The sequence below is a fragment of the Falco punctatus genome (genome assembly GCF_963210335.1).
Source record: "Falco punctatus genome assembly, chromosome: 3".
Taxonomy (NCBI): Eukaryota; Metazoa; Chordata; class Aves; order Falconiformes; family Falconidae; genus Falco; species Falco punctatus.
In genome coordinates, this window is record NC_137582.1 from 80,112,285 (window position 1) to 80,689,000 (window position 576,716).

The 576,716-nt window shown below is 40.4% G+C and overlaps 3 protein-coding genes and 1 long non-coding RNA gene across 7 annotated transcripts in view; 3 read left to right on the forward strand and 1 right to left on the reverse strand.

The window, feature by feature from the left end:
• Positions 1–72,460: 72,460 nt before the first annotated feature.
• COBL (cordon-bleu WH2 repeat protein) lies at positions 72,461–337,325 on the forward strand. 2 transcript variants are annotated; one of them, XM_080379027.1, is made up of 19 exons: positions 72,461–84,977; positions 126,285–126,529; positions 129,992–133,961; positions 134,192–134,290; positions 176,786–176,992; positions 185,206–185,416; positions 186,151–186,379; positions 188,458–188,502; positions 190,890–190,984; positions 194,312–194,392; positions 217,952–218,146; positions 242,142–242,280; positions 245,210–245,380; positions 268,362–268,674; positions 280,983–281,086; positions 282,326–284,337; positions 284,913–285,032; positions 287,159–287,410; positions 292,812–337,325. In XM_080379027.1, exons 4-19 carry the CDS (start codon positions 134,247–134,249, stop codon positions 292,827–292,829), a joined length of 4,236 nt encoding a protein of 1,411 aa, XP_080235153.1. In that variant the 5' UTR covers positions 72,461–84,977; positions 126,285–126,529; positions 129,992–133,961; positions 134,192–134,246; the 3' UTR covers positions 292,830–337,325. The 2 variants fall into 2 exon arrangements, with proteins under 2 accessions (XP_080235153.1, XP_080235154.1); XM_080379028.1 differs by lacking the exons at positions 188,458–188,502; positions 194,312–194,392; positions 245,210–245,380 and having other exon boundaries at positions 280,986–281,086.
• A 10,194-nt stretch (positions 337,326–347,519) lies between these two features.
• GRB10 (growth factor receptor bound protein 10) lies at positions 347,520–516,666 on the forward strand. Of its 3 annotated transcripts, none has more exons than XM_080379039.1 (17): positions 347,520–367,208; positions 406,172–406,269; positions 430,499–430,592; positions 458,058–458,274; positions 461,113–461,254; positions 490,590–490,746; positions 496,540–496,655; positions 499,425–499,499; positions 502,590–502,727; positions 503,344–503,454; positions 504,362–504,460; positions 507,468–507,545; positions 508,208–508,324; positions 509,216–509,282; positions 510,339–510,426; positions 512,613–512,706; positions 513,496–516,666. In XM_080379039.1, the coding sequence occupies exons 2-17, from the start codon at positions 406,219–406,221 to the stop codon at positions 513,640–513,642; spliced, it is 1,791 nt and encodes a 596-aa protein (XP_080235165.1). In that variant the 5' UTR covers positions 347,520–367,208; positions 406,172–406,218; the 3' UTR covers positions 513,643–516,666. The 3 variants fall into 3 exon arrangements, with proteins under 3 accessions (XP_080235165.1, XP_080235164.1, XP_080235163.1); XM_080379038.1 differs by lacking the exon at positions 347,520–367,208 and adding an exon at positions 368,161–368,754; XM_080379037.1 differs by lacking the exon at positions 347,520–367,208 and adding an exon at positions 368,161–368,444.
• Positions 485,455–489,319, reverse strand: LOC308060393. Its single transcript, XR_013926703.1, has 2 exons — positions 488,833–489,319; positions 485,455–488,425 (listed from the first exon to the last, which is right to left on the reverse strand). It is a non-coding gene; the product is annotated as an uncharacterized lncRNA (long non-coding RNA).
• A 4,724-nt stretch (positions 516,667–521,390) lies between the features above and the next one.
• The window catches only part of LOC308061083 (uncharacterized protein), an 84,685-nt gene continuing 29,359 nt past the window's right edge, over positions 521,391–576,716 (forward strand). Inside the window, exons 1-10 of the mRNA XM_080380629.1 lie at positions 521,391–537,647; positions 543,451–543,684; positions 549,523–549,636; positions 550,321–550,440; positions 555,648–555,782; positions 559,804–559,947; positions 568,295–568,361; positions 570,081–570,175; positions 572,014–572,081; positions 576,664–576,716. The exon at positions 576,664–576,716 is cut by the window's right edge and continues 24 nt beyond it. Coding sequence (XP_080236755.1) covers positions 543,484–543,684; positions 549,523–549,636; positions 550,321–550,440; positions 555,648–555,782; positions 559,804–559,947; positions 568,295–568,361; positions 570,081–570,175; positions 572,014–572,081; positions 576,664–576,716 — 997 coding nt within the window. The 5' untranslated portion in view covers positions 521,391–537,647; positions 543,451–543,483. The remainder of the gene's footprint in view (positions 537,648–543,450; positions 543,685–549,522; positions 549,637–550,320; positions 550,441–555,647; positions 555,783–559,803; positions 559,948–568,294; positions 568,362–570,080; positions 570,176–572,013; positions 572,082–576,663) is intronic.

Below are 576,716 nucleotides of genomic sequence, written 5' to 3' on the forward strand. Positions count from 1 at the left end.
ATGGGAACTGAGAACTTCATGGTGATCTCAGCAGCTCTCCCCATATTCTATACTAAGTCTAATGCTTGGTAATTGTATTACCAAAACAGTCACCCCTTTCACCCACCATATAGATACGAACATACACACACATGCTCAATTGAATACAATTTATGAAGATCTTTCATCTAAGTAAGAACACATGAAAGATTCAAATAACCATCCAACATAATAAATTATTCCTATTATAGTCAATCCTTCAGACAAACCTGATAATGAAGCATTTGACCTGTTACAGACACAGGGAAATATTGTACAACTGTTTTTGTTTAAGTCTTTTCTTCAAATGCAACACTCAAGTACAAAGGCATGCTCCTTTCCAAAAAAAACACTCCATCATGTCTTCTGAAAAGAAAAATAACCTTTGCTGTGAAACATGTTTTCTTTACAAGCCTTTTCTCTCAAAATATTTTGTTGCTGTGCATTCCTTCCAAAATCTTCTGAAACAGATATGTAAAATATCCACAGTAATTGCTTGAGCCAGTACCTAACTGAGATTAAAAATAGGTGTAGCTGGAAGAATATCGAGTGAAAAGCAAAATACAGAAAATATTAAAATCTGTAAGTTCAGTCTTTTCCACAGGGTGAAGGCCTCTGGAAATTATATGTAGATCAACTTACTGCAGAAAGCCCTCCTGTCTACTTTAGCTTGCTGTAGAATGTAAATAAGGCAAACCTTTTTTCCTGCAGAAAAGCAGAAACACTTATTGTATTCAATGCTTCCCAACATTTTCCAAGGCAGGATGAACAGGAGCTTACTTCAGTTAACTCTGCGCTTCAAAGGCAAAGACAAGTGCTAGGCAAGCTCACTAATTACAGAATTCAAAACTATGTTTAAAAAGAAGTACATTTAAAGCCTTTCTGCAACAGTAAGTTGTCTCCCAAAAGACCATGGACAGCAATAGGAAGTGCAATATCTTAGAACTGGTACGCTTAGATTTGCATGAAGTAGTATCTACTAGAGGGGAAAAAGGTATGTCTTTGGCTAAGCTTTTGTAATAACTCATGCTTAAATAAATGTAAACAAGGAGAGTGAAAATGCACATTCAACTAAACATTTTTGTTTTTCAGAGAAAGGATGACCACCAGCTGTAGTCATAAGGCATGAATAGGATTCCTAGTTGGTGTTGCTTCTTTCACCTTCTGTGTCTGTTACTTACCCATATTCAATATCCAAATTAATAACTGAATAAAGTTTTCTTAATGCTGACAGAAAGATTATTAAGACAGTAGATGAAATATTGTCATTTTTTGCAGTATACCAACAAGTTTAGATTAATTTACCATTGTGCCTTAAATGGGTACAAAGCTGATCTTTGCACGTTACTTGAACAGACTTGAATGAAAAGGGAGCATAGTACTGCCTGGAAGGCTACATCTGATACCGGCTGTTGTCTTTGAAAGCAAGTCTCTCCCAGCCTCTCTGTTTTCAAAATGACATGGTTAGTAAGGACTCACTTTTACATATTGAGTGCATGTGTAGTAGAAATATCTGTACTTACTGAAGTAAGACGCTTTATATAGACATATCAACTGTATTTCAGTACGCTGAAAAATTTCCATTATCTACAGCAGCTGTTTGGGACTGCACACTGAGGAAGGGGGCAAAATATCCTGCCTTGAGTATGACACAATTTGGAAAGCTGGGTTGATAAAGGATATTGTCTCTTCCAGGAGCAACAGCTTTAACTGCCCACTCTCCCATTTCTTTGGTAGGATCAACCCCAAAAATTACGGCTTTCCCCTACTTCTCCCTCCCGAATCCATCCCCTTTCCCAATCATTTCCCTTCATGAGACAGTACTCTGTAGCCTTTCATCTTTGAGATGGCAGCATTTGGTTTTGCTTGTACTGTTGAAAAGACACGAGCCAAATCCAAAAAACAGTAGACCTCTCCACATCTTGTATGGGTGCACTTGTAAAGTACTGAGAGAACAAAACACAAAGAGCCCCTTCAACAACTGTCCTCTGGACTTGGAGGAACAAAAACAAGACTGCTCTCATTACGTGCTCGGAAGAGCATTCACCAATGGTCCCTCGTCAAATCAATCCTGCATAGTGTCCTGCCAGGAAGACTCACATTTAACCTTCCCTGTCTAGAAGGTCATGCAGCTGCTAATTGAAACAGCAACTATGCATTTTGTAAAACACGGCTTTCACAATTTCAGATATTTCCAGGGGAGAAAGACTGCAGGTGGAAAACAGGTAGACAGGGGGTTAGGTGAGAAAGCATGAAGAAAATAGTCTTTTTAGATACAACACAGCTTTTACAGAGAAGCTCTGGTTTTATAGACAGGGATATATAACTTCCCAGTCTTTACTGCACGTCTGTAACTTCAATCCAAATTTTCAGCCAAAGACTAGAAATGCTTTTTCCAGCTCTTCAAACATAAAATTCCAGACTACCTCAAGAAATGTAACAGTTATTTCAACATTTTCCAGGGCAAAGATACTAGAGTTCTCTCATTTTATTTCTTTGGGGTTTTACCATTTCATCAGACAAAGTCTCAGCTGGAGTATTCAGTACTGTTCTATTCAGTGATTTATCCTAGATTATGTGGGACATTCATTCTACAATGACTGAGGTGAAATTATGATATTTACAGGAAGACAGTCAAAACAAAAAAAACCACCATTTTTTTCTAACAATGGCACTGCTAGAAAGTGTCACTGACTTTTAAAGAGGTTTAAACTCTTAAATGCCTTACCACTTTTGAAAACAAGACCTGGACTCCTAATTGACTCAAATACATTAGGAAATGGTAGCCAGGGTTAAGCTAGATCAGGGGTCCTGAAACTACGGCCCGCGGGCTGGATACGGCCCCCCAGGGTCCTCAATCTGGCCCCTGGTATTTACAGATACCCCACCCCCCCACCCCCCCTGTCGGGGGCTGGGGGGGAAACCAAGCAGCTGCAGATGATTGCCTGCCACTTCATCCACGCTCCAGCCCCCTGTTTAAAAAAGTTTAAGGACCCCTGAGCTAGATATTCAGATTTTTATTGTAAGTGGCATGCTTCTCAGAACCGTTTTAAGACATACACCTCTTGGGTTTTGACTGAATGTTTTATGTACAGCATTGTTGTGAGCCCATTAATCATCATTTTTACTCTATTGCTCCCACCTGGAAAGAATGCGCTGGTAATTAAAAAGGCAAATTTAGCATTTATATTGGTAAAAACACAGTTTCACTGCCATTCTCCCCAAAAAAGAACTTGAACATTATGGTGAACCATATCTCATTGATAAGTGAATGGAAGGAAGCAAAGCTTTCTCATTACCAGGCCCCTGTGAGCCAAGTCATTTGCTTGTTGAGCAGAGACTTCCACTGTGTTGTAACAATTACTTTTACTCCCAGATATGACAGCTCTTTGAAGCAGTACCTGGCAGATGCACATGATCTACATTAGCAGTGGAGTAACACAGTGTTGGCTGATAAACTAATCTTATTTGCTACGCACCTGATATTTCGTCGTTGGGGGGGGGCGGTTCTTATAATGGTGAAAGGCATGGGCTCTGACACCATTTAAGTCAGCAGAATAAATTACTTAAATACAAGATGAAGCTTGAGATTATAAACTTCTTTTAGAAACTTCTGTTGAAAACATAATGCTGTGCTTTAGCATTTTTTAGCTAGCTAGAGATTAGAACAGAGTTTGAATAGAGGCTTGTTATGCCCACAGGTATTTATGTACATTATTCTAGGATACCTTTTCAGGCTAAAAACTTTCAGTAATCTGAATCACACTGTGATTAAGAGAAGGAGGGTATGGTTAAGTGTTACAGCAAGACAGCAAAAAAACCTTCATTTACCATAAATTACAGCTAGCATTTAAAAATAAGATACATGAAATACAAGATGGATGGATCATTCTGAAAAATTATTAATATCATAAAGTCAACAAAATTACAGATTGTGGGTTTGCTACTTTTCAGTACTCTATAGGTAGAGTAAATCTATATGTACACCTAAACTAGCAAAACAATCCAATCTGTACCTTTAGTTACAGGCTTAGGGAACTATTTTCTGAAGTAGCATGGACTTTAAAACATCTTTGTGGCTAGGACTATGCTTGAGTTGATTTTTTACTTTTTTTTTTCTTTTGACCAGTCTGTACTTGCCATTGGTAAAAGCTCTTATTGTTACGTAAAGTAACAGTCCTTATATCCTTATATACAGTTGTACCAGCATACCTAGGTATCTCATGAATTCAGAGTCAAGAGTAATACACATTGCAGGGGAACGAAAAAAGAAAAATTAAAATGTAATTTTAAAGCTTCTATGTGTTCATATTCAAACAAAAAACCCATACAGATTCCAGATTCCAGTACAAATCTCTGCTTTGCTGAGCCATCCTCTTTATTCATTGTATGGGTACAAGTGGGGGCCTGACTTCAGACATTGATCAATATGCCAATATACTTGATGAAAAAATCTTGTGCCCTGAATATTAAATAAAATTATCCTGAAAAAGAAGGGAACAGAAGATTATACTGCTATACAACTTCATGGTTCTAAAGAACCTGAAAACTTTTTCTTTCTTTTTTTCTTTTCTCTGGAGAAAAGGGGTGGGGTGGGGGGTGGGGGATAAAAGTGTTATGCACACAGTGTTCACCTTTGATACATTTATCTGCTCACAGGGGCAAGAAGTGAACACAGTCTCTCACTAGTCACAGTTATCTGACCTGAAGAACAGTACTGTATTTCAGCGCATGGAGGCAGAAGCCACTCTGACAAGTAACCAGAGAGTTCTGGCCTCTTCCATATCCACTGAGTTGCTTCAGGCAACCCAACTTTTACATTTACTAATGGCCACAAAAGACTTCTTTCTCTGCATACATCTGGCAGGCATCCCATTCACCGGCATGAGATTTTTTTGATGCTGTCTGGTTCCTGCCTCACTTTCCTGGGCACTGAAGATACGAAGAACAAATAGTGAAATGCTGTTCACATACCAGTATTCAAGCTGTGCCATTTGTTGGGGATCTCTATGACTCACCTCCTCCATCAGCTGCCAGTCAAGAGTTTTGTATGTCTGGGTAATGCAGCTGCACACTGGACTGCAGAGATGAGTTTTTTAAGAGCTTCTCAAGAGCCCATTTCCTTTCTGAATGCTTTGTGCTGGCACGTCCAGGAAACAGACACTCACATATACAAAGAAGAAGACAATAAATCTTATATGTGGCACCTTCTTTTATTTTTGCCGCAGAGGGCACTGCATGTTGTCCTTGTTGATTTTATGACCCTGCTGGGTTGGGCTTGTGGGTCTGCTCACAGGCACCTTTATGCATTTCACAGTGGTGAGGCTCAGCAACAGCCCCGCCAATGAGGGTATCTACAGCCTGATCCTTCTTTCTTTGGGACTGTCAGGACTAGCAGCTCTTTTCAGCCTTCTTGCTTTTTTCTATTCCAGGCAAGCCAACCATTTTGACGCTCCCATTTCATTTATAATCCTCTAAAAATATCCATCCATTTCACACTCTTTCTCCTCTGATTACTACCAGAAGAGGAAAGAACATTCCCTGTACCACGTGGCAAAGGATCTGAGCATCACCCAGCACTTGTTACTGTGCATGATGTGACAGTGGCAAGTAGGAAAGAAGAGATTAATAGTTCCATGACAGAAAACATGTTCATCCTGATGCTACCTTGTGTAACCCTAGGCTGCATTCTCCAGACTCCGACTACCCTAAGTTAGGTACCAACATAGTACAACAAACAAGAACAGGCAGCCTGACAGCTGCAGCAGCTCAATATATGGCCTGAATCTGGTCTGAAACTTGAAAGAACCACTCTGGTTGCCAGACCCCTCTAATAAAGTTGCAAGTGTTGATGGTTGTTCTCTTTGCCCACTGAGTCCGGTTTTCCAAAGACATCGCTGACATTCACACTCCTGACTAGGAACAGTGAATTACTAGTAGTTATCTTGAGAACACTGCTATGTTAGGCACAGTCACCATACTCTATGAGCCACTCCTATCCAACTGTGTATACAAGATGCATATTGCAAGTGTCCTGCCCAGTGTGGGATCAGATTTTGTGCTCTTGCACCTTATTTACTCACTTATTTACTCAATTATTACTTGCTCTCTAATGGAGATGCTTCATAAGGAATGGTCACTTGATTCCTACAAAAAGTGCCTACAAAGTAGTGCCTAAGCACTACACTGCTTTCAAGGAACACATTTCACTTCTGCTATAAGGTAAGAGACTGTTTTTCATCTTTGGAGAGATCCAAATATATCTATTTTCAGAAATGTTTTCTAACAAAAAAAAAAAAAAAGCAGCATTATGACAACCCTGAGCTGTCGCTGTCTTTTTAGGCACAAAAGTTCCTCTGCCTGTGTGAGGTGCTGAGCTGCAAAAGCTACTAAGAGGAGTAAGTCTCCTTCTAGGCTATTAGGTCAGTTTTGACACTTAAAAAGACAATCCAGACAGATCCTCTGGGGGACTGGGGAGGAAGCCAACAAGTTGATCCTCCTATGGAAGGGAAATAACAGCAACTCTCTCCAACAGAAAAAAATTTCTACTTCTTGGTAGATCCTCAAAGGGGATAATCCTCAGATAATCTAAGAACTTAGTATTAAAAGCACAGCAAGAGAAAAGAACTAAAATGAAACATTCTTCTGGTAGAGTGCATCAATCCAGAAATCCTAAGCCTGCAAACATATTATAATTACAAGAGGAACACGGCTAAATGTTAGTACTAAAGGCTACCTGTAAATAATTGTTGTAATTTGTATTTAGGGGGAATTCAGCATTCCAAGTAGCCATAAAACAGCGCTCTAATATTCTTACAGCAATTAAAATCATGTAAACAGCCTACATAAAATGCCAGAAAATAAACAAAGTTTTTCTTTCAGCAATGTGCAGCCTGAATTTGAATACAGTTAAGTCAATTCCTTTAAATAAATACTGAAGAAGTGTCAGTAAAAGATATTTTTTTAAAAATAAAAATCAATATTTACTTGCCAACTTTGGTAACCATAACATGAACTCTCTCTCACACACATACACCTGTGTTTGTACTAGTAAATATTTTTTTTCCTTATTACTTAATAAGTTACCAGCAGTTTGCTGTTGTTCCAATCTTTTATTTCCCTGAGAGCTTGGCTTTCTTGTCTGGTACATTAAAAGTGAAGAACTGCCTTCCAGCTGGACTAAGGACTAGGTTGGGAAGTCCCCAACCATACTGATTCTACCTCTCTTCATATAGTTCCTTGTGACAGAAGCTGAATTCCCATTCATATAGGTGTGATAGCTTCAACCTACTAAGTATCTGAGACAGTCACTTCAGCAGGACTTGGCACCAAAGCACACAACTGCATTCACTGTTCAGAGGTAAAGGACTACTATGCCCATAAACTACAACACCTTCACACGCACAAGCATGAGCCCCTCCTGCAGTCTTCTGTCCCTTCCTGTTCCACACCACAAAGGAAAATGCAGTAATACTGTTCCATCACGAAGGCACACAGCACATGTAGTTGGCTCACAAAAGTGCAGGTTTAAGGTAATTTCTGAGCATACTCAAGTATTCCAGTCACATTACCTCATCAGGTCATTTCTCAAGAGGCTAAAGACCATTTGGAAAAGAGCTCTAGGAAGGATGGCACACAAGCTGAGGATAAAAGCTCAGGGGCCTGGCAGACAGGGCAGGACAACAGGGTCAGAACGGCTGGGCACATGAAAGACAACTCGAGACTTGACTGCAAGCCATCCTTTCCCATTCAAACTTGAATTTCCCTCCTGGGATAGCCAGCTGACACAAAGTAGAACCCATTTCCTTATAATTTAGACAGTGTGGATGTACTTACCAAACAGGGAAAGCATGACTGTCCATGTGAATCATTTGTCAGTCTGGACCCCTGTGCAGTATACCATCCTACAATTTCAGCCTTAGAAATGTTTAGGAAGAAAAAGAAAAGTAAGATCTAGGATATGAAGCGGTCTGCTTCCCCTCCCTCCCCTTTTGATCAAAAAAAGCTGAAATTTTAAATAGGATTTGGGAAATGAATATTTGACCAAATTATAAAAGGCTCCCAGTTTCAGTTCAACATCTGTTGCTTCCTTTGAGAGGTTTGAGGAGTTGTCAAGGGTTTTATTTCTTTTAATTAAGCCATTTAATATTTTTTTTAAATTGCTACTGCTTTATGATATTGGTATAATTTAACACATTAGGATGGTATAATGACCAGACACTGCATTGCTGCTTCACAGAAGAATAGGACACAGCTGCCTGTGCTTTGTGCAAGCAAAGCACTGAAGATAATAGCCTTGTGATGAAAGCACATTGAGCTGTTAATCACTTTCTAATATTCTGTGCACAGAAACATTCTTGAGATATCTGAAATTAGACACAAGAGGCAAGATAGAGCATCATTTTTTAGTAGCCCTGTGGGAACTATGGCCATCTAACCATATATATGGTAGAAATTGCTCTACTTGAATCCAGAGCAGAAAGAATACTTAGTCTTCCCTGTTTGACATTATCTGTCCAACCCGTAATTTTCATTCCAGAAGAGTAAGGCCCAAATGGTACAGAAGATGATGATCCAGATGAGCCAGTGTTTAAATAATTAAAGTTATTTGGATGACTCCAGATATTGGGGAAAGTACAAAGGTATAACATGAGATAAGTATCCCAGAAGAGACAACTAAAGACAAAAGAAAAAAAAAAAAAGAAAAAAAAAAGAATAAAATCAAAGGGTCTGAACAGATTCATAGACAAGAAAATACACTTTCTCTCTATGGCTTTACTGTGAGATATTTAAAAAATGAAGTCTTTTCCAGAGAATTTAACCATCTTTAAGAAAGTTAAGACAGCATTCATCTTACACTGATCAGTCTCTTGTGTGCACTGAAAAAAGAATGGTTTGGCCAGAAAGGAAAACCAAAGCTTTCTGTAAAGGACAAGCATTTATTTACATACACCTGTTTATTGGAATAATTTGGAGACTTAAGATAGAGAACATCAGAAATTCCCTACTGGATCAGGTCAACAGTTCATCCTACCCAGTATTTAGTCTCTGGTAGTGGCACCAGCAGATGCCGTTCACTGACAACGTGGCAAGCCTGCCCACTCTCTGTTGTCTATCCTCTCCGCACTTTCCTAGCACACACAGTGTGGGTTTGGGTTTTGTTTCTTTTTTAAGTGAAGCTTGTAAAAAGGTACCCTTCCTGCTTACTCCCATCAGTTCACTGCATGTGAATATCTATCTCATTTTTTTTCCAGCCTTACCCTCCCATCACATGAAGTTCCCAAAGCTCACTGCTGGCTGAGGACAGTACTTTGTCTTATCAATCCTGAACTGATCCGGTAGTTTCCTCAAGTGGCCCCTGGTTGTAGTACTGTAGGATTTGTTCAACAAGAATTTAGGATTCATCATCGCCCTTGCATTTTTTGACCCTCAGCTGCATGGCCCCTCTTCAGGCCTCTCTACTCCAAACCAAGCACTTGTCCTTTCCTCATAACATAGCTGTTCCAAGCTCTTAACCAATTTAGCTGCTCTTCTCTACCTGCTTCACTGCTGCTACATCCTTCTTTCAGTCACAGGCAACAAAGCTGTGCTAGCAGACCCAGGACTTGGATGAAGGCCAGCAGACAGGCAATATGTTTGCAGAATAGCAGCAAGGTGTAAGGAAGCAACACTGGGTCCCCTGGAGCACTTCTACATCACATCACATCCAAACACCAGGCTGCTAAGTGCACAAGAAGGAGCACTACTGTTTGAAGAAACACGCATATTTTCCTTTTTTATTATATAAAATAAACTTAAGGATGGGGCTGTACAGGTTCCCCATCCTTTCCCAATGAATCATGAATGCTAGACTTTAACATATCAGGTGTCTATGTGCATTGTGCATTGCTATTTTGTGACTCCCAAAAGTTTTCCTGCTGTTTTGATCCTGAAAACACAACGAGCTGAAGTGGGAAAAAACAAATGTCTCAAATTAAAACCTTGCATAGCCAAACTTGTCTTGCCGGTGGGGTGAATTCCAACTCAGCTCTGCTACTTGCTATCACACTTATTTGATACATTTCCTATAGTAAGTCAGATGATTAACCTCATACAAGTATTTTCTCATAACACAGCCTCTCAGCTTGCTATCACCCCTGACTTCCATTGTGAGTAGGAAATTCATTAGGGACATAAAGGCTGAGTCTCCCATTATAGTAACTTTTCTGATATTTCATTTTTAAGTATTAGCCTGCCCTTCTTTAAGGGAGGTTCTATAGGCTATAATAAAGTAATATCAACTTTTCCAAAAAATTACAAATTAAATTGACTAGCACACAATCATTTGCAAATTATTCAAATGCATTCGTAATACACAGTTTGAAATTCATGCTGCTTTACTCAGTCACCCAGCCTATTCATACAGGAGTAATGAAACTATCATCTGACTTGCACATTAACTAGTCCAACACAGATCAAGGTATACATCTGACTTTTGTCTAACATTTTTAGACTGAGCTGCAAGTTTCAAGATTCTGACCAATTTAAGAGGAAGGTGATTTGCAAAACTAACCACCAGAGCCCTGCTTGTAAACTTTCATAGTGTGCATGTAATTAAAAATCTGCTTCCAGCTTTAAGCATTCATGCTTCAAAAATGTGTTTTCCACAGTTTTTATTACAAAAAAAAATAATATTAAGCATATTTGGACAAAGGTTATTACAGTCAAATTAAGACCAGCCTTCAAATCAAAATCCACTGGGTATATTGTAATAATTCTGAAGTATAATTGACATTTGGTTTTCTTGTAGAACTTAAGTTTCATACATAATTTGAAGTAGGGTATTTTCCATATTGGGTATTTTCCATATTGACTATCACACAAAGAAACGTAAATAAATTTGAACTAAGGTGAAGGAATAATTAATCTTTCTGGTTTTTATCAAATTTGGACGTTTGGTCAGACTCTCCACAGACTTTCAGAACAGCTATCTGTTATGTGACAGCCAGCTCCCATTTACCTTACTGTTGGCTGTAACTGTCACCCAGAGACCAGTCATGCATGCAAGCCATTTTTTAGAGGTGTCTAATAACAGTGTTTAATTCAAAGTAGAGTGCACAAGAAAAGTTGTAAATATATAAAATAATCAAAAGGAATTCGGGCTTTGCACATTTTTGGCTCTTAGAACATTTCAGAAGTTCCTTAAAATAACAACAGAAATGCAAAACAACCACTGAGTCACCTACTTAAAAGCCTAGTGGATCTGTATTTTGCTACTGCAATAAGCAGGCTGTATCACCGTATTCCAAATGTTTGTTTCCCTCAGTTTCCATCTAATAAATCTGATGTCAACTTTCCATGCAAAACATATGATGGGTTTGGGGAAAAAAAACACATCATGAGATCTCAGTGTAGCAGTTTCAAATGTATGGTTTACAGGGCAGCATTTTGCTTGCAAGATATTCTGATAATAGTCTCAACTACAGGAAATTAAATGTCAGAAAACAAAGCCAATAGCATTTCCCAGAGTGTTACTGGCTCAGTATTGCTGCTTGTGAAACAGGAGCATGAGAACACTACTGCAGGGAGCATTAACTCATACACTCACCAGGTCTCCCATACGTGTGATCAGGTATAGGAGAACAATATTCAGATATACTTCTTTTGTAAACGTTTTGTGGTTGTAATTCAGAATGTTTTGGTGCCAAAATACTTAGCAGTGAGAAAGGAAACCACTGTTAATAACAGTAGAGGGGGATTTACTCATGAAAGATGAACCAGGATACTGCCTGAAACGATGACTCACAAAATCAATGTCAAAAGCAACATTATTTACTTCAAAGGCATTATCAAAGTTCCCTCTTTCTTTTCTACTGCTTCATTTTGTTTTGCATTTAATCTTTAATAGACTGAAAGGCATGTTTCATTCTTGCAGGGGACAGGGGACAGAGACAGACACAAAAGATGCAACATTTTAGAGGAGGGAGAAATAAATCCTCCTGAGATTTAAAAACAACCACCCAAAGCAATCACCTCCAGAGAACACACTGAGGATATTTGAAATTTCAACCCATGATGTGCTTCTTTGTCAAAACTGATCAAAAAAATGGGTTGTTCTAAAATATGGCTATGAATAAATGCCATACTTGTCATAGTAGAAATTACTCTTTAATGTACAAGTCAAACTCTACCTGCTATGGGAGTGTCTGCATGGTACATAAGTACTTGTTTTGGTTCTACTCTTTATTTAACAGGCATAATGCTGAATGTCACCAACCCTTTGCAATCAAGCACACTAGTGCATTTGTGTATGTTTTATTCAATTAGCTAGCTGCGACATTAGCATGGACTTACACAACAAATAAGGATAATGGCTTGCCCTAAGCAAGTTACAAAATGCAGGACACCAGAGAAAACCAACTGTAAAAGAATTTCTCTTTGCTAATACAAATACTGAAGTGCAACTCCTACTCATTAAAGACAAATGCCAGTTTTTATTCAGTCTCCTTAGCCAACAAGACCAGACAGATACCTTCTGTGGTGACAGTTTATAACTTTTTTGTGAAAAACTGAAAGATTGTATACTCCTGTTCAAACAAAACCTGAACAGGCCAGTTTCCAAGAGACTTTTCAGATTTTTCCTTCTTTTTTTTCTGCTCAGAATCATTTAAGCCACAGTTTCAAATCAGCCAGGTTTTCTTTATTTATCATTTAAAAAAATAAAAATCCCTAGTTACAATAGAATGGTCTGGGTTGGAAGGGACCTTAAAGATCAGCTAGTTCCAACACCCCTGCCATAAGCAGGGACAACTTCCGCTAGACCAGGTTGCTCAAAGCCCCATCCAGCCTGGCCTTGAACACTTCCAGGGATGGGGCATCCACAGCTGCTCTGGATAACTTGTTCCAGTGTCTCACCACCCTCACAGTAAAGAAATTCTTCCTAATATCTAACCTAAATCTACCCACTCTTAATATAAAACCATTACCCCTTGTAATTGTAATGGCCTGTACCATTATCAGTACAGGCCCTTGTAAAAAGTCCCTCTCCAGCTTTCTTGCAGGCCCCCTTTAGGTACTGCAAGGCTGCAATAAGGTCTCCCTGGAGCCTTCTCATCTCCAGGCTGAACAACACCAACCCTCTCAGCCTGTCTTCATAGGAGAGGTGCTCCACTCCTCTGATCATCTTTGTGGAACTCCTCTGGACTCACTCCAACAGGTCCATGTCCTTCTTATGCTGGGGGCCCCAGAGCTGAATGCAGTACTCCAGGTGGGGTCTCATGAGAGTGGAGTAGAAGGGGGAGAACCACCTCCCTTGATCTGCTGGCTACTCTTCTTTTTATGTAGCCCAGGATACAATTGGTCTTCTGGGCTGCGAGAGCACACTGCTGGGCTATGCTGAGCTTGTCCACCAGCACCCCTGTCATGGTTTAACCCCAGCCAGCAACCAAGCACCACACAGCCACTCACTCACTCCCCCCACACTGGCATAGGGGAGAGACTTGGAAAAGTAAAAGTGAGAAAACTTGTGGGCTGAGACAAAAAAAAAAAAAGTTTAAAGCAGAAGCTGCACATGCAAGCAAAGCAACACAAGGAATTAATTTACTGCTTCCCACGGGCAGGCAGGTGTTCGGTCATCCCCAGCAAAGCCAGGCTCCATCATGCCTAACAGTTACTTGGGAAGACAAACACTATAACGCTGAATGTTCACCCCTTCCTTCTTCTTCCCCTAGCTTATCTACTCAGCATGACGTCATACGGTATGGAATATCCCTTTGGCTCAGCTGTCCTGGCTGTGACCCCTCCCAGTTTCCCGTGTCCCTCCAGCCTTCTTGCTGGCAGGGCCTGAGAAACTGAAAAGTCCTTGACTTAGTATAAACATCACCCAGTGACAACCAAAAACATTTGTGTGCTGTCAACATTATTCTCACACCACATCCAAAACACAGCCCTGCACCAGCTACTAATAAGAAAATTAACTCTATCCCAGCTGAAACCAGGACAACCCCCAAGTTTTTCTCCTCATGGCTGCTCTTGATCCATTCTACACCCAGCCTGTATTTGTGCTTAGGATTGCCCCAACCCACATGCAGGATCTTGGTGTTGTTGAACCTCATGAGGTTCACATGGGTGCACCTCTCAAGCCTGTCAGGGTCTCTCTTGATGGCATGCATTCCCTCCAGGACACCAACCACACCACACAGCTTGGTGTCATCAGCAAACTTGCTGAGGGTGCACTCAGTCCCACTGTCCACATTGCCAATGAAGATCTTGAACAGCACTGGTCCCAGTACAAAGTCCTATGGAGTATTCATCACCAGTCTCCACTTGGACATCTAACTGTTGACCACAACTCTTTGAGTGTCACCATCCAGCCAATTCCCTATCCACTGAGTGGTCCACCCTTCAAATCCAAGTCTCTTTGGTTTAGAGACAAGGATGTTGGGTGGGACAGTGTCAAAAGCTTTGCACAAGTCCAGGTCAGTCAGTTAGCTGTTCTTCCCTCATCCACCAAATGCTGTAGCCCTGTTGTAGAAGGCCACCAAACTTGTCAGGCATGACTTGCCCTTAGTGAAGCCATGCTAGTTGTCACCAATCACCTCCCTATTTTCCATGTGCCTTAACATAGTTTCCAGGAGGATCTGCTCCATGATCTTTCTGGGCATTGAGGTGAGACTGACCAGCCTGTAGCTTTCTGGGTGTTCCTTATCTCCTCCTTTGAAAATGGGGGTTAAGTTTCTCCTTTTCCAGTCCACGGGAACTTCACCAGACTGCCACAACTTCTCAAATATGCCTTGTTAAAAAAAAGGTGCCCAGGCAGTGAGGAACATTATCTAACTGCTTTGCACAGGCTGCTGTGCTTTGAGTCAAAAGAAACATGGAAGGTTGCACATCCAAGTTTAACTGATCATAGAAAGCTCAAGAAGCCTTTGTGAGAGAGCAGGGCTCAAACCCCAACTTTTGACAAAGAGGTCAGATGCCTGAAGGATAAGCAGAGACCAAGTAGCTTTTGAGCAAGGCAACACAGAGCTATACCTTAGAGGTGATGGAGAAGAGATTCTTCTGAAGACCCAAGCTGTGTTTATTCTTTTTTAAAAAATTGCCAGACATATCGTAAGTCTGAAAGAAAGAATCCATCCTGCAAGTCTCGTGACATGGAAGCAGGAGGTATGAAGACAACTTATTTAAGCTCCCTTTTTATTTTACTGTCCTGCCCTGCAGAACTGTGTTTCTGCATTTTCAGTTTTATCTTAGTTTGTATTCAAATAAACCCTAGATGTAGAGATTTAAAGCCTCCCTATGGTTTTTGATGAGGCAAAATAATCTCCAGCCTTTGGGCTATGTGGGAAGCCTGTCACACAATCCCAAAACCATAGCTACACAGGAGGTCATGAAGGAGTCATGCACTTTGAGTGAAAGAGTTGATGGAAAACACACTGGTAAGAACAGGCAGTGGTGCACTAGAAGCTTCTTTCAATTTCACCTCCTCTACACGGGGACATTCATTCATGTATATCCCTTCTTGCATGGTCTGAATCTTACCTCCATTCTTACATAGCAGTAAAGCTTAACAAGAGAAGTTCAACTGCAGATGAGGATCTCCAGCCTCATGGAGCTGATGTCTTCTCTCTTGAAAATGACATGGAGTAGGTGTTGTAATAGGTGATACAGCGTATTATCTGATACTTAAAAAATAACACCTGCAAGTCTATGACGTAAGAGGAAATTAAAGTTGCACTGGCATTTCTCAATTTCTGTATTTCCATTGTTGTTTACTGTTACATATAAGAAAATTATTACCATTTTTGGATTGCCAAACACTTATCATTCCTTATGTTGTATTTCAGCATACTTGAAGCTGACAGAGAAGTAAATTTATCAAGACTCACTGAGTTTAATGAGAAATCTGCTTGGTAGTTCCCTGGTTGGTGGGAAGGGGAGGTGGAGAACAAAAGAGTGGCAGCAATACAACATTCATTGCATCCTTCACATCCACATCTATTTCCCAGAGTATTTTTGAGATTACCTTTTTACCAGTATCATGGAGAAACACACACTTTGTACAACTCTGATTACAGATTCCCTAATTTATAGTTTGTTTGCATTGCACTGGGTGGTTTTGTGATGTGTTTTGTGTTTGTTGTTTTTCACACACACACACTTTTTTTTTTTACTTTTTTTTTTTTCCCTTGCAAATTAGCAAGCTATTAGCCAGCTGTGAAAATTGCTTCTGGAATTTACCAGATGCAGGATCTTATTTTTAAATCTTCTTGATCACCAGCATGCACGCAGCCCATTAGCAGGAGACAAGCCTGTCAATCAAGAGTTAGTGAGGTTGAGTCTGTGAAAAGGGGCCGTCAGGAAGCTGTTGCTAACAGCACTGGACCAGCTCAAACTGTTCAGCCACCATCCAGAAGAAAAGCAACAGCCTTTCCATCCTCGCCGCCCCCCCCCCCCGGCTCTGTGAAAATCTGCTCCTGCAAGAGGGTTATTGGGACAGAAACAAGTATTACATGTCAATTATATGGTATAGGCAAGCACTGAAAAGGAGAAAATGGGGTCAATTGTTTTGGAGGAGGAATCAAAGTTTTGGCTTCCCCCTGCCCTTTAAAGATAAGACAATGAGAAGGTTAACACCAAATTAAAGTCAGCATTTCATATTGTACAGGTAGAGATTCAGTTTTCTTGCAACAAAAGCATAGACATATTAGATAAAAATAGCAATTTTTCATGAACAGTGTTTAGCAAGTTGAGATATTTTTAAACCCAACATTCTTTCTGGACCTAATTTAGTGAAAGCTCATCAACACCTCTGCACAAGAGCATGCAATCTATGAAAACGGTGGGTTGGGCAGGTTCATGTTTGATCAAAACTCCTGCACCCACCACTCAGGCAACAGCTTTGGGTTTTCTACTGAAAACTGGTTTGGTTTCATTTGTTTATTTTGGCTTTTGTTTTGTTGGTTTTATTAAGCACTTTCTTTAAATAGAATGACTTAAATCTTTGCTGCTACCAAGCAAGTAGAACTTTTCAATCGTGTAATATGATAGCAAAACAGTGCTCTAAATAAGCAGCTACAAGGTAAAATTACTTGCTGTGGAAAACTGTAAGGATTTCCCTACAAAAATCTGGGGGAAAGCCCAACAAAAACAAAAGGCAGAGCATGATTTTTCAGTCGTATCTGGAGCTTGAGCCCAGAGACCCCGCGGATGGGGCCGGGCCGAGCAGACGGGCCCCTCCCCGGGCACGGGCGGAGCTGGCGCAGGGCCGGCGCGGCCGGTAAGCGAGGCGGTGACTCCGGGTGCTGCCGCTCACCCCCGCTCCGGTAACAGGCCCCGGGGACTGGCGAGGCGAGGGAGGGTCCGTCCGCGCCCCCGAGTGCGCTCAGGCCGGGCCTCAGCCCCGCCTCTAGGCCTCGCTTCTCCTCATGTAGCTATTTATTTTTCATTCTCAGTCACAGGAGGGAAGAAATAAGCACAGCCCTGGATTTACAGTACTATAAATTAAGATGACTGTGTAATCACTATCATCCTCTAGTCTCTTGGGGAATTCTTTTACATTTTACAATTGGGGAATTGTTACAAAATACTTGAAAGAGGTATTATGAGCTGGGCAGGCATATACACTAATAATAGCAGAAATATAAGCACACACCTGCTAGGCTTCCTCTGCCCTGAAAACCTATATAGGACATTAGGAAGCGGCGTATCTGTAATTACCTTGCAGCCATCCCCCCACAGCTCCTCACAGCTCTACAGGTTCAACACGTGCCTACCCTCTCCCTATGCCACCACGTTGTTTACAGTTCCTAGCTAAAAGCTACCAGATGGCTACCCATAGCCATACATGTAGAGAGCAAAAACAAAGAGACCAAGAAATCCCCCCAGCCTACACGGCAGCGCAGAGCATTTCCTATTTTATTGCACGCAGCCGGCTGATGCCTGTCAGGGCCATGAGGCATTACCAAGCCCAGGTGGCCCCAAGCAGCATCACCTGGGACCTCCCTCAAACCCATGAGCATAGGAGCTCTGTGTAATCTCCAACAGAAAGTGTCACTTGCCTGAGCTGCGTTCAGGTTGCTGGGTTCTGGCTCAGTTACAGCCCCTGCCTGGCCATGGAGGGCCTTGACCATGGCCTGCGCGCTGGTTTGCTTCCTTGACCCCTGCCTGTCCTTATGCCTCTGCCTGCTGACTGCTGGAACTGACCTTGACATATGGTTTGATTTCCAGGCTCTTTTCTCATGCTGGCTTCATCACTGTGGTATTTTCTTACAATCTAGACTTGAGGTTCAATCTGGCTGTTATTTCCAGGTCTGTGTTTCTTACCTTGCTGGGCGTGTTGGAACAAGCCTAACCTGGTGGGACCTGTGCCCTGCAGGCTCTGAGGTGACCCTTTGCTCCTGGCTTGCCTTCCCTTAAGCAGCAGACACGCTCTTGCTGCTTTCTGGTAGTAGCCTGCTTTACAAACCCCATATTTCCTATTGCAGCATATTGCTTCCAGGTGTGGCACAACAGAGCTATTCCATACATTACTGGAACTTAGCTGGGAGCCAGCCGTGCTATTACAACAGAAAGGTGGTTTTGTTACTACTTGGTTGGGGGAAGCTTGAGGGGAGAACTGTATATTCCCTTCCAGTTTCTGATGCAATGTACTGTAGGAAGACAAATTTTACTGAAAATGTGTGCTTATATACATACACACACTAAAAAAAATCCCTCAATTTCCATTACCTTCTTAAATAACTTGTAATTTCAAATTCTAATGATTGAGATCAGCTCATGCATTTATACTGCTCCACTGAGCTAAATAGGAATGCATTAATAGTTGTAGAAAATGAAATTTTGTATATCAAGAAACAATAAATGTGTAGGGCACAATAACTATAGTGATAGTCCAGGCTGGCTCAGTTACCAGTTATTGATAGCTGGGTCTAGAATGCCACGAGGAGAAAAAATAAAATCATCTTGTTAGTAGACCTCAAGCAGGAAAAATGCTGAACTAGTATCATGGTAATTCCCAGAAAATACTTCACAGGCCTTGATTGTGTAAACATATGCCACAGCAATAATGCAGTAGGCTTAGTACCTCAGCATCTTACTATCTGGTTCTTTCTGCTAGTGCTTCTAGTTCTGATAGTACATACTGATTTTTACAAAGGGAGTTAAAAGCATGTAGTAGCATCCTGAATCTGCCCTGGCAATGAAATACTTTTGTATCCAAAGTACTTGGTTGCCAAGAAAGATAAACTATAATCATATGGTCGTATGTAATGTGACCGCACATTAAAATTCCATAATTTTAACATACACTCTCTTGCTGCATCAACACTTGAGCAAAAGTTTCAACTTATATCGTTACATAGCCTTCCATTTTTTATAACATATGGCAGCAGATTTCTCATATTATACTGGGCAGACAGCCCTTACTGGTTTGTCCAAATCTTGTCCCAAGGCTGCCAGTGAGAGCTTTTCTGCACAGTCTCTGCATAGCTCTACAACATCTGCTTGGGCTAGCTTCAATATCGGCAGAAGTTAGCCCTGTGCCATTTTATTAAATTTTTCAAGACAAGTGCTTAGCATTTCTTCTAGACCAGATGGAGCCTAATATGACATAATATCCCTCACATTTAAACCTCATCCATTTGATAGGCTCCAATGTAATGACCAGCATGTGAGGCCCACTGCTACTTCTGTCTGTTACTGCTTCAGCATGGCACACTGTACCAGCTGGAGAGGGAACTGGTTAATGGAACCCAAAATGGTTATCATTTCTCTACAGCAAACTGCAGGAATCCTCCCACACCCCCATTTATTTACCCAGGCAAGTGAACAACATAGTTATACTGTTCAGCAGGCTCCTCAGGGGCAGGTAAGCTTTCCAGAGTAAATAGAGATGAAGAATCAGGGCCCCACTTAGCTTGCTTAACATGAGGTGGATGAAAACTCTGCTTTAGCTTCATCTTCAGTCCTGCAGCACCAAACTCAGTCCCCTTGGATACTTAGTCTTAATGCTGTTAGGCTAATTCAGTCACAAAGGAACATTTTAGCTGAACTGTGCTTGTCTTGCCTCTGAAAGTTGGTGCAGTTGATGGAAACCTGGCACAAGCTCTGGTTTCTGGCCATCTTCTTGTGCCCAGGTGGATTCTTAGGCAAACAGAATTGTTAATCTTGTATTTTCACAAGCTGAAACATTTCTTCCTATTTGTTATGTACTCCCTGTTAAGTATATAACATATATGCACAAATTCTGCTCTCAGGTGTTGAGTCTGAAAAAACTACCATTTCCAGTGCAAGCAATTCCCATGTGCACTAGACTAGGTGAGAGCAGGATGTGCCCTCTTCACTTGCACTCCTGATAGCTGCCATCCTACACTTTGCTTAGTGGGTGCAGAATGTGGGACAGGAAGATGCTCTTAGCCTCGCCACACTAAAATCTGAGAGGTTTTACACTACCTTTCACAATGTCTAGTCAGCTGAGGCCACTGAACCAAGTCAGGACCTGCCTTGTGTTTTGTACACCTCAGTGAAAATGCGAGAATTTTCTCAGACCACAGGGAATGTCAAAGCAGACTTCTGCCCAGTGAAATAAAAAATGCATATGGAAGTCAGAGAGGCTGACTATACCACTTCAGACTAATCAAAGTCATCTTAGCCTCCAACTGATTCAAGCTAATATTTTGGAAGTGAAAGGCTTAGCATTAAGATACCAGAAAATGTCATACAATCGTAACTATAGCAATGGCATTCTTTTAGTTTTAAAATTAATCTGGTAATTTTTACGGATTTCTGAATGTTACCCTAATAGTCAGGTCTGGGCATATCTTCTGCAGGCAGGCAGAAGTGCAGTACCTGATTTGTCCAAAATGGCCATCTTTGTCCTAACTTGGAGGTTACTCAATGACTCACCTTTGATAAATGAATACCAGGAAACTCTTGCAATACCATTCTGTTCCAGAAATGTCAGCTGCAATTTTCCATAGATTCAGCGACCCTAAATGATATTGCACCTTCTGCCTGGTAAATAATTCATATATGTCTGATAAAGCAAACAGAGCAAGAAGATTTCTGTTGCATGACTCTTCAGGCTGCTGTATATTTTCTCAGGTTTTGGCATTGATAAAATGGTTAAAAAAATATATATTCACTACAAGCTCAAGCAAGTCATACATTCCAGACATGAAAAAAAAAATAAATTATGCTCTCAAAATGAAGCAATTCAGAGGGTTAATTTGCCATTGTGAGTTTCATGGTTCTGAAAAGCCAGTAGAACACAACAATTTAAACAGATTTAATTTTTCCTAACTTTTAATCTAGGCTTTGTTTGCATTATACACAAATAAAATAAATGTTGGAAGAATGAGCTTGCAGCTTGTCTGAGTTCTGAAGCGTGTTATATATTGTATTCTTAATCTAATAACAATGATGAAATTACTCCCTTAATTTCTTAGTACTTTTATTATAAAAATGAGGTATTCATTTGCCCTTGCAATGTAAGGAGGCATAAACAAGGGTTAGTGGATATCCCTCTGTAGATGTTCCTATGGCTATGTCTACAATAGAAGTTATTAAACACTTGCAAGTGCCACAACCAGAACACCTGTACAGTTTCATCACCCTTTCACTTAGTCTGTCTTTAATATGTATTGTAGAATTTAAATGCAACACAGGAAGTCTCCAGCATTAATTATTATATTATAATTATAATATAATATAAACTATATAAAATATAAAATAATTATAATATAATTATAAACATTAACAGTAATGGCAGCAGTTAAATCTAGGAGAATTAGTTCTACATTAAAAATCAGCATAGAATTAAACAGTAGTGTAAGATGAACTGTTGCCAGATTAAAATGCAGGACGGGGTGATTCAAAATGTATGCTGACTTGTCTGGAACCCAAGTCTGTTGGTCTTAAATATTGCAGCACTTTTCTTTCTTTAACAGACTTAGAAGAAATAAACATGCATGTGCTCAGACTGAATAGAAAATTATTATGTGCCATTCTACCGCTTCCCAGAATGTCACTGTCACTTGCTGTGTGCATTAGCTGCCAGATGGATCTGAAGGATCTCCTTCAGACCAAGACCAGACTCCCATACTTCTGTGACTTCTGCACAGGACTGCTGTACCTCCACTCTGATACTCCAGCGCTGCAGATATATTCACTTATTTAAAAGAAAGTATTCAGGAGTATATATGTAGCGATCTGAAAACTCAAATGATCATGGCTATGAAAAGCCTTTGTTTTCCATCCTCAATTCAAAACACCTAATTTAAAACAATTATTAAACTGCATGTAAGGAATTTTCCTCATGAACTTTGTGTATTAATATAAAGTGCTGAATCCTACAATTCTTCTCCTACTTCTACCTCATTTTCATTCGTTTTCAGTCTTCACTAATCCAAATCAATGTTATTTGGACTGAGAAAGCACATTAAGAGCTATCCTCACAAAATAAAAGAAAATTCTATATCAATCCAGTTTTCATTTACACCACGGAGAATGTGGTAATCAGAGTAAATTCTGTGATGACAACTTAGAAAAGTCATCCAATTTATTAACAAAAACAATAGGACCTGAAGGTTTTTATTTGCTTATATGAAGTCTATGCTTGTCAGCTATTTACATGTTATACATTACTATATGAGTTATATCTGATGCAATAAGTAATCCACACGGATTACATTTTCAATGAAAATCAGAAAATTTGCTTACAGTTTTTTTTATGTGGGGTCAGGTTCTCAGCAATGTAATAAAAACCATGTTCATAAGTGATCTGATTATCATCAGTTTCAAAATCCATCTTAGATACATGTCCATGCTAATAATGCCCAAGTACAAAAGAAGTCATTAAAAAAGGGTAGTCACATTAAAATTATCTCTGAAATTTGGGCAAATGTTTCAAAAAAAATGTTCTCTGCCATTTCCTTATCTCTAGATATCCACATACTTAGAAGTGATAAAAACACTAGATGCTAGGCATTGTGCTATATTAGCTGTTTGAGTATTGAGCTAATTTGAATTTATAGTAAGGGAGTTCTGTTCATTTTTGAAAGCCAAGGTATTTCTTATGTTATTTCACAGAATCCACCTTTCTGAGCTGTTACCATGCAGTCTCTTCTGAAAAATTACATAAATTCAAAGGGCATGAGTCCCATCTTCTTTCTTTTGTATTTTTTTCCAGGCAGATTAAAAAAAAATCCTCAAATACTTAAGCCAATGATATCTTTATATCTTTGCCAAAAGTGCTAAACTATCCTTTTCCCTGTATAGATATGAAAAGATGTGGTCTTGCTGCTAGTGATATTTGCTCTGTGGGAAAGAAGCTGAAATAATGTTCTAAACGCAAATAGAGTACAGATGACTTGGGCCTTTTGAAAATAACTCTCTTTGTATTGATTCACTTCAGGAAGAAAAGCTTATAGGACTGATTGAAAGTCAGCCACAAGCACAGAGGAACCACTGCACATTCTTTGTACAAGTGGCTTGAAGGCTCTAATAAATGTCAGCTGCAGATAGCAGGTAGGGAGAAATACCCAATAGCTATGTATCCCCCCACTCCCAAACCTTTTTTATTCTGGCTCCTGAAGACATTCAATTTAGTTTAAAAACACCCTTTTCCTTCGTAGATGAGGATTTTGAAAGTGAGGATGAAATCATTGTTTAATAAAGTGATCATCCAAGTGAGATAAAAAGAGAATGAATGGTAACAAGTATTTTAAGAAAACTTTTACCAGTGTTCAGGGGGGTAGGTATTTGCACTGCTTAAATGCAGGCAGGAAATTACATACTACTACATACATAGTGGAGAAGAGTTTTTTTAAAAAAGACTTAGTGTAAACCTAATTGTCTGACTCACCGCTTTAGAGAGCACATTTTCTCTCTACAAAGAGCTTTTTGTAGAAACATTAATTTACCTTAGTTAATATTTAGTATGAAATCATATCTTTTAACTTCCCATAGCTAACCACTTGCTAGCCTGTTTGCTTTACACAGTTAAAATCTCTCTATACAATTTCACAGTGTGAGCATGTACGCTGATGGGACCCTCATTTTTCTGCCCAACTGGGAGTCATGTTGAAAGACTGCCAACTACTAATTGTCAAACATAGATAAAATATAATAACTGTTGCCTAAAAGAAAGGGTCTGATCCAGATAAAATACTTTTCAGCAACCCAAACAGTCTGCTACAGGGACAGTCAGAACCAGAATCCAACAAGAGACATACTCAGAAGGACACAACTGCAAGAGGATGCATGGTGTAATTTTTGTGTGGCTAAATTTGGAAAGATAAGGTTTCTTGCTTCTCTGAGTCAAGCTTGATGAAGAAGATTTTAGTATTTTTCATGATCAAATTCAATTTGCAATCTTACCTGAAGGGCTGGGAACGTTGTCCGTTCATGCCTGATATGGATGACTCGTGAAAAGTATCCTACCTGTTTGTATTGAAGGCTTTCTTGAGGGGGAACACTGAAAGTCAGGCATAGGTTTAACTGAATTCAGACAAATACCTGTTTGATATAACAATGTTATGTGCCCAACACTGTATCATCTGGATACCCTAAAACCAGCAGAAATTAAGTTCACTAGATTTCTTTCAGATTCTGGCATGGTAGATGTTAGTGTTACAGGCATGTCAACCAGTATTAGAACCCTGTGCAAGTTTGTATAGTACAAGCCCAACTGAAAAAAGTTTTTCAGATACAACTTTTTTCTCTTTGGTTCTATTTCTTCTTGACCACAGGGTGATAGAACAGAATAGTAGTGCCTGCTAATGGCTATGTAGTTTTTAATCTGCTAAAATCAATCCGGTAGCTCTGCTCAGTTCCTAAACTGACATCGTAAACCCCATGTCAAATTCAACATCACTCAGCAATCTAATTACAGGTAAGAAAGGAGTGAGCACAGGGAGTTAACCACGTTTCTGCAAAGATACTGTTACTGACATACTTTACACTGTCAAATGATGGTTTCAGTAGTCACTTTGAATGTATGTTTACAATATTATTAATAAGATATATTCATTATGCAAGCATGGAAATTAGAGCTTTTCCTCTAAGAGTCAGTTGAGCTTCTTGAGAGCAAACTGTGTACACAAGAAGCAGTTACAAAGCACAACATTCAGGCTGATTTAGCTTCTGTAGAAAATGGAAACTTGATTTAATAAAAAGGTTTCAGTGAAGCAAAGCTTCATCCTTGAATGGGCAGCAAAATCAGGCAATTTTTCCAGGATCATTAACAGGGCTTGTAAGAAGTGCTGCTGAACAGGAGAAAAAAAATGAAGGAGATTGAAAGCTGGCTGCTAAAGAATGCAAGCTTTTTTGGATTCCTAGCAAAGTAGGCTCTTCGATCGTGTATCTCCTTACTCTGATGGAAGTGCTGCGGACTGCTGAAGATCATGGAACAAAAAAAGAAAAAAAAAAGCCCACCAGCAGAAAAACTCAGAACACAATTACGCGTTTCAAGCAGCATTTGCAATTCTACTGTCCCTAGGGAGAATATGGAAAACATCAAATTTCCCTGTGCTAATGACCATACTTGGAGGCTGATTTAGGATGGGAAGACAAACAAGGTGCCTGAATGGTATAACCTGTCAGGGTACAGAAGGAAGTGATATCAATTTGCCAGAATATGAATCCTATTGTTTCATCAGCAAAAGACAATAGGGCAAATGAAAACTTAAATTGCTATTGATAATGAAAGTATAACAGCAGTGTCAATCCAAACCCAATAAAACCTGATGTTAATATTCAGGCCAGACTTCAAAATCACAAGGAAAATTGGTGAATTTCTCTGGGAAGAGAAGCAAGACCTTAGGCAATGGAAATTCAAAATTCAAAATTGATTCAAAGTGATCTCTAAAGTTAAGAAGAGAGTGACCTGAGAGTTTAGCTACAGATTAAAACTCAGAAGTTGTTTGGAGGTGAGAGCAATCCAATGCTGCTTAAATTGAAGCAGCCCCTCACAGACAAAGTTTTAAATTAATGGTACAGAGCATAGTCAAAAGCTTTCAATTCAGGAAACTGAAGGATAATGGATTTCTTGTGGTATTAATTTTGTCTTTAAAGGAAAAGTTATGTTGTACCAGGTAAGCAGTATTTACAGTAAAATACTGTGCTGAAGTGTTTCAAAGTCAGCCTATACAGTGCCTCTAGCAACCCGGTAGCATTATTTTTTTGTGTTCTGCAGCTCTCAGTTGCCACTGGTACATTCAAAACCTCCAGCCACAAAAGCAAGCAGTGCTTGCACCTTTGTGAAAGGGCACGTCTCCCATTCTCATATAGGAAAAATATCTTTGGACAAAACCGTGAACAGTCTCACAGTGGCATTATATGTTTCACCCCTCAACAGACATTAAGCTTTGAGAGCACTGTTACTGCTTGCAGCTAGCTGACAGACAGCCAGCAGCTGAGAGGAGAGGATGTCTCCTGGAAAAGGGATCGTAGCTGCAGGACTGAGAAATGCCCTGATGGGATTTATCATCAATAAGGAACTGGCAGAGTGCTGCCAGATCATGACTCTAAGAAGGAGTAAAAAGAAGGATTGCAAGAATGGACTGTGAATATCCCATTTTCTGCCTGTTACAGAAAATAAGAGAGCTTTCCTTTTTGCTCTGAAATTCACTTGGTAGCTTGGGGCATTCAGGAAATATTCTAGCCACTAGGAATTGCCTGAGAAGAGCAAGTGTCAGCTAAAGAGCAGTAGCAACGGCAATTGCTGATCACGTGCTGCTTCTGCAGCGACTGCAGAACAAGATATACTCTATGGCATGACAATATTAGTAGGAGGTGCTACAACAGCAGCATAAGAGCAGGATCCCTGATAGACCTTATAGAAGGTATGATGGCATTTTGGCTAACCACTGTATCTTTGTAGAGCACTGAGCTGGTGTTACTGAGGGAACACTGACTTTGTTCTTGCACACAAGACTTTTTAGCCTGTATTCTTCTATTGCCTTTTGAGAGAAAGAGGTTTGCGGGGGGAAATGAAAGAAGTACTTACTCAGAGAGAGTCATGAAAGCTCTAAATGACAAAGCTGCTATCCACGTAGCTAGTTGCCTGACTAGTTACAACTGAGATATAATGATGGCAGTCAGAGGCCATCCAGAAACTTGTTAGCTGCAGACTGAGAGAACAATTTAAGCAGCAAGATTACAACACCAAGAAGTACTGACTGTGAAAGAGGGCAGTACTCTTCTTTTCCTCCTTTTACGAGCACCTGCATGTTTAGTAATTGCTTTTTCAAAGCACCATCATTATGATCAGACCCTTAAGCACAGGCCACTGATGAAGGTAAAATATTGGAGATTTTATCTTCTCTGGCAGTCCTCTGTCAGGGAAGATTCCTGTCCCTATCCATTTCTCATGAGCAGTAATTTTGCTTAAAATTCAACAGATATATACCAAAGCTTTATTATAATGTTTCTGTCTGAACAGTGCATCAAAAAGCTGCAAAATGTAAGGCTGACAAAAGAAGATCCATATATGAGCCAGTGACAGTAATTGTCAGGTTTAACAAGGATGAAGGGTTATATATTATATTCTCTATCTCCATTTTCCAAAGAAAGTAATAATCTGTGTGGGTTTTGTTGTATAATTCTGAAGAAACTGGCTTGTTTTTATAACTCAGCAATCATGACATTTATTTATTTTTACCATAAGTTCATAAGAGAGTTCACAGAACCATTTTTATCACTGGCAAGCTATAGCAATATAAATTAAATGCCTCTGATGTGTGGTGTTCTGTGATTATAACAAGGATGAGTTGTTCTTGTATAATTTCATTTCCACATTACAGATTTTGTCACAAGTAAGATGTACCCATATTTGGATACATGGTTTAGTTCAGGAAAGACAGCAGTAAACATCAGAACTTTTTCTTTCTGATATTCTTGTATTTGTTTTCTCTCAGAATTAATATCTTACTGAGGTTTACCCATAGGAAAGTAGACTAAATGCAGTAGTATTCTGAACATGTGTTACATGGGAGAGAGACTTGTTTATGATGTATTGAATATTAAAATAATGAAGCTGCCTTCCTAAACCAGCACTGTGCCACTGTATTTCAATGAAAAAAAAACAACAAACAAACAAAAACCAACAAAAAAAACCAAACCAACAAACCTGTTCATTAGACTGGTATGTCAAGTGTAAAACTGCTTCAAAACAAGAAACTTGTGATGGTTTAGTTTTTCTTTTTTATTTTCAGGGTAGAAATAGGTTTTCCTACCCTTACTGATATTGAATAGCACCAAACATTCTGAGATGTACTAATCTCTCATTTGTTGTTTCCCCTGGAGTGTTACTGTACTCTATGTTGCCAGAGCAGGCATACAAGCTTGTACTGCAGAGCAGCTGACATGACATAGGCTTTCACCCCAGCTTACTCCCCTGGTAACTTGTAGCAGCTGGCAGAGGGACTGCTGTTTTTCAAGGTTTGAAATTTTGAATGCCTGTCTTGTGATGGTAAATTGATGACACAGGCACAGACGTTTCTGTAACCAGGAAAGACTTGTGATTTAAAATATTTCTTCTGTTTCTTTTTTTTCCTTTCTTAGGAACAATTTTCCATCTGAGAAGCAGATTTCTTTGAACAGTTTAATTGCAGCATCTGAAAAGTGAGGCGTATGCAACACCAGGTGGGCTAGCCAGTTTCTTAGTCAGCTGTTTAATCTGTTAGTCTTCTGCCTGACTTTGTATATTCACTGTTACTGCTATTCCTTGGTCTTAACCTTCTACATTTGCAGGTTTTTTAACAATTAAAATACTAATCTTAATGAAATTCTCCTTTTTTAAGCCAGGTCCAAATTTGTTCGTATGGATTTTCTCCCTATGCATACAATACAAACCAGGGAAATCCATTCTTGAAGTATCAGTCAAGTTTACAAATGTCTGATTCATGCATTTCTTTTAAGTGCATTGACTTTAATATAAGGCAACACAGCCCTGTGATGAATGAGTTTGAAAAATCCCAGTAATACCAGTTTCTACTTCTCTTAAGAAATTGAAACAGGTCAGGTCACAAACATTTCCTCATACACATTTTGAACATTCACTGTCAGTGCATAAGTCAAAAACCGGTTAAAGGCCAACATTTTACACTGTCTGAGAATCTGACAAGTCTAGTGTTAATTGCAATCTTGACATCCTTGGACAGCCAAAAAAAAGCATGTGTGGTTGACTAGTAAAGCAAGATATGTTGAACATACAAAATCACACAATTCACAGATACATCATGACTTCAATAAAAATAGATCAACCATAAATTAATAAATGATATTTAATAAAATTTAAGAATAAATAAATAAATAAATAAAGTTCTCCAGTTAGCTGGAGAAAAAACCAAGCATTTATTAACATTAATGTAGTTGTTATGTGACTGTAATGAGGAATCACAGGAAGAATTCTCTTCTGACGCTGAAAGAAAATTAATGGAACAGATATCCTATTCTTACTTTAACTCCAGTAGTTTAAATGCTTTGTTCTTAATCCAAAATCAGTTTGAGCATATAGAATCAACTCTCCCTGAAGGTAGGCCTCTAAATTAACTGCAATAAAATAATAATAGCAGAAATTTAGCTCATTTTTTAAGATATGTATTGCAATGGCATTTGGTGTTTTGACTCTTAGATATATGTTTTTCAAGTATATGAACCTATTTAAAATAAGCAGAGAATTTATCATATTTTTATACTTTAAAACTGTAAAATAATGCCAAATTATATTAATTTCTTTATTCACTTTATGCAACATCTTTTTCAGGCATCAGAATTAAAATATATAGGGACTATATTATAGGATTAATTTACCAATGTGTAACCAGTTTTGTATGTTTAAGTCAGTAGAATTTTTCTCTTTATTTCTCTGAGTTATACCAGCATTAAATTGATATAATGTAGCAGTGGATGTAGCTCAGAGATTATACACAGTTTATTGTGACTTTATGCTAGATAAAAATAAGGGAATTGAAACTTTTATGTTCTGAAGAAAACGACTCAACTCTGACAAAATAAAACTCAGCAACTTTACTTTTGTAGAAAAGCATTTGTTCCTTTCAGAAATGTCAAAAAGTAAATTACACTTAATTAATCAAACTCTGAGTGATTTCCAATTAGTTTCCTACAGTTCTTCTATGACAGCTCTTTCCATTATTACAGAGTGTGAAAACAATAAGCAAAAAAGAATGGCAATGCATAATAACCAGGAGAAATACAAATGTTATAACTTCATAAAACACACTCTTCCTCAAGCTCTGAGTGGCTTACTTGTGTAAAAGTCCAAAATTAGGTTTGTGTACACAACCCAAGTAACACCTATTCAGAATTCCTCTGGCAGCTTCCACCTGTGAAGGGACTGTAACGGTTAGTGACACAGAGCTCTCCCTTGCACCTGTGACATACTGTAGGATTGGAAAGGTAAAACACTTTTTCATTTAAACTAAAATGAAATGTAAATGTATTCTAATTTCCCTAAGCAAAAATACCTCCAGGATAGAATTCTATTCTTGTTCATCCTGCACTTACTCACTCAAACAGTGCTGTTAAAGCAAGTGGAATTACAGAAATTGACCCTCAATGTTTTCCTTTCTATCCTGTAGGGAACTGAGACATGTAATGTGAGATAACAAAACCAGCCAGGAAGTAAAAATATGACTCATAAAAGTCAGTACTTCCACAAATGATAGCTAAGCTGAAAAAAAAAAAACCAAAACCTAGACAGATTTGCAATATAGGGCCCATTCTTTCTATTGCATAAATGGATTTTTTAGTTATTCTTTGTAGAATGTCAGCTCTGTCACTGTAGGAGAAACATTTTCAGAAAAGAGCACTGTAATTTCTTTCTCTGTGTCAAATGTTACTGGTGTCTCCCACACATGAAGATCACAGATGCAATCATTTTCAATTGCATCTGCTAGACTTTAAGACTTCTCTTGCAGATATTTTTGCAAGTGCTTCAGAAAATGATGAGAAGAAATCAGTTTATTTGTTTTAAATAGTATAGTGTGCTATTATAATTTCATGCATTTACTTTTTATTTTTCTAAAAGCAAAGCCAAACTAATTCTTACCAGTTCTGACTTGCTTCTCTCTCCTTTCATTCTTTCAAAAAAAAGAAACTAAAAATTATTCTATTTTGAATATTGCCTATCTGCGGAGTATTTTTGATCCTTAAAGGTTAATCATTGCCTTCTTAACCTTTAGCTTATTCTAACAGAAGCATCCATTGCACTATTCTTCTGGTTCTTGTGTTGGAACAGTTGATTACTATACGGACTGCATATGTGCTTGAAACCAGAATTTCATCTAATAGTCGCATCTGGAAATTCAGCTTGCATTCTTATTTTGTTCCCTTTACAGGAAATCTTTTATATCATACCCATATGTGCAGGCAACTTCCAAACCTCTGTATCATTGACAGCTGCTAAGTCTAGGGAGGAGGCTGCTGAAAACATGTGCATCATAAGACATGCGCAAATTCACTACTAACCCCAGCTTCTTGCTGAACAGTGTACCCTCAAGAGCGGGGTAGAAGAACATGGAAAATTAATTCAGAGAAAATGGACAAGAGAAGGTATATGGGGGAACCTCATGGTTACCAGGGAAAATAAATGATGAAAAAACCCAAAGAAACCAAAACCAAATTATGAAGAGCTAGTAAAATTTCTGCAATGTTTTCTCAGCATTGCTAATAACACAATAATAATTATTTGCTGCTTTTCTCTGCATTTGCTGTATCTCTTTACTCAAGGATAAATATTAAAGCCGTAGTAATCAAAGTGGTCTAAAACTTTCAGCACTGGAATTTTCTAAAATATCAACTCACCTTAGGATGGGACAACTTAGGTTGTTCTCCCCAAAGAACAAAAATTCTATACAGTCAAACACATATGTCTACTATACAGGCAGACACAGAGGCAACAGCAGCAGCACATCCCTCTTGAAAGCTGAGGAGCACCTTGCAAATTATGTGTCAGGACCCCTTTTCAGATGGGAAATAGAGTAGTTATGATGAGAGACAGAAATATGAGTGAGTTGAGCCTACAAAAATAATCTGAAATGTTCAGTGAAAAAAGTGATTTATAAAATACTAGCCTCTGACCATTGTAAAATCCCCATTCAATAAAAATACCGTTCAGTCTCCAAGTTAAAAAAGAGACAAAGGGGTGATTGCTGCACTTTACTAAAAATTTTCTTTTCACTCCAGTGCAGTGATTGTTGCAAGGCTGAGGTAGTTCTGCACATAAGTTTTTCCTGCTTGCAAATGTTAAGAGAACCATATCTGACAAACATAGGTTTAAACTCATAATAAGAATTACATTCAGTCTCAAGGGAGAACTTCTCTCAAGGACCAGGATTTCTGCAAATTTGGGTGAGCCACTCTTGACACTTTTGCACTGGAGATGTTAGGAACAATGACTGGACAGTAGCAGTATCAATCCTTTCGAGGGTTGTGAGCTGGGAGAAAACAAGTAACAATTGATAGGACTAGAGGAAATGGCCTCAAGTTGTGCCAGGGGAGGTTTAGATTGGATATTAGGAAAAATTTCTTCACTGAAAGGGTTGTTGGGCTCTGGAAGAGGCCGCCCAGGGAAGTGGTTGAATCACCATCCCTGGAGGTATTTAAATGACATGTAGACAGGGCACTCGGGGACATGGTTTAGTGGTGGACTTGGCAGTGCTAGGTTTAATATTGGACTTGAGGATCTTAATGGTCATTTCCAGCCAAAATGATTCTATGATTCTGTGCTGGATGATGATGATGCTGCACTCAGGTTAGTGAGTTGGAAGCTCCTCAGGCAGAAGAGAGAAGTGTGACCTGAAGTTTCGCCTTATGGCTCTAAGTCTGACACTGAGGTATTCTTTCATCTAAAAGGCAAAATCACAGCAACAGCTTGGAGATGAAGTCAAGAAGTAGCAAGGGTTTATATTACATTTTTAACAAATAATGAGGGCAACTATCTTCCAATACTTTTTTACAGATCATAAATATTTCATCTCTGGGAGACTATGAATAAGACTGGACTTCATTCAGACCCTAATATTCCCAGTAGTATTTTCTGTGACAATCTTACTCCCAAGGTAGCCTTGTGGTATTTATGTTTGATATCTTAAGCATGAGTATCCTTCTCTTTCATACTTTGTAGTATAGTTTGCTAAGGATATTTAAACCACATCTCAGTGCTCACATTTGGTTACCCTAAGCAGTCACAGACCTTCACAATTGGCAGAAAATCTCTGCTTTCCCCAAGATGCTCATGGAGCTGAAGGTGTCGTAGTGCAGCCATTTTGGCCACCTGGAGTCCAGCAAGGTGGCACTTACCTGCAGCTGTCTTAAACTGGATTGCAAGTTAATATTGTCATGAAGCCTCTTTAACCTGATACTCCTTGTCCCTGCCCCCTCCAACTGGTCCCAGGAAATGAGGAAACCCCTTTCATAAAGTATCTTTATTATGTGAAGCTGTTGAAAAGGTATTTTTTGATTGATAGGCTCAGCCCTATTAATAAAAATCTAGATTGTTTTGAAAACATAATCCTGAGAACTGTTATTAAGTTTAGGGGGCTTTAGCAAATACAGTGTAAAGCAAGGCTTTAGCCCTACACTCTGCAAAGAAAATGGTGGACCTCTGTGCAACTGTCTGTTGGAGAACAGGCCGATTGGGGCAAGCATGATTTTGTGGCCTTCCCATCTGCCACTGTTCAAGGGTGTGCTGAGCAATGAACCTGACAACTTCAGGAACAATTTGATTCTCTGAGATCTATTTCGTTCCCTTAGATCTACTAAGCAGATCAAATATAATTCCTCAGAACAAGCAGAGAAAGTTTAGGAAGCAGAAAATGCTATTTAATTCCTGATGCCACTAGAATTTCTAGAAGTCATCACAGAAACCGCAGTAAGCAAGAAAGGGGCGCTATAAACACCATCAGTCAGAAGAGCTCCTGTAACTCTTTCTGGGTTGTCCAAATCCAGCAGCTGTGTGTGGTTTTCAGGGCTGAGCATATAAGATTTAGCTGAGTTTGCATTTTTACATTTTGAATCCCTTTCATTGCAATGATAGGCTTGAAAATGTAAAGCAGTCCTGAGCACTCAAGGTTTAGCGTGGCTTTCACCTAATTATCAAAGTTATTCTGAATTCCTGCTAGCTGCCAAAAGTTAGGATCCCTGGGACATGAAGCCCTAAGCAGCAGCCTCAGTGTTTGTTTAGTAGAGATAGTTTCTTCAGTCATCTAAAGATCCTGTGGAGTTCTCCATCTGACAGAAAAGAGGCAGACCCAGTGCAGCCACGTCTTTCCATTGTGGCTTAACTAAGTCATGCAAGGCCAAACGGCAAAAAAGTGCCCACTGTTTTGAGTACCCAACACTAAATAACAGCACTTAAAATGCTTTTCATCTATTCCAAACTAAAAATCTGGCAGAAGCAGAGTCAAACCTCCAGAATGCTGAAAGATTTGACCTTTATTTAGAAAGCACTTTGGCTCCCAGCTAGCCTGACACACACATCAGTGTCTAGTAACTGCTCACCTAAACTGGAAGATATGCTTTTAGGGAGAACAGGCAGAGAATTCTGCTGTGTTATTTCTGATTATATTAATTATGGTTTTGTCCTCTTTGCAAGGATGCATTAGGCAAAGCTGTTTGAGAAATGCTGTTTTGCTTTAAAGAAAAAAAAAATATGAAGATGGGGCAAGGTTTGCAAAGTTAACTAAGGTCTTCATATTTGTAAGAACTAATGTTCATCATCTGAAATCCCCTGATAGTTGTCTCTCCTATTATCCTGTCAAGTATAAGTAACAGTATTCATAATGAAAGTGCTTTCATTCTAAAATACACATTTCCTTTGAAGATCTATCTAACTATCCTATTCTGTTGCAGAGTATCTCTCAAAAAAAAGTAAGAAGACTTTAAAACTTTAACATCTGCATTTAGGTAATAAAGATCATTACAGTTTATAAGTCGAGGAAGTGTGTAACAGTTTTGCAGTCCACTGCGCAAACATTGCCTGTAAATGGTTTCAGCCAGGGTTGCAATTAATTTTCATTTAACTGCAGATAGCGAGGCAAAAGTTAAGGCTCCATCACTGGGCTGGAAGCCACCTCTCCCTGGTTTTCCATGGTTTCTGGGGCTTTGTGATATTAGTTTTATCTTTTATACTACAAGTTTACAGCTGTCTGTGAGATTTATTTTATAGTAGATATGGTTTCTGCAAAAATAATTCTTTTTCAGGTAAAACTTGCAAAAATTGTTAGCTTTTTCTCAAAGAAAAACTAGAAAAATATCTTGATTTTAAATGGTTCTCCTGAATGGAAACAGTTTGCTTGTAGGACCTAATCAAATGTTTATCTAGCCAGTCCGCTTGAGCAGTTCCTAACAGGGAATGTTTCATGTTCCTGTTTTCCCTTGCCAAACTATCCCACCTATGAAAGAAAATTTCAATCCACAACCATGTGTTTATTTCTTAACTATGTTGCTGTCTGACCACTTTTTTCTAATGAATATTAAACTTTGCCCTGAGACTGAAAGGCAAACGTATTGAAAATTCGGAATTCCTAGTTAGATAAAATATTTTTTTTATTATTTTCAATTAGATCTTATCTACATTTACTTTATGCAGGACTGCTACAGCTGTACTCCTTGTCAAAATCAAATATTTAAGTGAGAGGTAATGGAAAAACAATTTTCATTATTGTTTAATATTCTGTGTTACACACACACCAATCTGCAGTGTTGTGCTGGGGCCTATAGAAACAGTTAAAACTAATCTTTGTCCCCCCATAACCTGCAAGCAACAAAGAACCCTTGATTCACGGCCTGTCTACTAACAGTGAGGTTTTCAGCATGAGGACCACAAATTCCTGGGTCAGAGCAATTCTAATGAAAAGTAACAAAGGGTAATTGAGGTAATTATTGGCACCAAGCTCTATGGAGAACTGCATTTTCACATAAGAGCTTTCAGATTACATACAATAAAAGGGTAGGCTATTTTTTGTCATTCAGATCCAATCCTTCTCTAAAGCTATTTTTAATTTTCTCCATTTTCCCCTCCTCTTTGTTATTAGAAAGTCCCGTTATCTTCAGCCTAAGTTGTAGTCTACCTTCTTGCTTTGAGATAGCCTATGAGAGGTAAATACAACAGCCAGGTATTTGAGATAAAAGGTAAAACTTCATGTCCTCACTCCACATGCTCAACAATCGTCACTTTTTCTCTAGTATTTTTTCGTAGTATCACATGCAGGAGTTAAGAAATGAAACCTTACACAGACAAAAAGCATTAGGCAATTAAGAAATAAATCTGTATGGAAATCTGACACCAAGTGAGATGAAAGAAGGCTATTGCAGTGAATTTCCATACAACTAGAACCATCAAATCACTAAAGTTGGTCAATAAGCCAGAAAGATGCATCAGGAGAGTGATAACTACTGGGGGTGGGTAAGATTTGTGAAGGGAGAACAAGCGTAATAAATACTTTTTGGTTTTTTAATTTCACATATTTGCATGTTGAACACACACACAAACATGCATCCCAGAAATGTTTCTTTTTCTTGGATTGTTTTTAACTTTTTACTTCTTGTATTTATAAGAGGCTACATTAATTTGTATGTGGTATTGTTTTGGGATGTTTTTAATGTGGTGTCCAGCAGCATTGTGCTTAGTAATGGAGCTTTCAGTGTACTATGTGAATGATACAACAAAGCTACAACTCCCTTTTTCTTTGTGGAGTTTATAATTCTTAGCACTATTTAATTTTAGTATACCTGTTTATAAGGTTATTTAGGACCTGATAGCAAAACCTTGCTGTGATCTTAAGCCAATCTTCACAGAACCTAATGGACACAATGGAGGTAGACCTTGTGAGCTGTATGGTCCTATGTCAGGTGATCAAATAGTTTCGTTTCATCTTGTTCTGGTTCTGATGCCTAGGAGCTTTCAGCATGAGAGGATTTGCCAATGGTTTTATCATGACCTAGGCTGGAACAGGAGGCTATAGCCTTTGCTAATGGGAATCATTAAAAAGAACTGCATGATTTTGGCACAAGTAGACTTGAGTTGCAGTATTCTGGAATTAATTCCTTGTCATAGAATGGGACTCTATCTTTCTTGATAAAGGCACAGTGTGGTAGCAGCAGGATAGCTGAGCTGTTTTTCAACATGCTAGTGCTTATTTAGACACGTATACAAAAGCACATCAGGTAAAACTTCAGTTGGGCAATCAAAGGATAATGCTCAGTTTATAGTCAGTTGTGCAAACTGAATTCTTTCCTACACGCTTTGTCCAGTTCTCCTTGTCATGGCAGCAGTGCCAGCAGGCTATGGAGTTTCTGGCTGCCTTCTTGTAAACTCAAATCCATCATCATCTTCCACTGTGATTCAGAAGACTGTCCAAGTTTTCCTCTTCTGATGTTCAGCAAAGAGAGACTAACAGAGTTCCAGCAGACTATAAAGTGATTAAACATGGAGAGAATTTCTTGGATCAAATAAAAGCAGAACACTTTGCAACAGTCTTTCAAAAGGAAAACTGTTAGGAGACTTAAAATACTGGAAAATATCCTTGAAAGTCATAGCATTAAGAATGGAAAGAATATCTAAAATAATTTTGATCAGATCTAGAACAGCTGTGTAGAAGATGTAGTACTCAAATACTAGGACACTGTGCTGTGAAAAACAGGGTGTCTAAGGGGCCTTTTTGTAAATCTGTAGTCTAAAGCATCTCTCTCCAAAAATGAAAGCTTTGGGTAGGAATGAAGCTATTGGATATTTCTGACATACCAACCAAGCACTAGATGATGCAAAGGAGAGAGAAAAGGGAAATATAAAAGATTTGGAACAATATGCTAGTCTGTGCTTAGCAGATAATATTGTCAGAAAGACTTTTAAAATTAATGTTAAAAAACTGAATTTATCTTTGTTCTGTGCCTCTTTTAGAAAGCACCTAATTCTTTCAGTTAATTGATTTGAATGACAGTTGTAGACTAATAAGCTACAGATGTCCAACTCTATAAGCTGCAGTCAGGAAAACATGGCTTATTTATCAGTCCTTTACAAGGGGAAAAAAATCCTAAAAACTTTTTATCTGTTCTTTTTCTTTGTGTTCAGTTCCTTCTAACTTTGCAAAATCTTTAGCTCCATCTTCAGAGCAGTAACGTGTATGCACCTGGAAACCAGAGAGGTAGGAATCTGTTAAGCATATCACAGTGCACTGGAAAGTAACACAGCACAAATGCTTTGAAATGCAGCTGAAGAAAAGAGAAAATTTAAACGAAGTATGAGGCAGAAAACTTTTAAGTACACTGCTTCACATGTGATTCTGGCAGTCACTCGTGCTAAGGTGGCTTGGCGAGTTCTCATATGGCTTAAACATACACGTGTGCAAATACTTCCCTGAACAAGGGAAGTTTTACCAACATACACATAAAAGATCAGTGAAAAACTCTTGGCTGGGTTTAGGGGAAAGGAGAAGGTAGTGCAGTGAAAAAAAAGTGATGTATTTAACCCAGTAAATTACTGGGTACTGAGTAACTTAAAAGCTGATGATGAAAGTTGACACAGCTGTTGATAGCAGAGACCGAATACTTAGGAGTCTATTGTGTTTGAAAATAGGAAAGCCATCACTTGGCATGTTGTCTGCTGCGTGACAACTGGGTTGTAGAGTAGTAAAGCTAAGGAAGTCAGAGGAATACAGAATAAACTAATTCTCAGCTAAGAGTATGGTTGTTTTAAATGTCAGTACGTTAAAGGCATTTCATCACTTGGCTCTAAGTGTCGGGTCTGCTTTTAGCAATGGCTTCTTTTTTATTTCTCCATCCCACAAGTGTAATTTCTGTCTGAAATCAGGTGGGCCTGTGACCTGTGCTGCTGAGAACTTTGCATCTCCCTGAATTGCCTGTGAACATGAGCAAGTTTATTGGTTTATTACTATTTCAGTTATTCAGTTTGCAGTGTTTTCAGAACCTACTTCAAGCAAGTAACTCTTGCAGCTCAGTAACCTGTTTGGGATCTAGTTTTGCTGTAACCATATGGGTTTTGAAGAACAGATTTAAATCCTTACAGGCTTGATGGAAACATGCACATTTGGTTTGATATGCTTCAAGTCCAACTTTAATAAAACAGACTTCCTTTTTTCAAATTCAGGAAAGTATTGCATATTGAATTGTAATTGAAAAGACACTGATGCTAAGACCCAAGGACATTAATGTTTGCATTGTTTTTTTTTGATAAAGGCTAATTAAAGCAAATTTAAGCTTTAATAATAGCTAGGAGAATAGTACTTAAGACAATTTGAATTAAATTGGACACATTATGTTCAAGACAAGTGTCCCAAAGCAACACTAAATAACTGCCAATTGTCTTCCTTTCTGCAAAATGTAATTCTTTCAGACTTAGGAAGACAACATGTTGCCCTGGAGTTTGCTTGTGATCTCTGCATCCCTCCCTCAAAGTCAGGCTGTAAAAAGAATAGCTTTAATGCCTATGAACTTGCTTTTGCTCCCATTGATTTGGGACCATGCAAAGAATGTTTGGACTGGCTCAGTCAAACATCAAAAACTGTTCAAACCATAACCAGCTTGTGAGCTACCAATTAAAATCTACTCCTGACATGCCTGTTGCTATTATTCTTTTTCTTCATGGGTCACAAACAGTATGTTTGGCTCATATGGTACTTTATTCTTTACTTGTCAAATGTCAGTCTGCCTAACAATGGAAGCACAGATAAAGTGGTTGAACCTCGCTAATACCAAGTAAATACTTTAACACAGAAAGTGGAGGAGGAACGTGTATGATGCGTCAAAATAGCAGCAGTTCTGGTAGCTTGAATTCTTTTCTCTATAGATGCTGGATTGTGCCAAATACTGTAGGGACTACATTAACTCATTCCTAAAAGTAGGCAATAACCTACCAAGAAAAAAAGGCAGCAAGCACATGTGTGGGAGCTCTCTGCTGGTTACCAAAAAGACACATATTTTCTGAAAAAAATGCCAAGTAACCTCCACCAGTAATTCAGGGAACAGAAGGGGTCATATGCAGAGGCTTGGAGGTCACTTTTCACAGCCCTGAGGGACAAAGTTTTAACAGGAAATACAGCTGCTCTCACAGTCCTACACTGATCTGGAGAAAAAAACACAATCTGTTAGGAAAACACAAATTCATATCACACAAGGGCTAGTAATACCAGGAAGCTGTAAAATAATCTTCAGGCGATTTCCTGCTGTGAGACTGAAATCAAACCATCAAGACTGTCCTGGCCAGCAGAGAGAGCATTTCCTAGGATCTACTCATTCTTTTCTCCTGCTAAGATTCTTTCCACTGTACTCATTAGAGTGTGTGTGTAGCAACATTGGCCAGTCAAAAAATGCCCAGAAACCTGAAATAAAACAAGTCTTGCCATGTGTAAAATGTAGTAAAGGAAAAAAGGATGATTGAAGCAATGGTCAGCTAGGCAAATTATTTCTACTTTGTGCTACTAGGCATGATCCTTTAATACTAACTGGGCTTATTCTGTAGGTGGGTTTATTTTGTAGTGTCATGTCATGCTTTTTTTTAATAAGAGTCAGTAATTGTTTTTACTTTTATTTCTATTTATTCTTAATGCTAGAAGAAAGTTGGTGTTCTCTAGTTCTTAATTCTGGTTTTAATTAGTTTGAGCTGCCAATCTGATTGTGTCAGCATAATGATGTAAAGAGAAAGGGATACACAAGTCAGATTTTGCAGCTTGATGGCTAATGGGCATTAGTAGCTACACTGATGGATGTATTAATACCACTGTGATCTAGTCCATGTGCAATGCATTACAACTTCCTGGTCTTGCTCTTCCAAGTGCTGCTATTAGAATCTCAGGTCAAGAATATCATGTGGATGGCTGAAATAAGGCAATTATGTTATATAGCTGTATATAATAATTTTAATGTTTTGCTGAGTAGTAGGTTTTGAGTGGAAGAAACATTCCATAAATATTGTACAGACACAAGAATGTAAAAATGGGGTTCAAACTGGTAAAGAAAATGTTTGTCTGGGATGAACACTGCTAAATACAGCATGCAAATTCAGGCCAAACCAGACTAATTGGATCGGTCCTTTCCATCTTTTATCCTAAATAACATTAAAATTAAGGACCAGAAACTTCATGGTATCATCTTGCCATATACTGTGCAAGAAGCCAGCCTGCAAAGTCATTTATACAAACGTATTTTATATGGCTTCAAATTTTCAGCATTGCAATAGCATATGTCCTCTGGCATGTAAGAATCATGAGACACAAGGAAATTTGGGAAAAAAGAGAAAGCGGTGCCTCACTGTCTTTCTGGATTTCATTGCATGTGAGCAGCTGGAAAGCTGCAGAGTCTCTTTCAACACATTCATTCAGAATTTGGAAAGGAGCTTCAACATCTCCGGTTCCACTGTCACAGACTACACTGAAGACACAGCTTGGCACAATGGCTTGATGAGACAGGTTTTGGAGACCATAGGCAATGCTTGTTACCATTAGAAAATCCCAAAACAGCAATATACAAATGTTTGCATCCTTTGACCCCTTGGTGTTACAGAAAAAAAGTGAAATAAAATGTAACCCTTCTGTGGGTATTTCTGTTTTGTACCACCACAAGTTCATTTTTTCTTGAGTATCAGAGAGTATTTGCTCTCTCTCAGTTTGAGTTCTTTGAACAGGAGGTACAAATCCCTGTCCTCATCCATGGACAGAGGAAAGAGAAATCAAGGAGATGTGGACCAACCTAAGCAAAGTTGTGCTGGGATTCACTGGAATAAATAGGAATGGAATATTGGTTTAGTAGGGGAGGGGTTCCCTATTTAGCAAGGCATGTTGCCTTTCATTCAAAATACATTTAGGGAGTACATCCCAATTCAGTTGTTCAAGGTGACTATGGGAAGGTGCTGTGTTTAAAATGTTGTGCATACTAAGCACAAAAGGGTGGCATTATTTACTATCAACATGTGAGAAGAAACTGATTTTACATCTGCAGTTCTAGAATCTATTTTCCTGAGTAGAGCTGTAAGCATTCCATGGATTAAATAATAAAAATTAGAAATTAATAGAAGACAGAATATGTGTATGTTTACCTATGCTGCTTTTCTATGTAATATAATGTATATGTATAGAAGAGTTTTGTTTGATTTTTTCCCCTAGTAAGGACATGAAAACAGGAGCTTTTACTAGGTTTCTGAGAACCAGTTTGCTCTACTGAGAAGCAGAATTTGCAGCAAGTGCATAATCACTCCTTACACTGCTGAATTTAGAGATTTCAGAAAGCCCAGCTTGCTTGCAAATGTGGAATTCCTTTTGTTGTTTCCCCTTGTTCTTGCATTGTACCATGCATCATTCCATTAGTCTACAGCTTAGTGCCCATTGAGCTATCATCATCCTTTTTGTGCTTAATAGTGTGTACTAAGGTTTTAACAGCATTCATGGACACAGAAATAACTGTAGTAACAGATGAAAAACACAGCCCTTTCAGTGCAAGACAATTAGCTTACATATCCTTGAGACATTGCTTGTGTTATAAAATGCAAGTTAAGAGGGAAGAAACCATGCATGTTAATTGGAAATAAACAAAAAGCACATTACCGGCATGCACTCTGATGTAGCAAAGTGCAGTACTTAAACACTGCAATTAATAGGTTAATTTCATGGAGAACATTTAAGTGTGTTATAGTCTTGTTCTAGAAACCTGCATAAGTCATTCTGATCATCACACCTAATTCAGGGTGCTCCTGTAGTACTCAAGAGACTGACAGAAAATTATCTCTTTTTTCTTCACCGTACCCAAGCCCCCTGGAACACACTGGTCTCTGCACCCACTCAGGCAGCCTCCCAGTGAGACCAGCAGCACGTATTCAGTGCCAGGCACTGGGCATACCTGGCATTAGCAGGAGTCACTCAGTACCAGGCTTTCTTGTAGTTGAAAACCTTCCCGGGAGAGTCAAAACTCTTTTCTGCAGAAATACGAAGGAAAAAAAAAAACCAAACAAACACAACACCCAAAACCAAACAAAGAACAACAACAACAAAAAAACCCCAACAAAATAAAAAAACCCAATCAACCAACCAAAAAAACCCCTTCACCAGGAAGCAAAAAGCCATTTACGCGGCCAGACACTATTGCTTGTGAAGGCAGGGGAGGTCGGAAGAGTGACACACTGCTGCCACCTGCTGTTGGTTCGGTTTCAGCCACCGAAGCGCCAGCGAACCGAATTCACAGCAGCCTGTAGAAACTGCAAATCATTTTCTTCTTTAAGGGAAAAGGGAAGAAACAACCTGCTATATTTATCCCAAGAACAGGCAGGCACTGCTTAGACCTAGGGCACTAGTGCCAGTTCTATGGTTGCTAGCATTCAATACCTCAGCTCTTCTACCCTGCAATTGCTGCTCTGCTAGTGGCTTAAATGAGTGACCTTGAGAAAGCCAATTAAGTTTTTTAATGCTATTTTCCAAGCAGTAAAAGGGAAATAAAGTTTTCAGTGTTTTTCACAAGTTTCTAAAGGTGGTTAGTATATTGATGTGGCTGTTTAGGAGTGTACTTTTTATTATCTTTACATCTTAATTATTTCAGAATGCTATTTTAATAAGGCTTCCATGATAATAAAGTTTTCACGCTTTGTTAATAAGTAAGCATTAATATTTAACTGTAAGGCAGTAAGTCTGCTCCAATCATACATATAATAAGATGAAAAGAGAACAGCCTGAATCAACAGAGGGAGGTTAAAGTAATACAATATTTTTTTAAAAGTCTACACATGGCTCTATGAAGTTGTCGGTGGGGTCATGAAAAAAATGACAGGGTGCTTCTGGAGACCTGCTTTTTAAAGATGTCAGTAATCACTGAGTTTGAATTCAAAGTCAGTGCTCAAGTTGACAAGTTCCACGTTTATGACCTGGTGCCAATTCATGAAGCTAAATCATCTACTAGAGGCAATATGATGAGTGTAATATATACTAGCTAAATAGGTAAGAGCTCTGACTATTTTTGGTACCTGTAGGTATCACATATTTTTGAAGGAAATCCTTTCCTGTCAGTGGCACTATAATGCAAACTGTCTTCATCTCACTGGCAAGCATGGAAGTGGAACTACCAGTGGGTGATTTTCTGTGATCCAGAGGAGTGTCTGTGAGGGGGAATTTGATAGCCCTGGGTGAACACGGTGAGCTGGTTCCCAAGCTGGCAGCTCTCTCAGGGGCAGCAGCAAAGTCTTGCACCTCTCAATCTTGGGGTGGCCTGGAGCCTGACACCCAGCTCAAAAATTCTGGGGTTTATTTACTAATGTTTCTGAAAGCTGCACGTGCTTACTACGACACAAGTATTCTTTTGATCTAGAAAAGATCAGAATAAACGTGAAGTATACTAGTTTTGTCTATACAAGATTTCCTGAAAGCAATATGTTTGTCCACACATTTTTAATCATTAGTGCAAATCCAAATATTTCTAAAGGTCAGCACCACTGGAAGATGCTCAGATGCATGTCTGCTATACATAAAACAGGCTGCAGATATAAGGCATTTTGTGACTGCTTATGTATGTGGTTTCTGTACTCTTTTAGGCAAATGGGCAAGATTGGACAATGCAGTGAAAACTCAATAGTATTTAAGAAAGCACACTGGGGACAAACTGCCCACTGGCAATGTACAATTTGCAGTTACTTCAGGGAGCTGAGTCTCTTATTTCCAGATTTTATGTCAAAACACAGGGCCTGTGCCCCTGTTGCTGCTTTAATTACTTGATTTTCTGAGGTACAAAATTCTATTTAAATGGTGGTGTTTCTCCCACCTGTTTTTTGTTTTGCCACGATCAAAAGAAATGCACAGAGCTTGCTGTCTGTGATAAGAGCGTCTTGAAGCCTCTTGGCTTTTCCAGATCAAAATTAACTCCAGGGAATCCAGGGATGTTCATGGTGTAGCATCAAATACTGCCACTGTTCTAGGATTAATTTTGCTCCATCCCTCATCATAACAAATTCTGCCATAACTGACTTCTTTCTGCTTCCTATCTATGGCGAGTTAAAAAGATAAGGGTTTATTTTAAGAAAAAAAAAAGCTGTGCCTTTTCTTTCTACTGTGGAAGAAGATTAATTCATCCCCTATGTATAAACAAATGATAGCAGTGCATCTTTACTTTCAGCCAGGAAAGTCTGCGTTAGGCAGCTCAATAGCACAGATTAGAAATTTTACCTTTATTCAAAGAGCAGCTGGGATGTGAAGAAATTGTTGTTGCAGGCTTTTGTTGGCTATCACTGTTGGCCTGAGTGTAAAACAAAAACCTTACTCAAGATCTCATGAATATGGAGATAGTAAAATTAGGACAAGGTGATTAATTCTTAATGTACACCGGAGCTTTTTATTTTCAGCTTGGACCCCAAGCACAAAAAGAAGGGAGAGAGACTTCTCTTTGCTGGTTATCTTAGTGGAGTAAGACATTGTCATTCTCTGCTGTTAATCTGTGAAACATCCTAAAGCCTGTTCATGCGATACTTTCACCTAAGCTGAATATTAATAAATACCAGAAATTCTGAGAAAATATGTTCCTTCGAGATTTCTATGAAAACTGGTCATCACATGCTCAAATGATCTGTAGAGTAGTTCAGCTAAGCCACTGAGACATCTCAGGTTTCTCACTTGTAATCCTGTTATGGCAAAGGTAGAATAGTTCATGCCCTCAACTTGTAGGTTCAAAGAACATACTTGCCTGCTTCCTTTGGAGCTGGAAACAGCACTTTCCAAAGTGGAGGGATACACATACCAGCTGCTGGAAGGTTTTGCTGGATCTCATTCCTTATTTTTCCTATGTTCTTTCAACAATTCTTACTGATAATGTTGTGATATGTCTCTTTTCATTTCTGTTCACACTACAAAGTTATATAACGATCCCTGTCACAAAAGGAGCAGCAGAACAGGAAACAGTGTTGACATTAGGCTACCCTACAACATAGAAGTGAAGGTCTCTGGACAACTACAGATGGGAAAATTAATTACAGAAAATCAGACATCAGCTCCTTCTGTTAGTCCTATCACAATTCCTTATAAGAGAATCAGTCACTGAGGTTGGCTGGCACCTCTGGAGATTGCCTAGTCCATCCCTTCTGCTCAGAGTAGGGTCACCTAGAGCAGGTTGCTCAGGACCGTATCCTGTTGGGTTTTGAAGGATGGAGAACAGGTTATTTCAATGTTCAACCACTCACACAATACAGTGTCAGGATTTTTCCTCAAGTTTAAGTGGAATTTTCATAATTCATTTTGTGCTTATTGTGCCTCTTGTCCTGTCTCTGGGCACCATGGAAAAGAGTCTGGATCCATCTTCTCTCATCAGGTCTCACCTCTTTCAACCTCTTCTTATATGACACATGTTCAATACCTTAATCTTCCTTGTGGCCTTTTGCCAGCTTGCTCCAGTACATCCATATCTTCCTTGCACTGGACATACACTCCAGATGTGTCTTACTAGTGCTGCGTAGGAGGGGACTGTTGCCTCCCTTGACCTACTGGCAACACTTGTCCTATTACAGGCCAGGATACCATTGAGCTTCTGTACTGAAAGGTTGAATTGCTGGCTCATGTTCAACTGTGAATCCACCAGGACACCCAGGTCCTCTTCTGCCAAGTTGCTTTTCAGTCACTTGGCCCAAGCCTGTACTGTTGTGTGAGGCTATTCCCCTCCAGTTACAAGACTTGGCATTTTCTTTTGTTGAATTTCATGAGGCTTCTGTCAGTCCGTTTCTGCAGACTGATGGTGTCCCTAGTTTAATCCCACTACTCCCAGTTTGGTATCATCTACAAACCTGCCAAAGGTGCACTCTGTCCCATCGTTCAGGTAGCTAATGATACCAGTAAACAGTACTGGTCCCAGCATCATCCCCTGCTTTAAACCATTATGGACAAATCTCCAGCTGGAGGTCATGCCACTGATCACAGTCCTCTAAGCCTGGCAGGTCAGGCAGTTCTCAGTCCACCTTGTGGTCCACTTATCTAACCTATTTGTCTCAGTTTATCCAAGAAGAAGTTTTGAGAGACTGTCTTACTAAGTTTGAGAGAAATAACACCCACTACTTTATTATTCCAGTGTACCAACTTTGAAATACAATAATATATGAGATGCCAGGGGGGAAAATGTAATAAAATATCTTAAATTGAGATGCATAACCTTTCTTAAATTTGCTCACTCCAACACAGATAGTGTTTTGGTACAGTCCAGCTAGGTTTACTAACATGCAACAAATTTGCCTGATTACAACAGATAAAAAATACTGCTTAGGCAATTGACAGTGAGGGCTGTCAAGGTCATGGTCCTGATTATGGAATGCTTTTCAATGGCTCTCTCCTGATGTGCTAAGTTGCTATAGTGATTATCCATCTGCTTTTGCAGCAACTTCATAAACATCAAGGAAAGCTAATCCATTTGCCTGTAATATTCATTCTGAATATTAAACTGTTATATGAGAGAGGGTGGTACTTGACATTTCTAGTTCATTAAAGGTTTCCCTGGACAGATCTGAAATGATATTACAGGACATTTTGGTCTCTAGACAGAAGTTTTTCAAACCTGCTAAGCAAAGTAAGGAAATTACCCATGTAAACAAGAACAGCAACTTGTACTGATAAATCTTACCCAGAATGAAATTGTATGTCTGTAGTATACATACAGCCGAAGGAAACACCACAGTGTAGTGTTTATTCTTTGCAGGATATGGGTACTATCGTAATACAGTATCAATGTGCAATCTGGGGATTATGTCTGTGCCAATTTAATTAAGGAGCCCCGCATAGTAGGATCTGACATCTATTAATCACCTAAAGGGTGCAGTCACCTGGAAGACCTGTAATTCAGGCAATAGCTCAAGGGTCTTAGTGGACAGGGATCCTTTTTTTCCTTACCTTGTTGTGTTTCAGTTCTCTTTCTTTGTAAAAGCATAGATGATAAAATAATAACTCAAGCTTTTGCAGAGCACTTAGTGAGCAGATATCCATACATTTTGCAAGTAAATACCTCTTCATTGTTGCAAATATAGTAAGGTAGATCATGGAATGACATATAATTACATAGCATATATGTATGCTTGTGTAGGTAGCCATATAGATAAAAATATTTTGTTTGTTCCTTTTAGAACATTGGCAGGGTTGCTTTTAGTTCCTACTAGTTAAATATATAACTTGAAATTGCTCTGCATAGGACTTTGAAAATAATAGCTAAGATTTTCAGATAACTCCTGGAAAAATAAGTTGTGCTGTAATAGATAATTTCAATCACAGAGAGAGTTTCTGGTTTGTGTGTGTGGCATCTCGCACAGCAGGATGAAGTTCCAGAACTGGAGATCCTGAACACCCCAGTGATACAATGAATAAATAATAGTGCCTGATCCAAAACCAATTAAAAGCAACTCAGCTTTAAGTTATGCTTAAGCACAAACGATAAATTGGGAAAGATCATACCATCTTGCAAGACATCCAGCTGTTAGATCTTGATACATATATTTCTTCCTATTCAGGCTTTTCACAGGTTATAGTTTTACTCCAAGCTCTTTAAAAAAGTTGACAAGGGACCTCTCAAAAAGTAAATAACATCTCTCAGTCTCTAAAATGAAAGAAGGGAAAAGGAATGAGAAACACTTTTTGGCAAGTTGTCAACAGCAGCTTGGTATTTTGCAGCCTGCTCTGAGGAATGTAAAGCTACTGAAAGTGTTTAAAACTGTACATCTTCCCTTGATGCGGGAAGGCATCCACAGTGGGATTGTATAATGTAGGATGATTTTAATTTATTGGAACACTTAAAATACTTAAGAGACAACAATCCTTTCTCACAGCTAAAGACCTTTTAAAGATTTAAACCACTCAGGTAATCTGAATTTGTACATCACAGAGCAAGAACCCCATCTGAACCAGGATTGTATAGTGCAAGGACATGTATGCATAAAAGCAAATCTGAACAGCAGTTCTATTGTGGGGAAAACTGTGTAAAGTAAGGGAACTAACTGATCATATTCAACTTTTTCTTTAATCAGTACTGAAAACAGAAGTAGAAATGTGAGGAAAATGTCTGACCTTCTCACCCAATAAATCCCTTATCTTTTTTCTCTTTTTATTTTTCTTTTTTCTTTTCCTTTTTTTTTTTTTTTTTAAATAGGCAGTGGGGCTGTACCCAGAGCTTATGAGAAATAAATAAGATTTTGTGAATGAGATGTGGTGAATGAGTTTGCATGCTACAAAGTAGGCAACTGGCATAAAGGAAAGAAGAAAACTTTGATAAGGATGCTATTTGCAAGATTATGGATTTGCTTATGGTAGATGATCTAATCTGTTAAAATGAGGAATGTGTGGCCACCTAACAGACATGGCCATGTGTCCGTGTTCTAACAGTAGCAGAAAGAAGATGCTTAGAGGAGATAGGAAGAAAAGGGAATAATGGAAGATGGGCTTTTAGTAGCCCTCTAGCTTGCATGGCATCTGGAAAAGCATCTGGAGGTCCAGTGAAGAGAATATTTAGAAATAAGTGCAAAGATACAAGCAAATCTGAGACCCAGGTGTCAGCACTGAGTTCTGTGATACCTACATATGCCTGCTTGAGACTGACAGAAACCAACTCATATGATGAGGCATATAACTAGCATATGATGAATGGTTTTATTCACTATGAGATTGCTAGCTAGAAAGCACTTAATTCAGCATAGGATTTGGTATTGGTAAAGGCAGTATGGTCAAGTAAGTGGAATGCTAAACCAAAGCAGCAAGATAACAGGCCGAAGATCAGGTGGATGAACTGCAGTTTACCTGGGCAGGGGCTTGGGTGTTCTCTTCAGAACAAAATTGAGTAAATTTCATAACTTAACAATGGGAGTCAGTGGAGCAACTAAACTCAGCTCAGGCAGGTGATGGGCAGATACAGTTATTGGGATGGATAACTCGGCAGGAGGCTTCCTTGTAAACAGCTCAGTGGCAACTCTTTTCTCCAGAGCTTCACTGTGGAAGAATACCCATCCTGTTACTCTAGAAATAGGTATTTACTTACGCATCCCATTATTCAGAAATGTCAAGCAGGGACTAAGAGACAGTGGCTTACCTGCCTCCTCACTTAGGAAGAAAGAAAAAGATTACATTAACCTACTTTACCTCAGAAAGTCTAACTAATCTACTGGGTTTGGCTATCTAGAGTGAATAAGTATCCTAAAGCAAGTAGGAAAGAAATCAAAATAGTCTGTTTGGATTCACACTGGAAACATGAGTGCTAAAAAGGCAAAATTCCCCAGATTGGAAAACATGGTTTGTTTTTTCCCCCACCTCTATGAAGGAAGAAGGTTTTTATGCCTCAGTGCTTTGTTGTGGGTTGTTATGCTCCTGAGCTGTACTGTGGGCACAACTGTCACCAGATTTCACCACAGTCTCACAACTGGATGAGTACCGTTAAACTTTTAACCTTTCACACAGTTTGAAAGCTCATTGTATTTCTTGTTCATGAAAATACAGGTGTTTGCAGGTACCCAGGTTCCAAAGGCTGTTTGAATTTACAAACGCAGGCAGTCTGATTTACAAACAAGAGTTAGATGGTTGTAAATATGCTTTCAGTTGTACAGTCTAGTTCTAAAAATTTAGCTATATTACACAAACAAAAGGGTACTTTCCCAGCCATGTCATTAAGATAGCTTTGGTTCAGACTTACCTTGAGGTTTTTGTACTAGGGGAGATGGACATGGGGAGGGAGTATTGGTATCTTCCCCCCTTGCAAGAGTCTCAGTAGCTGTCATCCTTTTTTTTTCTTTTACTGAACTCCAATTTAGAATTTCTCTGTGATAAGTAAGGAGGGGGACTATGGCACTCTGTGGAAAAACAACTCTGCAAATGTTCAAGTCCTCTGATAGGAACTATAGAAGAATTTGCTTTATTGCACTGTATTATAAACATACTTGGACTCTATTCATAGTTTGTCTATCAAACTTTAAAAAACTGAAGGTATTAAGGAGTTGTTGCCAGGGACTCTGCTGAAGGTACAGTACCCACAACAGTGTCTCAAAAAATACTTCTTCTGCCTCCTTTAGCACTGTATTTAACGCTTGTTCTTCTCCCTCTCCCCCTTAACTGGCCTTTAAGTCCATTCTGTTGGAGAATGACACATGAAGATATTTTTTTGTGGTCAGAGATCCCCCCTCAGCCACACATCAGATTTCTTGTCTCTTCACTGCAGTGACTGGCACTGGCAGTCAAGGATTTCATTAGGTTTTGTTTCTGATTTTTTTCTCAACTATCTGTCCATCAGACCCTCTCCCTAGTACCTTGCACAGCAGTGAAATTGGATGCTGAGCAGTGCCTCTTGGTGATACATGTTTTAGAACAAGGCAGCCCTTCCAAAGGAAAAAAAAATAGAAGTTTCGGTTTAAGTTTCTTTTGTAGGTATTTTTTATGGCCAATGCCAGCATAGCAAACTGTGCATTTAAATCAGGTGTTTGAATTTTTCTGAGAAATCTATTTACCCATGGTTCCCCTTTTGCACTTGATACAGGTCAAAATTGCTCAGCAATGTTTTCCAACATCATCAATAAATCACAAGCTATAATGGAGCAGAGAATAATTTTTTATTCATAAAGCTTGTTGGGTATTTTTGCATGGGAATTTCAGGCATAGTTTCTATATGGCAGGAATAATGTATGACGGGGTGTGAAATTTAGTAACTTATAGAGCATGCAGGCCGTAGAGATGTGGAGCAGAAGGCTGTGAGACCACTTGCACTGGGCAAGAGAATCTAACTTGTTAGCACCATAGACCCATACGCTATGTGATTGCTTACAGAGATATATTATTTCTGCTACATTGACTCTGTCAAGAAGTCTAAGCTTAAAATCTCATCTGCTGGTCCCTAAAATGTCAAGACATTGTTGGAGAACATATCAGAGAGAAAATCCATCAATATTGCTTTTCCTGAAAAGACCACCCTGCCTGGAACTAATAGCCACTTTAAACTCAGCAGCAGTGAGCCTGTGAGAGCCTAGCTGACAACACGTGGCCTCAGGGTTCTCGATATCACAGTTAGGGCAGGGAGCAATCCAGCAGAGGAACTTCGAAACACGAGAGGAGCTAACACTGTGTCTGTCTGGTATGGGCCTGTCCAGCTGCAAGGATATCGGGAGTCATTGACACCAGTTTTGTGGATTCAGATGTCCTTGCACAGACAAGACCAGATGATGCAGACACAGGTCTGGCACCTCTGGGAGCTACATAGTTTGGGAATCACCTTACCTGGTGGGGTTTTATTGGAATGCATGACTAGGAATTAACATCTGGTTAACAGGAAACAGTCCTTCTCCTGTGCTTTTCCCCCAGCTCATGACTGGCCAAAATCTATGGTTTAGATCAGGGGTCCTCAAACTATGGCCCGTGGACTGGATACAGCTCCCCACGGTCCTCAACCCGGCCCCCGGTATTTACAGACCCCCCCGCCGGGGGTTGGGGGGGAAACCAAGCAGCCGCAGATGGCTGCCTGCCACTGCATCTGCGTGCCAGCACCCTGGTTAAACAGTTTGAGCACCCCTGGTCTAGATGGTGATCTGTAAGTGAAGGCAAGTATTACTGATATACTTGTGTGTTCTCTACAGCTGCCTTTGTCAGGCATCAGAAGCCCTTGACCTAAAGAAGTGATTTATAATGAGAAAACTTTAAACCAGCTGGATTTTACAGAGCCCATTTTGCCCTTCATTAACTGAGCTCTCTCTAGAAGAACTCAAGCAACAGCTCACATCACTGTTCCTGCATATAACAGGAAGCAAGCAATAAAACTTCATCAGCTTAATCCCATTTACAGTGAATCTAGAAAAGGGGCTTTTTCAACTACCTAGCTAAGCAAATCAGAAGCTGAATGATATGCAACATTGTTTACTGTAGAAAATAATATTATGTAATCATCCGTCATGCAGTTTGCAAAGACAAATAATTGGACTGTAGTAATTAATATCCTACTGCTTTGAGACCTAGTCTATAATTCTCCAGGGGAAAGTGGAACGAATGAAGCTATTCAGTTGACAAATTGAGCTTAGCCAGGTCATCTCCCCAAAATGCCTCTGTTTCTCAGTGGAGACACAAATACTCTTCCTAGCAGCAACAGAGTACCAAAATTTGTTTCCTCCACTGAATCACCTCTGGAAGAAGCCCATTTCAAGTCTGGTTGCTCAAAATTGGGTGATATCAATATTTCCCTATATTAAATTACACTTAAATTTGGACAACATCTCAGTGAATACTCTCTGGTATGTTTGTCATCGGTTTAACTCCCTTCCAACAGAGTAGAATCAATGAGGTGCACTGAGTTAGGGCCTGATGCTACAATCCTGACAGCTGATTCTGTGTTCACAAAAAGGGGAGAATGGGGTTGCATGGTGGCGGTCTAAGCAAGGAAGTCTTTCCTTCTGCCGTCCCCAGCTCCCAGAATGCCGCTCACCAGAGAAACACAGCAAGAAATGCTGAAATAGTGTCCCCTAAACTGCAGATGCTCATGGGAAATCTGCACATATGCTACTGTCAATCATCCTATTAAAAAGATATTTAAAAAAAATCATACTGCTCCTAACTGGCATTTTCTGCAAGGTCACTTTCAGCTGAATTGTTAAGTATTTTAAGAATGCTACATACATTGGACTGAGGGGAAAAGGGAAATGTTTGCCCTCTGTTCTTCATGAAATATGGAAATACTGTTTGGTTCAAAGTCTTACCTAGAGTTAAGCAGTCTACTCATGAGTCACATGTGTCAAGGCTTTGCTGAATTTCTCCAGGGGCTGACTAGGAGGTTATTTGGGTGGCCAATATTCTGGACTGTGAGTAGAAATAGCTAGGGACTGATGAGAACTACAAAGCTTGAAGGCAGCAGGCAGAGGGCAAGTCAGCACAGAACTACTGCTCCTTTTGTCTAGGGAATTGAAATAGCCTGCTCCGTGCCCAGTGCCTCTAGTCAGCGGCTACACGTGTACTCTTACGGGCCTGAAGCTAACAAAGCATTTAAGCATGTTGTCAGAGAGGGTAGAGACTCCACATAATTCACAGCTGATGACAGGATGAAAAAGAAGTTACTTGCAGACTCAACCTGCAATGCTGACAGTCTGAGCAGAGGGTCAGAGAGAAGACTAATCAGATTCCAGTTATTCAACTTTTCTGCCTGTTACTAAGCCGAGAAGATGGTAGTCAGGTAGGTTTTAAGGTGTATAAATGAGTCGGCAGTTCCATCTTATGACTGGTTTTAAATCAATCTACTTTCTTATTAGGATTACCATTGTCCCTTTGCTTTTAGAGGGATGTTATTAAAGAAAATTAAAAAAATAATAATCCTCCAAAATCATCTAAGTAGAGAAACTAAGGACTGAAGTATCCCACACTAAGGAGCTGTGCTATTGTCCAGCTGCTAGTAGACAAAAACAAAAATCCCCCCAAAATAGTAAAAATTAAGATTGAAAGCAGCCCTGCAATACTAAATGCTCTATCCTGGGTTTTCAAAATAATCTCAGCAAGTCACTAAGCCTATATACTCTAAAGTGTTCGTAAGTGTCCAGCTCCCACAGATTTCAGCAGGAATAGTTGTGTGTTGCTCTGGGGCTCTGGGTTTTAGTTGCTCTATACCTCATATCTTCATTTGTGAAATGGAATGAAGAGAATGGGGGTTTGACTGCAGCCTCTCCTTCCCAGGGTGGCATTATGAGGCTGAACAGCACAGAGCTGGTAGCCCCTCCACTGTGGCAGATGAAGGTTCCCTGGCCTCAGCGCCTCCCCCGCCTAACCTAGCTCTGCTCCCCAAAGCACTTAAAAACATGTCCAAGTGCTTTTCTAAATCATAGCCTCTGGTACGAGTTAGGAGGGGCAGCTTTCATTATGTTCTTCAGACCTCTGAGAAAAACGAGAGACAATACCGGGGTGAAGTGACACAGATGAGGAGATCAGTAATCAATACCAGTGCACATCAGTAGAGCACAGTCACAGATTCCTCCCATCTGGAAATAATACTCATGGCAATTATTTGAAAGCAGAGCAGCTGGAGGCTGAAACAGCAGAGGGGAAAGAAAAGACGGTATACTTCTATCTTTAAGACCACAGAACACAGCAATACAGAAAAGACAGAAGCTTAATTTGCAAATATGAAATAATCATGTGCCTGTAAGTAAACTGTACATTAGTCAGCACTCCGCTGCTCCGTAACAGAACTTAGTGCTTTTAGTGGCTGAGGTTTTGCTATATTTGACAATGATACACAACTTCTGGGTAAAATCCTTAAGTACAATTTTCTAAATCTCTGTTTATATTGAGGCAGATTATTTATCTTTTTGACAATATTAATCACCCAAAATATAATCTGTAAATTAAAAACTCTATAATACTGTTACCCAGAAACACTGCATCCAGCTGAGAACATTTGTCTTCTGTGTTGCTTTTCTGGTAGAAAAAAAGCTATTACTTGATTCACTTAACTATATCTGTATTAATTAAGATATAATTTTGCTATAATTTTTTCAGGCTTCGGTAAATTAAATGAAAGAGTTGACTCCTTGAGATCCTCTGCAAATTCTGTGTTTTGAGATGGTGGAGGTTTTGGAAGATTAATATATATTGCAAAATGTTAGAATATACAAATATTTCAAAGTCTACAAACCTTTACTAAGCTGAGCAAAATCTAATACAAAGTATCTAGCTTAAAGATCCTGAGTAACTGTGCTAATTAACATTTCCGTGGGCCATCTCCATACCAAGGACCTGATATAAGCTATTTCAGCAATATATCATAGATGCTGTTGCTACTCTGCACAGATTTCTTTTTCTCCATTTCTGCCACCAAAGCAGATGTTCTGTAGCTGGATCCAAGAAGTGAGCACCTGTTGCCCTAGAGCAGTCTGCCACCACAGGTTCCTTTCCTGGGCATCTTTAGGATCACATCACAACCCATGAAAATATCAATAGAAAGGAAAAGATCTAATTAAATTTGTAGGCTCCTATCCTGTCTTCAGAATCATTCAGTAGAAATCTTGAAAGATATTCCTTGAGGTCTAAAAAAAAAAAAAATAATAAAAAAAAATGCATCCCCCCAAAAAAATCACTGTGTTAACACTCTGCTAATCAGTTAGAATTTTATGTGTTGCTGCACTGTAGAATTTGAAGTCTCTGCAAACCTAATTGCAAATTAGATTACAGAGAGAAAGTGTGATTAATTTGTAATCCTCAGGCCTATTGCACTAGATAAATTCTGATTCCTTTTCTTTCATTTTTTTCATTTTAATAGTAATTTTTTGGCTGACAAATATCAAAGCACCCTGAAAATTCCACAAAACAAGATTTATCTTGAGCTTGTATAATGTTATGCCTATAGGCTAGAAATAATTATCAAGTGCCATGTAAGGTGACACGATTTCTGCACTTTTCAAGTGCCAGCCTCCCTTTTCAGCTAATTTATATATGGACATACTCATTTTCTAGCATAAGGAATTAGTCAGCTCTGGAAAATATTTTTCACCAAGTTGTTTCTTTTAAATTGTTAAGCCATTAGAACCACCATTTAGAGCACTGCTAGAGAATAAAATAGTGTCTCTGCTTGTCAGGTCTAGTTCAAAGAACAAGTAGGAAACAAATTAATAGAAGTCAGATTTCATTTGGTTTTCTACTGAAAGAGCAAGGCATTCGTTTTCAGATTTTAATTGTAATTGCACATTCAGCTCTACCTTGACCTTTTAAAAAGTTTAATATCTGATTTAAACAAATATTTTGCCTTATATCCTGATGTTTTGCCAACAACTAGCAAATGTGTGGTCCTCAACTTTTGCAAGTTTCGTATAGGTTCATAGAAGTCAATGAAACTATGTTCAGTTACTGAGGCTGTGTCAAATTTCAGAGTTTGGTAGAATAATCTCTCTAAAAGAGTTAGGTGTCTTTTCCCATTCAGGTTTTTGTCCTGTGAAAGCTACAAAAGGAAATATTCTTCATTAAAAGCCTAAATAAACCACCATTGGAATCCTTAGCAGGCCACAAAACATGAATGGTGCTAATACCTTTCCATTGCTACTCCTGTGCATTTCTGACAGAGGCTGCTGAGTGGGACATGGAGGCCTTCCACCGTTCCCACTAATCCCAGTGCTATAATTTCATATCATGCTCTGTAGTCCAAAGGGTCGACTCAGTAGCCCCTGAGTATTGCTTTCTGAAATTCACAGGACTTGTTTCAAAGAACTGAAAGCGTATCTTAACAAGATTGCTGAGAAATTATTTCAAAGCTATCTGGAACTGTCAATTTTTTTTCCCTTTTGAATCACTTTTTTCTTTATTTTGTACAACAAGCAAATAGTAAATTTCCATACCGTTAATTAAGTTTATTAGGCCTGATGCAATTAATAATCATTTTACTATGTTTTTTCTGCCTCCTTTGGTTCATTTTCCTCCAGCCTAAGGTTCACCTCTTTTCACTGTATCTCTGGTTTCTACTCAAGAATTTTATTTGGATGTGAGACTCAAGGTGACTCAATTATATTAAATCATTATTTTATTATATTTGCTCTCCACGAGAGATTGTAGTATTACTCACATGATTAGTTCTGAAAATCAGCAGTTTTCAAAATGTAAGACCTTACAAGATCAAAATTAGTTTGTGTATACATCTTCATTTTATAAATTATAGTCATGAATAGTTTTCGTTACACTATGTTAGTTTTTAATGTGTGTGTGTAACACAATAGGGTTCTGAATAAGGGTCAATCAAAATTCCTCCCCAAAATTCTCCCAGTAAATTTGATGCAATTTTACACAGGGACAGTACATAGACATAGTATATAGACAGTACTACGCAGAACACTAGACAATATAAACAATATTGTAAACTTATGACTTTATCTTTTTTGCTAACATGTTAAAGGAAAAGATTTCATACTAATTTTTGCCAATAGAAAAAAATCTAATAGCTGTCATGAAAAACAGTATCTGTGCATGCATTTTTACTCATTTTCTGTCAATTTAATGACACATTTTGGCATACATACATATATATACATATACATGAGGTGTCTAGCACACTATGTGTTTATATTTTATTCCATAGCTCATCTAAACTGCAATGAATAAAACTTCCAACTTGCAGCTACCTAGTCAGTGTGAAAAGCTTTTAGTTACCCTTGCAGTTACAGAAGTTCATACTAGGAGAGGTTATTTTTGAATGCTCCAGAGATGTGTGTCCATAATTCACTATGATCACAGAACTGAAATGATCGTGTAGGCAAGATTAATATAGATGCAATTTATGGCATATTTACTTACAACCGCCTTAAAGGTAAAATGCCAGGAAATTTCAGGAAAAATTAACAGAATAAGCATTTGTGTACTTGAACATCTCTTGCCTGTGTTTTCAGAAAATGGTGTTTTGTTTGGTTTGCTGTTGTCAGAGTATTTTCAGTACTGTCATGAGAAGGTATCTCGAAATACAATTTCTCTGAACCTTTCAAAATTGTTAAGTACTTGTGGAAAAGAATTCTCTTTTCCTCTGAGGTTTCAGTCTGGAAAAGAATAACAGCTAAGCACAGAAGAAAAAGATCTATCTGCAGCTACTGGTGGGCAGCTCAACATAGCTGAGTGAAAGGACACAGACCTGCTTTGGTCCCTGTTGATACAAAGGGGAGTAAGGTCAGCTAAGAGACAGCTGTATGTATGAAAACTACAGCAAGAGTCCTTAGTCCCTACTCACCACATGTATGGCAGGGAGTAAGCTGCTTTATGAAGAAAGGGATTATTCTTCAGGTCTCTCTGTAAACCAAGAGTCAGGGAGAATGTGTACGCATGCATTCTCCAGTCTGCTGTTCAGATGGATTTCAAAGTCCTACTATAGACCTTAGAACTTAACTGAATGTGGCAAGGTAGCCCGGCCTGAGGGCAGGACTATTTCAAAAAGGGTGAGGTAAAAACAGTGGTTGTTGGAATTATGAGAAGCTCATGAGTTTCTTAATTGGGCGCTTGGGCACTCATCTACAGACCATTTAGCCACCTGGCAATCACTAAATTCAGAGAAGTTAAGCACCTGAGTATCTTTGATACTGTAGACACAGAGCCGGTATTAATAAATGCAGTGGATTACTAATAAATGAAGTATCACTCTGCTAACAGGGAGTGGCTCCTGTTTAAAATGAAATGGACCATGCCTTCCCCAGGGGGAAGGAGGTGAAAGAGGTCTGGGACATGTTGTTATGTGATGGTATATGTTGACATGTGATTATAGGGATGGGAAGGAGACATAAAGCTGAGATATCCATGTTTCCTTGGTCACATGGGATGTGGATGAGAGAAAGGAACAACCAATTAAAGAGATTTGCTATTTTGGTATTGCTTTAATAATGTGCATGCTTACTGGTTTGTGGGAACATTCTGAGCTGCATAAGGATATATGAGAAATCGTTATGATTCCATAGCATCCCTCCTTTCTTACTGTTTTAGACAATTGTATCTAAAGGAAATAATGCATAACGTTAGATATATTGAAGAAAGGGACTGGAGTCCCCTGAGTTACTTATTCAGTAAAACTTTCATTTGAACTTCCAGCTACCTGCAAAAAATTTGTAAGCTAGCTGTTATCAAAAGTCTGGAGAAAAAGACAGATGTTTGCTCTGAATTCAGCTCCACTTTAAGTTACAGATTTTTTTGTACAACTGATTAAAGTGGACTCATTTCCACTGCTAGGGTCTGTCTCAAAATACTACCAATTTATTTTTCCACTGAAGCCACTTTTTTTCTTTGTTGAACTGAATTAGACATTCTGTAGACCTGTCAAAATTATCAGTGTGATCAGCAGATGGCAGAAATATAGTTTGGGCTTTTCTTTCAGACTGGTCATCTGGAGAGCCAGTAACACCTCTGACAAGTTGTATAGATTTATAGTGTGGAGGAAGCAATTTGTCTAATTGATTTGGTTTTGTGGATGCTACTTAAAAACTGTGGAGTTTGACAGGTAGGTTTTTCTTTTTCCCTTTCCTTCTGTTGGCACTAATTTACAACAGCAAATTTTTTCAAAGTATCAGTCCATAATATACCTGATTTTTACTCTTGTAAAAATTTTAGTCACCAAATTCCAGGTTGATTCCAAGCTATCCCATTCTTACATCTGGCAGATCATAATTTGAAATCTGATTTGACAAACTGAGGAAAGAAATCCCTTTATTCCAAACGTTCAGAGATTAAAGGCTTCATCCAAATTATGGAAGACACCCTCATGCCATGAAAATTATTTCTTCTACCAAAAGGCACTTGAAACCCAGGGCTGGATTCAGCTATGAAGTTGAGCAGGTAGGAAGACATTGTGGGACATGGCTAACACAAACGGAAAGATGACAGGCTCCTCTACCTCCTAGCAAATCCTTTGCTCTTTGAATCTTTGTTTCTCATGAGAGTCACTTGTCCAACATGCTGAGTTGACAAGTGGGGAAAGAGGTCAGAGATATGCTCTGTGGTGTTTTGCTGATGCTGTCCTATATTTCAAATATAAAAAACATTCTATATTTCCTCAAGCCAATAGTCAGTGAAGTATCTTAACCCTCCAGGCTAAAGAGAGAAATCTTTCTTCTTAACTCACTCTGCTCTCCTAGGCTGTACTTTCCTACATATCTTTCTATGTAATGCTAACCAAGTTTTTAAAATATTTTTCAATTTAATTGTAGAACCACAAACTCGTTTTTTCTTAGAGATTTGATCAAAAATAACTCAAACTGGCCTTAATAAAATGCGTTGAAAGGCATAGCAAAAGAAGTTCCTCAGTGCTGAACACTGAGACAGGTAAGTATGACACAAAACACAAGATATCCATAACAGTCACATTTAGTTATATGTCATTAAATGGTCTGGCCACATACTGAGGAGCAAAGATGTAGAACTCTGGTAGGCAAGTACAAGACAGTGCATGGATATCCCAGCTCCTGGGTAGAAAGATAGGGAAGCAGTTTTTCCTAGGTGACAGTAGAACACAAGTGTCAATCATGTAACCATGCCAAATCTGTAAGACCTGAGATGTCTTTGTCACTGGTTTTAAATCCTTTTTTTTTTTATTATTTTATTTTTTTTTTTCCAGCTGCAGTGTCCGATTGTGGTTTGTCAAGCTGTTCTTTAAGGCATGGCTGAAGGTCAGTCTCCACAAATCCGTTATCACATCAAAGTGACTGGTTGCTGCCAAGCTGGCCTGAATCAAGAGTCAGCAGTGAGCTGCATTCATTTATCATGCTGAGGTGTGTGTGTAAAGTGTGAGGTACCAATATACATGGAATGTAAACTCAAAGTGTGTATATGCTCCAAACTGTGATAAATGTTGTTTCACCAATTGAGAAAGCACATTTATCCCTCTATAGGCTAATGATTTATTAATATTTCAATCAAGCATGGAGACATTTTAAAGGGACATTAGTAATTGCAGAAACACAGAATTGTTGATAGCCAGAAAACAGGACTATCCAATTACTTTCTGAAGAACTTGAGGAACAAGCTCTCTTTAGAAAAGGAGGGAGAGTTCTGCTCGATTAGATCTTGACACAACTAGATGCAGCATCACTTTTCTGTACATTTGAGCTAAGTATTTTGCAAATGTAATTTCCATATTTGGATTTTGTAGCCAACTTTTTATTGTCCACTTACCTTAATCCAACTTGTGTCAAAGGTGATTTCAAGGTCCTAGCAACACGAAGGTGTCCATCCTTGGAGGTCAGTAATCCTTGTATCAGGAGACTGTTCAGGATGACAGTGCTGTGTAGCCAGGACTTTACTCCAACAGACACAACAGACAGGTCCTCCACATACCTGGTGGATCAGGGGACTAGTAAACATAGAGCTTCATATGGTAGAAGTGACCTGTGGCAATTGGAGTCAGCCTGGTGAACTCCCTGGAAGCAGTAACATAGTGGTTAAAGTGTCCTTGAATTCCGGCTGCCCTAAGGAGTTCATTTCACTGGGAAAGAGTGTGAAACAACTGCTTTATATAGCAACAGAAGTTTCTTGAAAGTGAGCAATACTTCCAAGTACCATCATTTTAGACTGCTAGCCAGAGAGGTTCTTTCAAAAAGTGTTTTAAGGGTGTGCTGGGCAATTTCTCCTTGAACTCTTATCTCTTTAGATTAATATTAAGTCAGGTATCTTAAAGCCAGTACACCCACTATTACCGGTCACTTATGAAGGTCTAAACCATAGAGATAAATCTTCAGCTATTGCCTAAAAGCAAATGGATTAAGACAGAGCTTGGTAGGTAAGGATTGTTCTGTACACAAAGGGGCTGAAACATCAGCTAAGAACCAGTATGTAACACAGCATAGTCCTACACTTGCTCCCTTTACTGCAGAAGGGCATATGGTGTGAGAAATCCTTGTGCCCCATCCACACTATTAAGTATAGAATTGAAAGTATGCTTTTTTCCTTCCTTATTTTAAACTCCCCATCCTCTTAATTGCTTCACACACAGTAACTTCAAAGTTCATAACCTAGGAATCGTCACAGAAAAACAAAACCCAACAGACCAGCTGTATACTTAATCTACAAGCCCAGTTGTCTTCATGTTACTACTTACATATGTATGCATATGTGCATATATATGTGTGTGTGTGTGTGTATTAAAATTATATAATTACTGTATTTTAAGTACTATAATTTATTTAAAATAAAATGTTATCTTTTAAAATGCTATACATAGTATAATATAGATGTATGCATATATATGTTGACTGTTCCTTTTCTTAGTAATACTCGAGTTCTGCAATCTGAAATTAGAGGACTGAACCTGTTGTCTGAACTGATCAAAGATGGTGAGAAGGTGGTAGCTTATTTATTTTCTACATCAAACAGAACTTTGTTGTTCTAAAAATGAGCTAGAATCATTTCAGCTGTTTATTCTCCTTATGAAAGCTGCTAACCACTTCTTTTACTTTTTAAGCAGGAACTGCTTGCCGTTTTCATTTACACTCATAGGTAATGGTAGCAAGCTCTATATTCAGTGCAATGGCCTCATTACATTAGCTCGCCTTCTGTTCTTTTATACGGTTCTGCTCTTGCAAACACTTGTGTATCAAAAGGAATTTTCTTTTTCTTCTAACCTGAACCTCCTATAAATGTCACCTTTTGTTTGTGGCATCATAACTATCTCCACAAGGGGAAATTTTTCACAAAGGGTTATGGTCTTCACATTAATAAAACCTAGATTTAGGGATGCATAAGGGAAGAGCACCCATTTACAATCATCCATCTTCACTAATTAGCCACTTGTAGGAAAACCAACCCTCAAATAAATGATAGATCTAAATGTTTCTGAAACTTGTCTGAGCTCAAAAGTTCACTTCTAAAATACTAATTCTGCTGCCAAAATGGCAATGATACCAAGAGATTATTTTCAGAATCTATACCACAGACATTGTGGGGGTTTTTTTGGTTGTTTTTGGGTTTGGTTTTTTGTTGGTTTTTTTTTTGTTTTTGTTTTTTTTTTTTTTTTTTGTAATGTAAGACTAAGCACAGACTTTGAATTTTGGATGGTTGTAACAGACCAATATATGCTTATATACAGACCAATAACAGAACAACACCTCCATTCAGAGGCTCACATAAGTACAGTGCCTTTTCAGTGAGCATATGGATAGTGCTTTTATCTAGTTGCTGTGACAAACATTGTAGCAACAAAGATTGATTGATTGATTGAAAACATTGATTATATTGGAATAAGACTTCAGCTAACATAAATTGAAGCAGCTGAACTGAGGATCTAGTCCATTATTTCAAAAAGCTTTTGTTCATTTTCCATACTTTTGGTCTACTAACAAATACACTGAGATTGCACTGATAACTGTATAAATTCAGCTGAGCAGCAACACAATAACAAAGGACATCAGGTGACACCTAAGACCAGGAGGCAAGCAAGAATATCTATAGAGTTTATATGTGTGTTTGCCCATTATGAATTTATCCATTAAGTAGTACCTGTAATTGCTATGAGGATGTTACATGATTGCAAGCAGATGATGATATGCCCAGGGCCAAGGGGAAGTGGAGCATCCATAACAAAACACCTGCACTACAATGGATTTTATGCTATTGTTCATGTTCCTCTGTCTTCAATATTCTGTAAGTGCTTATTAAACAGACTAGGAGTCTGTTTTAAGAAAACTGCTACTTATCCGTTTCTGCACATTATGTTTGGGTATATACCTGAAAGTATTAAAACATAAAAGGATTTGTGGATAACATTAAATTCATGGTGGTATTTTGTGGCAGTATTGGAAGTGCAGGCAATCAGGAATAATGCATTAATTACAACACAAATATCTTACTTGCAGTAGTGTTGCAAATAGTATCCACTGTTGTGCTAATTTGAAAATGGTTACATTCCACAGATTTTCATATCATTGAAATGAACAGAGCCTAGATATCCACAGGTTCTCTAAAAATCTCAGCTTTGTTTTCAAATACATGTTTATGGCCCATACATTTACTAGAAGAAATACTTGCTCCTCAAATATGAATGTGAATGGTTATGTAAATTATTCTTTGAATATTGTGCTTTCACAAATAGAGGCTAGCAAACATTTCCATACTAATAGTAAATTCTCTGGGAAAGAATACCTTGAATATTCTAAAACTGTCTGTGAATGTACACTGAATTTGTTGAATATTTTCAGCTTGGAAAGGATATTCTGTCATAGAAAACTGGCTGAGGAAGAAATGTGTAAAAAACCCAAAGAGGCTTGGTGATTGTGTTCAATGGTGGAGGAACAGCAAGGAATGCAGGAGGACTTGAAGGACAGTAGCAGGAAGGCTCAGCTCAAACTTCTTCTGTGACATTTGTCATATTTTTCCAACAATGCCATAAAATACATAGCAGAAGTATGTGATTAGGATAAGCAATTACATCTTGTTGTAAGAGCAAGCACTTCCTGAGCAACTGGAGAGGTGTGCTCCAGTGCACCTTTAAATGCTAGTATGAAACTCCGCAACATCAAGACATGAGGTAGGGAAAGAGAATGTAAGGTTTTGAGTTTGACTTTGGGTAGTCATACTGACCGAAGAATGAATGACTGCACCAGTTTTCAGAATATTTCACTTGTTCCCTGTCTATGCTGTTGCAGTGTGTGTCTGCCCAGGCTAATTCTGTGTTCCTTTTTTTCTTCTTTGCTGCTTCCAACAAGAAAAAAAATTGGTATAATTGCTTTGCCAAGTTTTTAAGAGGAGCAGATCTGCTGTCCTTTATAAACTGCTTTGTAGACCAGCTTTACATGTTGTCAGCATCTCAGTAAATAAAGAGGGTAATCATTTTCACTACAGCTATAATTAGAGGCAAAAATACCATATCTACAGCAATCAAATACTTATTAGTAAGTAACCATGCTCATGAAAGTCTACTTTTTAGATTAGATATTTGTACCTACATTGCATATAGAGAGAGACATAAATATGTATAAAGTAGGACAAAGTTACTTTCCTATAAGTGCTGTCAGTACTGTTACAGCAGCATGTGATGTATTTATGATACAGTTTCAGCAAAGCAACTACAGAATGCCCACTTCAGCCAGTAGTTTATTATGACTGCAGACTCCTTATTGCAAACCACAGGCCTGACCCCCCTGTTATGCCAGCGTTACCAGTTATTTCCATGGTAGCCGCTTCAGGCTGACAGTGATATACCTGACAGACAAATGGGAGCCTCTTTTTCTCCGACAGGCTCCTGTACTGCACCATGGTATGCCAAAGCCCAGGAACAGCTGTGAGTACAGAGCAGCAGCAGCGATGCAAAGGAGGAGCTACCCAGCTCTGCAGCTTCTGCTGTATGACAGCTTAAAACCATACTGATTGCTCCAGGGGATAGTAAAACTTGAGAGCAAAGCTGTGTGCCCCTCAACCCCTCTTGCTGTACGTGTTTGCCTGGACTTTAAAAGCTAGAACTAGCTCTTTATAGGAACTGATTCTCATTTGAGGCATGGAATCCAACTGGAATGTAAATACCTAGTAAAAGTAATTGTAAAAGCTCCATAAGAAAAAGTTGCAGTTGGTACAAAACACATTTAACTAAATCCTTCATACAGTTCTGTAACCAGTGAAGAGTTTTAGGGGCACTCAACCTAAAGTCTTGTGAAGAGACATAGTTCAGCTTCAGCTTGGCCTTTCATACCTGTGAGATTTCAAGCAAACTGCAGACTTATCAGCAGCAGAATCCTGAAGCTCGTTAATCAAGGCATTAGCATATTCCAACAGAGTGTTAACAAAGAAGGGACTAAAATATGCAAACCAACACTAGAAAGGAGAGGTTTCAGCATACTTATGTTCTGCAAATGCTAAATAGCACTCAGAAAGTAATTGCAGATCTCGGACATAATCCACATGTCTTGTTCTAGTATTAGAAGTGAATTGTGGTGAGTCTTTATCTCAGGAACAGACTGATTAGGATTTCCTTGCAAAAAATGAAAGGCTCATCACCTGTTGCAGTTGTCTTATGCTTATTTAGCAGCTGCTAATCCTTTGTATAAATTTCAAGTGAAAGGAATTTAGCAGCCAGAGAGGGTCTGTGCAGCTGAGCCTGGTGGAATTTTTTATTAAAGACACTCCAGAAGGTTTCCAGCTGTTTCTTCCACCTGCTGTAGTCTAAAGCCTGGTGCAGAAAACTGGAAACAGCTGAGTCCAGATGCCCATTCTGGGATTCATTTTGCAATGGATCAGCACAAAGCATCTTGGACATATGAGAAATATGTGCCCAGTGTAAGGTTGTTTCCAGTGACTCATTTCTGTCCTTCAGGTGGCACATTCTGGTGTTAATGCAGGGAACAGTGAGTGGAAATCTTAGCTGCTGCTTCCAAAATGTTTACTACATTGGCTGACTTTAAAGAGGTTGCAGTATTGCAGACTGATATCCTCCTAGTGCAGTCTGGAAGGTAAATTTTCTTCCTTGATAAGATAAGAACTGGTATGTAAATGGCATATAATCTCTTTAAGGACTTGGATAAATAAATGGTCCTGCTGAACAGAAGATCTGTGAAATAGAGAAGGAGCCAAGGAACATCCCCAGCTTCTCAGGGTCACTTACAAAGACATGAGTCCAGCATGAGATTCTTGCTGATGAAAAGTATCAGGAGTGGCTGAACTAAGGTCCTTCCTGGCTGCAGAGAAGATAGAAATTAAAGTAACTGAAGGTGACTGCAATTCAGTGTAAGGGAAAGTGGCAGTGTCTTTAGTTCAGCACCTAGATTGTCTAATTCTTCTCTGTCTATGAAATAAAGTCCATTAGTGAATTTTAATCAGAATAACTGTTCGTCTGGTTGCTGCTGAAGGTTGCTGCTGAAGGTAATCACAATCGCTTAATCTAAGGAGAATTATTAAATTAGAACATCAACACCTGAAGCTTCTTAGGAAGAGAATAACATTAACCTAAAATACAGGGGGTTAGAAATATGGAAAAAGCAAGTAATACAAAGGTCATCACCTGGTAGAAATGGTTTTTCATGAAGTCACAGCAGGCATATAAAAAAAAACCAGCCAAACACCAAAAATGTTATCCCTGCACTCATCTTCCCTATCAGCAGTTTCTGTCATTGCTACCACCATTACAGTGTGGCAAAAGTTGCCCTTTTTCCTGGGGATGAATAGACTGTTTCTCCCTCAGATCTAGTCTCTCCCACTTGGCAATTTCTTTCTCTAGGATTGTTGTTTTACTTGTAACATTGCTTTTCATTCTCCATTATTAGCCGCCTGCTGAAGTTTCCTTTTTCTGTCACCTGTCTTCCCTATTTCACTGCCTAGTATTTTCTCACTCTCCTGTTCATTCAGCATCCTTCTCTTTGATCTTACTGTTTCTTTTCTTTTGCTTTCTGATCTGTCTTGTCTCCAGTGCAAACTAATCCTTTCATTACATAACCACTCCCCAATTTATACATCTTGTTTCCTATGCTCTCACATTTCCTTCTGTCTCATACATTGTTTTTTAATGTTTTCTCCTCATGGTAACTTATATTTTCCCTGCTTTCCTCCCTTCTGCTCAGAGGTCTTTATATGTAGTGCATTGACTTTAACCTTACGTTGGGAAAGGGTTGCCCAAAACTTACTGATTTTTACTTCCAAGTAAAAGTTTATCTGTTAATAGATTATTGTTTTTAAGAACAAGGTGCAACAAAATTTGGAAGCCTTCGTATATAACGAAAATGCAGATATTCCAGCAGGTAATTTTATTAAATAATACACTGTCTTCCTGCTTCTTTAAATATTTAAAATCACTTTGCAGCTCTTTCCACACAGTACACAAGCAGAAAGCAATTGGGCAAAAATAGCAGTCATTAACTTTGGAGATGCACTAAGCACAGCAGGTAGTGTATATGATTCAAATTCAAAACACCACTTCTCAGAAGCAAAGTCTGGAGGGGTTATGGTTTCTGCAGTAGACAGAGGGAGTATCATCTGAATGCTCATTAAAATAGAACATAAGGACTGATCCTTATATCTTTATTGGGATGAGTAGACAAAATTAATTTGGGACTCAGGACTATTATGCTTAAAAGGAGGAAAAAATCCTTAACCAAAACCTAGGAAAAAAAGTCTAGAATAATGAAATAAATTAGATATTAGTTAACTGCGTTACAGACTCTAAAAGATGGAAAGTTGACCTTTGCAAATGTGTATTCATGGTAGATAAAAGTCCTTAAAAGGTATTTTGAGGGAAATGGATTGCTTCCCTTCTCAGTATGCAGAAGTGCAGTACATATTAATCCAATACAATTTTTAACGTTTGATGTCTCTTGGGGAAAAGGCACATAGCTCATATTTGTAAAAGAACATTTAAAAAAAAGAGAAAAAAAAGAGTATGCTATCAATTAGCCTTGCTGCCTGCGCACTCTCTTTTTGCTATGTTAATTACAGCCACCTTCTTTTTCCATCTGCTTCATGAGGGTCAAAAGTTAAATTCCTGTCCAAAGTTTGTAAGCAGTAAATACAGCTCATCTGACACCTGAAAAATAATTTTCTATGAAAGCTGAGTTTAAGTGCATTATACCAGCAGGCATGGCCACAGTACAGCTCACCAAAGCTACTTCCAGGAAGCACAGGATTTTTGGTAGGAGTACAGTGAGTCCACATAGTTGCACATTCAGTGCTGCCATTCTGAATCTGTCGGTGACCTCCAGAACACAGAAGCTACTGAGTTGTCCAAATTTGTTTCTTTCCTGCATGACAAAACTAAGGAGGTTTTACTGCATTTCATATCCCTTGGTTTCGTGGAATCTCTGTATCAGCAAATTTAAAAGCAACCACCGCTGAAAATGTGTATTCACTGTGAAAGTAATCATGGAAATACTAATGGGGCAGTAAGGACAGGCTGGACCACAGGTGCAGGCTGGTGTTTTACAGAGCTGCCTGTGCCATTCAGATGGGATTTCTGCAAAGAGCTTCTCCATGCAGTCTCTGAGTTCTGCCTGTCCCCAGCCATAGGGAGAATGCTGTAGTCTGTAATGCTACTTCAAGTGATGAAAAGATTGTCTGCTAGCCTGGGCTGGAATAGAATGTGAGAGAGGGAAGATAATCTTAAAGCTGCTTGGTATCCAGGGAGTTAAAAAATGTGTTGACTGTCAGTCTTGGAAAATTTTCCTGCTTACAGGTCCTTTGTAGCGTCTTCTGTTACGCGTGAAGAGTTGCTGGTTTCAGTCTCCAGCTTTGCAGGCAGCTTTCAAAAAAATAAATTAAAAAAATAATTCCAAAATTATTTTAATTAGTGGCAGTCTCAACAAAAGGTCAAGGATTAAAGATGGAAAAAATAGGTAACCTGCTTGCAAAGGTGCCCTGGGTACATGTGGGAGGAAGGATGGTAGAGAGACAGGAGGAGGAAGTTCGCTTGGCCTAATTCCATAGCTGCAGAAATAACTGTCCAAGGAAAAGGTTAAAGGACTTCCATGTGCAGGGGGTTCAAGCCTTCACCTTTCCTGAGCACGGCATTTCCCTTAGTGGTTTTTATAAATAATTACCAACATGCCATTAGCTATGGCATTATATGATAGCCTTCACCAAGTGTGGCCTTTCCATCTGTATCAAGCAGGGTAATATATTTCAAAGTCAAAAGGAAAAATGCATTAGGCAACATGATGGCAACTGTAACCCTTCTGGATATATTGCACCATAAATACTAGGAACCACTACAGTAGAGGCTTTATCAAATCCTGGGCCTGAATGTAAGAGACTGTGGCTTCCACAAATCAGAAGAATGATACAATAAATCACTCTTCCTGATGTCATATTATTCTGAGCTGCCATCCCTAAAGAACACAGGATGGTCAATCGTTGATATGACAAATGGACCAGCCACTGCAGTAGCTTTGAGACATACACTCATCTCAGGTTAATCAATGTAAAAGGAATAAAATATCCCACTCTTTGATACTGTTATTCAAAGCTCCTGTTTGGCAGAGTACTAAAATATACATGGCTAATTTGGAATTCAGATTGCCTTCAATAGCAGCCCTTCTGTGCTTAAAGGTAGGCATGTATTTAAATGCCTTACAGAAATGGAACTCAGAAGGGAAAATGGGCTAATAAAGATTGAGGAGTCTGAGCTAACTGACCAATTTTAAATTCAGACAAGGATGGCGCTTTTCATGTTGTAAGAAGGAAGGCACTTACTGTTCATGTTTGCTACTTTGTAAGCAATCATACTTGCTCTGTTGGCACTGCTGTCCCATAATTATTTCCCTTATCCAATTAAGACTGCAGCTAAAATTCCCCTCATATATCTTTCTCCCCCAAACAATTAAATTTCTTTTACTTGTCTCCATTGCAATTAGCTGAGTGTGCATTTTTAAAGCCTGTTTCTTCCCCACATTCAAATGTGGGGTCATGTGCTGACTTCAAAATTAATTTTCAAGCAAAATGTACTTTAGTGGCACCTTGGCTCCCATGAAGAGGGTGGGACAGGATGTGAACCTGTGTGAAAAGCTTTCATGTAAGCACAGGCACAGAATGGTAATGATACATTTAAAAAAGCATACAGAGATAGTTAACACTGATTCCAGTGTAAGCGTTGTGTAGCAATGGCTAGCTGACTCTTCCATGGCCGATGATGATAACGGAAGAAGTCTTAGAAATGGGTGAAATAGACTACATGTATGTACACATATGTTGTGTGAAACAGAATGGCCTCTGCATATGTGTAGGCTGTTATTAAAAAATAGTTTTTTAAAAAAGGTTGGCCTAGGAGCAGAGAATCATCCTCTTTATCCAACTATAACTAAATTCATACCAGCTGTTGTACCGCATCAGACCTACTACTTTTTAAATTGCTGGAATAATACCAAAGTGGAATCCAAAAAATACTGAATCTACTTTGTTATTTTGGCACAAAACTGTGAAAGAACTACAACTCTGTAAGCATCACTTAGCATAAATTCCAAAGGCAATGCATTTGGGAAGGTCTAAGTGAAGCTTTATTTGATATAAAGCAACCTTTGAAATTATAGCAGACTATGGAAATGTAAATAACCACTCTGTTTTATTTTTAGGAGCCAGATAGAATTTGCAGGCCTGGCAGCGAACAGGGAGGGAGGAAGAAGCAATACTTGTAATTTTACATGTAGAATGAAGACATTTTTATAGAGTAAAAAAGTGCATGAGGTGATGAACTTATTATTGCATGGTACTGGTTTAGGTGCTTTTAAGAGCAGACCCCAGCTGAAGGGACAGAGTATGAGCAGGGACATATACTGCAATATGCCAAATATTTTACATATATTCTTGAATCAAATGTAATTTCTCTGGCTAATTCTTCTGAATTAAATAAAATAACACAGCAAGAACATGCCTGCTTGAAAGAGTCTCCAACATAGTAATGAAGGGGTGCTGAGACAAAACACCAAATCCTGTGTTTTGATGGCAGCTCCTCCTGGTTTCAGCCATCGTGACAACCCTGTTAATACTAGCCCCCACAAATAGGCAGACTTCTGACTTGTTTACTTTGTTTCAAGTAGTAAAAATTAGATAGAAAACCTTGGGTCTTAGCAGGCTTAGGAATAAAAAAAGCTATCTTTCTACTATGTTTCAAAGCATGCCGTAAACAAAATAGTTTTTTAAAAGGAAGGAGGGTACCAGCTCTAAATAAGCTTTAAAAAAACTTATTTTTCAAACTATAGTTGGCAAAGTAGCTGTTGGTAACAATAATTTCCACTTCATTACATTCTCACTGATGCTGAGCCATATTTATGTGGAGCAAGGTAATTCTCATGGGAGTGTCAGGAAGGACAGACTTGAGAACCGTGTGCTTTTCAGTGGCCTGAATTTCCTCAGTGCTCACTTAGAGTGCACTAGCTTGTGTTTGGCTTCTGCATATCTTCCAGTCTTCAGTTCTTTCAGCATTTTGCTCCAATGACTATGCTTTCCTCACTATGTATGTGTGCTTTGCTCTAATTTTGAATGGGCCAGTCTTTAACTCATTCTCATCCTGAATTACTCTGAAAAAGAATCAAGAATCCTTCCTTCTTTGTTTTTTTATTTTATTTGTCGTAAAATTCAGTCTTTGAATGCCTCTTGCTTTTTAAACTTGTAGTTCTGAAATTAATTTTTTTATTAAGATATATCATGCTATTTGAATATCGCAAGAAAATCCATAAATTTTGTAAACATATACAATTATTTATATTTCAATCAGTGAGCACATTTTTACTATAAAAGGTAGTCAAGGACTTTATGGGGTTATGTCAAAGTATTTTTCCTTTGAGAAAGTAATTTTGTCATTGAAATGCCTAAGAACTCTTCAAATCTGATACACACAAATCTTTACATATTCACTGAGGATGAATATGATAATAGGGAAAAGAAGTGAATATATTCCTTGAAATAGGAGCACAAAAGGGATGAGGAAAGCTTACACTATGTCTATAAGATATTTCATTGTGACTATGGCAGAAATCTTGTATCCCATTCTGGAGTTCACAGTTCAAGAAGTTTAAGCAAAGATTTTGAGAAAAAAAAAATATGAAAATGCTTTATAAATTGGTAGTTTGCTCTATACTGACAAATTCAAGTGGTCAAATATCAGATGAATGTGGGAAAACTTAAGGAGTGAAATGATCAGAGCCCAAATGGGAAACATGAAAGTGGTAACTCAAAGGGTTTTTCTGTTTTACAAATTTAACAATATAAAGAAGCAAGACCATATGTAATGAAGCTAGATAAACATCTAGACTGTAACAGTTAATCTTAAACTAAATATTGCTAAGATTCTTTCACTGGCAGTTTTTTCCATTAAGACTAAAAGTTTTACTGTAACTTATGTTCTGCTTCATACAGTGACCTCTGGCTCTTTGTGGTATCTTTTCTTTAGAATATTGTTCTTTAAATATATGTCAGTGTCAAAAAGGCTGAACTGACAGAAAGCATTTAAAGTGGACTGTTTCTGTAGTAAATGTTTTTCAAGAGATCTCCATGTTCTTGATTTGCATTCTTTGCATTTGCAAAGAAAAATTGCTGAAGCTTTTAAATCTTATGTGAAAATGAAGTGTTGGTTTCACTCTTTTTGATAAGCCCTTTGAATGAAATCTCCTTTAAAAGCTGTATACTGAAGACATTTTGAAAAACATAGACTTCTAGAACCACAGCACAGTGAAACAGTCACCCACTATGTATTCAAAGAATGTATACTTCTCTATTTGCGTTTACTCTATTTATCGGTGCTCTAACACTTGAAAGAGTAATTTCAAGTATGTTTGTGCTATACCTACATCTTTATGACACTGCATCTGTCTTTCTTAACAGGTGCTCTTCTAATTCATTTGTGATATATCCTCAGCAATATTTATTGTATTTTCAAGGATTAATGGAGGGAAGTCAAATTGCAAGGAGTAGGATTTTCAGTCCTCGATGCAGTCAAATATTTTCCTACAGCATACGCAATCTCAGTCTGTAGTTACTGTGGGGATTTTCCTTTCTTGGAGGTACTTTGTTTCATATTTCACCATGGAAAGCTTGGCACTTACCTTTTCCTTTTGCTTTTTTTAGAGATACTTATAGCATCTCTGCAGATTCTGTGATTGTCAAAAAAAATTAATTGATCATATGCTTTCTGCTAACCCCAGCCCTTTTTTTCTGCTCCCAAGTTTATGTGCTAGAGCTCAGAGGCTTACTCCTTATTTGTTGTACATATAGCTACTACATCTTACTTGCCAGTGTTGCTTCATGTTGAAATAGTTCTCTCTTCCATATTGAAACTACAAGGTACCCACCCACAGCAATACCAGTGCGTTGATTTTACTCTTGTTTTTAATCCCAGTTCCAGATGCTCTTTGGAGAAAATGTAGGTTAGGTTCTGCACAGTTCATCTTGGTTATATGTGAGTTTCAAGTTCAATTTATAAAAGCAATTTATATTCCAAGTAATATTGGAGTCTAATTATATTCTACACTGATTTTCCTGCATATCTCTTTCTGGTCAGCCAGGTGCAAATATCCACATTTTTACATATTTGGGACAGAATCTAACCAATGTCTGGAATCTGGGCACAACAGCTGCTCTCTGTCAATTGCTTATTATCCAAGTAGAGAATTATGCCTCTTTTTTTTTGAGAATCTGAGAATGAGCTGGTAGAGAGGTCTTCAGGAAAGGAGGTCTGTACCATGTATGAGCAGGATAGAAATAACATTGGGGATTTAGGGGGTTTGTGAGTTAGCTAGAGGCTGCAACTTTTCCAGTAAAGCAGCAGTGTTGAAGACTGAAATAAGTGATGTGTACAAGAGAAAACTGAAATGGAAGGGTACCCACAGAAACCACATTTGGCTTTTCTGGAGGGATTGGCAAGATCACCTCCTAAGGTTAGAATTAACGCACCATCTTTAGCTGTGAATCAAGACACTTTGCAACATAGGACAGGACAAAAATGGGACAGAAAACTCATTTCCCAGCTTTAAAAATGCTTGAGCAACAGTACTGCACTATGGTGCTCCAGGAGCTGAATGGGCTTGGTTCACTGATGCAGACCGACAAGGAAGGAATTGTATCCGCTAGTTACAATACTGTTAGCTCCAAACCTTACATAATGAAACACCTAAAAATTATGAAGTCCACAAGTATGGGAGACTATAACCATCTTCCAAGTCAGGCAAGGAATTAACTTTCCAGCTGAAGATTGACCTTAAGTTTAAAATGTTCCATTGGTGTATACCTTGATCTTTTTCTTATCCAAGGAAAGCAGGGTTTGGGGCTCTTTCCCAAAGCAAATGCTAATTAGACCTGGAACAGGAAAAAAAAAAAAAAAAAAGAGGAAAAGATTTCCAAGAGCTAGAAGAAATCAGGCAGATACACGCCCTCCACCCCTCAAAGAAGGAACCTAAAACCTTGCTTGCAATAAAGTGGGAACTGGAAGTGTCAAGAAGAGGGGCTATTGCCTTGTGTATTAACTGGGATTTTAGGAAGACTACCAATATGAGAAGAAAGTCCTTTCTTTTGTACAGGATTTCAATTTTTTTAAATGCAGTTTTATTGCAATGAAATTTGAAATTTTCAAACAAAAGAGAAAAGTAAGGAGCTAGGCCAGCGAAAAACTCACAAAAGGGAGGGAGGCAGCCTATGGAACTTTTCCTGAATTATATCTATGCCATCTTTCCAGGGGCTTCATATACCCCAACATCATGAAGCAATGCTGTATAAGGCATTGGTGCACAGCACTTTAAATTGACAATTAACATTTTTCTCTGTATGTCATTTCTATCATGTACGTTATGTACAATCAGTTCATTGACAATTTGGGTGAAGCTATAACTACAGTCTGGCTTACCTCAAACTACCACCCTAATGGCAGATTTTGCTTTTAGGTTGCAGGATCAGACCCTGTGCCCTGGCAACAGTCTTCAAAATATGTGTACGCTACCTTAAAAATGAGAGCCCATAAATGGAAATAGTAAATGCCACATATCTTTAACACTTTCATATTTCCATTTTTTTTTATTCAGAACTTCTGTCCTTTTTTCAAAACCCTTGTGCCCTAGTAAACTGATCATCTGAAGATGGTTAAAAACAAGGAAGTGCAAATTATTTTAGTTTATATAAACGTTCTCTTTTTTTTCTTGCTTCAGTGTCACTGTATTAAAAAGCTCTCCTGATTACTTATTACAAAATAATATTCTGTATGCTAAAAGCTTCCAGAAAAATAAGCCAGTCTAAATAAATTAGATATTTCAAAGACACCATTTTGCAAGCAAAGTAGAAAGTTTTTTGGAACTTGTGATACTAATAACAAATGCTGTTTGTTGAACAGGCAATTAAATATTTTCCCAGTGAGGAACTACTCAGAGCTGTTGCAGATTATTTTTAGTCCTCACAGACCTTTGTATATTTATTATGCCAAAAGACAGTCAAGCAGTGACACCCAGTGGCTTCAGAATTCTCTCTTCAGTTTCTATCACAGAAAAATATTGGGTTTATCTCGTGGTTTCAAATCCAGTGTTACTCAAAATGGGTAAATAATTTCCTGTTAAAGAGGTAGTCAGAATCCAGTAGTTATACATAGTAATCTTGACTTCTCTGCCTGACTAGGTGACTGTAGATTAAATGAGTTAACTACTGTGAATGTGGATACTAATCAACTCCAGGCATTCAGGGAGTAATTCAAGAAATACATGGAAATACACTCTGCAAATAAGTATTTAATTTAGCCTTTGAACAACCAAGAGTACAAAATCTGTGCTTAAGATCCTGTATCTGTCAGAGAGAGAGAGAATTGTTAACCATTTTTAAAGCCTTTGAAATTCATGGATTGAAAACACAATGTAGATGCAAAATTCTATTAATATTCATGATACCAGTAAAAATAAATAAGCAGTGATATTAGTACTGGCAGTTATGATGACAGCTTGACATTCCCGAAGTCATCTGGAACTTAAACTGCAAAGTAAACCAAAATTCTGCCAAGTTTTCCTATCAAACCTGACTGAACTATAATTTCCACAGAGATGTACCTTGAAAATAAATTGTCTGCCTAACAAAAGAAGCAAATATAAGAAGTCTCATTTTGCAGTTGCTGTGTCTTGGAGATAAACAAATATGACATTTGTTTTTTTTAAATCAATAGCCTTGCTTTATCAAAACAAGCAAAGCATCTTAGTCACACAGTAGTGGTGACTGTAAGAACAAACTATCGGATCAACCAGCCTTTCAAAATATAGTCCAATAGCTGTCCTCAGGGTATGTCTCTGCCTAGAAATTGTATGAAACATTTATACCCTGTAGAAGTTGCAGAAGAGGAATCTTTGAAGACAACTTCTTTGTTTTGCAGAGATGCTTCTCTACTGGTTCAGTGGAACCAGACAGGTGTGTGGAAATGGAGTGTGGAGCTGCAGTATACCTATTTCAGCATATAGACCATATGTTCTAATATAAGTTTTACTAACTGACCTCAGGAAAAAGATAAGGAAGCCCATGTCCATTACACTCACACATCTCAGCATTCTCTCAGATTTTTGTTGACTGCCTACTGCAGAAAATGATGCAAGACAGACGTGCACCATGCCATTCCTGAAAATGTCAATGCATGCCTATTTGAGAGGAAATTTTGTGAACAGCAGTCATGACCCATAGTCTGTACTCCCACAGCAATGTGAGAGAGTAGTTGCATCTACTTAGAAATTCATAACTTCCAAGCCAAGGTAATAAATACCTATTAAGGTATTTCCCAGGACAGGTGTGTCCCTCTCCTTATTAAAAATAAATAAATAAATAAATAAAACAGTGAAAAGGGTAGAGCAAGTGTGCACCTCAGACTGAAAAGAACCCCCACCACCTCCACACCCCAGGGACCTCCCTTGGTGGCCTTCAACAGAGTCCTCCAGCACAGTTGGCACCTCTCCATGGTCCAGGGGCAGGGCCAGGGGACGGGGAAGAAGGGCTCACACAACACCTGGAAATTGCCAGTTCTCTTAGGGAGCGCTGGCAGACCTTGCGCAGGCCGGCTGGGCCTCCCTTTCCCGCCAGCGGGGTGTCTGGATGCTTCGCCCCCTCGCAGCCACTGCAGAGCACAAGGGGATGCGCCACTTGCAGGGGGCCGGGTCGGTTGGGGGTCACTATTGCCACATCCCGTCCAGGGTAGCCCAGGCATGGGATGAGGAGGGGGCTGTAGCCCAGGCACATGAGGGGAGGTGGAGGGCAGTCCCTGTGCCCAAGGGGCAGCAGAAGGGCACAGGGGAGTGATCCCCAGAAAAGAGGCCCTCAGCCTCCCTGAGCCTCCTTCTCCCACAGTAGGTCATCGTTCAGACCACAGAACCCTCATCTCCCAGAACAGACATATTTGGCCACATGCACCATCATCACAGCGGCCTCCTAATGTCACAAGCCACCTCACTGCTCTCTGTTCCAGGCCCTATAAATACAGGGGCCTCAGCAGCTGACCCACAATTTGCTGAGCTTCGAGGCCCTTGGATTCCAAGGATGCTTGGTAGCAAGAGGTCCGTCCCAGAGCAGCAAGGCAGGTGGCTGCCCACCTTTGCATGGGAAAGCAGAGACATGGCTGCAGGAACCGCAGAGGGAAGAGGAGCAGCACTGGGGGGAGGGGAGCACCATCAACCACATGGTTGCAGTGGCCATTGCTCAGGTGGCTGATGGTGTGCAGCCCATGGAGGTGGATCCACCTGAAGGTCAGGAAGAGCCAGTGGAAGAGGTTCCACCTCCAGCATGGCTCACCTTGCACCACTACACTGTGCCAGGGCTCCCCTCCATGACGCCATGGCAGTGGTGTAACAGGAGCGCCCGGCCAGTGCCCCTGCCATCAGCCCAGCCTCCACACTGGGCATCAGCTAGGAGGCCCAGCCTCTGCACCTGGCCACCCTGCGAGCACACCTGTAACATCTCCTGGCCATCAGCAATTATTTTCCTGATTGCCCCAGGTGGTGTGAGCCCTTCTTTCCCATCCTGCACCCCCACCCCTCCAGAATGGGGTGCCATCCATTCTGCCCAAGAAAAGAGGATGAAACAACCTGGCTTCCACCAAGCTGCTGCACTGGGGCAACAGGAGTCATCCCTCAGATGGCCACCAAGGTCCCTGGGGCCTGCAGGTGGGGCTTCTTCAGTCTGGGGATGAGAAGGGTACCCGATGAGTGGCTCAAGATGAAGCCAGACATTAATGGTGGCGCACAAAGAGTAGCAACAGATAAGCACAGAAGTTAGAGAGACAGCTGTTCCTCTGGAGTAGCAGAAGACTGCAGTTCTACTAGGAAGAAGTGATGGCCTTCAGCATGGAGGTCCCTCCTAGCTGCTCCCATTAGGAGTGCTTTTCAAGGTTAGGCAAGAAACAATTTTAAATACAATAAACCGAGAAAAAAAGCCAGTAAATATTCTTTCCTCCTCTCTTATTTGGTCCTCTAGTGACTGCACCTGGACCCCTCTGTCCCCTCCTGGTCTCCCCAGCCCTGGAAGGACACCGATGTGTGGGGCATGGGCCCAGCTCAGGGCCTTTGAGATGGTGAGGGGCCGGGGCACGTGGCACACAAGGGCAGGCTGAGGGAGCTGCCTCTGGTCATGAGACACCAGAGTAGGTTACCCAGAGAAGTTGTGGATGCCCCATCCCTGGAGATGTTCAAGGCCAGGTTGGCTGGAGCTTTCAGCAACCTCATCTAGTGAAAGATGTCCGTGCCCATGGCAGGGGAGCTGGACTAGACGATCTTTATGGTCCTGACCAACCTAAGCCATTCTGTGAGTCTATGAGTCTTTGACACTTTGGTCAGCATCAAGAAGAGATCAGCAGTAGACCTGACTGGTGACTACAGCTGCCTACTGGGAGGGTGTAGAGAAGATGAATCCTGACTCTTCTCAGAGGTGCTCCATATGGAAGGGTGAGCGGCACCAGGCCCACTCTGGCAAATGGAGAAATCACAGTTAGATAAAAAGTGTCACCACAAGGCTGCTCAAGACACAGAACAAGTGCCCAGGGAAGCTGCAGTCTCTGTCCTTGAGGGTGTCCTTAGCAACCTGACCTGACTGGGGCTGCTCTGAGCAGGAATTTGGACTGTAGACCTCCAAGGGTCTCTCCCAACCTCTGTGCTTCTGTGGTTCTTCGAATGTCAGCCTTTCTGCCTTACCCAAATAGGAGCCACCCACAACCTTGTGGACGGTGGCCTCTGTCCCACCACCAGCCAGGCCCTCACTTCAGACAATCACCAGCATGGGTGTGATGGTGTGCTTCCCCCCCTTACCCTAACATGACCTTTATTTCCCATAACGCCGCTCAAGTGATAACCACCAGTGGCAGCTGTTAATGAATGTGTCTGGTTGTGACAGCTGCATCTGACTCAAAGTGGATTCAAGGCAGACACATGACACGATAGCCAAGGGCTGATCTGAGCAATGCACCCACTTAACAGTGCTGGTCAAGGTCTGACTCCAAGTTTGGAAGAAACTAACTTCTCTAGTCGGTATGCAGATATGAGTCAATTATCTTACTCCATACACAGTGGACATGCAGGCTGCATGCCAGTATCTCCCCTTGAGTAGGGACGCCTCTCAAGGTTACTTCTCGAGGCTGAGAGATTCCTTGCCACAACAGATTCTCAGTAAATGATTAAATAGCACGCTAAAGTTTGAAATCTTAGCTAAGTGATACAAAGGATTGATTGTGCATATACAATCTTTTTGATATAAACCCTTGACCAAGTCTGGGACTAAGTCTGGATCCAGCCACACCTGAACTCCCCTCTGAGAAGAGGCTGAGAATACAAGGACATCCTTTCTGAACCTCATGACTCAAGGGGAGGGTCTCCCTGACAGTTCTCTCTGACCCTGTCATCTGTGCAGTAAATAATCAAGTGTACTTTGCCACCAAATCTTGTTGAAACTACTGTTGCATTTACCATCAAACTTTGTTAAGTCACTTTTTTCTGTCAATAAACATATTCTATTTCTTGTGAAGTGCATCACTCCATCTGGGACAACAGGTGACTGGCCCACCACATTGCCTCCAGAAACTGCCCCATGGGTGGGCTTTGCTGATTACAAGGCAGTGGTCCTCCCGCTTTATAGTCTCCTCCTGCACATGCCTCATCCATTAGCTATCAGGATACTGTGAGAGATTGCTGAAGACAGGGTAAATGACATTCACTGCTCTACCCATGTCCCACTGGTCCAGCCAAGCAAGCTTTTAGGTCAAGCCTAGCATAACTTGCCCTTGGTGAATGCCTGCTGGCTCCCACCACTTGATAGCTGCTGCTGGCTTGGGCAGATAGATTTCCTTTCAAAGGCAGGGAAAGCATTTCACCCCGTAGGCTGCAGTAGGTAACTCTTGGTTTCCCTTCAACTTCTTCAAACCTGTTGCAATGTCACAATAGCTGTATCTTTTTCTTCTTTTTTCTTCCATTATTCAAGGGCAAATTGAACGTCTGAAGTACTGTGACAGTAAGAGCCAGCCAGCCAGTATTTTGCTCAAAATAGGCTGGAAAGCTGTTCTTATCACAACACGGCTCAAAGTTCAAGCAGTATGCATCTTTGCAAACTCATCACCAAAGGAATTTTTAAAATATATTAAAAACTACTATAGCTATTTACAGAGAGATAGATGAAAATCACAGGACAGCACTGGAGAGAAAAATTGCAATGGGAACAGGCCCTGGCTTGCTCATGGGCTTGTCAGAGAACAGTTTCAAGATCAGGGATGTCTCAGGCTTCTTTTTGCAAACCATATGCTGACCACCTTCCTACTTTTCACTTTTCTAAGCAGCAGAAGAGACTGAATTGTGTTTGTATGGCAGGGTTTTGGTAGCTGGGGGAAGGGGGTGGGGCTGCAGTGTTGGCTTCTGTGAGAAGACACCAGGAGCTGCCCCAATGTTGCTGCTCCAAGACAGACCCACCACTGGCCTGTGAGCCCATCAGCAATTCTGGTGGCACTCTGGTAGCAATGGGAAGGAGTAGCTGCATCAACTTAGAAATTCATAACAACTTCCAACCTGGAGGTCTGAAAATAAAAACATACATTGTTGAGGTATTTCCCAGGACAGCTGACTCCCTCTTCTTATTTCTGTTCTTTGAAAAACGCAGTGGAGTATTTGCTTTGGAAAACAGATGCCTGATATGGCTTGTTTTATACTGAGGTGCCAGCTGTTCCTTATGTTCCAAAAACCATGCCAAACCCACTGTTATGAGACTTATTAAAGTGTCTTTTATCCAGTGGAAAGTTGGTCCAAGTGGGCAATTATTTCCACTGAAGTTTCTCCTCTTTTTAACAGACACTTGTTTTTATGCCAGAGGTCGCTGCTGTTATCATTACCTGTAGTGACTAGATATTTGGAGTAATAAGCCATATGGCATTCTATAAAGCAGAACTGTGAGTGAAGAGCAAACAGAGCATTAAGCAAAAAGGGAAGTAAGTACTTCCATAACTGTAGCTACATTTTCATCTGCGTTAGTCCTACAAAGGTGGGGAGTGTGATGTGAACACTGTTTTTAGAGAAAATCAGTTTGGCTTGGCAGAAGTGAAAGCTCTTTCTCATGTACAGGAGTGCTCTCCCACCACAGTAATATGACAGAACTTCTTGTGACCTTGCAAGAAAAGCATCATTTCTCTCTGCCTACATCTTCATGAACACCCAGCTTCAGAGAAAACCTTCATACATACATTTGATTAATCCCATCTCTCATTCTAACCTGCCCGGCTTTATATTTACATTATATTAACTACTGAGTATTTGGTGATGGGGAAGGTATTTATGGTATAAGCTTATTTTTCCTCCTCAAACACTAAGGTTTTTGTTTGCTGCAAAACAGGAAAGCTGGACAGGAATATATGGTTTACTGAGTGATACATCCACAACATAAGCAAAGAAATTTTTTTGGCAGTTAAAATTATATTGCTTCAAATCTCTGGACATTCTTAGCTGAATGGAGTAAGCAGCAATCGATCTTTGCTTAAATGGACACCTAAAGTGAATGCTATTAATAAGGATAATTGGCTCTGCCTGAGATGACCAAGATCTTAAGTTCCTTCTGAGCAGCAATCACGTGTCAGTGTGAATTATGAAGCATTGATGCAAGTTTGTTTGTTGGTAGATTAACAAATGAGTCAATAGCTCATGCATTTAAATTGTTTTCATTGTCATAATAAATCATAGCCTCAAATACAGTACGATACAGAAGCATAACCTGAAAACATGCAGACATAGCAAACCGTGAGCAAATACAACAACTGAAAAGATAAAGTTTTACTGGACCTTCAGGGTGCCCACAATTATCTTTTCAAACTCTAGCAGAAAGAATCCACACTGAGGGAAAAACAAAAGATTTGGCTAAAGGAAATTAGATGTTAACCATGCAATCTTTTTCAGTTCCTCCAGGTGAATGGTAGTGTTTGTCTCAGCCACAGCCAAATCTCAGTTGCTCCCCCTTCAAGCTTCAACAGGAATTCCTACATTGAAGTCATGTCCTTGTACCACCTAGGTGTTCCAAGAAGCGTTGCTGCTGAATGTTACCAGCTGTGTATTGTGCATTTCTTTATCAACTTACTTAATGGCTGTATTTCATCTGATTTCTGTCAAATAAAGAGGTTACCAAATGGAGCCCCGTTGCCTTTAGCTGTAAAGAGTTTTCAGACGAAAGCCCTAATCCTTGCTATGACCAGCCTCTCAAATGAGTTTCTATTGTCTTTTGTGCTGTGCTTGAAGGTGGGTCAAAAGGAGCTTTGTTCTCACAGAGCCCCTGATACTGAATGCAGCAGAGTTTGGAAAAAATGCCATGTAGCTGTAAATAGATTAAAACCAAAAGAAAAATACTGAATATTATGGGCTGCTCAGCACCTGATAGTAAGACCTTTCAATCTGTATATGGGTTTTGTAGCTTATGTACCATAGCACACAGTGAAAGCCCCCAAGTAATCTCGAAAATCATGAGTTGTGTCATACTTGAGAAAGTGTGAGCAAGTTCTTAGAAATGTGATATAATGGAGAAACTTCTTTTGTTTGAAAAAAAAACAACATAGCTGTTGTGCGTCACAGTCAGCGTGAACTGATTGAAAAGGCCATTGTTTAGAGGTTAAAAAGTCTCAACCTTTTATGTAAAACAATATTGATTAAAAAAAAAAAGCTGTTTGGTTTTGGGTTTTTTTGAAAAACTTTATTTTGATTGGAAAAGTACAAAATAAGCTAGAAGGCCTGCTTGTTCCACTTCAATAGAAAGGAGAGGGAAAAAATCTAATTGGGGAAAAAAAATAAGGGAGGGAGTAGTTCAGAAAAAACAGTTTATACAAGTGTTGAATCCTTGTTCTCATGTACTTCATGAGCCTGAATTTCAGGTGGCTGTTACCTAATCATAGTTAGCTAGAAAATGCTACAAAATAAAACTTAACAGCAATATCATTTATCTGGATGATCTTTTTTGTGGGTGGTGTACCTTTTTCATGCTTTTGCTTAATCCAACCCTAAAATCTTTCAGATTAGGTACGTCACACAAGCAGTGGTTGTTTATACTGTTTGTTGCTGTGGTGTAATTGCCTTTGCTCTTTCTAGTGAAAAATGGCCACGTATATCTACTGTGAGTTAACTTATTAGTAAGTGTCTTTATTCTTTTCACATTTATTTGCTCTTGGAATTTCTTTCATTTATTATTCTGAAACATAACTACCTGTACCAGTTTTTAAAAAATAGGTCTGTAATGCCTTGTATTCTTTTATTGGCTGCATTATAAAATCACAGGGATTTAAAGAAGAAAAAAAAAAGAAAAAACAGTTTATATAAACAGCTTGATATTTTTAGAGCACAGGGTCAAGCAGATCAGCCTTTAATTAGAAACAGATTAAACTCTGATCACTCCTGCAGAGCTCTCCAGCATTGACTGAAGGTAATCCTTACAAGCTTTGGAGTGAGTGTAGTTGAGAGATCTTGCCAGTGACTTTGCATTTAAAACTGAAGGTCAGAAAGTCAAAGCAGCACACTAAAGCTGTGAAGACTTAGATCCTACTAGGGCATGGACACAAATGATGTGCTGCTGGGGAATACAGAAGTGCAGTCCAAACTACAAATCAAATGCTAAAGTGCTCCTAAGCTCTCAAGATTAGTTCATTGATTTATGGTAATGTATGAATATGTCTATTTCAGCAAAACTTACATAAAAGCAGATAGTATTGTAGTTCATATCTTAGGAATGGAAATAATAATCTTTGTTCCTGTAGTTTTTAGTCACATAAGGTAATGGTAGCTTTGAAATGCAATGGAAAAGATCATGAGATTTGAGTAATATGTATTGCCATCTGCCTTAATAATCTTTGAGATATTTATGGTGTTTCTACAATGATCAACTGATTTAAATTGCTACATCCATGTGCATCTTTGTACTTTAGCTTTTGGTAGCTGTAAATTTTTGAAACAAAAGCAACTTAAAAAAAAAGCCTCTTAAGGACAAAAGGATGGATGTCTATTTGCAAAAGAAGCATCAAAATTTAGTGAAGAATATTCTCAAAGCCACCATTAAATAACATCATTAAAACAGAGTGAAACTGCAGTGTCAAATCCCTGCAAGAAATCCAAAGTGGTAAGACAGAACACAAAGCTTTCTCACCACGATTAACAGTGAAAAAACCCAAAACTTCTGAGAAAGCTCCTTAAGAAAGCACAGTCTTTCGTGTTTTATTTACTTCATTATGCTTTATTTAGCTGTCTCTGAGAAGTCTCTCTATAAAGGTTTAAACATTCTCTATGCACACATGAGTGCACATGACTTAATATTGCTTGCTGTGAAATCTCACCAAAGTTTTCTTTGGCGCAGTGCAGAACAAGCCAGCAGACCTGAATTCTGTACCCAGCTTTGGGGCACCTCAGTTGAAAACTGTTTTTCTTATTTCACTTGAACTTTTTGGGGACACCTTGCCCTGTAGGAGTACCATAGCTATATGGAATTATCTTATTCTTTGCTGGTAAATGATACAGTGACCTATTCGTCTCTAACTGAAGGGCATAGTGATTGGATAGCACAAATGGGCAGAGGCAATAGTGATTGCTGTAACCCTCTGAACATCTTCCACAAGAGAGGCAGTCAGAAACACATAGTCAGGAGAGCACCAGCTTTGTGGGAAGCTTTTTACTTACCTGTTCAGGCTGAAGTGCATTCAAGTTTTTGAGATTAAAAAAATTCTTTTTGGAAGCAGCCTGATTTTTATTATTTAATTGAAGATGGGTGTCAATGTATGTGCAGCCCTGCACAGTCCTGTCAAGGTGCTGTGAGACTTATGCAAGGCTACCTGGAAAATTACGTGTGGAGAGGGGGGTGAACGAACAGTGCACACATAGGTATCTGTTTGTATTCTACGAAGACCCGTTTGGCTCTCAACTTTTTTCAATTTGGCATTAATCTTTTGTGTTTAACTTTTTCCATGTTAAATTGGAGTGAATTTAAGCGTGTGTTTTTTTTACTCTGAGTATCAGTCTTGGAATACCTGAGTTAGGAACACAGACAGTAGATGTTTCTGATATTGTGCTTCCCCAGGGGAAACCTTTTTTTGTCAAAAATCTGGAAATTAAAACATACTGATTTCTAGAAAAACTTCTTCTAGAGGAACAAATATAAGTTTTATCATTTAAATTTTAAGCAGAATGGTAATATTTTCTTGAGTGATTTGATGGAATGCAGTGAAACTGAAAAAAATAACTGAGACTAAAAATCTCTGACTTCACAGAAGCCGGGTGGTCTGATTAGTAAGAACTTTATTTTAAAAGAATTTCTTAAGCCTAATTATCCAGGAAGAGGATAAAGTCTTAGCAGAGTACATGCACTGAATTCCAATTTAGTTTTTCAGTAAACTTTATAGAAGACTCTGGATGGTTGAATGGATGAGCTGCATTTTTCACTCTTTGGCAACTGTAAGCTGGCACCTGTCCCTGGTCGCTTGTTTAACCTGATGTGCAGCGACTGGCGTTTCACTGGCTCCTTCTGCTTCACGTTCATATTTTGAAAAGTTTTTCCTGACTCTAAGGCCATCCCCTCACCATACCACTAATACTGCATAAAGCCAAGTGTGGGCACCGGTGACAGTCACTAGAGGGTGCTGCACATCTAGATTTTTAGGAATTTTTTCCCCTCCGAAGTGGCAGGTAGCACTCAGGGTTGCGGTGTCTCTACCGCAATCTGTTGCTCTTTTGGTTCTGTACTTTCAGATTGGTTGCTGGATATGTCTGATAACCTTCATAAAAGAAATATAAGACTCTGGGGAAATGACTAGAAGACTTTTCTGCCTAGAGTTTGACTGGACATGCTGTATGTGAATTTTATGAGCTCTTTTCTTGCTGAGCTTTTCTTGAATATTTGTCTGTGTGGAACATCTTCTGGGTTTTGTCTTTTTTATTTTTTTTAAGATATGCATGGTTCCATTTTTTAAAATTCATTTTTCTGTAAGTCACTGAAACATAAATATGTTGATGTTTTTAATTAGATAGGTTCGTAGTTTTCTTTCATAAATTCTTTTAAATAACTTTTGCATATGCCTAACCCAGCTGGGTTTTCTAGTAACATGCAATAGGTGGGAAAAGCAATAGCTCATGCTTATCATAATGATCTATCCATGCAAATGTTGTTACTTAATTACTATGAATACCTATTGGCACTTTACAGCAAAAGTTACTGTATCTGAAAAATGTGAGACTGTGAGGTACGATGCTGTAAAAAAAAAAAAAAAAAAAGTACTATCCAGCTAGAAAAACATCTAAACCCCAGTGTTGCTTCATACCTTTTCTGTCACCATTTAAAGCAATGGCTTACTGGCTGCGGTGAGTTATATTTTGGGAAACAACTGATTGTCATACTGCAAGGATAGAAATGCTGGCACTCAGGCTGCCACAGCTGCAGTCTTTCTTTCATTTTTAGCTTAACTCCTCAGATCCTAGGGAAGTGTCTGATTTGGGAATGGTAAGGCTTTGGCACCCAGTTATCTCAGAACTTTTGTCACTGTTTGAGAAATAAAAGCATGCTGCTATCGCAGGACCCATCAGGAAGTCGGGCAAGGATTTTATTTCTTGGGTTGTGATTATCCTAACCGAGAAACAGAAAGGACAGGCATGCCAAATGCTCACTTAGGAGGATACCTCTTCTCCCCTCCAGTAGTGTGGAGAATCTGTGCCCATTCCTTTCAGACCTGTAAAGCTTTTCAGGGAAGTTTATTTCAGTGCCAGCATAAAGAGTTGTTGTGAAGCCTTCTGAGCTAGGAAACTAGCAGTGATGAGCTCACCAATTAAACGCTACCAGAGAGAGGTGAGGTTGGAAGTGTGGGCCTGCTGCGTGTATTCTCCCCAAGCTACCACACTGCACCACTAGCTGGGAGGTTTGGTGGCTTTGTGCTGAGTGGGGCAGTGGGGTTCCCAAAGTCCTGTACTGCACGAAAGCAGGTTCGCTGCTCTGCACTGAACCACTCTGGGGTGTGCTATGGCTGTTGGGTGTTAGAGAGAAAATACTGTTCTCCAGCTCTTTTCATTTTGGGTATGTTTTTTTCTAAAGACTCAAGCTGGCTGGAAAGCCATGTTTGGGAAAACACCGCTTCTAGTATAGTCAGAATAGATATGTCTCCCTTTGGTATATAAATGAAACGGGCATTTATCTAGAGAAGAGAGAACTTCATGCGGGATTGTTCCATTGCTGAGGCGCAACCATGTCAAGATGTATCATCCCACCTCATCCTGGGTTCTGCCCAGAGCCCACCCTATGCTCATGACCAGCTTGTGTCCCTACTCACCAATTACTTCTGCCTGGTCCCTCTGACAGGAATGTCTTAACTGGAGAGAAAACTGTTCCTCTACTGGCAAGTACTTTACAGTTAATTAATTCTAATACAAAATAAACAGAGCTACTTTTTCAATAGGGCACAGGTTCTTCCCCCGACCTCCAGAGGCTAATATTCTGCATGTCTGTTGTGTACACACACATGTGCTGTGAGATGTCTGGCCTCTTCCTTTCCACAACAGGGAACAATAAATGCCAGAAGACATTTACATACTTTCTCCCCTTCAGCCCCAAATCTGAAGTTGCTGCTTTACAGTGACTGCTGTATCCTGTTTCCATTAGGTCTGTGACATGCAAAGCAGCTGGATGATGACCTTGAATCAGAACAAATCTCATAGGTCCAAGTATTTGTACCCAGCACTATTTAACACGTACTGTTTGCCCTAAGATAGCAAGTCAGTTTTTCTTATGGTAGTTTTCGTTTAGAAGCTGGCCTGAAAGAAACTCCAATTTAAACCTGATCTGATGCAAAGTAGTAAGCTAAACCATGGAGTGGAGAGGTTGCAGATAAAATGAATGCATTTTTGGTGCCAAGAATATCTTTGATAGGACCCACACACCAAATCCTCCTGTGTCCTCATGGCTTGGAGGGGAAAAAGTTTCAGCTGCTTGGTTAAGACTTGCCTTTGAAGAACTGCTTCAGAAAACAGTCAACTTGCTTTGCTCTTGCAATGTGAACTCTGAGGAGAGATTATCATCTATAAAGGATCTAACGGTTTAGTCTGAATACTTGGGCAAAACTTAATCAGGGAGGAGAAAAAGCAGGAGCCACTCATGGTGTGCAGGCTTTTGGTACTTGCTTTTCTGTGTCCCATGCTAGGAACTCAGATTTGCTGAGGTTTAGGCTCTGTCTCCTTGGATGCTTCTTTTTCTCAGGAATGCATGCACGAAGAAGCTAATTAAATTTTCCCTTGGGCTTGGATTTGGGATGGAGGGGTGCAAACTACCTCCGCAGCTTGGGATGGTATTCGCATTTGGCAATGAAGAAATAAACTGAGGTTAAGGAATGACTATCGAGGCAAATCTCTGATTTCTACAGCTGAAAATGTTGGCAGAAAGTCTTTGCTTAGGATTAGGGGGTTTGACAATTATTGATTTTTATTATGTAAATTTTGCCTCAAACACAGTGATCTTGTCAATGAAATGTTACCAGTGATTTTTTTTTTCATTACCCTCAGCATATTTTAGTCTACTGAAGATTTTCTCTCAAACAGGGGCTTTTAAGTCCTAGTCTTCATATCTTGTTCAACCCTAATTGATTTCAACTAATTTCCCATGAAGCAAGTCCTTTTTTTACTATGAAAACAAAATTTGGGGAAAGTGATTTTTATTAATGCCCTCTATAATGTTATAATTGTCACTAAACTGTAAAAATCATAACAAAATAACATGATAGTTGCTAAAACATCATGACTGAAACAGTGGCATCCAATGCTTAAAAACATGAACTACTACAATGTAAGTCAGGTCAGTCTTTCTGCTCTAACAGCGTGTCTGCTTCTGCTCTTTGGCTTCATTTCTCTTACCCAAAAATAGCTAATACTTCTGGTTGTTAGGATACTTGCAGAAATGCAGGAAGAATGGGTTTAAATCCTGCAACAGTTGACATAGGTAAGTGTCAAACTTACTTTTGCATTTGCCCTGGCAGGTATTTTTGGGATGGCTTTGCTTTGCATTGGAGCCTACTAAAAACTGTGTCATAAATATGGTCAGAATTACAAATACAAAAAAATTTCCCATTAAAAAAAAAATACTGTCTCACCTAGGAAAAAACCTAATTGACCAAATCTTCTGAGCACTATAAGCTCAGGCACTAACTTTCTTCCATGAGTTTCCATGTATTGTGATATTCTTCAGTTACTGTATTAGGACCTCCCAAGTATCCAATTTACAATAAAATTAAACAACCCTTATCCATTTTCTTCTGCTCCACTACCTGGACAAACAACAAAATTTGGGAAGTATTTACTGGTCTGTGTCAGGAATTCAGGATAGTGATAGATGTTCCAAGAATTACCTTTATTCCTTATGTACTTTGAATAGTTGGCATTTTGATACCTTACTAACCTGTTTTGGCACAACACACTGCAATTCCTTAATTATTTTTAATCTCTTTTTAATGCCATTAGTGCAACTGGCATGTTTGCTACTGCCAGTGGAAGTAGTGATCAGTGCTAATCTTAAAATAGTGTAACCTGATTGTACATGTTGTCTATTTTAATATTTATTCTTTTGCGGGCCTCTAAAAATTGGAACAGGTAAGCATCACAAACCCTGGCTGTCAGTTGGCACAGGAACAGTCCAGTTACTTGTCACAACTACAATAAGTGAAATTAGCTGTGCCTTGAAAAACGTTATTTGGTCTGCTAGTGATTCATCTTGCAGCTTACTTTCTGAATTCAGGTAGTATTCCTATACATATGAGACAGATGAATATTTTTGTTCCACTGTGTGGGTGCTTTAATTTGAACTAACTTAGTGAAAAGTGAGACATAACAAATTTTACTGGTATCCAGGCAAAAAAATAAATGCAGTTGATATTTTTCTATCATTCAGGTTTGTCACTTTAGGTATTCATTATCTATGAGAAAGGCTCTGTTTGACCAAACTTCATTAATTTATTTTATGGAATATACTTGGACACCTTAGTGAAAGGTGCTTTCTTATGTTGTTGTTTTTAAAGACAGCTGCTTCATTCTTGGGTGTTTGAGTTGGGGTGTGTTTCTGTGTTTTGTTTACAAAATTTCACAAGAATGACAGAGCTGGGAGGTTCTAGAGCATCACCAAATCACATCATCAGAAAGCCTCAGGATTATTGTCCTAATTAGCACCTCTCAAGAGGAAGTGACTGGCCAAAATATGCTTTACTGTCACCTCCACTGGCTCGCAAATGAAAAAAAGTTACAGTAGGTTGATAATATGGCAGTTTTGCATCAGTAGACCAAAAATAACAGAGGGAAGGAATCATCTTGGAGCAATTTACTTCAGAACAAAAAGACTTCAATATCTATTCAGAGACATCTGCTGTATCGCTAAACTTTTAAGATAATTTGGTTTTTCTTCTTCAGGGTAAGATTGCCCAGTAGGAAAGGACTGGGTCAAATTAGACTATGTTCTTCTACCCGTGTGTGCTCTGGCCTTTTCCAGTGTGACAGGCTTTGGTCCAAGCTGACACCCTAGGTAAAAGGTGACAAAAAATAAAGAGAAGAAAGTGGGGAATGTCTTGGCAGGAGACTTTGTACTGGGGAAGGACTTAGTTTGGCTGCTTCAGTTCTGTGGGACTTCTCTAAAGAGGAAAGATCAAAGAGCTGCCATTCTGGCTGTGGTATCTAAAGCGCTGGCAAGGATATTGCCTCTCCAGTTTACACACACATTCTTTCCTGATGGCACATAACAGCAAGCAAAAATCTGTGAAAATGAGCTGCTTTCATAAAACTAAACTTGTACATTCATCTCCCCCAGAAATCCAAAGCATGATAGTGCAGTGTTAGTCACTTTGCTGTCCTCTGAAAAGATGTCTTTGTTCTTTATAGTGGTCTGGAAGCCAAAGGTTGAAGGCTTAACTTTTCCTGTTTTTTCTCAGGCTGAACCCCACCCAAGGGATAACCAAATTCAGGCTTTGTGTCGGAAGCCCTTGCAAAAAAAAGATGAGCTCAACATGGCAATATGTGAGAAAAGCCATAAGATGATTGATAGGAGACACGAGGCAGAAAGATTCTTTTAAACATACATTTTATTCTGACATATAAACAAAGCACTCACTTGTTCATTTTGGTTTCCCTTTTTTATGTAATACCAAGTAATGGAGGGAAAATTGTTCAGTCTCACTGAACATGTTATCCCACTTTCTTGCAGGTGTAGCCAGAGTACAATGTCTCCCCATGCAGAAAAGCCCTGGGTCTTTGAAGTTCTTTGTGCGCCACCTTGTTTGTCAGAATAAGATCTCTTTTTTTATTTGCTTTTTTTGTTTCCTGACTGGCACCTGTGCCACTTAAGTATGTTAGAAATGGCTACTACTCTTTTCACTGAAAGGAAGACATAATGCTGGGAGTCAGTCACCATTGCTTGATTCCAGCCTTTCTGCTATCCTCGGCCTTGACTCTCACACCCAGCCTTCCTAGAAGATATTGCGTGTGTCTAGGGAAAAGATGTGCAGGTAATTTAAAGTCTTAAGATTTCAATCTGGAACTAAGCTAGCGTTTGAATTCCTATAAGCTGTCTGTGCTGTGCATGTTTTCAAGGTCAATCTTTATTTCAGGTAATAGCAAGTGATACTTGTAGGTGAAAATTTGTATCTTAGCATTTACTAGTAACTATTTTCCACTAACTTCATCTATTTATTTATTTGTATTGTTGCAGGGTCTCATGCTTGAACCAAAATAATAGATCTGTCCCATCCTCTGAAAAGATATTAGTGAATTATTTCTGAAAGTGGTCTTAGGGGTAGCCTTGTAATGAAGACACTAATTTTCTGCCCATATGACTTTCTGGTGAACAAACTGTCATGAACTGAAAATAAAAGCTCTTCTAGAATGATCAAAATGCATTTAGGAAAAGGCTAGTTACCATCCAGGAAACAGGACACTTGCCAACTGCATCCACTAACAGCTGCTCTGAACTTTTTATACAGCATTTTCTGAAGACAGTGCATTAGGTTACGTAGGACTTCATTTTCTTATCCAAGTTCTGATTTTCAGAGCCAAAGTAAATGGTTATGGTGAGATTCAGAGTACTAAATTAGCAAGTGCTATAATACTCCATTAGCTGGTAATGCAGCCCCTTTGTATTAAACCTCAAGCTGGAATTCAATAAAGAATTGTAATTAAAAGGACAATTTGGAATAGGTAACGTTTTTATAACTTTTTCCTTTGCCTTGTGAAGTTATAAGCAGCATACCTGCATCGAAGCAGCTGTCCACATCTGAAACAAACTGCGAAACAGTACTTATGGGGTTAACTCCTTTTTAAAGAAAAAGTACATGTGTGTATATACTTAAAAAAAAAAACAAAAAACAAAACCCCATGCTTTTATATATAAATACATATTTATGTCTCAGCTGTCATAGCGCCTCCAGAAGTCTAATTGTGATTTTTTTAGCTGAACTGAATCTGTTTGGAAGTCCATTATTCAGCAAGTCCAGATACTATTGTCATCCGTACCTGAACCAAATGTTCATGTGCTGGTGCCTCATGACTTTCTGAGAACTGATTCTCTGACAAGGTTCACAGTTTCACTTTCTGTTAATGCGCCCTGTTATTACAAAGCAAGAGAGTACCAGGCGTTGTGGGACCAGAAGGCATTCACTGTGTTTTCTGGAGTGTCCAAATAGCAGATAGTCATTCAGGTCAACAGTGAGCCAAGGACTTTCTGTTAGCACTTTAAAATAATAGTAAGGATGATCACAACACAAAATGAGAGGCACTGTTTGTACTGCTCTTCAACTTTAAGTTCCTTGGTTCATACTGATTAAGAAAGCATTTAGTTTGGTTTGCTTTGTTTTGGGGATCATTTGGTAGGGAGTATTTCTGATAAGCGTAACACGCTGTTTTGAAAAGTCTCTGCAGGTAGGAAAGCTGAGAGATTTTTATTACAGTCCTGGGGAAGTAGTGACCAAAACTTTACATTGAGTCTTATGAAAAGCCAATATAGTCTTTGTGTGTGTTTTAGGGTGGAATGGCTTATTATTTTTTTTTTAAGTTTCTCAGGTACACTTGACATCATAAGCCTGTGCTGTATATACAGACCAGTAAACGAACTAGCTTGAGGCCTGACAACAGCCTGGAACTTCATCTTGGCTAACTACCTGTTCGTCTTCTAGTTGTTCTATGCTGTGAGGACAGTTTCAGGTACCCAGATACCTGTGCTAGTTATAAATGAAATTGTTACTCCACTACTTCTGTATAAAGAAGTGTACAGAAGTCACAAGGTAAAAGACATCCCGGGACTATCTCTGTGGGTTTTATTACACCTTTCCTAGGAAACAAGTCTTTTATGCCAATAGCCTTTCAGGTTGTCAAATGACTGTAATCTTGAATTATTTGGTTTTAATGTTTTCTACTCTTTTTTTGACCTAATGAATTAAATATGCTATGGAAAAGCAAGTGGAGTTTTCCTCCTTAGCCCAGGAAAAACATATTGTAAGATGACAAGCATGCTGTCCAGGCAGATGGGTAGATAATTGGGCAGGTGTTTGTCAACAAACTTTATTAGCTGCTACGAGTTTCCTAACTCCCGTCCTAAATTGCTGTATGCTGTAATGTGCTGCAATATGCTGCTGTTGTACTTTTGTAAGCCTTGGGGCAAGGTACTGAGTGTGGGACAAAGGCTGCTTTATGTCCTTGTTGATGTCTGTCATTTGATTATCTTACAGTGTTTAATCAGTCCTGGCTTGCAGGACAGGTCCTGGTCACATGATGCTGTCAAACATTCAGAGAGTCCTTGGGGAAGAAAGGGGAAGAAAATGGCAGGTTCTTCATTGTTTCTATCCTGCCAACAGACACAGACAAAAATATGGGGAATAAAACACGTGTGAAAGTCTTGAGCATGTTCTCCGTCACCCTTGCTCAACAGATGTTTAAACAAGTACATTACCTGTTGAGCACTGGTGCCATATATTTTCATTGAAAGTAAGACTTTATCTTGTAGTTTCAGAAGAGACCAGAGATCTGTTTTCAATATCCTTGTCAAAGCACGCTGGCTGCCAGTTGAAGTCTTAAGATATCTGAAGTTATAAGCAGAGAAGACAAAATATTATGTGAATTCATATACCAGTTGGTGTTGGCTGCAAAGTGTAAAAGGAAACAGGGGAGAGATTCAGAAGCAAGTTGTGAAGAAATGTATTAAAGTAAGACAGACAATTACCTGTAACAGACACCACAGCCAATACATTTAAAAAACAAGCAAACAATTTTTTAAAAAATGCTGCTTTAGGGTATCACTGTGGCCTAGTTACCTTAATATATGTTTGAGGAGAGCCTCAGAGTTGTGATAAGATTGGACTCCAGATTTTTTCAGTCAGGACCTGAGCGTACTGGAGTTCCCTACCGCAGCTGGGGGCCCCTTGGGTCCCTGCCCTCTGGGCTAGCTCTTGCAGAGTGCCAGTGGTGGTGTTGACAGCCTGGTATTTGTTTGCAAGCAGTATTGAAAATGTGAATGGACAATTCTTGTCAATAAATTAGTTATCACCACTGAAATTTAGGGAAGGCCAGTGCATACCTGTATCAGCTGTCAAAAAGCCTCACATTGGAAGTTCCATAGCCATTAAGCAATGACACTGAATTAACAATCTGGGCAAACTCCCAGTTGGAGTCTAAAGAAGCATCCACCTTTAATCCTGGCGTTCCTTATTTTTTCCCCATTATTTAACCAAATTCTGTTCTGACAATGCTTAAATAACCAACTATTAAAGCATAAATACAGACTGTCATTTCAGTCTTGTTATTGGGAAAACCTTTGTCTAGAGCCTTAAAGTAAATATCCACTGAAATAACGGAATATCTTATTTCATTAGAACTTTCAAATTTCAAAGAAAAACAACAAAATCTGACTTTTAGATTGTACTAATCATAGAGCTGTGAGGGAAACTTATGAAGGTGACTTCTAGGAAGGAGGAGCTAACAAATGTTGAAAAAGCAGCCAAAATTTTAAAGGATAACTCTCTATTTTGGGTGCCTTGATTTTGATCCCAGACTAAGATAGTCTTAGGAAAACTGTACTATGAGAAAAATACTCTAGGAATGTTAAACTGCCTGCATCTGAATGTTTAAGTAAATATAGGAATTCCCCAAATCACTACTTGCTCTTGAAATGTCTATGCATGAACAGACGATGAGAAATTGAAATAACCTGGAAAGTTGGGTGTTTGCACAGCAGTAGGAAAGATGTGATCCAGATCAGAATAAAAAGCAAAACTAAGAACAAGACATGCATGAAATTTTACAGACATGATGAGACTGAAATATCACCTACATGAAACAAACAAAAAAAAAATCTTGTTTACTTATAGCTTGGAGTTATGTGTCTGGTGAATTAGTTGGGCTAAAACAGGCTCGTTTATGCAGGATAACACCAAATAACCCATCTTCAGTGTTACTTGTACACCTATGAGGGGTTATCACACCTTGTCTTTACAGGACACAAGAAAATCACAGTACATTCCTATGGACATCAGTCAGCACTTCTGAAGGGACATAAGAAGTGGTATGATATATTAGGAATACATATTTTACAAACTCAAGTATTTCAGTGTGCCTTGAGTTTTTTTACATCTGGCTTATTCAGTGTTTTTTTATATAAACCAGCAGTCATACATATAGAGCAGGGAAATGGGGAAACATGATGGTTCTGTGTGTATTATACTATCTCACTTTGCACTTTTTGTTTTTTTCTTGGCAAGAAATATAGTAATATATGTAGGTGAGGCACTAACCATAACAAACATGCCTCCTGGATAGAAAACACAGACTACCTTTGACAGCCCTCCAAGATTTATGCTATCAGCTGAAGTAGTAGTGTTCCAATTAAAGCAAAAAGCTACATTGCCTAGCACAGTTCACAATTAGGAGATAGGTCCCCAGATTGCTCAGAAGTCCTCTGTGGCTGCTGCTGCTCAGAGGCCTGAGCAAGCTGGTGCGTTGCAGAAAGCCAGGGGAAGTGGCGACTCCTCCATCCCTTGCCACTGCCCCTGTTTTTCCTATCTCCAATGGACCTTCCCTCCAAAGGTCAAGAACAGAAGTTCTCTGGTTGGGGGCGGGGGGCTCTTCTTTCTCTGGGGGGAGGGAGTGCTTCATACTTAATGCAGTTTAACATTTGAAGACAGAGAAACTGTTCTGAGTATCCAGAAATGAGGAACGTGCTGCCTTTGGACACCTGAATTTAGCTCTGCTGGTGCAGAAATGCTTCTTCCTTAAGCCTTATGATGTGACTTGAACTTTTATTGATGGTGGGAACCATAGCTTGACAAACACATCTTTCCACAAATATTTATCTGAATATTCACATTTGCTTTGTACTCAAGTCCTGTTTGTGTTTCCTTTCAACAAACACCCAAGCTAGCAGTATTACTTGCACAAATGTACTTGGGAACATTTCATTTTTAATCAGTCATTGGAAAGAGTTCACAGAAGGCAAGACTTGATTTCAGAAATGCAGCATTTACAGCATAAAAAAAGGTTGATTAATCTGAATGGGAAAAACATATGTTTGTATGCATGTGTATGGTTCCTGAATTATCTGCTGGATGATTGTTACATGCGATTTGTTTAAAATTACAAAAAAAATCTGCTTAGAAGAAATTCATAAGAGGATATTATTGCTCTTGTTTCATATACTTATTTTAAATTATCCATGTAGTTCTGAAATCCACCGTTTAATAAATTGCTATCTTGAAACTTGAAGCTACTTCAGTTGAAGCTAAAAACCTGCTCTTAGACATTAGTAGTGACTTTATATAGTTTTAGTATGAATCGTAGACATCAGCGCAACAAAAACCACGAAAGGGCAACACTGTTGCATAGCCTGTACAGGGAGCTGGAGTTTGGATGGCTTTCCTCCTCTCAGTCTTCAAAAACTACAGGGCAGTGCAGCATTTTTTGGGAAGAGATTAATCTTTCTTCATTATCAGTGCACCTAAAGAGTATTTTTTCACAGGCTGCCTACCTACACTTCAGAACCACCTGCAGTCCCAGTAGCAACTGATGAAACTGCTGACATGTCTAATTGGAGAAATATTAAATCATGTTTCAATTCAGGTAGGGCTTTTTAGAAAAGAGTCCAAATGAACAGTGTATTCTATTCACACTCCCAGCACAGGACCAGTCTTGGCATAGAAATGAAAAAATAATTAAAGGTGAGTTTGCAGTTCAGATTGGTCTAGATCTCAGCTAATTTTCTCCTTTGAACACTGCTTTAGAGCTTCTACCTTTTAAAAAAAAGAACAAACAAAAACAAACTTACTTGAATTTCCAGTCACTGAATTTACTGAAAGGACATACTCTCCAAAGATTTTAGAAGTTAGTCTTAGCCTTTATCTGCAGGTCATTTGGTTGAGGTTTTTTTGAACAAATCTGTCAAAAATAGCCTTGGATCTCAAAAGGATTTTTGACTTCCCATGCTTCTTACAAGTTTTCATAATTTTTTTTTTACTTTCTGTATAAATCTGTAGATGAGGAGCCTGGCTCCAGTTCTCCAGAAAGAATCTAACAAAACTAACGAAAACAGGCTGGTTGTTTTTTGGATTAGTTTTGATTTTGCTTAACCTAGTCATAAGGCCTTTTAAAAAGTAACAGTTAAAACTATAGACCATATTGTGTTGAGAAGCAAATTATTCTGGATTCTTTTTAAATAAAAAGAAAAGTGTAGAATAATTTCCCCTCCTTTCATGAGAACCATAATTTATTAGCTTTAAAATTTTTTGCTCTATGTAAAAATACCAGCCCACAAGTTAGATTCTTTTCCTTGACTAAAGGTGTTATTTTAATGACATCCTACAGATGTCTCTTGATGGTTTCATTATGTTCCTTTTCAAATCAACCATTTTCCAACATTTTCAGCAAACAATATTTATCTGAAAATTTTAATCTGAGGAATCTTGAACAGCTTGCAGAGCTGGGTATCCCAGGGCAACTGGAGGGTAGTCCTTCTCTGCCTCCCCCCTTTCCCACTGATGAGTGGTGGGATGCCCACTGCATCTGGGATGACAGATATGCTGTGCCACCCTGCACTGATGCTGCCAGTATGCCTAAGGCACACGTGCTTTAATTGGGCACAATAGGACATGCTCCATAGAGGCAATCGCCTGGCAAACTCCCTCGCTGCTGGCAATAGTGTGGCTCTTGAACAGATTCTCTTGGATCAAGAGGAATACTTTCTATAAAAAAGTATATTGAACATGTATCAGTCTATAAGCAGTAAAAGGCTGATATTTTTTAAAATTCTTGATCCTGGTATCATTATCTCTAGAGTAGACTGAAAAAAAGCAGTGATGGCTTTTTGGTTCTTGGAAAGAAGAGAGAATCAGGCAAAAAGCCTTTAATCAGAATTTGTATCACCCTTGTAAACATAATGGGTGAGGAGGGTGAGTAACAAATTTTGAGCTGTGTGAAATTGTAGCAATTTACATTTCCTAGTAATTGAATGATTTGCATGCAGCAAAAGTAGTAATTGCAAACTGCAAGAAGTAAAATAGGAGAGAAAAATCAGTGGGAAACAAAGACTCTCTGTGGAATCTACCAGTGCCAAACAGAGTTTGTTTAAACCAGTTGGGTGGGTTAAATGTAGAGATGCCCTTTCTTTCAACAAGAAATCCCCTGGAATTGTCAGTTGCTCTTACACCTAGACAGTGAGTCATTGTTCACTGAATAAACACAGTAAAAAAGCAGTTGTGAACATCATGATAAAAACACCTTTGAGAAGAGTCCAGAGCTTTGAGGACTGAGATCTAGATGACAAACTGTGAGGCACCTCCACTCTTAGCTTTTTCCAAGCAGGTGGAAGTTCTCTCTCATTAAGCACCATATTCTAGTACCTACCTGACTAACACTGAATCAGGTATGCATTGCGAGGGAAAAAAATGCCAGGGGAGATTTTTTTTTAAGTTGAAATGAAGGTTTCACAATTGCTCCAGCTGTATGTTCACTAAATGCCTCCTGATGTTTACACAGTGAAAACAACTTGTATCACACTTAGCACAACGCTGCTGAATGGAAATAATATATCTCCAAGTAATATCCCCATCTCAACAGTGGTCTGCTCTTATCTGAAACTAGCTGGCTCCTATTAGCCGATCAGTATTTAAATGTGGTGATAAAGGTGCAATGGAAAAAACGAGCTGTGCATTAGCAAACTTGATATAGCTCCTGTCAGGTATTCTAACTTGAAGTGAATACAAAAGCAGAGTACAGCAACAAACTACTTAAACTTCTGCTACTTCTCAGGTACAGAACACTTCTTGGCAAGAGGACAAACTGTTCTTGCTCAGGGGGTGTTTTTTAGATTACAAGCAGAGAGGCTACTCCCAGTCCAAACTACACTGTCTCTTTGTAATCCATACTGATGAATCCAGCAGAAATGAAAGAACATCTGTTAGAAGAGCTGTTATTTTGGAAAAATAGGAATATGTACATTTATTTCTCTACAAATTTTTTAAAAATACTTCTGCTTGTTACTTCAATACAGAGTCAGAAAAATGAGAACTTTCTGACTGAACCAGACACTTTAGTACAACACATTAATTCATCCCTACCCTGAATCTTTCACATAGAGCTCCTGCCAGCGTATGAAAGCAGCTATTGAAAGCAAATGCTGTGGTCATCTAATGGGTAGACTCTGTGCATAAAGTCTGAACAAATTGTCCCATAAACGGCCCCTCTCTAGGCAGTAGCTATTACCAAAAAGGTGATCTTGTTTTAGCACAGTTATAAGGAAGGCTTAGGGTGGAAATTGTGACAATGGAAAAGACTGAATCATCTTTTTCCCACAAAAATAAATTCTAATGTGCATGGAAAAGCAAAAAATAAAACATTTCCTATTGCTGGCCAAAACTTCTTGCCAATTACTGGTGGCAAGAAGTTTGGTTCAAAAGGAAAAAAAGTTGGTGAAATAAGGAGACAAACACATTTAAGTATTCTACATTAGTTCAGAGAAGCATGGGTCTATCTTTATTGCTGATTCATCAGTCACCTTGAGACAGAGCTCAGAAACATGCATTTGACCCTCTATATTTTTAGTTTAACTTCTGTGACAAACACAACCCTGAAGAGAGAGTGGATTCTAAGACTGAGCAACTGCTACAGTCAGATTTTGCTCAAAGTATGTGTTGCGTTAACAGAATACTAATTTAATAAATTCTGCCAATGAAAAACAGAATAGTGGCAATGACATCAAATGATTAAGGGATTGATTAATAAAATCAAATTTATTGTTAGAGGGTTGACTTTAAAACAATTACAACAAATAAGTTGTTAATGGTTAATTCACTATATAAGCATTTTTGTACATCTGGCAAAGCACTTAGTTAAGCACCAGCAAGTTTTGTTTAAAGCACAAGATAAATGAGCTCACTGGAAGTTTACCACAAGCACTAACTAGGGGAAAGGTAATTCCAGCAGGGGAAGGTTGCAACCACGACTCATTGACCATCAACTGAAGAAATCCTCCAGACCCAAAAAAGAAATTGAGAATGAGCATGCAAATTAATTGACATGAGAAGCAAGATAATTACTTGACAAATAGGAAACTGAGTATTAAGTGCTGAAGGAATTGGGCAATTTGTAACCAATGAAAGCTTATGTCTTTGCTTGCTGAACTGCACACTTTGTACAATTTCGACAATGGGAGAGCTAGGCATTTGTGTGTTACCACCCAGCTCCCTACTTTGTCAAACTAGAATAAAGGAACAGAAATACCTTGACTCTGTGTGTGAATTGGTGCTGCACACCAGGTAAAGAGCCTACTGATGGGACAACAGCGATAAAAACTCAATATGAAAAGCTGCTCTCAAACTCCACTTAATACAGTCTTCTAATGAAATAAACTCCTTCTCTACACTACCCAAATTGTATAGTGCCATGAAAGATTTATCTCTTGTTGTGACTAGATATTAAATTATAAAGAGAGAGCTGGAAGATACTATATGAAAACTGAAGCTACTGTTTCACAGTCTCATCCAGGCACTGCTCACCAGCTGATTTACTTACGCCCCGTGCCAGATTACACAAAAGCATATTGAAGAGACAAGAGTTTTGTCTTGGCAGCTGTGACTGGTTACAAATATACAAAAAAAGTTATTCCTGAGACCCAGAGGTGTGTTAGTCTCTCAGAGATTTTTTTATTTGCAACGGAGGTGAAGAGCTTTTATTTTTAGGTATGAAATAGCAATGGTGGTGTGTTTGAGAGGATGGTTTTTATTTGGTGGAGGCAGAAGACACTTAAAGTCAAATACCCTTAGCATTTTTCTCCTTGCTTATAGCATAGCTAATAGTAGCCCATACAATAATGAGCTTTTTAAAAGAGCCATCATCTTCACTAGGTGATGTTTTCTTCAATTATGAAGAAAATAATTTAAATGTTGGTATGTGTATAATGTTTTTTAAAAACCACACAGCCCCAAAACACACCAAACCCACCACCTCAAAAAAAACTATGAACATGTTTTCCTACTGGTTTGAGAACCCGAGTTCTCCTCTGCTGGCACTGTCAATCATGATAACAACTAAAGCAATAAAGAAAGGAAATTCTTAGTCACTAAAAACTCAATCAGATTTTGCCAGGCATGAGTCGTTATGATCAATACTTGGCAAGCCTACAAAGCTCCCAGCAGTTTAGATGCCAGACTAAATTAAACCCCAATTTAAGATCAATTACCTTCATTGAGAGCTGCTAGCTCAGAAAATCTAAACTGGGGACTGCTTTTCAGAGGTAATGTATGGATGTTATAGGCAAGCAAAATTGGTTCAGTGCAAACTGTCTGGCCAGTGCCCAAGAGAACTGTAAGTAAAATTGCAGGATCAATTAAGAAAAGGGCATCAGAGCAGTATGTTTGGGCTTTCTTCTTTCCACCTCCATCTTGCTAAAAGTTCATATTCTACTTCAATTGCAGGAAATAAGATATTTTACTCCCAGTACCACACTCTTAAAAATGCAAAATCTTCCATTTCTGTCACTTGTGTTTGGGAAACTGCCACTTTCAGTTGTGTACTATGACTATTCTGTTGGCCAGCATAAGACTTCTTACTGTTTTGAGGTGAAAAGAGCTTCCTTTGGGTATAGAAGGTGTCTTTATTGCCCACTGGAGCTAATAAGACCTGAGATAACACACAATATTATCATCAGCATATAGACAATATACAGGGCTGTTCTTTGCCATACAGAGAAACATGATAGGTACATGCGGTAGATGTTCTGCATATCTTATACATCAGTGACTAAATAGTTAAACATTGTGATTTTTTTGGATGCTTAACTTCTATATAACAAGATAAACAGATACATGCAGTGTTGGTCTGAAAAACAGAAAAAGCTAAGAATTCATGTTGCTTGGTCCCATTTTTACCCATATTTCTTGTAGCCCAGGGTACTCAACCTGTTTTTGTTCAGTCTCTTTCCTCTTCTGTAATGTGGGCATAATTCTTAAGACCTGTACTATTCCATCAGTCACAGCACAAAAACTAGCCAGCTGCAACAAAGTCTTTTACCATCTCATACCAGCGTACTCTTCATACAGTCCCTCTTCTACCTTCACCTCATCCAGGGCCCCCCCTCATCAATTGTGGAGTTTTCTTCTTCTGTACCCATATCAATTAGTCCCCATCTCTGTGCGGGCGTGGGAACCGCGGACACCACCACACCCCACACCCCACCCCCCCACACCCCACGCCACCCCACCCCACCCCACCCCACCCCACCCCACACCACCCCACACCACCCCACACCACACCACCCCACCCCACACCACCCCACACCACCCCACCCCACCCCACCCCACCCCACCCCACCCCACCCCACCCCACCCCACCCCACCCCACCCCACCCCACACCACCCCACCCCACACCACCCCACCCCACACCACCCCACCCCACCCCACCCCACCCCACCCCACCCCACCCCACCCCACCCCACCCCACCCCACCCCACCCCACCCCACACCACACCACCCCACACCACACCACCCCACACCACACCACCCCACACCACACCACCCCACACCACCCCACACCACCCCACACCACCCCACACCACCCCACACCACCCCACACCACCCCACACCACCCCACACCACCCCACACCACCCCACACCACCCCACACCACCCCACACCACCCCACACCACCCCACACCACCCCACCCCACCCCACACCACCCCACCCCACCCCACCCCACACCACACCACACCACACCACACCACCCCACACCACACCACACCACACCACACCACCCCACACCACACCACCCCACACCACACCACACCACACCACACCACACCACACCACACCACACCACACCACACCACACCACACCACACCACACCACACCACACCACACCACACCACACCACACCACACCACACCACACCACACCACACCACACCACACCACACCACACCACACCACACCACACCACACCACACCACACCACACCACACCACACCACACCACACCACACCACACCACACCACACCCATCCAACCCTACACTCCTCGGGGCTATTTAACCACTTAGCAGGAAGGAGCTACACCTGCACATCATCCATGTCAATCAACCCACTGCCTCTGAGGCAAGGCCACAGCTGCATGTTATCAGTGCTGATCAACCCACGGCCTTCATTCCTCTGCACATCAGAATGTTCTAAAACTTGAAGATTTACCAGTGAGAAGCATTATATTCACCCTAGACACGTTAACTTTTTTGAAGACTACTGGGCTTATTAAGATTACAAGCCAGTGAGATGAAGATTAAAAAATAGGGACAGAGCTCCCATTGACATGCATTTGTGTATAAATCAGCAGGAAGGAAGAGAACAGCTACAGAGATCAGTTAAAACCAAATTTCTTTTTTCCTAGTGTTTCACTAGATACTAACCTCTACTTAGACCTTCTGTTAGGCTAACTTTTCAGCAAAATTATAATGTTCCCAAAGTTTGTAGGAGGAAATAAGTTACCTTAAGATGAGATAGATCTTTGCGTCTAAAACTTTTTATGCCTGTGAAAAGTAGTTCCCTTCTTGCTGCTTTACCAGGAAATAATTGTTTGTATCTCTGACCATTTTAAACTCTTTCTGTTTGTGGCCCAGGTTTCTATCCAACATTTTATCTGACTGCCATCATTCCAATGCAGACCTTTTTGTTAACTTTTTTTTCCCAGTGCCTTCTACAGTGTTTTGCCTTTTTGCTCTTTTTCTCACCACTTAAAAGCCATTAGTTTGTTTGAAAGTCACTCCTCCAGCTGAACAGATGCAAGTATCACATGAAAGCTCCAAGGAATTTTCCATAGCAGCATCTGGTGCTTTGCTTTAAAGTTATTTTTAACATGGAATAGTCATGAGTGTTCATTTGTAGCTGAAATGCAGTCTTCTCAAAGCAACACAATTAGGTCTGACCCTTCAAGAGAAGGGGGAAAAAATATGATATGCAGTTTTAAGGTAGAGCTGTTACAGGCAAGCCAGTAAGTTTGCTTCGTTATTCATCACATTTGTGCAGTGGTGCATATCTACGTATCTTATATGCTAACACCTTCTTTGAAGTTGGGTTGTGTCATGAGAGCTGCATCTTCAGGACCCAATCTTATCAAAAGCTTTGGCAAACTGTTGGGGGGGCAGGGCCCGGGGGGGTGGGGGGGGGGGGTGGGGGGGGGCAGCGGCATTAAGTGTTTCTTATTCTAGTTTACATTCTCCTTGTTGCAGAAAATTTGGTGTCTTTAATAGGAAATTATATCCATAATGTTCGTGTGGCATCACATTGTCATTGGAATCATTGCTACTATTGCTATGCATAAAACCATGATGTCGCAGCGGTAGTAGGTACGATGGCATAAGATGAGAACAGAGCTCCTGGGAGACAGGAGAGGCAATAACAAAGGCTCTGAGGTAGTTTATAGCCCCTGGGGAGTCAGCATGGGCCTCAGCATGGCTGAAGCACTGGGGGAATGAACCGCTGCTGCAGCTGAGGCTGCTGGGGTGCTGCGGAGCTGCTCCTTGCCGCACTCCCTCAGCTGTGCCCTCTCCTTCAGGGCTGTGAGAAAGAGGGTCCTTTTACTGCCTGGAGCCAAGTGGCAGCTCTCATCACTCAAAGAGGAATCCCAGGCTGGCTTACAGCAGTTTTCCAGTCCTTTGGTGCCAGGGCTGGTGGAGGAGGAGAGCATCTCTAGCCCATTATTTCCAGCCTTGCAGAAGGACTGACAGGAAACATATTTAAGCAGATGTCTTGTGTTTTAACAAAGTTTCAGTGAGTCATCTACATTCCCTTAGGCATTCAACACACCAGACAGCTTTTTAAAGGCTGTAGCATCTTGCTCACAATTTATTATTATGTATATATTCCATATATTTAAACAAGACCCACATCTTCAGATGAGGAAGGTCCATAACACTTACCTAACCTTGGTAAATTTGCTGTGCAACTGAGGGCCTGGCACAAAAACATGATGCCCAGTACAACCTCAATCTGATTTGGTGTTAACAGCTAGAACCTGATTCTGGGCTGCAAGTGGCACGGCTGTAGCAATCTGTTGGGCCACCAGCATTTCAGCATTTGTCATCTTCAAACAGCCCATGTAGACAAAAGGCTTTTTGTGAGCTGGCTGGCAGCCTGTGAGGTAGGTATGCAGCTGTGTGCTACATTCATTTCCCCCTTCTTTGTCCCGACATGCTGCTCAGGGACTGACTCAAAGTGAGTTAAAAGACGAGCAAGATGTTACCCAGATTAGTATTTCAGCTGTTAACAGCAGCAAGCTCTTTTTCTTCTATTGGTGCAAAAATGAATGCCCTAAATCAGGTAAATCATGGTCTTGTTGCATTTACAATCCAGTGCAGCAGCTCCTGAGGGTGATAGGATACTTTCTTTATTCCATCTGGTCTTTCGATACTCACCTGCATCTTCCTTCTCCTGTCAGTAGAAGTACAGCCTCATGTGTTGCAGGTTCTAGTTAATGCCATCTAATTAATCAACCTTTGATGCTGAATGGAAGCAGCAGAGGAGGACATTTATCCATCTGATAATTTGGCTACTCAAACGCCAGGTAAAATATTTACACACAACCATGGCCTGCATAGCTGATAACGAACAACTCTGCCTGCTTGGTCCCACACTTCAGGCCTGCCACTAAACCTGGTTATGAAGCTATGATTTCCATATCAGCAGGAGCAAAGCAAAGCCTCAGCTTAAATATGTGTGTCCGATTGATTGCAAAATATTTGTTTGCACATATGCTGTGTATTTCATACACCTGATAACCTGATGTCATGAATTGACATGAAACCATTCCAAGGAATAAACCCTAGCTAAATCAAAACATGTTACAGAAGCATGAAAAAAAGATTTAACAGTGCCAACTTATGTGAAAAATAAACAGAGAAATGTATGTCAATATGATGTCTAAACTGAATCTCATACTGTAGCAGAGCTGACCTTGGATTACTATAGCTTTGGGTTATTATAGGCATGTTTTCCCTGTTTCACACAAACAACTCAATCCCTTCCTTTTAAAAAGAAATTATTGTATTTTCCAGCCAGTCTCTCTACTTATTCTGTAAAAATAGTGCTCATCAAATGTCATTTTTACTTATGATTATTATACCAGACTGTCTAAAGACACTGTTATGTATGCTATGCTGCTAAGTATGTTTATGGAGGGGTATAACTTTGGAGACTGCTTTGCAAGCGCTGCTCTTTGGTTTTGTGGTTTGTTGTTGGGTTTTTTTTCTTATGTGGTCTCAAACAATGCACACTGTCTTTCTGACTAAGTTGCATCCATTTTAGCAGTATAGTCCATGTACTACAAATAGTTGGTTAAGCAGCCTCAAAACTGTGAGCTATTTCAGGTAGAATCAAGCAGTGGGGGTGTTTCTTCTCCAGGAAAAAAAGCCCTCATAGTTTCACCTTTTGATAAATTTCAGACTACTTTCTAAAGTTCAAGGACCTTGAACTTTGAAGAAACTCTTCTCTGAACTATGTGGAAACACTGCACTGCCTCCGTGTCGCAGAATTTCTGATGGTTGTCTCTGAATCTCTAGTGTCCTGCGGAGAATTCACATTGAATCCTAAAGTGATGTAGAAGTGACCTCACTTTCACCTAGAGTGATATCAGACCTTTTCCCTTTGAAATCTCAAACTGCTGCAGCCTCTTCTGAAAGGCTTTGACTTGCAAATACTATTCCTGTATTGGAAATTGAAATCTTGCCATGTAAGAGGATGGCTTGATCTTCTACGTATACTTTAATTTGCATTCGTATCAGGGAGAGGGAGGAAAGAGTGAACCCAGTGTAAAGAACCTGCCTTTTGGAAATCTAGTTTATTGCTGTTCTTGTGAAACTGAAATAATTTCATATACATCTGCTTTCGCAAAGTTTGATACAATATAGCATCTGAGATTACCGGTATGAATGCTTCATGCCAGTGTGCTTTACTGATAGTAATGGGGAATGAACTTGTGTGACTTTCTTTAAAGAGCCACATTGGTGGAAAATAAAAACATGATCCAGATGAAGCTTCCTTGCTGTTAAATTGATTTGCTATGGAAGTGGGAACAACAATTCTTTCCTGCATGTTGCTTGTGAGTTCTTCTCTTGCTGTGAGAAGAGGGTGTGTTCATGTTGTAACTAGTAAACAGATAGTGTAACTTACTCTAGTGTATTTCTTTGGCTTTATTCTTAGGTATGAAACAAAAGGGAATACCAAAGCTCCTGCAGACTACAGTAAGCAGATATATTAGAGACAGTGATGTGCTTAACATTTTAACAGATGAACCTGAATGCACTGGACAATAACATCTCTGCATTGTGGCTAGTTGACAGCTTCATCATTATATCCTATTATCCTATACAGAATTTTAAATACCTTAGCTTTAATAGATGTACTTGAATCCAAGCTATTGTTGTTGTTGTTATTGTTGCATTTGACAGCAATTGGTATCAAGTTTTTATTCTGACTCTGAAAATAGTCAGGAAACTTGGGTTTGCTGTTTTTTGGCTAGGACCTACTTTCTGTTCATACTGATGACTAACAGGACACAGTGGTTTAAATATTTTCCTTCAGGAAAAAAACATTCAAGACGTAAATTGCATTTACTCTGGATAGAAAACCTGCTCAGTGAGGTCCTTGAGGACACTGTGGTTATTCATTGAATAGGGTGATACTTTGAATGTGTAACCCCATCTTTTTCATATCAAATGTGGGTAAAAAGATGTTGGCATCTGGCCCACTAACATCCTTAATCACACTGACTTCCTTAATCACTGAGATCCTGCTCAATACAACTAGCTGATAGAAACAGGGTCTATGCTTTAAAACCAAAACACACAAAAAACACAACACACCCCCCCCAAAAAAAACAAACACTGGACTAATTCAGCAACTGAAAGTACCAACAAAAGGGATATGAATGAGGAGACACTTTCAAGGGCATCTGTAAACTCCTTGCCACTTGACAGTAATAATATATAAACTCTGGATAAATAATATAGCATTTAAGTATCTCTAACATTTATTGAAATTCTCCAAAGAAAACTCTTACAGTAAGTGAATTGATAATGTTAATAGCAAGAGTATTATGCTTTAAGAATGCTAAGAAAGCAATGTAAAGATTGCGAAGCTTCAGGAAAATCTGGATATCATAGAGCTATTAGTAAATTCCACCCTGGGTTTGAGTTCAAATGTTTTAGTTCACACAATATTTTGTGGAAAATAACTTAAGCAAGACGCACTATGCTGACGCCATCTATTACATAAATTACATTAGCTATGGAATCTGTTAACTGTATTACAGAGAAGTGCAATGTTATCCAAAATGCTTATTCTTGAGCTGTTTGGAAATCAGCTGCTGCTGGAAAATGTTAACTGGGAGAGAAATTTTGTGGAAAGGTGCTGGTTTTGATAAATGAAAATGAAAGAGAACCTTCACTATAGAATGAATTATATGAACAAAACATGCCATGAAAGACAATATCAGAAAGAATGTTAAAAAGCCAAATCCTTCAGTGATTTGGGAGTGAATAAATACATTTGTCTGAGGCAGAATGGGGCTTGCAATCAAGGTTTCCTACATCACCACTTCAGTCCTAAGCAAAGGGCTGGTTAATAGTGTGTGGTGAAAGATCTCCCTCTGTGAGGTTTTCCCTCCAAAGTTGAAAAGGCTTAAGCTTCTAATTAATGTGGAATTTTGATATATGAATTGGAATAAGATAGAAATATTTAATCTCTAAGTCTGCACTGAGGACCAAAGAATTGCTTATACTCTTGCAAATGTCCAATCAATCTGCAGTTATGTGCATTGAAATTAAGTCCATTCTGATTCTGAGCAGGACTAGAATGACAATTCTGTTCAAATTTCATCAGGTTTTAAGGCTCTTTAGCTTTTGATCAAAAGCTGAAGTTTTAACACTTTATCAGAAAGATGTGCAACTGGAAGCATCCATCTCACCTCATACATGCAATAGGTAAAATTTGAACGGCATTAACATGTAGCATATACATTATATGCCCATTGTTCCTTAGAACTGAAGATCCCAAATCTGTAGGACAGGTGTTCCATCTCCTAAACATTGTGTTCTGACAGCTGGATGGAAATTAATCCACTTCCATTGTGTGAGTAACAAGTCCTATGTATGTATTTAGTACCTAAACTTTGTAAGAATTGGCTTAAAAGTAGCAGGAGGGCTTTGGGTTTGGACCCATTTCCTGAAATGTGCATCTGGGTTATGGTTAGTGAATATCTTTTGGCTAGAAGCTCTACCTGAGTAAGCTTGCATTAGGAAGCTGTTCTTACTAAGTTTAATTTTTCTCTGCCCCTGCCTCTCACTTCCTCGTGTTCTCAGTGGTTACTCTACAGAGGTTTCTTCTTCCATATTATTTGAATAGGTACCCAATGGGACAGGTCTGATGTTTTGTGGATCCAAACATCCAGCAGCAATCTAATCACTTTGTGGAGAGGTAGACATTTATGTTATGGGTGGGTGGGTGGTTTTCTTTTGTACCGTAACTTCCAATAGGCATCCTTGAATCAACACTTGTTGAATTCATTAGGGAACCGGTACTTGCTAAACAGCAGATTTGGTTAATAAATGTGTTCATTTCTTTTCAAGTCTTTAAAAATATTATTTTCATGTTTATAAATGTGATTTATTTGCATATCAGGTAAACTGACAAAGACTTTTGCCAAGGAAAAGGTCAATACAACAGCAAGGAATGGAATGAGTTGAAAGATGAGAAGCTGAAGTAAAGGACTGCAACATTCAAGCTGTAGATTTAAATGAACTTTCTTTCCTTTCTTATGCCCTAAAATAATCTTTTGGCCTTCATTTATTTTGCAGCTCATTTGGACTATCTTCCTTGCCATTTCATATGACTGAAATTCAAAGGGCATTAGAGAAGACTTTGCTAGATTTTAGGCAAGTGACTTGCCAAGAACTTTTCTCTGCTCTTCTCACTCTACATCAGTATTATCTGGACGAAATTTTATTTATCAACTACAAGAGGTACCGATGCAGGTTTCCACCCTGTCTAATGTATACTTCCTCAGCTATCAGAACGGTTCCTCCCTTTATGCTCTAATGTAGAAAGAAAAAGGAATTTGTCTTTTCCTACAAATCAAGAAACTGGAGTGCTCTGAACTCAATTCCGTCTCCCAGAGGCAATGTAATGGTCCCATAATCCCACTGACTTCAGTAAGAGTTGAGAGTAATAATTAGTGCCTAAGAAGTACTCAGCACTTTGAAAGCTCCATCTCCTATTGAATAACTGAGATAACCAGCAACTACCCTACAGCAAACAAGACATACTTTCAGAGCACTTGTACTTTACAGGTGGGGTTTTTTTCCCTGCAGGAAGTACAACTTATTTCACAACACCAACCTGAGCCAGATTTACTGCAACGACCAACGCAACCAAATATCAGCTCTGCGGTCACTGTCAAGCCGCAAGCACTGTTAGAGGGCAAAGTCACTGAGGGCGTTCCTTTCATCTTCTCCTCCCTTCTCTCTCTTATGCAGTAATTGTGGAAAGAAAGGCTTTTTGCAAGAATCTTATACAGTTTAGTGAATTTAAAATGAGCTACAGAGTTAAAAACTGTTCTGAATGTCCACCATAAATTTCACCTTACATATAAGCATCTAAAGGATTATTTTTTTTCCTTACAGCTTAAGAGCTGTCTGCAGGAGCAACGGTGGTAAAATGGGATTATATGCAACGATTTTGCTGCTATAAAGCTGAGCCTTGCAGGCTACCTGAAAGAGTAGCAGTGAGCACAGGAAAATGAAAACAGTATTTTATAGCTGCAGTGAACCTTAAATGAGATTTATTCCTGTGATCAAAGCATTTTCTTAAAGGAATAACTCTTGTTTGAAAGTGTTACATTGGGCTTCATAGTGCCACTGGGTGCTTACCAAAAATCCTTCTTGGCTATTGCCTTTTGGGTCACAGAGGCTGTGGTCCTCTAATGCAGGCAGGGCCATTCCTGATAGCATTGCTTGTGCAGTCCAGAGGGTGTCTTTGGGATTTATGCACCCAGGCTTTTGTGCACAGCTGCTCCCACTTTTCAGCAACTACGCAGGTTGGAAAGACTGCAAGAAGAATGATGGAAGTATGTTTGAGATGTTGCTGCTTTTCTTATCATGTAGTAAAGAAAGCTGAGTACCCATGAGTTTGCACATTATCAACAAGGTACATGGATTAATTACTGATAAAGAGGTTAAGGGTGATAATGCAAATGATCCCATCTAGTGACTCTGCTGTTCGAGGGTTGATCCACTGTTTACCTGTTCATTTGGCTTCCACGGTCAGTAAGTAATCATATGGCTGGAAGCATACAAGCGATCATTGTTTCTGTGCACATGTTACAGAGAGCGTAGTTGGTTTATTTTTTCTGTTGTTTGACTGTTTTCCCCAGTATGGGTTTCCCTACTGCCACACAAAGGTGTTTCCAGATATCTCTAAAATGGGGCTATTCTCTTATCAGCTCTGAAACCAGAGCTAGTGAAACAAAAAAGAAAAAAATAAGATAGCCGTCTTCTCTATGAACACATGGAGCTGTTTCTCCCTGAGCTGCCTGTGTGGAGATGATAGCACTGAGTTTGCTTTGTAGGGCCTGAAGTGATTTTGTCCAGGCAGTACAGGCATCCTCCCCACTCATTAGTGAGGTATCCTACTGACGTTCTTGAGATCAGTTGTGGTACCTTGAGTGCTTGCCCATGTAGAGGAAGATTTAGGCAGAAATGGCAATTCCCAAGACAGCGTGACTCTCAGACACAGCTAATATGCCTGGGAGCCAAATTTCAGAAAAAATATGAGCACTTCAGAGCTAAACGCACAGACATGAACTGAATGTGATGTGATGTCTGGACATGATCTTATCTCAGTGCTCTTGGACAGAAATGAACTTTTTTTTGATTGATGGGAATTTGATACCTAAGTCTCCTGAATACTACTTGGAAATCTTACTGTGAGGCGTATCTGCTTAGGCATGCATTCAGCAAAAAATATTTTTTTTTGGGTGGGTTTTTTTTGGGTGGGGGATTTTATTGAAGGGTGGGAGACGGCTAGGTTCCAAGTTTCAGATGGATTTTTTGATGTTGTAACAGATTCACTCTACTTATTTCAAAATATAAAGAAATTTAGCTAACAAAAGGTACTTTAAATGAACAGCTGTCACTCTGAGGAATTCTGATGCCAGTTCAAAAACATTGCTACTTGTCTTATGGGCACCTAAGACATAAGTAAATTGTGCAGCATGACTACAGAACCTTTTCTTTTCTCATGTTGGACAACGTTTTATTTTACCTGTGGGCAAAATGTGTAACCTGTTCGCATAAGTTAAACACTGGAAATGAAATATATTCCCTGGCAATATAGAATATCTTGTATCTGCTTCGGTCAAATATGCAGTCCATATTCAAATAACAAAATATCAGGAGAGTGGTACTACTTCTGTGAGTGCAGTAATAGCAACTCTTTTGTATTATCTTTTTTCACCCAGATGCTTCTGGATCCTCTCTTTGTTGTTAAAAACATAACTAAAGTGTGCGTATGTGTTTTTCTACTGTGTAGTGAACAGAGATAGAGACCTGTAAACCCCATCCAGCCAACTGCTTTTAGATCCTGAAATTGAAATTAGGATTTTGTTCAAGCCACCTCTGCCACATCTGAATGAAGCAAAAGGACTAAAAAGGGCAAGGTGAAAAGCAGGTGGGCCAAGAGATAGGTGTGAGATGCCACTAAACATTATCCCTCCTTTCCATTTGGAATGGAAGTACCTCACTTGTTCAGTTGCATTGGCTGGCCAGGCGCCAGACAAGATTGCTGTATGAAAGACTGTTATGCATATAAAAAGGCCCCAGTTTAAATTTTGTATACTTTTTCCAGTATATTCCTGATGATAGACAGGACTTTTTTCCCTGAAATTTAAATGTACTGGCTAGATGGGTTCCATTTGTCTTTAAATGCCATGAAACATATGCTGAGAGTGTTATCAATCATAGGAGATTATATTTTTAATTGAACTTAATAATTCCAGAATGCTTGAGTACTCTGTGATGCTCCCAAGTGCTAACGTTTGTGTTAAGACACGGTATTAGCACATATGCGATGTGCTCCATCCCATTCATCGTACCATCAGGGCATCCATCTGCCTAAGTAACCCCTCTAAAATGGGGTAGCTGAGCAGCATTTATATTCAGATCGCATTTCTGCCTGAAAACAAACAAGTTCGAGATGGTCATTGCCAGGGGTTTTAAAAACAAAATCCCCTCTGGATCAGATCTGCTACCTTTGTGGAGATTTACGTCCTTGCAGAAAATAGTGATCAGACAGTGTGAACTCTTGTCTGCAGAATGGAAATATCAAGCTGATCAACATTTCCGCATTGCTAGGAAGATAATCCTTCTTTATGCTGCTTATCTGAAATCTGTCTCATGAATCTGAAGGGAGGATTTAACCTAAGCAGTTAATTATGGTGTTGCTAAACTTCCTCCTCTCTCCCTCTTCCTTCACTTCAAGAAAAATCATAAAACTGTAGAGTGTAGACTTCAATTAAAAACAAATGAAACATTATCTAACTGAACGTTTATTAAGGCACCCCAAATTATCATTTTACTTTTGTCCTGATTTTACTGTCTGACCCAGATGCTCAATGTTGGTGGCCTCTTTCAGAGGGGGACAGCATGCTAGGTGGATTTTTGGTCTGAAATAATCTGGCTGTTCTTATAAAGTTTTGGGCTGTCGTTTTTTTTTGATTTTTTTAGTATATTTGAGGCTGGACTTTTTGCTTGGGTCTTTGGGTTGTTTGCTTTTTGGGGTGTTTTTTTGGTTCAGATCTGACTTAGAGCACTTAGCTGGAGAATTCTTCTGTGTCAGGCTAAGCCCTGTCTGTTGTCCTGGCCTGAACCTGGCTGTCAGGGAAGTGCAAAAGCAGAATAAAGACAATGCCAGATTTATTATTTCTAGGGCATGTGAGAATCTTATACTCTTTTATTCTAACTTAAACTGCAGAGAGGAACCATGGTTAAGGAATTTGTTTTTTACGGTATTTTGTACCTAATTGAGACTTATGAGGAAGCTTTAGTATGTTTTGCTGGTTTTAAGTGCCACATTTGACCCCTAACATGACGGTGATAAAGAATTGCAAAGACGTGTTGCCACACATGAAGGAAAAGCACCGTGATAATACGGGAAATAGCTTGGGGTTCATTTCTCACGCGCATAATACATTTTGTCCATGAAGAAATGTTTTACTCGTTACTCAGATTTCTCACCCAACCTCTTTAGGAAGATCCTCTTTAGCTTCTGTTTGCACACAAACTTTCTTTTCCCTTAGCATGAGCTAGGGCAGTGAGATCAATATATTTTTCTTGGTATAGCCACTGAATGAACATCCAGTTCTACTGTGCAAGCTGGTCTAGCTTAGGGTGCGGCTTATTATGTAGCTTAGCAAAACATGCATCTCATGAGACATGAGAAAAAGACTTGAATTTATGTAATAAAAGACATTTTCATACTGAGAAGAGGTACCCATAACATTTAAGGTTTATTCAAATAGTTATAAAAGCTTTCATTCTCCTTTTACTGGGCTGCTAAACAGGATAGCTCTGGGTTTCATCTGGTGCTGCTCTGGCCTCTTGGGAAGCTTTTGGGCACAGCCTTCATAGAAAACTCTCCTGCCCAGAGCTGGGTGCATTTCTCTGTGCAACACAGCCCCTAGAGAAAAAGAAGCAAAACATTCTTGATTGTTCTGGGCATGACAAATTACAATCTCAGAGGTACAAATAGATCCTGTCCAACCTTTTTGTCCTATTAATTTCTAAAAGAGGCTAAAGTTTCTTCTCAGAAGGTTTAAGACTTAGGCAATGTACACAAATTGCCTTTCGTTAGCTTTACAACTGTAGCTTAATTCTGGATGAATCCCACAAGTTCCCACTAAATCCTCAGGAAGTTTTGTACTCTAGTATTTCAAAAGCAGAGGCATAAGTAAGTGTTTTATGAAGGCATCTGTTTAGGCATTGTTGTGATTTTGATTTTTCCTTTGCCCTCTGTTCCCAGATTCATCAGGACAGGTGTTACACTGTTAGCTCTTTCTCATGTTCCTGGCTGTTTAAAACTTTTAGGAGCCTTTTGGTATGTCGTCTACCGAGTTTTCCCAAATGTGAACTCATTTGAACAAATCAATGCTTCTAGCTAATTCCTCCAACCAGCCATTCTCCAGGACATGCTGAAATGTTACTAGAGGTGTGCTTAAAACCATGACCACAAGCTGTTTTCTCCCCTCCCCTCTCCACACCACCCATCCCCCCGAATTTTGACAGTATTTTCTTGCACAGCATGTAGAATAACTGTTGTGGGGGTCCTAGCCATTTACATCACCATGTACACAAGACCAAGTACTGAATTATGACAGATTTAGTATGAAACAAAGCTTCAAATTTTGCTTTGCATTTAGTTTCTACCAAGACTTGTGCTCAGAGGCTTTACCAGCCCTGAGGTGGTAGGATCCAACACGTGTGCCCAGTGGTTTGATGCTCAGAGAAATTCAACCTATGTGGGACTTGCTTGAGATCCAGTTATGAGGATTTTTAAAACTTCTATTGGTCCTTGCTACACAGGGTTGTCTTCTATTATTACATTTCACAGCAGTTTTGTAACTGGAGTAACAGATACAGCAAAAAGAATGTGAGAAAAGAAAATTACTTTTCTCGTGCTTTCTTGTACTAAGAAGTTATTTCGTAAAGCTGTCTACTTAACTGCAGCTGCTGTCTGTGCCTGCAGATATTAGAAGAAATGACACTATGGCTCAGCACAGCAGCTTGATCTCTGGTTTTGATTTCTTCTGTATTTCCCACCAGGCCTTTGGGGGCCCTTAAGCTACTGAGAATGAGTAGATTGTTAGACATTCATGCAGTGGCTGCTTTGTTTCCCCTTAAGCATTTTTCTGTTTGGTGGCAGGACAGTTTCTTGCCATTCCCTTAACTGAGGTTTATGTAAGGAATTGATCATAGCAGTGCTCCCTCTGAACTTGTTCCAGTTTGGCAGACAAAACTCAGTTGTTCCTGAGTTGCTGCAGCTCCTGGAGGAATTTTTCTGGACTTCAGATGTAGGAGGGCAATTTCTCCCTACTATGGGCACTTTGAAAAATGTCCCCAGTGAGAATCAGGCTCTCAAAAGATACTGCAGTAGCAACATGTCTCACACACACTCTGAGATTATAGACCCTAAAAACTATGGACCAGCTCTGACTCTGGGACACCACATTGAACTTTTTCCTGTGTGTGTTGTGCTTCACTGAATGACATACTCGCTCTGCATGTATATCCCAGATACCTCTGCCTGCTAGGGTCAGTCTGAATCTCCTTATGTGAATGTTTTAACATGCTGTCATTTATGCACTCCATGTGTGCATCTTTTTTCATGGTCACTGATTTGCTTTCCCACAGACAAGATCTCAGTGTACCCCCATTCTCCCAGAAAATAATCAAACTAAATCTTTCACTGATAAGTAATGATATCAGATGTAATACTTCTTGACAGATAACTCTACTGGTATATTTTCCTGGAAGCCTCTAGATACTGAGCAGACCAGCCCAGGATAACACTGATAAATAGCCAAAGACTCTGAAAATTGGAAATTTTTCTTAGTGGTGACCAACCCAGGGTAAGCAAAAAGCAGAACATACTGTAAATAACAAGCAGTAGGTCCTCGCAGTTGCTAGAGGATGTGATACCCTGCTGACAGTCTGGTGGGCTTGCTTCACAGACAGTGTTTTTTATGATAAGGGTGGCAAGACACTGGCACAGGTTGCCCAGAGAGGTGGTAGATGCCCCATCCCTGGAAATATTCAAGGTCAGGTGGGATAGGGCTGTGAGTAACCTGATCTAGTTGAAGATGCCTCAGCTCATTGCCGGGGGCTGAACTAGATGACTAGTAAAGTTGCCTTCCAACCCAAACTATTCTGTGATTTTATGAAAGCACTCCAAAGTAACAGGCCTTGACTAAACCAAAAAATCACTCCCACCCCAAAAAAACCCACCCAAACTCTGTGTGTGGTTTGGACAGTGAGGTGCATTTGTCCAAGTGTGCCTCTCAAGTTGTAGGCCAGGCAGGGTTGCTTGCTGGCAGGAAGGTAACTCCTTTATTTTTTTCCTCCTTGAGTCTCTTTGGGAGTTTCTGATTCACTTCCTCTTCTCGCAAGACACAAAGAAAATTCAGCGTGCACGTAACTATTGCTGCACACTCCCTAGGGAGACACCAGCACATGTGGGTGTTCACTCTAGCTCTCTGCGACCAACAGGTAGAACAGAGACAGGTCACTCATGGTGCTCTTGACAGGAACCCTACATTAAAAATAGTACACTTGCTTGTTTGTCTCCCTAGAAATGGTCCCAAATCTTTATGTTGTTTTCCTAACCTTTTTTGCCACCTTGTTTTTACCTTGTGTGTCTGTTCACCTCCAATGGCAGAATGCAAATATACCAGGCGGGATCAATTGTCAGTATCTTTTCGCTTTCCTAATAATTCAATGTCTGTACCACAAACTTCAGGGCATCTTTAGTTAAAAGAAAAAGTTTATTCTTTCACGTGTTTTTGCATTTTGTGTAGCAGACTTTCTCCCAAATCTATGCTTTGATCCTAAATTATCAAAAGTGTCCTTACAAATTGCTAACAGATGAAAATAGCATGTAAAAAGGTTGGACCACATACACATTCCTAAGAATTAATGTTTAACAAGAGTGCAACTACTGAGAAGATATCTGTAAACAGTGCTTGTTTACATGAGAACCCTTTGCATAACTCTGGCAGTGAAGAGCAGATCTTAGTAAAATTTACACCCAAGTTAAACTTCCAGTTGTTCAACTCTTCTAATGCAGGAGAAAGCCAGCTTCCTGCAAAATGAGCATATGACCTCAGAAATGTTCCCAGGGGACTTTTTGTTCACCACTCCTTCATCTGTAATTTGGTTTTAAGTATCCTAAATAATGCTGCTGCATTATAGTAATATTTTGTCTTGTGCGATTACCCTTAAAACAAGCATAGAATAAGCTGTGAGATTGAGGTTGCAGTCATTAAAATACTTATAAACTTCGGGAAAAGTAGAATTAGGCGTATGCACAGGGGCACATACTTTGCCTGGGTTTGCTGAGTTTAGCTTGGGCTCCCTGACATAGGATTAACAGCTCCAAAACATTAAATGAGACCAATGTCTCATTAAAATATCCAAAAATAAACACAGGGATGGAAGGGTGTTGATATCTTAACGGGCCAAACAATTTTAAAATACGTATATGAAAAAAGCGCTTTTTTTCTCTGTGTCTACAATAGATAGCATTTTGCTTGCCTGTATTTGGACAAATCACCAGTGGATCAGGGCTGATGGGCTGTGACCTCTAGAAGTTAATGTGTTACACAAAACCAACATTAAGCTAGCAAATGCTGGAATTAGTGCAGACTCCAGGATGTTTCAAGTTCAAGTGTCTTTACTCCTGCCGTTTCACAGTACTTGGGGTATGTTGCTGAAGTGTCATCCCTGCTTGAAAGTGGCACTGTACGATCCTCCAACCCCACCTCAAACCAAACCAGGAAATCTATCTGGGTTAACAAAACACTTCTCTGTTGTTTAAGGTTTCACACACACACACACACACACACACACACACACACACGTAGTTATCAGGATGACTGTAACCTGGAAGGGGGCACGGGTAGGCTGTAAGTATGTTTAGGAGTAGTGGGGCTGTCCCCCTGGGCAAACTACCTGCCCCACGGCATGCCACACAGAGATAAATAAAGTTGCTATGTGCGTGAAGGGGGAGGGAAAAGAGGGCAAAAAAGAGGGAATAGGTTTGCTGGGGACAGAGAGGAAAGTGAGATTGCTTCTTTCATAAACCGTGCCAACTTAGATTACCTTGAAGTGACTATGAAACTGCAGTCTAAATTAAGTTTCATCCCACGTACCGAGAATAATTCATAATTGCTCAGAGCCAAGGAGTTTGTTGGAGTCTGGGATGGTATTTAGTTATTTTAGTACATTGCCCTTTCTTCTTCCTAGAATCTCTCTATTTGCTTCCTTTTCTATCTAACAACATATACTACAGCGCCTTAGTATATCCTCAGACTGTATACATATCCTCCATCCTACATACCAGTGCTAGCAGGGAAAAAGAAGAGTACGGTCATTTCATTGAAACACTGCTCCTGTTGTTCAGAGGTAAACCTCCTGAACTGGCAGCAACAATGTCTAGGTACAAATCGAAGGGAGCTGCTTCGAAAGCAGTCAGTTGAGGCCACACCTGGACAACTGGGAAAATTATATTGAACTATCTGATTTTTCCTGTTGGCAAACCTGAATCAAACCGTTAACAAAGGATTTTTTTGGTTGGCTTTTTGTTTTTTTTTTTTTTTTTTTCTGATAGAACAAAAACCTGACCAGGTAGATAAACAGAGCAATAGTAACTGACTGTCATAGTTATTCTTTAACTATAACAGTTCATAGTCTTCTCCTCTAAGGAAGTAATTTCTAGGCTAGACCTTTTCCCATCATCTGCAGGAGGCGAAAGCTAAGATTTGTTGGACAATCAACTGCTAGGTAAAGTGATGCTCTGCTAGCTGCTCAGCTCCCTGCTGGCCATGCCTCCACAGAGTGGGCACAGCCAGCTCCAGCTCCACAGGCCCTGGCAGCTCTGCTGAGAGCCCCTCGGCTCTCAGCCGGCTGCTCCCAACCCAGCACAGCCACCTGAGTGACTCCTGGGGCTGCAGGACTTCTGTAGTGCTTTAATGCTGACAACTACCCACAGCCACCAGCTGAACTGAACTGAATAGGGAGCTGGACATGGATCTTCAAGGAGGCACAGAAATTGTGTTTTCAGCCTCTTATGTTCATACAGTCTGCAGAACTTATCTCGTGACCCCCACCCAAGCTAGCTAAGCATAACCACCAACCTTGCACTTGCAGCTGGACATGAGCTATTGCCTTAGGCTGGGACAGCCATTTACCCAGATTACAAAACTATAAGTATCATTGTTACAGCTGTAAACTTTTCCCCAGTTTGTAAACTCCATTTCTCAGCAGCACCTCTCAAATGTAGTAACACAACGTACAAAACAAAATATTTAGGGCACATCTACTGGGGCTCTCTACCACCCCCTCCCCCCACTGGATGGTGAAAGAGCCCATCTGGTGGGGCTTCCCTCCTCGCTGGGGCTCAGAGTTGTCTGGCAGGGAGGTTATTCTTTGATTTCTGGGCCCAGCCATCAGGTTCAGGACTCAAAGGGACTAAATTAAGGATCATTCTGCTGTCTAGGTAGTTTTCTTTTCTTTCTTTCTTTTTTTTTTTTTTTTTTTTTGTAAACATAGAGTGCCTGGGCATGCAAGAGACAAAAATACAAGTCGTTCACAAGCAGCTGAAATCCTCATGCCACTGACATAACAGGTGAAACCTCTGACTGCCAGTGGGTTCAGCCTGGTCACTTCAGCTCATCAAAGCAGCCATGAGCTCAGGAATTCAAAATCCTTTTGCTTATTTTTGCACCTCTCTCATCAAAACTGGAAGCTCCAATAACAAATCTACCCACGGCATCCTTTCAGCTTCCTGCTGCAGCTTCATTTTTATGATGGTGTTAGCAGAATCTTTCATCGTCCACCTCCCCAGGGCATCTTCTTCATGCCCATGCATTTCATTCCCATTTAAGTAAGAAGCTAAAGATGTTCAGCTTTACTTAGAGCATAGCTGGGGATTACAAACACAGATATCATGATTTAAAAAAAGCCAGCCTGTTCTCTTTTCCAGGATGTAGTAACACCCTGCTTTCTTTGCCACCTTGGGAAGGGAGTTTACCCCTCATCCCAGAGCAGCATATTGGGAGTGTCAGCCCTATGTCCCCAGGGAGCAGTGACAGAGGCCTCCCAGTGGAGAAAGTGCTGGATACAAATGCTCTAAAACCTAGTTTTGCAATAAGACCTTAGAGAATTTTGTTGTTTTGTTTTGGGTTTGTTTTCCTGCTGATTTATCTCTTCCCTTTCTCAATCATTAGCCTTTTCCAAGACTTAATCCAATAATTGAAATGTTATTAAGACTTTCATTGGCCATTTTCTTGTTACAGACTGTCACAAGACTGTTGAAGAAATCATGCTCACCAAAATTTCCTTCCCTGAGTTTTCCACAGCCTGTTTTCTGATCATGCTGCTGCTTACCAGACAACTGCAGAACCACTGATTTCATTTTGAGCTTCTATGATAAAATTTAAACAAAGGAGTAGTTCCTATCTATTCTGTTGGCTCAGCTGCTGGACTACTATTCTGTTTCCCTTGAAAAACTTCCATTTAGGAGTAAGGAAGGATCCGGCATCCTGGGGTTCAGTTACGAGCTGACCTCAAATATCCTCAGTTTGCTGATGAATCCGAGTGCACTAACACAGATACCCAAATCCTCACTTGGGCACTCAAGAATCACAGAGAGGGTTGGGTTGGAAGGGGCTTCTAAAGATCATCTTGTCCAACCCCCCTGCCATGGGCAGGGGCATCTTTCACTAGATCAGGTTGCTCAAATACACATCCATGCTCAAGCACTTGGGGTGGGGCATTCACAGCTTCTCTGGGCAACCTGTTCCAGTGGCTTACCACCCTCACAGTAAAGAATTTATTCCTTACATTCAATCTAAATCTATCTCCTTGTAGTTTAAAACTGTGACCCCTTGTGTTATTACTACGGACCCTCGTAATAAGTCTCTCCCCGTCTTTATTCTTAAAGCCCCCTTTCACTATTGAAAGGTTCCCCCTGAAGCCTCCTCTTTTCCAGGCTGAACATCCCCAATTCTCTCAGCCTTTCTTCATAGAGGGTGTTGCAGCCATCTGACCATTTTCGTGGCCCTCCTCTGGACCCACTCCAGCAGGTCCACAGCTGTCTTGTGCTAAGGGCCCCAGAGCTGTATGTGGTGCTCCAGGTCAGGTCTCAGGAGAAGCCATAGGCATCTTGAGCTTTCAAGTAAGTCAGTATGCAAAATACTCCACCCTAAAGAAAACAAACCCCTATAGTCATAAAATTATATATGTATAGATACATGTATATATTTTACAGTTTATGTTACAACCATCTGAAAATGCCAGGTTTAGCCATGCTTAGTCTCTATTAACCAGGAAGGAACGAGGTATTCGTAAAGCAGTAGGGTAACAACTTTCAAGATCTGTATTAGACAGCAATTTGGAAATCCAATTGTAATGTACAAATGAACCATATTTTATAATTTTCTAAGGAACCACCTTAAAACTGAAAACATGGTAGCAAGGTATTGTGGATTTGCAGTGATGCTCTTGCAAATAGTGCTCTTTTCCAAAGGGTTACAGATGCCACCCCTCAAGTTGCACAAATATTCTCCTAATGCTAGGATATAAACATCTCACAGAACGGAATGCTGTACCTGCAGCGGGGTGACCATGCCCTGGAGGCCCTCCAGCTGTTTAAGGTACTTGGTGATCTTGGCAGCAGCTCAGCTGGGATTGAGCAACCCAGCAGAGGAGGGTTTTGGAGCGGTGAGCACAGGCTGCTGTGGGAGAGCCCAACATGCTTCCACATCAGGGCAGGACCCGAGGTCATCTGCTGCACATGCAAGAACAAGGACAGGCTTCTGAGAAAACCTTCACAGAAGTGATGGCTTAGGCCACAGAGGTTGCTGCAAGACTCATGGCTGGTTACTCTTGTGGGCACCTACAGGGGCTGACTCGAGTGGGCCCTTGCCTCATATCCACTGGGTCAGTACGGCACGGCAAATGCAAACTGCATGAACAACTGAAACATCACTCTCTGACTTTTCATTTTCCTTTGGAAACTGTAGACGGGTTTCAAAAGCCGTATTGAGTGAAAATTTGCAAAGATTTCCACATGCATTTCAGTTCAGTTGTTATCACTAAACTTAACGTGGCTTTTGTGACACTGAGTTTTAAAACACCAGCCAGTGCTGTGAAAGCACCGCCATAATAATTATTATGGCAGACATTAAGGTAATGCATTTTAGGAAGATTTACACCTTCATTTCTTATCTTCCAGTGAAAGGAAAAATTGTATGTAAATCTGTGGGTTCCTTTAATATTTCATCAGATTATGAATAAGTATAAAAATCAAACAAACCAATGTATTCCTTTAAATCTCTATGGACATGTGCATATTTACTGGAGAGATTGAGGTCTATATTCTAGACCAGGGGTGCTCAAACTGTTTAACCAGGGGGCTGCCGCGCGGATGAAGTGGCAGGCAGCCATCTGCGGCTGCTTGGGTTCCCACCCCAACCCCCGGTGGGGGGGTCTGTAAATACCGGGGGCCGGGTTGAGGACCCTGGGGGGCCGTATCCAGCTCGCGGGCCGTAGTTTGAGGACCCTTGCTCTAGACCCTTCATGGCTAGTAAGGCCTTTGAAGGACACTTGCATTGTGAGAAAAGATGGGTCTCTGCACGACTGTTGTTTTCTTCCCTCGTCATCCATCTGTGCTGAGAGACGAGAAGGTGGAGAAAAGGTGGGGCTCTGGCTTGCTGCCTGCTGTGCTGCAGAAGGGCGCTGTGCCAGCGGGCTGGGCAGCTGGCTGCTGCGGGGAGAGCTCTTGCCACGGGGGCAGAGGAGGAACCAAGCACAGCCCTTTGCATCACGGTTTGCTTTCTGGGCTGTCCCTGAAGCAACGCGGCAGTGCACCACCCTGTGTTGTAGATTCACAGGAAGCTTTGTAATCTGGTTATTCTAGTCTGTGACTGCTAACAGTAGGAAATTAGTTTTCTGTATTTGTAAGTTAGAGGTACGCCACATTTTATTTTTCCACAGGAACTCTAAGGAGCTAGTTTGTATTATTCTTAATGCCCTGAACCGGAGGTAATTTTCACGCTGTGCATTTTCTGGATACCTGCAGATGACTCACCTGAAGAAAGGGAGTGTTGTTTCATTTTAAGTATATCATAATTTGTACCCTCTCCTAGACTGAGATTGCAGGCTGAGGACAGCTGGCAAGCCAGAAGACAGAGAAATAAAAAGGTTTCAAAGATTCATCAACCACCTCATGTCAGGTATAGGGCATTTAAAGCACATGACAGATTTTTTACCTTCATGTTGTCCTTTAGGGGCCAGTAAACAGCAGGGTCCTGTGAAGATTCATGTAGCACCTGTACAAGTGGCTGGAGGTACCATTAAGATGTAATTAACCTCACCTTCAAGAGGAAGAGGTGAGGAAATGAGAGAAGAAAGGTTGTGTAAAACACCCAGTAATTATTGCCCATGTTTGCAAGTGAAGTGAATGATTTGGAAAAACCAGTTGGAGTTGGTAGAAACCCTCTCATTAATGTAGGCTTTGGATCAGGCCAGTGATGTTCTCCAGATAACTCATATTTTCTCCACCTCTCTTTGCTGAGCAGTTTATCCAATCCCTTCCTTGTTAATTCAAGGAGAGTTTTCCTTACAGGACCAGGGTGAGGAAGGTGATCGCAATCCTCTCCAAAGAAAGAAGTGTTACCCTGTCTTGTCCCCATGTGACCGCATCTGTCCAATGACACCGTGGTGAACCAACTGTGTACTTCATCTCAACCCAAGTTCTCCTGGATTAGTACCACCAGACATCTTTGGAAGACCTCCCTTCCTCTTTCTTTGCCATACCCAGCTAACCCGTATCTTGTGGAAAAAGAGATAAGCAGCAGGACTGGTCTCAAGGTATGTTAGCAAAACGAGAGAAAAGCATTACTGCCTCATCACTTATTGACATCAAGGTGTAAATTGTCTGAAATGCATGAAGGGAGAGTTAAGAAGCCTTTGCTGGCCTCAGAGGGGTGGGTGATGGGGAAGCCACCCTTCACACCACTGATCGTGTCGTGACATGGTGGTGGCTACCAAAAATTTATTGTACCTTATGTCAATTCAAATAGGGCCAGAGAGAATTCTCAAGGTAAGTTATTTCATTATTTACATCCTCACACTTGTAACCTAGGTCTGAATTACATACAAGGCTTTATATACATCAGTCTTCAGACTTCATCTGCCTTCTTCAAATGCTTTCCTGACAATAACATCCATTAAAACTCTAGACCTCAGAGGTATGAGTCTCATGTTACTGTAATTCAGTGATTTCAGCAGGTTCATGAGGTCTACATTTGGGGTGGGAACGAATAAAAGGTAGGCCTCTGAGGGTGCGTGTAGTAAGTAAACAGCATGCAGCTGTTCAAGTCCCTGTTCAGTTTACGAAGAATTCTAGAGATGATATTGTATGTCAAAGGTCTTATTTTTTCTAAAGAATTAAGGAATTTAGGTGTAACACTGGTGAGTTTTCACACGCATGCAAATCCTCACGTGCTTTAAGATGTTGCTCAACTAAGGCAATCATGAATTACATAACTCAATAGAAACTGCAGCAGCACCAAGCCTGCTACTTTTCTACTTTTGCATAAGTACACACATATTTGTCTTTATCTGTAGGGTACTAGTTTTGATATAAATACAGAACCAAATCTTGTTTTCATTTATGTTGCTAACAATCAGGATTAACTGAAAGGTGCATCAGATGATGCAAATGTGAAATGAGAATTACATAAGTAACTATGAAATTCTTAAAAATGAAACCTTGAGATACCACTGCCTCCTAACCATGGAAACTTTCTAAATTTCGGTGAAAGGCTATACTGAAAAAAACTATTTAAAAGTGGTAGAAGTTTAACCCAGTCTGTGAGCTAAAAGATAGTTGTGGACGTTGTTAATAAAGTTTATCTCATATAGTCTTAAGTATTTATAGAGAGGGCTGTGAGTGGATATAATTCTTCTGATTATAGCTTGGCTGTATTATATACATGAAAATAGAAATAGCCTTCTGGAAATAGAAACCCTGGTATTGAGTATTCAGGACAGACATAACTCACTTGAAAGTTGTTTTCTAAGGACCTTTGGTCACTGCAGGGACTAACTTAATTCAAGAGCAACTTCAGCAGTTACTAGCTGAAGCTCCACATGCAAGCCAGTGTTTCAAAGGCAGCAGGCACTCCTCGCTGCCATCACTTGCAGCGCCAGCTGTGGGTGCTGGGAGAAGAGCTGGGTACAATGCATGGGAGAGGCACAGGCTGTTGCAATGGTGAAGCCTCATGGCATTGTGTATGACGCATGCTGCATAAGGAAAACTGGGAACATGCCATGTACACAGCTTTCTGTTTTCTTTATTGCTGCACTAGATCAAGCACGGAGTGTTCCTTCTGCCATCTCCTTGTTAGTCCTGCCTGCCTTTACAAAAGTCTGGCCTGTCTGTACCATACTGACTGGAAAAGTGTCATGCCCAAGTCAAGAGCTCTGCTACACCTTCCCACCACTTCTAAATGAATGTTTACAGATCTGTGGAAAGTTACTTACACAGAAAGCTCATTAAATTTCCCTTTCTGCTAGTTCTGCTGGGCTGAGCAGCCCAAGAGCTCTACTTCTCTTTCATGAAAATGCTGAAAGAGAGGGTAATTCTAAGTATAGCACAAATTATTTTCATTAGAGAAAGAGGTAGGATGAAGAGAGTTTTAGCGGCAGCAGCATCTGGGAGGCAGTGAGTCGCTTCTCTGCAATGCTGTTTCTACAACTTCACTCTCCTTGGCACAGCAAACAAAAAGCAAAAACTTCACAGTGAGGAATGGCTGTAGCTGGGTCACCCTGACCAGCATGCTGGGCAACATCACCCAGCTCCGTACAATGAAGGTGCATTTACATAAATTAGCTAACGTTTTGATTCAAATTTGGTTTGTAAGCTGGTGAAGCCTGCCCAGATGCTTTTTTCAGTCATATAATATGACACGGTCTTGAAGACTCATTTTATATTTTCCCTGGATAATAGTATTGGCTTCTCTGACACTGTTCTCAGATGACTATGAGTCATGCAACTCTGATTTTGGGAAGCATCTTAATTAGCATCTTGCCTGGGAAGGTTCGCACCACAGCCGAGTCCATGAACACAAGCTCTGGCCCACTGGGTCTGTCCAGGTAAATACCCTTATTAATGTCAGTTTAATTGCAGACTAGGCCTGGGGTTTCAAATCTTGAAAAAAGTTCACTTAAGAGGACTGCTAAAGAAGAGAGGAAATAGAAGGCTACGTGTCCAAAATATATAGAATGAAATATTAGGGGAAAGCAAAACTATTGGGGGAAAAAAGAGGAAGAATGGAAGAATAAGCATGTAATCAATACTCAACCTTTAAAACAAAATCTCCAGAGTTCTACAGTTCTTACTTTCAAGACTGTGCCAGCATATTATAGAGACATATCAGCTTCAGTCTGGGTTATGCTGATGCCTGCCATGTCCACTTTTAGCCACATAAAATAAACCGATTTTAATTTCCTGATGACAGTGTCATTCACAGAAATTCCTCTTTCTCTATTCACATGATGGATTTAAACCATTTCCCCATCTCAGTTAATGTACATCATATTCCCCACCCTGCACGTATGCTCTGAAATTCTCTCTAAGGCAAGAGGACGCTCCCTTTCCAGAATATTTTTACCTGGCATGACAGTGTTCCATCTGCCCCACGGCTCCTGAGAGTCAGCGTTGGGCCGGCGCTGCATCATGCGCCTGCTTGTCTGCTGTGCTGCACTGGCCCTCTCTCCTCCGCACCACCTTCCAGACCACACCACGGTTTGAAGGCAGGAGTGAATGGTCAAGCAGGGGTTTCCTCAACAGCCTTTTCCACGGAGAGGTCGGGAAAGAGTTTAGCTTTCTCCATCACACTCCCTATTCCTTTTTCTAGGTGTCTTAAGGCCAAATAACCTCCAAATTCTCTGACTTCAGTAAGTTTTGGGAGATAAAGTAAAAAAATCCCTGAAGGGATCTATCTTTCAGAACAGAATGGGTTGAAAGATAACAAGACGAAGGGCAAGCTTCAGTATTTCTACATACATGGGAGGTCACTACTTCATAACTCAGAAATATGAACTACCTCAGCTAAAGCTACATAAACCTGTATCCATATGCACATGCTCTTTCAGATGGCTTCTTTGTCATGATGATTAGTAACTTCTTTCACTCTTTCCTTGCAAGCCTCAATTGACATCACAGACTTCCTACATGTCAGTCTCTAAAACCACAAAGAAAACTAAAATTGCTGTTCCAAAAATTCCAGGTTGTCCAGGGCAGGAACTGTCTTTGCTCTCTTGTAGAAGCTGTACAAGTGCAGTTTGGCACTGAGTCACAGGGGAGGCTCCTCGGCATGACACAAGATAAGTAAGAGAAACAAAAGATGAACCAGAAAGTTGTCAGGGATTTGCTATGTGGCCATGGGCAGATCCAAGCACAATATCCTCATTCCCTGTTAAATGCCCCACTTATGGAGTCATGCTGCCTTTCTGAAGCAAATTCAGCCTCTTCAGTGGTATTCGCTAATGTTGCGTTAGTCTTGTATGGATCAGAAATGGCATATTTGCTCAAAACTACTCATTGTTTTTATTCATTATTTTCACACATTCCAACTACACTGGTATCATTTGCTCAGTTATTTCAGATTCCTAAAGAAAAACAATAGGACACATAGTGCTAAATCCCAAAACAACTTTCTTAAGAAGGGGTGCTCTGGGACTCAAAGAAATGGTCTGGCAAGCCCTGAAAAATCTCATTTCCCTTCTTTTTTTCCTTTTTTTTTTTTTTTTTTCCTTTTTTTTCTGTGGATGGCAAAATAAAAGGAATTTGTGAGCTTGAGGCTACACAGATCCAATTGCTATAATTACATAGCCAGGAATTTTGCAATTGTACAGTAAGCAAGCTCTCTTACAGGGACTAATGCTTAAATTGCAATTTCTAGGTTGCTTACAATGGGGAAAGGATTTATGTGGTTAAAAATGTGTATTTGCTATTAACTAAACCTAACCACATTAACTAACTTCTATTCACAACCTTTTCCTGCTATAATTTCAGGTTTGTTGGTTTTGCCTTGGATTTAAAGCTCAAACCTGATTTCCAATTCTAGGATGGCCCTCAGACTGCTAAATCATAGGAAGATACGTGCCAGACTAGCGAAAAGGCTTGTTTAACTGGTGCATTTTAGCTAATGCTGAGTTGATGATAACCTCTTTTTGTTACATTAGAAACAAATTCTTTGGTATTAGACTTGTATTACCGGATTCCTTATGTGTTTGTTCAGTTAAGCTCATACTATAAACTCAAATTCCTGAAACATTGCAGGCCACTTTTAGCAGAAGAAAAATGTAGCCTTAAAGGTTTGATTCAGTAATACTACTAGCAGTGATGGTGAGGAAAAATAGGAATAATGATTTGAAGATTGTATAAAAGCAGAAATTTGAAATTGTACTGGTGATTTTTTTTATATTATTTTATTTTACAGGCCTAAACTTTTACATCAAGGATTTTGTAATCTAAACGGCTTATAATTTTCTTAGGAAATATATTGAGGAGGCCCATCTAGATGGAGATGAAGCTATACCAATAGGGAAAGGGTTAAAAACAGTCCAGGGTGAGGGACTGAACATGCTCAGTCTGACAGACATTTTATGAGATTGGCATATACTGATGCAGCCCCTTGCTGAACTAATGCCCTTTGCCTAAAAAATAAGCATAGCACCCCGATTGTGGGGATTACAATGCACAGTAGAAATGCCCCCTTTGCCCTTTTTTTGAGAGCCAGGCCCAGTGCCAAGAAGTCTGGAGAAAGGCAGATTCCCATGTCGTATCGCAGAGTGTGCTCCCTGCATTTCACCCGGCTTTTTCATCAGCTAAACAGGACTTAAGAACTGGGGCTGTGGGCAGTCAGTGCCGCCGGTGCTCTGGACATGTATTAAGATCATAATTTCAATGATTAAAAGGCTTTCATTCTTTTTCTGTATTATATAAAAAGAAGCAAACATAATAAGCAAATGTTATTTTGTTGTTTTAGGCTTTACACCTCCGCTCAGATGTATCACCGTAGAGCAGAAGTTATAGCTAGGGCAGGGGAAGGTCTTTCAGGTTCTTAAAATAAACAGAATGGTGTAGTTCCCTAATGATGCAGACAGTGGAAGATTTGGGGGTTTCTGCAAAGGTTTTGTGCCCATGCAGCTTTAGAAACTATTCTAGGATCAGGAAGAGTTCACTTAGATTTAGGAGTAAAAAGGGAGATGAAAAATGACTAATAGATGATGAACACGGCAATGAAATCAAGTTCCCATGATTTAATAGATCACCATTCATTCCTGGAGCTATGGTAACTGACAGCATGCAGTCTCTGAAACAATCCACTTGCAAAATAAAGCATGCAAGCTAGCCTATATATTTCCATAAGGGCACAAATTAGGAACATGCATGTGGCTCATTACCATGGCATGTGGCTCCGATGACCAGGGTAATTACTGAACTGTGGTGACTCAGTTAACTTCTACCCATGGTAACAGGGAAATTAGAGATCAGTGTTTTGCTTCTGTAAATTCATATTTTTGTTTCTCTGCCTACAGCTGCCTCCCTTGCCCTTAGGCTCTGTAATGTCAGGGATGGAGAGGGGAGAATGGAAAGCAGCATTCATAACTCTCTGCTGAGGAGATGGGAATTAAGGGGAGACCCCAGGTTTTCAAAGCGAGAGAAGACAAAATTAAGGATGACTAAAGTACAAAAAGTGTTATGTTATACATTGGGGTAAATGTACAGAAACAGAAATTTTGATCATAATGCAAAAGCCTGGGTGCATGACAACGGTGGGCATTTACAGGTAACCTTCATCCACATAGTACACATCATTTTGTGTTACTGGCAAATGAATCCAATGTCTGAATGTTTCAAAAAAAATGCAATCTGCCTGGGATGGGGGTTTCTTGCAGATAGTAATGCCATCACTCACATGCAACTTCTGACCCAGATTTTCTGAGCCTTGCTTGCTAGGAAGAAACTCACTTTCAGGGCCAGAGAAGCTGGCATTTACCCTGGTCACAGAGCTGGGCAAGACACTTTCTGATGGGCAGATGATGCAGAGATATAAGCCTGAGCCTGTGGGTAAGGAAAAGTTTGGGGAAAGGGGTAACCATTAACCAGAACCTGTGGGACGGTGGCCAAGGCAGACAGGTGAGAAGGCAAGTCAGGCAGCATCTCCCCTTCCCCTCGTGGTCCCCCGCCTCGCTTTCTCACGGTCACTCCACTGCTTACTCCTGTCTCCTGGTCCCTGTGACTGCTGGTGGCCTGACCTGTCTGCCACCTCAGCCATGGCCGGGAAAGCAAGGTGAAGCTGGCGGAGAGGGTCGGAGGGGCACAGAGAAGCTCCTGAAACGCCCGGGCGGGGCCGGGGCGCCGGCACCGGGCACCCCCGAGGCAGGCACACGCTGCCGTAAGCAAGCCGGGCTTCCCAGCTTGGTGCTGCGCTCCCACACGGGCCTAACAAACGGCGTGAGGGGAGCGTTTCCGACACAGCACCCCGAGACTCATAACACGCCACCTGCGCTGCCACGAAGGCTGCGCCGGCGGGGACCCCCGCAGCGCCCCGGGAGCGCGGCTGGAGGCGGTGGGGCCGCGCTGCCCGCCCCGCCGCTGGGCTCGCCCCGCCGGGCTGCAGGGTCCCGGGAGAAGGGCGCCGCGCCGGCCGGGTCACGGCCCTTCAACCCCTCTTCGACCAAAGCCACTAATTTTAAAACAGTTCTTTGCGCCGCCTCCAAGGAAAAAAAAATAAATCTGGAAGGATAAAGGTGAGGAGCCACAAGCCGTAGGCGGCAGCGCCAGGGGCTGGGCAAGGCGTGCGGGCTGCCGAAAAGCCCTCGCTCCCCGCGGGGCTGAGCCCCAGGGACAGCCGCCCGGCAAGCTTTGCTTTGGCCAAGTTCGTGGCGACAGGGGGTGGGAGAGTCTCCTGAGCTGCTGCCAGCGGCGGCGTTTGTCCCTTCGCTCTCCCGCGGGTTTCCCCATCCCCTCCTCTCCCCCGCGGCGGCGTGGGCGGCGGGGGCAGCCGCCGTGTTTGCATTTGTCCCGGCCAGTCACATGGAAACGGGCTGGCAGCGCCCCCGCCCCCGCCCGCACTCCCGGGCCGCTGAGCGGGCAGCGGCCAGCCGCGCCGAGCCGCTTTCCCCGGGGGCCGCTCCGCCTCACCCCGGCCCGGCAGCCCCCTCCTCGACGGGCGAGGCCGAGCTGTCAGTGCCCGCGGCGCGGCGTGGCTTCCCTGCCGGCCCGGTAAGACGGGCGGCGAGGGGCGGCGAGGGGCTGCTTGTGAGCCACCTCGGCAGGGCATCCCCGGGGCGGGGGGCGGCGGCGCCCCGGGCAGTGCCGCCCGGCGGCGGGGCGGGGAGCGGGGCCGGGCGGGAGAGGCGGGGGTGAGGGAGGGCGAGGCCGGCTCTCACTCGTCTCCTCTTTTCCCTCCCTCTGGAACCCCCCGGCCGCCGACCTTCGCCGCTGCCCCGCAGCGGGACCGCGTCCGGACCGTCCCGTCCCTTCAGAAGTGGTGAGGTCGGCCCGGCCATGGAGACCCTCGTCCGCCCCGGGGCCAGCAAGCCGCCCAGCGGGTAAGCCACCCGCCGCGACCCGGGCCGGACCGGCCGCCGTGGGCCGGAGCGGCTGTGGACGGCGCCGGTAGCGGCCGTGCTGGCCAGCGGGCCTCGGTGCCTCGCCTCCCTCCTTCCCTCTCTCGGGGCGCAGCCTGAGGCGGCGGCGGACGGGCAGAGCGGCACGGCCGGGGAGCAGGGCAGCGGGGCCGGGGGCGGCAGAGTGAGCGGGGGTGCGGAAAGGTCGCGAGGAGGAAAAGCGGCTGCGTCGTCGTTCCCGTTGGCAGGGGCGCCCCGACCCTGCTGCCGGCGCTGCCCCTGCGGCGGCGAGGGCGGGGCTCGGTGCGGGGCGTTGTGCCGTGCAGGGGGCTGCCGCGCTGGCCGGGCGCGCCCCGGCCCTGTGGGGCGCCGCGCCGCCGTCGCTCGCTGCTCCCGTCCGGTTTGGAGCCGGGGCGCCGGGCGGAGCGGGAGGGAGCCGGCGGCGCGGCCGGGGTCGCTGCGGGTCTCGGGGCGGACCCGGCTGGCGGATGGGCGCGGGGGAGCCCGCGGCCGCCGGCGTCGCTTTTTGCTGCCCGCCCCGCTGCCCTGCATGCCAGGACGCAGCTGCCAAAAGCCTTCGGAAGGTTTCTGGAGCTGCCGCAGCCGTGGGTCCCTCAGCCTCGCCGTGCAGCCGCGGCAGAGGAAGAAAAACCGCTGCCGCCCTCGAACTAAACCCCACCGAAGCGGCGGAGGTTGGTGCCGGCGGGCCCGGGGCTGCAGCCGCTGCGCCCGCTTCCTCCTGCCGTGGGCCCGCGCGCTCGCAGCGGTCGCGCTGAGTAGCAGCCGGCCCTAGCGCGAACGGCAGGTGCATCTGGGCTTTTTCGAGAGAAAGAGACAAATACAGAATATGCCAGAGGTGCATTTACAAGTCCGTTAATTAAATGGCGCGAGCAGCAGCCAGTTGAAGCCCTAAGTGATCTCTTTTGTCAGAGCAGAAGCTGGGCAAGTTCTAAGAGCTGTGCGGTCTGTGCGCTGCGATTTGCTGCTCTACTTCACACTGTCTGCACGGGCTGAAAAGGCTGTAGCTGCTTCAGCAGCTTTTCCATTTTTAGTTCTAATGTTTGTGCCATAAATTCATTTTCAGCTAAGTATAAAACAGATTTAAAGGGCGTGCTGGTGGGCTACAGCAGTTTTGTTAGGTTTAATTTCCTTTGTTTCTGTCGTTAGTTTGCTAGGGAGTCTTGTAGTGCCTAACTCAGAAAGTAGAACAGGGAGTGACGGGTGAAAATGCCGTTGCTAGTGCTGTAGTAATGAAATCATATGTGTGCAATGTTTCTTTGACTTGCAGAGCATGACGTAGCTTGCTGCCCTTTCTGTAAATAAAATGCTTAATTCCAGTGAAAAATGAGCCTGTTTGATCATGACCTTTTAAGCTAACCTTCTATGAAAAGCAGTAGATATAATATGCCTCCTCTTTCTGTATTTAGTAGATGCAGTAGCAGAGCTGCTTTCTAAAATCTTAACAAAGAGATCTAGGATGCTAATTTACACGTGTCCTTTGAAGAGTAACTAGCCTTTCTCAAAGCAGTGCTGTTTAAATATTTGTCTTGATTGCTCGGTAGCCAAAGATTCATTAAAGAGTTTGAGTTCACAATGAGAAAGTGCATTGTTAGTGCATCTTGGAAATGAGCACTGGAGTCTGAGGGCATTGCTGAGCAAACTTGAATCCTATGCAGCCTGTTTCATCTGCATAAACCTGTCTGTGGTCAGACTCAGCTATCACATGCATGAACAGAAATGACAGTAACTGTGTTAACATTAAATTATGTTAACTTCACTCAGATTGCTCCTGACATGGCTCAAGGAGGCATATGGGGCAGTCCTAAAGTGAAGATGTGCTTTGCAGTATTCTGCTGCAGAGCATGTGGATGCTAATCCACTCCTGTAGAACATGATGGCAGCGCTGTCGTGTGCACCGTTGTTGGTTAGGGAACTGCCCGTCTGAGCTGATTTCAGCCTTGCAACACTGCTTGTTGCCTTTTTTTGCAAGTTGGAGGTTCCCAGCCTGGAGGTGCCTGTGCTGTTGGCCGTAGCCTTCGCTAAATGTTTCATTAATTCCCTGAGTTGCTAACATCTAGGCTGGAAACTGGTGGAGGTTTGGTCCCATTTGATTGGGTTTTACTCCCTCAGCGAGGAAGTCTGCTAGGGCCAAGAAGGTGTGGCAAGACAACAGCTTCATCTGTCCTTGTTGGTTCCTGTATGAATCCAGATGTGAGCTGCATTTATGGAGCATGCCCAGGGAACGCTGGCTTTTAAGGCCCCTGTGGTGGCAGGAATACTTTCCTTTGATAGTGCAAGAAATGCTGCACATGTTTCCAGCTTATTGATTGGGTTATCATGCAGTTATGAAAGGGAGATTAAAGTGACCACATCTTCACAATTTTTAACAAAACTTAGGCAGAGCTTGTCTCCGTGTAAATTATTAACAGCAACATTACAAGTTGCCCTCGTTAAACAGTGAACAAATTTTATGTATCATTTGGTGCAGGGTATAGCAGCTCTGCTGTGTGCTTTACACAGATAAATTTACTATGTGTTTCACAGCATGGCTGCTTGAGGACTGCACATTTAAAAGTAGAGTACTATTGTGGGTTTTTTTTGTTTTAAATGGCAAACTGCAGTTTGTGCTGGTGTTGTAGGGTTTTTCCTATTTCTCAGCTTCAAAAATAACCGCAGACTTCAGCAACAAGAATTTTATTATTACTAATTGTTAGGCACGAGTTTTGTAAAGCTTTACCAAGTCCATAATGCTTTATTTAATTAAAATTTAGTTTAGCTTAAAAAGGTAAAATTAAGATAATCAGTAGCAGCAGGAGAAATTAGCATTTATTCTGTAATCGTGCAACAGCTAGAAATGAGAAATACAGTTGTTTAAAAACTACTACCTTGGAGTCCGCATCTGGCCTTACTTCGTTAGGGAGAGCGGAGATAGGCCTCTCTGGGTGTCTTTTTGACCATAATAAGGACAAAAGATGTGCGTTAGTCCTAAGTGGCATATCAGTCTCAAGCCTGAAATGAGGACTTGGAGGATCAGTGGTGTTCTGCACTGTTTGGAGCCTGGCAAAGTGCAGACCATCCTCCCTTGTCACAGAAAGCATCTCCAGCTCCCATGGAAGCCAGCAGTTCATGGGTCCAACTTCTCTATGCCTTTACGTCTAAGTGCAGAAAAGCTTCCACTGGAGCCTGGCAAATGTGGGGAAAGCCTTTATATTAAAGAAGATGTATGAGCACTTTCTTTCAGTAGGACCTTTATTTTCTGTGCTTCAGTTTCCTTCCCTACCTCACAGCGCCTTACAGTACTAAGAAATACAGGCATATATTAGCACACCTACTTTGGAGGGATTTATCAGCTGGATTGAAGTGACCCTGGAAGTCCAGTAAAGGCTGTGAAACGTCAGTAACATTTACATGCAGAGCCTCAGAAAGCAAACCCCCAGGTGCAGAGCAAGTTGTGCATCTCAACTTGCTGAAACCTCTTCCTATTATTTTATGCCTATTCCACTTAGTTAAGTGGGTTACTTTGTGCAACTGCATGTCCAGCTTTAAAAAAACGAAAAAAAAATATGTTATGCTTGTGTTTAGGGTATTATTTGTAAACCTTGTGTGGAAAAGCCTGGAGGGCACTGTTGTCCACAGAGCATCTGCGTGAATGTCTGTGTAACACTGGTTTGCACCATACTAACTTACCTTCAGTTGTTAGAAGATTTAGAGTATAAAGAAACAATGATGTAATTAATTTTTAAATCAAGATTGGAAAACTGAGCAGTTTGTTTCCTCTGTTTCATATTTATATAAGATTTCTGTGTGATGTGCAGAGTACTGGATGGCAAAGGGTGATGACTGTGATTAGAAATGTAGAGTAGCAGTGTGGTACTGGCTTTGAAGGTTGCTGCCCTGGCCACTTGCAAGGCTGACGCTTGTGCTTTTGGTGTTGTCCTTCATGTTGTGTCCCTGTTTGTATGTGTACTGCTCCCGCAGAATTCAGATGGTGCTTCTTATGTGTTCACCTAAGACAACCAGCTTCTCTGTAACACATTTTTCTGGCACTGTAGGCAACGCTAGCCCTGTCTTCCTCTTACAAGTAGTTTGGGTCTGAAGTATTTCTTTCTGTGTCAGTGGAGTTACGTGACATTAAATAAAACTCCAGTAATGGTAACAGAAGAATTGTGTTTGCTATTGTGTAAAATGAAACAAGGCAATTTTTGCTATATGAATATAACTGTTGAGCTAATACATTGGAAGACATTTGTATTTTCAGTCATGACTAATATTTTAGGATTGCTGAAGATAAGCAAGCTGATTGTAAGAATAAGCTAAATGGTGAGATAAACGCAATGCAATCCATTTCTGACAGCTGTCCTTTCTGAATTCCAGTTTCCCATTTCTCCTATCCTACCCCTCTGCCCACACCGCGCCCCCCCCCCCCCCCCCCCCCTTTTTTTTTCTGCTTTCTTTCAGATGTCTTGTACCAGAGTAGAGGGTGAAATAGATGGCTTCTTAAAGTCTCTTCCTTTTCTGGGCTGTCTAGAATATTCAGGATTTGTTTTCACTTTTCCAGTCTCCCAGTCATCTCTCATTATTTTCTTTGCCATGGGTATCTTTTGTATTTTTTCATCTTGCTCTCTTACGGTACTCCTGCCACTGTTAGATGAAATTGAACCTTCCCTTTTGTGCTGTCACCTGTCTCATTTGTTCTTCGTATCTTTCTAGTGTAATTCCAGATTCATTTTTCTGCAGGTTTTGCTCCTGTAAGTTTACATCTTAGTCAAGCTGCTTGCCTTTATGAACGGACTTTACTGCTTTATGTTTTGATGGAACAGATTTTACTTTACCACCCCATCTGGGCAAGTTGCACTAAGCACAGTGAATTTCAGGATGCTGCACTAGATAAAGGTGGTGTGTGTGTGTGGGGGTAATTACAACCTAGAGCACTGTCATAGGTCCACTTTTAGATGATGCTGACCGTTTAGGAAGAACAACTTCTTAAGTATTTATTTTGAAGTCAGTTCAGTAAAAACATGGCTGCTTTGTGCGTAGTTAATCTTGCTAGGTAAGTGCTGTGCTGCTCTTTGCTGAGTAATTCAGATCACAGTGCATGATTGTGGCTAGAATGAAAGGATTTTTTTTGCATTCAAAGGAATAAGGTTTCTTGAATACATGTATTTATTCTTAAACATCTTACTTAAGACTCCTGTTATCACAAACTTGAATTATTTTACGAGCATTTATGAAGGCTTCCTAGCAGTATTCTTTTGGGCTAAAGAAATACACGTAGGAGACTCCATTTTATTTACATAGGCAAAAGTGTGGACACATTTACATGAGCTGCTCTGAAAGCAGCCAGGAGGCCTGTGGCAGAATTGGGGAAGTACCTCACTTCTCCAGAATCGCAATTCAGTGCCTTAACAAGTATTCCCCTGTGTCTGGCCTTTAGCTACTCTGTTAGCATCAGCAAACACTTGATTTTCTGGCAACGGCGAAGTTCTGTATAGTGCAGCTTTCTGTGTTCACTGGCATTGTGATTTCCATGAAAACTGTCAGCTTTCACACTTTAATGCTGCTTCTAAGAGATTGAGGGGTCTTTAGAAATTGAATTTTCTGTAGTGGGTTAAGCCAGCCCCTGCATTAGAAGCTGGGAATGGGAAAAGACTTAAAATCTGTTTCCAACTGAAATTATGATTTAAGCATCTTTAAAAGTAGCTGCATTTCCAGCTAATGGAAATTACGACCCTTATTAATCCTCTTAATGTATAGAGTGTTTCCAGAGCTGTTAGTTGCTCAGTGAGCCAGGCTGCTTATTAAATAAATGGTGCTGGGAATAGTGTATTGTTGTCATAGTTTCAGCATGAGAGTGTTAGCGATGAGCCAGGGACTTAACCCATGCCAAGCAGTGAGTCACAAAGATTGTGTGGCAGGGCTGTGCTGTGATGGCACTGACACACAGCATCTCATACCTGCTTTAGTCCCCTGCACCAGAAGTGTTGTCTTTTTGGTTTCATTAATCCTCCAGCTCATGAGCTGCCTAAGGTGCTCTGTGTTTGTACAGAGTGATCATCATAATCGGAGAAATGGGAAAGAAAATGCACTGAGAATGTTTTTTGTGTTTATGTTGCTTTGTTCTTACTACAGTAGGACAAAAAATTTAGTTTCTTACTGCTGACCCTGTAAATGCAACCTGAAATTTGCATGTTAAGCTGTGTTTTGTGTGTTCCTTGTATGGAAGAGAAGAGAGCAGTCTCCTTTGGCAGTTTCAGTGATGAAATGTTTTCAGTGGTAGTAAAAAAATAATACAATGCCGGTATACTTTTTTTTTTTTAACTTTTTTTTTAAAAAAAAATTAGGCAGTGAGCATCATTAAAGCAGGTAGGAAAGGTGCAAATGAAGTGAGAGCTTGCTGTAAGCTAGGCCTGAGGTGCTTGCAGAGTGCAGAAGACAGACTGTGTTTTTGGGTTTGATTCTTTATTCTCCAGTGTCTTATATTTATTAGAGGTGATTGACCTGTGCATTAAGTTTTAAGGTTGGTTTGTGAGTTGCTCTGCCGCTGTCTTTCCATGTTACTGTGGTGTTTGCAAAGTGGAACAGCGCAGCAGGGTGTTGTGGAGAGTCCCTCACCTCAAGTAATCAGCAGCCAGGTAATTAGGGAGCTTGCTTACAGAAAACCCCCGTGGACCTGCTTGGCACAGGAAGGGCTGAGGATTAAGCCGGCAGTAGCTTTTACTACACCGAATTGCCAGGACCACCCGGCAACCTGGAGTCCTTTCTTCTTTGAGCAAGAAGTCAGATAGATCTAAGCCTCAGTATTCCTGAAGCTGTTGTGTTGCAGCCAATGTTTCTGTAGCAAGCTCTAGCAGTGTGACCCAAAGGCTAGAAGAAAATGAGGTCTTTGAGAGCCATTCTGATTTTGTGGTGGTACCAGTGAAAACTTCTGTTACTCAACAAACAGCTAAAATGCAAAGTGATACCACTGGCATGGAGCTTGAGCAAGAAAATTACATTTTATATTATCAGTGTTCTAAATATAGCCATACGGTAAAGTTCAAGTACTGATCCAGAAGTACTTAATCGAGTAAGTGTTACTTTATGTTTTCACCAAAGGTGACTCACAAGTAGTACGATTCAATGTTTACCTTACCTGTTTTCCTTTGCCGTGTGCTGAGTTTTATTTATATAACTGCATGCTGATCTGATCGACTGTTAATGACATTTCATTGTGAAGTTGAGCCAAAAGGGTAGAACTAATAGAGGGCTAATGACTTTTTTTTTAAGACCACACAAATAAGTAGAGATTTAAAACACGTAGCATGGACAGTTGTGGAGATGCTTTCTGAACCTTCAAATGTTTTTTTTAATAAACATGTGCTACTGTTCATACTAAGACATTATTAAACTGCTTTATGTTACTGCTTTTTGTTAATTTTTCGATGGTTCAGTTAGACTAGAGAACAACAAAATTCAAGTGCTTGAGTACGAATGCAATATTGATCATCAGATGTCACTATCCCCCAGGTTTGATGGTTGTTCCTGTTAGTCTGCTTGGTCTCATTTCCTCTGAAAAGGCAGTTTGATTTTCGGGGGCAAGACTGCTGGATTTCTCTTGGGTACTTGTGTTATGTGGTGCCAGGAGATGGTGTGATGGTGATGTGAGCAGGAGTTTGTCCTTTGGAGGCTGTTTGAAAGTCCTCGTGCTGTGTGGTGTGTGTAAGATCCACCAGTTGCAGGATCAGCTTGGTCAAAGCTGATTGCGCTAGGGACACAAAAGGAAAGCTGCAAAGAGCTCTGTTTTAAATTACCTAGATGACGTGTGTTTCAAAAGCTCATCTCTTCCTTCCTGCCCTCCGCATCCTGCAGTGGGCATTCTCCTGTGCTTGCCCTGCAGGCCTGTTGGGAGCTATGGCAGCAGCTTTCTAATGTAAGAGAAAATAAAGCAGTGAATTCTGTTCAAAACCCTTTAACATAGTGACCTTTCTTTTATTTCTATGTGTAGAGTTATTTTGAGGTATAATAATCATCACTTTTCCCCTGCTTAGCAGGTTCCAAAAAGATAAAAATCCAAGTTATTTTATAATAAAACTTATTTTCACTTCTGTGCTTACATGGCTTTTTCTTTCTGCATTTTTCTTTTTTGTTTGAGGTCAGTTTTTTTGCATATGCAGCAAAAATACCACTTAGGTAAATATATTAAACATGGCATGTCTGGTCTTACTGTGTATTTTGCCTTCTGTTTTTGTCTGTGTGTCATGAGGGGAGTCTCCAAAATCAGTAAATAATTTCAGCCAAATTGGGAAAAAACCCTTTTTTCTGTGCTTTCATTCAATCTCTCGCCCTGTGGCAGTGCTTTGTTTCTGAACGGCACAGCAATGGTTCTGGGTGTTGATGAGGAAATATCCTTGGTGTGAATCCAGGTTCCTTTTTTTTTTTTTTTTTTGAGTAACTTCTCATGGTACTTGGTACCAAGCCTACACTTTCATGGATACCAAATAAATTACTCCTGGGTTCCCTGGGGGTACAGCTCATGTTTCAGTGTCAGTACAGCTTTCTCTGCTCTAACGGGGCTGGTGGGGTTGCTCGCAGTTGCTCGACAAACGCTCTGATTAGTCCCTGCAAGGAAAAGGCTTTCTCGTTGGGAAAGAGACCAGCCTTTGGCTTCTGCTGTGATTAAAATCTTGGTACTGTGACACCCTCAGGTGCTCTTAACACTGACTACCAATTCATTAAATACAGCTACAAATAGGTCAGATCATGTTGCTAAACTGCCAATGTTGTAATTAATGCAATTATTTATCTTGGTTGCTTTTAATTATCTCTGTTTCTTTGCCCATGCAAATCACTTGGTCATTTCATAGCAACACGGAGCAGCATTGCATGCTAAAATAACGTTACGATGTCAGATGTGCATAACCTTGTGCTTTTCGAGACACACAGTCTATTTACTGCCTTGTTTTATGGCTCCTTAATGTTTGTTGTGCAGCTTCATTCCCTGGGCAGTGCCTTGTCCAGACAGGGACAAACTAGGACCAGTTTCTGTCCTCAGTGAGTCCCGAACCCTTCCTGTACCCAGGGAAGCTGTGGATCCTCCAGCAATGGGCTGTGTGTCGTAGTGGCCTTGCCTGAGGTCAGCCTAGCACAAGGATGCTGGGGAGAAACCAGAATGTGCCAGGAGATTATCCTTGAACTCCGTCTGGGCTTTTATAAACCAGAAGACGTTTTTACTCCCAACACTTAGGCTAGTAAGTCGAGGATTGCTATCTTAAGATCAAGTCTGTTATTCCTGAATATAATGTGTTAATGTGGAATTACTTTGTTCTTATCAAACCTAGCTTTTCCATTGTAAGGCAAACAACAGGTGTATCCATGTGTGCTGAACAGAGAGACCAAGATAAAACTTAAAAATAATTAAAAAAAAAAAAAGAAAATGAAAAAAAGACAACAGCTATGCCTCAGGTTTTACATGGGTAAATTAGAACAGTAATCTTAAATTCAGAGATTTGCGGATTTTCTGAATTACTGTGTATTAGGAGGAGGATAAAGTTATTCTGTAGTTTTAAGTCATAAATTTAAATGGCTTACTTTGTCCCATCATTTCAAGTCTTGTAGATTGTACCAACTTCATAAAACTGTCTAGAAAGAGACAGTCACACAGAACTGCACGTTGATGATTAAACCATTTCATGATGAAAGTAAAATCGCTTTACTTCCTAACTTCTAAGCAAACACAGTTAATTAAATTCCCCTTCCAACTCTTGCATGGATTTTTAAGAAACAAGAAAATACCTTCCTGAAAGAGCAGTTAGTTATTCTGCAACTCGTATTTACCCAGTTTTCAACTCCACAGTAATCAGAAATGTTACTTTTCTAAAGAATATTGATTATACTTTTGGTGAAGGATTCTTCTTTTTGAAGAAGAAAAATTGTGAATTTTTGAAATAATCTAATATTAGTGGATGTAAGCTTTTATTTTATTTCTTTGCTTTCAGTAGTTCTGTTTGGTGATTAATAAACAGTGTCTCAGTGGGTTTTAGCACTTGATGCCAGGATCAAAATACAGGGTCTTCACTCTCCTGGCTCAGCTGTGTTGTTTCTTTCTGTTTTTTTTAAGGTTTGTTTTCCTCCAGCCTCATATAAGCAAACCTGGGATACATTTCCTCCCCCCCCTTTTTATTTTAAAGGCTGTGTGGTATTGTACAAAATGACTAGTAGGGGCTGTGCGGACTCAGAGTCTGTCTGTTCCCATGGTTTATTGGACTCTGTTGGAACAGAGTCTGCTTGAACTTGCCAGAGAATGAAGAACTGCAAAAACACTGGTTAATTGTTTAATGCAATATTGGAAATGGAGCTTTGGTCAGTGCTGTGAAGCAGCTAGAATTTGTATGACCCGTTTAGCATGGAGGAGAGTGGGCATGGCTATGTGACCATTGCCTTAATATTCAGCTTTCAAGCCGAAGGGCCCATGGATTTTTTTTTTGCTCTGCTTCACTTGCCAGACTGAGGTGAGCAAATCCCGAGCAGCTTGGCTGAAATCTCTGGGTCTGCTGCTGCATTGAACAGGTGAGAGAGGGACCGGCATGGGCTTCAGTTGGGCAGATCGGTGAAATAGTTGTGGGTGCACACTGGTCTTGTCTTTTTACGGGGGTTCTGTTTTTTATTTTATGTTGAAGTAAAAGGAGGGTGTGGGTTTGTATGTTTAGGTAAAGACAGGTGAGTTCAGTGCCTATATTCCCTTGTATACTCTCACCAAAAAGTGATTACTTCTTTTATTTACACGATGTTAACTTCAAAGTGCCATCTTTTGACTAGTATTTTACAGCTAAAGATCTCTTGGACACTAACAATATATTGTTCATACTGATTAAGGGTAAGGAGGTCACTTCTTTCTGTTTTCACTTGTTCTTTTTGCAAGACCAAGTAGTGGTAATATTTTTTTGAAAAGCCCACAACTTGTCATGCCATTACGCCAGCCTTAATTAAGAATAGTGCTCATCTATATAATTGTTTATTGTTTATTATTGTGTATTCGCAAATTAGCCATAGTTATTTTGGAATGAAATCTCTTTGCATTCAAGTGGTTAAATAACATACTTTCTCCTATTAAAATTGAGATCCAGGTCTGCTGGAAAATATTTTACAAATACAAAACTGCCTGAAGTATAAAACCTGTTTATACAGATACCGTGGGTTTCTTGCCACAAAAAGCACCGTAAATTCCCCATGCTGCTTCATTTTCATAATGAGTTACTTGGAAAGAAATACTGCTTGTGGTGCATTGCCAATTATTTCTATACTAATTTGCGACCTGAGAATGATTTCAGATTTTTAAATTCAGTTTAGTATCGAAGTGTTGGGGGGGGGGGGGAGGGGGGGAAGGTCTTAAACTACTTCATATTTTACAGTTTAGCTTAAATTTACCTGAAGAGAAACTGGCAACACTGGATTTTTTTTGGGAGTGAAGGGAATTAACCTTTTTAAAAAAGTGGTGTATGTATGAACAGTTTTCAGTCATTATTTTTTAATGTCAATTCCCACTTACCTGTATTGTTACAGGACAAACAGCATCATGCTGTATATAAAATATTAAGCTGTCTTTTGTGAAGTAGTCTCTGTGTACAAAACTTAGAGGCCAAATTTGAATAGGAGGCCACGTACAGTGACTGGGAGCCAAGCCGTGTTCTGTCAGTGTTCTAGAGGACATGTGTGTCAGCCTCTGGTACAGATCAGCTCTTCAAGTGTGTGATCCAAAAGGGAGATACCCTATAAAAGAGAAGCAAGAATGTATCTTTTGTACTTTAGCCTTTTGATTAATCTTGGAGAAATTATCTATAGCTCATGCCGTTTCTTTCTTCCCAAGCAGATGGTAACAAACATGACACTAGCATGGAGACTGAATTTTCCTTCCCAGCTTGGGAATTGGGCAGAGTTACTTGGAGAAAACATAATGTGGAAGCTCAGATCACAAAAAAAACCCCTCATGCCCCCTTTAGCACCTGGCTATACCAGTGCAACAGTATTAAAATATTTATAAATCTTCAATAAGCTTCCCAATCTGTTTATTAGAAGACAAACCCCTAAGTCAGCAACAGGTGTTTTCCTGCATTAAACTGCTTTCACCAAGCATTATTTAAGGTTAAAACCTTAAAAGTCTTAGAGAGACTTTTCTCATTTTTCTATGCTGCTTTTTCGGGTTACTGAGGATACTGTCACTGTGTACAGAAAGAAAAACAGTTAAGTTCAGAGGCATTGAATTGTACTATAGTGATGCAGTTAAGAGACTATAAAAATAGTATTGCCTTATCTTCCAGCAGCCAGGTAAGTTGTCTTATGAAATTCGGGGAACTAAGTGAATTGGGCTCTTTGTGTTCCTTTTGTGCCTTCTGAGGTGCCTGCGATTTGTTCCATAGTGCTTATCACAGAAAAGACCTCAGTTCTTCAGAATTAAATTATATGGGTGTAGAGACTTCCACACAGGAGCGGTTCCGAACGCTGCTTTGTGTGATGTTGGTGAGTTGTACGTGTGCAATTGCTTAGGAGCAGTGTGAGGAAGGATTAGGGTACAGATGCTTCATGTGCAGCTCAGGGCCTTGCATACAGGTGGTCTCACTAGCAAGCCTTTGTACCAATGGGTAGCACAGAGAAGAATGAGCATGATCCATTTTACTGCTCATAGAAAGAAATAGATTCTTTTTTCATCCTGCTGGTTTGGTAGACTGTCTTGGCATTTAAAGCAAATGTGTGACTATTTTAGGATTCTCTGAATACTGCAGCCTATCTCTGCATTAATGTGTTTGTGTTTCACACAGAGTTGCAGATGGGAGATTAAAAGCTGTGCTTTGGGCAGTGTGTGTGGAGTAATAATGGAAATAAATGCTACCGTATGGGACCTTGCTTTTGGAGCCAGCGTGTTTACTGTGTCGTACAGCTATGCCATTCCTTTGAGAATTGTTCTGCAATCTGTTTACATCAAGCAAATGTTGCAGTCATGGATGAATTTATGAGGATAATGATCTGACAAACCATGCAAGCTTATAGATTATAAAATTTACTGTGCATGGGGAAACTTAAGTGTTCCCTGATGAAGCAGTCCTTATTTAGGGGGGTGGTACTGTGAGTTGAAACAAAATTTGGAAGGTGGCTTGTGTTCCTCAAAATCCATGTGGAAGATGAGAGCTGAGGGATATCCATTTTTATTGCTGCACAGTAGGGTGCAGCCGTGTTGACATCTGATGCAGACTCAAAATCGCCTGAAATTCTGTATTGGTTTGTATAGCTCAGTGCTTACAAGACACGGTCAGCGTGTTTCTGTCGTTCGGCACTAGTGCCTGCTGATGGCACAAGTGCTAGAATTCGAGTTTTCATGGTTTTATTAAAATTGCTTGAAAGTACACGTACATCCCTGGGAGCTCAGAGTAAGTAATGCTTGCTTGGAGACAACGCTGGGAAAACATGAAACTGTCCCTTGATAGTTAAGTTTATTACTCCTGGCTTTTTTTTTTATTTTCTCTTGCAAGCTTCTAATTTTGTGGCATGACACAAGAGGAGAATTGCATACTTGAACTTGTATCTGGAGTAAAGTTATCACTGCTCAGGGGTTCATTATAAAAGCATTGGAAGGAGCTCCCTCTGCCATAGCTTGCTGTCTGATGGCCATGCTGTCCTCTGTCTCATGCTGTTGGTCCTTCCAGGCCTCATCTGCAAGCCCGTAGCTGTCGGTGGAGCTGTGGCTTTCATTCAGCAGTGCTTTGATGTCTCTAATGGTGTCTTCTTACTGCTGACATTGGCCCAGTGAGTCCTGAACCCAGCAGACACAGGCAGTGCATGTAGACACAGTTGGGCATATGATAAAGGAAAGGTTTAGAAGTGCACAGTTAGGTAAATTGCTTTCCTCAAGCTGCTTGTCTTTCCTTTTCTTCCCCCCCCCCCCTTTTCCCCCAGACACCTTTAGTTCTCTCTGCTCTGTTCTCTCACTGAGCGTTCCTGTGCTGCAGAAAAATGAGGGGGAAAATGTGTTAGTGAAATAACAAGTTAATTTTTCAGGGTATAGTAAGGTTCATAAATTTTACATTATTAGATGTAAATTTTACAGTCAGCATGTTAGAAGAAACACTTAAAACCCTTAGATTTAAGTTTACAGGTAGGATTTAGGTAAGAATAGAATTACTTTTTTTCTCAGGCCGATTCCAGCTCTTTTCAAGCTTAGACAATATGACTGTACTCTGATACACACCTTTATAATTACATAAAATTGAAAACAAGCCATATGACCTCTGGTTAAAGATCTAAATATTGGCATCAGTTCATTTACTATGTCTGAGTATGTCTCTGTGCTTAAATCAGTCTAATCCTAAATGCACTGTCTTCATTACAGGTTGCATGAAGAAATCTGTTCTAATAGAACAGTATTTCAATGAACACTTAAATGAGAGAACTGAGTAGGCGGTAATGCATTTATTATTTTTACAGTGAAAAATATTTTCATTTTTAAATAGCATTTAATACTTCATTGCATTAAATTGCCACAAAATGGCTCAATTTGTATGGACATACTCAGTAGTTGAATTTATATTGGTTTAGTACTTCAGTACCTTATTTTTTCACCCCATCCCAAAACTTAATAATTAAAACAAGTGATTGTTGTGTAACTTTATGATACCATTATATAAGTCATGATGTTCAGTTTTAGTAATGAAATTAAATGTAATATACAAAGAGCAGGGACTTTCTTGTCTACAAAACTGACTTAGTCTTGAGTTAGAGCTCAGGATTTTTCTTTACTGGTGGCAGTTTCATTTTCCAGCAAAGCTGAAAGTAATGTTCTAATGTCTGAATCAAGTTTAAAATAAAACAACTTGTGAAAATAGGAGATTTTTCACTTTATGCAGCAAAAAATACATGGCGTGTCTTGCATGTTTTGGTTTTGTAGTGATGAAATTCTAGTTCAAATAAACCGCAGCAAGTTGCCTTTTAGAGAAAGGGAAGGGGAAAAATTATTCTCTTTTTTTCTTCTAGATTAAGTTTTAATATACAAAGCTTTATTTTCCTCTTTCAGATATTTCCTGAAATGACCAAATCAAAGACTTTTGTTTTGTGAAGCCTGGTTTTGATTAATTTGATTGAATTTTATTTACCTACTTAATCTGAACCATGCCTCCTCCTTATCTTGTAAAGTCGCTTACTGTTGCTAAATATACCCATGTATTTTAAAGAAGCAAAGCTGTGCGTGAGTACAACCCATTCAGAGCTGGGTCGTGGGGTAGGGAGGGACCTGCTGGTAACCTGAGAACAAGAGCAGATGCTAAATTAGCAGCTGGATCGTTAGTAACGAGTCCACAAATGTCTGCTGGAAAATGATCTTCTTTTGGATGCATGTAGCGTGGGTGTGTGGGTTATTCAGAGTTTCTAGCATCTAGTTGCTCTTTACTCATGACTCAAAGGAAAGTCGTGGAGCCGTGAGGATTTTTATTTTGTGGAGTGACTGGCAACTTGTTTTCATTGAAAGTACAAGCTACATTTATAAATTGATGTTATTGTACAGTATTTTTTATTAGGGCATGATATTGGAAAATGACTGCAAGTGCAAGGATATTGCTGGCAGTGGTTTTAGTTACAGAGTTAAGTAAAAGACACTAGAAGACCTGTGGAAAGGTGGCTAACATTACAAGGACACTTAATAATCCCAGCACTTGTTCCATTTCTTCCTGTAACATGAATAGGTATCAACCATTGACTGAAGTCAGAAATAGATGAAATCATGATTGGATGAGACCCTAAATCATGACTGAATAATTGATGACTAGTAAGTGTGTATTAAATGGTAGCCAAGCAGGAGAATCCAAATAAGTAAAAGATCGGGGTGGGGGGTGGGGGGGAAGTAAGAGAGCTGTCAGAAAAGTGCTCTGTATTTGGGAAACAAAAACTTTAATTTGTGCAAGTCTCTTGCTAATACATGCTTTGATATCTATACAGATACTTAGTTTAATTTGCCTGCAGTCTGCTCTTTCGTGCCCCCAACCCCAGCACACCTTTCCCACTGCAGTACTGTGGACTGAGTTATGTCTGGCTTTACATCGAAACCAAATATATTTCTTCATTTCTTAAGCCAGTGATTATGTAAAAGTATGCATCTGCAATTCACCATTTCCCCACCTTGAAGAACGTTTGTTGTTATTTTAAGCTAATAAATTTGGTGAAAATGATTCAATTTTCTAGTGTAAAGAGGTACAGAAATTATGCAGACAGGTAGAAAAATGGTACAGATATACCATGGCCCTAGTGTTCACCAAAATGTTTTGTGATTTCTTTGTTAGGGAAAAAAGCCTTCCAGCTGACTTGTGTGACGATCATTGGCAGGATTATACTCAACAAAGTGTTTGTAGTGTTCTGAGACAGTGGCTGTGATTTAACCCCCCCCCCAAAAAAGAAACAACAAAAAAAAACCCTGCAAATGAACCCCCTCCAAACTCATGTCTGCACACCCACACAGCAGTGAATTAATGTGTGAAGGTGCCGTACCCTGTTCAGTTACCCTCCTCCGGTATTTCCACTCCAGTGCCAGGAGCTGACTGAAGGTCAGGTGAAAGTTAAGGTTTTGGGGTTGGCAGGGATGTTTTTGGCTAAGATGTCGGGAAGGGCTCCACAAGTTGTAAAGATAATTTTGACAGGAGCCCCCTTCTAGATGTAAGCCTCTCAGCTGTTTCAGAGAGGGGTGCAGAAGCTGGATCTCCAGTTCAAGGCTTTCCTGTTCTGGAGAGGATGAAGAAGAAATTTTCAAACAACTGTTTTCATTTAGGAATCCTTTTCTGCTAAACAACCCAGCAACTAGCGTAGGTCTCCCTCCTTATCCCTGAAGAATTATCTGCATGAAAGAGATGGAAGGAGCTGAAGTCGGTGGGCTTCTGTGGGAGTATAGAAGCCCAAGAAAAAAAAAGAATAATCAGTTTTGGATTGTGTAGTAGCTATTTATATTGGCCTAAATATGGAAAAATGTTGAGTTCATGTAACTTGTCAGGGAAAGGCAGAGGTATTGCTCAGTTTTTGTGTGTGTATGTGTGTACATGCAATTAACATGTTAATGTCTATGGTAGATTAGTGCATATGTGTGAAGACCATATAGCATTACTCAGTTCCAAGTACATGCATGGGGATGGTTTTATTTTGGGAGAGGAAAAAATAAAGTTATTCTCTGGTAGTTTGGTTTGTTTTTTTTTTTTTTTTTTTTTTTTTTTATGGGGAAGTTAAGGTGTGTCATTCGTGTGTGATTCTGTAGTTTCCTTTTGGCGAGTAATTGCTTTTCCATCTTTACACACATGATTGTAATTAAGCAGTGATGGAGAAACAGAGTAGTTGGTGTAAATCCTCCAGAAAATAGAGCCCATTCTAGTGGGGATTCAAAATGTTCTGCTGTGTAGCTGATGTGCTGGATGAGTTTGCTGTCTGTTGTGAAGCAGGTGGGATGGAGGAGGGAGAGAGGCTGTTCTTTTGTGATCACCAGACCAAGAGCAGCCACAAGTTTGGGGTTTGGGATTTTTTTTTGTTTGGTTGTGGTTTTTTTAATGTAGTGTAATACTTTTTTTTAAAGAAATGAGTGTCACCCTCATACAGCAGTGCACAGTGACCCTTTGTCACTAGCAAAGAAGGTTCTTTAGGGTGACACTAATGCTCAAGAGAGTGGTCAGGCTGTTTCTGTGTACAGTTGTACAAGTTAGCCAGTTCATTCTGTATACTGTTGTCTTGCAGTATTTTCCTTAACGACAGTTCCATGCAGTTTTCTTACATATATACTTCGATGCTTTAAGCCAAAACAAAAATTAGCCTTTGCAGTACTGTCTGTAAAATCATGTAGTCACTCAAATATTCATCTCTGCATTTATTTATGTCTGCTGTCTTGTACCTAGCATGTTAGTTTTGAAGTTTTGTGTAGTGTCTTTTTGTCATTTCCAGTGTTGAATGTCAGGTCTAAATAAGAGAATGCACTGCATGGTTTGTGCCCATGAGACTCTGTATTGCAGAATCTCATTTGATTCTTCTCACTTTCTTGAAGGCAGCATATCTCCACTGTACCTTAGAACTTCTTGAGCAATTATGTTTTCTTCATAGACAGGACTTAGATATTAAGGACCTATTTGGTCAGGTTCTCCTCAACTGTTTGTACCATTTTGCATCATTTTCTAGTGCTTCCTAATTCATGGATGATGTGGGATAACAACATCATGAATGATCTGTAAAGCTCTGGATCACCCCCATGTAATTTTGCGGCAGAGGGCTGTCCACTGCATGTATAGGGAAGAAACCAACCATAAGCTTTGCTCTGCTAATTTATGTAACTGTAAATCAGAAGTATTTCAGTCTAAATTGGTGATTTGAGAGATGGTAGTCACTGTTTTTTAAGTGATGTGAGCCTTTAATACAGCATTTTAATGTAAATTATATAGCCATTTCAAAAAACACTATTGATGCAGATAAAATGTTTATAATTTATTATAATTAAACATCTGTGGGGATTGTGGGAGCTAGCCTGGAAGGTCTGGCTCTTCAGTCTGAGGCTTTGGTCTTCAACTCTGAGCTTGGGTTGTGTACAAGAGCCAGCAAGGTCAGTTAAGGAGTCTGTAGAAAGAGACCTTTTAAGATCACGTAGGCATGAGCTTAAACAACACTTAGGATTAAACTATTTACCCAGGTGTATGCATCCATATTTGTCAAATTTTTTATCCTTTGAAATTGTAGTTAAAACAGAATGCTCCTTGGAAGTGGCTGATTGAAGTAAAGTAAGTCTGTGGATTTTTATGTAAAGACCTGGGGGCTGCTTCGGTGCTGCATCTTCTGGGAGAGAAGCAGAGCAGAAATCATAGCGAATGTGTGGTTTGATGCCTTCTTTATCCTTACTCTAGTTCCTGAGCTGCTGCAGAAGCTGAAATACCTCAGGTACAAGTCAGAGCAGCCCCTGGAAGAACTTTTATTTGTACATCCAAATGTTTTTTTCAGCAAACGCATTGCATTGGGTTAGCAGTGGGAAATATTTTCCCTTAGCATATGGCCTAACATATTTTTGTGAAACTTCCTTGCAAATTAGAATTGCTATGCAAGGGCTAGTCTCAGAAATGGAGTCAGTTCATGTTCCTAGGAACCACAGTCCTGCACAGAGAATACGTTCCTGTGTCTGTGTCGAATGTTGCTCGCTGTGGATGGGGCATGGATGATGCAGTTTTATTAGGCAGTTCTGGGACTGCAAGGCTAAATTAAAATGCAACAATAATGAGCAAAATTCACTTCAGTCTGCCACTGCCATCAGAAAGGAGGAACTTTTGTTCCTTTTGGTTTATTTATTACTTTAATTATAGTTCTGTCCTAGACCCTGACCATGCAGTAGGCATCTGTAACAGATGAGCAAAAGTGATGTTTTTTTGTAGTTGAAAATCATGGTGGATTTTTCCAAAGTAAAAACCAGGAGGTTTTATGCCACCTCTGAGTTGTTCTGAGTTCTGTCCGGGACTCCACAGTGTAGGACAGAGCAAGGAGGCCTGATGGGCCTTGGTGAGGTGGAAGGGTATTAAGAAACTCTCATTAAAAGGTGTCATAAGCCTCTGATTGGTAAGGGAACCTCTGCAGATGTTCCCTCCTTAAAGGCATTTCAGTTGTGTACCCATTTTGCTGCTTGTTTTAACACAGATCCAGTACGATGTAGCATTTCTCCTCCTCCCCTGCTTCTCCCAACAAATTTCATACCTTTTCAAGTCTGCCTTGTCCATGGTGTTTCTCCTGACAGCCACACCTACCTCTCAAGCCTCCATCCTGCTTCTTTGCTGAGCTGAGTTTCTGGCATGTCACACCATGCCAAGTTACTGCTTTGACTCCATTGCTTTATAGGAAAGCCCATTGATGCTGACTCCAAACCGCTCGGCTGGGTTATGTGCCCCTCTTCTCAGCAGGCAGGTGTAAAAAGAGTCTGCTCCTGTGTGCATGATTATTCTTGGCCAGACTGTTTCTAAGATAACACAGGTGTTGCCACATGTAAACCCACTTCAGAGGGGAGGGTGTGAGCAGGCTTGGAAAGAAATAGGGCATAAACAAGGCAGATCCTGTGCATTTCAGTTGCACTACGATCTCATGAAGCCTGCCCAGAAGAGAAGGCAGCTTATGGAGAGATTGCTTCATGCTGTGTAAACTGAGGTTTGGCTCTGGGAGAGGATTCCTTTTTTCTTCTTTTTTTTTCCTTTGAAGGGGGTCCTTTCCCTTCCATATCTGTGCTGACTGCAGACAGAGGAGCTGTTACCAAGACTCACTGATGATCAGCTATGTATATAAGTTCAAGAAAATCAAAGTGGGGCTCTGTCCCTGATACGGAAATGGTTTCTCTTTCATTGCCCTGGGAGGACAAATGAAGGAGGCATGATACTTCAGCAATTCAAATTAAGCTGCTATTTGGAATGACTTCAGGCAAAACTCTACCCAGGTCGATCACATGGTGCACTGTATCTACCTGAAAATAAAAACACCATTATAGAGAAAGTGACATAAATATATGACCTCATATGGGTCATTTTAGAAAAGAAAGGTGGTGTAACTGTCTGGATTTTATATTTGAAAAAACATGTACAACGATATGCCTGTGAGAACAAGAGAAGAAAATGTGTCCCCTACTTTTTCACCTTCAAATTTTCACCCTTCAGATTCATACTGCTTCTTGTATGAGTTCCCCTAGCAGGCAGGTAGGTACAGGTGCTGAGTTGTAGGTTTGTGCTAAAGTACAGTGGTGAGCACACAAAGGGAGGTGTTCAAAAGCAGGCTGCTGCTTATGGTAATAACACGTGCTTTGTATGTCTTGGATCCTCAAAGTACATGGGGTTTTGATTTGACTGGAAGGGTAGTTTACAGGTGGTGTCATTTGCCAGTCTTGATTTGACCAGAGGTAAAGGCACACAGATAGTACAGGAGACCATCCACTACCACAAGACAGAGGGTATAATTTTTGTCCAGTGTGTCTCAGTGACGCTGCTCTTAAAACTTAGTGGTTTTATAACATAAATACTGTTTCATTAAATTTTTTAGGCATGCTTTTTTTCTGTTCGAGAAGACAAAATACACGTGGTTTTGCTTTGTGTGACAGTGATATTGAGTTGACTTTTCTTTCTTAATGCCTAATTTTCATCATAAGCTGTACTTCTATATTTTATCTGGAAGATTATGACAGCTGGAGTATGTAAACTTTATATAGAGACACAAATTTTGGGAGTATTTCTAAAGTGATAGTGTTCTGTGTTTAGTCTGAGACTAGATTGGTGTTGGGAGGGAGTGTGGAGCTCACTTCCAGGGATTAAATCAGACTAAAAGGGCCAAGGTTGCTCTGTCTATAACAGAATGTCAGTGGCTTCTCTTGAATAAATTTATAATGTTATAAAATATATTAAAAGCATACTTCAGTGGGATTCATTTTTCGTTCTCAGTAATAGCTCACCCATTACCTCATTGTGATCTGGGAATCCTTGTTTCAGCAAATGTTGTTCTTGGGGACTTGCATGTTCTGTAACCTGTATGCTTTCTTGGCGAGCTTGCTATCCAATAGCTAAAAGAAGTCTGGCTGTTACTATTAAAAAAGCACGTGTTGCCTTTTTGAACTAATACTTCAGCATGCCAACAGGGTTCTTTAGTTTTCAGATTGTGGATGTGACTCAGACTAAATTAATTTTGCATTTAAGGGCATCAGAAACTGATCTGCACTGCTGCAGTGTAGCTGGTGAGAACAGTATTTCTAATCTTGGACAGATGTCAGATCTCTGCTTTTATTAGTCCATCTTTCAGCTCCCCTGCTAGTGCAATTTGTAAAGTTTTGTTACATGCAATATCTAACAGTAAAGTGGGAAAGAGCAGTTTGTTTTAGGGTATCCCTAAGTGCAGAAAGTATTATTATGCATGTTTTTTTCTTTCACTTTCAAATTCATGTTCAAACTTGAGTATTGTGTTATTTTTCTGTGATAGTTGGCATTAGAGGGAAATATCATGAGAAATAATGAATTATGATGCTGATTGGCACTGCCTGGATATTCCACTATCTAGGACAGAACAGAAAATGAGTTCAGGTTATCTGGTCAAGAATTAAAGCAGAGATGAGTAAATTGATGTGAGGAAAAAGGGACAGCCACTGCTTCAGGATCTGGATCTAAATGTGGAATGACTGATGCAATATTAAGCATTTTTCTGTTGGTGAGCACTTTCCACAAAAATACTAATAAACAGTCAGGAAGTTGAATACGCTTAAAGAATCTGGTTTTAATTCATCAATTTCTTATTCTCAGCAACATGAAATGGATGTGCCCCATGATGCATAATCCCATTATATTGACTGTAAAAAACTGCTTCCGCTTTTCTTCCTTGCTCCAAAATGGGTTACTGTAGAATAGTTACTGTGTATACAACAGGAGTAGAGACAGTGGTCTGTTTTTTGCACACAATGGCTTACTTGTGGTACTGAGGATTGGCTGTCAGCAGATTACTGAAAAAAAGAAGAGATACACTGAGTATCTGGCAGTACTAGGTTTCTCTGCAGACTCTTTTCAGCTGGAAAGCGTGTCACTCTATACAGATGTAACTGAAGGCTGTTTAGAGTGTTACTTCCATTCTTAAAAAAATAATTACAAACATAAAAGTAAGTTGTTTTAAACTGAAGGCCAAGTTGCAGAACAACAGATTTCTAAGTATTAGCCAATGAAAATATTTGTAGGAGGTTAGGTTCATAAAATGCCAACTCTTAATCCCCGTGTGTGGGCAAAGCAGCAGAATCTAGTAGTTCATGCATGAAATTCTTCTGGCAGCCCTGCTGTTGATTTTTGGAGGGAGGGGACACTTGCTGTCCACTCTTTTTTCTTAACTTCTATCTTGCAGAAAGGGATAGCTTGCGAACCTGCTATTAATGGTTACAAATTTTGCTGAAACTGTAAAATGTTACTCATTTTAAGGACACAGGTAGTAGCAGTGAAGTGTGATGAGACCGAGTGGTTCAGTAATAACATGTAATGTAAAATAATGAACACTTCCAGAAGAAGAGACGTATTTCCTCTTCCTTGTTTCCCAGCTGGATTTAGGCTTTTTCATCCTTTTATCAGTTTTTCAGCTCTGTAGTACTCCACTGTTCTTCTTAAGCATACCTTCTTATCAGCGATTGACAAGAGAAGATTGATCTTGGTAGGCCATATATCTGTCTCCTCTTTCTGTCTGTGTGTTTCTTTAATTTTTATTGTCTTTGTTCCTGCAAGTTATTTTTTTCTCTTTTTTTTCCAGTTTGTATGAATACAGGTTTCATGTTCTTTCTTTTCTCCTGAGGCCTTCCATCCCAAAGATGTTCATGTGTTGCTATTTGGTCCCAGGCTACTAGATTTTAGAAGGGTAGCATTGTTGTTACTGTATCTGGGGTTTGCTGTGCAATCAGGAAATGATCATAAAAAAATCAACTACTGGTTTCCCATTGTTGTAAGTAATACTAAAATGCTATAAATATATTTCCTGCATATTGGCTTACATTTTTTAGTCATATACATTTTTAGTTCTTTTGGTATAATGACAGCTGAAAACAGCTTAAAATTTCCATACTTTGTGCATAGTTCCCTTTAGTAAATTTTATAAGATTATTTTTTTGAAGGTGAAAAAAAGAAAGCTCTCAATTTCACTGTTAGTTTGACACACAAATTTTTTGCTCAGAAATAAAGTTTGGCAATAGGATGTGTATGTTAAACAGATCACAGGAGCAGATTATTTCATTAGTTAATTTAGGATTATTCCATTAATGTAATGAGCTATGGTGAATCACACACCAAGGGAGTTAAATGTTTATAATTTTTATTTCTGTAAGGATTGTTACAAAACCTGCCAAACTGTTGTTACTACCCTGGCCAGTACAGTTAACTGAGATGCCTGTTTGCCTTTGTGATTCCAGTAGGTTCATTCTCTAAGGATGGTGTAATTAGCACAGTTCTGCCAAAGGAAAGGGAATTTCTCTTTTGGCTCTTGCATTTGTTTTTAATCATGCACAGTAAGAACGCAGATTAGCTTAAAATAGTGTTTAAAAGTACAGGAGTTGGAGCGTCCCCTCCGAAACGCTGAAATAGTGTGGGCTATGATCAGCTGCTGCCAGTCTGCTAAAGCTTTGGCTTAAATTCGGGTGGAGGGAGGCCTTGCTGGGCATGGTCCCATGGGTGGCACAGCTCCCTGGGGCAGTGCCTGAGCCTTGCCGTTCCTACATCTCTTCACCTAGATGTGCACACTTAACACTGCAGTCAAACACCTGACCAGAATGTTGATTCCCTTAAAATACTTATGCATCAAAAGGCAGTGTCAATATGAATAAATGCCTTTTTTTTTTTTTTTCCCCCCTCCCAAGGGAAACATAACAGGTTTCAAAGCTCTAAAGGCAGCAGCAATGCTATAAAAGTGAGGAATTTAAATAGAATACTTTTTGATAACATTTTACACCCATTTACCAACAGAAGGCCACAGCAAATGATCAGGAAACTCTCTTTAACTGAAAGCTGGGTTCAATCCATGGTAGTGCGCTCTGGACTCCGAAAAAGGGTGCAAGGGTGTGAGTAGAAGGACATCTGCAGGAGTACAGGTGCCTTACTAACAGTGACAGGTGCCTCTGTGTCATGATTTTAAATACTGTCATGGCTTTGAAGATTCTGAGTTTAGTAGGAATATGAGAATTTGGCTCTTGAAGACCATTGCTGTTGATTTAACCTGTGTGAGGAGCTAATATTTTAATGCTTGCAATCCTCAGTTTACTGGCATGTATTCAGTAACATTGAAAACCTGAAGCAAAAATGCTGGGATAGGTTTTTGTAGTTCGGACATTATATAGAGCCTATCTGCCACCATCCAGATGTGTTGCTGCATCCCTTTGCTGTGTTACTGTAAGAGGAAGCTGCAGCCGCCTTGCTTCAGCATTTGGCATTGAAGTAGCATCCCCTGAGTTGGCTTTAAGAAACTGCTGGTTTTATACTTCATGTATTTGATTTTACTGGATGCTTGGGTAGTTTATTTTCTCTCTCTGTTCATGGATGTTCTAAGTTCATTTTAATGAAAGAAGGGGTCTAGCTTGTTTGAATGGTAGACTTTCAAAGTCTGACAAAAGTTTGTCTAAAAGTATTCATAACCGATCACGAGTAACATGTTTCTGTATTGCTAACATGCTAGATTTGCATGAGTGGGGGACAAAATGAGGGCAAAAATGTAACTTCATCTTCTTTAAGTAATTGGAGATTCAGTGTTGATAGTGCCTCTGTAGGTGGACTGCCAGCCAAAGCTGCAGGACACATGTAAGACTGAAGTCCTTTTGCCAAAATCCTGAGGCAATGTGTGATTCTGTGGTGGTGGTCTTAGGATGAGGAATTCTGCCATCTCTGTGCCACAGGTGAAGCTTCTCATTGGCCTTCACAGTTTTCTTCTGTGGCTTTATAAAGCACATAACTGCATTTGACATGGAGTGAAGGTGAATTGCTTGGCTGAGGGGGAGAGATGAACTGGGCCTAAGAGTTTTGTGTTGTTTTTACTGCGTAGCCTTCTTGGGCTTGACATGAACCTGGGTTTTAGTGGATTTGCTGATGTTTGGTTCAACTGCTCCTGCTGGTTTGTGTTTCTCTATAGCCAGAGACCGTATTGCCTCGCACAAGGCTTCTTGCACACTTAAACCGCTGGAGGGTCTCGGGCAGCTCAGGTGCTGCAGACTGGCCTGTTAGTAGATCACTGGAAATGTCACCAAGAAACTTCTCCACTTCCACAGTGTCTGAGAACTTTGCTGTAGTACGTGTATTGCTAGAGAAGGAGAAACTGGGCAAGTTTGAAGAAGTGGAGGAATCTACCTGGGTTGTGGGTGATTCTGCCTGCAGCAGAGAAATGGATGGGACCTTACCACCCCACAGCCTCTGCTTGTGCCTCGGCTGCGGATTGTCAGGCAACTTCCCTTGACTGGAGAAGCTACGTGGAAACTGAAGCTTCATTGCTTCTTCATTTTGGCCAGTGGTACTAATTACTAACTGTTCTCTGCGTAACTGGACAAGGTATTTGGGCAGGGCCTGCAGGGCAGCCGCTGTGAGGCGTGGCCGGGGCCGCCCGGTGCACAGCCGGTTCCTGCTGGTTCCAGCCAGCTCCAGTGGCCCCACCACAGGGCTCGGCTGACACGGGCGGGCGCCTTGGGGAAAGCCTGGGTAAGAAAGGGCAGAGGAGAAGGTGAGACGAGGGAGCAGTGGGGCCAGCGCACAGGAGGCACTGTGGCTGAGCTGGTGGCACCCTGAAGGGACTGCAGCCCGTGGAGGAGGCAGGTGAGGCGGAATACAGGAGTGAGGAGGAAGGGGTGGTGGGAAGAAATGGCTGCACCCAACCCCTGCGCTGCCCGTGCCTCACCTGCGGGACCAGCATGAACCCAGGTGGCTGGTGTCGGCCATGCACTGGGAGGAAGATTCACCTTTCTAGTTAGATGTGTGTCCTTTAAATAATCTTCCCTACCTCCCTCCCAGTTTATATCAAGAAAACATTTAGGAAATAGTTGGAAACATGTAGCCATGTTTGGGCTGCCTATGTCTGTGGCTTTTCTTCAGACTGGCTGAAATAGGAACTGCAAAGTGGTTGAATTAAGTAACTGTAGAATAATACAGTTAAGTATTATTCTACAGTTACACATTAAGTGTTAAATAATACCAAATACAGCCAGAGTAAGATTTCTGTTATTTTTTTTTCTTCTGTCAACAGTGAAGATGTTTAAGGATTGACAGAAATTCCGTTTTTGTATGTCTATGGATAATTAAAATGCAAAAGCACACTGCTTGTCTACTTGACACCACTTCCCTGTGGTATAAGTTTGTCAGTTCAAAGGAGAGACTTCTAAGTGAGGTTAAGGTTAGGCTATTCTATTTTTATGAAGTGTTTTTTAAAAACTGGTTCTTTAATATTGGTATTATACATAGAGGTTTTTTCCCATCCTAAGCCTGTCCCATCCTTTTTTTCAGCAGAAATTAAAATACTATGCTGCATAATAATTTCTCATTAAGATAATGAATATAGGAAGTTTTTCCTCTTTTGTCTTTGTGTTTCAGATTTCTTCTCTGTTTGCAGTGTCATCTACTACTACCAGTGGTGCATACAGCGTGTGTGAAAAGGGTGTGTGGAATTACTTTGTAAGCCCAACCCAGATATTTTCAATTGTTCAGACTCTTCGAATTTTAAAAATCAATGGTTAGATTTGTTATGTGACACCATTCGTATATGTTTAATTTAGTTGTCATTTGCCAAGACTGGCAACATGCCAGGTATTCAGTGAAAGATTAAACTTTTGATTCATTATTTGCTTTGAGAGAAGAAGCAGTGGTGAAATGAAATTCTAACTCTTCTCATCCTACCCCATCTTTCTGGACCTAGGCCAGTGGCCAAGGAGATCTGGGGTAGAGCATAGCTTGCTTTTAATGGCAGCTTGGTCAGGGTAATTGGAATAAGGTTGATGCCTTAGTAAGTCCTTGGATACTTACAGGGAAACAGGACTACGTGCAAATAGTGTTTTGGCTAATCTCTGTAGGTGTGCATGTGCATGCCTGTATGTGCTTGATTCGCTTGGTGTGGTGCTTATGTCAGGCCTATGTTAGGAGGCATCTGCTTCCAGGTATCTATTTGCCGCCTCATACAAATCACAAAGAATACATGATGTTTGACAGCAGGGAACATGGTTTTTGATACTCACAGGCCAGGGAAAAGCTTTAGCGTAGTATGTTACCATGCTTGTGGACCTAGCAGACTGCTCTGTCAAAACCAGTGCATCCTCTTGTAAGGATTTGATATTGAAAGTATGGCCAACGGATGACTCCATAGTACATAAATCCCTCCGGTGTCTTTTCCCTAGCTTTGAACGTGGGCAGTGATGACACACAGATGCTTAAAGATCTCTCATGTCATCCGTTATTGAATGGTAGTATTTTTGACATATGATGGCCTACTCAATCAGGATGGGAGAAAAAAGTTTGGTTTAGCCGTTTCCTGAACACATCCATCCTTTGCTGGCTGATCCCATTCCCTAATGCTGTAAGACAGAACCTAGCCTGCTAGGAGGCCTGGGGTGGCTGCAGTCTTTATTGGAAGCATCCTTTCTTTGCCAGCAGCATTTGGTGACGCCTAAGGCAACAGTGCTTTGCTCGTGCCTGTGTCAGTACATGTCTCTAATAATGTCCTTATTCAAAGTACAGTAGAGGAGTATTGTATCCGAAGTTGCGTAGAAGGTGGAAGCAATGCTGCACAGAAGCAGGTGAATCTAAATAATGAATGCAATTATATAGTATTTATTCCTACTTCTCATACATTACTTCTGACTCGGAAGCTGAAACAATGGCATACAGCCTGGTAGCATTTTACTACATCAAATATATATGCATGGTATTATTTAGGTAAGGGGAAAGCAGCATTTACATGCTGCGTGTCCCGTGAAGGTGGGAAGCAGGCCTGTGCTCTTCTCAATTACAGTGTGCAGAAGCCACGGCTGCGGGATGCTTCTGTTTTCCTGCAAGTGCAATAAAACACTGCACCCATCCTACACTGGTGTGAGTAGCCCGTGCTTGTTCAGTGGCATTTATCATGGAGGGCAGGGGCTGGGTAAGCTTACAAGAGTAACTTGGACATCACTATTGTTTCTACAGGATGAGAATTAGAATTAGGATACAAGGTTCAGTCAGCAGTAGGTGGTGGCCTGTAGGAAGAAGCCTGGTGGCCCTCATTCCTGTGGTAGTCAAAATTCCTCTCAGCTCCTCCAGCCCAGTCTGGTTGTGGTTACTCCCTGCTTTTCCATTGGGTTCAGCATTCATTTGGCAGCTTAGGCTGATGAATGAACCATGAAGCTAAGGCTGGTTGCTGCCTACCTTCCTGCTCCAGGATTGGGTTAATGATTCATTGTAGGCAGATGTGCATGCGATTAACACATGCATTCTGGCATACCTTAGTTAACTGGGTAGCCTGCAGAGGAGGAGGTTTTGGGGTTTGGTGCTGGTAAGAAACTGAAAATAAAATTTAGGTTTGTGTGATGAATGTTACCAGTGATTTTGTTTAGTTCTGCCAGTACATGAGCCACACAGCAGTACTGTTTTGGGATATGTCATGAGCCTGTGATAGCCCATTAAGTGAAAAATTTTACATCGTCTGTTGTAGTAAGATAAAGAGGGCTGCCAAAATCTTGAAATAGCACTTTGGTTAAAAGCAATCTCATTACAAATCTGACCTCTTGAGAAGTCTACCTTTTGAAGGTAGAATTTTTGGGAAAAAAAGTATGTTTTATTTATATAAATCAGTAAATATTTTTTGCTGCAATTTGTACTGTAAAAGGGGGTGTGAAAGGGGAAGAAGCTTGTATACATGATTTTGCTATCGCCTATATTTTAAGCGTGGCACTCAACATTATAAACAAGATCTTATACTGGAGGTTATTACTTTTGCTTCAGGAAATGGGGGAAAATATGCTCTTTTTTTGTTTGTTTGTTTAGTTCCAAAATGGAAGGTGGCGTTCTTTCTGGAGGATCTCTCAGAAATCCTGGAACTCTGTATTAATTCTTGAGGGGCCAGCTACGACTTTTGGAAATGAAATGCTGTCTTTAAATCTTGCAGCTCCCTTTTCACCATCTGTGCTTTGGTATTCAGTGTGGAAAACCTGTGACTCATCTAGGAGGGCAGGTCCCTTTCACTTTTGTTTTGGTAGATGTCACTCTGTTTCTCCTACCTTGCTGCTTTGCTTGGGTGCTGTTTGTGTTGGGTTCAGTGGAAGAGAAGTATTGGGAGGAACCTTGCTCTGTAAGCTACATCCAGGATTTTTCTGGGCAGGAAAGTCTAGTAAGCATGTGAGGGGATGCTGGGTCTGCTAGTGGTTCAGTGTTTTCTCTTTGGGAAGAACGGTGCCAGCATGTGTCAAGTGAGCAACTGTTAGGCCCTGGCTCAGGGAGTGCTCTCTGTATGCTGGTAATTTCACTAATTATCACTATGCCACTGACTTTCCTATTTCAGAGGAGGTGACCAAAGAGGTTGTGGTGTGGTGGCTCTGACTTTTATCTTGTGTCCTCAGATTTCCGTGACCTCCCTGACTCATTTTAGAATCGGAAATGATACAATATCAGGGTGGTAATACATTAAGATAGGCTTGCTTGGTTTTTAATTGCTTTTTTGTCCTTTTTTTTAAATACATTAGTTACATTTGACACTTGTTTTTGATAAGATGTGGTAAGAACATATAAGAGGACTGTGCCTTTGCAGGTCTAAAGGGCAGCTGGTGGGATGCCTAGGGCAGTACCATGCAGTTGCTCTCAAGGTGCCATGCTTCTGGTGCTTGGCTTTGTCCTGGTGCTGTAAAGTTGTGTCCCAGCTTTCAGGTGGGACAGACACCCTTTCAGCATAGTCTGCCAACAGCTTGTGTAGCCATGCAATGCCAGATTTTAATGTGATTTTCATATAAGATGAAGTTTATTTAATGATGTTCTTTGCCTGTATTTTCTTGAAAAATACTTGTTTTTTCAACCATTGCTTTGATTTCAGTTTAATTGACAGAGAGCAAGATAAGCCTAATACAGTAGCTTTTTCTAAGTCTCTTGAAAGTTGGTGTATGGTAGAGACGAGAGGCCTTGTGATACTCAGGTGATAGCTGCAAGATAGGGTGCAAAGTTGAAGGTTGTCATGTGCTCCAGAACTGAGAAGAGCTTCAGGGAGACTTCTCACCTTTTTCGATATCAAAAGCAGTCCTGACAAGACAAGGAAGCTGAAGGAAATCAGATGTCATTATTATTGCTGTTTCTTTTTTTTCTTTTCTTTTCTTTTTTTTCTTTTTTTTTTTTTTTTGACAAGGACATGGAAATCTTTTCTCTTGGTTAAAAGACCATCTCTAAATTACCATGTTTCTTGCCATTTCTAGTGTAACTATGGCAGCTCATATTACAAGGTAGTCTAATATACCCTGCTTCTTGTGTGGGTTTTGTAGGCTCTGCTGAGTTTGCAGCTAGCTCAGGCATGTCTGCACAATCTTGCTGTCACTGCTGTGATGCCCCATCAGTACTTACAGAGCAGCCTTAAGCATGTTTGCATTGGGTTATCTCTGAGTAGCATTTAAAGCTTCTGAACAGTAGATACTTTTGCTCTCTTGGTACAAGTGTTTTCTCATTTTTAACAAGTAACACCATTTCTATGCCTTCTAGTCCCCTGACGAGGATGACAAAAGCTCTTGGTTTTACCCTGTGAAGTCCATAATGGTTCTGACTCTTGTGTGTCTCCTGTGTCCTGAGACAGTGCCATAAAATGCCCAGAATAATCATCCCTGATTTGAATGTGTGATAAAGAGGGAGGGCGTTTGGCAGCTTCCTGTCTCATTTGATACTGTTTAGGTGTGTTGCCATGCCTGATATATCAAGATATTCTTCATAATGTGCTGTAGTTTGCACTGCATGAGGCTCTTAAGTGCTCAGTTGCTACCACATCCTTCTTTATTTTATGAGATTTAAAATCTGTTTAGTACCACATGTGCCTACAGGATACATTAAACAGAATTTTAAATGGAAACTGACTAAACAAATGGGGTTTTGCTGACATTTAAAAATCATTAAAATGTTTCTGTTCTTACTTGATAAATCAAGATCAAACTTCAGAGTCCTGTTAATCAGCTGTTTGGTGTTGTAAGTGTATTTATCTGTGTTAACATCTGCAGTTCTCTTTTTCATCAGGCTTTCTGGTTTTTCATTAACGTAGGTCTCTAACTCCCGTGTAGAGTTGGAGTAGGGTTTATTACTTTACAATTAAGTTTATGACTTGCTTTTAATAATTCAAAATATGCAATTTTCAATTTTAACCAAGAAGTTCTTGATTCCTCTGTCATTTAGGAAGAAGATAATATCTTAGAAGTGAAAGCAAAATATATGTGGCTCTTACTTTATTACGCAAAGCAGCACCAGAAAAATACACAGAAAATAATCTGAACCAATGGGATTTCCTGATAAAAGCACTTGTGGCATTCCATAAGTAAAGACTGTTGTGTTTAAGTTGGATATTTCTTTATCTCATTGACACTGCCTAGTTGCTTCATTAACCTTTTTTAACATACTGATAAACATGATTTCTTACTCTGTGATGGAGTATGAATTAAGACAGAATTATAAATGCTAATTAAGAAGATGATTAAGAGACTAAGGAATGTCCTGGCATCTCTGATTCTATGTCTCTACAAGTGAAGGTAAACTGTATCTCATAAAAATACATTATTAGATCTTCTAGGGGATTTTTTCCTGGCTCTCAAGAGAAGGTTGCCAGCCCTATAGTTTCGGTGCTGGCTTCTTCTATGACATGTTGTTTTCTACAGAGTTAGAATTTACAGAGTAACTGTAGATGAAAAAAGAGGGTAGATTTATGCTCTTGGTGTTCTAGATCAGGTAATCCAACGTAAGTAAATTGTGTCTCCTTGTTTATCCTCCAGTGTGTGAGCAGATCTGGATTTCCGAATACGTTAGAACAGTGGGCATTGGACTTGGATGTGACCTTGCTCTCCCTGCCCCAAAAAATCTGATGTAAGGTCAGCCATTACAAGATTATGAGTGCTTCTCCAAGGGCAAGTAGACTTGAGGGGAAGCACAGAGGCATTGCCCCTTGCAGGAGATCTCAGTGCTGCTGGAAAATAAATGGCTTCAGTAGGCCTGCCTGCTGTGCTTTGTGTCTCTCCTGCCTGGGACTTTCTAGCTTAAGAGATCAGGCTTCAGAAAAAGCAGATTCCTTCTGGCCTGCAGGCTGTAAATACATAGAGTTAGTTGCTATTGATTAATTTAATTTCTGCCTAGAAATATGTATATCTAATGTTTTGGGAAGCCCTTTAGAATCTAAGGGGTGCTCTGGAACTAAGCCAAGATGTCTCTTTACTCTGGTCCACACCCTTTAACTTTCTGTCTGTCCCTCTTCTTTGGTATATTAGGGTACATAGGTTTTCTGAAGTAACTGTGATCTTGCCACCATTTGTAGACAGATGAATTAAAATCTTTGCAGTGGAGGTAGGTAGAATAACATACGTTTAATTCTGCAGATTATCCCTCAGCTACCATTGCCTGTCTGCTTTTGTGGGATCTGTTTGTATAAGGATGAATGGGTGAAATGAACTTTGGTAGCATGCTCCTAGAACATTCTCATTAAATGGGAAATTATGATCTGTCAGCTCACAGTTACATGTGTTCATTTTTGCCATAGGTGTACTTACTTAAGCAGGTGATCATTCTAAACATAATTCTTCTCCATCTGTACATCAGATGGACACTGTATTAAGGCTGTTTCTAGTTGAAATGGGTAATGGTGGAAATATTTTTCTATAGTAATACCAGCAGTTTTCCACTGAAGTGCCCACTAGTTTGTAAGCATATTATAAAACTAGGAATTAGCCAGCACAGTAAATCACATCAGCATTTCACTAGCAATATATGTTGGTTTTCTTTGATTCTTTCAAAACTATACCATCTTCTGTGTCCCATGTAAACAGACCATAAAGAAAGCACTATACTGTAATAGGGCCCTGATCTACAGAATCTTGAAGCTTCTAGGGGGTGATTGTCAGTAGGTGGTAGTGAGGTTAAAAAGTATGTGAGCACAAAAATATTGCACAGACTGGGATACATTTGCTCAGTGAAACAGTGCAAATGAACCTGGAAGTTGCTTCTTAATTAACAGTGCAGATCGCCACAGGAGAGTTTATAAATCCGTGTTGCTAAGCAGTGAATTTTTGTATTTGTTTATATAAATAGCCCTATTGAAAGTGATTGTTGATAAGGGTTTAAGAAAGAACAACCACACTGAAATCTGTACAGCACCTATAACTTCAGGGGACATACCATATAGCGCAAGTATTTCTGACCTAGCCCCAGGTTTGCGTAATCATATCTTTAGTCTTTGACCCCTCTAGAAATAAATTATCTTCTCATTGTTTTCATGGTTTGCTATTAATAAACAGGATGAAGACGAATATAATTATTGAGTGTTAATAAAATGTATTCCAACTAATGAAGTTACCTTTCTAGGCCTAAGAGTGTTACTAGAGAACTCAGCATGGATTTGTGGCACCAGGCACACAGGTGAGAGCCGTAGCGTCCTCACAAAACCACAACTGATGGGTAGTGGAGTCAGTGCATCTGAGGAATGTGTTTGCCCACAGCATGCAGGGGATAATAGTATGCCAGCAGTGATTCCAGCCTGCTTAGAAGTACTCTTGGCTTTGTTTTCATGTCAGTGTTTTTCTACAGGTGAGCATGGTTAGTAAGAATCTAGTTAGTCAAGATTAACCTGACTATAACTTCATGAATAATGCTGAGAAATCCCACTATTTTAACCTTATGGCTTTCACAGTTCAACCACAGGATTTGCCATCTACAGGGAACTCAACGTGCAGGGTCATCTGCATGGTTGTAGCTTCCTGTCTGCTAATGTAGGCATCCTTAAAACAGCTCAGTGAAGGTTTGAGAGCACTGAAAACAGAACAGAGTGTCCTGGCAGCAGGGCTTGGGCATTTTACAATGTAAGTGACAGTATTCTGGATGTCTCTCTAAGTGCGTTTGTGCTGTTAGCATGCCCTTTTTTGTTATTTGCTAACCAGTGCCATTATGCTTAAGCATAAAATAGCATCATTCTTTTTTCCTATTTAAGCATACTATGCAAAGCAGCCTGATCTGGTCACAGGTGAGAGAACCAGATTACATTTCAAGTGAGCGTGAGCAACATGTTGTTTCCCTTAGTGTTTTCTTTATTATTATTGTTTGAAATGGAATGAGACTGATAGCTCAGTACTTGGTAAGTGGGGAAGAAACCCTGTGAATCTGGGGGTAATGGGAGGAAGAATTCAAATACACTGGTAGGAGTAGGATTGGATGGACGGTCACTGAATGCTTTGCACTAATGTGTTGCTGGTTCCCTTGCAAGTCACATTAACAGCCGTTGCTTGGCAATCTTGATTTTGGTCAGTGTGAAATTGTCAGGTATTTTTAGCTCAGATGCTGATGACTAAACATATTTGCAACCTAAAGTCTGTGTATTACCTTTATCCATGTTTTTGTTCATCAGAGTCTTCTCCTGTGGCAGATGGTCATTGTTAAAAGAACAAGGTTTCACCATCCCTACCTAGTGTGCTATTTTTCTATTTTGGCTTTTCTAGACCAAATGTTTTTGAAGGTGAGGCTTGTTACCCAACCTCCAGTATGAATTGTTAGTGGGGTTTTGTTTTGATCACATCTCCCAAGCTAAAGAGTTAAAACTATTGGTGTATTTCTGGCTCAGAGATGGGGTAGTACTGCAGTTTAGATCACAGGAAATTAACATTCCAAAATGGAGTAACTCATCTGTGCTTTATTACCTTTGACCAGAAAAGACTTCTGTTTTTCTTTAGCATGCATTTCAGCAGATGAGGCAAATAATTACTTAATGTTAGCTGCTCTCCCATTTCATTCCTCTTTACTGATGTGCAACCTGATGGAGTTGCACATGATGGCACCAGCTCATAGGGTGGTCTTTGCCACACACTGAACAAGTGGGTGGTATCTCATAAGTCCTGTGATACAGCTATTAGGCCAGACCTTGCAGTGTTTATTCCAGCAGTGTTTTCATTAACTGCAGTGGGCATCTACCCAAATCCTGGGATTTGGCTGCCTTATACATTTTTTTTCTCCAGGGCTTGTGTTCTGTTGTGTTTTGGGAACTGATACAGGTAGATCTTTTAGGCTCTCTAGTGTGACTGCAGTTAATAAGCGTAATAGGATTTGTAGGCTGCAGTGTTATTCCTTGATCAGTTGAAGCTCTGTCCTTGCTTTTACTCTTAAGCGAGGGCTCTCTAAAGTAGCAGCAGCAGGGTGAATTGCATGGCCTGTGCACTACAGGAGGTCAGGTTAGTGTGCTTATGGCTTCTTCTGGCCCTAAAAAATGGCTGTATCATGAAACTGATACGTGAACTGCTTTGTACTGGATCTTGAGGGAATGCCCCAGTGACTGGAAGGAGAATTAGACTTTTATTGCAAGGTAATGCACTCTTAATCGGAAGTGTGAGTGATGTATAAAAAAGTGTATTGGAGCGTATCACCCGTAGGCTAACAAAACATTTGGTGTTCCAGCCAGAGGATGAGCTCTTGATAGTTTAGCTATGTAGTGTCAGTGCAGGAGCCTGAGTCTCGGCTAGTTGGAAGCTGTTTTTCTCTTGTTTGGCAGCTGTACAGTGCTTCACAAGCAGAGCAGCCAGGTCTCTGCAGTGTGTTGGGACACATCTCAGCCTCTCATGAAATGGGTCAGGTCTGGGGACATGTCCCTGGTAGCAAATTTTGTAACAATGGGATTATTCACTTACACATTTGAGACCGGGAAACTGCAGCACAATGCTTTTTAATGATTGATTGGTTAAGTTTGTGAAAGATTTGAAATTAGAGATACAAGGTTAGGTACTACTTTCATTAGATTGTATCATCTCACCTTGACTTCTGTTTATTTTTTTTTAATTCCACCCTTGGGCAAGCATGGTCATGTACTTCCATCCTTCCATCCCTGCTTCCTCTTCTACAAATACTCTCATTCTGTTTGCTTCTGGTCTTTTTTTTTTTTTTTTTTCCTGGCATTAAGACTTTATTTTTAAAATACATAAGGCTGTAGGGTTTCTCATCAGTAGAATCAAATGAAAATATAATTAAATAACTTTCATTTCTTTGCCAAAAACAAATTATTTTTTCTTGTCTATTTTGGGTGACTTTATCATACCCACAAGGGAATAATTTTCTTCATGTCTGTCAGTGTGATCGTACCTTAGAAATTGAATGATCTTTTAAAAGTAATACGAAATTAAAGTAAATGTTTGAAAAGAGAAAAGTGTGAAATAATTGTATACCATAATATTCAGGGAATTCAGGGTAAAGGCTGTTGAAAAAAAAATAATTTAAAAAGATAAAGTAATGTAGGGAACCCTAATTTTTCCCTGAGACATATCAACGTGAGAGTAATCCATTTTATTAGATCTTAGTGTCTGCTGAAGATTTCAGCTGGTTTAGGAAGTGTAATATTTTTGTAATACTATAAATGTTATAAAACGATACTGGAAACCATATGGAAACTTAGTTACCATAAGAGCAATGTATTTTAGACCTGTAATTTACTTACTATGTATTGGACATTTAAAGTTGTAGGTTACCTGTGTTACACATACTTGTAATGAATCAGCATATTTTGCCTATGATAGATTAAGTAAACTTGCGAATGTTATTTGATTTTATTTTATTTTTTTATCCCCCCCCTCCAACTAAAGAGTAAACCAAAACCTCAGTTTAATTGGTTTATTTAAGTGTTCTAGATGGCAAAGTGGAATGGAGCTATAGTTTACAATGTAGGGCTATCTGGATGTATTCCTGCCTCTTTAGTAGTTATGGGCATTATCGTGCTCTCCTAGTTTCAGTTCTCCATCTCTGGGATTTATATAACTTTTGGTTTGCATTTTCAAAATTTTTGAGGTGGCTTTATTTTGGTGCTAATGTTTGTATTTTCTTTACATTTGTGTTGTGTTATCATTTTTCTGAGCTACTGTGTCTAGAAGCTGAAAGGATTTTACGAATGAAGGAGGGAACTTGGCATGGAATACTGTTAATTTCAGTATAGTAGGTGTGTTTTCCCCAGCCTGTGATCTGGGTTTGCTTTGCTTTGCCATGAGCAACAAAGAGTGAAAAAGAAATGTTTTCTGAAGGGTGTCTGCTTCGCAGGCTAGATCACTAGGCAGGAGCAACTTCTACCATGCCGTTTGTGCCGTGATGGTTTGGAGTACAAGGTGTGTCTCAGGGCTGGGTTTCTAGCTTTGCTGTGCAGGTTGGTAGAGGGTGTGAGTGAAGGTACTCATCTGCTTTTTCTTCTCAAACAGCAGCATGGATGGATTTCCCCTCAAAAGCCTGTAGGAGTGCAATCACCTGAAAGGCGAGAACATTTGCTTCAGTGTTTCCTGTTTTTCACCCAGGGGACACCGTGTTTGTGTACTGACTCATCACTGGGCTCTCTCATGTTGATTTATTCCTCCTAATTATGAGACAGGGTGTACATGAGTGTCACAGAGAAACTGCAGCTATTCCAACCTTGTGCATTGACAAGATTGCAAATTGACTTGACTGGGTTGGAGGTCCTGTGCCAGTTAATCACTATATCAAAAATTAACGTTGCCAATAATTCTGCTGTGTTGAGGATTGGTTTTTGGTTTGGTTTGAGGTTTTTTTGGTTTTGTTCGTGGTTTTTTTTTTTTTTGTTTGTTTCAAATAAATGGTTAGAGAGGGAATTGGCATAGAAAGAATCAGATTCTACAAACTGGTATAATACACAGCTCTTGCCAAACTCCTGCTAACATCCTGACATCCATAGGATGAAGTCTACCCTGTACCTGTTAAGTTACCTCTGGAAAAAATTCCAGATTTTTTGAGCATATTGGAAGTGTGTGGGATCACACCCTCCCCGCGCCCGCCCCACCCCCCCCACCCCCACCCCCCCCCCCCGGTGTTAGACCTTTTCTGAAGAAAGACAATCTGCATAGCATTACCATGAAAGTGGAAGTCCCAGGACCACTTCTGTTTGAAATCATGTTATATTCAGCATGGATTGTAAAGTCCAGGTTGCATCCTATTGCTTGGTGGTTATATATTAATAAAGCCTAGGTCCAAAGGGCTTGTGTTACCTTGTCTTGAAGTTCTTAGTTTCTGTTGCATTTCTTCAATGTGCTGTACTACAGAAACACTCATCTTCGTCAGTTGGCTGCTTGTTTTTCCTTACCCATTTTGGGAAGCCTGATGCTGTTACTGAGAACAGTGATGGTAGGTTATTTATGTATTCTGCCTAATTATTTCATGGCTATATACATTTTTTCAGCTTACAGTAAAGTAGGATTAACTATTTCAGGCCTCAGTAAAAGCCACTATGCATCTGTGTGTTAGAATGAGCTGCTTGTTTTGACTCTATCTCCTTATCAGGGGCTGGACTGAAGCATTCATGTAACTGTGAGCAAATCATGGGTTTGAAGTGTTCCCGCTTGTAACTTCATCTGTGGACCAATGGCAGGCAGGGAGGCTTAACAGGTAGCTTTACTGAAAGATGTTTGTGGGAAAAAAAATAGCTGTTGAGCTCAATTTAGCTTGAATTTAGCTTACACTGAAGAATGGTATGCAACTTTTTTATAGTATGTTATGTTTATAGTGTGAAAAGTACCCATGCTTAAAACAGGCTTTTAAATCACACACTGTGTATTATTTTAGTGGGGGAACAAAAAGGCTTTTATTGTGGAGTGCTTTTGTATTATCCTTTATAACCATCGTAGCTCTGTCAGAGAAAGCTGACTTAGTTTTCTTCCTTGCATTCAATAGTATTAACAGGTTTCTCGGCACTTTCTCACTGCAGTTGCTGGAGTCTGTCAGAAAGCAGCTGCTTGTGTGGATCCAAGGTACAGCTAGAAATGTGGATTTCAGTCTGTGGAGCTACTACTGAGATGTTTCAGAAAGTTGGCTAGGGAATGCAAATCTGTGCCACGTATCGCTCTGCAAATGTGAACTTTAGAGGGCTCCGCTTCCACTGAAATAGCTTGAGATCTGTCATTTGGAAAATGTTGAAAATCAGGCATTTAAAGCAGTTGCAGTGTTTTCAAGAGAAAACATAGTCACTATTGTGGAAAAGTTCGTTTGAGGTCACCTGAACTGTTGCTATGTTGGAGAGACTCACTGTGGGAATGTTTTCCCTTTTACTTTCTCTGATGTCTCTGAAAAAAACAGACTTGCACTGTCCTTTCTACAGAAAGGATTGTAGTATCTAAAAGGCCATGACCATGTAATGCCAAAAAGAACACGCATTGTTACGTGTTTTGTGGAGGTAAAGTGAACATCATCGATCAATGTATAGCTGATGCTTTTGATGGTATGATGACTGATTTCCTGACACACACTCCTGACCCCAAGCAGTGTTGTACAAGGTCTATTACAGCAGAATTGGCTGTAGAGAGTACTTAAAAAGCGGCCAAATAAAAATTGTGCTCCCATTTCAGAGCTGTAAATTGGTATTAAGGTGTCTGACCTTGTTCGTTTGTTCCTTCAGAAAACCAGATGCAGCATTATGTTATTACTAGGGAACAAATAACATGGGTAGCATACTCCCTATTTGCTTCCAGCTTCTTCATCAGCTTCAGAGTTCAGTTGCTCACTTCTCCCTGAAGTTTAAAGTCTCTCCAGTTTTAGCTACTTTCAGTTTCATGTTTATTTTGTTAACATTGCTTCATTTCCTCTATCTTGGTTCACAGTGAGATCTGGAATTTACAAGTCCAGGTAAATCATAATTAAACAAAACTAGTTCTGCCAGGCTCAGGACACTTGTCTGCTTCTCTTCTTCCCACCCTCTTTGGTACTTTGTCAGGAGCACTGTATTGGAATTATCCCCCACATTATAGGACAAGCTTTAAGGACAAAAAAGAAAAGCTTGTTTTAAGAAACAAGTTGATGTGAATCTCTGTAGCTATTTATATTTATGCAGTTGATGTTATAAGGGGCAAGAACTTCATAATTTGTAAATTAATCTGAACTCCTTCTATGTGGCACTGTATGATTGTAAAGCTACATAAGTATGATCTAGATTTATGCAAAACTCGCATGTCTCTCACTACCTCCTTCCAAATAACAATGTAGCCAAATGTAAAGGGATGTGAGCAGAAGATTAATCCCATTTTTTTAAATTTTTTTTAATAGACAAGTAAATAAAGTAAGAGTTTAGTTCAGACATATAGAAAGTCAAGGTACTTTGACAAACAATAAAGCCTTGAACTTTTTATTATCACCTCCATGCAGAGGAGTGTAGGAGCTGCAAGTTAATGACTGATCCTGCATGACTCATTGGGTGTATATAGGATAAAAAGTGAATGTTCAGGGGAAGTTCCCCATGAAAGAGGAATTGCTGTATGGTAGTAAATATGGCAGAAGCTCTCCTTGCATATTTGTAGAGAATGCTGTTTGTTACGCACATGAGAAATGAAAGGAAGTATCTGCATCACTGTTAAATTTACAGTGTCCTGCTGAGGTCTCAGTGAAATTTCATTTTCAGAGAGCAGTGTAATGATTTCCTGCAAGTTGAGACATGCCATAGAAATTGTTTGTCAAATGCAAATTCTGATTAAAAAGTGTATAAATTTTTTTTGTGGTGTGATGCAGCTTTTACTTTTTTCTCTGCCAGGAGTTTATATTGGTCATCCAAACTGTATGTATAATCTTTTTATCTGTGAGAATACAGGTTGTCTCTAATGAAAGAAGATTTTGGTTTAGTATTAATCCTGTTAAGTTTTTAATTCCCCGCCTTTGAACACAGTTTTGGCCTTGGCTGATTCATCCACTAAGCTTTGCAGACTTTTAAGGGTTAGAGTGCTTTTTCTCTACTTTTCTTTTCTGGGTCTCTCTTTAATGTTGTTCGCAGGGTGAAAACGATGTGCAGAATCATCATCTCTTCTCTTCCTGCAGCCTAAAACCAGGCAGATTTGAAAATGCAGGCATGAAGCCTGGGTAATAATTTCTCAGTAAATATTTTACTGCTTTTCCATCTGTTACACTAAAATGTGACTTAAACTAGGCATAAATCTAGTCAGAAAAGGTCACTGGGATATTAATCATCAGAATCCTCTTAGACATGTGCTTGGTATGAGGCCAGCTATTCAGAAGTTTAACAGCGCACATATGTTTCTTATCTGTCTGGCAGCTTGCCAATGAAGTAAACTGAGTTTGTGATGGTTTTATCTCTCTGTAAAGTACACTGCTTGTTTGGTGCAAGTTCATGCAGCTTTTCTGTACACTGCACATGGTGCATAACCTGCTATTGAAGAATGGGTTCTCTTCAGGGTGCTTTCAAAGAGCTATAATCTCTATAGTGTTGCATGGTAAGAAGTGATATCGTTCATGGTTGACCTTTTCATAGTGTTTCCCTATGAAGTATGTCGAGCCAGATTTAATACTACTTACTCAGAGCAGAGGAAGAGACCGTATTTCAAGTAGAGTAATACTGTGGAACCCAAACATAGCTGAATGAAACCTCACCCTGTTTCTACTCCTGCCATTCTGACTTGGAGGAAACATTCATTTATGTAAATACAACTCTTTCTTGAGTCAAGTCTGGACTGGACCCAGCATTTCTGTTTCTCTCTTCATAGGAGCATGCTTCATACTCAACAGAATAATGATTATTTCATATCCTAATTATGGAACTGATTCATCCTCTGGGGCATGGAAAGCAAACAGTAGGAGTGTGCATCATTAAAAAACTAGCATAATTTTAAGATAGGAGGTAAAAATAAAATGCAACTCCATTGAAAAGTTTTGTGATAAAAGAAAAATGGCTTGCATTAGATAAACTTTTTAAACAATCTAAGATTATGGCTGAAAGAACATATTTTCATATTAATGTGTTAATTTCTTGCAAACAAAGTGTAATTAATTTTTTTTCTTGCCTTTATTTCTCAAGGAGAAGAATGAAAGCTCGTGCTCCTCCTCCACCAAATCAACCTTCTGCAGCAAGTAGAACTCACAGTGAGCATAAGTCACCTGCAGAGACAGCTGTAATTTCTGATCAGAACCTTGTGAGCATGAAGGAGAACATGATAAACAGATCAGTGGACTTCACAGTCATTTTGCCGAGTGGGGTGGAGCAGAAGAGCACAGTACAAGGAAGGTAAGACTTTGATTAGTTCATGGTTTCTTAGGCCCTCTGTTCCCAGTGGGATAGTTGCTCATATTAATGCCTGCCTTTTTGAGTTGATGGGGTTTCTCCGCCATGCTTACCTGTGCATTTTAGGCAGTTGTACCAGATAGTCCTGAGCGCCATGTAGAATGGACCATCTCTGCTGGGGCAGGAAGGATTTAGCAACTGTTTTGTCCGTTTTCCCCATGGTCACTCTCAGCACATGTATAGGTCCGTCTCTTCCATGTAGTGCCACTGGTCTAGTCTTAGGTTGTATCACATCTCATAAAACAGGGGGGTTTTGGTGCAGTGGAAGTAGGTGCTGCTTCCAAACAGCAAAATCCAGACAGTATGCCTGTCTGAAGTCGTGGCAAGAAGCAAACTCAGAAGATGAATGATGCATCACATTCAGAGATCCTGCCTTCACAAATACATTGCAGTTGTGTAGACAGCCAAAACATCTGGTATTTAGGAAGCCTTTTCTATATAAAAGAGAGAGAGGTTCTCCTTGTCACTGAGTTCAGTCAAGGACTAATTGTATAGGAAAGGCATTTTTGAGATCATTTTCTTCACCATGGGAGCTCTTCCTTTTCCTCATCTTCTCAGTGAAACTTTCCAAAAGAGGGAGACTTAGCTTTAAGAAAGAATTTGGAAGAGTTTTAAAAATATATTAAATACTATGGTGAAACTGTGGCAAACAATGGTGTGATCAGCAGTGATCAAGAAACTGTAGAGAGTGATAATACTAGGTTGGGAGTTTATGTAGATGCCTGTTGATAATTCAATGTCTGCGCTTATTTTACATTTGGGGTTTGCAATAGTTATTCTTCATTCCTGTAAAACTATTCTTGGTCTGCTCTATTAGCCAATTTTGACTGTTTGTCTAGTACTTACTTTGATGGCTGAGAATGTGTCCAGCAGCATGTAGTGTCTGGTACTTCATTCTTCCCCCTACTTTTCTTGTAGAAATTAGTGTTTGCTTAGCTGCTTCCAGGAGACCAGTGCAACTTGTGTGAGTCAGCCCCAAAGCCAGAGTGATGTTAAAGATTTTAAGGGAAAGCAGTGCTTATCAGAGTTCTCAAATTACACATTTAGTGATGGAGTTTTTATGAGGCAATTTGGACTTAATGAAAGAAAGAAGAGGCCTGGAAAGTAGAGCAGGGCATGAAACTCACTGGCCGTTAGATCCCAAAGAAAGGTGGTATTTCATTGGCAAATGCAAGCCGCGTGGGAGCTAACAAGAGACATGCAGCATTTTGTATAGACAGATACAGAACTGCAGTATGGTTAGAAACTATTTTCTTTTCCCTCAAAAATAACCCAATCCTAAAGCAGACACTCCAAGAGTACTACAAGTGTGGTGTTTTAATGTGACCTTTTGAAGAACATAAAAGCTACAAGCAGCAGAGAACAAATGGAAAATGGCTGTAGAATAAATATTTTGTCTCTCGCACAAGTGATTATTATCACTACCATTGCTATTAATTACACTGAGATGGAGCATTTTAATTATCAGAATCTTTAGTTTGTGGACTAAAACCTGAAATGTCAAAAATTAAACCTTAGATGTTTCTGTGGGGTTATTTATGCCATCTACATTAAGCACTCTAAGCAACCAAAACGTTCTCTTCATTGTTCTGTCAAGGTGCTTCTCTCCATTGTATGCATGACAGGTCTAGGCCCCTGATTTATTTCTGTATGTGAGCACTGGTTATGTTTTTAGGGTTGTGGAACACAAACAAGAAATGTCAGGAGCATCTGAATTTTTTAGGGGATGAACTGTCTTTAGTCTCCAGGTTTGGGTGAAAGCCCAGGCTTTTTTGTCTTTTTTGCATTGGTTTGACGCTGGGAACTGGACAGCTACAAAGTACAACGATACTCAGAGATAGATATTTAATGATGAAGATACTAAAGTAAAAAAATGTTTCATGTAGTTTGAAACAAGTGTGGGAGCCAGTGCAGGTAATAAATTATTTTCCCTGTTCACTCTTTTTATCTACAGTTTTGTCAAGGAAGGACATTTCAGACAAATTCTGCTGTTGTTTGTACTGCTATAAATCTTCAGTATTTTCATTGCCATCATTAAAAATGAATTCTGCAAAATCTGTTTTTGAGTACCCTGGGGAAATAGCTTTTCTGTTGCAGAAAAATTTGCAAAACCTTGCCCTGGGCATCATCATAATGAAAAATCATTCTGTAATTTCAAGAAAGCAGTTCACAGAGCAATGAATACACTAGAGGGTGTTTGACAATATAACTACTGTAGTTAATTAGTATAACTTAAGGTTATTATAAATGAACCAAGTTAAAAGTCAAAATTACCTCTTTCAGTTTGTTCATTTGTATGTAAGCAAAGCAACTTGTTGTTAATTTTACTTTGTTACAGAAAGTTCCTATAAATATGAGCAAGAGGGCAGAAGATTCTCATGAAATTTTCTTGAAAGATAGTTTAAGAAAAAAAGAAAGGATGTGCTATTTAAAGATATTATATTGGAATCTGGAACATTTAAATAGTTGTATTTATAAAAGTTAACTCAAAGTGACAGTCTTTTTCTTTAAGAGTTTATTGCCGTCTTATAATGCATAATTTATTCCAGATTTTGGAAATACGTAGTGCAGATTTTAGGACAAAGTTGAGTCCTTAAGGAGTGTGTGCAGCAATAGAAGTATTAAAAAACTGTTTTCTTTTTTGAAATCATTGGTCCCTGTGAACTCTGCTGTAAAACATGTAAAAGTATTCGTGAAAAACTGTTAGCCTTCTTCCCCCTTGAAAAAGGTTATAAAATACCCACCAATTAATCTATATTTGTACTGTTGCATGAGCACTAACTGATGTGCTGAAAGGGTAGGCAGAGTGTTGGCCATTTACACACGATGTGTATAGATCTGTAGTAGATCCACACAAGCTGTTAGCAGGTCTGACAGAGGCAATGGCTAGAAAGAAAGTGGCTTTAGAGAGAAAGAAAATAAATGGAAAAACTCACAAGAGTTGCCGGAAACTTTTTGTTTGTGATTCTCACAGGTAATACTTTCAATGGGTAACCTATAAATAAAGAGATCCTGTGTCTGTCTTCATTCACACTGACACTGAGGAGGACTTCCTGATTAACACAGATACAGACATTTATTGTCAGCAGCTTGAGAAGTCAGTAGTATTTGAAATAACACTGCAGAAAAATGATGAAGCTAAATGATGTTTGGTTTGGAGTTGTCAGCACATGGATGACCAATAAGTGGAACAGTAGATTGGACGGTTGTTGCTTCTGCTGTTATCTTAAATGTTACAAAAGTTGTCACACAGAGCAGGATACTAGAGCAAATAATAAATTAGCTGAAGGTGTAGCCCCAAACTCAGAGCTCAGTGCACAGTATGTTATATGGAGCATAAAACTAATGTGAGAATATTTCTGTGCTGACACAATTCTCGGTGAAAGACTTCTATAGTGATATTAATTGTGGATTTATAGCTCAGTATATAGAATGGTGTCTCAAGAAGGACTGAAGGTGCAAAATCAGCCCAGGTTGGTAAAACATGAAAGAGGTGGTGTTAGAAGAAGATGAACAGGGCTCATACAGCAAAGGATTAAAAAGGAGCTTAACTAATTACTAAGTAGGGGTCAGGTCAAAACTACAGTAGTTCAATGTAGGCTTTAAAAAAAAATCTTAGTAGAAAAATGTGCAGAATAATTGATGTTGGAAGAGGCCACTGGAACTTAACTGCTCTAACTCCCTGCTCAGTGCAGGTCTCACACAAGCAGGTTCTTCCAGGCAAGTTTGAACAACTCCAGGGAGGAGGTTTCTGAACCTCTCTGTACCCCTGTTCCAGAGCTTGACAATCCCCGTGAAAAAATGTTTCCTTGCACCTAAATGGAATTTCCTGTCTTAGCATGTGTCTATTGCCTCTTGCCCTCTTGCTTTTCACCACCAAGAAAAGTCTGGCTCTGTAAGCCTACCAGTTAGTACTTACAGACAGCAACAAGATCTCCCTTCACCCTCTCATCTGAAGGCTCAACAAACCCAGTCCTCTTCTTCTTCTTGTGTCATCTTGATGTTCCTTTGGTGAACTTGCTCAATTATGGAAAATAAGACCCAAATACACATGAGCAAAATAAGAAAAGAAGTAGTAAGCATTCGTGGGTATATGTTTGTCATGCTTCCTGTACTACTTCTGATGCAGCTTGCTATTTAGTGTTTACATTTCTGGTTGTGTCGGAAAGTTTCTGATCCTTTCATAAAGTGTGTTGGAGCGTGAGAAAATAATAACCAACTCTATTTTCTGTTTTAAAATGCAGATAGTGAAAGTGTCAGAGACTTCAGGTCACCCCCTTTCACTACTGTTTTTCTTTTCCAATCAGTTGTCACTTCAGAGACTCACATTAGTGTGTTTGGCATTGACCTAAATAAAGAAGATTCCTTCCTTCTGTTTGAGATATTTTTTAATGGGCATTTGTAGCATAAAAGTAGAAGGTAATAGGAAAGTGAATGTCATTTGATAGAGTACGATTTGATTGATTATCCTACACATTTTATTTCCTAGATGTACAAGGCTGTATTTTAGAATGGATTTCTCTTTGTGATCCAAGGAGGTTAGGTTAAACCACAGCCAAAACAACTCTGGTGGTTTCTGCCTCTTAAACTATAGATGCCTTTGCTGCATTTTGCTGGTGAACAACAGGACACAAGTGGTCTGACACGCTCAAATTTGATCAGGACTTCAGTCTGATAAATACTGCTGATGTAGTAGTTATTCTTTACTGTTCAGAATTGGTGTTAAACATCAAACAGCTTAGTAGCAGAGTATCAGGACAGAGACAAAGTACTGTCTTTTGCTAAGAATAGTTTTCTGGACGATCTTACCTGAATCTTAAATTGGGTTGATGCTCCGGTTTTATTTCTGTGCTCTGGTATTTGCTTATCAGTCATTGATACGTGGTGTCTGTCACAGTGTTTGGTCTCTCCACGCAAAATTTCAGCAACATCTTATTAAAATAAGAGAGTATTTTGTTTATTAGCTGAGTAGTTGAGAGAGCAGGAGACATTTAACTTCTTCATTTCAGCTTTAGATTTAATTTATGATTAGAACCACCTGAATTTCAAAATAGAGTATGCTTTCTATCAGGTCTTAGAAGTAGGTTAACATAAAGTGCAGATATGTCTGGAACAAGATAGAAGCGAAGACTCACTCTGCATCTTCCAAGAGCCGTATTCAGCTCAAGGTTAGAAAGGAAAGTTAATCTCAATTAGGAGATGGCTCAGTACCATTCTCTTGCTTTGTTTTTGTGGCTCTCTTCTCTGTGTGGCATATACATGGAGTTACTTGAAACAGAACTCTCATTTAAAATCAAGCTGAACTGTATTACAGTTTAGAAGAAAAATTCTTCAGGTTGGTGAAAGAGAAATCTGATACAAGAATAACTTCATTCCAAGGACTTCCCAGCTCCCATACTTCTCTGGAAACACATTAATTTTGCATTTTGTTTGTAGAATTCCTCTGATATATTCTTTCCTTTTTTGTTGTCGTTTGTTTTCTTTTTTGTTTTCTTTTGGTTTTGTTCCTTTGAACTATTTTGGAAATTATTTTCCCAAATGTACATTTTGGGAAGTGCATGCTATTCACTTTGAAGTTATTTCAAAAGCTCCACAGATACTGCTCAATTTATACCTCTAAATGGTACAGATGAAGCCTGGGGATGCTTTTCATGGAACAGTTGTGTATTCTGAGCAGCATGGCTCCGGATGGGTTGTTCCTTAAATGTGATACTTAACACACACCTGCTCTGTAATCAGCAGTAAGATGAAACCTCAAATTTCGCTGGATTTTTAAATTGGTCATTGTCTGGACAAGTGTGTTCAGTTTGCATGATTACAACTTATTTTCTCGGATGGTGTGGATTCTAACCTTGTTGCAATTGTGATACTGTTTCTGCTGAACATATTTCGTAATTTCTGTGGAAGGTGCACAGAATCAAAACCTGTTCTTTTGATAAACTGTGTATTTCTTTCAAAATCCCTTTTCAAGTGCTGTGGTTGGGGTTTTTTTAAAGCGTTTTTAATGAAATAGTTGATATGAGGCAAGGTAACTGTCCAAATTTGAATGAATTATCACAATATTATGCACTACATCAGTATATTAGTGTTCCACTTTAAATAGACATGTCTAGCATATAGAACACCAGGTATTGCGGTTCTGCCAGGTTATTTGCTTTTCTCTTAAACAATAGTAATAAGGCTGAGGAGGGAAAAAACACATGCAAATTCTAGTTTAGAAGAAATATGTCTGCCTGATACAGATCTCAGTTTGTCTGTTTACAGACTGACACTTTTTAAAATTCTCACTGCAGCACAGCTTAATGAATGTTAATGTATTTTCAATATTCATATTCAAATATAGGTATAGGTGGGGTTCTATAGTTTGGATGAAGTAGGTATAAATGTTTCTGTTGGTTTGTGGTATATTACAGTTGAATTGAACATGGCTGTGAAATACAGATGTTTGCAACTTGAGGAAAGTGCCAGAATAAGTCATCATGAAATGACCTGATACAGTTTAAATTTAGATGCTACATGGTTCTATTTAGATGCTCTCTGTGTTAGCAGTTACCACAGTGCTCTATTTTTCTGAAGCCTCCTTTACATATGAACAACTTCTGTTTTCCTTGTTTGATCTTCAGTCATCATCTTTTCAGTCTGTTCTTTCAGTGTGATCACTTCTATAAATTTTCCACGCTTGCCACTTTTTCAGCTCACACTGTGTAACTCAGTTGAACTTGAAATAGGTTACTGTAAAGCAAGTCCTTTCTCATCTCTTGTGTGGGAAGATCTGTCACCTACATATTAGTCTTTTGCCTTTTAATTAAGGGATTGTTCTTGTTTTCCGTTCTTGTCTTTGCTATTAGCTCTCCAGGGTTCTTCAAGTTCTTGAGCAGTTGTCGGCAAAAAACATAAACTTAGAAAGAAGATGGGCAGCACCCCCCCCCCGCCCCGCCCCTGCCCCAAGTAGCTTCTTAGATGCCGACAGCTTGCAGTTGAAGTGCAATTCTTGAGCTACAGATGTAATGGTGGTAGCTAATAACCTGTGAAGGATTTAATTTTCTTTGAATTTGCTTGCATTTTGAATCTGTTTTTGAATACAGTTTTTCTAGTTTACACATTAGAAGAGATGCCAATTCCTTTGGCAAATGTGCTGCCTGTGCACTTATTTTCACTTCTGCTAGAAGAAAAATATCCCATATGTATGACAGGTTTCAGGTACAAATGGTAATTTTTTTCAAGTTATATTGTTTTGTTGATGACAGAAACTAGTTTATGAAACCAGAACTTTTCAGAAACAACTAGTTTTAAAACCCATGTTTTCTCTGATTCTGGATGGAATTTTAAGGAGGAAGGTTGAATAAAAGGAACCCTTCAGTGCCTTGGTAGAAGGGAATTTCTGGGGTGTGGAGGAACACAGTTTGTATCTACTGTGTGAGGCACTATCAAGCTCCAGTGAATGTTGAGTTATTGACACAAAGTGGAGTACCTCCATGCAGAGGCATGGCATAAGAGGGGTGGTGACTGTTTCTTTTTAACCTCATGGTTTAAGTATCACATCTGCAATAATAGTTATTGATAATGCAAATACTTGAAACCAGATGTTTTTATATAGGGTTACTATCCTGACTAAAATAAATATGGAAGGGATCTCTTGTACTTGGAAATATTGCTGGTATCAGATGGGTTCAGGGAAAGTTGTAAGCTGGAAACAAAAATATTGTCTACCTTTCATTGCAGATTTACATGCTCCTTTTTGAGTTGCATTATGTGATGGTTCAGGTCTAGGTATAGTTTATCTTACTATGAGTGCATCATTTATTTATATCTTGTCTTCATGTTAAGGAACAGGGTTTGAATTGGAGAATCTAATGTATGGATTTAGCAGATAAGCCAAGAGCGGATAAAGTGCATCTTATGTTTGTTAGTGCTATTATTGGCACTGTTGTCTGCCTTATAATGAACAGTTAATTGCCAGCTCATAAACATACTGAAGTGCAAATATATGTAATTCCTAACATTTTATCTGATCTGTTTAGCATTTCAAAGCATTAGCGCTGTTCCCTCCCAAAGATAGTTAACTAGTGACACATCCACAGTTTCCATTGTCTTTTTCTCCCATATGAAAACTGAGGTACATTTTTAGCTAATGGTGAATGTCTTCTTCCCTGCAGTAAAGCTGTGATGGATCTGTTGGTTGATTTATGCAGCCAGTATCGTTTAAATCCATCCCAACATAGTCTTGAACTGAAGTCATCAGGAACTCAACAACCTCTGAGTTACAAGCCAAACACTTTGATAGGAGCACTGGATGTACAGACAGTACTTCTGAAGGAGAAGGTTCCTGAAGAGAAGACAAAACGTCCTCTGCCAAGGGTCCCTGAGGTTGGTATGCTGTAGGGCTAAAATGGTGTGATGAAACATCATTTCATTCCTATGCTTTCAAGCAGTTCATTCAGTCTTGGCATCTTCAAACCAGATGGGAAAGGCTTGGGATTGACTATAACCTGCTTAACTGATTTACATTCAGACTGGTAGGTGCAGTCTGAACTCCTGCATTTAGACAAAATGTTACGTTGCCTGTGGTTGGACAGATGGAAATCTGGTCTTATAAAGACCCTTGATTGAAGACGGGGGTGACTGAAAATTCCAGTAGTGGCTGAAATTAGGGTTATGGGGTTGTGTGGAGATAGACAGGGTTTTGGTGGTTATTTTGTTTGCCATCCTTATTGAAGATATGCAAGAAGACTATTTGTTAATAAATGTGTTTCACAGTAATGTGAAGATTAAGCAGTAGCCATTTTCCAAATGTGTTTGCTGAAATTATTATTATTCTGAATCAGAATAGCTGATTACACTGTCATGCCTTTCAGAGTAGTACTTGTAAACATTCACAAATTATGTCAGCCTCTGATTCCTTTTCTTTGTTTGCCTGTTCTTGTGAATGTCTCGTTAGTGACAGGGGAGTTCCGAGATATTTTTTTTATTTTTTTTTCTAATAGTATTTTTTGCAATAGTGTGCATGTGGGATAAGTTTGTCTAGGAGGAGTCAAGACACTACAGAAGTCCCCATCTTGCCATCACAGAGGGAGGGCTGAGAGTTTGGGTTTGTTCTGCAGAAATCTGTGAGGCTGGTAGTGAACTACCTGAAGACGCAGAAGGCTGTGGTTCGAGTTAGTCCAGAGGTGCCTCTCCACAACATCATCCCAGCTATTTGTGAGAAGTGTGAAGTCAGTCAAGAGCACATTGTTCTTCTGCGAGATGGCATCACTGGAGAGGAGCTGGAACTTACCAAGTCATTGGAGGAGCTGGGGATAAAGGAGCTGTACGCCTGGGACAGAAAAAGAGGTGAGCTGATACTGAAGGTGGTTGCTGCAGGGTTAGATGACATGCCAACAATATTACGGGCAACTTAAAGGCGTTTGTGCTCTTGTTCCTTTGTGGCCAGCTGAAGCAGTGGAGTGAAAACTCAGTCCAGAGAGCAGCATGGGTTTGTTCAGTGAGCCATGCCCAGAGTGGCAGCCAGGACAGCAGTGTGCCCAGCTGTCCCAGGCTGCTCTCGGGCCCTTTGCCAAGCTGGGCTGGCCCCTGGCAGGGCGCAGGTCGGCCTGGGGCAGGGCAAAAGGAGGAGCTTTGCTACCTCCTGGAGCTGCTGTCAGTACAGGTATGCATAACACTGGGGCCTCGTCCAGGCAGAGCCTGTCACCTATCTGTGCTGTGGGTTGGAGAGAAAGAAAGAAGAGAGATGCCATAGTTATGGCAGCTGTGAAAGCTGAGAGGCAGAGGCGACAGACCAGGGCTTATGAGAAACAGACTGTGGATAGGTTCAGAGACGGTTCCTCCAAAGATCAAGATATTGACAGTTTAGTGAAGATATGCTAAGAGGTATTTGTATTTAAAATTCTGTTCTCTTGTTTATTCACTCTCATTTTCTGTTCTTGTAGATGATACTGTAGCAGCAGTTTCTTGGACTTGAGATTTATCAGCCTGATTGTGTATTCAAATAGCGTAATTATGCAATGTGCTTTAAAATATACCTGCTTTAAAAATACACATTGCCAAGCACTACTTCCTTTGAGGTCAGAAAGGGATATTCATTAAAATTGTCTCCTGCAGTTTGTCTCAATTGGTATCGCTTCCAGTACAGTGAATATCCTTATTTATTGTTTAGGTAACATCAGTCTGGTAGGTGCTGAGCAGCAGGCTTATTTTTTATTTATATAGTTATTTATTTATGTTGATGTTCTGTCTCTTCTTTCAAACTCCTGTGGTAAGTGACAGTTCTACCTTTGTGTGAGTCAAATTCCAATGAGTTTAGCCTTTGAAATAAACTAAATGTCTCCTTTTCCTTTTTAATTATTAGGACGCTCAAAAAAGCGGCTGACAACATGTCATAACTCAGTTGCATGTTTGTTTGGGTTTTTAAGGCTGTTTACTGCTAAACATAAGCTAATCATTTTGGAGCAACATACTGAACATGCAGAGTATTCAACAGGATTCATTCAGCATACTTCAGGGACAATTTACCGAGTAGTTAGCCTAAGTGTTCCTTAAACTCTTTTCCTTTAAAATGGAAGTGATGGGGTGTATACTAGTGCAGTATTGGTCCTCGAATCTGGTTGTTGCATGTACAGTTAAAACCAAGACTTTACTTCAGGGCTGTGTTTATAGCAGCAGATTATATAACACTTCATAGTGTGCTGCTCTCTGCATCAGAGGTGGTTTTTTTTTTAATATTTTATTCTTTTTTTAACCTTTCAGTATACTTTTCATTATGATAAAATCTCCCTGATCCTGAGTGTATTTCAGCCTTTTCTGCCTTCCTCTTACTCTGCACCATGGTGTCTGATGAGGAAACTGGTAAATACACATTAAATAGAAGATTTTCTTTCTTTCAGCAAATTCCTTCTTGCCATGTTCTCGTTTGTAATCTCCAAGAGGAATAATCCCATTAGCTTCAGCATCAGTCAGTCTCTGAATTGTGCATTGAGTAGATGTCTGGTCTGTTTAGTAATCAGGACAGATTTTTAAAACACATTCTCACTAACAAGTAGGGCATCAGAGGTGCTGAAAGTATAGGCTGTGCTTGTGAGAGCAGATTCTAGAAAAACTTTGCGGTCATCTTTCTCTCCTTCCCTGAAACAGAAATACCAAGTGCTGAAAGATTATTGAAAGACAAGCTCTGCTGCCACCTGCTTACTTTATTTGATTTAGCAGCTGAAGTAGCTTCACAAGTGAATCGGTTATTAATACAAAGCTAAACTTCTGCTGGTAGTAGCTCTGTATGTCTGTTGTCAGTCAATATTTTTTCTTTTAATGCTTAAGAAAATAAGTACTAGGAGTAGTGAATTAATATTGTGGCTTATGAGGCAATATTAGAACTTTAATATGTCTTCTCTTGTCCTTTCATTGCCTGCCCTTTCCAGTTCCTCCATCAAAAACTCAGTCTGAACCTTCTCTGAACTACAGAGGTACTGTACAATGCTGCTGAGGGAAAAGAGTCTTTCCCTTCACACTATATTTAATGTGTGTTTGTTAGATGGATCTTTAAGAGTGTTCCATAAAAATGCTGTAGAGAAACAAGCTATCTTCAATCTGTGTTGTCTTCTGCAAAGTGTTGTTTCTGTGTCTGTGCTTTTGGCTGGAACAAACACTTCTGTGACTGCCGCTTCTTCAGTAATTGCCATTGAAATGCCAGCAATTAACAAGTCCTGTCATTTAACTGTTCTGCACTATATTTCTATACAGATTCCAAGTCTTTTCAGGTTACCTAAAGAGTGATTAGTTGAATTTCAGAAATACTAACATTTCAGAGTCTCTTGGATTCAGATCTTATTTAATAGCAAAAAGAATATTTTGAGATCTATGAGATCTTCCACTGATTTCAATGTACATGCAACTAAGCATTTTAATATCAAAAACACGTATACATTGGTTAACTCTGAATAGATGATGACTTCTGAATTGCTACGGTAGATGGGGTTTGATTAGATTACATCACTGCTTCTGCTTCTAGTTAAATAGAAAATGTGTATGTTTAATATATCCTTTTCCTCCACTGAGTCTGTTATAAAACATTACTTATATTAATTATCCTCAAGAAAGGTATGGTTGTTGATTTCTAACTGGCTATACTCCTTTGCATTACTAATGAACACACTATCATCAAAATAAAACTGTGGATAACTTTACTTTAAATTTTCAGGAAGTCCACCTCCAGTAAGTGACAGTCATCGAGCAAATCAGCTCATGGCCTGTTGCCTCCTGGCTTCACTAATGCCAGTACTTCTTCCCCTAATGGTCTGTCATTACTTGCTGTGGCTTCCTCCTATGCAAAGCAGAATACTAGAGAGAGTATCTACTGTATTTATTTAAGAAAAATTGATAAAGATTTATAAAGATTCCTTGTTGTTTTGAGATGATATGCTGTGTTTAAAATCCCAGTGTATTGGTATTATACAACGTGTAACGGTAATGTTGATCATCAGCTGTTACTGACATAGCTTATGCTAGGCTTTCATCGTTATTGTTCATAGTTAAAGGCTATGTAAGGGAATCGTGATCCACATCCAATTTCAGCCCAGCGCCAAACAGCAGTTTCTGGTGAATGAGCATAGGCAGCACTTAGTATTTGAGAAGAGTATTAAATCATTACTGTGTTTTTCTGCAGTGGAGTTGCAGACGTTCTTAAGGATAGTTTCTCCCTGTTTTCCTCTGGGTTCATCTTTACTTTTCTGCTGTGCTTTGAACTACTGTGTGTGCCTAACACCTTCTAACACCTGACATGTTGAGATGCAAAAATGATCTGTGTGAACAACATGTATTTTGTGTGAAATGCAAATCAGTTTACAGGAGTTCTGGGATGGCTCTTTTTTTGTGAAGGAAACCTTTATTTTGTGTCAACAAATAAGTCATTTTTGTTTGCTTCTTAATTGTTATTAAACAAAGAAATATTTACAAGAGAAAGCCATTTTTCTCTGCACATTAAACTTTCTGTGTGGTAGTAGGGTATTTGGATGTGCTTGGAACCAGGGAGAAATCTTTATAGCATTATGCAATGCCCGTTTAAAAACAAGACTGGAAGAGCTTTACCATCTGTATATTAAACATCAAACCAGTGGTTGTTCCCTGTAATGCATGACCTTATCATTTTGCTCATCCAGCTTGGGTCCTGTTGGGGAAACTGAAGGGGAAACTAAACAGTTTGAGAATTCATACAGTTTCTTAGCTGGTTCAAGGAGGACATGTATGTGTGAGCTCTTAACAGCCTGAAATGTGTATAAACTTGCCTCTTCTTCCACCTGAAGTAAAAGCACCAAAATGAGAAAAGATGAGCAGAAGCAGCTTCTTGAAGTTCTAAGGAGAGACCTTTCTCTAAGGGGAAGGCCTCTTTTCTCTTCATGGAGCTTTATCTGCATCCACATTGAGAGTCTTTCGATTAACTTCACTGTGTTAAGTCAGGCCTGTGAATTGTTGAAGGTACTCACCATCATCTTTTTAAATTTTTTTTTCCCCCTAGTACTTTATGAGTTTTAAGTGAGACAAGTAACAAGCATTTCTGAAGACTAAGCAACTTGCTCATGGTTTGCCTTTTAATAAAATTAGAAAATTGTGATTGAAACCTTACTGCAGTTTATAAAATTATTCCATTTGCTTCTGTTAGAGTTTGAAACAAACTTGGAACAAATAAAAGTTTGATGAAAAAAGGAAGTGGAGGTTCTGGTAATTACTTAGATAATTCAGTTCATAACATCTCCATTTCATAAAAATCCAGCATTAATCCAGGATGTTTTATAATACTGATCTTCTGAATCTTTATTTCAGAAATGTAAAAAATATTCCATTATAATTGTTTCAGAACCAAGTCGAAAGGCTTCAGTAAGCAATGATGCAATAGAAAAAGAAAAGACAAGACTTCTGGGATTGTTTAAAACAGATAGAAGAAGCAGCAAGGTAAGTATTCAGTAGTGTACAACCTCACTGAAGAGAATTGTTTTCTTTCCACATACATATATCTGTGGGTGATGTCATTTGTTTTTTCTGCCTTTCTGTCTTCCAAGGAGTAATGTTTTAGCAAGTGCATAAACTATGTTCAGTCAGTGCAGCCTGAGGCATACCAGCTGCTTATTGAAGGAGTCAGGCACATTCACCATGTATACTTTTTTTTTTTCTTAAAAAGCTGTGAGTTCAGTAGTTGTTGACAAAGGGCAGCAGTTTCAAGCAACTTATGTCCACTTAGTAGTGCTTGGATTACAAAATGCATTTCTGAAAGAACTGATGTAATATAGAACAATTAAGATATCAAGTAAAGTATCATATTGACTCTTCTGTGCATGAGTGATGATCTGTTCTAAAGCTTTTGTTTCTTTAGGAAGCTCTATGTGGTCATGCTGTTGCCATCTCCAAGTCTGGAAAACCAATGAATCAGGTGTAGAAGAAATAACTTGCAGTACTAAACTGAAGGATCAGTATCTGCTGGGGTGCATTTTTAACTTTGTTTTTAATCTTGAGTTGGAAAATTTTAAAAAGAAATTTCATATAAAATTTTTTTCTTCTGTTGAGATGCCTTTGTGAAAAAATTGTCATTCATCACAAAAATTAAATACAGAAAAACTTTCTAACTCAAGAACATTCATTACTGGGCTTGTAACTACATATTTTTTGCATCCTTTGCTACAAATATCAGCGTCAACTGCTTTTGAGTGTATTTAATGCATCCTAGAGATGTCAGAGTAAAAAAGAAATTTTATTTTTTCTAATTTAAAAAGCCCTCCCAGAATTCTGCCATGAAATAGTAAAATGGTTGTCTGATGAACTGGTACTAAGAATGGACCGGTGTTTCACTTCCCCTTCCAGTCTTCTCCGTCATATCTTAAAAACTGTGGAAGCTTTCAGAAATCTTCATTAGTTCTCTGCCCTTTTGATTATGGTCAAATTTGGAGTATTTTTGCTGGGGAATAGCTTCCTTTAAGGACACTGGGAATTACTGTGTTGAAAACTCTGATCTGTCACAGATGCTGAGCTGTTCTTAACATCTTACAAAGGACACGTGGAAACTGCATTTTATGAGATAGGAAGTCACTCACTTTCAGAGTGTTTATCCTCTTTAAGAAAACATTTCCCATTTAGAACAAAACAGTAACTGAAACAATAATGCTGTATCTGCTTGGCAGAATCAAGTAAACAAGGGAGCTCAGCTTGAGCCTCTAGAGCATGTTGTGGGGCTGTAGTTCCTTTGGAAGAACCAAATATATTACAGCATGCAGTTTCTGCATTACAGTTTGTCCTCTTACTCAATTTTCTTGAGTTTGGTATGAAGTGTGTACTCTTAGAGTTCTAAATCTTGAATCAGCTCAGATTAAACCTGTAAAATATTTACATTTGCAACCTTAGAAAAAGTTGCTGTGAAGCATCCCAATTCTGTGGTTACTGCAGTGGGTTTCTGTCAGCCGAGTGTCCTGAGATGAGTGTCCCAAGACTGCAAACACCTCAAATTTTTTTCTGTTCTCTTCCTCATACTTGTTAATCAACAACAAAGGAGGTGAAAGGGTTTTTAAAATACAACTTTTAATAGATGCTAAGGATATTTGGGATCAATTAGCAAGTTACAAGTAGTATTTGACCTGGGAAAAAGTAGGAACTGTACAAACAAGTACAAGAAACAGCTTCTAGATCTGAGATAAATGTGTACGTCCTTCTTGCTACTAGTTCTGACAAGTTAATTGAGTTGGTCATTTCTTTATTGGATTCTTATTTTCAAATGACAGATACTCTGTAGGAAAAGAAACTGAATCATCCACTTTGTCTAGTCCAGCAAGGAAGTCACTGTTGCCTTTTCAATACAAAGCTTTAGGAGTTTGAACCCAAATAGATGAAAGAATTATTGAAAACTGAAGAATAGTGCAACACACAGGGGCAAGTAGGTGTTAACTAAGCATAATACATCTGGCTTGATACTGTGGAAGATTTCTAACCAAAACAGCAATGAAAGTGCTGAACAGACTTAGTAGAATGAGGGCAAAAAGTGAGTTCTTTTAAGGAAGGATTTTTTGAAGATATTACATGATGGGATGCCCTGTGATTTTCAGGGCACTGGAATCAAAGGGCCAGATTTCCTAAACTCTGCTGTTCATGATTATTTTTACATTTTTACTTCTCCACGAGACTTAAGTTGGTTCTGCTTAGTTGTTTTATTTTTTTCTTTTGGTTTGCATTGTAATTTGCAGTGATGCTCTGTGTGTGTGTGTGTGTTTATGTATGTGATCAGACATGATCTGTATTTTAGAACTATATGATAGCAAGAGTTCTCCAAAGTCTTGCACAGTAGTAGTGCTGCAGAGCTGAAGGGGAAGGCCGTTTTTTTTGCAGGGAAGGAAGAGTATTAGCCTGTGTTGCAAACTGTCCTGGATCAGGTGTCACTGTGTGCTACAGGCCTACGCTCAGATTTCCATGCCCACACACATGCTTTCTTTCTCAGCTAGCTCACTGAGAGCAATAATCGTGGTGTGACAATACATTAGATCTGACTATTTGAAAAAAACCTTCCTTCTGTGTTAAAAACACCATGACATAGAATGAAAGCAGAGTCCTCTTCTTATGGTTAATACAAATTTGTCAAACGTTTTTCTTTGGTTAACTTTGTACTGGCAGGCTTAATGCCAGATCAGGTATCATCTTGTTCTCTCCATTCTAATTTTATGCTGGATCAGTTACCCTCTGTTCTTCTGCAGCTGGCATAAAAAACATAAAGGTGGCATGAACTCTGTATCTTTTTGATGTGAAATGTAGTCATGTGCCTGAGGCTAAATCCAGATCAAATTGGCACTGCTAAGCAATCCAGTAGAGCAGAGGTCCTGAGCAGATAATTATGGAATCTAGGCTTAAGTAGGGGGTAATATGCTAGTGCACAAAAACAGTCCCGTCATTGACAAGTGGCAGGGAAGAGGTTTCTGTGTGTTTCCCTGTGTCTGGGTGTAGCAGAGACTTACAGTCTGGTCCCTGGTGCTACAGGAGTTGATTACTACCCGTTTTCCTCCTAGCCCAAGAATTGTTCTGTTTCTTTATATTCTTAATTCTTTCTGCTGATGGATTTCTTAGGGCCTTGCCTCCATCAGAGAAATTTTGCATACTACATACGAGTTTCTCAGCAATCGAGTCCAGCACTACTGAGACAGACAGTTTGCCTTCATTCAGTGATAAGGTTTGATGTTTTGCTCTGGCATGTTTTTGCTGTTTTGTTTCCGTTGCTGCTGCTGTGTAGGATACTTGTTTGTGTTGCAGACAGAAGAACACTTGATGAACAGAAATTGTGGTGAGGAGGATGTTTTTAGTTCTGCATCTACAAGTGAAGGAAGCTTGGATGTAAGTACTAACACGGCTTGTAGACGCTACTGCATTCCTATTAGATCCTGCATTTTGAATAACCAGAAACCACTGCTATTCCTGATGCTTAGCCAAGTAGAATTAGAAATAGGTTACTATTTAGCAGGCTTAGTTATGTGAGTGCACAGTTTGTGTATCTTGATGAAGGTAAATGCAATGCACTGTCTTCAAATAAAACTTGCTAGCATCACCGTAAGTCTAAGTTTCTTTCAATGTTAAATTCTAAGCAGTTGTGAGAAGAAGGCTTTTTAACCAAGGACACAAATGTTGTAAGACTGTGACTGTACTACATAATGCAAGAATATGTTTGCTTTATCCATACATCTAGAGGGGGCTTTTTTCTTATAAAACTACACTTCTCATTTTTATCCTTTCACGTGTCTTGCAGCATGGCAGCATTCAGTTTGTTCATAAGTAGCTTGGGGGTGGAAAGTACTTTTGTTTTAAACGCTGGAAATAACAGAAAGGATTTTTATTAGTACTTCAGTAGGTATTAGGGTGCCAAAATCCTGTGAACCACATTTTGAGAAGTTTTTAAGTGCCTAACAGACTGCTAAATTTTGAGGATTTAGGTATCTAATTTAGAAAGTGAATCCTAAATATTTTTGTAAGTCTGTTCTGGTGGATTAGTAATAAGTAATGTGCCTTGTTGTTGTTTATTTGTTTTTTGGTTACTTGGCTTTTTGTTACCATATTTTCAAAACTTGGAGAAGACTCTGTTGATGACATGATAGATGCCTGAAATGTGAGGTTCAGCTCTGAATCCCCCTTTCACAAACAAGTATTTGGAAAAGGAGTGCTAATCCACAATATGCGCAGCTCATTAGCCACAGAGACAGGTGACAGGAAATTGTTGAAAAAAAGAGGAGAGAACAAATTCTAGATAAAAAGGATAGTGTGAAAGAAGTCAAAAGGGAGAAATAGATGGAGAAGTGATTGGCTGTGAAGTTAAAAAACTCCAAACTGCAAATCTGTGAAGACTTCATAATGATAGAGTACTGAAACTCTAGGTGCTTGTTACCCAGACTTTTAGTGTCATACTATGACACTATGATGAATGTTTGTGTGAGAGCTCTTATTAGCATAAAGTCCTAGTAGAGGGTGACGTGGGTAATTGAAGTACGCTAGGTAGAAGTACAGAAAAAACATCACAAGCTCTGACAGAATAAAATAATCTTGTGGTTTGTATTCACTGCCATTATAAATTAATCTCAGTATCTTGAAACCCAAAGTACTAGTGAAGGAGGAAGAGGTGGGATTCCAAGTGATGATATGAAGGTCACTCGGATACTCTGAACTGTCTTTTACACTAGCGTGTGGTCCATTTGATTTAGTACTATTCTACTAAACTTGCAGAAGATTTATGAAGTAACTTAACAGATCTGCTCAGCAGCACAGAAGGTCCATCCTTTGAATGGGCTAGATGGGCTTCAGGAAGCAGGTCAGCAGTTGTGATGTGTTGGTGAAAAATTCTAAAATACTGTAAAATTGGCATAGATAGTTGGCATAGATAACTTGTATTAACATAGGATAATATTCCAGTGGAAATGCCAATGAAAACACTTTAGAAATTCAGCTTAGCAGTTCTTTATATAGACTAGACTTTGAGACCCTTGATCATTCTGCATAATTTTTTATTCCATTTGGTCAAAAGATATCCTCTTTATTGATTTCATTGGAACTGAATTCTAACGAAATAAAAAAATTGGAATTTTGAGTATTCAAAATAAGTGGTATGTTACATAGCCATATATATGAAATACATGTTTAGAACTCACTGTATAGAAATTTCATTGAGCTAGTAAGATAGGACTTTTAGCAAAATGTAATCTAATAGAGGCTTCCTCTTGCAATTTCATCAGGTTTACTTTCTGTTACTGTTTTGGGTCATCTGAAAGTATTTTGCATTTTCTGTGTGGGAATCAAAGCCAAAGTTTCAGATTTATTTCTGGAAGGAAAGTAGTTTGCTGTTGCCTTCAGCATAGTGCCAGGAGATACATGGCTGGATCAGGAAAATTTTTCTTGACTATAAAGAAATAGGCAACTCATTAAATACTACTGAAGTAAGGGCATGAACTTCAGTATGTTTAGTTTAAATCCTTTTCTCACTTACTACATCGTGGCAATGTGTACTGAATTGTAGAAAAAGTAATGGTTCTGTTCTGGGTATTGATTAGTATTTTTTAAAAAGTTGGCAATATAAAGGAATGGAATAAAGGTGTAAGAAATAAAAGGTCCTTAGTATTTGTTCAAGCACAAATTATAATTTTTTTGCAACCAACAAACCATTCTCAATGCCATATTTATCTAATTATTATTAGAATTTTTAATACCCCTAAAAATACCTTGGATTGTTGATAAGGAAGCAGATTTTCAAAGTCAACATGTGAAAAAACTTATTCTTGAGGTGAAGGGACATTTGTTCACAGTATCAGCAAAAATAAAGGTGAAAAAAGATTTGTTAACACCTTAGAGAGTGTAAAAATGCAGGAAAAGAACTCTCCATGGCAATCCTCGGAATGCAGCAGTTCAGTACCACACACATCAGTAAAGAACCTGAAATCAAAGCAGAAATCTCCCTGAATCTGTTCAGTTTTGTGCTAAGCAGATGAGCTTTACATCCAGGTTAACTTTTCACAAGTCAAATGCTATTGAAGTACACTGATGTATAAATACGACATACAAATAAATCAGTTGGAAGTTGCAGCACAATTAGCTGTATTTCACATTCTGTATGCCAGAGGGTCAGAGCTGGAATTTAGAACAGCTGGAGAAAAAAAAAGGGACTTTAATCTCTGCCACTTGGTGTCACTCTTCTCAAACAGTTGATCAAGATGAAACCCAATATTTGAAGTGCAGTACTAAAATTAGCTGGGTTTATTTTTGGGGCCTTCGTATTTTCATAAATCAAGAGCGAAAAAACACATCCCAAGTGCTGAACGACGTGTAGCTATGATGTGGACTTTTTTTGTGTAATAAATCAGCTTGGGGAAAAAAATGTTTAGAAGTACAGCCAGGGACACTTAGCAGAGGATTTGAAACTTCAGCACAAAGTCTTATCACACAGAGTTTCTGTAGTTCACATAAGACTTCAGCAGAGCAATGTTAGAGGATTTTCACTGGTACTGTTTTTAAAAAATCTGGTCTTCAGTGTATGTCTGAATATAGCTGTTAGAACAGAATCAGTGAGCCTAAAGGAAGCAGTAGTTCCCTGCTTAATTAATCTGTTATGGTTATTATTATATATGTTTATGAACAAAATTTATCAGGGAAAAAAATGTCATTTAAAATACCAAAAATTTATCAGATATGTTTAGGATATGTGTATGGTGTGTTGTTTTATTTATTTCATAGTACCTGTATAATTGCAAGATTGTGTTCCAGAAGAAAAATACTGTGCTAGTATTTGAAAAAAATCATCAGGAGTCCTAGTGCATGAGTAACCTTGGCAGTCAACTCTCAAATTATGAGAACAGCTATTTTCCCTATAAAGGCTTTTAAAAAATATATTATTTACATTTTCAGGGCCCTGTTTTCTCTTAATGTACTCTTTTATGCCCTCATTGATGGCAGGAGTTACATCATTCATGATACACTTTACCAGTTCAGAAGTGGTTGGAAAGAAGGATGAAGTACAGTTACATGAAAGTGATTGGAAATGTGATTTCTCTTCAGCCCTGTCAGGTCTCAGGTGCTCAGTTAGTGCCATCTACTGTCAAGGATTTCACCTCATGTGGCCAGGTACTGTTTAGGACAGTAGGAATGCGACTATTGCCCATGTCATCTAAATGGAAGTTAGCAGCCATCTACTTGTCATATTTGCTTGTGTCTGATAATCACATTCACTTTAAATTCCTATTTTCGTGTTCCTGCTTCTTGGTCTTTTGGCAATGCTTCGAATTATGTTGGTTGTGTGTGTTTATTTGTACTATCAGGGTCAAATCCTGGGATAGTTGTGTTGCATTTTATACAGTTAGAGCTATCTATGTACACTGTCAAAGGCATAAGTTGCGATCCTGCCTTGAAACGGTTTTGCTTGGTGTGGTTTTGTTGCAAAATGTAAAACTCAACAAACTGAGTATGGAGAGTTGTCTAAATGCTACAGCAGACTGGTCTGTTCTGCCCAGTCTTCTGTTACAGAGTGCCTGTAAGCCAAGTAGGTGCCAGAGGATGACACTAGGGAAGATACAGTGTAGTTAAAAATGTTTTCATTTGTGCAACTGTTGACATGATTAGAAGAAAAATAGATTTATTAAATACCAGATATCTCAGGATAGGTTTTGCTATTGCAGTAGAGGTAGTTTTATTTTGATACCCTGTGATACACTCCGGAAAAAAAAAATATTTAATTGTTAACTTACCTTAGTAACAAGAAAGGTTTGCCAGAGCTTTTTGGGGGGTTTGCGAGGGGTTTGTGACTGGCACTCAAAGATAGGTAGCAAAGATGACAGTGATCAGCTTTGTTTCTCCTTGTCTGCTGAGGGCAGGACAAGAAGTAATGTGCTTTATATATAGCAATGAAATTTTAAATTGGAAAAAAATCTGACTGCATGGAGTTTTCACGAGGGAGCAGGTTATTAAAGAGACTGTAAAATCCTTATCATCACCTAATCTGTAAAACCTCCAAAAATGTCTAGAGGATGAGCTATACATATTTGAATCTGTCTTGGAGCAGAGGGATAGATAGGTGGGCCATGGAGGTGCTCTTCAGCCAGATTGTGGCTGCTGAAGAGATGTAGCTGTACCCACCCCTTCTATGGTGTGCACTTACAGGTTATTAACTGTTTTCCTTCATGTGAATCATAGATAATTTTGCATAATACAGTATCTTTATATTTTTCTTATGGTATGTGATGGCAGGAGGCAAGACCTTGAAACAGTGGCTGCCTGCCACCAGACTTCAAATTCTTGCTTCAAAGCATGGTGTTACTAGACCTCTTCAAAGAAAAGGTCCTTGGAGTTAGTGTAAAATATAATCTCAGAACCAGCTGAACTACTCTGGCTCAAAAAAAAAAAAAAAAAAAAAAAAAAAAAAAGGCCTGAGGCAGACACCTGGAATGGAAAGTCTCAGCATCTATGGTTAAAGCATGGTAAAGTTACAAGCTATTAAAAGCAGTATCTGGTGAAGAGACATGTTGGCTGACCCCTGTTCTGTCTGTGCTGCTTAGCTTGTATACCACAGTATTGCCAACTTAATGCATTCAAAAATCACTTGTCAGCTCTTCTCCTCACCACACAAAAGTGACTTAAGATCGTGAGGTTTGAAAACAAGTCATTTAGGATGGACTTTCCTTCCCCCCATTTGGCTTCTGAGCATTAGGTTTGTAGAGGTCACATATCTATAAACATTTTTTTTGCGACCATGAAGGTTTTATTAAAAACAAAATATTATCTCATAGTTCTTGGTTGCTAGAACCTGCATCGTCACATAAAACTGCGTGGTTCAGGATAAAATCATCACAACACATTGCATTCAAAAAGACAACTTGGAAACTTCAGTTCCTGCAGTGGTTTTGGGAGGGTGTTTTGAAGGAAACATTTTCAAGAAACATTCTGAGATGGACAGAGAGAAATGGATCAAGTTGAATCAAAAGGGCTTGAGTAAGGGCCATACCAACAAAATGAACTGGGCATAGCTGTGGCTGGCAGGGCCTGTTTTAAATACCCGGCAGCATGGGCTTATTTTGGGCACTGGATCTAAGCATCCCAGAGTCAGATTTCCCAGGTTTTGAAGCCACTGAAATCTGCACAGCAGGAGTTGCACATTAAACTCTGCCCATCCTCTGTGTCTGCTGCCTGCCTCAGCTCAAGGCTGAACTTTGAGTCAGCTGCTAGATTTAGTTATTTAAAGCTTTTACTCTAAAAGTTGACTGTTTACCACATCATTGTTAACCAAAATGTGAGTGCACTAAGTTCAGTTCTCTTCTCTGTCTTTAGAGATACCAGCCAATCTTCTATCTCTCTCAGGACCATTATTGAGAGAATTATTTCCTCCTTTGCAAAGAAAACCAAAATACTTGCTGGGCTGGAGACTGCCTGGAACAAAGCTGTGAGGTATTCTTGATGTGGGAAGCATCCTTTTGTAAAAATACCCAAATATTCAGTGACTCAGAAAGAGAGAGCGCGAGCAAGCCTAACTATTCAGACCAGTAACGAAATAAGTGGGGTGGCAGCTCTGGGTTCCAGTGCCAGCGCCAGGGATGTGTTTCTGTGTTTTATGCTAAGCATATGTAAGATCCAGCAAATAAGTAGTCACTGCAGCTAGAACTGGAGGAGGCAAGTGGCTTGTGCTGTCTGCCCAGATGAGTGCCCTAATCACAGTCTCTTTTTAGCTAAACTCATATTCATGTCCTTGAACAGAATAATCTCAGTCTGCTCATGAGAGGGGAGAAGGTGTTTGCTCAACTAGAAGAACATTTTGAACTGGGATATGCCATATTGTTACCGAGTCGTTGAACTTCGGGCAGGGGGGAGGGCAAGGCAGGAGAGAAATACCATAGCAGCCTCTTCTACCAGTTATGTTTTTTGTGGAGCTGGGTTTCTTAGTTGTGCTTTAAGTGCACCTGTTGAATCAAGCCCCTTGGCTGATGAAGATGGAGAGATATGCCCATTTTATGGTTCTTGAAGGAGTTTAGGCAGGAGGTTAGAAGCATATTTTCTCAGCAGTTTCATAAGTTCTCAGCTTAGCATGCCCAGAAGCAGAATTTAGGCACCATAATGGGAGTAAGCACATCAGAAGAGTATGTGTCAGGCTTATTGAAGAGAAAGCACAAAGTGGGGTGAGTTAGGGAGGCCCAACCTAACAGGAGCATGCTAAGTTCGGCTACCGTGAGGCAATTCAGCTTCCAGACTTGGGCTGCATGGCATCATTCTCTATACTGTGGATGTACCCTGTCGGTCTGGCTTAAGTTGGCTCAGATATCTCCCTCGGATGTTTAATTAAGACCTGGTGGCACACCCTTAACCACCCAAATCCTTTTATGTCTGATTCATCTTTTGTTACTGATTTCACTGAAAAGTTCTGAAGTTAACTCGCTGGAAAAAATAGAATAAAGCAGCAGCTAATAAGACCAATGGCTTTTAATTTGCATTAATAAAAGGACATTAAAAAAACCCAAAGACAATCTTAAACTCCATTTGAGATTTTTCTAGTGACATCTCAACCACTCACGCTTTGCTCCCTTGGTATTTAATATTACCAGAGCCCCTTAATAGTGTATAATAGCCTTGTAATTCATATTTGGTCGTAATTCATTCAGCATATTGTTCTTAATGTAACTGGCAAGCATGCAGTGGTGTGGAAAATACCACCTTTAAAGAAAAGTTTATCCCAGGATCAGGCTTTTCTGCAGTTGGATAAGGAGAGATGTAGTTCCTTCAAAAAGTCTTCCACATATTTCTGTGAACATAAAATGCTTTTTGTGCTTAAGTTTGGGATGGTCTGGGAGTGAGTCAGGGAATTATTAATTCCACTGCAAAGTACATTTCTCTTTGATTTAACGATGGATATCCAAATATTTCTTGAAAGCTTTCCAAATGTAACTACTGTAGTGAACGAATTAGTGTGTATTTATGCCAGTGCCCTTTGCTAGATGAAATAAAAAAATGTCTAATTTTATATCATTGGCTCCATATTTGTAATAAACAATGGAAAAAAATTTTCAGACAGTAACACCTGTTTTTGTAGTGGCATAATCTGAATCACATGTAACCATAGATTTATTATATTAGTCTAAAATACCTTATTAGCATATGTAGATTTGAGATACAGTGAAGATTTTCAACACCAGTTAAGGTATAATTTCTTTTCTTTTGCAAACAATTTCTGAGGCTTGAGCGCTAATAGGATTTGGTTCTTTTCCAGCCTCTTGTGTGGACACTGAAGACTTGATTTCATTAAAAGTAGTGGCAAACAATAACATTTCTTTTAATTAGATGATCTCATGATTTCCACACATATTTGTTCTATGCATTGTTGTTCGTTGGCAAAACCGAGCTGCTTGGTAGCGTGTGAAACCATATGTCTCAATAACATCTTATGGCAGGTGAGGGAGGATTTGCAAAACAACATTTGCTGACAGGACACAATGCATTTTACTTTGATGGCGAAGTTTTCCTGAGTGAACTTTATGGCTTAGTTCTCTCATGCAAAGTCAAACCTACATGAGGCGTAGCGGGTCTTACAGGTCTCCCTGTAACTCAGGAGTTGTGTGTATGAAGCAAAGATCGTATAGCGCTAACTACTGTGTCTGCTGCTCAGTTGTTCATCACTACAGGGACCTTCTAATGCTTGCAGTGTGTGTAGCTGTTTCACATTTTTTCTTTCTTACTAAACAACTGTTATAAATTAGGTTTTATTGGTCTTTTACGTGCAGAGTTCCCAAACTGATATTCCCCTTTGAGCTTAGCAGAAATGATTACAAGTAATTTCAGACATCACTTTTTCTCATACTCTCCAATGTGTAAATATTTCATTTGAATTCTCAGCAACATTTTGGGACACAAGCTGAAGAGGGGAAAGAATGTGACAAATAGCGGTCAGTCTTTTTTTAAAGACATTTACAACAGCATGAAGTAGTAATACCTTCAGTCAGATCCATTTTCTTGAATTATTTTTTTTTAATATCATTTATGCTTTTGAGTAGATCTCAGAATACTCGGGGAGGTGAAGGAGGGTATTCCTTGTTTTATAAATGTTCAGCTGGAAGGCTAGAAAAGAGAAGGCGGATGAAGGCAAATAGCAAGTGGTAGCCCTGCAGAGGTCTTAAATAGGTAACCGTGTGCATTGGACCAACTGACTTTTTCAGTGTCATACCAAGCGCCTGTTTAAGTGTTTTGCTGGTTCAGTACCTCAGTGACCTGTCAAGAGAGCCAGGTGTGACCAGTGCCTAGGACATGAGCTGTGTAGGCTGTCTCTGAAGTATACTGACATAGCAAGATGGAGAGATTACAAGCAGATTTATGATTGTTAGTGTTTGGTTCCCCCACACTCCCCCTCCTCTGGTTATAATATATTCTTCTTTACATCCCAGAAAATGCTTAAGTATACATCTTGATTTTGATTTCTCCCAGTTTCAGCACAGAGATGGTGTGATTTCATTGACTCTAAATAGAGCTTGTTCTGATTTACAGTTGTTTGCATAGGACAAGAGTAAGGCCAGTAAAGTGCACTGTGGAGGTTTGCCTTGTAAAAACCTAATGGCAATGGATTTGGCAGAAAGGGGAAAGGAAGAAGAAACATTTTAAACTATTTATTAATCAAGAATTCCAGCAGCGAGGCTTTTCTTGCCTTGATTCTGGCAAATGTACAGCTGAGAGATACTGTGCAGAGACTGTTTCTGCACAAAGAGAGAAAGCCCTTCAAGTGTAAACATTTGAGCAGCTGGCATGGGAGATTAGTGTAGCATTGGTGGAAGGAGGGTAATAGTGGATAGTGGCGCTGTCTAAATTTAACAAACGTTAAACAAGGTTCTAGGTTAAGGGTTACAGGTCAGAAAGACAATATCAACTAAAAATACTGGCAATTTTACAAGTCAGTCAAAGTCATTAACTAGTATTTAATTAAAAGCAAATCACTATCCAAAGTTGTGACACCTTCCTCCCTTCCGCCCAAAAGAAAAAAAGTTTTTTTGAAAAAAATATTCTATGCAACCTGTTTCAGTTAAGGAAAAAAACCCACTTTATCTCTCTATGGAAAGGCAGCACTTTGAGGCTTCTTAATGTTTTTGCTTTGGATTGTGAACGGTCTTAATATATTGTTCTACTTTTAATTTCCTGTGGCTGAATATTATATCAAAAGAAAGCATCATGCTGAGGGTGAAAGTGTTGTAGGACCTGTTAGCTTTGTAGACATGTGTTCATAATGCTGTTTAACATCATCTGTGGGGGTTATGTTTTGTTTTATATAAAACCTTGCCCAATAGTTTCACAACATCGTTGTACATCAGGGTGTCTGGTCATATGTTGGGTTCTTTGGATTTTGTTATTTAACTTGCATTTTGATCACGCTTTTAAAACAACTCCTTGCCTAGTGGTTTGTGATCTGATTCACACGTGTTTTATTGGAGGTGCTTTACTTTATTAATATTCTTTAGCAGTAGAAACTAAAGTATGGGTGTCTGGAGCCAATTTTAATGTTTAAAAAACAGAGCTATGCTTTCTGTGCTGGCTTTGTTATGATTTCCATTGCATTTGAAAGTATACTCAAGAAAAAAGATTTCCTGGAGAAATGACAGTGGCAGCATAGTTCAGAGCATTACTGTCTTTTGGCATCGTAAAGTTAGAGTGACCATCAGAGAATTGATGCAGAACTCACTAGAGTCAGTGGAAAAATCCCTTCTGGTTTCAACTGGCTTTGGACCATGTCCTGTATGAGTCATTAGCCATTACATACACTAGACCATTCTAAAATCATTCTTTCTGGTGCTACTTCAGATTTGTTTTTACATGGACAAATATCTTCTGGCACTCTCACTATCATCTTTGGAAATGTAAGACCTTTGTTCTTTTTTAATGGACAGTTGACACAGATAAACCCTATGAGGTTGCTTAATTTATAGAGCATTTTCTCACTGGGGAAGGAGAAAACCCCAAAATAAACGTGTTAAGTCTTGTAGAAGATGAATTGCCAACAATGTCAAAGCAAGGGAGTGGCTTTCACCGACCAATAATTTGTTGCAAAAGCAGGTTTTTCTTTGTTATCTGAAGCAGTGCATGCCCAGGGAAGCAAGCAGAATTCTCAGCACTGCTTGCCCTGTTTAAGATGTAATTGTGCCAGTGGTAGTCCAAGTGTAGGTATATGTTGTATCTGTATTGCCACAGTTTTTAACTTCTGTGTCAGTTAAATGTGGGACTGTTCTTGAAAAGTTTCTGCTGCAGTTCCTCAGTGGGGGTTGCACGCCAGTGGATTAGAATACTCCAGGCAGCAGGAATAAATAGATCAGAGAGCTGTGATTTCTTAGTATTTAACACAAAATTCACAAAGGAAGCAAGGCAATAAACAGTGGGAAAATTAGTTTCTTAGGAATAACAAACATTTACAAGTTGAGCTCTGGTGTCCTAAGGATATAGTGAGACTTAGCTGTCTATAATATATGCAAAGAAAGATAAAAATAGGAAAAAAATATATATATAAAAAGTGGTAAAAGGCTGAAGTAGCTTGGGCTCCAGCACAGCTGTACTTCGAGTCACTTTGCAGTATTCTATATTCTCACTTCATTTTATTTAGAAGGTGGGATGACCTAGATAGAGTCGAAAGGATAATAATAACTGCTTACAATAGGGGAAAAAATAAAAGGCCAGGGATGTTTGAAGTAATGTTTGAAGAGAATCCTAAGAAAATTCAAATAGGAGGTCTGCTTCTCTATTCTTAAGTTGTTATTCTGTGCTCAGTTACTGAACTTCAGTGATTTTTGCCGGCATGTTCAGGATATTGACTGTTCCTCAAAGACGATAGCCTTTGGATAATTCTCCAGGATGGAAAGGAAGCTTGGATCTGAATTTCATGCTCTTAAAAGATTCAGATCCTGAAATGAATTTACTTGTGACTTCTTCAGCGTATAAACATATGTATTTTCTATCCAAATTGTTCATCTCCTTTAATGGGACAAGCTTAATTTCTGTAGGTATTATGAAACTAAAGATGGATGTTTATGACACATGGTTGTGCTCTATCCATTGTCCAGCAGGAGAGTGTTGTCTTTAAACCTTCCCTGTACTCCTGTACCCTCTCCTCCTGATTTCTTCTCTTCACCCCTGTAGTCCTGACCACTGATGTTGATCTGAGACTATAAATATTCATCTCTTAGAATGGTTTGTTGCCATCCATACCAGAGCATCAAGCTGCGAGCATGATGTATTGATCTTTTGGTTTAGTCTTCTGCAGAAAGCTGTCGTATCTCCTAGAAGTGTTGATCAGCTTCAGTGCTGCTATTTGTGGACAGAAATTCTCAGCATGAAAGCTACAGATACAGTTGGGGGCTTGCTTAGGCCACCCATTAGGGTGTTGTACAGTCTGTTGTACTCAGTGTGTTTAAGTATATGTACATACATGCACAAATGTGCATACAGGCATCTGAAATTGCTAATCAAAGTGATAAATTTTGTATGTATATGCATACCTGTGTTTCTGTGTAGTTACATGTATGTACAGACACAGGTTATGTACACACATGTGCACATCCAGACATCTGAAAGAGCTAATTGAAACGCTAAAATCCGTGGCTGTTGACTTCTGAGTCACGTTGCTCTAACCCTCTTATTGACTCTGTAATTAGGATTTGTGTTAAGATTTGCACTAATTTCAGAGTTCAAAAGCTGATTTGTTCTTTTAATTTATGTTTTAAGATCTTCAGAGGTTGCATTGTTTTCAGTAATATTTTTGGCAGTGTTTTATCATTAAGAAGTCTAAAGCTTCCTTTTTGAAAATGTGCTTTGATAGTTGGATGATTTTATTTGTCTCCCTCTAGCTAAACACCTACAGTTACCATAGACTTCAAAGGCAAAAGTAGTTGCACAACTTCATTCTAAATTAACAAAGTATTTGTGTCGGAATTTGATTATAGGGATTGCAGCTAGAAGTCAGTTCCCTGAGCTTGAATAAATCAGAGCAACTCCTTTGACTTCAGAGAGGTTCTGCAGATCTTGGTGAAAATTTGCCTTTGAATTTCAGTACAGATTTTCTCTGTTCATCAACTGCTATAATAAGTAGAGATTTTCAGAGGCCAGAAGTCCTGCAGAATTTCAACAGACAGTGAAAGATGATGAGAATTGATCATAAGTATTTGTTGTCTCTGAAAAACTTGCATAAGGACAACACTTTCATTAAAATGGTGGAGAAACTTTTAATTTAACTGGAATAAAACTACTTTCAGTAAAAAACAGGAATTACTTTTTCAAAACCAAACAAAGACACACCCAAAAAATTCATGCCAGGAACTATTCCATTCATAATTCTGGTCCCCATAAAAATTGGCTATGCAGACTTTAGAGCAGGTATTTTTAAACTGTATGTTTGATTTAAAGTTTCCGTCTCCTCCTCCAGTATAAATTGGCATATCTACAATGAAAACATATTGAAGATGATCAACTGTAGTGGTTTGATAGTTCCTGTATGTTAGAAGAACTTATTGGGGAGCAAGTTCTTCTCAGTAGTTTTCCAATTATTTTAAATTTCAGAAGGACATATATTGCAAATACAATAACTCTGATCTTCCATGGACCAAACACATTGGCTGATTGATTTAAAAGAATCGGTAAGCCTAGAGGAAATAAACTTACTGCAGTGATGGATGAATTTTGCTCAAAACCTCTGATCCTTTTTGTAGTTATTTATGATTTATGAGTGCTTAACACCAGTAGAAATGATGAAAATGTCTTTTTTGCTGTTGTTGGTCTTTGGACTTTTGAACTCTGTTTCCTGAAGTCTGTTGCCAGACCATTAATAAAACACAGATTTTGATTTTCATCTTGGTTTTTCAACACTATTTGTTTGTACTAATCTATTTTCACATAGTGCAAAAGTGTAAGTTAAAGGAGAAACCAGACTTTTCACATTTACAAAAATTTGGCTTTTTCCACCTTCACTCTTCCAAGATTGCTCTCACTAGATCTACTAATGGCCTTCCAAGGCCAAGTGTAAGTAGCTTATTTTCAAATGTTCTTACCTTGTTTTCCTTCTGGCTTCATATTTTTCTGTCATCTTTCTATACTGGGGTTGAATTAAATTCTAGAGTCTATGTGAATGTTCCTCTCTAACTCTTTCTTCTTCAAGTTTCTTCAAAATGTGTTTTTCCATTAGGGTTTGTCATTGGCTTTTAGATCTCTTTTGGTAGGTTTTAAAATGTTTCTTTGGTTATTCTCTTCCATTCAGCCTCTTTCCGTGTCTTAGTATGCATTAAATCCCTACCACAGAAATGTTAATTACACATTCACAAATCTATGTATTAATCTACTATCTTTTCGGTACTAAATCTTTCCCAGTTTGAGTTCTGTTCATGTGACTTTTCCCCTACTTCTTCACATCAACAAGTGAGCGTTAACATCACCATACTCCGGGCTAACATATAAGCACTCATTGCATTTTCTTGCAGAATATGTTTTCTGTCCTGTGCAGGCGCCTTAGTTCATTGTTCCTTCCTTGGGATATGAGCCAGTACTGTGTCATCACATTCACTGAAGTTTTCTGCTTTTTGCTTTGCTCCTCTCCTTTCCCACATTTTTGTCTTTCAGTTTCTGTGAGGACTTCCTCTCTGGTCAAATCTGGTGAACATATTCACTTCGTTTTGTGATGTAATGACTGTTTGTGTTTCTCTCCTCACTTCTTCCCGTGTTCTTTCCTACTTTTTTCATGAGTGTTTTCATACCACTTGGAAGAATATCCAGAAGACACTTGGGGTGCTTTTCACATTTTTTCCCATTTATTTTTATAATTCACCAAACTCCCTGCACATCTCTTGTTACAAGCCTATCTTCTGTCCCCATTTGATGAGACATTTAATCTTGAATAGATAACCCTTTCCTTTTCTTTATAGACTAGCTTTTCTGGGTTTTTTTGGTGTGGCATATTATGTGGCAAAACCTCTTGTTATCTATTGCACTATCAGGCAATGATACACTTACTTAACATATATGGACATAGCTATCGAAAAACGGTAAGCGTTGTTAGTAGCTGAATTTGCTGACTGCCTGGTTTTTGTTAGCCAATCTCTTTGGGGAATATTTTTAATTTAATCTTTCTCCCCATATTGACTTTACATATTCATATTTTTGACGGTTCTGAAAAATCTGTTATCAAAATACAGAGCAATTTTTTTATAGGCTAATACATTTTCACAGTGCACTGTGACAATAAGTGTTGGACTTCTGGAAGGTAATTTTTTAGCAGTCTAACCAAAAGGATGTAAATCAGTCCTGAGAGGGTGCATTTTATATATTAATCAATGTTGGTATTTTCTCAAAACAATATTATAAAAAGAAAAGCATTCTATCGAATGATACACGAAGTTGTCCACACACTTCTGAAAGTCAAGATAAATCACTTTACACTTGTATTAAATGCAAACAAACCTTATTCTAAGCATCTGCCTGCATCCCAAACTGTCACCCATGGTTCAGCTTGACTTCAGAATTCACTTCAGATTGTGTTTCCAGCCTGCACTCCTACCCACCCACATGTCCAACCCAAGTGACAGGCAGCAATGTTTCCATTAAACTACCAAGTAGCATAGAAAATACCCAATGCAGAAATGTTTTCTATGCTGTGTTAATGATGGGTTTGTCTAACTAAGGTTTATGTATAAAAAATAAAAGCAAGAATTTTTACATTTTAAGGGTATTCAAAATGCATCAGTCATCCCGAAGGTAATAAAAAACAACCTCCCCTCATATTTTGTGTGATGTTACTTAGTCTGATACTATCAGCTGCATAGCACAAGACAGGCATAAAGGAAGTGTTCAAGGAGCTTACGCATATGTGTCTATGAATTCTCTGTGATGTGTCTGTCACCTTAATGTGGCATTTTAAGGGACTGAACATGCATGTGTTTTTTAAAAAACATGGTGGTTTTAGTATATCCACTTACAAAGATACCTGTAATGGATATGTGCTGAAGTGTGTGGCTATTTCATGGATGTCATTAGATTATAGACCAGTGTTGAAATACCTTCCAATAATTTTATGTTTCATGGCTTTTTAACTCTGGAAACCGAGAATCTGGTGGAAAGTGGACTCTTAAGTGGAAAATATATCGGCTTGTGTGGTTGTGAGCTGAAATTTACTCTCTTGAACATACACCTACTTGCTTTGCCTATCATGTTTGTTCAGAAAAGACTGTTTAGCAACCTAAGTTTCTTTCATTTGTGGCTAAATAGCTTCAGATTTCAGCAAAACAAGTTTTCATCTTTCATAGGACACACAGTGACAGAAATTAAACAACTTATGCATTAGAAAGATTTGTAGCAAGTGTTTTTTCACTGCATGGAGTTGAGGCTGTCTTGTTAATGCCAACTGCTCTGAATCAAAGAAGGTTATTAGGTTTTTCTTTTTACTAAAAAGTTCCTCAGCTCTGATTCACAAGGTCCACAGGGTATGTGCTTGTTGGTTACTGCAATGACTTCAGTGTCTAGGTTGATAGGAGAGGACACAAATGATTTACGTGTGCCTTCCGAACACTGACTTGTGGACTTTGGTCTTCTCAATAGCACCAGGCAGTGTGCTGCCTGCTCCCGTCTTCTGAGCTGAGGTATGTCTCTGCCTTCTTTCCTTCTGTCTCAGCATTCAGAAAAGGGTAGTGTCTACCCTCTCTTGTCAAGAAAGGTTATTTTTGCTAATTCTGTTGGGATGCTACTTTTTTTTTAAACCTAGGAATTTCTTTGAAACATAGTCATTTAAACAGAAGAGGTGACCCATGCACACAAATGCAACCAAGTTAGCTTGTCTTCCCTTTTCTGCATGTATTGCTGTGATGGGAAAACATCATTGCATCCATTTCCCTTGATACTATGACTGTCTTCTTCATTCTACCAGGTAGACTTCAGATTGACATGAGTGGTTTTGGGTAGCAGTAACAGACAAAGATTTTAAGCATGAAGAGTAGTGTGACTTGTGAAAATCTGAAGAGTGAAACACGGAAACAGGAGAAATTATTTGGAGGAAATACACTGAATTAGAAATCACCAGAAGTGATTTAAAAGCTTTTATTCTCAAAGAATTGACAAGTCACATCTATCATAAAATCCTGAAAAAGTATAAGTTATTTGACAACCTCTGAGTTGCTTGAATGTTTTATATATATACATTGTTAAATTCGTAGACCTGCATTCCACTGCTTTATATATGCCATAGTAATTTAGTCACTTCTGGAGAACTCAGAAATTTGTGATCTGGCTGAATACTGAGGGAAGTGTTGGTAGTAGTGTGTGATACTGATGTTAACAGTTAGGCTTGGTTTCACTGAATCTGTTTCTTTATGTTTGCAGGAATTTACAAGCATGTTCATGTTTAGCTGAAATGCATGAATTTCCAGTCCATGTTTTCTAACCTACTAATGATTGGAGTAAGAAGTTTATATTCTTCAACATCAAAGTAAAATCTATGTTCATAAAAAAAGTAATCCGCTTATTTGTGATTTTTGCCATATTCATTCAGTATCCATCTGATTTTCAAATCGAAAAGGGTTTTTCAATATTTCTTCACACACCAGAAGTGTAACAAAAACTAAAGAAGGTTCTTGGGAACACTCTGGTTAGGCACCCTCTTTGTCCTCAGTGTAGTGCACAGGGCTTGAGTTAATACCCACACTTGTTCCCTGTTTAGAAATTTGCAAACAGTGAATCTAAGCCCCTTGGTCTGTTTTGGAATGCTTTTCTCCTGGAGGCTTCCACTTTTCTAGTTTCCTCCCTTGTTTGGTTGTTCTTTCAGCTTTTCTGCTGGAAAAGATGTAGGACACCACAGGATGTGCAAAGTGAACTTTAATCAGCTGAAGGTGGAAACCAGGGTTGTGCTCTTAGCAGTAGAGACATTTTACATCACGCGACCTTACCTAAAGTGAGAACAAGAAGTAATCAGATAGACTTCCAAGGAGGGAAATGATAGGTAAAGTACACGTGGAAAAAAAAAAATCAATGGCAAGGATAGTTAAGCAATAAGCCAGCATAATTGCAAGTGGTGTGGACCTGTGTCACAGGAGGGTTTTAGTAACCTCTGCAGTGACAGATTGGTTGTGCTACTTCAGTGCTGGGAGATAAAGTAGATAATTTTGTAAAGGAGGTGACCTCCTTGCACCTGGCACTGAGAGGATGGACAAATTTGTCCTAAAATAAGAGGAATGTGGTTGGCCATGATCAGGGAGAACTGGCAGGGGCACAGGAGAGAGAATGTTCTCAGGCACTTTCTGGATGTATAAGTTCTGGTGCCCGACAAGTGGGCCCTGACCACAGGATCTGGAATTGCTAGGTAGATACTATAACAGACTTGTGCAAGCATAGAATAGCACTGTAGTTGCACAGACTTCAAATTATAACTTGATTTTTTTTACAGTAAACCCATGAAAACCCGCTTGCCAGACATATAAAATCAACATGGTACTGCCTGTACAGGTTACTGTTGTGGAAATGAAATAGTGGCTTCTCTTTTCATATTGTGATGGGTGACCAGCTAATAGCAAAATGCAATGAGATAATAAAACAACATAAAGTAAATTGCATAAAAATGTGTTGTGTTTTTTTTAGTTCAGAGCAGGAAAAGGTTAACTTTTTTGTCCTTTCTGACTGCAGACTGTATGCAAGTACCAGAATCACAAGTGCTTCAGGGAGTACAAAAAACAAACTGTTCAGTGTGGCTGGTTAGAAAGGAAAATCTGAGTAGTCACAATTTGGTTCTTTTTTTTAAAACTGTGTCTCCAAGCAATCTCATGACCACAGTATTATGCTTTGGTTTTGAAGCAGGAACTTGGATTAGTTCTGTTTCAGTGATGTCAAATTTAGTGCTAGTATTTCAGTGTCATGTCAAGGAAAGCAGCCTCCCACTTCAGCCTGTGCAGTAGGTGTGACATAACGTCTGATGTTTTAAATGACTAATTGTAATCAGTTGTGGTGTCACTCAGCAAATCAATAAAAGTTTGCATTAATGGAGTTTAAATGTCCAACAGACATAAACATTCTTGCTGTCACAGAGTAGATGGATTTGTTGGCCTGCTTTAAATCCTACTTTTCATATTTACCTGCGGTACGCTTGCAAAAAACTATTAATTTCTTTATGATATTTACACTCTTATTTTTGTGTCTCTGTTTTGGGAAAAATAAAAGCCCTTTTTGCTGATACATCTAGTACTTTGAGTGCTTAAAAACAGCTCAATTGATTACTTCTGATCTAAAAACTTCTCAGAAGGAAATTGCATAACAAGACTGGGAGCTCAAATATGTGCGTTTTGGCAAAGAGCTGCGGAAGAAAGGCCTGGCTGTAGCAACCCTACAAGAAAAGAACTTGACATTTTGAAAAATTTTTATTGACCGGTGTCGATAGGGAACAGGAAGTCAAATCACTCTCACAGGCAAGCTGCAGTGTCTTCCTTGCTGACCTTTAAATGCCACTTAATGTCATCAGAAAATCAAGGAAATGCTAATAACAGAGCTTTGGGTAAGAGAGTTATATATGAGGGATATCTTTTGAGAACAAACAAGCTGACTTCCATTTTTATGCACATCTATTTTTGTAAAATGGAATTCTCACAGCACAGTTATATTTTTTAATAGATTAATCATGCATTATTTTATTAATATTAACAGTAGTTTTTTCAGGAGTGTCCATGAGATACCAGAGCTTCTTTTCATTCTTGAAAAGGGAGTAGTTTACAAAAGATAGGTAATTGCATTCTGGGTTGATGACTTTGGAACACAGACTGGCCTCTGCTTTAGGCTCTTCTTAATCTAGCTTGTGTTGATTTAAGCAGGCTATGGACTTTGGTAGGCTTGTAGCAAGTTGAGTTCCCAGTGTCTTTTGAAAACGGGACTAGTATGCTTGAGTCACCAGGTTACTCTGAGCTGGTCATACTTCTGTGTTTTTAACAGCCCCTCTTTGCCCTTCCAAGAAGATTTAGAAAGCTAAATTTCAGACAGAAGGACTAGTAGGAAAAAATCCTAAAATTAAACTGCTTAAGAAAGCATCTTGTCACATTAGGAAAAAAGAAAGTTCCTTAGATTTCAGAAGTTTAATGGGAGGGAAAAAAACTAGCTGGCAAGTATAACATGAAATAATGGATCCATGAAACTTGATGGCACCATATGTAGGTACTGCAGCTGTTTCCTGCCTCCTTCCAACATCTACTTCATGGACTTAAAATGGACTGTAGGCCATGGTTGTGGTTCAATACATGTTCAAGACCCTTGCTCAACTGGAGTGTAACTTGACGGTCTTGACTGCAGATATATGCTGGTGTATCTGTGTTCATGCTGGGTTTGCTTTGGTTTAGTTTGGTATATGGGGGGCGAGGGGGGAGAAAACTATTTCTTTTTTCTTGCTAGTTTGCATTACTTAATTGCTGTTTGAACTGCTAGCAAGTGCTTAAACAGTAGTTAAAAAGTGCAAGTTGGGAGACATTTTTAAAAGCTCTTTATATAATTCACTGCCATGACTTTTCTTTTTCTGCCATGGTTTTTTTTCCCCCACCCCTTCTGGTTTTTGTCAATGCAGTTACAAAGTGCATGAATTGTAGGAACTGATTTTGATTCTGAGCAGAACGTTCATCTAACCTGTTTGAAACAAATGATAAGGTTTGACTATTTTAGCCAGTTACATTGGCTGCAATACTTGAGCTTGGCTTTCCTGTCACTTATGCTGCTGTAACTTGAGTAATTCCACTGAAATCAATCCATTGACAATAAATTAAAACAACAAGAAATGGATGGTGGTTTGGGTAAGTGGCATGTACATATCAGGTCCCTGGAAAGTTTGCTTAATTAATGTACGTTTATAGTGGCTTTACTAACCTGCCTAGAAACCAAACCTCCAAAATCCAGTAATTTGGAAAGAAGCTGTACTGCATCTAACAACAAAAATATAAAAGCAGGGTAAGGCGTTGTCTGCCTAGATTAGGTTTACAACAAAAGATGAGTCATGCCAAAAATCCTTGTGTCAGTGATTTGTGCCCAACATTTTTTTTTTCTTCTCTTAAAGCTACTGGAAAGGACTACACACAGGGAGAGCTTGAAGGTCTGTCTCCAGTTAGACAAAGCTCTCATTGCTGAATGATGGGTCTTTCAAAATACATTGAAGTTGTCCTCATTCCATTCCACTGTAAGCCTTAGTGAGTTTTTATTTTAGGGGAAGAGTCTTAACATGAGATTCTTGAAATGCTCACTCAGTACATAATGGGGCTTGATGTAAAGGTTGGACTTGGAAAGGAAATATAGATGACTTTCCAAGGTTTTTATTTTTCTTTCATTAAAGAATTGTTATTATAAACTATACTGTCATATAAGTATTACTTTTTTTTCCCCTGTATCTTCTGTTAGGAAATCCAATATTAAAAAAAAAAAAAGAAAAGCTTTAAGATTTTCAGTTGTTCATCACTGTATTTCTTCACAGTTATCTGTTGCCTGGAAGAGGATTCTGTTAGCTCTTCAGCTACAAAACCTTGAGGTAGAATTGAATAGGTTATTAATGTAAAACTGGATACATTCAATTTTCTTACTGATACCCTGTGTTTGTAATGCTGGGAGGGAAATCTTGGGCATTTTTCATGATTTGTTTACATCTTTAAATATCTTAACATAAGTTTCTCAACCTTTTTAAAATAGTAAGGAAAGTGAAAGAATTAAAAGTCACAAAATCATACCTGTAGAGTACACTTTCAAATTATTTTGTTCAGTCGTTTTATAAGTGTGTGAAAAGAGGAAACTATTTCATGCTGTGAACTCTGTCATTTCTTTAGGAGTAAACAAATTTTACTTGATAGAACCAGGTACAATATGCACTGAGAATTACTTAAAATTTGTAGGTCACACATGAGATCGTTATTTTTTCCACTGCCCAAGATACAGGGCCAAGAAAAGAGTATATTTCTTTATAAGATCAGGCCTAATCTTTTAACCCCACCTTCCACTTCGAGCTTTTTTCTTTATTTGCTAAAAACATGAAAAAGCTATTGATGCTATTCAGTTCAGAGAAATTGGCAATGAAAAAGATGTGGCAAATACTGCTTTAATCCTTCAGTAAAACTCTAGACAATTAGAGAAGACCATAGACCATGCCCTTTTTGTGCTAAATATACTATTCTAAGGTAAAGTCTGCTGTGTAGTGTACAACATGAAAGATGACAAAAGCATCTAGCTTGTAGTTTTAAGTCACCGATAGTTATCACATGCATAGTAAAAGCAGGACAAGACAAAGTCTCTTTGCTATCTACATTTAGCATTTTCAGTTGCTCTCACAGGAATCTATAGTAACTGAGCTTTACCAGGCACTCAGGGACCTGTATTACATGCATCTTTTTGCATAGCTGTATTTTTTAGCTCTTTATGCTTTATCAGTGCTTCTTCAAAAGTCCTAAAATCAAATGAATTGTGATTTTGAGCTTGCTGCCCCATGTTTTTAATTTTTACTGAAGATTGTACCTGGCACTTATGGAAAGGAATTACCATGCCACGTCACGATTGAAATTCATTGCAAGTTACACTCCTATGGAAATCCTGATATTCGCTACAATGATGAGGCAGCCATACAGTTAAGGCAAAGCATTTTCCAGCCCTTTGCAGACTGGAGAACTCAGGTTCAAAGAACTCCTTCTTTTATTTGGAAAGTGATGGGATTTTTGGTAAACTCTAGTTTCCTGACAGTACATATTCTATAAGTTTTGGACAAAATCCTGCCTGAGAGCTTGATGTCTTCGATGGGTGAGTTTTGCAAGTGCAGTAGCATGTTCTGTTGTGGTAAGAACAGTATTATGAATCATGGTCATCAGCCTGTGCTTCCAGAACAGGTATCATGCTCCAGCTCATGGTGAATTTGTATCAGTGGTGATTTCACAGAAGCTGTTTCTGAGAAGTGACCATCTTATAACTTAATTAAAAAGTAAAATCTTCAATTTGATATAGAAACTTCTCTTAAAAATAGAAAAAGGTGGCTCACAGGTTTTGAGGGAAAAGTTTTTGCAAGATCTTTATTAGCAGATTCAAATAACAAATTATGTTGAATTTAAGTGTCAAAACTGAATTAAAAATGCACATTTCAAGCAATCCTGTTTCCTAGTCTTTTCTATTTGTAGATTTACTACTATATGACTGCGTATATTTTTGTTTGTATATTAATACAAAAATGTATTAAAGCCTTGATCTGAAAAAAGTGAAATTTTTCCATTGATTTTATTAAGTTTTCAATGAGAAATAAAGTAATTTTTAACATTAAGCGATTACGAAATAGTTTGTTTCAGCTTCTGCTTTCATCTGGGCCTGTTAAAATCCAGAGTCGTGCCTGTCAGTAGGACTTCTTTTGACAAGGTTGCATGTTTGTTCTGAGTAGATTGTAAATTATGCTTCATTATGCATGTAAACTGGAAATAGTTTGGTGGTACTGGAGTTTCTTTTATGTGAATCTGCAGAGAAGAATCAGGTAAGTCAGGCAGATTGATAGTAGAGTAGGTAAACCTGGGACACAGACATCATGTGTTTAAGGCAGTGTTCTCATTTGAGAGTAAGTCTTGCTTTCAGAAATGCGTATTACTTGTAATTTATATCGAACTGTAAATGCATTTGGGTAACTGTAATTACGTGTCTTGATGAAACTTGTATTTTAAATAGCAAGCAGCAGTAGTGTTACCATCAATACTACTGTTAAACTGTAGTAGGTGCTCTTCAAGCTTTGTTTCAGTTGACCTTTAGAAGTTTCCAAAAGTTACAGTTTGCAATTCAACAAGTTTGGCAGAGGAACATGCAAGATTATTCATATCATTGTTTAAATGGTAACCAGATGTGTGTTGTTTTTCTTCTTTCTTTCCCATTGTTTTTTAAAAGTTATGTTAATCCAAGATGTTTATCCATTTACAGGGTTTTTCCACAGCACCAAATTCCCCTTCGGTGAATTCTCGTTCCAGTAGCCTGGGTCCATCACTGTCCCTTGGTAACATCTCAGGAATGACAGCAAACCCAGAAGTGAAAAAGCGCAGAGCACCTCCTCCACCAGTTGTGACACCTGTGTTGCAGAATGTGGAGATGAGTGGACAAGAAAAGACAGCAGCACAGGTAACGGTGACACCACAGAATAATCTTCTTTGCTTAATTTACTGGCTACCATCAATTCATTCATCAGAGCTAAAGTCATTTACTTATACTTTGGTTAGCCATTAACTACAGCTCACCAAACCTCTTGATTTTACAAAATAAAAGTATCAACTGTCTTGTAGTTTTCTACATATTTACTGAGCTTTCTTCAGTCTGCCTCAAGCTTTCTCCCATGTCAAGAAATCGTTCTAAATCAGGAAAGTTTTGCGGGGCATTATGCTAAAAGAAGGATGTAAAAGAATGAAGTAAAAGTAAGGCAGAAAAGCTGGAAATTGTATAGGGTAACTAGGTATCCTTGTTGCTAGGGCAGTCCTGGAGAACGAGTGATAGTTCTAATGATTGACTAAATCTTTGGTGTGCTGTTTTGCCCAGATACTTGTCAGACTGTTGTCTACATCCCTATTTCCAGTGCTGCCATGGGATACCAAAAGACCTACTCTGCTTTCTGAGTTGTGCCATGTGACATTTTAGAGCACTGCTGTGTCTTTGCTTTTAGAAAAGGTTGCTGTTCTGCAGTATGGTTATCAAGAATTAGAAATGGGGGGGGTGGGGGTGTGTGTGTGCGGAACCTGAGGACCTAACCCATTGAAAAGAATAAAGGAGAAAGGAAATTGTTTTTGTTTTTATAGTGACATTCAGGTATGTATGTTAATAAACATGCACAAACACATTAAGGCTTCTGGTTCCACCATCAACAAAAAGTATTACATTCTAAACGTAAACTGTAAAAGTCAGTGTGTAAAGCTGTATATGGACACCACATAAGAATGCAAGGAACTGGTATCTTCAAAGTTGTGTCATGTGGACTGACTCTTACCTACTTAGGGCTTGTCACCTCTACATCAAACTGAACTTTGGAAAGCAAACTGTATTAGCGCAGAGTGGAGTAGGAAGGAATCTTTGAGTTCAGTATAGTGGGGGAGGAGTCAGAGTCGTCAGTCTAGTGCTCAGTCTATGTCACTCCAGCACCTTCTCCATCAAAGCATAGTGTAAGCAAAGTTGATGCATGTTCTTGGTAAAGGGTTATGGAATCTTATTTTCCCATTCTTAGGATATCTAAAAGTGTGATTGATGGAATGTGGTGGTCTGTCATCTTTCAAAATTGGAATAGGTGCCTTTTGAAATAGCAGTCATTTGCAGACACAGCTGAAGAGAAACAATGTTTTCTTGCAACATTTGGTACACTTTATTTTTTAAAATTTCCTTTTGAAATTCCCCTACTGTAATGATGAGTTCTCCAAAGTTAAACATTTAATGTGTTTAAGATAAATAGATCTTTTCATACAAAAATACTATGGCATTATAACTCTTCAGTTTATACAAGTAGGGTAATGACAGACTATATTATTCTGCCATTCTCTTAGGCTTATGTCCCTGCAGTGTGGCACTGAGATTTTAAATTGTTCTACACAAAACTACTGAAAAACTAAATGTTCTTTAAACATGTTAACATTTCTATTTTCAGCATTGTTCAAATAGATTAAAGTGCTGGTTTTCTGAAGCCATTGGGAGAAAAGCATTTATTTTATTTATCACAAGTAGCATACAGTACAGTGTCAATTTACAAATTCTCTTAGTTTAAAGGAAATGCTATTTTGAAGAATTTTCATCTGATGAAAATTGCATCGGAGGATTTTCCATGATGAAGTTAATTTTTGGGCAATAGAAATGTCTTGTGTAGCTGACAAAGCCAATGAAGGGCACAGCAGATTAAGAGCATAGTTGCTAGAGTCTGACTGCATTTGTTGGGTAAAGGACATCTTTCTGACAATGGGGTTGCATAGCTCGAAATATGAAAGAGTTATGGTGTGCTTCTGGAGCTCCTGGTCTGAAAGTTGCTCACAGGCTGCCCTGTAGTTCGAACAAGAATGTGTGGAGTTGAAATGAAGCACAGGTTTCATGAAACAGTCAAAAACTGAGGGAAGAGATTAATTACTCAGTATTACGTGGCAAGGTAGCAACAAAGACATTGTTTATAAGAAAACCCAAACAGTTCTGTTTCATCTACATGCAGACTGTCCAGTTTGCTGTGAAAATAAAGTAAAAAATCTCGGTGTAAGTTTATTTCTTTAGTTTATGGGAAAGAATTAACACTGATCTTTTTTTTTCAGGGAAGGACGTCAATTCCTTATTAATGGACTTCCTTCCATAAAAAGATAAGATGTTTGTTTAGAAAACTTTATTTATGTGCAACTGTTACTAACAGGAAGATCCTGCAAAAGGGGAACATGTTTATTTCCAGTGAAGCTAACACATTAATAGAAAATGAGAAAGGTGGTATTCTGAGCTTTCAGAAGGTTTTTTATTTAACTATTTGGTTCCGTGAAGTTGTGTAGAAAAGCAAATACTGTAGCATTTATGAATACATGTAGTTTGATTTTCCAACCCAATAAGCCCGATATTTTTAACCCATTGTTAAGCTCCAGGGCATTCAATTTTCTTTTACAGCACAGATGATTCTTTAGAAATATAGATATATATACATATATCATCTCCCTGCCTGGTGGTTGCAATCAGAAATTTCCATGTCTATGAAGACTGGAGTGTTTTAATTTATGCTTTAAATTTAGATTTTCTCCACTTGCTTTTCTGGATAGGTTGATTAGTGCAATATAATTTTACCATATTGCAGCTTTTGTTTCTGTGGGGTTTGACAGCAATTTACCTCCTTCAGGGTAAGGTTCTTGCAGTAACTTTTAATTACTTTTTCATGCAGCATCGTTTGTTTTCCATGTCTATTTGAAGTTCCCTCTGTAACTGTTTTAAATATCCTATAGAAAATACTAATTTCTGTTCAGAGGACAATTGAGCAATGTTTCAGAGTGTGCTGAACATGCACTAAGTTCGCAAAGGAATGCAGAGTCAAAGAAAAGCGTCTACAGACATCTTCCCTGGAGAGTTCCCCCCTCTTTTTTTAAACGTCTTCCAAGTGACGCTACTTAGAATAATGAGAAGTAACTTGAAAAAAATATTCTTCAAAAGACTATGGTATGGTGACATTTCCAGTGTGAAATACAGAATGTTTTAGTTAGAAATACAGGACGCTTTAGAAGCAAGGAGGTCCCCGCCTTACTTAATTTGCAACATGAAGCCTACAGCAGCCAGAGAGTAGAGCAGAACAGTGTAGGGGTGAGCAACAGCTGAAACCTCTTTGCAGACAATCCCTGTTCTCTGTCACAGCAGTTCAGATGATGTGCTAGCAGAATTTGGGGCGACCTTACGGTAGTCAGAGTGTAAACTAGGTGCCTGCCCCAAAAGGCATGCACCATGTAGACAAAATATATGAGAAAACCTGTATGAGCATGTATTGTAGATAGAGCACACAGAGAAAAGCCACAGCTGAAGTCTGACAGAATTAAGCGTATCTTCTGTGACCTCTTTAAAAGAAAAAGAAGTGTGTTTGGATCATTTCCTGGCAGAACAGTCAAACTGAGTATTTGAGTCTTCTGGAGGTCAAGAGTATTGTGCACTGGCAAATTAGTTTATGGGAATAATTACTTTTTGTTGTTGTTGTTGTTGTTGGCATTTTTTTTTAGCATGTATGCAGAAATACAGAAATTGGAATGAAGGGGGATGATAGTGAAGGCCCCAGGGACTTTCTGTAAGAGCCTTCTCTGTGAGATGGAGTGGTTTATTCAGAATAAAATCATGAGGCTTTTTGGAGACAACATCATCATTTGGAGACAACATCAGAAGAGGGCTCTTCAATGCCTTCATCTGTGTAATAGCTCTGATGTAAACTCCAGAAGCTAGGAATGCAACTTGCAGACTGTGATAAGGAGCTGTGGACTATTTCAGCTGCTGTGATTTTCAGATCAGTAGCACTTTCATACAAGATGTAGGCGTAACCATCTGGGATTTGTTATTAGCCACTCAAATTCCTGTACTAATAGAAGAACAGGGCGATATAAGAGACAATATTATAACATTTGTTTCATAGATTTTAATCTTAGTCGTCATATGGCAAGACAGTGCGTTTAAATAAAAATTGCATCATTGCTTTTAGCACAGGGGAGGAACTGGCCTCACACTTTCAGAATGTTCCATTATAAACCAGCACAATTTTCAGGTTTATTTCCATGTTTATATAGTTTTCTGGAGGTTACTGTAAACAAACTAATGTATGGCATACTGTGGGTTTTTATGTGCTTCTTACATTCCTCTCCATTTAGATCTCAAACTTGGGTTGCCAAGGACAGTTGTTGACTCCCCATTCTTGGTCAAGGCCATACCTTTAGAGCAGACTACTTGCCCCCAGTGTATTAGCAAGGCTGATGTTTTCTTACCAAGAATAATAGTCATTGTAGAGGCTTGCTCACATCAATAAAAAGGAATATTGCAGCAGAGTCACAGGCTTACAAAAGTCATTGCTGGCAGGTTTTTTTCTCCCTACCTCCAGTTTATTTTTGACCATTTTTATGCCTAAATGGTAAGTTCAGTTTTAAGAGAGTCATTTTAACATGAACAAATATAAATGAGACTTTCATACCTTTCCTGGAGAAAATAAGTTACTCACACTAAATATTTGCCAAATTTCTTGTTTATATATAGGAGATACTTTCAGTATTTTCTGTATGTCTTATTAAATGGAAGGAAATTAGAGATGTGGAAATGGAGAGGAAGTGTAATTTTTGCCATCTTAGTTGATGATTTCTAATACTGACCACCACGTAGCGTTTTCTCCTTTTTTCTTTTTTTTTTCCTTTGCAAGTGTTTCTGTACTCCTCTTGGAGACAGCAGCTTCCTGCGACGTATGTTCCCCTGTTCCAGTACATACTGCACTTGAAAGAGTTACAGTTCTGCTGGCTATCCATTGGTAGGAGTGCTGTGGAGCTGACAGGACACTGGATTAGGCATCCTAGCCATTAGGCAATCCTAGAATTTTCATGCCTTTGGTAGGGATGCCTTTCTCACAGCAGAATTTGTGTTACGGTACTATTCATTGTCCTTTTATACATAAACCAATATACATAGAACACACCAGTGACTGAAAGCTTAAGTTTCCTCTGGCTGATCCAGCATATTAAGAGTATGTCAAAAGGAGGAAATACTGTCATGAGATATCCTGCTGAAAGCCATTGAATTTGTGCCCATCTGCTGGCAGCCCTGAAATACTTCAAATGACATTGCAAGTGAGCACAGCATATAGTGAAAACGTACCTGAAATTCATTCAACCAGCAAGAACCAAAGAATAATATTCAAGTAGTAAAAATATAGGACAGGCAGTGAAGGAAGTGTATGAATAAAATTATATTGAAACAGTAATTAACATACTAAATTTGTTCAAAGTGTTATTAAAGCATAGAATCACCCAAATGTACAGAATAAGTCACTGAATTTGCAGTCCTGAAATTTCCCATGTGTATATGTGTATGCTACAGGCATGGACTTGGAAGCTACTTGGTAATGTGACTCATTATCTTCCTTAGAAGTAAAATATATTTTAAAACAAGAGGCCAAGATTTTTGGAAAGAGCTCAGCTGTCTGTAATTAGGAAGCTGGGTTTGTAGCTGGATGTCTTCTGAACTTCTAAAATGTCAGAAGCTACGTCTGGTTGCTCAGCAACTCAGTATCTGGCCACTGTGATTTTAATATATTATTTTTCAGTATGCCACCTTCTGTTGCAAAAGGAGTTTAAATTGAGACATAATATAAAAATTCAAGCAAAGCAAGTATTTCTTCCACTAAAGTCCCCCCAGCACAGCAGTTTTTTATCAACAGACGTCTGTCTGGCATGTTTGCACAAAGTGATTACCACTCTTCCACCTTATTTCTTCATAATCTAATGCCACAGGTTTGTGGTTAGCTGACTGCAAGGGTGATCTTGATTGGTGTGAAATCACACTGTTACTGCTGTTCTCAGGTTTTCAAAATGACGTATATCCCTGTGGCTCCAAATTAAGCACTAAAGGAATGAATACAGACCCTGTAGAACAGTGTAGCATAAGATAGGTTCGTAGGATGTACAGCTGTGTCAGTAAGCATGCCATCAGTAGAGCTCTCCATTTGTGTGTCCTGTGAGTTAAAGTTTCTTGAATCTGCTTTGTCCCTGGGTATTTTGGATAAGTCTGGCATTTCAAATAATACTCCTGCAGTTGGCTTTCTTTCTGAGAAGCAGTTCAGTGCTTAGAAAAAAAAACTGTGTTTGTGAGGCTGACAGCCTTTTTTCCTCACAGATTTTCTTGGACTGTCAGAAGCATCATTTTTTCAGAGATGCATGGTACCAGCAGGCACTGCAATTGTAGGAACGTTGAGGGACCGAAGAATCACAGCTAGATGAGAACATCTACCACAGTTACCTACAGAACTGAGATTTATCATGTGTAGGTGTCTAAAACCTGCTTGATTAAGATCTGCTGTAATCATCTTTAGAAGCAGTGTACTCTTACCAGCTTACTGTCTTCTACCCCTTCCTTTATGCATCTGCTGTAATTCATTATTGTGAACACTCCGCTCTGGTCAGAGACCAGTGTCCCAAGACGAAAAGTTTCAAATTGCTTTCGTTTTACCTACTTGGTTGATCCTACTTTTGTAGAAATTACTGTAGTCATACTTGGAAGAAAGGTTCTTCATTTTTCATACTGCAGCAGAATACCCTTAAGCTGTAGGTATTTTCTTCCCTTTTACCTTACTCTTTTTTTTCTGTAATTTCTCTATAAAGTGAAAGGTAAAGCAGTTCATGGTGGAGACCATCTGACAGTTGTATTTTGTTTTAATAAGGAGCCCAGAATTCAGCACAAAGGGTGGATGGACTCAGATTAGTTATCTCCCTTTCACAGGTTACACCGAAGCCAGAAATGTCTTCTAGAAGTCAACAAGATACGAGTGCATGTTTTTTTTAATCATCTTTCAGAGAGGAAGGGAGGTTTCTTTTGACTCAGAGGTCTTCTGGGTGAGGTCTTCTCAACCTTTCTCTTATGACACATTTCCTTTCTCCCTTAAGTGTTCTGTGAATGTTATTTTTGTTTTGCTTTGTTGTTTGTTTTTTTTTTTTTTTTCTGTGAAGCCTCCAGAAGTCTCCTTTGAGAATAACAGATACTTTTTTCACATTCTGAGGAAGGATGCATTGAATCAGTTTCTGCTGTAGGAAAATGCTGTTTTTCAAAATGTGTCTTTTACTTCTACAAAATACTGCATCTTCTAGGTCACTTCTTAGGTTTTGTGAGTTCCCAGAGGATATGAAAGCAGGACTTGTTCTGAAGGGAGAGGGAGAACACTTGACTGAATTCTTAATTTTTAAAAAATATTAATTAAAAGCTATTAAATGACTGTGTACGCTTTATTGGTTTGTTCTGGTTTGATTTCCTTTTTGTGCATGAAGAAGGCCTGAAATGTGAATGGTGCATATTATTTTTAATAGTTTTTGTTAACTGAAGATTTCATGAGGGTTAGCTGTGATTTTCTCCAGTTTTGGTGGCAGACTTGTCAGAATTCTCAAGAAATGTATGGTATCTTTTGATAGCATTTTTGTGATGAGGGCCAGGGATATTGAATCGTTATTAAAGATGCTTTTTGTCCAGAATGTTGTTCAGGTGCCCTAGTTATGTAAGCTTTAAAGAAGAAATATGGTTTGTTTTTTGGGTTTTTTTTGCAGAAAGTTAGTAGGTAGTCAAGAATCTGTGAGATGTCCTTTCATGGTTTAAGAATAAGCCTAATACTAATACCCAGAGTTCTTGAGATGGTAGATAGGTAGTACAGCTGCTAAGAAAAGTTAAGTCATGCTCTCTTCCTAGTTTTTGTATTAGAGTTTGGATATTAGGTGCTATAGTGCACACTGTACTGCTGTACAATGCCAGATTAAGAGACTGGGGACTTCTTACACAATTGGCATGAGGCCATTTTACCTTTTGATAAGGTGTGTTAATACAGGTAGATAGATAAATAATTAATAGATAAATGCATTCAAAATGGAGATTGTATCTATTTCTCTGTATTTCACATCAAATTCATGTAGCGATTGCTTATTTTGGATATACTAGGCTATAAATACTGCATAGTAATTATGAAACTTTCCATTAGGCTTTTAGTATGCATCTCTCTCTTTGGGGCTTTTATTCCAGTCATTTTGTCTGAAATTGTATTTAGAAAGTTATTTGCTTCATTTATGCATTTCTATAGTTGAGAGTTTGTGGGTATGATGGGGTCTTTTTCCTTTGCTCCTAAAGACATAAAAACATCATTTGTTTTGCTACACATGACATAAACACTGCCTTACTTTTTGGCCAGAGAGCTGCCTACTCTTCTCCTAGGATGGTAAAACAGTTCAACCATGCTTTACATTTTTCACAGGTTAAAGTTGCCCACATAGGCAGATAATGAACATGAAGCTTGTCCAATAACATATCTAAGGAATGCACTTTAGGTCCTTTGTCTAAGGAGTGCGCTCTAGATCCTTTGTTGGAGCAGCAGCTGTGCAAAGTATTATCAAGATGATACACCAGAGACTGCAGTGCAGTCTGAAATGGAAAAGATTATATAAAGTGACTGTATCTGTACTAATTCTCTTCTGTGAGTGTGGAGCAAAGAAGTAGAGAAAATATTGCTTAATAGTATTGCTGAATGCTACTGAAGCCACATTTGAGTTTTCATAAATTCAGAGGAAAAAGTGCAAGTAGAGTTGGTGTTTGCAAAGTATGAGGGAAGTCAAGAAAACTATAAGTCTGCTAATGTGATTTATGTACTAGAAAAAAATCACTAGAAATATAATAGAGAATTTAATTAGTTGGCATCTCTGTGAAGATAATGAATAGGGTAAATGTAGCTTTACTAAAACAAGAACCCTACCTTACAAGTCTCATAGAACGCTCTTGATGCACTCAGCAAACAGGTGGATATGTGTGATCTGGTTGATACAGCTTTGTTACCTCAAAACTTCCACTGAGTTCCCTCATCAGGAATTTCTTAAGGAAACCAAGTCTTCATTCCATAGGGAGGAATGTCATCTTACTTTCACAGTAAAGAAAAGAGGAATCACGGGTTAGGAGTAAATGATCTCTTCAACTAGTGGTTGAATGTGGCAACAGTGTTTGAGGATCCACGTTCATCATATTAAAAAGCGACCTGGAAAAAATCAGTAAAGTGACCAGGTTTCTTGCTGGTACTTGAGTTACCCAGATAGTAAAGACGACGACTGACTGTGAAGAACAACTGTTGAAAGACCTCATGAGATTTAGTGCTGGCAAGGCTTGCAGGTGAAAGCAAGTAAAATTCTGTGTATGTAGGTGTAAAGTGATACACATGAGAAAAGACCACTCTGAATTTTCCCTAACACCTTGTAAAATACTGGACTCTCAACTGGCAGTAACCAGGAAGATCTTAGGATCACAAGACGTGCTTTGAAAAAATGTCAGCTCAAAGCTCAACAGCAATCAAAAAAGCAAATTGGATTCAGAGCATTTTAGGAAAGGAAGAGAGGGTGAAAAGAGAACTTTATTACACCACTGTATTGTGAACTTTATTATGCCATTTTAAATACTACAGTAGTGTTCTGCTTATTTCAGAAGAATATTACAGAATGGGAAGAGACTCATGCTTTGAAGGGCACTGAGGGTGATCAAAGCTGTGGAGTAACTTAATACACGTACAACTGTACAACTTACATAAACCATCATTCTTCATCCTGAAAAAGTGGCATGAAGACTATGGGTAGTCCAATGACTGTTCAACCAGCCATTACAACAGCATTTGAAGCTAGTAGGAAATGGGCAAACCACACAAAATGAAAGCATGTGTTTCTTCATGCAAGCAGTAATCTGTGGAACTCCTTGCCAAAGGCGCTGAAAGTTTACATGGGCTCAAGAGAAGACTGAGCAAATGTTGCAAGGATGATGAATCTGTTGCAAATTTTTGAATGTAAAGCATGAGAGGGAGTCCCTGACATGAAGATGGTTGGTGGCTGCAAAAGTATTAGGGAGAAGGTAATATTGAACATACCTTCCCTTTTCTTCCACTGTCCTCTAGGTGCTTGCCACAGTCTGATACAGAAGCCTGAGCAGAACACTTGATCTAACTCAGTACAGCTATTTTTGGAGAATACTGAAGAGATTTGTACCTAAATGTTTGTCTCATGATCTGATACCACTCCAGGAAAGTCACTGGCAGCATTCTCAATGACTTCACTAGGTCTCTCGTTCAAAACAGAAACACCTGTCTCCAATTGCTATTCGCAGTCATCACTGTCTTTGGTTTGTGCGCATAAGTGCAAAACTTTACGCTTGTAGAATGAGGCCGTAAGTTTTGCCAGTAAAGCGTATGAGCAAAGAATTTTCCAGCATGAGCCCTACAACTTTCCTGGTATACCTGTTACAACTTAGTACTGTAACTGTAGTATCTAAGAGCCCTACAGGACTCTGAAGGTCATATTTGCAGCCCCCAGTGGGCTGTATCTCAAAATACTGGGATGCAGGTATGCAACCCAAATTACAAGTAGCTGGGAGCTGTATGGATGATGTCCAGTGCACTTCATTGACATGTGTCTTTCACTGGCAAAATAAAAAGCAGCATGAAAGACTTGATCCCGTTCCATTTTAAATCTGTATCAGATCCAGGTGCATGCCAGATATCCTGTAGACTGTTGGGACGCTACTGTCTTCTGTAGTGATGGGGCTGTTTGCTTAGCAGATTATGATATTTCTACCTTTCAGGATATAGTAAAATTTATCTTTCAAGGCATGCTGCTATCCTGGATCTTGCTCAAAGAATCAGGCAATATTTCTTTAGGAAGAGTGCATTAGAGTGGAGCTTTTTTTAATGACTTTCAGTTAATTGCCTTGTGTTGAAAAAGCCATGTACAAAGTGATGCCCTTCACAGACATGAAATTCTGTGATGATATACATTATAGAAGCATTTGTCTTTGTAAGTGGTCATAAACCTGAAAAGTTTTATCTATTTAATATTTCCACTGAAGCAGAACCTGGCTAATGCTATCCTATTGCAGAGTCCATTATCAAGATGTACTGGAACCAATTAACAGAAAGAAAAGTGAGTAGTAAAAGAGGTCTGTCGTCCTTATAATGCTCTATGCCACAGCAAATGACTAAGAAATTAGAACACAGAACAATTAATTTCCAATTTAAAACAATTAATTTCCAATTTGAAGGTGCTTTTTCCCTAAAGAGCTTTAAACATCACATTAAGTTAGCTGAATGAGAAGTATCCAGACTTACTCATGTCTGACAAAACAATGCTCAGATGACAAACATGAAACCAGCCAACAGAACGTCAGATGATGTTTGCTGTGCAGTCTGGATGCTTAGTTTAGCTGAACAAATACACTCTAGTTTGGATAAATGATGCAGGCCCAAATTAAAAAAAAGAGAAGAGTGCAGTGGTGGCTGAAGGCTGAATGCTGTCACATAAAGCATCAAATTTAGGAAGGCTGAAAAAAAGCTGCTAGTGAAAGGGAGTAACTGGTACTTCTTTTTATGAGAAAAACAGCTGTAAAAATTAATTATGCTATATGCACACTTAATCAAATGTTAATTTTTTAAAGTAGTTACTGAAGGCTACAGCTAGATTATACATGCACCACAGTAACTACTTCCTCAATGTCTTCAGAGTATCAGTTAAGAGTATGTTATATTTTAATATTATATTACAGGATTTTCTTCTCTGTACATCTGAAGAACCCATCCTCTTTATAGCTCCTAATGCTCAACTTTGTGTTGCTGCACATTTATTCACTAGCAGTATGTGTCCCATTTTAAAAATGAAATTTCAGGAAGCATTGTAATAACTGTAGGCAACTTTTTTTTTTTTTCATTTTTTAGGCAACCAGCTTACTTTCCAGGAGTTTTTGTCCGCTCTCCCCCTTTTTTTTAATTTGTATTTAATATAATTATTTTACAACTCTTTTGTCCCATAACTTTAAATAAAGTGTCCCAGTGTGATGAATTAATTGAAGGGAATCTTAGCTTCTCAGTCATGAAGTGATTAAGTGCTGTCAGTTATATTTTTTTTTGAAGGTTGGCCAGTATGAACGAGGATGTTAGTGCAAAATTTCAGTAGAAGTTTTTATGTTAGCCAGAAGGTGCAGCCTCCCAGAAGCACAAGGGGAAGTAAGACTGCTTTTACAATGGCCCGTTGAGAATCTGTTCCTACTCTGATAAAGTTCATGGTCAATTAATAAGTTTTGCTCCAGAAGAACTTAAAATGTTATTCTTCTTTAAAATTGTGTTGTTTTGTGAAAGGAGAATACTGCTTCTTTAGTGTGGGGAAAAAAACTGCTGCTTCGTAAGAGGAGTCCACTGTGTGGCTTTATTGCAATTAGAAAAAAAAAAAAAATTAGAAAGAATTTTTTTGCAACTTTGTCCAGAAAATAGTAGCAATGTCAGTTCAGTAGTGATTTAAATTGCTTACCTGCTTTAACTGAAGGCTGGAGTGCATGAAGTCCTGAGTGTCTCACACTTTGATTTGGATAGGCTGTTACTGCAGATGGGTGGGAGGATGTATTTGCAAAGTTTTGTAAGATTCCGCCATGGTCTGCTTTCTTCTTTTCTCTGCAAAGTAGTCCAGTCCTGCACTCTAACCTGTGTAGATACAACCACTGACATCGAAGTCATATTCACCTGGTGATTCTTAATATGTGTACAAGAACCCAAGCAAGATGAGCTTTTAGTGTCTTTATTTTACCATTTAACATACATCACATGATAATCATGCAAAAATACGACATCTGTTTGACACGAGAGCTTCTGATTTAAGATAGCGTCAATAAAATGGATCTTTTCTTTCTTTTTTTTTTGCAAGAAAACATATTTTTGAAGCACTGAGTCTTCGAATTACATACAAGAAGAATTATTGAAATAGTCTTTTTGCCAACATCAATAGTGTTCTTGTCTTTTGCAATAATCCAGTTAGTTCTGGCTGTGAGTTCGTGGATCACCTGCCAACTGTTTCTAAACAGACTATACTACCTGCCTTGGGAATAATACCACAGCTTACTATCTGGTGAGATCATGATGGTATCATTTGACCTCCACATGTGGTCTCTGTCAAGCACTTCATTGAAAACTGGCAAGACATCAGGGCTGGAACATACTGTTCTACGCAGCCCTGAATTTTGGCAGGGTTGCAACATTTGGCAGGGTTGCAGCATAGTGGCCAGTCACAAGTGGTGTACCCCAGGGCTCAGGACTGGGGCCAGTCCTTTTTAATATCTTTATCAATGATCTGGATGAGGGGATTGAGTGCACCCTCAGTAAGTTTGCAGAGAACACCAGGTTGGGCTGGAGTGTTGATCTGCTTGAGGGTAGGAAGGCTCTGCAGAGGGATCTGGACAGGCTGGATTGATGGGCCAAGGCCAGCTGTATGATGCTCAACAAGAAGTGCCGGGTCCTGCACTTGGGTCACAACAACCCCACACAATGCTACAGGCTTGGGGAAGAGTGGCTGGAAAGCTGCCTGGAGGAAAAGGATCTGGAGGTGGGGGCTGGCCAAGGAGACTGACAGCACCCTGGCTTGTGTCAGAAACAGCGTGGCCAGCAGGACAAGGGAAGGGATTTTCCCCCTGTAATTGGCACTGGTGAGGCTGCACCTTCAATACTGCTTTCAGTTTTCCGCATTATAAGAAAGACACTGAGGTGCTGGAGTGTGTTCAGAGAAGAGCAACAAAGCTGGTGAAAGGTTTAGAGCACAAGTTCCATGAGGAGCAGCTGAGGGAATGGGGATTGTTTAGCTTGAAGAGAAGCTTCGGGGGAGACCTTATCACTGTCTACTACTACCTGAAAGGAAGTTGCAGACAGGTGGGTGTTGGTCTCTTTTCCAGGTAACAAGCAATAGAACAAGAGGAAATGGCTTCAAGTTGCACCAGGGGAGGTTTAGATTGGGTATTAGAAAAAAAAATCTTCACCAAAATGGTTGTCAAGCACTGGAACAGGCTACCCAGAGAAGTGGTTGAGACACCATCCCTGGATGGATTTAAAAGACTTGTAGATGTGGCTTTTAGGGACATGGTTTAATGGTGGGCTTGGAAGTGCTAGGTTGACAGTTGGACTCGATGATCTTAAAGGACTTTTCCAACCTAAGTAATTCTATGAATCTGTGATTTAGTAAGTAAACTTCATATGGCTTGCCAGGTCACAGACAAATAGGACAGGCTTATGTCATTGTAAGCTTTAACTCTCATTAAGGAGAAAGTATGTGTCAGGTAATTATTAGGCTTTGTTGGGCAAGGTATTTAGGGGAAGTTAATAAGACAAAGATCATTTTAGGCAGTGAGGCGTCTGAAGAACTGACATTCAGTAAGCAATGAAAAATGACCCTAACACCATGCTTTAATTAGAAACAGGCTTTGTGTTGCTTTTCAGATTTTGCTTGTAACTCTACCTTTCTTAGATCCTAAACAGAAAATGTAAAAAAAATATTTAATAGAAAAACTAAGTAAATATGTGCTGTGTGAATCAGGTTTAATTTAATGGCTTAATAGTATTGCATTCTGGCCAGTGTTTAGCCAAATAAGAAAGCAAGGAAAAACATCAGAAGTATAATCTAGTAAAAACTGTTCTCTGATACTTGAAGCTATTTTTTGAGTTACATTCACAGTCATCTCCCAAAAGTAATAGAATTGAGGAGAGGGGAATGCAAATCCAGTTCCTCTGATTGCATATGACTTCAGTTTTTCACCTGTTTAGAGCATGGTTGGTGCAGGTTACTGGGAGAAATAGGCACCTCATTTTGTTCACAGTGTGCTCATCTCACTCAGAATATCATAGCTCAACAGACAACCCTTGAGCCCTGCTTAGCTCTACGTTGCTGACGCTGCCAGCTGTGCATAGCAAGCAGAGTGCCAGGGTGGCTCTCCCTAACAAGTCTTCACAGCAGAGTATGTTTGTAATTTTAGATGATAAAAGTCTTATACTTGGGGAGAGGGGTGGGACGGGTGGCTTGACGTAGAGCCATGTTAAATTATAGTCCCTAATCCTGCATGTCATTGACACTGTGGTACCACTTGCTATTCCCCCCTCTTCTTGGCTTCTGAAGATTGTGGAAGTGGGGGCTTCTAGCTGCCCTTCATAATTGCTGGAAGGAACTAGACTTGACTGGAAATTTGCAGGGGGCAGTGGAATGGGACGCCATGGACTAGATGATTTTTAGAGGTCCCTTCTAACCCAAACCATTCTATCATTCTATGAAATGGGAAACTATCACTTGACTTACTGCCCAAAGCAGCTTTCCCAGACATTCTATGTGCCTGCAGGTGGGAAGGGCTGATACAAGGGGGGGCAAACACTGGAAGTGTATGGTATGTTTTTCTCTAAATTGAGAAGACTTCTAGGGTGATTGTCTAGGACTTAGCACTAAGCATTAGGAATTCAACTTGAGTATCTTTACAAAAGAAAATGTTAAGTGTAGAGGAAAACATAAGCTCCTGGGAGGTATGTCACCTAGTGGAAGTGGAAAGGGCATGGTTCTCCTTGTTCCTGGTCAAATGCATGTGTGATTGCCTGGCAGTTTCTAGCCCTACCAGATTTTAGGCTACAGTCCATGCTTTTGGCAGAAAATGGGACAAAGATGCAAAATAAATTTTGCAGATCTTCAGTTGGCTCATAACATCTCTCAGATTTTTAAGGACAGACAAGCAGACCAACAAATCAACCAGCCTGTAATCCTGGATGGGAGACTGAGGAAGAAAAGGTGATGTGTAAATCCTTAGGCCACTGCCTTTCCCAGAGGCAGTGATTCAGGGAGAGAACACTGATCATGCCAAACTCATTGACAAAGTTGTCAGAAGAAATCGGAGCTGCAGTCCTACTATGTATTTTAAACTTCTGCTAATTTGTTCTGTTCATTGTATTTCTCTAACCAAAAAGATAAGCACAAATATGAATTGAAAATGTTAAGGTCATTTTTGCCTTTTTTATTTAACTTCTCTAGAGGAGAAATTAATCTTAGCAGTGTCTGAGGAGGTTTTGTTGTTTCCCGCCCCCCCCCCCCCCCCCCCAAATGAAGACATAAATGAGGAGGATTACATTGTATTCACAGAAACAGAGGAAGTTCAATTCTTTGCCAAAGCAAACATCCGCAGACTTGTGTAGTCTACATGTTTCAATGCATGTGAAAATATTTGGTGTTGCAGAGTGACTTCCTTGAGTGGAAATAATATTGCAGCTAGTAATGAGATTTTGCAAAAGAAGGAAATCACAGCTATCTTAGTAATTTAACATCTCAAATTTGTTTATGGATAGTTTCCTGTCTGACACATTTAACTGAACAAGTTAAAGTGTTTAAAGAAGATTAGAGTGACATTAATTTTTAACTGCCCTTGACCATGACATTTCAGAAAGGGTGTGTTCAACAAAAACAGATGGAAAAATGAGCTTGCCCCTTCACCTTGTAGTGGCTTTCTTGTGTCAACTGATTTAGCTTTCTGTCGATAATCAGCTGAGTATTCAAGGACATCCTTGGCTTTCATCGTCTTCATTTTATGAATAAAATAGGACAAGAGCATTGCAATTTCTGTAAAATCCACCAATGCTAAGCTTTTTGTCTGTTATTAAGATGGAGATGTTTTTGCAGTCACAGCTTGTATTTTGATAATGAATACTAAGTTTCATTACCAAACCCTCTTTAATACCAGAATTACATCATGAGAAAAAATCAATTTGAAATTAAGCAGCATAGAAGTAGGCAAAATGATACAGTATTTTGTGGCCTCTGATTAAAATATTAATGGTAAGGGTATTTTCAGAACAGCAGTGTTGTTTGTACTGTAGTTACACGCCAGACGTGCCACTTAACACAGCACCTGAACGCTCCCAGCAGCAAAGCAGCTCAGAAGCTGGGGCCATGAGTATGGTTGCGGTGCAGCCATCACATGGGTCAAAGACAGGACAAGGAAGCATGGTGCAGAGCTTCGAAGTCAGGAGGAAGCACCCTGATACAGAGCAGTGTTGTGTCAGGACACAAGCATGGTTGTCCTGCTTAGGGTTAGTTGATGTTACATTGTGGACTTGAACTCATGTTGGCAGTAGCTTGGGAATCTCACACCTGAACTTGTTCCATGTGAGAGGAGTGTATCCAGAGTGACACAAGATGTTGGGTCCAGTCAGTCCAAATGTCAGTCTTTCTATCACAGCACACCTATTCGTATGGCTATGTAAAAATCTACCTTTAAGTTTCTTATTATTCATTTTATTGTCAGGTTTCCGAGATCCAAAACTGAGAAATAAAGATGTACAGAACTAAAATGACTGATCCAGAGAAATTGCTTGCTAGTTTCTAAAGTGTAGTTATTTCTCTGCATTTTATCAAAGTGACAAGTTTTTGAAATAATGTCCTTTAAAACTGTTTTCCCAGTTTTTTTAGTATCGATATATGTTGGTTTTGCAATATGTTGATGCATTGCATGGAATCCTAGTAAGCATTTTAAATAACCCACACAAATGCATTCTGCAACATAAGGATGCACGTTTGGGAAACATCAGACTGCTGTCTTTGAATGCTGTTTGTAACGTACTTGTGGATTAAACGTACAGTTATTAATCAAATGAAATGGAATGCTGCCCAATAAAGAAACAAGGTAGAGAGGTTCAGTGCTGAATAGACACTTTAATACAATGTAACTTAGTGGTCAGCCTCAAGAATTGCTCATAAGCCAGGTTTCTTTGAGAACTCCCTGAATTTTCCTTTCTTGGTGTATGCTAGTGAAAAGCCTAGTAATGTATGACCTGTCCAGGGAATATTAGACATATAAGTAAATATTGTTTAAGACACATTAATGTTCAGTTGGGATTTCTTGTGGTTTCTAGTGCTAGGCATTGTGAAACATCTGTTGCCCTGTGAAAATGCAGAATCAGCTGGATAGAATAGCTTTTATATCATCAAGTTTGGTGGGCAGATTTATGTCTCCATTCTGCAGCTGACAGATTTATCTCTCTGATTTTCCTAGAACAGCTCCTTTTGGATCAAAATATTTTATTCTCAGCTGCTTTAAGTTATGTACAAAATTGTGGCAAAATATTTTTTTAAACTCTGAAACCATAGATCGATTTTACCAACCTACCACTTGTCTATCACACAATACTGTAAAGGTTCAGTGCAGTTATGGTTATATCAGTAGTTTAAAACTGGTTAATAAAACCTGTATCTTTTCTTTTTACTTCTAGAGCTTCTTGTAAAATGGCTCTTAATTGTGTGAAGATGTCTTTAAAATTCTTTGTGCAAGGAGAAGGGTTGGGATGCTCCCACTCATAGTTTGGGGGGCTGCTGTTGTTGGTTCAGTTACAAGTTAGCTCTAAATTTTTCTGTGGGTCATATTTAAACACTCTTGTAATTTGATAGGCATTCTGACTCCACACGATACCATCACCAGCAGGTGTATCAGAATCTGGCTTGCTTAAGTCAGAGTGTGTGTCTAGTCAGTGTTGGATGATGGAAACCAGTTTGCAGTCAGGGCATGCCAGTGATTGAATCCATGTGTTCTTTTTCCAGTCCTTTTTATTTCCTTCTAAAAATAATTTCTACCATCACTCAGTTTCCCCGAACTTGTATACAAATTAGACAGAACTGGTTCTATAAAACAATAAAAGATCCTGACATGTAATGTTGCGTAAAAAAGGAGGAAGAAGCAAGAAAATCTATGAGCCTTTATCCCACAGTTTATATCATATGCTATACATTTTTATATTTGTATATGCTAACCCATCATGGAACATCCATTAAAACCAGTCCTTATTCCAGACACAAACCTATTGCTGCTAAAATGTGTGTATCACCTGTATCTATGATGTTTGAGGAGGAAGAAAATTGCTTTAAGGGAGATTCTGTTAAATAGCGAACCTGGAAAATTATTAGATTTTCAAGTTTCCATTTTTTTCTTTTCTGTGGCAAAATGATAGCTGTGAGAGTAAAAGGAAGAATGTGTTGCCATACAACAAATGTTTCCTGTAAAGTTTATGAAGATATTAGGAAGAGTGGTTTGAATGTTGATACACCATCTATGCACTTTTGTAACATCTCAATCACGTAGTGACTGCATCCACTGAGGGGTTTTCTGTTAAGGCACAGTTAGAACTGATTAGATCTGTCTGTCAGTCATTCAGGCTTTCTCCAGTAAGTGTTGGCACCAGCTCCAACACAGATACCTGCAGAGGCTCAGGGAAAACCTGTTCCAGCTAACTCAAGAAGGTGCTGTTTGCTTTGTGCAAGTCCGAGAAGGTCTTTTCATGGCAATTTCTAAGTTGTTGTTTCTTACTTGTATTCTTAGTTGTGCTTCTCAGCTGAGATCAGCTTTTTTGCAAGATCTTTCTCAGTCCTGCAGAAAGTACGTGTGCCTTGTATGTCCATTCTTCTCCCCAGACATCAGTCCTGGAAGAAGGAAGAAAACATGGCTCATTCTGCTGTTCTCTGTGTCCTGATACAGTAGTCCTTGGAGAGTATCAAGCCCCCCTCAGCTATTCGATAAATGGTCAAAACGTGTTGCTTGAAAAGCAGTAGTTCCCAGAGGGCACCAACTGGCCTTCAATGTCCAGTTTAGAAGTTACATGGTATTTTTCCCTCAAGTCTACAAAAATCCAGCTTCTAGTGTTAGCTTAAGGATTTTTGCCTGTCCGTATCACTATTTTGGAACACTTTGGTAGTTGCCAAGTTCTTTACTAGTCAAGATATAACTGCAGTAATTACAACATTACGATACCTTGTTATTTAACAAGGGTGTACTATGTGCACTTTCCAAGACTGCATTAAATGCGGTCCCTTTTTCTCTACCTTTTACAGCAGGAGTGTGTGGGTTGTCCTTAATGGAACAGACTTGGGAATGTGTTGCACTCTGCGTATGCTATTGGAGAGAACAGAGTGAGATTTCTTTCTTGGTCAAAGTAGGGATTCGAGACAACTGATACATATTTAGTCGGTGTCATCAAGTGGGTTGCGAGTGTTAGTAGATACTGGAGGGACAGAGGAGCACAAATTAATGATACAGTTCCTGGCTTACCAAAGGAGGCTCAGTTTTGGAGCAGTAAAACTGCAGTAAATAAGGCCCAGTTTGACCTGTGAATAAAAGAAAGGTGACGTTTGCTAGATGAATTGGCAAGTACGAACAAAGATAACACTGCTGTTAGAAAGGGTTGATAAATACAAAACCAGTGTCTGACCTGTAAGCAGAGGACAGGCAAAGCAAAGGAGTGGAGCTCACATTGGAAATTTATCTGAATTTATTTGTCTTTGAATGCTTGATGAATTTTTGGTGGTGGTGGCTTTTGTTTCCTTGGACCCCCGTTAATATTTTTCATCAATTCATACTTGGTGCAGCCTAACCCAAAGAAAATACAGGACTCCTATGCATGAGGAAACTAACTGACTTTACACATCCATTCTTACAGTATCCACATACCTTTTGAAAGTAAGGTGACTGTGTCAGATGCTACTGACTGAAAATTTCAAGCACTAACCTTGTAGGATTCTTTCCACACAATTTTGACACACAACCTCCCCATGACGTTGTTATGCTCTAAATATATTCTGCAATCTTCTCTGAAGCCTTCGAATTTTAATAAAGGTGTTGAGGTTTCATAGAAGGAAAACACATTCAGCACATACCTCAGATATTTAGTCTGCAATATTGGTAGTATTTTTCAAATGTCATGTGAGCCATGACATGGATTTAATGGGGAAAATGTTTTTTGCATCATGTGTGGTCTTATCAATATCAGAAGTGACACTGTTTGTCAGACTTAGGCCCTTTTGGCCCACTTTATTAATCTTAAGCTTAGCTGTTTGTGTTAATTATAGTCAGGAAACACTTATTAACATCTTTAAAAGTTATATATTGTGTAACAGAAGCTGTCCTAATAATTTCTTCTAGTTAAAAATGCTGCATAGGAGAAGCACAAGTGCTAAGACTAGGAAATACTCTGTTATGCTCAGAGTGTGGCTCATGTAAGAAAGGCTGGATGGAAAATTACTTCAGATGGTATCGTTAAGGCTCAATTTCTTTATAGAAGAAGCAGACAGTCATAAGAAATTTTTTTCAAGTTCTATTGTGTTGGTATATACAATTGCAAGAAAGAACCAGAATGTTCTGGTTTTTCCATTTATGTTTAGCCTCATAGATTTACCAAAATCAGCATTAAAGAAGTATTTTTAACGATTTTTATGACCTGTTCATGGACTAGACACTTCTTATATACATTGTAGTGTGGCTAGCTTTAAACAAGCTTTTCATCCTCTTTATGGTGTTTGTGAAGTATACGGCACTTAGCTGACAGAATAATAAAAGCATTCTTCTGCGTGTATTTGACCAAGCTTGAATTATTGCATTGTGCAAGAGCTATTTTCTAGCCTTTTCTTCAGGTGTAGCAGCATGTTCATCCATATATCTATCTAATATTCCTCAGAAAATTCAGCTGAATAACAATTCATAGAGCTGAAAAAGATCAGCGGTCTTCTAAGGACTCTTTCTTCTTAGTAAAGCAGTAATGTAGATTTTTTTTTCCTTTCTTTGAAGAATTTGGCTATACCAAACTAACATCCTTCAGTCATGTGGTACCTGGGGAAGGGTGATTAGATTTCCTTACTTTCTGTCTTTATTCACAAGATTTCCTAGACTTGGAAAATCACTTTTAAGTCACCAGTCCACCCATTTTTTGTCCTCAAGTAAAATGACCTTTAAGGCTGAAGAGACAGGAGTGAATGTGGAAGCTGCAAAATGCCATTAAACAACCACAAAAGTCATGGTTGTGCTTGTGAAGTGTTGGCAAAGTTCAGATGCTGTCTTGTCTCTCAAATGATTCAAGTTCTCTGTGGCTACTGAACATTGGAATCTTTGTAGCTGGATCAATACCAGTCCCCACTTGGATAATTATTTTTTTTTTGTAAGGTGTATCCAGAAGAATCAAGATGCAGTACTGAATGCTTAGATGTGTTCAGTTATTTAAAATGCAGCACAGAAGAATGTAGGGTTTTTTCCAAGTGCCTAATTGCCAGTTGCCCCAAATAGACATGGAGAAGAATGCAGCACTGGGTAGCTGTCCTCCGTGTAATTCCTCCTATGCAAAACAAAGCCTGATGGCTCTGTTCCACTCAACAGTTTCCCATGTTCAGCTCAGTATCAGACATTCTGGTTCTGTAATAACTGGGAGTTGGGCATATAACTCCCAACTTCAACTTCAACATATAACTTCAACTTCAGTCAATTGCCCTCTGTTCCTAACCACTGGCAGGCAGTTTCTTCGTCAGGAGAGGTGACCCATCCTGATATGGAGAACACCATAACTTGAGGCAAATTTTTTTCAGAGGAGCTCTAAAATTTTGCTGTATCCCTTCCTGAACATTTGGCCTGGTGCTGTTCTCTGGGTATAAATAATTTTTAAAATCCCGTGAAGCTTGGTGACCAAAACTGAAGTCTGCAAAATCACTGATTAGAAGTATTATTATTATTGCACTTTTACTGTGCTTAACTTTATCTAGACTGGCCTCACTGGCTTTAGTCATGCACTGTATCCAGCGGACATTCAGTGTAAAATACAGAAATAATCCATGGTAGTAGGAAGTAAGGCGAGGATACCTCTCTTTCCTATCCTCCATCCCCTCCACATTTTAGAATTGTTTGCTATGAAACTGCAGCTCATCCTTGTTAATGTGCTCTATGTCCAGTGCAGTTGCTACGAAGTTTCTCCATATGCAGGATGCAGGCTCACCGAGGGGTGGAGAGTGTCCAGTTGTCATGTGACACAGTGGTTAAAGCATTATTCTGAAAGGTGGGACCTAAGCATTTGTGTTTATAACCTAAGACCTTCCTGAGTGCTTTAAAAAAGGAAGGCTAAGTGAGGGAGGCTCTATTCATGTCCTGTTCTCAGAGTTTTCACTCAACATAGGAAAGGATGCAGATAGATGACTGCCTTTCCTCTGAACTCTGATGATGGCTTTGAGCAGTATGAAGCTACTATTTGTTCAGTGAACTCTCCCACAACAAATGTATTTTAAGGCTTCATTAATACTCTGGATTAAAGGAAAGACTATTATTATTATTTAGGCTTTTAAAATACTAGAAAACCACTAGACAGTTCTGTATATTAGATTTCTTCAGCTATGGGGAGTATCAGGACAGGCAGAGCAGAGAAGTCATGCAAGCGAAGAGTGACGAATGCCAACAACACACCATGTGCGGGCGGCTCCCATTACCCTCTGCCTCAGCTAAGCCTGGTTCTGTCTAGTGTTGTCAGGACTTTTCAAATACAAAAATTCAACAGATTTTCCTACATGTTTCTGTTTTTATTATTAGTAGTATTAGTATTATTTTTCCAGAAAAGGCTGAGTTCCAACAAGCTACAGAAAATATTATGCAACTCAGTGAAACCCACGTCAGTTGTAATAATTTTTTTCGTATTTTTAAAAGCAGTGTAAACGGTAATGAAGTCTTGGCTTCCCAGCCAGCATGTTACAAGTATTGGAAGCCGAGGCGTTACAGGAGTTTGTCTCTGAAGTTCAGTAGACAGAGTACAGTATGATCTCATATCATCACGCAAACAAACTTTCAATTCTTACTAGGCTCTCTGAAGTCCTCAAACAAGAATTTGAGAGGAAAATGAAAGAAGTGAGAGTTTACTCCCTACATGTACTGATTGGAGTATTTAACCATAATTAAAGATCTGAAAAAAACAATGGAAAAACAAGATCATGCTGTGGCTCAAACGTAACAGCACACGTAGTGTCATACTGTGTGTTGCCAAGTGTTGGGCTCTCTAGTTCTCTTTTACCAAAAACATCAAATGTCTACCAAGCTGATATTTCTGCTGTGATGTTCATCTGCAGTTCTTGTCCCTTTCCTTCTTTGAGTGCGATGTTATTATACTTCTCCTGATCTGTCTTTTTAATCTCCTGTTGTCACTATAAATGCTCATTATAAATATACTATGCTGAGAAATTAGGTCATATGACAAATACATTTCTTTGTTGTTACTGATAATTTACATCAACAAAAATTATGCTTTACTGTGCCTGTTTTTCAACTTTGCTAGATTTCACAAGGAACATCCCTAAACGATTTACAGAAAAAGAAGAGGCGTGCCCCTCTTCCACCAACTGCATCTGCACCACCCACTCCTGCCATGCCAAACAGGACAGAAGAGAGGGAAGACAAGAGGAAGAGCACAATGGGTGAGAGGTGTTCTTTTCTTCTGTATAATCCTATGCATCTGCTTTCAATACTCAGTGTTCAAAGTTTCCTTGATTCTGTTATGCTGTGAATTGAGAAACTTCTGTAACCTGGGGAAAAAAACACATTGCTCTGCAGAATGAAAGTCTGGAAACAAGTGCTTGTGAATTACATCTTTTTTTTTTTCTTTTTTTTTCTAAATTAAGCTACCATTCAGAGTACCATAGAGTAGTAAAAGGTACATAACGCTCATCAGATGATTTGAATGTTGGATATAAGCTGGATATCCACAGCCCTGGGCCTATTCTGCATCTTTAAGGTCATGGTGGTTTTGCTAGTAAACGGAAATACAGAAGTAGTAAATGGAAATGCTACTAGATGGAGATAGGCCAGACATTTTTGAATGCGTCTGAAGCCATGGGGTTCTACTAGAACTGAAGTACAGTCAGGCTGGTTCAATATCTTCTCATGTTCCTAAAGTCTGAAGACACTTTCTTTTCCTGTAGTCCTCCAACAGTTTGATATGAACTGACCATATTCAATGAAGTTTTTCTTCTTAATTTAGTTTTCAGTTTTATTATAAATCAATTTCTGCTGAGCCTTTAGTTAATCAGTAGCAGAAAAGAACTGGTACTCTCAAAGGAATGCCATTACATATATGGAGACAACAAAAGAAACTTCAGCTGTATGTGACACCACATTTATTCCTATACAGGAAGAGTGGAAAACGTTCTCCCAGACCTGTGTTTTTATCTGACTCCTGGCTTATTCAGATCAGTGGGATCTGTGCCCGAGTGAGGACCCCAAAATTACGCTTTTAGCAAACAAAGTGATTTTATGATGGGTGAAGATATGAGATAATAACCCCACATATTTGAACTCATTTTTCAGTACATTAAGAGAATCATTCTTCAAGTGCCATAATGCACTCAGTGCACTTCAGTCTGTGCCTTTGACCTCATGTTTCATAAAGTGCCTAAGACATGCAGATATGACATCCTGTCATACATAATTGCTTACATTACAAATGCCTCACAGTTTAGAAAGAAACCTCTTGGCTTTGGTCCAACATTTATTTTCAGTAAATGCTTCACATTTAATGCCTCAGCATTTATGTAGCAGCAGGAGTCCATTATCTTGTGACATGTTCAACTCCATTGACATCTCTTATTTAAAACCTCTAACGGTAACGTTTTCGCTGTGCCATATAACACAGGAGTTTTCAGCAAATTGGCTTACCTTTAACCATTTCAGATGTCAGAGTCTGTCACTCCTCATGATTTGCCCTATTGCTGGTCACTTATTGATGACATTTGGTGCTTTAACTTTTTGTAAGTATTTGTTTTATTTTGTATCGGTGCTCAAAATGTTACAGATGAAATAAAGCAGAGCAGAGCAGAGCCATTTCTAGTCTTTTCAGTAGTGTGTATGTGAGTGCTTGCTGGCCAGACTGCCCATGTAGGATTCTGTAGTATCATTTACTTTAATGGAGCCTTATTATTTTATACCAACAAAGAACTTGTCGCACAGTAGCCTTGTCTTCAGTGCTTTTCATTTTCTGCTACCTGCTTGAATCATGCGTTCATTAACACAAATGTTACAGCAAGGGAAGGTTGGTAAAACAGCCTCTCTTTGGGGCCCTTGCAAGAAAACAATGAGAAAGCACAGATGGCTCTGAAAGCAAGAGAGAAAAGCTGTGAAAAAAGCAAGACTGTAGTGAGGGGAAAAACGTGCTGCAAGAAATAGGCAGCCACATGATGGAAAAAGGATTAAAGCTCCCATGCTAGCCACATGACTCACAGCAGAAGATCCTATCAGAAATATTCTCAGAGTAGCAAATTCACTTCAGTATTCAATACTGAATCACTTAATGTGACCCCAAAGTATTGTGCCCAGTTTTCTCAAAGCAGTAAAAAGGGGTCTGCATGTTTGCCAGCATTAAATTGTCTTGAATCTCTGGAAGCTAGTGACTCCTAAATAGAAAATCGTAGTAGTTTACACTTTTTTCCTCCCTCTTGGCACCACTTCCCTTCTCAGCAGCACCAAAGCATGACCCTGAGTATGGGAATGATCAGAAGTGGATCAGACTAGAGGTCCATCTCTGCCAGCATCTGTCTTCAGCAATGACCACAGGAGATGCTGAAGGTAGGGTATGAGAGCAGAACAGGCAGGTAGTCACAGTTCCTCAATGAATTTTCAGCCTCTTAAGGACTTTCCGAACTGCAGTAGCTCTAGGTCTGTACACTTCAGACTGGCATCAGCTTTTTAACATTGCAAATGCTTAATATAGTGCAAAGGTGCATGTATTTATTTAGTTATTGCACATAGTATTGATGTAAGCCCCCAGCCAAAGTTATGAGCATTTCTTTTGATAGCTTTAAACACTGTTTTGCAAAAAACAACTTAATCATCTGCTTTTCCACAATGTCCAAATAAGAAAGAAAACCTACTCAGAGAAAGAAAAGAAAAACTTGTCAAGATACCTACTTCAAAAATACTGACCTGAGGCGTCTTCATCTTTCTATCAAAGAGTCAGGAAAACAGTCACATAAAGTATCCTAGAGGTCAAAAATTCAGGCAGTTTGGCACTTAAGAAGATAACCCCCCCCACATTTTTCACATTTTCTTACGTAGCATTTTTCAATTAAATTTCTATTTTTCCTCCTTCCTTTTGTCTGCCAAAACTGGTGATTTTAACTGTTAGTAATGATGTACATGCATGTGCTGGGCTCTATTCTGGTCCCATTGCTGTTGGTTTAAGAGAGACGAAGCTTTTCCTTCTCCCTTAATTATCTGGGGGTAAATAAGAGCAGAATTGTATCCAGAGAGACTTCGGATGTAAGGGGAAATTAATGTGTGTTTCAAAAATAACAATAAACAAACCAATCATTATCTTGCAATGAAGTAACTAGTCAATTAATCCCCCTGTAGGTGATGGACGGCAGGTGCCACAAAAGCCTCCTAGAGGCACCGCTCGTGGTCCACCCCAGTTAGTGATCCCCCCACCCCCACCTTACCCTCCTCCTGACAGAGACATTGTGGATCCAACAGTGTGTTACAGAGAAGCAGATGTTGCAACACCAACAGAGCTGGTACCTAAACGTATGTTTGAAAATACATGTATTTGCCTTTCCGCTCTTTTGATGGTTACTCTCAGGGTTAGCTTTTCCAGACTTTCTTCTCTGCTTTCTAGACATACATGTCTGTTTTTTCCCATTTTTCCAGCCTGTTGTCTTTTAAAATGTCCAATGCAGTGTAACTAAGTATTATAAAGAAAAAAAACCCACTTGTTTGAAGACAGTTTTGCAGATAACACCTGGCCGTTGTGTGGAAGCATTTAAAAACAACCATTAAACCTTGTGACTTTGTGCAGCTGGAAGCAAATATCTGATTTAATTGTATTAATTCTCCACGTTTGGTTTTCTATACTAACATTTTTTCTGTCTCTCCAGAGACAGAGTTCCTTTGAGAGTCAGAGACAGAGTTCCTTTGAGAGTCAGTAGGTCTGTCAGTCTAGGTTGAAAACTACAGGGTCTGCCTTAGGAAAACTAAGCCATTTACAGGAGCTGTACACTGTTCAAAGGCCTTCCTGTCCTAATGGGTACATCTTCCTTGCCATCTCTGGATAGTCCTTTGTGTGCTCTTCCCCTTGGGGTGTAACAGTTATCAGACAAAGAAATACGGTATTTTCCACATCCTTGTGCATTTGTTAAAAGCATGTTTTCATGCTACTTTTTCATGCTTACCCATCGACTGTCTTTAAGTCTTTGTATATAGTCCAAGCCTTTGATCGGTTATTGTGTTCCCCGTGGGCTTGCCCTGCACACCAATGTAGATCCCGTGAAATCAGCAAAGCTCTGCACGCTATGGCATCTCATGGACACGCTTCCTTTGAAAGTTAGGAGGGTGTCTCCTAACCATGGGATAGAGAAACGTCTCTATTAGCTGCTAATTTGACAAAATATCTTTTTCTGGGACATTTTCTTTACCAGAATTATTCTGCAGGTAGCAATTACTCCAATACCTCAATGTTGGTGTGTTTGCTGTTGGATGCCAGCTAAATCTAAAGCATTATTTTCAAAATCTGTGCTGAGGAAATACAGACTGACAAGTTTTACTGGGGGGAAGAGAAGGAAATAAAGGGGTTCATACTAACAGAAAACAGAATCTTAGTGAGGATTAACCCTAATTCATTTTTACTGGCGTATGCATCATATCATATCATACTTTAAATCTTTTTTTTCTTTTTTGCTAGATACCATCAGCTTGCATACAGTGTTTTCTTTAATAAAAATCTATTGTGGCCTTCCTTGCATTAATATTTCTGCTTCATTTGAGTTTCTACCACTGTTATTTTGCAATGCTTTCCAGATCTACCTTGGTGATCAAGTACCCTTTAATCAATGCAACTCTGATTTTATCAGCCTGATCATTTGCTCTTAAATAAACAATATCCCAGCCAAAAGATTTTGATTAAGCTTGTACATGGAAACATAACGTGACCTTTTGTTATCCTCAGTTTACTGAGAGCAAAAGAATAGTGTTTAGTGGGTACTAATTTTAAACTTAAAAGCATCAGTGTTGAAGAGGGACAAGTTTAGCTTTATAATTATGCTGTGTTCTACTTAGATAAAGATAGATGTATAGATTTACACAACAGAAATGTGTATAGACATACCCATGAGAGAAAGCAGCACATATGACAGATGCTAATTATATTGACTAATGCCATTCTGAAAGGCGCTTAGATACCGTAGTGATTAGTGGTATAAGAACAGGGTTTTGCAATGATGTTTTTTATTGCCTGAGAATGCCTCCAGCAGTGCAAATAGGTCTTTGGCGGTAGATTCAAAGAAGGACAAAATTTTCAGTCTTCCTAAGTAACCTTAGTCAATGTGTTTTCTCATGGAACAAGGTGGGAAGGAGGATAAGCTACTGATGCTAGCTGTTGATGAAAGTCATGTTTGTTCTGAAATCACTCTCAAAACAGCTTTCTCTGATGAGGATTGTGGTCGTCTTTGCTGAGTGGATGACTGTTGGCAGCAGTTAAGTCTTTCACAAGATGAGATTCCCATTCAGAAACTAAAATATGGTGATCATACGGAGTTTAAATTCTTGTTCCTTACGATCTGCCACTGTCTGTGGGGCACTGTGTCTCACCCCTCATTCCTTCCCAGCAAACACACAGTTCTCCCATTGTGCTCTGGGAAACGCATGTTGAGGAATTTTCATTTCATAGAGGACAGTGATAATCGCTCTTCATGGAGTTTTCCAAACTTATGTGGAGTGTAAGTCATTCATGAATAGGGCCTTTAGTAAGATACTTGGGCTTTTCTGACTCTAATGGTAAGAATCTCTTCCACAAACAAGAGTGCAATTGTTCCTCACAGTTTTTGCTCTTTAATCTTTTTATTCTCATTACATGACTTTTCCTCTTAACTTTTGGTCTGGTAGGCCTTTAGCTGCTTGTTGTGTGCATGTCTAAAATGATATGTTTATGGGAGACTTTCTCCTTCCTTATCTTACTAATCAGATTGTTCATGGCCTGTGATTCAAAGATTGACTGCACTTTGGGAATGCAGAAACGGAGATTGTCACCTCTGTTGCATGGTGTTTGATTATGTCACAAAACCTGTGAAGTTTCCAATAAATGAGCCAATAGTGAGCTCTGCGCTACTTACCTCAGGTAAAGAATGCATATACTGGGAGACTGCTGCACCTAGACGAGTAACTAAAACATGCTGCCTTGAAATGTTTTCTGCTAGTTCATTAGAATAAATGCAATATTCCTGTGAACCTCCATGATTAACCTTTTATTTGGCTTGTTATGCTATCATTAAGAAATGCAGTAAGAAATTAAAAGCTGTTTGAAAAAGAATAAACAATTCTTCTTCATATAGAGTGAGATCCTGAAATTCTTCACTCTGACTCTGGATAAAGTACTAGTGAACTCAGGGTTCACTGTGGGGAAGGGCTCAACAACTGATGGATTTTTAAATTTTGGAAAGTGTTCTGTCATTAAAGAAGTTAAATCATGATTTGAATGTGTCTTTGTTTTTAACTATAGATCAAAAAAAAAAATCATTACTTAACCAGAAAGTTTGAAAGGGATGAAGAAGTGGGTATAAGCATTTCCCAGTTACTTTGTATGGATGACATGTATACTACTAGTTGATGGATAATACAAGGTTAATTTTAAGGAACAAGGAGAGCAGAAAGCAGCCTTGTCACTGTATCTAGTTTTTGTAGTTTTTCTTTGTATCATCGTTATATTAACAGGTGTTACCAGCCACTGGACAAAAGCTGTGACAGTTTTCACAAGGACTTCAGTAATATTTCTTAAGTCACCTTAGATATCTATCTAGACTTTCACAGTCATTAGCGATAATCTGTAAGGGTTGGATTTTGTTAATTTGAAGCAAAAATAGGTAGAGAAACTCACAGAAAGGAAATTACATGTTCTTACATATGGTTCTAAATTAACTGAGAACTGCAGGCTGCTGAGTAGGGAATTTTGCTGGCCTGTCATAATGCACTGCCTCAGAAGGCATCTACCAAGTGACCCAGCCTTTTCTTTCTTAGAGATGGTCTTTAAAGTGAGAAAACCTGCAAGTGTGACTTAAGAGGCTTATACTGCCATCACTCCTTGTACTCATCCAGTCTGATGTGAGGCTAAAGAATGAAGTTGAATCACCAACAGCATCTGTCTTGTACTTTCTGGAGAATGAAAATTCAGGTCAAGTAAAGCAGTATTCATAGACATGCTGAATATCTGTAGGTGTTGTGCTGTTGGGATTGAGTTAGTTGATACATGAACCAAGGTAGGTAGTCTCAGAGCATCTGTAGGATTCTGAATTTTAGTACACGTGCCCACACACCTACACCTCCTTTCGGCTTCTGATTCTTTAACATTACTGAGCATGCTAGCCATTCTGCTGTCTTACCTACACAATATTTTTAATTTTGTCCTTTTACTCTTTTCCCCCAACAGTTTACTGTTGTGCATCATTCCCTTCATACACCAAGCGCGTCTGACAGACCTTGCCTCTTCCTATGACCTTCATACCTCTGAACCTCCTGTTGCCTCTGCTACCCTGATTCTTCCGTTGCCTTCCTTCCTCCCCTGCTGGAAAAGAACCTTTTTTTCTGACTGAGATTTTGGCTTCCTTTCTTTTTGAACTTGCACATTTTCTTTTAATTACTATTGATTATTTTTGGCTGTGATTCATACTCATTTGTGAGATGTATGCTCCAGAACTGAATGCTGTGTTATAAAAATCTATATATCAGCCTCAGAAAGTTTATCCGTATATTCTTCTGGTTTTTTTGAAAAGTTTGTCTTTATTTTGAGCATGGTTTAATTTGATTTGGTGTTTCAAAGAGTTTTTTGGGGGGGTGTCTTTCAACACTATCTGAAGATTTAATGAAAACTTCTTAAAAACTTCCTTTTTCCCTGTTAGCCTAGGTATAACATTTTACATTCTCTAATACATTCTACTCTTCCTTCATTGCATATATTTCGTTCCTTTGGAACTAAGCTGGAACTGGGCATGGCCTAGTCAAGTTGAAATGCAAGATTCTTTCTATATCTTGGCTATCAGTCAGGCTGCTGAAGAAAAAAAGGAACAGAAAGGATCTGTTGGATCTATAAGGGGCCTAGAAGGAATACTGAGAACCAGTACAAAATGCACTGATTCATAAGGCTTTACTTCAGCTTTCATCCTGATGCTTAGTATGAGTAATTTTATCTTGATGCTAGAGACATCCTATGGAAATCAACGTGTGTGTTCTATTTCTGTAACAAAAGATGCAAACACTGTTTGCTCGAGATAAATCTTGTTCTGCAAGTCTCCTTTTCACAGTTGGAATAGTCAGTGAGTTATAATTAAAATAGCAGCTGTAGAACTGTACATACCAAAAACTTTTTCGCATTGAAGAAAGTTCTTCATGTGAACAGCCCATAAGACATGTATTTTTAATCATTCTTAACTACAAACACAGGTTTTATGAGTTGCAATGGTGCACACACCCAGAACTATTCTGAACTCACTGTTACTGTGATTTAGGTCATTTATGTTATTTAAATGAGTGAGTGCAATGCATAACTAATTTAAATGATGAAAAATTATTGTTCTACCCTCAAGCAAATAATGTGTATCTTGAATCCTTTCCAGGTCCACAAAGTGGAGAATAAGAAAGAAAAGCATTCCTGCAGATAATGTGAAACATGACTGAAAAGGGTTTTGACAGTTTTTAATACAAATATGACATGTAGTTAATAAGTTTTAAGTAATGCTTCAGAAAGTATACTTAATACCCTCAGGGTCTTCTAATAAAAGTGGAGTAGAACTGAACTGTCTGTGCTGCCATATACTTTGTAATAACTTCTTAAGACAGGACAATGGTTTAATTGTAAGTCTTCTCTTAAAAAACTAGTAGGTGTTCACAATGTGAAGATTAAGAACATAATTTACCCATTCTCATTACTCTATTTACATCCTGTTTGTAACTCCATGGAGTTACATGCCATGTGCAGTTCAGACTAGTATAAAAATGGAATAATGAAGTGGCCGAACAAAGTTTTTTATATTGAGTACGATACAAAGGTACAGTGTATTGTTAAAGCAGTTCCTAGCATTGACACCAGTTTATCTTCCAGGAGGCTCAAGTTTCCAACAAAACTACATTTTTGCTGAAAAAATTTCCTTGCTTTGAAGGAATATAGCTGTGACTTCTCTCCATGTAGCTGACAAGTTTGCTCTGAAAAGCTGTCTCTCTTCAGGTGGTCTGCTCAAACTCTTAAAAGCTCTAGATGAAAACTCAAGAAGTTCATTACTCATCCTTAAGTTTACTTTTTTTTCAATTAAAATGCAAGATTTGCCTCTAAAATATGTTTGTGGGAATTAACATTTTCTGTGTAATTCCTGTGTAAAATATTTTAATGACTGGTTTATCCTAGCCAGCTCTGCCTTTCTGAATGTAAAAAAAAATGCCTTGCTTATGCTAGCTCGTATCCTTTTATTCTTACAACTTCATAAATGTTGGGTACGTAGATAGGATTAAACAAAACTTGAAAAAAAGAAGACAAATTGCTGCATCTTCACAAGAAGTCATCTTAATTATAAGAAATTCCGCTATAATATTAGCATATTTAAAATCTCCCATTACTATACACAGTGTGGGAAATAACTTTCAGTGACAGTCATTGGATCCATGTTACCTGTTTCACAACTGTTAATTCATTAATATTGTGTGTGCAAGGAGGAAAATTGTTTAAGCAAAGTGTGATTATAGGAACGTGAACTCCCTGGAAGTTTGGTTTGTGAGCACCAGCTCAGTGCTGAGGTACAGATGGGGAAGCCCTGCTTGTACCAGGTGTTGACCCACGATTTCTAACATCACCTTAATTTGACTTCTGGAAGAGAATGTGAGTTTTCTTGTCATTTTCAATGAGAGAAAGACATGTCAGTTTAGGTCAATTTGATGGATTCTTAATTTAACAGTGATATGAAAGGATATTGGCTTGGTTTTACTCCTTGTATTTTAACTATGGAGACATCAGAAGTGTAATGAGAACAACATAGAGAAATTGATAACAATTTGATTACTATACTAAAATGTTTTACCAAAATGCTCTTACCAGAGTTGTAAGAAACAAATTTAATATATTCAGGATTTATCTGCGCTACCAGGCAGCATTGCTCAACTACTGTCCTTCATGGTAAGATGATCTGGGGCAAAAAACAAATAAAAAAAAAAGCCCCAACACTGGACAATATTATTAAGCCCTTTCAGGAGGAAAAGTAAATGCATAGATAGCTTATAAATCAAAACAAATTCTAGTATTACGGCTCTGCTCTTAGGAAATAAGGACAGATGGATAATGTATGATTAAACCCATTCTGATACTTGAAGGATGTGCTCAACCCTTATGAAACCCAGTGAATTAGAAACAGATTAAGCTTCGAGGTGGACAGATTTTACTGAATGGCCATATATAAAACCTTTTTGTGGATGCCGCCAGGGGGAGCCGATGTTGTCACATATATGCAATAGGTAGCAAGTAAGAGTAATGCTAAAGGTGAATTTTAAGCTAATAGCTGCCACACTTACACAGATTTTCAGTTCTTGAAGAATGCCATAAAATTAAACTGAGTTCATTGAGTTGTTTTTTTCAGCAACTAAAAATAAAAAACCAAAATTTTCTAGGTATTTTTTAAATCAGTTTCATTATAAATAGGAAGATGAAGATAAAATCATATTTGCAGGTGATGCCACTGTGATAGCATCTTACAGATACAAGCTCAAATTTTTAATCGAGGCATTCTTGCAGAGGGTGGTGGCATGCTGGGTTAGCTATTATATTGCATAGATATTACGTGCATATTTATGGCAGCTGTGTCCAGGGTTTGGAAATCAGTGCATATGGCTGATGCATGTGCCTAAGAACAAGTGCATAGGAGCAGGTCAGGTTTAGTGCCAGTGTAGAAAGACATGTTCTGCTAGAAAAGTTTATCAGCTTGAGTTCTAAAAGTATGAACAGATTGTTTTAGCATCCATCCTCTTTCACAGACAAATGCTTTGTGACCAGCAATGCAGTCATTCAGGGACTAAAATCTAGGAAGTTAGAGACTCTCCAAACATTCTTAAATGTCTTTTCTACACTTAATGCTTTCTTTTTTTTCCTTATGATTGAAAACTTTGAGGACTGAAATGAATGTTGCCTTTCTCACTGAGCAGCTGGATTTTTTCTTTACTGGTGATAGGGCTGTAGAATACTAAACTTTGAACTCATTCCATTTTTATCTTTAGAAAACGTGCTACTGGTCCAGAACTGAAACTATTGTGGGCAGGTAAAAAAAGGAGAGAATATTCTAAATATATGAATGGAAAAAGAGAGTATTTCACTTCTTGTTCATTTTTAACTGAAACTATTTAAAGCTGTTCATGGCATCAAGTATGCTCAAATAAGTGCCAAGGGAAAGTGATTGACAGAGAAATTGTCCAGTCCAAATTGAGTGATGAATTGCAAAGGCCTGTGATGCATTTATTGATTAAACATATGGCCATGCAATCTATCATATGCCCATCATCTGTCCGTGTATTCTGCATTTGTAAACTCAGCTCTGTGGTCATGATTCTCATGCACTCGTCATTGATGTTTACAGCCACTTTAAGCCCTCTTTATTGTTCGTCCCAGTGTAAAAGTGCCTTTTCGTGTGAGTTGGGCCGTGTGTGTGTATATAAGACAGCACTTCTGTCTTCTAAGTTGGCTTCCAGTCACTACCATGACTCTCAACATATATTTAGTACATGCAGTAGGCACCATTTAACTTTCCGTACTAAAATACATGTTATTTTAGAAGACAGAATAACTTATTCCATCCCTCGAAAATTACAGCCATGTTGTTTCCTAATGTCATTGCAAAACTATGAACTCCCCCCTCAAGGACAGCAAGACAAACTTGCAGTCACTGTTTACACACTTCTTATTCAGGTTCTCTCATGTATAGTATGCAGATAAGCTTCGCTATAGCACCTGTATGGCTAGAGAAGTCCACTGTTAAAAATCAGAAGTTAACAGAATAAAAAGTGACATGATTAATTCTTTGTTTATCCGGAAGAGCTTACATGTAGTAAACCCTGCTGATTTTTGCTGAGGTGGAGGAGGAGGGTGATCTTATATTTTTCTGTGCAAGAATCAGCTGCTTTATTCCTTGTTTATTGCATATTCTTCTGTGATGCTTTGACTTCAAGTGGTGAATGACTGCTAAAAGGATCAAGTCCAGTAGCAAGAATGAAATACTTCAGATGATAACATATTAAATAGGTATCAGCTACTGAGGCCTTCATTCATGTGCCTTGAATGTTCCTTGAACATGAAAGATACTTTTTTTTCTTGTCCAGTTCTAATAAGAAAATTGTAAATTTGGGTCACCAGATCTGCTTCATTGTCTCATGCCTTGACAAAGGTCTGAAGAAGGAGACTCAGTCCTGGGTAAAGGTAACACCAGTTGGAAAGGGGATATTTTGTATTCCCTTACATGTGCACTCAACTGCTTGCCTGTGTTGGAAATAATACCTGTGATTTTGCAAATGCTGAGCAACAAGTCAGTCCTAATGTAAGGGGAGCACAATTCCTTTGACTATAACGAAGTATTTTCTGGTTGCATTAAGTATGGGACTGGACTCCAGTGAATGAAATACTCTTTCTAGCCTCATTTCCTGATAATTTATGTTTTTATTTCCTAGAGTGTGTAATAAACCTTAGATACACATTTCCCATCCTGACTAAATCTAAAGACATTTCTCTTCTAATTCTCTTGAGCCCAGCTCTGCAGTGCCAGTGGTCTGTGGATGAACTGTGCATGTTTATTTTAAGAGAAACAAAATTCTCCATTTTCCTCCTCTTTATAAGAGCAGTTTATGTGAGCTGTATCTTTAATAACTGAGTAGTACCTTAAACGTGCTCTGTTGTGCTTGAACAGTGGAATATGAAGAAATTGCAGCACCATACAAATAGAGAGACTTACACTTTATTGGTTTAGTGGTGGACTTAGCAGTGCTAGTTTAATGGCTGGACTCAATGATCTTGAAGGTCTTTTCTAACCTAAACAATTCTATGACTCTGTGAGCCTGTGATCAGTAACAAGCTGGACTAAACATCTCTGTCCAGCCAAATACATGCATGTGGTGTGGGTGTGAGTGTGTATGAGACCTTTAATTCTGGGTATGAGTTTGAAGTAATGCTTGATTTACACATTATGTATGGACCAAATCAAACTGGAAGGTTGGTGTTTGAATTGGCGTTGAAATTTGTAGTGCAAGATCCTACTGATTCAAATGCAGGCAATGCACATGGAGCTACAGAAAGCAAACTGTTGAAAATCTTTGTATTCTCTCTTCCAGGTAGGTGACAATACCCATACCAAAGTGTTGGTCCATCCTTAAAGATGCTCATACTCAGCTTTTCATATTACCACTTTTAAGTCAGTAAACACTTGACTAAAATGCCTGCCTGCTTTCTTCTAAGAAGTTGAGAATTCTGGCCATGCACATTCACTTCTGAGTTTTAGGGCCTGAGGGAGCAAAAGGCTGAGAGCAGAGACAGAGTCTCTTTTGTCAGCTCCTTTTGTGGATTCCATAATTGGTTCCTGGCCTGGATAAAACAATTACTTTCCAACCTACTGTACCATAAGCAGAGGTGGGGTGTAATGGAGGACAAAGACCTAAAACAAAAGAAGACTGAGGAAGTAATGAGAAAGAAGGACTATGACAGACTTTTTTTTTTTCTTTTAACACTGTTATAATTAGAAGGTGAAAGTAAAGTTGCTAAATATGTGGTAACCTCCCATGAATAGTGAAGGACTAGTAGGGGAATACCTAGTTGACTTGTTAGAGCAAACAGACAAAACTACTAATACTTTCACTTCAGTCATCTAATGAAAATTATTATTGATCTCTGATTTTTAAAACACATGAGTTTAGCATTTTTCTTCTTTTCTCTCCCATGATTGTTTCCTCTATTTTTTCACTTGACAAGAAGCTTAAAACTGAAGGGGGAAATATTTTTTTCAATTCATAAAACCATGAACATTAATGGAGAAATATTTTCAACATTTTTTTCTCAAGTGAAAACATGTAACAGGTCTATTTATAAGGTGTGTCTAGGTGTAACAGTCAAGACTTGAAAGTCAAGAATTGTTATACTTCTTAAATTATAAAAATTGGAATTACAGAGACTGTAAGAAAAACTAATTGGCTTTAAGTTCAAAATAAAAACTTTATTTAACATTTACTGGTAAGAGCATTTTAGAAGCTGAACAGATTCTTGTATTTGACTTGCTCTACAGAAAGCCTCACGGTGGACTGTAGAGGGCTGTAGAAGAGCCAGCCTGTATCACTTCTTGGTGTTGCTGGAAGCAGATAAAGTAGTACTTTGGGGACTGTTGCATGAATGCATTGGAATTAGGTTTTATTCTGAAACCGGTTTTGAGTGCTACCAGTTTCTCAGACACATTAACTCAATGCTCAGGAGTGATATGATGCTTTTTTACCAGGTAAAACTTATCCCACTTTCTGCCCCAAAAGAGGAAAGACTTTTTTTTCAGAAGAAATAGTATTTTAATTAAACACAACGTATGCAAATAGTTTATTAACTACTTATAATTTTAAAATACATTTTTTTACTTTTAAAAATCTTTTCTGTTTGCCTTCAGAAAATGAGAACGATATGGTGATTAACCAACCAGTCAGTTAAAGAAACTTAGAGGTTGAAGTGTCCAAGTTTTCCAAATGAAAACATTTGGTTAAAAAAAAAAAAGAAAAAAGAAAAAAAAAAGCAAAAAAAAGGCATGCATATACTGTAATTTGCTTGTTTGCTCCACTCCCTTGTGGACATGCCCAGCTTCCTCTGTACCTGGCAGTTTTCCTGTTCTCTATTCATTCAGGCTAATCAATGGGATTCAGATGTTCCTCAAATAAAATCATTTGGCTTCAGCCTGCTCTTGCAAGAACACAGATTGAAGTAAAAAGGCTTTTCCTCAATTTTCGAGTACATGAAGTATATGCCACTGTTCATAATACAAGACTTCAGCAATGTATCAATGGCAATTTTTTACACAAAAAATCCTTGCACAGGGAACCTACTTGCATTTTTTTCGTGGAGTTGTTAGTGTCTGTGAGACAATTAGCAGACTGAAAACAATGAAGATCAAAGTCTTTAAATTTACATGCGTAATGTGAAGAGGAATAACAAACATACCACCAGCTTGATTCTGTGCTGATCTGATAGGGGCCACTCTAAGGTGAGAGGAGAGTTTTATAATCTTGTCCTGAAATGAGCAATCAGAAGAATGAAGATAATGTTTGAGCATTACTGTACAGATTGTACTGTATAAAGTGGAACAGTGGCCAGTCACACCTGCTAAAAAAATTCTGAACACGATCCTTGTGTAGTGTTTTTAGGAAAAAAAATTATCTGGTTCTTCATAGCTTAAAAGAGGAGGTGCTTTTTTTTTTTTTTCTTTTCTTTTTAGTTAGGGATAAGTAGGGGAAAGAAAGAGGATAATAAAGGGATAATAATGGATAAAAGGGAAATAATAGATGGAGCAAAAAATCCCAGAAGTTTCAACTTCTTGCTTTTCGGAACAAAAATGGATGTTAGGATTTGGGAATTTTTCCTTTTTTCTCTTCTTCTTTGTTTTCATCTTCTCCTTCCCCAGACCCCATCAACTAATTTATTAAGCATTTCTTTTGGACTTCTGAGTTAATGATTCAATTCTCTGGTATCTAAACCCCAGCGCACTTCGGGTTGAAGCTTTGCTATTGTTCACAGCATCCTTCCCTCAGACATCCCTGGTAGATAATAGAGAATGAGCTTTTAGGTCAGCACATACATGAAGAAAGTCTCCTTGCTCTGTCCTTCTACCTCTTTATGAAACTTTTGGAACTGAACTTCAGACTGTTATCCTTCCTGACTAATTCAGGAGTTGGCAGACAGTTTAAAAGTTACTGGAGGATTTCATAGACAGACCTATAATCCTACAACAGTGTGACCTTCTTAACCCAATTTCTGCAGGAACTGAAGCTGAAAAAAAAAAAGAAACTCAAAGACATTTCCAAATTTCCCGTAGGAAAAATTACCTTTTATGCTGATCCTAATTAAGACCATTAACTCAGGTGAAAAATTCTTCGAACTAGCTTGTCCGTTTTGAGGGTATGATCGTAGTGAACCTTCAAATTCTAGAAATGGCCCTGCTTCAGCAAAGCACTTGAGCATGCTTAATCAGGTACCCCATTATACAGCATGCACATTATTACTGAATGAACTGTATTAAAATGCTTTGCATGAATAAAAATGCAGACGATTTTTCCCTGTGGGGATTCATCCCATGCAGGAGATATCTGCAGCTTTGCATTTTAATCAGTGAGTGTTCCTGTCCTGCTCACATTGAAGTCAGTGGCAAAACCCAACTGCTGAAGTGGAAGCAGGATCAGTGCAAAATACAAAAGGGGAGAATTTATTCCAAGTGGGTGTCTGAATGATGACCCATTTCTTGCAGGCTGCTGTTCACCGTGCTACCAGAGATGACACTGCCATTAACATTTTACTATCCAGAAATCATACAGTGCGTAACATCCAGTTACCACTGTTGCATGTTTGCATTTTTCAGGTTTATAGGGAAAGAGCCCCAGGGCAAAGCACAATTGATGAGATAATTGACTTCACAAGAGGACTATGAAAGAGTGGGCCAAATTCAGCTCTGACTTAAGTATTCCATCTCTGCTTATGTCTGAGATAATCTGATCTAGTCCATCTGCTGTCAGAGGAGTGGTGGCATAACAGCAGAGCTGTTCTGTGAGCGCTTTGTTCTCTACCTATCCAATATTCCGCTTGTTACTGGGCTCCCAGGGAGATCTTCAGTGTGCACTGCTGGAAAAGATAACCTCATTGCTGGAGCCTGAAGTGGATTTCATGGTACCCTGCATTTGATTCTTGCCCCATGCAGTGTTTTCTTGGCTATGTCTGTGTTACTGGAAGTCTGTCTCTTGCCATCCTTCCATAGAACCAATTGCCTTTATGGGTTCTGCAGCGTGTCTGTGACTCTTTGCAGCTAGCGTAGCCGCAGGGTGCCTGGCAGTGTTTTAGGTGGTGAGCATGCTTGGCATACACTGTCCTGGCCTCACTGCCCCTCGATTTGCCCTCATCCCAGCGTGAGAGTCTGGTCTTCTGAGTGCCCAGAAAATGTCCTTTGGAAATGATATGATGCCCCTGTGTAGGGTATCGCACAAGATCTTTAGGGAGATCTTAAAATGCTCTGGTTCTCAGTTTTGTTCTCTGCAAGAATAATTCTTTCTTCACTGGGCAGTTTCAGAAGGCAAAATGTCTTAGTGATGAGAAGTGTTCAGGTACTCCAAGAAGCGTTTCTCCAGGTACATACATTTGTTGATGTCGCTGGACATCTTACAGCTATGAGAAATACGATAGCAGAGTAATCAAGTGTGAATGTGCAGTAAGATGTGTATTAACTAAACTCAGAAAAGCAACATGGTCTTTGAAGTTAAAATATTTCTGGATATGTAATTGCCAAAGTAAACCACCAACCAAAGTATATTGAAAAGCCTGTTGTTTGAACTCTGGGGAGGGAAGCAGGTATTCCATTGATCAGGAGGTCCAAGAGGAGTCAGTTAATGTACATCAAAAGAGGTCAGAGTAGAGCTTTGTGTCTTCAGAGCACAGAGGTGTATGTAAATGTTTTCGTACCTAAATTTGGAGCTAGCTGTTGAAAATCTTCTGTGAAGGTATTTACGTTATTGGTGGTTTGGCTGAAGCATGTTTTGGCCAATTAAATGGAGTTATTTTGTGCTGTCCTAATTGTAAGTTAGACAGGTGGTTGTGCATGAAACATTTAATTTTCTCAGGGCTCTGTCTGACTTCAGATGGTACTATAGATACTGTCCTATACAAAGATAGAAGGTGATGTAAGGGAAAATGATGGATGCACTGGTGGGGGAGCTGAAGGGTGACATCACAGATCTGAATGGACTGAGGTGCTGTGAGGGTGGGTAAGAAAAAAATCTGCAAGAGTGATGAAGTCTCATTTTGTTAACCACACTCCAGCTTGGAGCTCACTTTTAGTTTTTGGTATTAAGCAAACCCAGTATTTGTTGCCATTACTGCCTAGCAGGTCTGCATTGTTAGGGAGATACTAAAACTATTGTTTCTTATTTGTGCAGCAGTTCTTAGAAGTACTTATATGCCCAAGGCAAGTGTACTTTGTCCCCACAAACAGAAAGCGACTGTTCAAAATGTTTTATTTTTATGTGTGTAATACCTAATGGTTTCAGTAATAAGTAGCTTATTACAGATTGACCCGATTCTCTTCCACACTTCCTAACTTTTAAATCACTTCTAATCAGAAATAAGTACACAACTGTGAGTGGAATGGGGTTGCTGTACTATGAAAAGAGCTCTTGAATCCCACAAGTTGTGTGTATGTGTGTTTGGTTTAGGGTTGGATTTTTTGTCTCTTTGCTGAGCTTGCTGGCAGCTAGTCTCTGGGGAAGGAAAGTATAATTACAATGTGAAAGTGTTTTATGCTTTTCTTCTCTGGATTATGTTAGAAATACAAAACTGTAGTAGAGATTTTATGGAGTCATTAACAGGCAAACTGAGGAAGAGAATGAATTGATAGAACAGAGTGCATGCAGGGAGGATGGTGAGGTTTAAAAAGAAGAGTTGAGCAAATGGCATTTTTTCTGTGGACTTAAAAATCACCTAATAAAACACTGTTTTATTGCATAGGTGCACTAATAATTTCTGTGTTTAATTGTTACCCTGCATATGCTTTTCAGGCAATTTTATAGAGTGTGTTCTCTAAGGTGGTTCATGAAAATCACCTTCACAGTCCATTTGTTTAAATTTGGCAGTGGACTTGAATGGAAGCTGACCACCTCTGTAGAGGATGCGGATTGCCAAAATCTATCACTTAAGTCTAATAATTCCCAGCAAAATGTGGAGAGTGGTTTATTTCTTCTTCACCAAGCTCATTATATTGGGTAATCTCTGGTTTCAGCTGTAGATTTTCCTTGCCCACAAAGGCCTCCAAGGAGCTCCGTTACTGATAACAACGTGTTACCAATGTTACACATGGTGATTTACGAAGTGCAAGTCTGAAGCTATCTTATTATATGCTTTTAAATATATTTCCGTGATATCCTGCTCCTTTAACCTACATTGTCTGCTTGTTCATAGTCTTTTTGAACTGCACAGATTAGGCACACTGCCCCTCTCCTCACACCTAAGTAAAGGACCAACTAGAGCCAGGAAAGCACCTTGTGAGTTGTTCTAACTTGCTGTTAACCCCAGGTAGTGAGCACCAGGAACTGTTGTCAAAGTCTCCCCATCAGACATCATTATGTATGAAAGGAAATTAACATCTCACTCTACTGACTCATTTTTAAAATCTATCCTTCTCTAAGCCAAGTGGCAATGTTCTCCAGTTAATCAAGGAAAGATCTACTTCGACACATGAGCCTTTTCCTGTCAAAGAGCGTTTTGCTTTTCATGTCACTTTTGTGAAATCTGATCCTTTCAAATAAGGAAGGCAGGTTACTGACTATGGTGTAGAGTTCTCAGAGCATCCAAACAAGGCTTTTGTAAAAGCAGGGAACCAGTAGGTTCAAGAGAGTGCCAGAGAGGAGAGGATGAAAAGCAGTTTAGCAGTAGCGGCAGCATTCTAGGTCAAATGGACTTTGAAGAGGTCAGAGAGGCTTTTTCAGTCATTGAAGAAAGGATTGTGGGAAAGAAATGGGGATAATAAAGTCCAATATGTTAATCTTCCCTGTCTGAAAATCTGTGTGGCATTAGTTCAGAAATTTTTCTTTGCTTTTTTGGCAGGTGGTAAAAATAAGGTCTGAAATGGGAGAGGGTGGCAAACGTTTACTTGAAGTGGTAGTTTCCTCTGATGAGTCTTTGAAGAGCCAGCAGTCTGATCTAGTGCTGTTTAGAGAGAGAGACTTCACAGTAACTTTCAGCATAGGTTTGAAAGGAAGATCAAACATTAGTGCACAGACCTTCACAGTTGCTTGTACATGGAAAATACAATGGAGGGACTGGAATATTTACTCTTCAGTTCTCACTCCCTGGCTTGATCCTATCTTGTATTGCCTTTGCCAAAAAAGCTTTTGTAAAAGTTACAATACTTTTGTGTTGCGATACCGACTAACAGCAGACGGGTTTAACCTCAGGGGAAGAGCTTAACTACCTCAAATTTGTGAGGCAGGTTAAATGAGTCCACATTGTATTTATTTTTCAATCGTAGGAGAGGTCGATCTAGGTTAACTTAAGTTAACTGTGATTAGATTGGGATCAAATGTGGAAATGCTGAAGAATCACAGGGTACTTCTAATAATACGTACCTTTCTGATGATATGTCTAGTGAGATGTCTTGTAATTTTTGTTATTGGCTGGCATGTAAAGGAGTGGATTTACTTCTGTTTGCAGGTTTTGTGCAATAAGAATGACTGCAATTAAAGAACTTGTTGAAAAACATGAGCATTGGGCATAAGACTAGGAAAGACTGAAAGCAGCTCTTTAGGTGAGAAGTGGCAGTCACATGCAGGACTGCATGAGTCAGCAGCATGCCCTAATGGTGATGAAGCACTAACCACAGACTAGGACGCACTAGCAAGAACATAACCAGCAGATCAAAGGAAGTGATTAGTCCTCTTTACTTGGCTGCCATGAAGCCACATCTGTTTCCATTGTCCAAAACTGGGTTCAGTTTTGAGTTCTGTGGAACAAGACACTGAAAAAACAGAGCAGGGGCAGCAGAGTCTGGCAGAAGGCATCGAAGATGCATGTGAAGGTGCTGAGACAAGAGGGTTTGTTCAGCCTGCAGAAGGGAAGGGTAAGGAGAATTTGAATGCTGTCTTGCCTCTGAAAAAAAAGGAAGAGCGAGCCAGACTCTTCTCTGAGATACACTGCAAAAGGATAAGACTGCAATAGTGACAAGTTATAGCTAGAAAATTTTCAATTTAGCATAAAAAAGTGTTCTTTATGGGGAGAAGCATTGCATTAAACATTGCCCAGGGAATGATTGATGATTTCCCAGAGTGGCTGTGGAGTCTCCATGCTTGCAGATTTTCAAAACTCAGCTGCTCAAGGACCTGAGCAACCTCATATAAGCTGGAAGTTAGTCTTGCTTTGAGGAGGACGTTGAACTAGGTGACCTCCAGAGGTTCTTTCCAAATTAAATTATTCTGTGATTCTATGACCTAAATGAGCTGAGCCAACATTAAGCTGCTCTACATCCTCATTTTGGAGGAGGGCTGGAGCTGCACAGCATGATTCCTCACCTCAGCATTTCCTGGCCTCACCTTCAGTTTCTGCAACGCTGTTACAGGAGTTGGGAGAGAATCCTTGGAGCTCAGTCCATTACCCCACTCTCCCCATGTTATTGTTAATGTATAACAGTGGTCATTTATTGTCTCTTGTTTCTTTTAATTAAAAGAAAAAGAAAGTGTGCATGTATGCTAAGAAGCATATTGGATTAAAATGTTATAAATAGAAGTCTGCCCATTCTATCTTGTGCTTTAACTGCTCACTGAATGTTTTTTAACACCTATTTCTATATATAAGTTTTTTATCAATGAGCAAAATGAGTAAAATGTAACCAGAACACATCATACCTGTGTGAAAACTCTTAACCTAATCCTGTGTTGTTCGTTTTCCTTATCTGTGTTAGTCATTGCCATAATAAATGTTTTCTTTTCCCATTTTTTTCCACCAGCCTTCTTCCAAGCGTATAAAAAAATGTACACTTCTTAAATTCTGGTCTTTTGTGATGGTCTCACTTTTTACTGCCAGTACAAATAATTAGAGCACAGTTTCTTTCTCTTGCTAGACATTTTAAGTACTGTCAGTGAAATAATTATGTTGTAATTTGGGGATCATAATAATATTTTTTAACATCACGAAGCTTGTAATATTTTTTACAACTGCATTGTAATAGACCATTTGAACTACAGCAAAGCAATTGCAGTCCATGAAAAGAAAGTTTTCTGGCAGTGGAACAAGTAATGAAAGAAATTGGAAAGTAATTACCAACCTCTTAGCAAGAACTCAGAAGAATCAGAGGAACTCAGCATCTCTGAAACCATTACAAAGTTCAGATTATTCAGCACGTAGAGGTTAAATCAACTGTCACCTCTTTAAAAATGCTTTTGTATATACTGCTTCTGTCATTATTGAATGTGACAGTAAACCACCAGCAGTGCTGTAAAAGCAGAAGGTCACAGCACTTAGCAAACAATTACAGTCTGAGAAGACTTAACGCCCAATGCCCATCGGACTGGGAGAGAATCATGGCTTGGGCGTCGGTGATGGACTTTCTAAGTCTTGGTAGGATATCTTTTGAACTCTTAGGTATGATTCTAACCTCATTCAAAGTCAGTGGTGGTTATTTTCATAGTAGTAATCAAAGTGAGTATTTTACCCATGGTAGTCTTCACCTACTGAATTAAATCTTCATTTCTGAAAGTGCTGATTAGCATTTAAACCAGGTGAGGTTTATCTGTCTCTTCATCATTGGCATTCTGTATGAGTAATGTGTACATATATGTGATATCAAACTGCACAAGTGCAGATATGGCTCCTCCAAACTCGGAGTTCAGTGTTTTCCTAATTACTTACAGCCTATTGAGATTAAAGTGACAAGATCTCTTTTGTGTTAAACAAGAAGCTCACATTCTTTACTGATGAGCTACTCTCCTCTTTCCCTCTTGATGATCAGGGGCAACATTCTTGCAAACAGACATCCCAGTCCAGTCCACCCCCCTGCTCCCCGTCCCCCACCCCCAAAATACAGCCTTTGTAACTTGTGGTTGACCTAATTGTGCAGCGACAGCACTGCTGCTGTGAAGCAGGGGAGGTCCTCGGTATGGCACTCCTTTGGGCTTTGCACGGTCTGCAGCCTGGAGCAGGACACGGGTAACCAGCAGTGCAGGGCATTGAGGGACACTTTCCAATCTCACTTGTGGGTGAGATGTCCCACAGAGATTTCAGTATGACTCGGAGACCACGGGCCAAGTTCTACACCCTTTCCAATATCACACCCCACCTGAAGCCAGTGAACGGGGTCACATGGTACTGAAAAAAAACGTCTTGGCGTTGTTACGTGTTTGGAAGCACAGACAGTCTTCTGAGGTACAGAAGTGCTTCAGTAATACATTATCTCTGGCAATTGTTATTTGTATGTCCAATCTTGAAGTAATTGCTGAACATTCTGGCTTAACCTGTGTACGTCTGCGTGAGGCCTTGAAGATCAGAGCCCATACTGAAGTTGTCTTAGTGTCATGACAGAGAAGAGAGAAAGAGATGTTGAGATTTTTCTTTATTCAACCAACAAATAACCTCAGTAGCTGCCATCATTGTGAGCACACTGTGCTTGGTGTGTAGCAGTTTTCTGCGTGTGCATTCCCCCTGAGAAAAAACATGCAAAAATCACAAGGCAGAATCACATCTGCTGTTGTGCATTACTCAGTTCTTTGTGTCAATTAGGACATTTTAAAAGGTATTTTCTGACTCCTGGAGTTAAGACCACTCAGTAAAGTTGAGGTAGGCTTCTTTTATGTCACCTATCATTACCCAGTAATGCCCATCCATCTCCAGTTTGCACCAGTGGGGACTTAATCAAGCGTGTAGAAGGAAGAATAGATTCTTACTTACTTCATCCATCCGAGGATGGTTCAGCTTTAAAACAGGGGTGGTTTAGTGCTGCCTTTAGCTGAAACAAGGTTGTTAACATGACACAGAACCGTAGCAGTCGTGTTTTATGTGTGTGCTTTCATGTTCGGACAAGTAGTAGTGGCAATCAAAATGGTTTGCTTCAGCCAGCAACTTTGTTCAGTGCCGTGTGTGTTAACTGTGTTTAAAATTAATGGATCTTCTCAGTGAAGATAAAAGATTAGAGAAGTGCTTTGACAAAGGCCTTGATAGGCTTGAAGAAAGGGTGACATTTTGGTTTTGCTTGAGCAAAGGATATTTAGTCATTGAATAGAAAGCTAGTACTACCATCTTCTGTAGTACCATGCTTCAGGACAAAACTGCTGTTGAATGAGGAGGTTCTTAGGCTGGACTGGATGATTCAGCTTCTGAGATGCAGATGTAATGGATCAATTCACACGTGCACCCTGATAATAAGAGAACCGGGTTTTGTTTTGTTGTCAATATGTGGGAAGAATGGGCTGGGGGATGGAGATCCTCCCATAAAGTAGCTTGCTGAATCACATCAGGGAGAGACTCACGTGTTGTTACTACAGTAGATAGGTAGAGCTGTGTGTAAAAAGGGTATAAATCCCTGAGCAGAAAGAGGCAGGAAACAGTTGCAGGCAGGCAAGAAGAGGATGAGGAAATGAGAGAGACAGCTAGGGAGGAAAAGCCTGCCATCCTCATGTCAGGAACTGGAAGTGGGTACTTTGTTATAAATTGCTGTGCCAGCTATAGGGTGGAGGTCATTTATGGCATCCTGGTGACAACAGATGTGGCCTGTGTTACATAGAGGTCTCTTTGCATCAAAGTATACTGCATTGTGCATTACTTCAAAATCTTCCCGTGTGCTTCCACTCTTAAATTTCCACTCTTTAAGTTGATTTCTTTGCCATCCGACATTGTTCTGTTTTTTTACATACTGTAACTTTCACTAATGCTTTAGTAGTGGGTGGTTACTGGGGTTTTTGTTAGTTTGAAAGCCAGGCAGGCCATATACATTTACCTGTTTGTTTATGGTCTGTTTTTGTGGGGCTTTATTATTTGCTGTTTAACATCAAATTACTCATATTTCTCATTGATGTTGGTGTTTTCCTAAATGTAGTTTCTGTCATGAGCATAGTCTAATGCATTCAGTGACACATACTTAGTTCCTGTAATTGCCATTTCTAGACAGAATGATCTCTTGGATTAAATCTGGAACCTAGAGCTAATGTTGTAGAAAATAAGGTCAAAGAAATCAAGTAATATTACTTCCAAAGTTGCAATGGAGTCTTTGGATCATCTTCCATCATAAATATAGATGTTTGACAGCACTTAGAACTTTAATCATGATTTGTAACCCTCTGAATTTTATTGCTTCTGCTGTCAGAAATCAATTTCAGTACTTAATGGCATCTTGTAACCTCAGTCAAGGAGAATGTTGGGTTGATTTTTATTTTAGCTTTACTCAAAGCTTCACTGCTAAGCTACACCCATACAAAATTATAATACTTTTTGACAAAGTTGTTTTCAGTTCTCTGACTGTAAAGAAAATACTTCCATGTATACAACATAATACAGTAGTATTTCTCTTCATTGATCATTTTTATTGAGCTTTATGTATGCTTCAAAAAGTTGTAGATTCTGACCCTAAAAAACAGAGAAGTGTATGCTTAATCTTAGTCATGCTTGTAGACCTGGGACTTCTCATATAATTAACATCCACTGCGAGTGTCTGCAGGATCAGACCATAAACTATTACTTAATCTTCCTTTTGCTTACTGAGGTTGACGAAGAGAATGTGGCACACTTACAATTCCAAATAAAACATTTAGATTAGTCTTTATTCATTTCTTTTGATCAAAAGAAGTGTGATTAGGCTTGATTCTGTCTTTAGTCACTCAATAATTTCAGTTACTGAAATTATTGACCTTGTTGGGAGTTCCCCAGTAATGGCATAATTGCAGGATGGAGTCTAGAGTTGTACGTTTCTTAAGGGAAAGAACAAAATTGTATTTTTCACCCCCAAAAGAACCCCAAACAAACAAGCCCCCAAGTAGTTTATAGGAATCAAACTAAAAGAGTACAAAAAATTGTACTGTGTCTGATCTTCTCTGAAAATTTGCAAGTCTAACGGGGTTAAACATGCACAGGGCATATCTCTTGATCTCCTTTATAAATGGCTAAATATTGGAAAAGGTTCTGCTTTAATCATGGTAGTTTTCTCTGCACTTCCGAGTGGATTTGATATGATGCTTTGAAAAAGAGATGTTTGTTATTCTCGCACTTAACACAGGAAATTGAAAGGTAGTAAAATAAAGTGACACCTAGTGGGCCAGCATTAAACCTAGTGTACCAATGCAGTGTCCTGACGGAGAAATGCTGCCCGTTTTTACCTGCGTGTAGAATTCTTACTGGAAATGTCATGATCTGTTTGGCAGCATGGAAAAGGGATAGTGAGATTATGTTGTCAGAAGCAGTAACAGGAGTAATGTCTTGCAACTCATCATTTAAACTTTGGTCAAAGTCCCCAAGAAACTGTCCCTGGAAAGTTGTTTCTTCATAGAAGTAACGCAGAAGTAATTTGCTATGAAAGTCACAAAACCCAAACTCCCCAGGACAGGTATAGCAAACCACCTTTCTAAAAGCAAAGGACAAAATTTTTGTCCTTTTTCAATTCATCTTTATCCTATATACAAATATTGAGCTCCATCCTGCTATTTTTAATGCATTTCATGTGTTTTTTTCCAGTTACAAAGGAATAGCTCTCTGTGTTTGATTTATATACTGATGACTTTCAGCTAACTTTCCTTGCTATATTTCATTTAGAGAGCCTGCTGCCTGCACATGATAATGTTTATGTAGTGGATGACACGGTTCTGGAGCTGTCAGAGGTGGAAGAAACAGCATCAGAAAGCAGCTGTTTTGCATCTGAAGATACGACAGAAGACTCGGGTGTTGTGAGCTCCCCATCTGACATTGTGTCTTTGGATTCACAAAATGACAGTATGAAGCCAAGAGACATCAAGCTTATCAATGGCTACATGGACTCAGCTGAGACAGATGCGATGTATGGCACAGAGATGTACTCTGCAAAGAATGTCTACTGCAATAGCGTGGAATCCAACAGTGCTCCACAGAGGTAAAAATTTATTTGCAGCCAGCTCTTGGAAAATATCTTGCATGTCCTCCTTGTAGGGAATCATTTAAGAAAACCAACTTCTGCTTTCTTGTGCTCTTTCATAAACCAGTACCAATGCCAAGTGACTCCTCCCAGTGAAAAGCTCACTGCCAAATCCCCTCCAGTGACATACTTGTAGCAACAGGCAAAGGTCACTTTTTTGTTTGAACTTGTAGTTACATTTCTTGCAAAAGACCTCTGCCTGCCACAGTTGATTTCTCCAAGAAGTCTGAAATAATTTTGTTACAGTTTGGGTTTTTCTGATAGCATATGAAGTGCTTACAATGTTACATTGATCTAGAAAAATTACATACAGGTTGTAAAATGGAAAAATTATGAAATGGAAAAATTCAAGCCACCAAAAGCCAGGTGGAAAAGGATTGTATTCAGTGAACTTCAGGGACTGGTTTGTGGGTGTGTGCATGCATACATATGTTCACCTAATGCTAACCTCCACTGGCGTTATACCTTGGGGGTCTTTTTCAGCATATTTCCTTCTTATTTTTTTTTCTTTTTTTGCATAAACAAACATTTTCCTGCAGTTTTTGCAAGAAAATATGAGAACCTGGAATTTAACTAGAAACTGCCTTCAAGCACAAGTGACTCCGACACTGTTTGTTTGCCAAAACTCACATAGTTGGTGGCAGGGCTGCAAAGGGAACCCAAAATTTATAGGACTTTGCAAATACAAACTGGCCAAATAGGAAACTGTGCCTCCAGCAAGGAGGGTGGCCTGGTAATACTGACAGGGATCCGCTCTGTGTGATGCTGCAGAGTCATGGGACAGGGGCCAGAAATTCCTCTGAATTCTCAGTTGACACAAAGTCTGTGCTTTCTGGTCTCTCTCCATTCAGCTGCTAATCTGTAGCCCCTTCATAAGAGCATGTATCATGACCTAGTTATTTCCTTCCACACATTTCTGAGGGAGAACTCCATCTTGGATCATGCATTGGGTGATAAATTAGGCCAGCGTTCATATTTTAATCTACTGGAATGATCTCAGGGTTTTTCTTTATCCATCAATATCAATGGGGACAAGGTCAAGCCTCACTTAGGTACTTGCTCAACAATACATTTTTCTTGTGGTTTGTCCTTTAACAGTTTCTTAGGTCCTGATGCAGTGTCTGTTTGAAGAATTAGATAGGCTAGTGTAGGAACTGCAATTAACATTCCAGACCTGATCCAAAAAATCAACCCATTAATTTAAATGGACTTAGATTGGGCCTTGTAAGATAACTAAGCAATCCCTACTTTCCTCAAAATGCAGGATCTAACCTGGTGAGGAAAACACACATGCACATTAGTGGGGGGTGGGGAGTGTGGGGGGGTGTGCGGCCAGAGGAAAATTTACCCTGATGTTGAGCAAAGACATAAAAGTAAAGCCCTGTAAGAATAATACTAATCAATGAAAAATACTTTGGACCTTTTCTGCTCTTTCAATCAAATGGAAGATTGACCACAGGTCATTGTAGCACACTCCCGCTTGGAAGTCAGTATTCTCTCCTTCGGTCACTTCAGCCAAAGATACATATTCTGTGTGTTACACTGAGATTTACCTTTGCCACACAAACACACAAAGTTTTCAATAGTTGGAAAGCGTGCACATAGAAGAAACAACAGGACATTTCATAAGCTGGCTGGCAGCACTGCTGCTCAGGGGTCTTCCTGAGCCAAAGGAGTGGAAGCTGGAAGGACAGCGTGGTGTACTGCCCAGCACGGTCAGGCAGGTGACCGTTCCCCCCTGCTCAGCTGCTGGGAGGCTAGTGCGGTAGTACCATGTCCAGTCTTGGGTCCCCAATTCAAGAGAGAGATTGGCAAACTGGAGAGGGTCCAGAGGAGAGCCACTCAGAGGGCTGGGGCACTGGAGTACATGAAGTGCAAGGGGGAGAGGAGGCAGCTGGATTGTTGACCTTGCAAAAGTGATGCACATCAAGAGGGACTGACCGCAGTCTTTCCCTGAACAAAAGAAGGACTATTGAGGCTTTTTAGGGATATGCAGTGACAGGACAAGAGGCAGCCGTCACCAGCTGCTTTTAAAGGAAATAAAAATTGCCTATGAGGAGGAAATTCCTAGAAATGGGAGTGGTTAAGCAATGGAAGAGGTTTCCCAGAGAGGTCAAGGAATCTCCATGCCTGGAGGTTCTCAGAACTCAGCCAGGCAAAGCCTTGGGCAGCCTGGGCTGGCTTTGAAATTAGCGCTGCTTGGAGCAGGAGGTTGGGCTAGGCTTCCAACTTAATCTTTTATGTGATTTTGGCATACTAAATATTCTGTATCTATCTAATATGTCCCTAATTTAGAAAGAGTACCTTTAGACTGAAATAGGAGACAATTGTTGTTTGGGGACTTCAGTATTTTGCATAAATTCTATTTATTTTTTAGGCTCTGGGACAGCAAAGTCACTTCACATCAACTTTAGGGTACAGCAGAAACTTAATGTTTATTATTTATTTTAATCTTATGTCAGCAACCTCTTAGACTGCCACAGCAGCAGTGCTGATAGTAATTATCTTTTAAACTTTCATGCTCTAAATATGCCAGTAGAATTTGAAGGTAAATCCAGTTCCACTCCTAACTTTCATTTATAAACAAACCGGCTTTGAAAATTGTGCTCATCTAAATCCTTCTGAGGTCAACTTGCTAAGTTTTCAAAAGCCACTTCCTAAGTGCAGAGGGAAGGAAAAAAATAAGGAGTTTTTTTAAACCTATTTGAATGAAATTCTTGTTTTAGCAGGATGTAAATCAATTATGAGTACAATTTTAAATACAGCCAGATTTGGAGAGCACCATCAGTTTCTGCTTCCACTGTCAGAACAGCTGCCATCCCACTGAAAGTCTGTTGGGAGCCCTGCAGGTCTTGTGATGAACGGGCTACTCTGAGGACCAAACCAGTCTCCTAAATCCCCAGACATGTCAAAATACAGTTCATGTGAATAATTGATACCAAGCTATACAGAGTTTGAAGTATGTTTCATAAGCTACAAAACTTAAAAGAAAATTTCACATGGATGTTATTAATTCCTCTCTGTCCTATTCTAGTCTGTGTACCAAGATTGAACTCAATTCTAAAAGGAAGATCAAAACAAAGAAATTGGGAAAACATGTCACTACTGTAAAGTAGCAGTGGTTAGCAGCAGTGAATTGGAGTCCTCCTTGAGTCTGAGCTCCACTGAAGCCAGAGATTTTATTTAGTGACTAATTTGGACAAGGCTTGGGAAAAAAAGGTTAATAAGAATAATGGAAATATTTAGCCTGCCATGTTAAATTGTAAAGCTGACTAAAACTTGAGCTTTTCACCCAGTGAAATAAATAATTCCTAGGAATTCATAATGCTGTATACTAAAATCATTTTGTACTCTGTGGGCTGTGAAAAAAAGTGGAAGCAAATTACATTTGGAGCATGAAGGGCTATAAAGTCTGAAGTGATATTTTGCACGTGCACTGTGAAGAACTGCAATGAAGAGCAGAATCAAGTCCACAGTTCTTAGGTTTGGTCCAGAGGCTTAGCTTGTGCTCCAAGAGATCAAGGGTATTTTGCCATGTTGCTTACTTTGGATAATTGTATGTTTAGTTTTAAGTTAATTTTCCTTAGACTTTCCGGAATTGTTTACTGGGTGACCTGGGTGGTCTATGTGTAGCTGAAACGCCTGATAGCATTGAATATCCCAGCAGGGTCTGCACCTCATCTGCTGCTGAAGTCAAAGAAAGTTGTGAGCATTCAAGGGTACGGTCTTGACATGCAATAGGTTTGTCTGTACGTAGCGGCATAATAATACAGCTGGGTCAGAAATGGATGTACCATGGGCTTTGCACACACGGTAATGACAACCATGGCAGAACTTAAATCTAATGCAGTTTCCAGAGCACACAAACAGAAATTTTTAAAAGAAGGTCCCTGGAATCCAGGGTTTCCAAGCTGTGATCTTTCCTCCATGGTTTTGTTTTGTTTTGAGATTTTTGTTCAAGCAATCTTAATCCAAATACACATGTTAATTAGCATGTAGAATATAAAATCAAATGTCAAAACAGCCTAGTTCTACCCGTGGCTCTGCCTCTAACCTGTTAAACCAACTATGTCTCTCCACCTCTGATACCCCTTCAGCCACTGACTGTTTTTTTATGGTAGAAAACATAACGCAGCTTTGTATCTCACGATACGTTTGTGCAGTGCCTGGTGGAGCAGAATCCAGACCTCAGCTGGAGGCGCCAGGGGCTAACCCCATATAAATAATTGACTACATGCAATGTTTGGCTGTGAATGTTTTAATATTAACTGCTGACTCTCAACATTGTACTACATAGTTCTCTTTCTTCATATCCTTCCTTACAGTTGATTTCTTTGTGTTATGTATCTGTTCACCAAATTTTAATATATAGTGTTAAATGAGTAACAAGAAAACCACAGAGAAGCTGAAATGTTGCTTAGGTAGCAGTAAGTACATCTCATGATCTCACTGTGTTGCAACTCTGTCCTCCCATACCCCCTTCTTTCCCATCCCTTGTGTGGTGTCATCACGCAAGCTCCTAGGGGCAAGGATCAGACAATTTTATATGCCTATAAAGCATCATGCACACCTACTGTCTGGAGCTTTATAAATAATTACACATTAAAAATTATGTTAAAATAATATTATGAGGGATGCTAGGTCATGCGCTCAAAGTTAGGTAACATTAATATTAAGGCTGTCTGTGTAACCTTAGATTGCCCCCTTTAACCTTAATCCCCCCCCCCCCCCCCCTTTTGTGCACTATGTTAAGGTCTCTAGTTAAAGTGATTATAGTCTGTTTTGTGTTACTTTCTTTCTAACTTGCAGAGCTCGATTAATAAAGCAGGTATACCACCGTTCACTCTCAGTTCAAATTCTTTTCTGGAGACAGGACTATTTAATTTCCTTTTGCTCTTTTTATCTTGCTCATCACACTAGTATCCGTGTGCCATGCAGCCTTAAATTCATTTCTCTGTACAGTACTCACGTGAGATGAAAAGGTGACATTATCCTATTTTAGAGAAGGAGAGCTGATGCGCAGAGAGTCAGGGCAGACTAGTGACCAGTTAGACCACACAGGACCCCTTTTTTTCAGAGGACTAAGCATTAAATAGTATTTCATGTATCAAAATGCAGCTCTCCTTCTCATCCAAACTCTGTTCTTGGAACACGTTTAACCATTTTGACTGAAATAAAATAATAGTTATGGGCATGATATAAATTGTTGCATTTGGACTGCTACCTACCAAAGATGTGTAACTTCTCAAAGCTATAAGCAATTGAAATCAGGGTTTTAGAAAGAGTCTTAAGAGTGAGTGGTTCCACCAGCCTCTCTCAGACCAGGAAAAAGACTAAAACACAAAACTTCTTTTTAATTCTGAAAAGTTTTTAAATGTATTAAAATATTTTGAAAATAGAAGTATTTTAAATGTAAAGGGAACTTGGCAGTTATAAAGCTAAATAAATGCAGACTTGTCTGAGACAGAAAGATAAAATACCTTCCAAAGGTCTGAAACGGATTTTCTTCTTCCTAGAGTTTCTGTTTCAGTAGCCATGAGAGAGGAATATTTTTTCACGTACAGCTAGTGGAAGAGATAGGGTGGGGGTGGGGGAACCCTTCTCAGATCAGTTCAAGCTGTGGGTCTGGACAGGGATAATCCCATTTCCTCCCTTTCTCTCGGAAGAATTTGTTACCTTTGGCTCTGGTTGGGGTAGTTGAAGCTATTGGAAGCAGAAGAGTCCTCTTCATTATCAGCCTGAGAAATACTTGCTGTTTGCTACAAAACCGTTAGGGTTTTGATGAGTTGGCTTAAAACAAAAGCTTGAAAGGATAGGGGGTGGGTGAACTTGTTCTGCTTAATTTTCAGCCTATGCCAATTCAAATGTTACGAGATTTTGTTTTTCACTTAGGAAAGAGAAGTCACTAGCTGGAGAGAATTCAGCATTGAAGCTGGTCGGAGGAAATAAAAAATGTCATAGTGAGTGGCAGAAGGCAGACAGGAAGGAAAGAGGAAAACTGTAATGAAAAATAGCAGCGTATGTATGTATTATATATATCTCTGTGGACAAACATGTTCTATGTAATTACATGTCACTTGTAACTATCTCTGAGAAATATGGGAAAGTGTTATTCTGTTATTTCTCTGTAGGATAGGTTTTATTTTAGCTGTGTAGGCATGTGTTTTACTGTTTTGAAAACAGAAATGTAGTTTTAAGGGGAGGAAGGTAAAGAAAGGGTTAAAGTGACAGGGAGAACTTCAGGGATGAAAAATTACTTAATTAAGACCCAGATGTCTGACAGATTTGCAAGCCTCTGCTTCTTACATAGTTTTGCTAATTTCCTTCCTTATCTCTGGCTTTCCCTTTCCCCTTGTTCCAGAAAACTCTTTAAATTTGGATACTCGCATGCACTTTTTTTGCTGGCAGATCTTCAAGGAGGGAAGATACTAATGATACTATGGTTAAGTAATAGATATTCACAGTTGTTATAGAGCAAGATTCCAGATTAGTCTCTCTGTTAAAGTCATCCACTGGTAAAATTACGTATCCTTTGGAGCTGTAGAACATTTTACATGTTAGGAAGCAGTCTGGGTTGCTAAAGGTGTAGTGCTGGCTTCTGGGAGAGAAAGGCTCTGATCCTTGCTCTGTCTCTTATTTTTCTGTGTAAACCAAGAGAAGTTATTTAACCTCATGTGCCATCTTCTAACTTGCACAGGTGATGTGGCTGTATTAAGATTTAAGTCATGCTAGTCCACTTTTCCTGACTATTTCTGGCAATGCTGTCTGCCTGCGGACTTTCCCGTTAAGAAGCTGTTGCCAGAGGCCTGTGCAAGGAGGAGGGAGCAGGGGCATGCTTCCAGCTGTATAGCAACTACAAGCTGCTGCTTATGCAGCAGGACCCTGGAACCAACATATGTCAAGGGACTCTGGAAGCTTAAATCATCCTGGTATGTAACAAGCTTAGAGATTTCTAGCATTAAAACACAAAATTATACCAAGCAAAAGCATTTTCATTTCCTTTCTGTTTAGATTTTTGACCAGTAACCATGGAGGAGGACTGTAAAAGTATGATAAACCCAGCTGCTGCGGAAAAATTACTTTATTTTCCTCCTCATCTGTATTTACAAGTTCTTGTTTTTAATTGGGTAGTATTATGTCTGAAGGCACTACTGGACCTGCATATTCTAGGATTGGAAAATAGTTTAATTCAATCTCTGATGATTGTTACTCAGCACAGATATAAGTGCAGGCTAAAGACCTTTGTAAGTTTGATGCAATCCCACAGGAACAGAAACAGAACAAAACTAAAAAACTTAGGATGGAAATTATACCTGTACCTTGCTCTCAAAAAGTATGTGCAGGGGTTTTTTTATCACTCATTGAAGAACATAAAAAGCAAGGTTACCTGGCATTCGGCAGAACATGGCGATGTGCTTTTTCCTTTTCAGAGTTGCCTGCCACTTTCAGAAGTCTTGCGTCAAAGTCAGGTGATAACTTTGCTATCTAACCAGTCCTAAGTTGGTTGCTCGGTCTACAGATTTTGCATTTTAACAGGCTTTGGTCATTCAAACATTACAACTTTATGCTCAAGTTCACAAGAGGTGGAGGAAATGGAAGATACCACTGTTCAGGTCATAGCTTAGGTGACCAGGAGGTCCACCACTTACACTATCTGCTCTTCTGCTGCTGTTATATTCCTTCACTGGAGGGAAACAGAAAAAAGAAAAAAGTCATCTAGCCTAAGAAATGCAAAGAATAGAAAAGTGATCCTTAAGATTGTGTAAACTATTGTTTTATCTAGAAAACAGTTACCTCCACTTCTGAAGAGTACTTTGCTGCATCAGTCACAACCTTGAGTTTACTTAATGCTATTTTTCTAGCTTGGTTGAATAGAAAGTTGTATTTATAAAGCTTCACCCATACTTTCTACAACTTAAAATTGTTCAGCATCAATCTCTTCTTTAACACCCGCCTTGATATGTACCCAGGGTAGAAGCATTTCTCTTCCCAGCATTTGTGTAAGAGAATATTGTGGCTTCATTGTGAAGAGGACAAATTTGGATACATACAGACGGGTTAATGTCATTTCCCAGTATCAGACTGAGAAGACTATCAGAGCTGGGAAAGGATCCCAGGTGCTCCAAAGCTCAGCCTGTTGTAAGCATATCAGCTTTCCGTGTCAGTCAGTCCCTGCTAGCTGCCTAAGACACGTGTGAGAAGCTGAATGTTCTCTGTGTCCATTGAACTGCGTCTTAGCAGTCACTCCGTCCCTGTGTGTGCTGCTGCACAGTGCGCCTGTCTGGATTTGACTCTGTTATTTGCAATGGCTTTGTCTTCCTTCCCCAGCTAGTAAGAAATTCACAGGAGCCGTGTTCTTAAGTCTTTGGATATAGCAAGTGTAGTGCAAAATGAGTGAGACTTTCGGGTGGCATTCAGTTAACCTGAGAGATGTCTGCTCCCATTTCTTCTTGCCTGCTGCCGCTCTGGCAGGATAGGGGTCTCCCCATCTTCCATATTATGTCTACCAGCCCCAAACAGATGTTTTAAATATCCTACAGTATTTCAAATGGCACCAGGTGCCCAAGTTTAGACAACCAATTGTCTTCCTCAGTCCCTTCTTTGCAGTTTACATAGGTCTGTGTTGTATTTAAGCAGTTAAAAGTGGGATTTGTGGTCTTTACCTCTGGTGCCATACATGAGGCTCACCAGAAGTCCTAGGAAGTGCTCAGAGACTCGGGTAAGTTTTATCATGTGCAGACCCCCAGGTGAAGTTGCTCAAACTATAACAAAACGGCAAATCCATTGCCTTACCACTGGTTTGGGTTTCTTTTTTATGCAGCATTTCCTGCTAGGTTTATCAGAGAATTTTCTCTCTTTCTTAGAATGTAAACTTTCTCATAAATGTCCATCTCCCATGACATTAATTTGATGAAATGCTGCTGTAAGTTTCATTTTGTCTCCAACTGCGCAAATGACTGCTGAGGAGTAATTATGTGTGGTATCCTGAGCTCAGTGGAACACTAAAGGCTGTAGTTTAGCAGTCTCTTTGCTCCATTCTGTGCTCTTGCACAAATCTCTGCTAATCTACGTAAGTAATAGGTGTGCAGGCTTCCAGGAACCATGCACGTTTTCCATTTTGAGCTTGGGCTAAATGCTCACCAGTGCTGTATTTTTAGTGCCTCACATTTCACCAGAAAGGCAGCATAAAGGTTATCAAGTTCTTCTCTTAAGTCAAAAAAAGCGTGTGTGAGAAAATACCACTGGTAATGTTTATCGAGAATGTAAAACATGGTATTGGAATATGTCATATTTTTCTTGGATTCTGGCCAAAACAGAGCTGTCAACAAAAGAAAAGTGTATAGGGTTAGAAGGGAGGAAGGCTATGCAAAAGAAATCAGAAGGCCCTTTTGTTTTCCTTTCCCAAATACTGTTGTGAGAAAGAGTCATCTTAGGCATATTTATAAATCATGTGAGCTACTGGAAACTACCAGACCTTCACCTTACAAAACACATATCACATTTTATATTCCTGATACTAAGAATTTTTTTAAAAACCTTGTGATTAATCTATACCTTCTGGCTTGCTTTATAGGTGAGTTTGGAGATGAATTGAACAATAGCTCTTTTAGGAATTTGGAAATGCAAAAGAAAAAGGCTGTTTCTTCTGAAGCTCCCTCTGTAAGAGCAAATAGGAATCCTTTCATTTTCACTGCATTGTTCTCTTTCCTTCAGAAAAATTCTGTGAATTGCATATTCATTATCCTCGTTGTCTAGATAAGGAGATTGAAACAGAGATTGGGAGGCAAGTGATGTATAGTCACTGCATAAGTGCACAGAGGATAATGAAAGAGTCCTCTGCTGACTATTGTGCCCATCAAGGAGAAGGTAATTTTGCTGTAAGGAGTCATTGAAAAGTTTGGATAGATTGACGTCAGAAAAGGGCTGGTCAGCGCAGTGAACCTACGCTGTGTATTTGGAGCCCAGAAATCCTTGTTCCAGTCCCAAATATGTTTTCCCAGATAAATTGCCCATAAAATTCTCAAGACGATAGTTCCTGTTATTTCCTGGAGAAAACCCAGCAGGAGAAAACAGAAGAAAACCTTAGTAATACAGATTTTGGCTGTAATGTAGAACAGTCAGGCAATAGACATTAAGATATGATCAGGTACCAAAAAGGTAGTGAGCTGGCACGACCTTCATAGAATTAGGTCTCATTGTCTGATAGATATGGGTTTACACATTTTTCTTCCAATATTTTGGAAACAACTTCTTCACAGTAGCTTAGAGAAAGAATCTCAACATGTGTCAGTGATTTGCTTCCAGCAGTGTACACCTATCCTGCAATACCAGCTTTGTAAAGAAGAAAGCAATATTTGTCTTCTGTGTTGGATAGACCTGTTGCTTAGCTGGTGCAGTTTGATTCTCCCATTGAAAATGCTTTCTGAGTTTGCAAATAAATTGTTCTAAGGAAAGCATGTATTTTTCATTAATTTTATAAAACTTTCCACTGCAAAACCAGTATGAAATTCAGTCGGTTCATTCTTTCTGCCACCTTCAGGTTGAGAGTTTTGTTTGCCAGTCTTTTCTCCCAATACAAATGCTGCAGTAGGTTTAAATCTTTTTGTCAGATTGCTCAGATGAGTAATCTCACTGGTGTGTCTTGCAGTGTGGGTGCTGAGCCTGAGCATCATCAGTTCACATTGGCTTCTGGGGATGTTCAGAGGCTGTCAAAGCTCAGGTCAGTGGCAAATGTTGGAAGAAATTGTATTGCAGTCACAGAGCACTGTGCTCTTCCTCGGTATTTAAAAGAACAATACAGATTCCTGTCTTAGATTCCAGTTTAGGAAACCACTTAGGCACATATGTAAGCCTTGCCATCTTGAATGCAGCCTGTCTTGTCTGTTCAGATACACAAGGAACGTGTATATGTGAAAAAAGTTCTGGAAGGCTTCCTTGGGGGTGTCTTTTGCTGTTTTCATTGATCCCACATGCACAGACTCAGCTTTGTAAGTGCAAGGGAGTTTAGGTGCAAGTGGAAGAATCGGGCTCCAAGGCTACTACAAAAGACATAAAGAAAGGAGAGGTGAATGCTACATAAATAAATAATAAAGTAAAATCAAATAAAATACCTGATGCTTCAACATGTGTGTTCAGTTGCTCCTGGTATGAGCAAGGGAAAAATTAAACAATAAAATAGCAAAAAGGAAGCTCATAATTAGATGTTATTTATTTTATGCAGATTATTATCTTAAAGGGCAGCAGAAAAATGGCATTTTTCAGGTAGTGTTTGGTAAACTACCAAAAAAAAAAACCATCTGCTTTGCCTGACCAGAGTTAGTTTAAGTGTGGCTACAAGGGAAAGTTGGGATTTTTTTCAATAGGCAAGGGCAAAACTTAGAGAGTCACAGATAACAATATTTTAAATTCAGGCAAGGGATGGGTAGCTGGAAAACATGAATTGTCCAATGTGAAGTCCCAGTCTCAGTGATTTAGATAGAAAAGCTCTGGTGGTCAAAATTTTTCTTCCTAAGAAACAGAAGGTCTGTTGTGTAACAGGTTGCCATACATAATTTTTTAATTTTAGTTATTTTTTGTTAGGATTTTTCTTAGTTTCATCTGCGTTTTCTTTTTTCTTTTAATAAGCCAAGACAACACTTGGCACTCATTCTGATTTCAGACTTGTTACAGATATTGTACAACTTCATCAAAAACCATGTAGTTATTTTCTGGCAAAATCAGGCCCCTTGATATGTTTCATTAGAAACAGCTCTGAAGGGATTAGTTTCTCTTTCCTCCTCCCCTCAAGATGCAGAGTGGTTGTCTAACAGTACTTAGCTTTATTTATTTTTCATTACCATGTAATTTATATTTAATTAAGATGCAGATATATCTGCACAGTGTGTGCACAGGATGGCTAGTGGTCTGCTTTAAAATTGTATGGATATGCAAAACCTTTACCTTGGCATATGCTGCCTTTCTGCAGCCCGGTTGAAATGTGTACTTCACAGTGAAGCCAGACTGTTTCTTTGCGACAGGCTTTATTAATCCTAGTCTTTTGATTGCCAGCACACTGAATATGCTCAGGCACTACTGAGATCCTTCCTAGACGTGGATGTGTCAGTATGGTGGTGTGTGTGTCGCTAAGGCTGCATATTTTTCATGCTTCGGGAAATGAGTTTCAGAACCCCAGTGGAACCAAAGGGGCTGAAATGATAGTGTATTTCAGAGCAGTGGTGCAAAGCAAAAAAAGGGGAAACCTAACCTTTTTCTCCTCTCTCATTTAGCAGGAGAGATGAAGAAATGGCTTTGACTAAGCATGAAAATGAGGATATATTAATTTCTGCAAAACTCCAGCAGACTTTGACTGGCTTGGATGAAGATTTAGAAGGTAAGTAAATACGTTTCCTCTCAAGTACAAAAAAGAGAGGCAGAGCCAGTAGATGCAGTTGAAGAGACATCTGCATATTTTTCACTAAGGTTGCTGGGAACAACTCACAGGTCTGAGGCAGAATGTGGTCTACCCAGTGTCTGCTCTCTATTTACTTCTGGGGCAGCCACTCTTCATAGACTCACACTGAATGTTTTTCAAGCTGCTTATGAGATTGTCATTGTATTTCCATGTCTGCTACCAAAAAGAGATGAACAGCAGTTTATGGACATATTTTATGGGCCAAATTTGGTATAATTTCATTGACTTCAGTGAAGCTAAATCAGTTGTGAATGTAGCTCTGTGTTTAAGGAACAATGTCTCTGTTTTGTATTTTATTGTGACAATGTGGAGAATGGGGGGACATTTTTGTATCCAGTGCCTCCTCTGCATTAGCATGCATATTTTAAAGTTAAGAATTGAAAAACATGAAAAGAAACAGTGGGAAGAGATAAAATGTCATATTGTGCTCCTCTTTTTCCTACTGTGAATAGAAGTATTCCTCTATTAATGGTTTGTCACCAAATGAAGTTGAAAACTTAAACTTCCCATCTTTATTTCAGTATTTCTGCAGTGGACTTGATTCTGATTTAATGCCTGTGAGTTCTCTAACACTGCAGTTTCTTAGCTTCTGTGTTGTAACCCTTGATTTATACCAGCAAATTTGAGAGGAGAGTTAAGCTTCTTGCACAATGAGGCTTCTGGAGTGACTGGTAATGAAGGGTGAGAAGAATGGAGAAAAAATGCAAGTACTGTTTCTTTGTTTGCTTGCTCAAGGAAATCCTTCAGCTGGGCTGTTATTACTAACCAGGTCTGGGAAACATAATTTGGAGTTGCTCGCTGTTTCTCAGAAATGTTTCTCCTTTGGAGTCATGTGGTGAAATGTTTATCACTGAGAGAAGTTAGTCAAAGATAAGGTCTGAACAATAGATTAAATTCTGCTTTCAGCTGCATTTGTATGTTTCCCACTGGCTGAAGCAGGAGGACTGCAGGAATATATGGCTGATCCTAATCAGCAACCAGACAATAAAAAAGACCCAGATCTCTCCTTTTTTTGTAATACAGGCATAAATATATTCCTGTTGCTTTTAGTGTAACTAAAATACCTGATCCGCTTAAGCTTGTACTGGCTTCTTGTGTAATTTAAAGTCATATTGCCTAAATACTGCCTACATATAATGTTGTATGTGTATTTTGCAGCAGTGGATGGTATAAGTGACTCTGACTCCAAGCACATCAATGAAGTGTTGAGCCCACATAGAAGAAAAGTTGAGGCTGCCCAAGATCTTACTGTTTCTATTCCAGTAACAGTCATAGATGATGCTCCAGAAGTTAGCACCTCTAACTCTGCTGGAAATCAAGAGACAGAGACAAGGGTTTCACAAAATATCCCAGCTGTTAATACAGGAAACTTTACCAATAAAAACAACAATGCAGGTTCCTTTGATAAGGGACACACAGATGAGGGAGCTGTATGCATATCCAAGGACCTAATACATCAGCAACCATCAGAAAGTGAATTCAGTCACTTGCCTGTGGAACAGAGGAGAGATATATTTGAATCTCTCACATCCTCCTTCGAAAAAAGAAGTGAAAAGAACTTAAGACTGGACCCCCCCAACAAACATGGTGGGAAGTCTGAGGACTGTAAATCTAAGCTGACTCCGTCTCACTCCAAGGCCACCGCTGAAATCAGTACAGCAAAAGAGAAGATAAATTCATTTAATGAATGTAGTAATAGGGAAAGAGTTCTGAAAAAAAGTAGATCAGAATTAGAAATCAAATGGCCACCAGCAAAAAAAGTTGAAGAATTCCCATCAACACCCACATGGTATCATCGTGCCCAGAATTCAGGAACAAACTACGAACCTAAAATGGGTTTGACAACCTTTAAAGTTGTCCCTCCCAAACCTGAAGTAAAACATTTTGATAGAGGAGTTTCGCTTTCCGCTGGTGCCATTAAGATAGATGAACTGGGCAACCTTATAGGCGCAAATGCTGGTGCCTGTAAGCACATACCGGGTACCTCTACTGACGAAAGTGAGGAAATTCATCTTGGGAAAGTGAAGGCATTCTGGAGGTCAAGTTCTATGGAAAAGCAAAGTGATGACTTGGCTGAGCATCTTCCTAAGAAGTCAGCAGTCACCGCAAACTCTAAGCCCTTTACTATGAAACACGAACACAAACCTGTCTGTCTTGCAGCTCCAAAACCTGTAGCACCACAAACTGTTAATACCCAGGTAGCTGAAAGACAGTCTGAGAATGAAAGGACCAAACCACCTCTTCCAGTTACACAGTCTCAGGTAACACCATTAGTGACCACAACCATTAATAAGGACAGGCTGGAGCTTCCATTTGTAAAGCCACATAGGAGAACTTCAAGTCAGTATGTTGCCTCTGCTATTGCAAGACACATCAACATAACTACTTTTAAATCTGACCCTGTGGAATATCATGAGAAAGACGAAAATAAGCAAGGGGCAGGAGAGGTTAAAACTGAAGGAGAAGTTTCACCAAAAAGGTGTATTATTGTGGCTAAATACAGCCCCGTGGGAACAGAATCAGCAGAATCAAGAGAAACACTTTCAAGTATTTTTACTTGCAGTCAAAAAGCATCCCACAGGTTTACACCTGCTGATAATTCTGGCATGGAAAACAAAGTAGTTAACATCAGGGCACCAAATCAGGCAACTCCTCTGAGTTGGTATAAAAAGAATGCCAGTGGCCCACTTACTAAATGCTCTTCAAAGGATAACAACAGTGCAGAAGATGATCATGGTTTAAACAGCAAGCAAAGTATAGCAGAGAAAAAGACACATCTTTTGTTTGACCAGAAATGTGAGACTTTGACAAATACTTATGCAGCCTCATCTCTCAAGTCTCCTGATCTCCAAGGAGTCCCATCCTCTTTGAGCTCGCCTTTGCGAGTCACTAAATGGCCTCCTGCTAACAGTGTACAAGTCAGTTCACGTAAAGCTTCACCTGAGCTGAACGGTGCAGCAGCAAATGCCGAGTCAGAACAGGAGGAGAAACCTGATGATTCGGATATTAATGCTAGCGGTGAACTGGACATTAATGTTCAGACCAATATCTTCGGACCAAAGAAGAAGTTCAAACCTGTCATCCAAAAACCAATTCCAAAAGACACGTCACTGCACAGTGCCCTAATGGAAGCCATTCAGACAGGAGGGGGAAAAGAAAAACTGAGAAAGGTAAAGTGGAGACTTTTTTTTTAGCCTGTTCAGACTGCAGAGTCAGACACCAGCGGTTTTATAACTGGTAGAGTTGCTGATGAGCTCGAGTACACAAGGCATTTGAAAAATTTATATTGGCAAAATACAGACCAAGCCACTGCTTATTCTGCACGTCCCTTATATTACACAATGCCGTTGCTGCTCCACTAGCTAGAGGAGGCAGAGGGTTCAGAGATACAGCATAAATGAAACGTAACTGAGGCTAGCCTAAGAGCCAAACCTGCATGGCAATGTGTTATGTCAGAACAGGAACACACAGCGTAGAGAAAACACCTGCAATGAAAGAAGAAAACATTACTAGGTGATACTGGTTTGCCACTGACTTCATGCTCAGGAGATATGGGACTGCATCTGGAAGTACGCATATCCTCACTGTTCAGTAAGGGTTATAAAAGGCCAAAAGAAGACAGACTGACTAGTCTCCATAGCTTGCATTCTGGTACAAGCGCCAAAAATATTTTTAATAGTGTTTCCAAACTACCTTGAAGTAAATGCCTAATAACAGTGTGAGGTTTATTCTTTTTGTATTCTAGGTTTCAGACGGTGCACTAAATGGCAATCACAGGAAACCCTCATATACTGAGCCGGAGAATGAGCGCGCAGCTCTACTAGCAGCGATTAGAGGCCACAGTGGCATCTCAAAGCTGAAAAAGGTAAGAAATAAAGATGGTAAGTGATCTTTGAAGTGCAGTCTGTTACTGCTGGGTGTTTTGAATGAACCCAGAAATGTCACAAACTAAACGTTGTGCTGCAAAGAGAAAAGTTGATGGGGAACTAATATGACACAAGACCAGATCTGACTTACACAGATAGCGTAGCGGGTCTGATCCTATCGTCTGCTATAAAATTTAACTTTCAAATGGTGTGCTTTTAACTGAGAAAGAAGCAGGTAAAAATCCAAATTAATTACAGGGAGTATACATAAAAGACATCCAATATTCATAGTTTTCTCATTTAGGTGGGGGTTTTTGCACTTTAGAAGTTTGCAGTTAGATTGATATATTTGCATTACCTGCCATATGCATCCAATCCCGGTTATCTGAAAAGAAACTCTAGGGCTTCTTCATGCATGCTGTTTATCTGTTAACATGAGCTGGTGCATGCAAGTTGTATGCAAGTAATTGATGTTGATGGAACATCAGCTTTCACCACAGCAGGATGACTCCTTCTGTCTGAAAGATTTACCTAATTATTAAAGCATCTCTTACTCCTAGTAGCCAAAACCTGCATTGTTCTAGCCTTAATTTTCACTCAGTTCACTGTGTCAGCCAAGGATGTGTATTCGGCAAGGAGGTTTCGATTTCCCTCATGCAATGACTCAGTCCATTAGCACACATCAAGATAGCTGGCAATAGATAGAAAGAATCTCTTGCTTGTGTTAGGGAATTACTTTGTTTCTCAAATATCTTACTGCCCTTGCTGCAGATAGGGTACCACTTCCTCTGAGCCTGAGAGCGGGCCATACTAGGCAGCAGCCTTCTTGACATGCTTAACTGCATTCTGCGTTTATTTGGAATTAATGTGAATTTGTGTGGAAGAGGCTCTGACAATGAAGTGGTGGTGTATTATCACAGAGACTTTTTGGAATACTCTGCTCCAGCAGAGAAGCTTTTGCCATCATTTTAAAGGAAGTTGCCTGGAAACCGAACACTTTATCACACCACATCACCTGTGCTAGTTAAAGCATTATGTTTGTATGTGTACAGGGCAAGATACAGATACCCTGTGATGAAAGGGCTGTACCTTTCATGTTATCTCAAGTGTTCAAATTTTATCTGACATGTCATTCCCATATGTCGTGTTTGTGTGTGCAATGAAGAAATAGAATATATGAGCTCTCTGAATGTAGATTATTTGATGGGAGATGAATCCTTCCATTTTTCACTAGAGAAGATTTGTGCCTCAGTTTCTCTGAGAAAGTAATGCTAATGCATCTGCTTGAAAACCTCCCATTTGGCACATGATACTGAATTGCCTAATAATCACCAAATCGTTGTAATTACTAACAATTTATCATGATTACTACCAGTGATGTTGTTAACAGCAAAAATATTTGTTGAGACAGTTGACGGAAAAGCTGGCTTAGTCTGAAAGATTGCCTCCTCCCCCTGCATTCATTTAAAGTAGGATGAGTTTCCAAGCTGGCAATTTGTGAAGAAATTTTAGTTTCAGAAATTCCACAGAAACACGCTTGGAAGAGTAACCAAATTATTTTGTTCTCAGTGCTTTCACTTAGTTCTCTCTGGTCCTATTCTATTTTATGGGTTTTTAGTATGGCTGGAAACTTCAGGTTTGACAGCATTTTTTTCAATGAAGCCATGTCTGAGAGCTCAGTTCTAGAAGAACCTCCCTGTCATCTGAGATTATTTCTGTGCAGCCAGACTGCAAAAAGTAATGAGATTCTTGGGTGGCTATTGCAGCTTTAAAATCTTCCCGATTCCCAAACCCATGTGGTTGTTTCCAAATGAATACCAAGTCCAGCTTTCTCTTTTACCTTACACGCCAAGAAGACTTACAGGATGCTGGAGCTCACAGTAAATAAAGATTGAGTTTCTGAGACAGAGTCAATGCCAAACCCTTGATGCTGGTAATCAGCCCAACTGAGTGATGTGATTGAGTAGTAACAGATGTTCAACCCTATGAGCAAACAAAAGATCTATGTGGTTTACATCATTCAAGCAAAGTGAAATTGGGGTACTGAAAGTGCGTCAAATATCATATAATTACAGTTCAGTCATGCTTAATGTTAATCATCTCCTTTCAACTGCATCATGAGCAGATCTCTTCACTGGCCTCCAAAGAGCTGCAGAGTCTTAGGAATGCAGAACTGTCCTTGCAGAAGGCAGAAGACCCTCAGGAAGAGCAGCTTTGTATTCCACCAGCCCCTGCCCTGCCACCACCACCGCCTCCCACTCAGCTGGCAGCAGCAGCTCCTAAATCCTCTGCCACAGCTACAGGTAACCCCGGGGAGGCCAGGCAAGCCCTAATGGAAGCCATTCGCTCTGGTGCTGGAGCAGCAAAGTTAAGAAAGGTAAATTTACTTTTATATTTTATTGTGGATGAAACAACCTATGCTTGCTGTGCTCCGAGAGCCATTTATAAACTGTTCTAGCCACACATTTCTTTCTTCCATCTGAGGAAGGTACATGCACTGTTCTCTCTGACTGAATCAAAGATCAGGAGTGTATTTCAAACCTTTGAACAGCTACTAAAACATACTATTAAGACTAAAACATGCCTGTGCATAGATGCAACTGTATGAATAGTCAATACTTTTTTTTTTTAAAAGACAACATCAAGAGTGTGAACATCATTTCAGAAAGCATTTTCATGCCATTTTCATTCTTGTGAATCTGAGATAGTACTGAGTGTCCTTTAGACAAGGTGAATCTAAGAAAGATCAGTTATGAGACCCTGAAGCAAATTGGAACTAAGTGTTCTCTCCTAATTTCAGTACCGTGTCCTAGACTTTGATTCCCAACACTTGCACCTTGGTCGCACATGCCGAGAACTCTCGGTAAAATTGTGGTGTTGTTTTAATGTGTACCTGAGCTTCATTTATTGAATGATGGATGTTTCACTTCTGCTGTCAGCTGTGAGTCAGTCAGCTCCCATATGGTTAAATGCTCAGTTCCCCAGGTGTGATTTTTGGAGTAAATTCACTTACCTCTTTGATCGAATGTCTTCCTAACCTCGAGTTACACTGCATTTTCTTGGTAAAGGGAAGCAAATCAATTGGCCTTTGTGGAATCATCCCAATACTGAGCTGCAGTATCCAAGAATCGGCTTTGATCTGAGGACTGCAGGGTGTGTACAAAAGCAGATGCAGTTTTCCCAACACATGACTTAGCTGATGCCAACCATAAATGTGTAAAAAGTTTTAACCTTTTTTACTTCTCCTCTTTGAAATAATTTAAAAATGCAATCAAATTTTAATGTTAAAAAGTAGCCAAAAAAAATCTTGTTTCTGGTAAACCAGAAATTCCACAGAATCGCACAGATTCAAACGAATCAGCGTTTCAGGGAACTTTACATTAGCATGCAAACAGAAATCTGGATTTGCAGTTACTTTTCATGTTAAAAATTACATCTATACTACACGTGCTGTTATGGGGAGTGGCTGAAGTCACTTGGTTTGTTCAGCTTAGAGAAGGCTAAGGGGTGATCTCATCACAGTCTACAACTTCCTGAAGGAGGGCAGTAGGGGGGGAGATGCTGATCTCTTCACTCTGCTGACCAGTGATAGGAGACAAGAAAATGAAATGAAGCTGCATCAGGGAAGTTCAGATCGGAGATCAGGAAAAAGTTGTTCACTGAGAGGGTGGTTGGTCACAGGAGCAGGCTCCCCAAGCAAGTGGTCGTGGCACCAAGCTTGTTGGAGTTCAGCAAGCATCCAGACAACACTCATAGTCATATGGTTTAGTTTTAGGTCATCCTGCAAGGAGCAGAGAGTTGGACTCAATGATTCTTACAGATCCCCTACAACTCGAGATATTCTATGATTCTAAGACTACAGATTAGGAAGAAATAATACTCCAGATCAGGCCTTCCCCCACTTTGCCAATTTACAGAATAAACAGGATTTGGGCATTCAAGAATAATTACTGCAGTTGTTTTCTAGATGTTTCCAAATTCCTTGTTCTTCCAAATACATTACTCTTGCAAAAGTCTCTGAGGGGACCCATAGCTCTACTCATTAAAACAATTCTTTATCATATCCTTGGGTATTTGTTTCAAAACAGTTGGATAGCAAGTGCAGGCAGTGAAAGTACACTGGATATACTGTGCCTGTCTTCTTTCATTTTCAAGACAGTAATTTTTGGTAGGTTTGACTTTGAAATGACAGAGGAGTACGTCCCTTATTATATAGGTCTTTCATGGAAATAAAGGCAGTAGTGTTTTGTCCAAGACAGTATGATTTTTCTCACTACTGTGCTGTTCTTTCAGATACTGGATATATAAGCTGAGTCTTGTATATGCCAAAGACATTGTATCACTTTGACATCTGAGATCTCATGCCCTTGGTAACTGATAGAAGTTAAAATGTTGTCAGATCTCTCAGATTTTCTATCTAGTGCATATTAATACCTCTTCTAGCTTGCTGCATTAAATTAAGAACAGAATTCTGATGCCTTCCCTGCCATTGGACAACTTGTGACAGCAAAAGTTGAATCCATAGAGGAGAGAGAATACATGATGGCTGCATATCAGGGTTTTCTTCCTTTAGAGCTGAAGAACATGTCTCCAAAGAACACTGAGGGGTTTTGAAGACAGTGACTGGCAGTGGTTTTGTGCCAGGGCTGAGGCAAACTTTTTCCTTTATTTTGCCTCCTCTGTCAAAGATCTATGATGTTATGATTTGGATACATGAGCACAGAGCCATGTTTGGCCTTGCTTTCTCGAAGATTCTGGTGGCAGCAACTAGACAGCAGAGTAGGTAGTTCAGTTCGATGATTGCATCTGCTTCTCTTCCATTGTCTTCAAGTTTTCTGGGACAAGGGCTTCTGATGGGGAAGTCATTTATTTAGCTAATATTGTGGGGAACTGGGGAGAATCTTTATGGCTTGCTTATGTATGACTGTGCTTACTTAAGAGGAGTTATTTGCAATGGAAGTAAGTCAAATGGAGCTGTCGGAGTAATTAAATGTAAAAAGCAACTCATTGCCTAGATAAGGAGCATCCCAACAAACATTTGAGCTCTAGTAATAGCTGTGAAAAGGCAACTCCTCCACTCCACCCCTGATTACACAGCTGTTTGCAAAAGTGATGAACTTTAAGGTTAAAAGATGCACTGTGCATGAAGGAAGGAGAGAAGTTGCTGCAGAGCCAGGGTCTGCACGACACAGGCTGTAATGGGGTCAGCCAAAACAAACCAGAGCAAAAACAGGTGCTTGAGGGAGATGCCAAGTGCAGGTAAAACAGTATGCGCATAGCTCTCCTGGCTGTTACTTAATCCATTTCTTGGAGTACTGTGCCTGTTTTGGCAAATAAATCACACTGTGTTTTGAAGAAACGGCTTCTGTTTTATTGCACTCTGTTGCTGTCCACAGACTCCCAAAGGAAAATTCTTGTGGGTGCCAAGCCCAGCTGGGCCTGCTCCATAAAATGGGTCATCTCCAGTGCAGTGCAGTTCAGGGACCTGCAAGAAAGTGGTTACCCTACAGGTCCTACCCAAAGGGAACGGAGATGGAGACATGTTACTGGAGCTTACTAGGCTGAACTTACCAAACTGGAAAAGACCTAACAATATGCGGGAAGTGACCTTTCTCTCCAGTTTTCAAAATGGTCTGTCAAGGAGCCTGGCAGGTGTTTTAACACATCCAAAGCATAACAGCAAGTCAGGGAGATGGCATCAACTAAAACCACCAAGCAGGGTGGCTGACCTAGTGCCTTTGGTGTTTAATTGTCTTGAGAAATGAACATATCTCACTAGCAAGGAGCCTGCTTCCCAGCTGTGCAGTTGATCAGTTGATCTAGGAAAGAAACAGCTGATCTGAGACTGAATTGTGGCTAATTCTGGTGATGAAAACTCGGGTCATAGAGCTGTGCCATTTGAGCTTCTGGTGTTAAAAGTGAACTAGTGTTTTCCTTAAATTGTATCAAGCGATTTTGTCACAATTTCACATACTTCAGATCTTTATGTCTAATTTTTAACTCTCTGTCTCAGAAAATGAAAAATAAGCCAGCTAGATTTCTGAAATTCTGTGTATCATTGCATGTGTATTTTTGTGTCTGTGTAACTTGCCTTGGGATTTACCATGATTATCTGTGGAGAAAACTATTAACTACGCATGCAAATAATACTTTAGATGTCTAGCTGTAGGTATAGTTGCAGCACAAGCCCATGCAGGATTAAAAATCTTACCCAACAAACAGAAGCTATAAAAGTTGCCTTCGCTTATGTACCATCTACTCATTTTAGATAGAGTTGTACCCAAGGATTTGCTAAAAATATTGCGGGGGCATGTGCCTGCACAGGGTGGGGAAGGCAAGCTGTGTATCTGAAGAACAGGATTTTGCTAATGTTAAAATGATTGTTGTAGACCACTTTTTAATGGTACATGCAAGATGGATTCTACAGATTTCACATATTTTCTAATAGAGATTGGAGCTGCATCTAAGCAGCCTTTTCAGTTTGCTCACTGCAATTTAAAAAATTAATTTGGCTCCGTCACAGTATCCACAAGTGTTCATGCCAATGTTCGGCATCAGCACTTAGTCACATGAACTCTTGATACGTGCAGTGTATCATTCTGTTGGCAATCAAAGGAGCCAGGTAAGGAAGTTACTGCACCCATAACAATGAATCCTTGGTATACACTGGCATAATTTGAAGTTGGTTGCCAACAAGTGATGCATCGATTTGCATTATGGCACGTTGAGTATCTTCTAGGAAGTGTGGCCTAGTTACATACCTCTATGTCAAGCAGTAGAGACCTCACCTTCTCACCTAATCAAAGATACATAATTGTGAATGAAGAAATACAGTTGCTGTAGTTGCAGTGACAGAGATTACAGTCTCAAAGCCACAGCTGATGTTGGCTTTGGTATGCTGGAAATGGGGCAGGAGGCCCCACTAAAGGCTTGGCTGAGCTTGATATACAGGTAGTCAAATGAGTCTGCAAAGTGATTCTAGTTCCCATGCACAGTGGGAGGCAGTTGTTTGCATGCTATTACTCTATTTGAATTGAATGATAAAATTTAATTTGAACTCTTCACCTTGCTAATAATTTATACTGTGACCTATTTTTCTCCTCAAGAATAAAGCTTCTGCCAGAGATACTAAGGCCGAAATGGCAGATTTATACTTGACCAAATACATTATTCCTGTTTAGCTTTTGTGGTGACCTTAATGTATATCTCTCTGATAGAATCAAAGCTCAGTAACTTTCATTTTGGAAGAGCAGCCTAGCATACTTACTTAAAATTAAGCATATGCTTAGGCGACCTGAGGACTAAGAGAGAAGGTAAGTTTTTGTTTGTTTTCCTGAACTGCAGTCTTTGGGAGTTTCCTTCATTCAGTCAGGAAGCAAAGTACCTACCCATCAATTGATTTTTATGACCAGTGACAGCTAACCAATACTGAACAGATTTTGACTGTCAGACATCGCGTACTCGCAGCCTGGGTTTCTGTTCATTTCACAAAATGAAGGAAGTTCACAGAAAAATATGTCACCTATGTTCCAGTAATCATGTAATGGCAGCTGTAACACCTAAGGATGTATGAGGTGTCAGTTTTTAGGGAAGGATAACACCTTTCATTAGACCAACTGATTCAGCTAGAAAAAAGCAGATAAGCTTTAAGTAGTCTCAAGGAGCTGATGAAGAGACCAAGCCTGAAAACAGCCCCACAGGAGAATGTTTGATTAACAATGTCAACAGTTGGAAGTTTAAAAATATCTTGAATGATCAAGTGCTTTTCTTTGTTATAGGTCCCTCTGCTCGTTTGAATCATGTATAAAGAACAGGTAATTGGAAAACCTAAACCCGTGTGCACCCATAACCATCATTCAAGGTCTGAAGTGGCAAAAAAAAATCAAGAAGTTTAGTTTATTCTCTTGTCTACAAGCCAAAATAAGTTGTAGTTAATTTTCTGTGTGTTCCTGCATAATGGTTCTAAGGGGAAAATATGTTGCTCTGCTGTAAAGTTTCTGTGCCAAGGAATTGTGTTTTGCCTCTGAATATTTAAGGTTGCCAATAAACTATTCTTGTTGGCAGGTTAATATAATATAAACACTGTGCAATCCTGTGTTAATACTTAATTGTGTTTATGGGCAAAATTAAGACTTTGCTAGCTCTCTGAAAAGTAATACTCATTTCAAGTTGTTAAAAATACATAACTATTTCAGACTATTTACCTGCTTCTTACTTGATTTGGAAAAAGGCTGTAAGCAATTAGAGTGAAAATCAGAATAAAGATCTATAAAAAACAATCACAAGAAAAACTTAACGGTACATTATGAAGGACCTAATTTGTCATATGCTGCAGTTGTTGGTTTTTAAAATTAGGTGAACTTTTTATCTCTGTTGGAGCTCTGAGAAAGCAGGCAATCAATAGTGAATGTGAGACAGTGTCTATTGAAAAGTTACTTATGGGATATGATGTATAGAATGCTAATACAGAGATATACTGAATCCTAGTAACACTCATGGCACTTTAAAAATATTGAGACACCTTAAGGGATCTCTGTTTGCAACAGACTGTGAAGGTTATAAATAAGATTCAGAGTACTGCATAGAGATCCAAGATTTAGGATTCATTCCTGCACTGCAAAATGAAGTGAAGCTGGTTTGTATCAGTAACCAGGACTTTTGTCGTCTCTTCTTGACGTCATGCGTAAGTTGGCCCTTTGTTTCCAGTTCGTGTGGCTGTTTTATGTTGTCTCACAAGTATTTATAGCAACATCTTTTTCAAATGTTAACTACTTTGGTAGTTGTTGTTGTTGTACATATGTTGAAAATTTTTGTTAAATTGATTAACTTAAAAAGGACAAATGAAAATGCTTTTTCACATTTCCTATATTGTAATGAAACTGATGAAGCGGAAGTTTGTATATTTACATTTTTATAATCACAGACCAGAGTGGTGGCAGATTCTTTTTTTTTTTGGAGCTGAACTTTAAAATGTATAGCTATGTAATGTTGAAAGCATGAGAATATTTAGCCATCTGCATTTAATATTACTATATATTATATATTGTAAAATATTGATGTCTGTTAGTGCCACGAATAAAAACAAAATCAAAACCTGACATGGCTTGAAAGACTCTTTTTGCCAAATATTTTCCATTTACGAAAAGAAATTAGAACTAGAGATGGACTTAAGCAAACCAGTATCCTGTGTTTGATATCTCAGGTCTAATATAAAATGTCTCAACCCAGGAAAGGGCTCACAACTAGTAAGCTAGGAACACAGTAGAAATCACCAACTAGAATCAAGATGTCAGAGTTATGTACATCTTTATAATGCGGTACTGATAATGATCCATTTCCTCATTAGGGAGGGTAATATGTTCAGAATTAAGGTGCTGTGTCACACCCTAGGATAAATAAGATCACTTCTGTTGACTGGTTAGCCTTTTATTTGCCTTCAATGTCTTCCCAATACGCTTTACATCAGAAATTTTAACATGCTAAAAATGCTATCGCAGGAAAGGATTCGGTCACTCGTGAGCTTGAATGCTGTAGATAGTTCCATCGGCAGCAAATACAGCTTCCTTTGTTAGGTGCTATAAGACAAAATTCAGTGCAGGTCTCTTCTTTGGTTTTAGTGTTGCCTAAAGGCCCTGGGTCTGTAGCACCTCCTTACTAACACACTGTAGTGTGAGAAGTTGTATGGGTACTTACTTGAGGGATCCAAAGCTGGATTTTGAGAAAATAAGATCCTCCAGGCTTTGCAAGGAAAAACTTCTAGTGCTGAGTGCTGGCACTGCATAGAACTAAAGTTTATAAGAGAGTTATTCATGGATAGACTTCCGAATATTGAATTCTTATGAGTAAAAAAACTATAAGAACAGCTGCAAGGTGAGATGTAACCTTTACCATGACCAAAAAAAATGGTGAAAAATCCTGCTGGCTCAGTCACAGCTCACGCTAAAAGTGGAGGGGTTGTTCAGCTGCCTAGACTCAGAAGCTAGACTGGGTGTTCATTCCCTTCTGTTGTTGATGGGAGCTGTGTATGCTCTTACCCTGTCATCCAGGTGCTGTTGAATTCCTAGCAGCAGCTTAATTTAACACTAAGTGAATGGACATCTTACTGTAAACCCATCTATAATGAAGTCTAGTTACAGGTCTGACCCTTCTGTATAATAACTTCCTATTACTGCTTTTAGAGGTCTTCATTTGGGAAGTAATCGCGTGCCAGTGTTTTAGTTCGTATCAGGCAAGCACTTTTGAAGCTCTTCATCCCCTCATCCCTTCGTTTATCCTGCTTCAGGGCTTGGAAACTGTGTTCCTGTTGGGTGAAATGGATTCAGGAGACACGCTCCAGCACAAATTGGCATTCAGTCCCTGGAACCAGGCTGGAGCTCATCATAAAAGAAAAACCCTGAAATGTGTCTGGTAAAAACACTGTGTCCTCAGCACCAAGTATTTTCACCTATACAGCTGCTGTTATTGGCCCACACTGTGTGCTAGCGAAGACACAGCCTGTGTCTAGAGGTATATATGCCATTTGGGTCGGTCACTGACATCCTTCCATGGAACTTGTAGCTTACCGTCCGCAGGCTGGTTTCTTTCTCGAAGGACTGAAGAAAGGGCAGTGAGCTCCCGTTCTCCTCAGTGCATCTCTCGGCATAGATTTTCCCCGTGCACTCTTAGCTCACTCATCCAATGGAAAGAGTCTGATACATGCCTGATTCATCTGGTCCTTTATATTGTCTTTTTGAGTAAGATACTTCAATGAGGTGAAAAATGGTATCGCCAGGGAAATTGAATGGAGAATTTGGATTTGGTATCTTTATTCCTTGTACAAGTATAAATCAATGTTCAGGGCTTTGAGAAATCTAGTCTCGTGTCTCAAAATTTGTAGGTCTCCCCTCCCCTTTTTAACATATTTTTATTAAATTTTTCTTTTAGCTGAGTTCAGAGCATTACTCAACTATAAAGCCAGCATTAAATCGCTCTGATTAGATATTTGACTTTAAATAATATTGGCTGTCTGCGTGAGCTATGTGACTTATGTGGCTTCATTATAGGTTATTTCTTGTACAGACAGCCTGCTAACATTGGTTGTGCAGAGTGTTGGACCAAAAGACCTTTTGACGTACAAATTAACCTACAGGATTTTGAACATATCAGGATTCAGCTTCCCCAGCTTGTACAAGAGAGTTGCACAATTTATGCTACATTTACCATAGCCAAAAATTAGCACTTCATCAGTGTGTAGGAAAAAGGAGAACAAGAGGTGCGTTTATGAAGCAATGGAAAATGCCACCCTGAGATAGTGTGCCATTTTTTCCCTCTGACCTCTCCAGAAAAGAAAGAAGCAGTTCTGTTGTTCGGTGCAGCTTAGCGTTAAGCATGTGGTTTAATTTGAATGCAAAGATCTGCACAAATCTTGATTTGAGTCAGTTTGGCTGATTGAAATGTTCATTAATTGGTCCTTTGTTGGTGCAATAAGGAAAATGGTTGTCTTCTAGCACAGTTCATTAGCAACTTTTACATATTTAGGGTATTTATTTGTATACTGTTTCTCTATTCATCTCTAATCCTCTGTTGAGTTACATGTGCATTATGTGTACCAACATGCTTCGCCTCTGAGAGTTCTGTTAGGATTTATGAGACTATTCCTAATCTTATGCCATTTGTTGCTGTTGAGCACACACAATAAAATACGCTTTGCCCCTGCCACAGCTATAGCTGCCATAATGGTTGCATTTCCCCGCTCGCAGAAAATTAACTTTACAATGACAGGGTTCCTTTTTTGAAGATAAAATGAAACACAGCATTTCCTCATTTTTTCAGTAATGTTCACCTGGATTTGGTGCAGCATTGTTCCAATGTGCTTTGCTTTTTTTTTGCTGAGTAGGGTGTGGAGTTTGATTCATTGCTGATGTCTTCACTTGGCGGGAGAAAGTTTCCATGTAGTTGAATTCCCAGGGTTGTTCATCAAAGTATGCTAAGATGGATGAACCTTTCTAAGAGCAAAAAGGTTTGGGCTTTGGGTTGGGTTTTTTTTGGTATTGTTACTAAATATTATTAAGTGTTTGTTAAGCAAATGTAATTTGGTTAAGTACTAACAGGCTACATGATACCAGATAAAAAAGTCAGTTTCCCATATTAGTCCACTAATTTGAGGATTTTTTTTGTTCTTGTTTAAACAGTTTTCTGATTTGTTGCAATATTGAAGACTTTTTAAAAAGAGAGAGAAACCAGAACTACTTAACATGAATATTGTACTATTCACGCTTAAGGAGTTTAAGGACAAGCTGACTTCCATTGGCTGTTCTCTCCCATCCCTCACTCCGTGTGTACAGAAGCACACGCACACTGTCTCCTTCATCGTTTCAGGAAGTTGGGAATAGTTTAAAAAGCATCTTTACCACAGGATCCTTTCCCATTTTTAACACTAGTCTTTTTTGTTCTGCAAAATAGGAACTTCCAGAAAGTCAGGGAGTAAGTTTTGATGCAGTCACGACAAATATACGCAGCTACTGCTGAAAGCAATGTCAAATACGGCTCCAGATAATGTTGTCTTCAGCCAATTTCTTTTCCTTTTGCTTTTTTTCTTCTTTACTTCTTTGTCTATAGACTGATAAAAACATGGACGTGCCATGTCTCTTTTCTGAGGTCATTATTGTGCTTGAAGCCCTAAAGGTTTCCCCCTGAACAAAGCATAGTGGTGTTCCAGTTGCACATCAGACTGAAAGAGGACATTATTCATACACAAACACCACTGTCCAGTTTGCAATGCAGGAGTTGAAAAAGGAAACCTTATTGAAAAAACAAGACTGTGGAACATCATTGTCTTCTACATTGTAACCTGTGTTTACTGCAATAGGAACAAAGCAAACACAGTGCCAACATGCGTGGGTTTCCTTTGTCTCATTTGATGCATTCAACAGAGGAGTTTCTGTCAGAAGCACTGGGATCTGTCCCTTGTCGTGCTTGGCACGGGGAAGTGGGTCACAACTTGAGGGTTCTGGTTTGGGTGGCACTACTGATTGGTGGTGTCTTTATTTTTATTATTATTATTTTTTTTTTTTTACTTCTGATAAACCAAAATGTGGTTTGATTTAGCCAGTACTCGGGTTGGCAAACCAAATGCTTCCACTACGGCAATGAGCAAAGCTCTGCAGGTGGATGGCAGTTGAGGTGGAGAGAGATTTCATGATTCAGCCTTTGCACAACTACAGTACCAGGATCCCAGTAACCAGTACCCCATGCAGTTTCATCTCTTTCTTAAACCAGAGGTAATGGTAAAGGGAGCAGGCAATGAGTATGTTTGCCCTCTGACAAAACCTAGGAACTGCAGCTCTCCCTTCCACAGCACAAACGATGCACGGGAGGCACCCTGGTAAGCAGTAGGTCCGCCAAAACTACTGATACATCTGCATTTTGTAAGTCATCGAAGAGATCCTGACATTGCAAGTATCTCTGCTGATACAGCTACATGGTCAGTTAATGTGCTCAAGCCCAGATTCAACTGTCCCCGCTGTAGACCCTTTGCTGATGAAATCCAGCCCTGGGTCCTTCAGTCAGCCATGGTGGTGGGTGTACCAGGTGTGTTCCCTCACCAGCCAACGCCGAGCACAGAGCAATGGTTTGGCTGCCTGCGCATTGCCTGCCCCCTTATTCCTGAGCCTCGCTGCTTGTGTTCCAGACTTTCCAGCTTATGGAAGGAACTGTCAGAGGTGATTTGCAGATAGCCAGTGCTGCTGAAGTGCAAAGAGTTACATATTTATAGGTCGATGAATAATTTAGCAATAATTCTGTGTTACGTAAAATTACTGCTTTACTGCTGCTGGGGCCAGTGTTCATACAAAGTGGTTTTCTAAGCCCAGTTACACAAGTTAAAGCTTGCTGGTTTTATTCTATGCATCTGTCATTAGAGAGAATTTTTCCAGGTTCAAACTGGGAATGAGAGCAGGTCTTCCATTCCAGGAGAGGGCCATTCCCCTTCCTCTTTCTCACAGTCCCGATTGTCCTACCTATTTTCCAAATAGTCAGTTTTGCACTAAGTTACATATTAGTGCTTATTTTCTCCACAGAGGAGGATGCAATGTGTTTTCCGTATAAACACTGTGGAAATCATCCATCCTCATAGACCTTTTCTTTACATTAAGGAGCAAGCTAAGACACATTTCCATGCAGAGTGGCCACAGGTTTCATCTCCCTACCCTGTGGATGAAGCCTGTGCACTCACATGGACAGGGAGCACAGAACATGGACAGATACCGACATACCTTGGTTGGGTTTCAGGTCGGAAATTGTTCCTTTCAGATTCTACCTCTTCTGTACTCGGACTGGGATTAAAAGGTTAGGGAATGAAAACAAAGAGCAATATTATTGTCACTCAAAAGCATGTTTGTAAGGGTAAGGTGGAATTGAAAAGCTGCGGTGATTCAACACCAGGACACATCCAGAAATGGAGAAACTCACAGGTTTCCTTGGGATTCTGCATCTCAGCTCCTGCTTCTGCTGTATTCTACCAGTGTTGCCAAGAGATGCTTAGTTGAAAATGCAAATACGTTCAAGGCTGAAGGATCAAAGAGCAATTAAATTAAAAACTGCTGACAGGTCAATCTTAATAGTCATTTCCATGCTGAAATAAGTCAATAAATCTTAGCTTGCAATAGATCTTACCACATAAAGGTGGGCTTGCATAACAGGAAAATGTAGTAAAATATAGCAATATATTTTATGCAAATGCTTTTTAAAAGTAATGAGTAGCATGTTTTATTCATCTTGTCCTGGCATCAAAGCGGTCAAGAAGACATTGGACTTCTGGAATGGGTTAATCCTTTGCAGTAGCAGTACGCTGAGCCGGCAGAATGTCTTCTATTTATATTACTATTTACTTATATTTGTAAATACAAACTTTAATTGAGCTCCTGAGCCCTGCTGTGTTTGGTACTGTGCAAACACAATGTGAGCGACTGTCCCAGCCCCAAAGACCTTTACAAACTAGAAAAGTCAGAAGAAGAGGAGGGTGGGAGCAAAGCAGTCGGATGACTTGTCTGAGGTCACCCAAGATGTTAGTGGCAGAGACAAAACTGGATCTTGGAACTCCTGTGTCATACTTTGGCCCTGTTCTCCGAGTCATGCAGCTTCCTGGCCTATATACTAAATACAGTAAGTACAGATCAAGTAAGAAGCAAACTCAGCCTCTCATGGTATAGTTCAAGCTTCAGAGAGGTAAGGAAAGCAGCTGTTCAGCTGGCATTCATACCAGACACTTTAATGTACCCTTGTGTTTTTATTTGTTCTCCCAAAGGTGTAAGGTATGAAATATTAGATAATATTCCTAAGCACTTGTATCTATAACCAGACACATCTCCAACAAACACATAATACAAGAGGGAGATGGAACCCAGCTGCTAAATTTAAAAGAGATTTTCTTCATGGTGAAAGTTCCATGATCATTAAATAGCCTCCATCTCCGTTACAGCTTCCTGCCCACCTGTAGCTATATTGCCCGCTATCCCCAAGGGAAGACCCAGAGGAAAAAGTTCCTGATATTGCCGCTTCAACGGCGCCCAGGCACTTTAACAAGGATCTTTCTATTAGCCTCTGTATAAGCACAGGACGGCAGCCCGTGCAGGCAGCTCCGGGTGGAGGGAGCACGGATCATTTTAAATCATTTGCACGTTCTAAATCATTGGGTGCAATCTGCAAAGAGTAGTTCTTGTGTTACATGCTGCACTTGGGAGGCAATGGAGACTATTTCAAGCTAATAACATTCCCAACAAGTGACCCAGCACAGGAGAAGTCCTGTTCTCAAGAAAAAGCCTTACATCAGCACAGGCTCACAACTCGTCCTTCTTTTCACAGTGGAAAGACTGGGGATGTTAATCCCGATACTAAAACAAGTTAAAACTTGAGCACAGTAGTTGCACAAGCAAATAAAGGGCTTGGGGACGGCCTGTAATTTTTTTTTCCTCCCCCCTTTTCTATTTTTTTTATCATTGAATTGGAAGAGCTGTTCTTGGGTTTGTGTGGTCTCCGGCAAGATGCGGTACCTCACTTCGAGACTCTTTTTCCTGGCGCTAACAGACCACACCAAGCCCAACCCAGGGGAGTAACGTGCCGCCTGTTCCCAAAACTGGGAACAAAAAGTGAGGATTTCTTGTTTTCCCTGGGATGCTGATCTCATGCTACATTACAGAGGGTGCAATGCAAATGAGATTTCAAAACTGGTTTCAACCAGGTCCCCTCATGTACCTTTAACTGGAAGAAAGTTTTCCACCATTACCAAAAATGGGGAAAATGCGCATTTGCCTCACACGCCCAGGATGCTAAACGATCACCAACAATCAAAGTTGCATTGAAACAAATAGGTCAGCTTCCCAGGGGAGGTTTCTCCCAAGAGCAGGTAACGTTGCTCTCCACAGCAGCAAACCACTCCAGCGCTCGAGACTGCCAAAGGGAAGGCATCAACCTGGTTTTGTAAGAAATACACCCTAGCTCTACCTGACCTGTCCCTAGGAGCAGATTTTGCTTTTTGGTGTGTGAGGCAGGATTATCAGAGATGAAGAACCATGAGTCAGACCCACAAAGCTGTGAGGCCCATCTCCACTATCATGAGGGTTGCGTTTTTCTGTTTTTAAGGGGAAGAGCTTCTGCCATGTGGTTTGGGCTGCCTGATTTCTGAAGCTGCTTTGTCTGTCCGTGGGATGTGGGTACGACTGTCAGCGCCATCCTCTCCTGCCTCACCCCCCCGGCTGTGCTGCAGGGTGAGACAGGGAGACCCAAACCGGCCCAGGGGCGGTGGGACCAGGAGGAGGGGTGTCGTGTCACTGCAGCGCCCAGCCAGCCCCAGTCAGCACAGCTTCTTGCTTGGCCCCTCTCCATGCTGGTGTCTCCACACAGGCTATTAATTGCTGCCCAAAAGGGAGAAGAACCAGAACAAGAAGGATTAAAATACAATATTCCCTGTGAGCACTGTCACCATGCTGGGAAGCCCCCCTGCCTGTCGGGCTACTGAATGCTTGACCCACATTTGCCAGTGAGCACTGAAAGGTGGTCCAAGCCAGGGCTCAAAAAATACCCAGCCAGCTTACTTATTAAGATGGGGTTTTTTATAGTATTGAGGGGGAAAAAAGGAGCCTGTCTTTAAAGTTTTTGCTCAGGCCTGGTCGGCTCACAGGTTTTGTACTGGTACAACTGTTTCCATTAGAGGTGTGATATTTTTTACTGAAATAGATAAACCAATATAACCACTAGTTGGGGACACTGTTGTACTGGCACAAAGGTGCTTTATGCCAGTACAGCTTATTTGCCTGCTTGTATGGAAATAGAAATTTCAGCATAAATAAGCATCTTTATACTGGTATAACTGTTTCTACCCCAGGGAAATTATACCATTTTTACTGTACCAGCATAGTTACAATTTTGCGTGCGGCCAAGCCTTCGCAGTGGTACACCTTCTCTGTAGAAAAGCCCTCATGGTGGCCAGTGCCTTGCTGTGCCAAAAAGCTGCAGAAAGTCAATGAGATTATTCAGGTATTAGTTATTCCACTGGCTATCAAAATCTGGCAGAGGAGGAGGGGTGCTTTAATTTACTTTTGTTGACTGGTAAAATGGTCCGTGTGTCTGGCATTGACTGGCAATGCTTTTGCTGGTATCTGGGGGCACCGGGCAGATAAAATGGGAGTCAATTTTTTGAAATACATTATAATAGGAAGAGTTACTCTTACAGTGTCTGCCTAAGTTCGTTTTACAGAAGAATAAAGCTTTGGTAAGCAGAAGGCTGTCACTGAGCGTCTCTCTGCTTTGGCAATGAGCATCCTTCCATTGCTCGCACGTGGGTATCACCTCAGCACGATGTAGAAGCAGAAGGCCATTATCCTGTAAGAGAATAGCCTATTCAGTTGTCATCACTTACAGACAGTATACGCTAAGCAAAAAACCGGAGAAATACAACTTTTAAGGGTAGTCAGCAGTTATGCGAAGCTTTTCACCTTAAAATGCCTCGCGAACTAGTTATATTTAAACACATATCGCTAGAGGACGTATGTGCGAGTCTGTCTGTGTGGGTGCTCTGTCCTTTTTTATATGCTCTACATAAATACACAAGGAAGATAGACAACACTCAGCAGGTCAGTATTTGTTAACAGGAAAATGAGCGAACTGTGCATAGCATTGGCTGGAAAACCGTCGAGCTCCTGCCGTCGGGACTCCTGTGGGAGGGGAAGGAAGGACATTGTCTCACAGCCTTTAGTTGCACTAAAAAATGGAGTCGGCCTCTCCATTATGTGCTAAGAAAGGTAACTTGAAGAATGGGGTGGAAATGATCTTTAAATACCTGCTGACAGTGTGATTACTTATGGCATTATTGATGGAGTATGCAAGTTGGTGACACAAGTCCTTTCCCACTATATACAAATTCACAGTTTTCCTCTCTTTGCCTTTAATAATTTAGAGGTCGTTTTGGCAGTGTGAAAAGGAGATTAATTCACCTGCTGTCCTGATGGTCATTATGAGAAAATCACAAAGTCAGAGCAGTGGCTTGGTTTTTATGACTGAAGTCTTCTGCAGGCATGAATCTATTATTCAGCTTCAGAGCTCTGTGGCCCTTGAAGCCAAGTTGCAGGGGTTAAGGTCACTGCTCTGCCAGTAATCACATTGTCGTTACATGAAGTTTTAATCAGCAAATACTGGACAAATATAGCTTTGGTACCGTACTGTTAAATATAATGGAATTTGCCCCACAGATGACTGTAGGTCCTCATTGTTAAATCAGCTCTGCCTATTTACCTTTCAGCTGCAGCTTAAACATACAAAATGTGCCATAATCCAGCTTTCCCCACATCAGAGGCTTGAAAAAAATCACTTTCCTGTAGCATTGCATATGAAGAGGTAACATTTCTTCGTTTGCCTCACATATCAAAATTCAAGGCAATCAGTCATTCATTCTACATCATAAATAATACATGTACCCAACCAAACACAAAAGACTGTACTTCTGTCTGCTTTCCCTCCACACTTTAATAAGATCATCTGAATTTCAAGATGAAATGTGTAGTCTCATATTTAAATCATTAGGCCCCTGTGTGGCGTTTCATCTTGTTTTTGCAAGGTCAGGGTGGCCAACGCGGTCAAAAAAAGAAAGGAAGATAAAGACTTTATCAGCAGAACAAATGTAACTGGTTCATGTTGAAGAGGAAATAGGTGACCCATAGAGGGTAAACACTTGCCAGAGGTATGTGAGGGAGCTGTAAGTCAGTGGTTTCAGACCGCGGTGAGGTGCACCTTGTCGGTGGTACAGCATCCCGCAGAACTAAGGCCCCAGCTCCTCTGTCATCCTTTTCCTGGGTGTTTATCTGTTTTGCTGGAAGGGTAGCAGTCTGATTTCCAAAATGCATGTGGCAATTTTTGGAAAACTGGAACAATCACCCAAGGGAAACAAAATTTTACGATCTCAGTATGAGCTAAAACCTCCTGGTTTCTGAGCAGTTTCTGGCCACAATTCCCTCTTTGGAACAGATGGTGGTCCTGAGATGGTTACATTTTTGTCTCCTCATAGACTTCCTCTGTGACCCTGAGCAAGTCAGTTCGTTCTTGCATACCCTGGTTTCCAGTCCTTTGTTTGTACAGGATATCCCCTTTGCTGGCCTCCTCTGTCCCGTCTCTTTCAAAAGGAACCTGGCAGAGAGTGAGGAGGTATCTGAACTGCTGAACTGCTGTGCATTTGTTAAGCACTGGGGAAGCCCAAGTCTTGGGCAGCAGTTGTGATTTTCCTAGTGTATCGCTATTGTAATAAGGCAATTAATTTAACCCATCTATGCTAGCTTCCCTGGATGTGAAATTGCAGATATTCATTGTGGTATGCTGACTCATAAAAATGTTGTGGGTAATGTTTGTGAGGCACTTTGTTGATTAAAGGTGCTAAGTTGTCTTTACTGCCAAAAGGACTTAGCAAGCGCTCATATAAATGCATCGGGCACGGGAATATCAAGTAAACGCTACAACTCTTATTAGCTTTAGCATGAGCAAAAGCGGGACCTCAATCACAATCCAAAAAAGAGGGAGACAGAAATTTGGCAAGCAAAGTACAATATATTCTCATGCCATCTTTATATAACCATTTAGCCAAAAAAGGTCATGTATAAATCCAGATAGGCCCAGACAACTGAACTTCAAAGCTAGTTTACAGAAAAGGTTTCCAAAACCCACATGGTCTGGGATGAAATTAAAAACGGATAAAAATGTTACTTTGGACCACAAGAACCTGGGTAATACCAGGACCAATTTCGGCAGTGACAGCTTAGGCACAGAATAGCTGCAGAAGTGCATGACTGACGCATTAGAATGTGTAACACTAGGAGAAGTGTATTGCCTTTCCTCCTAGTTATACCCATGGTAAATTTTGCCCAGTTAGTTAAGTCTTCTGTGACACCCAAAGCTGCTGTCCCTCTTTGGTGATGCCCCTTACAGGACCTTTCAGGAAGAAGAGAGGAGATCATAAATAGAGGACTTTTAAGGGGAGCTAACTAGGCTGTCGTGGAAAACTACCAACTGCAACTGCAAGACAACTTTAACCCAAGTCAGGTCGTTCAGTAGCAGTCCAGTTCGAGCTATTTCTGGTCTTTTGGGCAGATTGCTTGTCCCTTCCACCATGTCAAGATACTGTAGGCACCTGCTGGTGCAGTGCTGAGCTGTGGCACGATGTGCTTCGCTCCCACCATCTCACAGGCAGCCCCCATTTCCAGCTGTGATGCTGCAGGCAAGAGCAGACCTTGGCAGCTGGGATGGAGCTCATGGCATCACTGCTTGGGGAAGAGGTCAGAGATTTTCAGAATTTCATGTCTCCTCACAGCCAGCACAGCCAGACCGCAGTGGTCAACAGACTGCTGACCACAGAGCAGTCACTGGCCCATGCTGAAGATTATCCATGAGAGGAATAGGTTGTTTTCCCCTCCAATTATCTTTTTATTGCTGAAAGCAAAAAAGGAACAAAAATCCTTTAATGATATGTTTATTTCAAGTCCATGGGTTCAAGATAAACGAGCAGGCTTAAGAAAAATATGTCTGTAGAAGACAAAGTGAAGAATTATGACTATTCAAACACCACATATTCTTTCCTACTGCTTTTTCTCTCTTCATTAAGCTGCTGAAAGAAGTTAGGCTGACAGACTAACTAACAGTTCCTGAACAACCCTTCATACATGACATATCTAGAAATGGAAATAAATACATAGAATGAGTTATATTGACTGCCTTATATCTAAATTAATCACAACCCAGATGGAATGGGGAAGATGTTAGACACTCACGCACACACACAAGCAGGAGTCATACCTCCTGAGGAGGTTAAAAAAGAAACCTGTAAAGTGATGGATGAAAAAAAGTGAGTCCTCTCTACATTTATTTAAATATACATCTTCTGCAGTGTTTATCTGAACGCTGAGCTCTTAGCGGCATTGATAAGCCAGACAGACCTATTAAAGCCTCATTTGAAAATCTCCAGAACATGCACCCAGCCCCATGTTAGCTGAAACCCTGCTGTCCCCAGCTCCCCCAGGCTCCCCCAGAAACATTGACAATGTCCAAACCAGTGCGGTGTGCTGCTTCTCTGTGCCTTGCCACTGCCAGGTGCCCCCTCCATAACCGGGGAGAGGCCACAGCTCCTCTCTCCCCTCTGCAAATACCGCTCAAGAATCAATAAGTATTTTCTTGTCTTCAGGTCTTGACTCCCAGCCCAACTTCATGCCTGGGTCTTCCACCACACATTTTAAGTAAAAGGCTAAAGTTTTCTGTAGAAACCCCTCCCTAGCTTCCCCTGCTCTTCCTGGCAAGCAACCAGCTCAGCTGCCAGGATAACCCTGGCTCCTCCTAGAAAACAACCAAATGAGCCTGGCTTTCTTCCTCCTGGAGGTGGCAGGTCTTTCCAGCTGCCTGGATGGCTCAGGCTTCCTAGAGGCATTTTTCTGATGCTCAAGCAAATCTTACAGAGGGAAGGAGGAGCCACAAACAGAACAAGGGCAAGGAGCCACTTGGCAAAAACATCCCCATGCAGTGTCCCTCCTGAGGGGTGGCAGGCCCTTTCGGGTTGCCCTCAGAGATGCTCTCACTGTCCCTCAGTGAGCACATTCACTGGTGGTGGCCTTAAGCCCTTTTTACACATGCAGTCCTAGAGCCAGCTGGGATCTGGCCCAGTTTCTGGAGTAATTGTGGTCCTAAGGGGTCATTTGACAGAAGACAGTCAAAGGGGCACAGCAAGGACTTGCTCATACTTTGTCTCCTCAGAGCACAGTCCCAGTAGCTGGGGGTTAGTGGGGGAATGACCACAGGTGCTCCCCACAGCCTGGGGCCTCCCTTATCCTACCCTGCCACAGGCTGATTAGTTAAAACCCCACCATGACTGGTTCATCTCAGAGGTGGACACCCCTGAGAGTATAAATCTTGCCATCAGATGATAGACAAAAGTGTCAGTGACACAGCTTGCATTTTGCTCCAGCTGCGTACGGATGGTTTATGAGCTTTCATTCCCTTTGGCCGGGTCTTGCCTATTTGTTTGTCACTAGCTTGTGAGCTTCCTAAAGCAGAATTTCCCGTGGGGACATGGAGCTGGAAAGGGTCTTTTTGCTCTGCTGCTGCAAGACACACGTACTGTTATTCCGTTCACAGATCATCACTTTCCCAGCACTAAGGTTCAGAGCCTTAATAGCAGCTGAAAAGCTGTTTCTGTCCTGCCTTCCCTTGTTTAAACCTGGTCATCACGTGTTCAAGGGCAGCTTATATCTCTTCTGCCCTTTGGAAATGTTGGAGAAATGCTGTAAAACTTGCGAGCTGAAAAAAAGGGCTAAACATTGACTTTCCTTGACTTCGTCTTCAACCACAGCGAGCTCCCAGGTGGGGCCCTGCCTCTCCTCTGCAAATTCAAACCTTATACCCATGGCAGGCAGCTGCTGCCGCGGGACTGGAGGGGTGTTTTCTCCCTCATGGCGAGTCTGAGCTCACTTGCAGCCATGTAGCTGAAGAGTGTATTTGCGCAGCAGAATAGCTGGTAGCTATTGTGGAGTAATGGGCTCCGTAGTCTGCTCAGCCTTACAGGTAAGTACCTGCCTGCTTAACAAGCTGTTGTTTTGGAGCAATTTTTAGGATCATCTGGTACTACAATAGTCCAGGGTTAAAAGCTTTGATGTCTCTGTGATAGAAACTTGTGCTCAAGACAGGGTTTTTTTCCCCTCTGTTACTGTTCTAAAAGTGCATGAAAAAGTCCACTAAAAGGCTTGCTTGATTTTTTTCACCTGTAAGGTATTTTTATGATAGCCTTGTTCATGCCTGCTGAGAGGACTAATGAAGTGGATTGGGAGATTTCTCTACCATTTCCTAAAGAGGCAAGGTCATATATTTTTAAGAAAGCTTCTCTCTCAACTGCTGGGTATAAACAAAGTGCGTATAGCCAAAGAGCTGGGCACATTTGAGTTCACCTATGTGATTGCTTTGGTAGTGGTGAAGGTGCTCCACAGATTCTTCTGCTACAGGGTTGGCTTTCCCCAAGTCCTCAGTGCTCACATCAAGACAGCAAGAAGCATGCCTGGAAGCCTGAGCTGAAAGAAATAAAAGAAAGAACCTGAATTTCTGAGCTACATTTTAAAGAAAATTCATAAACAGCTTTCCTGTCTTTTATGAGACGAAAGAAGCAGGCAGGCAGGTAGACTGGATTTTTTGTTATGGTTCTCTTTAAGGCAGTAAAGGAGTTGAATAAAAGACACAGTCTTATATCTTTCTTTCTTTCCTAAGTATACTGAATATAATAAGTGGGTTTATCTGATTAAAGAAGCGAAATACTGACAGAAGGGAAAAAGATGTATCACTTTCTCAGGGAATGCTCCCTGCTGATTTTTGTAGCCCCTGCACCAGGCTGTAAGCCCTTGGACATGATAAACTCTGTGACCTCCTCATGGGAATTAAAGGTGGTTTGATTCTTTTTTTCTTTTTCTTTTTTTTTTTTTTTCTTACTGCTCCAAGTGATATGAAGCTCGGCTGGAGACATTAAAGGACATTATATTACTCAGTTTCCAGAGCTCACTTTCCTTCTTAGAGGGACTGCTTCTCTCTCTTTTTTTCAGGTCTGGAAAAAGGTGAGGCTTGCTGACATGGTATAGCATTTCTTTTAGATTTCTGGCTATTTCCTTAGATGGGATAAGGCTCAGTGCTGTCACGCTGCATGCTGTTCAGGTTCTGTCTTACACTGAATATTAGAGAAACTTCTCATAGTTGCATTAATAGGACTGAGGTCCGTTTGTAGATGAAAACTTCTCTGTAGAACATTTGCAGATGTGACTGCTGTATTAAGTAGAGATTAAATCTTAAACTTCTGGCTGTGGGCAAATCTTCTTCTAAAGTAAAGACAGCCCCTGCTGAGTCAGCCTTTGTAGCCATAAGGACCCTGGCCAGGAGCTTACACCCCGGTCTGGGGAGAAAGCACATTCTGGGCCAGAAGTGGATGAGCACTTTGACCCCACCAGATCACTCTGTATCTGTGATACCAAGCCATGGTGTCAGCCAAACCATTCTGGACATGATCATCATTGAAAGCCTCTGTGGCCTTACATCTTCTAAGCCATCCTCAGCTGGTCACTATCTGTGACATCCCGGATGCCAGCACTACAGGTGGGAGGCCTGGTGTGCCCAGCTGCTTGTAGGACAGGGACCTGACACAGGTCTTCCACCAGCGTCTCCCCAAGTTCTGCAATCACTATGCTGGGAAGGACATCACCTCTTTTACCCTACAGTCCCACTGACGAGCGCAGGTTGCTCTCCTACTCCCAGGCGCCTTAGTGTCCACTTTCACAGTGGCTTAGATGCACCCCAAATGACTGTCAGGTGTTTGTTCAAACAAGCTATAAAGTGGCTGAAGGCTTTTCAGATGCTGCTTTCAGGGCCAGCCAGCTGGGCAGCACTGCCAGGATTGCCATGGCTTGCTGTGCCCTTTCCAGCCTGGGTCAGCACTGCAGGATGCTCTGTCAGTGCCATCGCTCTGGGGAGATCACACAGTCCCAAAAGGGTTTTGCCCAACCTGACACAAACTTTCAGCATAGGTGGATCCTAGGAGATGTGACCCTATGAAGGAAGAGCTGGGTGACTGGTCTGCCTCTTCTCTTGTCCCTGCCTCCAGACACCACACCACTTCTTACAGCCGTGCCACAGTTTAGTCTAGGGTACACTGACTCTCTCTTCCACCACCTTCAGACAGTGTCCCCCACCCTCCTATCCTTCCCACCTCAGCAGCCTGTGTCTGCTCCTTCTGTAAAACCTTGCACTGGTCCACCCCTGCCAGCCAAGCCAGCAGGGATGCCTGTCCCATGCATCAATAAACCCTCCTTGTTTAAAGAAGCACAATAAAACCTCCTGCCTTTTTCCTGGAGTCTCTAGCACTTGGCTGCAATGAAAGGGGCTTTTGCCACTTTCCTTCCCCCAATACTCAAGGAAAAGTGCTTCCCCCGTGTGACCTCCAGCACTCAGGGACATGCTGTCTTGCAAATCCCCAACTCCTGCCACACACACACACACACACACACACACGTGCACATGCACATGCAAACGTACATGCCATGCCGCTGCAGAGCCACCCTTGGCACACTGTCACCCCTCCTCAGTACAAACCTCAGGGCTTGACACAGGGGTCTGTCCTCAAGTCCACCTGTATCACTGCTCCTGCTTGCGGCTGCGCTGGTGGCTGGGTCACCTCTCATCTCACTGACGTGCCCTGACTCTTACCATCCCACACTCCCCAGAATTGCTGGAACAGGGTTTCCAGTGACCCTGGATCAATACTGGCATTTCTTGCAGGATTCAATCACATCAGAAAAATACTTGAGCTTCTGAAACAAGATTGAGAGGTATGCTTCATCTCGTCAGCCCAAGCCAATAAAAAGTACATTGGGAGTTATTCTCCCAAGTTAATGAGCTTAATTTAAACCTCTACTACTTTAAAAGTATGTATTTGAGGTTCTCTCTTTCTTTTCTAGTTTTGGAATCCTTTCAGTGCAATCAGGAAGACTCAGAACTACCATTTCAGAAATGAAATTTGGTCTTCAGGTGATATCACTACACCCAGGCAATGGGCTGAGAACAGAAAAAGAAGAAAAAAACCCTTAACACAAAACTTGTGATGACATCCTGAGCTGCCAGTATCAAATACTTCAAGCTAATTAGAAGACCAGACATGTCTAGTCCAAATGGATATTTGATTTACTGCATACCATCACAAACTCACGGAGCTGTTTAATCACTGTTTCTGAAGCAAGGTAGAGACAGTAGTAACTGCAGGCAGGCATACTGTGTGGTGAGGGTTGGGGATGGGGGTAGGAATCCCTTTCTCTTTGTTGACTCTCAACAGAGAAGCCACCAGGGAGCACAATAGGAGTCCGGAAATACTGTTCCCATCATCTTTCACTGGCACTTCTCACATCTTTGGTAACCAGTTAACTATGTGGCCGAACTTTTTGCAGCACTCCTGTGCTAAAGCATGTTGGTAGGCCTTGGTGCTGGGTGTGTAGCCTGTGCACAGGGACAAGGAATGGTGGCTGTGTGGAGTTGTCTTGCATGGAGCATCTGCCCAGACTTACTCCTCATGGTGGGACCACACAGTTTGTAAGCAGCAATGGAAAAAGTCACCACACAAGAAACACAGTGCTCTGCGGCATTCACATCTGCTTGGTTTTAAACCCAGCTCTGCCCTACTGCCCCTTCTTCAAGTCCACAAGGAGCAGGGAGATGTTCTGGGGTAGGTGAGGCATTTCTGCATCAGAAGGATGTTGGAAGCACGGGCTGGGATTGGGCATGCGGTGTGGGAGGGGGCTGTGGTCAAGCCCGGGGGCCAAATGAAGTAGGAAGAAGGTTTATTCACCCACCCCCTCCAAGACAGTTAATTGAGAAACCAAACCCCCGTGTGAGCTGAGGAGGAGCGGAGCAAAACTGGGCTGAGACAGGACTGGGAAGTCACGGGTTGTGCCCCAGCCCTGAGCAAGCCCCCCGTCTCTCCCCTGGGGAGGTGCAGGGAGGGGACAGGGAAGGGACAGGCAGCTTTGGCACTGGATCTGTGCAGCACCAGCCCTCTGTCCTTGGCAGCTGTACCATGAAGGGCAGCAGACAGGACCCTCGGCCTGAGGGGGTAGTGGGAGAGCCAGGGAAAAGTGGTGGGAGGGGAGAGGCTCTGGGGAGGGCCACGGGAGGGAGGCAAGCCCCAGCAAAGCACTATTTTCAGTCCGTACTGTCAGGCAGGATTTGTGCAGGGACAATATATTTCCCCATTGTGACAGCTCTGGCAGAGGGTGCAAGCGTGGCTGGTCCGAAGCCCTGCGCAAGGGCTCACTTCCTAATTAGGAAGAGTTTCTGAATTTTTGTTGTTTACCAACACCCTGGTCCTCACCTTGCTAGGGCAAAGCAATTCTGCAACCTGGAGACCTTTGGTAAAAACCCGCCAGAGGAAAGCTGGTGGAGAAAGTATCCGTGGTACACATGGTCACACACAGCCTGCACACAAAGGGGTGTGCAGGCTCTGAGCTGGCAAAGGAGGCAAACAAGCAAAGGTTTTTGAAGATGTATTTTAAACAGAGTAAGGAACCTTACAGAGGAAGTAGCCATACTCAGAGTGCAGGAACGGGAGAGACTCAAGCAAATTAGGAGGCAACTGTAAGTAAAACATGATTCTTTTAAGGAAGGTGCTTTATACACAACCAATAATTAATTTGCGGAACTTATAACCAGCTGCTATTATTGAGGTCAGCTAAGAAATAAGATTTAAAAAGGTCCATGAATAATAAAAAACATCAATTGTTGCACTCAGTAGAATAACAAATTACAAGGGATATAAATCACCATGCTTTAGATCATAAATAGCAATAAATTGCCCAGTGATTAGAAGGCAACTTTTGCTAGGGGCCAGGTTCCTTAGTAATTGCTCATTTTAGCATTTCTTGTCCTTTTTTTTTCTCTGAGCCTGTGCTGCTGACTACTGCCTCAACAATAGAAATGGGTTTAGGTGGCAAGCAGGCATTTTCTGTGCAGTGTACTGTAGTGAAAAATCTTCTCTTAGACAAGAACTATTTAAGAGGGAGTTTCCCTTACAGAAACAGTACAATAGCAGCTGAAAACCTGCAGCATGCTATTGTAATCTGTAATGTTGGAAAAAAACTTAAAATAAATAAATTTTGAAATATTTAAGTATTTTTAGCCTTCTCAGGTTAGTTCCTAGTTTTTGTCATAATTTTATTTGGTTTGGGCTTTTTAAAGTTATAAAACAATTTCAAGATAAACACTGTGCTTAGACTATTGTGTTGTTGTGGCACCTACTTTTGGCTGCTCTGTCAGACAAGCTGATTTATAGATTGGATAAATGCATGTTGCTTCAGTTGACACACCAGAAAGCCTAGGTTCAAGCTACTGAGATTCCAGCTCCTTGCTAATGGAGATTAATACAGTTCTCTGAGTTAACATTTAATTTCTGGGCTGCCAAAAAGAAAGTAATTTGAAGCAGCTAAGAGACAGTTGTGGAGCTGAGCTGGGTACAAATTGAATCAAGGCTTTCAGAGCTCCTCTTGCTGAAGCATTGCTCCCTGGCTTGCTTCCTAGCAGGATGCAGGGCAATGTTACCGGCACTCTACAAAGACATTTTGTGCTGCTTCCCCATCCTGAGGTTTTCCATATGCTTTCTCCATACTCAGTAATTAAGGGGGGCTCAGGTGGCACCACCTTGCTGCCCTTGGGATGAGGAACATGTGCTTGGGTCAGAGGTTTTGTAGCTTGGGTCTATCTGTATAGACCAGTGACTATTCTGGTACCGCTCAGCTCTGTGGGGCATCTCTAAGGGGGTTTTGGCCTTTCAGCATACATAGACCAGAGTCCTTCATATTAATAGGCTTTTTCCACTAACAATTCACTACTCCTTCATCTTATTCTGAAGAAAAGGCAATCACATTACTTTTCTGTCTCCCCCTACCCTAGGACCCCCTGCAATGCAACACTTCACCCTTCTGAGTATCTCTAACCATTCCTTCAAGCTCAACTTGCCACCAGGGCAGAGCACAGCCAGCTGAAACCAGTCTTGGTCATTTTCCTTTCACTGGGCAGCCACATGGTTGGTATGGTGAAAACCAGACTCCTGCATGACACCAAAGCTGCTCCTAAACCGCATTTGCCCATTCTCTTCATGGGAAAACATGATCAGTCCTGCCCTAGAGAGAGACTAATAATGCAGACTCTACTGTTTTGGACCAGCTGCTTTCCTAAAATTAAATGCATTGGAGTGCCTGGTGCTTCTTCTGAGGAAGTGTTTATAAATGTTAGGCAAGGACTTTACACCACCAATTATCATTTTGCAGGATGTGCTAATAAGGAGATGCTCAACAGAGCGCAGGTATCGTTCATACTGCACAAGCAAAACTGGCGGCAACATTTGTCTTCTTGAAGGGAAAAAAGTGAACAAGCTGATGGATTTAGATGCAGACAGCAAAGAAAACAGAAAAGGTGCATTTACTCTAAAGGCAGCCTGCATCTTAATGCTGTACCAAGGACAAGATTTTCAGGTTTTCCGTAGTATTTTTCATACCTGCCCTATTTTTCATACACAAACACACATACATTTACTGTTTGGAAAGGTGGGATAGTCACGATCCTTTCATGACTTTTTGGCCAGGGCAGTACAGTACTCTCCTAGTGTAGCCCTGGCCAAAGTCAGCAGCTGGCTCCTGAAGTCTCGGTGAGAAGGGGACGCAAAGGGGGATGGCTGTGCTCTGCACAGTGACCTCCCGGGGCCACCTTATGAATGGACAGCAAGTGGCCACGTAGTATTTACCTGTGAATATAAATGTTAAGCAAGAGGCTTTGGTTTGTTTTACGTAATGTTTCTGTCTCAGAACAGGGCACTTATCAGCATTTACCTGATTGTTCAGTGTCAAATGGTTCTGCTAACTTTATTCAGCTGGGGCCTTCTCAGGGAAGGACGGCTGTTCCCATCCATGGAGTCCTTGACAGAGCATGATCCAGCCTTTTTTCTGGGCCTCCAGATAGTGAGAAAGTAGATGAAAAATAATAGACCCTTGAGACCAACGGGACAAGACGATTATCGAGGTTAATGATGTCTTGGATTGAATTGACACGATTTTGACGGCTCACAGGAGGAATTTATGGTACTCAGGGATGAGAATCTGTGCCCACACAGACAACTGGGCATTCCTCCCACGGCTGTATTATCTGCCTTGTTGTGTATAGCATGTGAATCCACTGCTGGTTTTCCATGCAAGGACTCCCACACGGGACCATAAAGACTTGTGGCTGTCACTTCCCTAGCCTGCTCCTCCTTTCCCGACGTCCTCAGCTCTCAGCAGGGCTGTGGAGCGTGCGGAACCGTGGAGCGCCCACATGTCTGCGTGTGCGAGCACAGGCGCGTGGGAAAGGGCATGTGCAGAGGGTACAGAGGCTCTGTCCCAAACGCTTCCTGGACCTTCTTCCCTCCTCCGCCACTGCTTTTCATCGCAGCTCAAGAAAGTCTGCCTTTTCACTGTTGGCTGAAAGTTACTGGGAATATTGTAGCATTGACAATTGCTGTGAAAAGAAACCTTTCCCATATGGCACTGCAAGCTAACTTAGAGAACACATAGAGACAAAACACCGTCCACAAATCAAGTGAAGGGGATAGCTTAAAATGACACAATTAAATATTCTTTCTCCTAACTGTTTTTATATGAGTTTTTCTCCATGAGAGATTTTTGTTGGAAAAAGAGTTGCTTCAGCTATTGATTGCAAACAGATTACTCAAAAATGCTTGCTTGTTTGTTTGCTTGCAGACAGATCCTTTCCGCCTCTGGAGAATAGCTAAACTGGCAAACCACTCACAATGACTATTTGCTCACCCTCATTTAAGGCCTGTAATTGATACCCTAAATGACGTGATATGTTTCCATTCCCTTGGTGCTGTGATTAGATGACTGGATCTCTTCTAAGCAGAAGAATAATGAAATAATGACTAGTGAATAATAAATCCTTGTTTGCATGCTAATACTCTGTTGAATATCAGGTGCAGTATAAAAAGTAGCTATTCCCCAAACAATTTGCTCAAACAAAACCCTTGTTCTGAATTCAAACACTGTTTCTGCCATATCCAGTCATCTGTAGCCGGAGGCTTCGCAGAGAAAGTATGTTTCAAGGAATGATTTAAATGAAAATAGGTGGCTGCTTGGATCATAAAAGAGGGAAGGAGTTCCAAGAATGAGAAACAGTGTGGAAAAAGGGCCAAAATCATAAAATGTAAATTTGTGCTTTTAGGAAATGTTAGCAACTTTTCAGACAAAAGGAACCGGTTATCCTCTGCTTGCTGGGTAGTGTGTCCCCAGCTCTGGGAGACAGGAAGGTTGTGAGTTTGGTGGGAAGATGATTAATATCATAAAGGGGGGAGCTCCAACCTGAGTATGTACCGCCTCTTCATCCCTGGATTCAGGCAACGCAGGGCTGTGCCTGAAGCCCTGTGCTGCTGGCGGGCCAAGGTAGGGCTCTGGTGCAAGCCTGAGGGACTTTGCTTCTTGAGCAGAAGGACACAGATTCTGCACCAGCATGGCCTGCAAGGATTTAATTGCCTATATTATGATGGAGATTAAAGAGGAGCATGACTTTTAAAAAGTGTTTCAGAATGTGTGCACATGCACGAGCACTGCACATATAAGTAGCAGATAAGATGTGCCTATGGAATGTGGGTGCACATGTGCGCGCGTGCGTGTATAAAGCATCAGATTGACAATTGAAGTTGGTTTCTAAGAAACAGTTTGTTTCTGACACAGTTTGGTGATGTGATAAGCCTGAATGCTGAGGCTGATGAGTTGGAATTGTCACATGCTGTGCAAAGCATTTTTATATCATTATCTTAATCTTAAATTAATTTTGGTAACTTTATTAGATTTACTTAGGTATCTGCTTTGTTTGTTTCATTGGATTACGCATATGAGGACTAGATTTCCCTTAAATGTGGTGATACGCACGTTGCTATAGCTACCCCAGTTCTGGCTATTTTTTCCATAAAGCAGGAGTTCTGAACAGCCTTCCTGTTCCAGCATCTGAAACAGTTCGTCCATAATTTTTGTATTCATGTGTATCTTGCATTTAAGGCTTCAGGAGTTTGTGTTTCATTCACCTCTTGAGAAATAGTAAGGACCTTTATCTGAGGACATTTAAACTTCTCTTAGATACAGGAGGGGGACAAAAAATATTTGAAGAAAACCTTCGAAATTAAGAATTCACAGAAGGGACAGTGAAGAAACCCTGAGGAAGGAGTAGTAAAAGCCTTCCTCTGCAAGAAATAATTAGTGGAAAAATAGAGGAAAGGCCAAAAAATAAAATGCAGCGGAGGTGGAAAAGCTCAGCAGTCATACAACTATCTATAAAGTGCCATCAACTAGGAAATCTTACAGATGGGGGAAAACATGTACAGCATTCTTGTGTGTGCTTTCCTGCTGGTGGAGGACATCACTGGAACTTGCTTCCTACCAGGACCAGGAGAGAAATATGTTCTGAAATTCAAGTTCTCCATGTGACGTCTCACCAGACAGAATCCTTTGGAGATGTTCTCTGAATACCCAGGGTCTAATATTTTCTATCTAGCGTGGGCCAGGTGTACAATGCAGTCCACATTCACCAACAACCCTCTGACATTTGTGCTCAGATGAGACTCTAAGGGAGAATGGAGGCAGGTGGGTGAAGGAAGGTGTGGAGACATTTTTGTCACTATGGTGCAGACAGGGCAGGTGGAATTTTACTGCCTTGGCAACTACCATCTATCCCATCTGCTCTTGTGGCCACAAATCATGTCTAAGCAATCCTTCTCACATGGCTCCTGATGTTGCTTCACCTAGAAGCAAACACACTTTATAGCTCAGAGTTTCTTATGCAATGTTCATACCAATAGGCTGACAGAAATATTGTAGAGTCGGTGGCACAAATACGGAGTGTGGGGTCAGGGGGTGCACCAGACTTTCCCTATTTGTGCTTGACAAGTTGTGTAGACATAGCCTAGAATTATCACCATCCTCTAGCCCATTGACATCTCTGGTATTTCCTCCAGGCCCTGCAACTGGCAGCACTGGATTCTTATTTTACCTGGCATCTGTTGTTTCCTTCAGACCAAATGGTAGCCAGTGTGTCTCATACACTTTAATATCATATTAGCAAAGCCCCAAAATATGTTCGAACACTGGGAATGTGGTTTCCTAAGGTTACACATTGTCAACTATTTTAAAGTGCAAATCAAGGTTTTTTAGTGAAGTAAACAAAATAGGGGAGACAAGAAGTTTCTACCCAAGTAGGTGTTTTTAGCTTTCCATCTGACTAAAAATCCTTTAAGTTGGTTCAACAAACAGGGAAGAAACCGTTGGCTCTGTGAGGCATGCCCTACCGCCTGGCAGTGACCAACGGCCTCACTTCCACCAGCCCCAACTGTCTGGACTGAAGAACTGACATTTAACCTTGATTTCACATTTCATGGAATGCCAAGTCCAAATGCTTTTATTATCCAACAGTTCATCTAAGCAGAAGGATGTGACTTTTTGCAGAAACTGAGATTTCAGACTTGATGAGCATCAAGTTACACCTTTATAGCGTACTGAATTACTTTACGATTTCTAACAGCGCAGGGTAGGCTGCCCGGGATGTGCAGTAAAATCTTGCTTTTCATCAGCAAATACTATAAATGTGACCTTATGTTCCTCGAATGAGGTGTAGAGGCAGTTCATGTTTCCCTGACCCCGTCTGGCACCCATCTCACCTCTCCTGAGACCTCTCTCGCTCAGCTCCCTAAGGGCACTCTTTCCAAGAAGTAGGGCAGGGCCCTTCACTTCTTTCTCGGTTATGAGCTAATGATCTCCTTACTTCCCTCTCCAGGCTATACCTTCATGCGAGCTGAGCATGATGCTTGCCCTTTAAACGCTGTGAGATCTCAGCCTGGAATTCAACTCTCGCTTTAGGTAGGCATAACTCAAACAGCCCCTTCCCTGGAGAACCTGGTTATGCTTTTGGGCTCAGGCTCTCTGCATGCCAGCTTTTGCAAATGACAATTTCCCTTCTCCCCTCTTCCAGAAAGCAGGCCCTTAGCAGATCGCTGTCTTTCAATTGCTCTCTTCTAAGCTTCGGCAGACAACCCTGCAGCTGGGCTGAGGAGCATGGACTGAGGAGTCACCTTGAAGCTGTAAATCTCTTTAAGGGGATGCTGCTTAATTAGGGTACTGTTTTGATCTTTCCTGCACCTTTTTTTAGCAACCACTCATGATCTATCGTTAATCATTCAGATAAGGATACCCTGCCACACAGACACACTGAAGCTATATGATATGCAGCTAAGTCATACATATTAAAGTTCAAACTTTGTGCTAGGAAGCTAATGATCAAGTTATCCACACCAAGGACACCTTGACCTGGTAACCTTAATAGAAACGGCTTCCCTTTTGCCGTGGGTGGGATGCAGAGGGCTGTGTTCACGTGCCAGTTCCTAATAACCTTAAAGCAGTGCTTTGCCCAGAGATTGCTATTTCTCCTCATCTTCCCCAGGCACAATCTTGGTCATTACACGCCACTCAGTCAAATGCCTTTAGGATATCAGGATTCAAAGCATGCAGAATGTGCATCAAAAATCAGTATCCTGCTAAAATGTAACAGAGACTGACTTCAGTGATATCTTCAATACAGAGACATCTTCATCCATGTGTTCCAAAATCAATGGTAAGAAAGAAGTGGTGCCTTTCTCAGCCACTGATGTCCCTTTGTCAAGAGAGTCATTGCTTTCCCTTCTTTACCCACAATAATTTCCCATTCACTTCTCCCCACTCTCCCCCACTGCCATAATGTCCTTTGAAACCAATTGATCTCACTGTTACCCTCTATGCTTTTTGTTGTTGGTTTTGGTTTTGGGGTTTTTTTTGGGGGGAGGGGGGGGTTGGTCTGGTTTTATTTGTTTGTTTCCTTGTAAATGCAGCCTTCTAGTACAGAGCACTTTACCTCTCTTTTATGCTCATGAGACAATCATTGAATAAGAAAGATTTAAAAAGCTTGACCTTCCATTTCTCTAGCTCCATGGATTTAAATCTGTTTATACTAGTGGGGTCACCAGCACAACATATCTGCTACGTGTTGAGAGAGAGAGACTTTGCTCATCGTGATCCTTGCTTTGTGTTACGCATTTTGAGAACTAACACCTTGCCACTATTAAGAAACTACGCTTAAATAGGGAAATATGGTTTATTTTGACCTTCAGCAGTATGGGATATTCAGGACTAAACTGTTTAAGACTGAATTTGTTTACCCTAAGTTTCAGAAACAAAGAAAGATAGTCTTCATATTTTCTTAAAGTAGCCCATTGTGCGATTTGGCTAACTGCTCCAAAATAGCAGAATAACAACATTTAATTACACTGGGATACACTGAAGTCCCAGCACACTTGTTTAATCAAAAGTAAATGCTGTTTCTGTAGAAGATTTTTAACATTGTGTTAAAACTACAACGTGTCATATAATTGCTATTAAACACAATAAAGTAATATAAAAACATCTGTTCTGTAGAACAATGATATTTAAACACAAATATCTTTCTACATTACAAGCCTGCTACAGAAAACAAAAAACTGTAATAAATATGACTGAATTATCTAATGTCTTATCTCCTTCTATTTTCAAATTTGGCTTTGGCATCTTTCAACTTTCAACTACCGACTACTCAGAATGGTATTTAAGTTACCCAAAGACATATTATATAATTTATTTATATAATTGGTTCCAGCAATATGCTGAGTGTTGTTTGAAGCACAGCGATAAAAACAGCTCTTGCCACAAATTATTTACAGTCTAGATAGAGGCATGGTCCCTCACAGCTTAAAAGCTGAAGACACAAATGGCCTTTTGAAATGTTAAGGATCTCACTGGTTTCTAGAAATTTTATCCAGTGCTAGCAAGCTGACCGTGCACCTTTTGCCCAAAGTCTTTATTGTAGACAGCAGTGTTACATGGCGTTACCTTCCACTCTATCTGATGACTTCAGGCACTCTCACTCTCTTGCTCATAGGCTCCAGAACTGGACAAGGGTGATTTTGGTTGCAATACACCTCGTGTCTGGTCCTTGCATGTTGGAGTGCAGGAACTGGCCTGCTCAGGAGCGAGGCAAGCGACCTTCTCCGCTCCTCACATCACTGAGGAAAAACCTGTGTAAACCGTGAGGGGAAGGGACGGTCCCTGCCTCAGAAAAGGAGTCTCCTGATAAGCACAGTGAACCGTATAAAACAGAGTTACATGGGAGTCATTAACTAAAGCATTATGCAAAAAGGCATTGCTTTAGCAATTTACTTGTATTGGGCATTTCTAAAATAAATGCTGTCCCACCCAGATTTTTCATGAGCTGTGATCTTGAGCCATGTCTCTGTTACCAGCTGTGCAGGGGAGATAGCATTTGTCATGCATCAAATCAGAAACAGATGAGACAGAGATGATTCCTGCAAGGTGGCTTAAACAGGTGATGGTACCTCACGCTACACCATGAGCAAGCCTGATCACAAGCGGAGAGCTGTGCATGAAGCAAAGCTTCAGGACCGCTGCTGCTTTATTCTTACATGAGCCAAGGATCAGCCGGCACTCACCAGCTATCTCTCTCTTCGAACAATGTTTAATTTATTGAATTGTTTCATTTATGACAACCACAAGGGTGCTTTAAAGCCTGAAATGTATTATGTCACTAAGAAAAGCATGCTCAGAGAGGGTGAGCTCTCCTGCTGCTGCTGTCATTACTACAGCCGTTAAATAAAATGGCTGGAGTTTTAATTGTTCCCCTAATCATTGCATCATATCTTGTTTGGGTTAGGACAAAATGCTTTACGGGCTGGTCGCCTTTCCAAAAAGTGTCAGAAATTAATCATCTGCTGTCTCACTGTGGTCTGGGGACGTTGGCCTTAAGGAAAACAAACCACAAATCACCTCTCTATCAACACACAAAGCTACTGAGCTGCACGGCTGATTCTCCATGCGCTGGTAGAAGTGGGCCTGACACCACTAGGCATTACTAGGGGAGTCCTCCACCTGGAAAAGACCGATAAACACATGATCCCAATGTGTGCCCCTTGTCCTCTGCCCACCGGGGACTGGGGGTGCAACCGAAAGAGGACCCAAAGAAAAGGCCAGTTTTCTTGAGGGCACTGCCCAAAAGCTGAAGATGAGACCATATTGTTTTTAGATGCTAGCTTTCCAGAGGGAGTCGGCATGGGTTTTATCTGGCCAACTGCCTCAAAACAAGTTGCTCTAAATCAGTCCCCTGGAATCCAGGCAATGTAAACCTTTCCTGTCCCCAGCACATGCCAGCATTCACAGCTGCTGAGATGTGGGCATACTCCTGCATCCCAAAAATAAATCGTGATCATAGCCGATATACCCAGCCCTGCATCCGGGGCTGCAACTGTCTTAGAGGCCAGCTGTGGAGAATGCAAGGCACTTAGACGATTAGGAAATACTGGCTATAGAAGGGAAGAGAACACGGCAAAACATTTTTCATAACTTGTGAGTTGAGACGTCAAGGAGACAATTGATAAAAGACATGGCAAGAGATGCGGCGGATGGAATAAAATTGTTTGGAGGGCAGAAAGCACTGTTGTGTTGAGCTATCTTCAAACCACTGCCCATGTCTTCTCTGGGTGGATTTGATGGGGCTACACTGATTTACAGCACCCGAAGGCCCTGACCCATGGGGTCAGGTTGGCTGAGAAGGTGTGTGAGATAATCTCTTAGCACTTACAACAGCTAAGAGAAGAATGGGAGACTGGCATCCCGCTGCAGCCAGGCAAAGTGCCAGATAGTGTAACATGCCTGCTGGAGTGTCCCATCATCTCTAATGTGGTGGATGGTCTAGTGACTTCGATTGTCGAGTCATTGGAACTTAGGACAAATGAAAATGTGGTGAACGCTGATTTCAAACGGACACGACTCAAACTACGAATGTGGCAAGAACTGTCTTGTATCTTGAAGAACATTTCAGTTGCAAGAAAAATAAATTGTGCCCACAGCTTAGTATCAGCTCTTTCTGCCTTTGATCCCAAGAGCTGGGATGATGGCCAGACTCCTATTTTGTATTGGTAAGGACTGAAGCTGCTCAGCACCTCACGGAGGCAGATCCTGTGGCTGTTTATGGGGAACATTTGCATGTAGTGATGATCTTAACTGCTAGCTGAAAGAACACCGTAGTCTACCATAGTCCCAAATGCACCTGATAAAAATGGTAGTAAAAGAAGATGATTTGCTGGGACTGACTGTGTTTAAATACCTGGTTCTCCAACAGAAACGAAATCTGCATAAAATACAGCTTATATATAAAAAAAAAAAATCCTACCAGAATAGCCTAGACACCTTTCATAAAAGACAAATGGTTTAATTATAAACCAATGCTGCTCAGAGTACATTCTCCTATCTTTACTACTGTGCTTCTCTGAGCTGAGGGTTTGTGGTTATTCTTTTTAATTTTCATTTTGGGTGGAAGATAACTCTGTTCGGAGAGGAACCAGAAAAGAAATGAGGTCAGGGAATTTAGGGAAGACATCACACAGCAGCTTCCCTCCTTCTCCCCATTGTGAAATAAATTAATAGCTCCTCTACACTCCGAGTTCACCTCTCAGAGCTAAGGATGAGTTAAACAGACAAGGCAACTCTGTGTCCCTGTAAAGTAAAGAAAATGACAGGGCAGGTTGCAAAATACTGACACAGGCAGTAACTTGCTGCTTAGAAAAAACAAAATGGTCAAAATGTGCTGGATAGAGATCATCAAAGGGATGATTATTCAGTTTATGACCTGTCTAAAATCTAAAGGCTGTGCTCAATGATGTGCCACCTTTCACATGTGCCCTGTCATCTGACTTCTCCTGGGCCCATTGCCTAACCACATGAAGTACTCCCCCCCCCCCCCCCCCCCCCGCACCTAGACCGTACGATTGGCAGCCAGTAAAAAATTCCTGAGAAAATAAACCAAATCCCCATTTCAAAATGACGTAAGAACTATTAAGCATAACTGAGTATCCTGAAAGAAGAATTTAATTTCAGTGAAAATGCTTACATCCATAGTTCATTTAAAACATGACTGTTAAACACAAAAGTAAATTTTAAAATATTTTTGAGTGGGAAGCCCCACATCTTAGTATTATATGTACCAAAGGGCTGTATCACTTGTGATATGTAAAGTTATTTATACGTGTGGAAATCAAGTATAAATCAGGAAAAATCGAGCCATTCAAATTAACAGGAGCATCTGCCTGTTTTTCCTGGATGTGACTACCTTAGCACTGTGTGCTGCAAAGGAATTGTTCAGTTCGCTGCTGCTCAAAGAGTATGGCACCTTGTCTTATGTTTGGTATGGTCAATAACTTTGAGTTCACCCTTTCTGTGTCTCAATTTGCCTACTAGAAAATCTGAAATCACTGCATACATTCAAGCAATGATAGAATTGTGAGATTTAATAATATTTAGGGAAAGGCATGGAGCAAAAACCCCAGGGTCCAGCCATGCTGGCACTTTGCAGAGGATTTTATTTCACCCTTGTTTTCATTTACTCAGTCCACTTTCTGTCTTATTTGCTAGTCTCATACCCTTTCCCTATCCCCGCTGGTGCACAACACATCTCCCCTGCCAGCCCCAGTTGGGGTCTGGGTGAGCAGACTCAAGACCCTTGGCGTGCAGAGCAGACACGCCTGGAGGTGCTGAGACCTGGCTCCCTCCTTTCCTGCTACAACCACCCACAAGGATTCCTCAAAATAAGGAGAATTCTGGCAGAGCCACTACCGTATTACTGTACCCTAATACAAGGACTCTTTGGCGCTCAGCCACATTGCCCCTCGGAGTGTGACTAGGTCGGTCGCCATCAGATCTAGCTTGTCTCTTTCTTCAGGCTCCATTTTAGATAGGACCAGGTGAGCTTGCTGAGGTTTGGCTATTCATTTTTTTTTTTCATTGGAAGGTGAAGAGTCTTGGACTCATCATGACCAGTATCATAACAGGCAGATAGGAACCAATTTGGTGAGAGAAAATCTGGCCTCTTGCACCTCTGGGTTTGCTTGGAGGATGTATAGCTTCTTTAGGCTCCTCCTGACTTCAGAAACAGAGCTTGTAATGAGGTCCTTCCAGGAGGGACTCGTTCACTGAAACACCTCAGCACCTGAGGATAACAAGTCAGGCTGATTGGCTGTCTGACATGGAAAGACAGAAACAGGGTAGCATTGCCCATGCATGACATACTGGCCAGGCTGCACACACGCATACTGTAAGACTACACAAAGCAGCAGGACCTACTGCGAGTCTTATGTTCACATGTGACATAGGATTATGTCACCATAAATTATTATGTCTTTCTGTTTTATAGTTCTGGCAGACACAGATATGAGTACACAGGACAACGTGGGTCATTGAGTTTCTCTGCATTTCTACGTCATAGATGTTCAGCTCCAAAATGTTCAAAGATTATCCATTTCCTTTTAGACCGTCTGCAACATCCTAGAACAAGCGCAAAAGCTTTTTACTTAAAGCCTAAAATAAAAGCTCAGATTCTGCAAGAGGCAGAACAAAGACGACCCTGATCATGGGGTTGGATTTCTAGCACAGATGCTCATCTTGGCTTCATTTCAGGAGGCTCTGAGTGTACCGTGCAATTAGGCAAACTTACCCATCACACCCCAGCACTGGAGCTCTACTGACTTGTGTCAGATGTAGATGATGCTCTGACCCTGCAGTCCAGCAGCCTCCTCTGAACTGCACAAAACTAAAGCATGGCACTTTTGAACAAGGGTAAATAGCACCATTTTTTTCTTGCTCTAGATCTGGTAGCCACTCTTTGCTTCTGTGCTAAGCAGCTGAAGTCTCATGGGATGGTTTCTGAGACACAGAAGCCGGGAGCCGAACACAGCAAACTGGAGTGGCAGGCGGCTAGGGAGACTTTGTCCTTTCCTAAACTGGGACAACACTGGAGAATACAATAGACATCCTATTTCCCTTAGCAATAATCACGTTCCCATGTAGCAGCAAAACTGTTCAGCCCTTCAGCATTCACACTTTATTCAGGCAGGAAATGTATTGCTGCCTTATAAAATGGGACACCTGTCTCATTGTCCATTAAATATTAACAGCAGCACCACAGAACTGAACTGTAATAGTTTTATTACAGTAATATCCTGGGTAAATCTCATTACACTGTAGTGTGGATGTCAACAAACAGAAATAAAGCACAAAACCAGGAATTTTATTCCAAAATTGCAAACTGACATGATTTAGACACTACTGCATCCTTCTGCCATAGGTAACAGCATCGAGTGCTCCTTCACCCTTCAGTGCTGCACTATAGAAATGATAATGCTTATTGCTTCTGAAGTATCTTTCCTATCAGTAGGTATTGAGCCATTTGTCTAGGATTGCAAAAGGCCTGTGCAGCATGCTTCTGTAGCAGGGGAAGCCAAGGCATAGACAGCACCTGGAGCCGGTTGCATCAGCCACAAGAAAAGCACTGCAGAAATAGGCCCGGCACCCTGACGCCCGCTCCCTGACACCCTCTTTTATCCACTTAACAGTGCTTGCTATATAAGGGACAGCATGCCACGTCTACCAGCGACTTATATCCCACACAATCTCATTAGCTCTGCTGCCTGGCTCCTGACCCTTGTCATCAGAGTACCAAACTGGGGCTCTGAGAACCTTGCTTAAAAAAGCCATGGACTTTACTCTTTCTCACTTCAGCCCAGGCAGGAAGCGGCAGTACAGAAATACCACCTCAAAGGCTATTCCTGCCACTTCCCAAGCCTGACCCTCACATCCCTGTTCCTTGTGGATAAGGCTCCAGAAGCCGCTGGGTTAGGCTGAGAGTCTCTAGGCTTTCTTGGGGGCTTTCCAGTTGGTCCCGGGTTTCGCTGAGCTGGGAAATCTGCAAGAATAGCTTTTGTCCTACCGCTGCTTTATTCCTGTTTCCCAGCCTTGCTGAAACAAAAGAGGCACGGGCAACTTTTTTGGTGTTGCAGATGAATAAGATTTTCCTGGAATGAATAAAAAGGTCAAATTTGGTTCCTGTCACAACTTCTGCGCATTTCTAGCTCATGGGCCCTTGCCTAGGCACAGGCGCTTTATGCTGAAAAGCCAGCCATTGCCTTTCCACCCCATTTTAGTCTTTCGTACAGTAATTTATTTAAAACACCCAAGCAAATAAATGGTTTGTGTTAATTTTGTGGACCCAAATCAGTAATTAATGCCATAGGCGTGAAAGACAGAAAACCACTGAGGACTCAGTTTGGGGGTTTCTTCATGTTTCTCAAACAATTCCAGAAAGGAAAGCTTTCAGGCTGGAGTAGGGAGAGAAATCTTGGGCCAGGTTAAACCGCCCTGAATGTGCTCTGCTCACTCCAGTGGTATCCAAATGGTGCAGCCTGGAATACAGTAAAGATTGAGCTGGGAAATGGTGACTTCAATCAAAATTCGTAAGTTCATGAGACAGTCAATACATTCCAAATTACCCCAAATAAGTGCCAATAAAATCTTACCTATAAAGTACCTTCATACACTCTCTGTATGTTATTTCCTAAAAAAGCAAAAAAGGCTCCACTTTAAAAAATAATACAGGGAAGTCTTTATTTAATATTGGTGCTATTTCTCATGTGACTTAGTCTGTAACACTTTCAGACTTTTGCCATACTGTGCGTCTACCATACAGGCTTTGAGGGGAAAAGAAAAATTATGGTAAGTTCAGGGAAGACAAAAACTGACTGCAGTAAGTTTTCCATACATCATAACAATCCTTAAAGAAGGAATATTAGAAGGAATATGCAACTGTCTAATTTCTATTCCTTGCCTTGCTAGAATTTATGTCCCTGATTAAACAGTGAGTGGCAACTGGAGGGAAAGAGGGAATTTCACTGTTAAGGAAGGACATGTTCTGTAGACATTTGAGAGAGGGACTTAACCACACTTGGTGTTTGAAGCTGATCAGGGGCTTGTCAGACTCAGTTCCAGGACAGACAATCAAAGATTTTTACAATTATAAGGTGTGATAAACGTTGTTTGGGAATATCCCAGGAGATGGCTGAATAATGATGAGGAGATTTATAAAGGTATTTGTGAATAAATAACCCTACAGCTGCTTGTAGTGTAGCAGCTTTCGTCACTAGAGATGTTTGTAGGGTCACGGTATTTGTTCCTTTAAAATATTTATCTGACCTGAAACAGTAAGAGGTGGTTGGTTTACTGGTCTCTTTTTTTTTTTCTCTCTTTTTTTTCTAATTGCTCTTGAACATTATCTGTTACACTTTTTCAGTCATCTAGTCCAGGTGCAACAATTATGCCATATAATGACAAAGCCAGTAAATAACCAGAGCAAGCAACTTGCAAAGTAACCACCTGCAGACATACCACTCACCCAAATCAGCTAGTACATTTTTGCAACAAATGACTTTTACAGGCAAAAGCAGGAAAGGTTTCATGGCTGGTGTATAGTCCAGAGAAAAGACAGAATGTCACAGAAATGTATGCAATGATGGTTTCTACGATCTTAGTAACTTTTCTTCCAATATATGTTATTTATACACCATTTATTGAACTTGGTCTTAAAGTAGAACAAGAACCCATCAAGTACATTCTGTACCTTACAGAATTTATATTCTGTCATTAAAAAACAGTATTAATGGATACTACAGTGTTTCAGATCATAAAGTTCAATTCTGGATTAATGAGAAGCATGTATCAATGTTATACTATACTTGAACAGACAAATTTAAAAGGATTTTCTTTCTGCACAAGATCAGTGTCACATATAATGCCATAAAGGCCTCACATACTTGTCAAAAATGAACTTCTTTTATTTCTGAAAAGCTGTTGCTTAGTAAGTTATTTATACATATTTAGGAAGACAAAAAAGGGAGACTATGGAGCTGAGTTCTACATAACTGCTCTGAGGCTGAAAAATGTAAACAAAACAACAAAAAAGAAGCAATAATCCAGTTCAGTTGTGTCTAATGGCAGATAATGTTGGTGATAAGTACTGTAATATGTTCTGCCTCCTTATCTGGAAAGACCACAAATAATGACTAACTACTGATAAAAATAACAATTCCCTTCACAGACTCACTTTTTCCCCTCCCCTGTGTGCTGACTCTGTGAACAAAAGCCTTGTGATGATGATGACTTCTGAGTAACTTATGTGCTGTCTTGGAATAAGTTTTTAATTTATGACTGTGTTGATTACCCTGGCTGAAGGGGGGAAAGCTTGGAGCTCCCAAACCCCCACCTCCGCTGCTTTTTCATCCTCCAATGTTTTATTTTCCCAGCAGTCCAGCTGTACCCTCCTCATACTGTGCGTATTGTCGAGATTATCTTCAGCCAAGTGAATTATAAACACGGCTCACTGCAGCCCAGCTAACAGAGTGGCAGAGGGCCAGGAAGGAAAATCGTCCTCTTCGTCTGAGAGGCATCTGGAAAACGGACCCAGGGAGGGTCTTTCCCTCACTCTGCTGGAAGACCTCTGGCACCACAATGATAAAGTAAAGCCCCCAGAATAACAAAGCAGTTGTTTCTAGGTGATGAGATACTCCCAAGTAATCATGATGACCACAAGGATTACTTTTTTTTTTTTTCTTCTTCCCTCTTAATTTGTGAGGGAAAGAAAGATTTGTCCTCATTCCTCACCAGAGGTAGGGATGTTCTTCAGCAACACATTTTTAGACACTAAAAAGCAGAACTTGGGGCACTCAGTTCCAATCACTATGAATTTTTTGAACACAGTTCCTTCACGTCTCGGATTCACCACATGTAAACACGGAAAGCAAATCCTCCCACTGTTTTGTAATGTGACCTTGTAGCTATAACGTCCAGTGCTGAGCTTACTGCTACAGAAAAGGATTTTATTTTACTGAAGCCTACCTGAGGAGTAAGGGTAACAGCCACAGATGTTTGAAATCACTTAACAGCCCTGTGGAATACTAACTCTCTTTTTAAATTATTGGGTAGTAGAGGCCAAAGTTGGAATTAAGAACATAAAGAGCTCTCTGTATCTGTGGTGCTACTGACATAACAAGGAGTACCTGGGCTAGTCCCTGATTAGAAGAGAATAGTTGTCTGACTAATGGGCAGGACCAGCTGGCATCAGTGGAGGTGCCTTTTTTAGCTTTACTTAGCCAAAAAAATGCTTATTTCAGACTGTGGTGAAACTCTCTTCTGTGAGGTATCACCTACAAATGTATGCTCCCCACTCAAATTCCTCAAGTGCCTGGGAAGCAGCATTCAGAGCAGAGCAGCTTATCAACCTTCACGGGAGCTGTCATTAACACTCGAACCATATTTTTACTTCCTTACATCACATGCACTTACCTTACAGTTTGGTGAAGGAGAAAGAAGGGCTGCATCTCCAGCTCTGGTTACCAATGTGCTGCACAGCTGCGCAGGCGCTGGGGTCAGCAGGGTGTCACAGCACGTGTGGGAGTCCGATCGTCAGCAACCCCTGGCACACATCTAAACTTGAGACTAGATTAAAGGTCAGACTTTGCTTTTGCCTTTTTTTGACTTGGATGGCCAATGTCCTCAGGCGAGCAAGCTATTATGGTTTATTTCATCAGTTAGTGGAAAGCAGCTGTACTGCTTAACATAATTAATGAGGAGGTCAGACAGTAATGCTTTGTGTACAATAGTGTTATATGCTGCACTAAGGCAAGTAATTGCCCATAAAAACAGTATCTTGTAAAAAAGGGCAGGGAAAATCCACCTCCCTTGAAGAAAAAATTAGGAGCAGAGTACTTCCTTTTAGTCATTGCTAAAAACATTCCCCCTTCAGGTCCTTCAAGGCCAGAAAATCATTTACCAAAAATATTCAGGAAGTAATCTACAGCAATACTCATTACTGTTTACTGGAAACTTGCAGCTCGCTGTTGCAAAGATACATGAAAAATATCCATGTAAAAGGAAAGCAGCTGCACACAGTGCTGTGTTTACTACCCCTCCTGGTGTTTCCAAAGGTAACTTAAAAGACATTGGAAGCTGATGTTCCAACAGTTTCCCATAAGTTCTGTTGTGGATGACTTTTGTTCAGCTCTTTTTTGACTGCAAAATGATACACTTCTACAGGCAGGTGGGGGAAAAGCCATCAGTATATCCTAATTCATGATAAAGCGTCTCGTTCACTCCTGCTGAAGGCAATCAAGTCGAGAGCAGGAGGCACACTTTCAGAAATACTGAACAGGTTAACCCAACACCAGCTCACACCATCAGGAAACTGAGAGTGCCGGAGAAAATGGCAGGAGCAATGGAATCCCTCTCAAGCTAAGTTCCACCGTCTCGAATGAAATAGAATAGACTATTTCAGTTGGAAAGGACCCACAACAATCATCTAGTCCAACTGCCTGACCGACTCAGGGCTGACCCAGTTAAAGCATGTTATTAAGGGATTTGTCCAAATGCCTCTTAAACACTGACAGGCTTGGGGCACTGACCACCTCACCAGGAAGCCCGTTCCAGAGCTTGACCACCCTCTTGGCAAAGAAATATCAGTGTAATGTCCAGTGTAAACCTCCCCTGGCACTGCTTTGAACCATTGTCTAATTTGCCTTTGATCTTTTTTGGTAGAAATGCAGGGTGGCTTCTGAGAACTAATTTTGGTGAGGATTTCCCAGTGCAATATTGACCAGTGCAGCTGATCTGAGAAGATCTGATCCTGTATAAAGATGTTAGAACCTCATGTGAGAAAGTATACTAATATATGAATTCCTCTGGAATAATCCATTTTATATATTTTGTTTGTACATATCAGATGGTACTAGCTGCCCGTCACCCAAGCTGTCTAAAAGTAAGAAACCTACTCCTGTCTAGTCTGTAGGGCAGGTCATCCCATGCTAAGGTCCTCATTGACTAACCTGTGAGTGGACACACACACACTCTTACTCTCACTATATGTATCTGTTCTATGTATTTGTGTTATATATATATTTATATATATATATATTTCAGCATTTACTGAAATCCATATAACGAGCTATTTCCCACGCAGTATACTACTTGAAAAACTTGTGACACACATTTAATGGTGTTCCACTTCTTTTTTTCTGATTCTTATTTTCATCTACAGAAAGTTAACTGGTACTTAGAATGAAAAGAATAAATAAAATATAAAATAAAACAGAAAGTTAACTAGTGCTGACCAGCTTTGCAAAGGGCTACAAAGCCATAAGCCATGAGCTACACAGGCAGGAAGGTCACTGTGCCCCTCTCCCCCGTGCAGTGCGGGGAAGGTGGCTCTCCCTGGATGGGTTTTTACTTTTGCTTTTGCACCTGTGTTACCCAGACTTCTCTTCATGATGTCTGGGACACCAGCTTGAATGGAAGGAGCATCTGAAAGAAAACACACTTCAGGGGTATTTTACGTTAGAAACACACTTTTACTTCACGGTTGCTTTGGCATGCCAGTGACTGCCTCGGGGACTGTAGAATCAGGCTGGAGATTGGGTTGTAGGATTTTTTGTTGTTGTTGAAGCCTAAAATATTAGGTAAAATCTTCAGGCGTGTTTTTTTCAGTGCACTGAGGAGACATGCTAATATTTTAACCTAAGACACAGTGTTAAGAATATCCTTATGGCTGGCTCTTGGACTCCCTCCTTGTGGAGACAAATGCTACCCACACATTCCTTTGCCCAATACACAGACAGTCATAACTTGGCGATTAGCGTGGTTACAAGGCCTACTGAGATAAACCAGAGAGAAGCACCACATTACTTTATATAGACTAATAACTTGAAGCAAGTCAGGAACGCAAAGAAAGCCGTAGGAAGGGATATTTCTAATGAACTGTCAAAGATAACTGCGAGGAGCATGAGTGACGGATGGCACAAGCAGAAGACAGAGCATAGGACAACCGGGGAGGAATCTGAAGCCCAAGCAGCCAAAGATATAAAGGCAGTTTATAAATTCTGAGCTGATTCTGCCATCTCTGAGACGTGACTAATGCGGAGACAATGACAGCATGTGGATGTCTCAGGGAGAAAGAAAATGGTGTTGGGAGGAGAAGTAAAGTTTGCAATTTCTAAACTGAAAGACAGCAGAGTTTCTTTTCTTTTTTTTTTTTTTTTTTTAATTAAGCACCATTAACACAGGGACATTGCTGAGTTTCAGAAGCCGGTACTCTCCTGGAAGTGGCAAAAACTGGTATTACGTGTGAGCTGCATCCCTACAAAAAAGCACAATTTCCATGTAGGAAAAAAAGGAAAAATCAGAGCATTAACTTGTCCTTTGTAGGACAACTGAAGACAAGAAAATTATAGTTAACTGTCCTTAAGTAAGGAATAAAATAGAGTTGTATTTTGGCTTGTCTGCAATAATGCAAGGCTACCAAAAAGAAGGAAAGTGTTGATTTTATACAGAGGTTCCATATTTTGTTTGCATCCATACTGATCTGAGGTGTTTTCTACTAGATTTTCCCTTCTCAGAAACAAGGACATATAAAACATTTCCTGTAGAGTTATTCTGATTGCTGCTTCATTGGCTCTGAAGCTGAAATAATGCACCCTCCAAAACCACTAATATTTCTATTGTGACCAGACTTGTCCAGAGTTTTACAATCCTAATTAGTTTCACAGTTGTCTTGTTGTTTTCCTGTACTCCCCCTCTGTCTGCTCATCACCATCTGCTGTTGTCCGTGGTATGATCTTAAAGGAAGGACCATCTCTTTGTTCTGCCTTTACACAGCACTTCATAGAAATAGCTCATTATGGGAATCCAGGGCTGAAATTCCTAAACACCATGGCAATAAATGTAGTGGACAGAAAGAATAATGAGTCTCAGAAACAGTGGAGAAAAGCCCTACTCCTGGTTTTTGGATAGCATCTCATGCTTTCTAACTCTATCTTTTGTTCCCGTGCCATTTCTGCTCAGCCTGTTACAGGCTAGAAGAAGGAGTTAGATGAGCACACAGATCACAATGCCAGCATAATTTGGGAGGAAAAGGCAATGGCGATGTGCGAAAGGGAAAAGGGAACATCAGAACAAGTCTTCTTCCAAACTCACATGAGGGAAATAGGGAAACATCAGCTTTGTCTGTACCTGTACTTCAGACTGTCTGTCTGGGGGGGTTGTTCTGTTTTTATCAGCTCAGAAACATTTAAATGAAGACACATTAGATGCCAGCCTGTTCCAAAATGAACTTTTGGTGGATGTGGTCAATGACTGCATACTAAAATGGAGCAACATCCCTAAGCATCAGCTCTCCTCCTTCAGCAGCTCCGTCTCTCCTTTCTGCCAGAGCAAACAGTAGTTTGGCATAATACCCAGTGGATGCTTCTTACTGCTCTTCAGTTCCATTTCTCACAAAAGCTTTATGTTTGCTGTTTATATGTATTAAGAACAAAAGACTCTGGTTCATTCAGTGACTGAAAGAACCGATTGCATAGGAACAACAAAACAAAAATATCATTTCAGGTGCTAATTGACGGGTTACCAAAACTGGCAGCTATGCAGCTGAGGTCTACTGTAAGTTCTTGTGTTTCAGGGTCAGAGGGGTTGCTTAGGTTTTTGATGAACGATATAGAAAATCTGAAAGAAATTGGTATTTTTCACTACTACTGAACAGAAAAGGCCAAACACAGTGGAGGCAGGTTAGCTGAAGGCCTGGCTTAGACTGGATGTGAAATGTGATCAAATTGCCTCCAAAGTCTAGAGGTTTATGCTTATTAGATATACAGCAGTTTGAGGCACAGTGTCTTGAACGTCGATGAATGGGTTTTGGCACTTGAACAAGTCAACACAAAACAGCAAAACTAAATATTCAGGAGCAATGGTCTTTCAGAATTCCTTAAGAGACATTCATTTTCATAGCTTTTCATCTTGAATTGTAGTCTGTGTTATTAAGTTGCTCATAAAACTCCTCTAAAGTAAATTGTGTTTTCAAATAAGGCTGAACTTGTTATTTATAAAGATTTATTAAATTAATTCAGTTAATACTTAATCATTTGTTACACAGTTCATCAAGTCAGTAAGTTGCTTATACCCACAGTTCATGCCCATTTTCAGCATTCTCCCATAAAGTACTTACTCTACACATTATTTTCATTTATAGGACCACCACGTCAAGCCTATAATATTCTTTTAACCCCACAAAAAACTTCGGAATTCATCATCACTATGAAATATCACCTTGATAGAGATTTATTTTTAAAGTTTTGGCCATCCACTTTTTAAATGAGTGTCCAAATCTGTCCTATTATTTTAAAATTATATGACTGATGAAGTAAGTTACAGCTAAAGAACTAGACATTATCTTTGCAACATGGGCAGTCTGTCTTAATGTAGGAAATTGCCAGGTGAGTGAGCAAATGCTTAAGTCATACTCTTTAGTTATTTAAGGTGACTTTAAAAGACTGAGATGACTACTCAGAAGGCAAAAGTGTTCCCAGGGTAGTCTCTAGCAGGGGTAACACAGCAGCCCATTGTGCAGGGCAGCAATTAGGAGTGCCAGCACTGATTGGGATCCTGGGGCGCATTGTTCTTCCCGATTTTCAGGTCATTCCACCCAATGGGCAGATGCTGGGGAAGTCATAATAGAGATTATCAGTTTGGGGATGCCCCTTCAACAGGCAGCCAAGGGTAAGTATGGGGTTTTCACTTGTCTGTACTCTTTGCTAGAGGAAATAACTACATTTGAGAGGAGAGGAGAAGCTAACTACAATGAACACAAGTATTTGGTGTAGTGTTTGGGGAGGTAATTGCCAGTGTGCCTCTGGCACCTTGGGGGAGCCATCTGGGCTCACATTCCTTTCCCTCCTGACACCCTGTAATCACAGGGGCAAAGACCATCATTTACCTGCTCCCTGGAGAAGCGTCCCTAGGATGTACCAACCATAGCACCAAAAGCCTATGGATGCTTGAAAAACTTCAAAGCAGCAGTAAATGGCCCAGAAAATGCTTGCGAGCAGTCCAGCAGGATAGCTTCAGGCAGATTCTCCGTTAGCTGAACACCTTGGGTACCCCCCAGTCCATGCTGGAGAGTCTGAGAGGTCAGCACGGCACTCTCAGTGGGGTGTGAGAAAGTAGGAATTGGAAGCAAAAGGCCTCCAAGTTCTGCCACAGAGACACTGGTTGGTAAAACTGATCTTTTTCATGAAGTAGGGCCCCAGTGCAAGAGCAGTCAGTGGTCAGCATATTGAAATGAAACACTCCTCAGACAGTAGGTTTTGTTGAGTGATATCAGCCTGTTCAGACATCCTCCTCCACCCAGGATATTTCTCTCTTCCTCTTGCCTATCTCTTGGACCAGACCAAATTAGGGTTACCTGTGTACTCTCCCTCCTTTGACTATTTTTTTCTCCCCATTCAAGCTGCTGTAAGCATTTCCCAGTAGCAGTGTCATGACCATTGCCTCTGGGGTTGACGCATGGTGCCTGTATGTAACAGACTGGGGGCTGCCTTAGCCTTATCCCTGTGTAGGACTCCTCACCAGGTAAGGCAGGCTGGTTAGTCATGCCTGCTCCCACTGCCATGGGATTACTCCTGTATATCACAGGAATAAAGCAGACAGATCGCACAGAGGATGTATTCAGGAGCACTGTGACCTGAACAAAGACTAGGAGCAGTGGCACGCAGCTAACCTGACCAGGTCTCTGAGGGCGGTGTTGCTGTTAAGAAGGTACATGAGAGTCCTTAGTTGGATGAGTGATCTGGGGGACACTGAGCTGGAGCAGGGAAGAGAGATTTCTGTGAATGCCTGAGGCAGTACAAAGACTGCAGCTGAAAGACTGAGCATTTACACTAGAAAGAGGGCATGGAAAAGTTGGAAAAGGTCAGAAAAGGGCAAGAAGAATAGCTGGGAAGACTTTGTTTTATAGTAAATGACATAAAGATGCTGACCCATCTCACTATTTAACAGTAAATTTAACTAATTATTGGTGCAATTTACTGAAGAACATGGTCACATTGAAATCACCTGATGTCTTTAAATCAAGCTGGCTATCAAAAATATGAAAGAGCTGAAAGAGAACTTGAAACGATGAAATAACAAAACGATGTCTTATGCCCTGTGTGCTGTGTAATCCAGAGATGTTTATATTGGCATCTCAGAGCCTCAACACGCTCTGCATCTTCAGTAAGTGTAACATATCATTCTTAGCTAAAACAATACCTGTGAGCTAGGCAAATTCCCTATGCTTATAAGAAAATATCTCTAATTTCAAGCCAAAACTTTTTTTTTTTTGCCTATGTTTTGCACATTTTTCCACTCACTGTATAATAGGTCACAAGAAGGCAGAAAATTTTGTGATCAGGTTCATATACATATAGATAGATAGATAGATAGACAGATAGATAGACAGATAGATAGGTGTATAACTGTGCAGTGGTAATGTATTTACTTGCAGCAGATGGAATGAATATGGGAGAACATTTAATGTGGCAATTGACGCTAAAATCCAAGGCATTAATTAAATGTGTGTTCTACTTAAGGAGTGAACTGAATGATGAGTGACAATTAAAAATGATGTCTTTATAATTATTCCAATTCCTATTTATGAAAGTAGAGTGTGACTGCGTATTAAAATATGATTGAAGGTTTTATTACTCCTTATTCTTTCACGGTTAAAACGTTTGCAATTATTTCTCCCTCAGATTAGAGCAATGCATAGCCATGTAAAGTAAAACAGCGTAGGCTTGATTCTCCAGTCACTTAACACAGGTTTTATATTGGCATATGGTGACTCCCTTAAGCAGAGCACTCCTCAGTTAGGGTGATTTGAATGGACAATTAAGCTCAGCATGATGAATACTGCAAATTCAATATGAACATCTGGGGATGCATTCATGGATCAATGATTCAATTTTTTTAAATAATATTTGATCAGGTTTGGAAAGTCTGCTGCAGCTGTAAGGGTGGAGATTTCTCCTTCCAGATGAAGCAGTGGGAAAAATCCCTTTCCTTTGCAGGGAGCAAGATTAGCCCATTCATAGAAGGCAGGGTCCTTTCCCTCAATCTGCGTGTGTCTAATGTATTTCTTTGAAAATACTTAATTAGTATAGCAGATTCAAACTTTGCAAAAGAGCTGCATACAGCTTTCTTTGGATTAGGTTAACTACAAGTTGTTATTGGTTACAATACCAAGAGACGTTCTCGACCCAAATCTCCTACACTTCCACAATGACTCCCTAAGACACCAGACAGCGGAAAATTCCCTTCTCTTACAAAGTTTTTGAAAACTCCTCACAATTGCAGACAGATTTTTTTTTGTCCATTATGTAACCATTAATAGTCTTTGATTTACCTTATTTTTCAGAAGTTGTATTACAAAGATTTTTATTAGGAACAGAAGTTTAATTCTTGTATTACACCCAAGAATTACAAGGGTAAAGAAGATGAGTTCTTCCTTCATTTGATTTTTTTTTTAAATTTATTTCTACTGCATATTTTTTTGCCTTTCCTTTGCCTTCCATACCTGTTGTGGATATGCCATGCAACCACCCATGCACATCTTTGAGAAGGCAGTAAGCTCAAAAATAGCTGGCAATGCTGTTGATTATTTTTACTGCAACTCTGAAAAGAAAAAGAACAAAAAGTGTGTGTATGTGTATATATGTATTATATACACACACACACTAAAGATAAATATTCACTGAAGCTTTAAACCCAGTGCCAAGGTTGAAAAGCTGGTTTTTTGTACTGGAGTCTTTCCTAGCACCCAAGGAAAAGAACTCACCTACCTTTGTCTGCAGAGCAGCAGCAGGGCACCCTTACAGCCCCTGCACTTGGGAGAGGAGGTTGGACAAAAGCTTGCTTCATCTGTCCGCTTTTCTTCCTCTGGTACGACTACTGAGCTTCTCTTTCCAGTCTCCATGGCTCTCACCTCTTCCCCTATCTAAATCTGCTCTGCATTTTGCCATAAAATGCTACCATCTCCTACCCTGAGCTTTTTGGCTGGCTCCCCCACTCTGCTAGATGCTAGTGCCTGCTCCCCAATGCTGCTGCAAAACACCCTTGCTGGCTGCCCTGTGTCTTACACCCTGCCCCACTCTCCTTACTCTTTCCAGATGCCACATAACCAATTCTATGTTTTCATGTTGTGTTTCTGTTTAGAGAGAATGCTTTCTCTTCCAGTCCATCAGCAGGTCTCAGACACCTCTTTTTTGTTGATTCCCCCAACCACCCCAGTCACACTGTGATAGATTAGCTTTTCTGTTTACCTTGTTCAATTAGTTTTTATTCTGCTCTAATTGGATTTTAGCAGCCCATAATTTGTGAATATTTAGAATTAGATATATTTTTGTAAGCCATTTGAAAAACAAGGATATCAGGCTTCCAGATGGCATAAAATACTGGTTTCTGGATTTAGTACTTCTCAAGATAGAACCTGTTAAAAACATGCCTGACTGGAAGGGTAGAAAAAAAGCAAGAGGGCAGTCCAAGTACTGTGCTTCTGGGGTTTGGGTTTTTTTCTTCTTTTTCTTCCAAGTGGGCCTGTTACAGGTGACAGTTACATGGAAATAAGCGGTGAAGAGCAGGGCAATTGGTTCCCATTTGCAGGAGATGCATCTTGAAAGTGGTTAGGAAGTGTATGAGAAATTAACCAGAGGCTCAGAGTCTTCTTGCTCCGCTTCATGTCAAACAAGATGAAATGAGATGGTGGAAGTGCTGACATTGTTATTAGTGACATTAGTTTTAGTCACATCATAATGCAAATTCACTAGAATAATCCTATTAATGATAAACAGCTGTATAATTTAGGATCTTTTAGTTCAATACATGTTAATGCTGTGAATTATGCCTAACTCTCAAAGTAAGGTGATTTGTAAGGTCAGCTCTCCATAGCCCACTCAACCCTTAAAACAAATCTTTGGGTTTTATTAGTGCCACTCCATTTAGATCTTTTCCTGCTTCTAGCCTCCCTTCTGCTTCACAAAGCTACTGTTCATCAGCTTATCCTCTCTGCGAAGTTCCCCACAGCTTTAGCCCATGTGTCATGGACTTTTTTAATAGGTGGAATTCAAATATTCTCACTGACAGCCTATCATTCTTAGGGAAGATAGATTATCTCAGGATCTTATGGGCAGAATTATGAATAGGGCACAAAAATCCACATCACAGCTTTCTCCTGCTGCAGAGGCTTTCCAAGTGCTGTTCACTGAAGATCTCTTTGCCCCAAAGCAAAGGCCTTGGTATCGTGCCTGGATTTCCTCCAGCAGAAGATGATTGACTAAAGAATATGGGAAAGAAAAACCTAATCTGGAAGTTGCTATTTGGGGAGGGGAAAAGCACTTCTACCACATATGGCAGGCATGGAAGGCAGGTCTTGCTAAATATCAAAAAGAGTAAAGCTGCAGGATTTTGGACACAGCGGAGAGTAAATGGCGGGAGAAGTCCATCCCCCAATCAGCCACAATATGACTGTGCATGGAGGAGAGAAAGCCACCAACTGGCAATCACACTGAGCAGATGCTGCAAGAGAAAGTCCTTTATCTCTGCACCTGCTGCATCAAAAACTCCTCTGACAGCTCAGCATTGAATGCCCACAGGAAGAATCACAATTATATAAATGTGTACATTTCCCTAATACTTATGTCTGCCCATGCACTGTGCATATACCAGGCTACAGGAGCTGCTTCCCAAAATCCTGGAATATTGTACATGAGTTATACAACCCCAGAAGCCCATGCTGTGTAGCACAGCTGGCAAAACGAAGCATATATACAGCGGTCTTTCATTCAGCGATCTTATTCTATAATGTTGACAAGGGCAGGCTCTCCATGTTTGTTTGCAGGTCTGCTCTCAGTATTGTGGTATTTATATTATAGATGCATTTACATAATGTTTATGTATTAGTCCTGTTTTCTTTAACCAGCTTTCCCGTCCAACAGTTGGCAATGAGGCTGGCACCCAGTAACTGTAGATTTAAATGGAACTGCTGTGCTCTTTGACGCAGCAGGTACATATGTTTTTGGTTGATGTAAAAGCCAGGCAGTAAGGTAAGTATGTGGTAGTTATGCTTATTTATCTATGCCTACATAATAGACTAAGGGAATCTTAACAAGTTTAAAATTGTATAAAGCCTGATTTTTCTGCCTGGTGGAATCACTAACTTTGAGTAGAGACTTACCCCTTCCAAAACTTAGACGTGCTGACAAGTTACTGCTCTAAACTAATAGCAGTGTTGAAGACCTCTCTGCTAGCACTATCAGATAAATACATCTACAATCTCTGCTTCCCACATTTGACACTTCTTAAGGGCTTGCCTACACAACAAAGTTGTTCTTACATTGATTTTTTAAAAATGTCATTTAGTTTATGAGTGTTTCAGTTCAAAGTAGCTTAAATAGATTCTTTTGAAAAATATGTGTTTATATAAAATATTGCACGCAAGTATAAAATCTCTGCAGAAACAAAGACCATCCAGGTTCTGACTTGGATAGAAATTGGATTGTTGTACAATTTCCAGTCTTGGACTCAGATGAAGGTTTTTGCTTTGAGGTTTCTTTTTTGTTTGTTTTCAAGAAATGAAAATGTCTCTAGGCATTTTAAATTAATGTTAAATTAAAAAAAATGATTGATATAAGTGTGTGTGTGTGTATATATAAAAGCATATATACACATATATATATACACACACACATATATATATATACACATCTTCTGTTGGCGTAAGTAATGCTTTTATTTAGATGTCCTGATCTGCTTAGAGGCACTTTCACTGAATAAAATGAAGAGAAGCATGTGTTATCTAAGACACTCTCATATAATCCTAGTATTTCGAGAATGAAGTGCTTTCCTCCGTGAAATATGGAATGTTTAACAATTCCTTATCATTGATACTGTTGTAAGTGATGTGACACATTCTTTCTCTGTTGCCCAGCCAATGTTCTAACACCAAAGTTAAGTAAGAATTGGCACAAGTATGATTCTTTTTTGTTCTGCAATGTAGAAAATAGCCAGTCATGGTTTGTATAAATTACTTCATAGTCACAGTTATATATGATATAGTTTCCTAATGAGGCCAATTCCCTAGGCAACAGCCCAACCCTGTAAATGTCTAAGCACAGGAATACAGCCAGCAGGATGTCTATTTCAGTTGAATTCAGTGGAGATGATTTGGTACTCCTAATCACATCATCTCCATGAACTGTATGCCTGTTGTAAGTAATGTACTGAGAAAGAAAAAATTTAAATACTCCTTCTTAAGTGAATTATTTCAAAACTTACTCATTTTCCCTGTGTATTTGGCCATCCATGTTTTGAAAAATGGTTTATTTCCTGAAATTCAAAACAACCTTCAAGAAAAACCTGGAGAGGAGGAGGCTCGTGGGAGGGAGGGGGAATCTTGTTGCTCTCTACAACTACCTGAAAGGAGGTTGTAGCAAGGTGGGGGTAGGTCTCTTCTCCCAGGTAACAAGCAACAGGACAAGAGGAAACAGCCTCAAGTTGCGCCAGGAGAGGTTTAGATTTGATAATCAGGAAAAATTTCTTCACTGAAAGAATGGTCAAGCATTGGAATAGGCTGCCCAGGGAGGTGGAATCACCATCCCTGCTGGAGGTTTTAAAAAAAGCGTAGATGCGGTGCGTAGGGACATGGTTTAGTGACAGACCTGGGAGTCCTGGGTTAACGGTTGGACTTGATGATCTTAAAGGTCTTTTCAAACCTAAATGATTCTATGAAAAACAACTGAGAAATTATACTGAAGAAACCCTAAGTATATTTAATACATTGCCTTGTGGTTTTAGCAACCAAAGAAGTCTACTCGTGACCATTTTATGTTCCTGAAATAAATTTCAGTCTTTCAGATCACAGTTCACAAGCTGATCCACTTTTCTTTTGGCTTGCCTCCCCATCATTCCACCTCTTCTCCCCACTTCTCTGTTCATCTGTGTGCAAAGCAGTGTAAAAATGCTTCCATTGTAAATCAGCGGGATATTTTGTCTTGTTAGTCCTTTCATGAAACTTCACGTGCACTTTTGCATGTGTTGCAACAGATGCCATGTATTGCACCTTGACCAAAAGTCACACCTAACTGATTTCCTAAAGAAAGCTGGACAGCAATGAGATAACTACTCATGGTAATGATTTAGCTCATTTTACATGCACTGTCTGTCTGGGGCACCACGAAGTTTGGCTGTGGCCTGACAATATGCACAGTCCTGAAATCCACCACCCATTAGAGCTGATAACTGCCAGTGTAGGTTACTACAGTATTATTCTGAAGACCTCTGTGAAATGGTCCCAAGATGGAAGGAAAATAGACTTTGAAGTTATTTCTGTATTGCTGCCTCCCAGCCGTGCCTAGCACTGCTCAGCCCATCCCGGTCCAGAAACCTGGTGTCAGAGCAGCTTTGCAAGGCTAATAAAAAAAGCAATCAATTTTTACTCCTCCTAAAGGACAATGCAAAGCATAGATGCCTGAAACCTAAGCTTTAAAATAGATAGTGTGAGGGTTTTACTAGGTTGTAAATGTATGATTCATTACAACCTGGCCTACGTGATATGACAGAGCTCTCCTATATGTTGGTTGCACTTTCATTCCCAGTGAACCCACTGGACCATGTAATATTAAACTGCAAGACACACTAATGAAAAGAAGCTTGAGGAACGTACAGGTACATTGCTCCCTATCTGTCAGAATACTGCCTAGGGAAATGAGGTCAACTATCTGCTCAGAAATTGTACTTGAACATGAGGAAGCCTAGATATAATTCTGTAAATTACAGGGGGGTTGGTGTTGCTTCCACTGAAAGTGAAGAAAAGTTCTTTATGCACTTCCATTAAAGTAGGGTCAGCAGCATTAAAAAGCACAAGGATACAAGAAGCATAGGGCCTTGCTATTTGAGCTGAGTACTAAAGTTTCTTTTAGGTGTATGTAGCATTCAGCTGTGTAATGATAAACAAAGGACTGAAAAACTCACCACTTTGGTTTTGCCTGAATTATCCTTCCACTGCCTTGCATTTACCCTTTATTCTCCTACTGCCAAAATTATATGATCCAGTGGAAGGAGATTGTCTGATATAAGCATGTGTTATCAGGAATAAAGAAAAAAGACTTCCCCTTAGTTGTCTAGCGGAACTGGTAAGGTTCTGTGCTCAGAGTCTTAATTACGATCTCAAATCTCCTATTATGAGCGTTTTCTTTTCTGCTCAGGTAGATTCAAACTGCCTTTTAGTAACGTAGGGCGGGAAATACTCCTAGCTATGGCTAGTGTCTCTGCTGGACCATTGGTTTTGTACATGAAGGCTTCCGCTAATTGTGAGCTGGGAATAACAATAAATAGCTGTTGAAATAAAGCCTCTACAATGATGTCTGCCTAGAACCAAAATATCCTCAACCTGCTTTTTCCTATGCAATGTACGAAAAAGCCTGCAGTTTGCTCCCCCTTCTAACTCCTATAACGAGAAGAAGGAACAAAGCCTGTTCTTTTAAAGAAGATTTAATAGAGGAGGTTAGGGAGAGTTCTCCAGCAGATACAAACGGATGAGGCTTTTGAGGTAATGCCCTTCCACCTAAAGCCCTTTAGTGGGAAGTTCCTAAAAATTGCTACAGAATCTAGATGACTGACTACTGAGGTTGTTTGATGATTTAACCACGACACAGCACAAATATCTGCAGGGTCTAAGAACTAGTCATCATACAAGGAAGAAAATTGTTTTCTATTTCCCCCGTTTAGCTTTTGTGGGTCATCTGCCACTGAACTGGGAATGAGCCTGGGAAAGCTGGGACTCTTCCATCCCTCATGTTTAAAGTCCAGCTCCGGATTTGGGTGGAGAATGAAGCCTCTCATTCTGGGGCAACTCAGTGATGGCTGGAAGACATTAGGGTTGTTGACATCTGTAAATAATTTCAGAAATTATGAGGATATATAGTGATGAGCAACACAAGGCCACATCAGACCAGAACTTCATGGTCATCCAGGAGTTGAATAATTGAGGAAGATACGCAGATTCTTTCCAGAAGATGTCAAACCCAGTCCATCTGTACTGAACCAGGACTGAAAAATGTGCACTGTGTTCAAGCAGCCATTCAAACAAAAACTCAGTCAGAATTTCCCTTTTTCCCCTCTGCCTGATGTGTAGTTCTGCCTTTACTCTGATGGGCTCCTTTACACATCTGTATCTGATGGGCTCCTTTACACATCTGTAGCAATACATTTCTACTCATTGTCTTTAACAAGGACAGACTTAAATCCACAGATTAAATACCACCTTCCTTGCACTGAATCTTTTATTATCGTATTTGCATTCCTTCACAGCATCCTCCCTCATTTGTCTTTGTTCTCTTTCCTAGGCAGGCGGGAGAGCTCATTAATTAATACTCTTATTATTGGAAGGTAGAAACATGTAGCTGAAAAGCAGGGCCGTTACAAAGATGCAGCTGAGGTATTGTAAGGACTCGGTGGGAGATGCTTCATCAGAAGCCTGGGACCTCATAGGTTTCAGGCAACAACAGTTTCATTCTTGGGTTCTGCTGTTCCAGCCACTGTAGGAGGTCCCCATTGGATGTCCAGTCCCTCATGGTGACCACAGAGAGATCCTCTGTTCTGGGTTTGCAAGAGCATGTGCTGTTTTGCAGTGTAAGGGGAAGGTTTTTTGTATGCTGATCTGCTACACTTCATACTGTATTTAGATCACATCTCACATCTTTCCTGCCCCTGCCCCATGCACTGATGTGTTGATTGCAAAGCTACCATTGTAGCTTGTCTGGTGGTTTATATCCATGTAAATGAGGCATAAAATCCCAGCAAACCAGGCTGCCATAAATTTATCCACGTCTGATGAACGCATTGGTGAGCATGAGTAACCGAGACGGAGGAAAGCAGTGAATGGGACTGGAAAGACCTTACAGAGGACAATGTGGCACAGGTATTAATTGTGGTGTTGGGCTTTGATTGCACAGAAAATTATGATTACTTTTTCTGTTTATGTTATAAATAGTTTCCACCTCTCACCCCACGGTTCTTGCATTTTTTTTCTTCAAAGAGTGAACTAGAAATAAGACCACCTGCAACTCCATCCATTTGGGGGGGGATACAATCATCTTTGTCTGTGTCTAAATTTTGTTTTCCTTTAAACACTGTCATGAATAAGACTTGCATGAACAAGGAGAACTGACTAACTGAAGAGTAAATACACTGAAATTTAAAATATCAAGAGACCTGTCAAACACAGTGAGTAAGTGGGGAGGAGTAGAAATTTTCTTCTAATCTTTCAGCTATTGTAAACACATCTCACTTGTAAGAGCACATCTTATCGATAGATGTTGGCTGTTCTTGTCTTTAATTGCTGCTGTCACTTTAGCTTCTAGCGGTTCCCGCTGCTACGGCTCAGTCATTCAAAGGACACTTCTCCACTAACTTCTTATAGCTTTGCTATCCTGCCTCCGTCTCGGGGCGGGGTGTGCGTGCTTTCTTTGCAGCTTCACATCCCTGCTGCCATGCCTGCACTGTGGTGGGGGTGTGTGTAGGTGGGTGGTGTGATCCCTCTGTGCTCAGACTGCACTGCTCACTCGAGGGACAAAAACTGTTATCTCCCATCTGGTCCCAATTCTAGGTGGCCACAGAAGAACCATGTGGCAAGTGCTACTTAAAGAGAGCTCTTCTCATGCTCAGACAGGATCCCCTTTTTATCCTGCATAAACAGTAGCAAAGTATTTTTCTCCACATCATCCTCTCAATTCCTGCCTCTTTGCTGCTCTTCTTTTCCTACCGCCACCACTGCCTTTTCTTTCTCCCGTGGGACTGGCAGAATCTCAGAGGAAATAAGTAAAGCTTTCCTAATATAGAAGCTCATCTTCTCTGAAACCACTTCTCATTCTGTTAATGGAGTTCTGGAAATGTTTCAGTTCTCTCCCTACACTAATACTTTATTCTTTTCCTCTGATAGCTGTCCAAGCACCAGTGTCATCAGTTTTCTTAGCTTTATTACCTCGTTCTGCAAAGAAATGCACAGGCAGTCTAACAAAACAATAATAAAAATTTGGCTGGAAAGTTTTATAGCTATGTACTGTCTTTAAAAAAATAAATATGTGTTTAGAGACATCCTTCTGAGGCTGTTCCTTTACTGGGCTTTTACACTTCACAAATATATGTGCTCTACATACAAATATCAATGGAAGATAACACAGGATGCTTGATAGATTTACACACATTCCTTCTCACTTCCTCTCTTACCCTGACATATGTTTGGCCCAGGGCTCTTCTTTCAGAGCCTTTCCACCTTTGTAAATGTGGCATCAGTGCTGAATATTTGCAAATCCACTCTTAAAATTTTATATAACAAAAGCACAAAGTGCCTGCAAATCCTCTGTGTGGAAGGGAGTGCTTTTTCTGTGCCTCCCTCCCCCACAGTTACACTCATTCTGGGGAGTCGCAAAGGCAAGCGCAGAGCAGCAGGCATGGAAACGCTCTTGTTCTGCAATGAGAATAGGGTTTTCCACCAGGGAGAAGGTATAGGTTAGTAGCAGGAGGCAAGCGAACCTGCTGTGCCTAGTGCTGGTCGTGCAGCGTGCAGCAGAGACAGAGGAAGGCTCGGGTAATCTCCTGTCCCCTCAAAACCCCAACTTCAACATGGGAGATGGGGGGGTTGAGCATGGAGCCTTCCACTCTCAAAACAGAAATTGTGGGGAGCAAGTACACGCTAAGCAGCAATGCTTGGCAGGGTGGGAAGTTAGTGGGAAGAGGAAGAGAAGTTCTTCAGAAAGGTGGCGTCTGAGGAGGCTATGGCTGAACACAGAAGTATGGGCAGCTGATAACAGGACAAATGCCTGTAGTCACCCTCAGAAAGAATGAGTTACACACAGCATATGAAGCAGGCTTGGTAACCACATGCTCAAAATACTCTGCCTGCATTTTGGGGGCATCCGTTACTACCAGCTACCTCCCCTGTGTTTTACCGTAGCTGCCCAGGGCATGCATTCCTGCCTATCCCTTTCCAGACACAACATGTGCAAAAATAGGAACTGACTGAGATAAGCACCATGCAAGACATGGACAATTGCTGGCAGGCAGCGCCCTGTCTAAACGGCTTCTCCCAAATGGACAAGAGGGGAGATAGGAGAATAGTCAGCTGGGGTGGACTTCCATTTCACACAGCTTCTTCCAGTGAAGACTAATGGGTGCCTTGTTCAGCACAATACAGCACAATACAGAGTTTCCAGGCAGGTTGTAGCATCTGGCCAGTTGGGTATCCTGTCCCTTCATGACCCATGAGGATGCCAGCAAGACAGTTGCTCATCAGTGGTAGGGTCCACCCAAAACTAAAAGTGAGGGCAAGAAGAAGAAACTGGATCTCTGCTAGCACAACTTGTTTGTATGAAGTGCAGTCTGGGAAACGAACTGGTCTTGATAAAGGCTAGCTATGCTAACCTCAGAAATTTGGAGTGCGGATTTGGTGATAGCTGTGTGCACAGAATGCAGAGACAGGGAAAACCTGAGCCAAAAAAGTGTGTTCTCCAGCAGGAACACAGAATTAAGGTGCTACTTTTATGCTGCATTTTTATTAGTGGCATCTCAAAAATATCACTTTCAGCATGCCTTTTTCACTTCTCCCACAGAAGCATGCAAATTAACATCAGCTAACAAAATTTTCTATTGCTTTGGAGGAAATGTTGTTGAGAGGTGTTTATACATTATTTGTCTAATTTGCTTTTTTTTTACTTTATCAAAGTTCAGTCACCATTAAATTCCTGGATTTTATTTATTTATTTATTTTAAGGCATGATTTAATTCTTCCTCCCCTCCCAGAGACTGACATACACACATACCACAACAAAAAAACACCACAGGATCCTTCATGCAGGGTCATTTCCCATCAGATTTCACACTGGGCATGATATGCCAGCTCAGATAAAATACAGAAACGAAAGCCACATGGTCTGGCACACAGCTCCCAGGTGCAAACAGCAAGCTTGCCCCCTGGATGGCTTGAGAATATCTTCACTGATTGAGTTCTGCCATATGCAGAAGAACAGCTGTGCTGCTCATGGAGGTGAGGTGGGCCACATTTTGGGGACACAGTTCATTCTCTACCTGTCCTTTATGCTAAGGGAGAGGTGCTTGAGCTCACACCTTCTTCTGGTTGCTGTTGTGCCACATGGAGAGGTCAGAAAGGGCCTGTCCCCACCACCTCTCACCTGACCTTCCCCCCAGCACTGCTCCTTCCAACCCAAGTGGTCTAAGGAGACATTGTGACTGCACATCCAGGTGCACACACCTCTGCAGCTGGCATGGCGAAATCCTAAGCTTTTGCAGCCCTTTCCCTGTTCACCAAAAGTGACAAATAGTTGTTTTCCCCCAGGCTGACGTGCTACCACTTACAGGTAGCTTATGCAATTCCATACGTGAATTAGCTCTACCCCAAACAGGAACCTCATCAGGGTGAAGGTCAATTCCTGTGAAAATATCCTATGCTGCTGCTTGTTGTATCGTTCAAATTACTCAAGGTCAGTTTTTATTTAAACATCCTTCCTTCCATGATTTTTTCCCTCCAATATTAAAAAAGCAATTAGATAACAAAGCATATGTAGCTTGTTTACTTGGATTGTTTCTCAGCTTTTTCCTAAATTGTCACTGCCCCTTTGGACTTCAGCAGCAGGGCAGCTGCCAGGTTTCCACAGAGATGCAAACAAATCCTATGCAATAAAATATCATCTCTACATAATTTAAGCCCCAAATGCACATGACGACAGTTTTATGTTTGAATAATATGAAAATCCGAGATATTGGATGTGGGTATAATTTAGGATCGAGAGCTGCAAATATTTCTGTGCCCTGGAATCCAGTTAAAATGCACCGTTGCACATGCTGTGTTTCGGTGGTGAAGTATTGCTTGCCTCTGACCACTGCATGGTAAGAGCTTTATTTTCCTAACCCATGATTTAGTGCTTTCCACCCCCTGTAAAGTGTAACTAACAATGGCCTCTATGTGAGCTCTAGTAGCTGAGGGGACAAGGGGGAGATGGCTGCAGCAGGGAGAAGGAAATGGGGGGAGAACAGAAGGAGGAAAAAAGGGGCATCTGTAATGGGTAAACACATCCACAGCTTGCCTTCTTAAAGAGCTGAAGGCTGCATATTGGGCCAAAACCCCAATTAGATGGCAGCAGTGGAGCTCCACTGATTTTGAAGGAGCTGAGCCAGCCTGAACCAGCTGAGAAGTTGGCCTGAAGTCTCGCGTTTGGTGCCCAAAGTGGTTGGAGCAAGGGAGGTTTGAAACTGTACTCCTCACGTACCACGGAGGGGCCTGCGGGAATAATGTTTGCTTTGGCATGGAAGCAGGTTAGCGTAGACCTAGCAGGCCCTGCAGTGAAAGGCCCCTTTCTGCTCTGAGTGATGGTAACTTCCACAAAGAGAGCAAACTCATTCAGAGATATGGCTTAACCCACATCCTTCTTTAATTCACAGGTCCTTGCACAGTGCAGACCTCAAGGCAATCCGTGTGGATACTCCTGTCCCCATTTGCATCCCTGGGGTGGGCTTCCTATAATTCCCTGCAAGGCAGAGACCTGACAGTGTTTTCCCTGGATACCTATTCCAGACTCCCTGTTTAGGTACCCATCAGCAGAGACAGTCCATGTTGGGAGCTGATAAACTGTGATGCATTGGCAATGCCTCCTTCCACTGCTGTGGGTCTGAGTTAGGGAAAAGGAGCTGCTGCATTTCCTCCATCTTCCCTTTGGCATGCAGAAAGCCCCTAAGACGGAGTCTGTGCTAAGATTTTCCTGTCTCTGGCATACATTCTGAAATTTGCTCTTTTCTTCCCTCATGTCCTCTTCTCTTTTCCCCTGATACCTGCTCTGGCTCTGTCTAGTTAGAAAGACACTCTTCTACCAGCATGTGAAATGAAGAAGGATCTGTGAGGAAAAAGCAGAGGTAAGATGCTTCTCTCACCATGGGTAGCCCCGTGCAAAATGTTTCAAGCAGTGCAGGAAAGGCCTGAACAAGGGAGGTACACCGCAGAGCTAACATCTCGGGATCCACCCCACAAAGGCCACCTTCTTTCAAACAGATGACTAACAGGGCAAACAACGGGTGGACAGGGGATGGTGCCCGATTTCTTTTCTGATATAGTAACCAGAGGATATAAAAAAAGCACAGCAGGCAACAGGTTTAAAATAGACAGAAATACTATGTTATGCAACTCATAATAAGTAGTTCCCCAGTTTAATGCCAGAATTTCATGAAGACCAGAAACTTCCATGGGTTCAAAAAGTGATTTGCAAATACACTAAATTAAAAGAAAATAATTCTGATGCAGGGAAACCCTGAAGCACAAAACCTGGAGAAAAGAGAACTACCAAAAGAAACACCACTTTGTGTTTACCCTGCTGCTACGCTCTCCCATAAACACCTACATACTGGCCATCTTCATGGGTAGACACGGGGCTGGTGGGCCTTGCTCTGACTCAGTACCAACACTGCAATGTTCAAAGGCCCAGTTGTTCAGGTGCTACGTTCCACCAGACCTGCAGCACTGTTCTCTTCAGGAACTCTGAAAACACCAGACTAGATCAACTTTCTAACAAGACCAAATTCTGCCATGGAATTGGCAATTCCAGATACTCTGTCCAGAAAGGCTGAAGGCATTTTCCTTCCAGGTAGAAGAAAATCAAAGCCCATGATAAATACTTACCACATTTACCTACAAAAATGCATCTAGTTGATGCATATTTAGTAAGAGAGAGTGTCCTTATACATACTGAATTCAGTGGGAAGATGGATACACTGCAGGTCCTAGAGAGGTACACCAATCATTCTTTGTTTGCTTCCTTTGGGCTCATCGTGTGCTGATATTCCTCATGACTGCAGTCATGGAAAAGCATCACAGGTGAGAAAAAGAAGGCATTTTGAAAACCAGCACCGAGCGTGTGTTTTGTGGCAAAACTCCAAAGACAATCTTTTTTCATTAGCAATTCAGAAGGGTTGTGTTGTTACGGACAAAGGACACATGCTCGCTGTATTCAGGAGTGGATGCTGATCCATGAATGACCACACTGTTTACATCCAATGCCACATTATTTCTCTTCCACCGTTACCACAACAGAACCCAGAAATCCTGACCTAGAACATGTGTCTGTTGTCTTGTGGAGGCATTTCAAGCTGCTGCAGTACCTTGGGTTTGTTGCAGGCTGGTAAATGGTAATCCCATATTGACTGACACTTGGCGAGATGTTACATGTGGCGACCTGAGGAAGACTCTGGGCTCTCAGTCAGGGATGCTTTATCACCAAAGGAGTTGCTTTATTTGGGTTACCTGTTATGTCACAGCACGTGACACCGCAATACTGACAGGGTGCCATTCAGGCTTCTCAGGATCTTAGGGATATGAGTAATATTTAACATTTAAAGGCCATGCTAGTAGTGTGTCCAGGTTTTTTATAGTTAGCAAAGCTGCCAGGGTTCTGCCTTACAAGCACCTAGGATTTCTTTTTAACAAATGCAGAGCAGATGCCACGGCTTGCTACTCATGGTTTCTTCTAAATTATACAATCTATGTCATGATGTCAAGTCTGCTTGTTAGAAATAATTGAAAATATCTCACTGCTATCTGTCTGGAATAAACGTCTCGTGCTCTGAACACCCTGGTGTCAGTGAAGGAATATATTAATATTGAACATGTGAACATATTAATTCAGGATTTAGGGCCTGATAGCGTTTAACAGTGGAACAGATCATCCATCACCATCAAACTGATTATAAGCATTTATAGGAAAATGGGACAGCATATGCAGATTCTGGATCCTGTCACCCCTCCTCACATCAGACTCTCCCTTGGCAAGTGGCCGTAACACCTCTTACCTTTCAGAGCTATTCCAGGCGCAGGGATTGCTCAGTGGAGCAGCAGCAGTGTATTTACAGTTAGGGCACCAATGTTGTGTTTCTTCCACTCCGCAAAGTCTCTTGCTTCAGCTCCCTGGTCCTGGACATGTTACACGAAACAGAAGCCATATTAATCCCAATTCAGCATGTTTGAATTGGCAAAGGTTGTGTGATACCTGAACTATGAGATGTTGCTTTAGGTTTTTGGCGGTTGTACCTGTACCTGATGGTTCCTGAAGCTAATGGGCACAAGGAAGGAAAACTATTTTCCTTCAGTGGATTTTACATGATTGATTTCAATGGGACCTTCAGAGAATCAATTCACACTACTTAAAAATTCACACTACTGCATGAAGAAACATCAGACTCACAGGAAAAATGTATGACTGAATTAATATATTTATTTAGTAGGCCTCAGTTCCCTGTTGAGGTTTGTTTTATTTAACTACACATTTGCTCCCTTCATCCTCTTTTATTTTAATTTCTAACTGTTTTTCACACACGCCTTTTAAGAAGGTGATGTGAGGTTCTAGGACTTTGTTCACCTTGACGTAGGTATCTATACGCTGGCTAAACTGGTATGGTGACCTTTGCTCCATCAGATCTGATGTTAAACCTTCAGAAGCAATCTGATAGACTGATCTGGCTATGTATTTCATTCTTTCAATATAAATTATATACCTAGATGCCACTTTCTTAAACTATTCTATAACAAATCCAGGATTGGGTTCTTTATTTTTGTTTTCAAGTTCTCATTGCTCTGCAAGTATAGAAAAAAACCCGCATGAATGTGGTTTGAACATGAGGATTCTTAGAATAGATGACTAGATAGGTCTAAAGGTGCAAAGATTTTGAATTTATTTGCTTATTTGAGTAGAATCCATTCAATCTCCTTTAGTTTGCTCAGTTATGCATCTGATTTCATTTCCACTTATATTAACAGGAGTTTATTCACCACTTCAATTGGCAGAATCCTCTACTATGGTCAAGTGTTAGTATAGTAAAGTTTATACCAGAGTTCCCATTTCAGCTTGATTTTAAAATCTTTTCATTTTATAAGTGTCTCTAAAATCATGATGTGATATACCAAAGAGCTGACTTCTTGCAGGTAATGAAATATTTCAAGGACTTTTATTTGGGGGGAGAGAGAGAAAAGATACATGACTTGAACAGTAACTCTGAAACAGGAATTTTACACAGCAATGAAGGTAGACTTAATTTAAAGATATGAGGGAAGATGAAGGAATAAGAATGGTCTTTTTAAAATAAAACGCTGTTTGACACGGTTAGTCTCACTTTCTTCACACCCATTTCCACCATACAAAATTAAGTAACAAATTGGTTGTCTTCTCAGGAAGAAATGTTCCAAAACACATACTAAATCCACAAATAAAACTATGAGACACAAGTCTTCTTACTTCAATCTAGATATCCTTTATTTTTAAAATTTAAGCTTGCTGTCTTTTCCCACATGGTATTGGTTTCTGGAAGATCCTGGATTTGTGAACATCTCAAGATGTCCTAAGCTAAATTTTGTTTTCCTGTAGTTATATTTTATTTCAGTACTGCTCAGAATTGCAGCCATTTCAAGGTAACATCTCCAGAATGTTTAAAAGACAAGTAAAAATCATGTGCTAGCTTAAGATCCTATAGCTCTCTTACTTTTCCAGCTTTTCTTTCCATCTGAGTTTTCATCCTTTCTCTTTTTCATTTCTTTGAGCATGTGTCAAAACCTAAAGATGGGGAGGAGAAAATTTCCTGTGATAGAAAGAAGAACCACTTCTGCGGCACCTATTCTCTTTGATCTCCTGCTGGTTGGTCTCTCATCACACCAGCTCACACTGCACCACATAACTCTCCTTCTGCCCCTTCTTGTCCTGGTCTACTGTTCTTTCCAATGGCAAACTGCTTTTCCTTCCATAGATCATCTCTTCCACCTGTTCAGCTCATTCTGGTTACCTTCCTTTCTTTCCAGTGTAGTTTTGCAGCTTGACTATGCACATGTTATTTCCTCTAGAAAAAAAATAAATTATGGGTATGGTCTACCAGGTGTTTACATTGACTTTAGAGATTTTTGGATGTAATCCTCTCCCTGCAAAGTACGGACTGTAAAGCAATATGTTATTTCTTCCTTGTTGGTTCTAGAGTGTTCCATGTAATACTGCAAACTCAGTCCTTGCCTTGCACACAGCATTCAGAAAGTTGCTGAATGTTGCTTCTGTGCTGTACATTTATTGACTGAAACATTTGAGTTGTTTCTTTTCACACTGGTAATTTTAGAGCACAGATGCCCAGCATGTTTACTCACATACCAAGGCTCACATTTAATGAGCAAAATGTCAAGTATATTGTTATCCGCCATAAAAACTGTGAAAAATATCCTTGCCATCTGCAGTGTGCCTTCTGCTTCAGCCTAAAAGACTTTTACAAGCAACTACATGAAATTAACATTAAAGTCAATATTTATAAATGGAACCACCTCTAAAGGGCCGGATCTTCTCCCCTCCCACACCCCCGTTCCTCCAGGAGTTAATGAGCTGGGGAGGAGGTTGGGTGCAGGAAGGGGAGCCGAGCTGTGCTTGGCTCCTGGTTGCAGTCAGCCAGAATAATCCATCCACACTAAGGAAGAAGTGGAAACAGAAGAGTGGCACTAAATGGCATTGACAGCGTCTGAGGGCCAGATCCCGCGCTGATGTCAGCTGGCGTAACTTCATGGTCTTCACTGAAGTGACACAGCACGCATAGATCAGCACAGCTCAGCCAGCTTACGTAGCATGATGTTTGATTTGTGCCAGCTGAGGATCGAGCCTGAAATAACATTCATTAAATAGATGGTGGATAGCAAAGCTAAAACTGGGATTTGATAGGCTGCCATGAAACATGATAGCATCTTCCAAGAAAATGTTTTCCATTTCTCCACCAAATGTAAGCCTGTCTGGGGCAAGAACTGGACATTTGTTCTGACTTTTTATGGTGCTGAGGACAATGGAGATCTCATCTGTTGCTAAAGCTTCTAGCTTGTCCTGCAAGAATAATAAAAAAAATAACTGCTACTAAAATGTCCTTCTCCAGACAGGCTATGACCTTTTAATTTTGCTCTTGCAAAGCCTTCAACCCCAGCACAATTAGTGTGTTCCAGGACTAAGATCTAAACACATTCTGAAAAAATGCTGTTGTCCACTGCTGTTATCCCAGCATCCAGGAGCAGCTGAAATTCCAGCCGGACCTTTATGGGGCAGAGCTGACGAACCAAAGCCAGAACATGCTCCCTCAGAGAGGCGAGCAAAGATAACTTTGGCCATTTGTTCCAGCTGTTCTGCCAAGTCACCCACGTACTCTCAGCTCCACCAAGCTCATCTGAACCACAGTCTAGCAGGGACATCATGAAAGCTGGTCACTCCCACAACTGGAGGCTAATGAAGGAGAGAAAGGTAGCATAATCATATAATTGACACTGCCTTCCCTTTTTCCTCATACACATGTTGAACAAGAGGATCAGGGAGAAAATTGCTGAAGTAATTAGTAAACATAGCATAAATATTTATCAAGGAAACTCCAGGTCAAACGGATTTTAAAATTTTTATTTAGAGTTGTTTAGATGTAAACATATTTCTTTAATTGGACTTTAAGAAGGGCACTCACATGTTTCCTTTTGAGCATTTCTAATATAATCATCACTTGGGCAATTAGGCCACTCGCTAAGCCACAAATCTTATCTTTCACACTTGTGAGTCATAAATAAGGACTGAGTCACAAATAGACCAGACAGACAAATGGTGGCAGGAAGGAAATAAGATTGGCTGTGAATATATTTAGGCTGGAAATTAGAAGATGGCTGCAGACTACCTGAGGAGCACAATTCTGATACTGTTTTCTAATTGGGAGGAATGGAGGGGACAGAAGTAACTAAATTGCTTTATCATTTAGCTTGATAAGCTCATGAAAGGAATTGTATGCTAAGCAGGAGTAGTTCTTAAGACTGAATTAGACAATAGGAGTCCTCAAGTGTTCAGAGTTTCTGCCTGCCGTGACTACCTGCAATTAGAGGGTTAGTGGCCTGCTTACCAAAGTTGTTCCAGCCAGTTCTGTTGTTATTAGTGGTCCTTAGGATTCATACACAGGAGGGGCAGATTGCACAGATACAACCATGCCAGTGTCGTTATACATTCAAGGCTCTATTTAATGCAGAATCTAGCATTTGCACTGTGAGTTTGCAGCAGTGCGGCTCTGTTGCAAAACCCTCCTGTTAGAGAAAGTGGTAACAGCTTGACTTCTTATGATTGTATTCGAGGTCAAGTTCAATTATGGGGTATTCAGTGATGGGGTGCACCTAATAAGATGGAGATCAGCTAACAGCTCTATCAGTTAATGAAATGTTTTCCACTGTTTGATCACCACAATGATTTTCTGTCATGCAATCAGTGTTCCTGGGAACTGTTCTAATACAAATAATGGGACTTAGGATGTTGGGCTACTCTTTACTGGCTTCTTCATTTTCCAAGGAGAAAGGGAGACTGGATTTTTGCTGGTCACAGGAGATATTTTACTTACTTACTGAATATGCTGATGTAGCAAATAATACAGGCTGGAATGGTGTCTGAGTATGTGAATGCTATCTCTTAAACGAAAAAAGTCCCGTGTCTGTCAAAGCATGGGTTTCACTGCACGTTGTTCCACATCAGCTTTGTTCTGCACCAGCAGCCTTGTCTTTAAATGCGATCCTGGCTTTGCTGTGATATGGTGTGACTCAAAAATGTGCTTTTAATCAATCCGTAGAACATGGAAGCACATCCCACACCATATTTGCCACATCAAGTGTTTTTACCAGTATATCCAGGGCACAGCCTGCTCCCTCTTGTTCCTTTTCCTTTGTGTCCTTTGGATGATACAGGTAGTGGTGTTTTGCAGAGACATTCATGTTTGGTTATGCAGTAGGAATGCATATGACATGATGCTGAAATTATATAGCTATGTACAATTATCATGTGATATGAGATGTCTACATTTTTTTATGATGAGGTCCATGTTTCCTAGCCAGTGCTCTACGCACCTGAATGAAAGGATCCTTCAACTGCAAATATCAGGGCTATCTGACCACAAGGTTCAGTACTAGCATTTTAGGATCAGTTACTGCTTTTTTTTTTTTTTTTTTTTTTTCTTTTTCTTTTCCTGCAAGCTTAAAATTAAATAGTGTTTTAGTGTCCTGGAGAAATATTTCTATCTCTTGCTCTTTCTTAACATTTGGTCAGTCTACACATGGCAATAGAAAGGTGTCCTACCTCACTGCCTCAAAGTGTGGGAAAGTCTGAAGTAGATAAAAAATTTCAACACCTCAACATATTTCACTTCAATTTCTTAGAAATAAGGAACCATTAAAAAATTAAGATATTAGCATTTAAAACAAAAAGTGATTTTTAACTATACGTGTTGCAGATTTTAGAGGCAAACATATCAAGTCTGACTTGAACTTGCACTTTGACTTCACTGTGGCCAGAACTGCATTCTAGTATGTAATACAGTCTGCCTTCTTGAAAAGTAACCTGTCGAAGTGTGAGTGTCAGCATAGAAATACATTCAGATTAATACATCGATTAAATTCTGTAAAGCAAAACACCCTTTCTTTAAAGTGTATTTGTTCTTTGCTTACTAACTTTCTGAACTGCCAGTTGGAAAAAAAGGGATTTGTCTTTCCAGAAACTTGGATTTCTTTTTCTCTCCTCCGTAGTTTGCCATTGGTTCAGCTTTCTTTTTCTCCTTTGCTAACATACATGAAGATCATTTTAAAAGGATTTCTGTTTTGAAAGTGTCAACTTTCAAAAATCCCTGAGAAACCACTCTTTCATAAGCACAATATAATATATTTATGAGCTGAATCCCCACTTCAAATGATGCCAAAGTTCCCAAATCTAGCTAAGTGCTTTTGTGAGCTTGCAAACCATGCCATCCATGTATTTCACACAACATATACCTGAAGATAATGTTTGGCTGACACATGTTTTTCTAACTCCACTTCTATCGAGAGTTTATACCCACTTAAGATCTGCTGTCGCGGTTATGCACTGTAATTTACAGCAGAGTTGTTTGCTGTGTGCCCAACGTTGTTCATGCTTGAGGGTTTTGCTTTTGACCTCACTACGTACAGAATAAGGTCTGAGAAGTATGCAAGCTTTCTCCCACTCTCAAATTAACTTACTTATACTGTCCCCCAACATTTGGGCTGAAATTCTTCACATTTCGATATTATGACTGTATTGGTCACTGTATCAGCATAAGAAGTAGGAAAATCTTCCCACTTTTTCCATTTTAAAAATGACTCTTTCATTACTGAAGAGTTTGCTTGGCCCTGCCTAGGGAAGCATACTGACTGCCTGTTTGTGGAGAGTTTCACCATCTCAGCAGGTTCCTTGTATCCAGATGTGCTGCAGGGTATAACGCCTAGCTGGTATTCGCTTTCAGAATTTCAGTTCCACTTTAAACAAGCGCTTAACTTGTCCAAGAGGTGCTTTGTGTTGGCAAGTAATTACAGGAGTAGCCAGGTACTCCCTGAGGGCTCACAGGGTGAGCTTACACAGCACAACCCAGGATTGAGCCATTCTGGGTCCTGGTACTGCTACATACTTTCTTCTGTGACTTGAGAAAGTCTCTTTTTGCCAGTGGCTTTGCCTCTGCCTCTGATTAGCATCCCTTAATTTCACGTGCTTGATGCTTGGGTGCCAAGCTTGTGGCAGAATTCTGGGAGTTTTAGAGATGCTGATTTTTCTTCAGATGAAGAATGGGATCTCTTGGAAAACTGTAGGCATAGGAATGGTGTAAATGTAACTTCCACATACGTTACTTCCCCTATGTGCTAAAGCAGAGAAATTCAACTCACTGTGCTACCAGGGCACTATAAAATTACATTTGTTACTGTTTGTAAAAGGCAGCAGGTTTCTTAGATCAATACCACTACTGAAGTACAAAGTAACACTACTTCTTGAAGAGGAAGAGGATTGCCTTTTGAGTTGCCATCTGCTCCTGGCCTGACTCCAATTGCTTCCTGGTAAGTAATCTGAAGGCAATTTTTTAGAATCAATTTTCTATCACATTTTCACAATATGACATATGTAGCTCTAGGTCTTAAAGAGGTACAATCCACCAGTAGTTTGCCTCCCACTGTAGAAGCAAATGCTCTAAATTAGAGGATAGTAATTAGACAGATTCATTGATTTGCTGTAAATACCCTTGCTGTATCGTCACCCCATTGTGGTTCACAGAATGAAGTCTTTTTTTTTTTTTTTTTTTTTTTTTTTTTATATATGGCATTTTCTAAATGATCTCATCCCTGAGGCATGGGTGAAATAAAGGTCAGTTCAAATGCTTCCCAAACAATAACCAGTGTAAGAGGATCACCAAGTCTTTGGGGGTAGGAGGGAGAACCTACAAAGCGATCAATGTAAGACCAAAAATGTCATCTGTCATCTTAGAACAAGGGCTGCGTGGGACAGAACACACAACCTTGAGGTGGGCACATGCTCAGAGTAGCCATGTTCCTGATTCAAGGGAGCCTCCTTGCTGGAGCACTGGTCCTGCTGAGGCCTTTCAGCCATCCAGCAACACGTCTGTATCTTCATGGGGTAGTGCATGTTAGAAAGGTGCTTACTCAAGGAGAAAAAAATTATCTTGCCTGGTAGATGTAATTGTCCTGAAAGGCTTTTCTGCAAAGATATTTTCTGTTCACCTTTGCTAATCTTTTTGTGGTAAAAATGGCTTATGGTATTTGGCAGAAGTGCTCCTTGATGCTACTAAGTTTAGAAAAATAGAATAAATGACAGCTAAATCTTAGGCTACAGGTGACAAGCTTGCCTGCCCCAAACTTTCAGCTATAGATGGTGAAAACTTCCTGAGGAGCACCAGTAGGATCTACTCTCAGCTGCTGTAGTAGCTCCTACAAGACTCCCTTAGACTTCTCACTGCCTGTGGACCTACAGTGCTGCTGAAGATGAACATCTGGGCTGCTATGTTGTACATGTCTTTGGTTTTCTACTTCACATCTGATGCAGCATCACAAGAAAACAATTAGGGGCAACCTGACCTTAGTAAATTTACTTACATTATTTGATAGCCAAATGAACAATGGCCAGGAATTCACTTCTCAGGAATGTTACAAATCACAATAAGAATACATGCACATTATTTGCATACATCTGACAATCATGGAAAGGATATCTATCAACAAAGAACAGTCTTCATATTTTTGAGAGGAGAGGAGATACGCATTTTGCCAGGATAGAAACTACAGGGCACTCCTTCCTGCTTTGAAAGATTGCTTTCTCAACAAAGGATGTATATCAGAAGGAACAATTTGTCCTCCAAGTTTTTCTCTGTAATAATGGTAGAGTAAATGCCTACTTCTGGCCAGACAATGTGAACTGCAAGTCCCATCTGGATTTGCAGATGAGGAATGTGGCTTCTGCTGACAGAGGCATTCTATGAGCACACCTACCAGCTTCAGCCCAGTACATATATTGGGAAAAGATTACAAATCTAGCCATTTTCCTCTCATAAGTAGATTAGATGACCCATACTAGGTGGAGAAAACATAGTTTAAAATCTCTTCTTAGCTTGAAGTGAAATACCCTTCCAAAGAAATTGACCCTCTCCCCAGGATGATATTCTGGCATGAGATTCTTCCAGTCTGTCTTTTTTTAGATAGCTTTGTGTTAAATCATTAACCCAAAAGAGCAGGAGGAGTTAAAACACTGAGTAAGAGTTAAAACAGTACATAGTAAACCTTTCCTACATGGGAGAATGAAAGTCAGGTCTCTTCTGTCCTGGAAGGGTGCGCTAACTGCTAAGCCTCAGGGTCATTCTCATGCTCTCTCCTTGGCTGATTAAATATTTTTCCAAACAAAAGGAAGTAATTTAGATGAGAGAATGACTTCTTACTCCTCTCATACAGTCAAGTAAATAGACAAGACTTGTAGAAAATACAATTTAAAATCACTGCAGATACAACTTGTATTTTAATGCAAATTCTCAATACTCTGCATAAGCAGCCTACCTACTGTTTGCTGGGGATGGAGGAGGGGAGTCTCCTCCTGCCAGCTAACTTCTGAGAAAGGTTTGGCTTAATTGGGTATGGAGAGTTTGTAAGAGATTTAAACTTTATGACAAGGTATTAATTTAGATGGTAATGCAGTGTACATTTATTTTGGTTCAGTGATTTACTTGGTAATTCCTGCACCAGGAAAGCAAAATGTGACTTCCTTTGGAAATGGCAGTCTGAGCACACGAAGTCCAGTCCAGACTTGAATTGATGATTAGACATCTGCGTTTTGCTCTTTTAAAGCCACATGATGGGAATGCTCTCAAAACTTCACATCGGCCTGCACTGGAGAGCAGCATGAGACATGAACTGGCTGCTGTAGAGAGCAGTGGTGACTACAGGACACAGGGAGAACCTGACTAATGCATGCCTCGGCACTGCAGCCTTACCCTGCAATCCGACAAAAGGCACGCCGACACCTTGCAAGGCTGTGCTGTACAGAGGCGCATTTTATTTCAGAGGATGCTGGGATCTGCACACAGCTCAGCGCACAAACAGAGGGAGGATCTGGTTTGGGTCCAGTACAGCTGGATTGCTGTGTCTCTTCTCTCGGCTTGGTAAAATCTACTTCTTTGTAATCCCTTCTTGTTTACATCACTGAAACATTTCTGGGTTTTGGATGGCGCTAGCTTGATGATCCTGCTACAGCGGTGGTGAAAATAGGCTCCTAAAAGCGTCAGCATGCAGGGCAGTGCTGAAGCATTGAAGATTTTTCTTTTGTCATTGTTGTTATTTTAGGTTGCCCCCCCAGGAACCAAGAAAAGACTCGAGATGAAATCATGGTCGTGCTAAGCTCCCTAAGACTTCTGCCACTGACTGTAGTGTGGCTGGATTTCATTCTGAGTCACAGTTCTCCTTGCGTTCTCTCCTCCTCTGTGGCAAAGCTGTGAATGAGCACTACATGTTTTGAATAAATCCCGATTTCTCATGTCAAAAATGAGAATATATAGTATAGCTTGAACTGAATCTCCTCCTATTCCAGAATAATTTTGAATTTTTCTTCCCATCTAGTGTTATCTGGCATCCTAGTTGAAACTTAATGCATCTGGAAAGCAGCTGACTTTGATTTGGAAAAAGTGAAACACTTTTAGCATGTCATTTCACTTAAAATATCTGATATCCAAAAGTACCCTTCTTCTGTATCACTTTATTGGAACTGAAATAATACAGCAATTTATCGTTATTAATGTTGAATCTTAATTCAGTGTCTTAATTGTGGGGCTAGCACTGGGAACAGATGTTTTTTTGTGGAAGGGTGGGCTGAATGTATTTGTCTTTTTAATGCCATTTCTCTTTGGATGATCAGTATCTCTTAAAATTCCCTTCTCCTCTTTACCACCTTGTGTAACTGCACTATTTTGTACAGCCCAGAAAGAGCACATCTCTCTCACTGGAGCTTAGGACTCCATCTCAAGTTACAAAATGTCCCTGACTATTCAGCCTTTTGAATAAGCTGTAAATAGAGATATAACTTACCTAGCAACAAAAAGTAGATCTCCACAATGTAGTCTATGAACACAGTGAGTTTATTCAGTTATGGTCATGCCATAGCTCTTTTTCCCGTTGCTAGTCCTTTAGAGACAAACTATAGAAACAATCTTTTCTGTACTCAGCTGATGTTAAGAAATCCTTTCAATAACAGCTGAGCAGAAGATGAACTATCTGAACATCTACAGTTATTGTTCTTGATGGAGTTTCTGCTGGGTCAGGTAAAAATCAGAGTCGAGTGAATACTGGGGGAAAACATGGAAAGTTTTGAAAATGTCAGTCTTTTGGTGAATACTGATACACAATCTTTATCCTTTAGCTCATATAATTATATTTAGTGAATGTTTTTACAATCATGCTTAATTTCTTTCTTAGTGCTTTCCTGCACTTTCAGCTTTCCATCTCCACCACAGAATGATAAAATAAGTAGAGATAATAAAAGAAGAATGTAGACAGAAAGGAAGGAGAATGTTTCCCCCCCTCCATCTCAACATTAAAAAGACTTATTTTTTTCTGGGTTGCTTTTAAAAATATTTGAAACATTTGCTTCAACTACAGCAAAACTAACAGAAATATTAATTTTGAGTTGGTTTTGCTGCAGATTAAGCCTTATTAAAATTCTGATGTGTTAGAAGACTTCCTATCTATTTAAGGTGAAAATCCTTGCCTATGACAAAAGAAACATATTACCATTTCAAAGGTTGGTCAGCACTTTTGCCTGTACACCTACTAGGTAACAATGACCATGTTGACCCTTTTTTGATCGCTGAAGTCTTTTATCAGTGCATTCTACTAGTTAAAGATGATGCTCAATGCCGACTTTCATATAATGCTTTCATGAAAATGCCTTTGAGAATGAAAGCAGTGGCCAGATTCTGATCTCCCCTCTTCAGATCTTCTGCTATTGTTTTTTCATTTCCTAAATCAATGTAATAGAAAAGAAAATTATGCCTGTTCTCAGAATATATATGAAATCTAAGAATGTTTCTAAAGAAAACTTCATATCTACTAGACAGTTTTCATTAGTCAATTTAATAAAACTTTAAAATGACCTTTTTCTCTCTTGAGGCTAACTGAATTGTAGAGCTTAGTGTCCTTTGGATAAGTTCCAAGAAGGAAAGTCACCCTGCAGAGTTCAAGTCTCTGTGGAAAGCAAACCAAGTCCACTGTACTTGAACTCCAACAGCCATTTATTATTAGGTCTTGAGTCTTAAATGCAGTGATAAATAGACAGAATGGCTATATTCTGCTTATATTTTGGACCCGTTTCTGAAACCTTAACACATGGGAAACTTATGCCAATGTAAGTTTTCTGAGGAGTAAAAATGGCAAAGTGGGCATTTTCCAGGCTATCCTGATATTTTGAGAGTAGTAAATCGGGGAATAAATGGACATCAAAGGCCTAGTTGTACCACAGGCTCCGAGCTCGGCAGCTGCGGGGCAGCAAGACCCCCTCCAGCCAGGAGGGGACTGCACGTCCCATCTTCTTCTCCCCCAGCGCCCTGGATCCCCCTGAGCACAGCTGAGACGTCTCATTAGTTCTTCCATCAGGGGTCAGTGGAATCGGCCTTCTCAAACCTGAACTTTAACCACAGCAAACAGCAAGAAAACAGGGAGCTGGGACAAGCCTCTTCTGGGCTCAGTTCCCTGGCACAGAAGTACTGAAGGCACCGAGGCTTCTGTGCTGATGTTTGCCTTTACTTTTTGGACTGTCCTTGAGCAGGAATAATGTTTACACAGTTGGAGAATGTTATTGCCATCAGTATTTCTTGTGTGGTTTTTCTTGCAGAAAATGACTTTTTTTTTTTTTTTTTTCCCCTCAGAGAAAATACTGGCATTTTAGGCTGTTATTTTCACGATATGGCATACTGTAGGGCTTTTTCAGAGATTAGTTCGTTAAGGGAAAAGAAGATGGCTATCATAAGTATGTCCTTCACTGCTGTTGAAAGGATGCATTGCTACTTCTACATATAACAGTTTTAATGGTGCTGTTTTGGATAAACAATTTTATGACAGTACAGTTTTGTCTTCAACGACACAGCTGTAGTCTAGGAAACTAAACATATCTTTCCTAGTGTTTTTATTTTTCAGAGGAGCATTTTCAATACTTATGTGTATCTATTTTTTTTAACCCACCACAAAATGAAAAATATTATACTATTAAGATTTCGGTAGTCTTTTATTTTTGTATGTATTAGAAAGAATTGTAAGTACAGACACGGGCTTAATAATAATCCAATTTAACATTTTATCATTGTCAAAGGCATTTTTAGAGGAATCCATCAACTCTTCTGATTTCCATACAATGCGATTTACCATGTTAGAAATGTAACGTTAATGGTACTTGGTATACACACTGTAATCCTTTAAAATAATGTACATGGCAAACGGATATGTTCTCATGCATTAATAATTTAAAAGTTAATTTTAGGTACTTACTCAATATGATTAACTGATGGATCAGCAGTCTTATACAGAGAAGCAGTGAGCACACTTAAAGGAAGAGCATGCTGGAAGCCAGCCAGGTGGCTGCCTGCGTGAGGTTCAAAAATACCTGGGCTTTATCCCTCCTGTTTCCCTTCAGTGTTGGATGCGGCGCATCACAGTTGTGACGGTGCTCTCTGGTTTTGAGATTAAATGTGTAAAGTGCCATTGAGGTTGAGGTAGCAAGACTTTTGGGGCAGAGTGGAGATGTTTCAGAAGGTGGGAATCCGTACGATCCAGTCCTGCTGGTGGCTGGCTGGCTCTGCTGTGCCGGCCCAGTTATGTAACTTCTCTTCTTTCACTTCTCGCTTTTTCAGGACACCCTGTAACGCCAAGCTGTAAATTGATATTCTAGGATGGAAATACTATGGATGACAAGTATAACCATTTCATTGTGCAGCTAAAGAATGAGCCGGGGCAAATAGCATTAAACAGTATGTAGAAGAGGCGTGTGTTGAAGCCTGTGGCTGTGCCCGCGGCAGCGGGCTCTGCGAAAGCAGCAGGAACAGGACATCTATTGCACAAACTCTGGTCAAGTTTTACAAGTACACGTATGGCTACAAAAGAGGATGGAGGGTCTCTCTTCACAAGGAGCCACAGGGAGCAGGCAAGGGGTAAGGGGTCCAAGTTGCACTGAGAGAGGCTTCATCTTGAGCCCAGAAAGAAATGAGAACAATCATCCACCAGAACAACGTTCCCAGGGACATGGTGGAATGCCCATCACTGGAGGCTTTCAAGGTGTGATTTGTCAGGGTGCCAGACAATCTCATCTAGGCTCCATTTCCTACAAAAGGTCAGACCAGATAATCTCTGGAGGTCCTTCGCGACCTGGGCTGCTCTGTCATTCTACGACCTATAGGCACAGAAAGTTTCCTATGTAGGCGTGTGGGGCTGTGATCGCAGCCATACTGGCCCTGGGGTCTGGCAGCAGCAGAGAGGAGGCAGCCTCACCTCTAGTGTGGTACCAGCGCTCTGAGGCTGGACCCGCAAAGCGCACCACTGGGGAGAGCGACGGCTCAAAGGCCAGGGCAGACCAGCCCGGCGGCGGGAAGAGAGGGGTGAGCTGGGGGCTGCGAAGCGATGGCGCACGGAGCAACCTCCCAAGGGGCCGGGCTGGGCCTGGGCCAGGCCGGCCATAAGCAGTGCTGACAGGCTGGAGAGCGGCGCTCAGCACCGCATCAAGTGGGAATGGCCGAGGGAAGCGTGGTCCTGGGAGAGGCCGGGGGGCTGGCGGCGTGAGGAGGGCGAGCAGCGGGCGCATGCGTCCGAGCGGCTGCGGTGACACACACGAGGAAACCAGAGACACTTGAGGAGTTGAACAGGGAGAGCAAGTGGTGAGGACAGAGTGAGATCAGAGCAGGGCTGGATGGAAAGACGGGGACGGAGAGGGCGGGCTGATAACAAAAACATTCCTTCAAATACAGTGAAGAAGAGCCGCGGAGGGGGAACGCGCACGAGCCGGGCGGGTATCATGTTACATCGCACGGCGTGTCCAGCGCGGGCGCGGAGCCGCAACGCTCCCGCCAGCGCACACGCGGTCCCGGGAGGAAAAATCCGGAGATTCCCCCGCTTCTCCGCGGACTTGGTTTCCTTTTATAGCGCTGGCTACTTAGGAGAAGGGGTGCTGCATCTGGCCGGCTGAACGTTCCCCTCCTCCCCGAGCGCGGTAGCTCGCGTTGAAATCTCTAGGCTTAAAAACACCGGCTCTGGGGGAAGCGCGCGGCTTCCCTCCTCCTCAGAGCGGGGTTTTTCGCAGCCCGAGCTACTCGCGAGCTACTGGCCAAACAGGGTTGCTGGGAGCTACGGCAAAGCGGTGCGGGTGCGGGGAGCGAAACAGCCAGGTCCCACCGCACCGAAGTTCGGAGCGGCAGCCGGCAGCAGCGCCGGCGGAGCGCGGGGCTGCGGGGAGCTCGGGGCGTTTGGCGGCGGAGAGCGGCTCCCCGCAGCGCCCACCTCCGCCGCCCCGCCGGGCGCCTGCTCGGTGCCACCGGGAGCGCTGGGAGGGGACCTAGGGCACCTTCCCCGGGCAGGTTTGCGGAGAAAGACGTGGTAACGGGGGAGGGGGGGAAGGTTAAAGAAGAAGTCCCCGCGCGAATGTCCGGCGCCCGTGGATGCCCCGGGTGCTCTGCTGGCTTTATCTTAGGGAGCGCACAGCCCCCCCTCCCCCGCAACAAAAGCACGCGCCGGTGCTACCCGCGGGCGGGCTTTTGTCAGCGGGCAGGGCGCCCCCCGCAGCGGCGCCCGCCGCCGGGGCTCCCGGCCGCCCCCTGCCCTCGGCGGGGCGGCGGCGGCGGGGCGCGGGCTGGGGCTGCGGCTGCGTGCGGCGGGGGCGGGGCGGGGCGGGGCGCGGGGCGCCGCCGGGAGTCAGCTGGGCGCGAGGCGAGAGCGCGGCGGCGGCGGGGCGCCGTTAGCACCGGGAGCCGGCGGCAGCAACAGCAGCAGCGGCGACAGCAGCAGCAGCGGCGGCGGCGGCGCGGGCGGGCAGGCAGGCAGGCAGAAGTTTTCTCGGCGGATTCCTCCCGCAGCCCGGGGTTGCCTTGCGGAGGCGCGAGCGTCCCCCTCCGCGTTGGGTGTGTTTTGCCTTTTTTATTTATTTTTTTTTGTTGCTGTTGCTGTTTCTGTGCTTCTTTAATTGCGTTTTCCCGTGATTTTTTTTAATTAATTTTAAAAATACATACTTTTTATTGCTGTTTTTGAGGCGCGTGGCTCCGAGAGCTCGCCCTCCCGTGCCTCCTCCACCCCGCCGCCCGGAGGAGCCCCCTCCCCGCCCGCGCTCCCCTCCCCGCCGCCGCGCACGACCCTTCCCCTGACCCCCTGCGCCCGCCCGAAACTTGGCGGGTGCGCGCCGGGCGGGGAGGGTGCCGGCCGCCCGCCCAGCAGGTAAGGGGCCGGGGGGCGGCGCGGGGGGGTGGGGGCGCTGCCCCTGGAGAGCCGCAGCGCGGGGAGGCCAGGCCGGGGTGGGGGGGTGAGAGTTCGCTGGCTCCTCGGTGCCGGAGGCCGGTGGGAGGAGGAGAGCAAACTTCCTTTTCCTGGGGCCGCCGGCGAGCCCCCCCACCCCCCCCGCCCCGTGCCCGCGGGGATCGCCACCCGCGCACCTCCCGCCGCCCGGCGGGGAGCCCCGGGGGCGGCCGGCTGCCGCTCGCCGCGGTGCTGGGGGGGAGCGGCCCTTTCCCCCGGCTCGGGGCTTCCTTGCCGCGTTTTGTTTGCTCGCCCGCTGCGTGCCTCTCCCCGGCGGTGCCGGGAGCCGGGCTTTCCCGTCGCCCCGCGCTGGAGCTGGGCGCAGACCTGCCCCGCCAACTGCTGGCGGTGCTGCCGAAACTCCCCAGGGCTCCCCGCGCCGTGCCCCCCCACCCCACCCCGTAGCCGCGCAGCGTTTGCGGGAGGGCCGGTGGATGGGCAGTTCGCAGAAATGCCACCCCGGAGTGCTGCCACCTTCCTGCTCATCCGCTGCGCGGGTCTGCGGCGACGGCCGTGCGTGTCCGTGTCCGCAGGGGGCGGCCCTGCGCGCCCCCGCCGCGCCGGGAGCCCCTGGCCAGCCCGGGAGCCCCGGAGCGGGGGGAGCGCTGGGGCTCTTCTGCCTCCGCTCCCCGCCGGGAGAGCCGCGCACGCACGGTGCTCTTATTGTGTAACGGTGGTACTGCAGGCTGGGGCTGAAACGATGGCATCTTTTATAAGAACAGTTTGCAGTGAATTGGTTTGGCAGATGAACTTCTGTAAAATCGCCTTGCCTCGCTTCTGTTGCTTAAGTGCCAGCGCCGCCCCCCCCCCCCCCCCCCCCCCCCCCAGCTTTTACCCTTTTCCCCCGGTTTCCTTTGAAGCATCGCATAACTGTATTGCCAGCAGGATGGAAAGTGCTGATTCAGCAGCCTGGAGCCCCACTCCATCTGAAGTGGTGGTCTGCCTGAAATGTTCCCATTTGTTGAAACAGGAACATGTGTTGCTGGTATGTCAAAGCAGCATTGATCGGGTTTTCTAAAACAGCCCTAAAGAATGCAAGTTTGCTTTTCCTTTCACTAAAGAAGAATGAATTCGGGGTTAGGGGGGAAGCAAGAGAGGGATAGGAGGGATGTGAGTAGCTACTGCCTTAAGTTATGCTTGTAAGGAACAGTTGGAATTGCGTGGCCTCATAAAGGTGATGAGCAATTACTCATTCTAACAGATCTTGCAGGACACGTAGCAGTGATGCGTTAACACTCCAACTCTATCCCTGCGTCTAGACACTAGTTGTGCTTAAACCTCTAGAAAAAGTACATAGAAGGGCAACAAGGCTAATCCTGGGATTAAAAAGGAGTGAGTTATGAGGACAGGTTAAAAAAACTCTGCACAAACACATGGAGATTAGAAAACCCGCATCAAAAAAGGAAGTGTATGCAAAACTTTAAATGGCAGCTCTGGCTGTGCTTCACAATCATTTTGGGGCTGGGGAAGGGTGCAGGGTGTCAGCAGGGTGCTGCTCATGTGAAGGGTGCAGGCAGAGGGTCAGCGGGATGCTCTTCCCATGCAGTGTTAGCCTTCCTAGAGAGCTTACCTCACAGTGTGGCAGGAGGAGGAGAGTGTTCCAGAGCCGTATTCCTCTGGCTATCTTTGTACAGTTACATGCTAATATCAAGGCTGTTCAGGTTTTCTTTCTCCAGAGCCAAACTCTTTAAAATTCATCACGACGTAGAGCCAACAACAAAGCCTGAAAAGCAGTGTTTGGTAGCCTTATTGCAAATGATAAACTGACGGAGCAGCAGACCCTGACGCTTGCCTCCGGTGATCACTTTACCATGTTATACTCAATTCATTTTCTTCTCTTGGTCTTTATTTGTTCTTAAAGTAGGTCTTGTTTGCCCTGGCTACATATTAAAGATCTTGTGGTACTTCCATGGTTTTCCTTGGTTTTGTTAATCAAAATACACCCTCCCTTACCACTGTGTGAGTTGGCTTTCATCCTCAGATACAGCCACACCTGGATTTCAGTAGCATATTCCTGTGTTTTCTGTTAGGTGGTCCGAAAGTGCTACCTGAATGCAAAATGGGTCTCAGTATTTCAGTTCTGCTTAAGCATATGCCATGCACTGTGTGAATTAAACATTTGCAGCCCTCTATCTTGCAAGCACTTAAACGATTCCAGCAAGAATTGTCACAAAGGTTTTTTAGAAATCTTTGGTCATGTTCTCAGCTGCACTCAGGGTGTAAATGGGCAAAAAGTATCTGGAGTTCTCTGGCGAAGGGATTCTTCTAAGGCAGGGAGTTCCCAGCTGGCAGAGGAAAGGCATAGCTGGGTCATGTGCCGCTTCTGCCAGCAGCATGAGAGTGTTGTACTGGGAGTTTGTTTTCTGACAGCACTGAACGAGCAGATGTCCCTCTAGACTGTAAGGCACCGGCAGCTTCCCTGGGCGTGCGTAGCGGTGGCAGCAGGCTAGCCGGGGGGCTCCCGGGTAGTGTCACACCGGGTGGGACTGTGCTGTCGTTCCTTTCCTCCCTTCTGCCATGCCCCTGTATGTGTGGTTGCGGAGGTTTATGGTGACAGCGCTGAGTGAGGCCAGATTTCTAGGCAAAACTTTTGCTTAGACCAGCTGATCTCTGTCTTGGGAAGCATGTGGCGGGGAAGTGCGTGCTGAGGTGTTTCTTTAGATACCTGGAAGCTGGGGCTGGGGGGAGACATGAAGAGGGTGCCTTTTGATGTCTGGTGGTATGCATTTTTAGGATACCCTTAAGTGTTTGCGCAGTTAAAAATTTCACTGGTTACAGCAAACACGGTGGTGCACAACTTTACCAGTTTATGCTGGCCTTTTTACTCTAAACCTCTGTGTGAACATTACTAGTGGGGTCAAGGGAAAAAGGTTTTCTTCATTTTTAAGCCAGCATTTCTATCCAAACTAAGACTAAAGAAGCCTGCTTTTCTTTGGATTTGCATCAGCTATGAGGGTACTGATGCTAGTTCACAGTGCAGTGTTTCTTACGTGTGCCCACCTGGCCCAGGGTTTTCACAAACAAGAAAGATAACTCTTGAGACCTCTGCCTCTGTCAGGCTTGTGTGAAACTTGCCAACTGGCTTGGCTGCAGTGTGATTGCATAAGCCTCCTTCTGTAGGAAAGCAGGCTAAGAAGTTAGGATTGTTTTTCTTGGAAACTGGACCTGCTCCTGGGTATGTCCAAAATATACCAGTAGCAGCTCTTCACCTAGGGAAATCTAGGAAAGGAGATCCTTTCCCTAAAAGGTGAAACTCAACAATCTTTAGGAATTATGAAGTTGCCAATGAATCCTTTTATAAGCACTGAACTTTATTGACAGATTTGCTATTCTTGTGCTGCCTACTGCTCGGGACAATACTTTGCAACCTAAACTTGGATGTGGCAAAGCAGTTTGCTTCCCATCACCTTTTCTCCCAAACTGGTGGTTGTTATGAAACATAATATTATCAAGTAAACAGATGTCACCTCATTGACTTTTCTTTCTCCATACTTGTTGAGCTGTGCACTTCTGAACTAGTCCCATGCCAGGTCCTTGCTATTCTCATACCATCTGTTGAATTGGATGATCTTTTTGGACAGCAGTTCTCCCATTAGCTCGATATGGTTCCTCAGTTGTGATGTGGAGGGGACTGTCCAAGGAAGCCAGATTCTACTGTGAATGCAGCATTAAAAAAAAAAATAATTGTTGATCACTATAAGGCATCCTGTCTACAAACAGGCTGTTAGTCTCCTCACTGACAAAACAACCAGAACAGCCTGACTTTAGAGATCTGGTTGGATATACTTGGCAATCCCTTTGCCTTGGCAGTCCCTTTGCTGGCATGCCTTATTCCCCTGGGTACTGTTTCCTCAGCAGATAACCTGATGTGAGAGACAGGCACTATGTTTTTTGTACAGGTACATTCATCTGGAAGTAGTGGTGCTTGTGGTTTCTAGCAGCTTTCGGACTTACGATGTGCATAGGAGTGCTGAAGACTGAAGGATTCATGAAGTGAGTTGCCACCAGTGCCGAGTTATGCTGAAACTCTGAGAGATGTTCACATTCACTCTGATGTGCATCCACTGTCTGAAAACTCATCTCCTTTGCTTTCCTAGGGTCTTCCACAAGTTGCAGATGGATCAGTTCACGCAGTTCATGCAAGTGGATGTGGCTGTCAGGACTGAAGGCATTGCAAGTTCAAGCCCTGCTTTACAGTAGTGCCCTTGTGAATAGTTCTGTCTTTCCTGGTCTGTGTAACATAAAAGAGGAGTGATTTGTTTAGTGGTGAGGAGCTAGTGCTGTCAGTGAACTTGAAAACTTGTTGGAAGATGCTTGTGAATGCATGAGGTTTTGAGCACTGAGTAAGTGATTTTCTGTTAGGAGAATGTGGCGTCAGCTTAGTGGCTGCTTGGATTTTTACAGGCAAATGACCCATGGTGGAAAGGACCAGAGGCTTAGGTGTGGATTGAACAAACGTATGGACAGGATGAATCCTGTGGGTTCTCCAGAACCCAACATTGGCCATCGTTTACAAGCCAAGAGAGCTTTTAATGAAACCTGCTAATTGCATCTCAGTTAAGTGATGGGGAGGTGCAGGTTACCAGCAAAAGCTGGCCATCGTGAAGACTAGTTGTTGGAAGTGAGTGATCTTTTTAGCGGAGTAGGAGACCTACTCAAGCAGCATGGATAATGCACCATGTGACTAATACAATAAGTTCGTGTGAGGGACCTTTTCCATCCTGAAGCTTTTCAGAAACCTTTGATAAGTCATTTTTGGTAAGTCATTACATCGTTGAGGTTCAAAAGATAACTTTGGAGAGAGGAAAGTGGTAGAGGAAAATGGGTGGTTCTCTGGTATGTAGTATGAAGTAAAATTACAGGTTGTATTGGGCTTGTAGATCGTGAGACTAGATCTGGCATAATGTAGGCACATGGCATGAAAGTCTGCCTCATTATAGTGAGAGAGGTGAGATGTGTCTTTCTTGGAGCCCTTTGCAGCTTTCAAGACTGCTGGCTTTGAGAATACGCTGGCTCAGGTGTGATGGGATAAATCTTGTTTGCTAGAATACGTTTGACCTTTTCTTGGAGAAAGGAAGCGAAGAAATTTCCCCTTTACCACATGAACGTAGGACAGACACTGCTTATTCTTCCCTGAAGTGAGGGAAGGGATGGGGAGAGGGGAGTCACAAGTCTTAAGTATACTGCACAGTGTATTTCTGAAAACAGCTTTGCAACTGTGGTGATAGCCATGGTCCTTGAGTGCGGAGGTGAGGAGTGCCCTAGAGGAGTTTGCTGGGAACACTGTGACCATCTTTGCATTCGCTTCTTGCAGGTGCATACTGTAGGGTATGAGTAACACAGTGTCCTATTTCTGTTGTATTCTTTTGTTGGACTCCAGGGGAAGACTGCAAGAGGTTTTCCCATTATTTTACCCTCCTGCTGCTGACCTGTCATCCTTAAGCCAACAGCAACAAGCTGAGCAGCTATGTTGATCTTAGTGCCCAACAGTTGCATTAACGGCTACAGTATTCACTATTGGACAGTTCTGTTGCTCTAGCAGTACTATTCAAACAATGTATTTCTTAGCGAGTCTGTTTCAGCTTTTTTGGAGGAAAACCCAAGGAACATGGGCAATTTCCAAAAAGGCAGTTTTACACGGGCAGGTTATGATGAATGGGGTAATTGTAAACACATGTTTGGTTAAACCACTAGCAAACCAGCCTTTGACTCTTCCCAGCCACCATCAATGCCAGCTTCTACTAGTTCTCAACAGGACAAAAATAGGAAATTACTTTCCTGGCAGCAAACTGTAGAGGAAATGCCATGCCATCCTGTCGGAATAAACCTATAGCTCAGTGGGAAGGAACTCTCCTGCTGAGCAGTGGTGGGATTTTCTACGTTTGGTCAAAAGTAAACTTCAGAGCATGGTCCTTGAGCTCCCTTCATGCTTACTGCTGCAGAATTTGTGTCAACAGGGAAATTGGAGAAACCAAGCAGCCACAGTGAAGCCAAGCCTGTGGTTGCTGAAGGCTGCAGATAAGTGAGGGTGGATAATGCTCCATGACACCAGTATCATTCTTCCATTATGCATCCCTGGTGAGAAAATCAATAAGCCGGGAGAATCTCTAAGTCCATAGGCTCTTTTCATGGTGGAGATTAACATTTGATGAACACTTGGAAACTTCTTTCAGTGCCTGGGATCTAAATTATGCCATTCTGATGACTTGATCAAGTGGCTGCAGCTCTCTCCTAACTCATGTTCTTGGTTTGCAGCACAGACTAAGTTTTCAGAAGCTCTTTATAAACTTTGATTAGCTTTATTTCTAGGTCATCTTCAGGTGCTATTTTTGACTTTTGAAACCATGGGGAAAGGAATCCTTGAAATGTCACCCAAATCTCTTCCACTGTGGATGCTTCCATTACAGAACGGTTTAATGCTTAAACACACTTTGTCAGGGAGTTGCCACCAGACTCTTGTGTCTGTGCATGCTTCATATGTTTGTAGAGTGCTTCAGATTTCAAAACTAGCTGGCAGCAGGGATTTGGATCCTTTTCTAGGAGAAACTGTCCAAAAATTTTCCCAGATCTTGACTTTAATGGAGGGCAGTAGGACAAGATAGTTGTATACTAGAAAGGATGAGAGCAGAAGCTTTGAAGAGCTGACATAGAAATAGGGGAATTATGGTTTTTTTCCCTTTGGTTTTGTTTGTTCATGTCATGCCCCCCCCCTGCCCCCCCTTCTTCTTTTCCATGATGTTTATCTCTGCAAAACTACTAGGTACAGATGCAGATGGGAGAACTTTCTCTCTCTTTAAATGGAAATTGGGAGTGGGGGTGAGAGGAACTGGGGGAAGGTGAAGTCTGTAAGTTAGTCTTGCTTAGTGTGTTAAAGCTTTGAGCGTCCTTGGAAAGGAACGAGGAACTTTTATTATATCAAAGCACAAGTGTGGAATTAAACTTCAAGGGGCTGGAAAAGCTAAGAATTGAGAAGCTTGTGATATTTCTGTCTTGTGCCAAAACCTTTCTTAAAAGGCCTGCTTTCCTTTCTGGCTTAAATGTATTTGAAGTCCATTTAAGAGAATATTAAGGGAGAAATATGTATTGCAAGGCCATCGATTCTTCCTGAATTAATGTCTTGTGGGTGATCATTCTTCATTCTAATAGCTGCTTGTGCTGACATCACCCAAGATGTCAGGGGATTATATCAGAATTCAAGCCTTGATATTTTGCAGAACAATGGCTCAAGTGCTGGCAGATGCTTTCTCGGTGGGTCAGGTTGCTTTTGTTTTTCCTGTCCAGCTCTGACTGTGATGTTCCAGTTACTGTACGTGGTCACAGCAAGGAATGTAGTAAACAGTTTCCAAGAAAAGGGTATCTGTGTAGCACAATTGTAAGGAAAAAGTACTACTTGCTGCTAAATCTTATGCTAGAGGCAGATTTGCCATCAGCATCTATACTTCAATGCATGCATTTTTTAAATGCTTTATGGAAAAGCTCGCCAGATTTAATATTGTCATCTTTTGTTTTGTGTTGCGATGAAATACTTCATTCCAGGAATCCTGGAGTCCAAAAAGTTGAGGCCAGAAGTGGTGTTTTTGTGGTGGTTTCTTTGTTTTGTTTTGTGTTTTGTTTGGTTTTTAAGTTGTGAGGTTTTGGTTTTGTTTTTTTTTCTCCTCCCTGGCTGCTGGGTTCCTAGATTTATTGCTTTTATTTTTTGTTAATGAATGATGGTTCTTCATGAAGGCCCTTGTTGTGGTTTAACCCAGCAGGCAGCTAAACACCTCACAGCTGTTCATGCACTGCCCCCAGTGGAACGGGGGAGAGAATCAGAAAAAAGGTAAAAGCTCGTGGGTTGAGATAAAGGCAGTTTAATAGGACAGAAGAGGAAGGTAAAATAATAATAATGATAAAAGAATATACGTAACAAATGATGCCCAGTGTAGTTGCTGAACACCTGCTGACCAATGCACTGGCAGTCCCAGAGTAGGAGGCTGCCACCCTCCAGCCAACTTGCCCCACTTTTTTTTGTTCAGCATGATGCCACATGGTACGGAATATCCCTTTGGCCAGTTGGGGTCAGCTGTCCTGGCTGTGTCCCCTCCCAGCTTCTTGTGTTCCCCCAGCCTCCTTGCTGGGCAGGGCAGCTTGAGAAGCTGTGAAGTCCTTGACTTGTTGCTGAGCAGTGCTTACGCTAACTAAAATACCAACATTATTCTCTCCCTAAATCTAAAACACAGGACTATACCAGCTACTAGGAATAAAATTAACTCTATCCTAGCCAAAACCAGGACAGCCCTGTATGGGGTGAGTGATCAGAATAGCTCATTATTATGCTGTAGAAATGATCAAAATGGAATGTCACAGATTATACATGATTTTCATGAGCTGATAGCTTTTGATATTCTTTACTGGTAGGCTATTACAACATTACCCATAGTGACATCTAAGGTTTGAAAGGTTTCAGAAAAGGCATTGGTTTGGGTGGTGGTGTTTTGGTTTTGTTTTGTTGTTTTGTTGGGTTTTTTTTTTACCCTAAAAGGTTTCAGGAGAATTGAGCAAGGAGGCTACAAGATGAGCTGTGGGAGTGCAGAGCAAATGCTGTTTGGGTTGCTGGCATCTCTGATGTGTGCTCAGGCTTTTTTTGCATTTAGCATGTATTTTTTTGTTCTACAGCTGATGGTCAGGGTTGAAACCCCTGTGGAGTTCCTTGCAAGCAAAGGTGGATGACATTGTTAACAGATACAAAGTCAGAGGAATATTGCAAAGAATGCTGCAGCTGATTCTGTGTGTGATAGGATGAGTTTAGGTGTGTGGTGACACTTGTAGCACCTCTTTGAGTTGTTGACTGGTGACTTCTCTCCCCAGTGTCCTTTGGAAAATAGTACTGCTGATACAGCCTTTGGTAGGAGAATGGCATTGCAAGATGTCTTGCTAGTATTAGCCTTAGCTAATTTTGGTAAGTGTATAATTTGGCTTGATTTACTTGCAAGTGGTTCAACTCTTCTTCCCAGGAGCAGTTGTCGTGGTTGGCTGGAAAACGAGTGATTTTGAAAAGTGGATGAAGGATTACTGTGTTGTAACAGTCTGACTTAGTTTTGCTTGTATTGGTCTCTGAGAACTTCTTGGGCTCTTGATGTGCCACAGTCCAACTCTTCCTTAGAAGGTTTGTTCCCCAGGTCTCTCGTTTAAAATTCAGGTGAGCTAACGTGACATTTTTGTAGGTGAAGTAGCTTATTGGGTCAATTTGGCAGCACTTGGTAGAGTTTCAGGGAGACAGCTAGTATGCAGCCATCAGTGATACAAGTCACTTTTTTAGAGTGCTGAAATACAAATTTCTGTTGTGCAAAGTCTGCAATGTGGAGAAGCTTTTCCCCTGGGAGAGGCAAGTCTTCATTTCTGAAAAGATGTGGGCCATGCTAAGAGCTCACTACTACCAGAAGATGATGTTGTTTTTGTAAGGGCACTTGCAACTCTTACCTGGGGCCAACTTGGTCATGGCTGACTCTCTAACCAGGTAGAAAGCTGCCCTGCATACTTTTTTTTTCTGAGAAGGTTTTTCTTGTGGATTAGGAGATGGGATCAGCTCTTGGAAATGTGATGGGGCAGCTGAGGTGAGGTGTCTTTCTAGGGAAAGAAAGAGAAATAAATGGGAAGAGAACGGGTCCCCTCTCCTTTCAGTAGTAGCAAGCTGCTGGGCCAGCTTGGATGGGGAAGTCTACTGATTTTTCTGAAGACCCAACATAAGGATTTTCTCTGTGAATTCTGACACATGTTGTGGAGCTACACAAGTGAAGAAGCTAAGACCTGGCTTTGCAGAGCATCTCCAGAGCCTGTCTGTATTTGCAAGGTTTATCTGTTGAAGGGAGATTTGCTAGAATATGTGTGGGGGTTTAGGGAAGATAAAACTTATTTTAACCTTGTGTCTGATCCATATGCTGCCCTGAAATGTGAATTTGAGCGACAGTGTCTTTATTTGTGTATTTCTTAAAAAAAAAAAATAAAAGAAAATGGACATGTGTGGGTAGGTTGTTTTCTTAAAATTAATATGAAATGTCGGTGCTGTGTGGGGCTTTTTATTGAGCAACGCAGCCGTAACAAAAATGTTAGTATTGTATGTATAAAGAAGATAAAAATATCACCTTCACAGTTTCAGAAAATTATGTAAGGTATGCGTAGCTGTATCTTATTATACAATCGTCATAAACCAGAGCAACTGAGGAAGTAACTGGTAATAAATCCATCATTATTCATATTATGAGAAACACTGAGCATAATAACTGCTCATACTTACAGCAGAGCTATGAGGAACACTGGAGATTTGGTTGACTTACCCTGAAATGTTGTGGTAAAACATACTTGTTTCAGGCCAGTTACCAGCTGAAATGTTTTTTTCCTGGAATGTCTCGGCTGTTCCCAGTCTTGCAGTCCCGGAGCTGCCTGCGAGCTGGTTCAGCTGCTCTGCTCTGACCAAGAGGGGTTTCTTTAGCCAGAATCAAATAAAGGCACTAGAGGTGTCTGCTCTTCCGTCTGCTAGGAAATGGCCTTGGTGGCTGTAGGGCAGATCTTGCTCATAAACCCCTGTGACTCTTGAGGGGCTGCCTGGGATAGAGCTGCAAATGTTTCAGCCTTGATAAAGCTAGTATGCTTTAGCCTGAAAAAAAAACCCAAACCCACAAACCACCCTGCAAACTGAAAACCAAAATAAGTTCTTTAGTAATTTCAGTTATTATTCTTGCCTGTGGTAAATGTGGAATCACTCTGGGGGCAACGTGATGTGTCATGGCTTTCCTTCATTTTACCAAATGGAGTTTGGGAAGACCTGGAGTTTGGGTTCTTGGGTTCTAGATTACACAGCAGTGACAAGCATTTCTTTTCAGAAATGTTTCTGGTTTGCTTTTTCCATAGTTTTAACACAAAAAATGTTGAGCTAATTGACTAGCTCAGTCTTTCTGACTGGGTACAAACTGTTACACGCAAACTCTTGCATGGACTGAGGAAGAGATCTTTTCTGATTCTTCATTACAGGGCTCTGCCTCTGTCTAAAAACAGTTTCTGGCTTTTGTAAAGTCGTTTGGAGACTGACAAAATGCATCTTAAATATTCTCCCCATACCCTGTGTTTTACTTTGAGCACTCTATCAGCTGCTGAGTGAAGTTCAGGTTTTGTAATAAATGCTATGCATAATGTTTCAGTTGCTTTGCATAGCTGTATTAGGTTTTTGGGCTACAGAGATGAAGTAAGTAAGGAACGAGAAGTAATTTTATGGGCATACTAACGTGGTTGCATACAAATATCAAGTTTCTTCCTCTCCTTAGGATATCAGGCCAATGGGTATGCTTGACTTCAGCCATATCATATCTGTACTGACTTTGGCAGTGATCCAGAGAAGGTTCATCCAGCCAGAGAAGCATCCATGGGACAACTACTTTTTTCAATTTTAATTTTTTTATTTTTTTTTTTAAAGGGGGGGGGGTGCTGAAACTTTCTTCCTGTGCGCAAGTGTGGCTTGTCTAAAGTAAATGTTTGAGTACAGATTTACATTTAAGCTGTGTGGTCAGAGTGAATTTTTGCCTAAACCTATGGTTGAGCTGTAAATCATTGCGCTGTGCGGGCAACGATGCTTTCATCCAGTAGCTGGTCTTAGTTTCCATCTTCCTGCCAGTATCCTCTCAGTCTGCAGTCGTAACTCTGTGATGCCAAGCAAGGAAGCGTGTGCTTTGTGTCAGGGGCTTGCAGACTCTTACAAATCCTGGCTCGCAGCGTATAAAGACCAGAGCTTCCCAAAGCAGCTTTCTTTGCAGCCCAGGCTGCCTTCCTGTGGCTTGCTTGTCAGCAATGTCACCTCTGCTCCCAGCAGCCAGGTGGCCCGTGCTCTTTCCCTTCCTGGCTACGCAAGTACCTCATTTCTCTCTTGGGGGTGGGTGGGATGTATGCATCTCAAGGTTGTGACAACTGCCAGAAGTCCCCAGTGGTGACTAAGTACCGGGAGCTGGAGTTGGTGGTGAGCACCTGTGTTGTAAAATAGAAGAGGAAGAGTCTTGAAAGTGTGTGCTAGGAGGGAGACGGTACCACCAGTTTGCCAGTTGTGCTTTGCCACTGATGTGCTGTACTGACACAGAGTTACAGCAGGCTCTTATGGTAGAGACTGTGTCTACAGTACAGAGTTTCTGGAATGTCTTACGGATATTGAAGACTTGCTCGTGAAGGATTTTTGGATGTAGTTCAGTGGTATGCTGGAGTTTATTGTAGACCTTATAACTGATGCATAAATGAAGCAGACTACATGGCGTGGGTAGATGAGGGAAGAGATGGAAGGAAGAATGTACTGCTGCTCATGGTCAGGGTGACAGACATCCATCTGCAGGTCAGGATTAGGGCATCACCAGCGTGGTTTCAATTGAAATTTGTTAGTTTAGTGTACTCTGGTTATATTTACTATATTATGCAGCCCCTCTGTGGTGTCTGATGCATGTGTCTTCTCTGCAGTTCAATGCGTGCTGCATGCCACATGCATTCAATGCTTCCTTGGTACCCTAGGACTTTATGATGAAGCCTTTCAGCAATGTGATGTATTGCCGGGCTGGTTCGTGTCAGAGCATGCAATGGGAGTTGTAGTTTCAGGCTGGGCTGTGGGGCCGTTGGGCTCGGTGGTGGCATGGAAGCTTTGCAGGACTGTGGCCCTGTGTGGAGCTGAGGGCCTTGGGGGAGAGAGCTTCAGGTTATGTCTTCCTATGGTCTTCTGTGATACTTTTAAAAGTACTGCTGTAACGGGGTACCTCATGCTACCTGACACCCCCTAGCCAAGTCGAAGGAGGTCCCTAGAAAACCAGTGGACTTGAAAGGATTGTATTAGAAGTGACTTTCACCCGAGCTGCTGCCTCTGAAATCCATTAGCAGTTTAAAATTAACCAGATACTCCAGGTAGCTTTAATAAAAGTGGCAGAAAGTCATTAAGATTCATTAGAAGAGTTTGTTTATAACCATGTTGCCTTAGTGCAGCCTGGATTGCAAATGCTTTTTTTTTTTGTGGTTTGTTTTTTTTTTTTTATTACCCCCTCCCCCCAAAACAAACCATGAAGCACTCCAATGAAGATGATTTTGCAGCATGGCTGTAATGTCCCTAAAGGTAGATCTGATCAATGAAGAACTAACAGGATTTGTGTAAACCAAAGCAGCCCAAAGTAGCTATATCCTAAAATTGACCTAAGCTATAGAGCTTTGAATTATGGTGTCATCTTCCACCAGGGAGCACTGCAAAGTCTTCCTGCCCTTTTCCATCCTGTAAGAAAGGACCGAGCCATGCCATTGTTAGGGAGGGAGAACTGAACACAGACTAAAGACCTAAAATTTAACTCAGAAAGTGAATTTACCCTGAATTTTGGATGTAAGTGAACACCAACTAAAAATGTTTGGGTTTTTTTTTTTTCATTGTTGTGGTACTTACTGTAAAAGAAAGATTAGGAACCGTTCCAGTCTGTTTCAGGATTTGATTGACATTTTGTAAGTGACCTCTCTGCTCATGTGTGCATTTTGCAGCAGTGGGAGGGGAGAGGGAAAGCTGTCTTAGAGGAGAGAGCTGGGGAGATGTGGTGAGAACCTAGAAGAGAAGGCAGGAAGAAGGGCAATTTTAACACAACTTTCAACTTGTTAATTGACTCTGTTTTTTAAATTTTTTCTTCTCCTGGTGCGCCCACTTCTCAGCAGTGTGAGAGAAGGAATCAAATTAATTTCCATAGTCATGCAGGTATTTCTAGTGTGATGGAGAGAAAAGGCAGAGCAGGCTGCCCTCCTCCCCCCCACCCCCCCCAACCGGTGAAGGTGATTTCATGGAAGGGGGTGGGGTGGTGTCTTAGCTCACAGTATGGCTCTGAAAATTATTACTGATGTGATTATCTTTTCTGAGTAATGTTAATGCTTTCTTGGAGCTGCTGTTGGGCTTCTGTATGGGGAAAAACCTGCTGTTTCTGGGGGCTGTGTTTTGCCCGTGTGATGGCTTTATTGCTCTATATTCACTTCCATGTCCCATGTGGAAATTAAATTCTCAGAGATTGTAATTGCCCCTTCAAAGGTGCAGGAAGTGTTAGAAAGAAGAAAAAAATCAGCAGAGAGTGAGTATTTACACCACAATATGTAGTAAACATCCCGTTTGTGATACAGGTAGCTAATTCACATCAAAAACTTGGCCTGACTTCAGTCCTGGTCTAAACCGCAAGTGTCACTTTTGAGTAGAAGTTTATTTGCCACGTCCTGTGGTCTGGTGGCCATTCAGGCAGCTGGGGATTCCAGGGTTTACCACACAGTGAGGCGCCTGAACAAAAAGCTTCTGCTCTGAATGCAAATGGTGGCATGTCTGAACTCCATGAAGTGGCAATGCCTGCTCTGCTATGACTTCAAGTATCTATACCTGTTGATTTTATTTTTTTAAAAAAATAACTTTATTTTCCCTTCTCTTTCATTTCCCACCCCTGTCACTCTTTAGGAGTGACGAGTGCTTTGCCTTTGCGGGCTGTCAGCCTCATGCTCCAGGATCCCAGTATCTGCAGTTGTAAAGATGCAAAGCAGGGAGCAGACAGTCATTCCTGATAGGGAGGGAAGGGCACTGGTGCTAATCCTGTAAATCCACAGCAAGCCCCTCCCGTGCTTAGAAACCTGATCTTAACTCTTAGATCCTCCTTGCTGTTGCTGTGATATTTAGATATAATTCCTGCTTTGTAAACAAAGAGGGGTTAGATCTAGTCAGATTTAAGGAAAACTGCGTGAACTAGCCTTACAAATATTTATCCTTGTAGCGGCATCTTACTCTGGGATACTCAAGAAAAAATGACAAATGACTGTCTTTTTGACGCTGTACAATATAAAGCAAATGCAATTCCAAAGCCTCCCTTAAGCCTCTGTGGCATGCTTAAATATCTTCCAGTTGCGTGGTTAAAGGCTAAAATAAGGCTTGTAGCTGGGAGTAGTGGATTTGGGAGATTTGTGAAATGCCCGTCCCCAGCTACTTCCATTGATGCAAATTGTGGAGGCCAAACTGTGGTGTGTGGGGAGGGGGAACTGCAGAGTGAAAGTTGGCTGAGTAAGAGATAATGCTTGCAGTTATGTTTAATTGGAGTTTGTTTCCTGTTAATACTCCCAGAGGTTTGATATAGTGAGAACAAATGCAAACGGAGTTTGGAAAACGTTGGTGGGTACAGCTCATTGCTCACAATCCATAAGCTAAAAAAATAATTGATGGGATGAAGGTTGGGGTATTTTATTTTTTCCCCAAACTGCCAGAGATGCTTGCTACTGAGTGTTAATGCCAAGCTGCAGAACAATATGGCTGCACCTTGGAGTACTGACTTCAGTTAATTGTGCAGAGATAAACATGTATGGATGGCTCTTTTTCCATGCTCTTCTGGAAGAAGAAATTTCTTTGCTCCTTGTACCCTTCAAAAACCTGACAGCCAGTGAATCCTTAATATTTTGATCTTCAGCTCATAGGTAGTGGCTAAGCATAAAAAATTATTCAAGACACTGGAAAGTAGTAGTGTTTCTGCTATTTGTCCTCCAGAGTGGGACTGGAGAGCGAAATTCCCAGTGCTCTCCACAGGGTGTTGACCACGTGCCTCTCGGTTGTCAGGTTCTGGTTTGTTTGTAGCATTAGGACGTAATATTCTATGTATCAACAGAGGCAAGTACATGGGTTAGACTTTATAAAAAGAAATCTTAACATGTACGGTTTGCAGGGGGGTGTTTTTTGACTGTATTTTTAAGACTTTTTGGCTCTGGAGGTTACAGCTGGCATGCAGCTTGTTGGTATTCTTGCTCTGTGTAATGTCCATATAAGAAAGAGAGGAGGCGCATCCCTGTAAACTTATTTTTCGTGTAGCACAGTCCTAAATCTGGTGACTTTAGAGAGGTCAACTAATCAATGAGAAGCCGAAGTATAGCTGTGTGTTTGATGGCGGTTTGGTGACAGTGATGGGGAAACTCTACGTGCTCCCTGAACGGTCTTGTCTGTTGACTCACTGATTTTTTTCCTTTTAGCAATTTTGACTTTGTGTTTTCCTTTCCTCTTTCCCCAGTGCCCTCACACCACACCCTGCTTGCCACTCCACCCAGTAATGTTTTTTTAAATCATCTTGTGTTGCTTTTTAAACCTTCCTGTTTCTTCTTCTGAAAGTTGTGGACATGGAAAATGGACTCTTCCCTCTTTCTTTGCAGGAGGCTTTCATATATTTGAAAGATATCATCGTGACCCTTACTTTCACTTTTGGCTGAGCTCCAGTTCATCCTGTTTTTCATTTTTTCTTCCCAGATGTCATGTTTTTCTAATTCTGTGATGTTTCTGTTGCTTTTGCTTGGATTCTTTCCAGTTGATCTTTCCTGAAACTTGGCTGAAGACTGGATACAGTGTCATGCTGGAAGCTTTATCAGCCATGAGTAGAACAGAACTATTGCTTCATGATTCTCACATATGCTCCTCTGTACATTCTGATACGGTATTTGACTCTTTCTTGACAAAGAATTTTCCAGTTTCTAAAACTTCATTTGAATTCAGTATTCCAGCAAGCTGGCAGCTCTAAGTTAGCACCATCCCCAAGTTTAATGAGCATAATTTTCTCCTTCATTATCTAGATCATTAGTACTAGAATAGTGTGGGACCAGGGCAGACCTCTGCAGGTTGTTCAGTATGGCAAGCTGTTTTGTGAGCCTTCCCATTTTTTTCAAATCTGAGCAAACAAGCCAGTGCAGTTATCCAGTCACTTTCAAATCCACCATAAGATGACCATTTGCATTGATAACTGTGTAACAAAGTTTTCTTACTTGCCAAAAGATTCAAACTGCATTCTTACAACATGGTTTTGCTAATGTTAAATTCAGTGTCTGCTGTTTCTATGTTCCTGAAAATATTTTATTCTGCCATAGTAGGAAGCTGAGTTGCATTGACCTGGCTTATCCATGAACTGTTGGTTTTTGTTGAGTTCAGTCTTTTGTTTTCTTCTCTGTGCTCGCACATGGGTTTAATGGAAATCCATTTGCAAATAAGCAGCAACTATAATTCTTCAGGTTCTTCTTTCCACTTGTTTCCCCTCCCACTTCTTTAGGCTATCACTGTTTACCATTTTCCAGTCTCTCTTAACTTACGAATCCACTGTGAACTCTTAAAAATAACTGCTAGTGGTTTGAAGCTTTAAGAAAAACTCAAAACTGTTCAACATGTTCATGACTGAATTTCACAAAACCCAGCTAATCTGAAAATGGATTCATGCAATCTTTATTCATTGAGTCTCATGTTTTTTTCTTTCTGCTGCCTTGCTATCACTAATAGTAGTTTTATTGTTGGCTGGTTTTTGGGTTTTTTGTGTGGTTTTTTTTTTAATTATTATTATTATTAGTTTTTTGTTTGTTTGTTTTGTCCTTATTACCTGTAACTTTCTTGAGGAAGTGATGAGTGGACTGACCTTTTCCCTGAAGCATTATTGTATTGCTGTGGAATTGTAGAATGAGTTTTTGATACTTTGTCTCTTGCTTCACCTTCACTTATTCTGGTATTGCAATAATTGTCTTCAGGCTATTGCTCTTTTTAGTGGAGTACAGGTGAATGGACTTAGCTTGACCTCTTTAGCTAGTGAGGGAGAACAACTAACTTGCTTGCTTTTGGTCATGTATGGGCAACAGCAAAACTTAAACATCTCGAGTCTGAGTATTAACTGGAAGCCAATTAAAAACTGGAGATGAGAGAGAACAAACAGTGGCAGGAAGCTCTCTTCAGATACAAAGGCAAGTTCTTTTGTCTGGAATCATCCCATTGAAACAGTTAATGGGCAAATGCCAAAAGGTTGAATCGTCATCTTGGCTGGTTTTGTCAGATTTGGGTTTGAGAACATCATTTAGTTAGTGCCCCTGATCAGCTCAGCCATAATTCAGAAGCCATGTCAGGTTTTGTGTGTTGCGCTTCTGCTGCTACAGAAGTTTAAAACAGAAAGTACAGAAATGTACTGATGAATCCAGAATGGCTAGATAATCATATGACAAACTGGAGGCTTGGTTCTGTGTCACCACTAGATCTAGAAGCATGTTGGGTAAGGGAATGTTTACAGAGCAGAGACAGTGAACAATACTAATACTGTTCACAAAGTAAGAACCCTTCTGAAAAGGAACGTACAGTTTCAAGAACAGATGGTGTAGTGGTAATAAAGACTCACAAATTTTTGTTGGCTGGCAGCCATCTTTCAGGTTAGGATCTTGTCTCTAAAGCTCTTTCATAGGGTTTACTTCCTTTCTGCAAAGTACTTGATAAAAGGGCAGAGTTAATTCCTCATCGGAACTTGTTCTTCCTGGTCTAACAAAAATAAGCTCACCATGGAAGCGCAAGGTAAGCACCAGTAAGCTCATGGAGGCAGGTAGGCTTTCTTGAGCAGTCTGTGTGGCTATTTCAGATTTTGTTCTGCTCGCTGTGCTCCAGAATTAGCGTGCTGCAGGACGGTTGTCACCCCTTTGATGGAAGGTGGGAAGACTGACTTGGAAAGATGCACAAGTCTTGCTTTGATCATCTTATTTCTTCTGCAGAAGCAGCATATTGTTTGTGAGACAGAGCTTACATAATCCTCCTTCTGTGTGTGTGTGTGTAAACATATTTAACACAGGCCTTTTGTTTCCTGACTAGTTTAAATTTATCCGTAGCGTACTTGCAGTGTGGAAGGGGACAGAGAAGAAGGATGAGTTACAGGATGCATTTCAGATTTCTCTTCTCTTCCAGTGCCCCAGAACTTGTATGGACTCATAATAAGCAAGACAGAGGTGAAATAACCCCATTCTTCTCTTCTATCCATGCTCTACCCTGCTGAGAGCAAACTGACTGTCTCTTTATAATCAGTGGTATCACAACCCTTGCTCTTTCCTTGCTGGGTTGATTCTTCTGTTGCACAGTAGCTGTAGGGAGGCTTCAAATGCAGAATTAGTGTATAAGTCTGTGCCATTTTTGGCTGGCTGTTAGTGTTTAAAGTCTTTAAAGTCACCCAGTAAACACAACACAGAAGAGCAAAAGTTGGCCTGGATATGTGGCGCGTGTGTTCTTGTTTAATATCGGAATTCCTGGTATGGCCAGGGATGCCTGCCAGCTTTGGCAGTACAGGGCACAGTTCAGATACTTAAGTACTATACTAAAAATAACAAGACTATTTTAGACTGGGACCCAATTAGGGACAGAATAACTTGTTGCTCTGCAATCAGTAATCTGAAGTAGCAGGCAGGCTGCAATGTGCAAGTAAACTTGTCTGTTTTGCTTGCGGAGTTGCCAGTTTTGATGCTGCTTCCTCACTGTGTTTGTTCCTTGGGTGCTCTTCCAGAGGTTAAAAAAAAATTTTTAAATCCTCATCTTCAGGCAGACTTTGCATGCTTTAGTTCAGATTTTGTTATTGCAGTGTTTAATAGCATTACAGCTCCTTATCCTCCAGTGGTGGCTTGGGAAATTCCTAGAAGGCAAGGAACAGGAGGCGAGAAGCTGCACCATACCCTCCCTGTCACAGCAAGGAAGCTTCGCCCTGCTCTGTGGAAGGGCAGCAAGGGTAAATCTGGGCAGTCAAGGAGCGGAGGAGTTGCTTGGAAGATGGTCACTTTTTCCCTGGTTTGCCTACTGGGGACAGAGAAGAGAATATGGTTTCTGAAATGTACTGCTGCTTCCTATGTCAAGAAGTAAAGTGAAAATAACTTGCACATTTAAGCACCTAAACCAAAGCATTACTTTTACATTTCAGTAGTTTCTCTCTGATGGTTTTATTTTTGGTGATGCTGCTTACTGCCATCTTCTATTAGATCGCCTGGATTCCAGTGAAACGAGTTAGAGGAATCTGAATTTCTCTCTGCGCAGGGCGTGTGGGGTGGCGGGGAAGGAGCAAGCATGCTCCAGCATCCAAATCCTCTAGTCTTGCAGGGCTTTCAAGTGATTGGCTATGTTTGGTCCCTGTTCTCTGACGCTTATCAGAGTGGGAGTCGTGGATGAGGGAATGCTTTATGGAGCCTTAAGCAAATGCTGTGTTGGATAGACTTTTGCTGATGCTTGAAATGAAAGCTAAATGCACCTAAAACTTCTATTTTCGTAGATATCTTTCTAGCATGCTATTTTGAGAACATGAAAAAGCCAGAGTCGTCTTGGTGTTTTGAGACTCGTGCTATTTTGAAAGTAGCTTTTAGGTTTATTTAAAATAAGCTGATAAGAGGTGTTCAAGGCCTTGTTCAGCTGTGGTCTCTTAGGAGCTTTTAGTATGGTATTTGGCCTCTGTTGTGATTTTGGGAGGACTTAAATCAGATTTGTGTAGGAAACTTCATGTTCTTTAAGATCCTAATGGTTTATTTGCTCTTGTGCTGGCCTGAAATCAAAGGCAGAGGCTTCCTAGATGGCCATTATGAAAACAGCACCCTTTGCATTCAGTGCTGCAGTGTGTCACATCCTGGCTGTTGTAAATTCCCATGGAAATAGTGGGAGAGGCACCCTGGCGAAGTGGTTCATGTTTTATGTTATAGAGAGCCAGCATTTAGGCATGTGCTTGTCAACTCGCAAGCTACATATATTCTACCTTCTGCATACTGCAGCAGCCTGCAGGACTTGCTGTCAAAAGTAAATGTTAGATGGAGGATGCCTAGCAACTGTAGCTTTTAGGTCTGTGCCAAATTGTTAAAGGTGCAAATCTGTTTAACTGATGCAGTGTTTTCTGGAGGGTGCAGCGTGGCGGTGCTGAGGTTGTGCTTCTGGACCTCTGTCACGTGGCTGTCCCTCTAGCTCTTTCACCATCCCCATTAGGTTAATGTCTAGCACTCAGAATTCACAGCCAGGAATATTAATTAATTAAAAAAAATAATGATGTTAACTTGAATTACAGACTTGGTTCATGTGAAAGGGCTACGTTAATGAGCTTAGCTGAGGGGCAAGTAGCCCTCTGTCCTGCTGTCTCTGGTGGGGGACATGACCTGGGGCCAGCAGCTGGGAATAGAGATGTCTTGAATGCAGAGCTTGTGGCTCAGAAACCCTGCCTTCTGCCGGTGCTGGGGGCCTGCTGGGTGACCTCAAAATCCTTTCCGGCTGTCTCCACTTCTCTGTTTGGAAATGGACTTGGTACTTTGGGGAAAAAAGGGCAATAATCTGCCTAAGAGTGAGCATAGCTTTGGCTGTTCCTCTTGTAAGCGTAGCAGTAGTGGATCAGACCACAGGTTAACCAAGAACAGTGTTATGTGTCTCTGGGCCATCGGTAGCAGTTGCTTAGGTAGAAAGCCTGAAAAGAGATTTTCTGCTGCTTTTAGGCCCTTCTGCTTCATGGTGAGCTGTGCTGCAGTTCTTTGGAGTGTCTGTCTCCATTGAGCCGTCCCTTGACGAGCTTTCTCTAGTGCTTAGCCTAAATTATTATTTTAACACATGGATAGGTCCAGTCACCCCATGGAAATGATTTTCATGTTTCCTATCAACTTCAGACCTTTTACCTACACCTTTCTTTTGAGAGGGAATGGTCATTCTCTGGGCGCTTGATGCGCGTCCTCCATAACTGTCCAGATGTCTGTCATCTTCCCCCTCAGTTTTCTCTTCTCCATGCTGAATGATCTAGGCCTGTTGGTTTCTGCTTTAGGAATTCCTTTTCTCTGTACTCTTTCTAATGCTGTGTTACCCTTTTAGTGTTGTAACAGCCCACAGTTTTCAAAAAGTGGGTGTGCCCTGGCTTTAAGGACTTGTCATGATTCTGCTTTGCTTGTGGCAATTCCTTAATTCTTGATACCTCACAAGGAAATACAGTATTGTTTGCCGTTTTTATTATTTGCCATCCTCTCGTTCTCCCTAGGGCGATACATCCAAACAAGACTTCAGACTCCTGACGCTTGCTTCAGCAGTACACACTGGCAAGCGTTATTTTTCTTCTTGCACGTTGGCTTGGGTTTGTGGAAATTAAATCAGCGTTGCCCTTTTGGTGGCCCATTTGCTCGTGATCATGAGATCATTCCACGGTGCTTTGCGTCAAGCTCCAGCTCTGACTGAACATGTCACACTGCCAGCAAACTTCCTGTCACCTCCCTGTTTGTCACGTTTCAGAGAGCTTTTGGATATGTTGAAAAGAAGGACCACTGTAGTCATTCTTGAGACTCCTTGTATGGAAAAAATGCTCTGTTTTCCTACCTCTAAACCTTCAGGGGTGTTAAGAGGGGAGCCACTCCTGCAAATTACAGCAGGTCTGGTCCTTTTAAGAGCGTCTGGTTAGGGATGATGTCCAAATGTGTCTTTGGTTGTACAGTATCATAAACCGTGGGTAGTTTTGAGTCATAACTTCTGCAAAAGCTGTACTAGCTCTTCCTCATGACATCTTATTTATTATTTGTGTCTGTTATCTTGTTAACTAGTTTTTCAGTAAAGAAGTCACTTCCTGATTTTTCAGTTCCCTGCATTTACCTTGAACACACTTCTGAAAACTGATCTGACTTAGCATCTTTCATGCTACATCCAAATCAATTTAGGTGTGACAGGGTATATACAGCAATTAATAGCTTGGCAGTTTAATGTTTTTCTTCAGAAATCTTGGCTGAATTAGTTCTATTCTAGCAACTTACTGCAGTCTTCTAATGTTCCTCTTAAAAATATCCTATATCAGCAGTTGTTTAGTTTGTATGGTGCCTGGTGAACCTTTGTAAGTTGGCTTACTGATTTATTTATTTATTTTTTAATGAACAAACATGACATCTCTTAAGGAACTAAACCAAAACCAGTCCTTATCTTTTCTTCCTGTCAAGAAACCTTAAAGATGTTTGCAGCTGAGTTGAGACAGATGAAAAACTTTTTCATGTATTTTGCAGTAGAACTGGTAGCAGATGCTATTCTAGTGAGGTCTTGGGTTCAGCCTTATGTCCAAGTTTGCTCTGGGCATCTGAGGGTAACCATAAACATGAAATTGATTTTCACTGTCATGACTTCTGAGGCTTTTGCCTGTTGCAGCATCAGTATATCCTGTGTTTCATTTCTGAACTTCAGTGTCCCTCCTCTGCGTTGCCGGTTCTCAAGTTACTGGGACACCAAGTTAACATCTTCAAGTATGCTTGGCAGAACAAAGTCGGAGGAATGTACTTCTTGGTTAGAAAACTTAAGTCTCAGAGTCTGCAGCAAAAAGATGAATGCAGAATTTCCATGCCTGAGCAGGAAGTCTTGAGCAAACCTCCCACTAGCAGAGGAAAAGACCTGGGAAGCTCTCATGTATCTTTTGCGATGTTTCTAGCACATAATGAAATGCTGCTTTCTCATCCAGCCTGAGAACTTGTTTATGAAACCTAGTATTGCCCTGTGAAACTCAACACTGCGCTTCTTAATACTACAGCCGAAGCGATGCTCAGTGAGGTGGACAGGGTGCTTTGTGTATCAGCTGTTTCAGGCGTCGTGAAGTCTAAATACAGCGCTTCCTTAGCTGGCACTTGGAAGCTTCACCCGCTCCTGGAGAGGGGAGAGAAATGTCGGTGTCACGGTGCAACCCTGTAGTTGATGCATCCTCCAAAAAAAACCCAAAACAAAAAAACCAAAACAGCTGAGTCATTTGTTCATTCTTCTTCTTCCATGCTGCCAGCTAATCCCAATACCCTTGTATTTCACAGAGGAGGGAGAAGGCAGACAATGCTGTCTTTTATTACTTATACCCTACAGGACACTATCTTCTTCACCAAATACGGGTGGCGTCTGTCTGTCTCCACTTCATGGGAAAGATTAGCAACAATGAAGGTCAACAATTAAGGTTGTGAAAACCTTTGAATAACTGCAGCATCTGCTCTTATACTAGAATAAATAAAATAAAGCTGGAGCTCTAATTGCCAACAGAGTACTTGCTCATAATCTGTTTTGTAATTGCAGGCTTGTGAAATCCGTACTGTTAACCGGTCCCTCGCCGACCGCTGTGAGTGACCAGCGGTCAGTGCAAGTAGTGGTTTGGCCAAGAGCTGTGTGCTGAAGCTGAGGCTGCAGGATGAGAAGTGGGAATCCTGTATAAAACTTGGGGCACTGTAGACTTTGCCATGGCAGTGGTGGTCAGGTGGCTCCTGAGGCAGCTGTGGGATGTAGTCAGCCCCTCACTTCGGGCGTGGAAGTTGACCCCTGAACTTCTGAGTCTGTTTCAGTGTCAAATAAAACCAGTTTTCCTAAACTGCTGTTGACTCTTAACTGGTTTTAGTCTTGCTTTGAGACAGAACAGGGTTGTTGAGGGGTAATTTACTGTATCTCATCTGACTGATTTTTTTTTTCCATAAGCTTCTTAAATTTGATGGTAAGAGAGCACCAGTGTATGTCCTGAGATAGAAGTTTCTAGAAGTAGGCATTGAGGCAGCACTGGAAATAACTGACTTACAGTGCTTACTTTTGCTAATATATCAGGAAAAATCTACAAATTAAAAAGAATGTCCTGAACTTTACTTTAGGAATATTCATTCAGATAAAGCCATTTTGTTATAAAGGAATGTTCTCCTATGGAATAGAATATTTTGGCTGGAAGGGACCCGATTGTCTAGTCCAAGTGCCTGACCGCTTCAGGGCTGACCAAAGGTTAAAGTGTATTAAGGGCATGTCCAAATGCCTTGTCTTAAAACACTTAAACACAGACTTGGGGCATCGAACACCTGTTTAGGAAACCTGTTCCAGTGTTTGACCACCCTCTTAGTAAAGGAAATGTTTCTGAGTGTCTAGTCTGAACCTCCCCTGGCACAGCTTTGAACCATTCCCATGCATCCTCTTACTGGATACCAGGGAGAAGATTTCCAGTAAGTGGGAATCACATATTTACTTAATTTTGTCTGACTGTACAGGGCGATTTCTTAACTTTGCTGATCACTTGCTCTGCAGATGTGTTGTACCTTCCCTCCAGAGAATGGAAGCTTCAGTGCCGCTCAAGCGCTTGGAGCTGGAGCCTAGTCCTTCTTGGTACATGTGGCCTCTACAGAGGGAGTGGTTTGTGTTCTGGCTTGGTGCAAAAGTGAAGTGATTCTGCTCTTTCCAGAGCTTGCTTTTGTGTTTAAAAACATATCTCTTGAAGCATTACACCTTAAAACGCTTAACTTGCTGCACAGAGGTCTGTATCAAAAGACTGTTAGGGTTCTGTCATCAAAGTCTGGTAGAAAACAACCATGCTTTTCTATCCCTCAGACCATAAGAGAAGTTCAGGTTTGTTGTTTCTTGGTTTGCTCAGTATTTCTTCTTCCCCATCTATTGGTAGCGGTTTTCTTTGCTCTAGCTGCCAAATCTTTTCTGGCCAGTGCTGCTGCTTGCTGTCACAGGCAAATTATATCTGTGGTGTTATGCTTCATTGTTCTGTGTAGTCCCACCAAGACTGACCGGAGCGCTGTGTTGGGCAGCGTGTTGTTGTACTTCATCAGGAGCAGAGTATGACAGGTATCAGTAGTTCAGGAGACAACACTGGCAAGGTTTACAACTGGGAGCTTCTCTGGGAACCACTGCTGCCTTCCCCTGCCACGGAGAGAAGAGCACTTTTTCCCTGTGGAGTAACCTTCTCAAACCTGGCTCTTGAGAGGCATCCAGCTTCACAGAACTTATGCTTCTGTCTTATTTTGGAAGGAAGCTTTTTGGTTTTGTATAATGAAGAGTTCTTGCTTGTTTAAATAAGACCGTCCTCATGAAAATCTGCTGCTTATTTTAGGCTATTGACTTACATGAGTTATTGGAGTAGAAAAGATGCTTAGGCAAAGATGTTGCAGAAAACAAATGTGATAGGTAAATTACACTGTGGCTTGGAAACTAAGACAAATAATGCCGTGAAGAGGAGTATCAGACGTTGGCAAATTCTGTGGTACTGCTGCCTTTTTGATGGAGGGGGAGGAATATTACAAGCTAGGGAATGCTGAGATCTGTAAGCATCAGAGCCTTAGGTGAAGGAGATACTTGCCCTTTTCCAATGACAAAAAGTAGCATGAAAGCCTGAGGTTTCTCTTTAAAGCAGGCAGTTGCGTGAAGCCATCTCTTCATGCAGAACTGGGTTTTAATAAAACAGTACTGCTAATTAGCGAGGCTGAAAATTGAGACTTTTCTGATGTGTCTGTCAAATTGATTGCATTAATGATGAGTGAATGCTTTAATAGATCAAAATACAAAGGAACAAAAACTTAGGAATTGTTATTTCATCAGTTAACAGTAGCAATTGGAAATTTCAAATTCCTGATATTCAGAGAGGCTTTTGCAAGACAGCTTATCTGCTGCTTTTTTTGATAAATCTTCTGTTTTATTACATTGCAATGTGTTTTGGAAGGGGGAGAACTTTTTAGAAGAGCAAGGAATGAGCAAAATCTCTGCCTCAAACAGCAAAAGAAATTCAGGGAAGAGAAGAGCTAGATTTTTTTTTTTTTTTTTTGAGGTTGGGCCTTCACAACGCTGACTTCTGCCGTATCAGCTGAAGGAGTTCTCTTTTGCATTCTGTACTGCTGCTAAAGAAGCTCTTTATCTGCTTATTGAGTTCACATGTGCATATGTAAGTGCATGTGTATAATATATGTATATGTACACACACACAGTGAAATTAGGACTGAAAAGTTGCTGGGAGAAGCTGAAGCTTTGTCATGATCGACTTCTGCAGTACAGATGCTAAAAGTCTTGGTAATACTGGGGGACTGGTCTGGCATGATCGTCAGTCTTGTCCAGAGGTGCTGAGGGTTTGAAGTTACAGTGCCATACAGCGTGGAGGGATTGGTCTGGCTGGTTTTGTACTTCTATATCATGGATGTCTGCATCGGAGCCAGTTTTCTAAACACTGTGTTTATTCAATGAAGAGAACCTGGTGCTCCAGTGGTGCGCGTCACTGAATTGTGTAGTGGGAGGCACCTCTTGAGACCACCTAGTCCAAACCCCGGCTTTCTCTGACCTCTTCTAGATAGCTGCCGTGGAATGAGGTGAACTGCTGTGAGGAATACCTGTTTTTCCTCAGTGACTGACATGACAGTACAGAGGTATACGTTTCACCTATACCCTGCACACATAGGGTGTGTGATTTTCTTTCTTTGTATCCTGTAACAGAGTTGTGGTCAGCTCTGTGCATAGCCTGGATGTTGATTTGTTTCTGTGGGTGATGTACCGCAGGGCTGTAAAACTGTGTTGTGCGTGGGGACGCTTAAGTGCTGTCTTCTCCCTCCTTTCTACTGTTGCCAGTACCAGTTGGGCAGCCTCGGGGGTGGGAGAATGCAGATAAGACCTGTGTGTGGGTTCCAGGCTTTTGGAGTACAGGTGTTTTGTGGGTTAAAATACATCGTACGTAGGGAAGCCACTTTGGATACATCTGGAGCCTACACCCTTTGAGAACAAATGTTCCCTTTCAGCAGCTCCCTAGTCTGAAGGTTAACTAGGAATGTTTCTCATTTAACACATATCTAGTTAACCTTCAGTACTGGTGACGTTCACTGTTTCATGCCTCTGTTAAATAGTCTTATAAGGCCTGAAACAACAGATTTCCTTTATGGCACCCTGAAAGAACAGGGAAGTAGCTCTTAATGTAGGTGGCTTGGCAAAATATTCTAGTGAAGTATTTGGCCTGCTACCCAGCCTTCGATATGTAATCTTTGGGTGCTGCCAAAATACCATTCTAATTAAGTTGACATAGTCTATGAAGCCTGGGTGGTATTACTTCAGTTTTCTTTCCTGTGCTTTCCAACGCTGTGTTTTGAAAGGGTTGATGGAAGCTGTGACACTTGCAGCGTCACCAGAGTCTTCATTAAGCTGGGATTTCAGTCACCTCGTGACCTTCAGGATCAAAGGAAGGAATATGCTGGTTTTTTCCTCTCTCTGCAGGTGCAAGTTAATAGCAATAAATAAATGTACACTAATGCACATGGGACATGTGATCAGTTGGCCAGACTTCAGCTTTCCATTGAACATTAACACATTAACCCTTCTACAAAATATTAACCTATCCTGTAAGTTTATTTTCTGTTTTGTTTATGCTTAGTTGGAAAAGCTATGCCCTGTTTGTCCCAGGGTGGTATATTTGCAAGTAGGTCAGCGTACTTGCTTTTGAGATGTCGGCTTTGAAACTGTTTTTCAGGGGCTGAAAAGCAAAAAGGGGTAAGAAAGACTTTTAAGAGTTTAGCGTTTCCTATTTCTTTTTTGAGGATTTTTAAAATTATTTTTTTTTAAATTCCTAGCCTGTATTCAAGAATAGAGCACCAGTAACATTCTAGTTGTGTCCTGAAAGGCAGTTAGGTTCTGCTGCAGCAGTGATTGCCTGCTGCTAACTGTAAGCCACCCGTGGAATTGGAGCTTGCATGTTGCATAATACCAGCAAATGCATCTGCGATTACAGAGTGGTCTCTTTGCTCTAAGAAGAGATTGTTCTGATTTCTTAGTAAGGCAGTGTTTAAAATGCACGAGGTATCTACAACATAAGTATCTTAAAACTGCAATTGTTTTTTTTTTTTTTTTTTTTGCAATTGACTGTACTTTGGTGTTGCTGGTACATCGTTGCACAGGAATGAATGATTACAGCCTCCAAACTGTGTACTCTGGGCTGGACTGGCACAATTTTTGTCCCAGTCAGTTAAGGCTGTGTGTATTGCTTTAGGGTTCTTTGGATTATCTTCTGCACTTCTTGCACATCCCTTTGCATATCGCTTTTGAATAGACAAGATTTTCTGTTTGTCTCGAGAGCAACACAGTATTTGTTGGAGTTCCCTCCTTGCCCTCTTTGCAGTTAGAAGCACTGTTTGCTGTCACTGGCTTGCTTGGTGTTGATGTAGACTGGGGCTCACTTACATGGTTGAGTTACTTACAGCTGTAATGAGTTTCTGCTTACCAGCTATACTGTGGTAACTCCTACCTTGCTGTGCATGAGAGGTAAAATGGGTTTGCTTGTTTATTTTGACTGTGTACAACTCTTACTTACTCCTTTGTTGCGTTGCAGCCGATTTGTGGTGTCTTAATTGTTTGAACAGTTGAGTTCTTCAGAATAAACTGTATTTGGGAACATACGCTGCAAAATTCTTTGGAGGGTGAATTAACATACTGTTGATACTGGGGAATGCATCTCTGCTCATAGCACATAATTTTTTCAGAGGCTAAGCAGAAAAGCTTTCTTTTGAGTGTTCTAAGTATGTGAACAAGAGGTATATTGAGGATAACCTGTGCACATAAGTGTACCTCTTACAGTATCTCAAAAAGATACCACCTTAGTGAGTAGCCTGCTGTTTGAACTGTCTAAACTTGCCTTCTAGCTTCAACCACTTATATGGTATTAGACAATGTAAATAAACTAGTACTTATTCACCAACATAAATTATAGGTAACTGTAAAAGCCTTTGCCAATTGGTTTGCTTTGAAAACATGAACCTTGCTGTCTAAATAAAAGCTTTTGATAATCTTAGACACTGTGTTAACTATTGGTATTAAACCCTGTAAATCATCAAAATGAAAAACCTGTCTAATGTCCTTGGTCCACGATGATGTGTTTTTTGGTTTTTTTTGTTTTTTTTTTTTTAAATTCAGGAAAAGTACCTTAACCCACCTGAAAACTTTGAAGGGCAGGAGAGCCCTAAGGAGGATTCTGGATGGTATTGATGGATATTTGCGTATAGCATGGGTTTTAGTTTTGAGGTTAGTCTTATCGTCAGTGCTTTTGTAACCAGTACTGTGTTACAAAAAACAGCAGGTTCAGTGAGAAGCTCTACTGAACCCCCTGCAAAAATCTTAACTGAGCAGGAAACTTCCTTGTACAAAGCATCCAAGCAAAGGGAAATAGGCAGTGGATAACTGTAATGATGGGTCATTTGGATGAAACAGACTTGAAAAACTGATCAGTGGGTCATGCGATAAAAGATTACCTTTTGATCTTAGTTCCTTTTATATATATATATGTCTGTCTTTGCCTTTTGCATCTCTCAGAAGGGGAGCAAAGGCTTCTGCATGCTCTGGAAGAATTTCTTCCACAATGATTGGAGAGAAATGAGGGAACAGAAGCTGGGAACAGAGTATAGGTGCTGTAGACTGCTAATGTATGAATTTGAGAGCCCCCCATCACACCTGTGTATATATGTTCAACTGTTCGCTCTCCTAGCTTTTGTTGTCAGGAGGCTGTAAAAGTTCCAGCTGTGGGGAGCATCCTGCTGTCTTGTCACCTCAGTGAAGTTGAGTGAGTCAGGTACATCTTTCCAGTAATGCTTAGGGATAGGCCTGTAGATTAAGCTGTGGTTTCAGCCGGGATCTGTAACAATCTGACTTTGTTCAACAAAAATTCATTGTTCAGAGGCTGATGAACTTGCTCTATTTGTATAGGAGCTAAATAGAAAAACGTCTTGTGTGTAGTTTAGTCTCTGGATTGAGAGTTTAGAGCCGTTGGCTTTCAATTCCCAGCCCAGTGCAGGGGGAAGGACCATTCAAACCAGTGGCAGGTTGAAAACATAAAGGCTTGTTAGTTTGTTGGGTGCAAAACCCAATGTTTTGGTAAGTATTTAATGAAAGTGAATTTTAGTTGAGTCTGTACTACAAGGGGAAAGCAAATGCCTTCTAGAAAATGCAACTTTATATTTTGTTTGGAGACTTACCCAAATATTTATCTTCTGTGAGATGCCTGGAAAGCAGTAATTCTCACTGACATGCAGCAGTAAAGGTTTGCCAGCTCCTAATGGTGGTAAACAAAGAAAATGAAAGTTCACAGGTTGCCTTGGCCAATGTAGTAGTTTGTTGCCACTGGAAGGGGTGATCCTGTTCCCTTCCCCTCTTGCTCATGCTCTCCTCCCATTCACATTGTGCCAGCTGAGCTGCTTGTCAGACCTAAGTTTACTACACTTGTTTCCTTAGCAGAAAACTAACCCATCAAACCAAAAATGAGTTAATTAACACATTAATTATGTGAGAAGGAGGGAGTGCCATGAAGTTGCTGGGAGGAAGTGGAGAAAGCAAGCAGAGCAGAAGCTGATGAAGAGAGTGGGATGTCTGTCCTGTTCTTGGCAGTAACAAGCTATTCAATAATCTTAACTGTTGTACAACTTCACTCTAAGTCTTCAGGTTGGATAATGAAAGCCTAAAATAACAGAAGGAAATAATTATTTAGACTGCTTCTCAAGATTGCAAAACCTTGGACTCTTTATAATGAGAAATATGACTAGATCGGGGGGGAAGGCAAGAGAATGGTAACACAGAGGACAGAGGCAGTATTTTTTGGTTCTCTGGAAGCAATGAATATAGTGAGGAAGTGTATACATAAAATTAGAGACCATGAGTCATGGCATTTTCAGCTGAAGTTGTTCTTGGACTGCCTTACTATGTGTCTCTTATCGCAGTCATGTGTCTTGTGGACCTGCCCTGCTTCTGCATGTGGCTTGCTGATGGGATTGTCTAATATATACTACGTAGTTTCTGTCTAATTAACCTTTTATTTAGACTTGGGTACAGTTGGTTTAGTTGTCAAAGTTCCTGCTTCAGTTACAGATTTAGCTATTAAAAGGCAGAAAAGAATTTTCAGTTATCAAGGGAGATAGTGAAACTGCAGAGTTTCATAAATATTTCCAAAGTTCATTGTAGGTTTGTGTCTTAAGGTGGAATGCTTCCTTCAGGGACAAGGGGAAAAAATCATTACTTAAGTGGGGCAGGTGCAAAATAACTATTTTTCTCCCAAAACTTTATCCTTATTGTCAGTGAAGCTGCCCTGTCGGGAGGTGAACGTGTATTCACAGGCTATGAGTCTTGATTGAAGGGCCTTTTCAGAATTTTAGGCAGCTTCAGGAAACCAAAAAATGCTGAACTGCATATATTTTATTTAATTTTATTTGGCAAGACTTGAAGTGGGATGGCATCAGCTCTTCTGTGCTTCTTCCGAAGTATGTATCTGTTTTGGCTTTCAAAAGCCTGAATTACTGTTGCCAAGATTCTTCACTTTTTGGCAAAATTACAATGGCAAATGGCTTCCTTTACAAGGTGTAATATTTAGACTAACAGCTTTGCAATTAAGAATGGCAAAGAGAATTATATTCTCTTTTTTTAAAAGACCAGATTTTTTAGTATGGAATCGTGGGAGTGTTTGGACGTAACTGAAGTGCTTTTGATTGATGATTTATATTTTGAAAGTGCTTTTCATTTTAGTGCGCAACACTCACTTGAAATTCTAACTAGAACAATGCTTTGTTTTCAAAGATGTTTGAAGTATTACTCTAGTTAGGCAGTTGCTCTATATCAGAGACTTGCAAATGCCTTTTGGGTACATATGTGTATCAAAATGTGAGCGCACATACCAGCTTGTGCAAGGGATGTGGGAAGAAGTTGGGAAATCTGCAAGTATTCTTAAATATTACCTGCTGCTAATCTCATTAGGCCATCAGGATGTCAACGATCATGTTATTGAACCTCCTGCAGTTGAAGAGTGATGGCATTCTAGAGTGTTTGGGAAGGTGTTTTAGAGGCAAAAGAACTTGTTTGAAGGGAAGTTGCCCAAGTACTAGTTTTCAGCATGGCAAAACTGGAGACTTTGGATGTGGGGAGGGGCATTCAGAGCTGGAGAGGCAAGCATGTGTTTGAAATGAGTAAAATGGGGAAATGGACAATGGGAGGTTTGTGATGATGAATCCAGTCCTCATCAGTGCCTAACAGAGGAATGAATGCTGTGTTTTCTCTTGTGCAGGAAGCTGCCAGTATTGGTTTGAAGTCAGAGTCTTTTGGTTGTATTCATTTGGCAGCCTACACTAACGAACCTTTGAGTCCTGCTGACCAAATTATCACCGTGTATCACCAAAGGCATCCTCAGTCTTGTAAACTGGCATGGTGGCTACCTGAAATGACCACCAAAAGAGGGGAGATTGCTTTAGAATTCCTTCTATGTAATGATTGCTAAAGCTGTGGTGGAGTCTGGTGGCAAACGTGTGTGCTGCCAAGGGTGCTTTAGAATCTAGTCTCCTTGGTCCAGCTAGCTAGGTGATCTGGTGGCACTTTCTTTCCAGCCCATGCGGTCAGGATTCCTTCTTGTGAGAAGTTGTGTGGGTCTTGTCCTTGCATGGCAAAGCACATCTGAGTCATGCAGTTTAAACACAGGTGGGGACAGTTAGCTGTCAGGTCTTTCAACTGCAGAAAATTCACTTGACATGCCTTCTGCTATTTGTATCCAAATCCTATTTCCATTGTAACTATGGCAATAGGAGTAGACTAGTAAGACAGTATATAAGTGTATGTGTCCTTGTGACCTGTGTTGGTGTAGAGGATTACTAGATGCATCCATTTAACTACTTTATCTTGAAACCATGCTTTAGTGAGATAGATATATAGGTCTGCAGAAGAAAACAGAACACTTTCTCTACTAATTCATAGCATCTAGGAGCCTGGAGCCAGGTGGGTGGAAAGTTGGGATCTTGCAACTTGCGCTTTGTGTGGACCGACAAGACAGAGTCTTTTTTTTTTTTCCCTGGCTCTTCAAGATGTTAAATTTTAAGTCCAGCGGAGTTGACCCAGACAGTCTTCTGAAGGTGACTTGCAGAATAATATTGTATGAACTCAGCTGTTTCAAGACTTTGTTCTGATTTCTTATAGAAATCTAGGTTTGGTCTGCTAAGCCTCATGCTGTAGTGTGGGGAGAAATGAAGTGGTGACACTGAATGTCTGAGAGTAAAAGATACATAAAAGTAAGGGAAAGATTTTTAACCTGTATGTTAAATCTGAGGTCTTGGAGAAAGATCCTCAGGTAGGTGAAAATGTAAGACTGTATTGGAGCTTTTTTCCCCTCCCCCTTCCACAGTAGTTCAGTTACAGAAAGCAGAACATTACAGAAGTAAAATAGTGAAACACCCAGGACTTGAAAGATAATAGTATTCAATAAATCTAAGTTACCTTTCATAAAAGAGCATAACTCCCAGTTTTCAAGAGCTCTGGAGCTCGTCTTGCAACTCTGCCAGGTTAAAATATTTTATTTTTTTTCTCCTCCTCCTGTTCCTAACTAATCTGCAAGCGATAGCGTTTGAAAAATTATTTTTCTCTTGAATTTAAAGACTTTGACAGATGGCACATGTAGAACCTGGAAAACTTCCTGAATTGGCAGAGTGACCATACCCCTGCCATCTTCCTACTGCAGTATCTGTAGGTGCGTAGGCTGTGTGTGCTTCCAGAGTGCTGGGTGAGATACCGTTTCCTCTGCTGGGAATATGCAGAGAGCAAGTGATAAATCAAAAAGCATACCTGGTGACAGGCTTAATTTGCAGTTAATAGATAACGTAATCTACTGGTTAGGTAGGTAATTTGATTGTGACTAAAACAACTCATTCAGAGCAGCAGTAATCTCCAGGGTGCGTACCCGCAACGTGTTCCATGTGGGAATGAATATCAATCTTAGTTAAACCAGCTCACATCATCTAAACGCTTTTGAGGCCTAGCTGTCGAAGCTATGCCTCACAATGGACTGTTCTTTAGGCTAGAGAACATCATATCAAAAACTAGTCTTAAGACCCTTGAAACTTGGTTTATTGTGACTGTCTTCCAGCGACTCTATCAGAGGAAGACCTTTTAAGCCAATAAAAGCACATGAAGTCACTTGGTTTTGAATGTGCACAGGCTGCCTGGCTCAATGCTGCACAGCAGTTGTTCTCACCACAATGTCCTGAGTTTTGTTAACTGTGACTGACTACCTAGCTTGTTTTCTTGTTACTGTCCTTTGGAGTTTCCCTCCCCTGTCTCAAGGTGTTTTAGGAAAAGGGCGGTAACTTGGCACTTAAACAGCACAAATTGGGAAGAGGTATTTGCATGGAAGGAACATGTAAGGCTGTGTGCAGTTATGGTCTCTGAAGGGAAGTGACATGCTAAAGATCATGTTTAAAAGAAAAAGTTGATTATTTACTTTTTAAATCCTAATTTTTATCTGCTGAACACATGAGTTGGTATAGAGTTCTGTCCCTATAAAATTTATTACTCTATGTGCTACAACAAGGCCTTAGATCTTAAAGGTGAGTAAAGGCCTTTTGTATTCCTGGGTTAGGACTACTTTGATAAACTACTTTTAGACAGACAAAAGAGATGCGATCTTAAATCAGTGTTAATGTGTGACTGACCAGGAATGATATCATCTAGAGATTATTGCTTTCCTCTGTTTCTGCGGTGTTAACAGATGAATACTCAAGAATGTAGCAGTGAAGCAAATGGGTCTTGATAAATTATGCAGTCTTGACTCCAACTGTTGTTTGAGGTAATTTACGATCTTCCACTGGTGTAATGGGGCTGTGCATAAACTGCAGCACGCCCTAGAGTAGACAAATTGGTCTGGTATTGTTTAGGGACATATTTAATCTATCTTGCTATAAGTGAATCGGTGCTTCTTGCTGAAATGTAGCGAGAAAGGCCAGTATTTTGATATTCAGTCCTAAATAACCTGCGGTTAAATTCACAGCGGTTGTACCTTTTCCTGTTCTCTAAAATACTAAAGCGGTAATAAACATAAAACTGTTGCAATCTAAGGCTCTTTTCCTTTTACCTAAACTTTCTTTAATCTTGGTGGGTTTACATGCTGCTAATACGGTTCTCTTTGTTCCTGATGCATTGTACCAACTTCAGAACTTCTATACTGTACTCCCTAAAGAGAGAAGCGCCCCCCCCCCTCCCCATCAGCCAAGATAAAAGAGGTTTCCATAAATCTGTGCTTAATTCTCCTAGGACAAACTGGGTGGATGGTGCAGACCTTGCCCTGCAAATGAAATCTTGAAATCTTCAGATCTGTCTTAAAATCTGACTGCAGATTTTTAGGTGTGAAGTGGGAGTTAGATGGCTGTAGACCACTGTATATATGTTTAAAGACTAACAGTACAAGTTGGGTATCATGCCCACAGTCTCAGATGTTTGAAGTGGTCTTCCCCCACCCCCCATGTGAATGTTTTAAGATTTTGGTTTTAAACTTATAGTAAATGCTGTGGAAAAAAAAGTATCTAGAATAAACAACTTGATTTATGCGTATTGGGTTAACTAGATTTTCAAATTTGCTATTGCCAAAACCAGTTTCCTCCCAAAGTAATTGGCTATATGAATTGATCCCAGAAAGATGCTACCTCAGGAAAACTGCAGGAGCCCAGTTAACTCCTTCCTGGAAAGAAGCTCCCAGGAGTTTGCCTGCCTTTCTGATAGAGGAGGAGGCTATCTACAGTACCTCAGCCAAACTTACCCTGGAACTAGATAAAATAAAGCTTCCTCAATGAGTGCACGTTTATGCAGACCATAGGCTGCAGCTCCTCTGGGAGCAGTTTTTCCAAGATGTCTTTCACCCTTGTCCATGACTTAACTGTTCCATAAATCTTGCAGGAGCTTTGATTTTGGTGACAGTTCATGCCTACTAGAGAGCAGTGGGTAGCCTGTTTAAAACTCTGGCTTTTGTTTAGAATACATAATTGATAATTAACATTGAACAAGACAGGAGCTCGCTTGTGGTAGGAGTAAAAGTTCTGGCTCTGCTTTGCAGTCTGCTCTGTACTCAGTCACCTTTTTTATTATTTTTTTTTTTTTAATCTGCTTGGAGGGGGCATCATTTATCTTATTTAGTTGGTGATATCCCTGTAGTATGCCATTGGTTGGGAGAAATGCTGGTCCCAGGAAATAGTGCTTCATATTTATATATATATATATGTGTGTGTGTGTTTTTGTTTAGGTTTGATTCTTTTGTTATGAAGCAGTATTTAAAATCACTTTCTTGACGTTGGCTGAATACTGCCTTTTGTAATTTTTAGTTCTTTAGTCATACGCAGCTCTAAATACGCTTGCAGTAGATTTCATGCTCTGCCTGATCACAGAAGCGATGCTTAAAAGAAACACCACTTGCTTTGCAAAGTTGCTGCTAATAATCACTCAGAAGAGGAGATGCAAGACATGCAAATGCAGATTTGCATGGGGTGCCCTATTTGATACATTGGGTGAAAATAAAGCCACGAGAGAAAAGACAGGCGTGAAAGGGTAAAGGGAAAAAGTTGCTGTGTAACTAGCATTGAAAGCTAATGCTGCATAATGATCTCTATGATATTATGCATCTTTTCCAACCCAAATGATTCTCTGACAAATGGTTGTCATCTTAATTAACTCCCAGATTTCAGTGTTTGCTTTCCTCAGTTGAAAACATAGCCTCAGTTGGTGAGAGCCAATCTTCAAATGGTAAGAGTCCAGGTGTGAAGAGATGCTTTCTTTTTTACCTGGACTGTGGAAATAAAGAAGGGGCCATCCAGCCTGAGAGTTGGGGTTTTGAATGAAATATCAGGTTGAATGTGTTTTCTAGGCTACAGACAGCAAATGTGCAGATTTGCTACTCGAAACTGATACAAATCCTTGTCACCTCCTCTTGTTCTTCTCTGTCTTCTCCCTCCAACTGTTTTCAATAATAAATTGATGAAATGTCTTCAGTATGGTTTCTGACAGTTTGTTTGTACTCCACAGGTCCTGTGAAGCAGTAGATGTAATTTGAAGAAAATTTGAAGGAACAAATGGCTTTAGCTGGCTGCCCAGACTCCTTTTTACATCTTCCTTATCGGATAGTAAGTTACGAAACTGCATGTTCCTGTCAGCTTGTAGCATCATATTGCTGTGTGCCCATGATTGACTGTGCATTCAAACTTTTCATCAAACTGCTAATAGCTGTCTGGCAATTCTCTGGGTTTTGCTAATGTTTGGGAACAGAGCCTCGGCTACCATGCTGTATTCAAGACCTGCCGCTGAAAAAATTGGGTCACTATTATATACTGATTAAGACTTGATATCTGTCCTCAAAATAGCCAGTTCATATTTGGGAGAATGCACCTTTTCTTAAAAAAAAAAAAGGGGGGGGGGGGGGGCAGGGCACAAGCTGTGATGCCATTGAAATGTCTTGCACCAAAAATTATCAATGTTTGCTGAATGCTATATTTATAGGAACAAAGGCAGATTTCTTATACTTGGTTAGATCCTATGTTTGTCAAGTTGTTAGGCTGTAGCTAAGCAGCCAATATGGCATATTACAAAGAATATATTAAAAAAACCCAACCCTTAGCTCAATTCAAAGGTGCTAGGCAAAAATGCACTTAGAATTTCTCTTTTTTTTTTTTCCCCACACAGCTGTGGTAGGCATAATATATGCTTTTTATTTTTTTATGGAACTGCAAATTTGTTGTTTTGGAGATGGCCTGTTTTTTGCTGTTTTTTCTCTTGTTTGTAGTATGCTTACCACTCTCAGGATTCAGCTATGATTTTGGGTCCTGCCCACACAAATAATTAAACAGAGTATCATGTGACATTGAAATCTTTTTCTTTTTCCCAAGAGAAACATTACTGGTAGTGATTACTACAGTCATGCTACTTATCTGAAAGACAAGCAGAAGACCAAACAAAACCAACAACAAGATCCCCAGCAAACATTTATAGGATTTATACATCTGTTTTATAACATGACAATTTAGGATTTTTTCACCAACAGGAAACTTCAAATGAGTTAAAAGACTAATGTTAGTATATGCTGGGCTGTCAGTTGAATGTACCTGAACGCTTTTCCTGATAACAGGAAAAACATAACAGTTCCTTTATAACTGCTTTTGCAGCTATAAAAATAGAATGGACTTTGAGAAACCGGGTGTCCTGAAAATCTGTTACTATACTTGGATCTATGATTTTAAAAGAATATGTGAATAGATGTGCCTGGACTTCGTAATTTTGATGCACTGTGAAATTATGCTTCCAATTTATTTAGAGCATCATCTGAGTCATGATGCAAAGCTGGGGGAGTGGAAAGCTATGTAAAAGAAACTTGAGATTGTAGGCAGTCATTTTTGAGCTGCAATTTCTTCACTGGATGTCCAACTTTTTCATGAAAATAGTGTCTTTAGTGGTTCATAGGCAGTAAGAACGTGAATTTTCTGTGGTATTTCCCCTTGCTCTTCCAAAACCTGTAGTCAACAGACTAGAAGTGTTAAAGCAACATGGGTGACTTAACAGGGAGTCACTTTCCCACCATCTTGGTTATTTTTCGTTGTAGCTTACTGTGTGTTAACTATCCTGAGTGCTTGTAACTAGTTTAAAGACTAGCTTTGGAAGCCCATTCACAACTACTGTGCCTTCTGTCAGAAGTGAAGTTCACATTAAAAAAAACCCTGAACATCTGTTTTTCCACCCCTACTAAATCTGACTTAGAAGCTTTCATCAGCTTGTCTTTCAAATTTGGCTACAGTGCCAGTATTGTGTTGGTAAAGGGCTGAAAGAAGGTTAAACTAAATATGCTCTAGATTAGAGTGTGAAGACGTATTCTATTTTTTCAGTACACTTTCTGACACTAATATGAATGGAAGGCTATAGAGAACATTCCTCCAGAGTCCCCAGGGTTGGGACCTTAATGCTGTAACTTCAGTGTTTAGAATAAATTGACGTGTTGGAGACTGGGATTATGTTCAAAGCAGACAGCAAAAGTGGATAAGTGAATACACACTACAGAATATCCTTTAGGGTGCCTTGCTGCCAACCACTCTACCCTTCCTTTTTGTGTTTTTGGGGAGACAGGCAAGTATAGATCTCTGACTTTCTTACTGGGCTCTTTGTTTGGCACATTTGCTGCTTTCAGAAGGTTTTGGGTCTTGTTTAAGAGCTTTTTTTTTGTGTGCCCCCCCCTTCTTTTTTTTTTTTTAACTTTCTCTGAAGTTAGCACATAAGCCAGTTACACTGAGTGTATTCTCCCAGAAACAATCTCTAGCTTTGTGGAAAAAAATTGATACTACCTTTTAGTGGCTTTCAGGAGCCCTTTCCAAATTCTCAAACTCTTCAATAAAAATCCGGCAGTGAGAATTGGCAGTGTTTGTCTTCTGTTCCTGGAAATTCAGAACATAGTCCCAGAATTTCTCAGAAAAAATGGGATGATTTACTGTGTTTCCGTTCTTTTGCAATCTGTAGTCACAACAATATTTATGCGCAGTGATTTGAACTCTTGGGGAAGTTTTAGTTCTTTAACCCTTTGATGCATGAATTGTGAAAGTCTCACTGACATAAGTAATGGTTTTTTTTCTCAGTTTCTGAATATAAAATTCTGGGCATGCAGGAGTGTTCTCTTCATCTTCTATTTTCTGCCTTCCATTTATTTTCTTATAACCAAGATACAGACATGACTTTAATAATTAATAGAGTTTGTTTTCAGAGAGCTGAATTCTTACTAGTGAAAGGACATGTTCACATCATACTCATCTAACTTGGCATAAAATGCACTAAAAGCACTTGGTCACGAAACAGGGAGAAAATAGAAATTGTTTTCTTCTGTGTGTACAGAGCTGTGGATTTCAGGATTGCAACAATCCTCTTGATGAGATGAGAGCAGAATACTGCACATCATACTTCAGAAGCATTGTGCACTTCAGGAGTAGGGAAGTAAATACCTAAGAATTAATGAGTTAGAGGCTAGCTACTATAATAAAAGCTTCCTTTAATGATGTCAGATTTGTGGATCTGAAGATGATGTACTGCTGTTACTACAAGGGTCCCATGGTTTTTTGCCTTCAGCTGGAAGAACAGCTAGGCACAGATTCTCCAGGTTTTCGTATGGCATCCTTGTTTTCCGTAAAATGATACAGTAAATTAGAAGACACCTTTGGAGGTAGCCTGATCCAAGTCCGTGGTATACTGAGGTTTATTTGTTTTCCTAAGGTGCTTCATCTTGGCGAGTGTAGGTTTTTGGGAGACTTACTTTTTATACTTTCAAGGGTTGTTTGCTTTGATTGGGTGGTTAGGGAGAGTTTCTGTTTTGGCAGGGGAAAAAAAAAAAGCTTATATCTCTTAATTCAGAGTTACCTTGGAGGATGCTGTAGTCCTCATCCCTGTGAAATCTGGATGCCTGCCATGTGACTTTGTTCAATTCCCAAGTGGCAGAGATAAGTCTGTTATATTCAGTGTTAATATAGGTATACATGCTGCTGTCCGTGTTTGGGTGAATAAAATGTCTTTTGCCCTAAAAAAACACAGCATGAAAAAAAAATTGCAGAATTTCTGTCCAAGTAGACTGAAAACCTATGTGGGAAGGGCCTGTGTTTCAGCCCTCATTTTCTGCCTGACACTGTTTGAAAACCTTCATTCACTTAGCTATTGACAGTTCTTTGTCAAGGCTATGGAGATCTTGACCCTGGCTGGGATGCCAGATGCTCACTGAAGCCACTATTGCTCACCTCCTCAGCTGGACAGGGGAGGGAAAATATAAGGAAAGGCTCCTGGGTTGAGATAAGGACTGGGAGATTACCAATTGCCATCATGGGCAAAACAGACATGACTTGGGGAAATTAGTTTATGACTGATCAAATCAAAGTAGGGTAATGAGAAATAAAAATAAATCTTAAGAGACCTTCCCCCCACCCCTCCCTTCTTCCCAGGCTCAACTTCACTCCTGATTTCTCTACCTCCTTACCCCAGCAGTGCAGGGGGACAGGGAATGGAGCTGTGGTCAGTCCATCACACGCTGTCTCTGCCGCTCCATCCTCCTCAGGGGGAGGGTCCTCACACTCTTACCCTGCTCCAGCGTGGGGTCCCTCCCATGGGAGACAGTCCCCAATGAACTTCTCGGTGTGAGTCCTTCCCACGGGCTGCAGTTCTTCACAAGCTGCTCCAGCGTGGGTCCCCTGCAGGGTCACAAGTCCTAACAGGAAACCTGCTCCAGCGTGGGCTCCTCAGTCCACAGGTCCTTCCAGGAGCCTGCTCCAGTGTGGGCTTCCCAAGGGGTCACAGTGTCCTTCAGACATTCACCTGCTCCAGTGTGGAGCCTTCCAGGGGCTGCAGGTGGATATCTGCTCCACCAAGGACCTCCGTGGGCTGAGGAGTAACAGCCTCCCTCACCATGGTCTTCACCCCAGGCTGCAGGGGAATCTCTGTTCTAGTGCCTGGAGCACCTCCTGCCCTCCTTCTGCACTGACCTGGGTGTCTGTCTGCAGGGCTGTTGCTCTCAAACAGTCTTACTTCTCTCTCCAATGCAGTTGTGCGGGTTTTTTTCCCCCTTCTTAAATGTTATCAGAAAAGTGCTACGACTGTCACTGATGGCCATGGCCAGTGGTGGGTCTGTCCTAGAGCTGGCCAGCACTGTGTCTCTTGGATGTGGGAGAAACTGGCATCTTCTTACAGAAGCCGTGTCTGCAGCCTCCCACTACCCAAACCTTGCCACAAAGAATCCCAATACATGATTTTTAAGAATCAAAATAAATGGCAGCATGATTTATTCTCAGTAGGTTTAAATGCACAAGGATACTGCTTGTGTAGGATTTGGCCCAGAGTTTGGAGTTCTTCATTGTAACGGAGCAATATGGAAGGACCAGAGTGTGAAAGCAAGCTTTCAGTCCTTGGGCACAGCTGAGTGAAAAAGCACCAGAGGCATTATTGCATTGCGTCATTCTTCTACATATTGTACGAAGAAATGAAGCTGAAATGTTGCTACTGCCAATGCAGAAAGTCATCAGATTTGTGAAATATGGTGTCAGTCAACAGATATTTTGTTGATGATGCTCTTGTTTTAACAGTTTACATGTATGTGGTGTAGAGGGTTGACGGACTGCAGCAGACATGAAGTACAAAGCAGTGAGAACATTAGTGAATATTTTTGCAAGTCATGTTGCCTCCAATATGAAGTTATGAAATCTGTCTCCCTGAGTGCAGACTGCAAATGTTTTTTACAGATAGAGTTGATGCTGCTTGGTAGTTCTTGTTGAAGAGCAACTGGATCTGGATTTCTAGCCTCTCTCTCTTTTTCTTGGGAAAAATCTGTTTAAAAAATTGTACCAAAAGCAGTTATTTTCACTAGCATTGAAGTAGAAGTGTGGTGCTTACCTCTTTAAGAGGCCATTGGAAGTGCATTTGCCCTCACTGTTACATATCATCAGAATATTGTATATGAAGCAAAATGTCAAAGAAATTTGTATCTCACACTAAGCTTTTATACAGTTGATTAGTTTCCCTTCTTACAAGAAAAACCCATCAATTGTCTTTTTTGCTGTACCAGTTTACCTTTCTACAATTCCAACTGAAAGATTGTACTTTACTGTTTGCATTTCTACTTTTGTATTCTAATTCACACACAAGTTCACTGGCAAAACATGAAGTGTTTTTGAAGGTGAATGCAAGCAAGACATTTCAAGTGGCTAGGTCTACATTTTTGAATTATAAGATTTTGTAACCCATAAGGGAAAAAAAAGACTCAAAGCACCCTAATGGTCAACCATACCATTTACTGCTACCATTGAGGAAACAATATATGTATTTCAAATCAAGTGAGGAAATTTAAAGAAGTTTAATTTTGCATCTTCCAATTAATGGTTTCATGCTCAGTTCTTGAACCTATCTTTTAATCTTATTATGTCATTATATACAAGCAGTCTCATAAATTTGTCTCTTGATTTAGCTCTGTTTTTCATACATGTTTAAATCTACAGTTTACAGTTTTATTTAAAACAAAGCTGAAGGGGAATCTTATGAATGTATAGAAGTACCTGAAGGGAGGGTGCAAAGAGGACAGATCCAGGCTCTTTTCAGTGGTGCCCAGTGGCAGGACCAGAGGCAGCAGGCACAAACTGCAACACAGGAGGTTCCCTCTGAACAAGAGGCAACACTTTTACTCTGTCACCCTCACGGTGAGCGCTGGCACAGGTTGCCCAGAGGTGAAATCTTCATCCTTGGAGATACTCCAGTGCAGTCTGGACACTGTGCTAGGCAACTAGCTGTACGTGGTCCTGTTTGAGCAGGAGGGTGGACTAGGTGACTTCCAGAGGTGCCTTCCAACCTCAGTCATTCAGCGATCCTGTGAAAATCAAAAGCAGCAGATCTCTTCAGGTTCTGACTTGTGTGTAACATTAAAATGCCACTTCCAGATTGTAAAACCACCCACGTTGATAAAAACAGACCATATTCTGGTGTTTTCTCACGAAACTTCATGAGACCATTTTGAAGTAATGGTAGAAATCAGTTTAGCAGACTATAGCACCAAGCTAAATCCTGTATATTTTTTTTTCTTATGAATGGGATCTTTTCCAAATGAGTAAATATTTAACAAGCTGTTTACCAACTGGTTATTTTGGAGAACTACCAGTCTAAGTGTTTTTGCGTTAGTAACAGCTCTTGCTTAAGAGAAGTTGATGTACCAGTCCTAAGACAGCTTCATACTTCAGATGTCTGTGTAAATATAAGAGAACAGAAACTTGAAATATAAGAGTGCAAGGTTTTTGTGGGTTGGTTTTTTTTCAAATTTGCTTTGTTATAGTCAACTGGAATTATATTATTGATAGTTTGGGGTATGTGTGTGTTTCATGAACCTTCCTCCTACAGATGTTCTGTGCTCTACATATGAGTAAATAATAAAAACTGGAGAAGTCTTGTTTAGATAGGATTCCTGTACGTTTAGAGCTGTCACTTTTCAAGAAAGTGCTGTGGCTGAGATAATTCTTGGTGTTGCTGTCCATGCCAGTTGGCTCAGGACAGGCCTTTTCTATCCTTGGAAAAGGCCAGAGATGTAATGTTGTTTTATACTTAAGTATTTCCAAGAACTACATCCAGATGCAGACCTTGGTAGAAGTGCCCAGTAGATTTTCTTGCGTTACACAGTCTAGAGGGAGACTGTTTGATCAAAGGGCGGACAGTATTTCATAAGCACTGATGATATCTTCTTTTTTTAAAAAAAAAAAAGAGGGGGGGAGGGACCCAAACAACCACACCACAACCAAAATCCTGTGATTCTGCATGAAGTTGTTTAAGTGTAATCAGCTCTGAGAGGAGAATTTTTCTGTTTCTAGAAGTAAACTGTGGGTACAGTTTTCAAACTTTATTGTTAGTGTGATGTCTCATGGCAGGGGTCATTTTGTTTATACGTTTGCAGACCATCTAGTTGTAATGCTGCAGCTGAGTCCTGAACTGCAGCTGCTTATTCAAACAAGAATGTATAGCCTAAACTCACCATAGCTTCAGCAGTGAGTCACTGTGTAAAGTTGGGGATAGAACCATAGAAGGGTTTGGGTTGGAAGGAACCTTAACGCTCATCTAGTTCCAACCCCACTGCTGTGGGCAGGGACATCTTCCGCTAAACCAGGTTGCTGAAAGCCCCATTGAACCTGGCCTTGTCCAACAAGTACTAGCTATGACTGAAAAGGACCTTCACTGCTTCTTTTGCATCCTCTTAAGAATTTTTCTTTCAGTTTCTGATACAATGATACAAAAAAAAAAAAAAAAAATCCGAAAACTTCTCCCTAGGTTCCCACAAAATTTTGCCACTTTTCAGGTGTATCTTTCATTCCTAGCATCACAGGTGCATTCCCTTTGTGGAGATGTAAGATGGAGAGTGTGGTATGGGACAAGGACTTTGTTCTTGAAGGATTGGCTTTGCTTTTTCAGGGTGGAATTATACCAAATTGATCAGCTTTCAGGAATCCTTCATGTAGAAAGGGCCAGATTATTGGTTTTAATGGCCTTTTATTCTAGATAGTATTGATATTTTAATCTGAGGCATTAAGATACAGTGTTTTTCTTTCTGGTTTTGAAAGAACAACAAGCAATCAAAGGTAGGACACAAATGCCCAGCAAAGCTTTCAGGCTTTACTGCTGTTTTAAGATAGCCTTGGCTTGTGTACTGGTAAGACTAGTGTGCATATTTGAAATTCTGGCCTGTACAATGAAAAGACAAGCCCTCGGAAACAGCCAGTGGTTTTGGAGCATGCTTGTTCTTTGCAAGCTGAATGTTAAACAATGACTTAAGACTCTACTACGCACTGGCTGTAGCTCTTGATGTCTTACATGCTGGCTCCATTTTTTGACATAATTTTGGCAAGTGGGGGAACCTGGCAATCCTTCATGCTAGAGGCCTTAGCTCTAATAAAGCACTTTGGTTATTAGCACAAGTAAATAGTTGTCCATTTGTGCTTCATTAATGCATATTAGTCATACAGTAAATACTGTCATGCTGGCAAGTTCCCCAGAATACTGAATACTTCTACATAGTTCAGGAGGGGGTTTCTGACAAAGTGGTGTTGGCACCTTTCTTGCAGAAGTTCTTGAGGCTATTAGTGTAGGAGAGTGACAGACCATTATTTCAGCTCACAAGAGTTTTTGTAAAATTGATACCTCAGTGGAGGCAAAGAAGTATTTTTGATTGATTTTATACTGTTGCAGTAGATCCTTCTCAAGTTTGCAGTTAACTTTTCTAATGTCTTCAGCTGTATCTGAGGCAGATTGCTTTGAGCTGTGGGGAGTACAAATGGGGTGCCTAGTTTTCAAGGGAAAATAATTAGATACTCTAAAATCCCTTTAAGATCGTCCAATAAAATTTTAACTGTATGTTTGAAGAACCTAGCATGTGCAACAGTATGAAGACATCAAAAGCTAAGCACAATGATCTGTGTGTTTTGGTTTCTTAAGGGGGAAGAACCTTAATAGAAATGTTATAAAATTGTGAGCTGAAATGTCAGGTATGACTTGTTCTTTGGAGCAGCCAGCATAGATGTGCCAATAGTTTTTTTGTCTTTCATGTGCCTGGTAACGACTTCAGAAGGACTCACTCCATAATCTTGCAAAAAACTGGGCAAGGCTGACCAGCTTCTGGTTCCTCATACCTCATCCTTGCCCGTTTTGAAGATGAATGTGGTTTCTGCCTCTGCAGTCATCAGGAACCTCCTCTGATCAGTGATTTATTTTTTGAAGATAAGAGGGAGTAACCTTGTAGTGGTATTGGCCAGCTTCCTTAGCGCCTTCTAATGCATCCCATCTGGTCTCAGGGACTTGGTCCAGTTAGTGTGTGTGATCCATAACCTTCCTTTTCTGTGAGTAATGGTTCGGTCCCCCAGATGCTGACACTGTGCTCAAAGAACTGGGAGATGCGAGGATAAACTTTGCTAGAAAAAACTGAGGCAAAGAAATCATTGATCTTTTGTGACCTCAGCTGCTGGGTCTTGTACACAACTGAGCACTGGGTAAACTAATATTTGCCATCCATTTGCCCTTGCTTACCTGTAGAAGCATTCCTTGTTTTTTCTTGGCATCCTTTACTTGTTCCAGCTCTTCTGCTTGGGAAGTATCTCTATATTCTTTCTGCATAATCTTTTCCTGCTTCAACCTTCTCTACATTTCAGCATTTGAGCTCAGGCAGGAGTTGCTTGTCCATTCATCCTGGCTTTTTGCTATTCCACAGTGACTTTCTGCATGCCAAAATGGACCATTCTTGAGCTTTGAGGAGGCTGACCTGGGAGATCAGCTTGTTATCCTGGGCCCCCGGTCCTTCAGAGTAGTCTCCCATGGGAATCTGGCAAGCAGATCCTTGAGCAATCCAAAAATCTGCTTTCTGCAGTCCAGGACTGTAATTCTTCTAGTAGTCTTGCTCCCTTTGCTTACACTTGTTACCTTCATCTCAGCATGGCATCAGGCTGCCATCAACCTCTACCTCCCCAAATGGTTCTTCTTTGTCCATGAGCTGGTTTTGCTAGCTGTTTGATGAGGCAGAACGCTTCCCTGGTTAGCTCACCAGTCACTTGCAACATGAAGTTATCTTCAGCCCATTCCAGAAATCTTTGTAGTGTCCAGTGCTGGCTGCAGCTGCACTATTTGCTTGTGAGTGGGTTAGAAAAGTGTAGTTGATTTGTCTCCAGTTCTTCCCCATCCTGTGCACCTGGCTACAAAAATTGACTTGTTTGTCAAGGCAGGTACTCTGAGTTGTCACTTTCTCCAAGACGATGGGTGCCTCTTTTGGAAACAAGCATTGAGGTGGAAAATGAGGGACTTGACAGTGTGACAGAGGCAAAGAAGGACCGAGGGGTGCTAGCCAGTAGCCTAGGTATCTCCTGGCCCATGTCTGTCTTTTGTGGCTTCCCAGCCAAGCTGTTGATACCCAGTCTCCTGTCATGGCACCCTCCTGCCTTTCCTGGTGTTTTCTCTCTCTCCTAAGGTTTATGTCCAAGCGGGCTGTCTCCCATATTGCCTTTTCCGAGGACCTACTGCCAGCCATATCTCCCTAGAACTATCCCTCGGACAGTGTGAAGAAGCTCCCCCCTCATTAAGTGGCTTGTGAGCTTCCACCCTCAGGTCTGACTGGTGCTGCTATCCTTTGGCCATAAGTGCCCATAGCTCCAAGTCATTTGGTGGGGATGGGCATGAGACACTAGGAGTCCTGGCCAGATGTTCACCTTTCCTCTCCACTGGGGACTGGGGGGCCTTGCAGAAGAGATGCTGCCCCCCCCTCCTCGTGCCTATGCGTGAAGAGGCGGTGCAGGTCACGAAGTAAGGGCTGACACAAGCCTTGAAATGCATGAACTGTTTTATTGATTGCGAAGAGACTGTGCCTAGCCTGGCAAGGCTAGCATCTCCCTTTCCTTTCAGTGGGTTTTCTATCTCCTCTACCCCTCTGGTGGGGACCTGAGCTGTCCAGGATTTCCTTGAGTGGTTGTGTGCAGGCTGGTGCAAAGTAGTGCTTGGGGGAGCTTGAGAGAAGACATTTTGGCCTTCTGGGAAGGAGATACTACCTCTTTCTGGAGGATGGCAGTGATGGTCTCAGGAGGCAGTGACTGTACCTGTGACATCCACCTCCGTGGGCTTTCTTTCCTAATCATCCTCTACTGGCTCTGGGTCTCCTGCCACCTGGTTGATTGAAGCCGTTTAGTCCTGCACAGTCCTTCTGTATGCTTTTGCCCTGTTCTCCCTCTGCATATCCTTCTTCTTCCAGAGCCCTTCTCTTGGGCTCATTCTTCTCTGAAAAGCCAGGAATCAGGAACTGCTTGGCAAGTCAGGAGTGCTTGCGGTGGTTACTGTGCCATGACCACCGTTGGAAAAATTTCTGCAGAAGGTAACTCTAGGATCATATGTTACATATACGTTCTTCAGTGTCTTTTGTTATTCGTACTTGTTAGATCACTTCATGTGTTCAATCACCTCCTGAACGTAACAGATAGCCATTTATTAAAGCAGCTTACAGCATGTTTATCTGCCCATGTGTGCATGCTCAATTGATGTTATGAATTTAAAAAGGAATAAAAAAAAAAATAAATCACAGACTCAGACTTTTTCAAACCAAATACTGATGCCAACATTTGAGGTAGTGACCTTAAGCCTTCTGTAGCTGGAGGCACTTGCAGAGCCTGTTCTCTGAATGTGAGTTAAGACCTTAGAGTGCCCCTTTTCTCTGCTTCTGACCCTACAGAAGTATAAGGCAGTGTGTTGTAAGTTTGATGGGAAGAATGCCTTCCTATATGTGTGCTGATGAAATTTCTGCATGAAATATATATATATTTATTTTCCCCCTGACTTGAACAAATGGTTAACCAAGTGAGCTAAAGATGTTCTGAAAAACACATCTCTTGCAATCTTGTTTTTTCTGGAGTCCTTTATGTCCTCAAAATTATAACAAGCTGCTGGCTGTTGAACATGAATTGGCTGGATGGTTTAAGTCACAAACCATAACTGCTATGCTGGATGAGAGCAGGTTGGAAAAATAGTTTTGTGACAGCGTATCTTTTAGAGCATGACTTGCCCTGGAGATTAAAATAAACTCAAACCCACAAGACCAGAAACTTCTCATTGACTGACCCACTAGCATCTTCTGGAACAGGGATATTGGCACAATAACATGTGTTATTAGGATGCAAGATTACACACATGCTATCAATATCGTGGTGGTGTGCTAATGAACTCCCAAGTAATTTGCTACAGTTAATTTTGTTTTTAGTTAGATGTAATGGTCTTAAGTTCAACTGTATCCAGAAGGTGGCTTGTTCTTCTTGCCCACAGCTTGCTGCCAAAGCCTAGTTCAAAGTTTTTTCTTCCTTATCCTATGATTTTTTTTTAATTTTTTTTTTTATCTCTGGTTTGACTTTAATCTCAGCAGGAATCTTTTCCACTACCCTTATTTCACAGATCTACATTTTTGGGTTAGAAATAATAGCTCAAAACTAGAGGAAGTAGTATAATAAATACCGATTGTGCTGTAAAAGGTACCACCCTGAACTCTGGAGTTGAACTCCATCTCAGCTGAAGCGTGGTAGCTGCTCATGTGCAAGCTTCTAGCCCCTTGAACTGCAAAGTAAGCAAGTCATATTTCCCCTCCGCCCTTGCCCGCCATCTTCAGCTGCAGTTTCAGGGAAGAGAGAAAAGTGTTCTCTAAGCCACTTTAATACTGATTGAACAGCGGCTCATCTGATTGCATCGTGTCTTCCTTGGAGTGAAGAGTAGAAATCCATTTGCAGAAACATTCTCGTGGTTAGTAGCTGTAGTGGTTCAGCATTGCTAAAGCCAGTATGTTCAAAGGTTGTGCACATGGCAGTATTGCAACTGTGGAATTTCTTGAACTTTTCATCTGGCTGACCAGCTTTACCGTCCCTGTTGAAATCTCTCCCTATTTGGAGACCCTGTACCAGGGCAGGTCTTGTTTGGGGTTGTTTGCTTGCTTTGTTTCATGAGATACCTTAGCAATTTTTGGCACACCAGACATTCCTCCAGTAGCGCACTGGCAGTTAGGAAAACTTTGATCTGTTGAGGCCTTAATGTAGCCAGCATTCAGAGGATTTGTGCAGAATTAAAGCAGCTGCTGCTGCTAACCACCTTGAAGTGTTAGAGTGTGTGTTCTGACATGCTGTGGGTAACTTTGCTGGATGTATCCAGTAGGCATTAGCAAGAAGTGGGGAGAAGTTGTACAAAATAAGTGGTCACTTGACACGCTTATGCTGTGAGCAACTAGTTATAAAACAAAACAAAACAAAACCAAAACCTTCCAAGCAAGAAGAGGTGGTTGATGTGCTTGCTTTTAGCAAGCAGGTTTTTTTTCTGAGTGCCAGTTTGTGCAAAAACTGAAGATTTACACTTTGTATTGGGCTTTCCTGGGACAGCTTGCAACTTTACATGTAATCTGTTACTGTTTAAATGCAAATTACTGAACTTTTGCAAATTTCTTCCTTTAGAGAATGTTAAGTCAGTAAAGATTATCCGATAAAGCTGTCTTGATGCAGGATAACTGGTAGAGCTACCTGCAATTAGCTCACTTTCCTCAAGGAGGGGAAAACATGGCAGTCTCTACATTTAGATAGATAAATAAAAACATGTATGTTTATTAATACTGGAACAAGTGTAGCAACTAAGCACATTTCATATTTTGCCTAGAAAATCAGACAGGAATAGATAAAGTGTCCAGAAGACTCAGAGAAGTAGGCTAAAAACTACCTTTGACTGTAGTAAAATCCAAGCAGCTCAAACTAGTTACTCCTTTTTCATATTCTGGTAAGGCCTCTGAAGTTGTAGAAAATATTGCAAGTTTCTTTAATTTTGAGAAATGGGTATGAGACACTGGCACACTGAAATATCCAGGATAACCCCTGTTGTTAGTCTTAGCTTAATTTTTGTTTTGTTTTCTATCCAACTGTTGTGAACTGACAGTTTGTACGTAGGCAGCACTGCACCATAGTTTGTATTAGAAATATTGTCCAACTGTTGCTAATACTTGGGGGCAGTGACTTTATGAAGTCATAACAGAGCATCACTTTTGAGGATGATTTTTTTTGTCGGTTTGTTGTTTTTTAAAAACTTTTGAACATCAGTGTGAAAGGTGCGGTGATGTGACTTTCTTAAAACTATGAAGGTCAAATGAGAGTCAAATGTGATTAAAGGAGGAAATGCAGAAATAGAGGTATCTTGGTTTTGGTAATAGTCGGTGTTTTGGTTTGTTTGTTTTTTTCTGAGGGCTTGCAAAGTAAATTATTACTGCATTGTAAGCAGTACAAAAGGCCTATGTTTTTTAAGTACCCATATATTGTACACTGTTTCTTACACTCCATTATTATCTTTGCATAAATTATGTTACTGATTTGCTCTGAGAGAATGGGGCCCTGTGGTTTGGTTGGGGAGAGCACAACGATCTATTCCAATACAAGATCTGATGCTGAGTTGCTGATCATAAAAAGGCGTTAACTGTTGTGCTTTAGAGACGTGTCTGATTTCTGATATGATGGTTTGGGTTTTTTTTTTTTTAATAGGTTACAGAGCTGTCAGCTGTGGTGTATAAATCTTTACCCCATATCTGAGATTCTTAAATATCTTAATTTTGGTAAGGCTTGATGTTCTGGAGATGTGTAAAGAGTTCACTCTGTATCTAACTGAAAACAAGTCACCCGAACTACAGACGTCCTTGTCTGAGGTGGGCAATTAGTTCTGGGGCAGATTGCACCATGTAACAGGTAAATGGTTCTTTATCTAAGCAGAAAGGTGTGTGGTTGATATAATTAGGATCATAGGTTTGATCAGATGGGATAGCCATTTCTAGACCTAGTTAATTACTTATATAGTGCCAAGGATCACTCTTCAGGGAAGGAGGGGAGGGGTATCAAGTACACCCTAAATTGCAGCAATTGAGGAAAGTGGCTAGAAAGTAGAGAGATAAGGTCAATATTGCTGATAGTTGAAGCAAGTAAGGATAGCAAAGTAGTCTTGTATGACGTTGTCCAACATGACACTCAAAATTCATCAGACTTTCAGTTTGAAGTTCTGAAGAATAGTTCCATTAGCAACCTGAGAGGCACTTTGCTTGCTGGTGTCCGATGAATTTTAATGGACTGTGTGAGCACAGTGGCTTTTGCCCCACAGGAGGTTTATCATTTTATCATTTCTGTTGAGGGCTGTGAAGAATCATCTTCACCCATCAGCCTGTTCAAACTGTCAGTTTGAACCGGAATCATCAAGAAGACAAAAGGGTATGACACTATTGTCTTTAAGAAAGCAGACCCACATTCAGATGAGTCAAATTCCTTTGCTCTGTTTCATGCTGCTTTCATTCCTTTGATAGAGTTTCATCAGTCCTCGAGTTTTCAGAGCTGCCTAGTTGTAAGGGCGCATACACACAAACGTAATTTATCTGGCTGTGGTTACTGCTTCTCAAAGTGCAGATATTTGAATATCTATTCTTGAAGAGAATTCACTTGTAAGGAAATAGTTGTTCCTGAAACCTAGGTAGCATTGTCCCTTCTATACCTCCTGCCTCGCCCTGAGACACATGAACGAGTTGCTGCAGTGCCAGATCCCAGAGTCCACCAGGTCATCTTTTCAAGCACTGAGCCTTCCAAGGTTAATGCAGGGCATCATTAGCCTGCACTGGGACAAACTGTCCGAGGCAGTTCACAGAACGTCTCCCATCCGCTTGGTGCAAGGGTGCTGTCAAAACCTGACTCCCAAAGCCAGTGTTCTTGGAAGCAGCTGGCCAGCAGCACTGCTATAACTGGAGCTCTAGTAGTTTTGATGCCAAGTAGAACAGACGAGCTACCTTACATTTCACAGGTCTAAGCATGGAGAGGGCAGTGTGTTGAAAAAGATCAAATATCCTGTACTTTCTTTCTGTGTGTTACAACTTCCCCAGTAAGAACATGTGAAGATTTGGGGTTTTTTTAGTGCATGCTGAAAGAAAATAATTTTGAAGACACTTTCTCAGGATGAACAGGTGTATTAGCAGGTGTGACATGCTGAAATTTTCTATAGAACTTGGGTACAAATATTCCTGTTACACTTCTTTTCATCTTTCCAATGAGGAAGGAATCTACTCTGACCACGCACTTCAGAATCTTGGACAAAACACAGGAAGTGACCCTGGTAAGGGTTCTTGAATAGGCTAAAGGTTTTATGAGCAACAGCACATCATTACAGGTTGCATTACTCCCTTAGATTGCATAAGCACCATCCAGTATAATAGTTAACATGTATGGATCACTAAGTTTATTAGAGCCTTGCTGTGCTTTTAACTCTGTTTAAGTAGTGTAGTCTATTAAGTGTCAGTTCTTCGATAAGAGAAGCATACAAAATATCACTGAAAAGCCTCTTTAAAAAGAAAAGGAATATGCCATATTACTTTATACATTCTCAGGGTAACAAAACACATTTTTCCTGTTTAGTTCCTATTGGTAAACAAAATTCTCTCTCACAGAAAACAGATTTTTCAGGGACTTTGTTGATGGAGTCAGTATTAACCAAAACCAGAGAGCTTGGAACATGCAGTAAATTAGGGTTTTGGTAGCTTTTTCAGTGGCACTCCCTTGCCAGTGAGAGTGACTTGCTATGTACAAGCTAAAGATATGTTATCAGGATCTATAAGCACCAGCAGAAGAGAATTTCCATATAAGCATGTAATTTTCTACTGTGAAGAATTTCCTAATATAAACTTCATTTATTCAGTGGTGCTTTGTTGAAAATGAACCTAGTTTATGTTTTAAAAAAAGAAACAAAGACATTTTATTAGAAACTAACTGCTTCATTTTTTGTAAGTGCTTTCTAGCTAAAGACAGCTCTAAGAAGTGATTGCTTTCACCGAGAACCTTATGCATTTGTTTCTTTTCTGTATTTCAAGACTTTATTTTAGCTGTAAACTCTGTAAACCGTCTCTAACAGCCGCAGTGGTTTTAGTCTCATTAAAAATAGAACAAAGCTTTTAGCGTTTCTAAGCCTGTCAGTTGGGATTCCCGCCTTGCTAGCTGATTAAAAGACAGCAACCATGATGCATTGAATTTTCTTCTACCATAATAAATGGCAGTCTGGTCCAGAAAGTGCACACTGTGGAATATACTATCCATTTTCTCTGTGCAGAGTACTGGGAGACAGCTAAGTTCTTGCAGAAGCAGTTAGTTTCTATTAAGAGAGGACTGCACATAGTGAGAGAAATTTAATTTGATGTAGTTCATGCCCAATTCTGGGTTCAGTATTATTTAAAACTCTGATAAAGCTAGCTGTGCAAAGACCATCCTAGAGAAGCTGAATCTGTCATGCTATTCTGTATGCATGCTGTAGAAGTGCATTGCTGAAGCTGTCAGTAACATGGTACGCTCCTTCCTGCCCTACTGCAGAAAACCCTTTTATGAATAAACTGCTGCTACCAGATACTGTAGGAGTTTGCTAATCATGGTCTAACTCTTGCTAAATTAGATTTTCTTGATATTTTTTTTTTCCAGGGGGTGGGGGGGTAGGGGTGGGGTGAAGAGCCACATTTAAAAAAAAAAAAAAAAAAGCAGCAGCTAGATAGTAGGTAACAGCAGGTTTTGGTGTGGAACAATACTGCCCAAATAGCAGTTGCAGTGCAGGTAATAAGTCACATATCTGGTAAAAATCCTTACAATAGATCTGAAACACCTTCAGATCTGGCTTAGCTGTAGCAGTATATTGTGTAACTGTATCAGACCCTGTATTTAAGAAAGCTTTTTTTCCTTGATGTAGGAGTAGAAGCACTTCGCTGACTTGGGGCACACAGACTATGGGGTGTTGGTGTTGACAGCTGGGTCCAAACCCCCATTTTTTTACTGAATTGAAGGACAATCTGGTCAGTGGGTTACTGAAACCCAGACGGGGGTCGAGAGAAAAGTTCCTGCAAGGTCAGACTGGCAAGCCTTTCTGCCTTCCCCTGTATCATGGGATGTAATATAATTCCTGTGATTCATTTAACAAATTCCCTGTCACTGCAGAGACACAGACCACGGACGCAGGTTTGTCTTGTCTGTCAGTCTCATTTTCCTTTTTTTCTTTGCTAATTTCTGGTACACTGTGTTTTTCTTAGCTATTGTATATGTTGCATGATGGGCTGGTAAGTCTGCTGAGGGTTGTATGAATGTGTGTATAGCAATAGGTCTGTGCGCCCTGCCAGGTCATCGCATGTTTTCAGTGATTTGCGGCACTGAGGGTCGGAGGTGCTGCAGTGTGTCGGGAAGAATGTGCTGCTGCCTTTGCGACTCCCACAATCACGAGTTGGGCTTGTTTGTTCCTGGTCTCTAGGGTTATCGCACTCAGTCTTGACAGCCAGTACTGTAAAATCAGAAGGCTTCGTGTAGTTAGCGGCTTTGCTTCTTTAGGAGAGAGAGCCTGACTTTTGACAAAACTAAGTGGCTTTATTTTAAGCCCTTGTTTGTACAAGCTCTCTTAGCAATGGGAATGCAAAAATTCTAGGTTCACGGTTACTCTGTTGACTTACTGAGCCTTTCGCTTGGCTCTTACCTAGTCAAATTACTATAGTTAAGAGTCAGGAAACCTAGTTACAGGTCTTTAATTATGTAATATGTGGGTTGTCTGAGAATGCGCTTTAAAGTTTTTTGCCTAGTGTGCAAAGCCTGTTTTTTCTTTATTTCTATGACATGTTAAGCACTCTGGCAGAAGAGAGTAAAAAGTATGAATTGTGTTTTGAGTAAACTTGAAACCATTTGCAAAGCAGTGACTTTGGACAAAGCCAAGAGCCTTGCTCTTCCCTCACAACGGTACTTGGGACAGATTTCCTCAGTCTCTGGGTTGTCAGTAAGCTGAAAATAAGTTGTACTGGTAGGGGACTGTGTTTCTGCATTTAGCCACTAAGAAGCCCAGTGACTTTAAATCTTTTAAGAAAGGAGCATCATATGCATTACTAATTGATCTGGACTGTGGAGCTTGAATTAGAGCTTGAACATTCATCTGGATCTGTCAGGTGGATGTCTTTCTGTAATAATAGCCTATGTGTTTGCCTTCACAGGGCTAAAAGTAAAACTGAGTGACAGAACAGAAACTCTGTGTATGGCAGTGGATACCAGTAAGCTATAGGAAAGCTTACTTAGATGAACAGCACTTAAAATAATTCTCTTCTCCTCCTTGCGCATTTGGTGCTTTAAGTAATCCAAAGCTGCAAAATATGGTAATAAAGAAGCAGCGTATTAGAAAACAATGCAGAAAGTTACTGGACATAAATGCAAATAGTCTTTTGTTTGGGAAGTGAAGAACCATATGAAGCAGTCCTCAGAAGAAATGCTGCCTAATCTGTTTATTGCCTAAGGAAATTCCAGAAGCATGCTAAGAATGGCAGTACTGGGTCAGATAAAGAAATGTTTGTCTACCTCAGTGTCCTTCATTTAAGAGCATGTTGCAGATACAAAGAGAGAGTGTAATTTCTCAAAGTATCCCCTTCCTGCTTCTGGAGCCGCGTCCACTCTTTCACAGCCCTTGGTAGTTACCTCTTCAGTGAATCTTAATAATTGGGGTTTTTTGGAAACCACTTACGCTTGAATGCTTTGCAATAGTTTCCTCAGTCAGTGCTAGCAGAAGGCACTTCATTTTGCTTTACACAAGTTGCCTGAACAGGGTAAAGCTAAGGTGGCTCAAGTAATGATTTGGCTAATTTTCTCTTTACACTCGACTGGTTTTAAGACATCTACCTTGGCGTGATAAAGTGGCACCACCAGGTAGGCGGCAGGAGTGCCTCTGCAAACTGAGGCGTATCTGCCTTGATAGTCTTCTAAACCACAGTTGGACCCATCAGCACGTCTGACTTGATTTTATGTTGTGCTGGACAGTGTACAAACATCAGAAGTATGTCATGATCTTAATTTGTCGCTGTGGGACTGCTGGCATGAGTACGCGTGACTCCTGCTCAATTGAACCTTTTGTTCAGGGGCATGGCTGTGTGGGTTTGCAGACAGCTACAGTAAATCCAAAACCAGGGATTGTTGTCTTGGTGGTCTGGATGTCCTCGGTCTGGCGGTGCTCCCAGGAGCTTCCGAGAAGCTGTGTTGCCACTTGTAGCTTTCCTTCATCTTGCAAACTTCCAGTGACTGCTGAAGTTAGAAAAAGTTGAAGCCTTCAGCAGAAGGGGATTTCCAGACCTCTTGAGAAAGCTGCTCTGTCTCTGCTAATGTCAGGCCCTTCTTAGTCACAAAGAAAGAGAGAAAAGGGATGTATAGGTGTTACTTTATTATTTGTACTTTCAAATCTGCTTCCTCCCTTCTCTAAGCCCTATTTACTGTAAGATTATCCTGAATGACTGACTGGATAACCTTTGAGGAAGGAACCAGGATGAGAAAAGCAACAGTAAGAGTAGTAGCAGCATGCTGGTCAAGCCTAATAGTGCTGCCTTGTACTGATAAACAACTGTTCTGAGCTAAACTGCAGGTGAGAACAGTAGTGCTTGGAGCCGAAGAAATGATTAAACGAGCATGTGTGCAGACAGCAGAGCCGCTATAGTATGGGGGTGTCTGATGATCTGATTAAAAGACCAGATTTAATGTTTTCTTTGATAACTGAAATGCTTATCATGCTAGCAGAAACAGCAGCAAACATTGTGTGTCATAGTTGAAGGAGTGGAACTTGAAAGGCTTGGTTATAGATTGAAAAATAAATCCACATTGTCCTGGTTACTGATATGTAGAGATAACACTGTCTGTGAGTGGACTCTGGCTCTTAATGCGATGCAAGCAGGTCGCGTTTTGCATCATGCAATATAGGTTTGTGAAAGGACACTGAAATCTAACCTGTAATGACAGTGCATTTGGCTATATGAAATGCTAAGGTTTTAAAGGACTCTGTAAAAAATAAACTCTACTTCTAGATCCTTCTAGAACGCTTGCTGGTTACTCGATTAAATCATCCTTGCTTGCAGACACTGACTGACAGAGAAAACAGTACATGCAAACAAGTCAGTGAGGACTAATGCTCAGCTAGCTTCTAAAAATACTACAATAGCTGGATGGTACAGTAAGTTAAGTAACATGCTTTAATTTCATATTGAGAGCATTTATTGGAAGAGGAGGGAGAGCTGGGGATTAAAACATGGAGCAAACACATGACTTACCAGGTTTCAGCAGCCGCGGGGGGGGATGGTGATGGACCAAAGCAGGTGCCCACCTTGCTGGGGGCCTTGGCCCTGGCTGGGAGCTGGAGCCCCACAACAAGGCCACTGGCACAGAGCAATTATATAACTTTTTTTTTTTTTCCCCCTTTCTTCTTTTAACCTTGTTCCAGTGTCTGTCTGATCTCTGCTGCAGCTGGCCAGGTGCCAGCATTTGTCTGTGCACAAGGGATGCAAACACATGACTGGACGGTCATGTGAAACTACCCTGAGCTCTTTAAATCACGCCGCCCTTACCTTTTCTCCTCCACTGCCCGCATTGCTTTAATAGGTGCGGCTTTGTTTATGCACGGCTGTTGCTTTGCTTTAGCACCTGGGTTATGCTGGCCCTTGGTGCCCCAAGGAAACCTTCTGTTCTAGGCTTTGCCTAAGCTTGCAGGAGTGGTCTCTGGACCTTTTGGGGAAGGGGTTTGCACCTCAGGAAACAGGTGGGGGTGTCAGCCTTGTGGGGGCAGCATCTGGCAGGCATCGGTCATGGAAACCTCTGCTTCTAAACCCTCTGATGTATCGTACTGCGACTTTGGCTTAAGCTTTGGGAGTGAGGCCTGGGGGTCTCGGCATCTTCTGGTACAGCTGTAAGGTGATCCAGAAAGGATGAATCCTATTCCTGTAAATTACTGGCAATTGCTAGGTTTTTTTAAAAAATAATGTTTTAATTGCAGAGTTATGGGCTTGCAGCCAGCTGTAAGCCTGAAATAAGGTCGTCTTGATCAAGTGTTTGTGTGTTACTGGTGTGGGAAGCCCAAAGGTAAAAAGATGCATCTTGGCCACATCTCATCTTCCGTTACTACATAGTACTGCAAACATCTTGGCCTCCTCTGGGGACTTTCATGTCTTGGGACAACTGAAAATAGATGTAGGTGTGTAAGAAAAGGCTTATAACTGTTCTACTTTCTGTTTCTGTGGGGATGCCTTGTTGCTCTTCCCAGCTGAGAGGCACTATGCAACTGTATCCACGCATTGGATGTCCAGACACGTTCTGGGATGTGGAACTAATGCTGCTAAACTGCATCAGTGGGGCGTTAGCTACCCATTATGAATAGGTGATGATGAATGGCATGGGGGGGAAATGCACAAGGAAAGCTCTGCACTAGGAAGAAGGATGTTCTACGGCTTTGTTCTCTGTGCTTGTGATGTTCACCTCTGAACACTTGTACTAGGTTTGCAATAACTGAAGAGCAGTTGACTTCAGCTTTTAAGTTTGGACTGAAACTTTTCCTAGGTAAACATCTCACCCCTGGTATCCTTGGAGCCCTTGAAAGAATTATGCTAAACTTTCTGGGGAGCAGGCTCTTAGTTTTGTACGTGCTTTCTGCTTCCTGTAGTGGCCTTCTCGTGAGGTAAATCTCAAATTTCCTTTCTGAAGTTTTAAATTCAGATGACAAGAGCCAGGCTAATGCTGGCTGTGTGGTATCCCAAAGAAAATGAGACTCATCCAGTGAAAGCGACTAGCGCTCCAAAAACGGTAATAAAGTTAGGATGTGATACCCTGTGATTCAAGGGATTTGACATGAGGCGGGAACTCATGAGCTGCTTTTGTTCTTAATGTGTATTCAGTTAGCTCCAGTGAAGGAGGTAACAAATATTGCCATGTTTCAAAAAAAGTAAAACCAAATACAGTCATGCTGATAGGAGGTCTGATTTTTTTTTTTTTTCTGGATTCCTAAGAACGAACTACAAAAACTTGTGTGATTACCTAGACTTGGCTCATGAAATAACAGCCACTGTTGTGAAAATCAGTGGTGAGGATGTGAAGAGCTGTTAGAGGAAGTAGCCAATACAGAGGCAGAAGGCTGAGTGGTCCCAATTGTATCTGGCATAGATGGATGGATGCTATATGTATCTTAGCATATATTGTTTACTTCTGTAAACCTCCCTTAGTCATACCAGTGTTGGCACGTCTTGCTTTACAAACACCTGTGGGTTTCTGAATTGATCCCTGATGGTGAAGGCACTCAAGAGCGTTGCTTGAGTACTTGAATCAAAGCTCAAGTATCTGCTGTTTGAGACAGTCTCTCTGAAGAAGAGAGAATTTATTTTATATTCTGTACAACTATATACAGTTCTTATTCCCAAACATCACATCCACTGCATTTTCAAGCGTTAGCATAGATTCTGTAAACTGGAAATGTTGGGCTGAGAGCTCATGGTTGCATATGGTTGAGTTGCCACTCATTGTGTGCATATTATTGCTCTGCTGTAATTACTTTGTCAGTGCCATGAAGGTGGTTCCTATGTTTTGACATAAATGTGGGTCATGCTGTTATGTATTTATGCCACACTTTGGGCACAGCAAGAACATGTATACAGTCACGTAGATCACTGCAGCACAGTTTATGGGCAGTGATACGTTAATGTAGTCAACTTCATGCACTTGCTTCTGTTTTTCCCTACCCTACCCTTAAATGGTACATGCAAAGGTATGCCAACTTCATAAAACTGTGTACCTGCTCTAAATTTCCTTTTTATACTTCTAAAACTGTGTGACTTGTCTTGCTTGTTTGTTTCATTTTGTTTATATTTCAATTTTCCTGCTTTTTCCTAGTTGTCTTTTTTGGCAAGTTCTGTGAGAAACCATGATAGTTTAGACTTAGCCAAATTCGGTCTGTGTTAAAACTTCTTGAAACCTGATCCTGTGAGAGTTCTAGCGTGTGTATGTATATCTATATATATAAATAAAAATATTACAGGTTGGCATCCAGAGCCATGGATGTTTATCTAAACTGAACTTCGGATTCCTCTTGAGGTTTGGTAGTTCACTACTGAATCTGTTTCAATCCAGTTAATTAGTTACAAACCCCTAAGCCACAGACTTGGAATTAAAGAAAACAAAGCCCCAAGCCTCCACATAATTTGATGCAAGAAGAAACTTTTGTTAAACTAAGAAGTGTGTTTACATCACTGTTTCCCACTTTGAAATGCAAAACTGATGTACAGATGACCCAACAACATAATTATTGGTTCTAGATTCACGCCACTTGTATTAATGTGGTAGTCTAGTGTCCCCCTATAATCTTCCTCCCCCTACCCTGACATCGGTTTCTCCTTTGAGGTATGGCAGGGATTTTCTGTTGTGTCAGTGGTTTGGCTGTGCACAGTGTAGCTTATAGGGAGTACAGAATGCCTGTTTTTGATAAGATTTTCTTCTCTTCTGTTTTTAGGACAATGTAGATCAGACTTCAGCTCATGGTCGGCGGGATCTGGTGGAACCGGGTTTCCAAGAACCATCTAACCGCATCTCCCTGAATCACCAAGGTAAGGAACAGTGGGTGGGAATCCAGGCTCCTTGGGGGAAAGCCAGTCACTGCTTAGGCAGAGATAGTTTTGCCTCTATGTTACCATTTCTCCTTCTCATTTAAAATAATAATAATAGAAAAAATATCTGGATGGCTGAAGGAGGAGAGCTGAGAAATAGTTTTTCATCGCAACTGTCCTGTGAGCTGTGGATGAAGAACACAAAGAACTTCTGGTGTATCTCAAGCCTTGTAGCCCAAACCAGGATTGCTAGCCTGGGTGGCAGCTATATTCTCCTGTTTTTAGTGGGGTCGTGGGGAGAGAGCAGTACTGAAACTGAATTCAGTATTTGTAATGTTAAAGTTGCATTTTAAAAAAGTCTTTGACTGCTATAGGAAGAGTTCAGGGCTCTGGTTCAACTTTTGCAGTAGGAGAAAAGAAAAATTTCTTTACTTGCTTTGCGTGACAGAAATCATCTCACTTGGGGAAAGAAAGTCCTGAACTAGACAACACAATGCTGGTGCAATAGTTACGTGGACCATATAAGTTAAAATAAAATTATAATAAATCATAAAAGTCTTTCTTTGCCAATTTCTGTCTGTTCATATACCTAAAAAAAGGCAGTTACTATTATAGCAGGGACATTGAGCTCAGCTTTATGTTTTCGGCTTTGAAATAATGAGTGCCATCTTAACCAGTGAACCCCCTTTACCCTCAGGGTTCCTGATGGTTTAATTTGGAACCAAGTCCTTGAAAGTCATCTTCAAAGGTTATTTCTTCAGTGCAACAGCTAATAGTATTGCAGTCAGCACAAGGCTATTGAAACAAAAAAGATTACAAACGTAGTACTTAAAATATTTGGTAAATATGACATGCTTAACTTTTCCTTTAAATATCCAGCTGCTTTCATATGCCAAGGGGCAGCAAGGCTGGAATTTCACAACTCGTAGATCCTCAAGACTATTTATGTTTCACAAAGCAGTCCTAGAATGTAATGAGGTTTGTATTTTAACTTACTCCCCATGCCCCAAGTCTTCCAGTTTTTTAAAGCTTTTTTTTTTTTCTTTGAAAATGGAAGATGACAGGTTGCCATGTTACCCAGTCTAAAACTTCTAGTAGCACAGGCAGTGTGTTGTGGCATACTTGCGTATGTACAGAACAAGAATTTATAAATTCCATTTTTCATTTGTAGTAGAATGGTACTGTTACATTAACTTCACCTGCCTTGGGATGTGCAAATTCTGGAGCAGATCAATATAGGTGACAACTTCTGAAGCTATTTGTAAATAAACCCCTTTAATCAAGAGATTTTGAGGGGAAATGTGTCCTGTGTGGTCTAAGTTCATGCATTAAAAGTATGTGTGGGTACTGCTTATGAAGTCTGAACATTTACTGAAGAGATGGGGAATACTGCAGTTTGGCAAAATCCCAGCTTCACAGCCTGATGTTTTCCTGCTTCTTTTTCAGGTCCTTTTTTTTCTTTATCAATATTGCAGTACTGCATAAGGATCTATACAGTATGATCTGATGTGTGGCGCTCTCAGCCACTTTGAGCCAAATGTCTGTATACAAACTGGTCCAATTTAATTTACGAAACAGCTGTCTTTACAGAGAATGCTTTGCATAGTGGGTACTCGCAGTTTAATGCCTGTTTCTAGAGCAAGGCCCAGTTTATATTTTTCCCAATACTTTCTGAAATAAAGATCACTTTTGCACCCACAAATTGTTCAGGATTTTTCTGTACATCAGCTGACAGCAGTCAAATCCAGTATTTCTAAAATCTTTATTTTGTTGCTGAAGTAGGTATTTAGCACATTACTGATCTTGCCTACCAGTGTGACTGAGACACTGTTATGTTAGTGGCATGGATTAGGAACTGAAACCTGAATGTCATGCTCAGCTGTAGAATTTCTGTCATCTTGCAGTGTTGGAGGGAAGCAATGTGCCTTACAGGCATGGTATCTGCTGCTTCAGTATCTTTGAAAATGGAAGTGACTATAAGCATGATGTGATGTCATGTCTTGTGTGTTTGTTCTGTCCAAGTGTGAGCGTTTACACTGTTTCATAGCATATGAAATACACATTCTTGTCAAAGAACTTGAAAGTACAAGTATTTTAAGAGCTGCCACCTATTACAGATACTGATTAATGAATAGTACATAGAACAATATAACACTTAAGAGCTTCAGAGGTAGTTGTGACATGGTCTGAGCTAGCTCCCATGCAGTCTTATTAGTCACACAATAAATAGGAGGACCAGATTATCAACATAAAGTGGGTTTTTAAGTTCTGTGGCAGCTGTTTGCTTTTATACTCTTACTGTCGCTCACTCTTACTGTGTTATCCATTACTTTCTATTAAAGCTTTGTTGACACTGACAGTGATGAAAAACTTGAGTATATCTGTATCCAGAAGTAACTTGCAGGCCCACTGCCTGCATTTAATGAATTAATCTGTATGGTGGTATGTTTTGATTATGTTGATGAGAAAAATATTTGCAACAGACTATGGCAAATTTTGCTTCCAGTTATATATACAACATTACTTGCTGACTTCAGCTTATACCTACTAGCAGATATAAAGCTTTTAAGGAAAACTGATAGGCTTGCAACAAAGGGTTTAATGCATATTTAATGAGAGCAGAAATTGTGGAAGGGTTAGAATTGGCTAAAACACCTCATGTGTTAAGTGCTCCCTGCCTTTTTCCCTTTAGTGTACTGCGCCTTAAATGCTGCAGCTGAACTTTGAGCAACTGAACTTACTACTTTATTTTATGTATATACTTCCAATTCATACCTGACCACGCTGCTCAGTGAACACAGCAGATTGCTAGTTTCTGTTGAACATTAACTTACAGCCCTTCACTGGGAGAGCACTTGCAATTCTGAACCAGACCCTCCTTTCCACAGCCTATAAAAATGGTGATTAGCTTCCTCCCAGGCATCTGAATCCCTTCAACACAAGCTGGAAAAAGAGCATTCAAGTGGAGGCTGAGATATCCCTGCCAACTGTCCCTGCATGAATAAGCTCTTTCTTGTGAAGGGTATTTCAAGTACATGTTTCCTGCTGAATCACTCTTTTTACACAAGCAGATGCTTTATAACTGTTCAGCTTTTTATTTTAAAAGATATCTTCTAAAGATTGGGGAGCAGAGAACACTTTTTGTAAAGTTAGGAGTCTTTAAAATAGGCAGGTTTCATATGAAACAGGTGTAAAGAGTTGAGTGCAGATGGAATAGTATTTTTTCTTAGAAATAACTAAGTTCAGTAACTGCTTATGTGTAGGTATGATGAACTTGCTTACTTTAACAGTAAGTATTTTTATTTACTAAGCTATTATTTAATATTCACTTTTCAATGATCTGCTACTTGAGAAAATTTCATAAAGGTACTAAGCACAGAGAGCAGGAGGTAGGATTTCTCACCTGTGTTCCCCAAAAGCTACTTTATAAATCAAATGCAGTAGGAAAGACCAAGCTTCATCCAGCTGAACAGTGCTAATGTCCACTCATGTAAAGTAAGAGATATGCTTCATCTACCTGTTGAAAGTTATAGAAAGTTAATAACAGCCATCCAGGATTTGGCATTTAATAAACAGGAAGGTAAGTATTTCTTTAGCAGTTCTTCCAGAAGCTGTAGTAAAGCCTCTGGGCTTGGAGAAGGAAAAATATATCTAAGCTATGTGGCATTTTGTAAAGAGTTAAGGAAGGAGGTGAAGAAACAATAAAAAAATTCACGAACTTTAAAAACCTCAAGAGAAAGAGGAAGTTGAGAGCATGCTTAGGATGGGACAGGTATTGTTATTTTTCTAACTTTTTTTCCCTTCAGGAGTGGAGTGTGGAGATGAGATGAAGAAAACTGTAGCCTGCTCAGCCACGTCTCAGCCTGCAAAACATTTAGCACTCACAAATGTTCAATATTTTGCAATGGCAGTTTATCTGCAGTGTGTAGCCTTCAGTGTTCATAGCCTGTCCAATAGCAAAGGGCAGAGCTCTGGAACGTAGTGGTGATTTTGGTCAAAAACTTGCATTCACGTGGAGATGCCATTTGGAGGCCTTTCGTAGAGGTGATGGACTCCAGCACTTGGTCTCCCTGTCTGGTCCTAAAGGATGCTGCTGGTTGTCCTGTCCGGACCCGCAAGCACCCTGGCAGTGCAGCCTCCACTGCCCTTGGCTGAGCACACTGCTGTGCAGTGCGTTCAAAGTGAACCTCAAATGTATCTCAGTAGCAAGACAAGTTCTATCCTACAGATTTCCCTGTGCTGCCTAGGAATGGCCTTGCCATGTGAAGTATGATAGCAAAACACACCATGCTGCAGAAAACCATAAGCCCAACTGAACTTGTTTACTCTCAGGCTTCAGGCGAGTTTAACCTGCCAGCCATGCCACTGCTGTTTCTTGTCTTGCTCTGTGCTTCTGGTTTTTTCTTTGTTGAGACATGTTTCAGAGCTCATTTTTCTGTTTGTTTTTCTAGCAAGCAGCAAATAGTGCCAACTTTAGTCCCGGCTGTGAAGTTTATGAGCAGTACCTTTTATTGGGTACTTGATGTGTACTTTTTGAGATTGTGTAGCTACTTCTTAGTCAGGATTTTGAAGCCAGGCATAAATAACACATATTCTGTCACCTTGACTTTTAGTGGAAGTATTAGATGTGCAGTTCTGGCACTCTCTCTATGTGCGTGCTTGTGGGATGATTTTCAGTGTCTGTACAAATGTGTTTTGCCATGGGTCTGTGATGAAAGATTTATCTTCTTATTAATGCATTTGCACGCAGCCTTCCTCCCCTGAGGCACTCTCAGCTCTTGTTGGACTTGATGCTTTTTGTCACAGCAGTTCGCAGGCAGAGCTGAGCCAAATATTGTGGTACCTCTGGCTCCATAGCCAGGTGGCTTCGGTAGCAGAACGAAAACAGTGATAGAAGTTGTTTTAGCCAACAGCTGTTCTTTGTCAACAGCCAGCTCATTGTTTGGTTTTTCTTGGTTGGTCATGGTAGGAAATCTTGCCTATAGCGAGACAGTGAAGATGCTGTGGTTGCGTATCAGTTGGCATTATGTTTCCAGCCTGTATGTACAGACAATTTGTTCCCACTGAAACTGGTGGGGTCCAGAGCAGCCGCCAACTTGGATCACACTGCAGCCTGCTGTTGAGCTAGATGCTCTCCTTTACCTTGCTGGCTAGTAACTAACACATTAACTTTTATAGAGATGGTAAATGTCAGGGGGGGAGCGGGGGGGGAACTAACCTTCTAGTATGCTGCTTCGTTCTAAAAAATACAAGCCCGTGTAAGTATGGACAATTCCTAAGATTTAGCGCAGAGAAATAATCTTGTATACCACTGTTTTTCTTAACCACTGTCGTTACTTGCTTTTAAAATCTTTTCTTTTGTGTCTGCATCAGGATAGGCACGTGAGGTTGAGGCAATGTCGTTATTCATTCTGTAGCTAAGGAGGAGCATGTTTAATAACAGCCGGTCCTACTTCTGACATGCTTCAGTTATGGGATCTGACTGGGATGAGTCGGTTATTTTGGTGTATCACAACTAACACGTGTTTTTGCAGTATCCAGCTGGTACTGAATTGAAAATGTAGAGTGAAAAACAGATAGTCTTGTTTGTATTGCAGAAACAATACTGCCAGACATTCATGAATTCTCCTGCTTTGTATAAATGTAGTTGTCATTGTCCAGCCTTAGAAAAACCCCACCATTAGTGCCAGAAAGATTTACACTGACTACCCTTACGCAGAGAGCAGAGCCCCTGCTTCCTGCCTAGCTCATTACAGCACCTTTGTCTTGTTTTGGAGAAGGCTTCCATTATATTTGGTGATGAATCTTGTTAGCACAGCTACCAGGAAGGCACCTGTAATAGCTGTATAGAACTTTTAACTTCCCTCATTACATTAGTTCCCAAACCCTTGGGCTGAGAGAACCAGGGCGGGGGCAGTGGGTGGGTGTGTGGGGGGATGGTGTTTAAAAAAGAAGACAAAGTAGGTTGGTGTTCAGGAGATAATTTCAGAGATTTGCAGCAGAAGATAAAATAGACCAACTGTTGAGTTTAGAGGGAAGACTGTATATAATAAAGCTGTAAATGAAGATTTGAGTGAAATCATTAAAATGAGAAGAAACAAACCAAAAAATGTTTAAGGTATTACATGTTTGGAGAAACATATTTGCAGGGCACTGATAGTTTTTATTTTATTTTTTAATTTTTTAATTTTATTTTTCATATATCAAATTTTTAGTATTGGCTTTGCAAATCTTCAGTTTGGTACGTATTTAAAAATAAATGTGCCCCTCTGAAGGCCGTCTGATAAGAATTAAAAAAAAAAAATAATCCTGACTATCTCATACTTGACAAGCATGGGATTTTAAGTCTGTTTATAATCTCTCAAAATTCAATGTGTCCTTTGGGTAAATTGCTCTGACGAGGCAGGAGTCAGTGCAGGGAAGAAGCCCTCTGCTGTGGTTGTATAGGGTGTAACAGGGTTTGATTTGAGGCCTTTATTCATTGGAAGTTTTACAATTGGAGATGTAGAAAAAAATCAGAATTTCGAAGTAAGCCTAAAGCAAGAAGCACTACAATATTAAAAATCAATCCTCCCTGTTTACGTGATTGTCAAAGTAAATTTTAAGCCTGTTTTCTTCTGTGGCCTATGGAAAACTGGTGAAGTTATTACTAGGTTTGCAATGAACTTGTTGCCATGTTGGAGGGGGTGGTGTTTGCTGGGGCAGGGCGGTTGCTTTGGGAGAGCAGGTGGAGCTGGGCTGGGGAGTTGGGTTCCTTGCTCAGGATAGCCCGTGATGCAGCCTACCCATCCCTTGGGGACTGAAGCTGTATGGGTGTATGGCATCTGAGAAAGTGTGTGTGTGTGGGTCATACCGAAGATAGAGAGATTGTGTTCCTCCACCTTCTCTTTCCAGATTTGTACGTCCAGTTACCATGGGGCCGGATGGGGAGTAGGTACACAAGGTGTGAATTCAGGGTGATGAGAAGCTCCCTTTCTTGTTGTTATTGTTACATTCTTGTCTAAGGCTTTGGGAGGGGAAGTTGTAAATTGGGCATCTGGGTGGTGTTGATTATGTTGCTTCTTTCCAGATCTTTCTCAGAGCAAGATGACATTTACCTCCCTCACTCCTTACGTGTTACCTGTTGGAGAACAAGTTAAATGAGTAATAGTATAAGCCTAAAGTGATGACTCTTAAGAAACTCACCACAAGTCAAATACGTAGAGGGAAACACTGTGAAATAAATTGAAAAATCAAACGTCCTTTTTAACTCACTTTTGTCCTTAAAATTAAGGGCTTTGCATTACCTGCTACCACTGAAGCAGAGCTAAGGCTAACTGTTGGAGCAGTCAGTCATCATCTTGCATGCTCTGGCTAGGTAATGCAAGAGGTGGTGTAGGGATGCCCTTTCTTGTCTGGGGTTGTGCATTCTTGGGTGTCTGGTGGAAGACTTGCCTTCTGTGCTGCAGCTATCGCACGAGAACCAGCTGAGTGAAACTGCACGTTTTGGGGGTGGTCAGGGAGGGGCTGGGGTGTGGTGAGGTGGGTGCATAAACATGTTAGTCTGTTACAAACGTCTGCTCTGTTAGCAGGAGGCAAATGTTCACATGTGTATTTGTTTGTTGTTGGCATGCTTCCCCAGAGGTCTCTCAGCTCAGCGAGGTGATGCTGTTGGCAGCACAAACGCTTTCTGTGCTGGTGTGGCCACTCGGGGCAGCTGGCTGCTTGCCGAGCACCTGTCTGCTGGCAGCTGGTGCAGCAGCCTCCCTGGTGGCTGCTTGGGTGGAAGAGTACCTTGCTGGGAGAGGTCTCCTGGAGGAAAACAACCTTCATGGAGATGTCGTTGTCTGGGATTTTAATTACTGTGGCTTGAGCTCAAGAGTCCAGTGCTTCTGTTGGTAATGGTGTCCTTGGGAAAATTCAGACACCAGAGGGAAACCAGTGTCTGAATACCTACTTCTGATGAGGTGCTTCTCCCAAGTTCCCGAGCTGAGCTCATTTCTCATGCGCTTAACTTTTGTAAGCAAAAATATCCAAAATCCTATGGGTAATGTGCTCCCTCCTCTGTGAATGTGTTTACTTAGCAGCCTGCATCATCCTCATCCTTTCTGTAAACAGATCGCTAAAGCAGCCAAATGCGATTGATTTCACCATAGTTTAGGTTTTTTATATACTTATTTACTGTCCAGCAGGTATGGGTAGACCTGTGGTCTCAGCTTGTCCTCTGCCTCCTAGGTGGCTTATTTCATCCATTTGAGTTAATGGTCCATAATTGAGCTTAGTGATCTGAAATGCCCTCTTGTAATTTAATCAAGTTAACTCTAAGATCTTGGGATGAGCTCATATGTTTTCTGGCATAACTTTATTGCCTTTATGTTTTCTTTTTTAATCTGACTAAATTTCTACTGTCAAGATATTAGGGGAGCAGAAGGATGGAAATTGATACTACCAGAAAATGCTCTTTTGATAGCTTCTGGGTGATGTTTTTAACGTGGCTGAGTTGAATTCTTGCCTTTGCCACTCCACCATCTTCCTGCACATTCTTGGGTTTTGCATATTCTTCCCTGTTAGGGAGCATGTTTTAAGTGTATTTAGCTTTAGGTAAGGTTTTGAACCTTTCAGTGAAGGTGTTACAGCCAAATGTCAAAACATGGCTGTGGGCACTTAAATAGTCTCAGTACTGATGAGCTCTCCAGCTAGGAGAGGTGATTTATTATGTAGCCTAGTTTTTAATCATGCCGTAACAATGGTGTCTGTTCAGTAAAAACAGCGTCTCTGCAGCGTCAGAATATTAACTTCAAATTCTGGCACATTAACCAAAACCAAATCCTAAATTTCAAAGGCAGTTTGACATGTAAAAGGGAAGGGTGTACTGAGAGGTGGAAACAATCCATACTCACTGCAGCTGTACTGCCTGTTTTGAAATACTACTTTAAAGAATATTTTTGAAAGTATAAGTGTCTCTAATTTTTGAGATAAAAGTACAGTGACACTGTGCAAGGTCAGCCTTAATGGAGAGAGAGCTGCCTTTCAGTATCTGATTATATGGAAAGCTCTAGGGCACTAATACGGCTTCATGACTCTTGTTTTCAAGTCTGAAATAAAGGTTTTCTGCTTATTCAGACATTTAAGAGTGTCACCTATAAATAGATCAGAAATTGACTGCCATTTATCTGCAATGCATCTAATGTTTGAAATTGCTGTGACTGATAAGGGGGGTAGTGGGCTATTTAATTTTTTAGATGTGTACTTTGGTATGATCTGTATCAAGAGCACAGTGTTACTGTACATCTCTGTGCTTTCTGAAGGTGACAGGGGAAAATAGCCCCCCTTTCATCTGAAACTTATTTCCAAGAGTGTGGTAGCAGTGGTGTGGCAAACTGGAAGCAGTTGTAGTGCCAGAAACTGCTCCCTGAATTCTTGAGATTGTCTGGACTTGAGCTTTGCAAGAAACCTTTTGACAGTCTTAGTTCACCAGTACATTTAGCAATTTTGAGACTAGATTTTTTAATTTTCCTTCCCCAAAATGAAATCCATTTAACTCCTTCAGATAAAGCCCCAAGTTACTCCCACCCCCATTTAAAGCACGCTGGACTAATTTGTGTCCTGTCTCTGATCAGCCATGCACCTTTGATCTCTCTTGTGATGGCAGATAATTTCTAATAGCTGACACAATGCAGCCCTCTTGTCTGCAAACAGTTCTGAGAGGTGTATTCAATTTTTAGATTTTTCTTTTCCCTTGACCTTCAAGGTTGTATTTTTGGTCTCTGTCAAAGTAGGGAGAGGGTGGAGAACAAGCAGTACAGCTCTTGGTTTCCTTCCGTTGTTTGTCCTAATGATGAAAGTGTCCTAACCTTTGGTTTCTGTCTCCTTTCCAGCGCCTCAGGTAGAGCAAAATTTAGGTTAATTTAGTTCTTTATGAGCTCCATCCTCTAAGCAGAACTTTAATCATCTTAGGAATGAATACAGAAGTTCATTAAAAAATAAAAATAATTAAATAAAAAATAACCCAGCAACGCCTAAATGTAAATTTCCAGGGGTAAAAAACGGAACGAGGGAGAAGAGTAAAGTGGGGCATATTTGTGATATAGCAGCTCTCCCAGCAGAGGCTTCTGTTGCTTTAGGATTCCTTACAATTCAACAGCTTGGTGCCCTTCCTTTTCAGTTGTTAGCTGGTCTTAATTAGAGGAAGAATTATAAATGCTAAACAAAAGTTGGCTTTGTGCTTAAAAATTGAATGGATTTTAAAAGTTGGCTGACGCTATTATGGCAATTTTGGGTTAAGCAATCTGAGCAAGTATAGAATTAGTTTAAGGTTTTAGTATCCTTTTCAGCATGTTAGAACAATTTTCAGGAGCTTCTGTACTAGAAAACTGGGTTTGCCACTTAACGATGCAACTCATCTTACAGCTGAGAGGAAAATGCCCAATTCAAGTTATAGCTTAAACATCATCTTTCTTAGAAATGCCTTTTCTAATCTTTTTATAAGAGAGATTGGTCCTGCCAGATGACTGGGAAGTTGAGGACTGCAGATTTTAAGATTTTTCTAGCATGGGAACGAATTTCCTTTAGTCAAGACAAACAAGTTGTACTGCCATGTGCTCATGGTCTGTATCAGCAAGTATATCTTAACTGAGTTAACGTCAAGAAGAATATATACTGTGGTATATCTGAAAAAATGGATATCACTAGAAGTACCTGGCTAACAAATTACTGCAGTGTTGTTGGGTGAATGTGAAAGTAAGCTTTCTTAGTGGCAAAATTGTGTTTATTTAAGCATCAACATGATTTTCTATGTTTAAAAAATGATTAAAGTTTCATGACTGAAGTCAGACTTCAGATAGCAAGAATATTAAAATATTTACATATAAAAATATGTAAAATGGTACAGTTTGCTTACACTAAAATGCTAGTTCTTTCTGTAAGCCCTGCATCTCCGCAGAGCGTATTGCCTGTACCCACAGCCAGTCAGTCCTCACTGAAAGAGAGCGATTTGAAGGCAGCGAGTGACCTTGGGCTGGCTGCCTGTTTTACTGATAGCAGAGCCGTTGTTGGGGGAAAGGTTCCTTTTCCGCTCATTTTGGAAGCTGTGTGGAGTAACAAACCTCTGAAGTCTGCGCTGCAGGGTTGCACAGAGACTCTTAGGCTCATACACGAAAGAGCGATTGCAAACTATAGCAGTTAATGATGGCAGCAACAGACCTGACTCCCATGTGTTGTTAGTTAGCCATCTGTACCTCGGGCAGCTATAAGCTGCTCAAAATAATTGGACTCACCCAAGGTTTTGATGAAACTCGACCACAGAAATCATTGTGGGATGCTCCTAAGTGTACATTTCTTCACATGAGCATGCATAAGCGGTGATGGGCTCTCTGCTCCACGACCTCCCCCAGCAGGAGTTGAGCAATACTTGCTGGAATTGGATACTCTGCCTGTGCAGAGCAGGGCAAAGAGAAGCACTGGTTCAACAAACTAGCTGTTACATGGGATGAAATAAATCACTGTAGATGTCTACCTACATTTTCCCCATCAGCAAAATGAGGGTATTGCAAAACCTCTGTCAAGTATGTGGTTGAGATCTCCTTCATAGTGTGCATGCTGTTTTTGAAGATGAAGTCCTGCTTTGTTGATGGTATTGAGAGCAGGTTCTGAAGAGATGAAATCAAGACTGAAATGTGAACATACGTGAGATTGTATCCTAATATATAGGGTGAACAGTAGACTGTTACTTTGATATGGTGGATTGCCTTTCTGTAGATTGACTTGTTTGTATGCAGCATATGATATGGAAGTGGTGAAAGATAATGCAGCTTGTAAGTACTATAAATGTACTTTGATTGAAGGTGCATAATTCTTGACTCACAGCAGAGGGAGGTCAGTGAATTAAGCTGAAGGGTAGTTGAAGCTTTCTCCTTGTGCATATGGGGGTTAAAATGAAAGTTGGGAACAGTGACCAGCCTTGCATGTTGACCTTGGAACATTTACTAAAAGGAAAGAAAAAAATTGGCATTAAATGTGGGATAATGAGATAAGGGAAAACCACTTGAGACATAAAGCATGGTAAAAAGCCGTGGAGTTTCTTTAAGATGGTTTTAGTATGTAGCTGAAATGAAACTCTTGAAAGAGATGTATTTAATTTTCATTACTGTAGGAGCCGAGATGTCTACTAATACAGTATTTATGTGTGTGGTAATATCTCTTCACCAGTGTGTATCTCTCTAAACCTTTTGTTGAAAATACCAACCAAACAAAGCAAAACAAAAAAAAACAAAAACCCGCAACCCTCACTCTGTATGGCAATAGTGCCGAGCTGTTTGGGCCAGGATACATGTCTCCTGCTGTGTGAGGCTGGTGAAATGCAAAACAGAGAGATCTCTTCCTGAAGAGCAAGTTCAGAGATGAATCTGGCAGATATTTGGCTCCAAGGCAAATTGGGACTATCGGGGAGAAATTTGTTGAAGGCATGGCCCGGGTGAATGCCTCCTTTCTTACAGTCAGGGTGTTTGAGCAAGAGGACTTGGTGATCATGGGGCTGATGACTTTGCCCTGAAAAAAGATGTCCTTTCAAGTAGGTTGTTCTCAGACCATTTAAATTCCCCAGGGTCTGGTGTCTCCCAGGGGTTTGGTGGTACAGCTGTGCTGGCACCCTTACTAACGTACTTGGAATAGCAAAAACCCACTTTCTCTGAAGGAAGTTTTATTCTGATTTGACAAGTGAAATGAAATATAGCAGTAAAAGCATTTGTAGACATTTATCCTGGGCTAGAAATACAGATATTTTAACAGGAAAAACAATTGAAATATGGAGTCATTTCTACTGAACTGGTTGAGAGCAACCTGTTCTTGCATTTCAGGCAAACTGGCAGACTTATACAGAGTGAGGGCAGTGAATTCAGGGAGTTAATGTTTAATGTTGTATGTCTCTCAGCTCCAGCCTGACATTAGTCCTCTTGATGTTTGTGTCATACAAACACATAGGAAGGCTCAGCCACCTACCAACAAATCTGACACAAAAGGGATAGAGAGAAGATGCTGCCATACTATGAAGCTGGTGGTTTCAAATTTGTGAGGTAGAACAGAGATTTTTAGTTCCATGGTTTAAACAGCTTTTATATAGGCTTGGAAGAAACTTAAAGGTTAATCTGCCCCCAAAACTTTTATGGATATAGTATTACCAGTAAAGGTTTGTGATCCCTTTGTAGTATTTTATACTTGTAATGGGTCCTTGTATATAGGTTCAGTTGTCCTGGGAAAATGCTACTGTTTAGCATACCTCACTTTGTTCATTGACCTGACAGAAACAATGTGAGTGCTTTTCACACGTTAATGAATGCCTGCTGAAGAACATCAGTCAAAATGCTTGACGTGTCTCATGCAGGCATCTAGATTACTTCAAGATGAATTTTATTGACAGCATATGGGACGAGAGGGTCTTCTAGTGCATCCTCAGTTTTGGAGGGGCCAACAGACAGACTAGCTAATGAGTGCAGAATTGAGGGCTGTTGTTGACAGAGCAGACACTGTAGGGTTAATATGGTTGAAAAGAGCATAAATGGCTTTCAGTGAACTGGTAGACAGACACTGGTGAAAGAGGAGAACAGTAAGAATAAGAATCTGAAATTTATTTGAATAGAGTACAAAAGAAAGTGTTGCTCTTCAACTGATGCGAGATAACTCTCAAAATTAGTTCAGTGGATGTTGAAAGGAAGCTCATGTGGGATGTCCACTCTGGGAGGACCCTTGGGGATGGAGAAAATTTTGAAGCAGGTTCTTGCTTGATGTAGTGCAGAAGTTCTTAGTGCAGGTCTTTTCTGTTCCCAAACCATATGTTGGGGTTTTATCCATTTATGATTTGAGTTAAGGATGTATAGGTGCATAACAAATCAAAAACCAGAAAGAACCTTCATTTATTTTTTACTACCAAAACTTTAAAATATTTTTAGGTAACTGTACATTCTGATGTTAAGCTGCAGATGCTGTGGCTTGTGCTTTAAGTTATATACTTGTCAATTAAGGAAACAAAAGTCCATTGTTTGTTTCTTTTTCTAGTCAGATGGTCCTCAGGTTCATCTAAGAAAAGATTGAGGAACATCAATGAAAATATGTTGTTATTCCAAAGAAAATTATTTTGGCTCGTTTAGAGGAGTAAAATAGTGAAAGATAATATTGTAGTGCTGCATTATTCATGGTGCCTGCAGCTTTGAAAAAACTTTGCAGTGTTAAGACTGTCCCAAAATGAACTGGAACAGTACACTTCTGTAATTCTGATTTCCTACATTGTCTATAAAGCAGGTATACTAAGCCTGGGACATGTATTAAGGTCACATAATAAGGGGGGGGGGGGGGATAAAAAAAAAATCAAATTTTGTAGCTTAATAAAATAAGCAAAATCTGTAGAAAACCAACTCTGATGTAATTTGATGTCAGTTCTGCATTAAAATTTTTCACCACATTGCAGCATTGTAACAATAAACCTCAGTCATCACTATCTTTGAACTTACCTGACTGCGATAAGCAGTGCAGTATTTATTTGTGCCTTTATGTAAACACTGTTGCAAGTGGTTCATGACAGCACTTCAGTACGGCAAGCTGTGTCATGTGAGGATACTTTAGAAATGCTTAATTTCAAAGCAGCTGACATTCTTGCATTGAGGATGAAGAAGGTTACAGCACATTTCTTAAAGCCAAGAAGCTTCAAGGGGAAGATCAATCTGAATGTGTTAATTTGTTTAAGTCTCTTTGTGCCTATTGAAAAGGACAAGATTCTGTCAAGCTAGTTGTATTTTCAGCTAAAAAAACCCAGACTTAAATGGGGCAAACCAGCTAAACAAAAAAAAGTAAAAATAGAGCATGAGTTGTAGCTAAATTTGGAGTTCTTAACAGCAAGCAGCTGCTTAAGTAATTAAAGTATATAAGGTGCTACTGACCAAAGCAATTAGTATGTAATTTCATTAATAGGATTGCAGTAACAATATTTAAGTCTTTCTGTCCAAATCAAGATTGCGGGCAATTTGTGACGTGCAACATGAGGTTAGAAGCAGTGCAGTGTTGTAGTATGTTACAGCACCACTGTCTGAGTGGATTTGTAACTGCGCAAGAACATGTCTTAAACTGGCTGTGTATCTTCTTAACACTCCTGATGGGTATACATCGCTTGCAAGTTTACATACCCATGCACACGTGAATTTTAATAAGGCTGTATGTTTTTAAGTTTATATATAAAAAAGCTTCATCAGGGCTGCTAATTTTTTGTTTTATCTTTGCAATTCAGTTGTGAGCTTGCTGCTATTCAACAGCAAAAGAAAAATACTCTTTCTGTATATATTTTTGTGGTTTGTCCTGAAGTGGTTGAAAAATCCTGGAGAGCTCAGACATGTCAAAATATTCAAAGTCCCTCTGAAATCTGAAGTGCTGCAGATGACGGGTTTCTAAACTACGTGGTCTGCGACTGAAAGACAAGTGGATGATATGCCCAGCAACCACAATCAGGTGGCTCCTATCCCCAAAAATAACTATAAATATTCTTCAGAAGATGACAAAGGTCTAAAGAGTAGGTAGAAAAAATTCACGTCAGAACGTGCATCTGGAATATACTGAAGTCCAAATGCAGTTCACCTCCAGGGTAGGGCAGCGTCACTGGAGAGTCAGGTAACTGGAGCAGTGATGGCTTGCTGCCGGGACACCCGTGGGTATTACAACCACAGCGGCTCACCTGGAGTTGCTGACATGGTTGAAAAGCCATTGAGAGAAGTCCTTCAGAGCATTAAGGATTTACAGTAACACTTTTGGCCTATGTTAAGCTCTGTCCTGTTCACGTGTTGCCTCTTTCTAGGTCTAAGGCTTTCTAGGTCTGTAAATACGTGGGTGTGCTTTTGGTGGAGGAACCAGTCTTCTCTGCTTTTCTGGGCTGTATTTCAGATGCCAAATGAAGGGAGGTGAGCAAGTTGTCTACCTCTTGCAAACACTGAACTTGCGCTCCTGGTTTTTTGGGGTATCTTTCGTAAGAGGAGTGGTGGGGGTGATTTGGGGAGGCACATTGCAGGTTGTTGGAGCCCTGAAAGTTCGTCTGAGTGTACCGATGGCATCCAGGTCACACGTGGTGAAGGAAATGGAGACTGCTGTAAGAAGCAATGGTCTGATAACAGAGTACCCTCAGGGAAAATTTCTTGTGTCCTGCTTCCAGCATTGTTTTGTGGGTTTGCAAGGAGACGAGTCTAGGCAGGGGCTTGGGGTCCCTACCCACAGCCCAGTGAAAACCGACCAGGTGGAGAAGAGCAGTGGGCTGGCTTCCCAAAGTCGTGGGGCACACTGAACACCCGAACCAGGAATGCACACAACCTGTAGGATCAGACGTCTGTGTCTTGGAAGGAAAGCGGGCATAATATCCAAGTTGGCTTTGATTGGGGTCAAGCTGTGAGGGATCTCCATACATAGCGCTACCTGTGGCTTTGGCTGCAGGGTGAGCCTGAGCCTGACTGACTGTAATCGGTGCGGTTTACCTGCAAGATGTTAAATTGTGAAGGATGATGCGCTGAGTAGCTGATTTAAAAAAGGAAACTTGGATTTGGTGAGTCTCAAGAAACAGAAATACATTTCTGTGTTTCTTAGGCCAAGATAAATTTAGGCTAATGTGATCACTCTTCATTGACAATCTGAGTGGTAAATTCAGATTACTTTTGGTTGATTGACAACAATGGTTTGTTTTGGAGTTCTTTTCCCAGGGTTTGAGGTTTTTTGGTGTTTGGGGTTTTTTTCCAGGGGGTTGGTTCTGGGTTTTTTTGGTCATTGTTCTTGTTTGGGTGGTGTTGGATGTTTTTTTATTTGTTTGTTTTGTGTTTTTTTTTTTTTTTTAAGGTTGGCTAACAGGGACTGTTTGGGTCAGTGTAGTCATGGCAGAGAAGAGTGTCATGGAGCTTTTATAAATGGCTGGTTTCCGCATCAATGGTGTGGGGTATGGATGCTTTCAGCAGTGCCTCCACACCGCCATTTGGGATGCGACTGCAGCAATATGCTCTGCCATCTGGGGATCTGTGCGGCATGACTGTGGCGTTCCCTTCTCACGCAGCGGAGGTTCATGCTTCGTTACAGCCATAATTCCTCACAAATTATCTGACCTTTGCTGGCAGGGCCAGAGGAGATCTCCTTGTGCCGCACCTGAAAGGACTATGTGATTTTTCTGACAAGACAGTTAGGCTTGCGTGAAAGGAGAACCTAAAACAGACAGCTGGCTGAAGGGCAAGGTGTCTGTGTGCAGATGAAATTCAGTGCATGCCCAAAACCATAGTTCCCTTAGTATGGTAAAGAAATGTAGGGAAAGCTTATACTGAGGCGCTGTCAAGGCAATCAGAGGACGTCTGATGGCAGCCGCCTTCATCTATGAAGCGGAGCTAAAAAAGGCAAGCTTGCTCGCTGTTATTTGTCAGGGTTTGAAAGTCCCAGGTTGGGGGCTCTTAGGGGGCTTTTTTGATGTGGTGTTGCAATTCCAAACAACTCTCCACCAGTTTAGTCTCTTGTAGATAATTTACCAAAATGACAATTGCAGTTAATACTAAGCTGTTAAAGCAACTGGTAAAAGAAGTCAAAACTACCCTAGTGTTAAAGCATTTTACTTTTTCATATGACTTTGGTTCTGTTAACTAAACTCCTCTGACTAGAAGTACCTTAAATCTGAAATATTTGTTGTCTGCTTTGTACGTACATCAGTCACAGCTAGGTAACTATTATGTGCTGAAAACGCAATCTTTAATTAACCCAGAGGAATAGTTGATTCATTAATTGCCATGTGCAACTTTTGGAACTTGTATTACATCCTATTAAACATGCTTTCTAAGCCAGCAATAAACCTGTTCAAAGCAAATTTTAAAAATCTTGGTTTAAAGTTAGTGGGATTAAAGGTTAGCCTGAGCATCAAGGGATGAGGTGCCCACCTAATTTAATAATAATAATGTTTTAGCATCAGCTCTGTAGACCCATGGCTTCCTGAAGACAAACGCTAACGGACTCTTTGGGTTAATCCAACCACTCTTCACTTGAAAGCTTTATTTAAGTTGTCACAGAGTGGCTTTGAAATGAAACCCCCGACGGAAGAAGCCTGGGGTTTGCTGGCTGCCAGGTGGGGGCTTCCCTGTGCAGGCAGGCAGTGCTCTTGCTGAGCACCGTGCCGGAGCAGGCAGGGCATTACAGGCTTTGGCTGGAGCTACGCAGCAGCACGTTAGGAGGTTACGCATGATTTTTCACGGAGTGGGGATAAAGCTTGGGCTTTCTTGGCAGGGCGGGGGGGGACTAATCCGTGCAGTCGTACTTATATCAATTTGTAAGGATTGTTCAACTGGGATTATTCTGCTGGGTATTATGGTCTTTAATCAGGGAGGGAGAACGCAGGTTCCCTAAAGGAAAGCGGTAGATGCTTTGACTGTGGTTTTAACTTTGCCTTTAATAGCTTTAGGCTTCTAAGACATGCAGTGGTAGTTCTCATCTGTCTGAATTTTTAACTCCATTTTGAACTCGGACTTGTCTTATTGGTGTTGTTTATTTGTGTATATTTGATTTACACTCTCATTAGGTGGTTGTTTTTTCTCTCTGACATGGGCAATAAGAAAAAGATATCAAAGAAAAACTTTAGAGAAGCATTATGAATAGGAATGTGTATATAGGAAATGGTAGAATAAGTTTTGAAAAATACTAATTTTAATTCATGTAAGCATAAGGAAAACACAGTATTTTAAAGCATTTTACTCAGTTTCTTTAATGGAAAAGTATGTAACCTTAATAAATATGTAACTAAACCTGACCTTTGCGGTATCAAATTCCAGCTCTCACTGACACAGGATATCCTCTTAAAGCCATTCACCCATAAATATGACTGTCTAATATAAGATGCAGTCTGCCATGCATTTACCATGTGGCCAGCAGACAGTATTTCAGTGCATTTCACCATTGTCACCCAACATTGTGCTTCCTGAGTTCTGACTTGGAAGTACCTTAAGGGCTCAGTAGATTAATACAGTTTCCCCCATGACCTGGAAGGCTTAACTGGGTTTTCTGTTTGGCTTCGTGTGGGCTGCACAGGCTAGGAGCCATTCTGCTGCCCAGGTTTTACCCCAGTCCTCTTGAAGCATGAGTGACGATCTTTCTGTAATCATCATTTTGGGATGTATTGCCAGAGCTCTCCTTGCTGGTTTTGCTATAGAGGTAAGGGACCAAGACTGAGGCATCCAGTTAACCTTACCAGGAAAATAGTACTTGAACAGAGAACCCCTGGGTCAGTTGGTCTCTCTGTGTCTCATGCATTCACTGATGCTCACTCTATTCTTTTTTTGTCCTGAGCAAAGAAAGGGCTACAATAAGGCTATAGGTACATGACTATTTCTTGCTCAATTATGAATTAAGCTTTAGGTTTCCCTCTGTTCCTATCTTCTTTGGGGTCAGGAAAATCAGCCTGGCCTGCTCACCCAGTGGCATATCATACCCTTCACTGATGCAACCACTCCATCCTTGAGGGTTTTATGAGGGTTAGTCTACTCGAACCCCAGGTTTGGCTTTGGAAAGGATACCCCATTCTGTCCTCCACGGTGCTGCTTCTCTCCTCAATTAATGTTATTTCCTGTCACCTGGGTGACTGAGGCTGGTTTGGGTTTTCTTGTCTTGATAAATCCAGCCAAACAAATGCTTTCCTTTTAAGGTCTTTCTCAGTCTTTTTGTAAACTAATGAACTAAAGGTCGGTGACATGAGAAAATGTACAGAGAAACCACTGAATCTTATGTTTGCAGAAGGCGGCTGTGGATGTTACTAGTTTCTTGAAAACGAATCTTCTGACTGGGTTTTGTAATCAACTCTGGAATTTCCCAGAGGTCTGCTTAACCTTGGATTCTGCTTTAAGTGATCTGTTTACTCAGTATTTGCTATGCAGCAGTGGTTCTACACTCTGCAAAGAGGAATTTGAAAGGCTGGCAGTTGCTGGTAATTGCTGTTAATTGGGAACTCTGCCATCAGCAATGGCTAGACAAGGGTGTGTGGTATGCTCACCCAAGAGGAGCTGGTCAGTCACACAGAATCAGCTAGTGTCCTGTTTGACTTCAGATTCAAACTTCGACCTGTTGTTTCTTTTAGGAAAGTATGCTTTTTTCCTATTATTATTATATATTTTTTTAGCTGCAAGTTTCCTACTAGAAAATGGGTATCAGGAAGATTGAATCTGAACTCTGTGTTCTCTAAATGGGGGGGGGGGGGGGGGGGGGTCTGGAAAGGGGCCTGGCCATAGTTGACATACTTTATCTTATCTCTTGTAATTGTAATAAAGCTGGTATGTATATGCATAATCAGCATTCTAGATGTTTTCCTTGAGTTTCAAACCCTTCTGTCATAGCGATGCCATTAGTGCTTCAGCATCTGTGTGTGCCTTGGGAGTCAAGTGAGGGCTCAGTGGTGGTAGTGGTGGTGATACCCACCTACAGCAGTCATCTGTTGAGGTGACCAAATCCATCCATTCCACTAAAGGACCAATGTGACTCTGTGGTTCTTGGGTTAGAAATGGGAACATGCATGCTGGGAGGTGCTTCTAAATGTTGTCTGTGAATAATTGCAGTGTTACCAAAGACCAAAACTGTTAAAATGTTTGTCAGAGATGTGCTTTACCTTAGTTTGTCTCTGGAATTAAACGAGCTCTCCTTATCCACCCTCCTCCTTACAAATGCCTAGCTTTCATCGTCTTTACTCTTTATGATGTCAAGTGTTACATGTGTGAACTGGACAAAATCTGAATTTTCCATTTTTTAACCCTCCATTTTTTCCATCAGAATTCTTAAAACTTACTTTATGGACTAGTTCCAGGGTAGAACTTCATTCCTTCCTGCTGTGGGGCATCTATAGCTGGTTACTCCTGTTACTTATTAATGCTTTGATTTTTTGGCTAACACTTTTCATATGTAGCTTATTCCTATAGTTGTTACATAGTAACATTAATTTTGTTCAATTTAGTTTGTCTTCTATTTCAAGAAAGAGGTGTGTTGTAAGAACATTTCTGGAGTCCAAGCATTGAATCTTTCCAGCACCTGTAATTAATGTACAGATATTTGGTGTTGGCTATCCCAGCCTTACTGCAGAAATGGGAATAGATGCACATGGGGATTAAAAATAACCTGGAGAATACTGGAGCAGTTACAAGTTCACTGTTGACTTCTTTGTGTGGCGTTTCATGACACTCAAAGAGCATAGATACCTATCTCAATTTCATGCTTTTTTACCAACTAGCATCTCTGCTTCTTGCCCTTCTTCCCACAGAATGGTCCATTTAGCATTTTGAAAGCTGCACATGCACTGATGTGACATTTTGTAGGCCAGCAACCATAGTTAGAGTACAAAGAGGATTTCACTTCTGCTGAAGAACATTAGAAAGCAATAAAGGAAAGCACTCTTCAGGACAGAGTCCCATGAAGGGGGCTTACAGGGTACATGAAGTTCTAGCGTTTTGGGGTTCAGGCTTGTTATTTTTAATTCAGATTATGACTGCTCTGGTGTGGGTGATGTCTTTAGGACACAAAGTTGGGTTTGTGTCTTCTGCCTTCACTTGAAATGAACAAAAAACCCTCTAAGCTCCTAATGTTCAACCAAGGCAATCTTGATATTTTTATAATTGGGGCCAGTAGCAGACCTGAAGAACAGTGTGAAAGCATAGGGTTTGCTAATGTTTTTGATAGTTTTTGTTTCTTGTGCAAAACTACCATCTGTATGTAGTTTTTAATAAAGTATGAGAGGAGAGATTGTGTAGAATCAGAGCTGGTATTGGGAACTGGAGAGTGTCATTCAGCTACAGCATCGCTGTAGAGGTCACGGGGGCGGGGTTTTAAAAAAAATGTAAGAAATCTGCTTATCATCACCCACCTTATGTTGCATGTGCCTCTCAGAGGTATAGAAGCTGCCAGGTACTAAATGCACACAGCCGTAGCAGGGATGTAGGTAACTGTTTAGCGTACAAAAATTGCAGGTCCAAATAGGCAACTGGTGCCTGTTTGGCATTAGTGGAAGCTGAAACAGGGTATGGAGGGAGGAGAAGCATTTGTGTAAACATAGCAAATGTAGTTACAAGATCAGAGGGACAAAGTAACAGAGGAGTGTGTTACCTAGGGTCGACTTACGCATCATTGCAACTGTGTGTTGTCAGCAATGATATATTTCCAAAAAGTTTTAGTAGTTGGAATTTCTGAAAAATGCTTTCAAAGCAGCATTTGGACATTGCACTGGAGGGATGTGCTGCAGCACCGTTGAGCAAAGGATCCTTTCAGTATAGAGGGTTACCTTGTAAAAGGAGTTTGTATGCACATTTCACTGTGGCAATCCTTACCTGCATTTTTGGTTATAAAACATGAGATTTCTGCAATACCAAAAAACCTTGCAAAACACTTGCATCAACAACATGAATCACAATAACTTAGGAGATTTGAAACAGGATGTTGAGGTGGATATGAGTATTTTAGATGTTTTTTTTCCCTTTTAAATTCTGGTTAAGTCCTTCTGTTCATTTTAATTTAAATGTCTTTTTCCCTGTATTACCTGTAATTTAGATAGTGTTTCACTGCACCATTGATATAGGATGCTAGGGTACATGCAACTGTGTGTTTCTTTTCTTTTGTTGTTCCCATCTGTCTCATTGAGGGTTAATTAATGTGTGCAGGAGGGGCCTGCTAACCACTTCGATATCTTCCTCTACTGAGCTAAACTTGAGTGAAATCTCACATTAGTTATATCTTAGCTTCTTTGCTATGTCAAGCTGTATCTTGAACATGCTGTACTGAAACTCATTTTGGGGAACTGATTGCTGGAGTTAGACTGCCAAATAGGCACAGGTGATCCATCAACAAGCTGCCTTACAATAACACCAAACACTTGTTTATATTCATGCTGTTAGGCATAATGTAGTATCAGATTTACTTCCATGGTGACAGAAAGGTGGTATAGCCTTTTCACAAATCTCTAAATTCCTAGCAGCGCTTGTATCAGTCTGTGAACTGATATGAGGGATAACGCTGGATAATTAAATTCTGAAATGAGCAAACAAGAAGGGAATGATGTATGTACATATACAGTTTTTAAAAGCCTCTTAAATCACAGATCACTTAAATCCTGTGGTATTTTTCATAGTATTCCCTGTGAACTGCAGAGCATATGTAAAAGGGAAGGGTGTTTGCTAGGATGCCATTTAGAGACATGAAATGCATCTTGGTCTGTAGTCCAAAGCCAGGATTCTTTCCATGTTCAGCTTCTATTCAGTAAACAGAATTTCTGCAGTGCAGTGAGCCCCTTAACAGCCACGGAAATACCTGCTTTCTTCAGGAGGCTGGCATGGATAAAGCCCATTTCAGCTTTACATCTCTTCAGAGTAAGTGGGATCTTGCTTAGTCTTGTTAGCTGAGCTTGACATGTCAAGGCCAACAACAACTGAAACAAGTGAATAAATTAGGACCTAGGGGGTAGGGAAGGGCTAGAAGCAGAAAGACAAGTGGGACATGGTTAAGCACAGATTAAAATTTGCTCAGCCCTAATTTAAGGGTTATCATCCCTCCTATGGTGTGCTTGAAAACATTCAAATAGTATTCAAAGTGCTTCCATTTTTGTGGAACGTGATAACTTAGCTTACTCGCTCAATAGAGGTTTTATGATAAAGTTTTCTTTGTTCCTTGAATTAACTTTAAATTTTTTTCATGTAATTGAAATAATGATTTACTTTACCAAAAATACTACTGGCAACATCCAGTGGAGCTGGTTTATGAACAAAGCCAAAGCTTAACAAGCTGTAGGCAAAGAAGCAAAGTGAAGTTCAGATACCAGTGCGTGCAATTTGGATCTAGTTTGGGAAAGAACATTGCTCACAGACATACCAAGTATTTTCTTATGGTATAAGAAGTCTACAATATGCCAGTACCATATCCACTACCAGAAGTATGTCAGAGGTAGGTTTTGCTAGTGTTTTCCTTTAAAAATTACTTGCAAAAGCAAAAGGCTGTTCGGATGTTTGCGTGTAGAAGTGATAAGCAAGCCTCCGTGCTGTTCAGTTGAGAGAGAAAAAAACAGACCTCAAATATCCACTTTCATACTTACGTCAGAATTCAATGCAGATTAAGGAAAAGAGCCTTTAGTATCCCCGAAAGCATGTGTCTGCAAGATAGCTAGAGAGCTAGAGGCTCCTCGGCTGCCTACAGTGCTCTGCCGGCTGTAACCTACAAAGGTGATTCTTCCAGGTCAGTCACAAAATCTGTGTGCATGTACTTAGAGGACCAGTGTGATTCCATAGTGGCTCAAAGCCCAGTGATTTGCAAATTTTGCTGTTAACTAGCAAGCCTCCTCAAAATCAGTTTTGTCATCTTTCCCTGCCTGCCCCCTACCCCACCCCAGTAGGATGATCTTAGGCGCTGGATCTCACTGGTTGGAAGAGAAGAGTACTTTGAAGGATTGCACTATATATGAAATATCCTTCTGTATAGTATCCCTCCAAATGATTTAAGAGAAAAATCTTAGAAATCCCATGGATGGTTTATTTGATTTTTATTTAATTAAGCTCTGTAGAGAGCCATCACAAGTAACATACTGGATTACTTGGCAGGCTGAGACATCTGCTGGCACTTCCGAGGTAGGCTACAGCAGTGAGGTTTCTTACTGCAGCATGCTGAAATCTCTCCAAAACTTGATGGTATTTAGTAGTAAATGCTATTGTATAGAGATGAAACTGTATGAAATTTGAGTTTGCAGGCTTTGTCTTCAAAAAGCTTAAGGATCTGTGCTCCTGCAGAAGTTTTATAGCAAGACTGAGGGCTATTATTAGCAGGGCTGCACCCACAGAGAAAGGGAGCTGACACAGGAGTGAAACCAGATTCTGGACTTCAGTGCAGCATATTATTAGAACTCTACAGGCACCCTGTCAGTGCCTGTCCTGTTAGAAATTGAATTTAGGTGTGTAATTGATATGCTTAAAAGCCTGCTAATGGTACTTCGATGCTTTAAACAATGTACTTGGTTTGCTTAGTGTGTTGCATGAAGTACCTCATTTTTTTGCATATTGGACTTCATATTATACCTTTCTGCCTATTTGATTATTCAGATATAGCTTAAACTGAGTCTTAATCATTCCTCCCGTGTTACAATTATCTGAAAACTTAATAATCTTGCATGCTAATAGCTTTGTCTAAGTTGTTAATAAATTAGTACCCTTGGGGACCAAGCTTTATGGACATCCACAGAATGTATGCCTTGACTTTCTTCCCTTTCTGCTTTTCACCGTGCTAAACAATTGCTGCTAGTTGCTGTAATTTACTCCCTGACTCTGTGGCCAGGGTCTGTCTTTTATGTCTCCTTCATCCAACCCTTAAGCTTTTACTTGACAGCCATCTGACACCCTACAGCTCAGTCTTCTGGTACTTTAGATGAATGATAAAATTCAAAAGCCTTGTAATTCAGCCTCTCCCTCTTTATACTCCTACTCCTGTGGTTCCCTTGTGATTGCTCAAGAAGTGTTTTCGATATGTCCTCTCCGAACAGGATAAGAATCTGGAGGATGGAATTAAATTCAAATTGCAACTCTGTTTCAAGATCCCTAAAAATAGCAGGAAAATTATTGTAGACTTTGTCCAAGCAAAGCAAAGTCTAGATTATTGAAAAAGCATGAACTAGCTGAAAGACAGAGAAGATGGTATAGCTTAGTGGAGGTTAGTCTTGGTAGTAGCTGTTAAGTACAGAGACTGAGGGAAATAACATAAAGAAATTCAAGGAAGAAACCTCTTTTTGGGTTAATGGGGTGTATTGTTTTTTAACACATGTTCAAACATAGAAATCCTGTGAGTACGTTTTCAGTGAAGGCTAAGTGGCTTTTACTTTGGTAAAGGGCCTGCTGACTTTCAGCGAGGAGCATTTCAAGGCGTTAAATAGAGCTCAGACATAGGCACCTGACCAGCACCTATTTAATTCTGAGCAGATCTTTGGTTCATCTAACACTGAGAAGTGGGATTGTTAGCATCCGAAACAATTGCCATGTAAATGCCGTGTTCATATTCCATTATTACAGTTACTGAGACGTGTTGGTGGTGGACAGAAATTGAGTGGTACTGTTTTGGTTTATATCCTCAAGAAAGGTGATGTTCATGCAGAATTGTTTAAGGTCTCTCAAGGAAAGTAGTGTAATTGGTCACAGGCTGAAAAAGCTGCTCCTGGTGGTTCATTTGCCTAGAAAACGTGGCAAAAGAATGGGTATCAGAAAATATTTGGGGTGAAAAGCATATTTATCTGCATAGCGCTGTGCAAATGTTTGCTAGCTCCATCGCTTGGCTCTGCTTTCCATCTGTGTGATGAATTTTGCAAGATATGAGGTTTGCAGGCGACAGTGTTACGTTTTACCAGGCCAGTTGATACAGCTGGAAAATAAGGGCGCATTTTTGGATGCACAGAGTTATGTTTGGTCTGAACTAGCTGTTCAGACAGTGGCTGTGCAGTAACCAGAAACAGATATCGATGTGTGTGTTCATCAGCCCGTTGAACCCCCCTGATGGGGGGTGACGTAACTTGTGGCAAGGGAGTAATTACAGTACTCTGCAATAGGAGTTCAGAGAGTGGTTAGTGCAAAGGGCTTGCAGAGTTTTGTTGTCTTGCAGAGTAATTATGATTGTTAAGGAGGAATGAATGAGCACACGCTATTTATTTACTGTGAGGTAAGATGGCATATATAGAAAGGTTGATGCACTTTTTAAGGGCTGATGTTCCTCCAACCACCCACACCACATCCCTGGTTGATTTACATTGAGCCCTTTAAGGTAGAGGGGTCTCTATCATGTTGAAAAAGCAACGATACAGATCTTTAGAAAAAGTCCTTGGAGTGATAGCTAGAAGCTTGCATTGCCTTTCAAAACACTGTATCACAAAAATATGCAGAAATACAGATGGGATTTTTAACAACCTATAATGATCACTTTCCGATATGTACAGCAGAGGAGTGTGTCTTCCACCTATTGACTTCTGCAACAGTCTTGTTTTATTTTCTTCTAAATTATTGCATCTTGCAAAGTTTTTATTAGAGCGTTTGACAATCTGAACTTGATACATTGACAAGCTGAACTGAGGTATTTGTATGTGATACACTTTTGAAATGTTTGTCAGTTTATCAGCAAGTGAAGTGGTGCTTCATGTTAGTGTTGACATTATTAAAGACCCTACCAAATTTTGGTGTTTTTTATATATATAGTAAATACTATAGTAGAAGTATTTCATTCTGTGTCAGTATAGCTTTTCACCAAGGAAGACAAAATAAATAACCAGCACTGGCTGTTATTAGCTGCATTTTTCTGCTCTAAAATAAATAAATTATTTCTGCAATAAAAATCTGCACTGTAAAAAATATACTGATACAGTTATGTGATAACTTCACTGAAACTTAGTCTTTGGTCTTTCCAGACTTCTTTTATCTGGGACTTCCAGATGTGTTACACTGCCTTTATTTTGTTTTTCAGATGACGATGTGGACCTAGAAGCTTTGGTAAATGACATGAATTCCTCATTTGAAAGTTTATACTCTACATGCAGTATGCAGTCGGAAACCACACCACTCCTTCAAAATGGTCAGCTCAACCGCAGTCAGTTGCCGTCCTCAGGATCTGGCGCACTGCAGCCCATGTCTCCAAGACAGAAGGTGCAGCGGTCTCAGCCAGTGCGCATTATGGCAGTCAGGTAGGAGCAAGGGACTCACCTCCTTTTTGTTAAAGTTGTCTTGAATACCTTCAAAAGAACTATGTTGTAAAATAGCTGATTGAACTTCAGTAGGAGCCTAGTAGTGGTAGGCTGGACTTCTTCATAGGAAAAAAGATGTACCATGTAGGTGAAGGACATAATTTTTCCATGTATTCTGTAAAACTTAAAAATGCAACATTTTCACTCTTTTTTTAACCAAGGTTTGATGTATCTGTAGTAGCAGACATGTAGAAGTGTATCATTAGTACCAATTTGCAGAAACTGTCCATATTTGGATTTATTTCCAGACTGTTAAAAACTGTTCTCTCAAGTATGGTACCTACTGACAGCTTCTTGGTTTTATAAAACATAAAGAGATCATGTAGGTAGGTGAGGGTGCAATCAGCTAGGTTTGATATACAAAAAAATACCTGTCTTCATGGAGGTTTCCTGAACAGTCCAAGACAAACTAAAAAGGAGCACATCCATAGTTATTTAACTGTTCTTCCTAGAGCACTTTCAGCTCTTTCACTTGAGTGCATTAGGTGAGTTATTTATATATATATATATTATATATATATAAAGTTTATGTTGTCTCCCTGTTGTCAGGATGGGGGCTTGAATTCAAGCTTCAAGTGGAATATTCTTGGTGGTGATGGGAGAGTCTATAGCTGATGCTGAGATTCTTAAAATCTTTTTAGGCAGCAGGAGGAAAAAAAGCTCCTGTAAGCACAAGTAAGTAAATTGCCTGAATTGGAGAGATTTGGAGTTTTGCTTTCTTCCTATTTAACGGTGTCTGCTCCAAAGGAATTGAGAAGTAATGCTAATAAAAGAAAAATCCCAGATTTGGAAAAGGTTGCTCCTCCTAGTTCTTTACGCTGATATATTTCCTATAGGACTGGTATTCTTAAGACAGGCAGCTTTTCTCTGTGAATGGGTACTACACAGTAACTGCAATACAACCAAGTCAGTTAATGATGCAATCATTTTTACAAGTATTTAATATTTAACCTTGAATAGGGCTGTTCTAAAAAATGCACTCTCTAGACTACTATTAACTGTCGATGTTTTGTAAATATCTCAATCAAAACACTTCATTTAAACTATTTTTGGCATTTGGAAACTTAGCAGCTCTTTTTTGAGAACACTGCCTTTCTGAACTCTCTACTTCCATATGCACAAGAACATCATGTGTTTATTATTAAAGAAAATAATGGTGGAACTTCTGTGCAAGGTTGTCTAGACCTGCATAGAAGGGGATGGCTGCATCTTTTCTGCAGCCAGAACAGAATGGTTGACTGTGATAATTCTCTTAAGAGCACGGTTTTATGTGTGTGTCAGTCATTAAATAAATGATGCGCTCCAGCAGTATAGGCAGAGCACAGTACAGCACAGTGAGTTTTCATTTTAAGAAAACCACACCTTTTCTAGTTGTGTAGAGTCTGTAGTTCCACTTCTTGTAATGGTCAGTCCAAAACTCGCAATACAGAGCACAGCTGCTTGATAAAAGTCTACTGGGCTGAAGAAATCTTACACCCTCCTTTACCCTGTGCTGTAGGGCAGTGCACACATGGATAGCACACAAAAACAGTCAAGCAGGTCAAGTAGTTGTTAGTATGGCTCATAGTTATGGTTGGAACCTGCTATTTATAGCAAAACCGCAAATCTGTAAGGCTCATTCGTGGAACACCAAGGCAACTAAATTGCGGGATAGTTACCTGCGGAGCAGATTTCCCAGTATTTATTTTATCAGCCCCCAGGTTCTGGTACAGGCAGAGACAGTGTGCATGGCCAGAGTGGGACACGCTGCCAGAGGCAAACCCAGCAGTTGTCTCCCAGGCAGCTCTGTTAAGAAGGCTCTGCTTGCTGAAGGCATGGGAAAAAATGAGAGCAAACTGAGTTTCTGATGATGCACATTTCAAATCCAGTTGCTTGTCTCTGGAAAATTCCAGAATTGCCACTAGATGGTGCCTTCTGCCAAGGCGTTGCAGGCCATCCTGCAGCAGAGTCATGTAGTCCCTCTTCAATAGTGATACCCTAGGAGTAGGGAAACCTAAAGCAATCTGAGTGGTCATGAACGGGTCTTAGATCTTTTCAAGCTTTTCTGTGGCAACTGGTTGGCTTTAGTTTTCCTTTTGTTGGTGTGGGCAGTACAGGTGTATTGTAAACTGGGACATGAAACCCTGTTGGTCCTACGTGGGCTCATGAGGTGTATCTCAGGAGATGCAAACTTACTTGCCTGAATGGTAACCGTACAACTGGCATGAGGTGGGAGGGTGTAATTGCAGTTTATTGCTTAGGCTGAGTCTTTGCATATCTGTTTCTCCAGAAAATGCTGAGATGGTTGCTTGGAGATGGAATCTGGTATTGTAGTGAGGTGACAATACTGGTTTCAGCCTCAGCTTAAGAGACTTTACAGGTGTACACCTTCATTTGCAGACCTATGTGGAATTTGGCTCCAAGTGACTGTTGTTATGTTCTCCTGATTCACACTGGTTTGGAAGAGCTTAACTGACTTTCTGGCACACAGAGCTTAAGCTTGTAAGCTGTTGCTTACAACAGCAAGTACACACAGATACTTGTTTACTTTATTTGCACAGTTACCCAAGTAATCAAGTTACAAGCAACAAAACAAGCATAGTTACCTGACTGGTCATTTTTCACATGCAATTACGTACTTTGTGCTTGCAGTTGCTGTAACTGTATAGTAGTTGTTTAGAAAAAGAGTGGGTTTGATTCCTTTGCTTTAGTACAATTATTGTAAATGGTGGGGCAGGAGATCCAGGTCTAGTGATGCCAGTTTGTTCCTCTTAATGCTTAGTGTTTCTGTGTTTATAGGCGTCTTCAAGAAGAAGAGCAGCAATTCAGAACGTCATCTTTGCCGGCCATCCCAAATCCCTTTCCAGAACTTTGTAGCCCTGCAAGCTCTCCAGTGCTGGCCCCTGGATCTTTACCTCAGAGTCAACCTGCTAGTAAGCATGTAAGTATGGGATGAAGCTTTGGGTCATCCATTCATGTTCAAACCATCAGTGTACTGTTGTAGTTTGAAGGCAGAAAGAAAGTTTCTGGATACGTAGAAACGCTTGTAGGGTTTGTCTGTGAGTAGGGCAGCTCTGGCCAAGAGAGTGTCTTCAAACAGGCTTCAGACCTTTTTTTAAAAGGTTTGTAAGTCTGAAGTGTAAAAATGAAACAAGTCTCTTCCATGTATGTGCATGTTGTGAATGAAGCGGTAATGCCTAATATCTTTCAGATTTTGTTATCCAAGGTAATGACTTATTATTTCAGGAGTCAAGTTGATTAGCTTAGAGTTGGAGGAGGATCTGTGCATGTTATACTACATATTCCAGGTGTCACAGAAACACTGAACAGCTGTTTTCTTTAAGGACATGGTGCTGCTTTATTTTGCTGGTTTTCGTGCAGCTGCTCAAAAAGCAAAATTGTCCTCTTAGAGCATGTATCTAGGCACAGCTCCTTGTAATGGGACTTAAGGCGAGCACTGTATCACGGAAAGCTGGTTGAGTGGCTCTCTGGGTTCTTGGCAGTGAAGACAGCATAGACAGACCTCTCGCATGGTCTGGAGTGATAACCTCAAGTGACACTGCAAGTAATTTTTCTTCTCTGTCCAGCTCCACTCTCTTAAGGAACAACTGTCTTGTTTTGTATCAGTCCTTGAGCATGTTTGAAGACCGAAGCTGGGCTCAGAAACCTTGTGTTTTGTAGACTGTGCTGACCTGCATGGGGTTGAAAAGATGGGTCGCTCTTACTGGCTGTTGGCTTAGAACGGTTCTGTGCTTGTGTTCCCAAAAATATCACAATGTTCTGTGTCACTGCTGAGTTAGTTTGTAAGTAGCTCCTACGTCTGCCCAGACTGATAAAAGGGTTTGGATGGATAGTTCAGCTACAAGCAGTAGGCCCTGATGTGCATTCTTGCATCTTCCGTGTTGCTTCACATCACCATAAACAGCTGTCTGCTTACTTGAAAGGCACAGTGCGTCTTCACTGGTTTTACTGTATTTCTGACAAGAACAAGATGGACAGATAACCGAATAATGCCCTAGGGGAAGAAACTGAGTCACCCCCTCAGGAAATTAGCAGGACCTCATCAAAGGCCTGGGTACTGGCTAAGCAGAGAGGTGGTTTTGGACGGCAGTGCTCGCCTGACTCTGGGGAGACAAACCAAGTACCGACAGGACAGCATAGCTGCCTTCCTGAGGCAAACTGAAGTTGCTGACGAACCTGCGTTAATTTCCAAATATTCCCCAGTTTCAGGGTTTCTTTTGTGTTTTCAGTTTATGTTTTACTGAAATTAATCAAAGCACGCTAAAGATCACTCTGTAAAGCCTTAAGAACCTAAGTGATCTGTGTGTCAGTTTTCGATGGAATTTAGAAACCAGTGGTTTAACAGCACATATTAAGTAAATCTTTTAATGTATGTTAGAAGATGGCTAAAAAGACAGAATAAAATGGATTTTTTTCCCTAAATTTTACTTCATAATTTTAAAAAATATGGCTGGCTGTTAGTGAAAATGAGCTGTGTTTTAAGAAAAATACAAATACAACATTAAATGCAAACCGAGGTTAAACATAATGATGCTTAATTTCAGGTTCTCTCCTTGCAGGTTATAAACAAGGATTAAAATGGGGATTGGAATGAGCCATTCTGATTACATGGGATATATGAGGTGTTTGTAAAAAGTAATTCCCTTCATGCTTCTCAGGCATGTGTGGGTAGATAGGCAAATAGCAGTTCCAGGCAGCAGTGCTGCAGCTCTGATCACACAGGGCATCATGGCATACGCATGGCGTAGAGGAAACGTTGCTTTTGGTCAGCTCATATCTAGGGGACTTGAGAGGGACCCAGGTTAACGTAGACTTAGTGGATTTCAGAAAGGAGCAGATATTTTGTTTGCTGACTGTGTGAACCAGTGGAGGATCACTGGGAAGCTGGGATATCTGATATGACTTCACGAGAAAGGAAGTGTCATTTCTATTGTTCCTCTTGGAACGGCTCAGCCTTATGGTTTTTTTTTTTTTATAATTTTGAAATACAGCTCAGCAGTGATAAAACCTAGTAGTGGTCATGCAAGAGGAGTGTAAAGATCCAGTCAGGTTAAACACAGAAGAGTCTCATGTCACATTGTTAGACCTTGTGCATAAAGAAATGCCAGCTCTGTCCAAGTTTTACTAAATTAAAACTTTTTACCAGTATATTGTTCTTTTTTGGAAAAACATACGTGTATGAATGAAAGAGTGAGTAAAGGACCTTTCAGATCATAAAGCTTGAATTATATTTGCAGCTGAAAGAATGGATGTCGCCTTTTCTCATATGACAAATGTTAATCACAGAGCTTGAGACATGCAAATCTTGTTAGGATGCCTCTGATCCTTTCCCCTATTTTTTTCATGCAGTTACCACCACTTTTTTAACAAGTGGTTCGTAACATTGCTTATGCACTGCTCTGCATTTGTTTCATGCTCTTTCTTGGCTCAGCAAAGAAAGGTAAAAGCAGTAAAGCAATGAAAAATAGCTATAATAAACTTTTCTTACTTTTTTGTGGTAGATGTTTTCTTTCCTTGTGGTAGAAGTTTTTTTTTTTTTCTTGTGATGAGGAAGCATTTTCTTTATCTTACTCTAAAAAGTGCACATATCGGGAATAAAATTTTTAATATATTTTCTGAGCTCTGTTAGGTAATGATACCTATTTCACCACAGCAGGAAGCAGTATGCCACCTCTAGCTCTGCTGCCAATCAGGCACTAAATACTGCTTTTCAAGCCGATGGCTGCAGGAGCGTACAGCACCTGCTTCCCAGAAGACAGAGAACAGTGAGAAATAACGGGTCTTCTGTACGAGCACAACACTAAGAGCATGTGTAAGCAAATGAGATAGTCATTTAATGGCAGCATCAGTATAATAATCTGGGAGGTAAAACTGGAATGTTAGGCGTACAAAATCATTGCAGATTTTGGGGTTTATATTTGACTTTGAGTAATCTTCTCTGGTTTAGGAAAAAAGCCTAAAATAACACATTTTGTTGATACTTTTTTTTTTCTTTATTTGAAGCACATAGGCAGGTTGAGTAACTGACACATAATTTAGCAGTGAAAGACTTCACGGAGAAATAACTGTGAACCTTTAGATTACATTTCAAAGGCTATCCTGCACAGTGCAACTTTCACACTGGTGAGGTCTGGGCTAATATGGTTGTATGACCAAAGACATCTGATGGTAGAGGTTAAGAAATGACTTCTAATTAAACATCTATATGCCTCTTGGGAGTTCACCACTATGATCCTTTATTACAGTTCTGCAGGTGGAAACAGCCCACTTTGAGCTAAGTTTTACTGTGAGAAATGTTAGACATCAACCTGTTGATAGTGAACGGCACATGATTCTGTAAAAATTGGCACCACTAAAATTTTAGTAACGTAGTCATCTGGTTGGTGAGTACCTGGGCAAAAAGTAGCTGTGCTGTTGAGTCAGTAGCTACTTCAACTACTGGTGTGGTGAGCGAGACCCCTCACGTGTCTTGTGTTTGGAGAAAGTATGACCCTTCAAGCAGTAGCTGCCAGAAAGCTCTTAAGTTCCTGAGTTGAGAGCAGCGTTGTTCATGCGCTTGGGCAGCAGGAGGCTGATGGGGAGAGGAGCTACCTGATCAGTGCATGCCCAAGTGTTTCCTCCTCCATCATGTGCCTCTCTGTCCTCTTAAGTACCACCCATCTGCCTCTCACCATGGAGCCCAACCATGAGCTGGGAGAAAATTCAGCAGACCTCTGTGAGCATGTAAGCACTCCTACTTTCCATGCTGGGAAGGGCAGGTAAAGACAGGAGCAGGAAGGCCATTTTCTGGGTGACGCCATGGGATGTTGCAAGACCGTTTGGTATTTTTTCCTCTCCCTTTACTCCACATCTTCCACATGCGCACCTACAAACACGAGATCACCCCATGTCTGAGGGGGGCAGTGATTGCAAGCTGGGCGAAGGGACAGCTGAAAGTTTTTAAAACATAATTTACTTAACAGGATAAATGTGTTTGTCTAAGAAAAATGGAAACCATAAAACTACACCAAACCAAGACTGAACATTGTCCAAAAGATCACTAAAAACATCAGACAGCTAGGTTACCACTAATTGAAGTCCATCTTTGTGTTGCTGGTATAAACTAAGAATTGGTTGGTAACTTAGGTTATAATTTCTGGTTGTGTACAAATATTTTGGAAAAAGCATGCAATAATTACATGTAGGTCACTGCAATGCCACAGGATATTAGGCTAAAGAATCTTGTGTGAGTCAATGAAGCTTTCAACTGTAAAAATAGGGCAAATTTCTCACATCCCCCTTCTATACAGCCCAGGCAAACTTCCAAATAGCAGTTTGATGTACCAAAATTATTCACTCTTTTCTAGCAAATTAAATTCATAAATGGGTATGAATTAATGCTATTCTTTTTTCCAGATTTAGTTACCTTTCAAGGGAACTCATGTAAACAGTTCTTGGTTTAAAATTTTTTATTACATGTTATGATGCAGCTTTTAAAAATTTTTCATCCTGTAAAACTTTTATATTGGCTTTTTTGAAGACAAGGATGTTGATTTCCGAAAGAAAAGCTGTGTAAAAATACAAACTTTTGTATAATGAAATCTTTACATACTAAGTTAGATTTTTACATGTATGACAGCAAATTTTGTACTTAATCCTGTAGTTGAATAACCTTTAGCAACAAGACAGTTTGAAAATGAATACTGACATCAGGTTGAGTCAACGTGACTTCAGTTTTTCTAAACAGGCCAAATCCTGTAGCTGGATTAATCTGGACAATTCCTTAGGTCCAGGTCTAGGCACTCGCTTTGGCCCTACTTTGAAATACAGGTTTTCATGGGTGTCTGCCGTGATCTATCATGTTGTTTCTCTCAAGTCTTGCTTCAAAGCAAGGCTCTTAAGCTAAATAAATAAATCATACATAGATTGCTCTGTGGCACGTTTAACTTGGATGCCCTTTTTTAAGAAAGTTGCAATTGTGTTTGGGAAAAATTGGGAAAGATCAGGGCTCTGCTGCGGCACTGATCTCATGGTGTGAAAACAGGCCTTGCACTTCCCTGAGTGCCCCTCTCTCATTTGGAGAAATAACACTTTCCTGACTTAAATGAGCTAAATTTGATGGACAGTGTGGGAAAGATGTTGCATTACTTATCATCTTGTCCCCCGTGTCACGCGAACACGTCCCGTTGCTCCCGAAGAAATCAGGGAGGGGTGAGGTCACATGGCTCTGAAGGTCTCACTTGCTCGTTACTGAAGAAGAGTAACGAGCGACTGAAGGGTAACGAGTCTGCTGGACGAAGCTAAAGACAGGCAGTCCTCAGCGCTGTTAGCACGGGGCTGTCGGTGGGTCTGCAGGCTCTTCGGCTGGAGCCCTGCACCTGGTCAGCTAGGGACGGGGATCAGCACCAAGTCAAGAGCTGCTGTTTCTCCTTCTTCATGCCTGTTACAGCAAGAAGCTTGGTGGTAGAAAGAAATTAGTCTCTTCATTCTTGTTTGGAAAGTGCCAGAACAGTAGTTACAGTCCCAACATGAATTACTGGAAATACTAAGGGCATCTCACGCTCAAACCCAAAAGTATGTTATTTGTTGGGATTTTTTGTTTTTAATGACACAAACCTGGCCCTGCTCCCAGGAGCATTTTGGCTCCCTGCCCGTGAGCAATGCTCCTGCAGCAGGAGCGTGCTGAGAGGAGGGCTGCGTGGTCAGGACTGGCGGCAGCGCGCTGGGGGATGCGTTGCCTGGCCAAGGGGGGTCTGGCATGCTCCAGCACGGGACCAGCCCAACTCAAACCTCTCCTGCTGCACATGTGCTGGTAGCCCCACCAGGTGTTTAGCCACACAGTAACACTTGCAGTTGTTTTAAAAACTGGTTTACAGTAGTAATGCGGTTGGCAATTAACCTTTAGGGCTGTCATGTATAAATACTGAGCAGTCTGTACTATATGCTGCAGTAGCTGTACATTAGTGTATTCACACCAAATTTTCGTGTGCGCATCTTGGTAAGGTGTGCCCTTGCACAATTTTGTTGTGCGACATTATTCTTGCTATATTTTATTAATGGCACAGTGAGAATGTAACTTCAGTGTTCTGCACTTTGATTGGGAATTGACAGAATTGAGAAGCTATTAGGCTGAGAGTGCAGGGGGAAAATGGGAAAACAACATGAGGGAAATTCTGATTCTCTCTGTGCCTAGCAAGACAAGCAGGAGTGGGTTTGGGTGTAAACATCAGTGCGGTAGGGAATTAAGAAAAAAAAAACAACCCAGAACTATATTGGTTGATTGTTATTATACTGTAAATAAATGATTGAGATCTATTAGGGATGTCATAACTTTATAGTGATGGCCTTTAAGGAGTCGCACAGCATGGTGAGAATTGCTGCGCTGAGTCTTGGCTCTCTTTGCCATCTGTGCTGCGTGGATTCAAGGTGTGAGTTCATGTCAGCTTCCGATATTTTGGGCAGAAACCTTTTCGGACCTCTGCTGCCTAGTAGGACAGATGCAAGAAAGTTATTTTATATTTTTATTTAAAATATATTTTTTATTTATATTTTTATTAAAATTATCTATATCTATATTTTATATAAAAAATAAATATATATAGATAGATATATTAAAAATATATATATATCTAAAATTACAGGTTAGAGCCTCTGCTGTGTACCCTGCACGACCTTGCAGCCCAATGTTGTTGCCAGCGGTCGGTAGGTGAGCTAATCACGGGGTCCTTTGTGAGCTGAGGCAGCCCTTGCAGAGCCGAGCGGCAGGTAATCCCCCAGTCAGCGCTGTGGACATATGTACTGCAGGACTGGGAAGAGGCCCAATTTTTTGCTTGCTTGCTGGCATCTACATCTAGGGGTGGAAGGCAAAGCCCAGTGTTCAGTTTGTTCATTTCCAAACCATCCACACAGTGGTTGCTTAAGTATCAGAAATAATGCTGTTTGTTCACAGCATGGAAAAGGCTTCTTTGGGATTGCTGTGATTACCTGGACAGTGAACTGTGCCCACATTTGAAATGGAAATCTGTTTGAAATGTCTGTCTTCACTTACTTGGTGGTTGTGTGTGGACATGCAGGGGAAGAATGAACTTTCAAGTTCAGTGGTGTGGTAATGGGATGTTTATGCATTGCTGCAGAACTGGCAGATAAGGTTTTGTTCCGTTTCCTAAACAGAGGGGATGTCAGTTGGAATTTAATAACATTTTTGCATTAGAATAATACCACTGAGTTAATTGAATCATTGTGGGATGAGTTTCAGTTCTCTGTGCTCTGATTTATAGTCTTCTTACTGCTATAAAACTCTTATTGTATTATTCTTTCTCCTAATAGGAGTACAGAATTACTGTACTAAAAAGTGATTTTGTTTAATTAATGTAAGTACCTTCAATCTTTGCTTCCAGCCTGCCTGTAATCTGAACATCATTTGCAAAACTTCTATAAAAATGAGTTTAATCTGGACTTGTTAAAAGGCAAGCCATCACTGATTCACAAAAGCCACGTCATGTTTCTGTGTTGGCATTAGGATTGCTTATTCTCTCCAGTGGTAGACCCTGCTGCTGCCAGGGTTACTGGAGCCGGTTTCTCCTGCTGCATTTCAGGAAGCAACGGACCTGGAAACTTCTTCATTATGCTTCATGCCATAAGTGTTTGGTTTTTCTCCTGCTGCTGAGGGGGAAATGAATACCACTCGGAAGCAAAATGGGTTGACTTATCAGCTGGGAGTTTGGATTTCAGATCCCGTATTAAGCATGGGATGTTTCTGGAGGATGTGGGTAAAGCAGCTTTGTCTCAGCAGACTCATTACCAGTGAAATTTCATTAACAGCAAAGCAGCAGGTGGTCTGCACGTTTTCACAGGGGAAAGGGGTGAAAGTGGGAGAGACCTTGAAAAGCTGCTTTTGTTTCTCACCAAACAGGTGCCACGTTAGAGCACCTAGGTCTTCCCAGCGATCCCTTTTATCTGCCCAGCTCTTGTCTGGCCAGAGTGAAGTGCTCTGCTTTTTGGGGTTGTTTAGTTATGGACTTTGAGGACATCGCTTTACCCTGCACACACCCAGTGTCGGTGTCATGCGCTGCCCATCCAGACATCAAGGAGCATCACCCCTAGCCGCACGAGGGTGCTGAATGGCCCACGCCATTGCAGAAGGCGTCAGGCTCGCTGGAGCGTGCTCAGCAGCCACAGAGGGCCTGAGCAGGAGGAAATGGCCTCCAGTGCCAAGAGTTATGTCTGTGCCCTGCAGCCACAGGGGAAGGTTGGCTACCTCACCCTGTGGTGACCTTGCATGTGCTCCTCCTCTCACCTTTTAGGTTCAGCTTTAAAAATCACATTTCCCCACTATCCTTGCCAGAACAGGTAAGAAGAATAGGAACAAGCCATCCCTAAAAAGAAATAAGGTGCAAAACATTATGGAAAACAGTATTCCAAGCTAAACAACAGCATCCTGATAGTAAAACACCAGGATTTAATTTTATAGGCAATTTGCCCTTGGGCTTCTTTGAGTCATTTTTGAGCTCGTCCTTGCCTGCAAACTGTTAAGAGCAGCTAATTACTCTGAAGTAACTTGCTTGTCATGCTGTTGCTGGTCACAATTATTTCCCTGTTGCTTACTAAAATCCACTGAAAGTGAGCCAACCACCGTATTTCCAGGACTTATAAATAGCCTTACAAATGTTTGCAGCAATTCCCGTTCCCCAAGTGTATGCAGTTATGTAGAACAAGCTATAGACAAGATCTTTGATAAGTGTCTGGTATCAGGTTGTGTACCCTGTGTTTTAGCATTGAAAAATGCCTGGTGTGCTTGAGTTTGAGTGCTTTTTACTGAGTTCTCCCAAACTCCAGGTTAGTGTTATGTTTAAGTGTTTAAAGTATGTGCATGTGTGTGTGTGTGTGTATATATATATTATATGAATATATAGGAGAAGATCAGAAGATTACTTGCAGTGTTGTCACACACCTTGTAATATATTTCTGAAGCAGCTTGAAAAGAAATAGACATTAAACATATAAAGATCACCCTCTTAATTAGTCAAAGAACTGAAGCTAATGTTAAGGAATAACAACATCTAGTCATGCAAGTAAAAACCTTGTGCTTGATATTGTCAGAGTATTTTTTAGCGTTATATTTTGGTTTGTTCTATGGATTTTTTTCCACAGCTGACCTTTGAATTTTTTACTTTAACAAGCTAACTTGGCAAAGCTTTGTAAAGCTTGTCCAGGTGGGGCTGAGCCTTGCCTCCTGTGTTACATACAGCCTTGTCAAATGAGCGTCCTCTGATAGCAGACTCAAATGATGTCTGGCTGAAAAATGTCCTTGCTGTGCTTGAAGCTACTGTCGTTCCACTTGTAGCATTTAAAAGGTTCTAAATACATCTGAGAACCTCCTATTAATTTCCTCTTCTGTCGGCTTCATGAGAGGCACCAAGTCTGGGGTTTACTCCTGAATGTGGATCCAGTCAATATTTTACATGCTATTTGGTGAAAGTTTTGTTAATGCTTTTTGTTTATCTTTGAGCATACTTACTTATTCATCATGATTTGCATCCTTGTCTGTTGGGGCTTCAAGTTGGTTTTTTTGGGGTGGAGTTTTGGGGCTTTTTTGGGTTTTTTTGACGGCACAGATGAAAAAGGTAATATAAATCCCAAATCTTCCATTGGCTGCAGGGAGAGGCCGTGACTGCATGGGGAACAGAGTGCTCGTCAGCTGGGGAGGCAGGAGAGCACCACATTCAGCTCCAGGGATAGAGAACGTATATTTCTAAGCATTTGTACAGTGTGACACATTTCTTAATATTTTCTAGGATATTAATAAGAAGGGAAAACCAGGAGGCAGCCAGCTATATTTGTGCAATTGTACCTTCAGTGTAATTTCCCTTTGCTTGCTGTGAACATTTAGTTCTGCGTTACACTGCATGCAGGTTACAAATGAGCATTTGCTTAAAGGCTAATTAAGCATAGCTTAGAGCAGTACGTAATTGCAACACTTCAAGCGATACAGAGAAACTTCAAGCTGATCTGGCTAACAAGAAATTAACTTTGTGCTCTGCCCAAGCTTGTGCTAGCTGCTGCATCTGTAAGGTTTCATTACAGCTTGCCCTCTCTTTATGTGCATGGAATAGCCCTTGGGCAATCTCCAGAAGTCACTTTTTGTCTAGGAGAAGCCTTGAGCATTTAAACTGGAGCGGGGAATTCTGCAAGTGAAACAGGGTGAGGGCATGGTGGAGTCTTTCAGTGGGTAGGGAAGTGGCTTGTGCAGTGCATGCTGGCTTTGAGTGTCTCTTGCACACTTCATCCATTGAACAAATGTCCAAACGGGTCTAAGTTGAAAGACTGCTGTGTTGATGTATAACCATTATAATGAAGGAGCTGAATGAGCCTTACAGAAGGCTTTCTACATGTTGCTTTTATCCCTTAAACAAATAAATAATCTAGTAATTCTGAAGATGGTCAAACAAATTTTACAGCACTGTAAACATGCTCGCATCGATTTTTCATCTTTGCCCCTTTCTTAAGCCTTCTCTAGCATGCAGCTGTAAATGCTGCGGTGGTGAACTGATTCTTGTCTAGCAAAATGGTTGAGGATGATGTGCATGCAAAGGGCTTGTTTTTCCCCTAAGCTAGAGTTTTGGCAATGCTAATCTCCCTACATTCAAATAGCAGCCATTAAGGAAGGGGAGACCAATAAAATTCCAACAAAAATAATAAAAAGTGGTTTTAGTGCCAGACATGATTCATAGTGAGTGCATTCCTTTATGAGTTTACAGCAACCTCTGCTTTCTACATAATTGAGTTCATCTCTACTACGATTATGTATTTTCTGAACATGTAACTGCCAAGTATCTGGAGGTGCAGCTTAGTGTATTTCAGTATGAGGACTGGTGGAGTGTAGAGGAATTAGTTGCTTTTCTTGGTGGACTGCTTTGTTACTCTATTTTGAAATCTGTAAATGTAGGGAAGTAGAAACTACATTATTTTTCTCTTAAATTGTGAGACTAGGTTTAAATAGAATTTGAAACCAGTAAGGTCTCACTGAGTTCATTTAAAGTCTGAGTTGATAGTAGCTCAGATTGCTTGGCTTAGACTTACCTGTCAATGCAGAACTCTGACCCTGATATGAAAGGACTTCTTCCATTATTTGTGTACAAAACCATTTCTGTTGGTGCAAATCTTTTGCAAGGCCAGTTCTCCTTCAGTGACTCAGCAGATCTTTGGAAAGGTTATTGAAGAGTATTTCTTTATGCGGAGCAATTGTTCAGTACAACCATAATAAAATATTTTGGGAAGGACATATCTGACTTTGCCTAACATGACTGCCAGTTGGGTTTGTATGCTGCAGCTGAACTACCAATATCTGAACTAAGTACCTCTGTTGATTGCATATTGAATTATAAAAGGTGGGCATTAATGCAAGACAAACTTTGAGGTGTTTACATACAACAGATAAGCAGTAGGAATATCCATGCTTTTCATATTATTTGCTATGCAGTGGCTTTTTTTTTTGGCTGCTGGAAAGTGGCATGTAGACTAATGAACATATCCAGCATAGTTGTATTTTACAGCTACAGGCAACCCTTTCTCAAATCTCAGCTTGCAAGAAGTGGAGATGAAAGTCTTTAACTTTGGAGGGGGATACTAGGATTTCTTGCTGAAGATAATCTTCACCTTTTTGTGTCTGACTTTGTATTGTGAATGCTTATTATCAGTGGTTGGCTCAAACTCAATGTACAAGTCACATATGAGCTGTGGCCTAGAATTGGGTTTAATCACCCTTACGCTATCAGAGCCCTGCTGTCAGATTAATTTGAGGTAGACATGATAGTCCCAGTCTTTTACTGTCCTTCTGCTCACAGACCTTTTCAGGTGGCTGCTTGCTTCATGTAACAACTTATTAACAGCAAGTGCTGTTTTGGGAAGGGCCTTTGCATGTGCTCTGCTCCTACCCACCCAAAGTTATGTTGCTCCGTGCAGGGATAAAAATTTCTTTACAGAATTGTATCTGTTTGCCTTTTCAGTTTATTCTGTAGTAAAACTGAAACAAAACTTTCTAACAAATACCACTTAGCAAATCTTAGGTAATACTTTTTTATATTCACTGATCTCTTTATCATTGTATGTAATACTAGGCAACCACATATCATAATTTTTCACAGTATCAAGAAATATGATCCCCTTTAGACAGCCTTTGGGTGGGAGTTATTTCTGTGAACTACAGTTATATAAAAATTAAATCTCTCGTTTGGGTTGCATGTCTGGGTATCTCCAGTCATTGGTGACATAGGGAAGTACATTCATACCATCTTGGTTGGAGATGTGGGTGGAGATTAGGGCAGCAGAACTACAGAAGATGAGAAATTGCACTGAAGTGCCTCTTCCTCTTTCCACTGACCACAGAGAGCACCTGAATGATTAGTGAAGCCTAGATGTGCTTTGACTGAGGTGACTAGTGACAGCCGAAATGGCTACCATCTCTGTGTAGTCTGGGTGGAATGCAAACGAAACCTTAAACTAGGTAGTGGTCTGTGATGGAGGAGAACCTTTCCTTCCCTTAAGTTACCAGGCTGTTTTTATTAGGACCAAATCTGGCCTTGTTTCTAAATGGGAAGTTTTTGTTGACCGTTTGTATGAATGGCCAGCCTCCTCATCGCAGCCTCCTCATCGGTTACTCCTCCTGGAAGAAACTACAGAGTTTGTTTATCTGGAGAGACACTGGCAGCCGCAGGGCTGATTTTTTTCCCCATCACCTGTTAAAGGCCTGTGAAAAATGATCAGTTTCTAACCACATTTCTTATTGTACAAATTAGTCAGTGCTCTTCCATGCATCTCTCCTTAGTGTTTCTATGTATGTGTGCAGTGTTCAGACATCTGAGGTAGCCATGTAAAATAGATAACCATATATAAGATTTGGGGAGGGAATACAGACTGTCATGGGCAGATACTTTTAGCCATTGGAACTTCATACACGATAGTTATGCCAAAATCTTGTGAATTGGGTTTGGTTTTTTTTTTTTCCCCAGGAGCAAATGGGAATCTTGGCGGGGGGGGGGGATATATCTTCTTCAAGAGCCAGTAAGCCCATAGGGGAGAGAGTAACAGCAGGGGTTTCTAAAGTAGAAGGTTGTGGGACTGGACGACCATTTCTGAAAGTAACTGACCTCTGATGTGCCTGTTGATTTTGTTACAGGAAAAGCTACCTCAGCTCTTGTTTTGAGTAGAAAACCAAATGCAACAAACAGAATTTGGTTTGTAGAGAAGGAAGAAGTGTTTATTTCCCTAAATTAATTATCGATGCAATGGACAATCGAAGTCATTAGGCTGTCTCTCTGATGTTTTAGTTAAAAAAGCTGGATTTGTCATCTCTAGGTGGTTTCCGTGTTGAACCCCAGAACGAAGCTACCTGGTAATTTATCTAATCCAGTCTGTACACATGGAAAATAATGGTCTTCATAGACAAGGTTAAGCCATTTGGCTTAACAGGGCACTGTCCATAGGAGGGAAATGTGTTACGTGACACCTAGAACAGGGTGCATCTTTTCACTTACTCTTTAAACACAGATTTCATAATATAGCTTGAGTATGTTCATGCACTAGCTATTTTGTTACGCTTTAAGAAGTGAAATTCATTGAGTGTATGGGTTGGCAGAGCCTCAGTTGACATGAGCCAAGCAAACTTGGGTTGTTTTCTGTACAGCTGGGTACACTGAAAGAAGAACCTGCAGAACTCTGGCAACAAATCCACAAAACCACTTCTTTCTTACAAGTTACACTTTGAATCTGATCGGTGTCTGTTATGTTGAAGGGTATATGAGCAACAGTTGAACTGAAAATAGTTTCAGTACAGAGTATTTTTTGTTAATACTGTGCAGCAAGCCAAAAATTTTTACTTTTGCCATGTGTAATCTTGTGCAACAAGATGGGGGAGTTGTGGAAGAAGCAAATGTTGTGACACTTTTCTACATTGTACAAAAGGCAAGATAGATTTTTTTTTTTTCTCCAATAAGAAACCTTATGGCGGTTATGTTAAACCACCATCCAAAGACACAACCTTGTGAAGCTGGAAAAGGCAATAATTTTTCCCACGTGTAGAGTTCTCTCTACATGAATAAATAAAGAGTAATAAAGAGTGATAATGAGTGGTGTTTGCTGAAGTCAGCAAATTTTGTTTGACGCAGAAATGCAGTAATAATTATTAATAGCTAATCAAAATTATTATTGCCAGTTATACAATTACTAATGCAAAATGTTTTTAATGGACACTCTTCACTTCAAAATAAATTAGTTTTGATGTGTACAACATCAAAATCCTGTGTGGTGATTGAACAGAAGTAGGTGGTGTAATTTGAAGTCTACAGAATGAAATTTGAATGTATGTTACTAGTTTACGTAAATGCAAGGCTGCAACAAGCATATACTCTGAAGAAAGCCGATCTTAGTATTGAGATCCATACCAAAACCAAGCTAGTGTTTGGGAGAGGGGGTGGGGAGGAAGGAAGAACACTGTTTACATTCATATATATTTATTTATAAGTAAAGTTTTGTCTAGAAGGGACTATTAAATTATGTTGCCCAGGATCCTAAATTGAGTTGTTTACATATCTTCTGTTATATGTTGATTTAAGTTGTACTTTTGCCCTTTAAGCCTAGCCTTCTTAAAGTTGTTCTTACATAGCTGGGTCTGTTTGCCAAGTGCACAGCATTTTAAAAAATGTTTTATTTTGGATGGGAATGGAATTAGCTCACTCATGGAAATAGAAACTTCAGAATAAGGCAGACATCAAAAGGTTGATCTACCTTCTGCCAGTCAATCTGGAAAAAAAATGAGCTTGTGAAAAGGCAAAATAAACCTGACATCAGTGTTTTTACGTTCTCTTCTGGTTTCTTTGTGGTTCAGTTTTAGAAGGTTTCAATGACCTAGATTTTTCTCAGCATAATTCTTAAAGAAGATCCATGATGTAAATACAGAGCCATCAAAATCCTTTTAAAAAAATTGTCATTCGTGCCAGGATGGAAATAAAGTTACTGGTATCTTTTCATGGTAGATTTCTTTAACTTACTACCAATAATTTATAGAGAGGGGAAAGGGGAAGAAGGGAGCACGCTTAAGGTAATGACTGTTCTATGTTGTCTATAATACATAAAAGTACAGAGTCAACTCCCTTGTCATTGCCTTTCTGAGTCTTGGAAATGGTTGAATTCTCCACAGTCAGCTGCAGTAGTAAGGCCACTGTTAAAAGATTTCCCATTTAATACCATGCAGAACTGGTTTCTAGGGAGTGCCTGTTGTCTTAAAGAAAAGATTTGCCCAATACTTGGTCTTTTCCTCTGGGGATCTTTTTGATATTCATTTGCCTACACTAAACAAAGAAACTAGGCATATGAGCTATTTGAATATAAATGTCTTTCTAATACAGCTAATTATTTTAAATGTTTAATGGGAGCCTTATGAAAATTGTTGCATAAACTTTTCAATTAGAGAGAAGGCTCGTTGATTGCATTTGTGCAAGATGTTTAATTGGGTGGACAACACAGAATAAATACATTTGGAAATTATCTCAGATTACCTACTTTTAGGGGTATGCCTACAGGGAGGAGAAAGCTTTGCTTCCAATCAACTTCAAAGATAAGATAGCTTAATTGGAAGCTGGCTGTGCCTTGACAGCTTCGGAGCAGCAGTGACTTCCATGTAAAATAATCTGAAGCAGATGCTGAATGAAGAAGTAGCATTTTCTTTCGTGCAAGCTTTGGCATCAGATCTCTAGCATTATATTATCTAGTTCTATATCACAAAGCATCTTTTTATTGTGACTTTGTTTCGGTGTACTACCTCATGTTTAGACTTACACAGTTAAGTTCATCAGCCTTTGACAAATGGGGTTTTAAGTGTTTCGGAAACACTTAACTTAAAGGAAACTTAGATCCACTGTGACATGGCTTGGGAAAATACTGATGAAAGATCCTAGGAAAAGACCCATTTAGGGTTCCTAAACTGTGATCAAATTTCACTAGGTTGTTTTTTTTTTTGTTGGGTTTTTTTTTAATGCTTTTAGTTAATATTGTGGTATTTATGTAACTCTGCACTATTTGTATAAGAGATTACAGGCTAGAGAAGTGGGCTGCCAGAAACCTCCCAAAGTTCAGCAAGGGCAAGTGCAAAGTCCCCACTTAGGGAGGAACAACCGCAGGCACCAGTACATGCTGGCGCCCACCCAGCTGGAAAGCAGCTTGGCACAAAAAGACCTGGGGGTCCTGGTGGACACCAAGTCAGACATGAACCAGCAGTATGTCCTTGCCACAAAGAAGGCTAATGATATCCTGGGCTACCTCAGGCAAAACATTGCCAGCAGGTTGAGGGCGGTGATCCTTCCCTTTTATTCATCACTGGTGGGGCCATGCTGGAGTGCTGGGTCCAGTTCTGGGCTCCCCAGGACAGGGGAGACACAGGCATACTGGAGAGCATTCAGGAAAGGGCCACAGAGATGGTTAAAGAACTGGAGCATCTCTCCTATGAGGAAAAGCTGAGAGGGCTGGAACTGTTTAGCCTAGAGAAGAGAAAGCTTGGGGGCATCTTATGAATATATATAAGCACCTGAAGGGAGGGAGGGTGCAAAGAGGACAGAGCCAGGCTCTTTTCAGTGGTGCCCAGTGGCAGGACCAGAGGCAACAGGCACACATTGAAATACAAGAGGTTCCCTCTGAACATCAGACAACACTTCTAACTATGAGGGTGACTGACCACTAGCACAGGTTGCCCAGAGAGGTGAAATTTCCATCCTTGGAGATATTCCAAAGGTGTCTGGATGTTGTCCTGGGCAACAACAGGCTTTAGGTAACCCTGCTTGAGCAACAGGGGTGGACCAGATGACCTCCAGGGGTCCCTTCCATCCTCAACCCCTCTGTGATCCTGTGATTGTTCTTAAACTTTATAATGGAAAAAAAAAGGTTAAAGGCATGATGATTCTGAAATACATCATCTCTGTGTTATGCCTTTAATACTAAGTTTGGAATTGTGAGGACAAAGCTCACTGTTCATTCATTTATAACTACTGAGTTTCTAAGAAGAGTAATCTTTTTACTTGCCTAGTGTGTGCCAGCATTATCAAAATAATCAACTTGAACTCATCTTTTAAGGATTCTGTTTAGATTTACTTAAGGGGGCGATTTCTGTGTTGAATGTTTTCATCTTATTTGTCCATCAACAGTACTGAAATTAAGCAATGGCAACCGAAGTATGCCTAAATATCTGTTCACTTCATACATCAGCAAAAATAGAGAGGAGCCAGTCATCTGATTTATAAATGCTGAGAACCTGGACCAGAGCACTTAGAAGATGATCTGTTCTCATGGGAAATCCACAGCCTTGGAGGCACTAAAAAAGAAATCGCTCAAACACTTATTTAACTAATCATAAGAGATAGTACGGCTTTAGAATAAAAGATTACCAGTTGGCAGAAAAGATGATGGAAAACACTTAAGAGCTGTGAAAAGAGGTTTGTATGATTCGGTGAAGCTTTGCACTGAAATCTGTTTAGTAAGTGGCAGAGGAATACTAATAATGATGTATTCATGAAGGATAAAGCCTGGTTTAGAAGTATGATGTGAATCACACTGGGCAAGGAGGGTGTAGTGGTACCAAGATAAGAGGAGCTGCTTTGGAGCAGGTGGCTGTGTTGGTCCACAGTACAAAGCAGCGCTCGTATTTCCATGGTATGACCAGTGATGGGGCATGCAGAGAGCTGACATGTTAGTCTTCAGGGATGGGCTAAGGAGAGGAGTTGCAAGAGAGGGAGGATGGAGCCATGTGTGATACTTCAAATTAGGCTGCTGAAAACAGTGTGGAGAATGTGAGAAGAGGGGCTGTTAGTGTTCAGAGACAGCTACATGGCCACAGGTCCTTTAAGGCAGTTTGTGTGCGGGTATGCTGAATGTCTTACTCATTGTAGCTTTAGCAAAGTAACCTTCTTTTTAAAAGTTGGAATGAAGGCTGCCAGACTTCCAGCCAAATAATACCATCTATAATGAGCTAACTACTTTGCTTTTGAGCTACTGCTGCTCCAAGAATTAGCGCTTAGAAACGTCAGCACACCTAGACTATAGGGGAGAGCTTCTAGAGGACGTTGTTGTGAGTCAGATTGTATAGAGAACCATTTAGTTGCCTTTTTTTCTCAGCTTTTGGTAAAAATCCTTTCAATTCCTAATAGGCTATGTTCAGATACTAAGCTCTCTGTTTCTCTAATGTCATGTATTGCTTGTTCGGCATCTTTTTAATTAGTGACATTTTATTTAGTCCAAATTAAATATGCCAGATGTAGCTGATTTAGTGGCTAACAATGATGAGTGAGGGGAGGGAGGGAGAGCTAACATTATGTAGCCGTCTGTTCTCAGGGAAGTTGTTGGTTGGGTTTTTTTATTTATTTTTTTTTATTTCTAGTTCCACAAGAGAAGTTGGAGTGGTAACCATGGAAGCAGGGAATTTGTCCCTGTAAGCTAAGCAAAGGGTTGGGTTGTGTGGGTTTTTTGTGTTTGTTTTTCTGTTTGTGGTGCCCCTACTAGGAGGAAGGGGTTTGTAAAATGGTCTTGAGCAAGCTCTGGAGAGGGAGCTTGGAAACAGATAAGTTAGAGGCACTTGCCATGGAGTTAAAACTCACGAGTTGGTCCTGCTGTATGTGCACAGATGGATGGGTGCAGCAGTGAAGCAGAGCAGTGAGAGATGTGAAAAAATTCTTGGTAACTTGCATCTCTAAGCCAGGTGGTTTGGGTGGGGTGATTAGACACTGTATGCTAATAAATCTCTTGTATGGTTGTGCTTGGGGTTTTGCCAATATTTTTCACACTTTTTTTTCACTGAAAATGAATAATTCTTAGCAAGTTGGAAGAGAGGGAGACTTGCATGGGGCTAGCTGCATCCAGGAGAGAATATCTAACTTAGTCATGGTGACATAACCCCAGATTTTGCATCAGCCCTCAAAACTTTTGATAGATCATTGTTGAATTTGGGCAAAACCATTGTTTTCCTCTGATACATAAATTTACTGAAAATTAAACAGCAAGGTAGTTTTATGGAGCTGTTTCCCATTAAAGCAATTGCTGAAAATTAGAATTATACGCACCTTGGGGAGAGGATAACATGAGCCCTCTTCTCCCATTGACATAACTTTTCCTGGGCTAAGATCTGCAGGGGATTAATTCTGGCCACACAGTCAATGCTTACACAGTTGCGCAGAACTACTCTCCCAATGTGAGCATCTCTGTTAAAAGCATTTATTGTGTGCGTGTGACAAACTGACCCATAAAACATCCTGAACCTTGCAGGCAGCAACAATTAGCCGATACTTGCTGCTTGGAATCGCCAGCTTCCAGAACGGTAGCTTGGGAGACAGGAAGTGAAGTGGTATTGCTGAATACTGTACAGCGAGGAGGCAGCTGGCGGCCAGGCATTAGGGATGCTTTGCCATGCTGCTGTAGTTAAGCCTGTCACCCGCTCGTTATAAAGCACCCTTCTTTTATTGTCAGGGCAGTAGGAACTCAGCCCTGTTGGGAAAACCAGTTGTGGGTTGCGACTGATGCTGTTGGAGTACAGGAAATTTCTATTTCCCAGGTGTGCTTGAGCTCTGGGGATTTTCATCACCCGGAGGCCATTAGGCTGTGAGTTTCATAGTGTATTTGTATTTCAGGTTTCCGTCATGTAAATGGTCATAATTCCTTGAGTGCCTGGAGGTTATAGCCAGTCTTTATTAGGAGTCTTCCTGCATGTTTTGCCATTTTTTCCATTAGCTTCCATTACTTTTTTCACTGCCCCAAGTTGCTCTTATCTTCATATTTTCACACTTGTCTTGGTTGTAGCCCCATATTGTGTCTCCATGTGATACGCTATACTTTATTCTTGTCTAATCAAGTTACGCATATTAAGTTCATAGAGTTTTTCTTAAAAAGTTCCATTTTGATATCTAGCTTCCCCCTCTCTCCAGAAGCTTTGGTCTACCTACCTGGTTGGGATGTCAGTGTTGGTTCATTGGGGTGTGGAAGGGAATAAAGGAACTTTTGTAGTAACAGATAATTGATTTTTTTTAAAATTTAGTACGTGTCTGTGTGTGTCATGAGAACTCTTTTTATCCTGCTGTTGCCAATTCTGGCAAGACTTGTCAGACCTAGGAACTGGGGCTGCAGCTAAGAATTTGTTTTCATTATTTTTTCAGATCTATTTCAGCCTTCAGGGCTGCAGAGAAAACCTTGGGAACTCTGCATTTGCAAGCACCAGGGAACAAACTTACAAGTCCTTAAATCCTAGGCTTTTTCACTGCTTGTTATTACTTTTTTTAGGAGGAGGGAGGAAGAAATATGAGTGGGAAGAGGGTCTATCTTTGTCTTCCTCTGTGTTGCATTCTAAGCTTGTAATTTCTGTCCAGCTCTGCATCTTCTGCTTCCTTAGATTCTTTTGCTACCAGACTAGGTAAATTGGATTGCAGTTGTTCAAGACAAATTTCATAATTACCGGTTCTTAAAATACTGTGTTTGTTTTGTCATGTCTGGACATTCCAAATATAGCTTGTTTGGCATTGTCCCTGATTGTTGGGCTGTTGTTTCATTTCTGTGATTATATCAACCACAGTCAAAATCCTGAGCTCCCATCGTATCAGATAAGAGACTGCCCTAAAATTTTTCTCATGCGTTAAAAATGCACACATTTTCAAATACTAATCCTCAGTTTCCAAAGACATCTTCAAAAGTCATCTCTAATCCCTTTGCTAATAATACGTGGCTGGACTGATGCATGCAAATGGATGGCTGGAGCCAATTCTAGCGATATATACAACCCTTAGTGTTGTTTCCATTTTCTGCTCTGTAACCTCTCTGCTCCTTTCTCCTCAGAAAAGGGAAGGGGAATTTTGTGGACTACCCTCGTAGAAGTTGTACTTGGACAATGTAAATGGAAGTGAGAAGCCAATTGTATGTTGCCGGACCCTAAGCTGAAATGGCTTTCTGATTCATAGGGTGGCCTGGGCACTCAGGTGACAAGTGCCTCAGCTGCAGTTGTCAGTGTCCTGCTGGGAAAGGAGGACCCATCCAAATCTTTGGGACCTGCACCATTTTTCTAAATCCTATGGGAAGCTGCTCTCTCTGGAGCCTTGCTGCGCTGTCTGCCAGGCTTCAAATTAATGTGGTTCTTGTGGTTGAAAGCCTGTGCAGCAAGGAAGATGTGGTAATAATTCCTTTTCTACAGAGTAATTTATAATGGCAAAACAATTTTAAATACTCAGTAACTAGCTTGGTTACTTAAGAATTTTAATCACGAAATTATTATGGTTTTTCTTTGTATTACCCTTGCTAGGGTTGTTAGTGACTTAAATTGTGTTTGAAAGAATTTTTCTACTAAACCTTTCTCTTGTAGCAAATTCAGAAAATAAATAACACATTCTGTAAGCACAGCTGAGGAAGATTGCAAACTATCTAGGGATTAAATTGCACAATAAAATATATGAAAGATAAAGGTTAATGCCAGCAACATCACTTAATGTCTTTTATTACATAATCAAAGCAGTGTAACAGTGCCTGTTACTATCTTTTTTTTCCATACATAAAGGATCTTGAAACTAGAAAGGATTTTTGCATGAAAAGCAATTGCTGTTGGGAGGAGCTGTGTGGAGAGAAGGGGGCTCATTTACAGACATAATCAAAACTAATGGGAAATGCTGGGTGGGGGAGGATGCAGGTGAAGAGGAAAATATAAGCTGTCAGTGCTGTGACCACAGGAAGAGTCTGGACCCCCAGACTGGGGACTGGGTGGGCTGGATGTTACTGGGCTGCCTTCCCAGTGATGTGGACTGGCACTTCGTCAAAGCCTATCCAAACTGCTTCTCAAGCTTTCTTCCTCTCTTCCAGCATCCTGCAAATAGCCAGAAGCTTCAGCAAAATTCGTAAAGGCCTATTGTTATTCTTCAAAGGACTGAAAATTGGTCTTTCTCCTTTCTTTTACCTGAAAATGAGGGGCAAATGAGGAATTGAGTGGGAAGACATGAAAATGTTAAACGGGTCAAATGATTTATCTGACCACATGAGCATTAAACCAAAGTGGGAAAGAGCAAAACAGCTTTTGGGGATACTGTCATAAAATCTGTGTGTTGTCTGTTTGTAAGTATGTATCACTTAAAACTGCATTCTGCTATTTATTTATAAAATATGGAAATTACAGGGTAGCAACTTAAGTTTCCAAACTTGCAGCCTTTAAATGTGAGCACATGTTGGAATGAATCTTTTGTTCATGCAGGCAGAGGTTATATCTTGAAAACATGCTCTGTACAGTCTTTTCTTAAAAGTACATTGCACAGTTCACACCTTTGTATGTAACAGCTGAGATTTCCTGTACAGAGGGCATTAGTACTTTAAGTCTTGAGAAGATAGAAACAGAAAATGAGTATAGACATCTATACTCATTGTCTCCATAACAAATAGCTTTTTTCACACCTAGTTTTGTATGAGAGGAGGAAAAGCTTTGGCTTGTTTTTACAATATTTGGGGTTTTAACTTTAATAGTACCCCAGATGTGCTTGTTGTATATGTTCCTTTAAATGTGCTTTGTGTATCAGCAACATCACACTTTTTGCTTACTTTTTTTAATCTCAAATGTTGACAATTGCAGTATGTAATTATGCTGGGTTTGGCTGGGGTAGAGTTAATTTTCTTCACAGTACCTAGTAAGGGGCTGTGTTTTGGATTTGTGCTGGAAACAGCGTTGATAATTCACGGACGTTTTCATTACTTCCGAGCAGCTCACACAGAGCCAAGGCCCTTTCTGCTCCCCACCCACCCACCAGTGAGCAGGCTGGGGGGGCATGAGAAGCTGGGAGGGGACACAGCCGGGACAGCTGACCCGACTGACCAAAGGGATATTCCGTACCATATAGTGTCGCGCTCAGCAAATAAAACTAGTGGGAGAAGAAGGAAGGGAGGGTTTTCAGAGTTTTGGCATTTGGCTTCCCAAGTAACCGTTATGAGTGCTGGAGCCCTGCTGTCCTGGGGATGGCTGAACACCTGCCTGCCCATGGGAAGTGGTGAATGAATTCCTTGCTTTGCTTTGCTTGCGTGCGTGGCTTTTGCTTCACTTATTAACAACCCACAGGTTTTGTCATTTTCACTCTTCTGACTCCGTCCCCTGTCCCACCGGGGCAGGGGTGAGCAAGCGGCTGTGTGGGGTTTAGCTGCCAGCTGGGGTTAAACCACAGCAGTATTTATGCCAATAGTGCAGAGACATGTTTGCTTGATTAGTCACCTCGGCCTAAATTCAGCCACTAGAGCTTACAGCATCCAGCTGAAGTCCAGCCTCAAGAACCTAGATTCCCTCTGCAGCTTGCAAAGAGACACAAATGCCTTTGTCATGTGCTTTAGATCTTAAGTTACCCCATCTCTCTCCCTTAGCTTCAGAAGGAATTTAACTCTAAAATTACCTGGGGTGAACGTGGGCCTGGGCATTTGTACGTGACAGGTTTGGAATTGCTGACCCTCCAGATAGAGACGCTGACTTGAACCCGGCGCTAAACCCGGTCCTGCCCTGCCCTTCTCTGCCCACACCACTGGGACTCCCAAAGCCCATCTCGCTGGTACGACCTCACAGAGTTCGTGACCTCCTTTTTGGTGTTTGATGACCACTGAACATACGATAATACTGATTGCCCTTCAAGTTGAGTTACTTCTTTGCCTCTTGGAAATGGGTTTAAAATTTAGCAGCCCAGCAAAGAGGGACAGAATCAGGGTTTTGTAACGTGGCCAACTGAAGTTCCCCCTGCCTCTTCTTTTTGAAGATTGCTGTTCTGAATATGAAAGTCAAAGGCTGATCTTGATCTTCTAGCAGTTGTTCTCCTTTGTTGTTCGTAGGCTTTTAAATGTGTACCTAAATATAGTATATGCCAGAGGAGAGAGTTCATGTTGCTATGAGAACCTTAACCTCAGCGTTTACTAAGGTTTTGTGTTTATATGTAGGGGGGGGAAACAATGATCAAATAACTCAGAGTTGTTTTTCTTTTGTAAGGAAATGCTATCTGATGCCTTGTATATAAGTGGTCCTATCTGCAATGTATTGCTGTTACTGCTGTTGTTTTTTCTGAAGAGCTTTTTTCATGTATGAGGTGAGCAACAGAGGAGGCAAAAAGAGCCATAGGGTTAACCTACATATTTATTTTATTGCAGCACTTGAAATTCCCATGTCTTACAAAGCTGTGTTAATGGAGCTGGGCAAGTAATTGGGGGCTGGCTGGTGTTCCAGTGTGTAGATGTGGCTGACCAGGTTGCTTGCCTGTCAGGTGTGCAGAGAGCATGCTTAGAGGCTTTTCTTTATCAAACATTTGCTAGTTTAGGAAGCAAAACCTTTTTTGTTACCTCTTCAGCTAGGCAAATGGCAGTTCAAGGGTAACCTGCATGCAGAGCTTGAGTCTTCAGCAACTTTGAGTTGGACTGATCCTAACTGAAAGCTTCCCCATTCCTCTAGTGACTCTGACTCTGCTCTTGTGAGCCTATGAGCTTTGTGTATAGAAAGCTTTTGGAAGAATGATCTCATCAAAACAGGGTTTCAGAAAACAGCAAGTACCTGCCTGCTACGTAGGCGCTGTTTGCAATAAATTGCTCCTGCTTGCACAAGGTACATGTGTTGTTTGAGTTTTCTTTCTGTGTACCTCACTGATGGTACAGTTCTCATGTCTTGAACAATCTTGAGTGAAATCAGGGGATGAAAGTCAAAACTTGCTGGACTGATTTTCAGTTTGTGCAGCTCTTGGTAATGACTCTTCAGTGTATTTTAATGGCTTTCTGTGATGTCTCTGATCATCTCCTATAAAGGGCAACTCTTGAAGAACTAGTGTACTGGAACTTTTTATGTATTAGATTTCAGTCAGAGGGCCTTCTGATAACTAGTACTCTCTCCTTCTACTTAGTTTGAAGTCATAATCCAGGAAAACAAAGGTTGGTTTGCAGTGATACAAATTACACTGTGATTAATTTCAGGCTGTAGAATGCAAATCTGGATCCATTTGATGCTGAAGATTTTCAGCATAACATCATTTAAAAGCATGAATTTGAATGGTAATTTTGTATAGTCATAGAGGAGTTTTTGCAGAAAAAGGAAAAAAATAACACAAATAGAAAAGTGGAGAAGTAATGTGAACATGACACAACTAGGGTTCTTTTTGTCCTCATTCCTAATAATGTTTGCCTTACTTGATGCACACAAAATACTGCAGTGAAGTTGAGGAACTGAGGCTGGAAGATGAAACAGCCATGAGGGTACTCAAGATACGCGACCCATTATATGAAACCACTGAACTGATGAATATTAATGTGCTTTTAAATTTTTAATTTTTAAGTCTTTCTGCCTTTCAAAAAAGAAAAAAAAAAACTAAGAGAAAAAAAACACCAAAAAGAAAGCTTGGGGGAAGAATCCTTCCCAGAACAATGGTGCAGTCTGTTATCTGCTCCTTTGCACTGTAAAGCACTGAATGTTCAGCCAATATAGTGCTCTGGTTGGCTTAGCATTCTTAACCTTAATTTTGAATAGAAGGTGCCTTGTGCTGCTGACGTAATTAGGGCCTTTTGTAAATCACTGTTGCAGGCAGTCTGCTGTTGCATTTCACTGCATTTCTCCAGCGATGCAGGGCAAAAGTGTCTAACTTTCTGAACCTCTCTTCAGGCTAAGTCTTTTTATTATTGGAGTATTTTATTCAGAATGAACTCTGCTTCATTTTCCTTTGTAGATAATAAGCCCCAAATTAATTTTGCAAATGAAACAGTGTTTTTGGTGGGAGAAGTTTGAATAGGGAGCCTTTAATATCGTGAAGTAGGAGATGATGATTTGGGGGGGAAAAAAAATGAAATGTGAAAGGATTGGATTTGACCAATTGGCTTTAAGTTTAGTTCCCTCTGTGATACAGTATTATCTGCCTCTTTTGTCACAGGAACTGTCAGAAAGTTTGAGCTGAATCTTTGTCATCGAGCTGGTTTCGTATTTGCGGTTGTACGTCGTGCTCTGCAGTGTTGTGTGGGGGCATAAAATCCCCTTACCTTTCATGTAAGCCTCTGGGGACCGTCGCACTCCTGCCTCCGCAGAGGCACGGGTTTTCATCTCACTTCTGCCTCTCCTACCCTCTCTGGCATGGTTCAGCTCAGGCCATGACATCCCCTCCTGATGCAGTCTTTTATATCCATGATGTCAGTGGCGACACGAGGCCTTGTGCTGTCCTTGATATCAAACACAGCACTATTAATAGTCAGTGAAGTTAACTTGTTTCTGCCTTCACGCTGCCCACCCACTGCACTCCAGGCCCTGGGCTGTCAAAAGCATCGATAAAACCATCCCTGCAGATGAGCGTAGGTGCCTAAGGTGGCTCCTGTGCTGTGGGAGTAGCGGGGTTCTGCCCACATGGCCTGGCCAGGGGAGCAGGGAACGCAGTGTGCCATCTTCCCGCAGAGCGGCATGCAGAGCCGCAGCCGTCCTGTGTTCTGCACCTGCCTTGAGGTGCCGTTGTAGTTCGGGGTGGCTGGCATCGGCTCATACTCTGGGCAGGGAGCAGGGGGTGGGACACATACCTGCGGTCCCTTCGCTATATAACGAGGGAGCGTGGCATGCATGAGTGTAGAAGAAGCTGCAGCGTTCTTCCAGTGGCCATGCTCCATCAATTCTTTATGTGCCTAGGGGCAGGGAAAAGCATGGTGATTGTCTTACAGCTCTGTCCTACCTGCAAGGGCTTGAGAGGCACCCTCAGCAGAACGGCTTTTCCCCCTCTTCTGCGACTTGGCAGAGGCAAGGGTCAGGCGCAGCCTGTGCTACATCGCTGCCTTGTTCCCAGCAAAACCGCAGGGAAGGAAAAGGTTTCCTGTGCCGCAGGTGTTGTAGAAGTGCGGGTTGCGCTGGCGTGGCTGGCGCAGGCTGCCCTGCGGGGGCTGGGGCAGGGCGCAGGGCTGCGCCGCCCGGTGCTCCTGCGTGAGCGGGTGATGTCACCGGGATGGTTCCCGAGGCAGGAAGCCCATCCCAGAGAGTTTAGCTTCAATACAGAAAGCGGAGTTTGGTGCACCAAGAGTGCGCCGAAAGTCGGAAGGAATTCTTTCACCACCCCTCTTTGGCTGTGTCGCTCCTTCCTAATCTCTTGCGATAAAAAGTAGAAGAAGAAGGAAAAAAAAATTGTGACCGGGTGTTACCGCCCTTCCCCGTTCATTCCCCACTAAACGCGAAACAAACAAACCAGCAGCTTTGTGTCGTGCCGAGCGCTGCCCCGCCGGTGTGCCTGCACGGCCGGAGCGGGAGCGCGGGAGCTGCGCTGCCCTGTTGCGGGCGGGTGCGATCGCTGCGGGCGGGTGCGCGGGGCGCTGCCGCCGTCCCGCGGGCGCTGGCGGGGGGTGCGCTGCCACGGGTGCTGGTGACGGGGCGCGGACTTGCCCGCAGGACAAAAAGCGGAGGCACCCCCACCCCCCGGTGTGTGCGAGCACGCCTGCGGCTCGGCGAAGCGCTGGCAGGAGCGGGAGCGCGGCTGCAGCGCTGTGCGGCACGCATACCTTCCCCGGGGCTACAGCAACCGGGATTCCCCCTGCTCTCCCCCGGAGCCGACTTCTGAAAGAGCTGGCTCATCCCCGCTGTCAGATGGAGCCGTTTCCTGAACGCGCGGCTTTGAGTCACTTGGGCTAGATGAGGCTTTAACTCCTCCCTCGCCGGGCTTCGGTTCGTACGTAGCCGGGGGAGCGGGGGGAGGGAGGCGGCGGCCGGCGGGCTCCGGCCGTGCGGTGCCGCCGCCCCCTCGCCCCGGCCCGCCGCGCCCGGCCGCGGAGCAGCGCGTCCCGCGCCCGGCGGGCCCGAGCGGAGCCGGCGGCGGGGCGGGAGCGGCGGCGGAGAAGTTCAAGTGCTTAAGTTGCAGCGGATGACATCAGCGCGGGCGGGCCGGGCCGCGGGCGGGCTCGGCGCCGGGCACCACGCGTGCCTCCGCCGCCCGGGCTGCGGCTCCCCCCGCCCGCCAACTTCGGCGCTGCCGGAGGGGTCTCAGACGCCCGTGGGTGGTCATAAAAACAAATTTCCTTTGTAATTTCTTTTTTTTTTTTGGGGGGGTGGGGGGGGCGGGAATAATTTGGAAGTCTGATAGTGTGTGGGAAATGATTACATCAGTCGGAGGGAGGGCTAGGATTGGTCTACACCGTGTGGTTTGATTCACTACCGCAAAGATTGCGTGTAACCCTTTGAGTGGAGCTCTGGCAGAGTTGTTTCCCTCCCCAGAAACAGTCCCCATAGCAGGGGCTACGTGACAGGTACGGTACCGCCACCCGCGGACACCGCCGGCACCCCGGGCGCCCAGCCGCAGGCTACAAAGGGTCGGCGGAGGCAGAGAACAAACTCTCTCAAGAGGCAATCTCTATTTAAAATGCCATCTTGTTCTTCCGACTGCTGCCTTTTACGTGCCGTTGAGGTAAGATTTTTCCGTATCAAATTACCCCCCAGTTTTTTTGTTAGATTTGCCTGCTCTTGCTGGGATGCGGAGCATTTTAAACACGGAGTTGATGTAAATCTTGGACCCGCACGTTCACCCAGAGAAATAATTTTGCAGCAAGTGTCTCTCGCTTGAGCAGAACAATGCAAAGAGGAAAGCATCTGTATAATTCAGGAGGTGGGGAGAAGGTTCCTGACTTGTTCTCTCATCTCCATTAATATTTAGGATGTGCAGCGTATGCATGTTCGGTTTTGAACTACTTTTGAGCTCGGATCAAAAGAGAAGTCGGGGCAGGGAGAGAAATGCGTGGACTGTGCTAGCTAATTGATCCGCCGGTGAACTGCAAGTGGGACTTCCCTGACTGAAACAACCAAAAGTTAGTGGGGAACAAGAGAGCCATTTTTAATCTTCAGGGTCTTGGCCTGCTCCCCTGTAAATGTTCGGAGGCCTCCGATGGGATCGTAGAGAAAATTCTGTGCGTTTGACTGGATGTAATTTCTCTCGCCCACTGTTGCTGAAGTACTCTCTCGATACTGTTTCATGTTTGCTTACCTTACACAGCTTTATACAGAACCTGCTGTCTCACTTTTTCTGTGTATGTGGTCATATTAACCCTGCAGAATCTTTGTTCAGTGCAGGGAGGTGTTGGGGAGGGGGGAGGGGAAATAGGGCAAGAAGGCATCAAGAGAAAGTGTTATTAAGTGAATCATCCATGTCATTTGTCCTGGCTGCCAAGGTGCTTGGAACCCTCACACCAAGAGGATGCTTTTCACGGTAGCTGTGTGGTTTGCCCGTGTTCGGAGCTGTTGATCTGTAAGTGTACCCTTTATGTTGCAGGATGTAAAAGTCTTTAGTGAAGATGGAACAAGCAAAGTGGTCGAGATTCTAGCAGACATGACAGCCAGGGACCTCTGTCAGCTGCTCGTTTACAAAAGTCATTGTGTGGATGATAACAGCTGGACTCTAGTGGAGCATCACCCTCACCTAGGATTAGGTAGGGAATGGTCAAAGGGGTGGCATGGTTACCTGGGAACATAAAATATGTGTGATTCCTGTTAATGTGCTTCCAGCCGGAACGTTTTCTTTCCACTGCTTTTATTTGTACAATCAGCTGAAGTCACATACATGCTTTTTTTGTATTACAATTTGATGTGTTAAGCGTTTAAGCCATTTTAAGTCCTTCTCTTACTTCCCATCCTTTGGGGTTTTATTATAAAAAAGAAAAATAATTGTCTAATCTTCACGCTAGCGCTCTGTTGCTACCTTGCTGTGTCTGAAGCTATTGCAAATAAACAGCTTAGGCAAATTAAGCTTGATCCTTAGAGTACCAGTCCTGTGAAACAGCTCAGCTCATCACCAGCTGGGAGACCTGGGTGGACAGACTCAGCTTTGCATACCTACAGTAATGCTTATGAAAGCTAGACATGCTGAGGTGGGGGAGGGGGTTGGGTAAACTTGACTTCAGGCAGGGAAAAAATGGTGGCAGCACCTGCAAATCCAGGGGCAATTTCTGGACCAGCAGTGGCATCTGCTCTCCAGGCAGCAGCTCCTCCACCTGATTGAAATTAAGGTGTCATGGTTACAGTTTCAAGAAGGCACAAGAGAAAGAACTGTGGGGAATTAAATAACACTGTGAATTGGTTTAATTACAGTACCTGAAAGGATCTCATGTTACTCAGTCTTGCTTTTCCTGTTATTTTGTGGCACTGATTAGTTGCTGATTATGTGCAGCTTGCAACTGCATATTGCTCAGATAACACTAACTATAATTGTACGTAGCATACAATAGCGCTTTAGAAAGTGTAGCATTTGGAGCATTAGTCGATACACTTCACAAGGAATTTTTTTCTAGAAAATAGAGGAAGACAAATCATAAGCTGCGATCACCAGCACTGGAATTGTGAATGCTATCTGTAGCTAACAGAGGTTTTCTATTTCTAAAAATGTAATTCAGAACCCTTACAAATAAAAAAAGGAAAAGAATTGCTGGAGAGGTGACACCCTAAACCAATACTGTTAAACGCAGATAAATTCACTGCTCTACAGAACAGCACTCAAGAAAAAAAACCCACCAACCATATGATATCCTGCTTATTTAATTGTTTTATTGGGTGTCTCTCCTAATATAGAAATGTCTGAAAAAATGAACATGAAACACTCATTTGTCTGTGTCTGTGATACACTTTCAGTTCTGAGCACTTAGGCCGAGGTGAAGAATTAAGGTATAAATTACAGAATCTTTATCTCTGTAGCTTAATATGCCACATGTGCACTTCTAGAAACCTTTACAAATTTTCAGTTTTATCAATGCTCATTAAACTACCAGGCTCTCTTTTTTTCTATATTCTCTTTCCCATCATTGCTGATTACCAAGGTATTGTGTAAACAGAAGCCTTCTCCTTTGTAACCAACATCCTTCTCCTGCCAGATTCATTCAATGATGCCACAATTCAGTGTTTGTGACATCACAATAGCTTCCATGGTGACTAATTGTGCTGTCAAACTCTGGTGTGTGACATCTCTGAATGAATCGGGCAGGAGGCTGATTAGGAAATCAAAAGCTTCTGTTTACACACAAATAACTTGGTAATTAACAATGATGGGAAAAGAGCAAGATACTTACCGGGCTGCATTTATATACATGGGGACCTGCTTGCCTTGGACCTCTGTTTCACAGTGAAGCACAAAGTGGGGCCCTGGCTGTCCCAGAGAAACTGGGTGTGCAGGTTGGAGCTTCAGCAGCCACCGAACTTTGTTCCACAGGGACTGCTCCAGGGCTGTCCTCTGTAGGCCATGAAGCAGATTTGTGTGAAAAGTAGTGCAGCCTTTGAGGGTGTAAAGTGAACAAAGGAGAAAGCATCAGAAAAGATGTAGCGATACTAAATTCACATCCTTGCAGGGATGAAGACAGAAAAGGGAGTAGAAGTGTTCTTTTAACGGGAGACAGCGGCATCCAGTTTCTTGTATTTGGAGACCAAAGTATACACTGTGACATAATACAGTTTAAATGCCAACTTTCATCTGTCCACCCAGCTTTGGTTGCAGTTTGAATTTTTTGTTATACGGCTGCTTCTTTCTAGCTTCTCACTAGTTTAAATGTTTCCCTGTATTTCAGAGACTGTCAGTTCAAGGTATTAATCTGTCTTCACCTTAGATGAAGTTATTATCAGGTGTCTGATGTTCCATATTTCTCCCCCTAGAAATAAGATTGCTAGTATAAGTATGAAACAACAGTGAAGAGATACTTAGCAGTGTGGAAAGAAATACAGTTTCAGAGCAGTGAGAATTCTGTGTTTCCAGAAGACGTTACTTCTTACTCAAGACATCCTTGCTGACTTGATGCCATAGGTGTTAATCTTGAAGCCCACCAAAAGAGGCGAGTTCGTTCACTATCTTTTTTTTCCCTCACTAGTCTTGCCTAATACCGCTTTCCAAAAGAGCTCAGTTTGCAGAACCAGTTCATCTTTATACTATTGGGCAGACTGAGGACAAGAGCAAAGTTTTGAAGCCAGCTGCATACTGTCACTGTGGTGATCTTCTAGGTCCCAGTTTTTAAGAAACCTTCACCTCACTGTACTGCTTACTTTGCACGCATAGCCAATTGTATTCCAAATAACACGTGTGCTTCCAAATAACTTCAGACAGCTTTCGGATGGCACAGAGTATTTGTGTTCTCACTGGAGGCAGTGGTGTGGCAATTTACCATCAGACTTGCTTAGATTTGACATGTGGAAATGGTTCCTGCTGCATTGCACCGCTAGTGTATAAAACACTTTATGGTCAAGACTTAAGCAGTCTGTAAAACTCAAATTGGTCCCATTATTTCATTTGCATCTAGCAATACAGCTAACCTGTTCATCAAATGTGGCATTCTCCCTATGTGCTACTCCATGCTTAACTATCATCAATTTAGGACTGGGACTGAGGTATCTCTATTGGGCATTAACAGAAATAATGATGAAGACAGACGGTCATGACAGCATGTGTCTGGACACTGAAAGAATCTCAACCTACAAACCTCATTTTTCCAGCTCCAGAATTGACTGTACGTCTTATTTAATATAGTTGAAGTAGGAAAGAAAAGTAGTAGGGCTCTGAAATATATGTAGGGTTAGAAAGAAGAATTGCTGCATAGTTTTGTACGTAGATTTTCTTGCTTACATGTGCATTGAATTTTATTTGCCTTAATCTGATCGAATTAAAAGTGAAGCAGTTAAACACAGCACTTGCGAAATTACAAAAACAGGGAAGGCTATGTCACACTTCGGTCCACATGTCATTTGTAGTAATTCTCTAATTGGGAATTCTGGGCCATGCCTGTGAGTTGCTCATGGTAGAATCTAGTTCCTTTTCCCATCTGGTATAATTTCTGCAGTTCTGTAGAAGTTCAGATAATAATACAGGGCAATTTGGGGGTGGAGGGGCAGGGGGAAGAAATGAAAAGAAAGTCTGTTCTTCTAGGAAGTGTGTAGAGGAGACTGAGTTGAGCCTATCAGATAAACTAAAAGGAGGCATTTCTAGTCACTTCAGCAGCGATGCCACTTGAAGACAGACAGACCTATTGAACTTAATAGACAGACAACTGTGCTTCTAGTATTGTAGTGGGAAGCTCAAAGCAGGGCTGAGGTTGAATTGCTGGTGTGTCAAGTGGCAGTTCATCCCATTTGTACAAACCAAGTGCAGATTACCAAGGACCTCCCAAGTGTACAACTTCTGTGAAGTAGTAGCAAACTGACCAGGACTAGCTTCCTTTTTACATGCAGGTGCTATGAAATGCCGTACCTTTTCTTCAGGATGGCTTTCACCATCAAAATGAAAATGTAAACATTAAATCAACACGAGTATCACCACAGAATCTCAAAAAGGTCTCGAATTAGCAAAGAAATGCATCTAGGTCTGTTGCCTAAAACATCTTAAGAAACAGTTACTGGGTGTATTTACACAAACTAACAGAATGCAAACCAAATTGACAAATGTTCATCTATACTGTGTTCCCGCAGGACAGAGTGAACAGGACATGGCTTGTCCCTGCCCTTAAGCGAGCAATCTTCAGTGTGTTAGGACACTGAGGACCACAACTTTGTGCACAGACATAAGGAGGCAGTAACGAGGTCTTTCAGGGTTCGTACTGTGATGAAGATTCATTCCAACATAATTAAATGTTTTCTGAAGGAAGCATAATTTAAAAAAAAAACAGAAAGGCCCTTCACCCTCATAGGCCCACCATCCTCATCACAGTGTGGAGGAGATTTGACTTAACTGGTTGCCTAAAACCAGGACAGCAGCAATAGATCGGTGATGATACCTGAAACTTCACCTGTGAAACCCCTAGATAAAACAGAGGTGTAGGTGATGAGTGCTCAGGTGGTGCAAAATGTCCTTAATTAACTGCTACCAACAGCAGTGTGGCTGCATACCTTAGTTGAAGAACTACCCTTTAAAAGTGTTGTTACAACTAGTGTACTTAAAGACCAAGAAGCGGCTCTTTCTTTGAGAGCAGCCCAGTATGGAACATCTTCAGCGTTAACCCCTTGAAACAAAACCTGTGGCAATGCAGGACATTGCAAGCACACGGTAAATGTTGAAGTCATCAGTGAGCTGGTGATGGCTGACGATCTGAATGCAGGTGAAGAAGACAGTAGGACCATTCAGAGATAGGTTATGTTTTCAATCAAAGAACTTACATTAATCTGCTAAGAATAATCCAACTGACATTCAGGTGCTTGCTGCTTTTTGAGATGCCAGTGACTGCTTGCTTTCTGTCCTGAAAACACCCCAAGAGAACTTGGGCAGCAGTCTGACATTTCTAACCGTGGGAGTGTAAGGATGCAGGAACACAGAGTGGGGTAGGGACTCTCCAAACTTCTTTGACCAGGAAGTCACACGCATTTTGGATAGAGCTTTGCGGAAGTTATTTTTTGTTTGACCTCATTTTTATATTTGCTGTTATATAAGGGATGAAAGTACTGACTAGTAATATTTTTGAAAAATACCTAAATATTCTCTCAGAAACTTGTGAAGATTTGCCAAGATAATGAGTTCATTAAGTAGTGCCGCACTTAACCCAGTTGCCTTCTTTAGAGTTACTTACTGCTTTCAGTGAATTGGATTTGTTAAAGCTATCTGTGTGTGCTTTGATGTGCCATTCTTTTGACCAGAGAAGTGGTGGTTATGGGGAGTTACCTTGTAACCAAATCTAGAGCAGAAAATTACCCTGTTATGTGTACAAAACATTCGTCTCTGTCAGTATTCCTGTAAAGTAGATCCTGTGACCTCTTTCATAATAAACCCCATTGTCTAGCATCTACAATAAAGGCCTGAAGTTCACCTTGAAATGAACTGGGTTTATAGAGTGTGATCAAATAGGACACTGTATTTCTGTGATAGTTCAAGACCTAACGGTGGCCTTTCTACAGCTTTTTTCCCCTTAAAACTTTCTACCTTGCCAGTTCCACAGCATACAGCTAGCACCAAAAGGAGAGGTTTGTGATTTAAGCTGCTGCACACCAAAATATCTTGTTCCCTTTCTCAGAAGTTTGTGCTAATGGAGCCCTGATGTAAGAAATCTGTGAAGAGCACTGTCATGTAATGTTAAACTTTGTAATAATTAACACCCTAGTACATTTAAATGCCTCATGGCAGTATGGTTTGAAAACTGCAGTATGTTTTGCTAACTTCTTAAAATGTAGTGGAATTACGCTGGGTTGTTTTACTGCTGTTCTTTGGAAGTTGGTCTTGCTGTTTCTGCTGGTTGGCTGTGTGTTAACGTCATCTTCTTTTTCCACAGAGAGGTGCTTGGAAGATCATGAGCTCATAGTTCAAGTCGAGTCCACAATGGGAAGTGAAAGTAAATTTTTGTTCAGGAAGAATTACGCAAAATATGAATTTTTCAAAAATCCCATGGTGAGTCTTATTATTATTTAGTTGCTTACATGACAGAGAGGGGGATGGATTGCGATAACATTGCTGGGTGCTGTTATCTCTTTAAACATTTATTTAAAAAAGCAACTGACTAGCAGAGTTCTTTCCAGTGAAATTTTAATCAATATTTAAATTCCTTGTACTTTCCTCCCAGCCTAAAAATCTCAAGTGTTTTCAAGTTACCAAATACACTTGCTTCAAAATGGCGATTGTTAGAGAGTGACCATGACAGGGAAATGTTTGTTTGTGTAAGAAAATCAGAAGTGTAATTTACTCATTATCTTCAAAGTCACTTGATTTGAAGCAAATTGATCACATAGCGTGCAGTATCCAAACATTTTAACTTCTGACAATAATAATTAAAAAAACCAAACCTCTGGTGTTGCACTTACTACATACAAAATATTTCCAGTTTATTGTTATATGTGTTAAACAGTGCCTCACCTATGGCTGTGTTTTACTTGTGTGCCCTGCCTTCTTTACTGATCATAGTAACTTACCCTCTCTAATGTCCTCATGTATATCTACACTTGAAAAGTATTGTATGTCATAGCTATAATTATTCCTGGATTTGTATGATCTTTTGATCTGTTTGCAGTGTAACTGCTTATTTGGGGATGATTTTTTCACATTTTATCTAAGCAAGTAGGAACAGGCTGTTTACATGAACCAGTGTCAGTTTCTGTGACCCATCTAGACAGCTGAAGAAGGATAATCCAGAGGTGGTTTAGGTGAGAACAGATTTTGGGTCAGCCAGGCATTTGTGGTGCCAGAAGAAAAAAGATGAATGAGGTCACATGAAAACTGATCGCTGAAGTTACTGTGGATGATAAATTCATTTCTTTCCTCATAGAAGCTAATGCACAGTTGCTGCATCCTCGCATGTGTGCTTGCACGCACATTTGTCATCTGCTAGTGCTTGTTTCAGAGGCTGTGCCTCGACTTACTGTATGAAACATTTCTGTACCCGAAGTGTTTGTAATCTTGATCTTCCCATCTGATAGCCTATGAACATCTGAGTGTTGTACAGAAATTTTGGTATCATAGGAGCTAGTACATTGGTTTCATGTAGCATACTTTAATTAATAACAGAGCATGGGAGTAAAACCAAGAATGCTTGGCATTCAGTCCCAGGCTCCTGCAATCAGAGAATAAATCATTCTTTTGGTGTAAGAATACGAAGGCTCCCTATCCGTTGCATTAGCTGTTGCCATATGGCACTGTTTCTATTCAAGAGAGGCTGGTAAATGTTAGCTTTCAGAATTCGTTGTGCAGCGTACCTGGTAGAAGAGTGATTCCTCTTCAGCCCTTGTCTTTATGCCCTAAAACCTGAAATTTACATTGCCTGAAGAGTGACAAGTGTTCTAAACTGGAAATGTTTTGGTTGTGATTCATCTTGTTATAATCAGTCATTGTTTTATTTCAGACATTTCTGCATGTCTTCATGCTTCAAATAATGTTTAAAAACTTCAAAAGTGACTTAATGTAATCTCTGTGTGTAGTAAATTCAATGTACTGAATTATGCAGGCATTTTAAAACACGGCAAATGAAAAGGGGAACTGGAGGAATAAATCTGAAGTCAAGTCATCAAGTGTCAGTGAGAAAACTGTCTGACCTTTGCCATGCAAAGATTCGGTATGAATGAGATATTGTACTGGATGCCTGGCATCGAAAAGCTCTGTAGAAGCACCTGTTTGTGTGTGAAACAATATTTACTTCTGTGTTTGTGGGGTGGTGGAAAGGAGGTAGATGTCTGCTTTGAGATTATTAAAATCTAGCAGTGAAGCAGGGCATGCGACACAGAGCCTAGTTATTGCACATGTCCTTGTTCAGTTTTTAGTGTTTCATTTCATGGAATGTATGCTGACCTATCCATATAAGAATAAACACTGGGCTCTGTTATGTTCGCCTGAAAAACAAATATATAGGGCTAGATTTTGCAAAAGGCTTTTCTCTTGAGAGACTGAATCGTTTCAAGCCCTGAGCATAACCTGGCTGTTGAACAACAAAATGAAAGCATCAACAGTCACACATGAGCTCTTTCTCATAATTCGGGTCTGCAAATGGTACTTTGTTTGGAGCCTTCTGAGGGACTGAGCAGGTTTTAGGGTCACACAGGATACAGCACTGAAGAACTGTATTGTGGATTGAAAGAGTGCTGTCAAAGATAAAGGTGCACATACTGGAGATACTGGCATCCTGGCTGAGTTTTCTTTTAATGTATTTGCATCTGGCTTACTCCTGTAAGGGTAGAGAAAACTTGTTATTCCTCCTGTTCTGCATCTTCCATGTGGCAAGTGGAGTTACAGGGAGTTTGTTCACTGAACAGCCTTTCTGGATGGAGAGGGAAGCCCAGAAATTTGGTGGCAGAATATGCAGTAAGCAAGGACTCACTGTGCACCCAACCTGCAGGACCATTCATCCTGTCCTTTCCTAGAAAGTAGAGGCTGTTAAGAGGTCCCTGAAAGCCCTCAGTAGAAGAGGAAGCAATGGGAAAATGCACTTATGAAATATTGCGTATCAGATACTTTAAAAATCCACATTCTGTCTGCATGGGCGTCTGATGAGCAGAAGGAAGGCAACAACTGCACTTGAAAGCCCTAGCATTACTTTCTGTGTCATGGGGTACCCAAACTAATTAAAGAGTGATAGTTTAAAAAAATTAATTACTGGAAGAAAATTTCACTTGTCCAATGTAAGAGTGCTTAAATATAATGTGACTTGCAATTGTCTTCTCTTTTTGTGTTTAGAATTTCTTTCCAGAGCAAATGGTTGCCTGGTGCCAGCAAACAAATGGCAGTATCCCACAGTCACAACTTTTGCAGGTACTGTACGTTATCTGTATGGACAAAAAGGGGTTTTGAGCTGGAGGGGAGAGGTTGAGAGGAAGGAAGGGAGAATTCAAAGGTCTGGAAATAGCTGGTTGGAGAAAGACCAGTATAGTGAATTAGCATATGGGACTAATGTTGAAAATATCTGGCAAAGATCTTACCCAGTGGCACTGAGGTGTAAGTTATAAGCACAATGTATTCATAGCTATGTTCATACATATTTGTTCCATTAATACTCGTCTCACTCTGTGGGTACCTGGTTGGCCACCTAATGTTGCTCCTAAAATGGTCTCAGCAGATACATTTCTAGAAAAACAAATATACCTTATAAAAAGCAAAACAGAAGCACTCCTTTATACTCCACATCATAGCATAGAAGAAAGTGTAAAAATGCATGTGTACATTAGAAAATGGGTTTGAGATGGTGAGAGGTTTTGCGTTTGCTTTTTACATCCCGTGTTGGTGCCTGGCAAGAATTAACAGTAAGGATAAACTTCTCCAAGGTTCAGCCAACTAGCTGCTCTTTTATATAGAAAAATAATTCCCTAAGAAGTAAGCGCAAGTAGTTACAGAAAATTATATGTAGTATTTGCAAAGTAATCCCATTTAAAGCTCTCCAAGTTAAATTACAGGGGTGTGTACCTTACGCATATGTGTTGGTAGAGCTATGTAATCTGCGTGGCAGTGGCACATACATCGAGTTTATACTGAAGTTTTGATGTTGCTGTACAGTTTCTTGCTTGCTCGTGAAGGAACTTTGGTGGTAGCACAGTTTGTTGGCCTCCAAGGGTGGTGCTGAAGAGTGGGCTACCTCTCTGATCAGTAATTCATTCACTTAAACCTCTCAATTTAAGAACTCCCATGTGAGCCCTGTAGTCTTTTTCACTTTAGTTGTTTTCTCAAATGGGGGACAGTCAACTCACGAGGCCAAATTGAAACAGTTTATTAAAAGAGTGCTGTATTAAGAAGTAAGACCATGATGCCTGGAAGACAGTACCACGAATAACAGGCCAGTTCTAAAGCAGAAGGCACAAATGTATCAAGAAAGTCTACATAAAAATAGCTGATTTTAGCTTGATTTCTGTCATTTTGCATGTTTGCAAACATGCACTGACTCTCCTTTTAAATAAAACAAGTTTGCACTGACTTTTGAACCAGTGCACTCATTTTGTCTTGTGACAGTTTCAAAATCCATTAAATACTGGCTCCAGGTTCACTGAGAAGAATTTAAAATGTTAACATCCACTCTCAGCTGGGAAATGAAACCAAACCAATTTCTGGAATTAAAAATGAAAGTCAGCATGCAATGAGGCTGCAATCAGGAACCAAACCTCTCGCAAACAGGCATTGCCACAGACTGGTAGGAACAGAGGTGTTCACACCTTGGACCCTTTTTCCTGCCATGTAAGTGGAGACTTGAGTTCGCTTGTTAATACAACCAGCAGGACTCCCTAAAAGAGAAGGATGTTCTTGAAGATGGAAGAGTTTCGAACCTAGGGTAACTCAAGCAGTAGGGAAAGGAAAACCTTACAAGCTTGTGAGATACAAGAGTTTGCTTCTGGGAAGGCTCAGTTAGGTACGATCCTGGAGAAGCACTAAGTCACAGGGGTTAATGGCATGAGAGAGTGGAGGAAAGAGGATGGGTACATTCTCCTTGGTTTGTTGTTTAACCATAAAAAACAATCTTCCTTAAGGCATTTATATTAAATACCCCTTTCCTTTTAAAAAACATACAACCGTTTTTCATCATTTCAATGACAGTTGCTGTTTTTCGAAGGTAAACTTCCTGCGGTCTAGTAGTCATTATGTGTGTTGCATCTGCGGCAACCTCAAACATGAGCAAGTGCGCTGTTTTTAATTACACACGAAATAGGAAATAATACTAAGTTTTATCATCTCACAGTACCATATACTGCCTTAAGAGCTAGTATTTTTAGTCTTTTAACAGTAGCATGAAAAACAGCGGGATCTGTTTGGCATAATGTCAGCCTGGCTCAGATATGCAAAAACCCTTGCATTGTAGTTTACTTTTGGTTTATCTAGCTGGATGGAGAGAGTACGTTCTCCTCTTGGTCTTTTCCTTTCACAGTTGAGAAGTGGATTCGTAACAAAAATAGCAAGAAAATTGACTGTTAGGTGAGATGGGGAAGGAAGACTTGAAAAAAAAATTAGGTTTTAACACAACTAAGAATGCTGACACAGGGCACTGATTTTTGGTGGTGTTTCCTGTGGGCATTGTCCACCAAATAACACCAAAACACAACTTTCAAGAATTGCAGAGGCTTCTAGGCCAACTAGGTTTATGCATTTATCTTCCTATTATTCAGTTTATTAGTTCAGCGTTAACTTACTGAGCGAGCCCTCTGTCATTTAAAAATCTGGCCCATTGTAAAAAGTGAGCAATCCTTCAATTCCCTAACCATTGTTAATACTTCTTTCCTTGATGTATCGCAAATCAAATGATTCCATATGTGTTCCCTCTAATTATGTCAAGAACTTAAGTATTTCTGGATCTTGAAGTCTAATATAATTGCTGACACTTACTTGACTGCTCTGTGTTTCACTCTGAATTAAATATTCTGCCATACCTCTTGTCTTGGGACAGGTACCTGTGCTATGTAAGACTTCAGTGTGGGAAATCCTGAAACAGGCGGTTCCCATTCTAAAACTTCAGGATAAAATTGCAGATTTTGGCTAATGTTTCCAAGTTAGACTAGTTGCAAAAATGGTTGTGACAATATATTATTTTAAGAATTAATAAGCTTGCTTTGTGTCCCTTCTGGCCAGGTGCAAGAAGGATAGGGATACAGAGAAAAGGTTAGCCTTCTGGAGATTGAAGTATTGACACAGAGAACAGGAAAGTGGCAGTGGCAGGAGTTAGCTAGGTAGACATAAAGGGAGGAGCAGGAATATCCATTTTAGTTGTAGATCAGTTTAAACATCTAGGTCAGTTCAAGCATAATGTGAAACTGTCCCAAGTCAGTGAAGTGATTTGCCATTTGCTTTTCTGTTCTGCACATAAAGTGACAATTTTAGGATCCATCCATAGGGCATAATCCTCATTTACATTTTCCTCTCCAACAGAACTTTTTAAACTCCAGTAGCTGCCCTGAAATTCAAGGTTTCTTGCATGTGAAAGAGCTGGGTAGGAAATCATGGAAGAAATTGTATGTGTGTTTGAGGAGATCAGGACTTTATTGTTCTACAAAAGGAACTTCAAAGGTAAGATTAAAAAAGAAGTTGCACAGTACTAGCATGTGAAAGCATTTTCTGCTTTTACAGTGGGTATTTTTTGCTAGTTTTTAAATATCTGCACATAGTGCTTTTTTTATCACATAGAAAAGGATAAGCAAGCCATGATCAAATGACAATCAAGCCCTAGGCTCTCAATGCATGAAAATAGCTATATGGCATTGTTACATAATGAAACCAAACTAGCCAGGCAAGATCGTTGTGGCTACTAAGTCGTGCTAACAAGGTTAGCAAGAGAGATCATGCTCTCCAAGCATGTTTCATGAATTTAGTTTAAACGATACTTTAAACAATATTTCACGTTATCTAACTTTCAGGTTTCTCTGGAGCAATGTAATAGGCTATGCCATTTTTAATGGGATGTGTTTGAATAAATATTTTGTCAGCTTCTTGTATAAAGCAACTTCTGCCAGTAGGCTGACACTTAAAAGGTGACATGCCTGCCCACTTCAGGCTGCCCGAGAGGGGATCACAGTGTTGATACCCTGCCCTCTGTCGGAGGTTGGTCTTGAGAGACTGCAAAGCTTGCAGCAAGATCTTCCAAAATCTTTACACTTACCTACAATAAAACGCGGTATTTCCTCAGGAGCCAAGACATTTGCAGTTGTTGGCGGACCTAGAAGACAGCAATATCTTCTCGTTGATAGCAGGCAAGAAGTTGTACAATGCACCTGCAGAGTATGGATTTTGTATAAAGGTAATTCTTCTCATTAACCTCTTCCAAATTGCAAGATGGTGTTGGTAGCTCAGAGTCGTCACCCCCTTCCTCTACCAGCCATCAGCTAAATGGGATTAGTATGTAAAACTCTGCAAGCATTTCTGTCACGAGGACTTGATCTCATGGACGTCTTTCATTTGGCAGGCATGTCCTATGAATCTTGCCATCATTTTATGTGACACTTTTAACACTTTATCTGGTGCTCCTTTGGCTTGGGAAATTTCTGTGCAAGATCAGTTCTGTGCTGAAGCATGGTGTGCCTGTGAGGCGGCCTTGATTCACCTCACAGATAAAATTTTTTTCCAAGTACTGTAATTCAATAGCAAAGTCTCTCCGGACAGTGAGCACCAAAACTATATCGCAACAAAGGATCAAGCTCTCACTGGGTTTAATTGTACCATTATTGTGGACCAGAGGTTTGCATTTAGAGCCAGATAACATGGCTTTGCCTCAGAGTAGACACCAGCTGCAGGACAGATGGTGAACTGATGGACACAGACTTTCAGTAACCTTCAGTTACAGAAACTTAGGTTCTTCATAACAAAATGGGGTCTCATAAAACTTGTCACAATTCAAAAAAAAACAAAACAAAAACAACCCAAGTGCCTTGATTCTGGTTCTAGCATGGCCCAAGTACCTTGTTCCCATAAAATGCCAGAACGGCAGGGTATTTCAAAGCAGGCACTGACATTGTCTTACTGGACACAGCTGAGGAAATTATTTCTTTCAAAGCATTCTCAGCCTCTCCTGAGCTTTAATTCAGGGTGGTGTGAGCTTTTCCTGGCCAGTTCTTAGACTAATACTGTACCTGCCTTTACTCTGCAGTAAAGTTAGTGGTGGCAGGTTTTCTACTGAATGTAGCTGACTTCCCTTTAATACTTTATAGCCCAACAGAGTGAGAAATGAAACGAAGGAACTGAGGTTGTTGTGTGCTGAAGATGAACAAAGCAGGACGTGCTGGATGACTGCATTTCGACTCCTCAAGGTACTTCATCTATGTGAACAGAGCTATGCCTATAGTCAAGTTGCATTCGTTATTTTTTTCATGAGAAGATATCTGTATGTTCTTAAACATCATCTGCCTCCAGAACAATGTGGCTAAGAACAAAATGCCAGGCAGACCTGTCTCTCCTAAGCTTTTAAGCACAGGGCTGAGCTCAATTCCTTTCACATATGAACCAAGTATAATAGTAGTTCTGGAGCCAAATTTATGGTATGTGAATTAATAAAAAAAACCTGCTTAACAAGGTATTTGCAAGTTATCATAAGCTAAAGAAAATGTATTGAGAATGGTAAGTGGTCTTAAATATAACAGAATGCTATCCAGAGCCTTTGCAATTTTTTTAAGTCTTCTGAAGGTTCTATTTAAAAAAAGTAACAAAAATAAGCAACCCTATCTCTGAGTGAAAGTTACTCATATCTGAGAGAAAGAACACAATGAGATTTCTTGATAATATTGTAGGAGGCTTCCGTTTTTTTCAAACAAAATCAGCGTGGAAGGAACTGAGGAGAAAGTTGGCTCTTTTGATCAGAGAACTTCCTGATCTTCATAGAGAAATGGGCAGAAGTTTTGGTTTGGTTCTAAACCTTTCCCTGAAGATGCTGCCTTGAGAACGACTGTATTCTTCTCTGTACCTTACTATGTCCTCCCTCATATTAAAGGGAATATACACATATATGAAATAATACAATAAATATGTACAGATAATGTGTTACCCATGAAAATCCACCTCCTGTCTATGCCGTTATCTTCCTCTGTAATATCCTGTGTCAAAGTGTAATATACAAAATGTGATAAAAAATAGAGGCATGCCCAAAGTGGTACTGTAGTGCCGGTTACTGGATACATGTCCAGCAAAATAGGATGGAGAACCTTGAACTCAGTCAACTTTGGAGCTCTCAGTAGCAAACAAATAATTTCAGATTTGGAAGTGAGGGCATGGCTGTTCTCTCCAGGCACCAAGATCAGTGTGCCAGCATCCTGCTGGTGTTTGCCACCTGTGAGGCTGCGCCCAGAATGAGACGTGTAACCCCAGGGTGCTGCGCGCATGTGGTCTTGCTGTGCTGAATGAACAGAGTCGCCATTCCTGCCTAAGTAGCAGCCTGCATCAGCAAAGCCTTCACACCCCTCTCTGGCAAAATGCCCTTTTCCCCACTAGTGTTTCACACTCACCTGTGGAAGAAGATGCATTCCTACAGCGTGTGTCCAAGGAGCTGAAAGGGAGCGGGTGCATCAGAAAAAGAGGTTTTACGGCTTCCTGGTCCACGTGTGGCATTGACTAGGAGAACCCACAGAGGTTCACATCACTGCATGAGCGTTGTTTATTCCTCCCCTCCCTTTCAAAACAGTTTATCTCATTTGTTTATCATTAAGGCATAAGACATGACAAATGTTTGCTACAATTACCTGTTTCTCTCCCCGTGCAGACTGTCCATCATGCAAAACCCTGTAAGCATAGGGAAAGCAAATCAGACTCCTAGACCTGTGGGTATGAAATCGCAGTGTCTGTTCTCCATCTACATTAAGTGGTCACCTTCCAAACCAGAGTACATCTCTTTGAATGCTCTCCAAATATTATCTCGTTTGTTATTTTGTTAATTGTAAGAGATGCTGTGTTGCAATACAGAAGTTCCTAATTTAAGCTGTTACAAAAGCAGGTGCACTAGCCGTAGTATGGGCCAGGATGTAAAAAGCAATTCCGGTTACAAGAATGCGTATTTGATTTCTGTGGAGCTGATACCTGTTGACTATCATAATCTGTTCTCCAGTTACTTGACTTGATACATTAACAATTATGGTAAAGAGTCTTAGTCCCCAGGCAAGTCAAAGTGTTTCTTCTCAGCTGTCCTTTACTTTCCCTGTTTACACAGAATTTTGCATTGTGGGGAAAGTGCTCAAACAGAGGATCAGGTAATTGTAGTGAATTGTGCCTTGAAGATACCGCTTGTTCTGAAGAAATCAGTTACACTGGTCGAGGCACTAATGTTTCTGAATGGCAAGGAAAAGCCTTTACACTGTACAGAATTAGCTGTTCTTACCAAATACGCAGACATGCATCTTGCTGTGACCGTTCAGAGGAATCTTTCTTCGCAGTGCAACCTGTGGCAGGAACAGTACTGCATGGCAGTAATTTCTGTATACTGGCATGTAACATTCACCCTTAGGCAGTTAACACTAGGGGAAGAAAAGGGTTTGTTTTTAAAGAATACTGAAAGGTGATTAAAAGTGTATAGTCAGGGAAAATTAAGGCTGTGCCCCTGGGCTGTGGCCGTGAGCCTCTTTTTTATTTACCTACTGATTTAGCTTTCCATAGTCCTATATTACCCTGTTTACAAAATTATATATACCGTTTCAAATAGAACATTCAGTAACCAGTGTTGCTATACTTCAGCACTGTGCCTCTAGGGAAGGCACTGAGTAGGTGTTTTCCTACCATCCTAGCTACTAGTGTTGCTAAAATTTATCATGTTCAACAAGGAGCATGACTGGAATTCAATCACCTTATTTTTGTAAGGATGAGAAAAGTACCAGAAGTGTTACTTCCTGCTGAAATTTATTAAAAGAGCTAGTGTATTAGAAAGGTTCTTATTCTTTATCATTATGAAAACTGAATTTGAATGTCTTAAGCAGATTTTTTTTTACGTTCACATTACTAGAGGGTGAAAAGAGGGGGAGTTAATTGTGTTCTGACCGTGAGTGAAAGCTCGTATTCTACAAGGAAAATGTGGTAGTTGAGAGTGACAGAAAGTACTTGTGTATTTCACTCAGGCTTGTAAAAGTGTTGCTTCTTAAATAAAACCTGTGCATATATACTGCTTGATTGCCACCTGCCAATCACTATTACTCAATGCAAATTGCTTTGGGACAGCTTCTGATCATGAAAATAATAAGCTGGTGGCACTTTGTTCCACTGTAAATGGTATTACGAGATTACTACAGTTTTTTTCCTAGGGTATATATTTGAATAATGGCCTTGCATTTCTGTTGGCAGTATGGAATGCTACTGTATCAGAATTACAGAATTCCCCAGCAGAGAAAAGCCATGCTTCCACACTTTTCCACACCAGTAGTAAGTAATGAACTTTACCTCATTAATGTATGATGTTGGAAAAGATATGTTTGCTTTTGCATTTTAAAAGTGGAAAAATTTATGCTAAGAAACGTAAATTCAGCATTGTGTAGCAAATCAATGTCAAGTTCATGTTTCACATGAGTACAGTTTACATGGTTGGCTCTCCATTATCTTAGGCTTACATGATCCACATGATTGAAAAATCTTGGATACGTCAGGCACTTTGAGATGTACAGTACAGAGACATCTGGCTGTCTCTGCAGAAGCCAGCTTAGGTCTGGCAAAACTAACACGTAAATTTCCTAAAATATGTTGGGCCAAGAGCTGAATGTTAGCTATCTAAAAGTGAAGATCCTATATTTGGATCCCAACTGGCCCTGAAAATGACTGGAGTGTAGTAATAGGGCAAGTGGGCAACCTGAGCAATACAAGATTTTATTCTCAGCCTTTGAATCCTCTCCCTCCCCTAAGGTCTAAAAAGTAAAGCCATCTATTTTTGTGTCTGTGAATCTTTTGGAAGGGGGAAAAACAGAGCTGTATTTTCTGTGCTGTTGAAGGATAACTTTGGATAGTTTTCTAAAACCAAAACATTTTGAAATTAAACTCTCAAGCTGGTTTTTTCTTTCCGTTTTTTGAAACAAGTGAAAATTCCTTTTCAGAGAAGTGTATCTGAAAACTCACTAGTAGCAATGGATTTTTCGGGGCAAATAGGAAGAGTTATTGAAAATCCTGCTGAAGCACAGAGTGCTGCCTTGGAAGAAGGACATGCTTGGAGGGTAGCTATCTTCTCTTCTTTTCTATTTTTGTAATTAGTAAGTGTCTGTTGAGAGCCAAAACACAGAGTGTGCTATGATGTTAGTGCAGTGCTGGTCACAGTATAGCTTAGCTCCGACCTGAAGCAATCACACTGCAAGCATGCAGATCTGAAAGTCAATATCCATCTTTAGCAAAACTGTCACATTCACAACAACCTTCTACCACTGCTTCTCTGTCCCCCTAGTGTCCAGAGGAAAGTTGAGGGGGAAAGCAGACCCACCAGAACTTTACTGCCAGTTTGCAAAACCAGTCTCTGAGGAGGAATATGTCAAATTAAATGCTTCCCCACATGGAAGAGGCTGGGGCTCTGACTAATGGCTTGCTCCCAGTAAGTTTAATTGCAGAATATACAAGAGGCAGGACCTCTTGCAATGAAAACTGATGTAACTTGTTTATAGTGTCTTGTGGACAGACAGCTGCAGTACAAGTTTTCCCACATGCTCGTCTCTTAGGGACTAGGAGTCATTACTGAAGCATTAGCTGGTGCTTTATGTACGGGAGGGAAATACTGCTTGATTTACTGAGTGCCTGGTGTTTTGCCTGAGCAGAAACATATCAGACTTTTCTTTTTTCTGTCATTTTTTTTCTTTTTTTTTTCTTTTTTTTTTTCCTTTTTTTTTTTTTTTTTTTTAGATACTGAGCTTTCATCATTAACATCTGGCTTGTGGCCAACTGAAATGAGCTGCTGCTTGTAGATTAGCCCCCTTCAAAGTTGCATTTCTTTTTCTCATCCTTGCATTAAACTTGCCCAGCCCCCAGTTTCCTGTAAATTAAATCTGTATTGCATGTGCACTGATTCTCTTCTGTTGAGGCCTTAGTGTGGATTTAACGGTAATTCATTTTCTCTGTAGAAACGTAGCACAAGAATGAACATCTTGGGTAGCCAAAGTCCACTCCATCCTTCCACACTGAGTACAGGTAAATTCTGCTGGTTTGTAAGTGTAGTATCAGAGGCCTCTGTGGGTAAATAAAAGTTACGTTTCATACAGAGACAGAGATAGAGTGCAGTCGTGTAGTATTAATGCCTCAATGTTAAATACAATGTTTATGTTTATTAGTAGCTTCTGTGTCATTCACATGCTTGCCCATACAGACATAGTAGAAAGAAACTTGTTTTCCTTTGAAGACATGCTCAAACTTTTCTCCAGTATTAATCTTTTGAAACTCAGATTTTATAAAACCAGATTCCATAAATGTATCCATTGAAAACAATCCAGAAGTATTTTTTTCATTTTAGATGAGGAAACTCAGTGAGTGATCTGTTAATCTTTAAGGACTTAAAAAAAAAATCAAAAAATCTCCTAGAAGTCTTTAAAATAGCATTCATTCCATAACAACTGAATAATGTAAAATATGGATGCCTGTGAGTCCTGAACATCTCTTTGAGATTTTAAGTTTATTAAAATAAGAGGCAATTGCGTATTCATATCCTGGACTACTTAGAGGAAACACAACTATTCCCTGTTTCTGTTATGTGTTTTTATTCTGTTGAGCAGAATTTAAAAACACCATTTGAAAAACAGTAAAACAGTAAGTAAAAATATTTGGGGGTAACTCCACCCTTGAAAGTACAAGCTAAAGTGCTTTTCATTATTTGAGAGTTAAAGGGACTTGGTTCTGACTCGTTAGCATATACATTGTATTCCAAGAACGGTTTAGTCCCAACATTTTCAAAAAGCTATGAAAAGGCAGTACTGTAAGAGATTTCTCTTGTTAACCTAATTGTATATCTGCAAATCAGAAAATACATGGAGGTATTGCCTGTCTACTTGGTATATTAGCTAGATGCAACAGCTGGTCCTTTTTTTCATATTGTTTCATTTTTTATATTGATTCATGAAAGATATTTGATATTCTGTAACAAAACTATACCCACTTTTAAAATGTTTAAATAATTAGTGTGTGGAAAAAAATGTTGCATATTTCACTGTTTTTAACCATCCTCTCTTTCCCTATTTTCACTCTCGCCTTCAGTTATTCATAGGACACAGCACTGGTTTCACGGCAGAATCTCTAGAGAAGAATCTCACAGGATTATTAAGCAGCAAGGGCTTGTAGATGGGTAAGTATTCCTGTTGCTTACTATTTATGATCTGATGATAAGTGGTACAGACAAGAGCAGAATTGCTGCTCCAAGGGTTTACAGGTTCATGAACACTTCTGAGTAACCCAATTCTTGAGTAGTCCCATTATAGCCTGCCTGGATTTCAAAAAGTCAGGGTATGTGTTTGTAGGAGTGGGGTTTAACTCTTAATTTGAAAAATAAAATATTAAGAACACACTTAAACTTTTTTCTTTTTCCAACAGAGGTAGTTAGTTATACATTAGAGAAATAGAAATGGCTAGTGCTTGTACATATTCATCAAGCATGGGGTTTTTATCGTTTTGGGTTTTTTGCTGGACTGAGGCTTTGGGGGTTTAGCTTAGCAGGTCAAACAGAGAAGAGAGGCTGAGAAAGCAAAGGAGCACTGCTGACTTGTTGGGTTTCTGCTTCTCTCACACTGCAGATCTTTACAATCTCTAGGCTTTTTTGACTTCTGTTGCCTTAGGAATCCAGTGGCCTGTCCTTCTCGGGGTTTTCATAAATGTGTTAATGCCTTTGAGGCATTGTTAAATTTGTGCCTAGTGAGTTTACTTACTGTGGAAGGTGAAGATTGGTTGGTTTGGCTGTAGCGAGGTCAGTCAGCAGTGGCAAAATAACCATGTTACGGATGTGCTCTGACATCTAAGGATCGTGGTTTTCAGGACAGAAAAGTCTTGCTTGTGTTTTCCTGCTCTGTGTGTTCTTGAACAAAAGAAAGCAGAAAGTTAACAGTCTTCTCACGAGTCATGTAAGTTGTTCAGCAATGTGTATGTGCAGCTGATACTGCTATCATTTGACTGTTTCTGGAAAATACTGTTGAGGATGCATCTGTCTTGTGTGGACACCCTGTTGCTTGCCAGAAGTTGAGTGAGCAGGATCAGTTGTGCTGAGCTTTCTTTGTGCCACCAGCTTATGATACCGTGCATTATCTGAAATGGGATGAAAGATAATTAAGAGATAACTGCATGAACAGCAGTAACCACACAGCAGTTAAGATCTTTCTCCCTGAGATGGATCTGAATGTGTAAAGTCTTTGGTCCCTTTTCCACACATCTGGTTTTGCTAGGACTAAAATGAATGTTGAAATACCATGCATGGTTTCCAGTGGTGGCAAGACATGCCTGTCTCTGAGTATTGGACTGACTCTGGTTATGATGGTGCATTTTTGCGGTAGTGACATTTCTCAATCAGTTCTGAGGAGCTGGAGTAAGTTCTTTTGGGTTCACAAGACTACGAGCAGTTCTTGCAACTCAGCCTTGGAAGAGTGTGTTCCTGGCATAGTGGTTAGCAATTAAGAGGGCTTGAGGCCTGCCCCAGTACTGTGCTTGGCCATCTCACAAATCCACTAGTGATTAGCACTGTGAGCCTTATGCCAAAGGTATATTCTTGTTTGCTGTGTCATGGAGAGGTTCTCCTTCCTTAGTTCATAAATGTCAAGAGGAGGAAACATTTCCAATGAGATTTTCTTCTCCTCTTCTAAGTATGTGTGTAACCATTGAGTTAGGACTTCAATTTTGTGCGTCAACTTTAAAGTGACAGTTACATAGCATATGATGTTGCTAGCTATACTCCTAAAAGTATATTCTTTTCCAATGATGCTCAAGGGAAAAGTACTGTGACTGTTACAGAGGAAAAATCAGTGTGTTTTCCCCATCTTGATGATGTGGATGCTACTTAACTGATAAGTTGTTTGAAGAAAGTATTGAGCTGGTTTGGGGCAATTGCAGCCATTTAACTGAAATTTAATTTTGCCAACACTGGATTTCTGTAAACTGATGTAAGATACTGGAGAGTGGGAACAGATCCTCATGTATTACCCATCTACAGAAATCCAGATTTGCTTTGGAGTTCAATAAGAACATTTTCCTCATGAAATTACCTGTCAGTAATGGAGAGATCCGTTAGAGACACCCTTAAAAAAATCCTGATGCATACGTTCACAGGTGAAGAACTACCGTCATACGTCTTTTCCTTCTTATTTCTTCATCTATTAGTGTTGCATAGCCATGGCATAAAAACTGAAAGCGAGTTGCCAGTTATGGAACCACCTGTTAATGAAACTAAATAAGAGTTTGGCAACAGCACAAAATGACTGAATAGCTCTGATTATTTATGAAGAAACGGATTGTGGTATTCAATGTGTACTTAAAAATGTTCTCTCCTAGACTCTTTCTTCTCCGGGACAGCCAAAGCAATCCAAAGGCATTTGTACTTACGCTGTGCCATCATCAGAAAATAAAGCATTTTCAAATCTTGCCGGTAAGAAGATTATTTTTTGATACTGGTCACAAAAAAAAGAAATTTTAAATCCTAAAGCTTTGCCAGCATCTGAAGAGACCTCTTACTAATTACTGATGTCATTAACAGGGATGTTTCCATTAGCAAGTGTATTAGCAAGTATTCTTTAGAATTGTCAAATGTCTGATTAAAATTCTTTGTTAACATTGCCTGGAAAACCAGTGTAAGTCACTTAGGCATAGAAGTAATGCACAGAACTTGTTCTCTGGGATTCACAGCAACAACAGCAGCAGTTGTCTCCCTATCACTTAGGCAAATGTAGAATAACAGGGAAACTTTAAAAAGCTTTATTCTGGAGGTTATCCAATAACATGGAGCTTAAAATAGCGTTACACTGAAATGTCGAGAACCTATTTTATTTCTGTCTTGATCAAAAAGAGCATTAGAAATTTAAGATCGTGCAGACCTCTTTATTGGTCCAAACCCTCTTTTCCATTGCTTTGCCTGCCAATTTTACAACTAGCTAACAGATATATTTGGGGTATTTTTGTTTTATGTCATGAAGACCGGTGCTGTGTCTACAACTTTCAATTACTCTGCCCATGAGCTTTCACTTTCATAAAGGAATGTTGGGTTAACATGGTATTTTTCTAGGGCTGTGCATGGTTTCATGAAGATCTTTGGGCGCTAGGCTGTTTGGGCAGTGCCCATCATTTATCTTAAGTCACATGCTGGTACTCTTCTATGTTTTGCCACACTTGCATCTCTTCATGTGCAGTCTAATTTGAAAAGGATGTTTTGTTTCCCCAGTGTGAAGATGATGGACAGATATTTTTCAGCCTGGATGATGGGAACACCAAATTCAGTGATCTAATCCAGCTTGTTGAATTCTATCAACTAAACAAAGGAGTCTTGCCCTGCAAACTCAAACACCACTGCATCCGAGTGGCCTTATGACCTCAAATCCGACTCTCACTGAAGACTGGATTTGCTAGGAGAGTAATTGTAAGAGAACGTTGACACTGGGGAATTGGCAGATTTGTAAGTTGGTAAAAATAAATAAAAATATTATGCACCTTGGGACTCTGAAAGGGATGGATTCGACAGGTGCCAACAGACCAAGATTGCTGGTTTGTCTAACACCTAAGAGTGATTGCTGCTGAGTGTCCCAGCATCTCAAAAATGGGGGGAGGGTATGTAAAACGATGAGTAAATTTGAAACAAAACTGGAAACTATCTTGGCTGGGCCACTTAACAGAAACAAGTGTGAAGAGAAATCTTTGAAAAGAACTCTTGCCCTGGAATAATCTTGACAATTAAGACTAGTGTGTTTACTTTTTGTATTGATCACTTTTTTTGCACTCCTACTTTGTTTCGGATGTTGTATGCAGCCTATATTAGGAGCTGATGTGGCTTTTAAAATTCATGCAGGAGTTGGGTATTAATCTGCACCCTAAAATGTATGGAATGCTTCAGCCTAAAAGGATCTAGAAGAAAATCAAGAAGTGTGTGTGTGTGTGCGAGCGTGTGTCTCAAAACTTCTCTGGAGACCTGAGGTTTGATGATCTGCAGATGTCTTTGAAGAAGAAATGAGGATACAATTCTAAAAGAACATACCACCATATACGTACTCCTAAAACTGTTGACTTGTAGCATTATGGCTGTAGTATGTTGATGGCATATTAGTGGCATCCAGTCATGCAAAGACTGTATTAGATTCTATGCACAAATTTTTATTATTGAAGTGGTGGTTTGTTTTTTACAGCCTTTTGACTGTTTTCCTGAGGAAACTTACTGTTACTAAATAGAATAGGACTGAATGACTACACTTGTATTTGAAACCACCGGTTTTTGTGAGAAGATTCTTCTGCGGGTAGTCTTAGTATGACAAAATAATAGTAAAATAAATAATTTTAAAAACAAAAACAAAAAAAAACCCACAAACAAAAAACCAGTGTTTTTAGCTTTATAGCTCCTTGAATTTGCAGACTGTTTCAAAGAGCTCTTTCCATATAGTAAAGCTACAGTGACACAAAGCTCTCCTGGGGAATAGGGCATAAAAAGAACTGTACCCCTGCTGCTTTCTGTTGGGCCATGAAAGTTTACACAGTGAGAAAGAACATACTGGGAATGGAAACACATTTCATTGTGAGCTAGCTGCTGGCAATGCCATCCATCGAGGTAACTGGTGATCCCTGTGTCATATATGCTAAAGCACGCCAGTACCTATGGCAGACAAGGATGTGTCCTGCTCCAGTGCTGGTTTGTCATCAGAATTACTTTATTGTTAACGTTTAAGTCAGTTATTTTATGTTTACACAGTAACTCTTTCTGATGATGAATCAGTATTAAAGTTAGACAAGTCCCACCAAGATCCTCCAGTTGCAAGTATCATTCTTTCAGCAGCACAGTTGGTGCAGGAGCTGTTACGGAATTGACTTCCCAGTACTTCATGCAGTTAGCCACAGCGAGAAGTATTCCACCCTGGGAACTTGCAGAGTGTAGTGCAGAACGGAGCATTCTTAAGATGGTAAATGATTTACGCAGGCTAGTTCATCCTTACTAATATTTGCCACTGGTTTTGAAATTCTAGCCATCTGAAAGGGTAAAGAAGGAAAACCAATCCTATACCTTTAGGTCTTCATGTAGTGTTGAGAATAGCTTAAGACAAACCATAACCTGCCTGAGTCGTCCATATCAGCTTATAACTATGTCAATGGTATAGAAACACTGTATTTTAGTTTACAGAACACATTTAGTATTTTTTTTCCATTTAATGTCTAGATATTAAAAATGAAGAAACTTGATTTTGTTTTTAGTAGAAGCCTTTTTTGTTTTGTTTTGTTTTTTAATTGTACATAGTGAAATGAGTGTTCCTGCTTTCTAGACAATGTATTTTAAAACCTTGAAATTAAGCTAACTTAAGTCTGACTTCACTTTGCATGCTTCTATTTGGCCCCTATTAGGAGAAAAAAGATACTTGTATTGACTACATTACCAGTTTAATAAGACCATTTATACTGTAGTTTTAAGTTTTTCTGTTTACATAGCTTAGTGACAACCATGCATTTTTCCCAGTAGGCAGATAGTATTTGCAGTGTTTCATATTTATAAAAAAAAAAACCTTGCATCTTATTTAAATTGAGAATAAAAGTTTGACTATGAATCATGATTTTTGTATGTAGATGGTTGACTTAGTATTTTGTACTTTTCCCAGCTAAAGTGAGCTGTTTTGAGAAAGTGACCACCTTCAAAGTGGCAACAATCTTACTTAAGCAGATCACTGCTTTGTCTTCTTTCTGCTGGAAAACAGTCAATACCACCTTAGTTTTCCAACAGATTCAGCTGGCTGCCAGCTCAGAATACCAAGGACTGAAGGACATTTGACTCTTATTTTTGTATTTAAATGACATGAATGTAAAGGGGATGCTCAGGGTTGTTTTGGAGCCTGTTGAATTTTTATCTTTTTGCCTGTGATTTTATTTTCTAAATAAATACTTCATGTAGCAATCTTGAATATGTTGAGAAGGAAAATGCCAAACCATTTTGGTAATGAGGTTACTAGTTAAGTTATGTTACGATAGGTGTTAAAGTACAAAAAACTTTTTATTTGTTAATTAATCTTGAAGAAACACGTGCCTCAGTTTAGATGTTTTGTCTTATCTTTTCTGCACTAAATACCTGACAGTTTGACCAATCAATGCACCTTTCCAGTGGCAAGACTTGCTTATCGTAAATTATATTGTCACAATGCAAGATTTAGTGACTGTAAAATGGAATAAAGTTTAAAGTTTCAGGGAATGCAAAAGGTATTAACTTAAGAGACAAAACCTTTATTCAATATGCTTTGCTTCATACTGTAAATAGCTTTTTGGCTTGTGAACCTAATTGTAATCTTTCAGGTATTTTTGTACAAATAAGGGACTGATATTCTGTTTCTTGTAATTAGAAATAAACGTTAATACAATGCTATTCATTTTACATTGGAATGAATGTCGTCTTTTGGATATATTGGTACACCATGCATCTCTTGCTTTAATTCTGGGTTATTTGGGGTGGGATATATTAAACAGCCTTTAAGAAGAGTTAAGAGGAAAACAGAATCCCCGAGATTTATTCTATAATTCAGTACAAACCCGTGAAAAACAAGCAAACCAACCCCAAAACCCCACATTACTTTATTGTAATGTTGTATTTATTACATTTGGAACAGGCAAACAAGAAGATGGCATGAAAAAAAAAAAAAGCACCACAGTAAAATGGTGATGGTAAGCCTGTTCAGTGGCAGGTAAGCCTGTTGGCATATTTGTCCAAACCGCCCACAACTGTGGCAAGTGCAAAATGATACCTGTAAAGTCTGGCCCTAAACATTAACAGCAGGTACCTGTGCTATCAAAACATCACCAATACAAAAGCAGTCTGTCTCAGAAACAGCTATGTGGTACAGATTTGATTTAATTGCCTGATAGGTTTGTGCTGCTTTTACATTAGTTGCAGGACAACAGATATAATCAGGTGTCTGATCCCATGTGAAGCCTTCCAGCATGAAGTTCAGCTGGCAAAACAGTTAAAATGCATTTGAACCTATGAGTAGATTTGTGTCAGACTAGTGTTTTACAGCATGTGGCTGCAGCACTTTTATCTTGATACACAGAGTGCTAAAGTTAGATTTATTTTAACACCAAATCGCTGCTTCAGCCTGTACCTGCAAAACCAGATGAGAAATGCATCACCAGATGAGCCACTTCCTTTCAAGTAAGTTGAATTTCAGATGACTTTGGCTTTATGTTATTGCTGTTTTAGTGATGCTTTAATTTGGGTTGTTAATCTCCTGCTTGTATATTGCTTTGTGTCTCAGGCATTGTTTGTCTAACGTCTTGGAAACTTCAGTAGCAGTATCAGCAGACAGAGAAAAGAGGTATCTTCCTTTGAAACATCCACATTGCTTTAATTTGGGTTGCTTCTGCATCCTAAATCTTACATCTTCCTTCCTTAACTTGGAGCACAATTTAGTTGGTATTTGAAAACCTAATATAACCACAACTATGTCCAAGAGCTATATGATTTTCATTAGATATTGCAATTAGTCACATCTGAGACTTCAGAATAAATTAGTTTGTGTAACACTCACATTGCAAGCTCTTAGCCCAAAGACATTCTGCTCTAATTGCTCATCGTTTTACACAGATACTAGCAGATGTTTTAGCAAGAAAGATTGGTTCATCACAAGACACTGAACTGTGATTAACAGGGTCTTACCACGCTTGTTGGTTACCCAGGTTTGTATACTTTGCTGTAATGAGGTGTTTTCCATCTGTTGGCTGCAAGATCCTGGGGCAACGAAGGGGAACAGGGAGATGAAATTATCAATACAGCTGACAGATCTGAGTCAAAGTGCAGCCTGGGTTTATGGGCTCTGAAGGTCAGCTCAGCCGCAGTCAGAGTAAACCTCTTCAGAAAGGAGAGTTCAGAAAAGCTAGGCTGGGAGGGAAATGAAGTGGAGAAAAGAATTACTCTTGGGCAGTATTGTCCAAGTGATGGTTTGGGTGTGACTAGGAACACAGAGAAGACGGTGGTGTGATGCCAAAGTGCTGCTCACCAGTCCCTTAGAATCAGTTTCCCCTCCTCTTCCCTCAGAGCTGTGAATATGCTTCTATGTAAAGACTTACATTTTATTTGCCTTTTGAAACACATTCTGTAGAGGTGTAAGGAATTGGTGTTTTGGGTCATCAAGCAGAGAAACAGCTATAGAACTGGGGTCCTCTACAACCAGCCCATCCTCCAAAACAGTCTGTCCAACTGCCATCAAGAGAAAAGGAAGGTAAAAGGATGTACGGTTCTGCCAACAATGATGACAATGGTTAAAGCAAATGGCTAAGCTGAGTACTGAAAATGTATAGTTTTGTTGCCTCACGAAGAAGGCTAGACATACGCTGTTTTTAAATACTTTAATTTAGTTAGACCTTTTCAGTATTTGATTACTTCCATAATACTTTTTTGCTGCAGAATTTCTGCAAGATATTAATGTGCGCTGTGTGACTCTTACCAACTCTTAGTTTTCAGGTTACTGTAGTACTCTCAGAATTGGGTCCAAAGACAAAAGCAAATACAGAAATGAGGTGAGCTGTGAGGATTAGAGCTTCTTGAAAAATTACCCCATAACACAGCTAGTCATAGAAGAAAACAAACTGATAATTATAGAACTAGTGAGTAGAAGAATTAATTTGGTTTTTCACTAAGGACTATGTGGTTTGTGAAAATATCTGGCTAAACAAGGACAAAAGTTTACACAGCTTGGCTCAAAATACTCACAATTGCCAAAACGAGCACTTGTCCTGCTTGAGAAAACAGAGTGCTTCAGAGAAAAGAATGTGCCTGAGAAGGTCTCGGATCCTCTTGCTTGTATGCACACCTTCACAAACAATCCTAGAAGCTGCTGTCCTTGAACGGATAAGGGAGCAGGAAAGGAGGCTTAGGGTGCAGTAGAAATGGAAGAGATACAGGGAAGAGCAATCAGGATGGTCAGAGGAATAATCAAATACAGTAAGAAAGTTCAGCCAGCTAAAAAGCAGAGACTGAAGGTAGTATAACAGACTTACAGAAAACCAAAGGCAGTTCAGTAGAACAGAAAACCTTCAGTTACAGTCTCTGCTAATACAAAAGTCACAGAGCATTACCTGAAGCGTGCAGGGGCTCAGTTCAGGAAAAGCAGAAATACTTCTTCATAGACTACTCATGTAAGCTTGAATGTTCTCCACCACAAAATGCAGCAGGTGGCAAATGTTCACATGGGTTCACAAAGGGCTTAAACATCATGATAGAGAAAACTCAGCTGATGGACGTTAACTACAAAAATACCATCTTTCACTCTGAAATCCATGGGCCACATGTCACCAAGTGCCAGGAGCAGTCTTTAGGGGAAGAATAATTTCCTGACAGCCCGTATTTGTACTCTTTCTTCCCTACACATCCACTACTAAGTGTTAGACAAGGGCAAGAGATATTTTTGATCCAGTGTGGGACATGTATCCACATGAGAGCCCGCTGACACAGAAACAACTGGAAGTAGTACTAATAGCTGAGGGAAGACCAAGAAAGCCTGTGTTACTGTCAACTGCAGACTTGCTTTGACTGGATTAATGCTGCCCTTAAGAGAAACGGCCACATAAGCATTGAATTTGCTCCCTACCACCGCAGAAGGCAGTGCCTCCAGGGCCCGTGGCAGCTGTCCCCCCTGCCCCTGCAGCCTGCTGCCAGGAGGGTTTGCTGAGGGTGCAGGGGCTGCCGGGTTCAGCTGCTACAGCAGACCAGAGCCTGTTAGGGCTCTGAAGCTGCACAAGGGTAGTGTCTGGCTTCATTCAGCCCCCAAACAGGGTGATGAATAACAGGGACTGAGCCAAGCTCACGCCTCGTCCTCTAAAATGAGCACTCAACTGGGAATAGGTACTGCTCGTCTGCAAGTCAGGAGCAGGCATCCTAGAAGTTGTGCCTAAGTGTGCGTATCTCCAGGCTTTTTTGTTCAGCAGTGCACAGGGGCGTCCTGTGAAGGCTTCTCCCAGGTAAAATGCAACTTTTCCTCCCCCCGTGCAGGAGCTGAGGAACAGAAAGGGCCATACAAGGGCTGAAGCACCGTGCTTTTCCTCAGTGAAAGCTGTGGTGCAGCACGCAGGAGAGGCCTGTGCTGGCACCGGCACAGCAGGCCCGAGGGGCACCAGGGCGGCCTGCCAGGCTCTGCCCAGCCACCACTGCTGGTCAGGCAGGGAGAGAATGGGAAGAGCAAACGCGGGCGCTCACCACGGCTGCTTCTCCGAGGCGCCTGCTGCCGAACGGCCTCCAGCAGCACACACCAAAGGGCGGCTGGGTACTGGAGCCAGCCAGGCAGCTGCTGCCCTGTGAGGGGCTCCGAACCCACCCTGTGGAAGGACAGCCCCCACAGACGGGACCTTGTGATGATGAAAGCCCCCTTAGCTAATTCCCACTCTCTGCCTCTGATGGGTTTAAATCCTCGAGTGAGTCAGGACAAACAAAAAATCAGCCTTCCGAAAGGAAAAATAAGTAAATAAAGAGATAAATATGCCTGTAACATCAGTGCCGGCCAATCGAAACACAGCCTGGACTTCGCCTCATTCCGCAGCTGAGGGCAGGCGGTTTCGCACCCCGGAGAGCTGCAGGCAGGGCGGGCCGCGCCGCCCCCATCCCTCCCCGCACGGCCTCCGGCGGCCCGGCCAGGCCGGCAGAGGGCGGCCGCGGGCGAGCCCGCCGTGGAGCCCCGCTGGTGGGCTCTCGCGGCCCGGCCCTGACGGGCGAGGGGTTTTTTTCTCTGCATTTGCTTTGGTTTATGGCGGCAACCGAGGGCGGCTGCAGCCTGGACCTTGTGTCCTACAAAACAGCAATTAAAACAGCTCTGTGTGAAGCTCGGGTGTTCGCCAGCCTCCTGAGGGGCACTTGCTGCAAATGGCGGCACGCTGCTGGCGGTGCCGCCTGAGGTGAGGCCGGCCCCGAAGGCATCGGGGTGCCCGGCCCGCCCGTCACCCGCCAAGGGCAGCATGCCTCCGAGTTGTCGGCGTGAAGGTTTCACCTCTCGGCAGTGCCGGGGTAGCAGCCAGCCTCCCCCAGCCCCTGAGGTAGCCGGGCCCTGAGGTAGCCGGGCCCTGAGGTAGCCGGCCCCGCGAGCTGCCGCCAGCCAGGCCCCTGGGTGCGCCAGGCCCCTGGGTGCGCCGAGCGCTGCGGCTGCCCTGGCGGGTCTGGTTTTGCTGTGGCCATTATTGTCCCCCTTACTTTCCAGCGTGAACTGCCACACATTGCAGATGCATAGACATTTTCATCAGTGTAATTCCCTGGCTTCACCTCGGCAGTGGCAGGATCTGCTGGGGCAGCTGGCTCTCCCTACTCCAGCCCTCGTTGGCACCTGGTGTATTTTCACTCGAGGCTCTGTGGCTCCCGTCCCCAATGCCTGTGAATCGCCGCTGAACGAGTTCACAAGTTTTCTTTCTTCGCCTTGTTGAGAAAGAAAGAATGACTGACAAAGCTGATGAACGGAGTGCTACACATGGTTAATGGTTAATGAAAAAGTACAGGACAAGCACAGTAGAAATGAAGACCAGATAGTTACTTGAAAAGCCGTAGAAATTTCTTGCAATTAAAATTCCTTAGTTGCTTCTGGTGATTTCTCGCTCACAGGACGGGAGAATATAAGGGAACTACAGAAAATACTTGTTTCCAAAGTATGTGGAAAAGGAATAAAATAAACAGGTAAGGATAAACTCACTAATGTCTGAAAGTGAACCTGCCTCTGTACTTTCACCAGATAATCCTATCTGGCAAGTCCGCATAATTTGTTAAGTATTAAGCTAGTGAGCATTTAGAAATGCAGTATAATATGCTAAATGTAATTCTGTTTTAATTGACATGTGCTTAAGCCAATTTTGTTGAAATACTCCACAGTTCCTGTAGTATTTTAAAATCAAAACTTCGCAATTCACAATATCTTTAAGAGAGTGTCTTCTCAGCTGCTTCTAAAACTTGACTTGAAGGCACTGCGGGTACAGTGGAGTGGTTTGGAGGGATGGCAGTACCTCTGAATGACGGCATACTGCACAATATCGGAGCTGAATCCCAGCTAACAAAGAAATTTTATTAACCTTTTCAAATTTGGTCAGAAAAAAAGTTCATATTTGTTTGAATATTTAATTCTCCTGTTCCTGTATCTTGGTTTCATTGTAAATGTGTCATGCTGGGCTTGTCCTCTTGTAGAGGTCCTGTTTATGGCACAGGGACTGGAGCAATCTCCATACATTGACATGACAATTTCATGTGTGGCTAAATGTAGAACAGCAAAAATTATTTCAACACTGGCGGGGTTCAGAGAGCAAGATTATTAAATTGAAACTACTGTTCATAGAGATACAGTTGGGAAAAGAAAGGGGAATAAAATGACAATTTTTACCATTTACCATTTACATCACATAGATTTAGCATTTATGTCAATGGTAAATAAAGGGGGGGGGGGGGAGAAGAATAGATATCCTAATGAGAGGGTGATGAAAAACAAGTTTCCAATATAACTGTGATGCGTATTGAAAGGTTTCCTCAGGAGGGTGACACTTAGGGGAACATAATCCTGTAAGTCTGACATTCAAAGTGTATATCTCCCATCAGTAACACAGACTAAAAGCAAAGTGATGAAACTGGAATGTCTGTTGCAGGAACAGGGGATTTACTGAAACTAGGAGGTTGGACTGTGGATTTTTAATTGTACAGCTATGTCCTATCTGCACACATAGTGAGGTAAAACTGGTGAAACAGAGACCGTCATCTCTCCTATCTGTCCCATACTGTGAAGTTAGGGAGTGAAACAGCAGGACTGGGGTAGGTGGAAGTTTTATCTGATTATTTATTTAGAAGATAACATAGAAGCTCTGTTAATAAAAGGGTTTGCTGATACTGCATGTTGGAGAGTAAGGAGACAGAACAGTTTTCAAAGGTGGCTTCAAGCTGGCACATTCACCTTGTGAAAGTGCAGAAAACGAGATGTATTTTGCCTTCCCCTTTTGCCAATCAGCTGGCTTCTTTCATGGGGAATGTGCACAACCAAGACAAGTAGGTGAGGGGATGGGTAATGGCATTTGAGATGAAGAGTTGTTACTCTGTAATGGAAGGAAAATTGCTAAAGGTTGTTTGAAGTTGTCAGCAAGTTTCTTGGTATGGTCAGTTGATAAACATTGCTGAGAAATTTCTTTGTTGCTTCACTCTTTAGTATATGTTTCTTACTCTGCTCCTTCCATTATACATCAAAAGGTGGTTGCTTCATTCTTCTGAGGCATCATTTTTTTATTCAACCCCAGATAATATATTGCATAATCAGCAAAAATGTACAGCCAGCAGTATTTTGTAATACTATCATTTGTAAGTGAAAAAATTAGTCTAACCCATCCAACAAACTCAACTTACTTCCAGAGTGTGCTAATCACAGCCTTGTTATTCAGTGTTCCTCCAAATAGTGTCTCCCCATCTAACCAATGCTCAAGCTGTTTGCATGTTTTATCTCTTGGGAAAGAAATCTTTCTTGTAGAAAATGTTTTGAATGCAACAACTGGGGTTTTTTGTACATTTTTCACCTTCTTCCTTGATCCTGTGCAGGTTGTATGTCCATCTATTCACAAACATAAATAAATGGCAGAAGAGATCTTATGGTAGATCGTCATTATTTCAAGGATAAATTGGGATTTTAGTATTAGTTTCTTTGTCAGACAGCTGGCAGGAGCATTGTACATGTGAAAGGTTGCCCTTACAGTTTACTACTGAATAATACTATACCACTGTTTCCCTCTTGCTTTTGAAAGGCATGTTTGTTTTTAACATTCAGGGAAAGTTTGCTCAGCTTTGTGAAGGTGTAATAGATTTTAGTCTTACCCTTCTTGCTTGTGTGTTTTGAAAGGAATCGGATGGTTTATAGGGAGTCAAATGCAGTTTAATATTGTTATTCTTGTATTATGTCAGATGTATGACTTTATTTCTTATTTTATTCTTTGAGGTTTCAATGGCAATTAGAAAGATTCTGTCTCTAAGAAGATGACAACTCTTTTGAGGATTAATGGCAGCACGTGATATTTTTTTTGATTGATTCTCCATCTCATGCTGTAAGACTGGATATAGGAACATAAAGATGTGACTCCGGTGCTGTGTAACCTATCAAACAGTCTCTATAGAGGATGTATCTCCCAGTCTGTGACATACAGCCTGTCTTTGCAAGACTGGATATAAAGCAGAGAGGTTAGGAAGTTTTTGAAATAGCTTGAACAAAGATAAGGTTCAAAGGTTTCAATCACTGGAAAGGGTACAAGGAGAGAGGACATGGGACTCTTCTGGAGACACTGAAAACCATAGTAGCAGTAACTCTGCATTCCAGTAGAAGCTGGAATACGTATAACCCTAAGTGAGGGTTATTATTAGCATTTCAGAGTTTCAAGCCAGTCTTGCCAAACTTGGGTTTGTGACATTCCTTATGCTTCAGAAAATTCTTTTTCTTACATACCAAGTACCATCTACTGTCTGATTGCTAGGGTAACGTCAAGCACTGGTGTTAGCCATACTGTCATGTACTTTGGAGTTCAAGAGATACAGTAGCATCTTAAAATGCCTAGAGGGATGCTACAAAAAGGAAGGGAATAATCTCTTCCCGTTTGGTGGACAGGATTTAAAGTAACAAGCAAAAGCCGATGGAAAAGGGATCCTAGGGTGAAAAAAAGGCACTGAATTGTATTGTTTAAAAAGGCTATAAATTCAGTGTCAGTAATGCTGTTAAGTTGCTTATAACACTTCCCCATGTTTTGCCCTCATTTGCGCTCAGTTGTACTGTTGACAAACTGTTTCATTTAAATGAAAAAAACTCACAGTTTTTAGATTTTCTTTGACAGATGAAAGTGCAGGTACAGTTAACATGAAATGATAAGAAACAAGCATCATTACTATGACTACTTAGCCATGTAAAAAAGCAAGATGGGAAATTACAGAAATAGTACATATGGTGCTTTCTGCTTTTAAAAAACAATCTGAGCTCAGAAAATGAGAAACAATCCAGCTATTCGTAAAAACAGATATATGAATTTCAAGGTGAATATACATTTCCACATACATGGGACAGGCTGAAGGCTGCTGAAATGCTGGCATGCTGGGGAGATGGCTGGCATCCTTTTCATCTCAGACAGTACCATAAAGGAACCGATCTTTCAGTGGGGCTTATATTGTCCCTTTCCATACTGTTCCTTTAAAGGGAGGGAGAGAGAACGAATGCAAAGGATTTAGGAGGAGGTGACTTTTCTTTAATGGCATCCTGTGGGTGCATTATCTTGCCGAGACCTTTTTCTTTGTATCTCACTCTGATTAGCACATTTCTTTGTGCAGTTTTAAAATGCTTGGACAGTTTTCCCTGAAGAAATACATATGCCTTCCAGCAGTTTTAAATTGCTCTTGGTATGTTTGATATCCTTATACATCTGCAAACCCATCAGAATCTTGCTGAGTTCTTGACTGCAGTGCTTCCTGTGGTAATTATTTTTTCTGCAGTTTTAACCACACATCATGTGAAAAAGTGTTTCCTTCTGTCTGTTTTTAATCTGCTATCTTTTAATTTCACTGAGTAGTCCCTCTTGGGCTTTTGAAATTTGAAAAACAGAAAGAAGTTCTTTATCTTCTTCCTTTACTCTTTCTTTCCCTTATCCTTTCCTTGGCTTCCTTCATGTTGTTCTGTTTTCAGAGCTAACCAGGCCCGCTCATTTGAATCTTCCCTAGAGGAGGGAGTAAGTGCCTTTGAAGAGAAATCTTCTCTTAAATTCCAGGAAGGCAACGAAGTCTTTTTGAAAGTGAAAATCTGAAAGAATATTGAATATCCCAGAACTGTTCCAACAATGGATCAAAAGTCACTAGAATATTTTTTGTGTAATTCACCAACTTGTTCTTATTGGATCCAAACTTCTTGCTATTCTTGATCATACTACTTATTAAACAGAGGATTTTCATTCAGCAGTGCCGCCAAGTCCATTAGTTTGGCCCTGAAGATTTTTGGAGGCTTAATTCTACCCTCCCTCTGTATGCTATGTTGCTTCAGAATCAATGTTACTGAGCTTCCTGAGACTACTGACTATTCAACATATTCCTGGCTGTTGTCCCCCCAGTTCCTGTGGCTGCATCTTTAATAGGAAAAAAAAGGCTAGGGAGCAGGGGGAATGGGATGGTGGGATGATGTCCTTTCACTGCAAGCTTTCATATGCTTACTAACAAGTAGAAAAGCCCTCAGGTAATGCAGCTTTCATGCATTTTAGCCAGCTGAGGTAGAGGAGTCTACCAGACCTCCTCGGCAGTAACTGTGACTGAGACAAGACATAGAAAGGGTAGAGCAGGAGGAATACTGTAGTAATGGCTAGTCACAAAAGAGAACTTTTGGGAGAGAAAGAGGAATGTTGTATGTATCTTTTGCCCATGGCTATTGACATATTGACACTACTCAAGATGTTCCATAAGATGGTAGTATTTTCTGCCCAAGCATAAAAGATCAGCTAATCTTACAGAATTTGCATAGGAAATGGAAACACCCAGGGAGTAAAAGAATGAATCTTTGGGGAAAAAAAATAAATATGGCTACAGAATATCTTTTGGAAATATTTATCATGAAAGGCAGAAACTAGGAAGGTGTTAACATTGTCCTTATATTAAATATTAAAGCGTTAATAATTAAAAGTACCCTATTGATTATCTAAATCTGTGGAGAAAACCCCCTTATAGCAGTAAGTTTCCAAATTAATGTGTGAATAAAATTTAATGTTACAATGTAGATGCGAAAGAAAGGCTTGATTGTAGAGAAATAGCATGGAAATCTCTGTATGACTATACTTAATGCTATTTAGTATTAAGGACTGATGATAAACCAGGGTGTACTGTCAGACTTCACAAATGTAGATACAGAGTTATCATTACTCAGAAATATAAGTCCTGAGATCAAATGTATTTTCTTGTTACTCATTCACCTTAATTAACCGATTCAACTGAGTAATTCAAAATAACAAATTAAGTAATAGAAAACATTTTTCCTCTGGCATAATCTTCTGTTTCTTTGGTATTCTTTTTCCTCCAAGGAAATTTATATTTACTGTTGGCATCTGTCCCTAGAATCCTTCTTTTTATCATGTCCTATGATTTATTTGATTATTTAGTGATACCTTCCTTGTCATGTTAGGGTTAGTGACATACTACTGTACAGCCTTTACTCAGGCAGGTATGTAAACACATGCTTATATATGTTAAGCTCCTATTACAAGATCTTTCCAGGCTTTCAGAAGTCCTTCATTTGCTGGTTGCTAACATGACAGGGGCCTCACACTCCCTTTCCTGTTTTCTGTTGCCTTGCATATGCCAGAAATTTTTTCTTGACCCTGCTGACAGGGTCCAGTCCGTGGTCCCCTTATGTGCGTACCTTGCCAGCTTTTAAATGGGCCCATATGGTGCCATTATCTTTAAATAGCTAGAGACTGGGTACATAGGTGTTGATTCCTGAGTAAGTATTGCAGGACCACAGTTCTGAGGCCTGCCACAGCGGCGGGGTAGGTGCCTTTTTGTGCTGTGCTGCTGAAAATAATGTTTATTGTGATGCAAAGTTTTAAATAAAAAAAATAAACCTCAGAGCTTTACAAATGTGTTTTGTGCTAATGAAAGGTAAGACAAACACACACACAAATAGAATACATTATTATCACTGTGTGCAAGTGTAAGGATTCTCTGTAGCTGCATCAGCAGCTTAGCTATTTATAAGGCTGACCTCAAGAATGTCTGCCGATAGCACACAACTTCTGTATGATCCATGCCCTGGATTGTTCTTTTGCCTGCCTCTACCTCCCCCTTTTCAAGGTTATTGATGCATATTTCTGTTGTACATCCTAATGAGTATGCTTCTGGCTTTGGGTGATTTCCTTTCTAGCAGTATCTACCACAAGGATCTGAGATACAAATATATTTTTTGCCCATTTAATGTTCTTTTCATTTAAAAAAAAAATTTACCATTACAATGATTTGTTACCATGTTGAATGTTGTTCTGTTCAGCCTAGTAATTACAGAACTGTGTGTTAGTCTTTAAATGACTTTAAGATTGAGTGGTGAACTACTCATTTGCTGCTACTGTGACTTCCTCACACATTTCCTTTCAAGGTTTTAAAAAAAAAAAAAGGAAAAGAAAAAACAATCTCAGTCTTTGTTGCTACAACTTTTTCATTATTTTGAAAGTTCTTTTGGGCAACATTTTCCTAAATTTCATGAGCAGATTTCTTATGCTTTTTAATGTAGAACTCTTAAAAATACATTGCGCCCTTTTGGAGCAACAATTTTTGATGTAATACCTCTTTATGAGTAGTCATTTAAGGGCACATAAATTTGAGTGAAATTTCGTAGCTGGCAGAAGGAATAAGGTAATTAAGGTGGGAATAAATATAGGGAAGCCAGGGTTACTAATCTTACAAAATATTAAAAAACTTCATTAAAGATCAGTAAGTACTGTCTGTTAGTACCTTCTTTCTCACCTGCTCTTATTTATCCTGCTGTTGAAAATGGCTGTTAAAAAACAAATTTTGGGTACCTTTTTATTTAGAAAATCATCTCTAACTCCCATGTTTCATTGTTTTTGAAACTTAAAAAGATCTTGATATTCTGCAGGTTCTGTGGTGGACCTATTGGCTCGTTTGTGCTGTTTTAATAGGAGAGGCATATTCATGGACCTTTGAGTTATCTTGCTTGTTCCTAGCATAAAGTGTAGCCTCCACACCCTCATTCTTAAGAAGAACTTGTGATGGAGGCTATTTGCTGCACGTTGCTTTTAAGTATCTATTTTTAGTGTACATATGTTTGGTACATAACATGCAAAAATTTGTGTGAAGAAGGGAAGCTTGGAATGTTATTACATTGCATTATTACAACATTATTACATGACAAAGAGTATCACATCTAATATAGCTGACCTTGCTACCAGGTGTTATTTGTAATCTTTTTGCAGTTTCTACTGCTCAGCACTACTCCATGTTAGAAGTGAATCCAGTACTTGTTTTATGAAGATTGGTCTTTTGAAAAAATACAGTTCCTACAAACTAATGGTAGTTACTTTAACAACAGAAGCCTGTCATGGCTTAACCCCGGCCAGTAACCAAACACCACACAGCCGCTCACTCGCTCCCCTGCACCCAGAGGGATGGGGAGGAGAATCAGAAAGGAATGTAAAACTCAAGGGTTGAGAGAAGAACAATTTAATAATTGAAACAGAATTAAAATGAAATAATAATAGTATCATCATCAACAGCAACAGTTATAATGAAAAGATGGGGAAAGGTTAAAATCCAAAGGGAAAGGGAAACAGGAAAACAAGGGATGCACAATACAACTGCTCACCACCCGCTGACCAATGCCCAGCCAGTCCCCAAGCACTGATCAGCAGCCCCTGCTGCTCCCTCCAGTTCATACACCAAGCATGCTGTCCCATGGTACGCAATACCTCTTTGGTCCGGGTCAGCTGTCCTGGCTGTGTCCCCTCCCAATTTCCTGTGCCCCTCCAGCCCTCTCACTGGCAGGGCCTGAGAAACCGAGAAGTCTGTGACTTAGTACAAACATTACCCAGCAACAACTAAAAACATCAGTGCGTTAGCAACATTGTTCTCACATCAGAGCTAAAACACAGCACTGTACTGGCTACTAAGAAGAAAATTAACTCCATCCCAGGCAAAACCAGGACAAGCCTCTGATAAGTAGTGAAGATGCTTGGAAGTTACTGGGATGATGCATCAGAATTTGTTGTATCGAAAGCATCATAAAACATCCTTTTGCTCAAGAAAAGTATCTGTAAAAAGAAACTGGAAGGAAAACTGAGCAAATGTAGACCTAGAAGCATGACTCATTTGTTTGAAAAACAACAGAAAGGTTATCTTTTCAACCAAACAGGAAATGGTATGAATGTGAGTGGCTTATTTAATCGGTATTTAATGGAGAACAGAGAGAAATATGAAGCGGGTAGTGCTAGGTGATGAAGTGTAGCTGAGCTGTAAGTACAGGAATTTGTGTCTTCTGCTGTAATTTTTATGTTATTCTCTGCTTCACTGCACAGTGCCTTTACATTCCTGGTTCAGTCCCAATCCCATTTTTCCTGGAAAAAAAATAATTAAATTTAGATGCCTGCTAGGGATGTGAATACAGCTTCATTGTAAGAAAACCCACAGCTCCACCTATCTCTATTCCAGATTCACCAGGCAGAGCCATAGTGAGTGTTTTAAGTCTTAACACATGTTCTGGATCCCTTATTCCCCATTCCACATGCTAGTTGAGGATGTTTCTGGTCATCTTGCCATCACAGTTTTACAGGTTGTCTTCCTGGGTAGCAGAAGTAGCAGCCAGCAGAGCTGTAAGCTGCATAGCTGAAGAGAAGTGTATTGTCTTGAGGATCCAGAAATACTCTTTGGCTTTTCATGACAGCTTGCTATCTCAGGATAGGTAGAAACCAACTGTTTTTATAAGTATCCATTGAATATATAACACTATTTCTCATGTTTTTTCAGTGAATAGGAAGTGTCTTCCTTTGTAAGGAGGTCATGTAATTCATCCCTTGTTTAACACTGCATTGGGTTATTTCCTTTATCTTAGCAATTTTGCAGGTTTGGAATATGCTTGGCATGCATTGTACTTGAAGTTGAAGAATCTTGAGTTCAGCTTTGTTTTTTATAAGTAGATTAATTAATGCAATTATTTATATTGAAGACTGCAGTTACATAACATGTAGACTACTGACTTGGGTTGTATGAGTTTATTATTGTATAAAACACAATAAATAAATCATGATTTTGATGAAAGGTTAGTGTGATTTTACATGCCAAGAAACAAAATTAGCAACCAATGTAAAATGTGCTTGCAAATCATTCACAAGTCAGAGAATGTAGATGCAGATCAGTTTTTCTTAATTTTTCCTTCAGTGGGCAATAGGAATAGACTGGTGTCTTGTTGAAAGAGAGAAACCGAAAATACTATCCCCTAGAATTTATCAGAAGCTACAGGGAAGTAGGGTATTTTGCTCCATTATATGTTGCAGTATATGTAACATAAAATGTGGTAGTGATTATCCTTTCCTCAGCATACTTTCACTCCATTCTCTATTTTCTGAGCACTGAAGAAGAGTGCAAAATGACATTTCTTAGCCACTTCCTGCTGACGAAAGTTAGCCTGGTGGTAGAAGTGGAAGAAGTGTCTCTTAAGACTATTCAAATCAAGGTTGCTCCTAAATTAAAGAGATAGGTTTTCAAAGAATTAGCAGGAAGAAAAAAAAGCAGAAATCTCACCCCACCCCAACGTTTCCTAGACTGTCTTTTAGAGAACTATGCAGAATGTCACACTGCTGTAAAGGCAGGTTGCTTCTAGGCTGGCAGCATCTGACCTCAGTACACAGAGGTTCAAAATCTGTGCCTCTGACTAGGGAAAAGCTCTGCCAGAGTGTGGGTGGGGAGGTGCTGCCACTTTAAAACTGGCCTAGATTTAGGCCATTTGGAATCCAAATGGAGTTGGAGCCAAATGTGGTAACACAGAAAAATAAGCTGGAAGAGAACAACCCTTCCTAGCAAAATATTTTATGGAAGCTGCCCCTGAGGCAGAATTGCACAGCATATGGCAGACTTGCATCTGTACTTGAAAAGAGGAACTTGAACTAAGGCCTCTGAGCGCAAAGGTAATGAATGCATCGGACTATCTTTCTTATTTAACTGCCCGTCTCCTCCAGTCACATGTAAATCCTGTCTAAATGAGAGCCTGTCTCTCCTAATGATAATGTGGAAGCTGTGATTATCTGAGGTGTAGAAGTGAACAGTATCATAAGGAGAACAGATGGCAGGCAGTTCTGAGTAGGGATACGGCTGGCTGCACTGTGGTGAAGCTACCTGCAGCAGCTTAAGCTGTTATCTTTCCTGGCTGCCTGTTTTGTCTCCTAGCTGGAGATGATTGCCCTTCTCACAGAGTTGGCAGGATGGAGCATGTGAACACTTGGTGGCTCTGTCACCCAATGCTACAGGGACAGACAGGTTCTTTTGGGGATTTTTGGTAGAATGAGGACAGACCACAGGATTGTACTTAACAATTAGAGCTTTATTATTACATAAAATACTTAATTATCAGCATAGCTTATTGTTACCTACGATTTCTAGCATTTAGTGTAACTTGTTGTTGCACAAAGTTATCAATTATCATAATTCTAGTTAAGCAAAATTTCTAGTAATCAGTGTAGCTTTCTCACTATCTGGAGTCTTTAGTTACCTAGACTTTTAGTCACCCGGACCCTCTGCAGATGGGGTCAAATTCTTAATAATCACTGCATGATACATCGTAATCTGGACTCAGACTTTACCCAAAGGAACGTGACTCACTGTCACTCAGTCTTCAGAGGAAGAATACAGTGGTGGACACATCTCAGACCACTGGGGGGATCCATGGGTTTTGTTGTCCAGCAGCAGGACTTGCAGCTGCTTTATTTTATAGGCAATATCTCATGTGCTGTTACACTTCCCTGTTCCATAATGGATGTCACCACATCCTGGCAGCAGTGTTTGGTGGGCAAATAGTCTTGTCACAATGCTGAAAGGGAATTTAGCTGTACTATGATGCGGGTCATCACTTCCTGGTGACAACCACACTTGAAAAGGGGAAGAGAGAAGGAGGTGACAAGTGATCAGCATGCTTATATTTTATGGCCATTTGTCTTAGGAAGTGATGTTGGTTATGCTAACCGTATTACCAGGGGTGAGGAGCAGGGCATACTGATCACACGGCTCTAATGGAAAGCCTCATCTTAGTGTAAATGCATCTTCCTAAGCATTTACATAACATAACAATTGAGGCATGTACATATATCACTGCCACCTCTGAGACAGAGACAATAACCCACAGAAGAAGGTAGCAAACATTATCTTACTCATTGCTTCAGCTGTGAATGAGTGTCCATGACCAGGGAGACCTGTGGATGTGGAAGATTCAGTTCCCACTCAGTTCTTCAGAGTCTTTGGTCTGTGATATGTGTAAAGTAATTTCTCTTTCTTGGAGAAAGCCCAGGTACTCAGTAACTTTTACGTTATATTAAACATAAATTCTCCAGGAATTTGGCATTGGTTTTTTCTAGAAAGGTGCTCATGTTAGCACAGGACTGAAGGGTAAGCAAAGACACCTTTGCAACAAAGCTGTCAGGGAGGAAGGGCAAGAAACACTATATGATCCCTTGCCATAGTACTAGCTGTCATCTCAGACAATTGAGCACCAACATGCTCTTTATGAAGAGATTGCAATGCTGTTCTCATCCCAAAAAGAATGACTCACAGCTTATATTGGTGGTTAATGCTCTTCCAAGCTTACTGCAAGCAGTGCATGGTATTGCATAGTCCTCATGACAATGCATTAATCACAGCCACTGACAAAATGTCTTCTGGACCAAGCGTTATGTGATCTTTGAAATCTTTGTAAACAGTGATCAAAACAAGTCACTTACAGAACAAACACTGCATTATGTTCCCCCTGTATCTCAAGCCATCTTGTTCCTCATACCTCACCTTGGTGTGTCTTTTCATCCACACAGTGGACTATTCCATTCATAAACTAACTGCTATAATTTGCTTTTCTATCTCAATAGTACATTTAAGCCCTGATGGCAGTTCATCTATGAGCCACAGCTTCTGTGAGGCTCACAGTAGTCAGTGCTTGAGAAAATTCTTTCTGTGAGCTGGATGAGTGCCCCAGCAGTGCCTACACCCCTAGGTAAGCACATCATCTCAGCTCACAGCAGAAGCTATTCCTATCTCTGTATTGGAAGAGCCTGCCTACTGTGATTGCAGCCTGCTCTCACTGTCTCTGTGACTCTTCACAGCCTGTCAGTTTTTCTATTGACACTTTTGCAGTTCATCACAACCCCTCTTTTCTGTAGGCTTGCTTCTGTAAGAGTAAAGTGCTTAGGCTGCCTCAAACTAGCGAGTGGTACGTTAACTCCTCTGAAGCTGTGTGTTTGAGTCTGTGTCCATGTTCACTTTGCTAGCTGTTCCTTCTTATCCTCTTTGGTTTACCTTCACAGGTTCACACAGACAGCAATATGGAACTGAACAGGGAAAACAAGTCACATAAAATATGCATGAAGGATAAGATAGATACTTTCCCAGTTTGTCAGCTCTGTCTGAGATTCATCTCCTGGCTGATCTGTTGCAAAGTCTACTTATGTTCTGCAGGAGACTTAGTTTTTATCCTCGTACAATGCAAGTAATCCATCTATTTGTGTCTGAAGGCTTTAATTCTTACTCTCTTCCAAAGGAAATGCAACCTTATTTTATCCAGAAAATTGTTCATTGCACATTTCTGCTAAAATACTTGCTTCTGTCTTGTCTCATCTTTATGGCTCATGCAGATTTGGACCTTGTTTATGGAACATAAAAGAACTTTTAATTCTAGTACATCTGAGTGATTCTTAGAGGTTTTTTTTCTTTCCTTTCCCTTTTTGTAGATTTTTTCCCCATTACTGGTATTGTTACTTTCATGGAAGAATATTTTGGGGAAAAAAAGACAAAGACTACTGTTCTTTTTTTTGAAGGAGCAAGAGTGAGAGAATCAGAAGAAAAGGCCTGCAGCCTCCAAATAGCATCCTCGAGCTACAGATAAGGAGTAAACCAAATATGAAGCAACAAACTTGTGTTTTTTCTATGCTTAGGCAACAGTGACTGTTCCTTTGACACCAAATGTTCAAAACAGGCACAAACTTTGTGCTACTATGATTCCTAATTAATTGTTTCAAGTTATTTCCTCATATCTAAAATATTGATGATATCTGAGTCAATTTAAAGCCATTCATATTATAGCTTAGAACACTTTTGTTCAAATAATGTTAGGCTCAGTGGTCTACAGCACAAACATATCTTGACCAAATTCAGTAACTAGAGCCACACCGGGAGGCTAGCATGAGATGAACGTCATGCCATTCAGGTGAGGGAAAAATAAAACTGAGAATAAAGCCATCTAATTATAACTGGACTGAAGGCCTGGGAAAACTGCTTTTTAATTTCTAATCTGCATTGTATAATGATGGAAGAGGTAAAAACTGTTGGACATTGGGTACAAGCTGTTCAACTCCCTCTGCTTTGATCCATGCCTGTGCACAGGGACTGGCAATGGGACTACAAAGTGACTGATAGTACATTGTCTGCATCACTCTCCAGTGCTGTGCTGGAGCCTCCTGTTCAAACACGTTATCTCTCCCAACTTGTTTGCAAAGCAAAGAGTTTAGCAATGGTAATAAATTGGTACCATTACTGCAGGGGCACAGAATCATTATATGTCATCATCAGGGTGATGTACATCCACGTACAAAAACATGTTGAACCTTATCTCATGTTAGCTGTAAATAATATGATCTGTTGCTTACTAACAAACCCCAGACTTCAAACCTTTTTAACATCATCTGTTATTTCTCACACACTGGTATCTTGAATTTTGACACAGTTTGGCAGTAAAGAGGAGATCTCTAGTTGCTGTGTTTCAGCAGTAAGAGAAGTTCTCTGTGGAAGAGCTAACACACTGAAGGGTCTGGAAGAAATTTGCAGGGCCACAGCAGGTCTCACTTAGCCAGCACCTGTTACAGAAAAATTAATAATCTTGCTTTTGTCCACCACAGAAAGATTCTGTTAAGCAAAGATTTGTGTATTGCCAACAGTTGATGAGGAGAATTATGAAAAGTAGTATGAGCCAGAATTACTAGAAGTACAGGGAGACATGGGATATTCTTTTTAGAAGGGCATTTAATTCCTTTTTTCCACCTTGCTTATTTTATCTCTCACACTTTATTTTCTTTTTCTTCCAGAGAAATTAAAAAAAAAACATTTTAATATAAATTGTAATTATTGCTCGGTCACAGCAACTTTTAAGGTAACTTACAGGTACAGCAGAGAAGTAAAAACACATCAAATTACTTTGAGTGGTATTTCAACACTCTGATTAAACCAGCATTTTATTTTTTAAAATGTATTTATTTCATTTTAATTTCCATTTTTTATTTCCTTTGAAAGTGATTTACCTTTTGCAAGCCATTTGGGTGAAACATTGAAGTTAGAATTGAGTTATTTATGTTTACTAGAGGCATCTTCAGTTTATGTTATCTCCTACACCCTTACAACACATTTTGAATTTTCAGCCTTTTCAGTCGAATTCAGGGAGAAATAAAAAACAGGAAAAAAAATCTCCAAAACACTTTCTTTTCTTATGGAGTCCAAATTTGTCCAGCCTATAACCCTGCGCACTCAGGAGTTGATTTGTGGTGGAAAACAACTGAGACCCAGCTGCAAGTGATCCTGGGATTTCTTGATCTTTCAAGATTATAGACTAATCATTACAGCAGACACAACCCAAAAACTCAAAATGCAAGACAGATCACAGAGTAACACCTAGCAGGACAAATGCGATAAAACCCTAAAGCCCATTCGTGGATTTTAGGTCCTGTTTTTATTTTGACTAGGCTTTTTCAGAATTGTGGCAGAGTTGTAATTGGCCTTATATCATTATAACAGCAAACACAGCCATGACAGTTTTAAAACATATGACAGCTAGAACATTTTCCTCCCTCACAAAAAGGTAGGCTGTAATGCTGCAGTGCACTGGAGACCAGTCTGGGAGCAGTGGCAGTCCCAGATCTCCTGCCACACTACCTGGCTATAAACTATTCAGGACTATGAAATGCTGATAGTATTTTTTAAAACAAACTTGAACTAAATAGACAATGACAGGCAGTTAGCGGTATTCATCTAGGAAACAGAACTCCCCATGAAACTTGTAGAACAGGGAAACAAGTCTTGAATGTTTGCTATTGTTTTTAAGTATACATATGATGAAAGAAACTGGAAAAAAGTTAGATACAGCACATCTGAGAATGTTAATCTCACATGTACAACCTGTTCAGAGCTTGCAGTCACTTGAGTAGTATTCAACTGTAGTTGTGTTTCTTTCCTGAAAATAATGTTGCACAGAAGTGGTTCAAAGCACTCGCTGTTGCAGCAGCAGCCCAGCAGACTTGTCCCGGAGCGTGTAACTCAGAGCGGGAGCGTGTGAGCAGCCACCCACTGCCAGACTTGTTAATGGGCTTGATGGAAGGAAACACACACCACAGCTAATGCAGGCAATGGCCGTTTCTCAGTCAGATCCGTTTGCCTTTCGGGTAGGATTTTTTTGCTAAGTGTGTTTTGGAGGAGGTGTGGGAGGAGGGGGAGATGCGGCTGCGGCATGTTCAATGCAAAGCAGTTGGCTGTGATAGGCTGAGGGGACGTGGGTACTGTGCCTATATATGCTGGCAACGGCATCCTTAGCGCTGTATAGCTGTCACAGAGAGCAAAGAAAGACAGTGAGAAAGACAGAGGAGAAGGAACCACCTTACCAACTTGCTGTAAGTAACATTCTTTGTCCTTAAAGCTTTGTGTAGGTACATCTGGATTAATGCAACAATTGCTTACGTAGAGTGGGCGCTCAGCTCATAAACAGCTAGCCTGTGTTATTTTAGGGATAATCCAGGATGCTCAAAAAGCATTTCTTTTTAACCTAAGCTTGCACAATGTAGTGTCCGCATCTCATTTTGTGTTTGCTTGCTTTTACATGTGATGTATGTCAGCTATAACTGTTTATGTACGTTAATGCAGAATCCCATTTATCCAAAAGTTTATATCTTGCCTTTCCAAGTGCAACAGTTCTGAACAACTCAGCAGACCTTGAGAAATTCTCTGCCAAATATTTTGAATAATAAAATTTTCAAGATAAATTCAGTGCATGACTTTTTAATGTAAGGTTTTCCTCAGAAATAACCCTTTCCCATCCCTATAGTAGGACTTCAGAAAGGAAAATTACTAAGCTGCAGACTGTGCCAGTGACACAATAAATAAAACCAGGAAGTTATAACTGGAAAATGGAAATTTCAAATGAAAAATAGTCTGTAACACGTATACCTAATTTGTGCAAAGGAAGAAGTACGGAGTAGATACAGTTCCTTTTTAGTCATGCTGAATCCTACAATCATTATTCAGGCAATACTCCTATTGCCAATAGCAGAAGTTTAGCTTAGCAGTAGCAACAGCTGCAAAAACCTTCAGCTGAGTTCAGTAACAGAAAGTCCTCCTGGCTTTAGGAGCATCAGTGTAGCACCACAAGCCTTTAAATTATATTCTGTAGCATCAGTTGGCAGAATAGTAAGTGCACTTGTCTCATTTATTCGAAAGATACACAGTTACTACTTTTTTGAGCTGATGCAGCTATTAGTTTAAGGTGCTATTAATGTGAATATGCATTTTTCCTTTCTGTATTTAATAATAGGAGCTGCTAAAAGATTTCATTATATTATCTGGTTTTTATTTTACTTTGATGAACTGGAGAACAGGCACTCAAAATCATAATAAGTTGAATATACCTCTCTTCATGTGTTCTCTTTTCCTCCTTTTTCCTCATTTTTTTCTCTTTTTCTTCTTCATAGCAAATTTCCCGAGAGTTTTAGCTATCTTTTACATTTATATTTAGTTAATACAAAAGATAGATTCTAAAATTATAGCCAATACTTTTAAACAGAAGTAATGAATAGGCTGAGTGTCGTCTATGTAATATTATACCTATACATATATTTAATACTTAATTGTACATAAACTGCTCATTTGTATGGTTCAGTTTCAAATAAAGTAGAAAATGGTTCGCAAATGAGTGTTATACTGAGAATACAATGTAAAAACTACTGATGGTTTTTAGTAACTTCACTAAAATATGATGTTGCCGTCTTGTAATTTCAGTACACTGAGGAAGAAAGGTAGTTTAAGCAAAGCAGCAAAAGATATATCGACTTTAGGTTGTGTAGCGTACTTGTCCTGTGACAAATTCAAGCAAAATTAAAGAGCAAAGGGTTTATATATGAAGGGGGGTGGGGGGTGGGGGTGGAATAAAAGATACATTGGTATAACTTAGTTTAACATGACTGTTCTTGTTTTTTACCTGAAGTTAAGAGCAAGACTCAGTCTTCTCCAGTAAAGTAGGACTTGATCTGAAGAAGTATGCGGTGGTGACAATATTCATTGATTCTTGCTGGGAACAAAAGTACTCAGACTTAATATATGCTTGGAAAAAATGTATTTTATCAATCAGAGTGAGGCTGTCATGAATACAGACTGTGCTTAAAAAGCGGTAGAGGTTGATAATTAGGTAGGGTGCCTCCTGAGAAGCTGTGCTCTCCTCACTTGGGTTTCAGCTGACAGATGTTGAATATGCTGAAATTCATCCTGGGAGCAGTGGGATCCCTGAAAGCGTGAAACCTTTGTCACATTTTGTGGGCCTTCAGGAAAATAGACCACTATTAAATACCTTAGAGGGAGGCTCAGTTTCTCTGAAATTTCCATCTAGTTTCAGAAGCTTGGAATGCATTATTTTGCAGTTTAAGTTCCTTTGACTTCAGTGGATATTTTGAGTACGCACAGATTGTAACACTCAGCCCTTTAGAAAATATGGATGCTCTCAAACAGTGTTTTCATTTTAGACCCTAAGGGCTGAGTTCTCAGTTATTTTGCTTCTGAGAAAATCATATTCTATATTTTCAAAATATACTGGCATAGAGGGAAGGTCTCTATGCACTGTGTTGTTGCATTGTGTATGTGTTGTATATGCGTGTGAGAGGTAGAAGGAAATACTCTGTACTAGAAGAGAGGTGAAGTAGTTTGCATTTTTATAATACTAACTGGTAAGCATTACAATTGTCAGGTATTCAGTCTACTGGATGTGGCTTCCATAGTAAGTAATACCTTCAAGCAGATCTATAATGAACAGTTGAGGAAGAGAATAAAATTAGGGATGAGAGTGTAATTGGGTCTTGTCACTCACAGAAGAACAGATATAAAATAGGAGGTGAAAAGGAAATTTTGAATGACCACTGTGTTTCTGCAAGGAGTATGCCTTCACAGTTCCCAGTGAGATATGTGTATTACAGTAGGTAAGGAATTTTCAGGCAAAGACTTTTAGGAAAGAAGAAGCATGGATACATAAAAATAGACAGATGTTTAGATAGGTTTTGATTTCTCAGTATTGTCTTTAGAGGAAAGAAGAATGAAATACTTTGCTTCAGATTGAAGCAGATTGATGTCACTGGATCAAACTGAATTGAAAGTTCATTAGAGATTAACTAGATACTAGCTTATATTAGTTTATAATACTGCAGCCACTATGGCGGATTTAGGATGGGTGGTTCACCCTCCCATTCTTTATGGTTAAGCTTCCTGGTTCAATTACTTCTCCCATGCAAAACCATGGTTTTCCCCAGTAATTTAATTCTTTATCCTGAATTTTGAGAATGCTGTTGCTACAATGATTTATGATAGAAGTAGCGCAGCCAAAACAATGTTAGGATGAGCCAGCAGACCTCCAGTTTTGGGGAAGAACGATAGTTAGCAAGGCAAGATAAATTAACAAATAAGATCTCAGTGATTATCTAATATGTGTATTTTGTCAAACTGAGGTGACAAATTTCAGATGCATGGTCATAGGTGGAAACCACAGAATGTGTAGCTCATGTTTAGACCTAAATTTTATTTACATAACCCAAAAGAAATTTGTCCATAATGCTAATAATAAAAATGGCATTAAATTATATCAGCATATTATATAGGAACAAGATGATGCAAATATTCTTGGAATAGAAAGAAATTTCAAATAAAAAAAAATCTGGGCAGTAAAAGAACAGTCACAAACTATATAACATAGTATCTATGTTGTAGTAATACGATAAAGTAAATTTATTTTTGTCTGAGTGTTTGTAAGCTGTTTTGAGCTTACACATGATGCTATTGAATTTATGCCATTTGATTTATATTTTTGGAGAAGACCCAGCAATCCATGGAAGACTATGTTAAATGATGCCCTATATTTGATTTATACAAAGTAAAGCTAGAGATTAGTATAGTGGTAGTCTCACCTGTTCTGACATTGTACTGACAGTTCCTTGGCCCTACAGATACTGAATGAGATATATTCAGTTGAACTGAGCCATGTGTAAAAGTCTGTAGGAATAACTGTAACTGAGTGGTGAGCAACAGTACAGCTAGAAACACCAAGTCCTCAAGTTCCGAGTCAGTTCAGTCTCAGGCATGTTCCACTAATTTGGCAGTCATGAGTTAAATTCTTATTTTCACAGCTTTCATCTCTGCAACCAGAGAAAAAAATAGTTTCCCACATGCGAGTTCTTTAGTGCATACTATAGGAATGAACTCATGAATAAAGTAGCATAAAAGAAACAATGAAGCATAAGTTAAGGATTAAGTTAGAGATAGTTTGAAAAAGAAGTGAAACAGTACAGTATTTAGATTTCTTGTGGCAAAAATAGCTAAACCAAAGAATTGAGCCTTGGGGTGTAATTAGATTGCTGCTACAGAGATGCATATTCAGTTCATGCTGACTTATTTAGAAAGTTTATTAGAATTCTGAACTGCGATCAAAGATGTGTTAAATGAAAATGCACAGAAGATTTGGGAGGTATTGAAGAAATGGCATCATCCTGGTTGTAAAGGAGTAGAAACAAAACTACTTGCTTAAATGCAGTCTTTCAAAGAGGAGATGACACACAAAGCTGCCCACCAGAACCCTCTGAGGACCATAATGACTACTGGTAATGCATTTCCAGCAACTTAGTAGCAAGATCTGAGAAGGGCCCTAATTCCCCTTTCAGAAAGGCATAGAGAGAGCCAAATAAACACTTACATGATGGTTAAAGAGAGTAATATAACTCTTAACAAAACAGCAATAAGAACAGCTATTCTCCAAGGGACTGGAAGTCCCTACTGTGCAGATCCTTGCTTTCCCAAGTGGCTGATGACCTACAGCAGCATCTTGACTTCTCAAATAGCAGCAGGAGCTGCTCCACACAAATCCCAGAACCCCTATTTGTGGCAGCAGAGATGTCTCTAGGACGATGATTATCAACGATGTCTTCCCTTTGCAACGTGAATGTACTGATTCAAATATAATAAAGCCCAGAAGGGTCTCTTAACTCAAAATGATGTTCTCAGTTATAATTCCTTAGCACAAATAATTGTTTTCTAAGAAATTGTCTCTTAATTACCTAATATTCACATTGTGCTTAATATAATTACTTCCTTACAAAGTTGAGATCTGAAGGTATACAAACTAAGCATTCTTTACACCAGCAATAACTTTGTTTTACTGGCCAATTTTCATATTACATCCCAAGGAACAGTATCACTCACTCAGAGTGTACAAAGACTCTTGGATGCTTTATAGGCACTGTGGTCTCAACCTTGTGTTCACTGAGCATTCAAAATGCACAGCCACATACAGTAAAAGAGTTGGGTGGGCCAAGATGGCAGGAGCAGGCACCCTAACAATAGAAATTTATGTTTGCACAGCACTTTGCAGGCAAATTCCAGCTCATGTCAGCTGACCTACATATCACCTTGAGTGGGCTCACACAGTCTCTGCCTAGCTCGAAGCACAACCCAGAGCTCCAGCCCAACATCTCGGAAATAGGGACAGCCCCAGACTGAGTTTCCTCACATCTTCCTGCAAAATACAGTACAGATCAACTCTTAAGTGAATTCTAATTGAAACCTCAGTAAGAAATAAGGTGATAAGGTGTTGTAAATGGAACAGCATGTGCATTTACAGTGAAAGAGTAAAAAAGCTAAATCTTGAGGCCAGACAGGAGGCAAGAAGTAGATGAAATGACAGGGCAGCACAGTGGATCACTGTGATAACTGTGGTTATTATAGATTATCATAGAGACACATAGCATGCTATTTTCTTAGACTTCTTTATAAGGCAGGAGGGAGTTGATTATATGCCACATGACAGTGCCACATCCTTGTGTCAACCAGCAGCAGTAGGGATTAAATCTGTGATTTCTGAATCTTCATTGACGTGCCTCTACTGCTCTGCTGTGCTAAAGATATGGCCTATCTGTTTTAAGCTGATCTACGTCATGACCTAGACATCAAAGACTGAACACTGTGATTTACTTCTACATAATGTCCAGCAAATACTCAAGTGAGCAGAATGCAACACTGTCTGGGGCTTGGACTAATAATATGCAGAAATAAAAGTGTGTGTGGTCTTTTCAAAAAGGCGGTATGAGTAATCCTGTAAGTCATTTGGGTAACAGGTTTAAAACTAATAAAATTTCCTTTCAAAAGTGACCTTTTTTTTTTTTTTTTTTTTAGGGTTTTCCTGATAAGTCCTGAACTCTGATACCCATGGATGCTGCGGAGTTCCGCAAGAGAGGGAAGGAGATGGTGGACTATATTGCAGATTACCTGGAGAAGATAGATAAAAGACAGGTGTTCCCAGATGTGGAACCAGGATATCTAAGGCCCCTCATTGCAGACTGTGCACCTCAGGATCCTGAGAGCTTTGAGGATGTCTTTAAAGACATTGAGAAGATCATTATGCCAGGGGTAAGAAAAATGAATCTGTAATGTGATGTTGAACATTGCAGTTAAGTTTTCAAAGACTTTAAGGAAAGTGTGGTTTGAAGGCTGCGGCAGCTAGACCTTGCAAACATAAGTACCCACACCGATTAGCTTGTAGAAGGCAGAAGTCTGCTTTATGTCCATAGTTAAATATCATCTAACACTTTTTTACAAGTAATTTTTTCTGTTCTTGCTTGAAATAAATAATTTTTTTGCTTCATGCGAGGCTTGCTTTTGGAAATAATCCCTTTTCCTCCCTTGGACTGGTTAACGCAAGGCTTCATAACTTTCAATTTCAAAAGCAAAGCTTCATAACTTTCAATTTCATGTGATATTTTTGCTACTTGCAAAGCACAGTAAATATTTTACAAAATGGGATTTTTGTTTGTCTGCTGTGCCTAAAGTGTTCCTTCAAGCTGATCTTTAAATGTTAAAATTCTCTTAGGAAATGTCTTTTTATTAAAGAGTTGACTAGAAAGGATTCTCTCCAATACTTGTTCTGTTGACTTACTCTCCTAAATGTCACTAGTACTTTTTAGATCAGTGTTGGACAGACAATGCAGAACAAAGCATCTGTCAATTGTCCAGTTCTGAATCTTTCTTGGTTTTCCACTCATGGAAAACCATTTTTATTTTAAATATATGCTTGTTTTCTAAGGCCTCTAAGTAACTTGAAGACTGGATTATTAGAAAAGGTTAATGAGGAATCTCTCCTTTGGATCTCTGCAATAACCACTTTGGGTTGCTTCTCTGGATGTAGCTAGGTGATATGATTGTGATGTGACTGGACATGGAGCCACCGCTCTGCAAATGTGTTCAGTCAGTGTTCTATAATACAAATTCCTTTTCATTGACCAATGTAAATATTTGATATTCAATATGACTTTATCTTGTTTCCCTTGGAGCCAACCCTGCTGTCCTTTCACAGGCAACAGTTCCACTGAATTCAGGAAATCTCTCCACTCTTTCTAAAGATTTGTTTATGAAGTCTTGAATCCAACAGAATTAAATCAGTGCAGATTAGATAAGAGAATTACATCCAACACATGCAGATACTTTCATTGCTGCTCATAGGTACAATTGCCTTCTCTTTTTCATTGTAAGAAAATACTAACCAATTTTTTTTTTGTCTGTGAAGTAGAACAGAAAATAGTTTGCTTTGAACACTTGAAAACATTCAATAAAATAATAAATTAAAAAATCAGAGATGAATCACTTGAGAATAGAAAGTGAGACATTGAATTCCAATTATGTCATCAACATGTCATGTTCCCTCTTAACTAAATTGACTTTTTTTTCTTGGTATTTACATTCCCTGCAAGTAAATTAATTTTTAAAAAGTGATACATTCTGAAGAAGAAATATTCTATCCAAAACTTTCCTCTGGTGTGAAATGTTAGTGTTTGTGACACAAAAAGCACAAGTACATATATTACAGTTCTTATGGTAACTCTGATTCTGCCTGCGTTGTTTATGCTAAATGCTGAAGACTCACATGAGCGCAGAATCACAAAGACGTAGTATAGTAGAGGTTGGATGGCACCTCTAGAGATCATTTGGTCCACTCTCACTGCTCAAAGCAGAATCAGTTAGAAGAGGTTGCTCAGGACCATGTCCAGCTGCGTGTTGAATGACTTCAAGCATGGTCTTCACAATCTCTCTGTAAGTTCAACCACCTTCAGTAAAAAAGCTTTTTCTTAAGTGGAATTTTCTGTATTTCAGTTTGTACACATTTCTTCTTGTCTTGTCACTGGATACCACTGAGAAGAATCTGGCTTCATCTTCTTTACACCCTCCCATAAGGTGTTTATTACACATTAACAAGATGTCCCCAGAGTTTTCTGCAGACTGAACAATCCCACCTCTCTCAGCCTCTCATTATATGACTGATGCTGTAAGTAATCATCTCCATGGCCCTTCACTGGAATCACTCCAGTATGTCCATGTCTGTCTTGTACTGGAAAACGCAGAACTGGACACAACATTCCAGGTGCGGCCTCATCAGTGCTGAGTAAAAGGGAAAGATCACCTCTTTTGAGCTGCTGGCAGCATTTTCCTAATGTGGCCCAGGATGCTGTTGGCCTGGTTTGCTGCAAGGGCACATTGCTGGCTTATGTTCAGTTTGTCCACCAGGACCCCCCAGTCTATTTCTGCAGCTAGAGCTGCTTTCTAGCCAGTCAATCCCCGGCCTGTACAGGTGCAGGGGGACTATTCTTCCCCAGGTACAGAATTTTGCAGTTCTCTGTTGAAGATCATGATATTCCTGATGGTTCATTTCTGTAGCCTGTTGAGGTCTCTTTGAATTGCAGCATGATCATACAGTGTATCAAACACTCCTCCCAGTTGTATACCATCTGCAAAACTGCTGAGGGTGTCCCATCGTCCAGGTCATCAATGCAGATGTTGAACAGTACTGGCCATGGTATTCATGCCACTGATCACAGCCCTATGTCTGACAGTTTAGCCCATTTTCACTACACTGTCCACTCATCTAGTCCATGTTTTGTCAATGTGTCAGTAAAGATGTTATTGGAGACAGTATTAGAAGTCTTAATGGTATCTTGTGCTCTCCCCTTGTCCACCACATCTCTGTGATCTGAAAGAGATCACAACGCTGTAACAGCACACAGCCTTCTAGTTCCTCTTGTTTGTTCCCCATGTGTAGAGGTGCTTCAGAGAGGCACCCACTGGTGCTGATTTCCCGAAAAAGATACAAGAGCTTCCCCCCACAAAGCTGTCCTCTCAGCACTTCCTTATTTATGTGCATACACTTGGGGTATGCCTGCTTTAGCCCTACCTTGTTTTCAAGATTGCTGTTGTCCTCGTTACACCCTTTGCTTGCCAACGTGGTCCACCTTGACTCTGGATTTTTCTCTCCTTCCCTTATTTTTGCTAATTTAAATCTCTCCTTCCAGGTTAGTGAGCCTGACTGCGAAGATATTTTTGCCCCAGTTATTCAGGTGGATCCCTTCTAGGAGCTGATCCTCAAGGAGGGTCCCACTAGTCTTAAAACTGGGCTTCTTCATAAAGAATAATACAACAGAGGTCATAAAAAAACCCTTGTTTTGCCCATAAGCAATCAGTGGCCCATAAGTTATTCTTGTTTCTTCCATGCTGACATCTTTACTGCATTAGTTGTGTTCAGATATTTGCTACTGATGACTGAAAGTGTGAAAATGGTGTTCCTTCAGAGAAGTGAGGATCAATTATTTGTAGAAAGCAATAACATAGTATCCATTGCTGTCTTTACCCTATAGGAGAACAAGCATTCGTAATTGTTAAAACTTTATAGAGACACCTTGTGAAATTGGATGTAGACCTTTAAAGGGTAGTCCACTAAATGATAATGACCATAATGGTGCTAAGTTCCTAACATTAACACAGAGACTGAGGGAACAACTGCTGAACTCTGATCCCCACAGCAGGAAGCCAAGGTGGAAAAGATCTGCATATAAAAAAAATCAGTGGGAGTCACCCTTCTCTCTCAGACTTTTCTCTTGAAATTTATCTCCTCCTTTTTGAGAGCCAAAAATGATCAAGCTTAGTTGTAACTGCAAATAGCAGCACTGAAGATGCTAATTTTCCTCACATTGGACCCATTAATCTATGAACTTTCAGCTGAAGTACCTATCCTTAGTGTGCGGTAAAGGAAGACTCTTGCTTAGACTAAGCAAGATACAGAAAGACAGACACCCTTATAAGAAATCTGGGGAAAAAAATGTCTCTGAGAAGCATTAGAGTGGTAATTACTGAACCCAAGACACTCGTGTATCGCTGTTTATCAGCAGAGGGCTGGAAAATCAAGCATCAATTATGTCACGCTCTTTGCAATATTTGTCTAAGTGTGTCTGTTCCAACATGGTGAAATAAATTAATTTTACAGCTGCTTCAAGAGAAGGGGGAAGGGGAGTCAGGAGGAAGAACCACAGCTGTACTTGCCCTAGGGCTTTTGGCTTTTTTGCTTTGTGTGAGTGGTGCAAGTGGAATTTGCTGTGTTTCATCAAACAAATGGCTCCCAGCAAGTAGGCAGTTTAACTTGATTAACCCAGGATGAATGTCACAAGTCTTACAGATCACAGAGGATTATTGCTAGGGAGATGAACAGTGGCAGCCCTGGCATATTATGGATGTCAGGGAAAGTCTGTGCATGTAAGTCCTATCAGGGACTGCTGTTTATTGAGTATTTTGTTGTGTGTTTATTGTTTTCCTGTGAAGAGCCACGTCCCATCCCATTTTTTTTCTGATTTGTGAAGGTGTTTGCCACAAGTGCTTCACAACTTTGTTACAGCAAAGAAAGAAATCCTGAGCAGATATAAGAGATACAGTTTAAAAAGTTCACAGTGGCTTGTCTTTGGATACCTGATTTGAGCAGATTTGGACCTAGTGACCAGTAAAAGTGAAATCTTGAACATACCAGGTACAGAACTAGTTTAGACAGTGGAAAATTGTAGTGGACAGGAGCTGTTGTCATATGAAAGAGATAGGGGCACCCAAAATGTTATATATGGTGCACCTACAGCAGAGAAAGTGATATCTGATTCATTGTGTGTACAAGAGTTAAGACAGTTTCCCCTTAGCATGGAGCATGTCCCTTAAAGAAGACCTGGTTGCTGGCATGAAGAAGATTAGAAAAGAAAATAAAGGGATATTTGCAGCATGCAGAACAGTGCAGTACAGTGATCCTTCAGTTAGCTCCAGAATCAGAAACCTTATAACAGGCTGGGAGAGAGGGGAATGTGAAAGGTAAGTTCATCGAGATGGAAATGTGGAGCAAAACAGTAAGGACATACTGAGCCCAGGCAAGAGAGAATGTATGCTCTTACCATCTTCCAGTTGTACCAAAACTCCAGTATTCAAAAAAAAGAAAAACTTATGTAAGAAAAGGCTAGGCTTCAGTAACTCAGCAGCCTCTGGATTTCCAGCTAAGGAAAGATACACACATTGTGCTGAATTCTTGCTTTATCTAATTCTCTAGAAGCACTTTTTCCTAAAATTTGCCTTTTATCTTGAATGTGAAAGCTGGTTTTGCCAAATATATCATATTACATTGTTTCACTGAACATTGCAGCACATTTCCTGTTTTCAGATTTTATTAGATTGGTGTTGTGGAGCACTATCAAGTATCTCACAGATCCTTAAAATTGCTTAGATGTTGCATAAGATAAATACTGCTGCTGCAAGACAACTGACTACAGTTTATACAGTTATTGTGTTGTTGTCTCTTATTAGTACATATAAAGTGGAATTGTATATAAATCACAATTTGTTATAGTAAGATGATAGTTTAATTTCCTACAGAACATACTGGGTACTGGAGTGGATTGTTTCGTTTTGTGATGAGGAGCTGTTTGGCCACATTCAGTGCCTGCATTTTTGCAAATAACTCCAGAGTGTGGGCAAGAGAGTTCTGTGCACCTCTGCTGCACTGAAGACACTCTTGCTGAGTCAGTTGCATGATGAAGATGAGAACAAAACACCGAAAGAGGAGTCCCTGAAAGCAGAGGCTCAAGGACAGTGCCCTGCATAGAAACTCATGCTGCCACTGCCCATGCAATTCTTGTTTTCTAGGTAGAAAAATGGAGAACTCTGATTTTGAAACTGTTGGGAAGGGGGGCAAAAACTATTTTATTCCTGGTTTGAGTAAAAGATAGAAAAAAAATTGAGAAAATACAAGGGAAGCTTTTCTGAAAAATGGGATCCTGTGTTACAGCCAGGTAGTCAAGAGCTGTTGACTGGTCCCAAACTCTAATCTTTCCTGATTCTGTAACAATTTGTTTCTGCTTCCTGCATTAGTTAAAAATGACTGTTTTTCTCTTAATGCAGGTGACTCACTGGCACAGTCCATACTTTTTTGCCTACTTCCCTGTAGGCTCTTCTTTCCCATCTCTTCTTGCAGATATGTTGTGTAGTGGAATAGGATGTATGGGCTTCTCTTGGGTAAGTTTATTTGGGTATGTACTGCTATGTGGTAATGGTGTTTCACCTTAGCAAGATTTTAAGCATTTCAGGAACATTCTTCAATGAAATCATTGATTAATATAGTGAAGTCACAGCACTATTTTTATAAGTAAATTTCCATGACTAAATTAATGTTTTCACATAGACACCCTGAATGACTCCAGGAATAAAAGGCTATTTCCTCTTAGAAGTTATGCCCTTGAGAAGTCACCAGCATTTAGAATTAGTGGTAGCAGTGCAAACTTACTTGTAATTCAGTAAGTAGTATGACTGTTGCCTATCACCTGGTGTTGTTACTTCTCCTATAATCTGGATGAATGTAAAATTGTGTTTTAAAAACCCAAATTCATATGAGATGGGCTCTTCTCAAAAGAGGTTGGTACTTGATGTCGGAAAAAAAATTATGCAAGGTGCAAATCCTAGCTATGACATTTGATAGTCATGGTTCTATGTGAGGCCCAGTTTGACATTTTTTCAGTAAGTATTAGAAACAACATGCACAAATGGACTTCAGGTTCCTAATTTAGCTGGTGAAGTTAGTCAGCTAGTCTCTTCCTCTTTAGTCAAAAAACAGAGAGAGAAAGAGTTATTCTTGCCCTGGTAGATCCTATTTCTCTTCATGGTCTAGTGAGGTTATTCCCTCTGTTCTATTTTTCAACACAGGCTGCGAGTCCAGCTTGCACAGAGCTGGAGACTGTCATGCTGGATTGGCTAGGGAAGATGATCAATTTGCCTGAAGAGTTTTTAGCTGGGAAAGATGGCCAAGGTGGAGGAGTCATTCAGGTAAGAAAGGATATGAAAAAAAAATATGGGATGAGTTTGTGAACTTCATGGTTTTGTAAAACCTTTTTACCAAAACACTAATAAAGGAAAGATTATTTTTTTTTCTGCTATATGGGTTCCTTTCACATTTTCAGAAAGACTGATGCTCTGTGAGAATGTTCATAGGTGGGTAGCATCATTCATGAAAGTAATGGTTTTGTTTTCAGAGCAGCTGAATTCTGAAACACTCTGAGAAGAATTGCTAGTAATTCAACAGCACAATCTGGGCTTAAAATTCAAATCATAATGTTGAAAAATCATTTAGGATGGAAACTTCAATTTGTTGATCAAGTGAAGTGAGCTTAACTTATCAGCAATGTGTATCAATGTTTCATAGCTGAAAATAGGAAAAAAACCACCTCAAACAGAAATGTAACTGAGGATTTTGAGTAAAGTGGTTATAAAGGCTTCCATGAAGTCCACCTTATACATGTGCAATTGTTTATTTCATTCAGTTTCCAAAGCATCCTTCCTTTTTTCCCCCCAGAAAATAAGTGTCAGAGATCAAGCAACAGACAAGAACATAGGATTCTTCTATAAATAGAAGTAATGGAAGGTAGTAGAAAATCTGTCAATCTTTGTCAAAGAAGTTGAAATTATTTTAAGTTTTCCTTATGCAACAAAATGAAATACTAGAATATTGTACTAAAATGAAGAGCCGCTTAAAATTTTAACCTATTTGTTTCTATCAGTAGATAATACAATTTTCGTACTATGCTGCAGTATCGAAAACAGAACAAAACCTCCAAACCTTGATGTTGACTGCTTAAGGAAAGCCTACAATGCCTGAACAGAGTATCTGTACGATTATGAATGTATCATCAATGGGAAAACTTGCATGTGTAATAAAGCTATATCTTTTGTCAGCCATGGCTCCACTAGCACATGGTCTTTCTGCAAATGTGAGCTCTGGTCACAGCTACTAATCTAACTAAAATACATCTCTACTTTGAAAAAGACTGAATTTTAAATAATTGTTCTGTGCTCCTTTGATAATCTCTGGAGTTTGGTCATTGGAGGCCAGGGCACAATCCTTTTTATCCTAAGATAGGCTTCTAAAATACATCTGAATTACATGCTAGAAGTGGTGGCTTCTTTCTTCGATCTCAGCTGCAAATGCTTACAAGCATATTCCAATGAATTCTTCCCAACATCTTCCCAGGCAAGTATGAATTTACCCCAACTGCTGTGATTGTCCTAGGCAGAACTGCACCTACACTAGTGTATTTCCAGTAAAATTCTTTACTCATCTGCTTGCTCTGTTAGGATCTTTATCACTAGGATTACTAGGGAGGGGGTTATGTTCAAGAAATAAGCTTTCGTCATGCGTCTCAGCAGTATTTATTTTGTACCAGTGAAAGCAAGCAATTATTCCTGATGGTTATCAGCAGGAAATACTGCCCTTCCAGGCAGACAGTGCTGGATTGCCCATAATTTTCATCAGAAACCAGTGAGTTTCAAGAATCGAAAGTGGGCTCTGTGTTCCTGCTTACAATGAAGTCATTTGTGCTGCAGATCTTCTTGTCTTGCTCTTGAAACAATAATGATACAAATAAGAGAGTGCGAGGCAAAGACAACATGAGCGTGTGAAAGTGCCAGTCATCCTCTCGGTAAATACCAAGTAATTATTGTGGTATTGGGTAAAGCTAAGCCTGTGAAAATTGGCTCTTAATTACATTTGAAAGTCTATGTCAATATGAAGCACTTTGTTGTGTGCAGGATGACACTTGAAAATGGCAAAAGTTGAAAGAAAATTTCAGTTCAGAGCTCTGGTGGACGTGAACGTCAGCTCTTGCTGATATTTCTTCTGCCTCTTGAGCCTACTTGCCATGGCAACCTTTGTTTGCTTGTGGTAAAAGGAAAGGTATCATCATCCTTCACTTAATGCAGAATACAGCATTCAAGAGGAGAAAACAACAGCTTGTAAAAATAAGTGAGAAAGCAACTTTCTTCCTGAAGCTTATATCCTGCTGTTTATTCTAGATAAACTGCTGAAAAGTGTACCTACTTTGAATTTTAAAGAGTTTTCTTGCTCTGCAAAGAAAAAGTATTTTAAGGGTGAAACAAAATGAGAATCAGCCTACCTTTGGCCTGGCAAGGAACACTGCTGATTTATCTTTCTTGTCAGGTAGCCAAGTAGTTCAGGAACCAAGGGATTTTTACTCAAAAATATTTAGCACAAGACTTTGGTGCTGAGTGAATAGAAGAGCCTTACAAACCAGGTTCTGCAAACACTGTAAGCTTCAGTATGAAAAAGGTGACTCATGGAAACTGAGGCAAGGTGAAAAAGCCTATGTCTATTGTGAGACACACAAAAACATTTCCAAGCTGCTGGATTCAGATGCCTTTAGGCTATGTCCCACCTGTGTATCAGGAGGCAAGATTCAGCTGGGAAACAGGCCCTTTTCCTTTCATCCTTGTTTCTGTGTAAGGTCATTCATACAAGAACTGTTGTATACATTGACTATGCACCAGCCTGGATGAACCACCAGGATGTTGTGGCACTCCTCAGAAGGCTGGAGCTATTCTTAAACCTAAGTCATTTGCCTGTCCAGCCAGGCATTCTTCAGGATAGTCAGGGCTTAAAAGTCCAGATCTCAGAACTGCTGCCTTCATGGTATGAACATCATAATAAGTTACAGTGCTTTGCACAAATGAAAAGTATTCTCATGTGCTGAATTGCTGGAAAGAATATTTCAGGCAACATTGTCTGATAGTATATGCCCATTGTGCAGGTCTTCTGATTACGTAGGTTCTTTAGAAGATTGTATACTGCTTGTAAAGAACGTAGGAAAAAAACCCAGCTTCTCAGAAAATAGGTGATATTCTTGACTGTAAAACATTCCTCACATCTGCTGGACACCCAGGACCTGAGTTATTATATTCTAGCTCACAGGACTATCAGGAAGCACAGATATTTTTTTTTTCACTGTTACTTGGATGATTTTGTGCTGAGCATGGCAGAAATAGTTTTGCTAACAAAGACATAAGGACAGAGGTTTCTCATTATGAAACTTACACTGTGTGAGATTCATCTCACATTTTGTCAGATGAAATTGAACATACAAGAAGGTAACTTTAGAGGAACCATATATCTCAGTCCAGACGATTTGCCTAAAATAGATGGCTTTGTGGATATGCTTACCTCTTCCCACTGACTACCAAGGGGCCCCAAACAATTATTTTATCTCAGATATTTAACTATTTAGACAGATAAAGTAAGATGAATCAGATCTGTAAAGTTCTTGATGTGTGAGATCAAGATAATTGTGTGCACACACTCTTGCATCATGAGTTTTGAGAACTACAGGCAGGCATGATTTTTCGGTGTTCGGATATTCTGATGAGCATTCTGAATACCTGGGTAAAGACCATATGCAGAGTAAGATTAAACAGGGACATTGTCAGATTATGCTTTCTGTAATTAATGGACAGAATTTCATTCACCCCTTGCCTTCACATGGAAGTTCTATCTTACTTGACCCAAGAGGGATATTTGTTTTCCTATACCATTATGTAACTGTAATATTTCCCTCAGTTGACATAATGCTGTATGCAGCAGCAGCAGCTGTAAGAAATGCACTAAATTGTCTCCAGCTCATCTTTTTGTCCTGATGCAGACCTTGAAGTCTGCATTCCTCAAAACCCACACCACTGGAAAAGCAGATAAAACACATTTGTCATGGCAATACATTTAGTAAATGTTTAGGGACTGTCCTTTTTCCTGCTTACTCTGTTCATAAGGCTGTTGAATTTCAGATGGAGTTCAGTTGAGTTTCAGAGTTCACTCACTGTTGAGATGTTGACATATGTAGAAGGCAGCTTTGTCTTACATTAATAGCTCAGTTAACTTCAGTATTAGGAGAAAGTTTTGAGTTCACTGGGATCAGTCTCGTGTATGAAATCTGTAGGATCAGGCCCACCTTTAGGGAAGAAATAGACTTTCCAAATATTTAAACATTTGGTAATTAGTAAGTATACATAGGTCTTCAGCAAAGGGAGGTTAGAATTTTGGTACAGGATAAGAAACATCACTCCAAAATTAGCTTGTTGACATGGGATATTTCTGAGACATACTTATTAATACAAGCAACTGTATTCATTGCACTGTCACATGCTTGGCAGAGTAAGATTCACATGACAATTATTCAGTTTTGAAAGTACCTAAAAACTCCATCTTGCATATGGACACCCAAAACCATTGAAACGTATGAACAGGTGTTTTCAAACTGTTACTTATAATTTAAAAAAGCAGTTTAGAGCATGTTTCATCTGTCTGTTCTGGAGGAAAACTATACGAGTTTGTGGTAACTTGTATTTTCTTGTGAAATTTACAGATACCAAAAATTCCCCTCTTTGTTGTCACAGAGTATCTAAGACACAACTGAAATTCATGGTTTGTTTCATCTGTCTGTTCTGGAGGAAAACCATAAGATTTTGTGGGAACTTGTATTCTCTTGTGAAATTTAGAAATCAATAGAAAAAATTCCCCTCTTTGTTATCACAGAGTATCCAAGATACAATTGAAACTCATGTTTTGTGAGTCAAAGTACAGTTTAGAAGTAGTGACTGTTCCTTTCAGCAATATATTTTTGATGAAGAAAACATACATAACATACCTTGAAATGCAGTTAGCTATACTGAATCATAGCCTTTTTGCTTTTCCAGTGTTTTTTCTCTTTTAGCCACAATAATTGACTTGCCCAGGGTAACTCTAAATATTAAATAATGTTACAATGTTGAATGTTGCTTGAGAGAAATGAGAGTTGACAGTCAGGTTCTGATGGAAGAGAAATGTATGAAAATCCGGAGTAGCAGAAGTCAACAGTTAGTCTGCCATTGTTACTGGTTAACAAATGGTTGGTGCCTGGTTTGAGAGTCTTTTTACATCCATTTAAATCTGCTTTCTAGAACTGATCGCAAGGCTGGTGCCTAAACTCAACATCATAGAGATTAAAGACAGAATACAGAGGCATCAGGAAGGAGGAGATGAAGGTCAAATAGAAATCCCTCTTTTGCTGTCACACATATTCTTAAAAACACATGATATTGCACAGTTTCTCATATGCCGTTTCTGTTAACAACTTTGCAGATTCATACAGAAGAAAATATTGCTTTCTTCTTCTAGAATGCCTTTCATTTAAACCTCCCTTCAATTTGTCCCACAGGGAAGTGCAAGCGAGACCACCCTGATTTCACTGCTTGCTGCAAGAACAAAAACTATCAGACGGGTGCAGCTGGAAAACCCTGAGCTAACAGAAGCAGACATCATGAGCAGACTTGTGGCCTATGCCTCTGATCAGGTGAGCACCTCTCAAAAACATAGAAACATGGGGTCTGTACTTAATGATTTCAGCCATCTCAATAGACAGGGAAATTAAGTATAAACTATTAGGGTTAGTGAATATTCAGTTTTGCTTCTTCAAATCTTATTGTACATCATAATTGGTCTGGAATCTTACATGTGCTACCATAATCCAAAAACTAAATATTCAGAAGTCAGTGTTGCCTAAGTATTGCTTCTTTAGAAGAGCTTGTTTGAAGTAGATAATGCTACTTGAGTAAGGTGTTAATTTCAGCTTTGCTGAGTAAGTCTAAAGCATGTTTTGTTACCTCTAGGCTTGTTTGTTCATGTGGGCATGCATTATTTTCCTCCTACTTACACATGTGCTAACAAACACACATACACCCTCCCCTTGTATGCATGCATGGGTGGTGAATGCACACAAACCTAGAGCATGGATATAAAATAAATTGGTCATAATACTTGAAGAAGCCCAAAACGTTGTGTTTTTTTGTTTTAAGTAAAAAAACCCTCCTAAGATCTCTGTGTATCAGTCTAGCTAAAGAAATCTTATGAGAAAACAGAAAACATAATCCTTGATTTCTGATTGTGAGTGGTATTTAGCAGACTGAGTTAGACTAAATTCTCAGAAGGCCAGGACCATGAGAGGCTTTTATTGTTAATGAAATTAGTCTTGTGAGTTCTGCTCTCATGCTTTTCTGACACACTAATCCTGCTGAAGGACCAAGCAATGTTGTTTCTCTCAGTAGCTGTGACATTTTCTTACCTAATTGTGACCAAGATAGAAGAAACTTCCTTAGTCCTTGATCTTTAAAGAAGTATCGGATTATGTAGAATAAAATAGATGGGTTTCAGGCCAGGACCATGAGAGACTTTTATTGTTACTGAAAGCAAATATTAAGTCTTGTGAGTTCTGCTGCTCGTGCTTTTCTGACACACTAATCCTGCTGAAGGACCAAGCAATGTTGTTTCTCTCAGTAGCTGTGACATTTTCTTACCTAATTGTGACCAAGATAGAAGAAACTTCCTTAGTCCTTGATCTTTAAAGCAGTATCGGATTATGTAGAATAAAATAGACAGGTATCAGGCCAGGACCATGAGAGACTTTTATTGTTACTGAAAGCAAATATTAAGTCTTGTGAGTTCTGCTCTCATGCTTTTCTGACACATTAATCCTGCTGAAGGACCCAGCAATGTTGTTTCTCTCAGTAGCTGTGACATTTTCTTACCTAATTGTGACCAAGATAGAAGAAACTTCCTTAGTCCTTGATCTTTAAAGCAGTATCGGATTATGTAGAATAAAATAGACAGGTATCAGGCCAGGACCATGAGAGACTTTTATTGTTACTGAAAGCAAATATTAAGTCTTGTGAGTTCTCCTGCTCCTACTTTTCTGACACACTAATCCTGCTGAAGGACCAAGCAATGTTTCTCTCAGTATCTGTGACATTTTCTTACCTAATTGTGACCAAGACAGAAGAAACTTTATTAGTCCCTGATCTTTAGTTTAAAGTAATATTGGATTATGCAGAATAAAATAGACAGGTTTCAGGCTTGCCTTGATTGATTACTCAGTGTATGTTAAAAAGCACTGGAGAACAAGTTAAAAGTACACTTGCTCTTTGCTGGTGGGAAAAGGGACTACAGTTGTAGGGTGAGAATTGTCAGGACAAGAAAATATGAAAAAAGATAATCTTTTAAAAGGCACAAAGGACATTTGTCGCTTTTTTTAATCAGGGGCCCTAAGGCCTGTCTTGCACACATGGTGGTCCCAGAGCTCTAACTCTGACCCAGTGATGCACAAAGCCTTATACTTGTTTTCATTTTTTGTCCCATGTAAGTGGCTGACCTGAAATGTAGACTGACAGGCGTTCCTGCTTACTGAAGGTCAGAGGATCTTACGTTTATAGAAGGATTTGCCTTAAGATATTGCTGACCTTTCAAAGCAGATTGTTGCAGAGCTCACCGGTCCTTCTGCATTAAGAACACACCTGTGTGACTCATAGGCAATAAGCCACAGAGGAAAGTAAACCTAAGCCATTCTGTGGGAAAGAAAACCACACACTGGCAGAGCACAAGACTGCAACAATGCATTAGGAGGGAGGTAGAAAGTTGGTCAGTAAGGAGACCCAGAGCAGAAAGCTGAATTCAGATCTCATATTTTGGGAGATCATTTTAGTTTATATGCATTTTTGGAAAAACTTTATCCTATTGAAATAACTTTGCTTTGTGTTAATCAGTACAAAGCAGGACTGGCAACAAATCTTTCCCCAATAACTGCTTCAGGGGTTAGAGACACAGAGGAGGATTCCTGTCTGTTTTAGTGCCTGGGCTATCTTGGCTGAGGCCTCTTTTGGAAAGGATGTTGCATGTGAGATCTCATGGCTGAGAGGAGCTTCCAGCTACTGCTGACAGTAGACACCTGACTGTTTGGGACCAGGCAGAAGTCAGGGTAGTTTTTTGATATTTTCAAATTTTCTCAGGCCATGTCCTTTAACAACCTTTTTTTGCCATATTTATTTGGTTCCCTTAGCTGCCCACTCATTTCACTGATTTCTGTCTGTCGGTAGGAGATTCCCGAGTACTTTGCTGAGGACTAGGAATTCCATGGAGCAGCAGGTTACTGAAGATATGTTACAATGCAAAAGCATCTTGGCAGTTTTAACCTTAAGTTTGTGAATGTCTGTGGTTAACATAGAGAGCCTTACTACAAGTTGGGAAACTTGAGAAGCAATTCAGAGATTCTGACTGGCTAACAACCTCCACGTATTGTTACAGTTAGCTTATTTGCAGTTCTCGTATAAATCAGTTATAAAATACCTCTTTCCATTGTACACTTTAATGAAGCACGGTATTGCTATGGTACACACATTGTTTTCCACTTCAAAAGTTGTATTTCAAGTCTAGAATTTTCTTGAGTCAGTGCCTATTAGTTTACCAAAGTACGTTAACAAGACGCATCGCTGAGATACAAGTTAATAGTAAATCTGCTTTTAAAACATGTCATTCCAGGGATATGTGAGGTTGAAAGGCAAAAAATTATCTTCATCTGGTTTTGTTCAACCTATGATTCGGCTTATTATCATTTTTTCATTATTATATGCTAATTTAAAATAGAATTAATAAGTGTTCTTGTAGGCACTAGCAAGAACCAACAAGGGTAGGATGGAGATTATGAATGAGAATAGTCATAATATGAAAAGGTGAGGAATTTTTCTTTTTCAGATTAATGATGATTCATGAAATTGTAGAAGTTGGAAGGTAAAATAGCTTTTTTGGGGTTTAGGCACACTTGAAAGGAGAGTATTTTTTGGTGAAACTTATGTTTTACTGTTAATACTTAACAAGTTTACAATAATTTCTTAGTGATATCTTTGTTTATATTTACTGAGATGCGCTTTATTGACTAAAATATATTACTTAAGGGGAATTATCAATAAAATGATGTATTTGGAGTCATTCTGAATTGCCTAACAAAATGAATGAATGATTGAACCACAATTTAGTCAGTATGTAGTAGTCTGAAAAAAAAAGGTAAGAAAATATTTGAGTCTGTACCATACTATGACGTATATTTCTTGAGTTCAGCAAAGCTGCACCCCATAAAAATATGCTAGTGAGAAACTGAATCATTATCAGCCAAGCTGATTATCGGCATGTCTTTTCATTGATTTAGAGCCAAATCCTGAAGCTCTTAATCAATCCTACCTAACTGTGAATATGTTAATTAGAGCTCTCAGTAAGGTTAATTGAACTCTTGTCTGAACGACATATGGCAATGGTATTGAGAATACTTCAAGATTTCTATTAGTGTATTGTGTGTGTGTATGTATGTGTGTCTGTCTATCTATCTATATGGAAGAGGGAGAGGTATGTATATGTTAAATACCAGCAACAGTCCCAGGATCTCAAGTATTGCTTTACTTGGAAGAAATTATTTTTTTTCTTTTTAAATTCAAATGAACTTCTTATGTTCCAGTAGAAGGTATCTGTCTTAAAACTTGCTCATTTCCTTGTAGGCTCATTCATCAGTGGAAAGGGCTGCATTAATTGGTAGTGTGAAGATTAAAAGTGTTTCTTCAGATGATACATTTAGTGTTTGTGGTGCAGCCCTGAAGAAAGTTTTGGATGAAGACAAAGCTTCTGGCCTTATCCCATTCTTTGTGAGTACTGGATTTTAATTAATCAGTGGATTTATTGCTTCTGATAAGCTATTTTTGACATGGGTATATAACCTCATCCCCAACAGAAGGGTCAATAGGCAGCCTAGGTAGAATGCCAGGACAGGTTCCATGACTGTTTACACACCTCTCTGTGCAGGAGAGGCAGCTAATTTGAGCAGCTGGTTGCACTTCTCGGCAAAAATGGTGTCAAAAAGGACTTAAAGTTATATTAGACAGTTGAATAAATGGGGGTGTATTTTGTAGTTAAATGTAGTCCTGCAGTGTTATAGTCCCCTAACACCTGAATACTGAACTGCCTCTTTCAAAAAGGTACCTTTATCTTTCAGATTCTAACTTACTTACACATAAAACAAATTTAAATGCAATAAATTAAATGATGGTATTTCAAACTTAAGTATTTTCAAGAAACAAGTTTCCCCTCCTCTCTACTTTAGCAAAGAAATGAACCTTCATAATATACCCTAAATGTCATCAAGATCAGACATTGTTAGACAGGTATCTGTGAGCATGTGACTTACCTTTATCAGGTGAGCTACAGGGAATCCGGCCGTGGAAGTTTTAGGTATTGTAATTTCCTGTTATCTGTCCACTTTCTTTTCCAGAGATTCCTGTTTCCACAGCCGTCTAGCAAAAGCAATGTTTATGTGTCAGTAGATAAAGTTCATAACCCCCCAGGTTTTGACACAGAACAGTGTTAGATTGGATAAAATTCTAAGGTTTGGTTCTAAGTACCTGATTGAAAAGGATATTTGCTTATTCATCAGATCTACCCCTGCTGTTAGTTCAGAACACCGTCTTATTATTTCAAGTTAAAACAAGATTTTACCATTTGTTTTTTCTTGGAGTAGGTAACCTTCATTGGTTTTTTGTACACCATCAACAAAATGTTTTGCTCATTTCCAAGCATTATGTCTCTACAAAACTTGATATAGACCATTGGCTATATAGATCCGTTGAGGTGCATAATATGCTCCCAAGAATATGTTTTTACTGGCCTCCGCTGAAGAAAAATTGGACAAACACACATACACCACCCCACTCCCCATCTATCTTAGAAACTGACAACTTCAGAAATGGAATGTTTTTGAGAAAAGCCGTGTCTGACTTGATGTTTTTTTCTTTTCTTTCATGAGGTAACATTTTGAAAAGGGCTAATGTGACTTAAATTTCTATGAACTGTTTTCAGAGGAATTAGCAGATTAAGCTTGTTTATAGTCACGGATAAGGCCAAATGGGACAAAGAAGCTTAAATTTCACCAAGCTCTTTTGAAAATGTAATCTTTTCGCTCTTCTTGTTAACCTTTAGTGTCTGCTTTTATGTGGTATGAGGCTGGCTAGGGTGAAAAGTATTTTTCATATGTGCAGAATGCTGCTGATTTCTAGCCTGCCTAGAACTAGTGAGTCCTTGGGATGACCAAGCACATCCCATCAACTGCTTTCCATTATAAGACAATCATGACTGAGAAGCAAAGCATCTCTAGAGCTTCCAAAATGAACTTCTGTGGGATGCACCTGTTGAAGTGGAGATGTGTCATAAGGCATGTTTGATTTCTCTGTTGTATGGTACCAGCTTATAGTATCTTATATAGGATCCTACTTTTTTTCTCCCTACAAATACTAAACAATTACAAGTACAGCACTATATCAGATCTCCATGCACTAACTACAAAGTTAATGTGTTTTCCTCAGCTTTTGTCCATTAACAAAAAAAATGCAACTTGCCCCTCATAAATATTAATTCCTTTTTAATTTTTCTATGTGTAGCAAGAGGAAATAAAAAATTCTGTTTTATGTATTCAGTGACACTTTTACAAAGGGTGATTTAACTGTTGTTTTTCTTCCTCTGTTTGCTTAGCTGTGCAAAACAAGCTTTCAAAGACAGCAAAGGCTCAGTCTGAGTGAATATGGCCTGTACCAGGTCTTCCATTTATTTGTATACATAAAACGTGTCAGCTTAGATTAAACTAGGTCTCATTAGCCTTATGGTTGGCCTCTTAACTCAAAAGGTGTGTTAATTCTCTGTCGTGCTGAGCAGCAGTCCATGCACTGTATTAGTCCTCCCCTTCCTGGCTTGCAGATTTCAAAAGCCTTTCAATTTCTTTTGTTCTTGAGTAATTTGGTGCTATTTTATTTTGTTCTGGTGACAAAGATAATGCACATTGACAAGAAAACACCTTATGCCACTTTTTTCCTTGTCTCCCTGTATTCACTGATCGTTCACTAAGGATAGTGACTCAACATCAAAGCAACAAGTTTAACAGAGGAAATTCTGCCTGAAGAGACTTGTGACAGCAGAGAGATCATTCCTAATGAAGACATCTTCGTTGCATCTAAGCTGATGCAGCTGCTATTGTAAGGAAAAGAAAAAAAGTTTTGTAGGGAATTAAAAAGAAAATACAAGCAAATTACAATGCCTTATAGGCATGATTCTCCTCTATATTTAATGAATAAATGACGACTCGTTATACTGAACTTGATAGAAGTGCTTTGCTTGTAGAGGTGAGTGGAGAATTAGGGGCACATTTGCTTGATGTGAACAGGTTCTCTCATTACAGCAATCTGCTAATTATAGGTTTGCTTTTCACACACATAGGATTTGGCAGTCAGCCTTTTTTGGGGAGAGGCATTGTCTTTAAAATGAGTTTTTGATTTCCTATCCACCATCAGTATCTTTTAGCACTAGTAGTATGTATATAATTTTGTTTATTGAAGGCTATCGACAATTAGTCTACCCAGACCTCTCCTTTTGTTTCCTTTTTCTTTGAAAAATTAATTTGTGTTAATTTGCCTCTCAAAATACTTTTGCAGAAACTGAACACAGAAATATTTTTATGTAATAAAGCAAGCAGACTGTGCAAACAAAGCATTTAACCGTGTCAGGGGTTGGGCACTAAAGTTGCCACAATTTATAGAGGAGCAATTTCCAGCTGTGACTGATAAGCAGCCCTTCATCTGGCCACCAGTTAAGGGGGAGCTTTAAAGCACGTGCTGAAGTCATGTCCATTTCATTAATTATAAACACTAACCAGTGGTTAAGCACAGGCATAAATGCCTTTCTCAGCTGGGCCCTGTGCTTCCAGCTTCAAATGTGCCTCTATGTTGGATGAATGTTGACAAGGATGCTCAAACGTGGAGACCACTAAGTTAAGCACTGCTAAATCCAGACATAGGGTCCGCTGCACTCAAGCCTAGTTCACTTGAGTGTGTGTAAGTGGCCTGTGAGCTTTATGCTGTCTTTCATAAATCAACATGATATATTGCAGCTGGCATATATATAGTACTTCAACAACCTCATCCAGTATAAAGCTGCTATAACATGATTGCCTTGCTGCTGAACAAAGGCAAAGGTGCAGCGTGAAATATCTCTGATTCTAGCTGAAATGACTCTTCTGAATGATGATCTGCAGGATATTAAGAAGCAGGCTGTTTGTATCCAGAATCACTCGGGAAACAGTAAATCAGAATTAGACTGACAGAGAAGCCATCTTTTCAGTAGAAGTTAACACGTAAATGCTCACCACAGATTTCCATTTGGAAGAAGCATTCTCAAGACATGTACAGATGTATAGGGTGATGTTCTTTAACCCACAGTTTGTGAATGACTGCTGTTTTGTAAAATACTGAATGGCGGTTTAGTAAACTTGCAGTTTTCTTCAAGCCACAGACATTCTCATGAGTGCAAGCTGTCAAAAAAACTGAATAGAAGATAAAAACAGTAAGAGAACATTGAAAATTCTGCCTCATTGTAGTTTATTGCAAATGAAAAGCTTTGATGGTGAAACTGCAGAATAGACCCACATCTTTTTCAAAAGCTGTAGGAGGTCTTCCAGTTGAAAAAATTGAGCATCATTGCTCTCAGGCATTGTAAAGATTCAGGTATGTTTCCTGACATAGCTCTTGATTTCAGGAAAGCAATGCAAGAGATGACTGATGCAACCATTTTAGCTGCTTTGTATCTGAAACCAGGCTGAGTCAAATTTGAAGTGCACAACCTGAAAAGGACAAGGCCTGCAGGCTATACTGAGCCATCAGTCCCATTTCTGTGATGCAGCCTGTCCCCCGCCCTTTGCACAAATGTGATTTTGCCCATGTTATACAGGTTACAAATTGAGTTAGATTCATTGTGTAGTACTGAGGCAGGGTAATGAGAGTCCTGACAAGAGCAGATGCTGTCAATGTAAGTGGTTTCTGAGAATTAAAACAAGGAGCTTTGAGGTTTAGACACCTGCAGAGAGGACAACAAAATTATTTTAGAAACTGAGGTATACTTTACAGAATAAGCCATTATTTAAATAACTAAGCATATGTTTGAATCTTTCATTGAAGCAATATACTCCTTATCCTGATTAGACAGTACTTTAACTGCAGTACAACACTAATAACAATAATGTGGAACTTCCTGTTGTGAAATCTCCATCATTATTTGAATTGCTGGACTAGCCAAGGTAATTACATTCTAATCTTGTCAGAAAGTCCACACCATATTATCATAAAAATATATATATAAAAGCAGAGCTAGGTCTATAGTGCCCTCTTTATTTGGATATTTTCCAATCCAATGGATTTACGTATATAGAAAAACTTAAATTTTCATCATGGTATCCTCCATTTCTTGTGACCCAATTTGTAGATCTATAGTTCAACCAAAGATTAAATGCAGTTTTCTCCTGATTGTGGGAACATCTTAGGTAGACAATAATGTAATAAATGTATTTTCACTCAATACATGGATGCCCTTTTAGTAAAAAAAGGGAGCAAACGTATTCCATTTTTAAGAAAAAAATCCTGCAATCTTTTTGAAACAACCTCTCTCAAAGGATGATTAAACTTCCAGAGAAGTCATGAACATACCTTAAGGCACTATAATTATTCTGTTCTTCTTATGTGTCTCAGGAATATGGGAAGGGCCTGTATAGAGAACATTAGATTATTTTGAGGGAAAAAAGTGTGAGCTACAAAAATTTGTTAACAATATATTCAACGTACTTCTCATTTTCAGAACTGTATTTGTTTCAAACTCAGGTTCTTAGCAGCTTGATGTGGAAAGAATACTGAATTTTCCCTTTCTTATTTTAATAATAACTTTTCTCATAGCCAAGATTTTTTATTGGTGCAATGAAACATGATTATAATTATTAATAGTGCTGTAATTGTGAGGTTGGGGGAATGTGTGCTGTCAGGGGTAAAATGTTGTCAGGGGTTTATATGGCTACATTTAATCAGGTCTTCCCTATATAAAGGTAAGATATGACTTCCTCTAAGAGTGTACATAAATTCATATGAATTGAGTACTATCTGAGTACTTTCCATTAAACAGAAAAATTCAGCTCCCTACAACAATTTAAAATATCTCTGAGGTATATGATATAGTATAGATATTAAAATAATAATGAAATGTTATATATGATATAGTATAGTATATATATCATATAGATATGAGATGGTATATGATATAGTATAGATGTTCAAATAATAAAGAAATGTTAAAAAGTGTACTTAAAAGAGAGGTTTTTATCTCTCTAGCAATAGATTATTGGATTAGTTCAATATTGTTGGGATGTGTAATTTTAAATGTATGGCTTTTTGAATACATGTCCACCTGCCCTTTTTACTGGATGTTTGTGTTAGTGTTAGGATTTCCTAGATATTTTGAGAAATCTAGTTTAATAAGTAGTACAAAAACCATCTCTCACTTTGCATGAATTCTCTAAAAGCCTGGAACTTGCAAATGAAAATCCCATCATATTTATCCAATTTTTTGTCTCATAGCCAGATTATTTTTTCCAAGATACCAGTCCTTTTTAGTGTGCTGTTGCCACTTTATTTCATAGAATGAAAAGAAGGAGAGGAAGAAGAAGAAGAAGAAAGCTTTATGGGAAATGTGAAAAGCAAAAAAAAAAAAAAAAACAAACCATGTTAAAACTTCATGAGAAGTTATTGGGAGGACTAGTTAGGGAATGCCCAGAGGCACATCTCTTAGTCCTGAGATGTGTACAAGACTTGCTTCAAGATGTGACTGTAAATGATTCGTAAAGGTCTCCAATATCCAATAGCTGGTAGAAGTTAAAAGTCAATAAAATATCTAGCTTGAAAACAGGTGGCAATTTATGAATCAGGCTGAGTGTTCAAGGGAACAAATAAAAGGGTAAAATAATGGTAGCTATCAAGCAGTCTGTTTAATTAAAGCAGAAACACTTAGTGCAAATGTGTAACACCCTTTAAAAAAGAAGGAAAAAAGTCCCTCCTGAAAAAGCTGGCATTGTAAAACTTTTGAGTAATGAGAACTCCTAGAATTAATGAGATATCAGTGAAATGCAGGAAAGACAGAAAGTGAATGCCCAAGCTAGAAGAATAGAAAAGAGCATACACTTGGCAAGTGAAACATGGTATTAGGCTAAAACAGATTGTAGGATTTTGGCAAAGGATTTGCTACTGGCATAATAACATGAAATTATTTTTCTCAGAAGTAGAAAGCTTGTTGTTCTAGAGAGAGACTAAAAGCTGACAGCAGGTAAAGTCATATCAGGTAATAATATCAATGTGGGAAAAGTCCTTCGATACAAGAAGTGCTTACTCACGTCATGATGACTGTAACAGAACAGGCTAAAAGTCCACCCATCCCACACACTCAAGCCACCAGCTGCACATCTCAGCTGGGCACCTGCAATGTGTACCCATCCTGCAGCAGTTCCACAGCTAAAGCAGCAATGACAACAGTGCATGCTGCTCTCCAGTGAGATGTTCCCTAGTGTGACAGGAAGACCTACTGTACTGGACAAACTACACAGACACTTAAGAAACAGGAGCTATTACTTGGCACGTTGGATGAGCTAGGGAAGTCCAATGCAGTAAAGGAACCACTGGGGAAACATTTCCTGATGGTATCACTCTTGCTACAAGGGAGAACAGTGAACCCAAAGGCCCTGTGTAACTACTCATTACAGAGCTGTGAGGCAAAAATGCACTGTGTGGAGTTTTAATATATAATTGTATCTATGTTTTGCTATGACAGTATGTTTTCTTGAAAGGTCTAGTGAATGGACAGGTATCACCTAGGTGTTCCTTTGTCTTCTTATTGGTCTTGTCATGAATTCACTGTGGGGTGTGCACACACACAGACACACGCATACCAGAAAAATGTGGCTAGTTGCAGATGCATAGGGAAAAGCAGTGAAAACAAAAGATAGTGCATTGACAGTGTACTTGGCAGAAAAAGTAACCAGAAGTACAAAAATACCCCCCCCAAATTCTGGATTTGACATATTTATAGTCATCGCCTGGCTGTACTATAATTTGTGTGTGACCTCGGATAAATGATCTAATTCCTTTGTACTTCAATACTTTAACTAAACCGGCATACTTTATTTGCCTATTTAAACTATAATGTCTTTTATTATATAAAAATCCAATAGAAGGCAAAACCCAGACCTAGCCTTCATCAATGCTTGCAAAAATGAGACAAGGTGTTTAAAACAAATGTAGCAATGAAAAATAAAATAATGTCAGTTTATATGCACTTGATTGCTGTTCTTTTGGGTTATAATTCTGCCTGCATATTCCCAGTAAATTACCATAGCTCATTTTCACCTAGTTATATTCTCTTTCTACTGTGAAAATTCAGCATTTATGTTGCCTCTGCTTTTGGCCCACTGGTCATACAGCAGGACACATTAAATAAGGCATTAACAGAATGAAGGAAAAACAGTTCCAGTACGTTAGAATTAATTTGGAAGAAAAAGTTTCTCTGGAAAAATATCTTGCAAACCTAATAGTGAACATATGCTACTAGTGAACAGGTCCCAGACTGCAGACCCATTGAGCACAAATCAGTTTCAAATCTCGGTTCCAGAGCTGTGGCTCTTTAATTCAGGCAGTAGCATTTTATGATCCATTCTGTCAACAGGAATTCCAGAACCTTTAAGCTGTTCAAGTTCAGAGCTTGCTTATATACCATAAACTGCAAGTCATTTTGATGACGTTTTCACATGGGAAGTTAGTACTGGACCACATAAAAAGCATATGGAACACATAGAAAATATACCATTAATATAATACTGTGACTAAATTACATTACTTGTCAGTCAATTTTATATTAACATTTGATTTTATGAATTTGTTTCAATGGATGCTTATAGGAGCTTTGAAAAAAATCAACCTAGATTCCCAAAAGTTCCACTGAAGGATAGGTATTGACTAAAATAAATTTATTTCCCCCCTATATTATCTATTCTCTCTGTTCATTGTTGCCTTTGCAGACAGTTTTTTTCATTTGGTAATTTTCTTTGCTGTAACAAATTTTTTTGCCTTTGTTTTTTTGGCTCTGCAGTTCTGTGCAACACTTGGAACGACACCTTGCTGCTCCTTCGACAAACTGTTAGAACTGGGTCCTATTTGTAAGTCTTTGCTGCTACTTTCTAAAGCTGCAGATACCAGTTTAAGTCACACTGAGTCATTTCCAGGGCATTGTGCAGCGTCAGTGTCCAAATTCAATAAGGCTACTTATAGATGAGACCTTCAGTTTTCTTTCTAACATTAGGTCAAGCAGCAAGTCTAAAGAGTGCAGAGGACATTGCCTCAAGGGTTTTAGTGGGGCAAATTTTGGAACACTGTCAGTTAAAAATTACTCTAAGTTCTTCAGGTTGTAAAATTTTTCTTCATGTCCTTCTACCCGCAAGCACATCTAGAGCAATGGTGAAGATCAGGGAAAAACTGAACACTAATTCTCCTCTGCATTGAGTGTTTTATTTCTGTGTGGTTCTAATGACTACAGAAAGCAGTGATATGTGCACCAAAAATCCACATGTATTTTCCCTCCCCGTTTTCCTTCCTCTTGCAAGAAAATGGGACAAATGCCAGGGTGTTTAATACAGTGATCGAGTCACGGACTCTTCATAAGTATTTCTGTGTTGTGTTTTGCTGTGTCAAGCTTTGATCTGCACCAAGGCTTGGTCAAAAGCCCATACTTGCTGGCTGATGAAAATGCAATGGAAGGGCACCATATATATTCAAGAGTACATTTAGAACAGGAAGTGTATAGCTATAAGCAATTGGAGGCAGCCTCATAGAAACACAGCTAGATTTGATGTTCTGTTAATTTATTCAGATGAGGCCTAAACATTTGGAGTTTGTATGGTGGGGACTTGCTCTGTGAGGTTTCCTTCCCTTCAGCACAAGTGCCAGAGACTCAGTTTCTCCCAGTCCTCCTTTCTAAAAAGGTTTCTAGCAGTTTGCTTAGCAGCTAGAGATTATTTTGCTGTTCATATTATTCCTATAGACCTGACCTAATAAAATAGTGACACCTACACTTTCAGGTATAACAACTAATCATGTTATGTTTCACCAGTTGCTCTCAATGAATTTCTGCTTGTGCAGCAGAGACCAGCAGAAGGATTACACACTACTCGGATCATAAGTCTCATGTTAGCTTTTATGCATGCAGGTCAATTGTCTTCTTAATATACACGAGCAGTAGTTCTCTGAAATAAAGACAATGTCCAAACCAAGTATATTTAAAAATAAATAATCAGTTGAACTTTGAACATGTTTTCAGGTAAACCTGAGTTGTGGATGTTATGAATAATATTTTATTAGCTTTTTTAAGACATTTATGCTAAAAGAGAATGTAGTTCACAAGAATGCAAATTCCAGCTTGAACATGGAGCCCAATTGCAGATCTAAATGAATATACCTCTGTATGTGGAAATACCCATCAGAATTATTTGCTGACCAGTGTAAAGATGTTACGTGGGCTTCAACTCATAGACCAGAATTGTTACTGTGTGCATTAATGCAGGTGAAATGTAGCAGAGTGTGGATAGTAAATTACATAATTAATTAAATATTTTATGTTGCTTAATATTGGTAAGATAAAGCTAGACATGTAAGGACTGTATTCTAGTAGAAGTGGGGAGGAAGAATATGTTATGTATACATCTTTATGTATTAACAGAAGCCCAGGTGGTAGAAACATTTAATCTCTTAATTTAATTTTAAATTCAGAAAATAATAGCATCAAAGAAAAATCTCATAGGCACTGGGTTTCATGCAAATTAACACAGCTTTTTAATCTGCTTTTTAATTTATTTCCCCTTCGATTACTTTTTCTTTTTTAGGTAATAAGGAAAATATCTGGATGCATATTGATGCAGCCTACGCTGGGAGTGCATTCATCTGCCCTGAATTCAGGCATCTTTTGAACGGAGTGGAGGTAAATGAAGTGTTTCTTCTCTAGCAACCTGCTAAAACCTAGCTCTTCCACAGAATTTGTGTGTTTCTTATGCATCCAAAAGTAATGATTCTTCTAGAATCTCTGAGTACGCTGCACCTCAGTTTGCACTACAAATTCTTGTATATTCTGTTACATTTCTTATGCTTATATAATTTTTACTGGTTTATTCTGGGGGTATGCAGGTAACCACAGTATATAAAAATTTGTCATTCAGTATAGCAAATGATAGTGAATCAACAAAGTGTTTTAGAAAATAGAAAAGAGGAAAGTTTCCCTGAACATCCAAAAAGGCATGTTTATAACTTCCTAATTCTACATTACACAAAAAGGAAAAAAAAAAATAATTAGCTCATTATGTCGGATTTTTTGCTTGCATCCTCAGTCATATAGGATACAGCCAGTAGCTCTATCTCAAACAGGCAGGGTTTAATAACAGAGAGAGCTAAATGAAACATTCTCCCCACAGCACTCTTGTTCCTTTCCTGCCTCCTCGCTGAGCTACTTGGCGTTGAGTTGCTTAGATAAGAATACTTCAATTTCCTGCTGCTCCCCTCAGACAGTCAGATAAGTCCTTGTCTTCCACATCAGCAGAGAAAATATTACTGTTTGGTAAAGCCCGAAGTTTAAACACAGCTCTGATAGTTAGTGACTAATGAAGAAGAGGAGGGGAAAACCCATCGCAAATAAAGCATTTCTTTCTGTCTCTTTTTTATCAGCAAATGAAGCTTGTTGTAATTTCCTGTGGGGGAATATTTTTTAAATTATTGTTATTGGTTCCTGAAGGAAATGAAACAGCATCCCTTGTCTGGGCCAGCATTTGTTGTAAGAGTAAATATTGAACAAGCATGAATAGGCTTCCTACCTTACATATTACAGGGAGATAGCTAGGTGGATGTATAGACACATAGACAGACAGACAGATAATCTTATTAGGGCAATTGTTAATTGTTTACAAGTGACAGGGAAGGTTATGAGAAGCAAATAATAGTAGGAAGGTTCTATATGGAATAGTCAGATCCTGGTGCGGCCAGGCCCCCATCTCTCTTTTTTAAGGCTGATGGCTTCTGCCTTTGTTAAAACACAAAACATGGATGAAGCCTTTCCCAGACAATGTCCATCTTACCTCCCTGGGTTTCCTCTGGTGCCACACCTAAACATATGTCATGTAAAATGGGCCTGTTACATGATTTATATAAACATGTATTGTGAATGCTTATTCTGTGTTGGTTTTTCTTTTGACTTAGATGAAAAAAATTACTTTCACTAAAAGAAAATACTCTGATAGTAAAAAAAAAATGTAATTTCCTGGTCAGTTGTAATTTTATGAATGAATGTGATACACAGATTCTGAACTAAATATATGATTTCTCTCTATATATGAATTATGTGTGTATATTTAATATTCTTGGAAATAGAAAGCTTAGTGAATTGTTATTGGAAACTGGGATATGAACCACAGTGAATGTTCCTGATTCCTAAAAATGCAGGGGTTTTTAGTTACACTGAGATACATACTTTTCCGTAACACATGTAGTATATACTATAAAGTATAACTGTTAGCAAATGCTAAAAATGTTGATAATATCAAAAGCCTAGCTGCACACCTAACATGAGTTCCATCTCAAAAATAAATGAAGAATTAACTACAATAGTTAAATAAGGTGGCATTAGCATGATCATTATCTGTAAAGACCAAATTCAGGAATTAATTTGTAGTTACAAAGTAAGGTGTACTCAGACAATGTGACAAAGTTGTATCATTAGCACATGGATCCTTTTCTCTTTAGTTATTCTGGTTTTTATTTATCCATTCTCAGTTTGCAGATTCATTTAACTTTAATCCTCACAAATGGCTCCTAGTGAACTTTGACTGCTCTGCTATGTGGTAAGTATTACAGTAAAAGGAAACATTACAAGAGACAAAAATCACATGTTAAATTAACCTGCCTTTCTAGCAGTAGACATTTATTTACATTTCTCTACTGAAATGAGAAGTTCTGGATAGCTTTAACTTTGTAAATTATTTACAAAATTCACTCTTTCATTTAATCCAAGTTTCAAAAGTGTAAAATTTATATATAGCACTGAGCTCTGCATTATGTTCCAGAGAAAAAGAAATCCTGAAAAGTCTACAGATTCCTACTTGCTCCATTTTGGGACTGTTTAAAATATAAATGAAAAACTTCGTTTAAGGATGTTAATACAACGAACAGCATGCTTTTTCTTCTTTTCCATAAAATGTCTTTTTCTTTGAGCACTGATTCTTTCAAAAGCCTTTCTAAACATGCTTGGGATTTGGCTGATGAAAAGCAGCTGATTTCAAAAAGGATTATTTATGCAATTTTGTACTGATTTTCAGTTTCCCCAGATGACAGCAGAGATGACATTTTGATATAAAAAGATGCCAAAGTAGAAACCCATAGACATACTTTGAAATAAAGTTAAATATCATAGCAGTAATAGCAGCAGCAATAAAAACATCCCATAATAGATAATCCCATTATGTCCCAGACTGGAATCTCCAGAACGTAGTGTCTACCAGCATCATGACTAATGATACTTATTAGCAAAACAGCTATTCAGTATATTCAGTTTATTTATCAAAATAAATGAAAACATTAATTTCAGTTATAATAGAACAAAATCTGCAAAAATGAAAAAAAGAAAGAAAAACTGAATATTAAAAAGAAGACTAAAACATAATCCAGAAAAAGGTGACCTTATTTAAAAGAAGAACAAATGTGAGACAGTAATCACTCAGTTGTCTTTGGTTAACCTTCGTCTCTTTTAATATCTTCAGCAAAGCTGACTTTTCTGCAAACGTGTAGATTATTCAGATAATACATTACATGTTTTCCTTTAGTAGTCTTCCTGACATATGCACTTCAGTTATTCCAAGCCATTATGGTTTTTTCTTCCTTTCCCTTAGAATAAATGACTTACATTTTGATGCTGATTCATTAGCAGTGGCAGTGAGTGACCCAAGACTCCAGTTTCTAAGTACCTCATAACTAGCTGTTGCTCTGTGTATACGAAAATAGGAAGACAATGAAGTTTCTTTGCTAGTTTCGTCCATCTTTTTCTCATCACGCAAAGACATTGTTAACACAGTAGCTACTTGGAAATGAGATAATACACCATCATTCTCTTTAATCTATGTAGGACAGTTAGGGGCCAGAGTCTAGTCCCTACGAGTTTAATTCCTCATTATTTCTGCTTTCCCCAAAACCCCTGTGGAACTATATTCAAAACATTTTACCTGGCTTTCTTCTTCCTAGGAAAGCTTAGTTTTTAGAGTTAGGAAAGTATTTTTCTCCATGTTGTTTCTTGCTTTTTTCTAGATAAACCATTTCCTAAAATGGTTGTTTTCATAGTTGGGAAGATTCCATTAAAAGGAATCTCGAGACTTTGCAACATTATTCCTTGCTCAAAGAGAAAGCTTCACAGCTATAGCCATTCAGGCTTCATTTCAGAAAGGCATTTATGTATAGGTGTTATTCACTTAATAAAGAATGAGGTACACATTTAAAGTTAAACTCTTTGAATTGAAGCCAAATCCATTGTCCAATTACTTCTAAAGCCCTCATCCAAAATTCACCTCTCTCATCAACCGTAACACTGTCTGAAAAGCTGAATTGTAATAATAAAGGATGAAGGAACCTGGTGAGAAAAAGTAACTGTTAAAGATACATAGCCCTCAGGATTCATGAGCAGTGTTAACCATGATATTGTAATAACAAGGAAAGAGTTCAATAAACAGTGAACACCATTTCAGAATCAAATTAATCTGAGTTCCATTGATGGACAGGCTTCTAAATCACGGAGGCTCCTCAGCACTTTCCCCAGTAAACACTCGTATTTCTTTTCCCTGCAAGTTGATTAAGATAATCTAGCTGTTATATCTGTAACGTATTTACTTAAATACTCAGTGCAATGTGTAGTACTGATCTCATTTGGGATTCGGAGACAATTTTGTCATAAACATGTTGTAAAATATACTGACTTCTCAACATATAGAAAAGAGCAGTCAATTTCCTATAAAAAGGAATTTAATATTGCCCTTCAAAGAGGGGTATATTTTCCATATTCAGATGTTAGGGTCATTTAGAGACTTTGCCTTGAAACTAACAGTCCGTTTTCTCTGACTTGTTTAATTGGTACTTTGGAATATCACAAAATAGGAAGAAGTGTCTTTTTTCAGAGGGAAAGAAAATAATAAACTTGCAAAGTCTTGGTATTTTTGCTTTTCTCTACTCCTTTTGGGTTTAGGTGTAAACTTTTGGTTGGGAAAGGTTGTTATAGTGTTTGGAAGGAAGGTGCATACAGGAAATCCCTATCTGTAGATGGAAGTGAAATTTTCCTGTTGTATTATAATATGGTATCAGCTTTTTGGTTATTGTATCTATCATTTAAAATGGACAGAATAGAGTAAGGTTGTTAAAAGCTGCAGATGTGCAATCCAAGTCAGTCACTTTTCACAGATTTTCACTACTTTATTCACCAGGATTTTTGTTGTGAATTTTGTATTATGAGTACTTAGTATGTGAACCTGTGCCGCTCAAGCTTGATCTTAGTAGGTCTATTATCATAACATCAAACTTTTAAGAGATGCTAGTTTATCAGTGGCATTTTTGAAATATATATTCAGGATCCTTCAGTGAACCAGGGGTGTTTACAAAGAAAGTTAAGAACACCACTTCTGTCCATTACCAGACCACACAAGCCCTTACTGCAAAGAAGTTTAAATACATAGGGTAAAGTCTAGACATGGTCTATAGAAGTGCAACTCAAATGGTTCATATACATTGATGTCCAGGCTTTGGATTTATTTTAGTAATCCTTTTAGATAGTTTTTCATGGTTGCCAGATTAAGACCTGTGAAATCCCCAGATGGAACAGACACCATCTTTTAAAAAAGCGCTAACATCACCAAGGAAGTACAAGATGACAGCATTTTATATCTTTGAAGCTAGATGTTCCTGCAGAACAGTTAGGTGTTCCATTGTTTAGCACAGCATATTACAGGAGAAGATATGAAGCACTCAGAAGACAACTAATTATATTGCTTGTAACTTGGCTTAGTTGTATACAGAATGAGCTACCGAAACACAACTATATCAAAGTAATCAAACATATCAAATAAACTACAGTAGAACAACTAGGTTTGTTAAAAATATTTACCCTAATTAAACCTGCTTTCAGTTAATATTTCTTCCTTCTGTCCACATGACATTTCCAGCACACAAATAAAATGAAATTGTTTTTATTGAGAGCATTCTGAATAACTTTTACTATTTTTCATGTGCATAAGCTATATACTTTCCATACCTGAAGACAAGTACTTAACCATTAACCTTGGTATTTTCCTGACCATTAGTGAGAGGAAGGCTTTTTGTTTGTTTGAATAAGATGTTTTATGAGCACAGTCAAGATGTGGATGAGAGTGGAAGTATGTACTGGCCTGTGCATTTATATATACACACTAAAATACTGGAAATTAGATTTTTACTTAGAGATTTACAATTATACATCAAAACACAGGAAAAAATGGATGCATAGAACATCATAAACAGTTCAAACATTTGTCATTTAGAATGTCCCTGTGTTGACATAATTATTGCTTACTTTGTAATGTATCTGTAGGCCTAATATAATGGTGTATCAATCTTTCCCTTTTTGATTTCTGGGTTCTTCTTCTTCTGCCTCTGTAAACCCCAACATTTGGGAAGGTGAGTCAGTCTTACACATGGAGTGAAGCATAAACCAGAAAAATCTTGTTATTACCCACAGGCAAAACGTAGCTTATTCTCTTTGAAAGGGACACACTGGCTTTTCAACCTTAGTCCAGTCACATCCCTCACTAGCTGGCAGTAGTAAGGTATGCTTCTCAGTTTTACGTTGTGCTGTAGTATGCTGTCACTTACTGTATATTGGGTCAAGCTAGGACAGGGTGGTACAAGAAGGAAGCCTGAGTCTGGACCGCGTGGCTCTTCCCTACTAGTGGCTGCTGCCACCACCGCAAGGTGGAGGGACAGTGGCCAGCATCCACAGAGCCTCACCATGGCTGTGCACAGTGTCTAGGAAGCTGCAGCTCTTCCCACACAGCTTTGTACTGCAGTAATTTCAAGGCAACTTCTGTTGACTGCAAACATTAACATTGCTTCAGCTAGTCTCACATTCTGGTGTGAGTGTCTATCACCATAAAAAGATCCTCTGTGTCTGTTTCTTGTCTGTTTTTAAATATGCAGTCGTGCAGTCATGCTGCCCGTTCCTGCTGAGCCTTACACTTAACTACTTGTAAGTACAGTACTGATATGGCTGTGAAAAAGCACTGAAAATGGCACAGGCTGTGCTTAGGAAATATGCCAGTTTAAACACATTCAATTTGCCTTCCCTTCTTGTGGAAATTTAATCCCTTAAATTTAATTCTTAAATTTCTCTATTTGCTTTCTTTCTTTTTTATACAGGGTGAAAAAAAGATCAGATTTAACAGATGCCTTTAAACTAGAACCCGTTTACC

Excerpts from the sequence above, each read along its gene's own strand:
- COBL (XM_080379027.1), top strand. The coding sequence starts at position 134,247 with ATGGAGACCCTCGTCCGCCCCGGGGCCAGCAAGCCGCCCAGCGG. Across the intron at positions 188,503-190,889 it reads ACCTTCTCTGAACTACAGAG|AACCAAGTCGAAAGGCTTCA; the intron begins GTACTGTACAAT and ends TAATTGTTTCAG. Across the intron at positions 281,087-282,325 it reads CTTGGATGAAGATTTAGAAG|CAGTGGATGGTATAAGTGAC; the intron begins GTAAGTAAATAC and ends TGTATTTTGCAG.
- GRB10 (XM_080379039.1), top strand. The coding sequence starts at position 406,219 with ATGGCTTTAGCTGGCTGCCCAGACTCCTTTTTACATCTTCCTTATCGG. Across the intron at positions 507,546-508,207 it reads CACACTTTTCCACACCAGTA|AGAAGTGTATCTGAAAACTC; the intron begins GTAAGTAATGAA and ends ATTCCTTTTCAG. Across the intron at positions 512,707-513,495 it reads AGCATTTTCAAATCTTGCCG|TGTGAAGATGATGGACAGAT; the intron begins GTAAGAAGATTA and ends TTGTTTCCCCAG.